This window comes from Cervus canadensis, chromosome 1 (assembly GCF_019320065.1).
Source record: "Cervus canadensis isolate Bull #8, Minnesota chromosome 1, ASM1932006v1, whole genome shotgun sequence".
Taxonomy (NCBI): Eukaryota; Metazoa; Chordata; class Mammalia; order Artiodactyla; family Cervidae; genus Cervus; species Cervus canadensis.
The window spans coordinates 4,725,629-5,291,763 of record NC_057386.1 but is presented as its reverse complement, the minus strand read 5'-3'; the positions used below and the strand labels follow the sequence as shown (position 1 = coordinate 5,291,763).

General features: G+C 51.7%; 8 protein-coding genes across 25 annotated transcripts in view; 5 read left to right on the top strand and 3 right to left on the bottom strand.

Moving 5' to 3' along the window:
- Positions 1 to 69,198, top strand: part of SDK2 (sidekick cell adhesion molecule 2) — a 264,553-nt gene extending 195,355 nt beyond the window's left edge. For 2 of the 3 annotated variants that reach the window (XM_043454318.1, XM_043454457.1), the window contains 30 exons: positions 262 to 402; positions 2,189 to 2,370; positions 3,327 to 3,442; positions 11,812 to 12,007; positions 12,220 to 12,318; positions 12,677 to 12,868; positions 14,502 to 14,623; positions 15,640 to 15,749; positions 15,842 to 15,992; positions 19,077 to 19,314; positions 20,044 to 20,159; positions 20,767 to 20,956; positions 22,330 to 22,428; positions 23,628 to 23,822; positions 24,805 to 25,006; positions 25,922 to 26,025; positions 26,526 to 26,596; positions 28,120 to 28,255; positions 29,827 to 29,883; positions 31,111 to 31,212; positions 31,357 to 31,472; positions 37,820 to 38,006; positions 40,550 to 40,687; positions 43,429 to 43,590; positions 46,227 to 46,352; positions 49,232 to 49,396; positions 50,700 to 50,840; positions 51,105 to 51,243; positions 55,475 to 55,601; positions 65,100 to 69,198. In XM_043454318.1, the coding sequence (XP_043310253.1) occupies positions 262 to 402; positions 2,189 to 2,370; positions 3,327 to 3,442; positions 11,812 to 12,007; positions 12,220 to 12,318; positions 12,677 to 12,868; positions 14,502 to 14,623; positions 15,640 to 15,749; positions 15,842 to 15,992; positions 19,077 to 19,314; positions 20,044 to 20,159; positions 20,767 to 20,956; positions 22,330 to 22,428; positions 23,628 to 23,822; positions 24,805 to 25,006; positions 25,922 to 26,025; positions 26,526 to 26,596; positions 28,120 to 28,255; positions 29,827 to 29,883; positions 31,111 to 31,212; positions 31,357 to 31,472; positions 37,820 to 38,006; positions 40,550 to 40,687; positions 43,429 to 43,590; positions 46,227 to 46,352; positions 49,232 to 49,396; positions 50,700 to 50,840; positions 51,105 to 51,243; positions 55,475 to 55,601; positions 65,100 to 65,453 (4,474 nt within the window). In that variant the 3' untranslated portion in view covers positions 65,454 to 69,198. The remainder of the gene's footprint in view (positions 1 to 261; positions 403 to 2,188; positions 2,371 to 3,326; positions 3,443 to 11,811; positions 12,008 to 12,219; positions 12,319 to 12,676; positions 12,869 to 14,501; positions 14,624 to 15,639; positions 15,750 to 15,841; positions 15,993 to 19,076; positions 19,315 to 20,043; positions 20,160 to 20,766; positions 20,957 to 22,329; positions 22,429 to 23,627; positions 23,823 to 24,804; positions 25,007 to 25,921; positions 26,026 to 26,525; positions 26,597 to 28,119; positions 28,256 to 29,826; positions 29,884 to 31,110; positions 31,213 to 31,356; positions 31,473 to 37,819; positions 38,007 to 40,549; positions 40,688 to 43,428; positions 43,591 to 46,226; positions 46,353 to 49,231; positions 49,397 to 50,699; positions 50,841 to 51,104; positions 51,244 to 55,474; positions 55,602 to 65,099) is intronic. The other variant, XM_043454377.1, reaches the window with a different exon arrangement.
- Positions 69,199 to 88,773: 19,575 nt separating this feature from the next.
- On the top strand, positions 88,774 to 109,499 carry CDC42EP4 (CDC42 effector protein 4). 3 transcript variants are annotated; one of them, XM_043454124.1, is made up of 2 exons: positions 88,774 to 88,918; positions 106,582 to 109,499. In XM_043454124.1, the coding sequence occupies exon 2, from the start codon at positions 107,012 to 107,014 to the stop codon at positions 108,035 to 108,037; it is 1,026 nt and encodes a 341-aa protein (XP_043310059.1). In that variant the 5' UTR covers positions 88,774 to 88,918; positions 106,582 to 107,011; the 3' UTR covers positions 108,038 to 109,499. The 3 variants fall into 3 exon arrangements, with proteins under 3 accessions (XP_043310059.1, XP_043309999.1, XP_043310139.1); XM_043454064.1 differs by lacking the exon at positions 88,774 to 88,918 and adding an exon at positions 89,582 to 89,885; XM_043454204.1 differs by lacking the exon at positions 88,774 to 88,918 and adding an exon at positions 105,000 to 105,317.
- A 6,719-nt stretch (positions 109,500 to 116,218) lies between these two features.
- LOC122424655 lies at positions 116,219 to 122,501 on the top strand. Its single transcript, XM_043442706.1, has 4 exons — positions 116,219 to 116,318; positions 116,633 to 116,767; positions 120,269 to 120,448; positions 121,636 to 122,501. The coding sequence occupies exons 1-4, from the start codon at positions 116,306 to 116,308 to the stop codon at positions 122,499 to 122,501; spliced, it is 1,194 nt and encodes a 397-aa protein (XP_043298641.1). The 5' UTR covers positions 116,219 to 116,305.
- Positions 122,502 to 135,420: 12,919 nt separating this feature from the next.
- C1H17orf80 (chromosome 1 C17orf80 homolog) lies at positions 135,421 to 147,514 on the bottom strand. 6 transcript variants are annotated; one of them, XM_043453798.1, is made up of 6 exons: positions 147,034 to 147,384; positions 146,816 to 146,926; positions 143,248 to 144,724; positions 139,470 to 139,562; positions 138,850 to 138,954; positions 135,421 to 137,726 (listed from the first exon to the last, which is right to left on the bottom strand). In XM_043453798.1, the coding sequence occupies exons 3-6, from the start codon at positions 144,695 to 144,697 to the stop codon at positions 137,698 to 137,700; spliced, it is 1,677 nt and encodes a 558-aa protein (XP_043309733.1). In that variant the 5' UTR covers positions 144,698 to 144,724; positions 146,816 to 146,926; positions 147,034 to 147,384; the 3' UTR covers positions 135,421 to 137,697. The 6 variants fall into 6 exon arrangements, 5 of the variants coding, with proteins under 5 accessions (XP_043309733.1, XP_043309577.1, XP_043309654.1 ...); XM_043453642.1 differs by lacking the exon at positions 147,034 to 147,384 and adding an exon at positions 147,391 to 147,514 and having other exon boundaries at positions 135,421 to 138,954; XM_043453719.1 differs by having other exon boundaries at positions 135,421 to 138,954; positions 147,034 to 147,420.
- Positions 147,515 to 147,747: 233 nt separating this feature from the next.
- Positions 147,748 to 165,331, top strand: FAM104A (family with sequence similarity 104 member A). Its single transcript, XM_043453533.1, has 3 exons — positions 147,748 to 148,039; positions 152,710 to 152,809; positions 162,938 to 165,331. Exons 1-3 carry the CDS (start codon positions 147,819 to 147,821, stop codon positions 163,169 to 163,171), a joined length of 555 nt encoding a protein of 184 aa, XP_043309468.1. The 5' UTR covers positions 147,748 to 147,818; the 3' UTR covers positions 163,172 to 165,331.
- COG1 (component of oligomeric golgi complex 1) lies at positions 164,173 to 176,373 on the bottom strand. 3 transcript variants are annotated; one of them, XM_043452675.1, is made up of 14 exons: positions 176,021 to 176,372; positions 174,105 to 174,349; positions 173,775 to 173,956; positions 173,469 to 173,639; positions 171,035 to 171,191; positions 170,108 to 170,318; positions 168,964 to 169,749; positions 168,308 to 168,454; positions 167,680 to 167,841; positions 166,716 to 166,885; positions 166,131 to 166,239; positions 165,587 to 165,696; positions 165,430 to 165,508; positions 164,173 to 164,365 (listed from the first exon to the last, which is right to left on the bottom strand). In XM_043452675.1, the coding sequence occupies exons 1-14, from the start codon at positions 176,333 to 176,335 to the stop codon at positions 164,222 to 164,224; spliced, it is 2,988 nt and encodes a 995-aa protein (XP_043308610.1). In that variant the 5' UTR covers positions 176,336 to 176,372; the 3' UTR covers positions 164,173 to 164,221. The 3 variants fall into 3 exon arrangements, 2 of the variants coding, with proteins under 2 accessions (XP_043308610.1, XP_043308674.1); XM_043452739.1 differs by having other exon boundaries at positions 166,716 to 166,843; positions 176,021 to 176,371; XR_006266508.1 differs by lacking the exons at positions 164,173 to 164,365; positions 165,430 to 165,508; positions 166,716 to 166,885 and having other exon boundaries at positions 176,021 to 176,373.
- Positions 175,731 to 541,670, top strand: SLC39A11 (solute carrier family 39 member 11). Of its 7 annotated transcripts, XM_043453212.1 has the most exons (11): positions 262,748 to 262,818; positions 264,229 to 264,478; positions 266,971 to 267,089; positions 272,621 to 272,659; positions 307,488 to 307,646; positions 366,607 to 366,748; positions 437,741 to 437,911; positions 494,939 to 495,008; positions 535,511 to 535,609; positions 538,259 to 538,417; positions 540,037 to 541,670. In XM_043453212.1, exons 3-11 carry the CDS (start codon positions 266,982 to 266,984, stop codon positions 540,113 to 540,115), a joined length of 1,026 nt encoding a protein of 341 aa, XP_043309147.1. In that variant the 5' UTR covers positions 262,748 to 262,818; positions 264,229 to 264,478; positions 266,971 to 266,981; the 3' UTR covers positions 540,116 to 541,670. The 7 variants fall into 7 exon arrangements, with proteins under 7 accessions (XP_043309212.1, XP_043309074.1, XP_043309147.1 ...); XM_043453277.1 differs by lacking the exons at positions 262,748 to 262,818; positions 264,229 to 264,478 and adding an exon at positions 175,731 to 175,852; XM_043453139.1 differs by lacking the exon at positions 264,229 to 264,478 and having other exon boundaries at positions 262,672 to 262,818.
- On the bottom strand, positions 202,754 to 209,614 carry SSTR2 (somatostatin receptor 2). The gene is made up of 2 exons (XM_043453396.1): positions 209,359 to 209,614; positions 202,754 to 204,558 (listed from the first exon to the last, which is right to left on the bottom strand). Exon 2 carries the CDS (start codon positions 204,465 to 204,467, stop codon positions 203,361 to 203,363), a length of 1,107 nt encoding a protein of 368 aa, XP_043309331.1. The 5' UTR covers positions 204,468 to 204,558; positions 209,359 to 209,614; the 3' UTR covers positions 202,754 to 203,360.
- Positions 541,671 to 566,135: the final 24,465 nt, after the last annotated feature.

Here is a 566,135-nt window from a genome sequence, read left to right as displayed (position 1 = left end):
TTGAAAAGACATTGCATCATTTGCGCTTCAACCACTTTTATTATTTTTTTCAACCACTTTTATAAAGCAGACAAATGGAGCTTTATTATACGGCTTTTTCAGATAAAGAAACAAGCTCAGAAAGGTTAAGTGACTTACCCAAAGGCACACAGCAATTGCGCAGAGTCTACAGGGGTAGAGTCTCTTCATATCCCATTAAACTTCTGTGTTTGTCGTCGAGACAAGGAGTGAAAAGACCTGTCCGTCCTTGGTGTTCTCCAGGGTCTCCCTTCCTGAAGAGCCCCCCACAGCCCCTCCACAGAACGTCATCGCCAGTGGCCGGACCAACCAGTCCATCATGATCCAGTGGCAGCCGCCTCCTGAGAGCCACCAGAATGGCATCCTCAAGGGCTACATCATCAGGTAGGCGTCCACCCCAGGGACGGAAGAGAAGGGGCTGCCCAGACTCAAGGCGACAGAGATGGGGAGGGCCAGGAGTGGGTTGCAAAAGAGAGCAGATTCGTGGCAGGTCCTTCTCTGTCTAACAAGGACCAGACAAGAAATGCCTGCCCTGCAGTAGGAAGGACTGAGGCTAGACACCCAGAAGAACTTCCAGCGGTGAGCGCCTCGGAAACCGATAGGAATGGTGAGAGAGGAGATCAGTGTAGTCTCCTTAAGGCTGTATGGATGGGCAGGTCTGTCGGACATCAGGGCTACAGGGAGACAGGTAACTATCCGAGGCCAGGTTTCCCCAGTGGGCAAACTACTTGGCCAAGAATGGTTAAAAAGTGGAAATCTGGGGACTTCCCTGGAGGTCCAGTGGTTAAGACTCTGTGCTTCTGCTGCAGGGGCCACGGGTTTGATCCCTGGTCAGGAAATTAAGATCCCACATGCTGCATGGCACAGCCAAAAAAAAAAAAAAAAAGGTGGAATTCCTTTCTTTATCTTTACTGCAAGATGAAGCCCAGTTTTACAGCCTTTTATTTTTCAGTTTGTGGACACTTTGAAAAAGTGAAAGTATTAGTTGCTCAGTTGAGTCCGACTCTTTGCAACTCCATGGACTGTAGCCCACCAGGCTCCTTACTGGTAATCTAAAAGTGTATTAAGTTGTAACTAAAATTCAGTATTCAGAAAAGAAAGTTTTAGCCTGTTATTTGAAACTACTGAGAACTCTCATCAATATTCTGAACTCTGGCTGGTTGCAAAATGCCAGGCAACTTCCCATGTCTCTCTCCTGAATGCTCACAGCATTGAAATCCCCTAATTTTGGAAGAAGGTATTATTGGTTTGGCTATTCCGTTATCAGTTATTATTAGTTTGGCTGCTCCGTAATCAGTTAACTATGTTGTGGGTTTTCTGATGACGCTATAAAGGGCAGAGGTTCTCAGAGTGTGGTCCCTGGACCAGCAGCAGCAGCATCTCTTGAGAACTAGACAGGAATGAAAATTCTCAGGTCCCACCACTGAGCTATTGAATGGGGAACTTTGGAGTAAGCCCAGCAAGCTGCGTTTTGACAAGCTTTTCAGGTGTCCTTCAGGCACACAAAGGCTTTGAAAACCACTGATGTGGGGTTTTGTGATGCAGCAAAAAATTTGGGGCCTCTAACTCCCTAATAATTAGAATCAAAAGTATGTGTGCATTGTGGTTCTCCTGTAAGCTATCCATCCTCCAAAATGTGCCTGTTCAGATCCCATTTATTACCCTGTGTTCTTTTTCCCAGTGGAAAGTGGAACTTGGTAGAGCAGGTAGCCTCAGGCCTTTTTGTCTCCACCAAAGTGAGTGGCTGTCAAAAGAGGGAGCCATTCTCTTAGAGCGAGAAGGAAAATGAGTCCAAGGTTTGGAGACCACTCTCCCATCAATGACCCCTCAAAGCTGAGACCTGTGAGATCTTCCCAGGAGCTCTCAGCATCCTGTTAACCATCCCACCAACGTCCTCCTCCCCCATCAAAAACAATAGTCCAGACACATCTCCTAGACCTGTGTTATCCAGTAAAGTAGCCTCTGGTCACTTGCAACTATTTAAATTAATAAAAAGAAATTAAATGACAAATGTAATTTCTCAGTTGCACTTAAGCATATCTCAGGTGCCTAGCAGCTACTCGATTGGACAGCACGGGTGTGGACCATTGCCGCCATCACAGACATCTTCCTGGACACGAGGCCATGCAGGCTGACTCTCATCCCTGGCATCCTGGCTTTCTCCCCTCAGGTACTGCCTGGCCGGGCTGCCTGTCGGGTACCAGTATAAGAACATCACGGATGCCGATGTCAACAACCTGCTGCTCGAGGACCTCATCATCTGGACCAACTACGAGATCGAGGTGGCCGCCTACAACAGCGCCGGGCTGGGCGTCTACAGCAGCAAGGTCACCGAGTGGACGCTGCAAGGAGGTGGGTGGGGACCGTGGCTTCTCCTGCTCCCAGGTCTGTGCCTGTGGGGTCCTGGACTCACCCGGTCCTGACGTGGGCTTCCCCGGTGGCTCAGACGGTAGAGAACCCGCCTGCAGTGTAGGAGATCTGGGTTTGACCCCGGGGTCGGGAAGATCCCCTGGAGAAGGAAATGGCAACCCACTCCAGTATTCTTGCCTGGGCAATCACATGGACAGAGAAGCCTGGCGGGCCACAGTCCAGGGGGTCAGAAGGAGTCGGACACTGACTGAGCGACAGACAGCAGCAGCGCCAGTCCTGACCGCCTCAGCCATGTCTCCTGTTTCATCCAGCCCCGGTGCCCAGTTACCCTGTAGGGCGGGAGGGTGGAGGAGGAGATGAAGAGGTCGGGGCGGGTGTGATGAAGGCAGAGGCTTCGGGGGCACAGGGACCTTCTGCAAAGTTTCCCATTAACTGGATCATGAAACAGCTTACATTCAGCGTCGTACCTAAAAACCACCCTGAGCATTTTCAGATTCATCACTTGTATTTATGGGCGTGCTGTGAAATGGACCAGACCGGTTTTATTAAACCCAAACTAATCTACAGAAGTTTCCCGTGTGGCTCAGTGGTAAAGAATCCGCCTGCCAAGCAGGAGACGCCGGTTCGATCCCTAGGTTGGGAAGATCCCCTGGAGAAGGGCATGGCAATCCACTCCAGTATCCTTGCTGGGAGAACCCCATGGACAGAGGAGCCTGGCGGGCTACAGTCCGTGGGGTCACAAAGAGTCAGACTCGACTGAGCGACCGGGCACACAGGCAATCTGCAGACAAGAGAGCATCTCAAGTCTCCATGGGGGAGCGGGCACGGGGGTGGTGGTATAAAGCTGTATTTGCAGACCTCATGTGCTTTCTGCTTCCCTGGGCCAGACAGACAGACAGACCCTCCACCCACACCCCCACCTCTCTGCTCTCCCCCAGTCCCCACAGTCCCTCCGGGCAACGTGCACGCCGAAGCCACCAACTCCACGACCATCCGCTTCACCTGGAATGCCCCCAGCCCCCAGTTCATCAACGGCATCAACCAGGGCTACAAGGTACGTGAGGGCTCTCCTGGTCCCGGGTGGAAGCCTGCAAGGAGGGCGCAGGATGGAGCGGAGGGAAGAAGGCGAGGGGGGTGCAGGAGGGCATCCCCGCTGTGTTTCTGAGATCATTGGCTCAGGCCAAGCAGAGGGCACGTACGTGATCAAGGCAGAGGGCCTCGGGCTGTCCCCAAGTCCACGTCCAGGCCCCGGGGAGTACTGACCTTGACCTGCCTGTGACCAGGTGAAACAGCGCAGTCTCAGTGAGGCTGGTTTGTTTCAGGCTCGGGACCTCCGCAGAGCCGTGGCCCAGCAGGAAAAATCTAAAACGCATTGCTTGCCCCTGAGCCGTGAGCTAAGGGGAGCGTTCAAGTCCTTGGACTGTACTTGACCCCACCCAGTGTGTTTAAGGACTGGACCGGGACTCAGAGCCTGGATTACAGTCCTGGCTGTGTCTCTCACCGGCTCTCTGGACGAGTGCGATAGTCCATCTGAGCACCCTTCCTTCAGTAAATATTTACTGAGCCCGACTCTATGCACATCTAGCTGCTGGGGAAGCAAGATACATTCTGTTCCCTCATTTGTGCATGAAAATGATGCTAATTTTTATTCCTTGGGGTTATGTGGGGATTAAATGAGGATGTTTGTAATTTTTTTAGCAGAATGGCAAACACCTAACAAGCATTAGGGAAACGCTAGAAATAGGAGTGGAAGTGGGCTTGCTGCTCAGACTGTCCTCACGCAGTACCACGGTCTGGGCGGCTTAAACACCAGAAGTATAGCCCCTGAAAGTTCTGGAAGCCGAAGTTCGAGGTCCAGGTGCCCTCAGGGCTGGTTCTGTCTGAGGCTTCTCTCCTTGGTGTGCAGATGGCCGCCTTCTCCGTGTCCTCACGCAGGCAGGCAGCACACGTGGGTGGGGGGTGGTGACACGTGTCACCAGGAAACCGGCCGTGAAGGGGAGAGAACTTCAGGCTCTGGCTTGGAGCCCAGGGATCTGGTGACCTGGCGGTGACTGCAGACACTTCCAGAAGATTCTCAAAGCACCCGTGTGCAACAACCAAGAGTGTCTCTAGGACCTGCAGTCTCAGCCTTTATTAGTTAAGGTCAAGGGGGCTGGACAGGAAGAGACTGAGATTAAATCACCGAGAGAATTTTTCTGCTGGTAAACAGAGGGGGGCTTCCCACGTGGCTCAGTGGTAAAGAAACCCCCTGCCAATGCAGGAGATGTGAGACGCAGGTTCGATCTCTGGCTCGGGAAGATCCCCTGGAGGAGGGCATGGCAACCCACTCCAGGATTCTTACCTGGAGAATCCCACGGACAGAGGAGCCTGGCAGGCTACAGTCCATGGGGTCGCAGAGTTGGACACGACTGAATCGACTTGGCACAGCACGGCACAAAGGAGGGAGGGTCTAGGTTGGGACCCACTCCAGCCATGGCATCTTCCTCCCGGGAAGGCGCATCACCGAGGCCGAGCCGGCCTTCCTGGGCCAAGGCTGCAGCTCTCGCCGGCAGTGCTGGCTGGCTGGAGAAACCTCTTAATTGGGACTCTGGGGGGCAGCAGGGGAGGGAAGGGGGAGGCTCCAATCGTGCAGAGGAGCTGAGCTGGGAACAATTAGCTTCTTGTTGCCGACTCTAAGTTTCCTTCCACCCTGGGGAGCCCTGGGCTGCAAACTTCTAAGGCAAATGGCTCCCAGAGGGCCGAGGAGCCCAGCTCAGTGACCGGGACAATTAGTGCAAAGACCCGTTATGTGCCAGAGCCAGAGGAGGCTATAGCAGCCCACCTGATTCCCAGGTCTGGGCGGTGCCCAGCACCCACTCCCTGCTCCGTGAAAGTCAGCGGGAAGGAACGGTCCAAATAGCTGGAGCATAGAAGCAGGTGAGGAAGACTCGTGCTTAGACAGGGCGCTTTCTACCCGGCCTCTCCCATACTTGTCTTGGACAAGGTGCACAAGAGCCCTAAGAAGGAAGGCTTGTTATCATCACCCCCATTGTATTTCTTTATTTTTATTATTATTTTCTGGCCATGCAGCATGTGGACTCTTGGTTCCCTGACCAGGGGTCGACCCCACACCCCCTCCATTGGAAGTAGGGAGTCTTGACCACTGGGCCAGCAGGAAAGTCCCTCGTTTTATTTTCTTTTAAACACTGATTTGCGCCGGGTCTTAGTTGCAGCGTGTGAACTCTTAGTCGCAGCATGTGGGAGCTAGTTCCCTGCCCAGCTCCCTGCATTGGGAGCTCAGAGTCTCAGCCACGGGACCACCAGGGACATTCCCATCCCCCCACGGTGTAGAGGACGAAACTGAGGCGTGAGGACAGGTAATTTGTTCAAAGTCAAAGTAACCACAAAGCTCAGATTCAAACTGCAGAGCCTACCCCTTGCCTTGCATTAAAAATAAAGTGTCATATGATTTCATTGTCAAATAATGACTGTAACTGATCTTGCCCTAAGTACAGACGGATACAAGTGGGAATTTTGCTTCTTGCTCCTTCCACCGTCAGTGTCACGGGGAGAAGAAAAAGCAGTGTTTGTCTCTTCCATCCTTCAGTGAGAAGGGACCTTTTTCCCCCTTTGAATTGTGAAAAAATTTCAAGCATCTACAAAATTAGAGAGGAGACTAAAGTGACTAGATAAAACCATAATGCACCCTGGCTCCAACAGTTACCAACACATGGCCCAGCGTGTTCCCTCTGATTTTTTCTTATTTATTTACTTGGCTGTGTGAGGTCTTACTTGCCCCGCAGCACGTGAGATCTTAGTTCCCCGACCAGGGATGGAACCCACGTCCCCTGCATTGGAAGGTGGATTCTTAACCACTCGGCCGCCAGGGAAGTCCTGTTCCCTCTATTTTCCAGCCTCTGTCCTAGAATATTTTTAAGACAATCCTAGGTATTGTATCCTTTCATCCATTCATATTCCCACAGAGAAACGTTATAAAGTCTCTACTTAAAACCTCACCACAGTAACCACATTCTCATTATGGGGCCTTCAAATATCAATGGTCCCCTTAATAGCACCAGATACCCAGTCAGCGTTCAAATCTCCTGGTCTCCAGATCTTTTCCTTTACTGGTTGGTTTATTTGCCTCAGGATCCAAAGGAAAGCCACACAGCTGCAGTTGGTTGGAGTTTTTTAGGTTTCAGTTGATCCACGGGTTCTCTGTCCCCCTCTTTCTCCTTTTTAGTTTATTTTGTAGAGAAACTTAGTCATTTATCCTATAGAATTTTCCACAGCCTGGCTGGATCGGCTGATTGCATCCCTGTGGGGTCATTTAATTTATTCCTCTGAACACTATATTTGCAGTAAATTGGAATTTAGAATGAGAGGTTTGATCAGATTCAGCTCGAATATTTTTTTTCAAAATATTACTTCCTAGATGGTGCTGTGCATTTTCATTAGACGGCAAAGCGTCCGACTGTCTCTCTTACTAGGATGTAGCGGCCACTGATGGTCCTTGTGTGGTCTGTTATTTCAGTAGGGGTTGCAAAAGGAGGAGACGTGCATGTTATAATTTTGTCTTGATTTATGAGCTGAAATACTTCCCCCCCCCCACCCCCCAAAAAAGAGAATTTTTCCCTTAACAGCTTTTTGGTTACCTGAAGCTTTAGTTCATCTAGGAAAAGCATGATAAGTGCTCAAGTCTTTTCCGTAACTTAACAATTTTCAGAGGAATGAACTGGTTCCTCAGCATCTTCTAAGGTGGTAGATGAGTTTGGATGGGGGCAGAAGGAGGCATCTGTGGTGTTGTTGTTAGTATTATTATGTCCTTAGGGATTTTTAATACACGGTTATGTTTCAAGCCACTGCTGTTATTACTTTTATTGATGCCAGACTGGCCCATCACTTGCCTCTTCGAGTCGGTGAGTCCTTCTGATGTGGGCTCAAGAGCCTTCTTTTTCTCTTTAGCCTGCGCTGGGTCTTCGTTGCTGCATGCAGGCTTCTCATTGTGGCGGCCTCTCTCGTTGTGGGGCACAGGCTTCAGGAGTCATCAGCACGCGGATTCAGTAACTGTGGCAACAGGCTCAGTTGATCCAAGGCATGTGGAATCTTCCCGAACCAGGGATCGAACCTGCGTCCCCTGTGTTGGCAGGCAGATTCTTAACCACCAGGGAAGTCCCAGCCCCAGGAATCCTTGATAGCTTCCTTGCTCTCTGCTGTGACAGGATGGCCCAAACTATCTTCTTCTCCTACAGCATGCCTGGGACCAGCCATGTCTTCAGGGAGCCCTTGTTTCTTTTAAATGATAGTTAGATACCAGAAACTAGGCAATGGGGGTGCTCCTGGTTCTAGCATGGATTGTTGTTTTGAAGCCCTGTGAATGGACAACTCAAAAATACTGTTTTAAAAGATAAAACATATACTCATACTTCCAATTCAATTTCAGGACTTTCAGATTTCTTTTAAAATAATCTCGTGGGTCTTTTCTCTCGCTTCTCTCCATACTAAACATCGAATTCTTTTCACACCAGAGAATCACTGACCTACTTGATCCCACAGACACCCACACAGTTTCAGAACAGCAACACCAACACTGTGGTTGCTGAAATAGTTTCAGATGATCTGTAAGTCTTTCTGTTAAGAGTGTATCCCAGCCGGATGTACTCCCCCACCCCTTTCCGTGCTGCAAAGTCTTCCAAAGGGTTTCTTTCTGATTTTGCTACAACTCAATACACTGTGAAGTTCATTTGTTTCATTTTGGTTTTGATTTTTAGGGATTGATTTTTTAATTTAATTTTGTTCTGTAATTATGTGGCATATTTACATGGTTCCAGGGTCAAATCGACAAAGAAAAGTTATCAGCCTGAATTCTGGTTCTCTTCCTTCCCAATAGAATTCATTTTTTTGTGTGTGTTGGTTTGGTTTGATTTTCCCCTTCCATTTCTTTAACATAAACAAATGCATGCATACATAAATGTGTCTCCTCACCTTAGATGAATGACAGTGTTCAATACATGCTTTCTCCATCTTGCTGTTATTTTCACTATATCCTGGAGATCACTTTGTAGGCGTATATAGAGATACTTCATGTTCTTTTTTAAAAAATCTGTATTGTATTCCATTATGTGGATCTCGCATTGTTTAGTCAACCAGCTCCCTACTGAAGACATTTTGGTTGTTTCCTGTCTTTTCCTGTGACAAACATTTCTACAGTGAATAGTTTTATGCATACATCTTTTCATATTTTCACGTATAACTTTGGAATAGATTCTTAGAAATAAGACTGCTAAGTCAAAAGGTAAATATATATAATTTGGCTGATATTGCCAAATTGCCCCATTATTTTTTTCTCATTTTTTAATTCAATTTTCAACCAGAAATATATTTACACAATTCTAAACCCAACAAACATAAAAAAGGTAAATTTAGAGCAGAGATCTTCCATCCCACCCCCTCCCACCCCAGCCCCTCATCTGCCTGGTTCTTTCCCACCCAGCCTTGAAATTCTCCCCACTCCAGGGAATCACTGTTGTTAATTTCTTACATATCCTTCCAGGATGTTTTATACAAATCTGTGCAAATGCAAAGAGATAAAAAAATAGAGGCGGGGAGGGAGAAAAAGAGAATTTCCCCTCCATTCTACTTTTTAAACTGGAGTATCTAGCCAGCCAGGTGTACCATCCTGGTCTCTCAAGCCTGTAATGCACTGCCTCCATCAGAAACAAGACACATCAATTCAGCCCTTTTCTGTGCAACCATCAGGGTAGACCATGGTGTCTCCTGTAATCCTGAGGCTCAGAGAGGTTGACCGATTTTCCCAGTAAAGGACAGAGTTGAGCTTAACTTCCCCATGGCAGGTGGGAGCTTAGTTAGTTCCCTGACCAGGGATCAAACCCATGCCCCCTGCATTGGAAGACAGAGTCTTAACCCCTGAGCCACCAGGCTGGGCCCTTGGTTTCGGCTTTGTAGCAGCGCAGGACAGAGATTCCCACCTCGTCCTCGTTGCGATGGTGACACGGGACTCGTCGGTGACGGACTGACTCGGTGCCAGGCCCAGTGTGTGCATGGAGCACAGACTCCTCCCCACGGTGGCCCAGAGCCCGGCCCCTTCCTGGCCCTGAGGGAGAGCCCTCTCAGCCCGCAGCCCCTCCTCTTCAGGTGCAGCTGTGGAAGGACAACTGGTCCACACGCCAGAATAAACGTTCTGAAGCCGCCCCCGCCATCTTGGTCTCTGGCCTGCGTGTGCGCATGCCCCGGGCGTGCCTCCACCACGCCGCGCTTCCGTCACCCTGGGCCCGTCTTCCGCGTCGTTTCTGAAGACAGTTCACTGTGACGTTGCTTCCAGGCCCTCGTCAGGACGTTCTTTCTCCCTTATTTTTTTTTTTTAATGGTAGTGATCATAATTGGTCTAAACCCAGTAAGATTATATTTACCTAGATTTTGCACTTACTGGAGAATACACCGCACAATTAATTCTAATGGCGTAATTAATTTGAATTTACATTAATTAAATTAAATTAAAACATCAAGCTTGTTTCTTCATCTACTCCAAAGAAGTTCAGCAATTTAATTGCTATGAAACAAGATAACCGAAATAAGGAGAGTATTTAACATACTTATTAAATGCCACTTAGTATTTCTGATTAGTATTTTTAGGGTCTAATTAGTGTCTAATTAACTTGCTATCGGCTATCTTTTCACAATACCAATTAAATTTCCAAACATCCTTTATAAACAGGCGGCCATGAAAAGGAGCAGATTAAGCATTGTTATGGGCGTGAGTTAATCAGGAAACATTGGCATGGTATTGTTTTATGTCTATAAATACCCAGGCTTGTTAAAACTCATCCCATGTTGCTTTTCACCATTAATTGCTATTTAATCTACTTCAAATAAAGGAGGAAATCTCTGAGACCAGCTGTCATTGTTACAGACAGACGAAGGGCCCAGAAAAAAAGGAGTGGGGGGCAAGAGACCAAGAGGCAGAAAGATGTGGCCACATGGACGGATCTAGAGATGATCATACTGACTGTGTCAGAAGGAAAAAGGCAAATGCCGTAGGATATTGCTTACATGTGGAATCAAAAACATGACACGAATGAGCTTATCTGTGAAGCAGAAGCAGATTCACAGACACAGAAAACGGACTTGTTGCCTCGGAGGGGGAGAGAGGGATGGATTGGGGGTCTGGGATTAGCAGGTGTAAGCTAGTGTACGTAGGATGGATAAACAACAGGTCCTACTGTATAGCACAGGGAACCATATTTGCTATCCTGTGATAAACCGTGATGGAAAAGAATATTTTGAAAAAACGTGTATATATGTATGGGGCTTCCCAGGTGGCGCTAGTGGTAAAGAACGTGCCTGCCCCTGCAGGAGACGTAAGAGACGCAGGTTGGATCCCTGGGTTGGGAAGATCCTCTGGAGAAGGAAATGGCAACCCACTCCAGAATTCTCCTGGAGAATTTCCATGGGCAGAGGAGCCTGACAGGCTATGGTCCACAGGGTCGCAAAGAGTCGGACACGACTGAAGCGACTTAGCACACGTGCACACATGTATATGTATCGCTGAATCACTTTGCTGTACAGAAGAAATTAACCCAATGCTGTAAATCAACTACTCTTCAGTTTTAAAAAACAGGAGGCAAGAAGAGATGGAAGGGGAGGCGGGGAGTTTATGCAGTTATGGGTGGGATGTATAGAGTGGAGTTAAATGAAAAGTGATGCTGAATTTCCAGACTGGGTTTTCCTGTTGACACTCCACCTCTAGCAGATGGTTAAGATTAAAATCCCAGCTCAGAACAAGTTTAAAAGGATTAGAGTTAGCTACACACTGAAGTTCCAGGGGAGAACTGCCCTAGCCCAGACAGAGAAAGACAAGGGAGCCCAGGTACTGGAAACAGAGACCCTCAGCTGCTAGCCGCTGGGTGATGTAGTAAAGTCACTTAGCCTCTCTGAGCCTATTTCATCACCTGTGAAAAGCAAGTCTGGCTTCGTGCTTATGCAGTCACTCAAGGCTCCATACTCGGAAGGACTCCATATTTGGTTCAACACTTTGCTGCTGTTTCTGGAAATTCTCAACAATTTTTAAACAAGGGGGTCTCCATTTGCCTTTTCTGGATCTGCAAAGTATGTAGCCAATCTTGGTCAAGTCCCTCCCTCTGGGGTTGCCGTGGGGACTGAGAGAGACGACTCGGTGAAAGCACCCTGCCGGCTGCCTTGCTTAGAGTAAGTCACTCAGGGAATGGAAAAGCACCCCAGAGTGAGCTCCCAGAGGACAGATGCTCCAGGGGCCTGTGGGTCCCAGCACGGCCTCCCTTCCCTGGGAGGAGGGACCCTACGGGGCTGGGGTCCCGGACACTGTCTGCGGCCCAGCCTCTGGGAAGGCGCTGGGCCTCTGCTGGGCCCGTTCTTGCCGCCCTGCTCGAGCGCCTGGCCTCTCTGCAGCTCATCGCTTGGGAGCCGGAGCAGGAAGAGGAGGTTACCATGGTGACCGCCCGGCCCAACTTTCAGGACAGCATCCACGTGGGCTTCGTGTCCGGCCTGAAGAAGTTCACGGAGTACTTCACCTCGGTGCTGTGCTTCACCACCCCCGGGGACGGGCCCCGCAGCACCCCGCAGCTGGTGCGCACCCATGAGGATGGTAGGCAGCCCCCGGTCCCGGCTCCCTCTGCCCCCCACTCCCTGCGTGCCCTCCCCCCACGGGCCAGGCTGTGCGCTCCAGGCACAGGGCAGCCCTGCTCTTGTCTTCCAGCCTGGGGTGCCCCTGGAGCCCCGCAGGCCCTCCTGCAGAAGGTGGTCTCTCGCGGGCTCTAACTGGCCTTGGGTGGGGTGGGGGGCCTTCTCGGGGTGCAGTGCCTGGGCCTGTGGGACACCTGAGCTTCAGTGACGTCCTGGACACCTCGCTGAAGGTCAGCTGGCAGGAGCCAGGGGAGAGGAACGGCATCCTCACAGGTAGGCGCCTCAGCGTTGCTGCCCCGGGGGGTGAGCCGGGCCGGGAAGGGTCATCCTGTCCATCCCCCTGCCGCCGACCCGGCGTCCCTCCAGAGCCTCTCAGCAGACCAGTCTTTCTTGGAGAAGACTCAGAGGAGGTTCTCAGCCCCTCCGCTCTCTGACACACCCCAGCTCTTCACCGTGGCTGCAGTCCCCACACAACAAGGGCGCCCCCACCCACCCACGATGCTTCCACCTCCCTGGAGGCACCTCGCCTCCAGCACATGTCCAACTGCCAGGCTCGTGGGGGCGTGAGCAGCAGAGCAGAAGGCTGAGGCCACTGCAGCTGAGCTCACGCCACGCTGCGGGCTCTCCCCAGGCTACCGGATCTCCTGGGAGGAGTACAACCGCACCAACACGCGCGTGACCCACTACTTGCCCAACGTGACCCTGGAGTACCGCGTGACCGGGCTCACGGCACTCACCACCTACACCATCGAGGTGGCCGCCATGACCGCCAAGGGCCAGGGCCAGGTGTCAGCCTCCACCATCTCCTCGGGGGTGCCTCCAGGTGGGTGCCCGCCACCCTCTCTCCTCCACTTCCATCCCACACAGCCGGCCCCTCCATGGGGTCTCTGGTCCCTGGGTCCCCCCAGGGCCGGCCTCACACTCGTGATGGCAAGGCTAGGTGGACTCTGCCGCTTCCTCGCCTGGCTCTCGGGAGCCCAGACCCCGCGGGCCCCCACCTTCTCTCCTCCACCCCTGCCCACCCCCAGTGCCCACACCAGGCTCTGCATCACGCACTGGGATCTGTGATTCAGGGAAAGAACTCACTGTCACCCAAAGGGTCCAAACGGGATTCCAACTAGTGGGAGTGTGTGCTGGGAGTGGGGTAGAGCAGGGTCCGAATAATCCCACCCCCAGTTTAAAGAGCAAGCTGAGGCCCCTTCTCAGCCCCACTTCTGCCAGACTCTGCAACCTTGAGCAAGTCAACCTCTGTGCCTCAGTTTCCCCATCTGTATCAATGGGGAGATGCACTGGATACCCACGCATTCCTGTCTGGGTCTGTGAGTCTGTGTTCGTGCGATGTGGCCAGGATGCCTAGAGCCACCCACCCACCGGGATGGTTGAGATAACTGGGCTTCAGCCAACCCCACCTGATAATAACGGTGACAAGAAGGAGATTGTTTGTGGCCCAATTGTGTCCGACTCTTTGTGACCCCACGGACTGTAGCCCACCCGGCTCCTCTTCTGTCCACGGGATTCTCCAGGCAAGAATACTGGAGTGGGTTGCCATTTCCTTCTACAGGGGATCTTTCCCTACCGAGGGATCGAACCTGTGTCTCCCAAATTGCAGGCAGATTCCTTACCGTCCTAGCCACTAGGTAATTATTTAATTACTTGATAATTTAAAGCAGTGCTGACTGTTGATGTAGTGCCCACCCAGCCCAGAGCTCCATACATCGATGCACTGAATCCCCTCAGTAACCCTTGTGGCTCAGATGGTAAAGAATCTGCCTGCAATGCAGGAGACCTGGGTTCAATCCCTGAGTCAGGAAGATCCCCTGGAGAAGGGAATGGCAACCCATTCCAGTATTCTTGCCTGGAGAATCCCATGGACAGAGAAGCCTGGTGGGCTACAATCCATGGGGTCGCAAAGAACACGCACACGCGGTAACCCTGAGGTAGGCAATATTACCATCTCCATCTTACCAAGAAGGATACTGTGGCACAGAGAGGTTAAGTAACTTGCCCAAAGACACACAGCACCAGAAGCAGTCTGACCCTGGAATCTGAGCTCCTTCTGTTCATCCTGAACCTCAGGGCTCCTGGTCAGGATAGAAGGCCTCCTCCTTCTCCTCACCCCTCCTGCAAATCTCCCTCAGCCAGTATTGTTTGGGGAGCGCTGTTGCGGGTTATGGGTGGATGGAGAGGAGGATTCTTTCTAGGATGCCCAGCCCCTGTTGCGTGGCCCTGAGGTTCTCTCAGCCCCGAGCCTGCCCCGTCCCTGGTCTGAACACAGCGAGCCGTAGATGCAGGACGGAAGCCTGTGTTGGGGGCGGGGGGGTGAGGCCTCGGTCATGCTCGGAGGAGGAGGTTTCTAGGGAATATGTGACACAGCCCCTTCTGTGCCCAGAGAGCCCTGTTCGATGTGGAAGGACCTTCTTCTTAATTTCCCTTCCTGCCCTGTTTCTTTTCTGCAGAACTCCCTGGAGCCCCCACTAACCTGGGCATTTCCAACATCGGCCCGCGCTCCGTGACCTTGCAGTTCAAGCCAGGCTACGATGGGAAGACCTCCATCTCCCGCTGGCTGGTGGAGGCCCAGGTACAGCCTGCGGAGGGGAGAGCGGGCAGCCTGCCCTTCGCTTTGGCCATGCCCCTGCTCTTAAGAGCAAACTGTGCGCGTGTTTACATCAGTGTGAACTCCATATGCAAGGTACAGAAGGCCAGGTACACCAACAGTGTCCACAGTTCCCCTCTGCCTCACCTGTACACACACGCGCACACACACACACACACACTCACTCTGGTCAGGGTGGCGACCTGCTGGCCCAGAGAAATGACCAGCTGCCTCCGTTACACTCATGGTTCTCAGCTTGGCTGCACCAGGGGAGCGTTCAGAAATTCCAGGGCCTGGGCCCCACCCCCAGAAACTTTGATCCAGCTGGGGGTTTTGGCTGCGCTGAGCCTTTGTGTCTTTGCGTGGGCTTTCTCCAGTCGAGGTACACAGGCTTCACACTGCGGTAGCGCCTCTTGTTCTGGAGCCCCGGCTCTAGAGCCAGGGCCTCAGTCATTACCGCTCGTGGGCTCAGCGGCTGCAGTCCGCGGGCTCCAGGGCCCAGGCTCAGTAGTTGAAGCGCCTGGGCTTTAGTTGCTCCGCAGCACGTGGAATCTTCCCAGACCAGGGATCAAACCCGTGTCCCCTGCGTTGGCAGGCAGATTCTTAGCCACTGGACCCCCAGAGAATCCACTAACTGGGGTTTTAAAGAAACATGCCGGTGTTCAGGAGAATCACCTGGGAAGCTTACTTACTAAACAAGCAGGCTCCTGGGCACCACCCCCAGGGGTTCTGACTGACTTTAACGGGCAGGGCCCAGGGGTGGGTTTGTATGGCAATCAGTGTCCCATGAGATTCTGATGCAGGCGGGCTCGGGGTCACCCTTGAAGTTATCTTTAAGAGCCTGGAAAGAAGGGGGCCCCAGCTGGTGCCCTCCTGGTGAGCCCTGGGGTTTGTATCAAAGCCTTTCATGGGCCAGGCTGCAAATCCCAGGAGCTGGGGCTCAGAGCACCCCCAGCTCAGCCTGGCGGGCTGGCCGGCTCTAAGGGGGTCTCGTTTTGCAGGTGGGTGTGGTCGGGGAGGGAGAGGAGTGGCAGCTGATCCACCAGCTCCCCAACGAGCCCGACGCCCGCTCCATGGAGGTGCCCGACCTCAACCCCTTCACCTACTACAGGTACGGGGCGCAAAGGCGAGGGGCTGCCCGGACAGCAGGGGGCTTTGGGCCTGGGGTCACCCTTGTGCTCACCCTCCCCGCCCCCGTCTCAGCTTCCGCATGCGCCAGGTGAACATCGTGGGCACCAGCCCACCCAGCCAGCCTTCTAGAAAGATCCAGACCCTCCAGGCACCCCCTGACATGGCCCCAGCCAACGTGACCCTGCGCACGGCCAGTGAGACCAGCCTGTGGCTCCGCTGGATGGTGAGGCTCCCGCGAGCGCGGGGGGCGGGGGGACGTCTCCTTCTGCTCATCACCCTGCAGAAGCCGGCGTCCACTGGTTCATCTCCAGCCCCCTTCTCAGTTCTGGTTATCAGTCTTAGCCAAACGAACAAATGTTCTACATGACAAGGAGTTAGCAAACACTTTGTTGAGCGTTGCCATGTGCCGAGCATTTTACCTGTTTTCTTCCATAAAATTCTCCCACTAATCCTGCAAAGGACACATTACTATCCCAATTTACAGCTAAGAAAACTGAGGCTCAGAGAGGTTACACGTTCACCTAGTCACACAGCTCCCTGGGGTGGTTCTGGGATTCAGAGCTAAGTAGTCTTGCCCACCAAATCCGAGAACAAGGGGCTCCTCCTGAGGTTCACGGGGAGTTGGCAGAGGCATTAAGCTCTGTCCCCATATACCAGGGCTCCACGTCAATGGTCATCGCCCTACGTGACCCTGCACGAGCTAGTAACACATGTGAGGGCTTCCCCTCCTGCCAGGCACTGTTCTGAGTGTTCTGAGTGCTGTCGGCGTTGACATCGAGCCCTCTCCATGGGAGCCTGTGACAGTAATCCTGGCCCCACTTTACAGATGAGGAAACTGAGGCAGAGAGAGGTGGGATAACTTTCCCAAGTAGCCTTCTCTCCATCCTCCCACACCCGCTAGTTAACAGTAGGGCTCAGAATTCCAACCCAGGGAGTCTGGCTCCCGAAACCCACTGCCATAAACCCTGAGCATGCTTTTGCTCCTGGGGAATAAAAGAGAACATTTCTGCCCCTGAACATTCCCCCGGGGCAGCATTTCCCAGGATGGAGCCCCACAGAGCAACAAGCCAGGAGGAATTCCTGGAAGAGGCGACGTGGGGCCAGCCCTGCACAGCCCAGCTTCTTAGAAAACCCGGGAACCCTAGCTTCGGGGGGAGCTTGCCCGACTCTGCTCCACCTGGCCCCCCCAGCCACCAACTTGTTTTTTTAAACATCTGTTTATTGATTTATTTATTTCGCTGCATCAGATCTTAGTTGCCACGTGTGGGATCTTAGTTGTGGCGAACAGACTCTCTAGTTGCAGCACCTGAGCTCAGTAGTAGTGGGGCAGGGGCTATAGTTGCTCTGTGGCATATGGGATCTTAGTTCCCCGCCCAGGGATCAAACCCATGTCCCCTGCATTGAAAGGCAAGTTCTTCACCACCTGACCACCAAGGAAGTCCCTACAGAACTCCTTTTGGCCTCCACTAAAGAAAGCTCAGCGCCAAAGAATTGATGCTTTTGAACTGTGGTGTTGGAGAAGACTCTTGAGAGTCCCTTAGACTGCAAGGAGACCCAACCAGTCCATCCTAAAGGAGATCAGTCCTGGGTGTTCACTGGAAGGACTGATGCTGAAGCTGAAACTCCAATACTTTGGCCACCTGATGAGAAGAACTGACTCATTGGAAAAGACCATGATGTTGGAAAAGACTGACGGCTGGAGGAGAAGGGGACGACAGAGGATGGGATGATTGGATGGCATCACTGACTGGATGGACATGAGCTTGAGCAAACTCTGGGAGTTGATGATGGACAAGGGAGGCCTGGCATACTGCAGTCCATGGGGTCACAAAGGGCTGGAAATGACTGAGCGACTGAACTGAAAGATCTCTTTACTTGTTTTCCCAAACTCAACTTAAAAAGCACTGAGCTCTGGTTTATCAGAACCAAAGCTTATCAGGGTTATGGTTTATCAGGTCATTGCTGCCTTTCATTTACGTAGACAGCCTGACGGAGGTGCTGGTGGCCGTCAGCCCTGGATGAGCGCTAATTATGAAGGATGAGCCCTGCCCCCCTGCAAGGCGCTGGCACCGCGCTGTCCACCAGCCCAGCTTACCGCCCCCCACCCCACTTCACTCCTCCGCTCCGCTCCCATCCAGGCTGGCTCTCCGTTTGCCCCCTGCCCCTCGCTCTAAGGTTTCCAAGGACTAAAAGGCTGAGACGTCCAATACCCGGGGTGGGGGCCGGAGGGGCACAGAAGGCAGTTGCTGGGCTGTGCAGAGCCCTGGGCTCCTGGGGGCCTCCCTAATGCGTGACCCGTTACCTTTCCTTAGCAGGTGAGGGGGCCTGCATCCCGGGCCTGTCTCAAGGTCTCAGGTGCATCGATCGCTGCCTTAATGGTCTCTGGTCTGTTTCACTAAGTGTCTGTAGGAGCGGGGGCCGGGGAGGGAGTATGGAGGGGGCGAGGCAGAGGCTGAGGACCTGGAGAAAGTGGGTCAAACCTGGGGGCCCGTGGATCAGGGGCTCTTTGGGGAAGCAGAGTGGGGCCCAGTGAGGGCTGAGGGCACCCCAGCTCCAGCCCTGCCACCGTCAGAGCAGGAGTCTTCTAGCACCTGCCCGGATCACAGGCTGCCCCCGACAGGCCCACCCCTCCACTGTGGATCGGCACCGCACAAGTTCATCCAGATGACCTTAAGGCAGTGGCCTCAGCCTCACCAGCCTAGTCATAGGCCAGGAGAGGAAGCTGCCTTTTTTTTTTTTCTCTTCACCGAGACTCCAAGAAGAAGAGGGAGGCTGAAAATGCAGCAGGAGAGATGGAGGTGTGCTGGGCGGAAGGACTTCCTGACAGCAGCCCCTGTGCTAGAGATGCTGTCTCCGCACGCTTGTTCTCCATGGGCAGACCCAGGCTGAGATCGGGCACGTTGTAGGCAGTTAAATAAGTATCTGTTGGCAGGCAGAGGGAGAGAGTTTAGTGGCAGAGACAACGGCCAAAGGTGCCACGTGTTAGACAGCCTTTACGCCTCTCCTCTCTGGGCCAGCCAACCCCCTCCCCTGGCAGGGTCGTAAATTTGTCGTCTGCATGGTAGAGTGGATTCTGCCTCTCCTCTGAGCCCAGGGGGAGAGTCAGGGAGAAGGTGGGGCCATCAGAAACACAGAGTCACACAAGCAAGCCATGCTCAGCGATGAGCGTGCCTCACACGGGTGCCGACAGGCTGGACGGTGGGCCGGGTGGTCCCGAAGGCTCCCTGGAAGAGGCAGCAGGAGCCTGGCAGGTCTCCACAGGGTGGGGCGGGCCTCACAGCAGTCTGCCCACCCCGCCCCCCCGCAGCCTCTCCCGGAGATGGCCTACAACGGGAACCCCGAGTCGGTGGGCTACAAGATCAAGTACAGCCGGGCAGACGGCCACGGCAGGACGCTGAGCCACCTGGTCCACGACCGCGTGGAGCGCGAGTACACCATCGAAGACCTGGAGGAGTGGACGGAGTACCGCGTGCAGGTGCAGGCCTTCAACGCCATCGGGAGCGGGCCCTGGAGCCAGGCGGTGATGGGCCGGACCCGGGAGTCAGGTACCGCTCCCCTCCCTCTGCCCTGAGGGCCTCCCAGTCCCACTGGCACGAAGGCTGGCGCTGCTGTGCAGAGATGCCCTGGGTCATCCTCCTGCTGTGCTCAGCGTCTGGCAGAGCATCCTGGGTGTTTGCGTGCATCTCTAGTCCCCGATCCTCCCCTGCACTGCTTCCAAAGTTAGGGGGACAGGTTCCCCGGAGGAGATTGCTGGCTCTGTGCCCTTTAGCCCTGACCCCAGTGATGCCTGCAAGACTCCATGATTGGAGGTGGGCGGGGGGGGGGAGAGGGTGCGGGTTGGGTTAGCTCTCAGAACATTCCAGAAACCCAAGCAGCGGCTCACAGGAGCCTGGCAAGGGGACACCCTCAGAATATGTGCTCCCAGCCTGCAGGCAGTCCTCATGCGTCCACACGTGGTGGGTACCCTGTGGCTTCTTCCTGACGCCCTTTAAATGATGGCTCCCTTCCCACCGGGCTCCCCCCGCCCGCACGCCCGTGGCGGCACTCGCAGGAAGTGCAGGCTCTTCCTGTCCTGAGTCTGAGCGGGGGTCACAGGGGGCTCACCTCGCACCAGAAGCAGCACGTGTGATGCTCCAGAGCCAAGAGCATCACGGTCGCGGGATAATTTGCTATTTGGGGACCACGCCCCCGTTCCTTCCCCGGGCCCCCTCCACCCTCCACCGCGGGGTCCACGCTGGGTCCTGAGCACCTCCTCCCCTCTCCCTCCCCCCTAGTGCCTTCCTCCGGCCCCACCAACGTGTCTGCGCTGGCCACCACCTCCAGCAGCATGCTGGTGCGCTGGAGCGAGGTCCCCGAGGCCGACCGCAACGGGCTCGTGCTGGGCTACAAGGTGAGGGGCTCCCTGCTTCCCCGTCCAGGCACCCCGTCCTGGCGAGCCCCTGGCGCCCAGGACTCTGCCTTCCAGAGTGGACCCCGGGCATCTGCCTGCCAGCATCCACAGGTCACCACGGCAACCAGAGAGGCCTCCCTTGGGGGTGGGGAAGCTTCCCATGAGGGCTGGGGGTCCTGGGGGGGGCAGCTCCGCCTCCCCCATGAGGCCACACTGGGCCACTCTCAGCCCCCACGGGCCCAGATTCAGTTTCCATCAACTTCTAGAATTCCTCCCGAGCCTGCACCTACAGCCCCAGCCTGGAAGTCATGAGACATCCCAGCTCTGCGGCTCCTGGCTGTGTGACCTTGAGCAAGTCAGGCCCCTCTCTGGGCCTGTTTCCCCAGCCGGATGCTCTCCCAGGAACCTCCAGTTTAGTGCCTCTCTGTGTCCCCCTCCCTCCCCCAACACTAGCTTTTGTAACCCGGGGACCAAGCCCCTCCAAGGAGCCCCGGGCCCACCCACTCATCCTCACCCCCACACCCAGCTCCTGGGGAGGAGACAGGAGACGTTCTGGCAAGACCAGAGCCCAGCCCGCGGCCCTGACCCCTGCGCTGGGCTCTGACAGGTGCTATACAAGGAGAAGGACTCGGACGCCCCGCCCCGGTTCTGGCTGGTGGAGGGGAACTCTTCCCGCAGCGCCCAGCTCACAGGCCTGGGCAAGTACGTGCTCTACGAGATCCAGGTGCTGGCCTTCACGCGCATCGGCGACGGGGGCCCCAGCCACCCTCCCATCCTGGAGCGGACCCTGGACGACGGTGAGGTCACACCCCTGGGGGTCTGGGGGCTGCACTTCCTCCCCACCCCCACCGCCCCTGCCCAGCCCTGCCCCTCCTGGGGTCTCTCTCTGCCCCAAAGGGAACCGTGGCCTCAGGCTTCCCCTGGGGGAGTGGGTCTCTGAGGGCCACCTACCCAGTGCAGGGAAGGCCAGCTCCAGACCTCACCCCTAAGGGAAAAAAGACAGTGCAAGGGCCTTCTGACATCCAGCCCAGCCTCTCGGGCAAGAAAAGGGAATCTGCGCCCCTCTGGATTCTTGTCCCCCTGGGGCAGGCTCAGGCCGAGCGCAGGTCTGTGCGAGGGAAAGGCCTGGTTTTCCCTTTGCACAAGCCTATGGGTCCTGTTTGCCAACGAGTGACGTCAGCCGAGCTCCAGGCCAAACGCCCCATCAGAGGCCGCCCTGACAGGTCCTTTCCCCCCGCTTCCTGCTCACACGCACCCTCACACGCTGCTCTGCACAAACACTGGTGGGCTCGGGCCAAGAGGGCCAAAGGAAGCCCAAACACCATATGTCTCTGCGCTCGAAAGCGATAAATCAAGCTAATGATCTGTTAAATTAAATATGTTCTGTCCTCCCGCCTTGACAAATATACCCTCCTAATGACCTGGAAGGCCAAGTTCAAATTTAGAAATCTCAGCTTCCTTGGCGTTCTGGTGGGATGGAAGCAGCACAGGAAAACCTGTGCCCCCTGGTCCTCTCCCCTCCTCACCCCTTCCCCTCTGGCCCCTACAAGTCAGTCTCCATCCACATGCGTGCCCCGAAACAGCCGCCCGTTGGCCATTCCCGGGTCCAGAAGGGCAAGTCTGCACCCTCGGGAGGGTGGATCCGGGGAACAGACCTAGGAAGCATGCTTGGGGCTGTTTGGACAGGGCACCCCAGATCTGAGGATTCCAGAGAGAGGTCTGGAAAGAGGAGTGGTGTGGGCTCGGGATGGGCACTTCCATTTGCCCCCAGGCTGGAGCCTGGGTCCCTTCTACTTCCTGCCAAATAATACGTAAACCTCCCTGATCACATGTCCGTGCCCCATGCTCACACGCAGACACACACTCCCCCACTGCTCACTGAGCTGAGCGGCCCCGTCCCCCGCCTCCCCCGAGCTGTTCTGCGGGAGCGGGGTGGGTCGTCCCCCGCCTCCCCCCTGTCCTGTCCTGCGGGAGCGGGGTGGGTCATCCCCCGCCTCCCCCCTGTTCTGTCCTGTGGGAGCGGGGTGGGTCATCCCCCACCTCCCCCGAGCTGTTCTGCGGGAGCGGGGTGGGTCATCCCCCGCCTTCCCTGAGCTGTTCTGCAGGAGCCGGGTGGGTCTGGGCCTGAGCGGCGGCCGCACTGTCACCTGCTCCTCCCTTGTCCCCCCAGTCCCGGGACCGCCCGTGGGCATCCTGTTCCCGGAGGTGCGGACCACATCCGTGCGGCTGGTCTGGCAGCCCCCCGCTGCCCCCAACGGCATCATTCTTGGTAAGGCTTTCCCCTTCCCGGGCCCTGGCTGCAGGAAGCAGGAGGTGTAAGATACAAAGGAGGCAGATTCGGCGCTGGCAGGAGGGAGACTGAACCTAAGCAGCATTCACACATCCTGGAGAAAGGTCCCGACTCCTCCCACTGGAAATCTCAGTCTGGCCGAGGACAGATCTGTGGTGGCCCGGGGGAGGGGGAGGGGTGGAGGGGGGCTTGGGGTCAGCGGATGCGAACCCTAGAATGCACGGACAGGGAGCTGTGTGCAGTGTGTTGGGATAAACCACAGTGAAGAGGATGCTATAAAAGAACATGCGTGGACACATGTAACTGAGTCACCTTGCTCTACAGCACAAATTATCACAACATTTGAATCAACTAGACATCAACTTTAAAAAAAAAAGAAATTCAGTCTGTAAGATGATCAGCTGGAGGGCACGGTCAGGTTCGGGTCTCTTAAGGACCATTGATTAGCTCTGTGCCCCCACAGAGGGGCAGGAAGGACTGATTAGCTCTGTCTGCACAAGCCCCAGGGCCCCAGCTGACGGGCCATCTGGCAAACCTCGGCCACGGTTTCTAAGTGTGGCCAGGTGAGGGTGCCCTGACGGGCTCAGGCTGGGGGCTATCACAGGTGGGAAACGGGGCCCACGGCCCCCAGCGGGGATGCTGTAGATGGGAAGCATCATTTCACATGCAAGGCTGCTCCCCTAATACACACACACAGGAGGAGATGCAGGGTTGAGGTCAGCAGCTGTGTGGACTTGAGCCCGTCTGCTTCCCCCCATGGCCTCAGCCCTCACCTGTCACGTGGGGGCTGGGCCACCTGCGTCCGGTCCAGGGCTCTCGATCCCGGCCCCTCCCGGTGAAAGCCATGCCTCTGAGACAGTGGAGGCGGGGAGGGCACACGACTTGGACTCAGAAAGACCTGGGCTGGCTGGACTTCCAGCTCGGTCACTTCCTGGCAGGTGGTCTGGCCTCTCTGAGCCTCAGTGTCCTCCTCGGGGGGCTGGGCTGGGGGGGTGGGTCGAAGACAGTGCACGGAGCACCAGTCCAAGACCCCCAGAGTCCCACTTCCCGGGGGGCAGCTGAGGATGGGAGAGAGACCCAGAGGGCTTCAGGATGGACCACGGCCAGAGTGGCCGTGGGCTCGGGGCCCCGGGGGCAGCCTGCTCCGCCTCCCAGCACTGCCCCTCCCCACCCCACAGCGTACCAGATCACGCACCGGCTCAACGCCACCTCGGCCAACGCTGCTGCCGTGGAGGTGCTCGCGCCCAGCGCCCGCCAGTTCACGGCCACCGGCCTGAAGCCAGAGTCTGTCTACCTGTTCCGCATCACGGCCCAGACCCGCAAGGGCTGGGGAGAGGCGGCCGAGGCCTTGGTGGTGACCACCGAGAAGAGAGGTGACCATCCCCTGGGGCCGGGGAGGGGGCGGGCGCTCACCCCCTTTCCTGGTGCCTGGCTGGGGGGTCGGCCAGTGACAAGCTGTGAGTCTCTTGTCCTGGCCCCAAATGGAGAGTGGGCTCCCATCTCTGTCCCCAAGGCCAGCATGGGCTCCAGCAGACTTCCAGGGAGGTCCCCTTCCCAGGACCCTGCTCTGAGCCGGTACTCGTTTTCCCGAAGGGTGGGTTGGTGAGGCCAGCTTCCCTCCTGGCTCCCCGCCCCCTCGACAGAGGGGTCCAGTTGGGTGCAAAACAGGGCCGCAGCCTGGAGCCCCAGCTGCCTTCGCCCTGCGGCCCTGAGCCGGCTTCTCACCGCGGATCGGGCTCCCCAGAAGCGGGCCTGAGCCCCGGACCCCTGTGAACCTGATTTATCGGACAGTGTTCCCAGAAAAAACCCAGAACAGTGGTTTTCAACCAGGGTGACTTGGCCCCCTGTGGGCCACTGGGCAAAGTCTGGAGGTGTTTGGGTTCACACTTGGAGAGGAAAGTGTCCTGGCATCTAGTGGGTGCGGGCACACATCCCTCAGCGTGCAGGACAGGCCCGGTCAATAGAGACCCATCCACCCAAAGCCGAAGCGCAGAGAACCATGGGAAGCGAGAGGGGACCACGCAGGGGCGGCAGACACGCCGAGTCCCGTCGAGGGAGCCGAGGGTTCAGCCCCACTCCGTCAGGGCCAGCCTAGGTCCCATTGCAGCCCCGTGCGGACACAGGGCAGAGGAGCCGGCGTCCACACCTCTCACTGTCAGCCCTGGTGGGGGGGGGGGGGTGAATTCGCAGACACCCAGGCCTCCCCTAGCCCAGGGGGGCTCCGTGGTGCTGACAGTGCTTACGGTCTGGTCCTCTGGGCGTGGGAGTGGGATGGGGCGGGGAGGCGGGCGAGAAAGCACATCTCTCATCCCCACCGCCTGCTCACCCGCTCCCCCCTGCTCTGCGCCCCCCCAGACCGCCCGCAGCCCCCCAGCAAGCCGGTGGTTCAGCAGGAGGACGTGAAGGCGCGCAGCGTGCTGCTGTCCTGGGAGCCGGGCAGCGATGGGCTGTCCCCCGTACGCTACTACACCGTCCAGACCCGCGAGCTGCCCAGCGGCCGGTGGGCGCTGCACTCGGCCTCCGTGAGCCACAATGCCTCCACCTTCGTCGTGGACCGGTGAGGCCCCGCGGCCTGGCCGCCAGCATCTCCACCCCCGCCCTGCCCAGCCTGGGCAGCACCACCCGTGGAGGGTCCCCTGGGGGCCTGGAGCCCACCCCCACACGGCTTCCACAGCCCCCATCCCCCAGACCCCTCCCCATCCACGCACATCCCCTTCAGCTGTGTCCAAACCTCCCTCCCCACCCTCCCTGGAGCCTTGTTAGGGCTGCCTCTTAATTATCTATTTCTGGAGCCTAGAAGCCCCCCCTTTGAGAGAGGCTGGCCACTCTTCATTAGCTGGATCCCGCCAGCCAGCCCACGTCTCCCTCTCCATCTTTAACAGGGGAGTGGAGCTCCGCTCCGAAATCCTGCCTTCAATTTAATTCCTACTGGGATGTATTTTTAATATTCTAGTTGACGTGACCGCGAGTTTTGAGCAATACTCTTCTCCTCCCCACCCCCCCCCCCACCGCACCTCCAATAAATCAAAAAGGAAGCCATTTGCCTGGAGAGGAAATGAGCCTTATAGAGATGAAGTGCTGGTTAACTCTTGAGACCCTCAGCTCCTTCTGAATTTACTAAGTGCAAAAGCAGGCAGGCAGTTCTTGGGGGCGGGGGCAGCTCCCAGTGGGGTTACTCTGCCTGCAGGCCCCTCCAAGGTAGGATATATGTGGATGTTTCCACTTGGGGGCCCCTGGCGTCTAGCTGGGACCAAGGGTGACGCCACGCCCCGAGCCGGCCCAGTCTAGGGGGCCCCAGGGCCTGGCCTAAGCCCCAGGTTGTTGCCTTCATGGCAGACTGTCCTTCTGAGCCTCCCTGCTCCTGTCTGTGTAATGGATCTGCACCCTCCAGGGCTGCCCTGGGGAGACAGCAAGCAGAGGTGAGGGACCTAGAAGGCCACCTCCAACGTTCATGTACAACCTTCCTCTACAGGCTCAAGCCGTTCACGTCCTACAAGTTCCGCGTGAAGGCAACCAATGACATCGGAGACAGCGAGTTCAGCGAGGAGTCAGAGCCCCTGACCACCCTGCAGGCCGGTCAGTGCCCTCTGCTTGGGGCTCTCTCTCGGTCCGCTGGGCAGTTGCCGGGCGCTGGGCATTCTCTTTGTGGGGAGGGGGCCTCCAAAGATGGAGGGGCCCTAGGCCTGCTGGATCCTTGGTCTGGCTCCCTGGGCAGAGTCCCAAGGAGGTTTGGGTCCGAGGGGCCTTCTCCAGGGCTCAGCACCCACAGCCAGCCTGGCGTCCTCACGTCCTCTGTCCTCCGAGCTCACGGCCAACCCCAGGAAGCCGCGTCGGCGTGGGGAGGCCTGTGACTCTGGGGGCAGAGAGGAGAGGCTCCATCCCCGGGTCTGGGCTGGGGTCAGGGTCCCGGCCCCTCCCACCATCCACACTGGCTCTTCTTCTGCAGGAGTTGGGGCAGGCGGTGGGGGTGGACTGTGCCTGAAGCGGGACCAGTGTCAGCCGACCCCGGTTCCCACGGCCTCCCAGGGGCCCCTGTCCCACCCCCCAGAGCTCACCTGTCTGCCTCTCCCCCCCAGCCCCCGACGAAGCACCCACCATCGTGTCAGTGACACCCCACACCACCACCTCGGTGCTGATCCGATGGCAGGTACGGCCGGCAGGCGGGGAGGGGCCCGTGTCCCGCTCAGTCACACTCTGAGCTCAGACCAGCAATTCACCAGCCCTGGCAGGACTGGAACATGATACCCACATACATAGACATGCGTGCTCACATGCACACAGACACACCCTTCACTCCTCTCCCCGGTAATCAGATCCCACCACGTACCCTTGTGTGGATGAGGACCCAGACTTGGGGAGGTGATGAGAAAGTCCCAGGTCACACAGCTACTAGCTGGCACTAGGTTCGGTGCCCTGAGGTCAGCAGAACCCTCGGACAGAGACAGGCGTGGGGCGTCCAGTGTCTCCGGGAACCCAGCCCTGCTCTGAACGAAGGGGTTCCCAACAGAGACCAAACACGTGTGCGCGTGCCTCACCTGTGCCCGGACAGGCTCTGTCCTGTGAGCAGGAACCCACTGTCCAGGCGTAAAGAATCCCCCTTCCACCCCTGCCCAGCCCCAGCCACTGCTCGTGTGGGCACTGCCTCTCACGTGGCCCGAGGAAGACCCAGGACACTTCTCAGAGAGCCGGCTGCCCCTGGGTACCTTCGCGACCCTCCCCAGCCCCCTGAAGTCCAGCCATGGGGCTCAGCAGGTCACCCCCAGAGGCTCCAAAACCAGGAACTAGTGTCTCCTTTTCTCAGGATTAGAGGGGCGGGCGCTAACCTTTGCCCACCTGCAGTCCCCCTGAAGGGGAAGCCTTTGAGGAAGAAACAGGAGGGATCCCCCAACCCGCCCCCACCCCCCAGCCCCAGGCCCCACCTGAGGAGGATGGTCCAGGAACCAGCAGCCGGGAGGAGGCGGGAGCAGGGCGGGGCCGTCGTGACAGAGCGGCAGGGAGGTGCCAGCCGCAGCCAGGGATGCAATTAAGGAGCTCATAAAAGGCTGAACTGTTGCAGCAGGTTTTTTAGAAGAGGTGTCATAAAAGGTAGTTTCCACCTTCTCCAGAAGCCTGTCCTCCAGCTCATCTGAGGACGGGAGCAGAAAGCAAAGCAGAAAACGATAAAGACGTAGAGGAGCAGCGCAGGGAGACACCCGCCCTGGGTCTCGCTGAACAGCCGGCCAAGGGCTCTCCCTAGCTCCCTAATTCCTGGGAAACTCCAAGAGAGCTCGGGCAGGGTGGGTGACCGTGTGAGGCAGTTGCTAGACAAGGAATGACACTGTAAGACTCGCTCTGCATCCAGAGTCGTGCTCAGGGCCTCCACGATGCTGTGTGACCTTGGGCAAGTTCCTTTCCATCTCTGAGCCTCGTTTTTCTGCTCTGTTTAATGGGAATGGCGTAGCGATTCGGGCCGTGCCCTGCCTCACAGAGAATGCTCCAGGGGTGGAAACGCTCGGAAAATTAAAGATGCTCAGTGCCACTTTGATTCCTTTTCCTGGTCCAGATGCAGTCACTGCTCTTTGACTGCGGGAGGCGGGGTGGGGAGGGAGGGAAGGAAGGAGGGGCCGAGTGGAGGGACGTGCGGCCCGGTCCAGCCCAGCCGGCTCCATCCTCCCACCCCCTGCCCTGCAGCCGCCATCGGAGGACAAGATCAACGGAATCCTCCTGGGCTTCCGGATCCGGTACCGGGAGCTGCTCTACGATGGACTGAGGGGCTTCACGCTGCGCGGCATCAACAACCCAGGGGCCAAGTGGGCGGAGCTCACCTGTGAGTGACAGCGGAGGGAGTTGGGGTGGGCGGAGCCTGAACCTCCCCGCTGCCTGGAACCTGGTTAACCTGAAACCCTGCCGCCCGTCCCTGTGTGCGCCTCTCAGCCCGTCCCATTCAATCATCACCAAGTGCATGTTTGCTTAGCACGTCACATGCCCCCCGGACGCTGGGGGGACACCAGGGAGCAAGACAGACAGGGTCCCTGCGCTCTCAGAGCTTGCAGGCTGGAGGAGGGGCCAGGTGCTGGAGAAGAAAACCCTGGTAGGGCTGTCTAAGACCGCTGGCATGACCGTTGTGACCGGCATGTTCCAGGGGAGCCTAAAGCCAGTGTCAGAAAAGACGTCCCAGGGGATGGCCATGGCGATGACCCTGATGGATGATTCCAGGTCTTAAAGAAGCAGGGATAGGGGGGTCCTGGCATGTGCAAAGGGCCTGAGGTGGGAAGGACCCAAAGCCAAGCCTGGTCATGTCCCAAGAGCAGCAGTCTGGCCCCTTTCTGGTTCCTCGGGGAAGTTACTCTTCTGCCCTGGGGTCCTAGGAGCTCAGCCTGCCTCTGTAACTGGAAGGAACACATGAGAAGCCAAGTAGAAACCCCAGAGAGGCATTCAAGCCAGGGAAGGACGTGCCGTGCTTTCGGTTAGGACGCTTACTTTGGGGCCTTGAGGATGACGGCTGGTGATGGGGCAGGGGGCCCAGGTAGAGGCGAATACGGTGACGTAGGTGAGAGCGTGAGGTTGGTCCCGAGGCAACAGGCCTGGGACAGAGTCGAGCCAGTCTGGGAGATGGCGTGCTGTGGTCCACCGCCCCCCAACCACTGACTCATGCTGGGGACGCGGAAGGGGGTCGGAGGAATCGGTCCCCAGATGGGCGGTGGGACCAGACCAGAGACGGGCGGGAGAAGAGGAGCAGCTTAAGATCCTCTTGATCCATCTTGACGCTTCCTCCCATCCTTCTCTTAAACCCTCTGCGCCTTGTCTTCCAGAGTATTAGCAGACAACAAGATGATTGAGCACGCAGCCAAGGAAAATTAATAGAAAAAATCTCAGAAGGCGCTGATCCAACAGCTTGCATTCTTTTTTTTTTTTCTAATCTTTTGGCAGACGTGTGCTGGTGGTTGTGATTTTATAGGCCTGTGTATAATACAGTCATATTTCCTAGTAGTAAAATGGCTTCTGGTTCATATGAGGAAATTAACGACACCACTCCATCACGGCAGGAACTCAGCCTTTAGACAAGGGCCCAGAGGGTCCCTCAGAACCGTCTCCATCTGGGGGTGCTGGGCTCCCAGGGGCTCCTGGTGCCCTGTGACCTCCGGCAGGTGCACGCCAGGGTGGGGCAGCACCGTTCTGGGAGCTGTCTGCCCCCACCCAGCCCCCCTCCCGCCCCGGCCCCTAACTCAAGAATCTGGAAGCCCCTTCCCTCTGCATGTGTCTTCCCATCCTGCCCCCTCATCGGGGTCTCTGTGGCGCGGGGGGGTGTGTGTACTAACCTCCTCTGTCTGCTGTCTCCCTCCGGCCCCCTCCGCCCCCCACCCCCGCCCCGACCACCCCCACAACCCCACCCCATAGCTTTCTACTCCATGCGGAACCTGAGCCGGCCCAGCCTCACGCAGTACGAGCTGGACAGTAAGTCCCCCGCACAGCGGCTCCCCGACGGGCCAGGCCTTCCACGGGGAGGGGAGAGGGGCCTCCAAGGACGCCTGCCCGCAGCCCAGGGCTGCGCCCACCTCAGGCTGCCTGAGGAAAAGTGCCTTCCTGCATACACGTGACTTCCCTGAAAAGCACAGAAAAGCAGGGGGTCTCCCGGGAGGGTCTGCCCCAGCCCTCATCCATCAGGACAGAAGAGAAAGGAAAATGGCTTTGGCCTTACGCTCCGGGGAGCCGGGGATGGTGACAGGGGGTCCACGGAAGGACCCAGTGGTCCCGCTGGTTAGATGCGCGGGGGGTCCACGCTGCTGCCGCCCATCTCGTCCATCAAAGGCACTTGTCAGCTCAGCTCTCTTGCCCACCGAGTTCCCCCCTGAAGTGAGCAGAGCTCCTTTTCCCCCAGGGACCAGGACAGGTCCCTGGCCCCCCGCCCTCACTCTGTTCCTAACATCCCAGAGGGTGCTTGGTTCTCCCCAAGACCCGGAGCCAGAGGGCCTCCCGTTAGGGGCCCACGTTGGACTGAGTTATTCATCTCCTTCCTTCCTCGTGGGCGCAGGCCCGAGGCTGTCAGGGTGGTTAGAACGCCCACCTGGGGAGGGGGAGCAGAGAGGAGCCCCCCCCCAGCAGGCACAGTGATGCCCCCCAAGTGTCGGGCCCATTTTCCTGCAACTGCCCCGTCTCTCAGCTTCTAAGTGTCTCCCCCGAAGCACCCCAAAATAAGCAAGAACAGAGGGTTTCTTAGCCCCAGATTCACACCCAGTGAGCCCCTCTCTCTAAGGCTGAGCCCCGCCCCCATGTTGAGAGTTGGTTTAGGGAGACTGGCCCGGGGGCGGCGGGGGATGGGGAGGAGCTGGGAACCCGGCACCCCTGTGATCAGGGTGCCCGGGAAGGCAGGGAAGACGTGGCCTGTGACCCGGCGTGTCCGGGAGAGTTTGGATTCGCACCTGTTGTCTCAGCATGCATGTTAGCAGTTCCCCTTTCGGTCCTAAACGCGTCCGGGATGGTCGCAGCCTGTGCGGGGTCCCAGGGGTGAGCCAGGGCGTCCCCCGCCGTGCCGGCTGCCCCCGCGCCCCAGCTCTCCCCTGTCCTTTCCTGGGCCTGCACTCCGGGGCCCAGGCTCGCCCGGGTGCGGCGTCTCAGCGCCCCGCAGCCTCCGCCCTCTGTGACGTGAGCTCTGTCCCTCCCCTGCCCGACTGTCGCCCCCAGACCTGAACAAGCACCGGCGCTACGAGATCCGCATGAGCGTGTACAACGCGGTGGGCGAGGGGCCCTCCAGCCCCCCGCACGAGGTCTTTGTCGGGGAGGCAGGTGAGCACCGCTGCGCTTCCAGCCCCCCCCCCAACCCGGCCCTCCCCTGCCCGGAGAAGTCCTGCAGGAGGGGGTCTGGGGTCTCGGGGCCCCGCGCCTCCTCTCTGGGGGCCCCCGCACACTCAGGACCCCTCTCGCCCCCAGTGCCCACGGCAGCGCCCCGCAACGTGGCCGTCCATGGCCCCACGGCCACACAGCTGGACGTGACGTGGGAGCCGCCCCCGCTGGAGAGCCAGAACGGGGACATCCAGGGCTACAAGGTAGGGGTGCTCGGGCAGGGAAGGGGGCCCAGGGGACCAGGGCCCGGCGGGGCTTGGGAGGGACCCAGGTGTGGTGAGGGGGAGAGGCCCGGGTCTGCACCCGCTCCCTTGGCTGTTTGCATCCACCCCTCTGACACATACACGCAGCTGGAGCAAACCGCTACCCATCCTCCCGCCATCCCTGGGGCGGGCGGCGCTCAGATGCTAGAGGCTCGGGCCACGCGCCAGCTTCTGCCATCCCCGCAGCTTCTCCAACCCCTGCCCAGCCCACCAGCTCCCAAAGCCACCGTGAGAGCCCTTGAAGTGGTTCTTTGACCAACTCTAGTCACAGTATGGAGGCTAGCTGAACGGCCAGTTAGTAAAGGACCACCGACAAGGTCTTGGAAATCTCTGTTTAAAGTTACTTCTAGATTTTAGACATCGACGTGTGTTATGAAAGGGTTCTATTCGTCTCCAGTATTTGCTAAGCCCTTTAGAACTTCCCTGGTCGCTCAGCTGGTAAAGAATCCGCCTGCAAGGCAGGAGACCCGGGTTCGATCCCTGGGTTAGGAAGATCCCCTGGAGAAGGAAATGGCAACCCACTCCCTTGGGTTGCCTATTCATGCCTGGAGAATCCCATGGACAGAGGACCCTGGCAGGGTAGAGTCCACAGAGTCACAAAGAGTTGAACACGACTGAGCAACTAACGCTTTCAGTTTTCACTTAAGACTCCTGAAAGCCTGCTAAAGCTGGTCGGTTATAATGATTGTACCCATTGCACAGATAAGGAAACTGAGTCCCAAGTTAGTGGCTCAATGAGGTCACCAAAAAAGCTGGCAGCAGAGAGGCAAACTCCAGGTCTGCTGGTCCTTGCCCTGTAGGGGGTGGGGAGGGAGCACTGGGCACACAGCCTCTGGGATGTGCTCAGTCGCTCAGTCATGTCCGACTCTTTGTGACCCCGTGGACTGCAGCCCGCCAGTCTCCTCTGTCCATGTGGATTCTCCACGCAAGAATACTGGAGCGGGTTGCCATGCCCTCCTCCAGGGCATCTTCCCCACCCAGGTCTCCCTCATTGCAGGCAGATTCTTTACTGTCTGAACCACCAACCACTGGAGGAGGTGGCCACAGTGGTGACAATAACGATGGGCTGCTTGGCTGGACGCTCAGCCTGTGGCCATGTCTGCAGCCTGGCTCCCGCGCCAGTGTCCGGCGCTGCTCTGATTCCTGGTGGTGGTTTGTTGTTCCAGAGGGCGGTCCAGTGCAGTGGCAAGGTGGCGAGGGTGGGAGCCCCCGGGAGCTTCCTGGTTCTGCCCAGGTCGCACAGGCAGAAACCGAGTTTCCGCAAAGGCCTTGCCGGGTCACACGGCTTATGGAGACCCTGTATAAAGGAGTCTGGCTCTGCGTGGGGTGACGAAGGCGGGAGCAAGAAGGAGAGACGTCTCGCCAAGGATGCTCTGAAGATGGATGACGCTCCTGAGCAGCGCCAGCTGGGAGAACTAAATATTGCGCCCCTAGCATATGCCTCCCCAGGGACGACGAAGGAGCCCGGCGGGGCCTGCTCTAGCTTGGCAGACACCAGGCTGGGGAGGTGTGAACGCCTCCAGTTAATGCACGATCCCCGGAAATGTGTGGGTGCCCAGGCACCATCCACCACACCGCCGACATCCACGTGCTCAGGGGAACGTCACAACCAAGCGTGGACGCTGATGAGGGAAAGAAATTGCCACCTCCCAGACCTGCAGTAGGACTTCCTTGGTGGTAAAGAATCTGCCTGCCAATGCAAGAGACATGGGTTCAATTCCTGGATTGGGAAGATCCCCTGGAGACGGAAATGGTAACCCACCCCAGTAAGCGTGCCTGGAGAATCCCCTGGACAGAGCAACCTGGTGGGCTGCAGTTCACGGGGTCGCAAAGAGTCATGCACGACTTAGTGACTAAACAATAACAAGACCTGCATTAACATCCATGCTCGTCGACCTTAACATCAACCGTGTGTTCACACCACCAGCCAGGGGTCACGTCAGGGTGAGCTGTGACGTGTGTGGGGGCAGGCAGGTCGATGCAGCCAGCCTTTCAGGAACACGTGTTTATTGAGTAGTTATCTTGTGCCCAGCTATGTTCCCGATACTGCGATTAACTCAGAGACAGTGTGAGCTTAAACTGTAGGAGAGGAAGGCTAGTGATATACAAAGCAAAGAGCAGCTCCAGCTGGTGGTAAGTGAAGAGGGTTAAGGGGCAGGTTTGAGACTTTAAATAGGGTCTTCGGGAGAGGACTTAATGAGAAACTGCCACGTGAGCAAAGACGAAGGTGAACTGGGTGTGAATCGCGTGGATCTGAGAAAGAGTATTCCAGAACAAGGGGGCTGACGAGCAAAAGCCCTGGGGTCAGTGCGTGCTTGACGCGTACAAAGCGCAGCACAGAGACCCACATGTCCCAGCATGACGGAGTGCATCACCTGGAGACTTCTGAGCTTTCGCTGAATGAAATGACGGCCATGGGGACCTTGGGGACAGAAGACGGACCTGGGTGACTTGGGTTTTTAAAGCTTGTGCTGGCTGCCGCATTGAGGGGAGTCTGCATCAGGGCAAATGCGAATCCATGAAGAGGTGGTGGCATCATCAGGTGATGGGGGTTTAGACCAAGCAGTAGCTGTAAGCAGCTTTTGCTCCCGGTTCCATTTGAAGGGTAGAGCCAGCAGAATTTGCTGATGAACTGAACATGGGAAGTGAGAGGAGGAAAAGCAACAAGGATTTCCAAGCAGTTGGGTAATGGAGCTTCCAGTTACAGAGCGGGGCAAAAGGAGGAAGTGAAGCAGGGGATAGGGGAGCTGGAGAAGGTTTGAGACGTTTGTTGAATGTCCTCGGGGAAACGCTGAAGGGAGCTGGACACACAGGTGCGGAGTCCAAGGGAGAAGTTCCATGCTGGAGGTGTGAATGGTGAAAGCCTTCAGCATACAGATGGTACCAACAGCCTGGAGATTAGACATGGTTAGATAGAAAACACCAGATGTCTGAAAACTGAGCCCTAGGACCAAAGCAAGTGATTGAATTCTCAAAACCCACATGAAGACTGTGTTTTCAGAAGGAGGGAGGAAGCAGATGCGCCAACTCTCCTGAGAGCTCAAACAAGAAGAAACCTTGGAGGCAGTTATTCAGGGATGGGCAGACCACAGCCCATAGGCCTAATCTGGCCCCCCACTTGTTTTTATAAATAAAGTTTTATTGGCACACAGCCACACCCATTTGTTTACAGATCACCTTTGGCTCCTTTCAAGTCACAGGCAGAGTTGAATAACTGCAACAGAGACCATGTGGCCTGCAAAGCCTAAAGTGTTTCTTACCTGGTGCTTTACAGGAGTTTCCAGAGCCCTGGATGATTACATTAAACCAGCCAAGTTCACGGGGGACTCTGATAACAGAGTTCGGGGCAGGGGATGCCTGCTTGGAGTGGGTTCGAGAGAGAATGAGGAGAGGCAGCCAGTACTGACATCCCTTTTGAGGAGTTTTGCTTTAGAGAAAAGTGATGAAATAGGGTAGAGGCTGGAAAAAGACAGTCAACGGAGGCGGTTTTAAGATGGGAGGAATAACTCGTGTGTGTGTGCTGATAGGAACGGTTCTGGAAAGAGGAAGAATTTCGTGATTCGGTAACGCGAGGAAGCTGTGGTGGGTGATGCCCTGGAGGAGGTGACAGGGGCTGGGATTTAGGGCAGGAAGGTGGGGTCACCTCAGTAGGGAGCCGGCAGTTAGGCCCTAGCCACAGGAGGGAGGCAGAAGGTAGGGACACAGGGTGGGAGGTGGTCCAGGTGGCGAAGGGAGCGTGTAGACTCTCCCATGATGGCTCTGGTTATCCGTGGAGGGCCCGCGGCTGGGAGCAGGGATGGGGAGGAGATGCGTGGAGCCGCGAGGTGGGATACTGCAGTGGATGGGCCAGACCAGTGTAACACAGTAGCCAGCCACTCGAGGCCGCTGAGTCACACTGAAGGTGTGACTGTCCTCCAGCGACAGCCAGCTATGTGACGTGAGGGCTTGGACCTGACTTAACTGAGGCTGAAGTCCAGCCTGGTGCCTGTGATGAAGCCAGAAGGGGCAGGGACCCCGTGCTCTGTGATGACCTCGAGGGTTGGGAAGGGGTCAGTGGCAGGGAGCTCCGAGAGGGAGGGGATATATGTTTACATGTAGCTGATCCGCATGGTTGGACAGCAGAAACTAACAATGGTGTAAAGCAAGTATACTCCAGTTTTAAAAAGCGGGCATGGAATTGAGAATAAGAGATAGAAAGTAGTGATTATAATTCATTCCCGCACCTGTTCCCGTCAACAGACAGTGTTTATCCATCAGCAGAGAGTTATTGATCACCAGCAGGTGTGCCAGGCGCGATTCTAAGTGCTTAAGACACAAGGGAGCCAGAGATGTGGGTCCCCCGAGGAGCCATTTCCTTGCAGACACCTGGCCGCCACCAGCCCGCACGGCAACTTGGCCGTGTGCCACCTGCTGGGGTGCTCAAGGCTCAGTCCCTTGGGCTGCTTTGCACAAATGTCATTGAATTGTCATCTAACAGAAGTCTGCTGGATTCAGCACACACGGGTGAGACCCACCTGCGGAGGGTGCCCATTTATGGACGTGTGGTGGCTTGGGTCCTGGACCCCCCTCCCTCGTGCCAAGAACGTGATGCCAGCGACTGGACCCCCCTCTCCTGCATCATCGCTTTTCTTGCTCTCAGACATGTTCCATCTTTCAAACGTCTCTTCCTGACCTCACGTTTGCTTCAGCCATTTTTCCTGGTTGGCCCCTTTCTAGCATAAACCCTCCCCCAAAATGTCTGTGCCCCTTGCCTCTTCCCCATCTCTCTTGAATCCATTCCAAGCAGGTTCATTTATTCTTTCCAAACAGCGAACCCATGAACGAGTGATTTAATGAGGGACTATCTCAACTCCCACACGTCTACCCATGTCAGAAGACTGGAAAAAGAAAGTAAAAGGGGTTAGAAAAAAAACACAGATTTTATAGTACTGAGGCATCCTAACTGCCAGTTCACACATGCCAGGTGGGGACAATTTTATTAGCTTTTTCTCACTTTCATCAGCTTTCTCCAGGCAAATTGAGAAATTGAGACGCCAAGAGCATGCAGAAACGCCTTTGGCCAGCAGGTGGTGCCAAATGCTCTCTAATCCACGCGGCCTGGGGCTCCCCGCGTTCCGCGTGCTCCGGACGCAGAGTTCTGAAACTAGGGAAGGATGCGCGGCCTCTCTGGCCGCTAGTGAGCCCTAACCCCCGGTTAATAAGAAGTAGAGGCCTTCCTCGGAATCCGCAGGGGATTGTTTCATAGACGGCTCTCCATATCCGCGGTTCTGTGTCTGCCGATTCAACCCACCGCGGACCCGGTTGTACTCATCTTTTGAAAGCAATCCATGTAGAAGCGGACCCGGGCACTTGAGATCCGAGCCGTGCCAGGGTTGCCTGGAATCGTAAGCGCCGTGGTCCTCCTGTGCTCCTGGACTAAAGCTGCCCGCAGCCTGTGAGTCTTCCTTCTTTCCTCTCCATCACGTTGGTCCTAGGAAGTGGGTGTCCTTGACCTCCGCTATACAGAGGAGACCACTGCAGCTCAGGGAAGTGTCCTGCCCGAGTCAGCGGTGCCCGGGGGTCGGCCCAGGCGTGCCCGCCTCTCCCACGGGCTGTGCAAACTGCCGTGTGCCAGCAGCTCCCCCGGACCCTGCAGCCCTCGACAGCTCCCGGGTGACGCCGCTGGGCTGGCCCTTGAACCTGACTCTTGGCTGGGGTGGAGTCGACCTGCCCTGCCCTCCGGATCCTCAGAACAGAACTGGTTTATACCTACAGTGACTATTGAGTGCTTACGTGCCCAGGCTGTGCTAAATCCTTCGGGCCTGCCATCAACAGACTCGGGCTCTGTGCCCTCGTGGGGTTTACAGTCTAGCAGAGACTGAAGGATTAGCTGTGAAAACGAAGGTTCTGGAAGTGTTTGTAGAGCAGCTCTTAAATACTCCTATTTCCTGGGCTTCCCAGGTGACTCAGCAGTAAAAAGCCTGCCTGCCAATGCAGGCGACGTGGGTTCGATCCCTGGATCGGGAAGACCCCCTGGAGGAGGAAATGGCAACCCACTCCAGTATCCTTGCCTGGAGAATCCCATGGACAGAGGAGCCTGGCAGGCTACAGTCCATGGGGTCGCAAAGAGTCGGACACTACTGAGCGACTAAACAAGAAGAACGGTGTTATTTCCTGGGTGACTCACACCTGCCGTCCAGGCGTGTGGATTGTTTGAGCGGAGATGTGTCTGAGACCCTGGGATCAGCCAGGGGCAGGGGGGAAGCTGGGTCATGGCCTCCCTCACTCTACCTCCTCTGTGCCCACAGATCTATTTCTGGGAGGCCCAGCGGCGGAACCTCACGGAGCGGGTGAAGACGCTTTTCCTGGCCGAGAACGGCGTCAAGCTCAAGAACCTGACGGGCTACACCACCTACATGGTCAGCGTGGCAGCCTTCAACGCGGCGGGGGACGGGCCGCGGAGCACCCCCACCCGGGGCCAGACCCAGCAAGCAGGTGGGGGAGGCTGGAGGGGCGGGTGGGGAGGCGAGGGGGGCCCACCTGGCGCCTGGGCTCATGGGCGGGAGGAGGCAACCGAGTAATCGGGGCTGGGTCTCCAGACCCCACGGGATGCCCTCTGCAGAGCGGGAGCACAGCCCACCCAGAGGGGCCCAGACGTGAGTGCCCAGAAGAGACGCGCTGGGACTTCCCTAGTGGTCCCATGGCCATGACTCCATGCTCCCAATGCAGGGGGCCTGAGTTCGATCCCAGGTCAGGGAACTAGATCCCACGTGCTGCAACTGAAGATTCTGCATGCCCCAACAAAGATCAAAGACCCCGAGTGGCACAGCTAAGACCCAGCATAGCTGAATAAACACATTTTTTAAAAGCAGAATAAGAGAGGCCCTATCTCCAGAAAGCCTTGGCCAAGGCCCACGTCTAGCCCTTCCTCCCCTCATCTAACCACCGAAGCCCTCCTTGCTGACAGCCAGTCCGCAACCAGCCAGCCCCCTTCTGCTCCCTGCCTTCTTCCCACCCGACTTGCTTTTATCTCCCCAGCTCTGACCATGTCACCATATACTGTTCACTTACCGAGCACCTTCTCTGGGCCTGCACTGTGCTAAATGTGGGTAATACAACAGTGAAGGAAACTGACCAGGCCCCCTCCTAGGGGGGCAGTCGGCTGGTAAACAAGCATCTAGAGGAATTAACCTCGGGTGGCAGGGGGTGTGAGTGGTCTCAGGACGGAGGCAGTGGGTGGGCAGATGGCTTCAGAGAGGTTGGCCTGCAGAGGCCTGGCTGAGCGGCTGACATCCGGGCTGAGATTTCAGTGGGAAGACGAGGCCGGTCACAGGAAGTCCTGGAGGTGGGGTGGGGGGGCGCGGTTCCGGACCCAGGGACCAGCAGGTGCCAAGGCCTGGAGGCTGGAGGGGCCGAGAGACCAGAGAGCGGGCCAGGTGGCTTGAGAGAACGGGAGTGAGAGTCAGGGGGTAGCGGGTCTGGGGACCTTGGAAGGAAGTCCGGCATTAATTCTAAGCGTGATGGGGAGCCATTGGTGGGGATAAGCAGCTGGGCTATAGGATCTGGCTTATGTTTTCGAAAGATGGCTCTGGCTGCTGAACAGAGGACAGGCTGATGGGGCGGCCGGAGGAGGCAGGGTGGTCCGTTAGGAGGCTGCGGGTCGCGCAGGGGAGGAGCGGGCGGGGTGCGAGGCCTGCAGCCCACACGGGGAGGGCACCCCTCCAGACAGCATCACTGCCACTCGAGGTACTGTTCCCAGGGGGCGCTGGTGGTAAAGAGCCCGCCTGCCAATGCAGCAGACCTGAGAGACGCGGGTTCCATCCCTGGGTAGGGAAGATCCCCTGGAGGAGGGCACGGCAACCCACTCCAACTTTCTTGCCTGGAGAACCCCATGGACAGAGGAGCCTGCTTCAGTCCCCTCCTTTGCCTGTGGTGGAGCTTCCTCCTCATGGATTTGAATACAAGCCTTTGGTCCTAACCTTGCCTCTTTCTCAAGCTGCTGCTCCCCCTTCTGTCCATCATCTTTCTTTTAAAGAGACAGCGAGACCCCGTGGAGTCCATTCCCAAGTATTGTCCTCCTCGGGGACCGGCTCTGGCTCCGGGGACACGCCTTCCTCCGCCTGGCTCCCGGGGGTCTGTCTGCCTGTCCCAGCCACGCTCTGTCAGTGTCATTGGCCGGATGCGGACCCCCGGGAGCCTGGATGCTTCCGTCACCGGAACGGAGTGTTCCGCCTCACGTCCCTGTCACAGAGCGGAGGCAGGAAGGGCCTGCAGACCTGACCTTCCCCCTTCACAGACGGCTCACTGACGCTGCCTCCCGGGGCCCGAGAGGAAGCCGGCCCGGATCAGCCCCGGCTCGGTGGGGAGGCGGCACTGGACAATAATAGCCTGGCCGTCCCCCTGCCAGAGCCAGCTTGGGATGCTGCAGGCCGGACGCTTCCCTCGCTTCCTCTCCGTCCTCCCCCTCAGGCCTCTCTCCTATGGTCTCAGGGTCGGGTTCTCAGGCCAAGAAAACATCTTCTTCCAGATAGTTGACAGGTCCTGGCTCCTGCTGCTTCAGCCAGCGTCGTCTCTCTTGGCAGTAATCCCTGGGGCCTCGGGACAAGAGAGAGACCCTGTCCATTGCAGGGCTGGTTGTCTAATGCCCACCTGATGCTCAGGCCCAGGCACCCGCCCTGCCCCCCCCCCCAGGGAAGCCAGGACGTGACCTGACACCCCCGCCTCCACCGCAGTGACCCCAGGGGCCCTGCTTTCAGGGCCCATTAGCAGGAGGAAGCCTGAGTTCTCCCACTTTCTGAAAACAAAATCCTCCTTTCTCCCAGTACTTGGACCCTGACGTTGGGGAGAGTGCTAAGGATGTCATCGAGGGAGGGGAGGGACCCGCTGCCCTCCAGCGACCCCTCCCACCCTCTGTTGCTTCAAACCGCTTTCTTGTTTGTCCAGGGACCCTCACGCCCCTGCTGGTTCCTCGGAACCAAACCCAGGGCTTTGAACTTCCAGAAGGGAGAAAACAAAGCCCCTCTGCTCTCTCCCTCCAGCCCCCAGCGCTCCCAGCTCCGTCAGGTTCAGCGAGCTGACCACCACCTCCGTGAACGTGTCCTGGGGGGCCCCGGAGTTCCCCAACGGCGTCCTGGAGGGCTACCGGCTGGTCTACGAGCCCTGCACCCCTGTGGATGGTGAGTGGGGCCCCCTTCCAGCGGGGCTCCCCAAACCTGCCCTCTGCACGGTTCCCCTCCATCGTCCCTACGCAGAGTCCAAGCGATGAGCCTCTCCCCACGTATAAACCGGAGACTGAGTCCCGGGCAGGGCAGGGGCGGGGCCAAGGTCAAACAGCGGCAAGTTGAGGGCAAACTGGAACAGCAGCCCCGGCCTCCTGAGTCCTAGGAGAGAATTTTTAAGTATGTTCTCCCCCATCAGCGGATAGAAGTGGGGAAGGAGGAAGAACACCTGGGCAAAACACCGCACCCCGAGATGGATCACAGAGACGGACCCGGGGCCTCCCCTAGGGGCCAGCAGTTAAGACTGCCGGTGCAGGGGCCACGGGTTCAGTCCCCAGTCGGGGAACTAGATCCCACACGCTGAAACTAAGAGGCCACTTGTGGCAACTTAAAGATTCCGCATGCCACAACGAAGAACTGTCAGTTCAGTCAGACTCTTGGCGACCCCATGGACTGCAGCACGCCAGGCCTCCCTGTCCATCACCAGCTCCCGGAGCTTACTCAAACTCATGTCCATTGAGTCAGTGATGCCATCCAACCCTCTCATCCTCTGTCGTCCCCTTCTTCTCCCGCCTTCAATCTTTCCCAGCATCAGGGTCTTTTCAAATGAATCACAGCCCACAGCCCAATAAATAAATACATTTTTTAAAGGATAAAAATTTTCAAAAAAAAAGAATAAGAATAAAGATGGACCCTCCCCCAAGGTTCCATCTTGCGTGTGCCCCGCCCCGGCCTTAGGGACTCATCTTACCCTGAGTTAGTTCTCTGCCTTTTGTGGGGTCAGGAACCCCTCTGAGACTCTGATCAAGGCCCTGGAGCCTCTTCCCGGGCAGATGCAGAAGTCTGGGGGTCACGGCACCCCGCTGCCCTCTGGGAGCCTAAGCTCCAGCCCCTGGCTCTGCAGGTTGCCCTCTGCTGCCCTGAGCCCTGGTCCTGTGAGTGATGCTCAGAGCTCTCCCCGCAGCCCCTGCCCTAGCCCTGCCTCCAGGCCCTGGACAGGACCCTGCCCCCCTCCCGGGCCCCCCAGGGGCTGCCCCACCACAGCTGAAATCACTGCTACTGAGTCAGAAAGGCAGGAAGGAGACTGTGCCCCGGGAGGCCTGTGCCCAGGTCCAGGGCCCAGCGAGGCCTCGGGGGTATGGCCGGCCACCCCTCGCAGACCACAGAACCCGACCAGAACAAGGCTGAGCCCCGGGAGCTGAGCCCTTCTGGGTCAGCCCAGGGAACACTGGCCCTCAGTCTTCCCACCCCACCTGTGTGCCAGCAGCTCCCCGGGGCCTGGAGGGCCCCAGGAGGAGGGGTGGTCAGGTGCGGGACCCAGGAAAGGAGCCGTCCCTCCCACGGAAGGAAGGAGAGGACAGAGGTCATGGGGGCTAGACCCCTCTCGGAGCTGTGTCTCGGGGGGTCCACAGCCAGAGAAGCGTGCTCCCTTCACCTAATTGTCACTCAGCCCAGCGGCATCTGGACCACGTGGCACCTCTGAGGCCTTCCAGACTCCCATCCACCCTTGACAGCCCACTAACAGGAACTTCAAGCCTGGGCTGGCAAGACGGTGCCCAGCCGGGCCAGCAGCACGCCTGCGCCCCGCTCCCGCCTCCGCCCTGGGCTCTGGTCGGCAGCAAACAGGCCTCACTAGGATGCAGGGAACAAGGACGCAGCACCCCTGGCTCCCTGTGGGGAAGACCAAGACCCAGGCCAGTGAGGGGTTTGCTCCAGAAAGTCAAGGGGCCTCTACCCAGGGCTGCTGACCCAGGTCTCAGGGCACATCCAGCCCGTGACCCCACAGGCCTGTGACCCCTTCGGGAAGCCCCCCCCGAGCACCCACCAATCTGTCCGTCAGGACTGCGTTCCCCGCCCCCAGCCAGGTGCTCGGTTACTTTCTTCCCCCTCGTAGCACCTGCCCAAGACGCTGTTGATACCCTCACTCGTTAGCGCAAAGTGAAGCCAGGGCAGGAGATGTGCCCGGAGAACCCGGGGCCAGCCCTGCCCTCTGAGCCCAGCCTGCTGGCTGCAAAGTCTGTCTCCCAGGGGTGACCAGCTCCTCCGTGCATGTGGGAGATGAAACCGGGTCCCAGAGAGGCTGGTGGTCAGGGGGACTTTGACGTGGGTTTATGCACAGAGCATAAACTCTCACCTCCTGGAGACAGTCCCAGACTCCCCTCTAGTAGCTAAGATTTGGGGTGCCTTTGGCGCTGAAGAGCCTGGTGGGTGCGGCTGATGGAGGTCACGCTGGCACTGAGGAGGGAGGGAGCTGGGCGGGATTTGAGGTTGTCCTGGGCTGTGGGTGCAGCCACGCATGTGTCCCCTCCAACTCCAGACGGTGGCGTCTTTACAGAAGCACTTCCTGAAAGATGGTCCTTGGGATGTGATTTCTACGGGATGGGATGTGGGGGACCAGTGTTTGAGGTATGATGGTTAAATGAAACGAGATGTGAGTTGATTTTCCCCTCCAGATGCTAAAGGGCGCTGTGGTTTTTCACTGCACAGACAGGCAGGCAGCATGAACGTACATATTCTTGAGGACAGCCTACCGGACTCTGTTCTGAGAACGGTCTTGGAAACACTCCATGTGGTCAAGGGTGCTGGTCCCAGTCTGACTCCACGGGCTGCGGCCCCTGGCCAGTGCTGACCATTCCCTCACCTGACGGCCTCCCCCGCCAGGGCCTGTGGCCCTCACACGCCACGTGCTTCCCCCCCAGGGGTCAGTAAGATCGTGACGGTGGACGTGAAGGGCAGCAGCCCCCTGTGGCTGAAGGTGAAGGACCTGGCAGAGGGGATGACCTACAGGTTCCGCATCAGAGCCAAGACCTTCACTTACGGGCCCGAGATCGAAGCCAACGTCACCACGGGTCCTGGAGAAGGTAGGGGAGCCTTGGGTGGGCGTGGGGACCCCCCAGGTCGGAAGGGGGTGTCCAGAGCATGCCTGAGGGTGCAGAGTTGAGTAAGACAGGGTCTCTGATGGAGCTCTCGGGCCCACGAGGACTTCAAGGCAGCACTGTGGGGTGGGCCTGGGGGGAAGGATCGGGGAGGAGAAGAGGGGCACTTAAAGCGGGGGACATCCCTGATGGTCCAGCAGCTAAGACTCCTCGCTCCCAACACAAGGGGTTCCATCCCTGGTCAGGGAACTAGATCTCACAGGCCCCACCTGAGGGTTAACATGCCGCAGCTAAGATCGAAGATCCTGCCTGCCACAACTAAGACGCAGTGAAGCCATATAAATTATTAAGAATAATTTTTTTAATTTAAAAATGAAATAAACAAAGGCGGCAATTCCAGAAGACCTCATGGGGTCATTTAGATGGATGCGTGGGAAAAGAGACCAGCGTTCCCTAGGATTCTGACGGGGGCTGGGGCAGAGGAGGGGTGGGGTGGCCAGCTGTGAGGGAGGGCCAGCCGGGCGGCGAGGGTCACCGGTGCCATCAGAGCGTTTCTCAAGGGGACAGTGATGTCAGAACCCCCGGGGTTCTCGTGATAACGCTGATTCCTGGGGCCCAGGGAGTCAGCATCCCTGAGCATCCCTGGGAATGTGCATTTGAACGAAAGAGCCCAAGTGTCTCTCTGGTACCTGCTGTGAGAACCAGGGCTCTGGGGGGTCTTCAGGCGTGGGACCAGGTCCAGGGAGGCCTGCCGGCCGCTGCCCCCTAGACAGAAGGGACAGAGGGGCAGTGTTAGGGGGGTAAGAAAGGAGCCAGGCGGTGACAGGTCCTGTGCACTGGGCCCGGGGTGATGGGGAGCCCTGGGGACCAGGGAGGAAAGAGTAGCTTAGTCTGGGCTTCGTGACCCCCCCCCGGGGTCGTCCTCAGGCTGGGGGAACTCTTCAGGGTGCCTTGAGGTTGAGGCTTAGCCCCCCAGGGCCTCTTTCATGCAGGATGTCCCCTCCTGATGTAGAAGCCGCCTCTCAGACTCTCTGCATTCCTGACCCCCTGCCCCCGCAGCGACCATAGACAGCTCCCCCAGACTCCCCCTGAAACCCCCCTCCCCGTCCTCCTTGCCCACCTCCCGAAGCTGGGAGGCACGCTGACCTGGCCGGGCAGCCTCTGCTGCCCAGCGGGTGCGGGTTTCAGGTGGCCACCCTTCACTGTCTCTTTCTGGGCGCCTTCTCGTCCCCGCCTCTGGTTCTGAAGAAGGGCAGGCTGGCTCCCAGGGCTCCCGGGGTTGGAACACAGCCTGCAGCCCGCAGCGGGCGGCTTGCCAGGGAGCTGCCCGGCCCCCTGCCCTCCACCTGCCCCCAGCCCCTCCCCGGGAGGCGCCTCTCACCTGAGCTGCTTCCCAGGGAAACAAAAGCAGGAAGGGAGCTGGCGGGGGACCAGGGGGACAGAGCAGGGGCGGGGGGGCCTGGAGGACACGGTGTTCTAACCTGAGCCTGAAGTGTCGGGGTTTGGGGGGCGGGGGGGGGGGGCGGGGAGGAAGTGCAGAGGAGGGGGGAGGGGTTCTGAGACAGCGCAGCTGCGCCCGCTGGAGGAGGGGTCAGTGGACGTGCGGCAGCGCCCTCTTCCCTCCAGGCCAGCCCGCGGGCTGGAAGCTTCTAGTCTGGAGGTGCTGTCCTGGAGGGAATGAGAGCCCGGGGTCCTGGGAGCCCCGCCCCACCGCTCACACCCGCCTCGGGCAGCATCCCACACACCCGCCCTCGCCGCCTTTGCCCCGGGCTGTGGGCAGCTGTGGGCAGGATGCTGGTGCGGGAAGGGAGGGAGGGAGGAAGGAAGGAAGGCACGCTGTGAGGCCCTCCGAGGTCGTGGGGCTGGGCGCCAGGCTCAGGAGGTGAATCCCTGGCCTGCTGTCTGGCCGGCCACCTCCCCCAGGGCCTGGAGGCGCTTCAGTCTGAAGCTGGGCTCCCAGCTCCTTCCCCCGAGGCATCCACAGGGGCCGTGGGGCCAGCCCGCCGCCCACACCCCACTGTCTGGTTCCCGCCCTTGTCCCGCAGGCATGGGGGAAGCACCTGCTGTGTCCAGGCCCTGGGAGGCGGGGCTCCAGGCGCATGGGGACCAGCAGGCAGCGGCCCTGGGGGCCCGTGGGAGCCGGCATGGCAGGGCCCCTCAGAGAGGAAGGGGCACAGGCCTCTGTGGACAGAGCAGGCTCCTCCCTCCGGCTCTGGGCCCTGGGGGAGGCGGCCCCTGAGGCACCTGTCACCCCAGGAGAGCCCGTCCAGAGCAGGGCTGGGTCCTTTCTCCCTCCTCATGGTGGCAGGGGCCCCGGATCCTCCCACGGCCCCGGCCTCCTCTCTGGCCTTGTTCTTAGAGCGAGTGCAGCTGGGGGCCTTTGAGGCATCACCCCACACACCTCTCCTGGAAGGCAAGGGCTGCGGGTGGCCCGGCGGAGAATGAGTCAGGTCCTGCAGGCCTGGCCAGGACACACTCCTTGGGGGCGCAGCGCGTGGAGGGGTTCCGGAGACCCTGGCCGGGGTTTTGCACTCGGGTCCTCCTGCTGGAGCTCAGGGAGACGCGCGGGGGCGCCTGGCCCCGCTCTGAGGCATCCCCTCGCCCACTGTGTGTGTGTGCAGGTGCCCCCGGCCCGCCCGGAGTGCCCATCATCGTGCGGTACAGCTCGGCCATTGCCATTCACTGGTCCAGCGGAGACCCCGGCAAAGGGCCCATCACCCGCTACGTCCTCGAGGCCCGGCCTTCAGGTACGTCCGCCCGGGCTGAGCTGGCTGGGGGTCATCGCATGACACGGCGCTTGTGCTCTGCCAGGGGGCAGCGAGGGGGGCCCCTGCGGTGAGTGGGACACAGGACTCGCACCCTTAGTTAAGGAACACCCTGGAGAACAGGGCTTATTGCCAGGTGAGGACCAGCTAAGGTCGGGGGGGTGGGGTCATCCAAGAAGCCAGAGGAACAAAGGCCTGGGTTCCCGTTGGCTAAACGCCCACCGCCTCCACGCGACCCAAAGCCCCACGAAGAGGCTGGCCGGCCATCCCCCGGAGAACCAGTGCCTCTTTGAGGCCATTGCTGCATTCCGGCTCTCACCGCGGTTCCTGTCACGTCCCGGGCTCTCCTCTCAAGCCTGAAATCGAATCACGAGAACCTCTGAAGCCATCAGGAGACAAGTGGCTGATAAGTCACTGACGGGTTCCAGTGGCCCCCGAGGCAGCCTCTCGGGCTCCTCTTCCCCCCAGGAGCTCCCAGCCTCAGCCAGCTCCCTCCGTTGCTAGGTTCCCGATTCATCAGAGGTGCCAGAGTTAGTGCAGGCTGGAGGCTTGTTCTCGATGGTCCATGGATGCGTGATTAGGTAACCCAAGTTGAGAAAGAAAGGAAAAAAGAAAAGGCTGTGTTGCTCCAGCACAAGCAGCAAAGACTAATCGGGAAGCTGGCATCTTAGGAACTAATACTTCTAACGGGGCCTTTGGCACATCCCAGCGACATGGTTAGTACCGCAGGGTGGCTGAGCGCTAATCATCTCGATAGCACATAATTCACTCCAGCAGTTCCAGGAAGCCGCCACCACCCGGTCATTGCCTTAATCTTGGGCTAATAATCGCAGTTGCAAATATCGTGTAAACAGCTATTATATTATTAAATATCATGTCCAGCAGCTCAGATCCAACATGTAGCCGGAACATACAGGCAGCCTTGGCTCCCTCCCTACTCCAGATGGTCCCTCCCTGGCCCTCCAGGGCCGGCTGCTGACTTGGCCGGGAGACCACCTCCTGCTTCTCCCATCCAGGGCCTGGAGCCTGTTTTTTCCATCCAAGTTGGCCTGCCGGGGTGCCAGGCTGTGGAATGTTGGCCCAGGACTTCAGCCCTGTGGATTTTCCAGCGTTCCCTGGGAGGCCCAGCGTGGGACCTGGTGTTCTGGGTTTGGGGGCCGTGACTTGGTCCACGTAGTTGCGGTCAAGGGCAGAGCGTAAGAGAAAGGATCAGGCCAGGACCCCCTGAAGGCTGGGGGTGCAGATTCCTCATTCTGAGGATGAAATCACCCTCATCCCCGGCTCTCCCTGCACTGCTGTGCTGGGTTTGGGCAGAACCAACTAGACCTGAGAAGCCAAGTCCTGCAGAGCAGGGAGGGACCCACCTGATGTTTGGGGCCCATGGGACCCGCCCTGCACATCAGCTGAGTCCCGGGACTGCAGGCCAGAGCCACAGTGTTTCGTTCCAGAGCTTGCGGTCTGGCCACACCATTTGTTCCTGCGTGGGGGGATCAAAGAGGGGCAGACCGCGGGTAGGAGCACTACCCTGTGTGGCTCTTGTGGAAAGGAAGCAGAAAAATAGGGGCCTGGCTAAGTGAAAGTGAAAGTGTTAGTTGCTCAGTCATGTCCGACTCTACGACCCCAAGAACGGTAGCCCATCCGGCTCCTCTGTCCATGGGATTCTCCAGGCAAGGATACTGGAGTGGGTTGCCATTTCCTTCTCCAGGGGATTTTTCACACCCAGGGATCGAACCTTGGTCTCCTGCACTGCTGCAGATTCTTTACTGTCTGAGCCACAAGGGAAGCCCACATAAAGGAGGGCGTACCTTTATGATAGAACATTGTGCTCAGTCGGTCAGTCGTGCGACCCCACGGACAGTAGCCCGCCAGGCTCCTCTGTCCCTGGGATTCTCCAGGCAAGAATACTGCAGTGGGTTGCTGTGCCCTTCTCCAGAGGATCTTCCCAATCCAAGGAAAAAACCCAGGCCTCCTGCATTGCAAGCGGATTATTTACCATCTGAGCCACCTGGGTCTCATGATAGAATATCAGGCAGCCTCTTAAAGGCCTGCTGGCCAGCACTTTTTACTGTTGTGGGAAATGAACCTATAGATTTCTTCTGCATGAAGTGCTGGATGGTGAGGCTCCTTCACTGGACAGTGGTGTTGGATTGGGTGTTAAAAAGTGTTCTACTTATGATACATTTTTCAGTATTTTACAGAGATTTTAATTGAAAAGAGGGAGAGGGAGTTCCTGGTGATCCAGTGGTTAGGACTCAGCCAGGGTCTGGGATCAACCCCTGGTCAGGGAACTAAGATCTCATAGGCTGCATGGCATCACTTCAGTTCAGTCACTCAGTCGTGTCTGACTCTTTGGGACCCCATGGACTGCAGCATGCCAGGCCTCCCTGTCCATCACCAACTCCTGGAGCTTGCTCAAACTCATGTCCATCAAGTCCGTGATGCCATCCAACCATCTCATCCTCTGTCGTCCCCTTCTCCTCCTGCCTGCAGTCTTTCCCAGCATCAGGGTCTTTTCCAATGAGTCAGTTCTTCGCATCAGGTGACCAAAGTATTGGAGCTTCAGCTTCAGCATTAGTCCTTCCAATGAATATTCAAGACTGATTTCCTTTAGGATTGATTGGTTGGATCTCCTTGCAGTCATGGCTGGGATTGATTAGTCAATTAGTTAAAGTATAAAAATATTAAGGGAATAAAAGGGTCAGATACTTGTAAAAAGTATCTCCCAAGGACCTACTCTGTGCCAAGCATGGGTGACTCGGTGTTGAGGGGGCAGACCCGACAGGCCTGGGGTGAGGGAGCACCGGTTGGGGTCAGGCAGACCACGCCCTCCCGACAGGTGCCTCCCTGTCTGTGCTCCGCAGATGAGGGGCTCTGGGACATTCTCATCAAAGACATCCCCAAGGAGGTCACATCCTACACGTTCAGCATGGACATCCTCAAGCCAGGCGTGAGCTACGACTTCCGGGTCATCGCGGTCAATGACTATGGTTTCGGGACCCCCAGCAGCCCCTCCCAGTCTGTGCCAGGTACCACCCGCGGGGTGAGGGGTGGGGGGTCTGGGGTGAGGACGAGAGGAGAGGCAGCAGCCCCAGAAGCACTGGGCTGGGGATCCAGAAGGCATCGTCCTCTCAGTTCTCCAAAGTCGAGAGCCCTGGGCCGGGGCCCGGGTCAGCCTTCAACTCTGGAAGGAGCTGGGGGGCAGAGGTCTTAAGGTTCCTTTCCAAGGACTCCAGAAGCCCTGGGCAGGAGGCCCAGTGGGCTTCAGGATGAACTGGCAGGCCCTCAAGATGGGAGCTTCCGTGGGCTCATCACCCAGGAAATCCAAGGGCATCAGGTCATACACTGTGTTTATCCATGAAACCACCCCCCAACACAGAGCCTGCAGCCTGTGAAGCTCAGGCCTGAGCGAGGAGCTCCCTGCGAGGGCAGGACTCCATCCCTCCCCCTTCCTTCCGGCCTTTCTCTTCCCATCACCTCCGAGTTCACAACGGACCAGTATCGAAACCCACGGCCCCATATCTAATCACTTTTCATGGGCACTTCCCCTGAGACAGGAATAGCGCTCAAAGTTTCTACTCACTGGGCCCCTTTCAGAAACCTTGTGCTTTTGCCCTGGGCCTGATTGATAGAACCAAATGACAGGAAGTCAGCACTTCAAGCCTGAAATAGAAGAGCCCGCCCCCTCAGTCAGCAGCATGGATTAGTACCAGCCGGGTGCATGGAGCACAGCCCTGGGGGCTTTGAGAGAAGGGGAGTCTCCCTGGAGGAGCCTTTCTGAAGACCTGCTCATGTCCACTCTCCCGGCTACCAGAAAAGATTCTGTCCCTACTGACCCTTGGAAGAGAAACTGTCCCAGGCCCACCACAGGCCAGGCAAGCACCTTTCTAGCAGACACTGATGTCTATCAAGGTAGCCCCTGGGCCATAAGTGGCAAGGAAAAATAGGAAAGAAAAAGGAGTAAGCACACAGCCCCTTCTCATCCGGTGTCTTTAGCAGACATCACTAATCAATCCCAGCCCTCAGGAGTCGAGAAACCGCCTCACCTCACTCTTCCTCCTGTCTTTGGTAGACATCACTAATCAATCAGCCTAGACATGGCCTCAGCACGTTCTCACACCAGCCCTCCAGGCAGCCCCTTTACTGATAAACCAGAGCTGGCCCTTGAGATGAAACCATCCCTACCAACCCGAGATTCTACCTCGTTCAGAGGGCACAGACTCACCTTCCCGTAAAGTGTGAGAGCAGGTGGTAGGGTCCCAGCTGGAGCCGGAGGCTCGGAGGCAGGCCAGGTCTGAGCACCACGGACCTGACGTCCACTCCGTGTTCTAGCCCAGAAAGCCAACCCCTTCTACGAGGAGTGGTGGTTCTTGGTGGTCATCGCCCTCGTTGGCCTCATCTTCATCCTGCTTCTCGTCTTCGTGCTCATCATCCGAGGCCAGAGCAAGAAGTACGCCAAGAAGACAGACGCAGGTGAGCTGACTGGACGGGACTTTCTCGTGACCGTCTCCCTTTTCGGCAAGGGTGGTGTTGGGGAGGTCTCTCTCCCAGAAAAGCACGTGCTCTGGTGGGGGTGGGGGTAGCCTAGGGTTCCTACACACAGTCTCACAATCTCCATCTCCAGTTTTGGTTTCAACCCTAACAAAAGAAACGGGGGCAGCCCAGCCACAGGGGGAAGGGGCCACCTGGTCTAAAAGGGTGGAGTGAGTGATGGATGTCAATCTCTGCCCTCCCCAGGCAGCGGTACCAAGTCTGGTGCGCTGGGCCATGGGGAGATGATGAGCTTGGATGAGAGCAGTTTTCCTGCTCTGGAACTCAACAACCGACGGCTGTCTGTCAAGAACTCCTTCTGCCGAAAGAACGGCCTATATACCAGGTAGTGGGCTCCCTGTGTGAGGTACTGGGCGGGTGGGGGTATGCGGGCCAGCATCGCCTGGGCCACAGAGCAGGCAGGATGCCGCTGGCTTCACCTCGTCCTGGAAGCAGCATGCTCAGTTGTGTCCGACTCTGTGTGACCGCATGGACTAGCCTGCAGGCTCCTCTCTCTATGTAATTTCCCTGGCAAGGATACTGGAGTGGGTTGCCATTTCCTCCTCCAGGGGACTCTTCCTGACCCAGGGATCAAACCCACATCTTCTGCATCGGCAGGCGGATTCTTTACTACTGAGGCACCAGGGCAGCCCCCCTGGAAGCTGCATTCGCTAGGAATGGTCACTAGGCAGAGAGAGCCGGGCCCAGGCAGCTCCACAGTGGGGTGGGGAGAAAGTCACGAGGGAGGAGCTGGGGACAGGGTGTCTGCCCACCACAGCAGGATGCAAATCGCTTGCACAACTTTGCAAACCACCAACTGCTGTCTGGGGCCAAGTGGTCCGGGTCCAGGCCTGAAGCAGTGATAGCTACTGGCCCCAAAGGTGAGAGCCACCCAGAAAAGGTGGGACTGGACAGACCCACTTAAGAGCTGCCAGGAGTCCCCCATGACTGCTGCTGCCTTAGCCTGACCTTCCTCTTCTGGAAAGAGGGGATGCCCTCTGCCCAGGTACCTACTCACACCCACTGTAGCTGTAGACAGTTTTCTCCCACCCACCGCTGAAGTCTACACACTCCACATTGTCCTCAAAAGGTAACAGCCAACCAGGAAAGGACCAGGCTGCACCCAGCTCCTATACTCACCTGACTCCCCTCCACCCAGGGCACCTCCTAGCCCCACCTGCTGTGGCCCGCCAGGCTGCCCGTTTCCAAGATTGGGGTCAGTTGCTAGGGCTCACCTGAGCTTCACCTGATTGACCTGGCAGTTTCGGGCATCGAGAGCATGAGGGAGAGGTGGGGGCGGCAGCTCAGGGGCTCCAGCCTCGGCCCCACTAACATTCCCAGCTCATCGGAGGTGCCCGCGGGACTGAGGGGATGCCTCTCCCAGGGCCAGCTCACAAAGCTTCCCTCTGTCTGGTCCTGAAAGGAAGAGGCGACGTGTGTGTTCAGCAGGAGGACTTCTAGCGGGAGGGGTGCGCAGGCCAGGCAGGCCGATCTCTCATCTCCCGCCAAAGCCAGCTTTCCAAAGAAAGAGCCGTTTGAGGCCACGGTGGCGGGCCCAGCATGGCCACCGCAGCCCCGCCAGGCTGGCTCCGGGGCCCTGCCACATGGAACAAGAGGGCGTTTCACCCACAGCCTGGCCTTGGCTGCCTCTCACACCCGCTGTGTACACACACCGCGGTCCCTGTGTGTCCCCACCATCACTGTGTACACACAGAAATCCCACGTGCCCCAAACTGGCCCCAGGCTCCTGAGGCCGGACCCAGCCACAGCGCATGTCACCAAGACGGTGTTCGCCTGGCCCCTCATCTCCCCTCTCTTGTCGGTGTCCTGTGTCTGCCTGTCTTGTTTAGTGATGCTGCTGCTAGCTCTTCTATTTTTAAGTAGCTTAAAGATGCAGCTTTGTTGATTGGCATAAAATCCACGCAGATACAGTACAAAGGGTTGGAGGTGGCAGGGGTATTGCTTGTGACACGATCACCGGCCACCAGGTTGTTCTCAGAGCAGCATTTCAGCAGGAAGCCACCTCCGGCTCGGGCGGGGCAGCCAGGGTTCAGGGCCTCTGTGCCAGGAAGGTTTCCTGGAGCCGACTGGGCCGATCATGGGGCATCAGGCCGTGGGCAGGGCCCCCTGGCACCCCTTCCTGGGAAGACATGAAATGAGGACGAGTCATCGGGGACCCCAGCTGCCTGCCCAGGGCCCCTGGGAGCCGGCGCAGCCCCCAGCCCGGCCCCGCGCCTCTCACGCACCCCATGGCAGGTGGAGCGCCCGAGGCGCCCCATCCTGGGTGTTTGTGAGATGACTCAGAGCCAGCGCCCAGCCTTCTCCAGGGCTGGTTTCTCAAAGGTAGGGCGGGCCTTAGCCTGTCTCTGGGCTCTGAGCAGACGTGGAAGGAGGGAGGCTGTGGGCCCCTTTTCTCCCCAACCCTTGGCGTCCACTCTCTAGAGCTCACCTTGTGAGTGGGAGTCCCCTGGGGAGCTTGTCTGCGGGGCAGGTGTCCAGACCTCACCTGAGACTGCAGCGCCGGAGGTCTCAGTGGGGCCCAGACACGCCGTGTGACCTTCACTGCCACGTCTCCCGAGGCCTGGGGTCTTGGGAGCACCGCAGAGGGTCAAGGTGCAGCCTCCGCAGCCCCCCATTCCCTGAGCGGGTTTGGGAGGCTGGTCCTGCCTGCAGGCCCTAGACACACACACACAGACACACACATAGACACACACACACACAGACACACACACATACACATAGACACACACACACACACAAACATACACATAGACACACACACACATAGACAAACACACACATACAGACAGACATACACATAGACACACACAGACACATAGACACATAGACACACACACACAGAGACACACATAGACACAGACACACACACATACACGTAGACACACACATACACATAGACACAGACACATAGACACAAACACATACACATAGACACACACACAGACACACACATACACACAGACACATAGACACACACAGACACATAGACACACACACACACAGACACATAGACACACACACACAGACACACACAGACACACAGACCCACACATACACACACACACACACAGACACATAGACACACACATAGACACACACAGACACACACATACATACACATAGACACACACATACACATAGACAAACACACACAGAGACACACACATACAGACATACACATAGACACACACAGACACACACACAGACACGTAGACACACACATACACATAGACACAAACACATACACACACATACACACAGACACATAGACACACAGAGACACATAGACACACACACACAGACACACACACATAGACACACACAGACATACACACAGACGTACACATAGACACACACAGACACACACACATAGACACACACACATAGACACACACATAGACACACACACAGACACACACATAGACACACAGACACACTGGGAGGTTGGTCCTGGGCCTGCAAACCCTAGGGACAGACACACACACACAAAGACACAAAGACACCCGCCATGGGGCCTCCAGGCAGAGGTCCTGCGCTCCAGGGCCCAGACCTGTCAAAGCTCAGACTCAGGAAGGAGAGATGGAGGGTCCCGCAGAGGGCCTCCCACTGCCCTGCCCCCGCCCCCGCCCTCTCCAGGTCTCCCCTCAGCTCCCCGCTCCCCACTCTCTCTAGGTCTCCCCTCAGCCCCCCGTCCCCCACTCTCTCCAGGTCTCCCCTCAGCCCCCCATCCCCCACTCTCTCCAGGTCTCCCCTCAGCCCCCCGCCCCCCACTCCCTCCAGGTCTCCCCTCACCGCCACCCCCCGTCCCCCACTCTCTCCAGGTCTCCCCTCAGCCCCCCGCCCCCCACTCTTGTCTCCCCTCAGCCCCCCACCCCCCACTCTCTCCAGTTGTCTCCCCTCAGCCCCCCGCCCCCCACTCTCGTCTCCCCTCAGCCCCACCTACCACTCTCTCCAGGGTTGTTCTCCCCTCATGCCCCCCGCCGCCCCACTCCATCGTCTCCCCTCAGCCCCTCCACCCCCCATCGTCTCCAAGGTTGTCTCCCCTCAGCCCCCCGGCCCCCCACTCTCGTCTCCCCATCAGCCCCAACCCCCCACTCTCTCCAGGTTGTTCTCCCCTCACCCCCTCCCCCCACTCTCGTTCCCCTCAGCCCCCACCCCCCACTCTCTCCAGGTTGTCTCCCCTCGAGCCCCGCCCCCCACTCTCGTCTCCCCTCACAGCCCCCAACCCCCACTCCTCTCAGCAGGTTGGTCTCCCCTCAGCCCCCCCCAATCCCCCACTCTCTCAAGGTTGTCTCCCTCAGCCGCCCCCCCCGTCCCCCACTCTCTCCAGGTTGTCTCGCCCTCAGCCCCCCGCCCACTCTCTCCAGGTCTCCCCTCAAGCCCCCCCCGTCCCCACTCTCCTCCAGGTCTCCACCCTAGCCCGCGCCAACCCCCTACTCTCTCCAGGTCTCGCCATCAAGCCCCCCACCCCCCACTATCTCCAGGTCTCCTCTCAGCCCCCCGCCCCCCACTCTCTCCAGGTCTCCCCTCAGCCCCCTGTCCCCCACTCTCTCCAGGTCTCCCCCTCGGCCCAGCCCAGGCAGCCTTCACTACTCCGACGAGGACGTCACCAAGTACAACGACCTCGTCCCGGCCGAGAGCAGCAGCCTGACGGAGAAGCCCTCCGAAATGTCCGACTCTCAGGTGAGGGGCAGGAGGGCCTGGTGCGCGCACACGGTGGGGGGGAAGCCCCCACCCGGGAGTGTGGACCTGCCCACTGCTTCCTGCCCTCCTTCCCTTGACGGGCTGCAAAGACCGAGGGGCCCCAGGAAATCCCCCGGACGGCGCACTCAGGTCAACCGCCACGTCCGAGCTGCGCTCAGCCTGCACCTGGGCTGGCGGGGTCCCTGGAACTCCCAAGAGCAAGAGCCTTGTAGGAGCCCCCCACACGCTCTGTCCGCCAGCCGTCCTGGCCTGTTTCTCCCCGAAGACAAGGAGAGGGATGCAGACACCAGAGCCCTGCTCGGCCGGAGCCAGAGAACAGCTGAACCTAGCTAATCGGGGTCAGGATGAGCTCCAGAAATGGGGGACTGGGCCCCAACGGTTGGGAAGCAGTGCGGACCATTAAGGCATTAAGCTTTGGAGGTTCAGACCTGAGTTGCATCCTGGCTCTGCTGCCTAGGAATCAAGGGCCTCATGGGTGTACTGAGTAATATCTTGGAGCCTCAGTTTCTCTACCTGCAGAATGGGCTAGTGGGATGGTGGGGAGGATTTGCTGAGGTTACGTTCAGTGAATGTCAGCTCTTAATACTGAGAAGGGGACGATGCCTTTAGGAGACACAGGGCTTTAGAGAGGCTGCCATTGGGTGGTCAGGCGGGGTCATGTGTGGACACTCTGCCCCAGGCTTTGGGGAGAGGGGGTCCAGTGCATTCCAGCCGAGTGATGTTACAGCCTCTCGCCCCAGCCTTCCCTGGGCTGCTGGTTGCCAAGGAAGGGGCCACAAAAGGCCACAGTGTCCCATGCCCTGGACCTTCCTGTCCAGTCCTGGGCGAGGGTGAGAGGAAGAGAGGCCGGCGGGGAGTGGGGCTGCCAGCCTGGCAGGAGGTGCCGGCCAGCCTGGGGTCCGGTCGCAGCCCCGTGGACCGAGGGCCTCTCTCTCGCTCACTGCTGTTTTGTTTAGCTCCAGGGTTGCCATCGGGCTTGGCAGAGCTGGTGAGGCTGGAGCGGACACCCCCGCTCAGAGCTGGCAGGGGCCGAGACGCAGCTTAGCCTGGTTTACATGGGGACCCACGTGATCCAGGTTATGGCATCTTGTGAGCGGTTAACTGTTTGCTGCCACGTCCACCCTGGGGACTTACACGGCCCTGCTTCCTGACGCATTTTTCTTTCTTTCTCCCCAAAGATGGTGATGAGCCTCTGGCTTGTCGGTACCCAAGGTAAAAGTCAAAAAGGTAAAGGGAGACTTCCCCGGTGGTCCAGTGGTTAAGACTCTAGGCTTCCAATGCAGGGGGCACAGGTTCAATTCCTGGTCAGGGAGCTAGGATCCCACATGCCTACAACGCAGCCAAAAAAAAAACAAAGGGATTCCCCTTGCTGGTGGGCTGGTCACTAAGAGTGACCAGCAGAAGAGGCTCCCTGTTGACTCTGCCCCCTGACCTTCTGCAGAGGGCATTGTGATCCATGCTCATCAGCCAAGCCACGACCTTTCAGAGAGTAACCCCTCTGGGTCCACAAGGGACTGCCCCAGTCCTGGGAGCTCTCTGCGAGCACCCTGCGTGAGTCTGGGGGACACCCACCTGGGACGCAGAGCTGGCCCCTGAGGCCATGCCTTGAAGAAGTTTCTGGGAGAAGAATTCCCATCCCAGGAGCACCCCACTTCAGAAGTCACTCCAGGACGGACAGAGCACCCAGAATCCTCCATATAGCTATTGGTCTCATTTATTCAGAACAAGTCCATCACTTGAACACTGTTTCCATAGCAACCTGGGACCAGTCACTACCCTGCCCCACCCCCCACCTCCGCCCTCCCCGGGAGCACACACCCTAGAGAGGAGGCTTTCCTGGTTCCAGAATGCTAGATCTGAGGACCACATCCCAGGCGTGGAGCTCCGCCTGCAGCCTTTGGGATAGTTCAGGGTTTGATTTGGGGCTGGATTCAGTTGACTTGGGTTTATTTACTCTGTCCTTTTCCTTTTTTGGCTGCACCACGCAGCATGTGGGATCTTGGTTCCCCAGCCAGAAATCGAACCGGTGCCCGCTGTAGTAGAAGCATAGCGTCTTAACCACTGAACCACCAGGGAATCCCCGGGTTTATTTACTCTGAAAGCTAAGTTCTCTGAGGACAGAAGACCTGAATTCAATCCCTGGGTCGGGAAGATCCCTTGGAGAATGAAATAGCAACCCACTCCAGTATTCTTGCCTGGAGAATCCCATGGACAGAGGAGCCTGGCGGGCTACAGTCCATGGGGTCAGAAGAGTTGGACAGAACTTAGCAACTAACCCGCCACCACGAGACCCCTGAGGGCAGGGACCAGGTCAGTTTTGCTCATGGTGTATCCCCCGTGTCCCGCACGTCACTGGGAGGCGTTCACTCTGTGTCTGTTGAAACCGTGAAAGGGTCATTGGAAAAGGTCATCAGGCTGAACAGACTCAAGACCAAGTATGGTTAGCAGGACAGAGAAACAAAGATTTGTGGTTGGACGTTAATTCCTTTTCAACCAGAATCAGATCTCAGACCTTCAAAGAGGCCCTTCAAAGTGGCAGTGATGACAATAGCTGCACCCCCGTGGGCCACACTGACTGCCCCAGGCGCCTCACCGCAGTGTAGCTTCACACCGGCCCTCCCAGCCAGGCCTCGGTGGCGGCAGCTTTGTACAAATGGGGAAAGCGGGGTCAGAGAGCTTCAGCGAGTGGACTCAGGTCCAAAAGTGCAAACGCAGGGTCCCGGCTCCCAGGGGCTCCGTGTGGGCTGGAGTAGGGGACAGACGGGAGACAGAGCAGCCTGCCTCCTCGGATGTCCGCTGAGCGGTGCGAGCGTACCCGTGCCCTGGGGCAGGGGGACACGGGTGACTGGCGGCCGAACCTCCCCAGGTCTGCCTGGGCCCTTTCATCTCTGAGGACGCCAGCGCTCTCCATAAATAACTCCCTGTGCTGCTCACTCACCTCCGGGAGAAGCAGCTGGACTGCACATCCGTGTCCAGAACGAGCAGCACCCAGCCTCGCAACTTCTAGCTCCGGGCTCACGGGAGAGGTGCTGTTAGTCCTGCCTGGGGAACCTCCCTCTGGGTCAGCAGCCAACCCCCAGCCCCTCGGGCCCGCTGTCTTTGTGAAGTCCCTGCCCCCAGGCCCCCGGAGAGTGAATTCTGCCCGTGCCACCTGGTTGGAACTCTTAAGTCAGACCACCCAAAAGTCACCCTCCAGAACTGGATTCTTCCATTTCCAACTACCCAGCCATTTCCCTGTGATATGGGAATAAACACAAAGTCAAGGTTTCTTATAAACAAACACACATGCTGCCATGTGGGAAAGGCCAGAACGGGGCTGTGGGTGGAGGCTGGAGGAGGGAAGGGCCGGTTTCCCTCCAGAAGGCACAGGGTGAGGCTGGGGGCCGTGTCTCCAGGGGTCTAGGAGAAGGGGGTTCCTGTCAGGGGGACCCACAAAGGCTGAGGCTTATGTGATGGAACTTCTGAAAAACAAAGTATGGCCACAGTCCAACTTCATTTCAAAGTCAGAGCCCACATTGGGTGGAAAAATCACATAACACACAAGTAAATCTCAATGAGAGAGAAATTCCAAGGTGATGGCAAGCCTCTTCTAATCGGTACTCAATTCTCTGTGATGTCCTGGATCAGCCGTGTAAGCTCATTATCATGAAATTGAGCCTATAAGAAAAAGGAGTTATCAATCAGTTCGGTTCACTCTGTCAGTTGTGTCCGACTCTTTGCAACCCCATGGACTGCAGCACTCCAGGCTTCCCTGTCCATCACCAACTCCCAGAGCTTGCTCAAACTCATGTCCATCGAGTCAGTGATGCCATCCAACCATCTCCTTCTCTGTCGTCCCCTTCTCCTCCCGCCTTCAATCTTTCCCAGCATCAGGGTCTTTTCCAGTGAGTCAGTTCTTCACATCAGGTGGCCAAAGTATTGGAGCTTCAGCTTCAGCATCAGTCCTTCCAATGAACACCCAGGACTGATCTCCTTTAGGATGGACTGCTTCGATCTCCTTGCAGTCCAAGGGACTCTCAGGAGTCTTCTCCAGCACCACAGTTCAAAAGTATCAATTCTTTGGCTCTTAGATTCCTTTATGTTATCAATACATAGGACATGTTAGATTGTATATACTGTTTATTGGGCACCCAAGCCGAAGAGTTAGCCAGGAGTGGCTCTAAGGATTGTTTAAGAATGGCACTTCTTAACCCATGACCCCTGGGGGAGGCCTGGATGGAGTTAGTGGCAACGCACAGGTTGGGCCCTCTGTAGCACCTGGGAGGGGTAAGGAGCCCAAGAACCCTGGAGAATAATGTCCTCCAGGGGGGAACCTGGACCATGGGAGGGGGAGGAGCTCCAGCTGCCAGGCTCCAAAGGAGCTGCCCAGGCGGACACCTCACCTGGGGCAACACTTTCCCACCAGGCTTCCTGAGATTCTACAAGATAAGGGCTCCCCGGTGGTATCCCCGGTGGCGTAGTTAGTGAAGAACCTGCCTGCCAGTGCAGGAGACACAAGGAGATGAGGGTTCTATCCCTGGGCCAGGAAGATCCCCTGGAGGAGGACATGGCAATCCACTGCAGTACTCTTGTCTGCAGAATCCCGTGGACAGAGGAGCCTGGCGGGCTACAGTCCATGTGGTCACAAAGAATCGGACAGAACTGAGCGCACACACACACCCCCAAGTGCTTTCTGCCTGGTCCCCAGCCCTCAGCGCGGGTCCCCAAGCCCAGGACAGCGCTTGCCTCGTCGCCTGCTGATCAGATACCACTGCCCCTGCTTCCAGGAAGAAACAGAAAAGAGAAAGGCCTTCCTTTGCTCCCCCTCTTTTGTCTGGGTCCTTTCTCAGGGTCCTCCCTCCCCCAGGCCCCCACTCACTCGCTCTGCGCCTGGAGTCTGCCCTCTCCCCCTTCCCCAGGCCCCGGTAATTGCTGATGGAGTGGCTTTGAGCTGCTGTTAAGAGGCCTGGGAGCTGAAGCGGTGGCCTGATTGCCTGGCAGCCAGGGACTGGCCATGAAAGGCCCCCTTTGTGCTGGGCCTGCGACTGGGAAGCTGCATTCAATTACCCAGGGCCGGGCGCGGGTTGAAAGCAGGAGTGGGAGCCCCTGGTACCCCTCCCCCCTCGCTTGCTTTCTTCTCTTCTCACCCCACCCCCATCCAGAAAAGAAACAGATGTTCGCGGAGGTGGAGACAGAGGGGAGTGCGTGCAGAGACCCCCTCCTTCGGCGTTGGGGAGCTGGGGGAGGGGCGGGCCAGACGCTAGCCGCCCTCCCCCCCCCCACACCCCTCCTCCACTGGCTCTGCTTTTCCAGGCTGGCGGCACACAGTAGGTGCTTAACAGAGGGCAGGAGATGACTTGGATGAACGGGCTTTGGTTTGGGCCCCCAAGAGGGCCAGAGAGGCCCCTTCCCCACCCTGCTGGTCGCGGCTTCATCCTGGGGGTGGCGGTGGGGTTGTGGGTAGGCAGGAACCAAGCATTCTCCTTTCCGGGCTGTCTGAGCACTTCCGGGTCAGCGTCCCCTTGGGACTTCCCTGGCGGTCTAGTGGTAAGTCTGCGGTGTGAGTTCAGTCCCTGGTCAGGGAACTAAGATCCAGCAAGCTGCACAGTGCAGCAAAAAGAAATTTAATTAAAAATGTGAGTCAGTCTCCCCTATCCCGTGCCGCCGTGATCCTTCCCAGAGGGGTACAAGCCCCATGTCACACAGACCCCTTTCACTGTCTCCCTAATGATAGCTTTACACTGTTCTCGCGTATGTTAGCTCAGTTCATCCTGTGAACCTCGGGATCCACCCACTGTACTGACCGGGATACTGAGGCCGCGCGAGGGTAAGCGGTAGGTCCACACTTACCCAGCTGGGAAGGGACAGAATCAGGTGGTGCCTCTCTCCCCCACCGCCCCCCACCCCCAGCCTGGAGACTCACTCACTCCAGACCCACAGTGATTTGGGGATGCCTGTCCAAGGCTGGGGCCTGGGGCTGGCTGAAGTTCTAGAACATCTAGCAGTCACTCCAGCTGGTGAATAGGTGCCCTCCAAGAGAGAGCTAACCTGCAGGGAAACCCGTGGGGTGCCCCTCTCTTGATCCCCACACTCACAGACCCTCACTGCGCCCGGACCCCAGGGACACCCCCACCCCCCACCCCCGCAGCCTCCTGTATCCTCCACGTCTTGTTCAGACGTCCTGCCCCTGGGCCTGCCTCACCGCGGCCCCGGGCTTCAGGTGCCCACCCCTCGGCCCCCTTGCCTGCCCTTGGCATACGGAGCCCTGTGGTCTGTGCAGCCCCTTTGTTCCCTCCTGCGCTGGCAGCTGGGCTGTAGGCAAAGAAACGCTTGTATTGTGCTGCTCTGCATCACGGGGAGAACGGGTGAGGGACTTTCCATTGTCGTGGGCAGCCGGCCCTGCCTGCCAAGACGATGGGGGTCCTGGGAGTGCCTGCTGGGGTGGCGGGGAGCGCAGTGGGGGCTGGAGAGGGGGAGGGGGCCGAGGGGAAGAGCCAGAGCACATGAATCAGCAGATCAGTCTGGGAGCATTTAATCTCCCCCTCGAGGACAGAGGAGTTCCCCTTCCCGTCTTGTGACCTCCAGGCAGGAGTTCTAGAGTTCAGGGCATGTGTAGGTTTCAGAAAATCAGGCCAATCTGTGTTCAGGTCCAGCTCATCCTTTCCTTGGGCAAAGCCCTCCCTCTCTCATCAGCACTCAGGTAGTAGCATCGTCGTAGCTGAAGCCCAGAGGTGTGAAATTTAAAGATGAGAATGCAACTCAGCGTTTCCTCCTGTCTGGCAGAGAGCCTGCCCCAGAGTTGGTATCATCTTAGTTCTATGCTTTGTACCAGTTCCTCTTGAAGGCTCGGATGCCATAAAGGACTTTGAGTTCCCTAAAACAGGTGCACAGTACCTTTCCCATACATAGCTCAGAACCTTTGGGTGAGGGCAACGCTCCGTTTTCTTTTTTCCCTAAGATTTATGTGTTTAGTTTTTGGCTGTGGTGGGTAGCTGCCGCACGCGGGCTTCTCACTGCGGTGGCTTCTCTTGTTGGGGAGCAGGGGCTCTAGGCGTGCTCAGGCTTCAATCGTTGTGGCTCACGGGCTTAGTTGCTCCAGGGCGTGTGGAATCTTCCCGGACCAGGGACTGAACCGGTATCCCTCACATTATAAGGTGGGTTCTTAATCACCAAACCACCAGGGAAGCCCTCCATTTTCTTTGCCTGTAGAGCAAGACACAGATGATTATCCTGGACTTGTTTATACTGGGCTCACTGGACCACAGGGTTTTCCCAATGTGTATTTCACTCCAGCTGATAAAATGAATTTACTGACTCTAAGCATAAGTATTCTCTGGGTAGAGATGAGGCAACTCGAGCTTGGCCTTCTGGAATGATATTTGTTGAGCATGTACTGTTCACTAAAACCAGTGCATCCCTTCCAGAGAGTTCTAAAGGCCTTTCCATCTGTTGTCTTTTTAGTTCTCAAAACATCGCTGGGAGCTGGGGGTGGGGAAGAGATGCATGATATTTTTAGCTCCACAATTCAGAGTCAAATGTTACTCTACAAACCAGATGAACTCTTGTCTTGCACCAATTTTCCCAAAAGCCAACTAGAGCATGGGCCAGAATATCAACCGTATTAAGGATAATTTAATTTTTTTTCTCCCCCAAAGCTTCAGGGTCATCACCGTGTGAAAATTGAGAACTTCTGTTGATAATCTTTCTTGTGCTTCTTTTATAACTGAGTGTGGCTTTTATTTTGGATCATACGTGGGTGAGCATCAGCATTTTGTTCAGCGCCAGGAGCCTCTGAAGGCCTTCCAGTCTGGTCCTGGCTTTGTCCCCAGTCACACAGGAGGTCAGAGGCTGGACCGGGACTGGAAGTCAGTGCATCATGCGTGAACCTCTACTTTATTTACTTTTTTAGAGATTTATTTATTATCTATTTGGTTGCATCGGGTCTCAGTTGCAGCACACGGGATCTTTTGTTGCAGCGCACAGACTCTCCAGTTGGGGTGTGCCAATGCAGTAGTTGTGGTGCTCAGGCTCCAGAGTGCTCAGGTTTAGTTTCTAGTTTCTCTGTGGCCTGGAGAATCTTAATTCCCCAACAAGGGATCAAACCTGCATACCCTACATTGCAAGGTGGATTCTTAACCTTTGGACCACCAGGAAGGTCCCTGAACCTCTATTTTTAAATGTAGGTTGGTTATTCTTCAGGTTTGATGAGGCCAGCAGATCAGGAGATGCTGCTAGTGGGAAGATAGCTTGTTATTCACAGATCCCTAGAAGAGGGGACACACCAGGCCACATGGAGCCACATGAGGAGGCACCACGCTTGGTGAGGAGGCGGATGGAACAGGAGGAAAACAGGCCCTTTATTCAGGTTCCCACAGGCAGGGCAAGCAGGCTGAGCATAGTTTGAATAAACTCAGGGGACCCTGGAGGGTAGGGGCTGCCTCTGGTTGCCTGGTACCTGACCCTGGGGTGATTGGAGGCAGGGAATAGTGGGTCCAAGCCAGCGTGTAAGCGCCCGTCAGAGGAGGTGATGCAGGCAGGGGCTCTGGCTATAAAAAGCTGCTTGCTCTCTAAGGCCTGTCTAGTCTTGGGAGGGGCAGTCCCTCCAGGGTCAGCAAAGATTGCAAAGCATCAGAAACACAGAAAGAAAAGAACCATGATGCATGCAACCTCAGAAAACATCATACTAAATGAAAGAAGCTCAGACACAAAAGCCGCATATGGTGTGATTCCATTTTTATGCAATATCCAGAATGGGTCAGTCCCTGGAGAGGAGAGAGAGAGTGGATGGGTGGTTGCCAGGGGTGGGGTTGGGGGGAGGAGGTTGGGGAGGAGGAAGTGGGGAGCGGCTGCTTAGTGGGTACAGGGTTTTACTCTGGGGTGATGACGGAAATGGTTTGAAACGAAAAGAAGTGATGGTTGCCCGACACTGTGTGTACCAAATGCCGGTGAATCGGACCCTCGACAGTGGTGTGTGAATGTCACTTTGATTTTTCTCTTTTTCTTTTTTTACTGATTCATGGAGCACTTTTTCTTTTTTAATCTATTTTTTTAAATTTATTTTTCAATTGGAGTATAATTGCTTTCCAGTGTTGTGGTGGTTGCTGCCGTACAACTTGAATCAACTATAAGTATCAATATATACATATATATTTGTATATAATATAATATATATATATTATTCCCTCCCTCCTGAGCCTCCCTCCCACCCCGCATCCCACCCCTCACTTTGATTTTTTCCAAAGCTTAGAACTTGGGTCTTCTGGGTCCCGTCGGCATCCGCAGGCTCTGTGCCAGCTCTAGGGGAGACACTTCCTACCCATCCCGTGTTCTGAATGCCTTTCACCCGCGTGGCAGACACGGGGCTGAGATGCCCACGGTGCAGGGCGCGGAGGAGGCTGAGAGGAGATTCGGCCCGGAGTGCTCTGCGCCTCCCAGCCCTGACCGTGCTGACCCCTCCCCGGGGTTGCTGACACCCCCATCGGTTCTCTGCCCTCCCAGGGAAGCGACAGCGAATACGAGGTTGACGCGAGCCACCAGAAGACCCACTCTTTCGTCAACCACTACATCAGCGACCCCACCTATTACAACTCCTGGCGCCGCCAGCAGAAGGGCATCTCTCGGGCCCAGGCCTACAGCTACACGGAGAGCGACCCGGGCGAGCCGGACCACGCCACTCTCTCCAACAGCAGCAGCGCCCAGCAGGGCAGCCTCTTCCGGCCCAAGGCCAGTCGGACCCCAACGCCCCAGAACCCTCCGAACCCCCCGAGCCAGCAGAGCACCCTCTACCGTCCCCCCAGCAGCCTCGCCCCCGGCTCCCGGGCCCCCATCGCAGGGTTCTCATCGTTCGTTTGATGCCGTCGGCGGAAGAGGAAACAGAAAACATGGCACCCAGCTCCTCTCCACCCTTCCCCGCACCGCCGGCCAGAAAACAAAAACACCAAGAAACCAAGTCAACTTTTCACCTCCTGAGTTTATTTTTCCAGAGATTCCAGGGCCAGCAAAGCCGGTGTGGAGAAGCATGGAGAAAAACCGCGAGGGGACGTGTGTGGCTTCGAGATTGTGGGGTTTGCTGCTGCTTCAAGGGGCTGGGCGAGGGGGGGGCGGCTGCGGTGGACACCAGTGGGTTTAGGCCGATGGAGACAGACGGAGGGAAGGAGGGAGGGAAGGCAAGGACTGGAGGGCTGTCAGGTGGGCGTGGCCAGGGCCAGGAAGCTTCTGGAAGTCCAGCCGGCTGCTCCCTTCCGCATGCGCTGCAGCGCTGGGCCCAGTGCTGGCTGGTGCTGGCGCCAGGACGGGCAACCTGGGGGACAGGCGCCCCTCCCCCCGCCCCATGCTGCCTGGCTTCTCACCCCCTGCTGCCCCCCACCCCCGCTCAGTGTCCCCACCAAGCATCTGGTTTATTTAGGAAAACGAAACCAGCTCCAGGGTGAGACTTTGCCTACCCAGCTCCTTGCTCCTCACTGACCTTTCTGTTGTGAACACAGGAAGAGGAGGGCCCCTGGGGGTAGGGGAATGCTCCCCACTCCCACCCACTGAACCCAACCGTTCCTTTACTTGAATTCACTTTGCCCCCCCACCCCCCGAGCACAGACTCGGAGAGATGGACTTGGGAACAGAGCGGGGGCGCCGGCCCAGCATCCCTGGAATAACGGAGCGTGGGCAGGCCGTTGGGACGGGAAGAAGGACGCTTGACTTTCTTCTTTCTTCCAATTCAGGTACCACCTGCCTCCCCCCACCCCCCACCCCCGCCACCTTCTTAAAGGAAGACGGGAAAGGGGGCTACAGAGACAAGACGAAGGGGCTGCAGGCTAGGCTGGGGTAAGGCATGACACCTTTACAAACACACACACACACACCCCCCACCGCCTACACAGACACACCATGCACCCGCAAGGAAAACGGTCCAGGGATCCTCTCCAGGAGAAATCCCTTTGGGTCCTCCTAGCCAGCAGGACCCTCACTTTCAGATCAGTGTCCCTCGTTCCCAGCCCACCGTTCTTCGTTTCTGAGACCCCCGCCGCCTCAGCGCAGGCACACGGGAGCCCAAGGGGCGGGCCAAGTCCCTGGTGCAGAGGCTGGAGCTCCCAGCGCCTGGTTTACAAAGGCAGAGGCCACCCCAACCCTCAGAAACGTCTTCCAGACTCGGCTCAGCCTGCCAAGGCCCAGAGCGAGGAGGGGCCTCCTCCAAACTGGACACGGGCTCCCGGGGTGTACAGCCAGGCCTCCGGGAGGAGCAGGTCAGATGGGACCACGGGACAATTATAGCTGATGGGAGGCAGAGCTTTCACACACGCGCGAGTTGCCCGGAGGAATGTTCTTTAAAAAGCTTCTGGTGTCCTGGGTCTTCCCATCAGCTCAGAGCTTCCGGATGCAGGGGTTTAAGGAGGAGCCTTTCCAGCAAATTCCCTGGGTGCCCACCCCACCCCACCACGAGCCCTGCAAAGGGGCCCATTCCCCAGGCTGCTCTGGTCCCGGGTGGGACCCCTCCGTGGGGAGCTCCGGTCCCAGCTCGTACCCCTATCCGGGAGGAGACCACGCCCCATTAAGGGCACCGTGGAGAACCAGGGAGAATCTGAGAAACAAGCCAAGGATATTGCAGGGCTGTCCCCCTCCCCAGCGGCCCTAACACGGGTGCCTGGAATGGAAGCAGGGCTGGGGGCCCGTGGAAAGGGCATGCCACCCAGCTGGGGGCCCCTCCCCAGGCACTGGGACCCCCAGGAAACATGATGGGGGAAAGTGGGGAGATGGCTCCACATACGGGCTGACCCACTCTGGGGTCCAGACAGCACCTTCCCGGCTCAGGGGGTCTAGAAAGGGAAGCAGGGTCTTTCCCCCCCAGGGGGCACACAGGCCTGAGACGCATCTGGCAGTTGCTCTTCCCTCCCTTTCTCTTTAAAACCACCTCATCCTTTTCTCTGCTGTGTGTTGAACCTTAGAAAGTCCTTCCTGGTTTACATGAAGAACTACATTTTGCCCAGCCCAGGGAGGGATTGCGGGGAGGGAGCCGGGACTGGGAGACACGCTGTGTGTACATGAATATACAGGAGGCCAAATCCCTTTGGCCTTCGGCGGATCACCTTGTGCATTAAGACGCTCGCCCTCCCCGGCCCACGCGCTCCTCCACACCCGCGCTGACGCTCGCGTGCACCTGTGGGGCGGCGCCCACGCGCACCTGGGTTCTCGCGCACCTGGGCTCACGCATGCGCGCGCGGATATACACACACTGCTCGGCGTACCTGCGTCAGCAACCCCCTCGGAGGGGCTGACTGCCTCCAGTGAGACACGGGCAGCTGGCGTCTCTCCCACGTGGGGCGAGGCTGGCTCCGTTGTCTGAAAGGGCAGGGCGAGGACCCTGCCAACCAGGGCTCTTAGAGGAGCCGGAAGGCGGGCGGCCCCCGGTGAAAGCCCCACCCTCCGTCCATCGCCACCCACCTGGAACGGTGCCTCCGCCGCCCCAGCCACACCTGGAAGCCCCGCTTCCAGCCGTGGACCTCTAGATTCCCAAGAGGAGGACTCCTCGTCCTTGTTTACATATCTGCTGGGGCACTGGCGGCTCCTGTCCAGACACCTGGCCGCTCTGGAAAGGTGTGTGTGGGCACTGCCCATGGGTCACGGGGAGCCTCCCTGCCCTTCGGCTTCTCGGGTCGGTGATGTCAGACCCCGTGTTCCCCTGACTCCCCCTGGAGCGGGTTCACCTGGGAACAGCACCTTGCTCCTCACCTGGCCTTGCCCTCCGGAAACCTGGTGTTGCCCCGGGCAGCTCACACCTGGCGCACTAGCGAGGCCTTTGCCCTCCTGGCCGCGCCTCCTGCGTTCACATCCCCTCCGCACCCAGACTGCCAAGACGACCAACCAAAACACTGCCCCGGGCTCCAGAAGCGCCCTCCTCCCGGGGCTCCGGGGAGTGCGCGGCGCCGCCAGGCCGCCTCTCCTCCAGTCTCCGGACTTAGAAGGAAGAGGAGGCCTCCGGCTGCTCGTTGGCCCGAGGCCTTCTGTCTCTGCCCGCACCTCCCTGGGCAGAGCTTCCAAAGGTGCCAGAGCCCCCCGCCCCATGCCCCACTCTGGGCGGGGGCTTCCCTCACCTGGTGCCCAGCGGAAGGGGCCCACACTTGGTGAGGGGCTGGAGGGCGCCAGCGGCGAGGGGGGGCCACCTGAACACCCGCCTCTGGCTCCCGAATGCCTCTGTGGGGACCTACCCCGCAGCGACCGGACCACCGCCCCCCGCCCCCCGCAGCACAGGTGTCCTCTTCGGACACCCCACCCCCCCCCTTCTCTTTGTTTCTGTAAAAATAACCAAAAGCATTCAAATGTGTTACCTTCTTTTACACATACAGACTCCAAAAACAAAAACCAACACAAATCTTTATTTTTTTGATTTAAAAGATATAAGAAAAATTATGGGGAGAGTATTCATTATGGCAGGTGTCTATCTGTAAGAAAATATATATATATCTATATGTCATATAGCTTGTTAGCAGGTTTATTTTTTGAATGAAAGGTAACAAAGAAATTGATTTGAAATATATACCACGAAAGGTCCCATGTCCTGTCAAACTTGTCAGTATTTTATAAATAAACTTTTTTTTTTTTTTTGGAATTGTGAAGCAACATTCATTCTTCTCTTCCCTGGAGGGCAACCCCACTCCCTTTTCGCTCTCAAGTAATCTGATCCTGAAACACCCATTTTTAGCCTTGCTGTGGTTTTGCAAAGAGAGTCAAGGGTTCAAATTCTTCTGCTTTCTTAATTCATGGGTGAGTGGATGTCTGTGCCTTCAAGTGAAATGCACTGTTTTGTTTATTTTACACTTTTTAAAAAAATGTTTGGCTGCCCTCAGGATCTTCCATCTTTATTGTGGCGTTTGGGATCGCTTGCTTATGTGGGATCTAGCTCCCTTACCAGGGATTGAATCAGGGCCCTTTGCATTGGGAGTGTGGGATCTTAGCCACTGGATCACCAGCAACTGTCCCTATTTTACACTTTCAAGATAAGAGCCTCTTAGATTATGCCCAATTAGAGGCAAAAGGATAATGATGAACAATAATAGTAATAGCAACTGCTAATGCTCCTATTCACCGAAAGGACTGATGCTGAAGCTGAAGCTCCAATACTTTGGCCATGTGATGGGAAGAGCTGACTCATTGGAAAAGCCCCTGTTGCTGGGAGAGATTGAAGGCAGGAGGAGAAGGGGACGACAGAGGATGAGATGGTTGGATGGCATCACTGACTCGATGGACATGAGTTTGAGCAAGCTCCGGGAGTTGGTGATGGAGAGGGAGGCCTGGCGTGCTGCCGTCCATGGGGTCGCAAAGAGTCGGACACAACCGAACAATGCTCCTATGGCATTTACCCTGTGCCAGACGCTGTTGTAATCACTATATTGATTAACTTCCTGGAATCCTGTGCTTACCCCCTGGGAGGGAGACTGGATCAGGGAGAATTTAAGTGGCTTGCCCCTGAAAAACCAGGATTTGTTCTAAAGCAGGCTTGTTCTAGAGATAAACGCTGTCTCTCTGATACGTGAGGGCAAGTTTCTTGCTCATTTCCACCTTACTTTTGACAAAGCCAGCACCTCATACCCTAGTGATCCTGAGGTAGTAAGAACCACTTTGGCATGTGGTGACTCTAACTAGTTAATCCACCCAGATTTAGAGTTAGGGCTTGACTTGCTGAATTTCTGAGTACACAGGTCTTAGACTAGACCACATTTCTCTCCCACAAGTGAAATCAAATGGATTCAAATAAGAGAGAGTGAATAAAAAAAAGAGAGAGAGATGGGAAAATAATTTTAATACTACATATAACGCAGGACTTCCCTGGCAGTCCAGTGGTTAAGATTCTGTGTTCCACAGCAAGGGGCATGGGTCCAGTCCCTGGTCAGGGAACTGAGATCCTATGTGCTGTGGGTGTGGCCAAAACTGAAAACCATCATAATAAAATGCTACATGTGATGCCACTCAATTTTACATAGTACACTTCTTTTATATAGTCTACATTGTATAGTGAGTTTTTTGTTTTGTTTGTTAAGTCATTCGACTTTTTCGGTCCCATGGACTGCAACTCGCCAGCCTCTGTCCATGAGATTTCCCAGGCAAGAATCCTGGACTGAATTGCCATTTCCTTCTCCAGGGGATCTTCCCAGCCCAGGAATCAAACTCACATCTCCTGCGTTGGCAGGCGGGTTCTGTACCACTGAGCCACCTGGGGCGCCCTGTGTAATGCATGTCAGGTATTTATACATACAAAGGCAACTCAATAATCCAGACATAATTAAAGCAGGGAATTTAACATGTAAGTAGGTATGTACCTTCTTCACTTTATTTTTACTTAAAACTTGAAAATGTAGATTAATCCACCAATCTGTTCATATTGGATGTAGCACTTTTCCTTTTTTTTCTGTGTGTAGAGTTTTGGTCTTTCTTACACATCTAAAATGTATCATCAGTGAATTCGTTTCTATCTCAGTAAAGCAAAAATGGACAGGAACTTGGAACTGAAGATTTCCAGTTTCTGGCTTGTGAGGAGCTTGGAAAGTGAGAGCCCATTCAAACAACGAGTGGAAAACTAAGCAAATGGAAAAATCAACACTTCTTAGATTCATAAGAGAAGTGAGCAAAGTCTCAGGACCAACTGCTGTCCCCAAAATTGGAGGGACGGGTGAATACAGAGAATCTCCACTTCCCAGAGTAGAAATGATGAATTGGTATAAGAGCCAAATCCTAGATTTTATTTTATTTGATTGTTTTTGGCTATGCCCCAAAGCCAGTGGGATCTTAGTCCCCTGGCCAGGGATCAAACCTGTGCCCCCTGAAGTGGAACATGTATTCTTAACCCTCCAGGGAAGTCCCTAGATGTTGTTATTCTTTCCCTAATGCTCTACAGTTCTTGACTAACTCCGCACTCTTTCATTTTGGAAACTTTGTGCTATCAAAGTACTCCTTTTCCAAAGCATTTGATGTACTCTTCTCCTTTTTCATGCTTGTCCTACTCACTTACATCATATTTCATTAAATTATGTAATTACTATAAAAAGCACAACTGGGATAAACAAGTTTGGGAGCAGTGCTAAGCGACTCTTTGTAAACATCCAACTCAGTTTGGTAGGAGCGGGAGTGTGTGGGTATCACAGAAAGCAGGCCATTAGCCTTTGGCATTCGGAGGTTAATGAGTTTCTTCATGTTTTGCAGAAAGAATCAATTAATACGGCTAATTTGTTAAGTGGAGGTCAGAGAAGGGAGCTTCTGTATGTATGACAGGACAAACCCTGCACACTATATGACTAGTTTCCAAGGTGATTAAGGGATTTTCAAGGGCGATTTTGACGGCCTAAAACCTTCACACGGTACACAGTACGGAACCCAACAACCACATTAGCTTAGAGTCCATGCCAACTGATTTGAGCATGTTTGGTTAAAGGATAGTAAGGGGAAGACATTCCAGAAGAATGAATCAAAGAGTGGGTTTGGCTCTAGAGTGGTCACTTGGAAACTGAGACTTGAAGTGTCTGTCTTTTTTTTTTTGAAGTGTCTGTGTTTTTTTGTTTTTTTTTTACTGTTGTGTTAGCTCCAGGTGAGCAGCAAAGTGATTTAGTTATACATATATGCCTTTTTCTTTTCAGATTCTTTTTCGCCATAGGTTATTACAAAATATTGAGTAGAGTTCCCTGTGCTATACAGTAGGTCCTTGTTGGTTATCTATTTTATATATAGTAGTAAGTATCTGGGCTTCCCAGGTGGTCTTTGTTAGGTAAAGAACCTGCCTGCCAGTGCAGGACGTGGGTTTGATGCCTGGGCTGGGAAGATCCTCTGGAGAAGGAAACGGCAGCCCAGTGTTCATGAATACTGCAGTATTCTTGCCCGGAGAATCCCCTGGACAGAGGAGCCTGGTGGACTGTGGTCGCTGGGGTCGCAAAGAGCCTGAGACGGCTGAAGGGGTTGGGCGGCAGCAGCAGCAGTCTCTGCTAATCACAAACTCCCAATTTATCCCGCCGCCGTCCGAGGGAAAGAATCTGCCTGCAACACAGAGACTCGGGTTCGAACCCTGGGTCAGGAAGATCCCCTGGAGAAGGGAATGGCAACCCACTCCAGTATTCCTGCCTGGGAAATCCCATGGACAGAGGAGCCTGGCGGGCTACAGTCCAGGGGGTCACCAAGAGTCAGACCAGACAGAGCACGCACGCGCACATCTGCTCCCTTGAAATCCCTCTTAGTGTCTCAGGGGAAACAGGTGATCAACCACCAACCACACTGACAAGAAAAGCCAAGGAAACAATGAGATCCGAAGAGAAGGGCTAGGACCACCAAAAAGCGTGTCTTCAGGGTGGGAGAAGCTTGTTTGTTCTAGACCCAAGAGAAGCTTCATGGTGTTCTGGAATTCAGTCTCAGCGTTTCTAATCCTCAACCGGCCCCTCCCTATGTGTGGCCAGTGGGCGTGGTCCGTGACTGTTTCCAGCAACAATACCAGTCAAATACACCATTGAGAGAGGGAAAAAAAGACAATTCCTTCAGCGAAACAATGAGGAAGGTGAATCTGCTGAGAAGGAAGGCGGGAGGGGAAAGGAAGGTGCCTTCCAAAGCCAATGAGACGCAGGGTGATACAATGTACTGGCTTGGATTATAGGTAATGTTCTTTCTCTCCACTGAGCAAAAGTAACCTCACCGGGAAAACATCAAAGGGGCCTCTCAGATTTCTTTTCTAAGGACTCTCAGCATTACCAATCAGGTAAAGGACTCTTGATTGGCAAGGCTAACCAAAAAGTGCGTGGGGTTGGCAGACCTGGGTTTCCAGAAATTCCAACTTGAGCTTGAATTCAGCTTCCACCAGCCTCCCCTACCTCGTCCGTGGAACGGATGCAACTTTTGACCTTGCAACATCAGACTCACAGAGAAATAAACTTTCAGATCGAGGCGACGTCCTGACCACCTCCCTCCCAGTTTCTCTGTCCTGCACACCTAAGGGCAGGTCCAGAACTATCCGAGATGCTGTTTTTCAGTTTCCCCATCTTGATGGCAAAGCACTTTGGTTCTGAGGCTTGGTTGGAGTCTGCAGGTTGAGAGTTCGACTGCTGTTTTTCCTTCTGACATCCTAGCTTCTGGCAGGGAAGAATCACTTAAAGCAACTCGCTCTGGAGGTTATGGGTTATGGAGGAGGTCGTGCTAGGGTGCAGTATAAGAGGGTAAGGGAAGATGTGCCTGGGTCAGCTCCAGCTCCGTCAGCCTGTGGGCTCTATCAGATTCAAGAAGGGCTGCTGACTGCCTGCCCCAAGGCTTCCAGCACACAGGGCACCTACCCACCCACCCACCACTTTGGCCCCAAAAGGCCAGGAAATCCAGGAGGCCTCACCACTTCTCCCTGGGCTGTCTAAAGCCAGTTGCTCAGAAGCTTATCTGTACCCTGGGAAGGAAAATAACTAAATAGTCTTTGGTTCACTTTCCTCCCAAAGTTGACCATCCGAGTCAACCAAGCCCCTCGGGTTGGGCCTTATTCCTTCTCAGCCAGAGGCTCAGCCAGTGCCCAGGTCACCCCAGAGGACACAGAGGGTCAGAGCCTGAAGGATATCACCCGCTGCTCCCGAGGAGCTGATACCAGGACACCCTTGGCTGCGGCCTCTCTGGACTTGGCCCTGAGGGCTGGTGTGCGGACGTGGGACCAGCCTACAGCCTAGTGCTGACCTGACTCTGAACTGAAGGGCGCCTTCTCGTGGCGGGGCGGAGGGGCGGGGGGTTGCCGCAGGACAGTGAGGGCCCGGCTGGCTGAACCCCCGCCCCGCCCCTGCACAAATTGCCTGAGCCTCCTAGTATTGAAGGTTTGTATTAATAATCTGCTCAACAGCGCCTGTGGAGCCCAGATAAAGCAGCCGATGAATAGGGTCAAGATAGGTCCCACTCCACGCCTTCTGTCCTGCTGTAATTATCTGTGACTCTCCCTCTCACTGGGTCAATAAATGACCTGGTGCCCTCCTGATCAGTGGCCATTGCTGGTGGAGGCGGCCAGCGGGCCCAGCTCGAAGCCCGCCCTGCAGATGGGCCCTGGGACTGCATGCTGAAGGTCTGGGAGGACCCAGGACCACCCACTGGACACAGGTGTGACTTGGGTGGTGTGAGGGGCCAGCAAGTTGGGTTTCTTCCAGTGCTGGACCTTCTGCTCAGTTTCACCTCGGCCGGGGGCGGGGGGATACCGTGACCCCAAATTCAGAGAGTCCTGATGCAACTTCAGCCCTCCTATTTTTTTCTGACTCCTTGTCCCGCCACCTGAGGGTCGGTGGGGTCTCCAGGCCAGTTCTCCCTACCGAGGGCTCCAGGACACAGGCAGTGGGTTTGACGCAAGAGGCCTTGTTTATAGATGTGTCTTAAGAGGACGAGAGACAGATCCTTCTCCCGAGGAATCTCCCCGCCCACTTCTCCAGACTGACCAATTATTTGTGACATCTGGTAGGAATCGGGAGGTGGGGGCTGGGGTGGGGAATCAGTGCCGGGCTGAGCCATCTGTATTAATCTTATTGGTTGGCACAGTTGCTATGACAGAACGCACAGGCCTTGAACGTAGAAAACTTAGGGTCCACTTAGGGTTGACAGATAAAATACAAACCAAATTTTGCATGGGATATATTCATCCTAAAACATTGTTTGTCGTTATCCGGCATTCAAATCTAACCAGGCAGCCTCTATTTTTTTATGTGTTAGATCAGCCAGTTGGCTCCGATCCTCACTGTGTACCAGATATAGGATTTGCAGACCCTCAAATTTGCAGACCCTCAGATTCTTCCCCCAGAGAAGGGAGATGCTGAAAACTGCACTGGGTTCCTCACCGAGAGTGTCTGGGTGTCAGCAGGGAGATTACGTGTAAGCGTGATTTGTAAGCCGTACAACACGCTACACATTTAAGGGATTATTGCTATTGTTCGTGGATAAAATGACATTTATGTGAGATCGTCCAAGAGCTCCGGGCTTTAGGCACAGTTCTGGTTCAAGCAGTCGGCTCCCTCACCAAGTCATCCTCTACCCTGCCTCAGGACTCTCCGAAGCTGGAAATGTCAGTAGGAAACTTCTGCATCTTAGAAATTTGGGGGATTTTGCAGGGCAGAGCTAAAGTGCCTTTTTAGAGTGTAACTGACATGCTGGAAGGCAACGGAGGGATCAAACTAGGGCCATTCAAGGAAAGTTTCGTAGAAAGACCATGTGCCACGTTGCGATATGGCTTGGGGGAGCCACAAGGGAAACCATAGGACCAGGCTTTAGGAACAACTGCGTACCACTTCCACCCTAAGCCTGCCGTGGAAGGAGGAAGTTACTGGAGCCTGCAGACAGTGCTCTGTCTGGCTGGATGAAGCCAGGCACCTCAGAGTGCCAGCGGAGGAGGGCGGTGGGCGGCACTGGAGAGCCACGACGCTCTCGCCACTGGCTGTCCTTCCATCCTCCACCCTCCAGCCAGGGATCCTTGTGGTCCACACTCGGTAGGAGGTCAGGCCCCACTGGGATGCAGTCTACCCAGGCCAGGCTCCCCCCACCGGGGGCAGAGAGCAAGGTGGGCATGCAGGACCTGTGCCTTCCTGGAGAGTTCTACTCTGACCCCCCCAGCAGAGGAGAGGTGCTCCCCTTTCTTTTTCTCAGTGTTGATGGGGGTCTATCAGACCCGTGAGGCTTTTGGGGAGATTTCCCCAGGATGGCCGGGATCTTCTGGTAGGTGTGTGCTCAGTCACTCAGTCGTGTCCCACTCTTTGCGACCCCACGGACTGTAGCCCACCTGGCTCCTCTGTCCATAGGATTTCCCACCAAGAATACTGGGGTTGCCAATTCCTTCTTCAGGGGATCTTCCCGACCCGGGGGGATCAAATCCGCATCTCCTGCATTGGCGGGTGGGTTCTTTACCACCGAGCCAGCTGGGAAGCTCCTCTGGTAGGTTAAAGGATGTAAAAGGCCTTTGACATTTTTGCCTGTAGCCTCCTGAGCCAACTGGAGCCACAGACAAAAACGACACCAGCTGGTCTTTGTCGACTAGACCCCGCCCACCACTGTGCTGAAAGCTTTTTCTGCAGCCTTGTCATCCACATTGCAGGCTCACCAGGAATGCAGGAATGTCACCACTTCCCCCGTTCAGCAGATAAGGACACCTAGACCTGGAGAAACTCCAATACTTTGGCCACCTGATGTGAAGAGCCGACTCATCAGGAAAGACCCTGATGCTGGGGAAGACTGAAGGCAGGAAGAGAAGGGGACGACAGAGGATGAGATGGTTGGATGGCATCACCGACTCGATGGACATGAGTTTGAGCAAACTGTGAGAGATGGTGAAGGACAGGGAAGCCTGGCGTGCTGCAGTCCATGGGGTCACAGAGAGTCGGGCACATCTTAGCGACTGAACAACAACAGAACTGGAGAGGTGGAGGAACGTGCCTGCCGGGTGAATGCCAGAGCCAGAGCTCCACCCCAGGTCCACCAGGCTCCACCGCTTCCTGTCTTTAACCTCCAAGCACCCTCAGCCCAGGTTCAAACACTGCTTGAACTGAAGGAGACGTGAGCCCGAGGAGAAGTCTCCACCCTTCCAGCGGCCACAGGCCGGGCAGGAAACATTATCTCAGGATAATGATGTCCGTCTGCAGGGCTGAGCAAAGGTTCTTTGTCAAGGGCCAGATAGTAAATATTTCAGGTTCTTGGGGGCCAGGAGGCCTCCAAAGACAATACCCAAGTGAATGTGCCTGGCTATGATCCAATCAAGATTTATTTATGAGCCCTGGAGATAGAATTTTGTACCATTTTCACATGTAACGAAATATCATTCTGGTTTTTATTTTTGCTGAATTATTTTAAAATGTGAAAATTATTCATAGTTCCTGGGCCATACAAAAACCACAAAGGAGCTGACTCCTGGTCTGGTCTATACTTTGTGGGACTTTATGGGATTTAGGTAGTTGAGGGTGCTGTAACAGGTTGAAGAGAGTGCATGCGTGCTTAGTCAATTCTGACTCTTTGTGACCCCATGGACTGTAGCCCACCAGGCTCCTCTGTCCCTGGGATTTCCCAGGCAAGAATACTGGAGTGGGTTGTCAAGCCCTCCTCCAGGGGATCTTCCCGACCCAGGGATGGAACCTGCATCGCCTGTGTCCCCTGCACTGCAGGCGGATTCTTTACCGCTGAGCCACCTGGAAAGCCCAGTTTAAATAGGGCCCCCAGCACCAATTCACGTCCACCTGGAATTTCTGAATGTGGCCTTATTTGGAAGCAGGGTCTTTGCAGGTGTAGTGAGCTGCGATGAGGTCACACGGGATTAGGGTGGACTCTCGGGCCAACGACTGGTGTCCTTATAAGGAGAGGAGGAAACACAGACACACGGAGGCCACACGGAGACGGAGGCACAGGCTGGAGGGATGGTCACAAGCCGAGGATGCCAGGGGTGGTCGGGGTCACGTGAAACTGGAAGAGGCGAGGAAGGCTTCTTCCCCAGAGCCTCGCAGAGGTCGGGATGTGGTCCTGCTGACATCTGGGTTCTGGACTTCTAGGCCCCAGGACTGTGGGAGAATACATTTTTGTGGCTTTAAGCCACCCCACGTACGGTCATCTGTTACGGCAGCCCCAGGGAACGGGTAGTAAGCTTTGCTTGCGGCCCCGATGTGCATCGTTTATCTCTGGGAGTCTTGGCTCAGCGAACTCGCAGAGGCTGGCAGAAGCCCAGGCGGCACCTCCCAGACCTCAGGCCTCCTTTCCGCTCCTCCCCCAACAGTTTTAGATTTCTCTAGAAAACTGCCAGCCAGCCCCTGAGTGAAATTGGCAACCATGGGATGCTTGTTTTCCTGTTTCTCCCCAATCTCCCCCCTTCTTAAAGTATTTCCACCTCTGAGAGCCAAACAACAGTCATTCCCTGAGGTCAGGAAAAACCCTCACCCGCCACTAACCTGCAAAATATTAATCACAGATGCTGGTGACCGGAACTCTGGGGGCCTCTCTCCCTCTGTGGCCATCACTGGGTAAGTGCGGGGGGCTGGGGGAACAGATGGGGAGCAGCGGGTAGACGCAGAACCTGCCTATCTTCTCAGCCTAACATGGTGCCTGGTCCACGGGGAGCCTAGGCAGGCTTCTGACTTAGACCAGGGTCCACACACCCTCGCAAGGCCAGATTCCCCGTTAAGGACCCGACACCCAAATGCAGTCAGTTCAGTTCAGTTCAGCCATGCAGTCATGTCCGACCCTTTGCGACCCCATGGACTGCAGCACGCCAGGCCTCCCTGTCCATCACCAACTCCTGAAGCTTGCTCAAATTCATATCCATTGAGTCAGTGATGCCATCCAACCATCTAGTCCTCTGTTGCCCCCTTCTCCTCCTGCCCTCAATCTTTCCCAGCATCAGGGTCTTTCCCAATAAGTCAGTTCTTCACATCAGGTAGCCTAAGTATTGGAGTTTCAGCATCAGTCCTTCCAATGAATATTCAGGACTGATTTCCTTTAGGATGGACTGGTTGGATCTCCTTGCTGTCCAAGGGACTCTCAAATGCAGTCAAGCACACACGTGATGGGCTTCCCAGGTGGTGCGGTGGTAAAGAATCTGCCTGCAATGTAGGAGACACAGGTTTGATCCCTGGGTTGGGAAGATCCCCCGGACAAGGGCAAGGCAACCCACTCCAGTATTCTTGTCTGTGAAATCCCATGGACAGAGGAGCCTGGCAGGCCACAGTCCATGGGGTCACCAAGAGTTGGACATCACTTAGCAACTCAAGAACGGTCCCAATGCACATAAATGAGAGTGAGAGTTCACACCTAGCCGGGCACTTTGCCAGGCGCTTCGCGTTCATGAACTCATTTCGTCTTACAGAGGCCCGAGTCAGCTGCCCCAGGGGACAGGACCAGGGTCTTCAGTGACATCCTCCATGCCTGGGGACTGTCCGAGTCCAAACTCCAAGTATCCCGACTTGAAAGGCTCTCAGCGCTCCGGGGGGAGAAGGGACCTGCCGTCCTGTGGGGACCCCAGCTGGAGCCGCGTCTCCGACGCCCCAGTCCTGGACTGCTTCTGTCCCACTGTCTCTTCCGGGGAGAAAGTCACGGCTTGAGTTCAGGGCTCCAGAGGCAACACTAGAATACGGCTGGCAACCTTGGCATCGCTTACTCTGCGTGTGTATGTGTGTGTGCTCAGTCGTGTCCGACTCTGCGGCCCGTGGACTGTAGCCCCCCAGGCTCCTCTGTCCGTGGAATTTTCCAGGCAAAAATACTGGAGTGGGTTGCCATCTCCTTCTCCAGGGGATCTTCGCCACCCGGGGATTGAACCTGAATCCCCTGCTTGGCAGGCGGACTTTTTACCACTGAGCCCCCTGGGAAAGCTTCTTTAGTGTTGTTAAGGGACTTTGGCCAGCCAATAGCTGGGAAGGCGCAGGAAGACTCTAGAAGACAAGGGTGGCTGGGAAGAGCGGCAAGGCAGAGGACTTTCTTCAGGAGGAAGCCCCCTTGTCATTTCTTGGAAGGAGCCCGGGGGGGGCGGCGGGACGCGGAGCCCCTGGCTGGTGGCCGTGACCACATCTGTGTGCAGGTTCCCCGCTCACCTCCCGACCCCACCTCGCCCTGCCCTCTGTAATCACCGCGCCGCCCGTGCCTGTCCGGCCTCGTCCTCCTGCCTGGACCAGTCCTGCAGACGCGGGGCCGTGAATCAGAGGCTGGCTGTTGCTATTGCCCTTGGATGGGGGTGGAGTTGGTCCAGTCACAACACCAGGATCTCACCCTGAGCGGGGGGAGGGGGGTTCCCGGGGTTCTGGCCCAGGGCGCTGTGTCTACATGGCCCTGACCCAGGGGGACACACAGATGCCCCAGGAGCAGGCAGCAAGGACCCACAGGAGACCAGTGGACAGAGAGGAAGGAAAATAACACAACAGCCACACGTAGCGATCAGATCACAGGTGACACGAGACCTTGGAAGACGGAGGCTCAGAAAGCCAGAGAGCCCGACAGCCTCCTGCAAGGGGCAGTGCTCACCACTGCCGGGGGATGAGGGCCCTGTGCAGTCAGGTTCTTTGACAACCAGAAATCCACATTTTGAGAATTCCCTGGCGGTCCAGTGGTTACGTCTCCACACCTCCACTGTAGAGGGCTCGAGTTCGATCCCTAAGATCCTGCGAGCTGTGTGATGTGCCCCCCAACAAAAAAAGGAAAGCCACATTTTATGTGAATCCCCCTTATACTTGTCAGGTGGCCTAAATATTGGAGCTTCAGCATCAGTCCTTCCAATGAATATTCAGGGTTGATTTTCTTTAGGATGGACTGGTTGGATCTCCTTGCAGTCCAAGGGACTCTCAAGAGTCTTCTCCAACACCACAGTTCAAAAGCGTTAATTCTTTGGTGCTCAGCTTTCTTTATAGTCCAACTCTCACATCCGTACATGACTACTGGAAAAACCATAGCCTTGACTAGATGGACCTCTGTCAATATCTCTGCTTTTTAATACTCTGTCTAGGTTTGTCATAGCTTTTCTTCCAATGAGCAAGCATCTTTTAATTTTCATATAATTTATTATAAATTCCATTTCGAGACCCACAAGCCTCCTTACCACAGTTCTCTCTCTTGAGTAACCTCCCACTGGCCTTGGATGAGAAATATTTTATTTTGCTGGAAGACTCCCTAGCGGCCACTCAGCTGAGGTTTGACTTGCTGCTCAGAAATCTGCTGCCTGAAACTGACTCTTATTGCCAGCTTACCTCACGCATCCTTTGCCTTCACCCGTGACTGCTTTCTGGAGAACAGCGGGCTTGTGGAAGGGACAGAGGGCTGGGAGAGGAGAGAGAGCTAGCATCCCGCGGCATCAAGCTGTCAGGCTGGGGAGCCTCAATCAGCCCTGACATCAGGCTAGGATGAGCTTTTGTTATGACTCAAAGGCATCACGGGGCAGAGGAAGGATGCACACATGTACACACACACACACGCGTGTGTGCCAAGACCACATTAGCAAACGGAAAAGCCTGCAGAAAACAAGCTCTGTAGCCGCCATGATGAGTTTTGACAGTTACACCCAGCCCACAAACATGTTTCTCTACACATTTTCCTTATTCTCCACACAAATGAGAAGGGATACAGAGGGATTTCCCTGGTGGTCCAGTGGCTAAGACTCTGTGCTCCCAATGCAGGGGGTCTGGGTTCGATCCCTGCTTGGGGAACTAGGTCCAACATACTATAGCTAAAGATCCCATGAGCCACAATTAAGATCCAAACAGCCAAATAAATAATTTTTTTTTTTTTTTTTAAAAAGAAGGAATACAGAGATGTCAGACCCTTCCCCAGTCTCACCTCTTTTTTATAGCCACTGGATCAAGACATAACCTCTTTGCCTTGAACGTGGAGGGCAGTCTCAAGGGGCAAAACAGACATCCCTTAAAGCTCATTTCTGCCAGAGCCTCCCTTTGTGTGCCCAGAAGTTAGGGAGACCCCAGGGTCCAACAGAAGAACACAAACCCCAGACGATCAACCCAAGCACCTGGGAGTCAATGCAAAGGGAGGGAAGGGGGTGAAAGCACCCCGACAAAATGCACACAGGCCCCAGGACCTGCTGGTTTGAGGATGCTGTTCCTTTAAGTGCCTGGAACCTCTGGGCCACGTGTCACATCACATTGGGACAGAGAGGATTCTGAGTGATGTCTTCAGCGCCTCTTCAGCCCTGGGCTGTGCGCTGGGCTCCAGGGACGGATTTAATCGAGGTCTTCGGCATGGACGTGGGCTGGGGCTGGGGGGCGAGGGGGCAGTGAGGGGACAGAGGGTGACATCACTGTAACTGCCTTGAAGCAAGGTGCCTCAGTTCTCCTTGAAACAGTGTGAACCCTTCTTCGACTGATAGGAGCCTGTCCCCTCGGTACAATGGTGCCTGCTCTCCCCTGACGACCGTCCCTTGCCCACCATCCCTTGCCCGCCGTGGCTCAGTTCGGTAACAAGGTCATTCAGGCTCCAGCGAGATCTGTTTCCTTTCCTGCTGCTTTGCGGTTACACGGCGGGAGCTGTGGGCTCCAGAGCCCCACTGCTTGGGTTTTTTCCTGTGTGCGATCTGGACTTAGCTGTGTCATCTTGGGCGAGTTATTTAACCTTTCTCTCTCTCTCTTTTTTTAAAATAATTATTTATTTGGCTGCTTCTGGTCATGGTTGAGGCATGCAGGATTGTCTATCTTCACTGCAGCATGCGGGATATTTAGCTGCAGCACGTGGGATCGAATTCCCCAGCCAGGGATAGAACCCAGGGCCCCTGCACTGGAAGCACAGTCTCAGCTGCTGGCCCACCAGGAAAGCCCCATAGTCTTTCCTCTTTTTCATCTGAAAAATGGGACTCATGATGGCAATGAGGATTGAAGTGTAGGGTTCCGAGCCTCCAGTAGAGCCTCAACACGTGATAGCGGTCCCGCCTTCTCTAAGCGCGTTTCTTCCAGGCTGCATTTCCCTCCGAGCCGGTCTCTTGGGGGAGAAGACCAGGCTTTTCTGGGCTCAAACAGATGCTCTTTCCTTCCTCAGTCCCTTTTCTGCCCATCCCGCCAGAGGCCCAGGAGGGTATCTGGTTGTCAAGAGCCGCCCTCCAGCAGAGCTCCCTGGAGACAATGACAGAAGGCAAGTCCATGGGGGGAGCCCCGCAGAGTCTTTATCAGCGGCTCAGGACTGCCTCTTGCCGATAATGTGGTTCATCTTTTTCTGTTAGCTCAGTTCTGGGAAACACTAGCAGGGCTCTGTGCCCAAGGAGGGGCGCTCAGGAGTAAAGTCGCTCTGCAAGGTCTAACCTGGCCCTGACTTTTGAGACTGGCTGGTGTCCGTGTGGGGGCCCTTGGTGCGGTCCCAGCTCTACACTGACCTCTGACCTGCGAGATCCACCAACTTCACACCGTGTGGTCCCCATTTCCAGATGGGAAAACTGAGCCCCAGGAGCTCAGGTGACTAGTCTCAGGTCGGCGAGTGACAGTGGGACTTGCACCCAGGGCCTGGGGTCCTGGTCTGGAGGCAAGGGCCCGCCTCTGCTGGGGGGACAAGCCTGGGCTCTCCTGCTTGTCCCGGGGGTCCCTGGGGGGGTGAAACGCTGGGCTTCAGGACTCTGGGGACCACATGGAACTTTCCTTCCGGGGTCCCCCCACTTCCCAAACTTCCTGTCCTTCCCTGACGTCTACGCCGAGGCCTTGAGGAGCCCAGATCTCTGGCTGCATCTTCCTTGTGCATTCTTTTCTCCCTCCTGGATAAATAAGACACGGGGTGGCAACTCCCACCTCCTGGAAATATCCCAGCTCAGTGGTCAGGGCCGCATGCTGATAACTTGATGATGCACTGATAGACAGTCCTCTGAGTGGGGTGGGGCCGGAGGGGCTATGCCCTCTGTCCCTCCCCTGGCAGGGGGACGGAGGGGCCACAGTGCCCCAGAAACCTAAAGTCTGACTCAGCAATAAAAATGGTAACTGTGGCTGGTTCCCCTCCATCAGATTAGACAGTTCACAGAGCAGGGCCACAGGGTTTATTTCCTTCCGTGTGTGCATGTTCAGTCGTGTCCACCTCTGCAACACTGTGGGCTGCAGCCCGCCAGGCTCCTCTGTCCATGGGCATTCTCCAGGCAAGAATGCTGGAGTGGGTTGCCATTTTCTCCTCCAGGGGACTCTCCCCCACCCGGGGATCAGACCCGCGTCCACCTGCGTCAGCAGGCGGATTCTTTACCCCGGAGCCACCAGCGACGCCTCGGTCAGCTTCCACCCACTGATAACCGCCTTCGGTCTGGATTGTGAGCTCCCGCAGCTGTGACTCAGACAGACTGCCTCCCCCCGAGGTCACACAATCCAGAGGTTCCGAACCCACGTGTGGACTCATTTCCAGTAAAGTCCACAGCCTCCCTGCCCTGCCGCTCCCCGATGACGCCCCTTATCACCTTCTCCCGGCTCAGTTCAGCCCTCCTGCGGCCTCCTGTCCCCAGAGGGTCCCCAGTCTGGTGAACGGCATCTCTTCCTCTGGGCCAGGGGTCTCCTGAGACACAGTGGCTCCCTTACCCCTGAGTCCTCCGGGCCTGCTGTCTTGGGATAATAAACAAGACCCAGGGAGTTCATTACAGGGGGGCAAGGAGTGGGGGGTTACTAAACCTGGTTCAGTTCTGACCCAGACTGGGGATTCAGACACCACTCAGGGACTTCCCTGGCGGTCCAATGTTTAAGAATCCACCTGCCAATGCTAGGGGACACAGGTTCGATCCCTGGTCCGGGAAGAGGCCACATGACTCTGGGTAGCAGCCCATGTGCCACAAGAGCCGGAGCTCCGCAGCAAGAGACCAGCCCCCACTGGCTGCAGCTGGAGAAAGCACACGAGGAAGGAAGACCCAGAGCAGCCAAAATTAATAGGAATAATTTTTTAAAAAAAATCACCAATCAGATATCATCCTGTCCCCAAGGATCCCTTGGGGATGACCTGTTTTTTAATTCTCTATGTGCACTGACTCAAACCAGTCCATCCTAAAGGAAATCAGTCCTGAATATTCATTGGAAGGACTGATGCTGAAGCTGAAACTCCAATCCTTTGGCCACCTGATGCGAAGAACTGACTCATTGGAAAAAGTCCTGATGCTGGGAAAGCTTGAAGGCAGGAGGAGAAGGGGACGACAGAGGGTGAGATGCTTGGATGGCATCACTGACTCAATGGACCTGAGTTTGAGCAAGCTCCGGGAGTTGGTGATGGACAGGGAAGCCTGGCGTGCTGCAGTCCATGGGGTCACAAGAAGTTGGACATGACTGAGCGACTGAACTCATGTGTGCTGGCTGCCCCAGAGCTCTGATGTGTTACTCGGGTTGGGGGTGGGGAGGGAGGCTGGAAGGGGAGTAGAGGGAGGTGGGGTGGGATTCATATGCCTGGAGCCTGGGGCAAAATAGGCCCCAGAGGCGGCCTTTGCCACATGGTGGAGGGCCTCACCCTGAGCCCCAGGCCCTCTGCCAGTGGCCTGGTATCCTGGGGATTTTCCCAGATTGCACTGCAGAGGTTGCCAAGGCCCCGAAAAAGGGCCCCGGGTGGTTCCCAAGAACAAGGAAGCAAGGAGGAGCCTCTGCCCAGAACCGTGGGAGCGAGAAGCCCAGGGAGGGGGCAGGGCCCCGGGCCACCCAGGCTCCATCCCAAACTGAGCTACAGTCAAGGCCCTGGTGACACCTGAGGGGTCCTTCCGGGACCTTCTCACCTAACCTTGGAAGAAGGAAATTCAGGGAGCGGAGGGGCTCCAGATAGAGATGGGAAGTCATAGAGCTTCCAGAAAGTGACATAACCTGCCCGGAATCCTGCTTCATGGCAAACACCAGACCCGAGTGAGTCAGGCCTCTGACCTCTTTGGAAGGGAACAGGGTTAACCGACCTAAGGGATCCCATGAAGGCTGGGGTCAAATTATGTAAACCAAAATGCCCAGCACCCAGTACGCACAACGGCTGGGAGGTGCATGTTTCGAGGGGGGTGGACAGGTCGAGGGAGGCAGGCCCATGCAGCCGTGAGGATCACGCCCGCCGAGTCCCGGGCAGGCCCCAGCAGCTAGAACAGGCCAAGACACACGTCCCGGCCTAAAGGCTTACAGGTCAAGTTTCACCAAAGGTGCAGTTAAGACCTCAAATCCTTCTCCAAAGTCAGGGGCTTAGAAGTTGCCAGAAATTTCAAGGTAGGCATTCAAGCTTAAAGTTTTCCATTTTGTGAATTTCCTCTGATTCTCTCTGAAAGGTTGAAGCAAAACTTAGTCTCAGCAAATGATTAGGAAGCCAAGTCCTAATGCCAGAAATGGGATTCTAACTATCAGGTAAAATTAGCACTTTATTTTTTTAGTTCAAGCATAGTTGATTTTCCCTGGTGCCTCAGAGGGTAAAGAATTCACCTGCAACACGGGAGACACAGGTTCAATCCCTGGGCTGGGAAGATGCCCTGGCGATGGAAATGGCAACCCATTCCAGTATTTTTGTGTAGAGAATCCCATGGACAGAGGAGCCTGGCGGGCTACACTCCATGGGGTCACAAAGAGTCAGACACGGCTGAGAAACTTGCACTTTTACTCACAGGTGATTTACAAGGTTGTGTTAGTTTCAGGTGTATAGCAAAGTGATATATACATACTTTTTCAGATTCTTTTCCCACATAGGTTATTACAAATATTTTTAAATTTGCTTTTAACTGGAAGATAATTTGTTTGCAATGTTGTGTTGGTTTCTGCTATACAACATGAATCATATTATAAATATTGAGTTCCCTGTGGTATACAGTAGGTCCTTGTTTATCTATTTTATATGTAGTAGTGTGTATATGGAGAAGGCAATGGCACCCCACTCCAGTACTCTCACCTGGAAAATCCCATGGACGGAGGAGCCTGGTAGGCTGCAGTCCATGGGGTCGCCAAGAGTCGGACACAACTGAGCGACTTCCCTTTCACTTTTCACTTTCATGCATTGGAGAAGGAAATGGCAACCCACTCCAGTATTCTTGCCTGGAGAATCCCAGGGACACGGGAGCCTGGTGGGCTGCCGTCTATGGGGTCACACAGAGTCGGACACAACTGAAGTGACTTAGCAGCAGCAGTGTGTATATGTTACTCCCAAATTTCTAATTTATCCTTCCTGGCATTTTCTTTCAATCAAGACTCCCTGCCAGGGTATGAGCAATGCAATGGCCATGTGTCTAGAAGCATCTACTTTTTTTTGGCCATGCCACATGGCATGTGGGATCTTAGTTCCCCGACCAGGGATTGAACCTGCGCCCCCTGCAATGGGGCTTCCGTGGTAGCTCAGCTGGTAAAGAATCCACCCTGCAATGCAGGAGAGCACAGTTGGATTCCTGGGTCGGGAAGATCCCCTGGAGAAGGGAAAGGCTACCCAGTCCAGTGTTCTAGCCTGTACAGTCCGTGGGGTCACAAAGAGTCGGACAAGACTGGGTGACGTTTCACTTTCATTTTCCCCTGCAGTGGGAGCACAGAGTCTTAACCCCTGCGTCACCAGAGAAGCCCCTAGTAGCATTTACAGAGCTCCTTCCTGGAGCAATCTGCATCCACTGAGGGCATCCTGAGGGCAGGGACTGAACTTAATTTATCTTTATCCCCAAAGGCAAACCTCAATGAAGGTTCAAGGATTGTGGAAGGAGCCTCAGATGCAAAGCATTGAATTCCAATAAGGAGTGGAAGAATTACAAAGCTTTTGTCCTGGAGGTATGCTCGTTTGATAGGTCATCTAATTGGGAAAGGCAAAGCTCAGACACCTGTAAAAGGAGAACCAATTACTAAGGACAAAACAATTCGTTAACAATGGAGGGAGGGGTTGGGGGAAGGGGAGGTGCCTCAGAGAATCCAGAAAGTTTGGGGGGACAGATAAAACTTAAGCTTTGATTTCAAGTGGAAGGGACCTGGGATGCCAGCCTTGGGGGAGGGTTTCCTGGGGGCCTGAGGGGGAAGGTACCAGCCCAAAGAGACCACTGAGGAGGTCTACAGCCTCTGACGGCCTGACCCTCTTCCCTGAAAATTAAAAACCCAGGCCAGGGAGCTGCTAATAGCTAGAGTGTTTAACTTATTGCTGTGTCCTCTCTCCTGAGGCATTTTATTAGCAATGATCGCTTCCAAGTGGAAGCTACTTCTCTTAAGAGATTCTCACAGGATTCAGGCGTCTCAGGAGTGCTTGGCCGCCGAGGTTCACTTGCCGCACAGGGAAGCTTAGTTTGGGCGAACACTCAGGGGGCAAGGGTTATGGATGTGGGGAAAGCGGGACAATCAGAGACAGGTCCTCCGGCCCGAGTGCTCCGAACGCCCACCCCGGGCCTGGCCTCGGGGACGGGCCCTCCCTGCCTGGTTTCCGGAAAGAGTCCGGGAGGGAGAGGATCCCTGCCCGCGGCGGCGCCGACCCTGGGGGCTTCCTGCATTTCCCGCACGCGGACGGGGAGGGAAGGGCGAGGGTTATCCGGTCCCGTCACCGCTCCGAACCCGGAGGAGCCGCCGGAGGAGCTCCCGCTAGGCCCCCGAAGGGCGTCGCGCCCCTGACCCCCAGGCCCCAGGTGACGCGGTCAAGGCCGGAGCGCAGCCAGGCGGGGGCGCGCCGGGACCCCACGGGCCGGAACCGCGGCACACGCCGCTCCCGGAGGCTCCGGCTCTGCAATTTGAACCGAGGAGGCCGGGCGGCCCGGCCGCGGTTCGCAGCGGCCATTGGCTGCGGCGGCGCGGTGACATCAGCGCGGGGGGGGCGCGGGCGGAGCCCGGGAGGGGAGTGTCCGAGCGGCTCCCAGCCCCGAGCCCGAGAGCCAGAGGCAAACCGATGCCGAGCGGACATGGGCCGCCAGCCCCGGCGCCTAGCCGAGCCCACGGAGCGGAGCGCGCAGCTGCGCCGGCTCGGCGCTCTCGTCTCTGGGGACCCAGGTAGGCGACGGGTCCTCCCCCCACCCCGCCTTTGGCCGCGACAGCCCCCCGGCGCCCTGCGGGGCCTGGGTGGGCTCGGTGTGGGGACCTCGATTCCCCCACCACCACCAAGGGGGCGGAGGGGATTGAAAAAGGCGCTATAGGGGCGGCGGGGCCGGGAGCGGGGCCGGGTGTCCCTATTCCTGCGCCCGCCCCCGGGTGGCCAGGCTGGGGCCCGGGGCCACGCACCGGTATCCGAGCAGATCCGGGCTGGGGAGGAGGGGGTGGCGGTCGATTTCCCCTCCCCAGACTGGGCTTAGCCGGTCGGATCCGGGCGCTGCTCCGGGGGTGGGGACGGGGGACCACCCGGCTTTGAACGGTTCACCCCTTCGCCCGGGTGGGTGACGCTGGGGCGGGAGCACAGCCTTCGGCGGCGCGCGGTGCCCCCGAGAAGGGGGCGTGTGTGCAGAGTTCTCCGTGAATCAGAACCCGATCGCTCGCGCGTAGTGGTAGAGGCGTGCACACTCGCCCTGGTACACTCGCTGCAGCACACGCCGCCCCGTGTCACCGCGCCGCGCGGAGAGGGGCGACGAGCCGCCCGGCAGGGAACGGCCGAGCGAACAAACCCTCCTCCCGCCCCACACCCTCCCTCCCCGACTCGCCCCGCCCCGCCCCGCGCGCCCGCCTCCTCGGGAGACCGGGAGGCCGAGGCTGGGGGGGCGGCCGCGGCGCCGATAGGCCGGGTGGGGCAGCTTCCGAGCCCGGCCGGTGGCAGCGCGCGGGACCCGGCCGAGCGCTCCGGGCCTGGCCTCGAGCCGGGAGCGGCGGGTTAATGATTTAATCACCCGCTCAGAGCGGTGGAGCGCGATCGGCCGTCTGTAGCTCCGCCCCCTCCCCGGAGCGCCCTCCGTCCCGGGGGCACAAAACTGCCCCCCACCAGCCCCGGGCGCGTCCCGGGTGAGCCGCTCTGCGCGCCGGGCCGCCGCCGGTGAGTGTCCCGGCCGCCGGGGGAGCTGGGCGGGAATCGGAGCGGGGACTGGCGGGCTTCCCGAGGGAGGACGGGCCGGGGCGTGTGTGTGTGTGTGTGTGTGTGTGTGTGTGTGTGAGTGTGAGTGTGTCTGGGGGAGGGGTGCTCTCGGCTAACTCAAACCAGATTCCTCGTTTCCCGACGCGACGCCGTAGCCTGCGCCTGGGAAGTTTTCTTTTTCTCCCCGGGAGAACGAAGGGGAAATACAATGCTTTCTCTTTTCTTGTCACGCTTGCGATCTGACAGGCTCCCACGGCCCTGGGCTGCGTCCCCGGTGCCTATTCTCTGCCCCTTTAGCTGAGCAGTTGAACGGCGGACAAGGGTCCCTGAGCTGTGTGAAGCTCCCTGCTCCTCTTCTGGGGAGGTTAGGTGCCGTTGGTGGTGGTGGTGGGGAGGGGTATCTCCCTCTTCCTGACCGCCCCCTCCAGCGACCATCTGGACCTGAGCGAGCTCCGCCATCCAGCGCGCGTAAACAATGAGGGGCCCGGTTACAGGAGGGCCTCCAGCAACGCAACTTCTTTGCGCAGTCTGGGTCTCTAATAACTCCCTACTCCCTCCGCCCCTTTCCAAGGCCGAGGTGGAGGAGGGGACCCCCCGGCAGGACGGACTGAATTTTAAGAGAACAAAGAACAGGGCACAAAGGAAGGGGGAAGCTGAGCTGTGGGTTTCCCCCAGAGAAGGGGAGTTTGCTGGACCAGGCCTGGGCTTAGCCAAGCCTCTAGGTGGCCCCAGGGCTCCAGAGGCAGTAATGGGACACCCGCTGAGGACTTGGAACGAGAGAGGCTCCCTCCCTGGGGGGTAGCCAGGACCCCGTGTGAATCTGGGGGCAGGGCGGTGCCTGTGGATGCCAGCTTTCATCAGCCGCCCTGTGCAAGGTGCCCGTGTGACCGACTGATTGCTGTGGTTTATCTCCTCTGAACTTGGACTTTGCCCCTCCACTCCCTGGGGACAGCTGCTCCTTCCCATAAATGGGGGTTCTGTGAACCTTGGGAGACCCCCGGGCAGTTTCTCCTGGTCTTCCCAGGGATTCTGGGGACACTGCAGAGACTGGGAGGGGGTCGGTGTGATGAGATGAGCCTGGGGTTTGGGGTCTCCGCCGGCCGCTCTGCCGTCTTCCTGAGTTCCTGGAGCTCCAGCTCACGGGTGACCGTGTGCTCATGAGATGCTCCCTAGCTCAGGCCTCGACTTTGAGGATTCTTCCTGTCTTTTTCTGGAATGTCCACCTTTCTCTTGACTCCTCTTCCATTTCCCTCTCATTTCTCTCTCCCCTCCCCAAACCGCCCCCTCCCCCCCAACTCACCGATGCTCACCCCAATCCCATGTAGGGACACACCCAACCGACTTTGTTCCTGTTGCCTCATGAAACCCAACAGTCCAGCCCTCACAGGACTGGAGACCGGGGAGCCCCAGGCCCAGAGATTGTTGTCTGAGAAGTGGGGGGGGATTGGGTGGATGTTGAACCCCAGAGAAGGACCCTAGACCCTTCTTTACCCTCAGGAGCTTTCGATAGGACCTCTGGTTGGCTCTGGCTCAGGGCTCCTCGCCGCCTCCGCCTTTGGAACGGCTGATTGATTTCTGCAGCCAGGACAGGCTGTGCCCAGGTGTGGCAGGCAAGGTGCCTGCGGGAGGCCGCCCTCCGCCCTCTCGCCTGCCCCCTCTCCTCCGAGCAGGAAGGTGGGACCAAGCTGGGACCGGAGGCCTCAGAGGCCAGACTTGCTGTCAGGCAGTGACTCCAGTCTCCAGTGGCTGGAGCTTCCACAGGCTCAGAGGATCCTGTCCCTGTGGGGGGAGGGAGGAGCCCGTCCCTTGGAGGAACAGGATCTGGGTTGATGCCAGAGATATGCTTGGGGGCGGAGGGAGAGGAGTTGAGCAATCTGGCCCTGGAAGCTGCGAGAGCCTCTCCTGACCTATGTGCTGGAGGCCTTTCCACAACCTTGGGGAAGGGAACCGAGCTCTGAACCCACGGGCAGAGCGTCCTCAAGGCCAGCACCTCTGGGGACTCGGGGAGGGTGGGATCCTGTTGGGAGGGACTCGTGTGGCAACTGGACGTGACCCTTTGCTCACAGGGCGCCGAGAAGGAAGTTGAACCCTGAAGGATCCGGCATTCCCACTCACTGAGTCCCTGAAACTCTATTTTAAAATACAAGGAGCCTTGGGCTTCCTTCCAGGAACTCTATCAGAGTCTCTCCCCAGGCACTACCAGCTTGCAGCTCGGTGCTGCAGGCCAGGGAGGCAGCACTGATGTCTAGACCCCCCCACCCACCCCTTTCCAGGAGCAGGGGCTCTGGTGGCCCCCACTCAGCCTCCCAAGCTCAAAAGGGTCTCCTTTTCGGGTCAGGTGAGCCCCGTTTGGGGTTACCTAGCCCGTAAGAAACCGCTGGCATTTCCCCCTTGTTCCTTCATCCCTGGGGGTTGAGGGCATCTGAAAAGCAGCAGAGCTGGGACAAGAAGGATCCCTGGGGCTGACCTCAGGGACAGCATCTCTTGCTCAGCCAGGCCGCTCTGACCACCATCTCCTCCCCTGGCGAGCAGGGTGGCAGACGATGTCTGCCAGGGCAGCCTCCCTGGGAGCATCTCAGGGTTCTTATACCTGCATCCAGGCAGTTCTTGGAGTAACTGGACTTGGTCTGCAGACCCCAGCTTCAGATCCGTGACAGTGAAGTCGGGCTCTGTTCAGGTGTCTGCTCCCCGCCCCTCCTTCATCTCTGCACTCAGATGTCCACTCCCTGCAGCCCTTCTCCGTTCCTCAGAACGTTGTCCTTGGCCCACTGAGACATCAAGCGGAGCCCCTGTGTTCCCCCTGCCCTTGGGGTTGAAGTCCCAGTCAGATGGTGGGAATGGAGAGCCAGAGAGGGTACAGAAGAACCCTCCAGGGCTGGCAGTACCGTCTGTGGACACCTCTGATGAGGATCCAGTGGGGAGTTAATCATGTTGATAAGCAACCATTATTTGTTTCTGGTAGCTGGTCCCACCGATTTCTAAGTTCGCTGACCTACATCTTAGGGAGGAACGGGAGGGCCTTATCCCCTGTATTGAACTGAAATCAGAATGAACTGAAGTCCCACTGAGAAAAGCCAGGCTCCTCCGCCTGTTTCCTTAAAGGTTAAAAGGTAAAGAAGAGAGAAGGGAAGGCAAATGGGGAAAGAGACCAAGTCTAGGGGCTGCGTGATCCCACTGCTGGTCTGGACTAGGCAGTCCACAGCTGGGCTCTGAAGCTCCAAGAATACCCCCTCCCCACAACAATTCATCCTGGGGCCCCCAAGGACTTTGAAAGGGGTCAAGCCTGGGAGCCTTTTGGGTCAGGGAGTCCTCGGGTGACACTGAAAGTGTGTGTCCTCTTTGAGCTTGGGGAGTGACTGTTGGCAGAAAGTCCCAGGGGATGCTGGAATTCTACCTTTCAAGGTGTAGAGATGGGGCACCTGCTGAAAAAGAACACGTTATAGCATCATTTTCACAGCAGACAGGGAAGCGTGCTCACCCCTTATGTGTCCTCGTGTAAGGGCTTTACCTGTGTTAGCTTATTTCACCTTCACAGTAGTGCTAGGAAGTACGTGATGTTATCAGTCGCTTTATAAACTAATAAGGACACTGAGGCACAAGTACCTTGCCCAGCGTGGCCGAGCCAGCTGGTCACCGGGGAGTCTGGCTCCAGGGTCCCCCAGGCTGCACGCTCCATCCCGCAGAGTCAAGGTGGAAATTCACCAGCCTGCTCTAGAGCCGGACCTGATCCGCCTGGCTCCCTCTGGAGACTCAGGGTGTCCTTTGACGCCCCACTCCTCAGCTCAGCACTCTGCTCTTAGGAGAAGCCAAGTGAAACCAAACAAGATCAGGCCGATCTGATTGCAAGCCCAGCCGTTTCCTTCTGGGGCCCCGGGCAGGAGGGGGGAGCATGGGGCCCCCCGCAGGCACTCCGTTTCCTGCCCTCCTCCAGCTTCTTCCCGCTGTGATGGGAGCTGGGTGGCTGGGGAAACACACAGGGACACCCACACGCCCCGACTCCCACCCCCACCCCTCCAGGACGAGGCGCGTAAACTGGTGAAGTTGCCGATTGCCCTCCAGCCACTGGCTCCTCTCGGCTTGGCTCCAGAGCTGCCGCTTCCTGTCACCCCGGGTCAGGGCTCACTCCTTTCCCTCCGGAGCGGCTGTGACTCCTGGTTAGTGATGGGGCAGGGCCTTTCTCCCTCCATGCCAAGCCTTCCTTGCTGGCCCTCCTGCTCTCCTTCCTCTAGCCTGAAGCATAGGCTTCTGGGATGAAGAGGGAGCAGGGTGGAGAGAGAATGGCCCATCCCTAGCCCAGGAGGAGCGTGGTTGCCCAACTCTATGGACTTCCTGGGGTGGGGGGCGACTGTGGTCTCTATGTTGCGGGATTTGTCTTGTCCTTTCCCTGGAGTGGTGGGAAATGAGGAGCCTGGACTTGCAATATTTTAACCTGAAATTCTGTGCAAAGTGGTTTCCTGGCGGGTACTCATGCGTCCATAACTTTCGTCAGATATGAGTCCAGCACCCCCAGCAATGCTTACGGCACTCCCCTGATACACCTCATGGTCAAGTCGGAAAAGCCCAGGGTTCAGAATCGGGCAGACTGGGACAGCTTTGTGCTTAGCAGCTGTGTGACTCAGGGGAGGCATTTAACTCACAGCCTCAGTTTTCTCATCTGCAAGATGGGAATGATGCCGATAACTCTATGGGATTGTTGGGAAGCGTACTTAGGGTCTTTCAAATGCCTAGGACGGTGTTCTTACTTGCCCCTCCAAAAGGGAAGCTTAAACAAGATAAAGGGAAGCTTAAACAAGATAAAGGGAAGCTTAAACAAGGTATAGTGATGTCCATTTTCTTTCTCATGCTTTCTCCATGACCTGCGGTCCAGGGGGCACGTAGCCACCTGAAGTCCACGATAGCATCTAAGGTATCATTTCCTATTCTTTAAGCCAGACTGGACATTGTAGTTTTCGGCAATCAAAGGGTAAGTTAATTATCCAAACTGCAGTGTGTTTTCCCTCAGCCTGAGTGACTGGCATTGTTTTCCTAAAACTGTAAGAACTATAAATTCTCTAAGATGGTTGAGAATATCTTTATGAATCCAGTGGTGAGTATCACAATTAACGGAAATACCTCTAAAACAGCATCATCAATAGGAACATAATGCCAGGCACGTAAAGAAATTTTATGGTTCCCAGTAGCTACATTTTAAAAACTACAGACTGATGAAACCCGTTTTTATTTTGCTTTAATTTTTTGGCTGTGCTGTCCCGCACACGGGGCCCCAGTTTCCCAACCAGGGACAGAACTCATGCGTCTGCACTGGAAGCTGAGCGTCTTAACCACTGGACCGTCAGGGAAGTGCCCTGGTGAAATCGATTTTAATGTTATATTTAAGCCAGTATGTTCAAAATACTGTCATTTCACCATGTAATCATAAAAAATATTAACAAGATATTTTACATTTTTTTTATACAAGGTCTTCAAAGTCCAGTGTGTTTCTTACATGTATTGTTTGTTTAGTCGCTAAGTTGTATCTGACTCTTTTGCAACCCCAGGGACTGTAGCCCGCCAGGCTCCTCTGTCCACGGGATTTCCCAGGCAGGAATGAATATGGAGCGGGTAGCTGTTTCCTTCTCCAATATTTTACACCAGTAGCACATGTGAGTTGGGATGCTAAATTTCATAAATACCCCCTCCGAATTGGGATTTACAGTTGAGAAAGTAGATTCACACACTCGAGGTGTTTTAAATATACTTAGGCTTTCCAATAACTGAATCAGGCGTCAGTTTTTCATTTAAAATCATTAAAATGGAAGAAGATTTAAAAACTCAGTTCCTTGGTGGCACTCGCCGCATTTCAAGCACTCGACAGCCTGATGTGAGTGGGCTACTGTGCTGGATGACTTGGATTTAGGATCGCGCTGTAAATGCCAGGAACCGGGCGCCTCCTTGTCAGTAGTAGAAGTCAACATTATGTTGGCAATTGTAGCAAATTTAACAAGATAAGAATGAGGAATGGAGGAGGCAGAATTATTATTAGTTGCAGATGCTGGGTTGGTCTACTTGCAAAGCTCAAAAGATTTAATCATATGGTTGATTAGGGTGTGTAAAGACAGTACAAGCTTAGTAGGGTAGACATTAAATAGATATAAATTTTAAAATTGCAGCTTTCCCATATACCAGTTACCACCAGTCAGAAGATACAGCTACGTGAAAGGGGCTGGGTATAAAACCCATTCACAATGAAAGACCATAAAATAAATCAGAGCAAACACGACAAGATGTGTGTCAGACTTGTAGGAAGACAACCCACAGAATTTAATGGAGAATGTCTAAAAGACTTGAATAAATGGATATGAAGACATGATGTTGTGATAACATCAACTCTCCCCAAATTAATTTATTGTTTGCTTTCTTTCAATCCCAATGTAATTCCCTCAGGATTTCTGTCTCAAGTCCTTCGGGAAGACTTAACTGCATTAGAAAAGCCAAGAAGTTTTCAGGGAAAAAAGTTAAAGTAGGGAGATTATCCTACTGACTACTCAAAACATATTTTACAGAGTTGATAGTATAGACCTGGTTTCGGAATAAACAGAGACCAATAAGCAGGATGTGAAGAACTGACTCATTTGAAAATACCCTGATGCTGGGAAAGATTGAAGGTAGGAGGAGAAGGGGACAACAGAGGATGAGATGGTTAGATGGCGTCACCGACTCCATGGGCATGAGTTTGAGCAAGCTCTGGGAGTTGGTGATGGACAGGGAGGCCTGGCGTGCTGCAGTCCATGGGGTCACAAAGAGTCAGCCATGACTGTGCAACTGAACTGAACTAAAGAAGCAGGGAAGTCCAGAGAAAGGGTGGGTGGTATCTATATCTATATATATCTGATGAAGGTAGCATCTGATCCTTTACTCATAATTTATACCAGTTTTATACAGAATCAGTGACTAACTTCGTTATATTTTAATTTTTTATCTATTTTTAAATGACCTGCAGTTTCAAGCCACAGACATCTTTGTGTTTCCTTTACTAGTATTTTTATCTCCATGAGTAATTTTTCATTGTTACATTACCTGGTAGTTTTAGAAGAAGTGAATATTTTCATAAAACTTGGGAGTGGGGAGGGTCTTTTGCTTCGTGGTTTTAGAGCCAGAAATTATAAAACAGATTTAAGCATTTAAAAACTAATAAGCACTCCATGGAAAAGAAAACAACAAAATCACCACATTGTAGACAGGCATATGATACACTTGCAGAAATATTTGCAAAATATAGTCAACATTCTTAAGAGCCTTAAGATTTAAAGTCATACAAATCCATTGGAAAAGATAAAGGACCGCCCCCTCCCCCGCCCCCAAAATGGGTAAACTGGCTTCCACAAGCAATTCATTAGAGAAATATTTTCTAAAATGCCCTCCCTATTTGGTAATGGGAAAAATGAAAATGCAAATTACAAGTTTGCAAAGGTGGTGGTGACCATGGTTTTTTGTTGTTCTCAGCTAAGGACACCACGATGCCTGGCATTGGGCAGCGTCATCCTCTATGTTGGTGAAACTGTAACTTGGTAAAAACCTTCTGGAGAACAAGTTAGCAAGCGAAACAAAAGTAATTTTACTCACTTATCGGTGTGTATCCTCCGGAAATGGACCTGGGCAGACTTAGCTGGAAGGCTGCTTGTTACAGCGTTGGAAAGAAACTGAAACGTCAGTGGCCTGATGTAAAATAGGCTATTAGGACTTAATCTAGAATAATGTAGCGATATTTATGAACATGTAACCATTTTCACTCAAATGCGAGCAGTGGTTGGCTTTATTCATCCCTCTATGGTGGAAAGTGCTGCTTGTATTTTGAAAAAGGGGGGGGGGGGGAGGGGCGGAGAAACACGTCTAAATTAGCATTATCCCTGAGAAGTAGCATGCAAATCTCGTATGTAATTTACGGTTTAAATAGATGCATTTGAAAAAGTAAAAAGAGGTGAAACGACCGTTTTCTTTAACTCAGTATATTCCAAATATTATCCTTTTCTAATATGATATCATTTGACAATATTTTAAAATATTATCATTTGAAAAGATTAATTCTAACATGCAATCCCTGTGGGAAATGAGCAAAGTCGCACTCTCTTTTTTGAAGTCCAGTGTCTATTTTACCCTTTAGCACAGGTCAACTTGGACCTTTCAACCTGGACTCCATTTGGGGTGCACATTCCAAGCGCCCCAGGGCCACTGGGCTGGGGGCTGTGGGCCCACGCGTTCTGTAGTAACGCCTGGAGAGGCGGCAGAGGGTGGGGTCCTTAAGGTCTATGCTCCATCCAGGCCAGCGTCCTGATCACCTGGAGCCAGTTCATCCCCCTCCCCAGTGGTACTCCTCCCCGCCTCCCCCAGCCCCCAGGGATGCCTGGAGAGTGGGCGGTGGCTGCTCGCTGCTGCGGAAAGCTTGTAGTGAAATTGGGCCTTTGTTCACTTTCCCTTCCTTCCAGGAAGAATCTATCTGCCAGAGGATGTTTATCTCCAGGAAACGGGACTTGTGGCTCCCTTGGGCCAATGAACCCAAGGTCTAGATTGACTCGGAGAGGCAGGGAGGGTGGAGCCAGCGCCAGGCACCCAGCCTGGGAGGTTTTAGGGGAGGGATGGGGTCCAGGGGCTGGTCTTCCTTTCTGGCAACCGGGAACCACCAAGAAACACAAGCTGGAGATTGGAACAGGGGCAGGCATGAAAAACACTTGAAGTGGGGCTTCGTGCTGGGCCCACGCTTGACTCTGCTGGGCCAGTCCTGGCTTTTGCTGCAGGGGGGTCCTCCCCACCTCTCACCTCCCAGGGAGGGTCCTCAGAGCAGGAAGCAGGGGTGAGATCTGGAGTAAGGAGGGGCCGCCCATTTGAACCATCCCTGGGAGCAGATGCCTGATGGGGGTGTCCGTCAAGTGAGTCTCAGTCCCCAGGTCTTAGATAAACAGCCTGCCTGCCTAATCCCACCCTATCACCATCTCTGTCCGTGAGCACGTTCTCAACTGTGGACATCTGAGTCATCCAGGGGGTTGTGTCCCCAAGGTCTGCCAGAAACGGGGCTCAAAGCACCATTTAGTAGCTGAGAGAGAGAGAGAGCATGAGGGCATTCACTCCATCCGAGCCTCGGTTTCTCTTTTCTGTACAATGGGGGCGATCCTGACACCCTGCGCGCAGGGCCAGGGACCCAGGTTTAATGATGCCGCCACACAATGCCTGGCACGTGGCAGGCACCCGGTGTATGGGAACTGCTGACGGCATGCCTATGTCTGCATTGCTGGTGGTCGGCCAGTGGCTGGGGCCCCGTGTCCTCGTGTGACCCCGCCTCTCCGTGTTCCCTCTGCTCTCTGGTAGCCATCAGGAGACCCGAGCTGGGGCTGTGGAAGCAGCAGAGACCAAGCCGTCATCTGCCCAGGGTACCACTGGCGGATGGCTGCTGTGGGAGGCTGGCCTCCAGCTCAGGGCTTCCGTGTCACTGGAAATTGGCCAGTCTCCGGGGTGGAGTGGAGATTGTCATTTCTGAATTGCTAGTTGTTGGAAAGCAGGTTCTTGGGGGCAGGGGGTGGGTCCTAAGCTCCCTATTTCCCCTGCCACCGGGTTTTATAGGTTGCCCACTTTGTCCTCCCAGGCAACTTAAAACAAGGACATGATAAACTTGTGATAAACTCTGTCCTTCTAGGGGAGGTGCGGATTTAGCAGAAGGGGGAGAGAGAGAGAGAGAGAGAGAGAGGACAGACATCAACAGGAGATTTTTTGATCCTTTGATTTGAGAGTATGTGGCCTGAGCCCCACGCCCTTGCCCTTCCCCTCCCAGCCCCCACCCAGCGCCTTGTATGGGCTGCAGCTGCCAGAGCCTGAGAATCTGATAGTTTAAAGCTGGTTTGGAAATTAAAATTTTTTCCTTAAGCCTTTGATGCTTTGGGATTTTTACTATTATTATTATCAAAACAGCACTGCCACATTAAAGGAAACTTTTTTTTTTTTTTTCACAAAAGCCCATTTTCCTCTCCAGCCTGACATCACTCCTTGATTTCTCCGCCTGCCCTTTTGCCTTTCTTTGAGGATGCGTATGTGTGTGTCATCTGTGATCACTGCATGTAAACAAGTCTAAGTTCTGCCTTTTTCTCCTGCTCGAGGTTGTTTGATGATCAGTTTCCCACATCCTGCGTGGTCGTCATAGACCCCGCTTCTTGTGCTTGCAGGATAATCTGTTGAGTTAACGTGTCCTTGTTTTCTCAACCATTTTCTTGTTGCTGGGTGTTAGGCTGTTTCCAGTCTCTTGATATTATGAATGAGGCATCAGTGGCTATCTGTGTTGCAGACTTTTTTCTGCTCTGAAGTAGTTCCAGAGGGTGGGTTTCCCACTATGGGGGCTCCTGGATCCTTCTCAGTTTAAAGTTAAGTGTTTCAAGAACCTGCCGTAATGGCCGATGCCCCAAGACCATCCCATCCTGGGGTCGTTTTGTCCCTCCCTGCCTGGTGGCATCTGGTACCCGCTGCTCAGTGGGTGGGAAGTCCTCCCCTTCCCCTTTCCTGGCTCAGTGCCAGGATAACAGACTCAAGAAGGTCTAGCCCCATGCCTGGCAGTGAGTCAAAAGCCCGTGTTATCTGCGAGGACCTATAGAGACTGGGAGATGGGGGCCTGGGCGTCAGCATGCCCTGGGCCCCCCATCAGCTCTGTGGCCTTGGGCACGTGCTCTTCTCCAGCCCAATAGCCCGTCAAGGCCACTGGATGGGATAATCTCTGGGCTGTCCTTCACTTCTCAGTCTTGGGAATCTCTGAAGTTGAGGGCATTGTGGATGGCTCTGTGGGCGTCATGTGGCATTGTGGGTATCACCCTGTAGCACCACCCCCAGGGGCGCATACAAAATCCACTGAGGGGCTTCCCTGGTGGTCCAGCAGTGCCGGGGGGTGTGGGTTCAATTCCTGGTTGGACAACGAAGATCCCACATGCTATGTGGCATGGGCAAAATATTTTTTTTGTAATTAAAAAAATAAAAATTCTACCGAGATGTGGGAAGAAAAACACCAGAACTATGTTGTATTTTGGCCTTTTTTTTTTTTTTTTTTAAGGAAAACTAAAACCTATTAAGTGATTCATGGATTGACAGTAGCCTCATATATAACCTATAAAATATATATCTATGTGTGCGTGTGTATACAGATTACAGGCTCCATGCTTTAATGTGCCGAGATCCCCACACTCTGGGTCATGCATCACTATTTTAGTGATTGGAGCCGGGCTGTGGGAATAAAGCCCTGGCTTCCATCCATGACCCCAGGGCAAATCTCTTAATTTAGTCTCTTCATCTCCAAGAGCATGGTCGCTCCACAGATACACAAGTGGTACAGAAGTTATAATAGTGATATTTCATGCTTCCATCCTGGGCTCTTTTTTTTTTTTTTTTTTTCCTTCCCTTAATTTAATTGCAGCCGTTCAGGCTCAGATTATTTTAAGACAGGGCTTCTCAACACCCTGGTGCCAACAGCAGACTTTCAAATAGAGAGGGCTGGTGGCAGTGTTAGTGAAGGGACAAAAGCTTCCAGATACACTCAAGGCAGCGAGAGCGACCCCACGGCCCTGCCGATGTCCCTCCTGCTCTGCGTAGCAACGGGCATCAAAGCTCCCGAAGTCTCCTCTGTTCCCTCTGCCGCCGGCCGGCTGTTGGAATAAAGCAGTCTTCCGCTTTCTCTGGGGCTCCTTATCGTCTCAGGATAAGGCGGATGAGCACTCCAGAAAGCGACAGAGCCTCAGGACGCCCGTGGCCCTCCTGGCGCCCGCGTTTCTTGCACAATCTCCTGCATCGTGTTCTTCCAGCTGTTGGATGTTCTGAGCACAACGCCACCCCCGCCCCTGCCCCATTCTGCAAATTCAGCTTCTTCCCGGTGACAGCGTTGGTTGCACCCCCGAGCGAAAGGTCCCTGGCCTACCAGGCGAGACCCCCTCTGCTGGGCTCCAGCTCCGCTCGGAGCCTATCCTGCAGTCTGTCCTCCGTCTCCTCCCCCATCGGGATGCTCAGGCCCTGGGGTCTCCACCTGCAAAACCGGCCCTGGATGTGTCCTAACCCTAGCACACCCCGCCCCGTCCAGCTCCTTCATCACACCCTCATCCTGGCCCCTGTCCATCTCCGCAACCATAGCCTCGTCCTAGCGCACATCCTCTTTGCCCTGAATTCCTGCTTCCCCTCCTCTCTGCCTGAAAAAGCTTCTGGTATCCAGCCCAAGGCACAACCAAGCTCGAATGCCCTTGCTTGGGGATGGCCTGGGTGGTTAGAAGTGGACATGCTGGAGGGGGTGGGTGGCTGTGGCCGTGGGCGTGGAAGTCTGAGTCCTCCGTGTACCGGGTGAGCTTACAGGCCAGCTGCACAGTGGGAGGCCTGTCCGGCTGCCCCGGAGGAGCTCAGGTCCATCGGGGAGCCGCTGGGCTAGTGATGAGGCGGGGCAGTGCCCTCTGGACAGCCTGTCAGGGAGGATGAGGGAGGGTGTGGTCAGAGTTGATCCAACCAGGGGCCTGGCCTGGCCTCGCAAGGAGGGCTCCTCGCCCTGCCGTGGAGGAATGCTCTGTGCTCAGTGGGCCAAGAGGAGCAGAATCGGATTCCAGAGGAGGCGAGGGAGTCAGGGAGAGATGCAAGATGCTGTTGTCTTCCCTTGCTCCGCCAGGAAAGCGGGATGTGGCTTCTGGGGTGGAGGGGGGCAGGGGCGTCCCGCCCAGGGTGTGCCGTGGGGAGTGGCTGCCTATTTTAGCCACTTCCCCTGAGCTGAGTCACGGGGCTCAGTAGAGCCCCCTCCTGAAGCCCACGGCACCCTGGGGCACAGGCCCCTTCCTGGTGGCACTCAGCATCACCCCCCAAACTGGTGCAGGCCACCTGCTTGTTCTTATCCTCAGAGTTTCACCTCTTCACCCCCAGCTTGCTCCCTGTTCAGAGCTTAGGCTGACAGTGTCATGAGGGTGCTGTAAGACCAGATATTTGAAACAGCCTGGTGAGCGGACTCTGACTAGTCCTGGAGCTGCAGCCGTAGGGCTCCAGGGCTGCAGGGTCCCGTGGGCCCCCCTTGCTGGGCAGGGCACCCAGTGAGTGACTCCACCTAGGCCCCCGCTCTCAGGACTTGGGGCGTTCTCATGCTGGAGGTCAGAGATGGCTTGGTTTCTCATGAGCCACAAAGCCTCGTCCCCACCCCCAGGCGAGACCACGGGTGGCAGATAAGCGCTGGCCAGACCTGCCTGGGCTTCCTGGGGTGCGGGGCTCTGCAGGGGCCTAGGGATCTCCCTGCCGGCGCCTCGAGCCCTGACCTCTAGCTCTCCCCTTGAGAATGTCCCGGGAGAGGGTGATAGGATGGTGGGGACCCTCCTGTCCTGGAGCCATGATGGCTGGGGCCCCTGGTCCCCGCAGGTGGCCACAGGGATCCGCACCGTCCTGGCTGAGTCCGGGGCAGCGGGGCCTGCGGTTTCCTTTCCGTTCTAACAAGCACTTGAGCTCAGGGAAACCGCAGCGCCTGACGTTGCTCCCTGGGCCTGGGGATTCCTGCCATTAGCTTGAGACCCTTACGCAACTCTGGAGGTTCCTGTCACAGATCCCACAACTCTGATCCTTTTCGTTTCCTCCCCTGTTCCTCCCTCCCTCCTTTTTTTTTCCCCTGCCTGAGCAGGCATACACGCTCTCACTCCAGGACTGGGATTCTCAACCCAGGTGCTCCCCCTGCCCGCCCCACCCCCTGCCCGCGTGGGACACCTGGCCCGTGTGGAGCGTCTTTACTTGCCCCAGTCACAGCTGGGGAAGGGGTGCTGCTGGCATTGGGCAGGGAGCGGCCAGGGATGTGGCCAGAGGGCCTACAGGAAGCGGGATGAGCCCCCACCACCAAGGACTCAAAGCTCCAGGTGTCAGCAGGGTCAGCATCGCTCTTCAGCCAGCAGTCGGGGGAGGGAGTTGGAAATGGTCCCTAATCGGAAGCGCTACCCACCAAAGGCCAGAAAGAGGCCTGGCGTGGAGCAGAGAGAGCCCTGGAGCAGGAGACCGGCTTCCAGCCCAGCTCTGCCCTTTGGCACATAAATCTGGATACGTCCCTTCGCTTCAGTGAGCCTGTTTTCTCATGCAGAAAATGAAGGAGTTGTGCTGAGAGCCGAGGCTTCTGTGACCAGAGGCAGGAGCTGAGCTGCAGGCAGGTTGAGGACACGGACGCTCACCTTCCATTCTTGCCTCACTGCCCTGATGGCAGCAGAAGCCTGGGGGGTCCTCCAGTATCCAGAGTGCCTTAGAGACCTGATTTGATTTCTTCGATGCGAATAGTTCTGAAGCTGACACACTCCATTCTCCTCTTGGTTAGCCAAAGAGTTTTCCCTAAAGTTGGCCTGAGACCCCATGGCTGCCCCCAAGGGTCACATACGGTGACTCTCTGCTGGAGCAATGTGGAAGGGATGGCCCTGAGGCCGGTACTTTGCATGTGTGTCTAGTGTAGGCAGCAGCAGACTATGGCCCAGATCTGGCCCACCACTTGTGTTTATAAATAAAGTTTTATTGGGACACAGCCATGCCCGATTGTTTACATACAGCCTACTGCTGCTTTCCTACCACCGCAAAGACAGATTTGAGTAGCTGAGACCAAGACCATAACTGCCGTAAAGCTGAAAATCTTTGCTGTCTGGACCTTCATGGAAAACACTTGTCGAAACCTGGTTTAGCGGCTCCGCGTCTGATAGTTTAGAGATCAGATCCCAGGGTATAGAGAGGGGTGAGGTTAGGGGTGGAGGAAGTGAATTTTCCTAAGGGTCTGGTGAGGAGGAGGTCATCTCAAGGCCTTTCAGAGACGTCCTCCCCTGACTCTGCCAGCCCGCCTCCCTGGGGTGGCAGGTGAGCCCCGGTGCCTGGCTCCTGCTGCCTGCCGGCCCCGGAGAACTTTGCTTGCTGGAGTGACGAGTGCTGAGACTGCCTGGGGGCGGGGGAGCACGTGCTGGCAGGGGAACCATCAGGCTGGGCGTCCACAGCAGGACAAGGAACAAGGAAGGAGCACGTGGGGGTGGGGAGTGGGAGGGCGTGGAGACGTCAGGCCCAGAGCCCCAGAGCTGTAGGCTGAGGTGACACTGTCCTTGGGCTCGGGAAGGCAGAAAGGCAGCAGCCCAGAGACTTGGGTGGGAGGTGGCATTTCAACAGGTGTTTGGAGACCGACTGTGCCAAGAACCGCCGGACAGGCTTCAGTGGAGACGGGCCTGTTGCAACCCTCCGGAAGCTCATGGTCTGGTGGGGAGATGACAGTCCAGCCAGCAGCTGGAGAACGACATAGCCAGTGCCCGCTGGGGCCAGGGACATCCATAGTGCTGGGGTTGTGGGACCAGGAGGCCGGGGGGTTCTCACCAGGTTAAAGCAGGTTTCCTGGGAAGAAGTGACATCTCAGCTGAGCCCTGAGGATGCTGGGTGAGCCTGCGGACTGGTGTTCCAGCAGGGACCGTGTGTGTCCAGTTCGGAGTCCAGGAGACAGAAACTCAGGGCCAGGGTAGACCGCAGGGGTCACGGAGAGGCAAGGAGGGAGGCAGGGACCGGGCGCCAGATAGGGGGCTCTGTGCTGGGGAGTCCTGGGTGGGTTCTGTTTTAGCCAGAAGGTGAAGGATCGGGGAAGGGGAAGCAGGGCCAGGTGGGATGTGGCAGCTAGCCTGGGGCAGCATCAGGAGTGAGGCGTCCTGTGGGGTGTCCTGGGTTGCCCCTGGCAACCTGCTCTGCTCAGCCCTGGGCTGCTGGGTTTAGCCTTTGGGGCTGGTTTGGCTTCAGTGTGGGACTTCACCTTGGTCCTTGCCGGGAGTCACATGGCTGGTAGTACAAGCTTTGAGAGGCTCTCCTAGGGTCCCAGAGGATGTTCTCTGGTTCAGGTTAAACATCCTGGGGGCTGGGGGTGTCTGCAGTTGTCTCGTCCCTACCGCCCTGTGCGCCCCTAATGATTAAAGAAACGGCATTTCCCAGTCTTGGACTCTGAGAGGCGGGCAGAGGGTGGACCCTTGGCAGAGCTCGGACCCTTGGCAGAGCTCAGGGCCCCATGGAGGAGGTGCGGCAGGCGGGGTCCTCACTACTGGGACACCCAGCAAGGACCTGAGGGCTGGGGAGCTGGTTCCGTGGATCCCCGCGGCCCCACCCTCATTCTGATTCAGAGAGTGAGCAGGCCGCCCAGGTCCCTGGAGGTGTCAGCCGCGCCTCCCTGGGGCCTGTCCTGTCCTACCCCTTCTCTTAGGACAGTGACTCAGGCTGAGGTGTCCACTAACTTCACAGGGATTGAGGTCAGCCAGCTGGAAGAACTTACAGCCTGTCTCCAGACCGGTTGTTTGCAGGAGTCAAGCCCCTCCCTAGTCTGCCGCCTGCCCGTTGCACCTCCCCCGCTAGCTGGCGGCACCCTGGTGGGGTGGGGGAGGCAGGGTGTAGGGGAGACACGGTCCTTTAGAGGGCAGGGCGGCTCTCTCAAGGGTCAGGGCAGTCGTGTCAGTGGCTACCTGAACTCCAAAGAGCGCTGGCTTAGCCCCAGAGCCTGTGCAGGAGGGAGCCGGCAGGATTCTGAAATTGATCACTAGCTTATTTCACATTGTCTCACTTGGGTGGGAGAGAGGAGGTGTAAATGGCAGCCCCTGGGCCGGATGGGCTCTGGTGCTGGGCGGACGGCTGGGTTAACACTTGCCCTGCTGTGATCTTCTTGCAGCCCTGTGATCGCCTCCTCATCGCCCCTTCCAGCCGCCGGACTTCACCTCTGACCCCCGATCCACCTCCGCCGGACTTCACCTCCGACCCCCGATCCACCTCTGCTGGACTTCACCTCTGACCCCCGATCCACCTCCACCGGACTTCACCTCTGACCCCCGATCCACCTCTGTCTGACTTCACCTCTGACTCCCGATCCACCTCGGAACCCCTGATCCATCTCCACCGGACTTCACCTCTGACCCCTCGATCCACCTCTGCCAGACTTCACCTCTGACCCCCGATCCACCTCTGCCGGACTTAAGCTCTGACCCCCACCCACCTCCGCTGGACTTCACCTCTGGCCCCCGATCCACCTCCGCCGGACTCCACCTGTGACCCCCGATCCGCCTGCTGCCTTGGGGGGCCCCTCCGTCCTCCACCCCAGCAAGATGCCCATCCTCAAGCAGTTGGTGTCCAGCTCGATGCACTCCAAGCGCCGCTCGCGGGTGGACCTCACGGCCGAGATGATCAGCGCCCCGTTGGGCGACTTCCGCCACACTATGCACGTGGGCCGGGCGGGGGACGCCTTCGGGGACACCTCCTTCCTCAACAGCAAGGCCGGGGAGCTGGACGGCGAGTCTGTGGACGAGCAGGCCCCGTCCTCCTCGTCCTCCAAGCGCAGCCTCCTGTCCCGCAAGTTCCGGGCCAGCAAGCGGTCCCAGTCGGTGACCCGGGGCGACAGGGAGCAGCGGGACGTGCTGGGCTCCCTGCGGGACTCAGCCCTCTTCGTCAAGAACGCCATGTCCCTGCCGCAGCTGAATGAGAAGGAGGCCGCGGAGAAGGGCTCCAGCAAGCTGCCCAAGAGCCTGTCGTCCAGCCCCGTGAAGAAGGCCAGCGCGGAGGGCAGCCTGGAGGAGGCAGCGCCTCGGCGAAACGGGGCCGCCGGCCCGCACTCCCCAGACCCCCTCCTGGAGGAGCAGGCCTTCGGGGACCTGACGGATCTGCCCGTGGTGCCCAAGGCCAGCTTCGGGCTGAAGCACGCCGAGTCCATCATGTCCTTCCACATCGACCTGGGGCCCTCCATGCTGGGCGACGTGCTGAGCGTCATGGACAAGGGGGGCGAGTGGGAGCCGGAGGACGGCGGTTACCATGGCGACGGGGACCCAGCCGGCAGCCCGGCCCCCGCGCCCAGAGCGGCGGGGCAGGAAGGCGAGGGGGGCCCGGACGCGCCCTCCCGCGCCCTGCAGGATGAGGGCTGGGCAGCGGCCGCCCCCAGCCCCGGCTCGGCCCGCAGTGCGGGCAGCCACACCACGCGGGACAGCAGCTCGCTGTCCAGCTGCACGTCCGGCGTCCTGGAGGAGCGGAGCCCCGCCTTCCGGGGGCCGGACCGCGCCGCGGCCACTGTCCCTGCACAGCCGCCCGACCCCGAGTTCTCCTTTATGGACGAGGAGGAGGAGGACGAGATCCGGGTGTGAGGCGAGCTGGAGGTCGGGGGCTCTGGGCGTGGTCCCCTCCCTGCCCCCAGCCACGCAGAGGCAGCCAAGGCCTTGACCCTGAGCCTCATGGATGAGGGGCACTGCGGAGCCTGGGGGCCCAGGACGGCTTGCAGCTGGCTTGGGTGCGTGACTGTTGTTTTTTTTTTTTTTTTGCACACCCTGCCCTGCCCCAGAGCTCCTAGGACGGGGCTGCGTGCTTGCAGCAGGCATCAGCTCTCCCGACCCTAAGACCTCCAGCAGATGCTCACTGGCAACCCGAGTCCCTGCCACGTGCGGCGATAACAGGGCAGCCGGGGTCGCCCGGACTGAGGACACCTGACTGTGACCGGCAGCGGCCATCAGAATAAATGCTTGTGCCAGGTCGCCTGCACGAGGAACCCCTCGGAGGCAAAGCCAACCTAACGTGTACACTAAACGCGACCCCTTCCGGGGACGAGAACAGGATGCAGAACGGAAGGAAGGCTCCAGGCGGCTTGAATTTTCAATCAAGACGGGCCTTTCAGGATGACACTAGGCTAGGCCGCAGCCCTAGCTCTCTCCCTCTGGGTCTGTTGGTTCTTGTGTTTAAATCTTTCTAGAGCAATACCTGGAGCGGTGTTGTAGACCCGCCACCCGGGAGGAAGACGAATCCTTTTAGAAAGACCTTTATACTAAGTGCTTCCAAACTTTATTTAGAGCTGTATGGGGTGGGAGGGGGTGGTCTGTGTGTGTCTGTCTTTGACCCCCTCCCCCATAGCTATTAACAACTGGGCAGGCAGCCAGTGTAGAAAATTTCTGGAAAATGATTATTAAAAAGGCTGTCATTCCTACGGGGGCGGGGTATAAAACCTTTCTTTGAATTGGGTTGTTCCTTCCCCCTCCCCCAACCCGGACTGACTACTTCCCCTTCCTCTCTCAGGCCTCTGTCCAGGAACCCCCTTCCCCACCTCTGAGTCAACAGCCCGGAGAGCAGAGTGTTGCCAGAGTTAGCAACAAAACAAAACAACAGAGTGCTGAGTTAAATTAGAATCTCAGGCATACAGAGGATACTGTTTTAGTGGAAGTATGCCCCCTGCCTTATTTGGCACATACTTAGACTAAAAAGTTAGTGTTTTTCATTCTGAAATTCGAATTTCCCTGTGTGCTTGAGTTGAGCTTGGGTGTGAGCTCCCAGAGTTCAAGCTGACTCACCTCCCCACGTGCCCTTGGAGCCAACGGAGGGCGGGGGCAGACGAAAGCAGCACGGGATCCAGCCAGGGCGGAGCAGATGCGCACTCAGACTGTAGCTTAGTTTTTGAATCGGGAGCCCCCTGGTTTCCAGTCCTGCAGCCCCCCGCCCCCCCCACCAGCTGCCCTTGAAACCCACCTAGACAGTGGTCAGTTCCAGATTCTAAACTGTATATTTTTTTCCATGAAAATGTTAAAAGAGCAAGGAAACATGAAAATAAAAGGCTCTACGGCATGCCTGGTCTCTGCTTTTGGAGTTGGGGTTATTTCAGGATGTGGGGGAGGGTAGATGGGCAGGAGGGTGCAGATGGGGGAACCTGTGGCTGCCTGAGCCCCGCCTCGGGAACCTGAGGTGGCTTCTCTCTCTGTCTTGGGGGTCTGTCCCTCACGGTTCTCCAGCTTCTGGAAGGACACGGCCTTGTGTGCCCCTCTGCCCAGGCAGGCCCTTGGGGGCTCTGGGATTTGGTGTCCGAGCTGCCACTTACCTGCTGGGGTCCCCGGGCACTTAGTTTGTGCCTCATTCTCCTTGTCTACTAAATGGGAATCCTGCTGCTCTCAGGGCTTCCCTGGGGACTCAGACGGTGAAGAATCTGCTTGCAATGCGGAGACCTGGGTTCGATCCCTGGGTCGGGAAGATCCCATGGAAGAGGGCATGGCAACCCACTTCAGTATTCTGGCCTGGAGAAGCTCCGTGGACAGAGGAGCCCGGCAGGCTACAGTCCATGGGGTCACAAAGAGTTCGACACGACTGAGCAACTAAGCCATGGTGTTTACCACGGTGTTTCTAAACCCAGGGAGGTGCCTGACCCGAGTGGGAGCTGTCAGCACCAGGACACACAAGTCGAGTCAGGAAAGAGGCCACCCCGCCGTTCCTCCCTTTCCCCATCTGACCTGGCAGATCACCTTACAGAGGTGTGGTCTCCTTCCAGTCTCCTGGCCTGGGAGGCAGACTCTGGTGTCCCCGTTTTATAGAAGAGACGTGCTCCAGAGGCCACGGGGCCACCTTCTCCAAAGTCACCAAGTGGCAGAGTCAACAGGACTGATTGGAAACCCTTTCCACACTCGTAGGCACCTCGAAGCTTGATGACTTGGGGAAGTGAGGCTGGGGTGGGGCAGCCCCCAGTGGGACCCCGGGAGCCCGGCGGTCAGCTCCCCCCTCACCCCTTTCCCTCTGCCTGGGTGCATCCCTAGGGTGCAACTGGCAGCCTGAGTGGGGCTGTCTCTGCCCCTCCAATGCCCTCCTCTCCACCTGGGGGCCTCGGCGTGGCTGAGATCTGAGGTCGGGAAAGCCTGCCCCTGTCCCAGGAGAAATTTGGGCACGTACTCATCGTCCTCCTGGGGAGCAATTAGAAGCGTAATTAAACTGTCGCCAAGTCCCTCTGTCCCTAGACTGGCTCATTAGAGGTAATGAGCGATGTAAAGTTATGAGTAGGTGGGATGGTGGCCGGGGGGTGGGGGGGACATCCAAGCCCAGCGGGAATGATGGGTCTCCCAGCTCCGGGGGGATTGGAGAGAGGGATGCCCTGTTCAGCAAAGGCTCAGGCAGGTATGGGGGCCGTGCCTCCCGGACATCGTGTATCCCCTCACCCACTGCACCCGCAGCCACTCAGCCAGATCCCTGAGGGGCTGGGAGCAGCTTCCGAAGCTGCAGACCTCCTTGACGGTTCAAGACCACCCGGGGGCTTGCACAGGCCCGGCTGGACCCACACTTCGGAAGCATGCTTTCCAACCGGGGGCTCTGTGTGTCTACCAGACAAGTGTGAGATAACCAGGCAAGACCAGCCCAGCCAGCAGCACGGACCTTGGTTTTCTGTGTGGCCTTGTGCCAGTTCTGTTCCCTCTCTGGGCAGTTTTAGCTTCTCCATCTTTAAAATTTAGGCTCTAGTTCAGTTGTTTTCAACTTTGTTTTAAAAAAACAGAAGTTCTTTTTGTCATGAGGTATTATACACAAAGATGAACCAGAGCTTCTCTGGGGCTGGGGGGCAGTCGTTGGGGGGCGTGGGGGGTGGTCCTTTCTCTCCTTTGGTCTCTGAGGTTTGCCTGAGAAGCCTAGGACCCGCACGGAGCATCTCTCTCCCTGAGTTGCTCTGTAGGGCTCCCTCTACCTCTGGCAGCTCAAAGCAAGAACTGGGAACTCTCTCTGGATAATAACTCAGCAATTTTAATTCAGATTGCAGCTAACATTTCCAAAAATTACATGGGACCCCCAAAACCTGCGCCAGGCAGGGCTGCAGTCACGGCTCAGAGATGCGTTAGGACGAACCCCGTCCTGGTCCAGCCACCACCAAGGTGCTTCCCCTCAGCCTCCCCGATCTGTCGAGGGGCTCTGCTCTTTGCTGGGTGCATACGGCTCTGCTGTGATCACGTGAGGGCTGTGTATGTCCTAAGACTGAGGCTGGGCCGCTGGGCTGGAAAGTGGAGGAGGTGGATATGGACCGGGCACCAGCTCCAAAGCCCTTGCTTGCGACTGCTATCCATCCTAACCTGGTGATGTCCACTTTGGAGCCTGGGGTGACCAGGTGGGGCCAGTGACCCACGGGCAGAGCTGCGCACGAAGGCTGAGCTGACAGCCGGGCTGGTCGGGGTGTGCCCGAGAGGAAGGGGGGTGTGTTTGCAGCCAGGTGAGGGGCTGGCGGCGCCAGGACCCTTTCAGCAGCTACTGCCGCTTCACATCGTCCAAAGGGCTCTGCAGGTGGTGCCTCTGCCCTTCCTGGGGTCGCTCGGGGCTGGCCTCTGTCTCCAGCCGCAGCCTCGTGCCCTCCTCCTGGCTGGGGTCCAGGCTGGCCCCAGAGGGCACCCCTTTGCCTTCATTCTCACACCCCAGCCACCGCCTCCTCTTCACCAGGGTTGCGCCATGTTCCCAGAAGGTGGACACAAGAAATAGAAAAAGGATACAAGGGGTCAGGACACAGACTTGCCTGGTGGTCCAGCGGCTAAGACTCCTTGCTCCCCCTGCAGGGGATCTGGGTTCGACCCCTGGTCAGGGAACTAGATCCCCCATGCCACAACTAAAGATTTCGCATGCCAGAGCTAAGACTGAAAAAGGAAGAAGAAGGGGTCAGGACACCTGCAGGGAGGGGCTTTCTAAGGATCGGCACATTTTAGGATCTGGTTCACCGCCCGCTTCCACCCATTCTACAGATGGGAAGACAGAGGCTGGAGAAGGCAGACCGGCTGCAGTGCTGTGAGCAGACGCTGTGAGGTGGATTGGGCTGGCTGGCTCTGCGGTGGGACAGACGAGGCATAGCCTGAGCAGGTGGACTGTGTGGGGCAGAGCCAGGAGCCTGCTGGTCGCCAGGGTGGCAGAGGGGGCAGGGCTGGCTTTCCCAGGGCTGTCTGACACCCCCGCCCTTCCCTGTCTCACCTTGGCTTTCACACAGCCGCCGCCCAAATGTCCGGAGTCCACACGCGGGTGGGGATCCTGCCTGGCATGGCCCCTCCCTTGCAATAATAACCTGCATGCAAAATACCCCTAAGAGGAGAAGAGGGTGGCAGAGAATGGGGTGGTTCAATAGCATCGTCGACTCAATGGACCTGAATCTGAGCAAACTCCAAGAGACAGTGAAGGACAGGGGAGCCTGGCGTGATGCGGTCCACGCTGCAAAGACTCAGACACGACTGAGTGACTGATCAACAACAACAAGAATATCCCTAGACCCCAAAGACCCTGAGTCAAGATGCAGGCAAGTGTGGGTAAACAACAAGGTCCTGGGACTTCCCTGCTGGTCCAGTGGCTAACGCTCTGAGCTCCCAGGGCAGGGGGCCCGGTTCAATCCCTGGTCAGGCAACTAGATCCCACATGCCTCAACCACGAGCTCACATGCTGCAACTAAGCCCTGGAGTAGCCAAAATAAATAAATATTAAAAAACAAAACAAACCCAATCTTCTGGATAAATCATAATGGAAAAGAACATTTAAAAAAGAATATATGTATACCTGAGTCACTTCGCTGCACAACAGAGATTGGCACAACGGGGTAAAATCAACTATACGTCAATTAAAAAAAAAAAAAGAATGAAAAGTAAAAGATTCAGGAGAGCAAAGTCAGGAGTGAAAGCGGGCAAGCTTGTTGATCGACTTCCCTTTCTCAGGCTCCTGGGGCCCTGTGGCTTCCTGCCAGCAGCCAGATGGGAGCTGGGGAGAAGGCTTCGGGGGAGGGAAGGTATTTGCAGGCAGATGGAGGTTGGAGGTGTTGCCTCTGAAGCCTGTTGCTCTTACACATGGAGCTTCTGTTCTCCAAGACGAAGACTCCCAGGAGGAGACAGGAGGAGCCGGAGAGCTGCCTTCCCGGGGACTCCAACCCTGAAGTGACACTATGTTTAAAAAAAAAAAACAAGGCCACTGAGCTTTGCTGAATTTTGTGAGTTTTTTTTTTTTATCCTGCTTTGTTCCCAAAAGAATTGGAGGCAGCTTACAAAAATACGTAAAATACAATAGGATAAAAATAGATCAGAGAGAAAACTAGGCTGGAACACACAGTGCAGTGAACCAAGAGGGCGGAACACAGAAATGAGCTCCAGCGTGACCTGCAGATCGGGCTCTGAGCTTCCTATCAGTCGAAGCGAAGAGGGAAACCCACCCCATACGAGACTCACGAAGTCCACGCGGTTGGAACAATTCCAGAAGCGGCTTTTTCTGGCACTGAGCTCTTTCTGAGAGCAGTTCTTGTGAGAAAAGAGGGCAGGGCTGGGGTCCCAGCCCGTGTCCTTGGTACAGTCTCATAACAGAATGGAAACGTGTGTGTGTATGGCGGAGTCCCTTCACTTTTCACCTGGAACTATCACAACACGGCTAACTGGCTATACCCCAACGGAAAAATAAAAAGTCAAAAAGAAAAAAGCAAACAGCCTCCTAACAGATTCAGTCAGGCAAACGCCATCTCTGCGTGTCAGTGTAAATCAAGGGCTTGATGCCAAGGCACAGGTCAATAAAACCAACTCTATGGAGGGCTGGGCCCAAACTATCCAATCATTCATCCGAGAGAGGCAGTTTCGATTCTTCCAGACAGAGCGGGATTCCTCAGCCTCAGCATTGTGCGCACGTGGGGGCCTGGATCCTTCTTCGTGGTCGGGAGCCGTCCCGTGCCCCATGGGGGGTGTGAGCCGTGTCCCTGGCCTCTGCCCACTGCATGCTGGGAGTATCCCCAGCCAGCCATGCCCCATGTCGGTCCAAAACGGCCCCCGGCATTGCTGAGCATCCCTGTGGTAATGGCTCTTATCAGAGTGGTGAGATACCTGTTTCCTTTTCATGGCCCATTGGAGTGAAAGCGCCAGGTGGTTCCACTGGACCGCCAGGGAATTCCTTTTAAAAAATAAATAAATAAAAGCCAGGGGCTTCCCTGATAGCTCAGTGGTGAAGAATCTGCCTGCCAATGTAGAAGGCAGGTGCTCGATACTGGGTCTGGGAAAATCCCACATGCCAAGGAGCAGCTAAGACAGTGTGCTATAGCTATTGAGCTTGTGCTTTAGCAACCAAGACCCACAGTTACTGAGCCCGCCTGTCCTGCAGTGAGAGGCCTGCATCACAAAGACGAGTAGCCCCTGCTCGCAGCAAGTAGACAAACGCCCAGGTAGCGACGAAGACCCAGCACAGCACCTCCCCCCACCAAAAAATATAATAAAGATAAAAAATGAAAATAAATAAAAACTAAAAGAAAAAAGTGCCAATTTAAAAATGTTTTTAGTTCACTTTTTTTTTTAATTCAAAGTATAAAAATGTTTATGGAGTTCCCTGGGAGGAAAATGGATAGACTTGCATCTTGTTACCTACTTTAATTGAGAAAGCTGGCTCTGCGTCTTAGCCAGTAACATGTTCCTACGAGGGTCTTCTCAGAGTAGCAGCCCCACGGAGGTGGTTTTCTGATTTCTCATCCTGGGGTCAGATTTGAGAAGTGTATTAAAGCGTGGCTGCACGGCGTGGTGGTTATCAGGAAGTGGGGCCTTGTGGGGGTGATTAGGCTTAGATGAGGTCACAAGGGTGAGTGTGTGTATGTTAGTCGCTCGGTCGTGTCCAACTCTTTGTGACCCCACGGTCCGTCCATGGAATTTTCTAGGCAAGAACACTGCAGTGGGTTGCCATTCCCTTCTCCAGGGAAGCTTCCCACCCCAGGGATCGAACCTGGGTCTCCTGCCTTGCAGGCAGATTCTTTACCATCTGAACTACCAGGGAAGCCCAGCCCGTGATAAAACTAGTGTCCTGATAAGATGAGAGCTCAGAGTTCACTCTCTCTCCGCCACGTGAAGACACACAGTGAGAAGACGGCTGTCTGAAGACAGAAAGATTTCAGCAAAACCCAACTGTGCCGGGACCTTCACCTTGGACTTCCCGCCTCCCAAACTGAGAAAAATAAGCATCTGCTGTGTACGCCCCGTCCGTGGGTCCCGAGCTGACGGGGGTGACTCCCCATGTGCCTGGAACTGCTCATCTAGATGGGGCGTCCTCGACCAGAGATGGAATTCAAAATCAAGCCAAGAAGTAAAACAGGCGGGGGCAGCTGGGTGGGCTTGACGAACGTCCGACAGGCGGGAAGGTCCTCGAGGTCGAGGTTCTCCACCCCACCCCGCTGCTGCCTGGGGCCCTGCCTTCTTCCCCAGCCCCCCACCCGGAGGTCAGGATTCTTCGTCCAGGAAGCTGTGGGGAGGGGCGGCTGCCCTCTGCTTGCCCGCTCTTGCCACGCACACCCCCTGGGCTTTGCACACAGAGTGGGCACCATTGACTCCCGGTCAACGGTCAGGGCTGGAGGGTTTTTTTTTCCATCTGCACGCAGTCTGTCTGCCTCGTGACCCAAGAATCATTTGGAGATAACAGACCGGAGGGCAGTCTCTGTTGATGAAAATGGACTTTGTCGTTTGGACTCAATTGACCCAAAGGCAGATCGAACCTGTGACCTTGGCCCCCATCCATCAAAGTGAATGCGCCAGACCCGGGCAGGGAGGACTCATCCATCACGGTGTCGGCGACCAGCTGGCGGCCTGTGTTCTACAGAAACCTTCCTCTTCCTCCCCTGAGTGAGGGTGAGGGGTGCAGCAGTGACCCCCTGGATGTGGGAATTAGGTACTAGAACCTTGCTCATAATTACGGTCTACTGTGACTCTCGACCCTTAAGCCGACCCAAGGCTGCAAAGGCGGCTCCTTCCATGACTCCCAAGGCCTCAGGTTCAAGACCCTTCCCGAGCTCCCAGCCCCTTGACTTTTTGGAGGGATTTGTCTGTCGGTTTGTTTTTTCATCGCAGCATGAAGCATGTGGGATCTTAGTTCCCTGACCAGGAACTGAACCTCTGCCCCTCAGCCCGGAGCTCAGAGTCCTAACCACTGGACCACTTGGGCTGTTTTGTTTTTTTGTCCCACCTCCTTGAAACTCTCGCAAGAGCCAGAGAGCCGGATCCAGCTGCACAGAGCCAGAAGCGGTTCCCCCGTGCGCTGCTGCTGCTGGGGACCCCGTCCTTTACCGCCTGCCTCACCTCTGTTTCACAGACTCCTGGACCCCCGTCCTTGCTGCCCAGGTGAGAGCAAAGTGGTCTTGTTCCCCAAGCCCTCTGTGTCCCGCATCGTAGGATTCCACTGCCTGTTTACCGACAACTTTCCCGTCTGTCTGTGTTTCCAAGTTGTTACCGTACCGAATCTAGTGGCTTGAGACAACACAAATGTGTGTGTGCTAAGTCACTTCAGTCATGTCCGACTCTCTGCGGCCCCATGGACTGTAGCCCACCAGGCTCCTCTGTCCATGGGATTTCCCAGGCAAGAATCCCGGAGGGGGTTGCCATTTCCTCCTCCAGGGGATCTTCCCAACCCAGGGTCAAACCCCAGTCATTTTCATCTCTTTCTTTGGCAGGCAGATTCTTTACCCCTGGTGCCACCTGGGAAGCCCAACACAGATGTATTGTCTCACAATTCTGGAGGTTAGAAAGGGCCTTCACTGAGCTAGGACCAAGGTGCTGGCAGGCAGGCCTGCCTTCCTTCTGGGGGTTCCAGGGGAGAATTCATTTTTTTGCTTCTTCCAACGTTTAGAGGCTGTTTCCTGGCTTGTGCCCCCGCCCTCAGCGTCAGAGCCAGAGGTGAAGTACCTTCAAATCTCAGTTTCCCTCTCTCTCTCATTGGAAGAGATGAGCTATTGGGACATTCCCTGGGCCAGGGCTGACTCCCTGAGCCCCGAATGTCCTGTCTCTTTCAGTCTCTGGCTAGAAGTACAATCCACATGCCAGCCCATGGCCACAGCCTTGGGTCATGGAGTCTTGGTCGTCTTACCAGCCTGTCTAAGGGTTGGGGGCGCCTTTCCTGCACTGCGGCTTGGTTGACTGGTAGGAGCTTGCGTCACACAGACTGAGCTGGTGGTCTTTGGGAAGCTCAGCTAAGCCCCTGAGTTCTTTTCAGCCGCAGAAGAGAACGAATGGCTTTCTCCCTGCGGTTTTGTAGTCCAGTAAATAGGTTCAATAGTGAGGAGTCTGGGCTCCCCTGGTGGCTCAGACGGTAAAGAATCCGCCTGCAACGCAGATTCGTTCCCTGGGTCAGGAAGATCCCCTGGAGGAGGAAATGGCAACCCACTCTAGCATTCTCGCCTGGAGAATCCCATGGACGGAGGAGCCTGGCAGGCTACAGTCCATGGGGTCACAGAGTCAGACACGACTGAGTCACTAACACACACGCGCACACACACACACAGTCAGCAGTCTAGGTTCCCAGTCTGACACCCACTTGCTGCGTGAGCTTTAAGCGGCTGCTTCATCTCTCTGGGCCTTGGTTTATCTGTACAATGGGTAGAAGCCACTTGAGCGGCTGCAGAAGCTGGGAGGAGGCCGTGACGAGAGACGTGGGAGGGTCAGTAGCCCTGTTTCTGGGTCGGCGCCCCTGGGGCAAGCGGATGCCCCGCCCAGAGCAGATTTCCTAGAACCGCCGGGCTCCCAGAGGCCAAGCTCCGGGGCAGGGACACAGAGGGACCGTCCCGGCTGCTGGACCTGCCCGCCCTGCATGTCCAGCGGCTCTTGCGAGGCCCACAGCTGTCCCCGCCAAGTGGCATCTCAGGCACAAAGGGCAGCAGAGGGGGCAGGGCATGCGGGCCCACTGTTCCTGGCCCAGAGCAGCAGCTGAGGGTCAAGGGGGCGGGGAGGCGCTTCCTCTGACCTCTGCCCTCCCCCAACAGCTCTCCAGCAGCCAGGCCCATCCCTACTGGGCTCAGAGCCCCTCCATCAACACCTGCACGGTGTGGAGTCCCCTGCCCCCACCCCGAAGGACCTTTTATCAGGGGCTGCTGCTGCTGCTGCTAAGTCACTTCAGTCGTGGTGTCCGACTCTGTGCGACCCCATAGACGGCAGCCCACCAGGCTCCCCCGTCCCTGGGATTTTCCAGGCAAGAACACTGGAGTGGGTTGCCATTTCCTTCTCCAGTGTGTGAAAGTGAAAAGTGAAAGTGAAGTCGCTCAGTCATGTCCAACTCTTAGCAACCCCATGGACCGCAGCCTACCAGGCTCCGCCATCCATGGGATTTTCCAGGCAAGAGTACTAGAGTGGGGTGCCATTGCCTTCTCCGATCAGGGGCTAGACGGAATAATAAACTTGGAGAAGGGTGGCCCCAGGGACCTGGGGGCCGGACACCTGGGCCCTTGAACATCAGGTCACACCTCACAGCACCCACCTGCTGCGTCAGGCATCCACGTGGACTTGTCACCAGCCTCAGTTCCCCCTGGAGGTCACCCTGTGGGTCCCCCTTTTACTGACGCAGAATCTGAGGTTCAGAGAGGTGGCCTGGGACAGCAGGCTGGGGACCGGCAGAACCAAGGTGTGAACCCTGACCTGCCCAATGCCAGTGCCAGGGTTTGAGTGTGGGTTAAGGCAAACGCATGGGTACCTGGGGGGGTGTGGCCACACGCTACCCAGAAAAGCCCCGGCTGGGACCGATCCCAGACCTGGCAGAGCTCATGACCTCCATGACCTCGGCCAGTTCCAGGCAGCGGGGGAATTGCAGAGCGCCTGCAGCCCCTGCTTTTCAGAGCTGTGCGTTCATAAAGCGAAAGGAGTGAGGGGATGATGACTCAGGAAATCTGCTGTCCGAGGTCAACGAGAAGCTCGTAATGATGGTGATTAAAAATCAACACCACTGATTGCACAGTGATTTGCATGTCCACTGTGCAGCCATGAATTAATTAATAAATGAAAACACAAATGCTGGGGGATCAGCTCCAGGGCACAGAAGAGGAGATGGGAGGTTCCAGAGGAGACAGGCCAGAGCTCCCCCCACCCCCGCCCCAGCCCAGCACCCTCCCCCAGGCGTTGCCAGGGTTCCCCTGGCCTGGGGCTGGCTTTTTATCCTTGCACAATCCACGGTCCACTCCAGAACCCTGAGGGAGGAATATAAATGGGGGTGCCGGGTGGGCAGCTTCCCTAGTTCTGAGACAGAGAAGATGCGAAGGGCCTGCCAGATGGGAGACCCAGATCCGACTCTCAATTCTTCTTCTTTCTTTTTTTTAAATAATTTATTTAACCAGGCAGACTAATTGATGGATATTTTCTGTACTCTTGCCTAGAAAATTCCATGGATGGAGGAGCCTGGTGGGCTACAGTCCATGGGGTTGCAAAGAGTCAGACACAACCGAGCAACTTCACTTTGCTCACTTTAGGTCATGTCCAAGTTTTTCTTTATTTTTTTCTTGGCTGTGTGGCATGTGGGATCTTTGTTCCCTGACCAGTGATTGAGGCCATGCCCCCTCCAGTGGAAGTGCTGAGTCTTAACCTCTGGACCACCAGGGAAGTTCCCCCAACTCCCAGCTCTGATGCTCATTAGCTGTGGGACCTTGCCAATCGACCAACTTGTCTGCTTGCTTATTTGCGACTCTGTAAAAAGGGTGAGGAATTGCGGAAGCTCGGTCTCCAGGTGGGAAGATGTTTCCTGAAGCTGCTGTAACAAATGGCCACAAAGGTGGGGGCTTAAACAACAGAAATTCACTCTCACTACTGAGGTGTCAAAGGGCTTCCCAGGTGGTGCAGTGATAAAGAACCCGCCTGTCAATGCAGGAGATGCCGAGGATGCAGGTTCGATCCCTGGGTGGGGAAAATCCCCTGGAGGAGGAGATGGCAACCCACTCTTGCCTGGAGAATCCCATGGACAGAGGAGCCCAGCGGGCTACAGCCCATGGGGGCGTGAAGAGTCGGACACGGCTGGGCACACACGGCACACGTATGGAGGTGTCACAGGTTGGTTTCTTCCGGAGCCCCTGCGGGAGGAGCCTCTGGTCCTCTCCTGGCTTCTAGTGGGGGCGGCCTCCCGTGGGGTCCCTTGGGCGCCTCCTGGCGCCCTGGTCTCTTCCTGGCTTCTCGAGGCGTCTTCTCTGGGGCTCTTCTGCATCTCAGCTCTCCAGCCTTCCTCTTTTCTCTTATAAGGACACCCATCATTGTGTTTAGGACTCACCTAAACACATCCTGAATTCCAGGATGATCTCACCTTGAGATCCTTAATTTAATTGCGTCTGCGGAGACCCACCCAGTTTCCAAATAAGGTCACAGCCACAGGCAGGAGAGGTGAAGTCTTGGAACATCCTGGAGGAGGCCAGGCAGCCCAGTTGGGGGGATTCGGAGACGCCCACATCCTGCCTGCCGAGTGCTATCAGCCAACTCGAGAAAAACCATGAGTGGGAGGAGGGAACCCACTGATGTCACCCTGCCTGCACCTTCTGGGGTGGGGGCGGTGGGGGGACCTGGGCCAGGAGAGGAGGGGCAGGGCGGGGGACGGATGAGGGAGCGGTCTCCTCGTCAGCCCTTATGATGAAGTCTTTTCGGGCCACCAAGGTGCTGGGAGGCGCCCCCAAAGACGTCTCCAAGACCATAATTATTATTTTGTACCAACCACGAGGTGGTCTCCCGACACTGCGTTCTCCAGGGTGCTGTTCTCCTAGTCTCGAACGAGCTCCCCGCGGGCTTCACGATTAAAAAAATGAAAAACAAAAAACAGTCCTAAAAGGCACGCCAGGTCCAGGGCCCACATGTCCACCAAACCGAGGCCCTGACCTTGCCTTGGCCTAGCATGGAGCCCCACGCCCCTGCTCTCACACTGCTGACCACCCCGCATCATCACCAGAACCCCCGTGAGACCCCCCGGGCCCTGCATGGTGAGCGCCCCTCTTGGCACCTGTGCCTCAGTTCGCCTCCCGCCCTTCTGTGGGAGACCTGTGCTGGGGAAGTCTCCCCGAGACTGAAGGCAGGGACTCAGTCCTCTGTTTTGGGGTCCCCAGTTCCTGGCATAGAGATGCTCTGGGGTGTTTATGGCGAAAGACCTGGGTGTGAACGCCACCACCCCCCCCCATGGTGACCATCTTCCCAGCGGTGTGCCCTGGTCCTTGCCGGGGTCTTTCTGTTCCCCACACGCCCACCTCCCTGCCAGGTAGGTGGGAGGAAGCCCGCCGTGGGCCCGTGTCCACAGATGAAGATGTTCTGGAGGCGCCGGTCAATGCACGTGTCTAGGGCCCGAAGAAGCAGGGCCCCGACCCTGGGCACCCTCAGCCCACCTCCCACAGGCCCCACACCGGCCCTCCGCCCCCGGGGTATACAGCTGGCAGGAGCCCGGAGCTCTGGAGTCTCCTGGATCCCGTCCCTGCCCCTCCCCTCCCCTCCGGGGCTCCAGGGCCTATCTGTCTGTCTGTTTCCTTTTCTGATGGGAGTTCAAAACAACAACAATAGCAACAACTCTGGGAGCGAAGCCCACGCAGAAACAAAGCCAGCAGGCTCCGTCTCGTTGGCCCAGCGGGGCTGCGGGGTGCTGCCAGCCTTGCCTGTTCTGTCCAGCAAGGAGGGCGCAGCCTGGTGGACGGGGAAGGCCGCGGGGGCCAGAGCAGCAGGAGGTGGAGGCCGGCCCCGGTTAGAGTCAAGTCCTCCTTTGAGAGCCTCTGCAGACGTCCCCGGGCCTGGGGGCAGGGATGGTGTAATGATCATAAAACAACATTTGCATAGAGATTTCGTGTACAAAGCGCTTTCTCAGGGGCGGGAAGCACGCTGGTGGCCCGCGGAATCCGGGCTGGGAGGCCGCGGCCCCTGGTCGGGCCCGCCCGCGGCGGCCGGCTCGGGATTGTGCTCCGGGCGAACAAAGCGCTATTCATTCAAAGATTTCCGATTCCCCCGGATTTCTTCTCTCTCCCTGCTCTCGGGTGAAGAGCTCGCTCCTGCTTGTCACTCAGGCCGGAGGAGGGGTGTCAGCGGCCCCCGCAGGCGGGGGCCTGATGGCAGGGAAACCGGGAGGCGGTGGGGCGTGGCCTGATCCCACCGCCCCTCGCCCCGCCCCTCGCCCCGCCCCCACACCTCGCCCCGCCCTGCCCCTCGCCCCGCCCTGCCCCTCGCCCCGCCCCCACGCCCTCGCCCGCCTCCTGCCCCTCGCCCCGCCCCCTGCCCCTCGCCCCGCCCCCACGCCCTCGCCCCTCCCCTCCCCCTCCCCCCGCCCCCTCGCCCTCCGGCTCCCAGGCTCCAGCTCCTGTGAATCAGAGCATCAGGGCGGCCTCGCTAGGGCTGGCTTATGCAACTCTCCTCACAGCTCACACCTGCGGCCGTGCCTTCACGTGAGAAGTGTGAACCCGGGGCGACTTCCCTGGCGGCCCAGTGGCTAAGACTCTCAGCTCCCTTTGCAGGGGGCCCGGGTTCCATCCCTGGTCGGGGAACTAGATCCCACACGCTGCAATCAAGACCCGGTGCTGGGCCCACAAAAAACACAAACAAAGGTGAACACAGCACAAACCTGAACACAGATTTGGGGACGTCTGCGTGTTTGGGAGCCTGCAGACGAGCAGTGTGGGGGGCCTCGCTCGTCCCTCCCCAGCCCCGCGCAGCGGGAGCAGGTCTTGTGTTCCCCGACTGGGGTGTGGGGCCCCAGGCTCTGCGCCTCTGCGTGGGGCAGGAGCGGGAAACAGCGGCGGGGTGCAGCCCGCCGAGGGTGGTGGTGGGGCCTCCACAGAGCCTGGCCCTTTAAGGGCCTCCGAGGAGCTATATAATAAGGTCCACCTTGAAGGCCTGAGGGCCTTTCTGCAGCCCCAGCAGGGCAGGGAGGATGCAGGAGGTCATCGCGGGGCTGGAGTGGCTGGCCTTCCCCTTCGAGAAGGATGTAGAGAAGCAGAAGGGCACTGGGCTCCTGCCTTTCCAGGGCATGGACAGTGAGTGTGGCCGGAACCCTGAACCGCGCCCCCCGCCCCGCCCCCACCGCCCCCAGCTTCCTCCCAGTTGCTCACCAGGGAGGTGTAGGAGGGCTCGGGCCCACCGTCCTGTCCGGGACCCCCAGTGTAGCACCTTGCTTCTCAGGCACCGCCTGTACCCCCTTACATCCTCTCCAGGAAGCCAGAAAACAGGACCGGCTGCTGGGAAAGTGGAGACCCTAGAGCAGTCAATTGAAAGAAGCTGGGATGACCCCATGGGCCGCCCGAGTGCCAGGCCGGCCTTGGGCCCCCTGTGCATCATCTCCACTGCAGAGTTCAGGGCGCTTAGCTGTTGAGTCTGCAGGCTGGTTCCCGGAGGCCAGCATCTAGAGGCCCAAGCCTTGGGAGGCAGGGGGTGAAGGCCCTCTGGCAGCCACAGCATCCCCTCTGCCTTCTTCGCCCCCAGAGGCGGGCGCAGCTGTGTGCACCTTCTTTGCTAGAGGGCTCTGCGAGAAAGGAGAGTGGGCAGAGGTGAGGGCTGGCAGGGGTTCAGCTTGGCCTGGACTGGGGTGCTGGATTTGCACGTGAGGAAGGGGAGGTGGGAAGAGGCATGAGTTCATTCTCAGGGCAAAGGGCAAGTGGGTGGGGCCATCAAGGGGGCTACCCCCTACCTCCAGGGATGTCTCTGACTCCATAGCATTGATTAGGGCAGGCACAGCTGCCTGCAAGGAGACAGTTCCTTCTTTCTACCCTGCTGTAGGTGGGAGTGTTTGTGGGTGTCAAGTGTGTGCTCCCAGGAGGCCCTTGAGTTCTTAATTCTGCCCCAGCCAGGAGAGGGGCTTCCTTCCTTCCCCTCCCCACCCCCCCATCCTCTGAGTTAACCTGGGACCTGTTCAGCGGCCCCCTCCACTCCTGTGTCCTAAGAAAGAGCAGGCTGCAGTCTCAGAAACTTATGTCTCCCCCAGCCCAACGGGGCCCAACTGTGAGCTCTTCCAAACCCCTCTCGACTCTCCCCCAGTGCAGACATTCTGTGAGCAGGGGCTGACATAAATCAGGGTTCCCGTCTTCTGGCTTCTGAACCATAGGCTCTTCCTATGGAAATCCTGTTGCCCTCAGAAGTCTTGCCTCCAATTTGGGGGTCTCCAGTTGCCCTCTAGAGAGCCAGGTTGAGAAACCTGCAATGAGTTTAGGACCTGCTTTTAGGATCCAAGTTTTCTGTTCCAGGGAAGCTGGGAGGCCAGGTGGGGCCAGGCAGGGGACCGGGAGCCTGTGTGGCCACGTGACTAGCTCTTGTTTGGGGCAGTGCTGGACAGTGGGGTGTGGAGGAGAAATGAACTTGTTGGTCACTCTAGACTTTGAATCCTTGGCTCTGTCCATCCAGTCTCTAGAGCAGGGTTTCACAGAGAGACCCTCATGCAAAGAAATAAAACCGTTCTTAGGTCTGGAAGGTCAGAGCCAGGTGAGCCAATGGCCAGAGGTGGAGAGTAAGACCATCAGAGAGAACACCTCCGCAGCACCCCGAAGATGCTACCAGAGTTGGCTCAGCGCAACAGGTCCTGTTTCCTGCCGACAGCAAGGCCGCCTGAACGAAGATGACAAAGAGCGAAATATAACATTTCCATTTCCTTCTGAATTGTTACAAGGTTGGCTCCCACGTCACCATGTTAGATCTCCGGAACCAGGAAACATAACATTTGTATTATTTTTTAAGACGTGAGTTCCTCAGGCCCTTAACGAGTTCTTCCTTTGTGCTGGGACCTTGCTGGGTTGGGGCTGGAAACTACACCCCCCCCCCCTCACCCCTGCACAGTCAGGCTGGAGGGGATGGGGTGTGATGGGTGCTTCGGGAGGTGTCCTGATGCCCTGGGGGGGGGCATTCCTGGGGTACGAGACGGGCCAGAGCATCATGTGGGGCAGAGAGGGCTGGGGGCTGTCTCTTGAGCCACCTCTGGCCCCCAGTTATAGCCTCCGCCAGGGGAAGGGACGGTGGTACCTCCTGCTAGGGCTGAGCTGGGCCCAGGCTCTGGGTGTGCGGGGGCCCCCAGCCGGGTGCTCTGGGTTCCCAGGGAAGCTGTGCCTGTTCCGGCACGACCCCGGGGGAGAACACGGTGGTGTGCAAAAGGGCGACCAGTGCAAGTTCCTGCACTAGTACGATGTCGCCAGGATGCCCGAGTGCCACTTTACTTCAAGTTCGGTGGGTGATGCCCCTTCCTGGTGCCGCCCCCCGCCCCGAGGAGGGGGAAGGAGGTTTGGGAAGGGCCCTCAAAGGAGGTCTCGAGCGTCCCAGGTGGCAGACCAGGCCCCCCTGCTTCTCCAACCCTCTAGAAAAATCGGACCTGTCTTCTGAGCCCTGCCCCACTGCCCTGCCAGGCTCAGGCACGTGAAGCCCGTTCCCCCCCGCCCCCCCTCCCCCGCGCGGACCCAGGGAAGGGGAGGGCGGGGCGGGAATCAAAGGCCGAATTGTTCCCCAGCCCCGTCCAGCTAATCACACAGCCAGACTTGCTGTCTGGAGAGGAGGCGGTCTCCGGAGCCCTGGGGAGGGTCAAGCCAGTGTTTCCCAAACAGCCTGCACTTTCACAGTGGGGCTGGATGCCCCCACGGGGCACCTGCCTCATCGCCGCCTCTTTGAACCCTCTCGTTATTTTTCACTCCTTTTAGAAGAAAGCTTGACATCGCTTTCCTAAAGGGAAAACTAACATCGCTGATTGGGGGCTTCCCTCGTGGCTCAGTCAGTAAAGAATCCCCCTGCAGTGCAGGAGACCTGGGTTCGTTTCCTGGACGGGGAAGGTCCCCTGAAGAAGGAAACGGCAACCCACTCCAGTGTTCTTGCTTGGGGAATCCCGTGGACAGAGGAGCCGACAGTCCATGGGGCCTCAGAGTCAGACCCAACTGAGCGACGAAACCACCGCAGCATCACCGATTAGCAGTGGAGGGTCCCTGTGAAGGGGCAGTCATCAGCTTCAGAGGTTCGGCCCCCTGAAGGGACCTTGTGTGGTCAGCTGTGGACCTGCGCATCACCTCCCTCTGACCGCAGTCTTTCTCTTGCCGTCCAAGGGGCCATGCAGGGGGAAGCTACCGCCTCCTTCAAGAACAGGATCTGTGGATATGTTTCAGGCCTTAGCTCTCCCGGTAAACGTTTACAGTTCGGGGCTTTTCAGAGCTGGAAGAAGCCTTAAGGATTATCTAGTCCAGTGGTTTTCAAACTGTATTCGGAAGAGGGACTGGGTGTGGGGGGGTTGGTCATCCAGCCTCCAGGGACACCTCTGAGCCAGGTGGCTGGGCTTTGAGACATCAGGGGGGCTGCGGGCAGCTGTCCCTCATTAATGTTGATGGGGTGGGGGTGGGGTGGTCCTGGGTATCCAGGAAGAAGGCACCCCCCTCAGGGTCAACAAGAGCTTCCCTCAGGCTCAAATCCTGTTTCCTGCCCGCTCCCGGCCAGCGGTGGCAGTTCGTGAGGGCCGCCCGCGTGTGGCCCTTGCAGGAAAGGACAGAATTTATCTGGCGCCTGTCCCCCTCGGTCACCAGTTAAAACGACACTTCATTCTTTTAAAAGAACCTTGCCTGGTTTCCTTTGGGGAAAGGGGGCCGTCCTGGGCATGGATTTGGGAACAGGACCAGGTCCCTGTCTGCCCGCGAACAATTCCCAGCGTGAGGGCGTGTGTGGACAGCAGGGTTGTGATGTGTAAGCCATGTTTTTCTTTTTTGGTTCTTGGAGTAAATGAATCAATGTCTCTATTATATAAAGTGTGCTTATCACAGGGTAATTATTCGTCTTACTGGAAGGAATGGTCTTACTTATAAACGATTCTTGGGGAGATGTAGCAGCGGGAAATGGCCGCTGAAAGGAGCTAGGAAGCGGGGGTCCTGGCCCTGCAAGGGGATGCGTGCCCACCCCAAAGGCACCAGCCGCGCGGGCCGGCCGACGGCAGGGCGGGGTGCGGGCGCCACCTGCTGGCGGACAGAGGAACGGACAGCCGCACCCGGGCGGCGTGGAACAGGCCGCCTCTGGGCAGAGGACTCGCCGCGCGTCCCCCCGCCCCTGCTCGCCTGTCCCGGGGGTCACCTCCCTTCTTCCGAAGGATGGAGCCCAGAGGGAGCGCTGTGCCCAGAGCCCACGCGGGACAACTGCATGCACACCTTTCAGTGTGAGGAAGCCGGGTGGGAATGGGCCTCAGGAGGAGGTCTCCCCTTCTCGGAGCGCCGCTGTCGTCCTTTGTGAAATGAGAAGACTGCGAAGGGGCGGGGGTTGAATTCTGGGGAAGCCATAGCGTTCTTCGAGGCTCAGGCGAGACCTTGCTTTGCAGAAGCCCGAGGTATAGAATAGAACTGTTTGGAAATCAGTGGGATTGACACTGTGGTGTTCCTTTTGGCCCTGAAAAGCACGAAGTTGCAGGCTTTTTTTTTTTTTTCTCTCTTTTTAAGTACAGTTGATGTACAATGTTGTGTTAGTTTCAGGTGTATAGCAAAGTGATTCATTCATATATATATAGGCTTTTTTCAGATCTTTTTCCATTATAAGTTATTAAAAAATATTGAGTACAGTTCCCCCATACTATATAGTAGGTCTCTGTTGGTTATCTATTTCACACACACACACACACACACACACACATATACACACACATAAAACAGGAAAACCTGTGAAAAACGCCGTTGGTGATTTGGAAGGGCTTGTGTTGAATCTGTAGATTGCCTTGGATGCGGTGAGTTTTGCTGAGTCGCTGAGTCATGTCCACCTCTTTGCAACCCTGTGGGCTGTAGCCCGCCAGGCTTCTCTGTCCAGGGGATTTTTCAGGCGAGAGTGCTGGAATGGGTTGCCATTTCCTCCTCCAGGAGATCTTCCTGACCCAGGGATGGAACCTGCGTCTCCTGCATTGCAGGCGGTTCTTTACCGCTGAGCCATCGGGGAGATCCTTGCCTGGGGTGGCACAGTCATCCTGACACTACGGATCCCTCCGGTCTGAGCACGCGGTGTATCTTTCCTTCAGCTTGTGTCATCTTTGATTTCTTTCATCCGCATCTTCTAGTTTTTGGAGTACTACACGTCTTTTGCCTCTTTAGATAGGTCTATTCCTAGGTATTTTATTCTTTTAGATGCAATGGTAAATGAGATTGTTTCCTTAATTTCTCCTTCTGATCTTTCATTGTTAAGTTGTAGGCTTTTAAGGAGGATGAGATTGGAAACACTCCCCAGTCTCTACTTGAATGAGGTGAAAAAAGGGCTGAGTCTTCCCCCTTGGTTCCTTCAGAGCCCCCGAGGCCTTACGCGGAAGCTGAGAGGGCTTAGACTCCCTCCCCAAACTCCTGGTGGTCTGCGCCACCAGGGCTGGCTCCTCCTAGGACCCAGTTTTGGTCGGATCCACAGACGGGTTACAGCACAGGCTCCGAGAAACTACGGGTGTCCCTCTGGGTCCTGTTTATTTCATCTCTGTGCCAACTTTGAAGCAGTGCTCTTGCGGCAACTCCCCCGGAAAGGACTGTAGGTTCAGGAAGGCTTGTAGGTTTCATCGTAGAGATGAAGCTTTAACCATGGTACAGGGCTTCCCAGGCGGCGCTGGTGGCAAAGAACGTGCCTGCCAGTGCAGGAGACGAAAGAGACGCGGGTTCGATCCCTGGGTCGGGAAGATCCCCTGGAGAAGGAAATGGCCACCCACTCCAGTATTCTTGCCTGGGAATCCCATGGACAGAGGAGCAACATCTCCATGCAGGGTCGGGTCTTGCTGGATCTGTAGCTGCTGGCTAGGGGTCTCCTCTTCCCACCTCTCCTCGTCCCTTCTCCCAAGTAGCCTCTGAATACCTTCGGTTCCAGTCCCTCCTTCTGAACATCTGGCCCTGCCCCACCTCCTCCTGGTGAGTGTATTCACACCCAAGCCCCACTGAGCCAGTATGCGTGGGATCCGCCTTTCTTAGCTCGCAGGAGGGGGGAGAAATTTCTTGCTGTCCTCAAAAAAGCGCGGTCCCGCAGAAGGCAGGCAAGCGGCCTCTGTGCAAGGGGCAGGGCAGTCTTGTTCCAGGAGGGTGGACGTGACCTCGAAGATGAGCCCGCTTGTGCACAAAGAATGCTGGGATTTTCAGGGGACTGCAACAAGGAGGGTCCCTTCCTCCACGTGAAGCCGGCCTTCAAGACCCAGGACTGTCCGTGGTACGACTGAGGTTTCTGCAAACACAGTGAGGCGCAGGAGATGTGGGGGTGTCTCCGGCAGGGGAGGGGTGCCCCTTCCTGATGCGGCCTGTGGGCTCTGCCCCTCCCCCTTGCTAAAGAAGGTCCTTCTGGCCGTTTTCTCTTTGCCCAGTAGGTCCTCTGTGTAAATACCAACACGTCTGCAGGACAATGTGTACTAACTACGTAGCCGGCTTCTGCCCCGAAGGACCCAGATGCCAATTTGCACAGTGAGAGACCAACCCGACCCCACACCCCCAGCCCCCCCTGTGCTGGGCCCACTCTGGCTTCTAGAGCCTTCCGTACCTTCACTGGCCCGAGGTGGCGAGTGAAGCGTCCGGCCAGCATCCACCCGTGAGGTTCTCGGGGCATGGCTCCCCCTGCGCCCACCTCTCCTTGGTCCTGCCGGCTGCGCTGATCTCTAACCCGTCCTGTTGGTGGATATTCAGGCCCTTCCCTGTGGGGTTCTGAGAACACGCAATCACAATCGGGGCAGCAGGCTGGTGCAGGGGGTGTTAGTGAGCTGGTGGCGGGGAAGCTGGGCTTAGAGCCAGGCTGTGGTTGTCCGTCTGTCCATGCCTCCTTCGGTCCCAAGATGAATGGTTTATTCAACCCGAGTTACCTGGAGGCGAGTGCAGGGAGGCCAGTGAGGGGGAGTGGTTGGAGGGTGGTGGTGACGTGCTTACTCCTTTCTAGCACGTGGACCCCCCAGCCCTGCACCGTTCCCACCTGCTCTCACCCTCACCCCATCTGCTCCCATCAAGGGAAAGGCGCTCATTTGGGGTCCTTCCTCCCAGACCCCCTCGCACCTGTTTCATCTCTGCTTTAGGCAGACTGTCTCAGCCCCTGAGACCTCCCCCCTCTTTGGCTGGATTAACACACTGGTGGTATTTTATTTAGAGATTTATTTTTATTTTTGGCTGTGTTGGATCTTTGTTGCTGTCTGCGGGTTTTCTCTAACTGTGGCACGTGGGGGCTCCTCTTCCTTGTGATGCGCAGGCTTCTCCTTGTGGGGGCTCCTCTCATTGCAGAGCTTGGGCTCCGGGCCGCAGGTAGTTGCAGCCCTTGAACTCTAGGGCTTGGGCTCAGTAGTTGCAGCGCACAGGCTAAGCTGCCTCACAGCCTGTGGGAGCTGCCCAGAGCAGGGATCAAACCCATGTCCCCTGCATTGGCAGGCAGATGCTTAATCACTGGGCCAGCAGGGAAGCCCCACACACGTGTGGGTTTTAAGGAAAGAACCTGTGGCCAAGCTGAGACTTTCTGGTCCAGAGCTGTTCTGCGTCAGGGCCGCCCTGCTGGTGCCTGGCCCCGTGGGAACGGGTGCTGCTCCCCTGATAACACGCCCTGATGATGAGGGCCTCCATCCTGGGTCACCAGTCTGAGCAAACTCCGGGAGACTGTGCAGGACAGAGAGGCCTGGAGTGCTGCAGTCCGTGGGCTCGCAGAGTTGGACACGACTGAGCGACTGAATGACGATCCCCAGGCAGCCAAGCACAGCCCGCGGGGCGAATCGGCCCCTTTGTCTGTTTCTGTACAGCCTGGAACCTCAGGACGACTTTTTTTAAAGTCATCTTTTTTCTTCTTGGGAAGAAAAAAGAAGAAAAACCCAATGTAGTATTTTTTGACACATGGAAATGAAAATTCCAGTGCTTATAAATAGTTCCACTGGAACGGGGCCAGGCTCGTCATTTACATTTCCTGTCTCTGACTGTGCTCACGCTTACGATGGCAGGATGGCAGAGTTGAATAGCTGCGACACAGCCAGATGGCCTGCGAAGCCAGAAATATTTACTGTTTGGGCTTCTGTAGAAAATGCTTGCTGGTCCCTGGTGGGGATGGCTGGATGCTGGTGAAGTTTGACAGAGGCCAAATGGGGAGCCTGGACGCTGGGGGAGCTACTGAACTGTTGTTAAGTCGGGGTTCTGTATCCAGGGCTGCCCTTTGTGGCTCAGTGCTAAATAATCCGCCTGCCAGTGCGGGAGACACAGGAGACGTGGGTTCGATCCCTGGGTCAGGAAGATCCCTTGGAGAAGGAAATAGTAACCCACTGCAGTATTCTTGCCTGGGAGATCCCATGGACGGAGGAGCCTGGCGGGCCACAGTCCACGGGGTCCCAGAGTCAGACACAAAGACTGAGCATGAGGCTTCCCTCCCAAGCGCCAGGCTGGGGTGGGGCTGGCAGGGGAGGAGGGCGACCCCTGCTGGTCCCCGGTGGGTCGGCTGATGGCAGGGCGGACGTGATCGTCTGCATTGGGGAATTCATGAGCCCATTTCTAACTTCCATCCAAAGGAATGCTTTGGGCAATTAAGCTGTAAAACGAGGCCGTTCACAGTCTGGCTTCAGCCAGAACGCCTGGCCAGGCCCTCTGCCCTCCGCCTTGTCCGCGGAGGGGGTGTCTGCAGTGTTTCCTCCTGGCTTCACTTTATCTGCAGCTTGTCAAGCAGCCCCTGGGTCCCGCACTTCCTCCTGCCTGGGAACCTCGCAAGCCCCCCTCCCTGACAAGAGTGTCTGCCCCCTCATCCTCAGATGAGGCCCCAGGAGCCGGGGGTTGCCCACCGCCTGGGGCTCAGGCGCTGGAGAGGGGCCTGTGCTACAGGGTGAGTGATGACGGAGCTGGGCCACTGCCGGGCTGAGGACCAGGGGAGGGGTGATTAGCAGCAGGTTAAGAAGCCAGACTCAGGTTTTGGTGAATTAAGAGAATGGGGCAATTTGGCTGGTAATCCAAATGTTTCCGTTGTAAGGTCTCAACCTTTATTTGCTTCCCCTGCCGGACAGACTGTTTCTTTCTTTAAAAGGCTAACAAGTTAAACATCCTTCAGGCCCTGTTTTGCTGCCTAATGATCCCTTGAGTTATTTATACATAATGGTCTTAAGATGTGGGGGGTGGGGTGGGGAAGGGGGCAGCTTGGTAAGGAAAGGAGTCACACATCTTGCATTGTTTAGAGTTCATTTTATTGGGCTGTGCTGGGTCTACAGTTGCGCGAGCGGGGGCTCCTCTCTAGTTGCGGAGCTCGGACTTCTCGTCGCGGGGGCTCCTCTGGGTGTGGAGACCGGGCTCTAGGCGCGGGGGGCTCAGGAGTTTCGCACACAGGCCTAGTTGCCCCACGGCCTGTGGGTCTTCCTGGATCCGGGGTCGAACCCGTGTCCCCTGCATTGGCAGGCGGATTCTCAACCCCTGGACCACCAGGGAAGCCCACACCTTGCCTTTCTTGGTTGCTCTCTTTGGCTCATCAGGAAGAAAACCATCATGTTTTACACCTTCACGAGACAGACTCTAAATCATCCTCTGCGTTCTGTTCTGCAAGACCACAGTAGTGCCGGGATGAGAGGTGAGGGAGGCACGGGGCTGGCCCTCCTCACATGATGGCTGTCCTCCTCTTTACACGTCCAGCCCTGTTCTCTGGGTTAGCGATGCTGGGCGTGGATCTCGAGGCCTTTCTCAGGCCAGACAAGGAACTTCATTTAAGAGTAGAAGCCAGGTTCTTCAGCAAGCCAGCTAAGGATCTCCGATGGAGGCCTAGACAATTCGGCATTTTTTTCTCTTGGGATGTGAATTTACAAAAAGTCACATGATTAACTTTTTCTCTTTTAGTGTTGAAAAATGAGCTGTGATGCCAGTAAGTCAGTCAACTGGTAGGAGTCATTAAAAAAAAGACCCCACGTTGGTCTGGGGAACTGGAGGACCTTGTATGGTGAAGACTCTGGAAGGCCGTGCTGGGCCCTGTCCTCAGCGAGCCCGCTGCGCCGTAACCAGCACAGATGAGGCCGAGGCAGCCTGCTTCCCGCTTCCCGCTTCCTCTCCTGTAAGTGAACCAGCGGCTGGGAGCCCAGCAGGAGCGGGGGCTCACAGGAGCGGGTTACTCAGAGAGCAGGGGAGCACAGCGCTTACACAGCCAGCTTGAAGGTACAGCTCACACCCGCGCGCACCCCGCTCGGCTCCCCCGGCCACACACACACACACACACACACACGCCACCCCGCTCGGCTCCCCCGGCCACACACACACACACACACGCCACCCCGCTCGGCTCCCCCGGCCACACACACACACACACACGCCACCACACACACACACACGCCACCGCTCGCTCCCCGGCCACACACACACACACACACAACGCCCCCGCTCGGCTCCCCGCCACACACACACACACACACCGCCGCCCGCTCGGCCTCCCCCGGCCACACACAACACACACACGCCACCCGCTCGGCTCCCCGGCCAACACACACACACACACCCGCTCGGCTTCCCCCGGCCACACACACACACGCCACCCCGCTCGGCTCCCCGCCACCATACACACACACACACACACGCCACACACACACACACGCCACTCCGGTGGTACTCTGGGGCACGCGGCTAACCCTAACCCGGCCACACACAACACACAACACGCCACTCCTAACCTGGCCACACACACACACACACACGCCACTCCTAACCCGGCCACACACCCACACCCACACCCACGCCACTCCTAACCCGGCCACACACCCACACGCCACTCCGGCGGTACTTCTGGGGCACGTGGCCTGCCTCAGCTCCCCCGGCCACACACACACACACACACACACACACACACACACACACGCCACTCCGGCGGTACTTCTGGGGGACACACACACACGCCACTCCGGCGGTACTTCTGGGGCACGCGGCCTGACTCGGCTTCCCCGGCCACACACACACTCCACTCCGGCGGTACTTCTGGGGAACACACACCCACACACGCCACTCCGGCGGTACTTCTGGGGCATGCGGCCTGACTCGGCTCTCCCGGCCACACACACAGACACACACACACACACGCCACTCCAGTGGTACTTCTGGGTCACGCGGCCTGACCCGCTGCTGTAAACTGGCGATTAAATCAAGTTCTTCTGCATGACAGCTGCTTCCCTGGACAGCTTCCTTAAATTCAGGATTCGATTCTGTGCTCATCTTACGTGAGGGATCATGGGGTAGGGAGTGGAGGTAGATGGCACCAATGAGGCTTGCCCCAGGAGGTGAGGAAGTGACGTGGGGCAGCGAGCACTGTGTGATCTATGTCATTGTCTAAGTCAGCCCCCAGGGCAGCCTAACCCACGGGGCGAGGCCTGGGGAGGCCAGGCTGGGCCCACTGGAGGAACAGAGGAGGGACAGTGTGGAAGGACCAGGCCCCCTGGTCTTGCAGACACAGGCAGCTGCCTCGTCCCGCTTGGTGGGAGGGGAGAGGGCGAGGGGCAAGGCCGTCCAAGAGGACGCTGGCCCAGGAGACAGCTCCTCCCTGGGCTGGTATGTGACACATGGCACACAGCCAGATCACTAACCTCAGCCTGCAGCCTCTTTCTGGGGGAGTGTGACGGCCAATTCGGCCCCACTGGGTGGGCGTGGACGGCCGGCAGGGGGCTTGGCTGACGGAAGCAAGTGCCCGGGTGGTAGCTGCAGTTTGGCTGGAAGGTGGTGGGCCTCTTGCTGGATCCCAGTTTAGGACTGGACGTAGGACGAGGCCACAGGTGTTAGCACACGTGGTGTTCTTTCATTCCTACTATGCTGAGACTTCTCAGCTCACCGAATCTCTGCAGAGTAGGTATAACTGTCCCCGTTTTACGGCCTGGAACAAGGAGGCTCCAGTTAGATCGCTTGTCCAAGGACAGAGGTGCTCCTCATCTCACAGGTGAGTGTCCAGCAGAGGCACGCAACCAGAACAGATTAATATTTTGTTATGGAGAGTGGCAGTAGTAATATGTAGGAGCAACACTGTGTCGGGGGAGAAGCAGGTATTGAAAGTAACTTAGGGTTACCAGGTAAAGCTAAGGAAGTTATCAGGTTACCAGGTAAACCAGGAAAGGAAGGCGTGATAAAAATAATGACAGCAGATAGGGCTTCCCAGAATATAAAACACTCCACTTACGATACAACAAACTGATTTTATTCGCAATAGCTGAGAATTTTTATATATATAGAAAAACATACTCTCTGCAGTAAAGGCAGGATTAATCTCAAGTGGGCAGCAGGGATACCCCGTTTCCCCGGCCACGCGCGTTAGAGCAGGGCGGTCAGGTGCTGTGGAACACGGGCGGGGGACAGGACCTGCCCTGGAGTCCAGGACAGGGGAGCCTGGGTGTCACCGTGACCTCAGCTGCAGCGGGGAGGGGAGGCAGATTCTCAGGCTGCGTTTCCTGGGGAATTCATGCAGCCGCTCTGGAAGCAGAAATCTAAGTGCTGCTGCTCACCCTGGGAAGCTCCCACCAGCGTGCTGGTTTCTTCACGGTAGTGACAAATATGATCTCGACAGGTACCAAGTCCAGAAAGGCTCCTCCTGAAACGTGTCCCAGCCCCAAACACTTTAGCGCGGACCCCCGGTCGTCTTCATCCCTCCGACGCAGCAGCCCGTGAGGCGTCCTGCTGGCCCAGGGCGGGGGTCAGCAGGCTTTCCGTGGAGGACCAGAGTGGAACCATGTTCCGCTCTGCAGGCTCTGCGGCCTCTGCTGTGATGGCTCAGCTCTGCTGCACCTCACCAACAACCCAGGCTGTGTCCCTGAGACCTCACATACGAACAGGCCCACGCTGGCTCATGCCTGTGGGCTCTCGTGGTCTGCTGACCCTGCTGGGGCAGGAGAGGACCCTCGCAGAGGTCGTTCCCACCCACCTCTGCACCGAGTGGCTCTGACCCAGAGTGAGGCAGAGGGGGGCTGCCGGAGGGCCTCCTCCCTGCGCGTCTCTTCTGGGGCGTTTACAAAGAAAGGCCACAGAGCCCTTCCCAAAGCGGCTTCCAGTGACATTCTCAGTCACACTGAACTAAACTACCTACCTCTATTTTACTTCTACTTCTACCATACTCTTCCTCAACTGTGAATTTTTCCTCGTGGAGAATTCCAGTACACCTTCTCCCTAACCAGGAAAATTTGATGCAGAATTAAATTACTCCCACTGGGGACAATTAGAGAGGGCGGGGAGGCAGGGGACTGAAGAACAGAAACGGGAGATAAAGCCAGCATCGAGTTCTGGGAAGAGAGCGGGGAAGAGAGGCGCAAATGCGCGAGAGCTGGCTTTACGACGGCACGCCTGCTTTCTTGTAGTTCTGGAGGAGCGGGGGCAAAAGGGGCTGAACGCGTGTTCTGGCCTGAGGATCAGAAGCAAAGCAAATACACAGACTCACTGGTCCATCAATAGCAGCACATCTGTATCTGAGACATAATCAACCCTTGATACTGGAAAAGGATTGGAAAACCTTATCCGTTTGCGTGATCTACCTTAGATTTCCACGAAGCCTTTATCAGTATATCCAAGTTATCGTCTGGGGTCCAAAGCAGAAGTCGTAGAACGGGAACGACACCAAGTATTCTGACCAGGGAAGCAACCCCGAAGCCCACCCTCCTTGCACAGCCCTAACGCAGTGGGAGGAATGTGCAAACATTTCATTCAGCTTCCTGGGGGGTGTAAGGGTGGGATTCTGAAACGCTTTCAGGAAGAGATGAGAAGCAGAAACCATTTGCCCACTGCTATACTCACTGCAGATGCGGAAAAGGTGATTTAACATTCTGTGGAGTGTGCTGTTTTAATCAGCTTAAAAAAAAAAAAAACCACCTACCAAGGATTTTTCAGAGGCTCACCTGCAACTCTGAACCCACTCTCTTGCTGGTTCCTCACAGCTGCCGAGAGCTGGTCAAGGACCCAGAGGAGCCCACCCATCCCCAAGGGGGAAGGGTCTGATGTGAGCTGACTCATAGCCACTTCACATGCTCTTCTGAATCAGTATCCGGCAGGGAAGAACAGGACGATGCCAAGATACAGACAACAGTTTTGGGGAGAAATGATTTAGAATTGGGATTATTTTTACCGGGAATTCGGAAACAGCTATTTAAAATGTTTAATGATGAACTCCTGTCATCTCCTTGTCTTCTTGAATAACATCCGCCTTTATGATTAAACAACCTCAAGTTTTTCTCCAAAACTTTCAGTCACTTCTGAGAACAAGCCAAAAGAAATATCCAGAGAGAACCAGAGCTGTCCACATTAAAAAAACAACCACCTGGCTCCCTCGAGAACGGTTAGATTCCAGTACTTTTATTCTTTCCGCTCTCTCTCCCTGCCCCCAGGACAGTTTTCCGCTCTTCAAACGCGCTCTGCAGTGTCCCCACCGTCCTCGACTCGGAGCGCCAGCTTCCCCACGTGGCGTCTAGGTCAGCGCCGCTTAGGCCAGCGCTGCAGCTCTTGGGATAAACAGAGACAAACGTAAGGGTCTACGAGGCTGTTCCCTGACGGCTTCTACCTCTTGCCCCTCAAGATCATCCCCTTGTGTTTGTTTTATAAATTTAGAAATAAAGTCTTAGGTACAGGGGTAAGTTTCTGCCTCACTTTCCTCGCTCTCAATTTAAAGATGTGAAACAGAAACTCCAGCATCACCTGAACAGTCTCTTTTTCAGGGGAGGCTTTTTCCCTGTGAAAGAAACGACCTGGGATTTTAGGCCCTGTGATCAGAAAGGAACTCCTTTCTGTGAGGCGAGGGTGGGCAGCCGTGGCTGGCCAGTCGGGACGTGAGTGCCCGCTGCAGACGCGACCCGCGCCGTGACCCGCGCCCTGCGTCTTGGCACCGCATCAGTCGCCAAGCCCAGCCAGAGTCAGACCCGACATTCTGGAAGCTTCTGAGTTCTACTGGCCTCTAATGTTAATGACGACCTTACCCTTTTGCACTCAAAGTTTTCATCTGAAAGCAATTGGATTTTGTCTGTTGTGGAAGAATACTGGGACTTTTTTGATTTCTTTAATACAATAATACTTTTTAAAAATGAGCACACGTTATCTGGAATTAAAAGAGCAGTGAAATCCAGGCATTTTCCTTCTGGTAAGATTTGGAGCAAGTTGAAATGCGTAACTAGAAAAAGGTGATTGTTCTTTTTAACGTTAAAAGTAGATTAAATAAAACAGCTCTCAGCCTTAGACACACTGGTAAGTGACAGTTTGCTTCTCATCTCTTAGGGTATAAAGCTATTTGGTTTCCATCCTAAAAAGAAGTTCTTAGGAATCAGAAAGTCATAGAGAAGAGCCCTGATCCTCCAACAGGCAAACAGCTTTAAGCAGAAGACACAAACGCACCCAATCTCCAGGGACCATCTTCAATGGAGCATGAGAGCGGTTATGTAAACTCTAGTCAAATCTTATCAAGGCCATTAGAACCAAAACCTCCAATAAAAAAAAACCCCAGAGCCTTGGGCAACAGCTTGTTCATTAGGGCGCGTCAGACAATGCAAAACTGAAAAAAGCAATTCAGAAAATCCCGCAGAGGTGCATGTCATGGGCTGTGCCCTGCTACTGAGGATACAGAGTGAGGCTTACTCAGGTGCTTGAAGCTCCAGCTGCAGCCGAGGACGAAGCAGCCAGCGAAGAGCAAGGTGAGGCCACCGACTCCGCTCCTCACCGTGGTGCGGCACCGGATCCAGCCTGTTGGCAGAGAAGCAGGGCTCACGTGAGAGGGCAGGCACCGGGCCCTCGTCCGCAAGGGGCTCAAGTCACCCGGTCAGCTCAGGCGAAGGAATCGCTACGCGAGGAATTTACATACTACTGTCCTATATAGATGTGTTTTAAAACAAATGAAAAGGCAAAACCCAGAAGACCTTAATTTTAATCAATTTCAATTAGTCACTCTTGTTTTGGGGAATCTGGTTAAGTTTCACGGGGAGGAGATGAATACAAGTGGTCTTGCAGCTGAGCCTTCCCGGCTTGGGGACCGTGAGTATCCCCAAGAGGTGGGCAGGTACTGAAAAAAGTGAAACCTGTTTGATAAAGCAGTGCTTTAATCGCGTCAGACTCCAGGATGAAGAAAGGCAAGGAGGAAGAGGGGAAGCTCGCAAGGCTGTCCTTTTCTCGTTCTTGAGCCGGGCTGTGACAGCCATGGCTGAAGGAAGAGAAAGTCTGGAACCACCAAGACAGCCTTGCAGGCGCGACTCGGGCCTCACCTGAGTGGACAGCTCCCAGGAGCCTCCTGAGAGAGGAGCCGGCCGGGGCTTCCAAACTCCTTACTGCCGTCGAGCTTCTTTCCAACCAAGGAACTAGGGTTCCAAACAGAAGTCACTGTGAAGCTCATCTAAATCCGTCCTCTTCCCCAGCGCTCAGTGCCCGAGGTCCCCAGGGCGAGGCTGTGGGAGAAGTACATGCTCAGTAGTGGATGAGAGTCTGCCCTGGGCTGTGAACACGTGCGCATCGGAGGCCAAACCACCTGATCGGCGTCAAGAAAAGGTTCTTCGGCAGACTAAGGGGCCTGAGGGATCGGGACCTGGATCATCTCTCATCTGATGAGTACAGCACCCAGATGATCTCGTCTGCTAAACACCTTCTCAGCCAAGAGCACGGCCTGCTACTGTCATGGTGATTCCTCGTTACTACGGCCGACAGCTAACAGGTCTACTGTATCAGCCCATCACCACCGCTGACCAGCACACGCTTATTTGTGTTCGATACGGGAATAACTAAAGCAGAACCAGGAAGGCGGGTTTCTGCTATGTACTTACATTTCCCCTGCTCTTGCGGCTTTCCACATTTAATGACAGGCAGGGAATCTCTACTATTGCTGGTTCTCTGGTCTTGGTTTGGTTCATTAGGATACAGTGTAAATTAAAACAAATATTTACAACTGGTTTGGCAGGTGTGGTGAAGTTGCTGCAGATGTAAAAATACTATGCAAATGATCATCCATTTATTAAAAATGGCAAGAACCATGCTGGCTTCCCGTTAACCACACAAAAGCTATTTCTCTTGCAAGGTGAAGATTCCTTTAGAAAACAAAGCATGACAAGACTCATCCAGCTCAGAGAAGTGACACAGCTCCAGGAAACCTGCGATGGCCCCACCTCCCCCTGGAGTGTCAGGACCCCAGCGGCTCCCAGGGTCTTCTCCAGCCGGCGGAGCCCGCTCGCTTCATTCCGGGTCCAGGCACATAACGCGGATGACATCACTTCAGGCCTGCAGCTGAGATATGTAAGCAGCCCGCGACTGGGAGCACCCAGGCCCAAGCCCACAAAGGTGCTGTTGGAGCTTTTTTCCATGACTCCCTGCCTACCACCCCGATGCTCTGGGTTCTGACCTCCATCCCTGAGGAATGGTCATGAGCCTTGGGCGGCGTGAGCCTTACGCACGGCCGACCCCTGCCTCCTATCCCTCAGACACAGCTCTGCACCTGCCAGCACCGATGTCCGCTCTTTCAAATCCAGGGACGAGGCTCCTGTTGATCAGACGCCAAAAACCCGCAACCGCCGTCTATGACTTAACCGTTCTGATCACCCCTCTGGCCTGGCTATAATCTCAGAGGCATGGTTCGACTCACCTCTCATGTCTCAGGCTGTTGGTTACTCACATGCGCTTTCCTTAAACACACCCTTTTATGGGCTCCTCCAGTAAACAAGGGGACCCAGCCCCGGCCCGTCAGGCTTCTGCTCCAGTTCTAATCCCCACTGCTCCCCGCCCGTTCCCCACAGGCGCCCCTCCTCAAACCCTCACGTGGACACCCTACTGATGGCAGTCACATTTGCAGGTTAGAGAACAGCCTTTATTTAGCTGTTTCTTGGCCTTTGAAAACCCAGGACCCTACAAGGTCTTCCTATTTGACCTTCTGGTCTCCCCATCAGCCAAGTTTTGCTTTTTGTAGTTACACAAACTGTGTTTTGGCTTTTTTCCCCTAAACTACCTTCTCCCTGCCAGTGTGGGAACAGTCCACTGCTGGGTGCCAGGGGCCTGCATCAGCACCAGCATCCAGAAGCTGTTCTCAGACATGGCTCATCTTCAGAGACACAGAGAAAATGCTTGGAAATAAGTTTTGAGGCTTTACTTCAGAATCAGTCTCTGGGCATGACGGCTAGGAATCATATATGTAAAAACCATGTGAAACCTGCCCAGATTTGGGAACTGAGATCTCTCAAACTTCCTGCCCCGAAGCCAAAGCACCGGAATTCTGCCAAAGGCCCAGCTGGCGCCCCCAGCCCAGCACTCTCAAAGTGGCTGGTGGCCTGCTGAGGGCTCTCAGACCCTGGACCTTGTTGAGTCTCCTGAGATTGAAATCTTGAACTTTTGAAATCCACTTACTCTCAGGCCAGAAAACAACTCCTCTTGGTAGTTACATTCATGAGCATCTATCTCCCCGAAGTTCCAAAGACGGCTCCTCATGCCGGCGAATCCCACAGGCTCATCTCCCTCACTCCTGATTTACCGAAGCCCAGCTTGGGGGCACCCTCGGACCTCCACACCTAGGTCTCCAAACACAGCCGCTGTTCTTCGGCCACGAGAGCATCTCACTCTACCCTGCTTCATCAAGATGAAGGCCCTGGGTGCCTTTCGGTCGGGGCAATCACCTCACCTCGGTCTGCTTGGGTACCTGACATGTGAGGGCTAGCTGTGCACTGGAGCTTCCCCCTGGAGGAAAAGGTAAGTGACCACAGCCTGGAGCCCAGAGTCCAGCAGGAGAAATGCTTCCTGGAAATGCCTGGCAGAGACCCACCAAGTGACCTTTGAGACTAACTGAACCCTGGGCAAGTTACTCACCCTCTCTGAAACTCAGTTTCCTCGTCTGTAAAAGGGGATGACAGCCATCTCCCAGGACTGGCTTAAGATCCCTTTAGGTAACTGAGACAAACGCACAGGTACCCCAGCACATACAGTCACCCCAGTAACTTGTTACCTCCCTGGCCCTGCCTTTAAGTACCAAAGGGACAAGCCGCTTCCGAGAGAGGAGGAGGAAGGCTCATCCAAGGTCTCGCCTGACCCACAGTCTGTATGGCCCAAACTCTTCTGCAACAACTGCCTGCAAGTGCAACTTCAACCTGTGGCTATCAGGGACAGCCACTGCTGGGTGAGGTTATGAAGCTTTCTGAGAAGCCACGCCCCCTTTTTAATCCTTGTAGAGTCCATGGCCTTGAAGTCCTTGAGCAAATGACGAATTAAATCTTGACTTTAACTGAGGGGTCACCAGGGTCTCCTCTGGGGTCTCCTGTTCATTCGCTGGCAGCACTGAAGTCTGAACATTAATGGTGAAGCCAACTTCAACGGCCTTTTGGTTTATAACAGAATCAGAGGCCGTGAGATGGCCACACATTCCCCCATACAGAAACCCAACCTAAGCACACACTGCAGGCTGTGAACAATAAGAGAACAAAATCCTTCTCCGCCACAACTCTGGAAGCGCATGGACTGCTGCCTGCTTCTGGCTGCATCCCTCCCCTGATCTCACCGGCTCATCCTCAACCCCCCACTGCCTTGACTGCCCTGCCTCCCACTTCAGCTTTAACCCCAGCCTGGCCCCACATCCAAACGCCCCATCTGCCGCTAGAGCCGCTAGGTACTGTGTCTGACCACATGCCCACAACCTATTTTCTGCCCAACCTGGTCCTGACTGAAATCTAAGCACAGCACACCCTGAAGTCTCTATGCTTCTCCTGAGTCTGTCAGCATGAAAACCCACCCAATTTCTAGAAGAGGCTGTGCCTCTTCCAAGTGTAGATGGTCAGGTGTTCCCAGCATCACCGGCCAGCCTGTTGTCCTGCCTTCAACTCTTGGTGGAGGGGAGGGGAAAATGAAGAACCACCCTTAAAACTGACCCCTGGGAGCAGGAAGTCATGTTCTGAGAACAGTGACAAGTGCAGCGGCCTGGAACGCGTAAGTACGAGAAAGAGGAGGCTAGCCTTCTGAACCTCATTAACTCAGAAGGCACAGAGCCGCCTGGACAAGCTTAAACCTGCGCATGCTTACCTTGGGAGAGTCTCTCGCCATGGGGACTGATGACAAGCAGGGGCTTCTGGGCCAGGCTGCTCCAACGCTGGGGCCTCTCTGGCAGCACCCCAAGGCCGAGATAACCAGAATAGAGCTCTGGAAACCACTCCAGCCCCAGGGCGCTCGACAGGCTCTGACCGGGCAAGGGGCTTCTGGAAGCATGGTGCTGGGCTGAACGTGCGGACTGCAGACCCCGGGGGCGCGATGCTGGGGGCTGAGAGCCCAACTTAGTTGTCAGAGAAGCCCACTCCTCACCCTCCATCAATGCCTTCACAGCAGGGACTCGATTCTGGCTGCCGGCTTCTGCTTTCTCTTCCTGGAGAAATTTTATAGCCAGAGAGGTGGGACTCTGGTTACATGACTGTGCTAGAGGGAGATGCTCAGGGCAAGTTGTGCCCGTTAGTGGGAGCAAGTGTAAACCGGGACCTCTGTCTCGAGGTTTCTTCTCCGTGACTGAATCATGGCTCAGGGAAGCCCAATCCTGCCTTCCTGTCACAGATACCCTTTTCTCCACACCTCCTTGGCTCCCATATGTCTCTGCTCCAAGGTGGAGTGCTTTTCCCTGGTTCTCCCTGCCCTGGCTTTCACCTAAGGGGTTAAGTTTAAAAGTAGCAATCTGTGATTCTGCATTCTTTGCCAGAGTCCTGAAGTCTCTGTCAGTAGAGGCTCCTAAGAGGTGATCCTCAGCCTTGGAATCTCTTTCTCTGCCTGACGATGACTTGTTTCCTCTTTGAACCCTGTGACTGCAATTCATGGAAGAACTATGACCATCACCAAGAGGTGTATCAAATAATTTTACGAGAAGGTTCTGTCTTGAGGCATCCACTTTGTCCAGTCTTAAATCAGCTGAAGTGGCTTGTACATCATTAAGTAAGGTTAAAGAATATTTCCTGTCGTGATTTGACCGAGAAGGTGCCACTGGGACAGGAGGTAAAGGTGCTTCAATCTCTGAAGGGTTATCTCCACTTTCTCCTGACTGAGGCAAAGCTTTGGCAAGTTCTTTTGTAGAACTGGTGTTTTCTGACGCAGAAAACTGAGCTGTAGTTTCTCCCTGGAAAGGAACCTTTGGTTTAGTAGCCTTTAACATTTTGAGGGAGGGCTTAACTTGACTCTTGACGTCTTCATCAACCTTGTTATGACTTGCTTTTTCCAAACCAACAGCTAGTGCTGAAGAGGACTTGACTGTCCGTTCTGAATTGTTCCCTTTCAGTTCCGGATTTCTTTTCTTACTGTTTGTCCCTAACTCTTTCTCTTTTGCTTTAATTGGGTCTCTGATTGGCACTTCGATTTTTTTACCATGTGGGCGTGTAGCCGGCTCGCACGGACGAATTTCTTGATCAGCAGGCATAGTTGCTCCTAGCATCTTACAGTGCGGCAAGTGGGATTTCAATCGTTTAAATGGCTTCTTACAGTAAGGACACAGTTCCATCCTGGATGGAACAGCACTCTCCTATTCCTGAAAAAGACAAACACAAGGAGATAGGAAGCATACAGTCTGTAAATACTCATGCCTTAGTTAGGTGTCATACCTTTTAAATTCATTTGAAATAAGCCAGGCTGAAGGACATCTTAAAACATTTATTTTGATTCATTCTTTTTCTTCTATAGGTACAACAAAACAGACAGAGTTGGATTTTAAGGTCAATGTTCCTGAGTCCATTTCTGCTTGGTATTTCAAATTTTTTAACATCTTCTAGGAATCAATCATTACAAAAAATGACCAAAGAGGTTTTTCTACATCCCTAACTAGGAGGCGAGCCAGGCAAAAGGACTTAAATCTAGTGAATTAATAGTTAGTGGAAGGAAAAGGTGTCTAAAATGTCAGCCAGAATGAAATATTTGCTATTTAACTTTGTAGCAAGGCAATTGGATAACACATGAGTGTAAAGAAATTGTTATAAAACACACCATTCAAGGGAAGAAGGTTAAAGAATAAAAGACTATAGCTGTATCTATAGAAAATCCATTGGGGTGCAAGAAAGTATTAGAACTTTAGGTAACTTCCATTACCTAAGCACGAAAAATGAGAATGCTCCTAATGTTTAACACATTAGTAACATGCATGCATACACACAGACACACAGAAGCATAGCTAACGTACGTAATACACAAATGGAGGGAACATGGTCCTGAATTTTTTACTCAGTTTGTACGACAATGGATTAATGGGAAATTTGTTTAGTTTGACACTTTTGTGAAATTTATGCCACATAGAACATTAAAATACAAAAACAAAAGCCCCTAAACCGGGACTTCCTTGGTGGTCCAATGGTTACAACGCTGCACTTCTACTGCAGGGGGCACTGGCTTGATCCCTAGTTAGGGAACTAAGATCCCACATGCTGTGTGTTGCTGGCAAAGAAATGAAAAATACTTAAACCACATACCTTTGGTGCCTCTGTTACACTCTCCAGTCAGGAAAAGGCAGTATTTCATTCCAAAGCTCAGATGAAAGTTACTTGTTTACATTTCTTATTCAATTAAGCTCCAGAAGGTAGGGAAAAGACAGCCTCTGTGCAGAGCTGTATTCTCAGAACTGACCACTGGGCCTGGCCCTGGCCAACCCATTTATCATAGCAACCAACCCACCTTGTCCTACATGAAGTCAGGCAAAATAAAACTGTCTTCTGCCAGTAGACTTTATAGGAATTATTCTTACTTTGCAAGTATCCCTTAGACAATATAATAAATGTTGTGGACCATCTGGGCTTCCCAGGAGGCTCAGTGGTAAAGAACCTGCCTGCCAATGCAGGAGCCGCAAGTTCAATCCCTGGGGAGACCCTCTGGAGAAGGAAATGGCAACCAACTCCAGGATTCTTGTTGGGATAATCCTATGGACAAAGGAGCCTGGTGGGACACAGTCCGTGGGATCGCAAAGAGTCAAACAGGACTAAGCACACATATATATGGACCATTTATTTACAAAGACACACAACGGAACTCAGTCCACAGGCCTTGGACTAACGATTTTAGAAGGGGATTGAGACCTCTGTTAGAGGTGTCTGCCTCCATGCTCTCCATCCTCACTTAATCCTCTTGAGATCTTCCCTGTACCCTCCAGCTGTAACATCTCAACATGGGTGCCTTAATGTTACTGAGTCCAAGTTCGTCTGGTTCCTCGCACCACAGGCCAATAAATCCAGACGAGCTGTTGGTACAAGGACTAGTGACGTTGTTTGGAAAGCCAGCAGACTGAGCAGATGGTGGATTTGTGTACCAAAGAACCATGCTGCCTGAATTACAATTCAGGACTCTTTAATCCTAAAAGGGGAGGGAGGAAAGTCAAACACTTCCTGTTTCCCATCACCCTGCCGAGGGGTTGTGTTCATTTCCTGCCTGCAGTCATTCACAGGTGAGCCTGGTCAGGCTGTTTCCTTGGAGCTAAACAGAGGTATTTTAGCTTCATGCCCAAATCCCCTTCCTGGGAGGCAGGAATCCCAGAAATGGACCATTAGGTATAATTTGAGATTATAAATAACATCCCTTTAGGGATTAATTTGCGCTAGAATACAAAGGTCCTTTTCTACTACATTAACTATTTTCTTACCTGAGTTTTTGTAGAAGGATGCTAATTTTGCGCTTGCTTCTCCTGTACCCGCATGCTCCACGACCGCCGTTACCCAGGTGGGCAGGGTGAATTCGAAGTTAAGGTCAGCCTCTGAAAGACACAATTAGGGCAGTCACTCGAATGAATGAAATGAATGAGAGGAACAAACTACTGGGACAAATCAAAAATAACGGGTGACACCAGTAGGGCACTTCTACCTGGCGGTCCCGGAGAGCAGACGTGTGACCAGCCTCCTGGGCACCGGGCTGACCTCAGAGTCCTCCCTCCCGCGCCTTCCAGTGGGCTTTTCGGCCCCCGTCTCCCTTGCTTTTCCAGGAGAGCAGTCGGGCGACTTCCAGGGAGTGGGTGGGACCTCCGAGCAGCTCCGGGGGCCCGGCCGGCCGCCCCGCGGCCTCCCCCAGCCCCGGGCGCCGGAGCCGCCGGGGCGCCGAGCCTTCGGCTTCAGAAAGCCCTCCCCTCACTCTCCTCTCGCCTCCACATCCGCGTCCAGGCCCACAGCGGAGGCCACAGACAGCACCGCCGCCTGTGGAAACTCCGCCCGGGCAGCGCCTCACCTCGCGAGACACAAAAATCCCAGCAAGTCCGGCAATGAGCTCCCTCAGCGCAGCCCACGCGACGCGGCCCAACTCCCCGGACTAGGCCCTGGGACAAGCCGTCTACACCACTGCCTGATGCTTCTCCGCCGTTTTTTTTTTTTTTAAACTGTGACTTCACAGGGATTTAAATAAAAGACTTGTATCATATGATTATAATACGGTTTAATTTCATTTAAGCCTGGCTGGACTATTACGCCGGCCCGTCTCGGCTGCAAAACAGGCAGAATTCCGGGCCACCTCTAACGGGGTCCTCTTTCCCAGAGGCTCCTGGTCGCTCCTCCCCACCCCCCCGAGCCCGCCTCTTCCTGTGGGCGGGGCTACCGGTCGGCGCGGCTGGGCTCGCGCCACTGCGCACTCGCGGGAGGGCGGTACCACGGCGCGGCGACATGGGGGGGCGCGGAGCAGACGCCGGAAGTAGCGGAGGGACGGGTGCCCCCGAGGGGTACTCAGCGCCGGCCGCCTCCGCCAGAGCCGCGGCCAAAGCCAAGGCCCGAGGGGGTGGGCGTGGCGGCCGCCGGAACACGACGCCCTCCGTTCCCTCTCCTCGCGGAGCGGCGCCGCGTCGCTCGTCTCCATCGGCTGCCATGAGCGAGCGCCTCCGCCCCAGGTGTGTGCAGGGCACCCTCTTCCCCTCAGCCCCTCGCCGGGTGTTGTGTCCTGGGGTACACGGAGCCGAGGGAGGCACGACGCTGTGTCCGACCAAGCCTGGGCCCTGCGGGTCTCGTGTGGGTGCCTTGCCGTCCGGGCGGGGAGAGGGGAGGGATGCTCGGCTGACTGGGAACCTGGTCCCCAGGGGCGCCGAAGCGGTGACTCCTCAGGGTCCGGGGTCGCCCCTCGACCCCATCTTTTCTCCCCCGGCCCCCCGATCTTTCCCTGTTTGAAATGAAGTCCGGTCGGTCCCGGCGGAGAAGGGGGCCCCAAAGCTTCCCTGTCCTAAATTTAGGAAGGTGGGGGGTTGGGAGGAATGGCCGATGTTCGAGAGGAGCCTCTCGAGCGCCTGTGAGGGGACGGCGGGGCGGGGAGCCGGTCTCCCGAAGGTCGGGAAGAAGGACTGGGCTTAACTCCGCAGGACGGAAGGGTTAGGTCAGATCGAAGCCCTTATGCCCTGCTGGGCCGTCGTGGACGCAGAATGGGCGAGGGCCGAAGTGGTGACCTGTGGCTTCCCTCCTCGGCCGTAGCGTGAAGAGCAGGCAGAATTCGAAACAGTTCGGGTGCGGAGCCGTTTGACTCCGAAGGCGGGAGGTAGGGCTGTATTGCGACGCACTTTTCCTCCGAGCCAGGACCCGGGGCTTAACCTAGAGGGTGCTGAGGATTTCTTGATAAGGACTCTGGAGAGTCCGGACCAAGCCGCGATTTTTCTTTTCTTTTTTCTCATTTCTCACCTCTGTGAACAGGTTAGGGAGGAAAAAGTTGGGATTGTACCCCAGAATGGAGAAGTTGGACTATTACTCGGAATTAGAAAAATCCCTCATCGTGGAGTTTGAACTGAAAACTATAGATCACTAAGTCCTGTCTTTTCATTCTTCTGATCGGGAAGCAGATTTAGAAAGCTCAATTGGTTTACCTGGCTCTTTCTAGGCCAATATTTTGGCCATCTGATGCAAAGAACCGACTCATTTGAAAAGACCCTGATGGAAAGATTGAAGGTGGGAGGAGCAGAGGACGCCGGAGGATGAGATGGCTGGATGACATCACCGACTTGATGGACATGAGTTTGAGTAAACTCCGGGAGTTGGTGATAGACAGGAAGGCCTGGCCCTGCTGCAGTCCTTGGGGTCACAAAGAGTCCTACACGACTGAGTGACTGAACTGAAACTTCTAGCTTCACTGTTCTCTTCATTTTTTTTTTTTTTTTCCAAAATAGTCTCAGTGAAGCTGAAGTGAATAAGAAGGGGATTGCCTTGGTAAATTATGCTGTAGGGTTTGTTTCGTCCCTCTTATGTTTTCAGTGATTTCGAATGTAATTGACAGTTTCCACGGGGACCCGGCCCTGGAGCATATTAATTCATGGGATTGAGATTCTGGAAAGCATCTTGGAAGTTCTTTAGGACAATAGTGAAAATCAGGAGTTCTCCAAACTTCTGCATGTTGATTTGGGTCATGTGAGAGGGCCATAAAAACTTCTACTTGTATATGAAATAAGAGTGGGCTGAATTTGAAGTTAGGGGCCCAGTGTACCAACTTGCTACTGAGATTAGTCACGAGATCCTCACGTATAGGAAGCCTGATGTAACTGCCAGTTTTTTCCTTCCCACACCCAGTCTGTACTTCCAGCAGTCCCTCCGGATGTATCACATATCGGAAAAAGTCTAAATATTTCTCTGAAAAACATTCCTTTTATTCAGTGCTGTACACAAATACTCTGGATGCGCTTATACTCCTAGCAGATTCCTTTTATCTTGTTCACACAATCTCACATGGTAGCTTCTTTACTGTGAAAGAAGTCACGTGAGTTGGCAGTGCTTTCTCTGCTCCCACGTGTTTTGTAGTACAGTGGATCAGATCCAGCTGTCTTAGCATCTTCAAGTCGGTTCAGATCTATGGATCTGTTCCCACAATTTTAAGAGGAAGGGTTGGTCTATGATGGTGGATTTTCAGACAGGAGGGGTGGCTGTGGGTATGTGCGCCTGTGCTTGCTCAGTTGTGTCCAACTCTTTTCAACCCCATGGACTGTAGCCCGCCAGGCTCCTCTGTCTATGGAAGGATGTCCAGGCAAGAATGTCGGAGTAGGTGGCCATTTCCTTCTCCAGGGGATTTTCTCGACCCAGGGATCAAGCCTGCCCTTTTGCATCTTCTGCATTGGTAGGCGGGTTCTTTAGGAGCAAAGCACTGGGGAAGCCCTGTGTGGGAGGGAGGCCCCTACTCCAATTAAAACATCCATTATCTCTTTTATAAATTGAAGGATTTTTTTTTTTTGGTAGGGTGAAATAGTTCTGTCATTTTTTAAATAAAGTTTGAAAACCACTAGTCTGTGTATTCTAGGATTTCTTCTGTGCTCAGTCTCTAAGAGGGGACAGGAGGGTTGGAGAGAAGTGAAGTGATGAAAAGTGATGTATTCTGCCATCCTGAGAAGTAACATGCTAAACAATAATCTGTAACTAAATGGCTAGGGAGAATGTAATTAGTTATAGGGTGCTGCTCAAATTATAACTTGGCCTATGGCATTAATGTTAAAAGTTACAATTTGACTGACTGTGTTGAGCATGAAGCTGTGGTTTTGCAACATATTCATGATGTTGTTGAAAGAAATGCTTCAAGGATGAATTCTGCAAAGAGCTTAGAAAAAGGAGAATGAAGAACAGGTAGGGCTCATTCTTAATCCAGAACCACCCAACGGAGAGAACTCCCAAAAGGCCAGAGAGATCCTTCTGGTACCTGGAGACATCAGCTGATTATGAGGCAGGGATATTTCATGTGACTTTCTCAGAGTTTAATTGAAATCTTCAAAACCAGCCCATCCTCTTGACATTCATCGTCTTGTCACCAGAAAGATAATAACCTTATCTCCCATTATAAATGAGGAAATTGGAAAGTTGTAGTCAGGCCCGTGAGTTTGCTAGCAGTGACTCAGCAGCCCCGGCACAATCATCTGTTGGAACGCCGATAAAAGAGGAGTTGGGGGACCGTCACCGTCATTGGAGGAGTTTCTCTCTGGGCGGCAGCTGGCCTTCCACCAGTGTTGGAACTGTTGTCATGTCAGGATGAGTGTAGCGATTTCTTGGTTCAACTAGCACATCCATTTAATGATTATTAAAGCCTGGTATTTATGTAGTTTTTAGCCTCCAGTACTTCAAGGTAAGATCTAATCCCCTGAGAGAAAGGTAAGGAGCAGGTCTTATTTTGTAAACAGCTGAGTCTTAGGATGCTGCAGTCCATGGGGTCACAAGAGTCGGACACAACTGAACTGAACTGAGGCTTAGACTGGTGCAGCCCCCTGCCGGTTGGCTAGTGCTTCCTCAGAATCACACACCCCATGTTTATCATTCCAAGCCTAAACTGGGTCCATACTCATTGATTAATAATATTAGATGCGTTCACAAGTAAGAGAGAATTGAGCTCAGGGTGATAAAATTTTTGCCAACGTCTAGACCTGATCAAAGCCCCTCTACTCATGTAGAATGTGTAACTGTATTGAAGATAATGTGTGTTCAAATTCAGTATTTTCCAGAAAGCTCTTTTACCCTCTAGATAGAGCAACTTGAACCCTGAAGAGTTTTCATTATAACAGCTTATGTTGCTTTGTATAAACCAGCCTCTCTCCAGCTCTGTCCAGTAGAATTTTCTGTAGCTTTTCTGTCCATGGCAAGTGTACTGGAGCGGGTTGCCATTTCCTTCTCTGGGGGCCTTCCCGACCCGGGGATTGAACCCAAGTCTCCTGCGTCGCAGGCGGATTCTTCACTGCTAAGCCACCAGGGCAGCACAGTTCCATGCAGTTTGACTTAAAAGTATACCTCTTTTAATTTATTTCTATTTTCTAACTGGAGTTTAGAAGTCCTAACAGCACTCAATTCTTGCATAGAAAATATACAAACTCTGTCTCCATCATACACCCCAGAATACTTGACCGAGCAACAGGTGTGATTTTTCTTTAAACCTGGATGTTTTAAGCAACTGGTGCTGCAGTATAACGGTAACAAGCTGGTGAAGTAACTTCTCTTACAATACCAGGTGGTGCAGCCAATCATCAAGTTAATGTGTCTGAGAGCCACCTTTGCAGTGATTGTCCAGAAAAGTAATTTGATGCATTAGAGGGCAGAGAGCTTTTGTGTTAATGTGATAATTGGGGGGAAATCAGAGATGAAAGAAAATGAAAGAATAGAGGCTACCTCCAACCTCTAATGCTCTTCCTGTGTAGCACAGTTTTTATAAGGATTTTAAGCGTAAACAGGCAAAGGCAGCCACTCCCGTCTTAGATGTTGTCCCATGGACAGGAGTAAAATTAGAATAACTTGGAATGGTAATTTCAGGAAATGGAGGACGAGATCACCTTAATTAGGTAGAGTTGGAGAGCTTAGTCATCAATGTCTTCCTGCTCTTGTTTATTCCCAGCAAGCATTTCAAATTGTCAGGCTTCTTTTTAGAAATTAGTTGTACTAATTTAAGCTCGACCTTCCTCCTGTTATTTTACATTTTTGCTCTTCTAACTTTTTTGCCTGTTGGGATTATCATATGACAATCTATCTCTTCAGGCAAGAGGGCAAATTAATATGTTTAAATTACAGTTTGAAGTGTGCAGAAGACCAATTTTTTCTTTTTCTCTTTGTGATGTAATTCCAGGAAAAGGAGAAGGAATGGCAGTGAAGAAGACCACCATCTCCCCCCACAGACCAAAAGGAGCAGTAGAAATCCTGTCTTTCACGATTCTTGGGACACAGAGGTAGGAAGTGTGGTGGAGAGCACCTGCTGTTTTCATTGCTTGAGCCGCTTTTGGGTAATGAAAATTATTCTTTGAATAGGGAAAAGTGATCTGAGTTGATTGCAGTGTTTCTGACCTTTTTTTTTTTTCCCTTCTGAGTCATGGCTGTTTTGAGGATGCTACCCACTTTCTCCACAGCAAAACAGCCTGTGTCTGCATGTAGTAATATATACACATGCCCAGAATTTGTATGTTACAGGTTTCATGGACCTCTGAAAGCCCATCTTTGAACCCTTCTTGGTATTTCAGAAGCCAACTTCTTTTCTTTCTTTTTTTTTTTAGATATATGGACCATTTTAAAAGTCTTTGTTGAATCTATTGCCATATTGTTTGTGTTTTGTGATTTGGTTTTTTGGCCTTGAGGCATGTAGGATCTCAGCTCCCAGCCAAGGATAGAATCCACACTCCCTGCATTAGAAAGCAAAGCCCCAACCACTGGACGGGGGACGAGCCTCTGAACTGAGGTTTCCTGGGTGCCTCAGTGTCCCTCCTGTGCACTGAAACGCCTGGTCTGCAGTGAGGGAGGGAAGCCGACCGGATGCTGCTATTATTAATAAACGACGCACCTGAAGCTTTGACCCTCAACAGTTGTTGGCCTGAGAGAGAAACTCCTCACTGCAAAGGTCCCTAAGCACCGGCCTCACCGCTTAAAGCAGAATTTCATGCCTCCCGATTCTCACAGAACCAGAATAATTTGTACTTTAGTTCTTGATAGTAGGATTTGATCTATATCCGGTCTTCAGCAGAAATCCAAAGTAACTCCCTCAAGGAGGGAAAAATCAGTAACTGTCAGGTAGGTAATCCTCATTCAAGAGCATCTGATGCACCCCAGAGCAGACTTGATCCTTCTATGTGGAGACTGAACTTTCTGTAGCTCTTATCCCCCCTTTTAAATCCTTGTATCATTTTTTTTTCCCCTTTAGAGTAGCAGAAAAGTGTTGAGCTGTTGGTTAACGTGGTAACTAGGGAATTTCACAGATGGAAGAAAACCAAAGATTAAAGGCTGCCATGAACATCTAAGGATAAGAATTGAGTCTCCATGATTCTTTTGAGTTAAGACTATTCATTAAAAGAGCATATGATGACTGCTTTGATGCTGTCAGTGTAAACATTTCTTTACTTGTGCCTGTATGTCAGTCCTGCTGTATGATGTTTGCATTAGTTCAAAGGTACAGTAGATCTTTTTATTTATTTATTTATTGTATTGATCTTTTCCCCCCTGGGTCTACAGTTTTAATGCCTGAGAGCAGGAGTATAAATGGTCATTTTTAAAAAAAAATCAATCATTTCTGATCCCTTATTTTGAATAAGACTCCCTAGTATTAGGTTTGGTTGTATTTTGATTGCTGTTGGTAGAGAATGACCCTCACTCCCTTTCTGATACCCATGCATTGGTCTCACAGAAGAAGTTGGTGTATTGTTGTTCAACCTGTGGGTTCGTGTGTGTTGTTCTTACTTGTCCAAAGAATTTGAGTGATTAAACCACTCTGTAGTTATTAGCCAGAAGGGTGGACTGGATTGCCCTGATAATAGTTAACAGTCAGTACAGGTACTTTTCACCTGTCATGGTGACCTGGATTTGCTGGTGGGCCCTCGGTGTCGTCACGTTTACCAGCATCCGCTGCTGGTGAGTAATGTGGCCGGCCGAGCAAACCCCGGGGGTGCTGGAGCGGCAGATGGCAGGGGGTCTTTAAAACAGAGAGTTCAGTCCTGGGTGATTAAATCTACCGCTGGAGTAGGTCATCATGTTTATAGCGTAGAAAGAGCCAGGTTAGGGACATTGGGGTGCTCGTTGGCAATTGTGTACAAAGGGGAATATAATAAGTCATTACTAGTGAATTCTTAATTTTACAATTTGCATAATAAAGTCTGCCGCTGCTGCTGCTAAGTCGCTTCAGTCGTGTCCGACTCTGTGCGACCCCATAGACGGCAGCCCACCAGGCTCTGCTGTCCCTGGGATTCTCCAGGCAGGAACACCAGAGTGGGTTGCCATTTCCTTCTCCAGTGCATGAAAGTGAAAAGTGAAAGTGAAGTCGCTCAGTCGTGTCAGACTTTTCGAGACTCTATGGACTGCAGCCTACCAGGCTCCTCCGTCCATGGGATTTTCCAGGCAAGAGTACTGGAGTGGGGTGCCGTTTCCTTCTCCAATAATAAAGTCTATTATTAGTGAAAATGGGGTCTTTTAATTCTAAGCTAGGGCCAACAAGGTATATTTCTTTAAAATACTTAAGAGAAGCCATTTCCTGTGTCTTTCTTGAAATACTTAAGTTTAGAATTTTTTTTCTTGTAACATGAACAACTTTCATTTGGTTAATTTCCAAAACTCACTGTTTTCTCCTAAATGTAATAATACTGGCAGGTACTGTGAAATAAGACATGAGGTGTTGGAATTATTTTGAACTGTGCCACAAGTTAAGTCATGCTTATCTGTAAAATGGAGATGGTACGGGCCTCTTTTTCCCTCGATTCTAGGAAGCTGAAGAATGTGAACCGACTTGCCAGATTAGTTATGTAAAGAGAAATTTTGAATCTACTTGTACATTTTCTTCCTGTCACTTTGGTGGGTGTTATGATCTCTACTTTTTAGATGGAAAAATTGGGGCACAGAAAAATAAAGTCACTTGCCCAGAGATACATAGCTAGTACAAGGCAGGTCAGTGAGCCCCAGAATATGAGCTACCCACAGTGTGTACCGTCTCCCAGAAGACAGATCAGAAGGTCTGAGGGACTTTGCTAAATATATGCAGGGCTGCTAGGTCCTGGACTTCTCTTGAATCATGGGAACAGAGAAGAGTATTTTTCCCACTTAATGCTCTGAAACTGTATTAGCTCAAAAGCAAGTTTAGTAAAGAAATTGGGGTTTGGTGTTCTTTTTGACTCTGATGGTCTTTGCCTTAAAGATGTTGAATATTTACTCCAGTGGCTTAGATATAATGACTTGGGAGCTTTAGGGTAGTATTTTGAAAATTGAGATATAATTTACAGATATAGGAATAAAAAAGTTTTTTGAAAGCCATTCTAGATGATGCCTGGTAGTTAAGGTCTAAGGCAGGTTCCATTTTCTGTCTGGTGAGTAAGTGAAGTGATTGGTCACTTTGTGCCTTCCCGTTGAGTCCTTTACAAAGGTAGCCCCATTCCCTGACCTCACACAGCGACTGGATGGGTAAAAACTAGCTGAATTTAACTGATTTAGGCTGACCTTCTCTTAGGCTGGCCGTTTCGGTTTGAATTGTAGCTTTGGTTACAGGAATGATGGCTCTTTATTTTCAGCTTGAACATCTTTCTTTACAAATTACACTGGACACTTCTACTGAGTCTGGCCTCTGGTGTGTAGGTAAATGCCTTATAAGTAGCACTGCTATCTGAGTGAATGAAAGCTGTACTGTTTTTAAATTCAAAGACTCCAACTTTAAAAAAAACTTTATTTCACTGTGCCAGGACTTAGCTGTGGCATTCAGAGTCTTAGTTGTGGTATGTGGGATCTAGTTCTCTGGTCAGGGATCGAACCAGGGCCCTCTGCATTGGGAGCACACACTCTTAGCCACTGGACCAGCAGAGAATCCCCCCCCCCGCTTTTTTTTTTAATACTTTTAACTCACCAAGATTGAGCTTTTAAAGATCTTTTGGATCACTGTAAAATCATAGCAAGTAGAGAATGAGAAGATGTGGAAATAAAACAGAGGTGGCTTAATTGGAACAGTCTGTCTTATTCTTGTGTTTACTAGAAGGGAAAATCTTTGATGTCATAACCCTGAAACCCCAAGGGTATTTTATTAGGAGTGTAGAGGCATGACAAAAATAGCCGAACCAGGGGGGTCTGTGCATGGCTACGATTAGGATCCCATAGGTCCTTTTGTCTTAACTGATAAGAATTAGCAGAATGTTAGGTAAATTTTTTTTTTTTTTTGAACAGTGTGAATTTATATGACCCTGGGAATATTTAGCATAGCTTTGTAGGAAGGTATTTTAAGACTTTGTTTTTGCTCATTCTTATCGTTAATCTGTCTCGGGTACTGGACAAAACTGTTTTGGCAGACTCCAGGGTGAGGAGTTAAGGTGGTGTACTTAAAACCCTGTAGCAGGGGACTTCCTTGGTGGCTCAGTGGTAAAGAATCCACCTGCCATTGCGGGTGATGAGGGTTCGGTCCCTGACCTGGGAGGATCCCACATGCCACGGAGCAACTAAGCTCATGCACCCCCGGCTCTTGAGCCTGTGCTCTGGAGCCCAGGAGCTGCAGCTACTGAAGCCCACGTGCCCTAGAGCCTGTGCTCTGCAAGAAGAGAAGCCACCGTGATGAGATGCCCTCGCACCGCAACTGGAGAGCAGACCTGCTCGCCGCAACTAGAGAAAAGCCTGTGCAGCAACGAAGACCCAGTACAGCCAAAAATAAATTTAAATTAATTTAATAAGCTGATGCTGAAGCTGAAACTCCAATACTTTGGCCACCTCATGCGAAGAGCTGACTCATTGGAAAAGACCCTGATGCTGGGAGGGATTGGGGGCAGGAGGAGGGGACGACAGAGGATGAGATGGCTGGATGGCATCACCGACTCGATGGACATGAGTTTGAGTAAGCTCTGGGAGTTGGTGATGGACAGGGAGGCCTGGCGTGCTGCGGTTCATGGGGTCACAAAGAGTCCGACACGACTGAGCGACTAAACTGACTGAAGAAACTATTAAAAAAAACAACAACACAAAAACCCTGTCACAAATTAACTCTGAAATTATTAGGTTGGGGCAAAAGTAATCACAGTTTTTGCATTGTTGAAATTTGCCATTTGATATTGAAATACAGGGCTTCCTAGGTGGTGCAAGTGGTGAAGAACCCACTTGCCAGTGCAGAAGACGTAAAAGACTCCAGGTTCTATCTCTGGGTCAGGAAGACGATCCCCTGGAGGAGGGCATGGCAGCCCACTCCAGTATTCTTGCCTGGAGAATCCCATCAACAGAGGAGCCTGGCAGGCTACAGTCAGTAGGGTCACAAAGAGTTGGATACAACTGATGTGACTTAGCACACATATACATTGGAATACATTCTAAATAAATGTGGTTATGTTATACATCATTTTAATGTGCATTTCTCGCTTTTATGTTTTTTATATGACTTAACTATTTGCTGTTTGTATTTATTTTAGACAATAGAAACGATGTTAGACAAAAAGCAAATTCTAGCAATTTCCTTATTTGAGTTCAAAATGGTTCGTAAAGCAGTGGAGACAACTCTCAACATCAGCAGTGCATTTGGCCCGGGAACTGTAATGAACGTATAGTACGGTGGTGGTTCAAGGAGTTTTGGAAAGGACGAGAGAGCCTGAAGATGAGGAGCGCAGTGGCCGGCCGTGGGAAATCGACAGCGGTCAGCTGAGACCATCGTGAAAGCTGATCGTCTTACGGCTACACAGGAAGTTGCCCAAGAACTCAGCGTTGACGATTCTATGGTCATTTGGCATTTGAAGCAAATTGGAAAGGTGAAAAGGCTCGCTAAGTGGGTGTCTCATGAGCTGATTGAAAATGAAAAAAATCGTAGTTTCGAAATGTCATCATCTCTAATCCTGTGCATCAACAGTGAACCATTTCTCAATCAGATTGTGACGTGTGATGAAAGGTGGATTTTATACAACAACCGGCAACGACCAGCTTAGTGGTTAGACCGAGAAGAAGCTCCAAGACGCTTTGCAAAGCCAATCTTGCATCAGAAAAAGTGGTGGTTACTGTTGGGTGGTCTGCTGCTGATCTGATCCACTACAGCTTTCTGAATCCCAGCGAAAACATTATGTCTGGGAAGTATGCTCAGCAAATTGATGAGATGCACCAAAAACTGCAGTGCCTGCAGCTGGCATTGGTCAACAGAAAAGGCCCAATTCTTCTCCATGACAATACCTGACCACATGTCATGCAACCAATGCTTCACAAGTTGAATGAATGGGACTAGGATGTCTTGCCTCATGTGCCGTATTCACCTGACCTCTCGCCAACCAACTGCCACTTCTTTGTGTCTTGACAACTTTTTGCAGGGAAAACTCCCACAACCAGCAGGAGGCAGAAAATGCTTTCCAGGAGCTAGTCGAATCCCGAAGCAGGGATATTTATGCAACAGGAATAAGCAAACTGATTTCTCGTTGGCAAAAATGTGTTGCTTGAAATGGTTCCTATTTTGGTTAATAAAGATGTGTTTGAGCCTAGTTATACTGATTTAAAATTCATGGTCCGAAACCATAATTACATTTGCACCGACCCAATAACTTTTTAAAAGATCCATTCAAAATGGAGGAACACTCCTTTCAAAAGTGTTAGAAGTGTTAGTCACTCAGTTGTGTCTGACTCTTTTTGACCCCCTGACCTGGGCCCACCAGGCTCCTCTGTGGAGTTTCCCAGGCAAGAATGCTGGAGTGCGTTGCCATTTCCTTCTCCCGGGGATCTTTTCAACCCAGGGATTGAACCTGGGTCTCCCACATTGCAGGCAGATTCCTTTATCGTCTGAACCACCAGGGAAGGCTCACTGTTCAAGTTCTTGAAATATTTGTGATGCGTTGCATCAGCTCCGAGTACGGATAGCTATCCAAGCAGTTTCATCTTGAACCTGACTGTTGCCTTGTTGAGTAATGAGGATACATACATGTTTTTAGGCAGGAACTTCAAACAGATGATGTGGCCTAACTCTGTCTTGTAAGGAGTGACCCCTGTATTTTCTTCCCATGCATATTTAGGAAGTGGTTTTAATTGGCCTACTGAACTCATTTGGAGTCTAATGGGCCCACTGAGAGCTTACCAGACCTGGAGCTCACTCAAGTCACTGGGCACTTTGGGAGCACAGTTTTAAGTTAGAAGACCTGGTGGACTTGGCTGGGATCACCTCTTGTAATTCGCATTCTGCAGTGGCCTTAGGGTGAACTCATTCTCACTCCAGGGATGGAGTGTGTAATACAACCAGCAAGATTTTTTTTTTTTCCTTTTCAGGCTCATGTAAATGAAAAGCACCACTGAACTGGGAGATGGATGTGAGGGGAAGCCGGGGCTTGAAGGAAAATAAAATACGATGTTGCTCTGCTTTTCTAATTAAGAGAAAGCATACAACTCTAGGTAATAAATGTACACATGTATTCCGGCTTGCTCTCTATGAAGCAGAGACTCACTAATTAACAGTCCCGCCTGGGGGACTTTCTAAAGGTTATTAGTAGAAAGAGTCTTCAGAGTTATTTTGTTCCTACCATGGGTATAAATGGGTTCTCTCTCAAACTGAGTTCTCACTGTGAAAGTAAAATTCAGGGCAGCCTAGCTGAGCACCAGGCGCTCTTTACCTCTGCTGTGTCATTGGAGCCGCGTGAACTAAGAAAATAAGCTTTGGCTTCTGTGTCCCCGGCTCCACGGTTTAGATGTATTCTTCTTTCTGCCAGAAACAGCGCGTGTCCCTCTGCCTTCTCTCAGGCGTCTGAGTGTTTTTCTGGTACTTCTCCCTTCCCTGCCCTCCACACAGTCTGATCCAGAAAAGCTCCATCAAGCGGGGGAAATGCATTTTTCTTTCTTGTCTCAGGTTTTCGGGTTTTATAAGACAAAACGATTGATTTCTGCATATATCTTAAGGCTTTGCTAGAGACTTAAAATTCAGTTTTACACCTTCGGGGGTAAAAGGAAATAATGGTCTTTCCTTTATCCCATAAAGTTAAGATCTGTTAGAGTAACTTTTCAGCCTTTTGAACTGGTCCCATAGAAATGCTTCGTTTTGTGATGCGTACGTACTAAATATACTTGTGCATCGTTGAAAAAAGTCTCACAGAACCAGTGCCCTTATCGTGTTGCACTGTTTGATATTATGCTGGTTGCTGCTGGCCCATTCGTGGATGGTGACATATTCCCTGAAGCCCCCGTCCCCCCAAGTGCCAAGACGGGTCTGAGAAGGCAGCAAGTAGGAACGAGTGCACCTCTGAAAGAGATTTGTTTTGTTTTCACCTTTAATGACAGTATGTATGGAAGGTTTTATGTGTATTAAAATAACTTACAAAGTGCATTCACCTGGATTCCCAGGTTTCTCTGTAGGTTCTCTCTTAGTCTAAAAGCATCATCAACCTGCTGTCTGCTAGTGATTGAACTGAAATAGTTCAGAGGTTCTTAAGCTGTTACATTAAATGAGACTAACAGCCTTCTTAAAATGTTACTGATAGTATCATTGTATTTTTTTAAGTCTCAGTCTTAGAGTCAGAAAAAACTGAAGACCTTACTCTCTTGAAGTAGCACTCTTTAGTTCTTTAGCATTTTGTCCTCAAAGAAGTATTTTTTTGTAGAAGCTGTAGAAAATATTTTTTTAAAGTAGGTCTAAATGCTAAATATTTTGGCATGTCTGTCCTTCTAGAATATTTTTGGTGTACTTGTGTGTATACATAAATACTTTGAAAACCAGCAGACCTACTGTACATTATTCTGTAACCTATAAAAAACGATGTTAAAGATCTCTTTCTTCCTCAGTATATGTAAGTCTCCATCATCACTGTTAACCAGCTTCATCGTTAATAGTTTCATTGTTGTGGATTACAATTCATGTATTACATTTTATATACGTTACTTTGTGGTTTCATCAGTTGTCTGTAATTTTAGACATTTAGGTTGTTTCCGTTTTTAGCTATTATAGACAAGGCCACGCTAAAGATTTTAATACATGTCTTTAAAACTCTGAGTTACAGGACACTTAGAACAGCCTAGAAGTTGAAGGTGTCTGTCCCCTCCCTCCCTTTAAGAGCATTTGTACAGCCGCCTTCTCTGTTTATTTGAAGGAAGGTCCATATTTTCTCATAGTAGTGTCACCATTGCTATTAGAGTATGAAATAAAGATAAAAGATAAACTTGACTTACTAGAAACATTCTAGTTTTATCTTGACTTACTAGATTCTAGTTCTTGCCTTAATTTTCAGACAGTGCTTGTAACGAGAAATGGTAAAGAAAAGCATGGAGGACGCAGAGTGCTCTTGGTGGTGGGTTTCTTCCCTAGTGCGGTGGCCTGCTCGTCACCTGGCCCAGCCATGCTGGGGATGCTGGCGGCAGTTCTAGCTCGCTTCTATACTAGGTCAAGGGAGACTTTCATGGAACACTGTTTTTCTGTTTGAATTGGCTTTGACTTCTTAGGTCTTCAAGTAAATGTACAGTAATTGCTGCTGCTGCTAACCCTACCATCTGGTCTTATTCAGCCTCTTAAAATGCTTCCATGAGTTTGTTTTTGTAGAAAGATGGGATATGTTGTCTCCTATTGCCTCTGGGCGATGGGCTCCATGACCTATTAGTATAAGTCCCTGCAAATGATTCTCGGACCATGACATTTCTTGGTTTAAGAATGGACATTCGTGAAATATGGCTTTTTTTGCCATCTCAGTTTATATACATATTATTAGGTGTAATTTTTTATCAGAAAGTGAATAGAACTAGCTTTTTAAAAATCACGTTTAAATTATCTGGAAGCATGTATGTGTTTATTTTTATAATGAAAACACACTGCAAAAAGTTGTAGGAAAGGGTAGAAAAAAATCTCCAACTATAATTCCTCCATCTAACATAATTATTGTGATCTGTTTCTTTCTGGTCTTTTTCCTAATCTGTAGATTTCACACGATGGAAGGCAGGCATTTCAAAACCAGTGTTTTTGTCTAAGGGAATATAAATTTAGATGTGTCCCCCCCAAGAAAATTCTACACAAGAGCATTGACCTCCAGAATTGTTTGTCCTCATGCGTTGATCCTTTCCGGCACGGTGTCGTGTTGAGATGTAAATGGGAAAGGGCGCTGCTAACCGAGTTACTGGAGCTGTCGCTTAACTGTGCTTGCTCAGTTGTGTCCTGTCCTCACTCTTTGCAACCCCGTGGATTGGAGCCTGCCAGGCCCTTCTGTCCACGGGATTTCCTGGGCACGAATACTGGAATGGGTTGCCATTTCCTCCTCCAGGAGAGCTTCCCGACCCAGGGATCAAACCCAGGTCTGCTGTATCGGCAGGTGGGTTGTTAGCCCTCTGAACCCCCGGGAAGGCCCGGGGTATCTGCAGGTAGACCCCAGTAGAGCTGCCGAGACCCCGCAGCCTGGCGGTGACGCGCCTCTCTTTCCTTGTTGCAGTCTTCGAGCAGCGACGGCGGCGGCAGCAGCAGCAGCAGCAGCATCAGCAGCCCCGACAGGGCCAGCGGGCCGGAGAGCAGCTTGCACCACCTCGCCGCCGGGTCCGGCCCCCACACGCCACAGCCCGCGCCCGCGCCGTCCGCGCTGTGCCCAGGCCCCTACTTCCACATCAACCAGACCCTGAAGGAGGCCCACTTCCACAGCCTGCAGCACCGGGGCCGGCCTCCCTCGTGACACCGCAGACTCTTGCCTTCTGTGAAGGGACAGCGCTGTGCGGATTTGATATTTCAAGTTAGCGATGTTTTAAAAAAATTGCACAAAAAAATGCCTGTTGGCTTTTCAGTCTATATTTGAGATAACAGGTTAACAGGCTGTTGTTTACTTGTGGTTTTGCTGCACTATTGCGATTTCCAAGGGGCTTTGAAGCAGTTTTTTATAGGATTCTTTTAAGGGTGGGTATCAAGGGAACCATAGGAGGACACATCATCTGTGTGTTGAACCCATAGTTTGTCCAGTTTAGACTGCTTTCCAGGTCTGTTAGTTAGAAATTCTACTTTATGTAAAAAGGCCTTTTAAAACTGCAGGATCTTCAATTTTTTAAATAAACTAGTAAAGAGGATCTACTTTCCATGAAAAAAAAACCAAGATTTTTTTCCAGAACATAGAAAGCTGGACCAGCCTTGCACTGAAGTGAACTGCCATGCTACCTCTTAGAACGTGGACGTCCTGTTGAACGTGCTGTCTTCTCTGACGGGGACAGTCAGACCCCGGATAGACTGTGTGAGTGAGTCAGCTCCCGCCCCGTGACTGTCTTCTCTCTGCTATATATTTGTATTTCCAGAGAGAAGGGCTTTCTGATTCATGGACCCCGGATAGCTTGTTAACTGGCATTCCTCCAGAGCTGCCGTCTCAGACTTAGGCAACACTGCTCGGCTCAGACAGTCACGGAACATGGACGTGACTTCCAGTCTCAGGCACCACCTGTCCCCCAGCAGCTGGTGTGAGCGCCCCGTTGGTTCCGCCTTGCCGTGTGAGAAGGTGCTAGTGAAGGCTGACGCAGTGTGAGTTCTAGGAACTGAGGTCTGAAGTCACACGTGCTGTGAACTCTGGGACAAGGACTTACTTGCTTTATGCTCAGAGTCATCCCTGCGCCCAACAGGAATGAGGGGGCTGCGTGCCACCACGGCTGCCGCAGAGGCTGGTGTGGCTCAGAAACAAAGGAGCAGAGTCACTTCTAGGAGAAACAAGACAGGAGTATTTATTTAGAGAGACGGAGCGTCCTCGTCACTTGGTCATGCTGGAGAGCCACCCGAGTTTGAACAGCGAGGGTGCGGCCGAGTCTTCCTCGTCAGCGACCAGCTGCCTGAACAGGGAGCCGGCCTGCCTGGGGTCGTCTGCTCGGGAGAGCGCCGGGGGCGTCGCCTGCCGCTGTGTGGAGAGGAAAGTGCCTTAGCGTGCACCCGGACCCCCGGCCGCCCGCCCCCCACTCCGCTCGGGGGTCCACGCGGCGGGCACACGGCGGGTCTGAGCAGCACGGCCAGCTCCTGGAGGGGACCAGCTTAGTCCAGATGGAAAAGGACACGCGGCAGACTGCGGGGCCGTGACGGGACAGCCGGCGTCGGGAGCGAGGACGGAGGAAGGGCAACGTGTGCCTCCTCTCCATGGCGTGTTCCTCTCGGGTGCAGAGCTGAAAGGGCAGTTACTGGGAGGACAAGTGGACAGCTGTGGGGAAAGCTAAGAGCACAGGCCCGCGCTCAGGAGTGGGAGGCTTGTGCACAAACTTTTTTTTTCCCACCCTTACTCCCATCTCCCAAGTTTTAAAACCCGGTGTTGATAGGATTTTGGACCTGACTGGGTTTGATGGCAGGGAATATGGAAAGGAGACATTGCGAGTACTTTTATCCAACGAGAGAGCAAACGAGGACTACACGCTGGAAGGAAGGGAGCCGTGTGAGCGCTCAGACACACTTGTACACAACACACTTCAGAGACCCCCTGAGGACTCCCGCAGCTATCCTAGCAGATGGCAGCCTACTGAGACAAAAGATCTATTAACAAGAACAGGTGAAGCTTGAGGAAGCAAACTTCCTACCCGCCTAAAAGAAACGAGAGACGAAACCATCGCTGAAACAGCAGGTTTTTTTCCCCCCAAATAAGTATAGTCGTGCTGGGTTAGCAGTTAACTCTTCTACCCTCTTAATCTTAAACACAAGCTGTAATCTCGGTCCATCCTGCACATTTTCTACAGCCTTGGCAGCCTGAGATTCATTTCTACCATGAGGCTACTTGATAGTGTCAGTGGGCATCTTTTAAAACCTCTCTTAGCTCAAGCTAGTAACATCGTGTATTTCCTTATTGCGCCGCCATTAAAAGCAGCATTAGTGCATCTTGTCACTCGGTTCTCCATCGGTTATTTGAGGTGGGGGGGAGCGGGCGGCTTGGTGGGAGGCGGGGTGGGGTCCCTGGGGACGAACTCTCGGTCAGACACTCACCTGGGCTGCGGTCTCCATGCTTCTGCCCACTGACTTGGCCTTTCGTGTGCTTGTCATGCTCAATGGAAGAAGCCCAAACCTGCCAGACAAGACGAAGGCGGCTCAGCGGAGAGGCTGGGGAGCTGGGGGCCCAGCAGGGGCCGCTTGGCGTCCTTACCTGATCTGGCTGGACGCCAGCGGCAGGATGTTGTGGGCTTCTTGGGAGTTGAACGTACTGCTCCTGGGGGTGAACTGGTTCTCCGAACCAGTCACCAGTCCAAAGAGAACCTGTGGGACGAGAGATGGGATACAGTGACGCGCTGCGTGCTGCGTGGTCCAGTTAAGAGAAAACCTGCTCCTGTCAGTCACCGATCACTGCTTTGGGGGCATCCTTTGGGGGCATGTTCTCTTGCGTGTGTTAATACTGCAAAATTACATATCACTGCCTGCAGGTCAGAATCTCAGAGTCAGGTAGCTCTGATCTGCTCCTCTTTCTGAAGCCCTGATAAAACCTTAACAGTCCTTACCCACAACTAAAGGGTCATCCCAGGTTGCTTGGGCTGTGAAGTTTGAGGTTCGATCTAAAACTCTTTCCACCCCTGTAACTCAATTCAGCTGTGTCTCATCCGCCCGCCCCCACCCGTTAGGCGCTGGGCAGGCCTGTGCTGTGACCCGAGCCCCTGGCCCTTCGTGCAGAGCGGGCGTGTTCTCCCGGGACTTACGGAGGTCCGCTGCACCAGGCGGTTGAGGTTGCTGTGCAGGTGGGGGGTGAAAACGTCCAGGTCAAATGGGTCGATGAGCGTCTCCAGGTAGTCGGCCACTTTCTCGACTCTAACAAAAGGGTGAAGATGGTCATTCTCCACCTTTCGTAGGACAGAAACCAAGCCCAGTGTGCTGCAATGCTGGAGAAGTCCTGGAACCGGCGGGTCTGTTCTCCGCCAACTGCCGCCTCAGCACCCCTTGTCACTGACCACTGTGCTTAAATAATGCTCAGGAGTTTGAACCTGGTGGGATGTCTTCTAAATCAAGTAGGGAAATTCCCCATATTGTTTCCAGGGAGGGCACCAGATGCTCAAATTACACCTAACAGTTGGTAGGCGGACTCAGAGAAGGATGAGACCTGACCTACTACATGATCGTGGAATCAATCCAGCGGGTGGCCATTCTCTATCTTGCTGGTAACATGAGCCTGAGTTGTGTTGAGAATAAACACAGGGGATGGGCAGGAAGAGGCTGACTCCTGCGGCTTCCCAGAACGGGGCCGTGCAGGTCAGGAAGAGACGCGCTGGGAGGGTGGGCACGGCTACCTGGGGTCCTGTCTGCAGCGGCCGCTTTTCATCTCTTCACCCTTGGCTGTCAGGACGACACTGAGGTAACGCAGATCGTAAAGCAGCTGCAGTGCCCGATTCTGGGTCATGGGAAAGGCACCTTCTTTCTGCAAATGAATTTCCCATCCCCACCCATTAAGGGAGATGGCCTGTCGGGTGAGAATAAACAGCTTCGTGTTTTGTCTGCGTTTCAGCTGGTTATTTCAGAAGTTTTTTATACTCAGAAGGCCAGTTTTATCTCATGACAACAACAAAAACAAGTTATACTAGATACTTGGTCTTGAACAAAATTAAAAACCTCTAATGGCAGGGAGGAGAGCCGGTCCTTAGAAAAAGGTCTCAGGTGCTGTAGACAGTCATTTTAAAGGATAAAAGCTCCTGGCATGAAGAGGGAGGCTTTTTGAGGGCGCTCAGGAGAGAAGACTTATCTGAATTCTTTCCCAAGTCAGGAGCTGGTCCATCTTAGAAACACGGTTGATGAGATGGGAGTGAGCACCAGAGTCGGGGAGCTCACAGCAGGCAACAGGGAGGAGGGCTGGGCGATGGCGCTCCTGCCACGGCTGGGCTCTCCTGCTCCTGCCCCTCCCCCCACCTCCGCTCCCCAGCGCCCCATCTACGTGCCCACATGTGTCCTGAGCAAACGGGTTAATGATCTGCCCAGAGCCCGCGCTGACCACGTGACGCGGCTGGGCTTGGACAGCAGGTCTCTCTACTTTGAAGCTTTCGTCCCTGCTGCTTGATGGAACCTGCTTGGCCCTGGGAGTGGGTGTGATTCAACTCCCGGAGGCGGAAGCCACTGTCCATTCGATTGCCCAGGGCGAGCAGACCTTAATACCTGGAATCCTGGATGAGGGCTGCCCAAACCCAAGAGAAACCTATGTTTGTTTTTTTTAACCTACAGTTTTTATTTCTGTTCTTAATGGGGAGACATTCACAGGCTTACCTTCACCGGTTTTTCTTCTGAGAGTCTCTCATAGGCGGCAACTACTTGAACCAGGCAGCTTTTCAGCATCTCCTGCAGTGTCACCTTGGGCAAGGCATGGCCTCCGACCCGGTTAATTTCCTGGCACAAGCTAAACAGGAAGGACTGTACATACCAGGACGGCTAGAAGGACAAAGGAACGCTGAGTTGCCAACTTGCACCGATTAGACAAGACGCACAGAGTGGGCTCAAGGAGCCTAACGAGGCTTCCACTCTGGGGCTCTGACCTGGCCAGTCCGCCCCCTCAGAGCAGACCAGTGGACAGATACAAGTGACGTCTGCCCCAGCCCCCTGGTGGCCTGGGCTCGACCTGGCACACGGCTTTCCGCTGCTGCGTCCACTGCAGGGTAAGCTGTTCTCTGACTAGCACACTCTGTGCTACAACAGGAAAGCATGAATGGGCTTTGCAAACAGTCTATGTGCTTGGCCGTCTGCCCACTTTGCCCCCACAGGAGAGAGGCATGCACACTGTCAGCTCTTCCTCAGGAGCTGCATTTTGGGTGATCTTTTCTAAAGTCTCTCCTTGCCACAGAGCAGGGTTTCTTTCCCCTTTTTGGTTCACAGGCCCCTCATGGTGGACCCTGCTCACCTGAACAGGGAGTCGGATCTTGGACGTGACGCTGCTGCCAGACTCTGCTTCCTCCTGGATTTCCAGTTCATCCCAGCTGGTGGCCGTGGCCAGGACGGAGCCAGCATCGTCTACGAGTAATGACTGGGCGAATCCATGAACCAGAACCTGGTGATGAAACCCAGATATCCACACAGACCACTCAGAGCCTTTGTAGAGTTTGCGTCAAACTACCTGAGTGACCGTGAGGCCAGCTTCCGCCGCACAGACTGCCTGTGGATGGCGAGTGGCCGAGATCACTTCCTCTGACCAACTGCTGATACCAGCAGTGGGGTCTGGCTGCCAACTCCGCTACAGGGGCCCCCTCTGAAGACCCAAGTGGAGGTGACAGAGATTATATTTAGGTTGAAGATCAGAAAACAGAGACCGTCGTCCAGGAGAAAGTCTTTCATTCTCATCAGATCAAAGGAAAAAAAAAAAATCAAGCATTTCAGTCTATAAGATCTAGGCTAAAATAAAGAGGCAGTTTTTACAGTTGAACTCTCTGGCACAGATAAAGGGACTGTGAAACGACAATGGTTACTCCCTCACTGTTGACAGGCCTCGCTGAGCTTGGCCGGCCTGGACCACGGCAGAGGGGCAGGCAGGGAGGAAGCCTGGGCTGCTGTGCCACTCACCCTCACGACCGCCGAGCCCCAGACCCGGTAGCCCGTCACGCTCCGCTGCAGGAGGAGCTCCTTCACGTCCTGCCACCGGGCCTGTGTGGGGAGGACCTCCTGCGCCTTCCCCTTCCCCTGTTTCTTCAGAGCCCGTGAGTCCCGGGTGGGCCTCTCGGGGCTCCCCGATCTTCCCAGGATGCACTGCTTCAGGTGGGGACACAGCTCCCCCAGGGACTGGCAGAGTCGGGCCATGAAGAGGGCGGAGTGCAGCTTGGCCCCGTCAAGGACGTCCTGCTGCCCTTGGATGGCCTGTTCGATGCTCTGCAGCTCCGCCTGGATGCAGTCCGTGATGTCTTGGATGCAGGCCGCGGAGTGCGTCCGCAGCGTCTCCTGCACGGTCTCTGCGTCTGCGAATCTGTCGAAGGTGCAGCTCTCGGCTGCCGGGGGGGGGGCATCCTGGTGGGGCGATGGGTCACCAGAGGGGAGGTAGGCCAGGAGGTCCTCCAGTTTCACCTTCAGTTTAGAATCCAGGGCGGAGCAGAAGCTCTGCACGCAAGGGCTAACGGCTTGTGCCTTCATGGAGAGCCCGCTGCCTGGAAACGGAGCCCGGCTGGACACGCTGACCCAGGCGGCGTCAGAGGGCAGGTCGCTGGGGCTCTCGGACCATAGGAAGACAGCCATGTTGTGCTCAAAGTGGATGTGCTTGCTTGAAGCCGAGCTGCTGCTCTCAAGTTCCTGCAAGGCTGAAACGAGGAGTTCTCTGGAACTACTGGAGATGGAGTCAAAGCCTTCTTTGGTCAGAGTCTGAAAGAGAAGGGGAGAAGAGTTTGAATCCCAGCTGCTTCCAGGAAATTTCAACCTAGAGCACCGAGTGGCAGACTGTCCCAGCGCCCAGTGTTCTCGCCGACGCTCAGGGAGGTGGCCCGCTGGTGGCGGAGGAGAGTGTCATCACTGATGGAGGCGGACGTGTCCCCAGCCGCCCGACGGAGGCCTGCCTCCTGTGCAGCAACAGCCTCTGTTCATTTGTACGGCTCATTATTCAGAAGAGTCACCCTGGGAATAAGTCGGCAGGGAAGGAATGCACTTATAGGAAGTGGCAAGAATATACCCAGACAGTCCAAAGGTGGCACCGGGCAGCGGGCCTGTGGACTTCCCACCTCACCTGCAGCCGGTCAAGGAACAGCTGCTGCATCAGGTCCTCCCAGAACAGGAGCGGCTTGTCCAGGAGCCGCCGGCAGACCACATCCCAGCTGCGGTGGGTTAACTCGTTGGCAAGCAAGCCCCACACGGCGTCCCGGATGCCTGCCAGCCCCTTCGTGCTCGTCACGTACATCAGCAGGCCGCCGATCCCGTGTCTGATGTCTTCATTACACCTGCAACAGAAGTGTTTCTCGTGGGCTTCATTAGTTTCCTCACCCTTATTAAGAAAAAGAGTTGGACTCTACTTGAAAACCTCTTAACGGAGTCCAACTATATAAATGTAAATGTCTATATGTCTCAGCAAGTTTATAAATATGTGTGTGTGTATATATATATAAATAGCATTTCTGGCTGGATGGGAGGTGGAGCCTACAGCCCCTTCACCAGGCCAACCCTTACTCCCTAGACAGGCCTGTCTCCAAGGAAGTCTAGAGCCCCAGAGCATGACTTCAAGGAGTTTGAGAGTAACATATACACAGTACTGTATAGAAAGCAGGCGAACAAGAGGAACCTACTGTATTGCACAGGGAACAATGTAACCTATAATGGGAAACAATCTGAAAGAGAATATGTAGTTTGCATGACTGAATCATGTGACTGTGCACTTGAGACGAACACAACACTGTAGACTACACCTCAACTTAAACAACTGCACTAAACACAAGCATAGGGATGGCAGGACTCTAGAGATTTAAAGCCCTCTATGTAGTATGCTGAAACACATATTCCTTCTTGGTTCTCCCGGAGGCGGCTAGCGGTCATGAGAGGTGGCTGAGTGGGGGGCTGGCCTGACCCCGGGGCCCGCCCGGAAGGTCCGGCCCTCCCGCTTCCCCACGGCCACGCAGGGCGGGGGGGGCGGGCGGTTCCTGCTGCCCCGGGAGCTGCTCACACGTGGATCCACTTCTGCAGCGTGTCTTTCAGGTACTCCTGGCTGATGGGATGCGCCAGCATCCGGAGAGCTGGCTGGAACTCGACGACGGACGCGGGCAGGTGTTTGAACCAGCTGCACAGCTTCATCTCGTCCTGCAGGACACCGACGCCTTTTCCTGGGGAGAGGAGGACCAAGGGAGGGTCACCGGGAAGTTAACACCGGACCTGGAAGGAATTTCCAAAAGTCACCCAGTCTTCCTCTGGGGGCAGCCAGACTGGACCCCGGAAACAGGGAGAGAAAGAAAAGTAGAGCATGTCCGGGGCCCCCTCATCAGGGAGGGAGTGTGGCAAAGAAGGGGAAGAAGAGAGAGGAGAAAAAAGGGTTGTGTCCTCCTTGCATTTTAAAAGCAGTTGCTGAGCTGAAAGACAAAGTAGCATAGATGAGACCAACTAGCACACGTCTCTGTCACCACGTTCTGCCCCTCCCCCTCTTCCTTCGGCTCCTCCGTCTCATCTCTGACTCTGGACTGTCCTGAGGCTTGGTCCTCCGCCGCCCGTTCCCCCTGCTGATGACGCCATCCACCTCCAAGGCCTCAAAGGACAGCCGTGCGCATGCACGGCGTGTGTCTCCGGCCGGACCGCTCACTGCTCTGTTCTGGACCCACAGTCGCCCGTCCCCTCTAGTCCCATTCCAAGGTCTCAGCTGTTTCCAAGGCAAGGTTTTCAAAAGCCAACTCATCATCGGCCCTTTTAAACCAACTCCTTTTCGAATCCTCCTACTCTGTCAGTGGGAGAACAGTATGGAGGTTCCTTAAAAAACTAAAAATACAGCTACCATGAGATCCAGCAATCCCACTCCTGGGTACACATCTGGAGAAAGCCATAATCTGAAATGATATATGGACCCTAATGTTCATTGCATTACTGTTTACAACAGTCAAGACATGGAAGCAACCCAAATGTGCATCCACAGGGGAATGGATAAGTGAAGAGACAGTCATTCAGCCCCGTCCGACTGTCTGCGACCCCACGGACTGTGGCCCACCAGGCTCCTCAGTCCATGGGATTCTCCAGGCAAGAATACTGGAGTGGGTTGCTCTTTCCTTCTCCGGAATGGATAAAGGTGTAGTCTATATATACAATGGAATATTACTCAGCCATAGAAAAGAAATAATTCCATTTGCAGCAACATGGACAGACCTAGAGATGATCATACAAAGTGAAGGAAGTCAGAAAGAGAACAACAAATATTGTATGATATCACTTAGAGTGGAACTTTGAAAAAACAGTCAAATGAACTTACGGAAAACAAACTTACGGTCACCAAGGGGGAAAAGCAGGGGAAAGTCAGGAGTTTGGGATCAGCAGATAAAACGACCGTCTATAAAACAGATAAACAAGGTCCTGCTAACAGCACAGGGAACGATACTCACCATCTTACAATAAACTACGACAGAAAAGAACTTGAAAAAGAACGTACGAGTCACTATGCAGTACACCAGAAACTAGCACTGCACATAAACTATATTCAATAAAAAACCAAAACCTCCTTTTCTAGTGAACCTGGACCCCTCCCTTCCACACCCTCACAGCCAAACCCTCAACAACCATCTCTTAAACACACGTCCGCGTTGTCCAGCCAGCTCCGCCTCTGCTGCCCCGATCGGCTGTCACCTGGTTCGTGGTGACGGCCTCGTAAGTGAGCTCTCAGCATCCGCTCCTCCCCACGGGGAACCACCGCCACAGAAAAGCCATGTGCATCTAATTCCAACTGGGACAAATGCTACCAAGTGGACGTGCAGGGTGCAGGGGCACTATAACAGAAGGACCAAGTCCGGAAGGCCCTGGAGAGCTACCCACTGTTCTGTTCATACGCTCCGAGTCCACTGGTCACGAGTGGGAAACCAGCGTGCACCTTCTCATGCTCCTCCTCCCCCCACCCACCACCCTGCTTCCTTTCACGGCCTCGTGTACAAACATCCTCCCAGCCTCAGGACCTTTGCACCTGCTCTCCTTCTTGCCTGGAACTCTCTTCTTTGCCTCTTACTCAACCTTCAGGATTCAGTTTAAATATCCATACTCTCCTGGCTTCCCTGGTGGTCCAGTGGTTAAGAATCTGCCTTGTGATGCAGGGAACGTGGGTTCAGTCCCTGGCTGGGGAAGTAAGAGCCCACACGCTGCAGAGCAACTAAATATCCTGTCTGACTTTGGTCCCACCGTTAGCTGCTACCAAGTCCAGCTGCACTTGGCCTGGAGAGCAATGACCAGGATTGATATTAAGCAGGTACTGCGGATTCGTGAGTTCAGTATCTGCCTCCACCACTAGACTCTGACTTCCACGAAAGTGGGTCCATATCTGTCCATCCATTGCTGTATCCCCAGGGCCCAGCACAGCAGCTGGCAGGCGCCCAGTAAAGGAATGAACCAGACAATAAGGCTGGCCAGGAGCTCACCACTAGGATGCTGGCCAGTGATGCTGTCCAGCGTAGAGAAGAGCAGGCCACACGGCAAGGAGGGGTCTGGCAGCACACCCTCTGGTAGAGTGTAGAAGAGAGCGTGCGCTTGGTTCAGAGTGGTGGCCAGCAACTCCACCAGCGAGCAAATCTGAGCCTTGATACTGGCACCTGCGAGAAGAAACCATCCTCTTTTAGCAGTTTCCTTCGGTAAAGTGAGAACCAGGGAACGCTCTGGACTCCCTCAGCTCATCCTGCTCCATCCCCCCATCGGAGGCCCACGTCTGGGAGAGAAGCCACGCCCACCGTGGTGAGGCTGGTTGAGAAGTTTCTGGATTGCTGCCTTTCTGGCCAACAGGAAGTCTGTTAGGGCTTGGCGCGGAGAACTCTCTTCCAAGAGCATGACAGAGCACAGAGCCTCGGCCACAGCCTGGTCGGACACGGCTTGGCATTTGAGCAGCATCTTGCTTTCATGCAGGATGGTCGCCCTAAAGAGATGATGGCAAAGGTCACAGGGAGCTTTTGACATCTTTGGAGAAGAGCCCCAGTAACGAGGAGAGAGAAGACACGCTCCATAAAGTCAGAGTGGTGCAGGACGGCCATCACCAGAGAAGGTTCTGCTGGCGGACCACTTACCGGAAGTGGCTGGCAGCCGCCACCTGCCGGATGAGTATGGGGAACCGGGAGAGGACGGGGCTGTGTCGGGAACTGGAAGATTCCAGCTGCAGCAGCTTGTGGAGGTAGCAGCAAAGCAGGTAGAGCTGGGTGGCGTGGAGATACCGCGAGACCTCCATGGAGCTCCAGATCTTCTCAGGGATTTCCAGGAGAAGCTTGATCTGGGCAGCCATGCTGTAGAACTTCTCCTGGGACGGCTGCTGGGGCTACGGGCAAAGGCACAGAGCTGAGCTGGGACAAACAAGAGCCAGGTCAGCGTGGTGCTGGCTAGGGGAGACGTGTCGGGGGGCCCGGGGGTGCGGAACTTTCATGAACTTGGATTCAGTGCCGCTCAGCAAGGCATCGAGGTTGGTGTAGCAGAATTACTGGAGGTAAGTTTTTCCTACCGGCTGTACCTCTGCCCTGTCCCATGGAGGGGCAAGCCACATCTGGTCACCACACAGGCAGGGTATCAGGGACCCCGGGATGTCTCAGCCTAGAGCCCGCGCACTGCCCCTCCAGGGAGGTTTTGCCTTGCTGGGTGTGATGTTCGTCCTTCCTACACTTTCTCCTGCTGCTCTGACTACCCTGCGGGCTTCTCTGCTGGCTGTTCCTCTTCACCAACCTTCCCCTGAAGCTGGTTCCGGCCTCGTGCCTCTACGCATCCCCGGCTGTCCTTTCCCTTCACCATTCTCGTCCCTGAAACGTCACCTCCAGGCAGATCACAGCACACCACGCAGTCCTCACCACTCCCCTGAATCCCCATCGAGCCTCTTCTGCTGCACATAGACACTGCCCCTGGAACTTTCACTGTCGATCTATAATCAGTATATTTAACACGAGGTTCATCTTCCTACCAAAAATTATAGCCATCTGACCTCCCTCAACACGTCTGCATAGACCACCACATCCCAGGAAATTCAAGTCGTTCTGATGGTTTTGCCGAAACGTCTACACCTAGGTTTCTGCTCTCACTTCCCTGGTTCTACCGCACGTTGTCGTCATCTCACTCTTACCTGAATCTGAAAACCTTGCACTTGCACTGTGTTCATTTTCTATCCCCTCCAATCTATCCTTTTCCTTTCCTGTCAAACGAACATTCTTCAAAGGTCACTGAGACCTTATGTTTGCCCAGTTCTAAGTGCCCAGTATCTCGGCCTGGTGGTCAAAGGTTGCCTGTCCTTCCACTGCTTTCTTCCAGGGACCTTTGAATCCACTGATTCTCATGGGGCGGGGTAAGGGGGCTACTCTGGAGTTGGGTGCAGGCTTCTCATTGCGGTGGTTTCTCTTGTGGAGCCCCACCTCTAGGGTGTGTGGGCTCAAGACCACAGGCTCAACAGTTATGCTGCAGGGGGCTTAGTCGCTCTGAGACACGTGGGATCTTCCTGGATTAGGGATCGAAACTGTGTCTCCGGCACTGGCAGGCAGACTCTTTATCACCTTAGTTCCTTAAAATGAACGTGTTCCTCTATTAAAAGATGAGAGCCTGGGAACTGGTTACTACCCTCCAGCGACCTAAAGGGTAGCAGGTGTCTTTGCAGCCTGGAAGTTGTTCCTGGGGGTGGGGTTGGGGGGCGGGAAGAAGGAACAAGTTGGGAAGGAAGGTGGTCGACACAGGGGAGAGCTCTGTTCCCGGAACGCTGTCAGGAAACGTGAAACAGGGAACAGGGCTGAACACCTAGCGTTTCCATGAGATGTGGGAAAGGAAGCCCGGCGACCCCAGGACTGAGGTGAGGGAGGCGAGGCCCGGAGCCCGGGAGGGGTCCCGAGGAGCCGCGGGGAACCGGCCGCCTGCGCGGGGAGGGCGGCGGGGGCGCCTCCCTGAGGCGGGTGGGCCCCGGCCGGGGCGCCCGCTTCCCCGAGGGGCCGGGCCGGCCGGGCCGGGGCGCGGGGCTGACCTGCGGGTCCCGCGGCGGCCGGGACGCAGCCGAGCCGGCCTGGCGGAGACGGGCGCAGTACTGGTCGGTGGCCCTCACGGCGTCCACCAGCCCCGCGGCGCAGCGGCGCATCTGGCCGATGGTGTCGGCCGCCTCGATCAGGTCGCGGTACCGCTCGCCCACCATCTGCCGCAGCTCCTCCTTCTTGTGCTCGATCTCGGCGCGCACCTGGCGCTCCAGCCCGCGGATCTCCTCCGCGCCGTGGGTCTCGAAGAGCGCCGCGGGGTCGCGGAGGTCTAGCCTCTTCAGAGCCGGGGAAGCGGCTGCGGCCGCCATGATGGACGCGTCAGCGCCCCATCGGGGCACTTCCGCCCGGCCGCGCCGCCCAGCCGCCATCTTGATTGAGGGCGGAAGCGCTTCCGCCCGGTTGGGTGGGGGGCGGGGCCGGGCTTGTTCGGCGCGGCCAAGGGGCGGAGCCAGTGATGGGCGGCACTGTTTTTAAACTGGTTTTTTTAAAGTGGTTGGGCGGCACTTTTTTTAAAGGGAGCCTGCGTGGTTGTTGGGTCGCTGAGCCGGCAGGTGTGTTGGGGCGCAGCCTCACTCGGTTTTGAAACCTCTCCTAGCGCTGGTGCAGCGTTTCCCCATCGCGGTTACTTTTCAAGCGCCGGCGGTCTGATTGTTACCCCTCCTCGGGATGTTCGGGTCCCCTCGCCAGGCCCCTCGCGGCGGCGCCGGATTACGGTCTTTCCCCTGTGAGGGCTCGATGGCACTCTTGGCCCGTCCCCTTCCCCTGGGTCGGCCCCCTTCTCTTCCGGGCCCCCGGCCGCCTCCGTGTCCGGGTCGGGCTGGGAGCCGGGTGGGCGCAAAGAGCTGACCGCTGGACCCCCATCCCTGGCTCTCAGCCTGCAGCCTTCTGGGGCGTCCTTGTTGTTCGTTGTTTCCTCTGGTCATCCACCGAACGCGATGTTAGGAAGAGGGACCTGGGAGTCCGTTTTCGTTCATTGGAAAGTAACCTCACATGCCCTGGACGCGGCCGGAGCGCAGGGGTGTGCGCGCGCTCCTTTGCTTCTGGTTTTCATGTGTCGTTGGTTATTTCTTTGGGGTTTTTGGTTTTGGTTTCAAACCAGTGTTGTACCATCAAAGATGTTTCCCCTGATAGAACCTTACATTGGCACCAGTGCGGCGAGGAGAGTAGTGCGCAGTGAGGAAAAGACTCAAATGCCTGAGAAAACAATGCCTGGGAGGAGGGGTGGGAAGGACGCCTAACTGATAATGAAACTTGGAGAGTATGGCCTGTTTCTTCTAAGTGTTTCCAAGACCCTTCATTTACCAAGAAAAAAAAAAATTGGAGATTTCATATGCACATTAATGCAGAGAGAACGATACTGGTGTGTCCACCAGCCGGGTCTCAGTCATGGTCAGCCTCATGAATGCCCCAACCCCACATCCTCTTCCACCATCTCTATGGTTTTGACACAAATCCCAGGCGTCAGAAAATTTCAATCTGACAATGGAACCATTCATTTGTAGTGCTCTACCTGGAGGAGGAAATGGCAACCCACTCCAATATTCTTGCCTGGAGAATCTCATGGACAGGGGAGCCTGGCGGGATACAGTCCATGGGGTCGCAGAGTCGGGACACGACTTAGCAACTACACAGAGATAGTATTCTAGTTTACCTCACCATAGCCCTGCAACCTAGGGGATTTGACAGGTGGGCAACCTTGGACCCAGAGAGGTGAATGGATTTACATGGTGTAACTGTCAAAGGCCATCCACAAAATGATCCCATGTACACTTCAGCCCTACAAAGGAGATAGGAATAATTATTCTATGTATGACAAAAACCCCAGAGCAGCTTATTTATTCCTGCCTGAGTCACATAGTTAATCAGAGACAGTTAATCAGTCACAGAGTTAATCAGTCACAGCACTGAGACCTAGACTTTTGGATTTCTTTTCTACTTTCTCTCACAACTTCCCACAAACTCAAGGCACTTCCTGGTGGCAGATCTGCCCTTTGCTGTTACTGCGACCCCATTAGGTAGGGACGCTTGATGGTGTTTAGCTTCCCATCGCCTGCAGGGTCTGTCTTCTCTGAGAGACCGCTGTACTGAAACATTGCTCTGTTCCACTCACAGCTGAGCTGGGATGGGCCGATCAGACACACCCCACCTAGGACTTCAGATGGAGAGGAGCAGGGAGACTTCATTTTGGCGGTGACAGAGGTACCCCCTACAACACCCACTCTCCAGGGGCAGCAGAGACACTGAGTCCAGCTGTAGCATCCAGCTGCCGGTGACAGCCAGGGGTGACCTCCCCAGTATCTTGTGTTTCAACCGGGTTCCGAAGGTTCACTTTCCTTGGTTCCTGTCTCTTAGCTGAGCAGGGTTCCCCAGCTTCCCCAAGGATTCTATGGGCAGTCCAGTATCTTATTGATGCATTTCATTTCAAAATCAAAACACTTGCAGTTGCTTGCCCTAGAGACTCTTAACTGACCTATACCCCCTGAGTTTCTGGCTCCACGAATGAGAGTTTGGAAGAGCAAGCGGGAGGAACTCAGCGATCACCTTGGGTGCGGGGGCCTCGGGGTTCGCATGGGGTCGGGGGCTGGCCCTGGCGCTCACAGCTGTCATTTCAGGTAGAGAAAGGGCAGGCTCCTCCGCTGACATTGCAGCAGAGTGTGTTCCGACGGCAGGGCTTTCTGCACGCTTCCCCAGCCAAGTTCACCGGCTGCCCTGAAGATGCCACTGTTGCTCTTCTGCTTGCGGATCCGAGTGCCTAACAGAGGCTGTCACCAAACGGGCTTCTTGCCTGAACGCTGTGGGACTCGGCGGCGGGGGCGCGGCGGGAGGGAGGGGGCGGGGTGGGGATGCGCTGTGGAAACTGCGTGTTGGACTAACTCTTCACTCTCCATGGCCCCTTTCCCAGCCCCTCTGCATGGATGTGGCAGTGAGGCTTTCTTCTTCCCCCGCCTCCTGCTCCGTGGCTCCAGCAAAACCAGGATGTGGGCAAGGAGTTCAGCTCCAGCAGCAGGGCAAGGCACTGGGCTGGGAGCCAGGGCTGAGATGTGAAATAGTCCCTTTTTTTTTGTTCGAGGAAGCACACAAGTAGAAAGTACCTCCTCATTTTATTGCCATCTTTTTTTTTTTTAAACTTACTGTTTTATACTAGAATAGAGCCAATTAGCAGTGTTGTGATAGTTTCGGGCGCATAGCTGAGTGACTCAGCCATACATACCCAGGTATCCATTCTCCCCCAAACTCCCCTCCCATCCAGGCTGCTCCGTAACAGAGCGGAGTTCCCTGTGCTACACAGTAGGTTATCTGTTTCAAATACAGCAGTGTGTACATGTCCGCCCCGAACTCCCTACCTATCCCTTCCCCCAGCCTCCTCCCCCAACCATAAGTTCATTCTCTAAGTCTCTGAGTCTGTTTCTGGATCCTCAATAAGTTTATTTGTACCATTTCATCTTAGATTCCACATATAAGGGACTTCCTATGACATTTCTCCTTCTCTGTCTGACTTCCCTCACTATTTTGCCATCTTTTAATTTTATTTAGAGATGACTGCATGTGTGTGTGTGTGTGTGTGTCTTCTGACAACTCTTATTTTTGTTGTTAACTTAAAAAAATGTATTTATTCATTTTTGGTTGCCCTGGGTCTCTGGGTCTTGGCTGCTGCGCGTGGGCTTTCCCTAGCTGGGCCGAGTGGAGGCTCCTCCTTGCGGCGTGTGGTTCCCCGCTGCAGCGGCCTCTCGTCTTGTGGAGCGTGGGCTCAGTAGTTGTGGTGCCCCTGCTGACTTGCTCCCCGGCATGTGGAATCTTCCCGGACCTGGGATCAAACCCGTGACCCCTGCGTTGGCAGGCGTAGTGTGGCAACTCTTGATGACAAATTTTCCTCCTTTCTCCTTAAATCTTTTGGGGTAGAATTTTAAGCATCCGGTGTTTTAAGTTCAAGAGGTGACATTTAGCTCACCCTGGGCTCCTGAAATCAAACCTAGCATTCTGCCGACGATAATAGCTGTCATTTCAAGCACCACTTCAGCACTTTGCATGTATTATATTTAATTCTCACAATACTTCTGCAGCATAGCTCGTCTTCCACTCATCTGACGGTAAAACAGGGTCTCATCAGGAGCGAGGCACCTATCCGAGATGACACAGGCAGTCGGCGGCTGAGTCAGTCTTCAGATCTCAGTTAGTCTGACTCTGCAGTCCTTGATCTTTGTCACATTACTAGCTTCAAAGAAAATTTCAGAACATCAAAAGCCAGAAGAACCAGACAATTCCGAAGCAAAATTCAGACGGCGCTGGCACCGCCTCCTGCCCTTTGCCCGGCAGTGCGGATCTGCAGGTTCAGGCAGTCGCGGGCCCGGGCTGGAGTGGCGTCCAGTGATGCGGGAGCCGGTGACCCCCGGGGCGGCCGTGCCCGGGAGCCCAGTCATCTGCGTGCTGGAGGACTGTGTTTGAAAACCGGGAACATGTTCTGACATTTTCCCTTTCTCTGGGCCCATCAGCACTCTTATCTCACTCAGAACATTGAGGGGGCAGGTTTCTCCTCCCTTTTAAATAGAAATATAGCAAGCCAGCCAGCATCATGCCTAAAATAGAAGGGTTTTTAAAAACCGACTTTTGCAGATCCCACATGTTCTCCTTCATTTATGCATTGTGTGGTCTTGCATCTGGCCCTTGGCTCCCCGATGAAAGGATTCAATAAATGTTTGCAGAATGAGTGCGTAGCGTCCTACCTATATGTCGCATGGTCACGAAGTGTCTACCCAGAGGCAGCGTTGGAAAAGGCAAAAGGGTTTTCTGTCATCAGTCACCTCGTAGCTGAAATACTAAAGGCAGTAAGACAGTTCTGACCTGTATCACATCCACTTCAATGCCTTATTTCAGTACCTCTTCTTTTTTTTTTTTATAAGATTTTTTTGATGTAGACCAAAGTCTTTATTGAATTGATTGTAATATTGCTTCTGTTTTTAAAAAATATTTGTTTCTTTCGGCCGCTCAGGTGTTGGCTGTGGCACGTGGGCTCACCAGTTGTGGTGCCCAGTGGTATATGGGATCCTAGTTCCCCGACCAGGGATCAAACCCGAGTCCCCTGCATTGCACGCTGCAGTCCTAACCAGTGGACCACCAGGAAAGTCCCTGTCTCTGTTTTATGTTTTGTTTTATTGGCTGCCAGGCATGCCTGATCTTAGCTCCCCGACCAGGGATCGAACCCACACCCCTTAGAATGGAAGGTGAAGTCTCAATCACTGGACCGCCAGGGATGTCCCAATACCTCTTCTTTTATGGAAGGTGGCTGCCTTTTTGGCACGTCCGTGTTCAGTCTGAAAGGGGAGACTGCTGAATCTTAGGTCTGTCTGTCCACAGATGATGCTGGAGGAAAGGCTATTGTTCTCTTGCACATTTAGGATGGAATGGAGGCTGAGCACACCAGAGAAGAGATGATAAATGGAAGAGACAAACTAACCAAGGAAAATTAAAATAAGACATTTAACTCGGGATAAGGTAGGAGAAGGGCTTCCCGAGTGGCTCAGTGGTAAAGAATTCACCTGCCATTGCAGGAGATGTGGGTTCCATCCCTGGATTGAGAAGACCCCCTGGAGGAGGAAATGGCAACCCACTCCAGTATCCTTGCCTGGAGAATCCCCATGGCCAGAAAAACCTGGAGGGCTGCAGTCCATGGGACAGCAAAAGAGTTGGACATGACTTTGTGACTAAACAATAACAACAAAGCTAGGAGAAATGGAAAAGAAGAAAGCAAGAAGGTAGAAGGAAAAAAAAAAAGAGGACTCTGACAACAAATGAATGGATAGCAAAGAAAAGAAAGGGAAATTTGTTCTGGTAAAGGATCGATCGTATGGATCAAAGGAGTGTCTGGGGAGGGACAGAAGATCCAGTCACGAACCACTTTCTGGTGTGATTGAGACATTGGGCGTTTGCCCTTGGCTGACATGCTAGTAGGGTGAGAATGCCTCCCACAGTCGTCTTAACGTCTCTGTGTCAATGTTTATCAGCCTGTGTCAACTGGAGATGACATTTGTCATGGGAGGGATGGTTATTTGACTTCACTGTTTGCAGATACCGGAGACCCTGCCTTCAACAAATAGCCAGGCAGGCATCCCATTTGATGAAGAGAGCCTGGACGTCTGACTCCACACGAACTCAGCACCTTCACTAGAAAAGGAGATAGCCAAAATCCCACTGCAGACATTAGTTTGGACCCTTAATTAGTGTGTATTTGAGCGCCTGCCATGTTAACTAGCTCTGTTGATGCAATGGAGGATCAAAGAGATATTTGACGAACAATCAATGATCCTGTAACAATCTCTCACTTCTCTTTTTTAAACTTTTAATTTTGTATTGGGGTAAAGCCCGTTAACAATGTTGTGACCGTTTCAGGTGGGCAGCGAAGGGACTCAACCATTCATATACATGTATCCATTCTCCCCCAAACTCCCCTCCCATCCAGGCTGCCCCATAACATTGAGCAGAGTTCCCTGGGCTGTACACTAGGTCCTTGTTGGTTATCCATTTTATTTTTTACTTATTTTCTTTTTAAAATGTATTTGTTTTAATTGGAGGATAATTATGATATTGTGATGGTTTTTGCCATACATCAGCCAACATGAATCAGCCACAGATGTGTGTCCCCCCCATGCTGAACCCCCTCTCACCTCCCTCCCAACCCTTACCCATTTTAAATATAGCAGTGTGCACGTGTCTCTCCCAGACTCCCTAACTGTCCCTTCCCCACATTCTTACCCCCTCCTCCCCGGAAACCAGAAGTTCTTTCTCTAAGTCTGTCTCACTTCTTTTCAAGTGTCCCGCACTGTCTTTCCCTTGCTCCACTGTTCCACCCTGGCTGATGAGCTTTCTCACATGTGTGGAGAAGATGAAAGTAATCAGGAAGGTCCTCGAGTTAAGTCCCCTAAATCTAACTCTGGATCTCCCCACTCACACCTCTCAAGGACCTCACTCTCCTCTCTCCTCCATAGTTTTCTCCTTCTCAGCGGGATGGTTTCCATCATCTCAAAAATACCCCTAGCGTCTCCCGTCTTATAAAAATGCCCCTTTGTCTTGCAGTCTGCTTCCAGCGCGCCCACCTCTCCACCCATGACAATGAAGTGTTTTGACCTTTGGTAATTGCTGCCTCCACAGGATGCCCCCAGTTCTCTTCTCCAACCCCATCCGTTAGGACTCCTTGCATCATCCTCGCATCCACTGAAAGACCGCCCTCCCCATCTTGTCTGTTTCAGTTCCTGCAGGCACTTCATTTCTGGACCTTTCAGCAGCCTTCAGCATGGCTGACCCACCCCTTATTGACACAGTTGCCTTTTTTTTAATTGGAGGATAATTGCTTTACAATATTGTGTTAGTGGCTGCCATACGTCAATATGAATCAGCCATGCGTATACACATGTCCCCTCCCTCTTAAACCTCCCTTCCACCTCCCTCCCCATCCCACCCCTCCAGGTTGTCCCGCAGTACTGGGTTTGACCTCTCTGCATCCTGCAGCAAATTCTGCAGCACTGTTTACACTAGCTATAACATGGAAGCAACCTAGATGTTCACTGACAGATGAATGGCTAAAGAAGTCATACATATATACAGCAGAGTATTACTCAACCATAAAAAGGAATGCGTTTGAGTCAGTTCTGATGAGGTGGGTGAGCCTAGAGCCTGTTACACACAGTTGCCTTTTGACCTCTGTCAAGACAGCCTCTTCCATCGCTAGGCACGTCTCCATCACTCTTGCTGGCTCTTCTTCCTTTGCATAACTTTATAGTGTTGTAGGGGCCCAGGCTCAAGCCTTAGCGCCGGTCCCTTCTCAGTCTGCAATCCCTGACTAGGTGACTCCACCTTGCCCAGTCCCCTAAAGACTCAGAGGGTTGCTCCACGGGTTCGAGTGGAGATTCTGATGGCAGCGCAAGTGTGGAGAAGGGGAAAGGTGTTTGCAGATAACTCCTGCATTTGTTCCTCCAGCCCAGGGCTCCTGGATTATACATCTAGCCACCTCCTTAGACTCTTCACTTGGCTGTCTAAGAGACATCTCAAGCCCAATACGTCCAAAGTAATCATTGTCTTCCTGCCACCCTTCCTATTCTCTTCTCCGAGCCAATCCTATCTCAGAAAATGGCACCACTGAGTTATTCATGCCAAAACCCCAGGAATAATCCTCCATGCTTCTCTCTGTCCATACCCGATCCATTTTCTAATCCTGTAGACTCTTCCTCCAAAATAGGGGTTGAGGAGCTTTGGCTGTGAAGTCAGAGAGTTAATGGGCTTTGCAGGCCCTGTGGTCTCCGTAAGAACTGTTTGACAAGGCCGCTGTAGCAGGAAGTCATCAGTAGACAGTAGGTAAGTGAACGGGCATGGCTGCGTTCCAAGAACACTTCATTTACAGAAGCAAGCAGGGGGCCAGTTTTGGCCCAGAGTTTGCTAATCCCTGATGCAGGGTATATCCCTGGCCTTTTCCATTTCCACTGTCACTACCAGAGACCAAGTCATCAGTTTCTCATCTGAGCCACTTAGACTGCTTTCTCTTTTGTTGGTGGGATCTTAGTTCCCAAACCTGGGATTGAACCCACGCCCCCTGCATTGGAAGCGTGAGTCCTAACCATCAGACCACTAGGGAAGTCCTTCAGATTATCTTCTAATTCCCTGTTTCTACTCTTGTCCATTAGTACCTGTCTTCGTTATGAAAGCAGCTGTGTCTTTCAAAAGTATGAACCAGGCCCTGGGTGTCCCCTGCTTCAACCCTCCAGTGGCTTCTCCCCTTTCTGGGGCAAGTTCCAAATCCTAGCAAAAATCCTCAAGACCCTGCGTGACTGGCTCCATCTCAGCCCAGTCTTCCCTCTCGCTCTAGTCCAGCCTCACTGGTGTCCTTTCTGTTCCATAAAGAAGGCTTGAGTCACCCCTTTCTGAGGCTTTCACTCTGTCTGTTTCTTTTATCAGATCTTCACGTGGGGTCACCTCTTCTGAGAAGACTGCCCAGGTCACCCCAACTTAAAGTAGGAAGCGTTAGCATTTGTAAAGGACTTTTTATGTCAGCCACTGTTATAAACTCTTGAAAATGAACTGCCCTATTCAATTCTCACAGAAAACCCCCTGAACTAGATCCTGTTCTTATCTCTACTTTATTGAAGGGGAAACTGGGGCCAAGAGAGATTATATAATTTCCCCCAAATGATTGAGGAAGTAGCAGAGCTGAGATATAAACCAAGCTGTCTGGCTCTGGGGTCCACGACCTTAGGACCGCTCTTTACTGTCTACGTATCACGTTTATCATAACGTTTGTTGCTGTGTTGTAATACATGTTCATTCATTTATGCATCTGTTTGTTGAGTGTCTCCCCTTCAACTCGGAGCAGAGATCTGATCTGTCTTTTGTTGCATCAAATTCCCAGCTTCTAGACCAGTGCCCACAGTACTGTGTCTGACACACAGTTCAGTTCAGTCGCTCAGTCGTGTCCGACTCTTTGCGACCCCATGAATCGCAGCACGCCAGGCCTCCCTGTCCATCACCAACTCCCAGAGTTTACCCAAACTCATGTCCATCGAGTCGGTGATGCCATCCAGCCATCTCATCTTCTGTCGTCCCCCTTCTCCTCCTGCCCCCAACCCCTCCCAGCATCAGGGTCTTTTCTAATGAGTCAGCTCTTCGCATGAGGTGGCCAAAGTACTGGAGTTTCAGCTTTAGCATCAGTCCTTCCAGTGAACATCGAGGACTGATCTCCTTTAGGATGGACTGGTTGGACCTCCTTGCAGTCCAAGGGACTCTGAAGAGTCTTCTCCAACACCACAGTTCAAAAGCATCAATTTTTTGGCGCTCAGCTTTCTTCACAGTCCAACTTTCATATCCATACATGACCACTGGAAAAACCATAGCCTTGACTAGACGGACCTTTGTTGACAAAGTAATGTCTCTGCTTTTTAATATGCTGTCTAGGTTGGTGATAAATTTCCTTCCAAGGAGTAAGTGTCTTTTAATTTCATGGCTGCAATCATCATCTGCAGTGATTTTGGAGCCCAAAAAAATAAAGTCTGACACACAGTAGGTACTCACTATTTGTTGAGTGTGTGAAAAATATTGGTATGCTGACGAGTCTATAAACATTCAAAATATACCTTCTGTTAGAATTCCTATGAAAGAAAGGAAATGATTAGATTCATTACTCTAATTGCAAAAATGTTGAATTCATTCATAATCTGCTCAGCCCTCCCCTTGACCCCAGAATATGTGAATTCTTTGGGCTTTTAAATGTTACTTATGAAATGAAAAGAGTCTTGTGGTCATTTCCGCCTTCTTATTCCTTTTCTCCTTGCTTCCGGGCTGTGTACTCTAGGACAGCAGTCCTGAGGGTCAGGATAAGTTCAAGGGAAGGTGGTCCCTTCCAGTGTGGTTGAATGTTTTCAACTGAAGGACACATCTGTAAGAGAAGCTATTTTGTTACAGGGCTTCCCTGGCGGCTCAGCAGTTAGGAATCTGCCTGCAGTGCAAGAGATGCCGGTTTGCTCCCTGGACCGGGAAGATCCTCTCGAGAAGGAAGTGGCAACTCACCCTAGGATTCTTGCCTGGGAAATCCCATGGACAGAGGAACCCGGTGGGCCACAGTTCATGGGGTCGCAAAAGAGTCGGGTGTGACTTAGCAACTGAACAACAACAACACGTTATTTCAGTAACCCTGCCCTCACCAGTACCCTTGCCTGGGAAATCTCAAGGACGGAGGAGCCTGGTAGGCTGTAGTCCACGGGGTCGCAGAGTCGGCAACTTCAGTTTGCAAAGATGGAGCAACTAAAGTTTGCCCTCACCTTATTTAGAGACGTATGTGGCCTCCCAGGCACCCATAGCTGCCACCTGAGAATATTTGACTGTAATGATGAGAGAAGGGATATTTTCCTCTTGGATACAGCATAGTTGGAGAAATAACTTGAGAGGAAGCAGTTGTCAAGTCTCCCATTCCTGGGGCTGAACCACTGGCAGGAGCCTGTCTTATCCTGGGATTCACACAACCTAATATTATATGTGTCAATTAATGAGGACTTAGACCACGAAGAGTTCAAAGACTCCGACAGGGAAATCAGATCTCTGAGCAAACTGCCGTTTCAGGAGGAGGTGTGCTTGCAGGAAGCCTTGTCTCTCCTGGACTGTGAACTTCGTTTGCTTCAGTTGTATTTTAAGCTCTACCAGGTAAATCAGAAACATAAACATGCTTGGCCTGAGGCTGGGTGATCAAAGACCCTGAGTTCTTAAGACTTGGGAAAATTTGCTGTTTGAGTGTCTGCAAATAGAGTTTGGGGGAGAATGCCACCACTTGGCTAAAATGTATTGAATCTTCTTTTGATAGGCTTTTGGTCCAGGCGGGGATCATGGAAGAGTGTGCTACTTGACCTTTGAATTTGAGAGACGGTGCCGATGAGTTTATGTCTCGCAAAGGAGGCTCACGTAGTTGCATTCTGCATCGTCTGCCCAAAGCAGAATCTCTGGGTGTTGACCACTTAGCATCCTGTGTGAGCAGGTGGAGCTCTAATCCTGCATCCCATTTGCCGCTCCCAAGCTGTCCAGCGGTTATTTTCTGAAAATCCGGTTTATCCTCTTAGAATTCGCTTATTTTAAAAAATATACTTATTTGTCTGTGCCCCGTAGGATCTTCAGTCTTCACTGCAGCCTGTGGGACCTTCAGTTGCAGCTTTCAAACTCTTGGTTGTGGCATGTAGGATCTAGTTCCCCTGACCAGGGATTGAACCCGGGCCCCCTGCATGCATGCAGTTATTTTTAGTTTGCTATCGTCTGTTTGTATTTTGTTGCTCGAGGAGATGTGTGTCCAGGTGCGAGCCCTACAGCAGAGGGTCCCAGGTCCCAGCCTGTCTCAGGAGGGGAGCAAAGGGGTGCACTAGAGTTCTGGCTGTGGGCTAATGACGTCCAGGCACAGCTCCTGGTCCTGCCTGCCCCGTGGCGTCAGCTCTCAGCGGGCCCTCGTAGCTGGTGACGGCTTCCGCGTTGGCCTGGGCTCCGGGCTCCTCACTCAGCGCGCTCTCTCTCCCCATCCCTCTGTGCGCAGCTCCTTCCATTGCATTCGTTTTAGTTAAGCCCCTCTGAGTGCGCCATCTGTCTCCAGCTGGACCGTGCGCCATGCAGATGGTTATAGACCCCAGATTAGCGACGTGATTCCCCCGCCCTGTTAGCACCAGGCCCCGGTCCAGCCCTGATGTCACCCCGAAGGAAGAACGAACAGCTCAGCAGTTTAGAACACGCCGTGCACCCGAAGTTTCTGCAACACCTGGACAACACGAGCCCTTGTTAGGAAGGGGAGACCTCGTCTCTCCTGTCTGTTCGGGTGCAGACAAGTTGAGGCTTAGCAGAGGAGGAAAGCCCTGTAGGCAAGAGCACTGTGTGGATGGAAATCGTTTAGCACCTTATCGGGCAGTGCATAATCCATTTACTTTTCTGTGCTGCGCTTGCTTTATTTTGCATCACGCGGTCAGTTATGTCAGGGCCAGCTGAGTTTTCCTAATGGCAGGATCAGAAGCCATGGTTTAATATTAGCCAGTCTGGAAAATGTTTGGTGGTTTAATGACCCAGAAGTTTCTGGTCTTTTCTTGCTGTGATGAAAGGCGAGGGGAATTTCACATTTATTGGACACCCCTCGTACCTGGTAATGTGATAAATTATTTGTAATATCTCCTTTCAGCCAGTCTTTATACAACTCTGTCTGGTAGGTGGTGTGATCCCAGTTTTGCAGACAGGAAAGCAGGGGTTTGGCAATGTCACAAGCTCCAGGTCACACTTCCCATAAGTGAAAGTGCAGTGATATAGTTAACAAATCAGGTTCTGGGCCAGGGATGTAAGTCTGCTATGCCTCGATTTCCTCATCTGTAGAATGGGGGTAACAGTTGGACCTCTTTCATAGAGCTCTTGTGGCAATTGCATACAATGGTGAATATAAAGTGCCTAGGACTCCAAAAGTGAGTGTATTGTGAGCCCTCCAAAAGTTAGCTAATTTCCTTGTCTGATTTTAATAGTCTAACTCATATTTAAGAGTGTTTTAAGCACCTGGAAATTTTTGTAATGCTCTCATTTTGAGTGAAAGACATGATGAGAAGATAATAAAAAGTCATTTTCTTTGACCTGATTTCAAAACTCTTGACATTTCTCTGTCATCAGTCTTGTACTGGCAAAGCTGACATGTCTTTATGACATTCCTATGGTCATCTGCTTTACCATGACTGTCATGCTACTTAAGCTGTTTTACAAAATCTGGAAGAAATCAGATGGGGCCGTTAAAAAGTCATTGTACTAAATGGGACTTTTTAAAAAGTTGTGGTTTTTTTTTGACATGGACCATTTTAAAAGTCTTTATTGACTTTGTTACCATATTGCTTCTGTTGTTTATGTTCTGGTTTCTTGGCCAGAGGCATGTGAGGTCTTAGTTTCCTGAGCCGGGATCGAATCCACACCCCCTGCACTGGAAGGGGGAGTCTCAACCACTGGACCATCAGAGAAGACCCTGGTTGTCTGTTTTTAAGCCTTCTTGTATATATATATATATATGTATATATATGTATATATTTTTTTTCTTTTTTTTTTTTTCTCTTTTGCTACCAGGCAAATAATGGCTAAGACATCCAGAAAACATCTTGTATGCTTTTCACTGGGCTAGGAGTTCTAAGACAAACTGTAAAATTCTAAAGTTTCCAGTTCCCCATTTTAGGTGGGTTATGTCACCTGGGACCCTGGCTCATTTTCCTGTATCGGTGGGATCTTTTTCAGAAGTAGGCAGGAACCGAGCTGAGTCCACATGGCTGGCCTCATGAACAGACTTCACCCTGAGTTCCTTCACTGAGAGTGTGATTTCATGTGGAGGTGGTTTCTGGAATAGTACACTTGCAAAAATAAATAAAGTCACTAAAAAAAAAAGTTTGCTTCTTGGTTTCTAGTATATACCATCAATTATAACAGTGAAGATCAAAGTAAATTTATCTGACAAAAGCTCACGCAATTAGAAAGGCTGGTGCAGCTTATTTGCAGCATTAGCTATTTCGTCTAAATACTGGGCACATGGGAATGACATATTAGCAAAAATATACCAAGATACCATGAGAATAATAATAATTTCTGGCTTTGGTACACACCTATTCTCCACATAGTAAAAAGAAGTTCTTGCACTGTTGCAAAAGTTCTAGGACCCACAACAGATTTCCCAACCTGGGGGTGGGGCAAGGGGACTGAGAACCCCAGGGAATTTAACTCTGGAGGCCAGTGGGATCTGATTACAGAACTTCCACAAGACTGGGGAAACTGGCTCTTGGAGGGCACAAACAAAACCTTGTGCACACCAGGACCCCGGAGAAAGGAACAATGTCCCCACAGAGAGACTGGGCCAGACTTGCCTGTGAGTGTCCAGGAGTCTCTGGCGGAGGCGTGGGCCCACAGTGGCCTGCCATGGGGTCAGGGGCACTGAATACAACAGCGCATGCAAAAGTCCTTTTGAAGGAGGTTGCCATTACCCCTACCATAGTCTGGCCTCAGGCCAAATTACAGGGAGGGAACACAGCACCACCCATCAACAGAAAATTGGATTAAAGATTTACTGAGCGTGGCCCTGCCCATCAGAGCAAGACCCAGATTCCTCCACAGCCGTTCCTCCCATCAGGAAGCTTCCACAAGCCTCTTATCCTTCTCCATCGGAGGGCAGACCGAATGAAATCACAATTACAGAAAACTAACCAAACTGACCACTTGGATCACAGCCTTGTCCAACTCAATGAGCCATGCCGTGTAGGGCCACCCAAGATGGACCGGTCATGGTGAGAGTTCTGACAACACGTGGTCCACTAGAGAAGGGAATGACCAACCACTTCAGTATTCTTGCCCTGAGAACCCCATGAACAGTATGAAAAGGCAAAAAAACCACCCATCACAGCACATAGTTAAAACCCTTTTTGCCTTTGAGGTTGCTGGAGGCTTTTTCTGGGTGTCCCAGGTTTCCTGGTATGGAGAGAGCCTGAAAGGAGAAAGAAAACTCCTTTCAGTCTTCAGAGATGGGGATGGAAAGGAGCCCAAAGCCTCCCATTACCTCTGCCACCTTCAGAAAGGGGGAGCCAAGAACGATGCCAGGACTGCTCAAAACAGCAGACAGGAGGGCGAAATGCATTTGAGAGTGAGTGTGAAGAGTCTTCAGTCTCCTTTGATGATGATTGATCTGCTGTTTCTAAAACCCCGCCGTTGTTTATGGTGTGTGACAGCTGGAGAATGCTGGGTAGAGTAACTCTGGAACAAGGAGTGAGGATGACTGGGAGGAATTCACCGTCCACTAGACCATCTTCAGCGCGTCTGAAAGTCAGCACCACTCACTCCGCACTCTGTTCTTTCCTAGTGAGACGGTTCTCGGCTCCTGGAAACTCAAGTGGAGACCTTTCCTGGAGAAAAGGCTTTCAGATCATCCTGGGGAGTTGAATCGTTCCTTTTCTTCGGGATCCACTGGGGAGAATGGCGGCCCCGTGGGGCTGAACCTGGCTGATTTCCTTCTCCAAACACATCGTCCTTAGCAGGTTGTTCTGACTGGAAACCTTTTCCTCCTACTCCATGAGCTGTTAATAAACTGCTTCTGTCTGAGGCAACACCAAGATGGGAAGGCTGGAGAGATGGAGAAGAGGCATGAGCGAGGCTGATACCCGCAAGGGTTCTTGGCCTCCTTAATCAATAGAAACTGACCAAGCCAGATAGCAAATTCAGACAAGGCTCCACTGGGGCCCCCACTACAGCAGGAGAAGCGAGAACAACAGGGCCCCTTGCTCACTCCCCGAAGCTAGCTTGCTCCTTACGCGGGGCGAGGGTGGGGGGTGTGTTCAGGGCGTCAGGCTGCAGGGGTGGCTTCGGGATGTGCCCACCCCCCGGGTGGTGGTGTGCGCAGGACACGTCCCCACGCTCTTCTCCTGACACCCACTGTTTGCTCCTGGCTCTTTAGAAGTGACAGTAGGGGGTTTTTTTTTGGTCTTTTCGCATCTTTGGTCCATGATTCTGCCCCACCTGTGCATGCACGCGGTGGTTTTTAGCCTCAGTTTCTTTGTGTTTTGTTGCTGGAGGAGACGCGTGTCCAGGTGCAAGGACTGCAGCACAGGGTCTCAGGCCCCAGAATGACTCTGGACTAGAGCTGTCGCGCCTAAGATCGAGGAGGAATGGGCTTTCCTTTTCGCAAAGACAGTCCTCAGGCCACACGGCGTGCCTGAGGATGTGACCGGTGCCACCTGAAGCCCCTGGAGCAAGCAGAGGGGGTCGCGTGAGGGTACAGGAGGGGAGGACCTGAAACAGCTGAGGTCTGTCACCTCCCAGAGGAGCCGTAATGAATAATACAGCACCATCCACTCGGGAGAGCTATTTTTGGGAGGCTGTTTTATTTTATTCTTTTAGCTGATGAATCATTTATTCAGACAAGGCAAAAACATCTCCACATTGTTTCCTTTTCTACGGAAAGTGGAACGTTTTAAATAGATTACTTTCTTTTTCAACAGAACTTACTTCAATCTGGTCCTAGGAATTGTTTTTCATTTTAGGATTCATAAATAGTAACACATATGCACCCATTACAGCCAAAACAGCATGCTTGAATTTCGGATTGTCCTGCATTATTACGGAGACTCTACCGACATATGGAGAAAACCCTCCAGCTCTCCCCACCACGCTCTTCTGTTCAGGCCAGTTCTGGCCTTCCTGGTACAAGCCTCTATAGTCAACTTCCTCATTATCTCTTTTAGTCAGAAATTTGACGTCTCCATTATCTTTTTCATGAACTTCGATTGCTCTGTGAACTGCTGGAATGTAGGAGACTATTTTAATCTGAAAAAAAAGAAAAAAAAAGCATTGTAAGTGGAAGCCAAATTGAGTCTTAATCCAGTCTGAGCCTTTGCTGTAGAAGTGTCTAGACTTTAAAGTGGCAGTGTAGCTGGGACTAAGCTAACTCTAAATCATCTTGCAAATGAACCCTGGAGACTCCTGTTCACCAAGGAAGGCTCTAAGAACATGCTGTTCCCCATCACATACTGAAAGAGAGTGAAAGTTGCTCCGACGTGTCTGACTCTTTGCAGCCCCAAGGACTGTAGCCCTCCAGGCTCCTCTGTCCATGGGATTCTCCAGGCAAGAATACTGGAGTGGGTTGCCATGCCCTCCCCCAGGGGATCTTTCCAACCCAGAGACTGAATGCAGGTCTCCCGCATTACAGGCAAACTCTTTACCGTTTGAGCTACTCAGTTCATCAAGGAAGGCTCTAAAAAGATGCTCTTCCCCGTCACATACTGGCTGGTACTTAAAAATGCATGGGATCAGGGGCTTCCCTGGCTGTCCCATGCTTTCAGTTAAGATTCCATGCTTCCAGTGAAAGGGGTGGGTTTGATCCCTGGTCAGGGAACTAAGATCCCACATGCTGCCTGCCCCCCCCCACCCAAGAAAAAAAATAGAAAATGCACAAATGCACGGGGTGAGCTGATGCAGGTGTCTCGAACTGTGAAAATGGACTGGGTGGAACAGTGTGTGAAGGGAGGACTTCTTTTATCTTGAAGACATGCTTTTGTGGAGGTGCGTTCATGGTGGAGAAAGAGAAATGTGATTCATTTTCTTGCTGGTCGAGCATCTCAATGCCCCTGAAGTGTTCAATCTCAGTTTATATGAGGAAGCTGGCGGGGGTGGGTGGGTGGGGTGGTTTTGGTTGACGGGCTTGTGTGTGCTCTGTCGTCTCTGACTGTTTGTGACCCCATGGACTGTAGCCCGCCGGGCTCCTCTGTTTATGCAGTTTTCCCAGGCAAGAGTACTGGAGTGGGCTGCCATTTCCTCCTGCAGGGGATCTTTCCGACCCAGGGATTGAACCCACATCTCCTGTGTCTCCTGCATTGTAGGTGGATTCTTTACTGCCTGAGCCATGGTGGGGGGTGGGTGTGGGGAATGCCTATTGAAACACTGTCCTCAGTAAGGATCAATTAAAAAATAATTATTTGGAGTGATTTTTATGCAAAGAAGTTGTCATGTGTTTCTTATGCAAACGTATTGCTCTGAGCAGGACGGTGCTTTAGGTTGGTTGACTGGTGGGAATGATTTGTAGTGAATCGTCCACACCCTTTTGCCAATCCTTTTTTTTTAAACTTAAAGTGCTGCTGCAGGGACAGTTGGCTGGGGCTTGGTGTGCAGACTGTGGCCTGGCACAGAGTCCTCTGGATGAAAAATTACCGCCGGCACACTGTCCTCCTTCCCCATCGAGAAAGAGATGGCTCAGTATCCTTAGACTTCAGAGGAGTTAGTCATGTTCTAGTTCTCTTCCTCGGTTGAAAGCCTTGGCAGTTCTCCGAATCTGAGATCTTGCCCCAGAGACACAGAAGGTGTGCTAGGTGTGCATGCGAGTGTGTGTTACGTGTCCACTTCCTGTGTGTGTGCATGCATGTCACATGCACACGTGTGAATGCGTTCTTCACGTGCACCAGCATCCCATGTGTGTGCCCCGGCTCGGTGGCGTGGTCTGTATGTGTCCGAGCAAACTCAGGGCAGCGAAGGTACCAGTCAAGCTGAACTTGAGAGACTTACTGATTTTGGCCACGGCATGTGACATGCAGGATCTTAGTTCCCCAACCAGGGATCAAACCTGCAGCCTTACAGTGCAAGTGTGGGGTTTTAGCCACTGGACCACCAGGGGAGTCCCTGAATTGAGAGCCTTGGAAAATGGTCCATTTTGCTGGAGAAGTGGATGCTGGTGAAGGGTAAGAAAATAGCTAAGCTTTCATTGTGTTATATAAGAACCATTTGGGGTTCTTGTTAAAAAAGAACACTCATGAGAAAAAAAGATCTGGTCTCAGGAATGGACCATATTCCCTGGCCTGGGGGGCAGGGAGCCTTGAAGAAACTGATACCCAGCCACCTTTCAGACCAGAGGTGGGATACTGTCCCAGAGGGTGTTGCTGCCTTTTGGGGTACCTGGTGCATCTATAGATAGTCCTGCAGAGCTGGTGGCCGACCTTCCTGTTTCTGGCCATGCCAGGAAACATGCAAGATCTTAGTTCCGCCATCAGGGCTTGAACCCGTGCCCCCTGCAGTGGAAGCTCGAAGTCTTAATCACTGGACCGCCGGAGAGGTGGTGGTGGTTTAGTTGCTCAGTTGTGTCCGACTCTTGTGACCCCTTGGACTGTATCCCAGCAGGCTCCTCTGTCCATGGGATTCTCCAGGCAAGAATACAGGAGTGGGTTGCCATTTCCTTCTCCAGGGGATCTTACCAATCCAGGAATCGAACCTGGGTCTCCTGCATTGCAGGTAGATTCTTTACTGACCAAGCTATGAGGGAAGCCCTTAGTCCTCTTTTGAGACTAGCCGTCTTCTCTCAGGACCCCAGTACTGGCTACCTTGTAATCTATTCCTTGTAAGGACCTGGGACCACCGTGTCTCCTTCGTCCAAACTACTGCCATCTTATTTGGTAGATCACAGCACACCCCTGTGTTTCTCTTCACTGCCAAGGGACGTTCTCTATTGCTTAAGCGATTGGAGGCCACAATCACTGAGGAACTGGTGTGGGTAGAGCCTAGGAAGTCATTCCAGATTTCTTTGTAAGTGGACCTTGCATCCCATTCCTGGACAGGCTTCTCTGAAAGGACGGGGTGATCTTATCTCTAACCAGGACACCCCTCTTCTGCTTCTGGTCCTTGCAGGATCTGGACACAAATCTGCCCCCTCTGGACCAGACATGCGTCCTCAGACAGAGGTCTTCCTCCCCCGGGGCTGGTCCTTCAGTGATAGCAGGAGAGCAGAGAGAGATGAAACAGCCTCTCCCTCCCCTTGCCACCTCCCTCCCCGCCTAGCTGGAGTTGAGGCTCTGCGTCATCAGCTCGCTCATGCTGAAAATCTTTGTCCTCCAGGAGCAGACGGAACCCAGTCATCGAGTCACAGCATTTCGTCTAATGATATTTTACTCACTTTTCTTCTTAGGAGAAACAATAGTGTTTTCTGTTCAGCTTGGTTAGATCTCAGTTAATATTTAGCACTTTTTTTTTTAAGATCTTTAAAAGAAAATAAGTGTATTATTTACTTGTTTTTGGCTCTGCTGCGTCCTTGTTGCTGCGTGGGCTCTTCTCGAGTTGAGGTGAGCGAGCTTCTCATTGCAGTGGCTTCTCTTGTTGCAGAGTAAGGGCTCTGGGGCGCACGGGCTCAGGAGCTGCGGCTCCCGGGCTCCAGAGTGCGGGCTCAGGAGTTGTAGCCCATGGGCTTCTAGGTGCCTCTTGGCATGTGGGATCTTCTCAGGCCAGGGATTGAACCCGTGTCTCCTGCACTGGCAGGCAGACTCTCCACCACTGCACCATCAGGGAAGCCCTCACCTCTGTTTTTAAGTGTAGGCTGGACGTGTGTAACCTGACACATCTAAAGGGGACAGCCAGGCCCCCAACCTGTGTTCAGTCACCGCGGACTTGAAGGGGAGGGCGGGCAGTCGCTGGAACTGGCGGTGGAAGTGGGGAGGGGGTGTGAAGCCTTGAGTTGTTATTCTCAGCCCTGAGGGTCTGTCGACTCGGGCAGCAGCTACACAAGCTTTTCAGCTGTAAGTAGAATACAGTCCCTGATTGCCTACTTTCTAGATGAGCTTCTAGAAAAAATATTAGAGGCTCTTTCCTAGAATTTCTTTCCTAGAAATTCACATATTAGAAGCAAAACAACCACTCAAGGGAAGGTTTGCTTTAGTAGAACATTTGACAGGAAATTTGGTATTTTTGAATCTGGCAAAAAATAGAGATGAGAGAAGTGGCTGATTATAAGCTATTACTTAAAAGCTTGACATCCTGGATGCGAAGTCAAGGGGGCCTTAGGAAGCATCACTACAAACAAAGCTAGTGGAGGTGATGGAATTCCAGCTGAGCTATTTCAAATCCTAAAAAATGATGTACTCAATATGCCAGCAAATTTGGAAAACTCAGCAGTGGCCATAGGACTGGAAAAGGTCAGTTTTCATTTTAATCCCAAAGAAAGGCAATGCCAAAGAATGCTCAAACTACCGCACAATTGCACTCATCTCACACGCTAGTAAAGTAATGCTCAAAATTCTCCAAGCCAGGCTTCAATAGTATATGAGCCGTGAACTTCCAGATGTTCAAGCTGGATTTAGAAAAGGCAGAGGAACCAGAAATCAAGTTGCCAACATCTGTTGGATCACTGAAAAAGCAAGAGAGTTCCAGAAAAACATCAACTTCTGCTTTACTGATTACACCAAAGCCTTTGACTGTGTGGACAAAAAACTCTGGAAAATTCTTAAGGAGATGGGAATACCAGACCACCTGACCTGCCTCTTGAGAAATCTGTATGCAGGTCAGGAAGCAACAGTTAGAACTGGACATGGAACAACAGAATGGTTCCAAATAGGGAAAGGAGTACGTCAAGGCTGTATATTGTCACCCTGCTTTTTTAATTTATATGCAGAGTACATCATGAGAAACGCTGGGCTGGATGAAGCACAAGCTGGAATCAAGATTCCTGGGAGAAACATCAAGAACCTCAGATATGCAGATGACACCATTCTTATGGCAGAAAGTGAAGAAGAACTAAAGAGCCTCTTGATGAAGGTGAAAGAGGAGAGTGAAAAAGTTGGCTTACAACTCAACATTCAGAAAACTAAGATCATGGCATCTGGTCCCATCAGTTCATGGCAAATAGATGGGGAAACAATGGAAACTGTGACAGACTTTATTTTTTTGGGCTCCAAAATCACTACAGATGGTGACTGCAGGCATGAAATTAAAAGATGCTTGCTCCTTGGAAGAAAAGTTATGACCAACCTAGACAGTGTATTAAAAGGCAGAGACATTACTTTACCAACAAAGGTCTGTCTAGTCAAGGCTATGGTTTTTCCAGTAGTCATGTATGGATGTGAGAGTTGGACTATAAAGAAAGCTGAGCACTGAAGAATTGATGCTTTTGACCTGTGGTGTTGGAGAAGACTCTTGAGAGTCCCTTGGACTGCAAGGCGATCCAACTAGTCCATCCTAAAGGAAATCAGTCCTGGATGTTCATTGGAAGGACTGTTGCTGAAGCTGAAACTCCAGTGCTTGACCACCTGATGCAAAGAACTGACTCATTGGAAAAGACCCTGATGCTGGGAAAGATTGAAGGCGGGAGGAGAAAGGGATGACGGGGATGAAATGATCGGATGGCATCACTGACTCGATGGACGTGAATTTTAGTAAGCTCTGGGAGTTGGTGATGGACAGGGAGGTCTGGCGTGCTGCGGTCCATGGGGTCGCAAAGAGTCAGACACGACTGAGCGACTGAACTGAACTGATGAGCTTGAATGCTTGATCTGCCAAATAGTGTGATTTTTGTGATGATGAGTGTTTCAGAGACACTCATCAGACCCTCCCCATCACATAGGGAGCCTTTTAAAAATAAAAATATTTATCTGGCATGTGGGATCTTTGTTGCGTCATGAGGGATCTTTCCTTGCGGCATACGGACTCTCTAGTGATCCGCGGGCTCAGTGGTTGTGTCTTGGGCTTAGTTGCTCCGTGGAGTTGGGATCTTCGTTCCCCAGGCAGGGATCAAACCCGCATCCCCTGCACATTGCAAGGTGACTTCTTAACCACTGGACCACCAGGGTAGAAACAATACGTGGAATCTTTTGCTGATTCTCCTGCCATTTTTTTTTTCAACAAGGCCAAAGTTCCTTTCTGTCTTTTATTGAAACTTGATTGAATAGCCCCATCTGGGGCTGATTGAAAGTGAAAGTGAAAGTCGCTCAGTCGTGTCCGACTCTTTGCGACCCCATGGACTGTACAGTCCATGGAATTCTCCAGGCCAGAATACTGGAGTGGGTAGCCTATCCCTTCTCCAGCGGATCTTCCCGACCCAGGAATCGAGCTGGGGTCTCCTGCACTGCAGACAGATTCTTTACCAATGAGCTGTCAGGGAAGCCCTTGGCTGATTATGACATCTGTCTTGACAGCCATCCACTTGCTACTCCTGTCAGTGACCAGGCTGTGCACTTTTTCCAGCTCCCGTTTAGGGCAGCTGGAGCCAAACACCTTGATACCTAGATTTTGTCTTGGAGGAGAGGATGAATTTGTTTAAGCAGACTCCAGGTCATTGCCAACTCCGGAAGTCTCAGCAACCAGGCTACATTTTCTTCCCTGCCCACCATTTATGAGAGATAAATAAGTTTATGCAAACACAGAAGGAGGTATGATTATAAGATGAAACAGTTGACTGAGGGCCCTGGGTTCAGGTCCCTGTGCAGGTGCCAAAAGACATAAATAACCAAAGCAAAATTAAAAAAAAAAAAAAAAGATGAAATGGTCAGAAACGTTGTTACAGAAAAATGCATGCCATAAACTATTATGTATAGAATGGATAAGCAACAAGGTCCTACTGTATAGCACACAGAACCATCATCAGTATCCTGTGATAAACCGTAAGCGGAAAAGAACATGAGAAAGAATGTGTGTAACTGATCCACACTTTGCCATACAGCAGAAATTAGCACAACATTGTAAATCAACTATATTTCAATAAAATGAAATTTTTTTAAATGCATGCAGTAAAATCACACATGATCACTCAAGACCAGCTACACGTTCATCTCAGGACTGCTAAGCAGTCACAGCTCATGGAGCACGACTCCTCCTCTTTTCTTCTTCATGGTGGTGGTGGTGGTTTAGTCGCTAAGTCACGTTGGACTCTTCTGCGACCCCATGGACTGTAGCCTGCCAGACTCCTCTGTCCATGGGGTTCTCCAGGCAAGAACACTTGAATGGGTTGCCATGCCCTCCTTCAGGGCATCTTCCTGACCCAGGGATCAGATCCCCGTCTGCTGCATTGCAGGCAGGTCTCCTGCCTCGCAAGCAGATTCTTTACTGCTGAGCCACCAGCAGTAAAGAAGGGAAGCCCCTTCTTCTTCAGAAATTCAAGCAAAAGAAACACTGCATCCTTCCATCCTCCCATGTCCTTACGTCCTCCTAGACTGTTCCAAACTCTGACATGAACTTCACCAAAGTTCCAGTCCCACGTGCAGTCTCACTCAACTCTCTGTGTTACTGAAAGACGAGCCGACATCAATCAACACAGGCCTCAGTGTCCTGCCACCTCTGCTGATGCCTTTCTCATTACACCCACTTAGATTTAATCAGCTCTTTGCTACCCATGTGAATAGAAGGTTAAATAGTAGTTTGCATAACCCAAGTGCTCAGATACCCTAAAATCAAAGCAGTGCATCACTTTTTATTCTTTCCTACCATCCAGCAGATCTGTCTTCATAATTACCTGTCAAGTGAAGCCTAAGATTAAAATTTGAAGCTAAAATTGCATTAACATTTAAATGAAAATATGTGTCCCCTCCTTTGGAGAAAAAAGAACCTAAGAGCAAATCATTGTAGAAAGACATTGTTCGTAAAGTGGAGAATCCTTTCTCGTAGAGTAGAAACATGATGGCTTATTTGGGCAGAATTGTAGCATCAATGGCTTCCCAGGTGGTACAGTGGTAAAGAATCTGCCTGCCAGTGTGGGGGATGTGGGTTTGATCCCTGGGTCAGGAAGATCCCCTGGAGGAGAAAATGGCAACCTCCCTGCAGGCAGCTTTCTCTGATCGCAGAGGCCTGAGTGCTCTAAAACTTGTCTATCTGCCCTGAAATTACTTCTACCAATTCTGGGTCCCTTGGAATCACTTCTCTTAAGTAAATGTCAGCATTTATGTAAAGGCCCAGGAATATCTCATAATAATGGTAGGGGCTTCCCAGGTGGTGCTAGTGACAAAGAATCTACCTGCAATGCAGGAGACCTGGGTTCCATCCCTGGGTCTGGAAGATCCCCTGGAGGAGAAATGGAAACCCACTCCAGTATTCTTGCCCGGGGAATCCCATGGCAGAGGAGCCTGGTGGGCTACAGTCCATGGGATCGCACAGAGCTGGACTGAAGTGACTTAGCACATATAATAACGGTAAAGTTGGGTTTAAAGCATTTCATTGCGAATCTTTGCTTATTTTCATGGAAGAGGAGGCAGGGGAAGGGGAGAGAGAGGGGAAATCGCTGTCCATCAGTTGTGGCTGCTAAGATGTCCTGAACTGACCCTGCAGCTGAACTTTCTTTTAGTAGTTTTGGGGGATTTCACTGCAAGTATGTTTTTGGCCACAACATGAGGCCTGAGGCATCTGTTTTCTGATCAGGGATGGAACCCACACCCCCTGCAGTGGAAGTGTGGAGTCTTAACCACTGGGCCACCAGGGAAGTCTGTATTGCATGCGTTTTTTTGTGTGTAACAACTTTCTTTATAGTCTCATAATTGTACTTCTTTTTATTTCTGCATGGACTTATCTATCATCAATCTTAAAAAAAAACCACATTTATTTTTTATTTATTTGGCTGTTTGGAGTGGGGGGGGGTCTTAGTTTTGGCACACGGCATCTTCAGTTGCAGCACATGGGATCGTTTCCTGACCTGGGATTGAGCCCGGGCCCCCTGCAGTGGGAGCACAGAGTCCTAGCTACTGGGCCGCCAGGAAGTCCACGTCGTCAGTGCTTCTGAAGACGTTTTCTGGGCCTCAGTCAGTGCTCTGGGGGAGGAGGTGGCATGAATTACCTAGGCAGAGAGAACAAAAGCAGCATGATGACCACAGGTGGAGTTCTTAGTCATCCTGACAGCCCGTGCTTAGGGACCGGAAGAGGCAAAACATGTTGTGTTTTTAAACATGGTGAAATTGATACCTGAAACCAAACGAGTGAGGCTCTCATACAATCCCAGAGACCATGGCATCCTTGCAAACACCCGAGTGGGTATTTCTCTGTACCCCGGAAGTTGCGACCAGTCAATGAAATGGGCCTTGCCTCTCTTCCTGTTGCCCGTATACAAGCCTGTCTTCAATTTCAGGGACAGAAAAACGTCACTGATGGTGTGAAGTGCCTATGTGTGATGGTGCTTGAGGAGTAACAGCTCAGGGAGCCCGTGGATTAAAGGTCGATGTCTGCTGTGTATTTTGTGGGTGAGGAAGGTGGCACGACCACACCTGAGGGATGGGGCTGCCTCCGGCGCTCACACCGCGCCCCCTGCCCTCGGCGTGTTTATTGGCTGGCACGTGTGCTGACGCTTTTGGAACCATGCCCTCAGATCTTCCGCGTGAACTGTGATTTTACTAGCGCCCAGCTTTGTAGCAAGTTCTTAAAAAGTACCTTTGAGAGGTTGTTGAATAACATTTTCATTTTCTTTCATTGGGAAAACATGTCTGGCATTTTAAAAAAACCCCAGCTTTATGGTTTCTTATAAAGGTGTAATTTTGCTTCATTCTTATTCATTTATTTTCATGGTGAGGAGAATAAAATTGTTGCCCTCTAAGAATGATTGTCCATTTTTTGCCTTGCACGTTAGTGATTTTCACCCAACCCCACTCCCCTCCATGGCTCCCTAGGAAAAATTAAGGCAATTTAAGAAGAAAATGATGCAATCTTAGAGCAGGCCATGTCTTGATAAATACAATGATCGATGACCACAACCACTTAATGTCCTTTTGGAGAGATGAATAATCCTTTGATTATATCTAAGAGGAGGAAACACATGAATTTATGTTCTGGGTCTTAAGTACCTTCTCCCTCTCTCCACCCCACCCTTTTTTTTTTTTTTTTTTTTAAGCTTTGATTTAACTTGCCTGAAATTAATGAAGCAAAAACTTAGGGACAGAGGCCAGTTTTGTGAGGCTGGAAGCTTATACAATTTAAGAAGACCTTTTTAAGAAAAAAAATACAAAAATATCTTACTTTTACATATTTTTCTTTCTTTCATTCTTTTTTTTTTTACAAAAGCATATGACCATGTGAGCACACCACCCAAGCAAGAGAGACCCCTGAAGCTTAAACTTTATTGGCTTCATGGTAAGTCCATTTCTGCGGGTACCATATTGGAATAAACATCCCTCTATACTATGCACATTTGAACTTGCTCCTTGTCTCTTTGAACTCAGGAAACACACCTAGGTCATGGCTATACAGGGACTAGATAAGGATACGCAAGTATAAATGTAAGACCACAAGATTACGTACGGGGTTTTAAACACACAAACACGCAGAGTTTTCTGTTTTTGTTGCATTTCAGTTGTTTCTAAAGGTCTCACCCAGGCCTGATCTCCTCTTCTCCAGACTCAGAATTGTCTGCCCGCGTCTAAATGTTCCCTTTAAGGGGGGCATAATCAGTTTCATACATCACTCCTGCAAGCCAAGTCAAACCCTGTTCTCTGCATTGGACTCCTGCTGAGCAGATCCCCATTCTAGAAGTGATGGGTGGGAGGAAGCAGGGGGCTGGGGCTGGGGAGCGCACGGCCCTTTGGCAGAGCTTGGCGCCTGAGTGATGGGTTTCCAGGCAGTTCAGATGCTGGTCTGGAGGTCCCCGTTGAGGAGGGTCCGCTGGGTCTCTGTGGTCTCATTCAGCCGGGATTTGTCCTGCTTACTATCGCTTCTCTCCCCGTCGTCTGCGCCGCTCACCTTGATCAAGCAGAGGACATTCTGGAAGCTCTTCTTGAAGTTGTCGGACAAGAAGGCATAGAGGATAGGGTTGGCACAGCTGTTGGCGTAGGTGAGGACCACCACGAAGTCAAACATGCCTTTGAGGGCTGGGGTGGGACTGATGGCCACAGAGACCGAGGAGACGTTGAAGATGTAGAAGGGGAGCCAGCAGAAGATGAAGACGGCCACCACGATGGACACCATGCGGGTGACCTTCTTCTCAGACTTCTTCCTCTTGGAGGAACCCACTCGGATGCCGGAGGACTTCACCTTGATGATGATGAACAAGTAGCAGAGACAGATGATGGTCAGGGGCACCAGGAACCCCAGGATGAAGGCGTAGATGATGAACCCCGTGTACCAGGCCCCAGATTCACCCGGCCAGTTGATGGTGCAGCTGCTTCTCCCCCACTGGTTGCTCCGAAGGCCAGCGTATATCATGATCGGCAAGATGACCAGCAGAGAGACGCCCCACACAGCCACGTTGATCATCTTGGCTGTCCGGGGTCTCCTCCACTTGGCCGACTTGATGGGGTGGACCACAGCCAGGTAGCGGTCGATGCTCATGACCGTCAGGCAGAAGATGCTGGTGAACTGATTGATGCCATCCACGGTCATGACCACCCGGCAGATGGCCTTGCCGAAGGGCCAGTGGACCAGAGCCACCTGCATGGCCAGGAAGGGCAGGCCCAGCATGAAGAGTTCGTCTGCGATGGCCAGGTTGAGGATGTAGATGTTGGTGATGGTCTTCATCTTGGCATAGCGGAGGATGACGTAAATGACCAGCGTGTTGCCACACAGCCCAATGATGCAGACCACGAAGTAGATGAAGGTGAGGACGACGTTGCTGGCCAGGTCGTAGTACGGCTCTGTCTGGTTTGAAATGTTGGCTGCCCCGACGGAGCCATTGAGGTCAAACGGAGAGGTCAGCCAAGGTTGGGTCTCATTGAGTTCAGACGCCAGATCCATGGCTGCCTTCTAGTCTTAGGCTAGATCCAACCCGCCAGAGGTCTTATTCTCACCTTCATGGGTCCCAGAGGCAAAGGATCCACTGTGACATCTGCAAGGAGGAAAAGAAGATTGACTCGTCTGCCAGAGGCTACTTGAGCTCTCGCCAGCTTCCCGTGTTTCTGGTCTGGCCTCTCAGACACTCTTTTTTTTTCCCCCATTTATTTTTATTAGTTGGAGGCTAATTACTTTACAGTATTGTAGTGGTTTTTGTCATACATTGATATGAATCAGCCATGGATTTCCATGTATTCCCCATCCCGATCCCCCCTCCCACCTCCCTCTCCACCTGATTCCTCTGGGTCTTCCCAGTGCACCAGCCCCGAGCACTTGTCTCATGCATCCAGCCTGGGCTGTTTCACCCTAGATAATATACATGTTTTGATGCTGTTCTCTTGAAACATCCCACCCTCGCCTTCTCCCACAGAGTCCAAAAGTCTGTTCTGTACATCTGTGTCTCTTTTTTTGTCTTGCATATAGGGTTATCATTACCATCTTTCTAAATTCCATATATATATGTTAGTATACTGTATTGGTCTTTATCTTTCTGGCTTACTTCACCCGGTATAATGGGCTCCAGTTTCATCCATCTCATTAGAACTGATTCAAATGAATTCTTTTTAATGGCTGAGTAATATTCCATGGTGTATATGTACCACAGCTTCCTCATCCATTTGTCAGACACTCTTCAGTTGAAAAGTGTGTTGTCTTTCACACCAGTGTGAGCGCTACCAGCTCATTCGCCCCAGCATGCAGGCCACTGGAGTTGTTTTTCCAATGGCGGGGAAGGGTTTGAGTGAAGTCATCCCAGTTTGTCTTGTCATCTTTAATGACACACACATGGGAGTTGACTCTACCTGCAAGACAGCGGTTCCTATGAGGTGGGCTGATCTGAATGTAAAACTACAGAGCCTGGAGAAGCCCTGCCTCAGAAGAGTCTGACACCCGCGTTCCTGGTCTTTCCCCCTTGAGGAGATCTATGCTGACTTGACAGCTGCTTTGAAGTCTTTCTATTCTGAAAATCCCATAGTGGAAAAATCCCAGACTTTAGAGGTGAAAAAACCATGGAGACCATGTGACCCCATGCCAGGCACTCAACCACTCTCTCCTTTGTTAAAATGGGGGTAACATGATGACGAAGTGATGAAATGAAGATGAAAAGGCCTAGCACTGTGCTGGGCTCCTAACTAGAACTCTAAAAAGGTTCTCTTTTCTCCCTTTTTCATTTGTTGTTGTTCAGTCGCTCAGTCATGTCTGACTCTTTGGGGTACCATGGACTGCAGCGCGCCAGGCTTCCCTGTCCTTCACTGTCTCCCAGTTTTCAAAGTCATCCCCATTGAGTCGGTGATGCCATCTGACTATGTCATCCTCTGCCGCCCTCTTCTTTTGCCCTCAATCTTTCCCAGCATCAGGGTCTTTTCTAATGAGTTGGCCCGTTGCATCACGTGACCAAAGTACTGGCGCGTCCGCTTTAGCATCAGTCTTTCCAATGAATACCAACTTATTTCTAATTTATTGAAATCTGCCTACACAATGAACCAGTTTATAATCTTAAATGTTAAAAAGAAATATCTGGCTTGCTTTTATTTTTAAAATGTAGGCTCTAGTTGATTTTTGTTTCCTCTCTTTCTCTCTAATACCCAATGCTTGACCTCCTGGTGCCCAGGAGAATCCTTTCCCAAGTCCCCCATCAGGATGCTGGGGATCTTTTTACACCCTGGAGAATTTACCTGTGATCCTCTAATTAAGGGCAAAACCAGGATCCAGGAGGGAGGAAGGCAGGCTTTTTCACAAGAGTGAATTTGAAACACTGATTCACATCTACTGTCTCCTTGACCTTCCAAACAATCCTATGATGTGGGGATAATTATCCCCATTTTACAGATGAGGAAACTGAGACTTAGCGAGTTTAAGGAACTTGCTCCCATTCCCTTGAGCATCACTGGTGAAGTTGGAATTTGAACACAGGACACCCAAGCTTTCTCCACTTTTCACAGCATCACCGCCGCTGCTCAGTGGATTGGAAAACCAGTGACTGATAACTGGGCTTTGGTTCGCAGCAGCCGACTCTGGTCTTACCTCCATGCCGAGAAAATAATGGGGGCACTATTGGCTTGGTCTAAGATGTAGAACAATAGCGTATCACGTAATTAAATGATTTATCTATGGTCATTTAAAAAACATCCCTGGGACACTTCTTTGTCATACAGGAATGAGCCAGACACGGAGGTGACGTCTTAGGAGGGGAGACAGGAAGGGTACCAACTCTTAGGGTATGAGTTGCATGGAGATGTAAACAAGGGACTTGAGGGTGCCTTTCTCTTCTGGGAGATTCAGAGGCTTCGCATGAGGAAGCTTGAGCTGGGTCTTGAGTCCCTGAAGTGGGAAGTAAGGACGGCAGGGAAGAGGTCCCTCTGGGAAGAGGGAAGCTGGCAAAGCGGTGAAGTGCTCAGCTCATGGTGGGAGGAGTCCACCTGGAGGACGCATGTCCCCTGAGCAGGGTGCTTTCCCTGGCGCCTGAGTGAAGACTGGACATTGTTCGTTTCTGCTTGAAGAGACTGCTGATGAGTTATAGGGGAGTTAGCCAGCAACAAGTATTGCGGGGCGCTTGCCCACATTTGCCCCTGGTTCATTCTGCACTGCCTGGAGCACTGTTTATCTTTTCTGTGCTGACTTCCCCACCATAACACTGTCTGAAAAGTGGGGGTCTGGGGGTTCATGGCTGATCTTTCTGCAAAGTACTTTGGGGACCCAGGAGTCAATATCTGAGTTGGGTAAAAAGCTTAAACTGGCAGCAATTAAAAACAGAAGCTGTGAAGAAACTGTTTTTGGTGTCCTGGGATTAACACAGGCTGTTTCCAATATCATTTCTAACTGTTTTGTTATTTTAATTCTTCCAACCCAGAAGCCTATTTAAACCACCTGCATTGGGGTGGACATTTATCACTAGCATTTCCAGCACCCCATCTGTGTGACCTGCAAAGTCATGCTGTGATGTCTGGGCCAGACTGAAGACCCCGGGGCTGCAGGGGTAGTGATGATGATGCCAGCAGGGGAGGGAATGCTGACCTCCAGCCCTGACTCTGCCTTTTTGACTGGAGTCTCATGCAATGGGAAGGGATTGAATAGGGTCAGGTTTTTTTTGTTTTGTTTTTTTTCTGAGAAGCAACATTCTCCACCTTTGAGAGAGGCAGCCCCAGACAGAGGTCAGAGCTTGGTGAAGGTGGCAGACTGGGTAAGCTGGGGAGCCAGTGCGGAGTGAGAAGCCTCCTCCGAGGAAGAAATGAGTTTGAATCACAGTGAATGTTATTGCATCAACAATGAAGTCAGTTGCCTCGGCTCTCCGAGAGACTTCTGCTTCATTGGCGTCTCATCAAAAGTGGACGCCAATGCCAGGCGTCACTACCTGCTGGATTGTGATTAAATGCACCAGGAAGTTTGGTTTTCTGCTTTATTTATCCAGTCTAAGAATCATTAGATATGGGAAATGCCTGATTGTTGGTTTCCTCTGAGCTTGAGCCCAGCTCTGTTGGAGAGGAGGGTGAGAACAGTCTAGCAGCTGTCCCCAGCCTTTTTGTCACCAGGGACCGGTTCCAGGGAAGATGGTTTTTCCATGGACCCGAGGGCGAGATGATTTCAGGATGTTTCCTGGAGGTTGGGGACCCCTGATCTAGAGCATCCCCTCCCATCCCAGAGGGTCTGTGGTTCCCAGCCTAAGAACTGAGCTTTGGGAATGGGACCTCGCATCCCAGATGACCCTAAATCCTTTTCAACTTCAGTTTTCCCTTTCTCTCCAGCATCTTTTCCTCCACTCAGCCCCTACCCCACTTCGCTCGGGCCTCCTAACCCTTTCCCGGTGTCCGAAGGGTGAGCCCCACAGGTGGGGAGAGCCAACAGCCAGGTGCAGGCCACCCGGAGCTCCGGCGCTTAGGAGAAGCCGAGGCATCGCTGGCAGAAGGGGCAGAGGGAAGAGGAAGGGTCCCCACCGCCCTTCCAGTGGGCGCCCCAGGCTGGCACAGAAAATCTGCCTCTACACCATCCAACTCGCTGGCCATCAGACCCAAGGATTTCCTAAAGGATTCCCTGCTATCTCCAGAGGAGAAGGGATTAAGGATTGTCCTGCCAGCACCCTTATCTCCAAAGGCAGATCGGGGCCGGGCACCAGCGTCGGTTGGGAACCGCCGACAGCCGCCGCCGGGGGATTTGGCCGGTGCCTCCGCGGGGTGCGGGCTGCTCAGAGACTAGGTCTCTCCAAACCTGGGCAACGGGTCCTCTCCACCCGGGCGGAGCAGACGCTACAGCGCTTGGGATTCGTGTCCCCGGCTGGGCGAGGAAGAACAAGGGAGAAGCCCCTCTTTTTTTTTTCTCCTGCTCCGCTGCCTGCCACTCACGGGCTCGGATTGGGGGTAGGTGGGGGAGGGATCCGGGGGCGCGCGCCGGCAGCAGCCGCGGCGATATCCCCCTCGCTACCCTCGCTGTCCTCGCGTCGGGGTTCTGATACAGGCGGCTGGCAGAGAAGTTGTCCCCGTCGCAGCAGCTGCCACCTGGACACTCGGCTGGGAGACCCGGGCTGGATAAGGGCGCACGCCGCGCACTTCAGCCTGCAGCTGTGCGGACACGTCCGTTCCAGCACAGGCGACCCACGGCGCCCCGCTCGCGCCGGGACACCGGCTGGCGTTCATTCCCACCAAAACCACCCGCGAAAGCCCAAGGGTGGAGAGCCACGCTCCGGGACCCACACTGGGCACGCCGGGCGCGCACCTCCACGCAGCGCAGAGGCACCCAGGTGCCCAAGTGCGTTCCTCTCTCTCAGATACCCACAGACACGCACACGCACGCCCACACGCCTCACCTTTGCTTTGCTGCTGCAATCCGCCAGCTCGGCTCGCCGGCGCCCAGCGGCTGTCCGCATCCCAGCCCGGCGCCCGGGCGCGCAGCTGCCTGGCCGGCGCTCGGCGTCTAGAGCCGCCGGCTCCGCTCGCGCGTCGCGCCTCGGAGCACCCGCGTGGCCCGCAGACCCCGGGAGCCGCGCCGCGGACTGAGGCTCCGGGCGCGGGGGAGCAAGCGCGCGCGCGGGTGGCTGCGCCGCTCGGACTGGCAGTGCGGAGCGCGGGCACCTCGGCTCCGGTCCCCACGCCCCCCATGACGTCACCGCAGCTCGCTCCGCCCGCCGGGTCGGGTGGGCGAGCTGGGATGCGCTGCGGGAGAATCCCGGGGTGGCTTCGGGCAGAGGTCGCAGGCACCCGGGCTAGAGGCAGACGCGCGTGCGGGGCGCGAAGGGTCAAGCGATTTCAGCCTCCCCAAGATCGGTGGCACGGACACGCGCTGTCTTCCCTCCGCCTTCACAGAGTCAGTTCTGTCTCACCCGGCCTATTTCAGACAGTTGGAGTGGCGGCCGGGCGACCTCTGCCATGTCTGAATTCAGACAACTTTGCAAAGCAGTGGGTCATCTTCCAGGCGCAAGGCCCCCGGAAGGAGCGGGAGGAAAACAGGGCCAGGGGAATGCCCGTCTGGATGCAGTGGCCAGCGCCTCTCGGCCCAGGGCTGAGCCGGCACTTGGTTCCAAAATTCAGGTGGGAGAGCAATCAGAGGCGCAACACTGGAGCAGCTCATCCCAACTCTACCCTCTCTCCACGACTTGGAGACGCAGGGGCCCTACCGCCATCCCCTTCCTTCACCTTGACCTTGGGCACAGCCCCTCCCCCTGCCCCCTGGGAGGGAGCAAAGGGAAACAGACATGCATGAAGTAGGGGTTGTCACATGCAGGTACAGCTAGTTATTTTTTGGCCGTGATGATTCAGCTTCTGTTCCGAGTTTAATAAGTCATATTCAGTCCTGCAGCCTCTCCTTCCTCACCCTCCTCCAAGTACACACACTCACACACAGTTCCACACACTCACACATACACACACACACTCCCCATCCTGAGTACAGTTTTAGAGGATGAGAAAACGGAAAGCAAACGCCAACTACAGTTTTCTCTGTGGGCTGAGCTGGCTCTGACTGTCCAGTGCTGCTATCTGCTTTGCAATTCACCAGTGAAATTTACCGTCCAAAGACTGTTTAGCAGGTAGGGTGAGCCCCAGAGACCTGGGTAGGGGACTGGCAGGTAAGGTAGCAAATAACTGCCAATTTCTATCTGGGCCAAGCTGTGTCTTGGGATACCCACCATGAGGGTGGAAATCAAGGTTATCCTTGGATGTGTCTCTTTCTGAGATGCTGGTCATCCTGGTGCTCAGGGCCAGATGGACGGGTGGCTGACTCGTGTTCCAGCCGGTCTGGGAGTCTGCTTCTCTCTGTGTGCCGGGCACAGGGGCTGGGTGCGTAGCTTGACACAAGTGGGGTGCCCCTGCTCACCACCAGCTGGACGATGGAAGGCTGGTTATAGTACCGGGGGCAGCAGGGGTTGAACTCAAGAGAACGCCCCCCACTCGGTGGGTAGGGCGGGGGACAGGGGCCACAGCAATACCTGCTGGCACTTTCAGTTTAAAACCAGTGACCCAACTGGTTTCCAGGAAAAGGAAGATCCAGGAAACGCCTATTCCAGTCTCAAATTCCCTTCCCGGGAACCATATTATCTTTCCAAAGGTCTTAAATTATTAGTGCCAAACTCCTGCGTCATTAAAAAAAAAAATTCCGTTTTTTAACCTCTACAAGAAGCGAACCAGTGGCTGTCAATGTCCTCCCCACCAGCTCTCAGGATAACTCTAATGGGACAATGCATTCCCCCCCACCCCCCAGTTTTATAGAACTTCTACCAGCAAAGCCAGACTGCCCCTGAAGAACCAGCTAAATAACCATCTCTCTTCAGGGCAGCTTGCTGGGGTGATCGGTACGTGTGTTGGTTGCAACTTCAGAAGTTTCCCACGTGAAATTCAGAACGGAGAGCCTCCCCTGTACACAGAGGGCAAGGAGAGAAGAGGAAAGGCAGCCACTTCAGATCGGTAGGTGGCCGGTTTAAGAAGCAGAAAAGTCACTGATGAGGCTTTTCTTGGGCGCTGCAAGATGCACCCACTCACCAGAATCTTAGAAGTTTATAGAGGCCTTGCAGGAGACCTGGGTTCAATCCCTAGGTTGGGAAGATCCCCTGGAGAAGGGAATGGCAAAACCCACTCCAGTATTCTTGCCTAGAGAATCCCATGGACAGAGGAGCCTGGCGGGCTATAGTCCATAGGGTTGCAAAGAGTCAGACATGGCTAAGTGACTAACTACTTTCATTTTAGTGGGGTTCAGTCTGATGGTCTCAACAGCACACTGTTCTCAAGACTGTGTCTTTGAAATGGCTCCTAGCACGGGGAGTGTTTGCAATGGCCAAGGACAGGGGGAGGGGGCAGAAAGCCTCTGATTGCCCCAGTACAGTTCTCAGGTCACACAGTGATCACATCTTCTCCATGACCTCCTCGAACAAGTCTCTTCATCTCGGATGAGCTGATGCAGTGACATCCCCCTTCACTGGCCTTTCCTTGTGACTCCTCCTCTCCGCTGCCTCCCTATATGGCAGGTGGACTGAGTTCAGCCTGGAAAAACTACCGACAGATCCACTCACCTCAGACACGCCTGTCTCCACTGTGGGGCGGGTAAGTAGGGTCTGAACAGTCTTGTCCTTGATAGCAGAAACTGCTGTTCAGTCGCTCAGTCGTGTCTGACTCTTTGCGACTCCATGGACTGCGGCACGCCAGGCTTCCCTGTCCTTCCCTGTCCAAACAATCTCCCAGAGTTTGCTCAGACTCATGTCGATTGAACCGGTGATGCCATCCAACCATCTCATCGTCTGTCGTCCCCTTCTCCTCCCACCTTCAATCTTTCCCAGCATCAGGGCCTTTTCCAGTGAGTCAGCTCTTCTCATCAGGTGGCCAGCGAGGAGATCAAACCGGTCAGTCCTAAAGGAAGTCAGCCCTGAATATTCATTGGAAGAACTGTTGCTGATGCTAAAGCTGAAGCTCCAGTACTTTGGCCACCTAATGCAAAGGAACTGTATAATCTAGAACAGCTGTTGATTTTGTCCAGGTAATGGAGGCCTCCCTCTGCGGGCTTTGAATGCCTCGAAAGAGCTGTTTGACTCTGCTGCCACCTGCACTGGGCGGCTGCCCTCCGCTTCCGGTCCGTCTCTGAGTCCTCATGGCCGTTCTCCCGGCTTCCCCTCCACCTGCTGAGTGAAGTCTGTTCTGTCACCCGTGGGGCCGTCTCCTTCCTCTGCAGCTTGCTGAGTAACTAAGTAACCAAACCTTGAGCTAGAAAAATAGAAGGGCTGCAGATGAGATAACCTCCACCCTGGCTTGTTTGATATCTTTAAAGCAATTAAATAATCCCTTCCCCTCGTTCAGCACTTATCAGAGAGACAATAGACAGCAGGAAATTAAGAACCGGAGTGGGACCCAGGCCCAGGCCAGTGCTCAACCTTTAACACGGGGAGATGCCGCTGGGTTCACCCCCTCGGTGAGAAGTTCACAGTCTAGGAGCGCCGCCGACGTGGGTATGTAAGACCCAGGCAGGTCTTTGTGTCTCTTAGTGGCTTAATAAATTAAATGGGGGGAATCGTGACTTTGCAGTCAGTTTCGTGGAAGCGAGTTGTCTGGTTAAGCCTAGAGGAAGGCAGGAGGGTGCTGGGAGGAGGCTTGGACCCAGCCGGGAGAGGCGGATGCCCATCCAAGCATCCAGGGCGGGTCTTGCTGTATTCGTGGGAATGCCAGGGACGATGAGGCTTGCCATTTCCATAGATGGGAAGGGCAGCCCTTCTGTCGTGGAGAAGAGACAGATGTACAGGGAAGGTCACCTGCGTGTTGATCAAGTTACCTGCATTTCATGGGACACCCCTGTTTTCAGGTGTTCTGCCCTTGTTACCCACAAATCACGTGCCTTTTACCAAAAGTAAGATGTCAGCTTCTACATTTTGTCTCCGAGACTGCATCGTGAACCTGGTAGCACAAGAAACCCTTTGTGATGTCATGGGTCTTGACGGTTAGTTTGGAAAATATGGCATATGGTCACAGACCTCTTGTAAAACTCTGACCATTCGGCATCATGGGTTGAACGGTCTGTTTAGATACAGAAGGGGTTGACTTGAGACCCTTTCTTGGCGTCTCTCTTCCCCATCCCTTGACAGGTAGGACTGGATACTCATCCCTTTTTTGCTATGGAATTCCTCACCCTGGGAAACGCGATGGCCAAGCGAGTGAGCAGGCATCAAAATCTCTCTAAAAACTACCCCAAATATGTCTGGAGTTGGGATGATGGTTAGAAGACCTCCAATAAGTCTGGAAACGGAGATCACGGTTAGAAAACAATAACCATGGTTTAGGGTTCGCTTTTCTCTCCCTTCCCTCATTTGGGCAGAATTGCACATTCATAGAATCGGAGCCAGAAGGAACTGGAGACAAGCTCAGATTTGTAGTCCGTGTCCCGTCACCATGCAGGTGGAAAGAGGCCTGGCGACTAGCCCAAGGCCACCCAGCTAGAGAGTGGCAAAACTCTTCTGAATCGCAGGTTCCTGCCCCTCCCATGGGGACACGCCTCACACGGGGAGTGTGGGAAGGCCAGAGGGGTGGCTGCCAGCTGTCCCCACCGTTCAGCCCAGCGCTCTCTCCCCTCCAGACCTTCTTCCTGATAACCAGGCCCCTGCAGCTCTCATGCTGGCGGGGTCCGTTTTTCCAACCCCTCTGCGATGGAGTTGGAGAAGGCACGGCCATCCTCCCCTGGGCCCCGCCCTGCAGGGAAAGAGCAGGAGGCCGGGATGCTCGCACACCTGCCGATTCTCCTGAAGATTCCCCCCGGCTTGTCAGTAACACCCATCGGTAACGTTTATTAAGGGCCCCTTATGTGCATGGTTGGGACTGAGTGTTCCACACATCCATCATTCCATTTCGTCTTCTCAGCCTTTGAGGTCCATCTCATCATCATTATTAATATTGTTATTTTGAGAAATCTTGCCTCGAAGAAACCGATTTATCTTCTTTAAGCCCAGTGTTTTCCCCGTTTATTTTGCCACAGGGAACCCTGCCTGGGAATAATTTTTAACACTCGTTGAGTGTTTTCTGTGTCCCCGCACTGTAGTGGAAACTTTGTGTTAACTTGTGATTGTGCCGAAACCCTAGGAAGCCTGTCACCGTTCTGAGTCTCCCTGTTTGTGCAAGAAGCAACCAAGGCCCAGAGAGGTTGAATACTCTGCTCAAGGCCACACAGCAGCCTAGGCCTGAAGCACAATCCTGCAGAGCAGCTTGGTGGAGAAGGGGGTCCTTCCTTCCTCCAAGCACCCCTGGAGTCTGATTAAAGTGGAGGAGGGACGATGGATGCCTTAATTGTTTTCAGTTCTTTCCCCTCCGCTGACCCCCTAATCTCACAGTGTTGATGAGTTCTGGATGGTTTCCAAGGTCTCTGAGACCCAGACAACCGTGCGGTCTTTTCTGGGGCCCTTTCCCTCCCTCTTCCAGGCCGAGCCAGGTAATGAGCGGCCGGCGCTCTCTTGATGGGTGACCTGGCCCCTCCCACCTCCTTGCTGAATTGCCTTAGTAGCTTGCTCCCTGGGCCGGCCTCCTCCTGGAAAGAAAGAGCTGCCTTTAGGGTCAGATTTATAGACTAGAGAAGCCAGCTGGCCCGCAAAGAGCAGCTGGTACAGAGCTTCACTAGCAGGCTGCAGAGCAGAATCTCCTGTGTGTGCTAAGTCACTTCAGTCGTGTCTGAGTCTTTGTGACCCCGTGGACTGTAGCTCGCCAGGCTCCTCTGTCCACGGGATTCTCCAGGCAAGAATGCTGGATGGAGTGGGTTGCCGTGCCCTCCTCCAGGGAATCTTCCTGACCCAGGGATCCAACCCTGTCTCTTGTGTCTCCTGCATCGGCGGGCCGGTTCTTTACCACCAGCGCCACCTGGGAACAAAGAGTCGGACATGACCGAGAACCACCCAGGGAGGTTTAAAGACTGAAGATGCCCTAGCTCCCTTCTGAGCAATTCTTTTAACAATGGACCTGGGACGAAGACCTGATCTTTTGTTGTTTTTTTAAGCTCCCCGGATGACTTTCATGTCAACTAGAGCAGAGAACCCTGCTACTTAAACATCATTTCAGATCCAGGAACTTTGGATCAGGGAGGGAAACATCTGTCCTGGGTCAGACAAGCAACTTGTCTCTTAACTGGGGCCGCTGTGGGCTCACAGTCCAGCCCACCATCCCACGCCCTGGCAGGTGGAGGGGCCTGGGCAGGCTTTTTGCCGGCGTGGGGCCCTGGGAGCCTCTGCTTTCGGGGGCTGGTGGAACCAGAGTTTCCTCCCCATAAAGAAAAGCGTTGTTGAGTAGCAAACACCGTCGTCTCCCAGGGGGATGCCCGGGTGAGGTGGGCGGCACCTGGGTGCCCTTGGGCAGGTACCTATTCCAAGTGCTCCATCTCTGGTAGAAATGGGTATTCCGCAGCTTCTGAGAGATGGGCCATCATCCCACAAACGGTCCAGAACCAGTAAATGGGCCTCAGGTTTTGTTTGTATTTAGGTCAAGGCAGTTCAGAGCCAGGTTTCTTCTTGGCCAAGTGACAGAATCACCAAGCCGGGTCACCCTCCTGCTTCTGGCGTGTTCCCTCTTGGGGTCTGTGCCCTCGAGTGTCACCAGCAGCCCCCTTCCCCACCCCGTGATGAGGAATCCTGCCCACGATCCTGAGGAACCGTGTCCTTTTCCTGCAGACGACTCCTCTGGCTTTGGACAGCCCCCGTGTCCTTTTTCTTCTGTGCTAGTGGCCATGATGACAGCTCATCCTTTTTTTTTTTTTTAAAAAAAAGAAAAGCTCTTTTTTTTTCTCTGTGTTTTGGCTGCTCCAGGTAGCATGCAGGATCTCAGGTCCCCAACCGGGGATCAAACCTGCACCCCTCGCCCCTAGTGGAAGCTCAGCGTTCTAACCTCCGGACCATCAGGGAGCCCCCAGTGATAGCTCTTTCACCACAGGACATAGAATGTATGCGTGTGTGCTGAGTCACTTCAGTCCTGTCTGACTCTTCATGACCCCATGAACTATAGCCCCCCAGGCTCCTCTGTGCATGAAATTTCCCAGGCAAGAATGCTGGAGCGGATTGCCATTCCCTCCTCCAGGGGATCTTCCCAACCCAGGGATCGAACCTGAATCTCTTATGTCTCCTGCATTGGCAGGCAAGTTCTTTACCACTAGCCCCACTCTTACATTTTAGAGGGATCTGGGGGAGGCACCAGCCCACAGGAGAGGACCTCCAGGTGGAGACACGGGCCTGATGTTGGAGGAAGGGTCTTCGTTCCCAGAGGCGAGAGGCGTCGGTCTGTGATGGCAGAGCAAGCACGGAGCTCTCTCTCTCTTTCTGTCTCAGGACCAGGAATTTCTGATGCCCCGGGGCCTCTGTCCCCCATGAAGCAAAAGCTCGGAGTTGACTCCGTCTCTGGTTGATGGATTTTAACGCTCTTTCCAAAGAGGCTGCAGTTCCTCTGCTGGCCCCAGGGTGGGGTGAGCGCCCAGAAGTCACCGCACCAGCAGGCCTGCGCCAGCTTGGGTCCCAGGCCCTGCAGGACGGGGTCCCCAAACCCAGCCCTTGGCTGTTCTCTTCTCTCTTTCCTCCCCTCCCCCCAACCCGAGGACGGGCTGCAGTCCTGATAGAATCAAAAGGAGATCACAGTGTCTGGAACCCAGATTTGCTGCAGAATCTGAAATCCTCAGATTTCCCAGGTGGTGCAGTGATAAAGAATCTACCTGCCAAGGAAGGAGACACAAGAGAGGTGGGTTCGATCCCTGGGTGGGGAAGATCCCCTGGAGGAGGAAATGGCAACCCACTCCAGCATTCTTGCCTGGAGCATTCCATGGACAGAGGAGCCTGGAGGGCTACAGTCCATGGAGTTTCAAAAGAGTTGGACAGGACCAGTACGTGCATGTGTGTGCACGCACACATACACGCGCACACACACACACACACACACACACTGGAATCCTCTGACCTAGCAGCCCTTCCAGCTCCCCTGCAGGCCCTCCAGCATCATTGAGGAGTCTCTGCCTTCTCCGAGGCCCCTGGACCACCAGGCGGCCTGGCAGGTAGGGAGGTAGCTGCAGCTTCGGTGACCTTGTCTGGGTGAGATGAGGAGGCAGGAGGGCGGATGCGTGTTCTGCCAGAGGAGGTTTCCCAGCCAGATAGGCTCAGTGAAGGGTCTGGAAGAGCTCTCTCGGGGGACCTCATGCCGTCCTGAGGCTGCTCGTGGGAGCCTCAGAGGAGGGTGGTGCTGGGTGGTGGAAATGTTTCTTTGAGGCAAAGAGGAGAAACTTTCCCTCCTCTTTGTGGGAAGAGGTTCCACGAAGACCAGTGGGCATTGACACCACTGGGTTTCTTTAAAAAATATTTTAACTAAAGGATAATTGCTCTGCAATATTGTGTTGGTTTCTGCCATATATCAATATGAAAACATGCATCAGCCATAGGCATATCTGTGTCCCCTCTCTTGATGATACCATTTAAAAAAATTTTATTTTATTGAACTATTGTTGACTTACAATATTGTGTTAATTTCTACTCTACAGCAAAATGCTTCAGTGATATATATATATATATGTAATCTTTTTCATATTCTTTTCCATTGTGGTTTATCACAGGATATTGAATATGTGCTATACAGTAGGATTTTTTTTTAAAGTCTATTCGTTATATCATAGTTTCCGACCGCTAATCGCAATCTCCCATTCCGCCCCTCCCCTGACCCCCTCCCCCTGGGCGACCACACGTCTGTTCTCTGTGTCTGCGAGTCTGTTTCTGTTGCGTAGATGAGCGCATTTGTGACCTTCGTTTTAATTGCAGCCCCGGGAGATGCTGCGTTGAGCCGGGTGGGGCTCCAGGGGAGGGACCTGGCCACTCTCCAAAAGTCAGAGACAAGTGGCGGCGTGTCCTGCTTCCTCGTGGGGGGGCCGGTCTGTTGGTTTTGTCCGCTGGTCCCGGGCCTCACAGGGCCTGCCCGACGCCCAAGGCCCCGGAGCAGATGGCTGCACTGGGGAGGGCGCCCTGAGGCCTCCGCTCCCCAAAGTCACCTGTGTGTTCCTGCCTCCCACCCCCCACACCCCAGCTCCCCTGCTGCAGCCGATCTCTGACAGACTGTCCCAGGGCCGCTCCAAACACTCAATTCTCTGTGCTCCTTCAGACCCTCTGTCTGCCTCCCCGGCAAGACCTTTCCATTTGGGATGGTGAACGGTGACAGGTTCTGGGTTCTGTCTCTCACCTGCTGGCACAGGGAGCTCGTTTGGTTTGTTGGATTCAGGGCTTACGAGGTGTCTTCACTGCCGGTAGAGGCAGGCGAGCACGCCGCCGGGGGCCTAAGCCCAGACAGAGCAGGTGACAGGGCAGCCAGGCCTGGCCTCCCTGCGGGACACCGCGGTAGGACCCGCCGCAGGGACCTGTCAGTAAAAAGCTCGCTTAAATAGCACTTAAAGGAAACATTTTCATACACAACTTTTCTGTGTATACACGCCTACGTGCATGCTCCGTCGCTAAGTCATATCCGACTCTTTGTGACCCCATGGACTGTAGCCCATCAGGCTCCTCTGTCCGTGGGATTCTCCAGGCAAGAACACTGGAGTGGATTGCCATTTCCTTCTCCAGGGGATCTTCCCGACCCAGGGATCGAACCCGTGTCTCCTGCATTGCCCGAAGATCTTCACCACTGAGCCACCAGGGAAGCCATGGCGTATTTAAATTTGTTTTAATTAACTTTGACTGGAGTAGCATGGCTTTACATTGTTCTGTTTCTGTTCTACAGTAAAGTGAATCAGCTGTACATATATATATATATATATATATATATTCCCTCTTTCTTGTTTTTTTTTAATTAATTTTTATTGGAGTATAGTTGCTTTACATTGTTAGTTTCTGCTATACATCAAAGTGAATCAGCTGTATGTATTACATATATCCCACCTGTTTTGTTTTGTTTTATTCATTTTTATTGGAGTCCCTGGTGGTTCAGATGGTAAATAATCTGCTTGCAATGCAGGAGAACTGGGTTTGATCCCCCGGAGAAGGGAATGGCTGCGCACTCCAATATTCTCACCTGGAGAATCCCGTGGGCAGAGGAGCCTGGCAGGCTACAGTCCACAGGGTCGCAAAGACTCGGACATGACTGAGTGACTCATACATACAAGGTTGCTTTCCATTGTTGGCATATATAAATTTGAAACTCCTTACAGATTATAGCTGGTTCTGAAACCCAAGCCGATCCCTAAGAGATGATTGGCACCAGTGAGTCTATATTCAACACCGTGCTTCGGGCTCCAAAGTGAATTTTCAAAGAGGCGTTCCAAAAACGATTTGGCCACAGCGATGTTGCATGCATATTTCGTTTTCCAAGATGAGCATTTAGCACTTTTTTTTAGCACTATTAGATAGTTAGACTGTTTAGAAATAGCCAGTACTCCCTTCGATGTACCATTCTGATGTGATCCGCACAAAGAACAAACCCCAAATATAGAATGGGCGTTGACCACGTGATCATGCTCCTGAAGATTATATCTGAACAGGACACAAAGGTGCAGACCTTCATTCACTTGCTTATCCTTCTGTCCATATATCCAGTGAACAAAAAGACCATATCAGAGAAAAAAAGGAGAAAAATTGTTTTCTAAGCTCTGCGATCAAACCCTCAGGGTGAGAGAACTCAGCAGGCCCGACCTCGGACCCTAAATCCTCAGCAAGTGCTCAGAAAGCCTTCCGGGGAATAAGTGCACCTGATGTGCCCGTGCGGACGTTTCAGAAGTCATGTTTTCTCGTGGTTTCTTACAACCCATACAGGAAAGAGGCTAAAGAGGGCTGTCGTCTCTAAAACCGTCTTTGTCCTTGTTTTTGGTATTCTGCCACAAAGCTGGCAGTTGGTCAAAAAGCAATTAGCAGGGCCTGACTTAATGAGCACTGATGCGTTTTTTCAGAGGGATAGGAGGGCAGTGCTGGACTCCCGTGTAGACCGAGGCAGCCTGGTGGGCTTGAATTACTTATCCTGGTTAATTCCTTCTGAAATGATATCATTCTCTACAATTGGAGGTCCAGAGAGTAAAATACAGGCTGATAACGTATGCTGATCTTCAGTACAAGCCGGTAGAAGGGTTTGTTGGGCCAGTAAAATCTTTTTTTTTTAATTTAATTTTAATTGAATAATATATGTCCATGGCCAAAAAGTCAAGTGCTGGGATTAAGCTTTTAATGAAAAACAGCAGATTCCTGCTCCATCCTTCTCCATTTCTGACAGTCCCTGAGGGCAAATGCTTCCAGTTCTTCTTGCTGTTTCTTCTATTTATTTATCTCTTTGTTTATAAGTGATGCAATTGTACTTCCATTTTTTGAGTTTTGTTTTAGATTGTTTTGACTTCCTAGTCCAAGAAATCATCAGCTCATTACTTCTACAATGAACTTCTTCACCCACTTCCATCTCGACATAGTTATCATCCTTTCTGTCAAATCAGTGGTCAGTGCTTGCCTTATTATAACTATGTAAATATTATTTAAAGCTGAGCCAAGCACTATTCTCTGGCAGCCTCCTCTTTCTCACAGAGCCTTTTGTTTTCCATGGAGTTAATGATTACCTCTTTAAAAAAAAAAAGAAAAAAAGAAAAAAAAATCTGGTTTACTTTTCTCTGTAACTATCTGTACTTCATCTCCTAATTCTGATAGAGTTGAAAATCTCGGTAGGTTTATTCGACATATTGGGTTCATTTTGGGGTGAGGGCTTGGAGGCTTCCTTCCTGGATCCCTTTGTCCTTCTGCGCAGTCTGGACCAGTTTCCCTCTCGGTCTTCTGTGTAGCCCGCCTTGCAGGACTTCTCTTCACCGTCAGCCTGGGGTTGTCTTTGTGACTTTGAGCGCGAGTTTTCTGTTTTCTCTCTCTTGCTCTGTGTTTGCCTTTCAATCTTCGTCTTAGTGGAGCATCTCTTCCACGAGCTTCTTGAGAAAGGGCTATGCGGTAGCCAGCCTCCAAGACAGCTGTCAGTAATCCCCATCTCCTGGTGCTCTCCCCTCTGTACCAGGATTGGCCTGTGTAACCGATGGGATTCAAGCAGAATGATGGTACGCCACTTCAGGGATTCAGGATTCAGTCTGTAAAGACTCTGTGGCTTCTGTTCAGTTCAGTCACTCAGTCGTGTCTGGCTCTTTGCGACCCAGGGACTGCAGTACCCCAGGCCTCCCTGTCCATCACCAACTCCCGGAGCCTACAGAAACTCATGTCCATCGAGTCGGTGATGCCATCCAACCATCTCGTCCTCTGTCGTCCCCTTCTCCTCCCGCCTTCAATCTTTCCCAGCATCGGGGGCTTTTCCAGTGGAAGCCAGTGGCTTCTGGGTCTCCAGCATTCCCTCTCCCCTCTCTCTTCTCTCTTTCTCTCTTCTGCTCCTCCCCTTTCCCCTCCTGTTCTTCCTCCTTCTTTCCCCCACCTTTTCCTGCAGAGCATGTCTTCTGAGCAAAGCCAGTCCCCACGTCGTGCGCACTCCTACATGGAGAGGAACTGCGGCCTCCAGCCAACAACCACACAAAAGAGCTTGGCAGTGGGTCCTCCAGCCCCAGTCAAGCCTCAGTGACTGCAGGCTTGGCTGACACTGTAATTTCTCTCTCATGAGAAACCCCCAGCCAGCACCAGCCAATTAAGCATTCTCAGATTCCCGAGATACCACAAATGGAAGATAATAAATGTCTGTTGTTTCAAGCCACCAAAATTTGTTGTGTATGCTTCCCAGGTGGAGCAGTGGTAAATAATCTGCCTGCCAATGCTGGAGACTCAGGAGATGCGGGTTCGATCTCTGGGTCAGGAAGATCCCCTGGAGGAGAAAATGACAGCTCACTCCAGTATTCTTGCCTGGGGAATCCCACGGACAGAGGAGCCTGACGGGCCGCAGTCCATGGGGTCACAAAGAGTCGGACACAACTGAGCATGCATGCAACAACAAGAGTTATGACCTTGGTACATTTTTGGATACTGGACTGGACTTACCTGCAAATGTCTTTCTCATGTCTCTACTTTCAACTGATGATTTGACCGTATATGAAACCTCTTCCCTCTGAGTTTTGAAGGCATTCGTCCATTGTATCCTGGCTTCCGGTGTGGATGTTGATGTGTCCAACGCCTTGCCTTTCGCTGTAACCATTTTGAATCTTCTCTTCATTGCAGGTGTTATGACGTTTCATGAGGCTGTGCCTTGGTGTGGATCACTCTTTTCTTTTATCATTGGTCATGTTCGGCATTCTGTGGGCATCTTTAATCTGGAAACTCATGGCCCTTGATCTTGAAAGTTGCTGATAATGTTAGTTTTTCAGAGATGATTCAGAAAATAATTGTCACTATTGTTGCTGGTCTCTCTTTCTAGCTTATTATTCAGAGAGACCATTTCTCCAATTCCCTTGACTTTTTTTTTTCTTTTCTATCTCTTTGTTGTTTTTGTTTTACTTTCTGAGTGATCTTTTATGTTCTAGACTTCCTATTAACTTTTTATTTCAACAGTTGTATTTTTTGTAAAGATTTAAAAATTTATTTATCTATTTATTTTTGGCTGTGCTGGGTCTTTGCTGCTATGCAGGCTTTCTCTAGTTGCAGTGAATGGGGTCTGCTCTTTGTTGGAGTGCGCAGACTTCTCACTGCAGTGGCTTTTCTTGTTGCAGGACTCCAGTGGCTGCAGCTCCCGGGCTCTGGAGTGTGGGTTATGTGCTTGTGGCACACTGGCTTAGTTGCTCCGAGGCATGTGGGATCTTCCTGGGTCAGGGATCGAACCCGTGTCTCCTACATTGGTAGGCAGATTATTATTCATTGCACCACCAAGGAAGTCTCAACGATTGTATTTTTAATTCCTAGAAATTTGTTCTAATCTATCAGCACTCTCTTTTTATAACTTTCTGCTCTTGTTTCATGAATGTAATATTTGGTCTCAAATTTCTATGGGTTTTACTTATTTTTAGTTTCCTTCTACTTCTTGCTTGTCTGTTTCCTTCAAAGTCCTTTATCTTACTCATTTTTATCTTTCAAGTCTTTCTGCAGTTGTCCTTGGTGATCTTTGATTGTGTTTAAGCGTGAAGCACTGTAGTGTGTATTGGAGGGTCTTTGCACACAAGTGTGGTTCTTGACTGGTGGATTCCCTGTAGGAGGGTCAGGTGGGGACCAGGTCACTTGCTTGGGGAGCCTCCCTAATCCGTAGGTCATTTTCATTAGGCCTGAGCACTTCCCAGGAATCCCCAAAGCTTGGATTTTGGCGTTTTATAAGCCTGGCTACCAGTGCTACTAGAGCGAAGAAGATGGTTTAGAGTTTCACTGTGCAGTATGTAGATGTTCATCTAATTTCCCTGTTCATAGTATTATGCCACAAACCCACCTTCCAGTGGATCCAGTGTCCCCAAGTCCAGAACTTGGCTGTTTCAAACACTTTCCAGAATAAACATAGGCTGCCCTTCTGGCTCAGCTGGCAGAGAATCTGCCTGCAGTGTGGGAGACCTGGGTCCGATTGCTGGGTTGGGAAGATCCCCTGGAGAAGGGAAAGGCTACCCACTCCAGTATTCTGAGAATTTAATTAAATTGGGGTAAGGCAGTGTGGGGAATGGATCTAAGGATCTATTTCTTTTTTTTTTTTTTTCTAATTAAAGCAAAGATTAAGAGAAGTAGTGATTCATTTTTAAAGTTGAGGCAAAATTGGTATGTAACAATGTATATGTTTCAGGTGTACTTCGTTATGATTCGACATCTGTGTACATTGCAAAGTGATCACCACCCAAGGTGGAACTGCCATCTATCACCATGTAATTTATCCCCTTCACTCACTGAGCCCACCGCCCACTCTGACCACGTCTTATCAAGTCATTCGACCATCCTCTTTCCAACCCTACCTGGAGCCTCCGAGTCCTGGATCTTTCTGGAGTTCTGCTGCGTGAATTGGCTTCCTTTCTGATGGGCTTGACTCCTTCGGGGTCATGTTTCATCTCTATTCTGCAAAGTCAGTTATCTCCCAGTCCATTTTCCAACTTCCAAATTTTTTTGGGCATTTTCTCGTTTGTTGTCATTTTTTCTGCCATTCTTTTTCTTCTTACACATTTTTTTGCATTTTGGAATTTCTTTACTGTCATTTTAGAGGAATTTGGAAGAGACGTGAGAAAGCTACATGTGTTTCCTCTGCCATATTTAAGCAGATGTCCTTTCAGGTGGTCTGCACTTGCGTTTTTTTATTCATTTGTTCAGTTCTGTTTTGCTTGTTTATCTATGTGAATGTTTTTAGTTTTTGTTTGGTTGTTTTTAGCCAGCTAAGTATTAGTGCTTCAGTTAGCTTTGGACTTGGCTATTGACTTGGTTGGCTAAGTGTTCCTGAGCTGGGATCAGCTCCCTGCTCGTTCCCAACCCCTGGGATGACTTGCTGCCCACTCTGGGTCCCCAGGTTTTTGGCTTCAGGAACTCGACAGAGGAGAACACACTGGGGACGTAAGTGAGTGAGTTCTGTTTTGCTTGAACTGAGTGTGAAATGCCTCTGGGATGGTGGAGAGAGTGCCTTGTGAGTGGTTTGAGCTGAGTCTAGATGCCTCGGGGAAAGGAAGTGGAGCTGGTCATGTCAACTGGGGAGTTGTTATCCAAGGGTGACAGTTGCAAGTGGGAGAAAATGAGGTCATCCAGACAGAATATAAGGATGGGAAAAGAAGACAACGGAGAATGCCAGTGTTTGAGAGGTGGGTCCTGGGATTTCCCTCGTGGTCCAGTGGCTCAAGCTCCACGCTCTCAACCCAGGGGGCCCAGGTTCGATCCCTGGTCAGGGAACTAGATCCCGCAAGCTGTGACTAAGACCCAGCCCAGCCAAATTTTAAGAAAAGAGAGAGAGAGGGAGAGAGATGAGTCCTCTTAGAGACAGAGAGAGGAGTGGAGGGGAGAAATGGGGGAAAGAGAGAGCGATGGAGACGCACACACAGAAAGAGAAGCAGAGGGAAAAGCAGGAAGGGAGCCTGATGGTGTCTTGGGTGATTGGAGCAGAGAGAGTCTCCCAGGAGGGAGGGTGGAGGAAGGAGGTGACGGAAGAGGAAAGCTGAAAGGTGAACGTGGGATTTAACATCCGAAACTCACTGGTGCCTTGGGAGGCAGTGTGGGCAGAAGGCAGATGGCAGCGTGTTGAGGAGGGAGGAGGCGTGGAGGGAGCAGGGGGAGAGATGGGAGCATAGTCAGTTCTCAGCAGCCTAGTTGAGGAGAGGAGGGAGCCAGTGATGGGGAGAGGGAAGCATATGGCTGGAAAGCGATTTTTTAGAGGTGGTAAATGTCATGTCTATGGAACAGGAGAGAAGGAGGGAGGGAGAGAGGGATGGGAGAGACAGGAGGAAAGGTGGGCTCGGGCAGCAAGTGGGGCTTCTCCTCCATGGAGTTTGGCGAAGCTCATCCGGGCGGGACGTTCCTGTGGACGTCAGAGGGATGCAGGTGCGGATGTGGGCGTGGATGTAGAAGAAGCAGGAAAAATCTGAGCACTTCTGGTCCAGGAGTCATCCCAATAGCAAACATTTTTGGAGCATTTACTCAGTACAGTTCTAGCTGCTGTAGTTCTTGCTGAGATAGAGAAATGAAAAGCACAGCCCAGCCTTGAGGGAGCTCACCGTCTGGGGGACAGACAGATAAGTGTGCAAAATACTCGGGGAATCCTGCCTGTGCCTGGGGTGCAGGAGGGGTCAGGAACCTTCATCAGGCGACTCTGATGCCCACCCTGCAGTGAGGTCTGAAAGGAGGAGAATTTTCCGGGTGGACAAAGCGAGAGGCACATGCTTGGCCTGGTAGTTGAACCACACGTTATCAAGCACCTGTTCATATGAGGCAGCACGCTCGCACGCCGAGTGTAAAGGCGGACGTGCCCGGCTTCCAGCTCACCTGCTCCGCGCGGTGTCAGCATGGGTGGGTGAGACCAGCAGGTGCTCTCACTGTCGACTGCTCAGAGTTCTGGCCGTAGACTGGGGGCCCTTTGGGGGAAGCAGAATGTAGTGAATATGGGAGGAGAGGCAGGCAGGGCCATGGTCAAAGTTTTAGAGGTCTTAGGTTCTGTTGGGTGAGGGGCTGGCTTCCTGGACTGGCTGCAGACCGTAGGTCAGAGATCTGTTCTTACATACGATCTGGCCACTGTCTGTTAGCCTATCAGCCTCTTACACGTTAAGAGGAGGTCATTAGGGCAGGCCCAAATCCAGTATGACTGGCATCCTTGTAAGAAGAGATGAGACGGATTTCCCTGGTGGTCCCGTGGTTGAGACTCGCCTGCCAGTGCAGGGGACGTGGGTGATCCTGGTCAGGGGAGACTCCACGAGCTGAGGAGCTGCCGAGCCCACGCACCAGCCCTCCTGCAGCCGGTTCCGTGCTCGGCAGCAAGAGAAGCCGCAGCGGTGAGGAGCTGGAGCGCCGTTGGAGAGCGGCCCCAGCTCCCTGCCGCTAGAGAAGGCCCCCGTGCTGCAACGGAAACAAAAATTCTTTAAAATATATTTTAAAAAGAGACGAGAGATGCATTGAATTCATAGCACCACCCTGACAAGGGGATGGAGGCTTTGGGGCTTTTGGGGAGAGGCTAGAAATGGTGCGAAAAACCAGTCCCGTGTTTTGCCCCCCATGTACATTTTCAAAAAGAGATCTTGCCTGCTGTCTTCCTTCCCAGGCGCCACTCCTGCCCATGTCCGTCTTCATGGTGATCATGCTCGTAAGAGCACACATTTTCTTTAAAAAATTAGTATTTTTTTTAATCACAAAAGAATTGTGTGCTCATCAAGATATAAAATATTTTTTAAAAAATAAAAAAAGAATTATGTACTCAGTGAAGAAAACTTGGAAGACGCAGAAGAGTACAGGGTTAAAAAAAAAAAAAGACACAAAAAAGCTGGGCGATGCTCTTAACCCAGATCAGCCCCTGTAAACACGCTGTGCTCGGCCTTCCAGACTTCTCCGTAGATGGCGCGGCTTTGTACGAACACAGCCTCTTCCTCCGGGCGTGTCCAGCAGCTGGTTCCTCAGCCTCCTCACTCTCCTTAGCGCCCCACGGGCTTGGAGGGATCTCAGACCCACGCCAGCCAGCTGCCTCCCCCGCCCCCCGCCCCCCCCCGCCATAGGATCACAGTCTCCAGGGGCAAGTGCTTCACCGACCACATCTAATACCCCGTCTCCCCTTGTCCTGTCTTTCTCCCCTCCCGGGGACCGGGGGCTGCGGTGTGTGTGTGTGACATCTTCTGTATTAACATGATAAAATGTTGGCATAGCCGGTGGAAAAAACAGAAGACCCAGATTCCCTCTGCTAATTGAAGGTTCAGCAGCTCTGCTATTTCCCCAGGTCCGTCTCTTCCCTTAGCAGAGATGTCCTCCTGAAATCTACAGACAGGCCCCTGTCTAGTCTCTCGTTAAAAGCCAGAGGCTGGCACCCGTCCCTTGCCATCCTCTGTCTTGATGTTGGCAAATGTCATCTGATCACAGTGACCGGGGAGAGTTATGGTTTTATCTGGGGGTAATAAACAGGAGTGGCTTCGGAACCAAGAACAAATCCGGTTTCCATGCAAGTACAGTTTGTCGTAAAAGCCTGCCAGGACAGAAGCACGGGGGCTGCTCTTCCCAGCAGATCTCTCTCTTTGATAGAGCATTTTTCAAAGTCTATCCCAGGAGTGGTCCAAGAGGCTGAAGGAACTGTTTGCTTCTAAAGGATTTGGGTGTGTGGGCATTTCTGTTGAATTAAAAAATAACAAGGACACAGGAAGCCAGGCAGGGCAGTTTAGATGTCGTTAAACAGGAGACAGAGTAGCAGCCCTCTTGCTTTCTGAACATTGTGGGCGAAGCCATATTTTTACGTAGTATTTAAAGTCCTGCGTTGGATCGTCCTACCAGGGCTGGCAGAATGAGCACTTTACAGATGATCAGCTCTGAAGTGTGCAGAGAAGGAGGGAAGGAGGACAGGTGTACACATATGGGCCACATGCTCTCTGCTTGGCCCAGGGATGTCGCTTTAGCTGCCAAATCCCATCCGATCCTTAGAACAACATGGGATTTATCTTCCTGGGAGGAATGAACTTCCACCTGCATTCCAGAGAGATCAGGGACTTCCTTTAATTCTTCAAGCCAATTAACACAGAATTGGAGCTACTCTGACTACCAGGCCCAGGGTTTTTCCCCCCAGGATCACTGAAGGAGCCAGAGGAGAAAGCTCCTAGGCTCTCCCTCAAGTTCAGGGAGAGTAGTGTTATCTCAAAGCTAGTGGAAGGGGCCCAGTACCAAGTGGAAACAGAACTAGGTTTGCAGGAAGCAGGGTTGAAACAGGACAGGACTCTGCAGGGGCTCTGAGGATCCAGAGGTGCTTCGGGAGGAGGGCGGTGTGCTGGGGGGTGGCGGCAAGCAGGTGGTCCAGGCGCCGTTTCGGCTTCATCTTCATCACCAGCTGTCCCTAAGAAAAAGTGCCCTGGACTGGAAAGGAGCCCGGGGAAGGAGGGGAGGGAAATCCAGACGTCCAGAGAGGGTTTATCATTCTGTCTTCTCCCACTGCCCCAGTGCCAGACACCAGTGGTCTTCTGGGGAGTGTAGACAGCCAGCATGAGCCTTGCATGTCAACCATGGGACCGTGGGTCTGCTGGGCTGGGGGTTTGCCTCTCCTGTAATGGCTCCGTCTGCCCCACCCCCGCTGGCACCTGCTGCTGGGTCATCATCCCCCCCGTGGCCTGTCTGTGCCAGGCTGCTGTTTGCACATGCTGGCGCTGGGCAGGTCTCTGGCCAGCAGGTGACTGCAGAACCCACAGGGGCAGCCTGCCGGGCCCTGGCATTGCCGGGCAACCCGGGATGAGTTTCCCACAGATCCGACCTCAGCAGTGAAACTCCAGGCGAGTGGGAGCATTACCCCGGATCAGGTCGAAGGAGGACTCTGCTCCTGAACGTGGTCACAGGAGACGCAACCCAAAGCACGCTGTCTGAGTTGTTGTTTAGTCACTAAAGTGTGTCCGAGCCTTTGCGACCCCGTGGGCTGTAGCCTGCCAGGTTCCTCTGTTCGTGAACTTCTCCCAGGCAAGACTCCTGGAGTGGAGTGGGTTGCCATTCCCTTCTCCAGGGGATCTTCCTGACCCAGGGATTGAACCCGAGTCTCCTGTGTCTGCTGCACTGGCAGGCGGATTCTTACCTGCTGAGCGCCCTGGGAAGCCCGTGCTGACTGGGAGGAAGATTATTTTCTCTGAGCACTCTGTGTGTGTGGCAGAGTGGCGGTCTGTGTCAGTGGCACACATTTCAGATGATACTTCTGATGGCCCGTGGGGGCAATTTTAGAAGATCTTACAAACTTTTTCAAAAAGGATTTTTGCGTTTTCTTTTCACGATCTCCTCCCTACTTTAAAATCTTTGATTAATTTTTTTAAGCCAGCAATTCCTGTTCTTTGGTGAATGATAATTGTTAAGTTGAGAGACCTCCTTGGTGCCCAGAGCTTCCCTGGTGGCTCAGACGGTGAAGAATCTGTCTGCAATGCAGGAGATCCCAGTTCGATTCCTGGGTCAGGAGGATTCCCTGGAGAGGGAAATGGCAACCCACTCCAGATTTCTTGCCTGGAGAATCCCATGTACAGAGGAACCTGGCGGGCTACTGTCTGTGGGATTGCAAAGAGTCCGACATGGCTGAGCGACTCACACTCTCTTGGTATCCAGTAATAGAGGTTTGATGAAATGTGCTGTTTTTCTAAGAATGACTAGATCCGTGCATGGCCAAGGATCTGAGATACCACCAGTGTTTCAGAAATTCACTTGGCACCAGGAGTCTGCTCACAGCCTGGCAGAAGACCCGATGTCTTTGAATCCGCACAACAACCCTACATGGGAAAGGATGTTAACATTCTCCTTTCTCAAAGGAGAGAATGGAGCGTGTGAGTTCAAAGAATTTGTCCAGGTCACGGGGGTCTTAGCTCCAGTGGTTTAAACTTGGAGTCGGTGCTCCAAGCCTCTGACCTCAGGATGATGGTCCTTGTCACTGAGCTTAAGATCGTAGGCAGTTTGACATTTGTCCAGTCTGTATTTTCTTACTTAAAAAATATGTATTTATTTGGCTGCGTTCAGTCTTATAGCACCCAAGGTCTTCAGCCTTTGTGGCAGGCGGCATGCGGGATCTTTAGTTGGGGCATGTAGAATCTCGTTTCCTGACCAGGGATTGAACCCAAGTCCCCTGTGTTGCTTCTTAGCCACTGGATCACCAGGGAAGTCCTGTGAATTTTCTTACTTTTAGCATGTACACGGTTCTTTTGAAATAGGGGCAATGTACTTAGCTATTCCATTGTTTCCGACTCTTTGTGACCCCGTGGACTGTAGCCCACCAGACTCCTCGGTCCATGGGATTCTCCAGGCAAGAATACTAGAGTGGGTAGCCTTTCCCTTCTCCAGGAGATCTTCTCAACCAAGGGATTGAACCCAGGTCTCCTGCATTGCAGGCAGATTCTTTATTGTCTGAGCCACCAGGGAAGCTTGAAATAGGGGAGAAAACTTCTAAACTGTGTAGAAGTAGAGAGGAAATAAATAATAAGAGAAGAGTCTGAATGTTTGGGAATGGGGAGAATTCAAAAAGATTTTTCAACCCACTTCCTTGCAGTGAGTCCTACTTTGCTGTTTTGGCAGTGCTTGTCAGTTTTTTAAAATCTGCAAAGTCGTTGCAATAACCACTTATGTATTTATATCTTGTGTTGGTATGCAATTTACTTTGTAACCTATCCTTATTGAGTGAATTGGTGGACATTAAGACTGTTTCTAACTTTTCACTCTTCTGTATGCAGAGCTGGAAACAAATTAGGAGTAAAAACCACAAAGCAGAAAAAAATTGAATTGTAGAAAAAATTAGGTGTTATAAAACCACTTCAGGGTGTTCCAGAATGACTCATACTTGGGGAAAACGCTAGAAGAGTAGTTTGGATCAGAATGTCATCCTGATAAAATTACATTCAACCAAATCTCACTGTGATGGAGTCTGGTCTCTGTGGTCACCCTCTGTCCCCCTTATGAGACAGAGCACCCCTCTGGAGTAACCAGATACGACAGTGCCTGACCTCCACTGCAGCTGGGGCGTGGATGCCACGGGCTGAGAAAGCCTAACTATAGGTACGTGGCTTCGAAGGAGGAGCTGGTGAGAGAAAGAGGCCGGGACCGTGGTGAGCCCATTCTGGAGAAGGTGGTGGCAACAGCAGCGATCGTGTCCAGGTTCCAGGAGGGACAGCGGCAGTGGGTCTGCAGGTGCTGCCCAGGGGTCGGGGGGCTGGTACAGACTGCAGGATCCACGCCCTGGGAGGCGTTTGCAGGACCAGTGTCCCTACCGGGTTGGTTCTGTGGTGTGATTACAGGATAGTACCTGGTTCTTTTTTTTTTTTTTTTTCCTCACTGTGCTGGGCATTGCTTGCTGTGTGTGGGCTTACTGTAGTTGCAGTGGGCAGGGACTGCTCCCTAGTTGCGGTGGGCAGGCTTCTCATAGCAGAGAAGCTGCCCTAGGCACTCAGGCTTCACTTGCCCACTTCACTAAGCCCACTTTCGGCCCATGGGCTTCGTTGCCTCGAGGCACGTGGAAGCTTCCTGGACTAGGGACCGAACTGGTGTCCCTGCATTGCGACGTGAAGTGTTAACCACTGAGCCAGCAGGGAAGGTCTGCGTGCCTCTTTCTCCTGAGGATTCTGTCAGGGACTCAGTCATGATTCAATAAATTTTATTTCTGTTTAAATAAGTCAGAGTTCTTTCCTATTACATGCAACTGAAAATTCTGATGGATATTCACACACCACAATTTATTTCCATGTATTTACCACATGTACCTTTATTCTGATCATTTCTTTATGTAATAAAATGATAGGAGTAGCACCAGGATATGCATTTAGGATCAAGAGAATTTTTCAGAGTTGCAGTTTTAGAAATGAATGCCAGATATTTGCATGATTTGTAATTTATGAGTAATTTAAGCTTCACATTTTATGGCAGGCTACTGAAAAAAATTCTAAAGGGATTTTTGTTTCTTTTGGTTAATAAATTGGGTTAGATATTGAAAGTTTCAAAGGGCAGTGCAGCTTGGGATGGAAGCATTGTTTATAATGAATCTTATCCTTAGTCATTTTCCCAAATGGTGGTACATTTACATAATAGTAGGAGTTTTGTGATGAAGTCTTTTGATTTTTTGTATTACTGCAATTCTAGCTCATTTAATCCAATGCAACATTGTTAATAACTCATCTTTGTATACCTTCAAAATCTCAGTGTCTAGGGGATATCCAATAAAAAGAGAATATTCTTTTTCCAATCATCCTCCCCTTCCCTCCAGAACTATAAAACTACATACAGATGTTCCTAGGTTAAGGGCTTTGTGAGTTTTTTGACTCTGTATTTTATTGAGGTCAGTGTGGGAAGAAAGTTTATGGGCTAGAGTCTAGGGCAGGAAGTTGGTTAGATACGCGGCAAGCATCCCTCCAGCAAACTTTCCCTGAATCTTCTCAAGTGCCACAGCCCTGGCCTGCTCTGGGTGCTGAGGTCGTGCATCGCTTGTGATTAAGTTCAACTCCAAGTTTAGCAAACCCAAAAGAACCGCGGCTTAAATTAGGCAGAGAGCCTACAAGAGGCCAGGGTGATTCTGTCTCCCAGTGTTAGTGACCCAGCCTCCCCCAGCCTTGTTGCTCTGCTGGGGGTTGTTTTCATCCCCAAGGTCCCTTTGTGCTCCAAGAGAGCTGCTGTGGTGACAGCCATCACACTGCATATCCACAAGCAGGGACGAGGGAGCAGAGGGGAAGGGCTGGCTTCTTCCTTTTAGGCAAATTCCTGCTAGAATGCAGTCACATATCCACTTGCATAGCTGCAGTGGATCCTGGGAAATGAAATCTTTATCTGGGGTGGCCATGTGCCCAGCTAAGGAGCTAGGGTTTCCTTGTTTTATTTATTTATTTATTTGGCTGTGCTGGGTCTTACTTGAGGCACCTTTGGCTGTGGCATGCAGAATCTCATCCCCTAACCAGGGAACAAACCCTGGGCCCCTGCGTTGGGAGCTCAGAGTCTTAGCCACTGGACCACGAGGGAGGTCCCTGGGGTTTCTCTAACTGGGGAGAAAGAAGAGAATGGATTCCTGAAGCCAACTGGTTGTGTTTACTCCAAGATGTTACAAGGAACAGCATGAAAGTATTTTCTAAGAGAGGAAATCAACATGTACTCTTATCCGACTCTTTGCAACCCCATGGACTATAGCCCGCCAGTCTCCTCTGTCCATGGAGTTCTCCAGGCACAAATACTTGAGTGGATAGCCATTCCCTTCTCCAGGGGATCTTCCCAACCCGGGGATGAAACCTGCATCTCCTGCATTGTCTTCTGCATTGGTAGGCAGATTCTTTACCACTGAGCCACTGAGGAAGCCCCCCTCTGGTTTCATAGTACACACTTAACCTCTGTTTTGGCCATTAAAGAAAAAAATGTCTTTACCTCTTTCATCTCATGAAAGATTTGAGGTTCCTCAGTTGGCAGTTTCTTATTGACTAACTGACACAGCTTACCTCTCTCTCTCTCCAACCCCCACCCTGTCTTGGAGTTCCAAGCTTCCGGAGTTCCAAGGCCATGGCCCAGAGTCCACAGGAAGCATTCCCTCCGTTACAGTAACTTCAAGGTGCCTCGGCATTTCCCGAGAGGCAGACTCCAACAGTCTTTCAGATCTTTGGCCAAAGAGTGAGTTTCAACACCCCCCACCCCCACCATGCCCTCCCTGGACATCCACTGGGAGAGCCTGGACAGCCCTCTCCTGGTCTGACCGCTGGCCACTCAGCGTCTCTGAGTTTGTCTCTGCCTCCGCACCTTGCCATCGGCGGGGTGCTGGGGGTGGGATGCTCCAGGAACGTGGGAGCCTCTTGACATCAGCCTAAACCGCGCATCATTGGGAAGGGAAAGTTGCTGGGGGAAGCAGAGGGAGATGGACAGCCCCTATCGCCCTCCAGAATCACTTACACATGCCTCCGTGGTGTCCTCAGCTTGGGATTTCCCCTGCCATCAGGGGCACAGCCGGAAGTTGACTGAGCAGACAGGGGAACAAAAGGGACCAGAAACCTTGTTGGCTTTGGAATAAGGAGTGAAACATATGCCCTCCCCTGCAGTTAGGATGCCCAGCTCTCTCAAGACAGCAGAGGTCGGCAAACTTCTGGAAAGGACCAGAGAGCCAACATTCTGCTTTGAGGGCCGTGTGGTTGCTGTTGCAACTACTCAGCTGTCTTCTTGCAGCAAAGATGGCCCTCGACAGCCCATCCATGAATGACCGTGGCTGAGTTCCAATAAAACTTTATTTGCAAAAACAGGTGGTGAGAGAATTCCCTGGCGGTCCAGTGATCAGGACTCTGTCTGCTCCACTGCAGGTGTAACAGGTTTTATCCCTGGTTGGGGAACTAAGGTCCTCATATACTGTGCATCATGGCCAAACCGCCCCCCCCCCAAAAAAAAACCCTGAAACAAAACCGAAAAAACAGGTGGTGAAGAGATTTGGCCACTTGCTGCTGTCCTTTAATGGGCTGGAACCTGGTGGTCCAGAGTCAACGATAAGAAAGCGAAAGAGAGAAAGAAGCTGGTTTATAAACTCCCTGGTTTATGCAGAGAACCAATAAAACCCTAGAACAGGGCTCGCACCACTCACGAAGGCACAGGGCGCCCTCTCGAGGGGGTCTTGAAAGCCCGGGCAGGAAAGTGAGCTCGACGAGTTTCTACGCTCCAGAGAATTAGCCAGAGGGAGAGAGAGAGAGAGAGAGAAAGAAAGACACGGGGACCCAAGCTCTGATGGAGCAAAGGTACTTTAATGGTCTTCCTGTAAGTATATATAGGCTGTTGTACAAGGAATTTCTTTTGACAATGATAAAGTACAGAAAACCAAATGTACAGCAACCGTTACCAAGGGAACAAGGCGTTAACAATGGTCATAGGGTCAGCAGACAATCCATATCTCAAGAAAGGGGATCGCGACTAAGCAGTTTTGTCGTAAGGAGAATGTCTACTGAAGGAGATTCACGTAGGTCTCATCCTCAGTCCTGGGAGCAGAGTGCCGTTCCACTCGTTTCTGTTGCCAGAAACTGATAAGGAACAGAGGATTTATGAGAAACAGCACGTAGGAATCCTCCTGTTAAACATTCCCTGACAGCCCCTGAGCTATAGTTTGCCCACCTTTGAGCTAAAAAGTTCATGAGGACCCAGTTCACCCCTGCTTTTTCCCTCCCCTTGAAAGTTTCAAATGGCACAGGTGATCAGGGCTCCCCGACTCTGGCTCAAACCCTCCTGGGTCCCCTTGCCTTCCAGGAGAAACCCACTTTGATTTGTGAATTGATTCTGACATTTTCTGGTCCACATTTTTGGCAGCCTAGTACTTGGCACAGAGCGCTTCAGCTGACTTTTCTTGTTAATGACTCTTGTTTCATAAGCCTGTTTGGATGGTCCCGCTGCAACCCCATCCAGCTATGTAATGCTTTTCCAATCTGTGCTGATGGGTTCCTGGAGACCAGAGATGAAGTCCAAGACTTCCCAAGGGTGCCACTGTCCACAGCCTCACCCACCAGGGTGCTCCCACTCCAAGTCAGGTAGCAAGGCCCTCATGGGTGCAAGTGCCCTCTCAAGGTCCCATTTACAAAATAGAATTAAAGATGGATCATTATACATTTATCTGTACATGTGCCTACAGCTTTTTAAAATGGTGGCAAAAATTTAAAATTTACCATCTGTGAGATGATAGAAAACATGTAGATTGGTCTCTGCCTCCTGATTCTTGGCACAGAGCTCCTGAAAGCCTTGCAATTTCCCAGGCGATCAGAGCACTGGAAGCCTCTCTTGCTGTCATATGTGGTTTAGGATCCCATCCCTGGCACAGAGCTCTGGAGAACCTTGTGAATTCCTCAGTGATGGAAGTCCTAGGGCTTGGAATTAGCAGGTGCAAACTAGGATACACAGGATGGATAAGCAACAGGGCCCTGCTGTCGAGCGCCGGGAACTACACCTCACGTCCTGTGATAAACCAGGATGGAAGAGAAAATGGAAAAGAATAAGAGAAGTGTATAACAGAGTCACTTTGCTCTATAGCAGAAATCAGCAGAACATTGTAAGTAAACTATGCCTCAGTAGAACTTGTAAAAAAAAAAACTACTAGGAGCATCTTTCCTTCTCATGAGGCTTTCTAACTTTTGAGTGGGCTCCTGAATGGCCCCTGGATGGGGGCTGGTCACCAGAAAGACCAGACCGTGATTGGAAGCTTAGAAGTTTCAGCCGCCTTCTCCTTGCTTCTCCAGAGAGGAGAGAGGGGCTAGAAACAGAGTTAGTGATTGACCATGCCTACGTGAGCAAGTCTCCATAAACATCCTGCTGGTAGGTGGTCTGGAGGTCCGTGTGGGTGAACTCATCTGTGTAGTAGGATGGCACCTCCCAGCTCCGTGGGGGCAGAAGCTCCCGTGCTCAGGCACCCCCGCCCCCAGACCTCACTCTGCGTCTTTCCCTCTGGCTGTTCACCTGTATCCTTTCTCACATCCTTTAATGAAAGTAAACCCAAGTGGTTCCCTGAGTTTTGTGAGCTGCTCCAGCAAAGTAAATGAGCCCAAAGCGGGAGGTGGTCATGGAACCAGGTCGGGCAGAAGTTGTGGGGACCCATTGCTTGTGATCTGTATCTCAGGTGAGGTCCCCACCTTCGTGGGACTGAGCCCTAGACCTGCGGGACCTGATGTCGTGTCCGGGTAGATGGTGTCTGCCTTGAGTTCAATTGTAGGATACTCAGCTGGGGTTGGGGAGATTTGATTGGTAAGGTAACCCCCAAACTGCCACATTTGGTGACAGAAGTGTCTGTGAGAAGCGATGCGTTCTATGTGAGTAGTAAGGGGGACACCCAAGAGAGAAAGACTGAGTTTTCCTATTGCACCATCAAAGGAGCTCAAACCAGTCAATCCTAAAGGAAATCAACTCTGAGTATTCACTGGAAGACTAATGCTGAAGCTGAAGCTCCAGGACAATCTGTGGTCCTTGGTGTCTGGACTCTGTCACTGAGCATAATGTTTTCAAGCTTCTTCCACGTTGTGTCAGTACTTCATTCCTTTTTAAAATTGTTTATTTATTATTTTTACCTCGTGGCCGCACCATGCAGCATATGGAGTCCTAGTTCCCTGACCAGGGACTGAACCCGTGTGTGCCCCCCACGGTCAGTGGGCATGGAGGGAACCGCTGTGTACCAGGGGAGCCCCAGGACTTCACTCCTTTTTATGGGCAGATAGCATCTCATGGTAGAGCTGGACCTCATTCTGTTACCTGTTCGTTAGGTGCTGGACATCTAGGGTACACCCACCTTCTGGTTACTGTGAGCAGTGCTGCTGTGAACTTGGGTGCACGGGATTGTTTGTTATCGAAAGAGGGGGTCCGGTTGCTTGCCGCTCAAAAGCCGGTCAAGAGGCAGGGTTGGTGGAAAGTTTGCTTCATTTCAGAGGCTAGCCATCAGGGGAGAGGGCGGACAACTGTCCAGAGGCTGACTCCCCATCCCCCTAAACTCCCCGCACTGACAGTCAGGGAGCAAGAGGTTTCATAGACAGAGGAAGGGGGCTCCACGCAGAAACAGCACCGTCAGCTCTGAGAGTCGTCTTGAAATGGGTCCTCGGTGGTCTGGTCAGGGTCGTCTTTGTTGTCCTCAGTCCCAGGGCCTTGTCTCCTCTCTGAGGCCAGCTCTCAGAACGCTGATAGCTCATGTCACGGCTATAGTCCGGTCATCACGCGGTTACCTTCTCCACCTGCTGGGGGTTTCGGTCTCTCTAAGACAGCTCCTAGGATAAGGCTCACAATATTATCTAAGGCCTTGAAGAAGAACTGTAGGATCTTGACTTTGCTTAACGACGCCACTCTTATTACTTGGCCTCGTTGGACTATTTTCCTTTGTTCCTTCATTTTCTCTTTTCTGATTAAGCGTGTTGTTTAGCTGAAGTTTTTCGCGGACAAAGGGCAGGAGGAGGACATGGGGACGGGGGACCATACGGTCCAGCTCCGTTTCAGTTGGAGCACCTGTTTTCAATGGTTTTAGATCACAGATAGGGCTTCCCAGGTGGCGCCCGTGGTCAAGAACCTGCCTGCCAATGCAGGAGACAAAAGAGATGTGAGTTCAGTCCCCGGGTCAGGAAGACACCCAGGAGAAGAGAATGGCAACCCACTCCAGTATTCTTGCCTGGAGAATTCCATGGACAGAGGAGCCTTGCAGGCTACGGTCCATAGGGTTGCAAAGAGTCAGACACAACTGAGCGACTTAGCACTCAGGCACGGATCACAGATGATTGAGGCTTACTCAGGGTCCATGCGTTTACAAGAAGCAGAGCAGGGACCCGACTTTCCCGGCGAGCTGGTGGGAAATGCAGCCCGTGAGCTGGGCCGGGACTTCCAGGCGCTGTCTGACCGCTGCAGGCGCTGCAGTGTCTCTCCCGCTCCTTCCCCTCCTCGCTCGGCCCAGGCGCTCTCTCTCCCCTTCTGAATCTTGAAAAGCCCTTGCCCGCCTCACACAGCCCTCAGCACCCATGTGTGCGTGTGAGTGTGCGTGTGCATGTGTGTTAGTTGCTCAGTCGTGTCTGACTCTTTGTGACCTCATGGGCTGTGGCCCGCCAGGCTCCTCTGTCCGTGGGATTCTCCAGGCAAGAACACTGGAGTGGGTTGTCATTGCCTTCTCCAGGGGATCTTCCCGGCCCAGGGATCAAACCCAGGTCTTCTGCATTGCAGGCGGATTCTTCACCCCACGACCCCCAGACATCCCCTTGAATCAAAGAGAATTGACGCAGTCAGTCCTCCTGCAGTCCCAGAGCACCACCCGCTCCGGGCTGCCTGGCTCCTTCTGTGACCCCTGCAGGGTCCTGTGGCGGATGTGTCCAGAGCCTGTGACCTCCCTTTTCCTTTCTAAAGGTGGAGGAGGGACACGGCTGTCCTCGGGGTCAGGGTGGGGGTAGGATCTGACTTCACATCTGCCCCGTGGAGGCCCTTTAGGGAGGTGGCCTTTGCTTGGGGATGCTGACAGATGTTGTGAGCCAGGAGAGGTGGCCAGGGGATGTGGGAGACCCCTCTCCCTCGGTGGGTCCTCCCCAGGGCAGGAATGAGGTGTTTGTCCTTGGATTGAGGTTCAGAGGATTTCTGGGATTCTCTCTCTCTCTTAAAAACAATTATGTGTTTATCGGGCCCCACTGGATCTTAGCTCTGGCTCACAGGGCCGTCAGTCTTCACTGGAGCGTGTGGGACCTGTAGTTGTGGCTAAGGGCCTCCCTCTGTCCTTCTTAAAGGTGGAGGTGGGACTCAGCTGTCCTTGGAGTGGGGGTAGGGGTGGGATCTGAAATACCAACTCTTAGTTGGGGCATATGGGATCTAGCTCCCTGACCAGGGATTGAACCCGGGGCCCCTTCGTTGGGAGTGTGGAGTCTTAGCCCCTGGACCACTAGGGACGTCCCTTGGGTTCTCTCATCAGATGCAGAGAAGGCCAGAGCTTCTCTTGGTTCTGAGCTTCTCTTTTCAGATGCTTCTACTATTTCAGAGTGAATGATTCATTAAACTCCAAGGGTCACCATTTGATGATTCCTAGACCGCCGTCATTGTTAGGGTTTGGTATAATCAAGAAAGTGCAGAATGGGGTGGTGGGAGAGAAAGAACGGAGCAGACGCAGCAGAAGAGGAGACCCGTGCCCTGGTGGAGGGGGCCCTGCCTCCATGGGCCCGGAGCCCCGGTGTCTCCCATGGCCTTGACCTCAAGGGGCTGCAGTCTCTCTACCTTTAAGCCTCTCCAGCACTTCCTGAAGAGCCCTCTGTTCGTTAGATGCTCAGTAATGAGTCCATTAATGTAAGTGAATGACGTCTTCTACTGAAATGAGACTCGGATGGGGCCTGGCAGAGCTCGCCAAGATGCCACCTGGCCCAGACCTTTGGGATGTTTCTCCCCCGGAAGATGGCATGTCACTTACTGGGCATCGAAGTAACACAGGTCCCTCTGCCCCTGACAGAATGAAACTGAAATGTCAATTGGTCGTTTGGGTTCCATTCTGGAAATAATCATGTTTCCTGCCCAGGTCAGCCTGGCTTCAAGTCCTCAGTGGTCTGACTGACAAGGGTTGCGTGAACTCTGTATTCACTTATTAGACTAATGAACAGACTGGATGGTGGCTTCCCAGGGCAAAGCTGCTTTTATGCTCCCTCATATTCCTTGGGCATAACTTACCACTGGGGAACATCTGCATTATCGAATTTATTCCTTTGAAGCATTTCATTTTTGTTGATTGCTGCTTAAAGGTCATTTCCAAATAAACATAGAACGAAAGGTCACTGCACCCAGCAGAAAAATCGTCATGAAGCAGCTTCGGTCCTGTTCAGTTCCAACGCCAGCCTCCTCCCTGGCAGAGCCTGTTCTTTTGGTTGTTTGTGGCTAATTGTGTTGCTGTTGGGGTGTCCCTGGTGGCTCAGTGGGTAAAGAATCCGCCTGCGGTGCAGGGGATGCTGGAGACATGGGTTCAATTCCTAGGTTGGGAAGATCCCAACCAGGAGGGCATGGCAGTCCGCTCCATTATTCTTGCCTGGAGAATCCTATGGACAGAGGAGCCTGGAAGGCTACAGTCCATGGGGTCACAAAGAGTTGGACACGCCTGAAGTGACTGAACACGCACGCATGCATGCACGCATGTGTTGCCTTGTGCCTCTGGGCGCTGGATTTGGGGGTGGGGATTAGCACTTGGGTGGCAGGAGGTTCAAATCTTTGCTTATAAGAGTGCAGGCTCAGATGTGGGTTTTGGAGACGGGGACGAAGTCATTTCCAGAAATCACCAAGGAATAAAACAAATTCTGCCTGGCATGACTGAACAGCTATGCTCCTGGCCCAGAGAATCGTGGATGCAATTTGAAGGGATTTGCTGAGTAGGATTTTGGAAGAATGGCATTTCCCAGGTGATGCAGTGGTAAAGGGGCTTCCCCTGTGGTTCAGCTGGTAAAGAATCCGCCTGTAATGAGGGAGACCTGGGTTTGATCCCTGGGTTGGGAAGAATCCGCTGGAGAAGTGAGAGGCTACCCACTCCAGTATTCTTGCCTGGAGAATCCCATGGACAGAGGAGCCTGGCGGGCTACAGTTCACAGGGTCATAGGGTTGGACATGACTGAGCACATACACGAAGATTTTGGAAGAACACAAGAAAGGGAGATTATGGCAAAAGACCATGGACATTCACTTTTGTCTGTGTTTTCCAAATAGTAAAGAAAGAAGAGACTTTAAACCAAGGCTTGTTAGTTTACTGCCAGTCCCAGGGTGTGTTATGGGAGCAGATTATACAGTAGATGGTTTGTGTGCCTCAGAGAAGCTGCGTTGGGGTTATACATCAGTTTTCTCCATTGGTTTCCTTGGCTGGTAGATGTTCTGTGATTTTAACAAGACATTCACCAATGTCTCGGGCCTGACGCTTGGGCAAGCTGGGTGGGCTTGAGAGCTGCCCACTGGGGCAACATCCCAGGAAGGTGTGTATCAAAACAGAGGGACGGGGAACCTGCACACAAAGACGGGCTGCCAGGATCCACATGGAAGGACCTGGAGATGAGCGTACTAAGCCAGGTAGGTCAGAAAGAGAAGACAGTCATCACACGACAGGACTTACATGGAATCTAAAACACGACACAAGCGACCTTATCTGTGAAGCAGAAACAGACTCACAGACGCACAGAGCAGCCTGGGGGTTGCCAGGAGGTAGGGGCTGAGGGGGTGAATCAGGAGTGTGGGGTTAGTAGGTACAAGCTGTTATATGGAAAACGGATAAACAGCAAGGCCCTACTGCATTGCACAGGGAGCTATATTCCATATCCTGTGATAAGCCATGCTGGAAAAGAATATGAAAGGAATATGTGTGTGTGTGTGTGTGTGTCTGTGTGTGTGTATGTTTGTGTGTGTCTGTGTCTGTCTGTGTCTGTGTGTGTGTGTGTCTCTGTGTGTGTGTGTCTGTGTGTGTGTCTGTCTGTGTGTGTGTCTGTGTGTGTGTGTGTCTGTGTGTGTGTGTGTGTGTCTCTGTGTATGTGTCTGTGTGTGTGTCTGTGTCTGTGTGTATGTCTGTGTGTGTGTGTCTGTGTGTGTGTGTATGTCTGTGTCTGTCTGTGTCTGTGTGTGTGTGTGTGTCTGTGTGTGTCTGTGTGTGTGTCTGTGTGTGTGTGTGTGTCTGTGTCTGTGTGTCTGTATGTGTGTGTGTGTGTGTGTGTGTCTGTGTGTCTGTGTGTGTGTGTGTGTCTGTGTGTGTGTGTCTGTGTGTCTGTGTGTATGTGTCTGTGTGTGTCTGTCTGTGTGTGTGTCTGTGTGTGTGTGTCTGTGTGTGTGTGTGTCTATGTGCGTGTCTGTGTGTGTGTCTGTGTGTGTCTGTGTGTGTGTGTCTGTGTGTATGTGTCTGTGTGTCTCTGTGTGTGTGTGTGTGTCTAGGTGTGTGTGTGTATATAAGTGAATCACGTTGCTATAAGGCAGAAACTAACACACCATTGTAAATCAACTCTACTTCAATTAAAAAAATAAAAGCATGTGCTGTCAGGTTAAGAAAAGAAGAGCATGATCAGGAGATCAAGCGGATTCGGGAGGAAGACAAAAGGGCCCTGAAGAGCAGTAAATCAGAAGGGGAACTGGTGGCTGGATGTGAGAGAGAGGGAAGTGAATCCCACAGAGGAGCTTTCATTTAAAGAGTGGGGGCAGGGACTTGCCTGGTGGTCCAGTGCTTAAGACTCCAAGCTTCCATCCCAGGGGTCATGGGTTCCATCCCTGGTCGGGAAGCTAAGATCCCACATGCTGTGTGGCGTGGCCAAAACGTAAATAAATAAAAATAAATTTTAAGTAAGCGTCTTTTAAAAAAAAGAAAAACAAAGAGGGGGCTCGGGTCTGTGCTCAGCGGCTGCCTCCGGGCGGCTCTGGGGCTCCTGTCTCACGGGTGGGGAAATGGAGGCGCCGTCCGTAAGCGGGCTCGCGCCCTCGGCCGCGGAACCCGTGCTTCTCTGGGGCACGCTGCTGCGTCAGCGCACGTTGCTGTGTAGTTGCTCAGTCGTGTCCGGCTCTTTTGTGACCCCTTGGACGGCAGCCCGCCAGGCTCCTCTGTCCGTGGGGTTTCCCAGGCAAGAACACTGGAGTGGGTTGCCATTTCCTTCTCCAGGGGATCTTCCCGACCCAGGGATGGAACCCGGGTCTCCTGCATACATATGTACACCCCTGTACACATGTGAATGTGTATATAGGTGTTTGTGTACATACATGTGCTGTGCTTGGTCGCTCAGTCATGTCCGACTCTGCAACCCCAAGAACCATAGCCCGTCAGGCTCCTCGGTCCGTGGAATTCTCCAGGCCAGAACACTGAAGTGGATAGCCTTTCCCTTCTCCAGGGGATCTTCCAGACCCATCTGCAGTGCAGATGGATTCTTCACTGTCTGAGCCACCGGGGAAGCCCAGGAATACTGGAGTGGGGTCTACATGCATACATACACACCTGTACATAGGTACATGTATAAACATATATGTGTAAACATAAGGGGTGAGTTTTTCCTTGTTTCTTGTTTCTGGTATTTTCCAAACTGGGAAAGGACGAGGTAGAACCTAAGAAGACGCAGAGGCTGCATGCAGGGAGCTTTGTGACCCAAGCAGGGCGGGCAGGGAACTCTCGGATAGTGTGCGTGCGCTCAGCCCAGCCACACCCGAGGGGACCCGCGTGCGTGGGAAGGGACCTGGGCCCGGCCATCAGGAGGACAGCGGGAAACACCCGTGTTTAAGCTGGAGGAGGGAAGAGTTGGGATGACCTGAATGCTGCCTTTAGGTCACAGGAAAGATGTAGGAGGTGCCAGAGACCGGGCTGGACTTGCTGGAGGAAACGCTATGGGGGCAGATGTACCACCGTCAGTAGGCTGGCCCCCGTCACAGGTGGGGTTCAAGAAGAGGCCACACGTCCACCTCAGGGAAGCCTGTAGGGGCTGCTTCTGTTATATCTGGTGTGCCACGCCCCCAGCTCAGCAGAGGACCGCTGATCGGGTTCAGTCACTGACTTAGATAAGCCAAGGAGGTGATTTTCCACTGTGACTCTGTCCTGACACAGGGAAGGACCGGTGGCCCTGCTTCCCCCGGCCGTGTCCCCAGGCAGCTATCCTCAATCAGAAGACCTTGCCAGTCTAGACGCTGTGGTCCTTAGTGTGGGGGCGTGCCCCCGTCTCTTCATCTGTAAAATGGGCGCGGTATCAGCCTCCAGCGTCACCAGTTGTGACGATTAAGGAGGGTTCAGTCTGTAAAACGTGACCTCGTGCAAGGTGACATGTTAGCTACTGTATGTAATTTAGACACATTCCCCGGGGTGGTCTAAGCTAGAAGGAGGGCTTTGAGCCGGTGGACTCATCGGTAAATTCAGCAGATTTATTTTTGAGCCACCTCCAGTGCAGGTTCATTTCTTTGGGGGCGGTGATTCAAGGCTGAACACTCTGCTTTGGAGCTTTCGTTCTCGTAGGAAAGACATAGCCTACGAAACGCAGCACTCTGACCACCCCTCCCCTCCACCCCCTCCACAAGTGAAGACAAAGGAATCGTGTGCTGCAAGTTATTTAAGTTTTCTTATGCCGATCCCAAGATCCACAACCGTACCCATGTCTCTTTCCATCAGTGAGTGTTGAACCATCACCTCTAAGTACACAGCCCTCCATATTGGACGGTGCTCAACGCCAAGCCCCTATTCCGCTTCGATGCCTCCTCCAGGCCGTCTCTGTAGCTGAACTTTCTAATTCTCCGATGCCCGAAGAAAAAGAAGGGCCTGTCTCTCTTTCCGGGCCGGGCTTGCTTCCAGAGGCCTCAGCCCACTGCTGCTTTCTGTGCCGAATCAGCCACCAGGCTCCTGTCTGGTTTCCCTCTGGCTTGTTTTTATCTGACCGTGACCCCTAGTCAGTTCCTGTTGGATTACTGAAGGACCTGAGTTTACACGGGCCCCGCGAGAGAACTTGGGGCGAAAGGTCCGGAGGCTGTGGGCCGGCAGCCTGCGTGTCCCCCAGGGCTGCTTCTCGTGCCGATGTGCCCGCTGCCTTCCTTGAGAATTCTGGGGTGCCAGGGCCTAGAGCGTGCTTTGTCTCGGAGGTCACAGGCCCTCCAAGATAGCCTCGCTCGCCCGCTTGCCCAGTCGCTTCGGTTGTGTCCGACTCTTTGCGGCCCCCTGGACCGTGAGGGCTCCTCTGTCCATGGGATTCTCCAGGCAAGAAGACTGGAGTGGGTTGCCATGTCCTCCTCCATGGGATCTTCCTGACCCAGGAACTGAACACATATCTCCTGCTTTGCAAGCGGATTCTTTATCTCTTCCCCACCAGGGAAGCCCTCGCAGATACCCTGAATTCATTTCAAGGGTTGGAGCGGCCTCTGCAAGCAGCGCACAGCTGTTGTCCAGACGTCCAGCCCCATCTGGCCGTGTACCCCATACTTTCATGCGGGTGCTCTGTAATTGATGAGGAGCATCTGAGGAAGGTCACAGTGATGCCAGGAGGCTTGCGACTGATGTAGGGTCCAGAGGAAGAGCCTGCCAAAGGAAAATAAAGCTGAGAAAATGCTCGTTCATCATCAATGAGTGCAGGACACATCCCTGTATTGAAGATGGTGACTAAGTACAGTCTAGTCTTGCTGAAGAAAAGATTCAACTGTACCACAAGAGATTTCGGTTAGACCAAGCAACATTAGCTGAGAGAATATGCATTTTATTGAATCGAAGACTCCGTCAACCCGAGGAAGCACTATTTTGTGAACCACCGAGAAAGAAAAAGATACTGCCCCAAACTATGTGACTTGCTTAATAGGATTTAGAGATTTTTGAAGTTTTACTTATTAAAAGAACTCATCTGTGCTTTGTTTTCTGTTATTACACACACGTAAAGGAAAGTATTGTCATTGTTTAGTCCCCACTTATGTCCAACTCTTTTGCAACCCCATGGACTGTAGCCCACCAGGTTTCTTTGTGCATGGAATTCTCCAGGCAAGGGTACTGGAGTGGGTTGCCATTTCCTTCTCCAGGGGATCTTCCCCACCCAGGGATCAAACCCATGGTTCCTACATTGGCAGATGGGTTCTTTACTGCTGAGCCACCAGGGAAGCCCTGAAGGAAGGTATACGTATACAGAAATAGGTATGTTATAAATAGATATAAGGGAGTATAGTTACAGATAACTGGAAGAAGCACCATTTCGTGAAACTTCTTCACATCTGGCTTTTCAGGTCAGTGTGTTTAGGCAGCATCTTTTTTTCCTGTACGGTTTAGTCCTCATCTAGCATGTTGCTGATGTGGTATTCCTCACAAGAATCCATAAAAGAAAGACAAAACTATTGGTTCTAATCTCTTGATTTAAACCAGAGATGCAGAGGAGCACTTCACCTGCATCATCAGATGCCCTGGGCTGGTGGAATCCCAGGCTGCTGGACGCCCATCCCCAGGGCTCTGGTTCAGTGGGTCTGGGGAGGGGCCTGAGAATCTGCATTCCTTTCAAGGAATGCAGGATGCTGTTGCTGGTCCAGGGACCACACTGAGTGTGGATGTAGGACTGGCCCCCTCTGCCTCCTTCAGGAATGTCACTCCCCACCTCCTCACCCGTGCTTCGTGATCATCTATCTCCCAGGGGCCAAAAGAGCCCCCCTCTGCTTCTTCCCAACATCCAAGACGCTACGGAGAACCTTCTGCCTGAGCCTGATCAGGCTGCCACGGCTGCTTCCCACCTGCCGCGTGACTGTCGGCAAGTGTGACCTCGTGAGATGAGTCGGTTTCCCAGAGGCCGTGTTGCGGGTGGGGTGCTGCTTCCTGCACTTTCCTCTCCTTTAAGCAGTTTTTTTTGGACTGTAGTTGCTTTTCAATGCTGTGTTACTTTCGGGTCTGTAGCAGAGTGACGCAGCTACATGTGTGCACGTGTCCTCTCTCTTTTGGACTTCCTTCCCATTTACATCACCACGGAGCATTGAGTAGAGTTCCCTGTGTCTCTCACCAGTTGTCTATTTTATGTTGTTTTTGTTCCGTTGCTAAGTCGTGTCCGACTCTTTGCGACCCCACAGACAGTAGCCTGCCAGGCTCCTCTGTCCATGGGGATTCTCCAGGCAAGAATGCTGGAGTGGGTTGACATGCCCTCCTCCAGGGGATCTTCCTGACCCAGGGATCGAACCCCAGTCTTCTGTGTTGGCAGGCAGGTTCTTTACCATCTGAGCCACCAGGGAAGCCCTATTTTATGCACAGAATCAAGCATGTATATATGTCAGTCCCAATCTTGAAATTCATCCCCTCTGCCCTTATGCATCTTCATATCAACAAAATAGAGTCATGAACCTTCTCTGCATTTCTTGAGGGAGGGCACGGGTCAGGTGGGCCTGAAGGTAGGGGTGGGAGCTTCTCCCCTGTCCCCACATTTCCTGGGGTCACTCAGAGAGTGGGCAGCATGGCCCAGGATAGGGGATGGATCTGCCAGTGCCAGGGTCTCAGGCCGTGTTACTGGGGCTGAAGATTCAGCCAGATGGTTTACTCTGGTGATTCAGATGTAAACTACCCAGTCTTTTTTTTTTTTCCTTTTCTTTTCTTAAGCAGTGCTGTTACCACGCCTCTGATGTCATTCAACATGGCACTCTAATAAAAAGGCAGAAAGGCCTTCCTCATCCCTGCGGTTAAATGGTAATAAAGAGCAGCTCTGAGTGGAGGGCCAGGCGGCAGAGCCAGGGGCGGCAGCGCTGTTCGTCTTCATTAACGTCGCTGCAGTCAGCCGTCGCCCTGGACATGGGCTGGGCCCTGGGGCACCCAGCTGGTTCTCTCCAGGAGTCTCCAGGGATCAGCCTGGCCTAGTTTCCGAGACTTGAACGCGTTCCCTGGCAGCGGAAGCGCCCTAATCGCTCCCTTTCGTTCTCGTTGCCCCAAGACTGTCTCTTCTTTGTCTCAGATGATTTTCAACTGGGGACTGTATCTGACCCTCAGGAGACATTACTGGTTGTGACGGCTGGGAGGGGACTGCTCCTGGCGTCCAGTGCCCCGAGGCCAGGGATGCTGCTGGACCCCCTCCCAGGGACTGGACACCCAAACAGGGAATGATCTGACGCGTGGGGCTTCCCTGGCCGTCTAGCAGTTAAGACTCCGCACTTCCAATGCAGGGGACTCAGGTTCAAAGGCTGGTCTGGGGACTAAGATCCCACATGCTGGTGGCATAGCCAAAATAGAAAAAAATTTAAAATTAAAAAAAAAAAGGAATCATCTGGCACAAAACATGAACCGTGATGCAGTGGAGGAAGTGCTGCCTAATGAACCCAGCAACTGCTGGATCGAAGATGTTGTTCCGGCCTGTTGTAGGCTTTCTTTTTAAACTTTTTAAATTTATTTTTTAATTGGAGGATAATTGCTTTACAGGTAGGTTCGTCCTTGAAACCTGGAGGAGAGACTGAAGAGAGGAGGTAAAGTGAGCCTTGAAGCAGGATCCTCTGTGGGCTTCCTGCGGTGGAGTGCTATTGCCGATAATGAAAACCTGTGATTTGCTCAACACCACTTTTGGATGGTTTCTTCTGATACTGGGGCTTCCCTGGTGACTTGGCAGTAAAGATTCCACCTGTGGTGCAGGAGACCCGGGTTCAGTCCCTAGGCCAGAAAGGTCCCCTCGAGGAGGGCATGGCAACCCACTCCAGTGTTCTTGCCTGGAGAATCCCACGGACAGAAGAGCCTGGCGGGCTACAGTCCATGGGGTCGCAAAGAGTCGGACATGACAGAAGCGGCTGAGTGCGAGCGCGCACACACACACACACACACACACACACACACGCACATCTGATACTGGAAAGATAAAAGATTCGGCATATGCACAGACCCAACGACTGCGTAAGCAAGGAACTTTATCCCCAAGCCTCCTGCTCTGGGGTGTGAGAGTGTCTGGGGATGTCCGGGGGGTCTGGTTACTTGTAGGTTCTGATTCTGCAGGTCGGGGCAGGGCCTGAGATTCCTTGTCTCCACCATGCTCACCCCCCGGGCACTGCGAGGTGGGGCCCTGGCTGCAAAGTCGTAGGTCACTGACGGGATAGCAAGGCACGACCTTGAGCTTCGGAGTTCCTAAAGCTGCTGAGCGACGGGGATTCTGGCAGCCACCATTCAGTCTGGGTGATGGGAAATTTCCAGCAGAGCTCTGTGCGGGAAGAGTCAGCTTTCCTTCATGTGAGTCGTGTGTGTGCAGAGACCCACTCACACTGGTTTGCCCAGACTGTTGCAGTTAAAGCCCAAAGTCTACTACTGAGTAGACTTTGAAACTCTGCTCTGAGTCAAGTTCCCTGTACTGTGCAGCAGGTCCTTGCTGGTTGTGTATGTGGTGATGTGTGTGTGTCAACCCCTGTTATATTTTAAAATAATTTCCTGTTAGTAGAGGACGCCACGGAGCCCTCAGTGGACCCCGCTTGGTTCTTGCTTGGACTGTAAATTCTGACAGTGCAGGCAGTATGTATGTGTAAACCTGTCTTAGAAACACCTGTCTTAGAAACCTTAGAAACCTGGCACATAGAAGCAGTTTCTTAAACGTCGAAAAGCAGTATTAACTGGGCTGATAAGTGTGTTTCACTTGCGGAAAAAAGAAAAGAAAAGAAACCAAAGTCTTGCATCCAAGGAAACCATCAGTTGAGACCTGGGTGGCTGGTCACCCTGTGAGCCCTCCTGTAGCCCCAGGCAAGGCGAGGCTGGATTTGCAGAGTTCCTTTAATGAGGAAGGCTCTGAGTTCCGTGCCGTGGGGGCTCCAGGAAAGCCTTTTTACTTATTTATTTGGCTGTGTCTCAGTTGCCGCACAAGGGCTCTAGAGCACTAGGGCTCAGTTGCCCCAAGGCATGTGGGATCTTGGGTCCGGACCAGGGATGGAACCCGAGTCCTCTGTTTTGGAAGGTGGATTCTTAACCACTGGACCACCTGGTAGGTCTCAAGGGAAGCCTTTTATTTTGTTACATTAGTTCCTCCTCTGTTCTGGGAATGGAAGCAAGTGTGATGTCAGGAGACGCCATCTCCTAATGTTAGGGTGCATTTTGTGTCACCAGGAGGATTGTACTTCTCTCCGTGTGAATTGTACGGTTCCCTGAATATCCTATTTTTCCCTTCTTGCCATCCTTGTTACCCACTGCTTCTAGATTCTTCTCCACTTTTTCCCAGGCCACTCCATGACTCTAAAACTTCCAGCATTTCCTGACTGAATGCTCAGCAGGTGAAGAATCCCCCTGCAAATGCAGGAGACACAGGAGATACCGGTTTGATCCCTGGGTCAGGACGACCCCCTGGAGGAGGATATGGTAACCCACTCCCGGGTACCTGCCTGAAAAATCCCGTGGACAGAGGAACCCGAAGGGCTAACATCCAAAGGGTCACAAAGAGTCAGACAAGACTGAGGGGCTAAAAGCACAAACGCACACAGTTCTCAAGGGTTTTGCCCCCAAGGAAATAAGTTTTGTAGTGGGTAGGAAAAAAATGTGAGATGTTTCCAGACTCTTGAGTAGTTTATATTCCTAATGAGTGACAAATAGATGAGTCACTTTTTTTTTTTTTTCCTTTTCTGGGCTGCACCAAGCGGCTTGTGGAATATTATTTCCCCAACCAGGGATCGATCCCAGGCCACCGCAGTGAGAGTGCTGAGTCCTAACCACTGAACTGCCGGGGACTTTCTGTAGGACTCATTTTTTTTAAGGTCCAAGGTTTTATATAATTAAAGTCTACCATGGGGTGTAGGGGTGTAGGGTCCATGTTGATGAGACTTTGCAGATGATCTCGAGTGGAATCCTTAAGCTGTGTCTAAACCCTTCCTGCTGTGACTCAGCCCGTTTCCATGTAGTTGGCTGAACATAGGCCTTCCCCGATAGCTCGGTTGGTAGGGATTCCGCCTGCATTGCAGGCGACCCTGGTTCGATTCCTGGGTTGGAAGATCTACTGGAGAAGTGCTAGGGTACCCACTCCAGTACTTGGGCTTCCCTTGTGGTTTACACAGTAAAGAATCCGCCTGCAATTCGGGAGACCTGGGTTCGATCCCTGGGTTGGAAAGATCCAATGGAGAAGGGAACGGCTACCTGCTCCAGTATTCTGGCCTGGAGAATTCCATGCACTGTATAGTCCATGGGGTTGCAAAGAGTTGGACACGACGGAGTGACTTTCAACGGCCGAACAGCCCCCCTAGTTTCTGTCTCTGGGTCTTTGTTTAAACCGGTATCCCATCAAGAAGGCCTTCTCCGGGACTTCCCCGGCAGTCCAGTGGTTAAGAGTCTGTGCTTCCAATGCAGGGTGAGCAGGTTCGATCCCTGGTAGGGGAACTAAGATCCTGCAAGCAGCATGAATCAGCCAGAAGAAAAGTGAATGCCTTCTTCTTTCCTCTCTGTCTACCCCATAACATCTTTCACTGTTCTGTGGGATCCCGCCCTCAGTCTTCCAGCCCTTAATGATCTCCCTTGTAAAACTCTCAACATTTAATGGGTGTGGCACTGGTTTCCAGCAGAGCAGTAACCACCGTGTGTTGGCTGCTCAGTCGTGTCCGACTCTTTGCGACCCCAAGGACTGTAGCCCACCAGGCTCCTCTGTCCATGGGATTTCCCAGGCAAGAATACTGGAAGGGGTTGCCAATGCCTTCTCTGGGGGGGTCTTCCCGACCCCGGGATCAAACCCAGGTCTCCTGCACTGTGGGTAGATTCTTTACTGCCTGAGCCACTGGAGAAGCGCCACAGTCTGGTCCCAGAAGGGTTCAAAGATGGGGAAGCATCCTCAAGAGAAGAGAATGAACGAGCATTTTGGGGGAAGAGACCATCTCGGGGTGGGCCCTTCTGCAAGTCCCATGCCAGCCCTGTCACCTCCAGCCTCAGCAGCCTCCTGGAGCATCAGCTGCACTTAACTTCTTTAATTTAGTTTAGTGCTTAGAGGTGTTGTGAGATGGCATTCTAGAAGTCTTGCCTGGGAGCATGCACTATAAAAATTAAAAGTCTTTAGAAAATGCAGGTCACATCTCATTTACTCAACAAATATTTATTGTGTCGTCTCTGTTCACCAGAGGGAGGGCACACAGTCACCATCGTTCCCTTTAGGGCTGAAAACCGGATTGGTACCCACGGTAACCAGCGAGAGACAAGGGTTGGAAGCTACTCACGTAGTTAATTGTTTTGTGTGGATTTATTTCTCGTTTTCCTGGCTTCTTAGAGTCAAGGACTACGTATTTCACTTATTCCCACTCCTGCAGCCGCAATCCCAGTTTGGGCTTCCTGAGCTTGAAGGGACTGTTTAGTCCTGTGTTTATCCACTGTTAATATGGACTTCCCAGATAGTGCGGTGGTAAAGAATCTGCCTGCCAATGTAGGAGATGCTAGAGACTCAGGTTTGATCCCTGGGTCAAGAAGATCCCCTGCAGGAGGAGATGGCAATACACTCCAGTGTTCTTGCTTGGAAAATTCCATGGAGAGAGGCGCTGGGCAACAGTCCGTGGGGGTCGCTAAGAGTCAGACACGACTGAGCACCACCCCTCATTCTTAATGTATCCCAACGTTGAACAAGGCAAAGTGAAAAAGTGTTAGTTGCTCAGTTGTGACCCCATGGACTGACTGTAGCCTGCCAGGCTCCTCTGTCCATGGAATTATCCAGAGGAGAATACTGGAGTGGGTTGCCATTTCCTTCTCTGCGGATCTTTCAGACTCAGGGATTGAACCTCCGTCTCCTGCGTTGCAGGCGGTTTCTTTACCATCTGAGCTACCAGGGAAGGCAAAGGCAAGCTCACATCCAATCTCTTTGCTTTTGGTTGGAGTGACGGCCTCTCAGCTCTATAGCCTGGCATCTCATGTTGATCTGAAGCTCTGTTGGACTCAATGCTTTCAGATTCCTTTTTGGAGGGGAGTGTGGTTGGAGACGAAGTACCAGGGGCTTAGAGAGAGCACGGGGATGGTTACGGACTAGGTCAGCCATGCTTGTTGTAATGAACCCCGAGTAGATGTTGGTATTCAGACCGGCTAGAGCGCTTCCCCGCCGTGGCCATGGAAGGTTCTGGAAGAACTCACTGTAGCCCTCTCCACCCCAGATGCAGGCATCTCCGGAGACAACATTTTAATGTCCAGTTGTCATATGACAGCTTGACGGCAGCTGGGTACGTGTCAGAGCCCCGGATTGTGTGCCTTTCTGGGTCGGGATGGAGGAGAGGAGGACCTTTAGACGTGGATGCTCTACCCCGAGCACGTGGTCTCCCGGGAGGAGCGAGGGGGTGTCTGGGACTGTCCGAGGCAGGACCTCTGGTGGGGGGCGAGGGCCCCGCGTCTGCGGGCACCTCGGGGCTCACGTGTTTCGTCCAAGCCAAGGCCCCCGCCAGCCATCTGTCTGTGAGCTGCAAGGCAGGAGGCGTGACCCGCAGGGTGACCGCCCTGCCTGGCGGTGACAGGCAGTGCCCGGGCTCTGGGAGGGAGTGGGGGGCGTCCCGGGGCCTCTGGATCTCGTCACGTGCGGACAGTCTCACCCTGCAGCTGGCCTGCGGGAGAACTAATGAGGTGGAGAAAATCCATGGGACATGATTGATGAAGACAAATCGTGGAAATTTTCAGGGGAACCTGGCTGTCCATAGCCTCCAGGTGGTTTTGGATATAAACACAGCGTCCACTTGATTGACCGAGAGGCTTGTGCAGAGAGTTAGGAGAACCTAGACTGGGTCTCACTACTGACTGTAAGTCTTACTATTTCAGTGCTGTGAGCCTTTTTTCTATATTCCCCTTCTTTTACGTCTTCTTGAAGTGTGTTTAAATGATAAAAGGAACATAGCGTTATAGAAAGGGGGAAAAGCTCTACCGTCTCATCACCCAACTACTTTAATTTGTATGAATTCTAGTTTTCTGTTACTTGCATGTTTTTTGCCACTGTATATTTTTCCTTTTTAAATTTTATTTATTTATTTGGCTGCACCAGGTGGTAGATGTGACATGTGAACTCTTAGATGCAGCATATAGGATCCAGCTCCTTGACTAAGGATCAAAACCAGACCCCCCTGCACTGGGAACCTGGAGTCTTAGCCATTGGATCACCAGGGACGTCCCACAGATGACATATATTTTTCTATACTGCTTCTTTCACAAAGCACTGTATCATTTCCTAAGCACCATATTATTTCCTATGCTGTTACAGTGTTTATCATCTTTCAAGGAAAATTTCTTGGCCTTGCTACCAGGCACTATAAGATTTTAGTTTGCCAACCAGGGATTGAACCCTCACCCCCTGCATTGGAAGTGGGGAGTCTTAACCACTGGACAACCAGGGAAGTCTGAATTTATCGTTTTTACTAACTGCCTAAAAGTCCACTGCATTCATGTTCTGTAATTTATTGACCTGTCCTTTTTTTTTTTTTTTTTGAGCATTAGAATGATCAATATCTTTTCTCCCTCATATTTTAAATCATGTTATTAAGAGTTCCCGAGAAGTTACACTGATGGATCCACCCCATTATTGGGAGCAGAGGGTCCAGGGCAATTTGAATGGCTTCCTCATTCCATTTAATTAGATAGGTGATTTTTTTTTTTAGTACCTTTTCTGTGTAAGGCTTTTTCTGTCTGTATTATCTGTTGCAGGTCCCAGCTGACATTTCCAGAATAGGTAGCAAGACTGTAAACCTCACCAACGACAACAACTTCGGGTAAAAGGCCAGGGTGAATCTGTGAATTCTCAGTGACGTAGTATTTTATAAATATTCATAGTAGTAGGAGTCTGTCTCACCGTGAAAATGACTGTACCATCCATCCCTCTTGCTTGCAGTTTGTATTAGATGTGGATTGGGAGTGTGGGTTGTTTGTTATTGGTTCTGCCTGGAAAGTGCTTGAAACATTTTTGTTCGCTCAGGTATTCTGACCTGTCTCCCCATAGTCTCGCTGACAATAATCATTTTCATGGTTGAGCCAGAAAGCTGTGACTCTAACCCAGCAGCCCCGGAGGATTAGGGACTCACAACGGTGTCGGATGCAGCTGAAAGGGGGCCGATGGGAGAGGTGGGTTCCAGCTCCCTGTCTAGGTCTCTGCGGCCGTCTGTGAAGTGAGAGGCAGGGGCCGGAGGCTCTCAGAGGTTCTCACTGGCACTGAATGTTATGGGGTGGCCTCGCGTGTGACCTGACGGCTTCCCTGGTGGCTCAGCGGGAAAGAATCGGCCTGCAATGTGGGAGACCCAGGTTTGATCCCTCAGTCGGGAAGATCCCCTGGAGAAGGAAATGGCAACCCACTCCAGTATTCTTGCCTGGGAAATCCCATGGACAGAGGAGCCTGGTGGGCTACCGTTGCAAAAGTCAGACACGACTTAGTGACTAAACAACAACAACAAAACAAAAAAACAGTTCACCCAGTAGCAGTCCAAGAACGGAAACTGAATTAGGAAACCTCCCTCTTAAAGGGTTGAGGTGGTAGCCATTGGCACAGAGAGGCGATTTTGTCCCTTCCTCCCCACTCCCTTTCTTCCCTTCCTTGTTTCCTTCCTCCCTCCTTCCCTCCCTTCCTGCCCCCTTCCTGCTCCCCTCTTTCCTCCCCTCTTCCTTCCTTCCTTCATTCCTTCCTTCCTTCTTGCTTGTCCCATTCCCCGGGGGTTATGCTCACAGTAGGAAAACACCATCCTCTCTGGATAGGTTCACCCAGCCCTACCCATGTCCCTATCACCAGCCCTCCGCAATCTACAGAAAGTCCACATGAAATGAGTTTCGTTTCTGTTCCCACTGGAGAGAGGAATAAAACTTCTTGGAATCCTGGCTCCCTTCCCAGCCCCTGGGGCCTCTTAGGATCCTGAACGATTGGTACCAGGCATATTAAAATGCTCCCGCATTCCACATTAAGTACCCCCACCCCAGACCCACTATAAAATAATCAAAAAGTTTGTAAAAATAATTTTGCTTTTGAAGTGATTTGGCTAGAAGCTTATTTAATTTCTGACTGTGATTCCTTGGCCATTGTTGTGCCTACTTAAGGATTCTCTTGAAGGGAGTAAAGCTAAGCCTCAGATTGTTTTTCAAATGTAATTAAATTTTTATGAATACCAAAGTCAACAATTAGCAAGGTTTTATAGACATTTCGTTAAGCACTTATTAATTGAAATTTCTGCAGGTTTTTTTTGCGGGGGGAACGAAAACCTAATATGTTTTTTTTCAATTTGTAACCATTTCATAGACCCCTGGAAAAGAAGGAAATCCCAGATGCTGGTACACTGGTTTCCTTCCTTCCTTCTTTTTTTTTTTTTTTTTTAAAGAAAGCAGTGATCTTTTTTGTTAAATTATGCGTCTGTTTATTTGGTTGTACCAGGTCTGGTTGTGGTGCACAGGAAGGATCTTTAGTTGTGGCATGCAGACTCTTAGTTGTGGCATGTGGGATCTAATCTGGAAAGTTCCCTTTCCGGGGATCGAACCTGGGTCCCCTCTGCATTGGGGGCACGGAGTCTTAGCCACTGGACCACTGGGGAAGTCCCGTGAGCCTTCATCTATGACACACATTCACGGCAGTGCCTGCGACGTCGGCCTGGCAGCATCGTGAGGGCACAGCTGTTCTCCATCTCCTTCGCTGGTGTGTATCCTCAGTGCTGCCTGTCACGGAGCAGGCGTGCGTCAGACGTTTGCCGAGTGACCTAATGAACCAGCAGGCTGTTCTGTGATCCATACAGCCCTAAAGGAGCAGGCTCAAAGCCGAAGTTACTTGTTCAGTGATTCACCCTTAATAAACCAAAATTCAGTTCCATAGAATTACTTGTGAGATGCCAGGAGAGTTGTTCAAAGCCAATGTGGAAACAATGGAAAACGGATTTATGCCAGTTATCATCTCAGAGACAGGGTTGATTTCATATTTAATCAGTGGTGCTTTTTATGTAGTAATTCTGTATCTTATTAAGCTGGCAATTGAACAGGCTCGGGTTTGCATTTTAAATCTCTCTCCCGATACCGGAAACTTCTCTCCCAATAATAGGTTTGTATAAAATCCGTAGAACCTACACTTTTCTTCCTCTTTTGAAATGTTATTGTCCTTTTAAAATTTATTTATTTTTAAATTGAAGTATAGTTGATTTACAAGGTTGTTAGTTTTAGATGTAGAGCAAAGTGATTGTTATACATATATAAAAATCTATTCTTTTTCATATTTTTCCATTATAGGTTATTACAAGATATTGAGTATAGTCCCCTATGTGATACAGTAGGCCCTTGTTGGCTATATAGTTTGTATATAGTAGTGTGTATATGTAAAACCCAAACTCCTAATTTATTCCTCCCCTCCCCTTTCCTCTTTGGTAACCATAAGTTCGTTTTCTGTGTCTGTGAGTCTATTTCTGTTCTGTAAATGAGTTCACCTGTACCATTTTTTAAGATTCCACACATTTGTTGTTGTTTAGTTGCTCAGTCTTTTGTAACCCCCTGGACTGTAGCCCGCCAGGCTCCTCTGTCCATGGGATTTCCCAGGCAAGAATACTGGAGAGGGTTGCCATTTCCTTCTCCAGGGGATCTTCCCGACCCAGGGATCGAACCCGCGTCTCCTGCATTGGCACCTTTACCACTGAGCCGCCAGGGAAGCCCTTCCACATACAGGCGATATCAGATGTTTGCCTTTCTCTGTCTGACTTAGTTCACCTAGTACGATAATCTCTAAGTCCGTCCATGTTCCTGCAAATGGCATTGCTTCACTCTTTTTTATAGCTAAGTAGTAGTCCATCGTGTGTGTGTACCACATCTTCTCTATCCACCCGTCTGTCGATGGACATTTAGAGAACGCGTGTTTTTGTACCTTCCCTCCAGCCTAGCTGGTGCAGGTTCAGAATCGATCATCTGCACAAAGCTGAGAAAGGTGTCCTTCTTTCTTACTCGGTTCCCCCACCAAGCCCTCGAGGGCAGCTCTTCCCTGGACCAGGTTCAGAAAAGCGGCATCGGGTCGCTGTCGGCTCCTTTGGATGGTTCTTACATAAAAGGCGGGTCGGGATCTCCTCTTTGTCGGCTTATCAGTCATCCTGGAGAGCAGGTGTCAGGAACAACCAGGCCTATTCCGCCTGCCAGGGACTCATTGCCAAAACCGTCCCAGGCATTCTATTTAGGAAGCCCTGTGATGTCAGAGTGTCCTAGCATCCGAACCTTAAATAATCAGAACCCAGAAGAGTTGAGGGAATTGAGCACCTAGGAGGTTTGATGGTAGTTGTAATTTTTTAATTCTTTTTTATCAATTAAATTAAAAACAAATTTTTTTTTCTGCCATGCCATGGAACATGAGGGATTTTAATTCCCTGACCAGGGATCAAATCTGCCCTCCTAACCCGCATTGGAAGTGCAGAGTCTTAACCAGTGGACCACCAGGGAAGTCCCTGTAGGTGTATCTTTGCAGTATCTTGGAATGTAAAGTTTGGCCGGTCGGTTGGTTCTTGTCTTTCCTGCATTTTCGGGTGAATCAAATGCTAACTAGTGCCTTAACTGAAGCTGGGTGCTTCTCGAAGGGCTCGTTAAATTTTAAAGAGTGAGTTTTATCATCACTCCGCACTAAGAAGATTTATTTCATGGGATTGCACTAGGGCGTCTCAGTCTTGGCAGTGTTGCTGCTCTGGGTCAGATAAGTCTCTGTTGTGGGAGTTGTCCTGGGTACTGATGGATGGGTAGGAGCATCTCTGGTCTCTGCCTGCTGGTTCCCTCCCATTTGCTCACGTCCCCCCGGGGGGCAAAACTGCCCTTGGCTGAGAGCCTCTGGAGGATACTGTCGACTTATGATGAGAACAGCCGGGCCCGTGTCATCTGGTACACAAATGCTGTTTTCTCATAATGATGCCAGAAGCTCAGCCTCTCTGTACGCTGGTGCTGAACTGAATCACAGAGACAGCGTTCTTGGGTGAAATAGAAAAGAATAGCTTTATTGCTTTAGGCAAAGGGGGCCACGGCAGGGCAAGACCCTCAAGCCTGTGTGTCCCCACGTGGAGAAGACAGTGAGAAGTTTTATAGTAATGGTCCAAAGAGGACGTGGTCAGCGGGTGGACGTTCTTCTGACGGGTTGGTGGTGAGGTCAGCGGGAGTCTGCGTCGTTAGCATCATCAGCCTTCAGGTCCCAGTGGTCTGGGGTCTGCATGCTGGTGGGCAGCATACCACTGGTAATCGTTAACTTCTCCCACCTGGAGGGTTTTCGGTATCTGCAGAACAGCTCAAAGATATCGTGGGTATGTATCCGTTGATAGGGAAACAGTTCTCCCTGGTCTCACATCCCCTCCCTTCCCTGATTGACAACTGCTTGAATCTGCCCATTGGAACCCAGGGAAGGTCATGGAGGCTGAATGAAGGCTGATTCCTGTAAGATGTGGGGGACACAGAAAGGCCTTATGCACAAGAGCGCTCCACAAGGCCCTGCTTGGTATCAGTAACTCTCAGGAAGGTCTTCAATGTGTAAAATGTAGCCAGTGAACAACACTTCTGTATCTGGACAACTTATCCAACATTCAGTAAATACTGAACACGTACCGCGTGCTTTGCACTGGAGACGCAGCCGTGCAGACGGCCGACAAGGTCCTGCTCTCACGAAGCTCACCTTTCGGGGGACTGAATAAATAAGAATGCCAGAGAGCGAGAAGTGCCGTGAGATGATGCAGAAGGGCTTGGAAGGGCTGTATCACAGAGGACATTGACGGAAGGCCTCTTTGTGGGGGTGACACTTGAACTGAGACCCGAATGACAGGAGGGATCCAGCCAGGTGGAGACCTGAAGACAGGTGCTCCAGGTGGAGGCTCCAGGCAGTGTTCTTGAGGAAACAGCATGTGCAAAGGCCCTGAGGCGGGAGCAAAGAAGCACACTGTTCCAGGAGAAGGTGGAGCAGCCGGCCGAAGCAGAGTGAGGGAGGGGTACGGGGGGCCAAAGGTGAGCAGACCAAGGTCACGTAGGGCTTCCTAGGTGGAGGGAGGCAGCTAGAGTTTCACTCCAAGGGCACAAGGAGCCCTCTGAGGGCTGGACTTCCATCTCTAAAAAACTCCTTAGGCTGTTCTTTGGAGGATGGTCTGGGACCTGATGACTCAGCGGTTAAAGAATTTACCTGGAGTGCAGGAGACACAGGAGATGTGGGTTTGATCCTTTGGTCAGGAAGATCCCCTGGAGGAGGCAGTGGTAACCCACTCCAATATTCTTGTCTGGAAAGTCCCATAGACAGAGGAGCCTGGCGGGCTACAGTTCACGGGGTCGCAAAGAGTCGGGCAGGCCTGAGCGACTGACGCTAACTCTTCCTTCATCGGGGAGATGAAGTCCGTGGTCGGGGCAAGATGATGAGTCAGAGCTATTGTTTTGGGCAAAATGGATGAATTCTGGATATATGAGTGGGGGTATACTTAGAAAATCCCCTAAAAGAGCAACAACAACAAAAAACCCCCTGATATTTTAATAGCACGTCTTTGAAGTGCCTGTTACTTTCACTTCCTTAATCCCTTCCTCATTTCAGCGCCAGTTCAATCCAGTTTACCATCCACACTTTGAAAGAACCAGCGCCCCAGGCTCAGGGGCTTATCTTAGTCCTCCTGACACGTCAGTGGTCAGACTTCAGGAAAGGGGAAGAAAGGAGAGACCAGAGGGGCTGAGCAAGGCAGTCCCACATGTGCACGGCTGATCTCCATGCACTGGGGCCCAGCAGAGCAAGCCAAGGCTCATAAAATGTATGTGTGTATGTATATAATATGTAATATATGTATATAAGTGAGGGTGTTAGGTGCCCAGTCATGTCTGACCCTTTGCGACCCCATGAACTGTAGCCCGCCAGGCTCCTCTGTCCATGGGATTCTCCAGGCAAGAATACTGGAGTGGGTTGCCATGCCCTCCTCCAGGGGATCTTCCCCACCCAGGGAACTGAACCCGGGTCTCTCACATTGCAGGCAGATTCTTGACCATCTGAGCCACCAGGGAAGCCCAGTAGTATATATAACATAATATAAATGAATGAAGGGGAGGAGCTCTAGGGTGACGACCCTCCAGGCTGCCGGGGGTGCGGGCTCGGCTGGGTGGTGGGCACTTGGTTCCCTTTACAGTCGCTTGTCGGGAGCACAGGGTGATTGATTATTCCCAGACCCGGGACGGGAAGGTGGGTACTGAGACTCAGAGGAATATGGGATTTATCCATGGAACCCCATGTGCTGTATGAGGCTTCCTCCTGACTCCAGAGCCTAGGCTGCAGCACCTTGTAAGGGAAGCAGAGAGGGAAAGAGGAGGGGTGGAGGAAGAGAGAGAGAGATGTGTCCGTCTCCCGTCCTTCCTGTGTGCCCCAGGAAAAGGCCCTGTGAGCACACAGCGGGGAGGCAGCCGTCTGCACACGGGCAAGAGAGCCCTCACCAGGCACGAGCCTGCCCTTGATCTTGAACTGGTATTGGACTTGCAGCCTCCAGAAGTGTAAGACGGTGGATGTCCAGTGTCTAAGCCACCCGGTCTGGTGTTTTGCTTACGGCGGCCTGAGCTGAGAGAGCTGCTCTGGCTCTGCTGTGTGTCTAAGAATCTCCTGAGGGCAGAGCCCGCCTGTGGTCACCGTGCCATCTTCCCCTCCTGGCCCAGGGCCTGGATATGATGTAGTCACCAGTGTCCATGACTGACTTCTCTGGACAAGACAGGGCTGCTTCTATCCGATCCTCTGGTCTGTGGCCACTGTGATTATGGACAGTGTTTCTGGTTGCTCTCTGGTAGGGTCATCAGATACAATACATGACACCCGGTTACACCTGAATTTCGGATAAGCAACTACTGTGAAATACGCTTTTAGCAGAAGTATGTCCCAAATTGTAGTGAGTTGCTTGGAGAAGGAATACACAGGATATGTGTTGTGTGTTCAGTCACTAAGTCATGTCTGACTCTTTGCGACCCCATGGACTGCAGCACGCCAGGCTTCTCTCAAAACTTGTTTGTTGCTTACCTAACATTCAAGTGTAACTGGATATCCTCTCTTTATTTTTGGCTAACCTAGCAATCCCACCCTATGGTCCTTTTCTAGAAGGCCAGGAGAGCAAAGACCTGGTTCTTGATGAAGGGCTCTAGAATCAGAGCACCAGCAGCAACTGGTTCAAAACAAAACCTTTGCACAGGCTTCCCGAGCTAGAAGCTCTGAGAATGACGCTGATGGAGACTGCAGGTCGCCTGCTCTGTTGCTCACCAGGACGCTGCCAGACGCAGCAACCGATAAGGCACGTTGCAGCATGTTGTTCCCTTGGGTTTCTGCGGCTTCCCGGAAGGTTGCCGAGGGCTGTGCAGCGCTCAGTTCTACCCGCCCCGGTGTCTTCCCGAGCCCGCGGAGGTTGTGAACCAGAGAGTTGATTCTCCGGCCGGATCTGCCAGTTTCTGCGGGCGGGGGCGGAGCTTGGTGGCCGGGGACACGTGTGCCCGGAGGGAAGCAGGAAGTGACTCGGGAGTGGAGCCTGAGAACCGGCAGCGGCTGCGGGGCTGATGGAAGTGGAGAGGGGGCTTGAGAGGGCACCGAAGTGAGTCGGCTCTTCTCGCCTTCGGCGCCTTCGGTGGGGCTGGAGGCCCGGGGTCTGGGGCCACCGGGAGCCGAGCGCGGGGCCTGGAAGGGCAGCCACATGCAGTTTGGAAGGAGGTGCCCCTGGGAGAGGAGGGGGTCGGAGGAGAAGCAGGGTGGCCTCGGCAGGTGGCCTCGGAGGGGGAGGGGTGCCAGGAGCACTCCCCCTGCCCCTCTCCAGGGCGAGCTGGCGGATGTTGACCTTCTGGTGGCAGTGGTCCTCCAAGATCCTTTTCATTCAGCGCTTCCCAGTGGGTGTGTGGAGGGGGTACCCCCAGGAGCAGACCTTGTTACAAGTGCAGCTGTCCCAAGTCCCCTCCCCCAGGCTCTGAGGATCAGCAGGAACCCCTTGAACTTGACTGGGAATCTGGTTAAGGTGCGGCAGGCCTGAAGAGGTGCCTTTCTCATCAACCCCCAGGTCGGCAGGTCCTCGGACCACACTTTGAGTAGCCAGGTATTGGAGACCAGTTTCCACAGTCACAGACTCCCAAACCCGAATCCCTTTGTTCGGTTCCAGTCTTGGAGTCAGGGCAGGCACGCAGGTCTCCGGAAGCGCTCCTTACACCTGTGCAGCTTTTCCATCAGCCTCTTGAAGCTGACTCTTGAAAGTGGGGTAACAGGTTTAAAAGGGAGAGAAAAGGCAGAAATCTTCTATCTGCCAGGAGCCCTGTGCTGCTGTATGTGGGGAGGCCCTGGCATTTTTCAAGCTGGAGCAGGCAGAGAATCTTCTTCCCTCTCGCAAAGGGGCCCGGGTGTCTGATTTAATATCAGCTCCCGGGAAGTCTGAGCCCCACTGCAGAAGTGGCTTTTGAGCCACCCTGGCTGACCGTCCCTGTTCCCAAGGCACTCCTGTCCTGCCTACTGGAGAAAACTTGCTGCTCTCTTGGGTTTGCGTGGCGGCGTCCCTGCTGATCCCTTGCTCACTTTCTAAGCTCTCGGTCTTGAGGACGTTCTTCCAGTTTTGGATCCGTGCTTTCCACTCTGATGTGCATCCCCCGTGGAAGTCTGTGCGATGCTGTGTGCGAGCATGCTCCCTGGCTCAGCCGTGTCCGGCTCTTTGTGACTCCACGGACTGTAGCCCGCCAGGCTCCTCTGTCCATGGGATTTCCCAGGCAAGAACACCGGAGTGGGTTGCCATTTCCTCCTCCAGGGGATCTTCCTGCATTGACGGCAGATTCTTTACCACGGAGCCACCTGGGAAGCTCCTATGAAATATTAATTCTGATTCAGCAAGTCTGGGGTGGTACCTGAGATTCTGCATTTCTAACTTAGCTCCTAAGGGGGCCCAGCGCTGCTGGTTCTGGGACCACCCTTAGAGGAGTGAGGGTTTTTTGTTTTTGTTTTTAATATTTATTTATTTTGGCTGCACCAGGGTCGTAATGGCAGCACGTGGGATCCACAGTCTTCGTTGAAGCGGCGTGCGGGACCTTTAGTTGTCGTATGAGAACTCTTAGTTGCGTTGTGTGGGATCTAATTCCCTGACCAGGGATTGAAGCTGGGTTGCCTGCACTGGGAGTGCAGAGTCTCAGCCACTGGACCAGCAGGGAAGTCCCTGAGTCGTGAGGATTTAAAACAGCAAGGAAGAAACTTCTCCGAGGAGCACTGGGCTGGCATCCCCAACGGTAAATCCACTGCTGTTGGGATGGCAAGGACGGTGGCCTTGGCCTTCTCTCTGTGTCTCTTTTTCTTACATCCCAGGGTGCTCGGGTGTAAACAGAGTCTTGGGCGTGTGTTTTCCCCTCCCACCAGCCCCCAGGAACACCCACAACCTCCCTTGTTTGCCAGCCCACAGAACCCACGTTGACTTTGGCCGTGTAGTGAATGTAAATGGTTTCCTCTTTTCTGTAGTTGCTAAAAGGCACATTCAACGCTGAGAAACAAAGTTGTTTTTCTTGTTGTTGTTGTTATGACCTGTCTTGGATGATAAGTACTGAGGAGATGCTAGCTGTGTGCCTTTCTTTATAAATCCTGTTTGAAACTTGTATCCACAAAGATCAGTGTAATGATCCGAATGTCTTAGTTTAGAAGCACAAACCATTCTCTGTTGGGTGCCTTAACAAGATGCCATATGTAAAGAGGTGGGTTTTTTTTTTTTTTTTTTTAGAGGTGGGTTTTTTATTAATGGTGTTTTTTTCTTTATTTGGTGCAGTCCTCCTCCTGAACGCCACTTAGACTATGGGGACCCAGGCTGTCTAGAGATCTGTTTTGTGCTGAGGTTTCTTGGTACCTTGGCTGAGTCTGGGCGCGCCTGGGCTCACCTGGGTTTACCTGGGTTCATCCTGACTTACAGCTTCATAGATCTGAATCCTGCTGGTTTGCTGACCTTCTTGGCAGAAGAGGGCCCATCTACCCTCTGCCCAGGTTTCCTTCCAGGGTTAGAGGCAGAACCGACAGCTTTTGCTCTGCAAGTTCAGGGTTGCTGGCTCCCCACAGACCACTAGGGCCTGGCAGGGCCGAGCCCACTGTGAGTGCTAGAGGATCGGGGGAGCTGAATGAGCCCTTTGAGATGAGGCCTCGAGCCCCGGTGTTTATTGTATCAACCACACACAGAGCTTTTCAACGCGCGGGTTTCTCTGCCTTGTAACTTTCCACAGGTGAGGTGACTCCCGATCATTTCAGAGCTAGAATGCAAAACGTGTGCAAGTCTAGAGGAGGTCCACCGAGCAGAACCAGGAGGGAATGTTACTTCCCTTTCCTTCCATGGTGGACAGCGGTGTAACTTCAGCTTTGGGAGAAAAGTGCTCAGTGTGGGGCGGGGGGGCTTCCCAGGTGGCTCAGTGGGTAGAGAGTCTGCCTGCAATGCAGGAAATGCAGGAGACATGGGTTCGATCCCTGAGCAGGGAGTGGGGGGCGGAAGATCCCCTAGGGGAAGGCATGGCAACCCACTCCAGTATTCTTGCCTGGAGAACCCCACGGACAGAGTCGCAAAGAGCTGGACACGACTGATCGACTGAGCAGTCCATATGCTCAGTGGACTGGGGGAAGTGCCGCTTGGGTTTTGTTTCTGTGTCTTTGCTTATTCAAGCTAAGCCGGCCCTTTTCAATTCAACACATATGTTTTGGGGTGCCAGAAAACCCTATTTTATGGGGGTATCATTTGTGAAAAAGCATCATCCTTATTTTTAAACAATGAATGATGTGAAAGATGAAGGAGGCAAGCCCACACAAAGAAAGCACTGAAGACGTGTCCTGGGACCGGAGTGGAGGAAGGTCAGGGAATCATGGCATCGAAGTTGGTGTTAACAGAGGATGTTCTGGGTCTGATGGCTGGAGGCTGGGAGGAAACCGGATAAAGAGAGACTTGGAGCAGGACCATCTGGGGCTTGTGAAAGGTACCGCGAATAACAGGGTTGAGCTGGAACACAGTGCCCTTGCAGGGTGCCGTGGTTGAAGAATTGTTGGGTGAGTTGACGGTCAGCTGATGGAGGGAATCCTTGGCGGCCACGGGAGCTGCCGTGAGAACGGCTCCCGAGAGCTGTTGAAAGTTTGATTGGGCTTCCCTAGTGGCTCAGACAGTAACGAATCTGCCTGCAGTGCAGGAGACGCGGGTTCGATCCCTGGGTCAGAAAGATCCCCTGGAGAAGGGAATGGCTACCCTCTCCAGTGTTCTTGCCTGGGAAATCCTAGCGACAGAGAAGCCTGGCGGGCTGCAGTCCATGGAGTCGCAAACAGTTGGACACAACTGAGCGACCGACACTTTGTTTGGGTGGAAGGGCTTCAGGAGGGCATTTGAGCTGGTCAACCTGTGCTCAGAGGAGACTGGACCGATGATGGATGATAGGCAGGCTCAGGCAAAACGGGTAGAACATGCCGGAAGGCTGCGGTCAGACCCTCCCAGGCTGTCTCCCTCCAGGCTAAGTAATTCACATTCTTTGCACGTTTTTGGAACTATTTCCCAGTGTTGTCCCTTCTTTCCTGGCCTGTACTCCCCCGGTGTCTCCCTGGGTGTCCCCAGGTCTCTCCTTTTGGAGCCGGATGGTTTCCGATACCTGGGATCAGCTGGGGTGAAGCCGCCCAGCCTTAGCTGGGCTGCCTGGATGTGCGGGCCCTTTAGCGCGTGCATGTCCCGGGGAAGGACCACGGGCGCTGAGCCTCTCTGCTCTTCTGCACACAGCCGTATCCAGCATGCTCCACGGCCACAGCCCGGTGTCCCAGGCCCTGCTGGGGACCTTCTTCACCTGGGGGTTGACGGCGGCCGGGGCGGCCCTCGTGTTCGTCTTCTCTAGCGGACAGGTGAGTTGCCTTGCTTTGGTTCGGGGGTTCGCGGGGGGCCCTTTTTCGTGAACTCTGCCCCTTTCCTTCCCTTGCCCCCTCCAGCCCCCTGGCTGAGAGCTCACGGGTCCTCTGCTTCCCCCTTCCCAATGCCCAGTTTTTTGGCCTTTCCGAGTCCCCGCCTGATTTCTCTCCGCCGCCTCAGTTCTCTCGGGCCTGGAGCAGGTGGCAATGTGTGTGAGGTGTGTACCCCTCGCCCTGTGACCTTGAGTGGTGGAAGAGACCCTGGGAAAAAGCAAGGCTGACGGCTCTGTCCTCTTTAGCCCATTTCTAGGCTCTTCGTCTCCTCCCTCGCCCCCTTTGGGATGAACACACACAGACCTGCCCCCCGCCCCCCAGGCCCCTAAAGACCCCACCCCCACCCCCTGCGCCCCTACATCTCCCAGACCCCCCCTCCAAGTACACTCCACACACCCTCCCCGCCCCTCCCCAGCCCATGCCCACCTCCTGTGCCTGGAGTTCTGCCTCTTCTCCAGCCTCGGCCGCCCAAGTCCACGCCAGGGGCCGTCGCCCTCAGCGTCTGGATGAAGGCAGAGTCCCCGCGCCCACCATGCTTGGGGTGCGGGCAGGGCAGGTGTGGCGTGCGGGCACGCGGTGGAGGAGTGAGGCAGACACCCGAGAGGCCCGGGAAGGCGCCGGCCGGGGCCCCCTCGTGTCAGGGCCCGTACCGCAGGGCTGATGTCCCAGGAAGTGGGCTGGGAGCCTGCGGAGACTGGTCTGGGCCCCAGGCTACTGTCGACAGGCGACCCAGCGCCCTGCCTGCCTCCCGACAGCCGCGGTCCTCCGGGGTCCCGCCCTCGAGCCCTTCCGGGGTAGAGCAGCCCACGTTTCCATCTTCCCCAGTTTCAGTTGTGTTCACAAGCTGAGACCTGAGTCGGAAGAGCTGAGCTCTGGCTGGGCGGCTGGCCGCAGAGGCCTGAGTGGAAGTCCACAGGCCCCGAGTGACCCCGGTCGGTGCTGTGGGGGCCGCTCAGAAGGGAGAAGCCATCACAGAGGTGCCCCCTCCCCTGGGAGCTGAGAGCCCCTAATTTGTCTCCCGTTGGCGTCGCCCCCAGGTCAGTAGGAGGAATGGCTGAGACACTTCTCTGTGCAGAGGCGCGTCGGGGATCCCCAGGACCACTCACAGATGCCGTGATTCACTAGACGGGCTCGTGGGACTCGGCACACGGCTGAGCCACGTCCTCGTCGCTAAGGTCTATGACAGCGAAAGGACACATCAGCTTCGGCGAGAGAGACAGTCAGGGTCTGGGGAGGTCTGTGCACAGGTTTGGGGTCTGACGCCCCCTTCCTTCTACGAGGGGGCACAGAGCGTGCTCCTTCCCCAGCAATGAGAGCGCGGTAACACGGGGACGATGTGTCTGCCCAGGGACGCCCAGCACAGGCTCGCTCCTCAGGGTCTTTACTGGGGGCTGGCCACAGAGGCATCTGAGCCATAACCCAAATCCCAGGCCCTCAGAAGGAAAGCAGGTGTCCCGCACAAATCACGTGGTTTGTGAAGTGGGCACAGGGACCCGCCCTTATCGGTCAGGAATGGGGGAGCTGTGCCAGGGCCAGCTTCCCAGGAGCCAGCCAAGGACCAGCCTGGAAAGCAGGACCTTCTAGAGGGAGCAGGCTCGGTGGGTTAGGTGAGCCTCCTCTGCACAGGAGCCGTGCCGGAGAGATGGGAAGGGCCAGACGTGAGGGGATAAAGCCAGCTGTGGACCGGAGTGCCCGGAGGCAAGCTCTTTTCCTCCTGCCCCGGCAAACCCCAGTTTTCACCCAGCCGATATAGGGGCTTCAGTGAGGGTCCCTGAGGATGATGGACACTCAGCTCTCTACCCTCTGCTGCTATCAATAGTGGCTCAACTTCACTTGAAGTTCATTTTCTTTTTTTAAAAAGTATTTGTTTATTTGGCGGCACTGGGTCTTAGTTGAGGCATGTGGGATCTAGTTCCCTGACCAGGGGTCAAACCCAGGCCCCCTGCCTTGGGAGCGCAGAGTCCTAGCCACTGAACCACCAGCAGAGTCACCCAAATTCATTTTCTTGATTGAAAAAAAATCATATTGTAATTGTTGGGAACTCAAAAAATGTGAAGAAGCTGAAAGAAAGAATAAAAAAGTTTCTCAATCCCATTTTTCTGAAAGGAAAACTGAAATATTTGTTCAAATTTATTTGGCTGTATTTGAATATACAAATACAGACATAATCTGTTTTCTTTACATAATGAGGATCAAATTATGAAGTTTTATAATGAGCATTTTTCACTGGATGTCATAGGCACCCCTCCCTAAGCCTAAATGGTTTTTTGACTATTTTGATTAGTTACTTAGATAGCTGTAGAACATCCCACCATAAAAATGCACTGCAGTTTATTTAGCCAGTCCCCAACAGCTGGACAGTTAGTTTATGACTGAACAATAACAAGTGTGTCCATGTGGCCAGAGACTGTGTAACTTAGGCCCCTCCTTAAAAAGAAAAGCTTTTTATTGAAAAATACAGTGCATGTAGAAAAATGCACATATTATGGACTTCCCTGGTGGTCCAGTGGTTAAGAATCCACCTGCCAATGCAGGGGACACGGGTTCGATCCCCTGGTGCAGGAAGATCAACTAAAGCCCATGCACCCCAACTGCTGACCCTGAGCTCTGGAGCCCTCGAGCCACAAGAGAAGCCCCTGCGATGAGAAGCCGGTGACCACAGCAGAGAGCAGCCCTCGCTTGTCACAACTGGAGAACGCCCACGTGCAACAACGAAGACCCAGCACACCCAAAAATAGATAAATAAATAATTTAAAGAAAGGAAAATGCACATTTTCGAAGTGTACAGCTTGCTGACTTTTCACCAGTGTCCATGGAAGTAGCGCCCAGATCAAGTACTAGAATAGGATCCCCCCAACCCCTGACAGGCAATGCCGAAGAATGCTCAAACTACTGCACAACTGCACTCATCTCACACGCTAGTAAAGTAATGCTCAAAATTCTCCAAGCCAGGCTTCAGCAATACGTGAACCATGAACTTCCAGATGTTCAAGCTGGATTTAGAAAAGGCAGAGGAACCAGAGATCAAATTGCCAACATCCTCTGGATCATCGAAAAAGCAAGAGAGTTCCAGAAAAACATCTTTCTGCTTTATTGACTATGCCAAAGCCTTTGACTGTGTGGATCACAATAAACTGTGGAAAATTCTGAAAGAGATGGGAATACCAGACCACCTGACCTGCCTCTTGAGAAACCTGTATGCAGCTCAGGAAGCAACAGTTGGAACTGGACATGGAACAACAGACTGGTTCCAAATGGGAAAAAGGAGTACGTTAGGGCTGTATATTGTCACCCTGCTTATTTAACTTATATGCAGAGTACATCATGAGAAACGCTGGGCTGGATGAAGCACAAGCTGGAATCAAGATTGCCAGGAGAAATATCAATAACCTCGGATATGCAGATGACACCACCTTTATGGCAGAAAGTGAAGAGGAACTAAAAAGCCTCTTGATGAAAGTGAAAGAGGAGAGTGAAAAAGTTGGCTTAAAACTCAACATTCAAAGAATTAAGATCATGGCATCTGGTCCCATCAGTTCATGGCAAATAGATGGGGAAACAATGGAAACTGTGACAGACTTTATTTTGGGGAGGCTCCAAAATCACTGCAGATGGTGACTGCAGGCATGAAATTAAAAGACGCTTGCTCCTTGGAAGAAAAGCTATGATCAACCTAGAGAGCAGAGACATTATTTTAAATATTATTTAAAATTATTTATTTTAAATAATATTTAAATATTATATGTATTAATATATAAAATAAATATTAAATATAAAAAGTATTTAAATATTATTTAAAATTATTGAAAAGCAGAGACATTACTTTGCCAACAAAGGTCTGTCTAGTCAAGGTTATGGTTTTTCCGGTGGTCATGTATGGATGTGAGAGTCGGACTATAAAGAAAGCTGAGCACCAAAGAATTGATGCTTTTGAACTGTGATGTTGGAGAAGACTCTTGAGAGTCCCTTGGACTGCAAGGAGATCCAACCAGTCTATCGTAAAGGAGATCAGTCCTGGGTGTTCATTGGAAGGACTGATGTTGAGGCTGAAACTCCAATCCTTTGGCCACCTGATGTGAAGAGCTGACTCATTTGAAAAGACCCTGATGCTGGGAAAGATTGAAGGCAGGAGGAGAAGGGGACGACAGAGGATGAGATGGTTGGATGGCATCTCCGACTCAATGGAGATGAGTCTGGGTAAACTCCGGGAGTTGGTGATGGACAGGGAGGCCTGGCGTGCTGCAGTCCATGTGTCGCAAAGAGTCAGACACGACTGAGAGACTGAACTGAACTGAACTGAACCCCTGAGCCCCCCTGCAGCAGCCCTTTCGGGGCCCCTTTCACCCCAGCCGCCTGCTCCACTCCAGGGGCAGCCCCTCTCCTGGTCTACAACAGCAGAGTCTCGTTTTCCCTGTTTCGTTGAGCGTATTGTGTAGTGTATGCTCTTCTGCGTCTGGCTGACTTCACCCTATTTATTGCTCAGCTGGTAAAGAATCCGCCTGCAGTGCAGGAGACCCTGGTTGGCTTCCTGGGTCGGGAAGAGCTGCTGGAGACAGGATAGGCAACGCATTCCAGTATTCTTGGGCTTCCCGCATGGCTCAGCTGGTAGAGAGTCTGCCTGCCATGTGGTAGACCTGGGTTCGATCCCTGGGTTGGGAAGATCCCCTGGAGATGGGAAAGGCTACCCACTGCAGTATTCTGACCTGGAGAATCCCGTGGACTGCAGTCCATGGGGTCAGAAAGAGTTGGACACGACTGAGAGACTTTCCCGTTCACGCTTTCCCATTTACTGATGCCGATGCCTGATTATGAGCTCCAGTCGCACATGTATGTGCATTCTCATTTCTGCATGGTGTTCTCCGTGTGTGGACGTGCTCGTGACCTCTCCATTTTGCTGCTGGTGGACCTCTGGGTAGTTTTGAGTCTCGGCTGTCACAAGCAGTGCCATAAAAAGCATTTTTGCCACAAGTCCGCTGATTCCGAGTGTGTGTTTCTGTTGGTAATCACACATGGCCCTCGCTGCTGGGTCACAGGGCATGCTGATGAAGGTTCACTTTCCAAAGTGGCTGGACCAGCTTGCACGCCCACCTGCAGCGCGGGAGGATTTTGCTTGGTCCATGTGCTTGTGAGTACTTGTTAATTTCCAACTTTATACCAGCTCCTTACTAAAGGTTTATGGCCGTCGTTCACAGGGAGTGCTGAGAAAGACGTAAAACGCACGGACCAGTGCAAGCCGAGGGTCATGCTGAATGAAGGCTCCGATTGGTTGTGGAATGAATGGAAGGTTTAAAAAAATTTTTTTTTTTCCCCTGACTCTTGGCTCATTTTATAAAGACTCGGGTCCAGGGTTCCAGAAAGATTTGCAAGCTCCAGCTTGGGCTTGTCTTTATTCATGTGGCTTTCTTAGGCTTATGATTGCCTCCTATCCCATGAAACGTTTCTTAGAAACTGAAACATCTTGTTTTCATTTTCAGAGGCGGATCTTAGATGGAAGCCTTGGCTTTGCTGCAGGGGTAAGTCAGCGCATGGTGGGAGGGATCTGAGTGGAGAATGTTTCCTCTGTTGTTTCTCTGCCAAGGGGTATTTCCAGCCTCCCTCCTTGTGGCCACGTTCCCCCTTTGTGATCTCCAGTGGCTCCCTCTGATCGCTGACCCTGTTTGCATCCAGCAAGGGGAGTGCCCCTGCCTCTCCTTAGACTGAGAAAGAGGCTTGTTGGCAGCTGTCTCAGGACTTGTAAATGAGTATTCAAGTGAGGTATATATATTTAGGGAGGGCTTAGCACAGAGCTCTGTTGGCACTAATCAGATATGCTCTTTCCTTCCTCCTCATCCCCCATAAGATCTTATATTATGGGTATTTTCAAGCGTGTAAAAAAGGGGAGAGAATCCCATGAGGTACCCCAGGTACCACAGCTCAGCTTCAATCATTAGTGACATTTTGCTAAACTCATTTAACATATCCCCCCGCCCCACCACCTCCCGCCGTCCAGTATACTTGGGAGAATGTTTTATAAAAGCAAATCTCAGACATCATATAATTTCACTTGTAAATTTAATACACAACTCTAACTGAATGATTAAAAAAAAAACATGATCAGCATGGTATTATCACACCTACCAAAATTAATATTTCCTTATTAGTATCCAGTATTTGACCTCACATTCAGACTTCCTCTGTGTTTTTCAAAGGTGTCTCCTAAAATTGTTCTGTTAGAGTCATGATCCAAACAAAATCTTCATATAGAATTTGTTTCCTTTTTCTGGGGTGTGCCTCAAGGCTTACTGGGCCTTAGTTCCCTGACCAGGGATCAAACCTGGGCCTTGGCAGTGAAAGCATCAAGTCCTAACCACCGGACGACCAGGGAGCAGCCTTGAATTTGTATTGCGTATTTTCAGTCTCTTTTATTCTTTAGCAGTACTCTCCCCCACCCCATCACTTCCACCCCCACCCCTAGTCATTTGTTAGAGAAGGTGGACTGTTGGTCTGTAGAATGTCCCGCGTTCTGACCTTGGCGCGTTGCTTCCTTATGGTGCTGTTGATCTTGTTCCTCTGTCCCCTAGGTCTCCCGTAAACTGGGAGGCAGACCTAGGGGCTCGCTCAGTGCGGATTCCATTTTCCAGGCATGAATACCTCCTCGAGGCGCTGTGTGTTCCAATCTCATCAGTCACATTCAGTTCCGTTCAGCCGCTCAGTCGTGTCTGACTCTTTGCGACCCCATGGACTGCAGCACGCCAGGCCTGCTTGTCCATCACCAACTCCCGCTCAAAGTCCAGCTCAAACTCATGTCCGTCGAGTCAGTGATGCCATCCAACCATCTCATCCTCTGTGGTCCCCTTCTCCTCCTGCCTTCAGTCTTTCCCAGCATCAGAGTCTTTTCCAGTGAGTCAGTCCTTTGCATCAGGTGGCCAAAGTATTGCAGTTTCAGCTTCAGCATCAGTCCTTTCAATTAATATTCAGGACTGATTTCCTTTAGGATGGACTGGCTGAATCTCCTTGCAGTCCAAAGGACTCTCAAGAGTCTTCTCCAACACCACAGTTCAAAAGCATCAATTCTTCAGTGCTCAGCTTTCTTTATAGTCCAGCTCTCACATCCATACATGACCACTGGAAAAACCATGTCTCTGACTAGATGGACCTTTCTGGCAAAGTAATGTCTCTGCTTTTTAATATGCTCTCTAGGTTGGTCATAGCTTTTCTTCCAAGGAGCAAGTGTCTTTTAATTTCATGCCTGCAATCACCATTTGCAGTGATTTTGGAGCCTCCCCAAAATAAAGTCTGTCACTGTTTTCATTGTTTCCCCATCTATTTGCCATGAGGTGATGGGATCAGATGCCAGGATCTTAGTTTTCTGAATGTTGAGCTTTAAGCCAACTTTTTCACTCTCCTCCTTCACTTTCATCAAGAGGCTTTTTAGTTCCTCTTCACTTTCTGCCATAAGGGTGGTGTCATCTGCATATCCGAGGTTATTGATATTTCTCCCAGAAATCTTGATTCCAGCTTGTGCTTCATCCAGCCCAGCGTTGCTCATGATGTACTCTGCATATAAGTTAAATAATCAGGGTGACAATATACAGCCTTGACGCACTCCTTTTCCTATTTGGAACCATTCTGTTGTTCCATGTCCAGTTCTAACTGTTGCTTCCTGACCTGCATATAGGTTTCTCAAGAGGCAGGTCAGGTGGTCTGGTATTCCCATCTCTTGAAAAATTTTCCACAATTTGTTGTGATCCACACAGTCAAAGGGTTTGGCGTAATCAATAAAGCAGAGTAGATGTATTTCTGGAATTTTGTTGTTTTTTCGATGATCCAGAGGATGTTGGCAATTTGATCTCTGGTTCTTCTACCTTTTCTAAATCCAGCTTGAACATCTGGAAGTTCTCAGTTCCTGTATTGTTGAAGCCTAGCTTGAAGAATTTTGAGCATTACTTTGTTAGTGTGTGAGATGAGTGCAATTGTGCGATAGTTTGAACATTCTTTGGGATTGCCTTTCTTTGGGATTAGAATGAAAACTGACCTTTTCCAGTCCTGTGGCCACTGCTGAATTTTCCAAATTTGCTGGCATATTGAGTGCGGCACTTTCACAGCATCACCTTTTAGCATTTGAAATAGTTCAACTGGAATTCCATCACCTCCACTAGCTTTGTTCGTAGTGATGCCTCCTAAGGCCCACTTGACTTTGCAATCCCGGATGTCTGGCTCTAAGTGAGTGATCACACCATCGTGGTTATCTGGGTCATAAAGATATTTTTTGTATAGTTCTTCTGTGTATTCTTGCCACCTCTTCTTAACATCTTCTGCTTCTGTTAGGTCCATACCATTTCTGTCCTTTATCGAACCCATCTTTGCATGAAATGTTCCCTGGGTATCTCTAATTTTCTTGAAGAGACCTCTAGTCTGTCCCATTCTGTTGTTTTCCTGTATTTCTTTGCATTGATCACAGAGGAAGGCTTTCTTAGCTTGCTGCTCTTTGGAACTCTGCATTCAAGTGGGCATATCTTTCCTTTTCTCCTTTGCCTTTAGCTTATGTTCTTTTCTCAGCTATTTGTAAGGCCTCCTCAGACAACCATTTTGCCATTTTTCTTTTCTTTTTCTTGGGGATGGTCTTGATCACTGCCTCCTATACAATGTCATGAACCTCTGTCCATAGTTTTTCAGGCACTCTGTCTATCAGATCTAATCCCTTGAATCTATTTTTCACTTCCACTGTATAATTGTAAGGGATTTGATTTAGGTCATACCTGAATGATCTAGTGGTTTTCCCTACTTTTCTCAATTTAAGTCTGAATTTTGGAATAAGTAGTTCATGATCTGAGCCACAATCATCTCCTGGTCTTGTTTTTGCTGACTGTATAGGTCTTGTTTTTTGCTGACTGTATAGAGCTTCTCCATCTTTGGCTGCAAAGAATATAATCTGATTTCAGTATTGACCATCTGATGATGTCCATGCGTAGAGTCTTCTCCTGTGTTGTTGGAAGAGGATGTTTGCTATGACCTGTGTGTTCTCTTGGCAGAACTCTGCTAGCCTTTGCCCTGCTTCATTCTGTAACCCAGGCCCAAATTTGCCTGTTATTACAAGTATTTCTTGACTTCCTACTTTTGCATTCCAGTCCCCTGTAATGAAAAGGATATCTTTTTGGGTGTTAGTTCTGGAAGGTCTTGTAGGTCTTCATAGAACCGTCCAACTTCAGCTTCTTCAGCATTACTGGTCGGGGCACAGACTTGGATTACTGTGATATTGAATGGTTTGCCTTGGAAATGATCAGAGATCATTCTGTCATTTTTGAGATTGTACCCAAGTACTGCATTTCAGACTCTTTTGTTGACTATGATGGCTACTCCATTTCTTCTAAGGGATTCTTACCCACAGTAATAGATATTATGGTTGTCTGAATTAAATTCACCCATTCCAGTCCATTTTAGTTCACTGATTTCTAAAATGTCAATGTTTGCTCTTGCCGTCTCCTGCTTGACCACTTCCAATGTGCCTTGATTCATGAGCCTTACATTTCAGGTTCCTATGCAATATACTTTTTACAACATCAGACTTTACTTCCATCACCAGTCATATCCACACCTGGGCGTTGTTTTTGCTTTGGCTCCGTCTGTTCCTTCTTTCTGGAGTTACTTCTCCACTCTTCTCCAGTAGCATGTTGGGCACCTACTGACCTGGTGACTTCATTTTTCAGTGTCATCAGTCACATTAGCAGGCACGTTAATACGTGCTTTTCCCTTTCCGTGGAGTCAAATTTGGTTCCTTGGTCCTGTTTTTGTAGTCCTGTGATCTGCAAAACCTGGTCTGAGGGTGGGACCTCCCAAAAGTCCTGTAAGCCAGCAACTCTGAGATCAGAGTGTGTGAGAGCATTCTAGGTGTTCCATGGGGCACGGAGAGTGGTCGCAAAAATCAGTGTCCATGTCCTCAGCTTTCAGTTTTGTTCCTTTCACCAAACTGCTCTGCCCGAGAATCTCCCGAGGCAGATTGTGCCTTCCCACCTTCCCTGACACAGCCGCCCTCTCCTGCTTTATCAAAGGAAGATGCTCTCTTGCCTTGGTTCCGTGCCTCTGAGTAGCAGCGTCTCCATGCATGGACGGAGGGCCCCTTGGCGTGTGGATGCTTGGGTGGAGATGATGAAGGACTCCCATCACTGATCACTGGATGCAAATCCTTTAGCAATTCAGATACTGTCCTTTCACGGAAATAACATCCCGAAAGCCACATGGTGTGGCCAAAAGAAAGAGAGAAAGAAATCCTTTAATGTAAATTTCCCTGGTGAATTGCGCTGGAAGGACTGATGCTGAAGCTGAAACTCCAGTACTTTGGTCACGTGATGCAAAGAACTGACTCGTTGGAAAAGACCCTGATGCTGGGAAAGACTGAGGGCCGGAGGAGAAGGGGACGACAGAAGATGAGATGGTTGGGTGGCATCACCAACTCAATGGACATGAGTTTGTGTAAACTCTGGGAGTTGGTGATGGACAGGGAGGCCTGGCGTGCTGCAGTCCGTGGGGTCGCAAAGAGTTGGACACAACTGAGTGACTGAACTGAATTGAACTGAACTGCTCTGGGATTTGGGGCCTTCTTAGATAGAGTTCAAAGAACAAAATTCCCTGGCGGTCTAGTGGCTAAGACTCTGCTCCCCGTGCAGGGAGCCCAGATTCAATCCCTGTTCAGGGAACTAGATCCCAGATGCTGTCACTACAGATGCCACATGCCACCCCTGAGACCCAGGATAACCAACTAGGTAGATAAAAAAAAAATGACAGTATTAGAACAAAATATTTGTTTTTTCTATCTTCTTTACATGAATACATTTTCTTTGTTTACTGTAAGAAAAAAAAAATCATAGAAAACTGGAAATAAAATTGATGCTTAACCCTGTCTTTTCTAGCAGTAACCACTTAATGTTTATTCACAGATATATGAATGAAAACTGAAAAAATTAGAAAAAGGCCTCATCCATGAAAATAAGTATTTCCAAGAATAAATATTATTAGACTTGAGTATCTAATAATTATGAAATGGTATATTAAATTTTTGCTGTTATGAATCTGTTCTCAACCACTAATAGTTTTAATAGTCATTCAATCCAGGAAATAGTTATTTAAGCAGTGAGAACTCTAGGCTCACGGGAAATTAAAAAAAAAAAATTAAATTGAAATGTGCATAGATGTTTTATTGCAAACCAGTATGAGAAAGAAACCAATAATAGACTTTCTAGGAAGAAATATAAGTTGCTCTAGGATAAAATTAGGTGGGGAAACAGAATTGACATACAAATCAAGGAGAAGGAATGGTGTACATTTTTTGACTTTTGAAGAAGAGCTGGCTCTTGTGTTTTTGTATGTAGAATATAACCCTGGAACAGAAAAATAAATAAGACATAAACACACAACTTAATTTGTGTACATTTTTAAGTGGATAATGGGGAGAATCAAATCCCTATGCTGTTTACTTTTATTTATTTAGTTAATGAAATTTTTTTTTGACTTCATGGCTTTTGGGATCTTAGTTCCCCAACCGGGGATTTAACGTGGCCCTCAGCAATGAAAGCACCATATCCTAACCATTGGACGGCCAGGGAATTCCCTCCTATGCTGCTTAGATCCTAGTGGGTCCATTTAAACGACTGATGAGATAGTTTTATGTAAGCACGTTGATATTTACATGCCAGAATTTACATCTTTAGTGAATCTTTAAATTTGAGATGAAAGCATTTCATTTTTTAATTGTTACTTTGAGAACTTTATAGTCGACTTACAGTGTTGTGTTAATTTCTACTATACAGAAAAGTGATTTAGTTACGCACATGTATGTTCTTTTTCATATTCTTTTCCGTTATGGTTTATTCACAGGATATTGAATGTATTTCCCAGTGCTAATGCAGGAGGACCCTGCCGCTTATCCGTTCTGTGCATAAGAGTTCCCATCTCTTCTTCCCACGCTCCCCCTCCACCCCTGCCCCTCCCCATCCCCTTTGGCAACTGCGAGTCCATTCCCTGTGTCTGTGGGTCTGTTCCTGTTTTGCAGATAAGCTCATTTGTGTCCTGCGTTAGATTCCACACGTCGGTGATATCCTTTGGTCTTTATCTTTCTGACTTACCTCACTTAGTCTAATCATCCCCAGTTGCTCCCATGTTGCTGCCAGCAGCACGACTTCCGTCTTTTCTGTGACTGAGCGGTATTCCACTGTGTATATGGAGCACATCTTCTTTATCCATTCATCTGTTTTTGGACCTTCAGGTTGCTTCCATGTCTTCAGGGAGCAGAGCTGGGATTTGAACCCACGCTCTGACTGTTGAGTCCCAACAGTTAAAGCTCAATGCCTCCTAGATGATGTCCGGTCCGGCCGCCTCTATTTTACAGACAAGAAACAGAACCATAGAGAGTAAATTACTTACCCAGAATTAAAAAATGCTAGATGGCACGGAGCTCAGACAAAACCCAGATGAGAAGTCGGGGGCTGTCCGCATTGAGCTCTGTGACCTTGGGGAGGCTCCTCAGTCGTCCTGGACCTCAGCTGAATCTGCTGGGGTCTGGGGCTGTTGGAAGGGATGGTTCCTTGAGAACTTCCTGGATCTGCATGTCTGAAGGGGTGAGTTTCCACAGAAGTTAGCGTGTCTCTTTTTGTTGTCAAGCAATTACAAAGTGTTTCAGTCCGTTTCTGGTCCACCTATTTCCCTACTCACCTATTTAACGGTAAATTTAAACTTGCAATCGAATAACCTTTCATCCAAGTGAGAAAACATCGAGGGTCACCATTTTCATTTTCTTCGCTCTGGCCCTGATAGCTGTTATTTGTGAGGTTTAAACTAACCAGGATCCTCTACATCAGTGTATATTTTCTCTCAAGGAAAGAAGTACTTGTGCAGAATAAAAATGACCATGAAACTGCGGAAGAGAAAGGCCACCAATCAAACAGCTCACTGCTGGCATGAAAAGGCAATTTAATATCCATTATTTAATCGCACAGGGAGCTGGGTCCTTATGAAAGATGTGATTTTTCTCAGGGAGATTTTGGCTGAGTCGGCTTTTGTGCTGCAAGCGGTGAGTGGCGTTTTCTGCAAACAACTGTCTCACTGTTGGAAGTTAATGATGCGCTCCGGTGAAAGCCTCGAAGTCTGGAGGGATGATGGTGACCAGCTGTTCTCCTTCTCCATGGAGAAATGGATGGGAAGAAACGGGCTTAAATCCTCATATGAGGGATTCAGGGAGGAGATTTCAGCCAGATCCACCAGGAAGGTTTCTCCTCGAGTGGATAGTTGAGTGAGAAGGGCCAGGGCGTGGGGAGTAGCCACTGAATTGGGTCTTCAGAAAGCCTAGCTTTTTATTTATTTTCAAAATAATTTTACTGACTTTTTAATTTATTTTTGGCCGCACTGGGTCTACATTGCTTTTCTCTAGTTGTAGCGAGTAGGGGCTCCTCTCTATTTGCAGTGTGGGGTGGCTTCTCTTGTTGGGGACACGGGATCTAGGGTGCGAGGGAACCAGCTGTTGTGGCCTGTGGGCCCAGTCGCTGCGGCTCCTGGGCTCTGGGGCACAGGCTTGACAGTTGTGGCCCATGGGCTTAGTTGCTCCGCGGCATTTGGGATCCTCCCAGATCAGGGATCGAACCCGGGTCTCCCGTGTTGGCAGGTGGACTCTTTACCATGGAGCCGCCAGGGAAGCCCAGGCCTGGCTTTTATACTCCGGGCTCTACGGATCCTAGATTACGAACTAATAATTGCTGTTACTGATTGAATCTGAGCAAACTCCGGGAGATAGTGAAGGACAGGGAAGCCTGGCGTGCTGTAGTCCATGGGGTTGCAAAGAGTCGGACACGACTTAGTGACTGAACACACACACACACAATTGCTGTTAGGTTTTCCCCTTCTTATTGTCTGAGACGTAGGGAAGCCTGGCATGCTCTCATGGGGATTTTTCAGTGTGAGGTCTTTCGGTCACATTGAAATGGGCTGGACCCCCAACAGACAGCATGAGCAACTGCCATGGGCTCTGATGAGACTCCTGCAAAAATCATGGCTCTGTTTCCCCGAGCCGTCGCTTTCCTCTTTCTGAGGCTGAGTGAGGTGAAGGGCCCCAGGTGATCCCCTGGGGATGCTGAAGCCGCGTGGACCTGGAGCAGGTCCCATCCCCAGCATCACTTGGACCAGACAGGCCACCTTGGAAGTTTCATGGCAGTTGTTTCATTCAAATCTCCTCTCTTGTTTTTGTTTTTTTTAAGATTTTTTTTTTCTCCCTGTAGACCAATTTTAAAGTCTTTATTGAGTTTGCTGCAGTATTGCTCCTGCCTTATGTTTCGGTTTTTGGCCCTGAAGCATGTGGGATTCTAGCTCCAGGGTGGAACCTGTACTTCCTGGATTTGGAAGGTGACGTCTTAACCACTGGATTGCCAGGAAAGTCCCTGGATCTCCTCTCTTAAGTCTGAATTTTCAAGATGTGGGGAGCCAGGGCCTCCTACGTCCTATGTCTGCAGCTTTTCTCCTGCACCGGGAGGCAGTGGCCCGGGAGGTGATGCTGGTCTGTTCTAGGGCTGTTGGTGCTGTTTCGTCACTTCAGTCGTGTCCAACTCATTGCGACCCCCTGGACTGCAGCCCGCCGGGCTCTTCTGTCCATGGGATTCTCCAGGCAAGAATGCTGGAGGGGGCTGCCGTTTCCTTCCCCAGGGGATCTTCCCGACCCAGGGCTCGAACCTGCGTCTCTTGATTGGCAGGTGAGAGAGAGTCTTTACCACTGAGTGACCTGGGAAGCCCATTCTGGGGCTAAGGCTGCCCTTTAGGTGGGTGCTCAGCGTAGTGATGGCACGTTCCGGGGTAGGCTCGGTGGGACTTGGAGCCCCCTCCCCCAGGGGTCTCGTGTGAGCTGGAGAGTGTGGCCTGGAGCAGGAAGAGGGTGTGGGCACCGGCCCTGCCGCAGCCAGGCCCATGCTCGGGACAGTCGGCAGCATCGCTCAGGGGCACCTGTCACTTCCCGAAAGGGGTTTTCTTTTTCAGGGTCTCAAATGGCCTGTTTCTGGTAGGAAACTTCTGTGTCTCAGCCAGGTGTCCTCAGACCAGGCTGAGCCCAGGCAGAAGACCCTGAAGGCAGCACAGGGGACCATCCTGACTTCTGGCGTTCCTGGGCCCCGCGTGGAAGTGGTGGGAGTGACGTGAGGGAGCTGAGGTGACAGCTCCGTCCCCCAGCTGTCTATCACCCTGTGCCAGCACGATGGGCCCCTTCCTCCCCCCCCCCAACATCCTGACTCCCCCCTGGGGAGGGGAGGGGGATGACGAGGCGAGAAGGGAAGGAAGGAAAAAAGGGAGAAAAGCGCCCAGGGTGGAGACAGACCGTTGTTATTATTCTTGTATTTTTTCTTTTCAATTTCATGCTTCAGATTTCCAGTGTGGTTATAAACCGTGCGGGGGAGGAAATGGTATATATTACCTTCTCTCTGCGGTGATGGACGCGCACAGCATTATGTCGGTGGAAGAGCCCAAGTGCTTGAGCATATGGGAGAGGGAGGCCTTGATCCTGCCCAGCGCCCCCTGCCCCGGACGCTGTTACCCCCCTGCCCTGTCTCAGCACATCCTCTCTCCTTCCCCACCTGCGCCCTCGGGCGGCCTCCACTCTCACAGCCTGGAAACCCCTGCTTTCTGCTCTCTCCCTCTGCCTTTTCTTGCCCTCCTGGGCCGACTTGGTTGACTGGGCCTGGGCTTGGGGATACCTGTTCCCCTGTGTTTGGGGCTGTCCTTCCCTGTTCCCATGAGCGAGAGGGTGGGAGTGTAAGTAAGTGACCGGCAGGAGATTAAAAGGGGCCTTTGATGTTATTGTGGTTGAGTCACTAAGTCGTGTCTGACTCTTTGCAATCCCAGGGAGTGTAGCCCACCAGGCTCCTCTGTCTTCCACTATCCTCTGGAGTTTGCTCACATTCATGTCCGTTGAATCACTGGTGCCATTCAACCATCTTACCCTCTGTCATCCCCTTCTCCTCTTGCCCTCAATCTTTCCCAGCGTCAGGGTCTTTTCCGATGAGTCGGCTCTTTGCATCGGGTGGTCAGAGTATTGGAGTTTCAGCTTCAGCATCAGTCCTTCCAATGAATATTCAGCATTGATTTCCTGTAGGATTGACTGGTTTGATCTCCTTGCTGTCCAGGGGACTCTTAAGAGTCTGCTTCAGCACCACAGTTAGAGAGCGTCAATTTTTTAGGCTCTCAGCCTTCTTTATGAACTGGAGAAGGAAATGGCAGCCCAGTCCAGTATTCTTGCCTGGAGAATCGCATGGGCAGTCTGAGAAAAGAACCTTGGGAGGCTTTAAATAGTCAGATGTGAGCATCCCAAAGTCACAGTAAGTCTTACGGATTCTTTGTAGGTATAGGTAGGTGTTCAGTAGATACTCCTTTAAGACGGGCTCATTTTTCTCCCTTCATCCCTCCCTCCCTGCCTTCCTGCCTTTCTCTCTTTCTTCCTCCTTCCCTGCCTTCCTCCCTTTCTCTCTCTCTCCCCCCGACCCTTTCCTCTTTCCTTCCTTTCATTCGTGGAGAACCTGTTGTGTTCCAGGCACTGTGTCAAGCGCTACGCCTAAGAAGGCGCGCTGGGAGAGACATTCTCTGTGTTTAAGGAAGGTCTAGTCTGGTGGAGGGGTAAGCACAGCACACCGCGGTCCCCGTCCAGCCCTCCATCTGTCTGCTTTTCCGTTGTCTATTTTTGTCACTGGAGATTTATTGGACCCCAGCCGCGCCCGTATGCCCACATGTTATCTGCAGCCGCTCCGGCATTACAGCGGCAGCCCTGAGGTGCTGCAGCAGGCCTGCAAAACCTGTAATATTCACTCTCTGGTCTTTCCCCAAGTTTGCTGACCCCTGCTGTAGTTGCAGGGGGGGTGATGGGCCACGGGGACCGCAGCTCTGTGCTGGGCAGACAGGGCCCCAGCCAGGCTGGAGGTCCTGGATGCTTCCTGGAATGTCCAGGGCTCCCGAGTTGGGGGGTTTCCTGGGGGCGTGGGTTTGTGGTGTACCCTCCCCAAGGGGGCCCAGCCTTCCCTCCTGAAGTCGACGCCACCACTCCCCTTTGCTGGAGGCAGACCTTTAAGAATCTCCAGGGAAACGGCTTTGCAGTGAAGTGGAATGAGGTACGTGGGCCCTTTGGCTCACGTGAAATAAACCCAGGGCTCCCGGCTCAAACCGAACTCCAGTTTGCTACTGTCCTTGGCATCCCCGGTCCAGCAGAGTGAGCTGACTCGGCCCAGCATCCTTGATGGTTTGATTCCAGGGAGCTCTCAGGCTCTGGGGACGCTCCCTCCCTTCTGACACGGCGGCTTGCCACCCTGGCTGCACCTTAGGATCACCTGGAGAGATGCAAGAAGCCCAGTGCCCTGGACACACCCTGGACTCGACGCATCAGAGTTTCTGTGGGTGGGATGAGCTTCAGTAGTTTCTAGGGTCCCCTCTCCCCACCCAGGGTGATGGTGATGTGCAGTCAGAGGTGAGAAACCCTGGTCCTTTTTGGCCTGTGCTGTATGGCCTGTAGGATCTTACTTCCCGGACCAGGAATCGAACCCTCACCCTCAGCAGTGGACATGTGCAGCCCTAACCACCTGACCTCTCCAGGGAATGCCTCAAGAACCTGTGTTCTGATGGGAACCATGGTTTAGCGAAGGATGAGCTGGTGTTTGGAAAAAGCCGATTCCCTTCAGAGGCTCCGTGCAGCTGTGGGGCTGAGCATGCAGCTGAGCCAACACGTAGGGTTGGGGTGATGGTTAGAGGAACACCGGACGTGGAGGATGGAGCCCTGGGACTTGGGCAGGAAGCCCAGGAGGAGGCTACTGTCCCTGATCTCTGGGGAGGCTGCCATGACGGGGCCCACCAAGCACTTGGCAGTTGGCGCCCGAAGCTGGTTGGTTTTGGTAGCAGCCTGGGGTGGGGGGCGGCAGTCGTCGTACGAGAAAGGTATGCTTTCCTGTCCGTCAGGCGATAGTGGGCATCTGCCATCTGGGAACTCCAGCTCTTCTTTGGGTCTCCTTGGCATTTGCAAAAGAAGGATGGGAGTCAGGCTCTTTACTGCTTTGAGACCTCAAGCCTGAGTTTAGATTCTCCCTTGAGGCATTGTCCTCCCTGGATCACATATCGCATCTGAAAGAAAAAGAAATCTCAGGACTGGTGACCCTTCTGGAAGTCATCTCAGGCACCCGCCGCCATCAGACAGGGCGATGTTTCACCCAGGGCGCGCAGATGGTGGGAGCACAGCTTGTTCTCAAAGACGTTTGCCAAGAAAGACTTTATACACTTTTTGGGGGGATGAGAGGGGTGATCTAGTTGAGTGTTTAGCTAGTTTCTTAGAAACTTATCTAAACGTCTTCGGCTAAAATTTAAATAAAAGAGAGTAGCTGACATCGTTTTTCACAGGCATCTTAGTACAAATCACATAAAAATGCATGTATCAAGTGCTGGCTCTTTTGTAAGATACCCTGAGGGCAAGGGATCAAAGTTAATATTGGTTAAGTTTTATCCTTTAAGGGGCTTCCCTGGTGGTCTAGTGGCCAAGACTCCATGCTCCCAATGCAGGGAGCCCTGATTTGATCTCCTTTCAGGAAACTAGCAAGAACTAGATCCCACAGGCTGCAGCTAAGACCTGGTGCCGTGGTTAAGAATCCGCCTTGCAGTGCAGGGATGTGAGTTTGATCCCTGGATAGGGAGCTAAGATCTCACATGCTGGGGAGCAGTGAGCCCACACGCCTCAACTGAGACCCTGTGCAGCCAAATAAATATTTTTTTTTAAGTTTTATCCTTTAGATGTTACCGCCAGGACCAGATCTATACGTGTTATTCACGTAAGCGCTTTGTGGCAGGGCTGCTATTGGGTGGCAGGTTCCTGCTTCCCCCCGCCGGCCCCTTGTTCAGAAGGAGGGGAGAGGAGCGAATAATCCAAGCTTTGTCAAGGGCCAGTGTGAGTTCAGAGATGGCCGGACACGTGTTCTCCTCACAGAAAAGCCCTTTGTCTTGGCCCAGAAGGTGGAGCAAGGAGACGGTTGTCATCAGACCACTTCATCCAGCATTTCCTGAGCACCTACTGTGTACTTGTTGGGGGTATGCCCGGAAGTCAGGTGTAGCCCCTCGCTGCGGGGGTTTAGGGTGGGTTAGGACAGACAGGTCACAGTCACCTGTAATCAAGAGACAGGTTGGTGTGTGGCTGTAAGAAGCTAACTGACAGAAGGTGATGGGAACCCGGGGACAGGGAGGTTCTTTGTAGTTGGGGAATTACAAAGGACTTTTGTGGGTGAAGCTCAGATCGGAAGGACAGGTAGTGTTTGGGGAGAGTGCTCGGGCCTGGGTGCTCAGTCGCTCAGTCGTGTCGGACTGTCTTGTGACCCCGTGGACTGTAGCCCAGCAGGCTCCTCTGTCCCGGGGATTCCCCAGGCGAGAATCCTGGAGCTGTTTCCTGCTCAGGGGACCTTCCCGACCCAGGGACTGAGCCCAGGTCTCCTGCATTGGCAGGCAGATTCTTTACCGTCTGAGCCACCAGGGAAGCCCAGGGAGTGAGCAGGGGAAGGAATTGAGTTATCGGTAGAAGCAGCAGCAAGTTGGAAGTACAGAGAGAAAAGTACGGGGTGGCAATGGGTTTGGTTGGTAGGTGATGCCGGGAAGGCAAGTCGGGGCTCAGGTGTGAACATCCTGGAGTCCCGTGGGAGGGAGTTTGTGTTCTGTTCCCTAGACTGACGGGGGAGACCCTGGAGGTCTTTGCGAGGTTGACATCAGAGCTGTGCCCTCAGGAAGTGCGTTCTGTGGGTAGCAGACAGCGTGGCCACAGGGAGCGTGTAGGAGGGGGCGGGCCGTGGGCAGGCAGGCTGGAGGCTCTTGCATTAATCTACATGTGATGCCTGGACTCGTCGGTGGCCTTGACTCTGGGCGGACGCAGAGGAGTTGGGAAGGGAGAGAGCGAGAGACATCCTTGCTGGGGAGCTCAGGGACTTGGCCGTCCTTTGATTGTGAAGGCAGCCGAGGAGGTTCAAGCACTTCACAAGTACTGTATTCCTGGGGCTTCCTCTCCTGGGGTTGTCAGAGAACTCAGCTTCACCATCCTGTCTTTTGGGCTGAGGGGGACTCTCCCAGACATGGGGAGACTTCGGGGGGGTGTCTCTTAGGTTTACCCCAGGCTTTCTCATCTGAGTGGTTTGTTCTTTGGAATCTGTGTGTTGGGGTGGTTTCCATGGCAACCAGACACCTACGGCTAGTTGTACTGATGGTGATGCTTCTTGCAGCTCGCTCTGCTTTTAGTGGCCTGCACCCATTAGGATGAGGTCTGACTGAGTGTAACTGAAACCCCAAAATAGCAGCTTAAGTAAGAAAGCCTCCTCTGATGTAGAAGAAATCTGGAGACCATGGCTGGGAACATAGTTCCGTGGAGTCACCAGGTATCTAGACTCCTCTTTTGCTCATCACCTTGCCCCAGATGGGAGCGTTTGTCTTTCCGGCCCAAAATAGCTGCTAGAGATCAGGCCATCACGTCTGCCTTCTGGGCAGCAGAATGGCAGGAAGGAGGGAGGTTCCTTGCACGTCTTGCATGACAGCTCCATTTATAACTCGTTGGCCAGAACGTATTGGCAAGACCTCTCTAGCTGCATGGAAGGCTAAGATACGGGGTCTTCACACTGGGATTCTGTTACTGAAGGAGGGAGGACAGTGGTCACAGACAGCACTCTTGGTCACACAACGTACTGCAGAGGGAACTTTGGGCCCTCACAGTATCATTGGCTTACGTCCTCAGAGTGCATTTTCTGTACATATATATATTTTTTTGTTTTGTTTTTTAAGTGAGCTGTGTTAGTTCTTTCTTTAACTAGTTTCTTTTGAAATGAAGGCATGATACATGAACTTGGTAAGAAATTCAAATAATACAAAAGGGTGCACAATAAAGTGTAAGTCCGTCCGTCTCTTTGCATCGATCAGGGGCTTTTGGTGGGGGGTGGGGGCATGAATGATGAAAAGCCAACACAGTCTGGCACAAGGAAGCAAAGACATGTATTTAAAAAAAAAAAAAGACATGTATTGGTCCAGGCAGTTAAGATATCCAGGCCCAGTACCGGCCTCAGAATCCGCTGATTTTGGATCACAGGCCGTTGCCGGAAGCTGCTTTTTTTCCATCTCCTGGCCCTGCTTCGCTATGCGGCTTCACTTTCTTTTTTCCATCTTCTTTTCTTTTTTTTTTGCAGGGGGGCTGCATGTGGGATCTTAGTTCCCCAGCCAGGGGTTGAACCCATGCCCTTTGGCTTGGACCCTGGACCCCCAGGGAGGTCCCTGCGTGGCCGCACGCTCAGTAGCCTGTCCACGTCCTCTCGGGCTCAGGGCCAGACGAGCGAGGTCTTCCCCAGCGCTTGGGGCTGACGTCCACGGGCAGCGAGCCGCTGGCCTGGCTCGGGGTGTGTGCGCGTCTCTGAAGGCAGGGATGGCGCGCGTTCACTGGCAGGGCGGGCACTCCCCTCATCCAGTGACCCCTGGGCCGCCTCACCAGCTCTCCCCCTTACCTTGTTTTCTCTTCTGCCTCCCAGCCTTCCTCCGGCCATCCTGCCCAGTGAGGCCAAGTGCCGGCTTTCTGCGTTTCCATTCCGTTTGTTAACTTAAGCACCCAAGGAAGAAATTCAAAGAGCCCGTGAAGCTCCGTTTGTGCCCTGCAGGCTGCAGAGAAGCGAGGCCTTGGTGGGCCGGATTAGTCATAGGTGTTCTGGTCTCCTGGGAGGAAAGGGCTCCGTTCTTCTCAGTATAAGGGCTCCATTGTTCTAGAAGCAAGAGTTAGCTATCGAGTGAGGTGGCATTCTGTGGCTAGTCATGTGATCTTCCCGGAATCTCTGTGTGTGGAGTACTCTTGGCCTCTCATGAGTGGGTACATCCAAACTGTGTATTTGGAAGAAACTTGGGCCAGATACTGTTTGTTTGCTATTTTTTTTTTAATAGTCCATGCTTCTGCATTTCTTGGTTTCATTATCCTGCACCTGTGTTACTTTGATTTCTTTTTTTTTAATTCCAAAACGTCCTTTCCGCCCCCCTCTTTTTAAATTTATTCCATTTTAGCTGCATGGATCTTTGTGGTGTGTGGGCTCCTCTCTGGCTGTGGCTTGGGCTCAGTTGCTGTGCGGCATGGGGGATCTGAGTTCTCCGACCAAGAATTGAACCCGCATCCCGTGCGTTGGAGGCGGATTCTTTCTTTTTTTCATTTATTTTTATTAGTTGGAGGCTAATTACTTTACAATATTGTAGTGGTTTTTGTCATACATTGACATGAATCAGCCATGGAGTTACATGTGTTCCCCATCCCGATCCCCCCTCCCACCTCCCTCTCTACCCGATCCCTCTGGGTCTTCCCAGTGCACCAGGCCCGAGCACTTGTCTCATGCATCCATCCTGGGCTGGTGATCTGTTTCACCCTTGATAATATACATGTTTCGATGCTGTTCTCTCGAAACATCCCACTGGAGGCGGATTCTTAACTGCTGAACCACCAGGGACATCCCCCAAAATGTCCTTTTGAATTCAGGGATCGACCTTCTTCCCTCTTCGCAGGGGAGTCCCCCCTCCCTGGATGACCATAGTTATGGATATACAGAGCTTCTGCTGAGGGTGGGACGGGTGAGGAGAAAGCCCCACCTGGCCTGTCTCGGGCGGGTGTGTGGGCAGCGCACTGGGGTGCTGCCAGACTGAGGTTTTTATTCGCCTCGTTGTCCCCGACCAGGGTGGTGAGAAACACAGGCCTCAGAGGAGCTGTAATCTCGGGCTGAGCGTCCTTGCTGGCTGCTTTCTCAGGGCCTGGAGAGGCTGTTGGCCTCAGGGTTGGGGTGCAGGATGGAGGTAGGACCTCCCTGCCGATGCCTCCCACCCGGAGGAGTCAGACCTCAGGAGTTCTGTTTTTTTTTTTTCCAGGCAGCTGAGGCCAGGAAGCAAGGCTCTGAGCCGACACAGTTGTAGAGAGAGCATTGGGACTGGGCCTGGGAGTTGTGAGCCCTGGTTGCGTTTCTAGCTCCTTCCAATCTGCATGATTAGCGGGAAGTCCTGTAACCTCCAGGCAAGCATCTCAGGGCTCCACCGAGACTGAAATCCTTCCACTTCCAGGATGGGAGGAAAAATCCAGTCACGACCGTGTAATGCTTCTGTGCCCTCCAGAGCCAAGAGAGAACGAAATACCAGGACGGCAAACACTGTAATAGCTTGCCCGTGGAAGCTGATCTTTGCTGTCAGGCTGCCCTGCCTTTTAATCCCCACATCTGACTCTGGCTGGAGGCCAGGAGCCGATTCCTCATGGATAGAACCATCCCACCCGTGGAGGTCTCGCTGCCCTAGAGAATCGTGCAGTTGACAAGCAGTGTGTTTGGGGAGGGTTCATCTTACCTACCACGGATTTTCTTTTCTCTCCTTCTTTTTCTGCTATAGGAATTTTTTTTTTTTTTGGAAACGTTTCTGTTTCTGAAACTGTTTCTGGTCTTCTGTGAAGAAATTAACCAGGACAGCCCTGGGGCTAAGTGAGTTAGTTCTCCAGGAGGGTGGAAAGAATATGTATCTGTTAAAGGCATAAACAAGGGGAAAATGGATTAGTATTGTATTTAAAGCGGAGGAAGGGGCACAGAGTCATTGCCTGTGCATAAGCTTTAAGTAGATTACCGATTCCAAAGTGTGCGGCATTTTGTAATTATACATAAAGGAACCCGTGGGGAGTGGGGTGACCGTCTGCTAGCTTGAGAGAACACTTGCATCTTATGGGCTCGTGAGCCCCAAATACTATTCTGTGACATTGGTTTATGGCTTCATATTTTTCAAAATCCCTTCCCATCCATTACCTCGTCTGACCCACAGTAGTCCTGTAGCTTGTTTTTATTATTTGCATATAATAATGAGGAGTTTTCTCTGTTCCACGCTGGACTCCTTTGTCTGACTTCTGCATGGGATGCTTAAGGTGGGAGGGGAAAAGAAGGGAGCCTCCAGTGGTCTTCCTGATACTTCCCGCCGAACTCCCCCACCCAGGGTGTGCCCGGCACTGTTGTAGGCACTGGGGATAAAACAGTAAGCAAAGCAAACAAAAATTCCCGCCCTCCTAGGACTGCCATTCTAGCTGAGAGCCACATGATAAACTCTACAGTGAAACTTAGAGTGTGTCTGACAGAGATACGTGCCATGGAGACTAGTAAAGGAAAGGGGGAGAGAAGAGAGTGCCCTGGCCGGGGCGGGGGAGGGGGGGTGGCAGGAGTCACGTGTAGTGCGGTTTCAGAAAGAAGAATCGGGGGGAGTCTAAGGAAGTACCCCTAACGTGTGGAAGGCTCTCAATAAAGTTTTTTTTTAATCAGTAAGCAGATACATAAATGCTCAAATGGATGGATGGATGGGTAATGGATGGGTAGCTGTATGGGTAGATGGATGAATGGATGGGTGAGTAATGGATGAATGGATAGATGGTGAATGAATAGGCGGGTGGATGGATGGATAGATGGATGAACAGGTAGGTGGATGGATGGATAGATGGTAGGTAGGTGAGCAGATAGATGGATGGATATGGATGGATGATTGAGGGATGGATGGATGAGTAGATGGGTGGATGGATGAAGAAGGGTAAGTCTTTATTTCCCCCCTCCCCCATAGATCTGTACTTCCTTTGAGAGCTTTACTGTGCCTGAATATTTTCACACCCCCATTTCACGAATCAGTGTGGGGCACCCTAAGTGCGACCTCACCTGGAGAGGGGGAGCCCCTTCCTACTGGAGAAAGCTAGCATCCAGACTGGCTCAGAACAGGAATGTGCCTGGTACTATGGCGGGTTGAGTTGAAAATAAATTGTTGCCCACTGTTCTGCGGAGTTTGCCTTTCCTTTACCAACCACCTTGGCTCTGTCATTATGGACCCAGTTCTGAAAGCCCTAGGGGTTTGCCTGCTCTGTCCCTCCGGGAGCCTGGTCCCTCCCCGATCCTTGCCATCAAAAGTTTGCTCCTTAGGGAAATTTAGCATCTCGTTTCTTCCATCATTATCTCTCAGCCCCCTCTAAGCTGGAATTTAGTACCTTTTGACAAGCATTTGTAGCTCCCCTAGATAAGGCAGGAGCTACTGTTTGACCTGCTGAGACTTGGTCCTTAGTACAGGGTTCTAAACCATGCTTTTGAAATGTGTTAAATGAGCGTGGCACGTTTGTTTGAGGGTTTCTTTGAGGTTGGCTGCCTTTACGTCCAGCCCAGTTTCTCCAGATATTCCGTGTGCACTGATTTATATCCCTGGAACCTCAGAATGAAACCTCCAAACAGGCAGTGAGAAGTCCTCCCCGTGGAGTCTGTAAGGAAATCGGTCTTTCTGATTCTCCCAATGAAGGAAGAAACTAATTGAATGTAAACTCATTACATCTCTGAAGCACTTTGAAAATTTCCCCACGATTTAATTATGATGAAGTCCTCAGGATGTAGTCATGCCAGGAAATGTCGCAAACCATCAGCCCTGTGGGTTGAGCTCGGGGCAGGGGCCACTGGGCACCTTTTTCCTAGCGCACGCGCACGCTGGTGTTTCGGTGAGCCCTGGAGTCACCTTGCTTGGGTTTGGTCCTGATTTCTCAAGTTATTAGCTGTGTGAGCTTGGGCTAGTTAACTTAGACTTTGTAAGCCTCAGTTTCCTCATCTGTAAAACGGAGCTTGTAGGATGGTCTCCATCACAGGGTCGCTGTGAAGATGAAATGAGTAATCATATCTGAAGCACTTAGCAGAGTGGTTGGCACATTGCAAATGTCCAGGGCCTGTTGATCACTGTTATGTCTTATCAAGGGGAATGGTGGAGGATACATGAGGAATCTGGGATTGATATAAATCAGGGCGGGCTTCCCTGGTAGCTCAGCTGATAAAGAATTCGCCTGCAATGCAGGCGACCCCAGTTTGATTCCTGGGTCAGGAAGATCTCCTGGAGAAGGGATAGGCTACCCACTCCAGTATTCTTGGGCTTCCCTCGAGGCTCAGATGGTAAAGAATTCACCTGCAATGTGGGAGACCTGGGTTTGATCCCTGGGTTGGGAAGATCCCCTGGAAGAGGGCATGGCAACCCACTCCACTATTCTTGCCTGGAGAATTCCCATGGACAGAGGAGCCTGGCGGGCTACAGTCCATGGGGTCTCAAAGAGTGGTGCATGACTGAGCGACTAAGCACACACACATATAAATCAGTGTAATGGGTGTCACAGGTTTTAAAACTGTTCGTGTATTTGGCTGTGGTGGTCCTTCCTTGCATCATGCAGGATCTTCCATTGCCGTGCACACACTCTCTAGTTGTGGGTCACGGACTCAGTGGTTGCGATGCTTGGTCTTAGTTGCTTTGGGGTGTGTGGGATCCCAGTTCCCCAGTCAGGGACTGAACCCACATCCCCTGCATTGCAAGGTGGATTCTTAACCCCGGGCCACCAGGGAAGCCCTGGGTGTGACGGTTTTGGAAGAGTTTCTCCAGTTTCTGTGGTCCTCAGTATTACTACGCATCCCTCTTATTCATCCCTAGGTGATGCCTCTGAGACTGTCTTCTCAGCAGCGTGCTCTTCTGTAGTTCTGTTCGTTCACACATTATTTAAAAGATGGGATCATACCATGCATAATGTTTAAAAACACGTTCTTTCATGATAAACCCTGAGCCTTTTCTTGTTGTTTTGGGGGTTGCATGGTACTTCATTACACAAAATGGCCATAATATTTGTTTTCATTTTTACTGAGGGATAAGATGGTAAAGAATCTGCCTGCACTGCAGAAGACCCAGGTTTGTTCCCTGGTTCGGGAAGATCCCTGGAGAAGGGAATGGCTGCCCACTCCGGTATTCTTGCCTGGAGAATCCCATGGACAGAGGAGCCTGGTGGGCTACACAGTCCACGGGGTAGCAAAGAGTCAGACACAACTGAGTGACTAACACTTTCAAACCTCACATAACCATGGTATCCTTTACTAATGACTTCTCAGACATTTAAGCGGGGCTCAATTTTTGGAATCATCATTTATTTTTTTCAGAGTTAATAGTTGCACTGATTTTGAAAGAGCAAATGTTAATAAAAGGCTTAGAAAGAAAAAAAAAGGCAGTTCCCCCATGCACCACCACCTGCCCACCCTCCACCATGGCCCCATCCTCTTTTAAGAAGTAACCACTTTTGTCTGTTTCTTGAGAAACTTCCTCCCAGATTTCTAAGGATGTTTAGATATTATATCTGCAATATCTTGATTTGGAAACCAGCGCCTTCTGGTTCTGGTAAATGCTGTTTGATGTTCCTTTAATAGTTCCCCCTCTGATTCTCTGTTCTCTTTTTATTAGTCTTATTAGTTGGCTATTGGACTTCCTGGACCGTCTCATTTTCCTCTCTTTTCTTTCTGATTCTTATAACATCTTTGCCGTTTTATTCTGCATGGTGGGGAGTTTTATTGCCTTTAACTCCATCAAAAGAGCAAAGGTTTCTTCTGTTGTTGTCTTCAGAATTTCCGTTTCTGAAAACAGTTACTTGTCCTCCCTGTTTTGGGTTTGTTCTGTTTTCTCTCTAGCAGCCTGTGCTTGTTCGTGGATTTCGTCAATGCCGTCACGTCTCTCTGATAGTAGTGATGGGTTTTTCTCTTCACAGTCATTGTCTCCCTGAATCCCCAGGTTCCCCCTGAGAGCCTTCATTTCTTCCTGTTTGGTTATTTTCTCCAATGACTTACTCTTATCATAGTAAAGATAGAGACAAATTTTAAGCATGCACAGCACCAATTATTTATAGAGTCTTTAGGCCAGTTTCTGTGCTAAGCATTTTACATGCTTTATTGCATATAATCCTTAAAACGTGTTCACCGACAGCTCAAGGGGTAAAGGATCCACCTTTAATGCAGGAGACCCAGGTTCATTCCCTGGGTCGGGAAGATCCCCTGGAGGAGTAAATGGCAACCCCCTCCAATATTTTTGCTGGAGAATCCCATGAACAGAGAAGCCTGGTGTGCTACCATCCATGGGGTCGTAAAGAGTCGGACATGACTGAGCACATGATGGATGGATGGAATCCTTAAAATAACTCTGTAGGAAACCAGACCCCCCGCCCCCCACCGTGGGGACAAGGTCATGGTCAAGGACTCCACAGCCACACTGGCTGGGATTGAATCTTGACTGTCGCTTACGGACTACTGTTAATAATGACTTAACCACACCGTGCCTCAGTTCCCCCAGCTCTGAAGTAGGGATAATAATAGGACTTGAGTCTTAATGTCAAGAGGATTAAGAAGGTTCCTGGCAGACAGTAAATCTCTCTGTAAATGTTGTTGTTATTAATTACATTTCACTTCTGAGTGTCATTATTATTTCTATTACTATTTCCATTTTCCATATGAAGAAATAGTAATGCTAGAGAGATGAATCTCTTACCCAAGGACTCCCAGCTGGGAGCTTGGAGAGAGAGTTGGACCTTAGATTTGAACCAAGTAGTCTGACTCCAGAGTCCTGCCTTCCATCCACTATCCATTGTTTTTGTTCAATTGCTAAGTCGTGTCCAACTCTTTGCAACCCCATGGACTGCAGCACACCAGGCTTCTCTGTCCTTCACTGTCTCCTGGAGTTTGCTCCAATTCATGTCCATTGAGTCAGTGATACCATCCAACCATCTCATCCTCTGTCACCCCCTTCTCCTTTTGCCTTCAGTCTTTCTGAGCATGAGAATCTCTTCCAGTGAGTTGGCTCTTCACATCAGGTGGCCAAAATACTGGAGCTTCAGCTTTAGCTTCAGTCCTTCCAATGAATATTTAGGGTTCATTTCCCTTAAGATTGACTGGTTTGATCTCCTTGCAGTCCAAGGAACTCTCAAGAGTTTTCTTCAGCCCCGCAATTGAAAAGCATCAATTCTTTGGCACTTGGCCTCCTTTATGGTCCAACTCTCACATCCATACATGACTGCTGGAAATACCGTAGCTTTGACTATACAGACCTTTATTGGCAAAGTAATGTCTCTGCTTTTTAATGTACTGTCTAGGTTTGTCATAGCTTTCCTTCCAAGGAGCAAGTGTCTTTTAATTTCATGTCTGCAGTCACCCTCTGAAATTTTGCAGTATTGCTTTTCAGAGAGAGAGACAGAGGGAAAGACGGCAGATCTGCTTTGGAATTGCTGGTGGTGCTAGCTAAGGTTGCCAGGTAAAATATAGGATGGTCAGTAAAATTAAAATTTCAAATAAGCTGTATTTAGTAGAAGCCTGTACCAAATAAAAAAAACTCATTGTTTATCTGAAATTCAGAAATATCTGGACACCGAGTATTTTTATTTGCTAAATCAGGTAGCCCTAGGTGGGGTTTATCTTCTTCCTCCATCCAGCCCCTACTTGAGGTTCTGCCCCATCACTCTGGAACTCTTTGTCCGTATCTCCCTGGGATCAGGGCTAGGGTACCAATGGCTGTCTCCCACATCCGTCAGGTGAGTTAGGACAGAAAACACTCTGAGAACCCAGGCTTTCACGCATGGCGAAAACGAATCGTGATTGTGTTTGGAATGAGGGGTGGCATCCTTCCTTCTCCTTGACCTTGACAGTCCCTCCCCTAAGCCCGCCCTGCGGATTTCCTTCGAGTCTGGAGGGATGCCCAGAGCCCGCGGTTGGGGGGCCCATCCCCTCCCTGGAAGAAGACTAGTGAAGAGACCTCGGATCTCTCTCTCCACGGAGCCAGACGGCTCAGGATGCTCTGCTCCGTCACGTGCCGGCAGGTTTTGAGCGCCAGCCAGGCCTGGAGCAGCTTGGACCAGCGGGGGCGAGCGGTGGGGTGGGGAGGGGGAGGCTTGACCAGCTGGCGCAGCCGCCCGTCCACGGGCCGAAGTCGAGAGGGTGCTGATGGGTTGGTGGCTGGGTGCCACGGAGAGGGTGCTTCGGGCAGCAGGGCGTTCTCACTCTCTTGGGACCAGCTGGTGAAGAGGCTTGATGAGGACACCCCCACCCCCCTTTTCCTTAGTTTACATGGAGTTAACAGTTTTGGCAGGCTGAGGGATTCTGGGAGTCCTCTGTCATCGAGTTCTTCTAAATGTAAGGGCTGATGAATTAATAATGAGCATGCTGACGCCTCTCCGTTATTCACCATAGCGGGTTTGTGCCAGAGGAATGGTGTATGCAAACGAAAACTCTAAATGTTGGGAGCATCATGGTCTTATTTTAAGTGGAGTTAAGGTCATGGCTCAGTGGTAAAGGATCTGCCTGCGATGCAGGAGATCTGGATTCAATCCCTGGGTCGTGAAGAGCCCCTGGAGAAGGAAATGACAACCCCCTCTAGTATTCTTGCCTGGAGAATCCCATGGACAGAGGAGCCTGATGGGCTACTGTTCACGGGTCACAGGGAGTCAGACACGACTGACCGACTGAACACTCCAGTTTCACACTGGAACCTGGATACAGAACAGACTGTCTCTGGTGCCAATGTGGTTCATTAGAGTCTGGAGCAGCCTTCCTAAGAGTTAAAGAAAGTGAATATGATTTACATGTAATAACATGCACACATCTTCAAGTGTCAGCCCAATGAAATTTTTTTAATTATTATTTTTTTAAGTTAAAGGATAATTGCTTTACAATATTGTGTTGATTTCTGGCATACATCACCCTGAATCAGCCATAGGAATACATATGTCCCCTGCCTCTTGAACTTCCCTCCCACCTCCCACCTTCGTGGCTGTTGACAATTGTATCCAACTGTTTACCCATCACCCAAAATGGGATCGAAGACGTTTTTGTCACCCTAGGAAGAGCTTCTGTTACGTAAGTCAGTTCTGCCTCTCCTCAGGCAACCACTCTGTAATTTCTGTCACCATCAGTTCAGTTCAGTCGCTCAGTCGTGTCTGACTCTTTGCGACCCCATGGACTGCAGCACGCCAGGCTTCCCTGTTCATTACCAACTCCCGGAGCTTGCTCAAACTCAGGTCCATTGAGTCGGTGATGCCATCCAACCATCTCATCCTCTGTCGTCCCCTTCTCCTCCCGTCTTCAATCTTTCCCAGCATCAGGGTCTTTTTCAGTGAGTCAGTTCTTAGCATCAGGTGGCCAAAGGATTGGAGTTTCAGCTTCAGCATCAGTCCTTCCAGTGAACACCCAGGACTGATTTCATTTAGGATGGACTGGTTGAATCTCCTTGCAGTCCAAGGGACTCTCAAGAGTCTTCTCCAGCACCACAGTTCAAAAGCATCAATTCTTCGGCGCTCAGCTTTCTTTGTAGTCCAACTCTCACATCCGTACATGACTATTGGAAAAACCGTATCTTTGACTGGACGGACCTTTGTTGGCAGTCATATTTCTGCTTTTTAATATGCTGTCTAGGTTGGTCATAGCTTTTCTTTCGAGGAGAAAGTCTTTTAATTTATGTCTTTTAATTTCATGGCTGCAGTCACCATCTGCAGGGATTTTGGAGCCCCCCCCCACCCCCCCGCCCCCCCGCCCCCCCGCCAAAGTAAAGTCTGTCACTCTTTCCATTGTTTCCCTATCTATTTGCCATGATGTGATGGGGCCAGATGCCATGATCTTAGTTTTCTGAATGTTGAGTTTTAAGCCAGCTTTTTCACTCTCCTCTTTCACTTTCATCAAGAGGCTCTTTAGTTCTTCTTCACTTTCTGCCATAAGGGTGGTGTCATCTGCATATCTGAAGTTATTGCTATTTCTCCCAGTAATCTTGATTCCAGCTTGTGCTTCATCCAGCCCAGCGTTTCTCATGATGTACTCTGCATATAAGTTAAATAAGCAGAGTGACAATATACAGCCTTGACATACTCCTTTCCCGATGTGGAACCAGTCTGTTGTTCCATGTCCAGTTCTAACTGTTCCTTCTTGACCTGCATACAGATTTCTCAGGAGACAGGTAAGGTGGTCTGGTATTCCCATCTTTTGAAGACTTTTCCACAGTTTGTTGTGATCCACACAGTCAAAGGCTTTGGCATAGTCAATAAAGCAGGAGTAGATGTTTTTCTGGAACTCTCTTGCTTTTTCGATGATCCAGAGGATGTTGGCAATTTGATCTCTGGTTCCTCTGCCTTTTCTAAATGCAGCTTGAACATCTGTAAGTTCATATTTCACATACTGTTGAAACCTATACCATAGATGGGTTTTAAATTTTCTTGTGCTTGAAAGCAGTAGGGCTCTGTGTGTGTGTGTTTATATACAGGTTTCTTTCAGTCAATATAATGTTTGAAACTCCTCTATGTCATGCTATCAGTAGTTTTTCCTCTTTTTATTGCTAGGGAATATCTCATTTTATAAATGGACTATGGTGGGTTTGTCCATTCTCCTGTGGATGGACATTTGGGGTCCTGCATTTGGGTTTCAGTTGTGACTGAAGCTGCTGTGAACACCCCTGAATCTTTGTGTGGACAAATGTTTTCATTTCTCTTGGGGCAGGTCTCCAGGGGAGGGGTCACTGAGTCACAGGGCAGGTTCTTTTTGAAGTTCCAGTGCTCTTTCCTAGTTTGGAAATTACATACCAGCTGGTAGGCCAGGCCTTTGTCCATCATTTTCATCAGGTGGGTGTGGCTAGCAAGACTTAGGTCACCCAGGCAAGTCTGCCTCAACCAACAACTGTAATTGAAGCTGAATGTAAATGGTTATAATTCTGAGCTGTTAGGTTTAATTTTGTAAAATTTACACGAAGCTGGTATAGTTTGAGGGTTTTTTTTTTCTAATAAAAGATTAGGTATAGATAGAGCTCCCATATGAATTTGATTCATGCCTGAGTCATGGCTGAGAATTGACGTGCCGCACTGGAGAGCTGACTCAATGCAAAATTTATGAGCCCCTCCCCACACCCGTGGGCTTCTGACGGGTGACTCACTATTGAATGGACATAAGCGACCTCATTTTGCAGGATTTCGTGCTGAGTTTTCTTTCCTCCCTGTCCCTCTGCTTCCCTGCTGGTCAGCTCTTTGCTGCCCCCCCCCCCGCCCCCACCCCACCGCCACTGATGTTCATCGTATTGTCAGTGAACTCTGTGCAATAATATCCTCCCCCTTTTTTATTAAGAGGGATATTTCGTTTTGTAGCTTTGCTTTTCCTCCAGTCTTTAAACCGTCTTCACTGTCACAGAAGAAATGCTTAATCGCACCCATCATGCCAGAATATTCTGATGTGTCCCTCAAGACGCTCTTCACAAATTTCACGTGCATTTCCAGAGCTGAAATTGTCCTAAAACGAGCACTTAAGCAGAAATGAAAAGGTTGCCTGCTGTGGGCAGGCAGGTGTTTAGCTACTGTTTGTGTTGATGCTATGCTGGTACCCTGACACCAGAGGGAAATTAATAGCATTATAAAGTATGGATCCCTCTGGCATTTTGAGAAGAAGGATCATAGGAGTTTTGCTCGGTTTGGGGAACTACAGATGGGAAATATGGAATTTTACTCTCAAGCAACATGAGAAACAGCTTGCAAGTGTCTGCTGATTTCTTTCTTTTTTTTTAATGTTAAAAAATGATCTTATTTGAGTCTAGCCGATTGTCTGTTGATTTTAAATGTCTCCTCCTCTGCAAGTGCCTTTTGGCCTTTTTTTCCTCTCTCGTCCAGGCTGTGATTTAGGAGCCTTTAACAAAAACACACAGTCCAAGCAGGTGTCCCATTGTCATGCAGAAACCTGTCTGAAAATTCAGCTTTTGTCCAGTGGATCCTCTTCCCGCTTTGGGTTTTCACTGTGAATCAGGGTCTGCTTAAGATCAAAACATTTAAAACTATCATATCATAAATTTACAATATTTACTTATATATTTACATATTTTAAAATTATATTATCAGTTTATTTTTAAAAATTTCCCCTAAGATATGTGCATGTATAGTTTAACAAATCAGGTTGTTCTGTGGGGCTCGCCATAAGCAAGTCTGCTGACTGTCCCCGCCCCCGATTCTCACATAGGGGTTCGCGAACACCAATTTTAGCTGTTTCCTCAGTTGTTTTGCCTCCACAATTTCAACTGCATGCCTACTCTGACATTTCTTGACTTTTTCAGCTTTAAGAATCTTCCATGATTTCTTGGTGTGGAAGGTGAGGATTTGGTTCTCTTATCCATCCCCACCCCTCCACCATCCTACACAACAGACACTGTATTTTTTAAGGTTAGTTCAGTAGTTCCACAGTCACAGCTTAAAAATGGAATATTGTTCAGCTTCAAAAAGGAACAAAATTCTGACAGCATGGATCAACCCTGAAAGCATTATGCCAAGTGAAAAAAGCCAGACGTGCATGTGAAGTGTCTGTGCATGGGTATTCAGTAGGTCCCTGTAGCCTGCCACGCTCCCCTGTCCATGGAGTTCTCCAGACAAGAATACTGGAGTGGGGGCCATGCGCTCCCCCAGGGGATCTTCCTGACCCAGGGATTGAACCCACGTCTCCTGAGGCTTCCGCATTGCAGGCAGATTCTCTACTGCTGAGCCACTGGAGAAGCCCCATGAAGTGTCTAGATTAAGTAAATTCAGAGGGACAGAGAGTAGCCTAGAGCTTACCAGTGGCTGGGGGTGGGGTGGGGGGGGGGCAGGGAGCTCCTGCTTCGTGGTCGCAGAGCTTCTGTTTGATGACAAGGCTTTGGAACCTCTGCTGATGCTTGCTCCACCCTGTGAGCGTCATTAATGCCCCTGAATTGTCCAGACTTTAAAGAGCACCTTTTCTGTTGTATATATTCGACCTTGCAGATAAGTGCTTCAGAAATAAACAGTAGCTTACATTGTTAAGACTGTGGGTGGTGTTCACTTATTTCCCTTCCTGTGCAGTTTTGGTGTCTTCCAGAGTTGGTGGTGGTCTCCGTGTTTCCCCCTTTGCCTGGCTTTCTGAGCACCCGTCGTTAATCCACCAGTCATCTCTCCCACCGAGAACTGTAGAGTCTCCCCACACGCATTCAAACCTCCTGGGCTCCACAGTCTGCCTTTTCCCAGAGCCCTCCAGCCCCTCTTACCATCTGGTTCTCTGAGCCTGTTGCAGTGTCGGTCTGATGTCCCTATTTTTTTTTTTTTTCACCGCCTGGAGATGCCCTTTATTTCCTTCCCCCTGTCTTGACTTTCTTGTCTCATTGCCTCATCTCATGGAGTAAACACATCATTGAGTGTCTTTCTGAGAAGGGGCGTCGGGGAGGTTAGTCTCCGGCTTCTGCAGACGCAGAGCCTGACCCGGGGACCCCCTGCGCGAGGAACCTAGGGAGGACGTGCTCTTTGGGGGAGCGGCTCTGCGCGGCTCCATCTGATATCTTTCCGGCTGGTGCTGCTGTCACCAGGCTGGTACAGTGCCCGGCAGGCCGGTAAATCTAGAGAGTCGTCGGGGCGAGGGATAGCGACTTTGTTCAGGAAACTGGTGGACCGAGAAGATGGTGGGCCGGTGTCCCAAAGAACCATCCCACCCGAATTCAGGCTGCTTTTATATTAAAAGGGGAGCGGGTGTGCGTGCCTGTTGCAAACTTCCTGGTGTCAGATCCGCTGGTCTTTCCTCTGTTCACGTAGGTCAATCATGATGTTCCTATAAGCCTCCAAAAAGACAAACGTTATTCTCAGTTCTGCAGCTTTTTATCTCTCTCTGAGTGGAGAAATGTTTTAGAGCCTGGGACTTCCCTGGTGGGCCAGGGGTTAAGCAGGGGACGTGGGTTGCCTTCCTGATCCGGAAGGTGTCACATGCCGAGGAGCAGCTAAACCTGTTTCACCTCACTCTGAGCCCACGCACCTTAGGGCCCAGGCCCTGCAACAGGGGAAGCCACCGCAATGAGAAGCCCCTCACCGCAGCGAAGAGTAGCCCCTGCCCCCTGCAACTGGAGAAAGCCTGTATGAAACACTGAAGATCCGGTGCAGCCACATAAAGGAAATGAATAAATAGATGAATAAAATAAAAATAAAAGCCAGAGCCCTGAGAATGGACTATCCGGTGTGTTTAAGGTACCTGCTCGCTGCAACTAGAGAAAGTCTGTACGAAGCATTGAAGACCCAGTGCAGCCAAATAAATGAAATAAATAAATAGATAAATTAAAAAAATAAAAATAAAGATCAGAGCCCTGAGAATGGACTATCCGGTGTGTTTCAGGCTACGGGCAATATTCTTACAGCAAAAGCAGTAGAATACAAAGTTAGAAGGAAAAGAAACAGACCCAGTGTGAGGTCAGATTTGCTCTCCCCTGGTGCACCGGCAGCTCGGGTTGTCTTTCTAAGCAGGGTTGCAGCTGCCGGAGGACCTTAGGTACCTGTCATCTGGAGTCACGAAGGGGACTGGTTGGTAACGACTTTTTTTTTTTTTTTTTAGCTTATTCCCTGGAGTCTTGTGCCTGGTGATTACCACCTCCTCTTCACTAGACTGTCCCCTCCAGGCCCTGCTTCTCAGGGGTAATTGAAGGTTAATCAGATGCACTACTTCCTGCTTCTGTATCAGCTAGTTAATATGTCGCTACATACAGACTTTAAAAAAAAGCCTAACATTTAAAGGAGCTTTCCTAGTGTTGACAGTTTCAAGGAAGCGACCCGTGTTGAGGGATTATCTTAAAAAAAAAAATACAGGATTTATCATACAGTCCAGGAATCACACTCCCTGGTGTTTACCAAATGAGCTGAAGAGTTACGTCCGCGCAGAAGCCAGCACACGGATGTGTACGGCAGTTTTATTCATAATTGCCAAAACGTGGAAGCAGCCGAGATGTCCTGCAATAAGTGAACAGATAAATAAAACCATGGTCCATCCAGACAAAGGACTATTATTCAGTGCTAAAAAGAAATGAGCTATCAAGCCATGAAAAGACATGGAAGAATCTTAAATGCACTTCACTCAAGTGAAAGAAGCCAGTCTGAAAAGGCTGAATCCTGTACAGTTTCAACTATAAGGCATTTTGCAAAAGACAAAACTGTGGAGCCACTAAAAAGATTAGCCGTTGCCAAGGTTGCCAGGGAGCAGGAAGAGATGAACAGACGGAACACAGGAGTTCTAGGGCATGGAACTGCCAGTCCTGATACCAGAATAATAGATACGTGTCATTGTGCATTTGTACAAACTCAGAATATGCAGCACAGAGAGTGATCTCTAATGTAAGCTGGGAACTTTGGGTGATAACCACGTGCCAGTGTAGGTTTATTGGTTGTAGCAAATGTCCCACCCTGGTGTAGGGTGTCGGTAGTGGAGAGGTGGTGCATATGCGGTGCAGGGAGTCTGTGGGAATTCTCTGTACTTTCTGCTCAGTTTTGCTGTGAATATAAAACTGCTCTTAAAAGAAAAAGCAACACATGCCTTTATCTGCTGCATCAGCTTCCTGTTGCTGCTCTAACAGAGCACCACAAGCATAGTGGCTTAGAACGACTCCGATGTCTCATCTGACAGTGCTGGAGATGAGAAGTCCAGGCTGGTTCTAACTGGGGTGAAATCAAGGCGGCCGCAGGGCTGTGTTCCTGCTGGAGGCTCCTGGGAAGAACCTGTTGCTCTGTCTCCTCCGCGTTCTAGAGCCCACCGGCCTTCCTTGTCTCATGACCTTTTCTCCATCTTCAAGTCAGTGGCCTAGCATCTTCCAGTCTCCCCTGTCTGACCATGCTCTTGTCGTTTCTTCTTCTTTCTGACTCTGACCCGTCTTGCTCTCTCATAACATTCCTTGTGATGACAGGGGCCCTACCCAGCTCACCCAGGATCATCTCCCCATCTCAGAATCCTTAACCACAGCTGCTGAGTCCCTCTTGCCATGTAGGTGACATGACAGGTTTTAGGGATTAGGAGGTGGTCATCTTTGAGAGGGGTGCTTCCCAGGTAGCACTAGTGGTAAAGAACCCGCCTGCCAATGCAGGAGATGTAAGAGACGTGGGTTCGATCCCTGGGTCAGGAAGATCCCCTGAAGGAGATCATGGCAACCCACTCCAGTATACTTGCCTGGAGAATCCCATGGACAGAGGAGCCTGGCGGGCTGCAGTCCATAGGGTCACAAAGAGTAGGACACGATTGAAGTGACTTAGCATGTACACACACATCTTTGGGGGAGAAGTGATTATTTTGTCAGTCACGTATGCCCTTTATTCTTTCTTAAGTTAATTAATTTATGTTTGCACTGGGTCTTCCTTGCAGCGCACCAGCTTTCTCTAGTGTCAAGCGGGGGCTACTCTCCAGATGCAGAGCCTAGAGACTTCTCATTGCAATTCCAGTGGAACCCAGCTCCATCTCAAGACCGATTCTTGGTCATGTTCCGAGTTGTGGGAGGCAGGGAGACTGGCGAGGAAAAGGAAGGAAGGAAATCCTGTTGGGTTCTGGGTTTGACTGGAGGACAAAGGACAGGGATTCTTAAGGAGGGGACCCACCTGAGTCGTCGGAGATGTCTTTCCATGTCCAGCATCCTGGATTCTGGCCAAGCCTCCCTTGAGAGGCACAACATTTCTGATCTGCCTCTTATCACTTGTCCATGAGAATATTGTGTATTTTTCATGTGTAGAGGCAGAAAAAAGATTGGTACCCAGTGATGCCTAGGGACAGAAGGGAGCTTTGACAGAGGAGGTTGGACTTGATGTTGAGAAGGTGATGGGGTGCCGAGGCTGGGGAGGTACCCCAGTGACATCGACAGGGATGAGATATGGGGAGGGACTGGAGTGGTCTTACTGACGATGTGGTCTAAATGGGAGGCCCTGAAACATGCAAGGATGGAGGTTGCCGGGCATGTCTGTGCCGCCTCTGCCTCTGTGCTGGTCTTCCTTGGTGGGAGCTTACCACAAATGGCAGCTCCAGAGGGCTGTTGAATTCTAAAGCAGGTGAGACAAAGTCTGGGAGAGGGATGAATTAGCCCCTGGCATAGAGGAGGTTCCCACAAGCTTCCTCTGATGGTCCCATGGAGCTAAACTGATGAGCCACTTTTATTGTTTCTGGGAGTCTAAATGCAAGAGACCTGGGTTCGATTCCTGGGTCGGCAAGGACCCCTGGAGAAGGAAATGGCAACCCACTCCAGTATTCTTGCCTGGAGAATCCCATGGACAGGAGCCTGTCAGACTACAGTCCATGGGGTCACAAGAGTTGGACTCGACTTAGTGAGTAAACCACCAAACCTAGACAGCGTATTAAAAAGCAGAGACATCACTTTGCCGACAAAGGTCCGTATAGTCAAACCTGTGACTTTTCCAGTAGTCATGTACGAATGTGAGAATTGGACCATTAAGAAAGCTTCGTGCCGAAAAATTGATGCTTTCGAATTGTGGACCTGGAGAAGACTCGAGAGTCCCTGGGGCAGCAAGGAGATCAAACCAGACAATCCTAAAGGAAATCAACCCTGAATATTCATTAGAAGGAAATGATAAGGAAGCTCTAATACTCTGGTCACCTGATGCGAAGAGCCGACTCCTTGGAAAAGACGCTGATGGTGGGAAAGATTGAAGGCAAAAGGAGAAGAGGGTGGCAGAGGATGAGATGGTTGGAAGGCATCACTGAGTCAATGGATATGAGTTTGAGCATAGAGGAAGATAGAGGAGGACGGAGGAGCCTGGTGAGCTGCAGTCCATGGGGCCACAAAGAGTCAGACCCCACTGAGCGACTGAGCAACAGCTGAGGCAGGTGCAGTTTGCTACGGGTGGCGCTAAGATTTTTCCTGGGAGCGTCTAGTGCCGAGCCAGTGACTGTGTGTGGGTGACGCTTCGCAGAAGAGAAATCATTCTCTTTCCTCACGTATTTGCTCTTTATTGTTGTGTTCGTAATACCTGGTTCTGTCACTCGGGATGTTATTTTGGAGATGGATGATGCAGATGTATTTTTAAAGGCAAGGCGTCATTAAGTAATTTTAGAAACCCATTCAGCATTGTACCTGTCAGCGCTGACTGTCACACGGTTGCAATGGGTCGTGGGTGTACTCTAGCCACGGCGTCACGGCATCTATAAGAGGAGACAACTGTGAGTGATTGTCTAATTCACTAAACCCTGGAGAACTTTTGATCCCATTGACTCCGCTGCGGCTCGAGTCCAGCTTCATTTCTCTCCTTTCCCTCTTGTGGTTCCCTTCTCACTGAGGTGGGGATGGTCCCACTCTGCTCAGTTCCCTGGATCTGCCACTTCCTGGCTCAGTGACCTTGGGCAAATGATCTTATTACTTCGAGATTCAATTTCTTTATCTACAAACAGCAGCTATGACAAACCTAGATACCGTATTTAAAAGCAGAGACATCACTTTGCTGACAAAGGTCGGTATAGCCAAGGCTATGGTTTTTCCAGCAGTCAGGTACGGATATGAGAGATGATAGCAAACTAGACTCCCTCTTCACAAGGTCAACTCCATCCTACTCCAGATTAAGTTCTCACAGCGGTAGATTTCTCATGGGGGCTTTTTGCATCGGAATGGTTCCTACCTACCCCTGATGATTAAAGGCAGACACTGAAGAGTTCCACCTGGGCCACAGAGAATTAGGAAAGTCCCCACTGGAAGGGCTTCTGGGGATGGTTTAATGGTCTGCTGCTTTTCTCTGCTTTGCAGGTCATGCTGGCGGCTTCCTACTGGTCCCTCCTGGCCCCGGCGGTGGAAATGGCCACGGCCTCCGGCGGCTTCGGCTCCTTGGCCTTTCTCCCCGTGGCCGTCGGCTTCACCCTCGGAGCGGCGTTTGTCTACCTGGCCGACCTCCTGATGCCTCACTGGGTGAGTACCGCTCCCCGCTGGGCTCCTGCGTCAGGGCGTGGTAGCTCTGTGCCGTGAATCCACTTCTGTTCAAGCTCAACACCCACGGTCGTGTCTCTGTTAAGTGGCCAGTGATATCGAAATAGATACTTCCAGCCATTTAGGACTTTTACCTAGAGGGATTGAATTGTGGCTGAAAAGAAAATAAGCTCTCGGTGGTCTGACTCATCATCCCTTCAGTTGCATTTTGGAAAGTTCAGATTTTAAATGTCAGATCTCATTGAACGCGTGGAGAACAACTTGACGTCATTCGGTGCGGCACTGTCTGCAGGAGTGGACCTCAACTGGGGCAAGGGAGTGACCGGGACGCTGGGCTGACCCTTAGAGAGCTTGTGACGTCACCGGGGAGCTGACAGCACGCAGAACCACAGCAGAAGACCCTCAGCAGAGCATCCGCTCCATGAACGCTGGTTAATAGGAGGATGAGGCGGGGAACCGGGCATCAGGGCTCTGGAGTGGGCTCGCTTCCGACACGAACCAGTTGTATGTCCCTTACCCCAGTTTTCCTTCTTATGACCTGAGGGTTGATAACTCCCATTAGGGGTTGCCAGGTAAAAATTTTAAAAAATCTAAAAAGGCACCAAGGACTTCCCTGGTGTTCCAGCAGTTGAGAATCTCCCCTGCCAATGCAGGGGACATGGGTTCGATCCCTGGTCCGGGAGGGTCCCACAAGCCTCGGGGCAGCTAAGCCCGAGCGCCACACATAGCCTCGACCAGTGCTCTGTGACGAGAGAGTCTGCACAGCCATGAGACCCCAGCTCAGCCAGAAATTCATTACTTAAAGAAAGTGATAAGCACCAGAATTTGGGTGAGCCGATGATTTTTTTTTTTTGCCTAAACAGTGCTGGGGGTTGGGCTTGGGGAATGAGCTTGTCCTTGCTTACTGAGAAGCCCGATACGCAGGGCAGGCTGCATCCTGGCTGCGGTCCCTGAGCAGAGAGAGCCAAAGCCAGACTGTGAGATTGTGGTCCAGCGCCATCGGCTGAAACCAGCTTGGCTGAAGGGTGGCCGTCAGGAAGGACCCAGTGCAGGCATGCGTCACCTTACCAGGCGCGGTGTTTTAGCAAGTCCCCGAGGTGGGCAGAAGCTCCCCCGAGAGACCTGGGCTGGGGCTTGAGTTCTCTGCTCACCCAGGAAGGGAGGAGGCGCGGGAAGGACCGTCCGGGGGCATCGTGATGGGTGGGAAGCAGGTCGGAGCCCCTGGAGTCAGCAGGGCTCGTACCCCCGGAGGTAGGCTCACCTTTCCCCACCTGCCTTCTTCCTTCCCCATCGGAGAGAGAGAAGGAAGAGCCTCGGGAGGACCGTGGCCCAGAGGCTCATGAGAAACTGACCACTCTTGATCCGGAGGAGTCTCCTGGAGAAGACTCGAGAGCCTCTGGACCGAACGGCTGGTTGTGCTGTGATGTCGTCTCGGAGGACAGACTGCGTGTCACTCTTGTTCAGTGAGAGTTTGAGCGGCCGTGTCAAGCCTGTGGTCCTCTGCCCCCCGGGCCCTCTGCTTCCTTGCTGTCAGACACGTCTGCCTGGTGATGGCTCTGAGCGGGTCCTGGGGGTGGATTGCCATGTCCTGCTTTCCAGCCCACCCGGCTTCCGTGTAACCTTGCCAGTGGAGTGCCTTCTCCTCGCCCGGGCAGGAAGGCCAGTGGCGTTCACTCCCGGATGGCAGACCGGGGCTGGCACGGCCCCTGCTGGTCTCCTTCTGCCTTCCCACCTGAGCCCCCCCGCCCCCTGCCGGGCTTCCAAGGCAATATGTGGCAGAGGGCTCTTTGTCTCGTGAGGAGTCACCGTTCCCTGGTGCTGGGGCGGGGAGGGCGGGAGTATCAGTGTATTTGATCAGCTGCCCAAACGCAGAGGCTTTCTCTGGGCAGTGTAAACAGTCATTTGTTCTGTGCAGCGGTACCTTTTTTTTCCCCCTTAACTTTTTGCTTCCTGTTTGCTCTACTGTATGCTTTGAATATGGAGAAGATCCCAGGGCGAAGTCTTGGAAAATGAGGCCTGGTTGGGGAGTGGTGGGTGAGCACTGAGGGAGGGAATGAAAGGTCTTCAGAAAGGGTGTAAGAACCACGAACGCCCAGGACCTCGCTCACTGGCAGACAGATCAACCTGGCAGGAAGCATCTGTTCTGGGACGTTTTAAGAGAAGTTAGTTCATGCTGTTGATGTCAGAAGGGGAATTTGTCTTGGACGGTCTCATAAACAGATAAGCATTGCTTATAACTGCAGCAGTACCCAAATGCAAACTTGACTCTAAGAGTGGAGCTGGGGAGCTGTCTGTCCATCCCTCTGAGACGGGCTGGAGGTTTCCCTCGGTCTCACTGTGGATTTGCCAACCAGACCCAGAAAGGGCAATAGCTCGGACGTAGGGAAGACGCATCTTGGAGTCTTGAGTTGTTGGGTTTTGACCCTGAGTCTGGCTAGTTGTCAGCACTGATTGAGCAGCCAAGGGGAATACGGTCTTCTGGGGGAGAAAGTGGTGGCCAGAGTTTGGTTTCAGAATGCTCACTGCAGTTGGACTTTAGGAACCAGGAGTTCCGTGGGGCGATTCAAACGGAGATCTTTTCAGTTTCCTGTTCATCCCACCTTGCGACAAAGCCTCACGGCTCAACACTCGGCCCGGGAGCAGGGCGCAGCCGTGAGAGCAAAAGGCTTTGGCTGCAGCGATGACAGAGGGGGCTCGTCCTGCAGAACGAGCACCTGGAGGAAGGGGGCCCTGCCTGCAGAAGACCCCACAGCCTCCGCTCTGTCCTCTGGGAGGACTGTGCATGGAGTTTGGGTGAGAGGGAGCAAGCCAGTCCCTGGCGAAACAAGCCAGTGCAGGAGTGCGCTCAGCACAGAGGTGCTTTGAGGGATTCTTTTTAAAATTGTTTCGAGCATTCCCTAAACATATCTTTTTAACTTTTCTTAAATTTTTCCTTGGCCTTGTTTTTTTTTTTTTTTTTTAGTATTTCCTTGGCTGTGCCACATGGCCTGTGATCTTAGTTCCCCGACCAGGGATCGAACCTCTGTCCCCTGCACTGTGAGTGCGGAATCCTAACCACTGCAGCCCCAGGGAAGTGCCTGCTGGAGGGATTCTGACATTGACCCATGACGGTCCAAGCACAGGTGCCTCTGCGAGCCCACATGGGAGGTGCCCTCCCTATTTCTTCTTAGGCATTCAGGACCTGAAGGGTGGCAAGACTCTGGGAGGGCGGGAAGGACATGGTTAACCCTGACCTTGTCCGCTAACTCGGCTGCCCTGTGTTTGTCTCCCTTTTGGAGCTCGAGCACCACATGGCTCATGAAAAGGGCTTTACTCATCACAGCCTGTCAGGTTGAACCCGCTGTGGCCGCGTTAATTCCGCTTGTCCAGTCGCTCCCTGAAAGGGTGTTTATTTTCCTGCATTTATCTGAGGGTGGGGTGGAGAAGGCGTACACGGTCACCGTTAATGGGACACGAGCTGACAGAGTTGTGCAGAGGCTTTGCCAAATGATGGCTTAATGAGAGGGGAAATGGGCAGGGGTGGCTGGGGAAGGTGGAATCGGCCAGGCCTGGGAGGAGGGCGGAGGTGGTGAGTGCGGCCGAGGCCAGTCCGAGCTGGTGCTCCCCCCCGGCCGGCTCTAGGGAGAAACAGAATGGACCGTGGACAGCCATCTGGAGATGCTGGCATTTTTGTGATCTTTGCAGTTTGCTTCTATATGAAGTTAGGATTGATGGTGACTGCGAAGACTGCACCTTCAGCGTAAAGCAGTGATTTTTCTGCTGGTGGGTGGGGGGGAGGGGAGGGGAGGGGAGGAGAGGAGGCTGGCTGTGTATCTCCATGGCCTCGTGTCTCTCTTTTTAGTCTTATTAATATTGCATTAGTACAACACACAAATCTCATTATAAAAATTAAACATTTTTATGTGACAGTTCTTTCTTGCTACAGACTGTGTCCTGCTAAAGTTCAGGTGTTAAACTTAATTTCCAGCATGTGGTGTTAGGAAGTGGGGCCTTTTGAAAGTGACCAGGTCATGAGGGTGGAGCCCTTGTAAATGGGATTAGTGCCCCGATAAAGGAGCCCCCAGGGAGCTCCCCTCTCCGCCTCTAGCACATCAGGATGTGTGCACACTGTCTGCGAGCCAGGAAGTGGGCTCTCTCCAGACACTGAATCTGCTAGCACTTTGACCTTGGGCTTCTCAGCCTCTACAATTGCCAGAAATAAATTCCTGTTGTTTATAAGCCACCTAGTTGATGGTTATTTGTTACAGTAGCCTGAAAAAAAAAAAAAGATATCTGGTTTTGGAGAATTCCCTGGCAGTCCAGTGGTTAGGAATGTGCTTCTGCTGCAGGGGGGACTGGGGTGACCCCTGGTTGGGGAACTAAAGAAAAAAAATGTCAGCCGGAATGGAGTAGGATGCTTCCTTTTTCCTGAACTCTTCCCAGATCAAAGTCAACCATCATCATCAGTTTAGTGGGTACCCTTCTAGATTTTTCTCTTTTTTTTTCCTTTAGGAAAATGATTTACATTGTATCTTATAAATATTAAGACATAACCATTCTCTCCTATGCTTATATTGTTTAACTATGCTTCAAATCAACTCTAAAGCAACCTAAGCCCTGACTCCTGTATTTAGACTTCCCTTCTCTTTACAAGTGTACGTGCCCGCATACATTTTTGCACAGTTGGAACTGCCTGTGCATTCTCTTCTTGTGTGTTATTTTTAAAATTCGAAGTGATTTTCGTCTCGTCGGTTTAGCACCTGTACGGAGTCCTTCCGTCTTGGTGCAGCTTGCCGGACCACCTCCCTGCCGCCGAGCAGTCAGGTCGCTCTGTGCTTTTACATGTGTGTGTGTGTGTGTGTGTGTGTGTGTGTCCTGGAGACGTGGTTTTGTTATGTGTTTCCTAAAAAACAAGTAGTAACATACAAGCTGTGATGCCGCCACTTGATTTTGCAGCTTTGCTTTCCATCTTGGCAGCCTCCTTTCTGGGAGATACCTGCTCCCCGCTGCTTTGCTCCCTGCCTGGGGATCTGACATCCGAAGAGGCCGCCCAGCACCGCCGGGGACGGGGACGTAGACGCTCCTGTCGGGCAGCGTGGCTGATGACGCTGACTGGTCAGGCTCCGGGGTCAGCAAGTGACGGGGGCACTGCCTTCTCCCCAGCGCCCTCCCTCATGAGTGTCCCGATCCTGTTCGGTCTCCCTTAGTTTTTGCCGTGATGGCACGGAAGACGCCTCTGCTGAGAACTTAAAACGAGCAGGGTGGGCACATACCTTTTTTAAAAAATAATTTTTATTGGAGTGTAGTTGATTTTACAGTGTTGCGTTATTTTCTACTGTGCAGCGAAGTGAATCAGCCACGTGTACACATAGATCCCCTCCGTTTTGGGTTTCCTTCCCATCGAGGTCACCGCGGAGCACCGCGTTCCCTGAGCTGTGCGTGGGTTCTCGTTAGCTCTCTATTTTGTACGAGGTATTGCACATGCTTCTCATATGTACTCAGCTGTTGCTGGTGCCAGCTTCCGGCCGCTGGAGTTGCTGTGAGGGGCCACGTGTGACAGCTATGTGGAAGGGACAGATGCTGCAGGAGGTGATTATTTTTCCCCAGGAGGGGTGAGGCCTGTCTGCCTCTCCTTCATCGACTCTCTCCGTCTTTAGCGTTCTGATTCTACTTAACGGAAGAACACCTAACGGAGGAGGTGGAGGCGGGGGAGAACGTCAAGGATCACTTACGGGAGGAGAAACTGCAGCGGCCTTTCCACTTGTAGCGTCTGTTGTCGTTGTTGTCCTTGAGTTGCTAAGTCGTGTCGACTCTTTTGTGACCCTGCAGCCAGCCAAGCTCTTTTGTCCTTGAGATTTCCCCAGGCGAGAATAGTGGATTGGGTTGTCATTTCCTCCTCCAGGGGATCTTCCCAACCTAGGGATCGAACCCACCTCTCCTGCTTGGCAGGTGAATTCTTTACTGCTGAACCACCAGGGAAGATCCCAGAATTCTGGTATTAAAAAAGAAAAGTGAATTTGTATCTGGTATTTGTATTTGTATCTGGTATCAAAGTGAATTTTACAGATGGAGATGTTGGTCTGGCCAGTTCTTTGAGAGGAAGGAGCTGGATTAAAGCCCCTGGAAAAGCTAAAAGATTGTCGTCTCCCATGTTGAGCCCTGGGGATGCATGACAGAAGATGTGTCAGCCGCAGTTGGACGTGGACACCGGCTCTGAGGATGCCCTGTGCAGCTCCGTGCCTGTGGCTCCTTTCATCCTGTGTCTTGGGGCCGGGGGGAGGGGAAGGGATCGTCAGCCGTGTCTCTCAGAAACACATGTTGTCTCTAGAATCACAGCCAGTCCCCTTCAGAGCCTTCCCTTCTCCAATTCCACAGGTAAATAGTAGGTGGACTCACCTGGACCTGAGCAAGACTGGGGTGTTCTGAATTTAATGCAAAACCTGATACTGTTGTGAGCACGATGGCGCGGTCCCCAGCTCAGAACAGTCCTTCTAGCATTTGCACACTCTCTCCTGCTTACCCTGCAGAATGCAGTTTGTGTGTTCTTCACCAGAAAGCGTCCCTGGCCATCCCAGGTGTTGGCATCTCCCACATCTTGCCCCTTCTCTTCCCTGTGGGTAGGAGGGCTTCAGGAGGTAGGAATGAAGAATAAATGAATGAATGGTGATACTGAGCGATAGACAGTGTTAGTTGCTCAGTTGTGTCCAACTCTTTGGGACTCCATGGACTGTAGCACCTCTGTCCATGGGATTCTCCAGGCAAGAATGCCGGAGTGCGTTGCCACGCCCTCCTCCAGGGCATCTTCCCGACCCAGGGATTGAACCCAGGTCTTCTGCATTGCAGGCAGATTCTTTACTGTCTGAGCCACCAAGGAAGTCCAATGAATGAATGAATGAATGAATGGAGATATTGGAAAGATCAAATAAGATCATCTTCATGAAATCTCTTTCCAGTCTCAAACTTGAAAACAGAGGGACTTCCTGGTGGTCCAGTGGTTAAGACTCTGGGCTCCCAATGCAGGGGTGGTGGTGATTTAGTCGCTAAGTTGAATGCAGGGGGCCTGGGTTCAGTCCTTGGTCAGGGAACCAGATCCCACATGCTGCAGCCAAGAGTTCCTGTGTGGAAACTAAAGATCTCGAAGACCTCAACTAAGGCCCAGCACAGCCAAATAAGTAAATAAATGTGAGATATATATTCAAAGCGCTTTATAGCCTTGAATTATTTTCCGGAGGCAGATCTATGCTCCTTGGCAGTTGACCACTTAATGGGCACCAGAAACATGAGCCACAGATAGTTAAATAGAAAAACTTAATCTGAAGCGTGGATCTGTTATAGGCTTTTTCATGCTTTGTTTACTTTCTTAATTATGTTTGCTTGAGAATCAAAAGACTTATACTGCCATTTAGAGTCAACATTTTCTGAGCAATTGGACCAGGAAGTGTGCTCGAGGGTGGGGGTGATCGGGGAGTGGGTGGAAAAGAGCAGAGAAGTTGCCTTTGGTGCCTTAGAGAAGTACTGACGCCTGGACCTCCCTCAGGAGGCTCTGAGTCATTGTGTCCCAGGCGGGGCCTCAGTCTCTAAATGAAAACATCCCCACGAAGGCTCTGATGTTCAGCCAAGGCTGGTGACCTCTGATTGAGGCAAATTATAACTTGCTTTGATTCAGGTGCTATTGCTTGGATGGTTCACTGCAATCCAAGTACCTTTTTATTTCCTTTGGAAGCCAGAGTCTTACTGTTTATTGCAAAGAACTCAGTAAAGAGGGAAGAAGGGCTTCCTGCAGGTGCTGGAGGGACGGTCTCAAGATGAAAAGGGAAAAGGGACCTGGTCTGTGGTTGGTAAACTTGTGGATACACCAGAGTCATCTGGGAGGCCGAACAAATACAGGCGCCCTGGCCCCACCCCAGGCTCTCGATGAAGCCGGGGCATCTGCAGATTGTCTGTTTGTTTTTTTTTTTGGAGGTGGGGGGTCATGTCACACGGCAATGTGGGATCTTAGGTCTGCAACCAGGAATCAAACCCGTGACCCCTGCATTGGAAGTTGCCGAGGCGTCTGCATTTTGGAATGGGTCCCGAGGGGATTTTGACGCTCAGCAGAGTGAGGAAATCACAGAGCAGTCCAGCAAGGTGTGATGCAGGGGTCTGGGCAGCTGTCCTGTGTGAGGGACACGGGTGGGAAGCCTGGGGGCCGGGGTACCCCAGACCCTCTGTTTCTCATGGTCTCCTTAAAAATGTCCTTTTTTAAAAATGACAAATGAACTTACAAAATAGAAACAGGCTCACAGACATAGAAAACGAACGTGTGGTTACCAGAGGGGAAATGGGGTGGTGAGTTTAGGCGTTTCGGGTCAGCAGACACAAGCTATTATGTATTCAGTGGCTAAACAGAAAGTTCCTAGCGTATGGCACAGGGGACTGTACTGTATCCAAAGGAGACCATAATGGAAAAGAATATGAAAAAGAGTATGTATAATGGAATCACTTTGTTTTGCACCTGAAACTAATACAACCTTGTAAATCAACTGTACAAAAAAATAATTTTTTTTTGTAATTGATGTGAAATTCAGATAACATAAAATTAACCTTTTTATCTGTATCTATTTATTTTTGGCTGCACATTGGGGCTTGCGGGATGTTCTCTGACCAGGAATTGAACCCAGGCCACGGCTGTGAAAGCCTGGAATCCTACCCTCTAGGCCCCAGGGATCTCCCAAAGTTAGCCGTTTTAAAGTGAACCATTCAATGACGCTTGGTCCCTTCACAGTTTTGTGTAGCCAACGTTGCTATCTAGTTCCAGAGCATTTTTCATTCCCCCCCAAAAGGAAGCCCCCATCCCCATTAAGCCGTCACTCCCCAAGCCCTGGTCACCACAAATCTTCCTTCTGTTTCTGTCGATCCACCCACATTTGGCTATTTTTGTATAAATGCAGTCATACAGTATGTGACCTTTTGTGTCTGTTTTTTTTTCTTTTAAACTCAGCATAATGTTTTCAGCTTTCATCCACGTTGTAGCCTGTGTCAGAACCTCGTTCCTTTTTATGTCTGAACACGGTTCCACTGCCTGATTATGTCATGTTGGTTTTTCCATTCATCCACTGCCGGACACTTGGGCTGTTTCCACCTCTGGGCGGTTGTGAACGGCCCCGCTGTGAGTGTGGGGGTACAGGGGTACAGGATTCATTCGTGTGCTCTAATTCTCAGTTCCTGGGGGCGGATATCACCATCTCCATTTAACCAGTTGTCAGGTCAGGCCAGGCGGGCAGCGTGGCTGGTAGCTCAGATGACCCACAGTTTGCTGGGGTAACAGACGCCAAGCTCTCTGGAGCTCAGCTCTGAATAAGGGGTGGCCAGGGCTTCTCAGGCGGTGTTAGTGGTACAGAACCTGCCTGCCAATGCAGGAGGTATAAAGAGACATGGGTTTGATTCCTGGGTTGGGAAGATCCCCTGGAGAAGGGAATGGCAACCCACTGTATTCTTGCCTGGAGAATTCCGGGGACAGAGGAGCCTGGCGGGCTGTAGTCCATGGCGTTGCAAAGAGTTGGACATAGCTGAGCATCTGAGCACATACAAAACATACATTTCTGACTGTTTACTCTCCATCCAAAGTCCTTTGCGATCTTCCCCTCGGGTCCACGCCGTTCTGTCTTTTCTCTTTAACATGGATTTTCTCCAGGGCTGTGCTCCAGGCACCTCCTTAGCTTCAGCTCAGGCTGGTCTTCTGCCCCCGAGCCAAGCGTCAGCTGCTGCAGTGGGTTCTCGGGACACACATGTGCCCTTTGGCATCTGAGCTTTTCCTCACGGTCTCCCTCTGCTGGGAACCACTTTCCTCCTTCACGCGTCAGCTGGCCAGTCCTTGTTTAGGACCGGAGGCGTCCTTTCCTCCAGACGTGTTCCTGGAGGTCCCGTCTGGGTGAAGTGTCCTGCCTCTCTGTAGCCCTCTCTACCCGGCCCCTGCCTGGCACCTGCTTCCCTGGTGAACTGTCAGCTCCTCGCGGGCAGTGTCTTGATCTGTCTTGTTTGCCCCGAATCCCCAGCACCTGCCACAGAGCACGTGGCCTGGAGCTGGGGCCTCAGAGCGTCGTTCGTTTGAGGATGGAGTGAGTGTGCGTTTGATCCCAGAACCTTATTCATCACTGCATCCTCCAGCTTACACCAGTGCCTGGACCAGGCTGGATGCTGTGGCCCCACTAATACCTCCCAACGCAATAAACAGTCCCTAAATGTGGGATCATTGAATGAAAAGGAGAATTATATGTACTGCGTGCATTTACACTTGTGCATAGCTCAAATACTTTGGCCACCTGATGCGAAGAGCCAACTCATTGGAAAAGACCCTGATGCTGGGAAAGATTGGGCAGGAGAAGGGGATGACAGAGGATGAGATGGCTGGATAGCATCACCAGCTCAATGGACGTGAGTTTGAGCAAATTCCGGGAGATGGTGAAGGACAGGGAAGGCTGGCGTGCTGCAGTCCATGGGGTCACAAAGAATCAAACACAAGTCAGCGACTGAACAGCAACAATGTGTACATGTGCATATAGCATTAAAAAAAAAAACAAACCCAAAATGAATTCCAAGTAAAGTCCCTGCAAGGAGAAGGCTGGCTTTGTGAAGAATCAGGTGATCAAATGAGCTAAAACAGGGTCAGCATACTTTTTCTAAGAATGACAAGAAAGTAAATATTTTGCACTTTGCAGACCACATATGGTCTCTGTTGCCTTTTCCTTTCCTCTTCCTTCCTTACAATCCTTTAAAAATGTGAAAAACATCCGTAGCTCAGAGGCTTTAAAAGACAGGGCTCTGGCTGCATCTGGAACCTGGGCTGCCGTCTGTAGCCTCTTATCCTCAAGGTCCTTCAAGGTTAGGCACTTTTTAAACTTGGCTTTAATGGTCTCATGTTAGATGCATTTATACGCTGGCTTTTTTCCTCCATTTGTTAAAAATCACATATGTTAACTATTTTAAAAATCTAGAGAATAGAAAAGTTCCGGGAGATAAAAAAAAAGTCTCCTTTTAATCTCACCACATGGGAACAACTATAATTCATGTCTTGGAACATTTGCTTTCTCTATCTTTTCCTGTTGCCTTTTTCTCTGGGTGGGAAATGTCTCAAGAATATAACTCAGTCGTGGAACATATATTGTGGGCATGCACGTTGCATGCATAGTCCTGTGTGTGGGTGTGCTCAATTGCTCAGTCGTATCCGACTCTTTGCGACCCCACGGACTGTAGCCCACCAGGCTCCTCTGTCCATGGAACTTCCCAGACAGGAATACTGGAGTGGGTTACCATTTCCTTCTCCAGGGGATCTTCCCAATCCAAGGGTTGAACCCTCATCTCCTGCATTGGCAGGCGGATTCTTTACCACTGCGCCACCTGGGAAACCACAGTAGTCCTGTGGGGTCAGTGGTATTGTTCATTTTATTTGACAGACGAGGAAACTGAGGCTCATTTCTGTGATGCGAATGATCTAGATTCAGAAGGATGCGTCTCACTAAGCAGCAAGCCCAGGGATGCTCAGGTGGTGATGGAAGGTGCATGGGTTGAGGAGGAGCCTTTGTCCCTGGACCCCTGGGTGCCTGGACTTGTAGGGTACTTTGTTATGGCAGCAAAACACAGCTCATCCTAATTAATGCCCTGAACCACCGAGACGTGTGGGTACAATCGATCTTAGTTGTATCATGCTATCCAGAGGGCTTCTGTACTCTTGGTAGAGATGCCAGAGGCATTTTGGTGGGATACTGTCTGTTTGTGTGTTTTGTTGACGAAAAATTAATCAGTTGACCTAAGATAGAAATGGGAAATGTTATTTGAGCCAAAATGAAGATTATAACCCAGGAACGGCATCTCAGAAAACTCTGAGAACTGTTCCACCCACTAGAAGTCAAGGCGCAGTCGTGTAAGTTTTCTGAGACAGAGGGCTGCACGTTAGAAAGAAAGAAAGTGAAGGTGTCTGTTGCTCAATCGCGTCCAGCTCTTTTCAACCATGTGGACTCTGTCCATGGGTTTCTCCAGGCAAGAAATTATTGACAGTGAACACAGTCCAGATCCAAGTGTCACTGTGATGGGTGATGTGACCTCTTACAAAATCAAAAAGGAATGTTATCTTTTAAGGAGTTGTCTTGTTGACCCTGGGAGAAGGTTGCCCTTTCTGGTTGAGCAGGTTTTTCTGCCAACGGGGGAGGTTTGGTCAACGTCTAATGCAGATGGTGACTGCAGTCATGAAATTAAAAGACGCTTGCTCCTTGGAAGGAAACCTGTGACCAACCTAGACAGCATATTAAAAAGCAGAGACATGACTGCCAACAAAGGTCCATCTAGTCAAAGCTATGGTTTTCCCAGTAGTCATGTACAGATGTGAGAGTTGGACTATAAAGAAAGCTGAGCACTGAAGAATGGATGCTTTTGAATTGTGGTGTTGGAGAAGACTCTTGAGAGTCCGTTGGACTGCAGGGAGATCCAACCAGTCCATCCTAAAGGAAATCAGTCCTGAATGTTCATTGAAAGCACTGATGCTGAAGCTGAAAGCGCCAATACTTTGTCCACCTGATGAGAAGAGCTGACTCATTGGAAAAGACCCTGATGCTGGGAGGGATTGGGGGCAGGAGGAGAAGGGGACGACAGAGGATGAGATGGTTGGATGGCATCACCGACTCAATGGACATGATTTGAGCAAACTCTGGGGGATAGTGAAGGACAGGGAGGCCTGGCGTGCTGCAGTCCGTGGGGTCGCAAAGAGTCAGACCTGACTGAGCGACTGAACAAAAACCACAAAAATTCAGATACAAGATGCAGAGTGGGGGTGGGGAAGAGGAGACCGAAGGGCAGAGGACACTTTTTATGTTTGAAATGTTCTTTTCTTGCCATAAAATATGAATTCGATTTCACAGCTTCCTCATTGATCAGTTACCCCATTTGGACTCCCTTGGGAAGCAAAAGAGGACAGAATGAAAAGGGATGCTTGTCACTGCTCTCTGCTCGCCCCTGAGTTCCCCTGCGGAAGGAAAGCCAGTGGGCAGCCGCACACGCCTGTCCCCCGGGACAGCGAAGTGTGACGTCCGGGTGAGGCTGAGGTCCTCACTTCCTCAGTCCCAGGGGCTTCGGGTTCTTCTCGGCATGTTTTCACGGTCACCCCTGCCTTTCTCCTCCCCGTCCTCTCCTGACAGCCTTCGGAAAAATAATTGCCTGCTTTGTCTGACACCCCGATCCCGACTCTGCTCGCCCCTCCCCGTTTTGCAGGAAGGGCTTGCATATCAAGTTTCCATATGGCACAGCGCGTGGCATTTGCAGGAGTTCCAGCAGACTGGCTCCTCGGTGATGCCCGGGCTTCCTCTGATCCAGCATCAGAGCGATTCAGGGCAGGGCTGGCAGGTAATAAGTCTGAGAAAGTGCACGGGTTATTTTTTAGTTCATGATGCTAATGATATATTACCTGATGATACATGGTGTAATGATATCCCATAATGGCATTAGGCTTTATGTAGCCCCATCAGTTCAGTTCAGTTCAGTTCAGTTCAGTCACTCAGTTGTGTCTGACTCTTTGCGACCCCATGAACCGCAGTACGCCAGGCCTCCCTGTCCATCACCAACTCCTGGAGTCTACACAAACCCATATCCATTGAGTCAGTGATGCCATCCAGCCATCTCATCCTCTGTCGTCCCCTTCACCTCCTGCCCCCAGTCTTTCCCAGCATCAGGGTCTTTTCAAATGAGTCAGCTCTTCGCATCAGGTGGCCAAAGTATTGGAGTTTCATAGCATTAGATATATTGCATCTTCATTCTCTCTAACGCCCCCATGCTCCCCACCCGGGTTACGTTAAAGCTTCTTGTCTTTTGTGTTTGGCCTCACCAAGCGAGCATTAGATGAGGTCTTGGTTCCCCAACCAGGGATCGAACTCACACACCCTGCATTGAAAGCATGGAGTCTTAACCACTGGACCCCCAGGGAAGCCCCTACTGCGTCTTTGGAGGCGGTGTGTCGTACTGGATCACGCAGGACCTTTGATCAAAATGCCCTTGATTCATAGGACTGTGTGTCTTGGGGCAGTTGCTTAACCGCTCTGAGCCTTGGTATCCTTATCTGTAAAATGGGTACAGTCCTACCTGAGAGTGTGGCCATGGAGATTAAATAAAATTAGTTCCTGTGGAGTACCTAACACAGAGTCTAGCCAGCATACAGTAGGCGTTTAATACATATGAGTTATATCAGCAAATGTGGAAGCTGCTGGGGATAACTTCCTGGTTATGTTTCTTATTGGCATACATCATGGGTACAGGCTTAATAAAGCGTGCGTGCGTGTTGCTTTTTCTCTCTTAATCCCGCCTCTGTGGTTATCGTCACAGAAAATAGATCAGCTGCATTTCACCTCTGTGGAATCCTGTGTGGTCTGGCTATCCTTGCCTTTTCCCTGAGATGTTTCAGCAGGGACCACCTCCCCTGCCCCCGCCCCAGACTTTTGCTTCCTTTTCCCATTGTGTTCTGTGGCTTAGTGATCAGACGAGCTTTTATCACCAGGAGAAGGACCCCGAAGCAGCCGCATGCGTCAGAATCACGGTGCGAGGGGCGTCTGGACCCGCGCACTTCTGTCGACCTTCGCTGTCTTCTGTCCTCAGCTGAGTCTCTTCTCCCGCTTTCCTCCTCACCCGCTTCTGCCCTGTCCCCACGACGTCTATTTTTCTTTGCTTCATTTAGTACCAAACTTTGGTACCAGTCGTTTTGCGAGCGCCAGGGATCGAAAGCCTTATAGCTAGATAAAGAAGCAGTGGCAGAGCGGGCATCGCTGTGATGGGAGAGTGTAAGATGAGAGCCCTGACCAGTCACGACTCTGCACCCAGGGCAGTCCCCGACGGCTTCCTGGAGTCGGTGCTTCAATTTAGACTTAAAGGTTGAGTTGGAACTCATCAGGTGGATGGCCTTGATAGGTGGCGGTGGGGTATACGTTTCAGACAAAGGGAACACTGGGTCTAAAGGTGCACTGCGGGACGTGCCGGGCGCCCCGGGTTAAGACTCCACGGTCCTAACGCAGAGGGCACAAGTTAGGCTCCTGGCGGGGAAGATCCTGTGTGCTGTGTTGTGTGACCAAAATAAAGAAAAAGAAAAGAAAGTGCCCTGCCGCAGGCTGACTAGGTCATTGTTTGGTCACGGTACCAGGTGTGTGTATTCGTCAGCCATTGCTGCCTGACAACCACAAGACTTCAGTGACACAGCACCGTCTGTAAGGACTGGTCTCCCAGCTGCCCGGGAACTGGCTGGGACACCTCTGCGCGTGCCCGCTGGGCGCAGTCCTGCCTCTGTGGTTCAGCTGGAGGGCAGCCGACCTCAACGGCCTGAAGCTGCGGGACCTCAGGTGGGCAGGCTGACTCTGCTCCCGTGTCTCGTCACCTGCCTTGGGTCAGGGCGTATCCTTCTCAAAGCCGGGACAGAGCTATAAAAGGAGGGGCAGAAACAAACAGGGCCTGGCGAGGCCCAGAACTGACCCGCAGATGCTTCTGTCCGTGCAGTATCGCCTGACGCTGTGCTTTCAGACTTCAGGCCTCCGGTGCTCTGAGAGAGCACGTTTCCAGTTTTAAGCCTCTAGCTTGCGGCGATTTGTGATGGCTGCCCTACAAACTCATGCTGCAGGAAGACAAACCATGCCCGGGAGAAGACCATGACAGGAGGCAGAGAGAAGTCAGGAGCTGGGGCCCAAGACTGCCCCTGCCACACTGAGCGTGGTGGCGGAGAGAGGTGGGCCAGGGCAGGTGGGCGGATCACACACGAGGGCGGCGCACAGTCTCCGGCAAGCTTGGCTTTTATCCTGTAGGCAGCAGTGAGGATGAAGGTCTTGGTTAAGGTCTTCTTCAGATTTGCGTTCTCTCCTTTCAGAAACAAGTCTCTGGGGTGGGAGGGGACCTCCCTGGCAGTCCAGTAGCTAAGACCCCGAGATCGCAGTGCAGGGGGCCCAGGTTCGATCCCTGGTCAGGGAACTAGATCCCACATGCCACAACTAGGAGTTTGCATGCTGCAACTGAAGTATCTTCTATGCCACTATGAAGACGCGGTGCAACCAAATAAGTAGTTTTTTTTTTTTTTAAGAAGGAAGGCTCTGGGGTGATGGAGGGCAGTGTGGAGGATGCTACTCTAGACTCAGGCTATGACAGTAGGCCCCGTGAGAAGAGAGGGGCGTGGGAATCAGGGTAGCACTTTAGAAAGTGAAAGTGTTAATTGCTCAGTCATGTCTGTTTGTGACCCCATGACCTCTAGCCTGCTAGGCTCCTCTGTCCATGGAATTCTCCAGGCAAGAATACTGGAGTGGGTAGCCTTTCCCTTCTCCAGGGGATCTTCCCGACCCAGGGATCAAACCCAGGTCTCCTACATTGCAGGCAGATTCTTTACCATCTGAGCCACCATGGAAGCCCAATGACAAAATGGAAGCATTTCAAATGTGCTGACATTAAAAAAAAATACAAAAGCAAAAACTTCTCTCTGAGCAAAGATACTGTAAATTAAATCCACATCAAAGCCTTGTGAGTTCTTTGCAGTGCATACAGCTGACACAAAGTATTGGTGTCTTGAATATATAAAGAGCTGCCACAAATCAATGAAAAAGGGGCAACCTATACTCTTTAAGAAAAGCGAAAAAACAATCGAACAAACTATTTGATTAGGAATTCCAGAGGAGGAAACCCTAAAGGCCCAACAGATACATGCAAAGATGTTCAACAACATCACTAGTAATTGGGGAAATGCCACTTAAATTTTTATCCTTTATATCTGACAAAAAAATGAAAAAAATTGGTAGTTCTAGCCATTAACAAGGTTTAGGGGAATGGGAGCCTGCATCCACAGTTGGTGGGAGTGTGAATTAATGCAGCCATCTGGGTGAGTAGTTTGGAAATATATAGTAAAACTGAAGATACACATATTACACAACCAAGCATTCCAATTTCAGGACATCTATAGACGTCCTCACAAAGATACACAAGGAGCCAGGTGTGGGAATAGTCACAGAAGCATTTCTTATAATGGTGAAAAATTGGAAGCAAAATACCAGTCCTCAGATGAGTGGATGATAAAATTGTGATAAATGCATAAAATAGTGTGCTAAACTGCAGTTAAAACGCACGAGCTAGATCTATAAATCGACCTAGATCAATGTCCAATATTTAGCAGAAACCAGAAGCAAATTGCAGATTGCTGCATATGGTAAATACTATTTATTTAAAGTTTGAAACTGTAAAGTAACTACCTATTTTATATATGAAATCAAATAAGCTATGAAAAGTATAAAAATATGGCTGAGAAGGGTGTCCATGAGCTTTCCCAGATATTTCAGTTCAGTTCAGTCGTTCAGTCACATCCGACTCTTTGTGACCCCATGGACTGCAGCATGCCAAGCATCCCTGTCCATCAATAACTCCCAGAGCTTGCTCAAACTCACGTCCATTGAGTCGGTGATGCCATCCAACCATCTCATCCTCTGTCGTCCCCTTCTCCTCCTGCCTTCAATCTTTCCCAGCATCAGGATCTTTTCAAATGAGTCAGCCCTTCCCATCAGGTGGCCAAAGTATTGGAGTTTCAGCTTCAGCATCAGTCCTTCCAATGAATATTCAGGACTGATTTCCTTTAGGATGGACTGGTTGGATCTCCTTGCAGTCCAAAGGACTCTCAAGCGTCTTCTCCAACACCAGAGTTCAAAAGCATCAGTTCTTTGTCACTCAGCTTTCTTTATAGTCCAACTCTCACATCCGTACATGACTACTGGAAAAACCATAGCTTTGACTAGATGGACCTTTGTTGGCAAAGTCATATCTCTGCTTTTTAATATGCTGTCTGGGTTTGTCATAGCTTTTCTTCCAAGGAGCAAGTGTCTTTTAATTTCATGGCTGCAATCACCATCTGCAGTGATTTTGGAGCCCCGAGAAATAAAGTCTGTCACTGTTTCCATTGTTTCCCCATCTGTTTGCCATGAAGTGATGGTACCGATGCCATGATCTTAGTGTTTTGAATATTGAGTATTAAGCCAGCTTTTTCACTCTCTTTCACTTTCATCAAGAGGCTCTTCAGTTCCTCTTCTCTTTCTGCCATAAGGGTGGTGTCATCTGCATATCTGAGGTTATTGATATTTTTCCCAGCAATCTTGATTCTAGCTCCAGTTATTTAGTATCTTTTAATTGGTGGGGGGAGGAGACAAGAATTTCCGTTCTTTCTGCAGCATTTGATTTTAAAAATCTGAATCAAATATAGTAAAAGATTAACCTTTATTAAATGTAGGTGAGAGATATGTAGATTTTGATCCTATTATTTTCTGTACTTTTCTGCATCTCTGAAATAGTTCCCTAAGGAGGAGTCTTAAAAACTGTAGATAAAATTGTAAATACTAAAACTAAATGATGTCAAAATGAAGGAAGAAAATTGTATTTGGCCATGCATCAGTGGAGTTTGTGTTTCGTGGAATGGTTGCCAAAATATCTTCCACAGTTTGTAGTAATGGTCCCTGGCTTTGGATTGTCATATAATTTAAGTATTCTAAATTTTTGTATATAGGCTGTACAAAATCTGTAGGATTTTGGTGTGGATGTGCATGTGTGTGTGTGTGTGTGTGTGTGTGTGTAAGGAGGGAGAAAGAAATATAAATATTATAAAGCCCTATCTAATAAAATTAAAATGAAATGCCTCCCTTGATTGTATTCACACCGTTATGCTTGAAAGCCTCCTGTTTTTTTCTTCCTGGTCATTTTGAAGCAACTGTTATTACATTGCTAGTCTTGATAACTTTTGTTTTTGTTGTTGTTCGGTATCTAAGTTGTGTCTGACTCTTTGAGACCCCGTGGACTCCAGCACACCAGGCTTTACTGTCCTTCACCATCTCCTGGAGTTTGCTCAAGTTCATGTCCATTGAGTAGGTGATGCTATCCAACCATTTCATCCCCTACTGCCCCCTCTCCTCCTGGCCTCAATCTTTCCCAGCATCAGGGTCTTTTCCAATGAGTCTGCTCTTCCTCCTCATCAACCGGGCGGGATACAAGGATAGTCCACACTGCCAGTTCTTATTTTGTTATTTAAATCCTCAGCCTAGTGCTTGCTTCTGAGATGGAATGTTTGTGATGTGATGACTTTCATGTAATGAGCTGGGTAAGCCATTTACCAAATCTTCCACAAGTAGTCCAGTAATATGTGCCGCATTATTCATTTCTACACTGTGTAATCTAGAATGCCTCCTTGCTGAAAGAGAAAATTGATGACTGGAGAGCCTCTTCCAAGAGTATTCATTCTATCCTTGGTGACAGTAATGTCCCCAAATACTAAGTTTTGTGATATCCGCATGCAAATCCATCACTCGAAGAACAATATCCCAGGACTCAAATACTGATGGACGCTCTTCTGCAGCAGGTTGTGTTTAATTTTCCAGGCGGAAACTGATTTTTCTCTTCATGAAAGCAAAACTCTACGTCTTGAAACAGTAGAATAAGAAACACCATCTCCACTCACAGCCTAGCTTGATAAACTATACCAGCTTAGGGTGCATGACAGACTGTCATTATAAGTTAACGTACTTCCCAAACACAATGCAAATTTCTTAGAACAGAAGACGCATTTTAAAAATTCTATTAAAAGATAAAAACAGAGACATCAGGCTGGATCATTTAAAGGTAATCTCTGTCCTTAAGACATCCTGGGGTGGTTAAACAGAACGATTTGACATAAATGGAATATTTATACCCTTGCTGCGATCATATTTTAAGTCCTAGTATTTGCTCCAAGCAATTTAAGAGACGCTTGGTCTGGGTTCTCATTATTCATTGATATCACGGGAAAATCATTTCATTGCAAACAAAAGTATTAAGCAATTAGAGGAAAGGAGATACCAGAGTGACAAAAAGGATTTTAAAATGCAATCAAGATCCGACTGTGATGTGGGAGCCCAGCCTCCAGCCTCTAAGGAGGATGGCTGACTGTTTTCTTTGGTTGGTGGTGTTTTTTTCTTTTCTTTTTGCTTTTCAATTGATGTTGGACTTTATTAAAATTCAGTCTTCTGCTCTGTGAAAGTCATTGTTAAGAGAATGAAAAGATAAACCAAGAGACTGGGAGAAAATATTGGTAAAACAGACGTTTGATACAGGATTTATATCTGAAATACACACATCAACTTCAAAGTCAACTGTAAAGTTATCAGTACTTCCCTGAGAGCTCAGCTGGTAAAGAATCCGCCTGCAATGCAGGAGACCCCGGTTTGATCCCTGGTCGGGAAGATCCCCTGGAGAAGGGATAGGCCACGCACTCCAGTGTTCTTGGGCTTCCCTTGTGGCTCAGCTGGTAAAGAATCTGCCTGCAATGCGGGAGACCTGGGTTCGATCCCTGTGGGGAAGATCCCCGGGAGGAGGGCAAGGCTACCCGCTCCAGTGTTCTGGCCTGGAGAATTCCAAGGACTATGGAGTCCCAAGGAGTTGGGACACAACTGAGCGACTTTCACTTTTTAAAGCAAACAATAAGGAAATAAACCCTGATTTAAAAATAGGTAAAAGATGTGAACAGACAACTTGGCCAAGATTTTATACGGATGACAAGTAAGTATATGGAAAAATGCTCAATATCTACTGTTGTTATTCGTTAAGTCGTATCCAACTCTTTGTGACCCCATGGACTGTAACCCACCAGGCTCCTCTGTCCACGGGATTCTCCAGGCAAGAGTACTGGAGTGGGTTGCCATTTCCTTCTCCAGGGGATCTTCCTGACCCAGGGATCAGACCCAGGTCTCCAGCATTGGCAGGCAGATTCTTTACCTCTGAGCCACTGGGGAAGCCTGTTTACTGTCATTCGGGAATTTCAGATTAGGACCACAGTGAAATACCACTATGAACCTATGACAATGAAGAAAGAAAAGAAGAAAAGGGAGTAAAAGCATGCAATACACATTGCTGGTGAGTACTGATTTTTCTTTTTGTTTGCGGTAAAGAGCACGTAACAGAAAATGTACCACTTAACTCTATTTTTAGCATGCAGTCCAGCGGTATCGGCTCCCCAGGCAGCACAGCGGTAAGGAACCCCAGGAAACACGGGCTCCGTCTCTCAGTCAGGAAGATCCTCTGGAGAAGGAAATGGCAACCCACTTCAGTATTCCTGTCTGGAGAATCCCATGGACAGAGGAGCCGGGTGGGCTGCAGTCCAGGGGGTCACGATGGGTCAGACACGACCGAGCGACTGAGCCCTCAGACACCAGTAGTACTAAGTACGTTCACGTTGTTGTGAAACAAATCTCCAGAATTTTCTCATCGTGCAGAGCTGAGCCGCTATACTCATCAAACACCAGTCCCCCATTTCCTCCTCTCTGAAGTGGTTCCCTGGTAACCGTCATTCTGATTGCTGTCTATGAATTTGACTACTTTAGATACATCATGTAAGTGCAATCATATAGTGCTTGTCCTTTTATGACATCCGTACTCCACCTGGTATGTCCTCGGGGTGCATCCACATTGTAGCATGCATCAGAATCTCCTCCCTTTTTAAGGCTGTATATTATTCCCCTCTCTATACATACCCACCCATCTGGTGGCAGATGTTTGCGTCGAGTCCACCTCTTGGCTGTTGTGAGTAGTGCTGCTCTGAACACGAGTGTGTAAGTATCCACTGAGACTGTGCTTTTGATTCTTGTGAAGTGGAATTGACGGATCGTGTGGTAGTTCTACTTTTCCCTTTTTGAGGAACCTCCATCCTGCTTTCCACAGCAGTTGCACTGTTTTACAGTCTCACCAACAGGACGCAAGGGTCCCAGTTCCTCCACATCCTCAATGGTGTCTGTTCTTTCCTCTCCTTTCCTCCCTCCCTTCCCTTTTTCCTTCCTTCCCTTCTTCCTTCTTCCTCCTTCCTTCCTTCTCCTTCCTTCCCTTCCTTTTTGATAGTAGCCATCTTACTTGGTGTGAGATGATATATCACTGTGGTTTTTTATTTCTCTTGTGATTAGTGGTGTTGAGCATTGCTTTGTAAGTTGGCCGTTTGTATAGCATCTTTGGAGAAACGTCTGTTCAAGTCCTTTGCCCTTTTTTTTTTTTTTTGACAGGGTTACTTGACTTTCTTGTTGACTGTTTTCCTATCCAGGCTTTTTAATTCAATTTAATTTACTGGGGAAGAAATTTTTTTCAAATATGGCACCTCTATTTTTCACTTGAAGTATGGTTGCCGTACAGTATTATATAAATTACAGATGTGCAATGTTGTGACTCACAGTTTTAAAGGTTATACTCCATTTGTAGTTGTTATAGAATATTGGCTGTATTCCTTGTGTTGTACAGTATATCCTTGTGGCTTATTTTATACGTAATAGTTTGTGCCTGTTCATCCTCTGCCCCTATCTTGCTCCACCCCTTTTCCCTCTCCCCACTGGTAACCACTAGTTTTTCTCTGTATCTGTGAGCCCGCTTCCTTTTTGTTGTATTCGTTAGTTTGTTGTATTTTTTAGATTCCACATATGAGTAATATCATACAGTGTTTGTCTTTCTCTGACTTATTTCACTTAGCATTATGCCCTCCATGTCCATCCACGTTGCTGCAAATGGCAACATTTCATTCTCCCTTACAGCTGCATACTATTCCATTGAATGTATATACCACCTCTTTATCCATTCATCTGTTGGTGGATAGATTGCTTCCGTATCTTGGCAACTGTAAATAATGCTACTATCAAGCTAGGGATGCATGCACCTTTTCAGATTAGAGGTTTTTTTTTTTTCTTCAGATATACCCAGGAGTGGAATTGCTGGTTCATACAGTAGTTCTATTTTCAGTTTCTTGAGAAGCCTCCGCACTGTTTTCCACAGTAGCTGCACCAACTTACCTTCCCGCCAGCAATGTCCGAGGGTTCTCTTTTCCCCACATCCTCACCAACATTTGCCATTCCTGCTCTTTTTGATGGCTGCCATTCTGACAGGGGTGAGGGGCGTCCCTCTGTGGTTTTGGTTGGCATTTTCCTGGTGACTAGCGACATTCGCATCTTTTCATTTGCCACTTGCCCGTCTCCACTTCTCTTTTGGGAAAGTGTCTATTCAGCTCTTCTGCCCATTTTTAAATCAGGGTTTTTTTTTTTTTTTTGATGTTGAGTTGTATGAGCTGTGTATATTTTGGCTCTTAATCCCTTATTGGTCATTTCATTTGCAAATATTTTCACTAGATTTCCTTTTGGTTTTGTAGATGATTTCCATTGCTGCGCAAAAGCTCGGCACCTCTATTTTAAAACATGAAAATCAGTGGCAAAATAGAATCTTCTTCTTTAAGAAAAAACCAACCATTTATAGTTAGCTCTCGAAAACAAAACTTTTGATTTCAGAAAATGAAAGATAGCTATACTTACAAAATGAACACTTGGGCATTTACAATACAAGCCTGGGGATTTTTGCACTTGTTTTAGACCCACTGTTAGCTTCCTGCTAGCTCAGACGGTAAAGAATCTGCCTGCAATAATGGAGACCTAGGCTCAATCTTTGGGTCGGGAAGATCCCCTGAAGGAAGAGATGGCAACCCACTGCAGTGTTCTTGCCTGGAGAATCCCGTGCCCAGAGGAGCCTGGGTGGGCTATAGCCCATGGGTCACAAAGAGTCGGACACCACTGGGTCGCTAACACACAGCACACGCTGTGGCTCAGATGTAATGTAAACGAGGCTGTGCCCCTCTGGGATCTGGGGCAAAAACATCAGAAGAAACGGGCCCCTCTCCCCATGCTGTTTATTTTTAAGAGATGTCGTTTCTGGGTGGGCGAGTGGATGAGGGAGACCCCATTGGCTTGACTTTAAACCACCTTTGTCTGTAAGTTTCATGATTTTGGGGAGTGAGGAAGGACCTGGAGAGGGTATTCTGGTTCAGGACTTTGTCTTCACTCAAAAAAAAAAAAAGAAAGAAAGAAAGATAATCCTTTGTCCTTTGCAGAGATTTCCAGAGAAACCCAATGCAACCCACGTGTTCCTGTAATGCCCATTCTCGTTTCTTTTTCGGAGCTTGGGGAGCACTTTTAATAAGGCTTAATTTGCCAGGGAAGTAGCAGATTCCCCTCAATGATTTCTTCAGTGGTTTGTGGGGTAAGTTGTTCATTCTGTTCTATTTCTGCCACAAAGCCGAGTCTTTTGCAAAGTGCCCATTCAGTCAAGTTGAATGTACTTTGCACAAGTCCCTCTGGTAACCACTTAATGAGAGAGAACTTTGGGTCTCCGCAGAGCTCTGTGATATCCTATCCTTTTCTTCTTCCCCTTCTTGTGTAAAAACTGGAGTCATTTTAATGAAGGCCGTAACTAGGGCATCCCTTAGTTTTTTTCTGGGGCGAACTAAGTAGCAGCTATTGAGCGCTTCATACCTGCTCGGTGCTGTTAGAAGCTGCGCCTGTGTGTTAGCGCATCATCTCTCGTCCCAGGACATGAGTTCTGCAGTGTCCCCATCTTGCAGATCACAGACTTGAGTCCCAGCGCGGGGTGTGAAGGAGTCCCGCTGCAGCGCGCACGCCATGGGCCACTCTGTGCTGCTGCCTCTCAGACACTTCTCATCGGTTAACCCTTTCCTCGGCATCTGCAAGTGATTTTCCACCTGAAGGTGCTCACCATTCACCTCGGGCTCTCGCTAACATGCAGAGGCTGATGTGACGGGTCTGGAGTGGGCTCCACATTCTTCATGTTTCACGAGCCTCCCAGGTGAAGGTGACGCTGCCGGTCCCTGGGGCCAGTTGGAGTGGCTGGGAATTGACGATCCAGCCGTGTGGCAGTGATGGAATCTCACGGTTGGAAGTGCCCTTGAAGGTCTGTGGGACAGTGCCTGGTAGGGGGCGTCTCATACCCGAGCCCTTGATATTCTGACTTAGGAGGCCTGGGCTCCTGCTCCGACATCTCTATTTTGTTCTTTCTTTGTTCTAAGATATCTGCTTATTTATTTATTTGGCTGCACCAGGTCTTAGTGATAGCTTACGGTGAACGATATGGGATTCGTGATTGCCAAAGAAGAAGATTTAGCTTCAGGACCAAAGACCAGGCTTGACCACTCAGGGCTCTTGTGTGGCAGAAGTTTTATTAGAGTGAAGGGAGAGAGAAAGCTCCTGACACAGACATCAGAAGGGGGCGGAGAGTGCCCCCCTCACTAGTCTTAGCAAGGGAGCTATAAACTTTTTAAATTGGTTATCATAATAAATCAAAAGAATGTCTCAAGGTTGTGAAGATCTTACTAGACTCACTCCCACAATTTATATTTTAAGGTGATAGGATTAGAATTTAGCAATAGAAAGATCTTACCAGACCCACTCCCATAATATACATTTTAAGATAATAGGATTAGCCAGAAGATTCTCAAGAAGGAGAAACTGTCCTCAAGTAGGATACATTCAGTTCAGTTCAGTTGCTCAGTTGTGTCCGACTCTTCGTGACCCCATGGACCACAGCACGCCAGGCCTCCTTGTCCATCACCAACTCCCGGAGTTTACTCAAATTCATGTCCATTTAGTTGGTGACACCATCCAACCTTCTCATCCTCTCTCATCCGCTTTTCCTCTTGCCTTCAATCTTTCCCAGCATCAGGGTCTTTTCCAATGAGTCAGCCCTTCGCATCAGGTGGCCAAAGTATTGGAGTTTCAGCTTCAACATCAGTCCTTCCAGTGAATATTCAGGGCTAACTTCCTTTAGAATGGACTGGTTGGATCTCCTTGCAGTCCAAGGGACTCTCAAGAGTCTTCTCCAACACGACAGTTCAAAAGCATCAATTCTTCGGCACTCATCTTTCTTTATAGTCCAACTCACATCCATACACGATTACTGGAATAACCATAGCTTTGACTAGACAGACCTTTGTTGGCAAAGTCATGTTTCTGCTTTTTAAAATGCTGTCTAGGTTGGTCATAACTTTTCTTCCAAGGAGCAAGTGTCTTTTAATTTCGTGGCTGCAATCACCATCTGCAGTGATTTTGGAACCTCCAAAATAAAGTCTGTCACTGTTTCCACTGTTTCCCCATCTATTTGCCATGAAGTGATAGGACTGGATGCTATAATCTTAGTTTTCTGAATGTTGAGTTTTAAGCCAACTTTTTCACTCTCCTCTTTCATTTTCATCAAGAGGCTCTTTAGTTTTTCTTCACTTTCTGCTATAAGTGTGGTGTCATCTGCATATCTGAGGTTTTTGATATTTCTCCCAGTAATCTTGATTCCAGCTTGTGCTTCATCCAGCCCAGCGTTTCTCATGATGTACTCTGCATATAAGTTAAATAAGCAGGGTGACAATATACAGCCTTGATGTACTCCTTTCCCGATTTGGAACCAGTCTGTTGTTCCATGTCCAGTTCTAACTGTTGCTTCCTGATCTGCATACAGAATTCTCGGGAGGCAGGTCAGGTGGTCTGGTATTCCCATCTCTTGAAGACTTTTCCACAGTTTATTGTGACCCACACGGTCAAAGGCTTTGGCATAGTCAATAAAGCAGGAGTAGATGTTTTTCTGAAACTCTCTTGCTTTTTCAATGATCCAACAGTTGTTGGCAGTTTGATCTCTGGTTCCTCTGCCTTTTCTAAATCCAGTTTGAACATCTGGAAGTTCACGGTTCACATCCTGTTGAAGCCTGGTTTGGAGAATTTTGAGCATCACTTTGCTAGCATGTCACTTTGCTAGGATACATTGTTGTTATGTAATCTTTAGTACAGAGTTTCAGCTGAGTTGTTTTGTTGTGTAATCATCAGGTTTAAAGAAAAAAACATTTTATGTGACTAAGACAAAGCAATGTAGAAAAAAAAGTTTGTCCTTTCCTCCTCCTTGAGAACTCCAGACCCCCATCTCCCCTTTGAGAGCCCCAGACCCTTCTCTCCTCCTGGGGGACCCCAGACTTCTTATCAACCTACATAGACATTGACTCTGATTAGTGCGGCAATGCGGGAACTAGTTCCCTGACCAGGGTCAAACCCAGGCCCGCTGCATCGGGAGAGCAGAGTCTTAGCTGCTGGACCACCGGCGAGGTGTCTGTTTCTAAGAAGACTCATGGGGCGCTTTGGGTGCACAGCCAGGTCTGGGAACCAGCAGAGCTCCTCCAGCTCCCCCGCTGTGGTTTGAGTCTCTGCCTCAGCATCCGCCTGAAGGTTGTGTGGAGACTGGGAGGTCCCGCTTTCTGAGGCAGCTCCCAGCGCCATCCTGCCTCGATGGGAACTAGGGTCTCACTGGCGAGCATATTGGTTTCCTAGGACTGCGGCAGTGAAAGTGCCACAAACGGAGCGCTTTAAACGCCAGAAGTTCATGTGTCAGTTCTGGAGGCTCAAAGGCTGGCGTCAGGGTGTTGGCAGAGCCATGCTCCTTCTGAAAGCTCCGCGTGGTTCTTTGCTCCTGTGTCTGTCCGTCCTTAAACGCCCCCTATTTTTATTTCCTTTTCTTTTGGCCGCTCTGGCTCTTCGTTGCAGCGTACACGCTGTCTGGTTGTGGTGTGAGCTTCAGTGCCCCATGACATGTGGCATCTGAGTTCCTGGACCAGGGATCAAACGCACGTCCACTGCATTGGAAGCCAGACGCTTAACCCCTGGACCACCAGGGAAAGTGATACTAGCTCAGTCGTGTCCGATTCTTTGTGGACTGTAGCCCTCCAGGCTTCTCTGTCTGTGGGATTCTCCAGGCAAGAATCCTGGAGTGGGTTGCCATTCTCTTCTCCAGGGGATCTTCCCGATCCAGGGGTTGAACCCGAGTCTCCTGCATCACAGTCAGATTCTTTACTATCTGAGCCGCCAGGGAAGCCCATCACCGAAGTCCCTGAATTTCCCCTTTGAATAAGGGCATAATTGTATTGGAGTGGGGCCCACTCTAATGACCGCATCCTGACTGCATCATCTGCAAAGCCCTTATTTCCAAATCAGGTCCCATTCACAGATGCTTGGGTTAGGACTGGAGCATCTTTGGGGGGACCCAGGTGAGCCCGTAACAGGGAGGTGGAGCGTAGACAATGAGATGCCATACTGAAATGATAGACATTAGGGGATTGAAGCTGGGGCTCCCTCCTAGTGAGAAGAGTTCGGATGAAATGCACATCTCAGATAATCTAACACCGCCTGACCCTGTGGGGTCCGGCAGCCCGCCCGTCAGTGGAGTTGTGGGCAGAAACCCCGAGAGCCGTGGTGTGACCGCGTACCCCCTCCACAGGCGCCCCCAGCTCCTTCTGCCCAGCCGGGCGTGGCTCTTCTTCCCTGGGCACCGCGGGCCAGGCAGCTCATCGCTTGCCTCGTACCTGGTGCTGCGCTGAGTGGGCACACCCATGGGCGGTTTGCAGCCCCCGATGAGTTACTGTCCGTGTGCCCAGCCGGCCCCCAGCCTGGCCTCCTAACTCTCTGATGAACTAATCGATGCAGGATGAATTGTGAGGGGAGCGCCTTCTCCGCTCCTGACCAGACAAAAATCGATCCTGTGAGCGGGTTATTGCTGCTGCACGCCAATTCTCCAGAGCGATTGGTTAGCAGGATCGTTCGCTTTAGAAGTCAATGAAGTAGACTCCGGATATTGTTATGTTTCATATAAACAAATGGCCTTCCTCCTGATTCGGTTAGTCTCCCGTTTCCAGGGGGAAATGGTGGATGAGCGGGGCCTGATGAAGTGCTTCGTGGCTCAAGGGACCGGCTGCCAGATGCCGTGTGACTGCGCTTTCTCTGCTCCTGCACGAGGCTCTGCCTGACTGCAGCGGTTCTCACGCTCCAGCTCGTGAATCCCCTGCATGGATGAGCCCAGCCCCCCAAAGGGGCGGGATTCAGAAGGCCTGGGAGGAGGCCCAAGAATTTGTACTTCTCACAAGTTCCTGGCTGCCCTGAGGCTGGCCTGGGGAGCCCACTTTGAGAACTACTGCCTCCCTGGAAACAACCTGGTCCCCTGGGAAGCCTTTAGGATTGTGTGCCTAGGCTGACATGGAAGCAGTCAAAAGGTACGAAAGGGGCGCTCAGGGAAACGTGAGCCTCTCACTCCTGTCTCCCCGTTTCCTGTGTGACTTCCCAGAGGCCGCTCCTTCTAACCAGGTTTTTTTTTCTCCCCTCTAGTCTTCCAGCGGTGCCCTGTGTCTCCGTGAAAGTATAGTCGGTCATGTCTGACTCTTTGTGACCCCATGGACTGTAGCCCGCCGGGCTTCTCTGTCCATGGGATTCTCCAGGCAAGGATGCTGGAGTGGGAAGCCATTCCCTACTCCAGGGCATCTTCCCAAGCCAGGGATCGAACCTGGGTCTCCCGCATTGCAGGCAGCTCTCTTAGCACCACGTATAAATGTGTCACAAGGGCTTTGCACCCTGATTTAATCAACACTTAGAGAAGGGTTCTGTACCTGTGCATCTAAGGGAGCCATCTAGGTTTGGTTGTTTGGTTGCTGTGGTTGTTGTTGTAAACCAGACCGGCACAGTATTCTGTCAAACGGAAGTCCTGTAAGTTTTAAAGCCAGTTCCCCATTGAGGGACGTGTAGGTTGATTCACACTCACTTACTCTGCTCTTACTAACAGTGTGGAAGTGCTTCTCCTGGTCCATTAAATAGACCTTGTGTTGTTGCTGAACTTTCCTTAATGGAGTTGCTTGATTAACAGATGTTCTGAGTTCCTGTTGCCTGTAACACTTGGAGCATCTACTGGCTGGATCCTGCCCTGTCTTTAGTTCACCCAGAGTCCGTTGTTTACTGCAACCATTTATGCCAGTGATATTTCTTGCAATCACTTGATGTAATAAAACATTACACAAACGGATGAAATACGAGGGTGGAAAAGGAAAAGGAGTTTTGATGAGAGTTTAGTCAACTGGTTTGGATGGATTTGCTAATGGTGAACCACCAAGTTTCTGTCGAGTAAGGCAGAGCAGAGACAGCTGTCAAAGTCTGGGCGACAAATCAGAAAATTGGAGAACGCCTCTGTTTTCAGATTTCTCCCCGCTTGTCTTTAAGTCCTCACACCACGTTAAAGAAGCCTCATCTGAAGATTGTAAATGAGCTGTTGTGGGTATGAGTTTTGCAAAATAGGTGAAGCCCAACTTGATTCTTGACCTCAGTGCACTGAAACGACTTCTGTGTTACATCGTAGGATGGGCAAGTTAATGGATGTGTATTTACCTGAGGCTGAAATTACTCTGGCAGGGGAGATACACCCCTTTGTCCACTTTAGAAATTAACTAATGACCAGTTTGGGTCACATCAGAAGAGAGAGTATCTCCTGTGCATGTTTGGGTCCACGAACATGTCCTCACTAGGAATTCCTAAGAGCAGGATTATAGGATGGTTTGTGACGTTTCTGTTTTTATAGTGATTCCCCAGTTGCCGTCTGTAGAGCTTTTTTCTAATTCACACTTTCACCAACAATATCTGAGAAGGACTTTCCCTATACCTCAGGCAAGAATACTGGAGTGGGTCGGCATTCCCTTTTCCAGAGGATCTTCCCAACCCAGGGATTGAACCTGGGTCTCCTGCCATTTGTATTTCCTGTTGTGTGAACCATCTATATCTTTATATTATCTTTCTGTTATGTTATTGGTCTTACTGTTATTTTGGAGCTGCTCATGTGTTGAGGAATTATCTGTCATATTATTGCAATTATTTTCTCAATTTGTCACTTACAGACTTTGTTTATGGTGCTTCTACGTAGATGTTCACTTAATTTTTACTTGCTAATTTTTCTTGAGCCATATTTAGTGAAGTCTTTCTCATCCAAGATGAGTCAAAGTAAGTATTTTTTCTATGCTCATTTTCCCCTTTTTTCCATTTAAACATTTGATTCACCTTGAATCCATTTTAGTAGAAATGAAGTAGAGATTAAGATGCATGTATTTCCAGGTGGCTGCTGAAAGTCCTAATACCATTTGTTGAATAATATATCTTTCCTCCATTGGTATGAAATGCCAACTGTGTTGTTTACTTAATTAGAAAATGTGTTTAATTTCTGGATTTTTCAGTCCTAAGATAAATAAAGTGCCAGACACAGCATATGAAATGTGGCTAGCCCAAATTGAGATGTGCTGTAAATGTAAAATGCACACCAGATTTTGAAGATTTACTATATATATATAATAAAAATTATTAATGAGATGTTATATATATGCATATAACATCTCATTAGTAATTTTTATATTGCTAGCATATTGAAGTGATATTTTAGATATATTGGGTAAAATAAAATTAATATTACTGAGATAAATTTCAGCTGTTTTTCTTTTACCATATTTATTACAGCTTTTAGAACATTTAAATGTTCTGATTTGCGGGCATGGGTTTGTGGCTCACACCATACTGTACGGTGCTGCGTTAGCCTTCCCTGCCCCATCTATTCATGTCTATACTGTTCCAATGACTGGAATTTGGTTTTATTATCTGTTGTGCCCCTAGAGGCTCAGATGGTAAAGAATCCGCCTGTAACGTGGGAGACCCAAGTTCAATCCCTGGGTCGGGAAGCTCCCCTGGAGGAGGGCATGGCAACCCACTCCAGTATTCTTGCCTGGAGAATCCCATGGACGGAGGAGCCTGCTGGGCTACAGTCCGTGGGGTCGCAGAGAGGTAGGCACGACTGAGCAACTAACACATATGAACATACATCCCAGTATTACTTCTCCTTTTCAAAATTTCTTGGTTATTCTTATAGCTTGTTTTTCCATGCAAACTTTAGAGTCAGCTTTCTAGTCTCAATAGCATCTTCCAGGTATTTTTATGAGGTTTGCTTCAAGTTTATAGATTCACTTGGGCAGAAGTGACAGCTTTACGATGATGAGATTTTCTGTCTAAGAACAAGGTATGCGACTCCACTCTTTCAAATCATTGATCTGTCTCTCTGTAGCATTTTCAGTTTTCTTCCTTGGGATTTTTCATATTTCTCTTTGAGTATATTCCTGTGTGTTGCATTTCCTTTAGTTTCTGTTATAAATGGGATCTTTTCTTTAATATATTCTATCTGCTTACTGGTTTTACACAGGGCAAATACTGATTTTTTTTCCCCAGACTACTTGTACCAAACTACCAAAGAAAATATTCTTGTTGATAGTTATTGTTCTTTAAATGATTCTCTGAGATTTGTGTATATCATCATCATCAATAATTATGGTTTCCTTTTCTAAGTTTTTTAATGTTGGATGTGACTTCTTATGTCTCGTTTCTGTCTTTTTCTCTCGTCTTATTCTATTGATAACTCATTTTTTCACTATCAGATAGTCTGTTCCTTAGTTTTATTTCTACCCTTTTCCTGCTCCCTGCTACTTACTCAGTGAAGAATTGACATGTTATTTTTAGTGTTGTGCTGTTCCTTTTAACTCCTAAAGCATTAACCTGAGCGATGTGGCTTCCTGACTGGGAACAATAAAAAGCCTATGGATACAATTAAATTCTGTAAAAAAGTCCAAATAAGTCCAAATATTTGATGCTGAAATTGGGGTAGATGTGAGGACGTTTCTTTTTATACATAAGACTTTATTTTTGCAAAAAAGGAGTTAGCTCAGTTTATATTTGAGCACCTCTTATGGGAACACTAATGCGTTCGCTATGCTATTTCAAGAACATGCGGTCTGGGGGTTTTATAGCTGTTTTGCCATAAAGCCATCTCCTCTGCGGGTTTCTCTTTCATCATAAGTTGGGCCCTTGGGATCTAGCTGATATTTCCTGCTTTGTTTAAGCAATAACTGAACCCAGCACTGTTCCAGGCATGGTGGAGAAACAGAGGGGAAAGGGTGACCCGTGTCCTGCAGAAATGTACAGAATCTTGGGAGAGACAGAACCCACGCACTTGGGGACTTCTGTTGTGGTCCAGTGGTTAGAACTCAGCACTTCCACTGCTGGGGACGTGGGTTCAGTCCCTGGTTGGGGGTAGTGGGGCCAAAAAACAAATGAATAAGCAGACAAAAACCCATGCAGTTGAAGGGCAAGAGGGCAGTTCATGATCTCAAACAAACCGGGTCGAGATGGGGTTGTGTCTATTGCCCACCAGTGCAGGGGACACCCACTTTGCAGGTGCGATCCCTGGGTCAGGAAGATCCCCCGGAGGAGGAAATGCTGGTGTTCTTGCCTGGAGAATCCCATGGTCAGAGAAGCCAGGCAGCTGCACTGCTTGGGGTGGCAGAGGGGAAGATACGACTGAGCACGCGTGCACGCACGTATTGCACAGACATGTTCTTGTGTTTGGGCATCTCTGATCAGAGTGGGCAGGTAAATGATGAGCAAGGGACCCATGGGGTGGCCTGCTGGGAGCAGAGACGTGGGTTAGCTTCACCCTCTGGGAGAAGCACGCCTGCCGCTGGGCCAGCCGGTCAAGGGCAGGGCGCCCCCTGGTGGGGAAAGCAGGAAAGACCCGCGATGGTCAAGTGGGTGGTTTGCGGGGCCCTTATGCGTCAGCGCAGAGGAGAGTTCAGCAAGAGACAAAGTGATAGATAAGAAGTGATCCCTTCGTGTAGGACACCTGTCAGGCGTGCAGGCGGGCGAGTGAGCAGGGTTGTGCCCCAAGGGACCCAGCGGGCTACTGTTTTATAACCAAAGGAAGAGGGGGCGGCAGACGGCCTCTGTCTTTCTCGAGTGGACGTCATGCTTCCATCCCCAGCTCCTCCTCCAGGTTGGGCTGGGGTCTTTCCTTGTCCCTGCATGGTCAAGCTAGGTCCACAGGTCATTGTTTTTTTGTATGTGCAGAGAGCTCGTCCTAGGGCTCCTTAACTTACTGAGCTCCCTGGGCAGGATGTGGGGCTCATGCTCCCACTGTTTTATGGTCGGGGGCCCTGTCTTGAGCTTCTGTTGCGTGGTTTTGCTGCAAAGCAAGCCTGCTTGGTCCTGTGGTTAAGTAAGCCTGCTCTCTTGGGTAATCGTTAACTTACGGGGGCCTCCTGTAGTTTTCGTCTTACCGTCCTCCAGTGGGGTCAGCTATTTGGTCACCTGCTTTGTCCGTTTACTCACTCCCTTTCAACAGGGACCTCGAACATGAGACAGCCTCTCGTTCTCTCTGCGGCTGGAGGCCACGTCAATTATTAAGTAGGGAGATGCGGTGAGAACCTAGATGGCTAGAGCCAAAGGGACTCTGACAGCCTGGGTCTCTGATCCTCAGTCTGTTCAGAAATCTCAGACCCAACCTCAGTGACTCGTCTAGAAAACCTCTGATGATCTCACCTGTCTTCTGAATGTCCGTCCCCATCACAGGGTGCTTTTTAGATACTGGTTTTGTTTCGTATACATTTGCTCGCATGGACTGTAGCCTCCTGGTGTGCAGAGACCATTTGTAATGCATCTTTAAAAGAAAAAATTCAGTATTATTTTTTTGCCACACTGCATGGCATGTAGGAACATAGTTCCCCGACTAGGGATCAAACTTGTGCCCCCTGTGGTGGAAGTGTGGAGTCCTAACCACTGAACCTGCAGGGAATTCCCCTGGAATGCGTCTTTGTCTCCCCTGCAACCTCAAGTTTGATGCTTTCAGAACACTAGCCATTTTGGCAGATATTTGAGTATCGGTTGGAAGCGAAAGAGGAGGAGGGAGGGATTGGGGTAGCTGCTCTGAGGAGTAAGTCATGAAGTTGGAGGCTGGGTGAGGACTTGTCCAAACGTGTCCCACCTCGGTTGTTAAGTAGGCTGCTGTGACTCAGACCTCTCTGGATCTGCTGTTTTGTCCAAGAGCAACCTCCAGAATTGATGCGGGGAGAGACAAAATGCGTTTGTAGCGGGGCGGAGCAGAGAAAGGAACGTTTACTGGATGCTCTTCACGGCCAAGGCGGGCCAGGCATCGTGAGGTACGCAACGCACAGGGATTTTGCTTAAGCTTTAGAATCATAGGCAGTATTTGCTCCTACTTTATGGTTATGTGTTATGCATGCTCAGTCGTTCAGTCCTGTCTGACTCTTTGAGACCCCATGGACTGTAGTGGGCCAGGCTCCTCTGTCCATGGGATTCTCCAGGCAAGAATACTGGAGTGGGTTGCCATTTCCTCCTCTGGGGGATCTTCCCGGCCCAAGGATTGAACCCACGTCTCCTGTGTCTCCTGCATTGACAGGCGGATTCTTTACCACTGCCACTTGGGAAGCCCTTATTTTATGGTTGGCGAAACCCAAAACTGGAGTAAATAATGTACCCAAGACTAAATGGCTAAAAGCAATGGTAAAGCTGTGCATTGGACTCCGTTCTGCCTGAGTCGCAAAACCCTAGCCCTGTGTTTCCAGGACAGTGGGGAGCATGCGGTGGTCCCGTCAGGGCCAGCCTCGCAGAATGTTGGATGGATGTGAGGCTGGCCACCAGCAGAAGGAGCTTTGCAGCTGCCGTTAGAGTGTCCTGGGAGGGGATCCATGGCGGTGACCGTGTGAACCTCAAGGGCAGAACCTAAAGCTGAAAGGAAGGTGCTGGCCTCTGGACAGACATTCCACCCCGTGTGGAAAGCTTGACTGAGGCTTGTCTAACAGGCGGTCATCCTACCCGCTGTTTCTGGACAATCTCGGGGTCGATTCCCTGGTTCGGCACATGGGATCTTCGATCTTATTGCGGCATGTGGGATCTGGTTCATTGACCAGGGATCAAACCCGGTCCCTCCGCACTGAAGCATGGAGTCTTAGCCACTGGGCCATCAGGAAGGTCCCTCTTCTAACCTAATCTTAACTAGTTATTTGAACTGCCTTCTGTGCAAGAAAAAGTGGGATTCTGTCATTTTTCTCTTTTACTGTCAGTTCAAATTCCCTTTAAAAAGGGATGCGCAGCGGAAGGCTTGGAGGGGTCCGTGGCGGGCAAAGGGCTCGGCGGGACGTCCCTGTGTTTGCCCAGAAGGAGGGGGCGAGGTTGAAGGAGCTCCTCGTGATGTCCGGCAACCCACAGCCTTCTCTCCCTTCCTACCCAACCTACCACGGAGTTGGGTATTTATTTTTTGAATTCTGGCCTAAATAAATGTCCGACAAGAGGTCGGTGCCCAGCTTCACCCTGGCGGAGGAGGCGGGGGCAGGCGGCCGGGCGCTGAATGCGGTGACTCCCGGGGTTCCGGCATGGAGCGCTGCCCTCTCTCGAGTCAGCGCCAGCAGGCCGGCCGGCGTGGGCTGCCTTTGGTGGGTGCGAAGGGCCCCGCAGACCCCAGGAAACCATCTGTTTGGCAAATGGAGGGGAACAAACTCGGAAACAGTGACCTTTTCTTTTTAAGCTTCTCCGAGGGATGTAACAATGGCAAATAATAATGAAGTTTCTCGGTTGGCCCAGGGCCCCTGCATGGAAATGGGCGAGGGTATTGATCACGGCAACGGCTTTTTAAAGAGCTGGCTGTGTTTGCCCTCACGCCTCATAAGCAGGCAGCCTCTTTTCTGCCTTCATACTTACTGGATCGTTGATGGCAACGCACACAAATATTGCTTTCTCTGGGTAAATATTAGGCTTATGATTGGAGGGGGAGGCCGCAGAGTGAGCCTGTCAAATGGACAGGTCAGGTCGGGGCGGAGGGGAGCCATCCGTGTGGTCACGGCCAAACCTGGCGGGGTTCCGGGCCCTCCCCTCCAGCGCCCCGGCCCACGGGTCCTCACTGTCCGCTTTCCTGCAGTGAAGGCCGTGGGGGTCATCATCCCTGTTATAGGCAGAAAGTGATGGATGGTGACCCTGAAATGTCTCTGTTCTACTGTGGGATGTGCTTTTTTTGTTTTTCTTTTAATGAAACACTGATTTTACTAATTTTTTTCTTGCATTCTTTTTCATCTCATTCTTTTTTAAAATGAAATTTTATTGGAGTATATTTGCTTTACAATGTTTAGTGTCTACTGTACAGCAGAGTGAATCAGCCTACGTATGTGTGTGTATATATATGCGTGTGTGTGTGTATATATATGCGTGTGTGTGTATATATCTACCCTCCTTTTTTTAAAGATTTTTTTGACATGGGCCATTTTTAAAGCCTCTTATTGAATCCATTACAATATTATTTCTATTTTATGTTCTGTTATTTTGGCCACGAGGTGTGTGGGATCTTGGCTCCCTGACCGGGGATCAAACCTGCAACCCCTGCATTGGAAGGCGGAGTCTTAGCCCCACTGGACCACCAGGAAGCCCCCGTCCCCCCCTCTCTGGATTTCCTTCCCATCGAGGTCACCGCAGAGCACCGAGAGTGCAGGGGGTTCTCGTTAGTTCCCCAGACCGTACCCGGCATCCGCGGTGCAAATGACATGTCGGTCCCAACCTCCCAGCTCCTCCTACCCCTGCTTTCCCTGCTTGATGTCCAGACATCTGATCTCTATATCTTTGTCTCTACTGGGACATGCCTTTTATACGCTCACTTAGGTCTGAGTCATTGAGATTTTGTTTCAACTATACCAGTCCATTTCTTCCCCCTTCCCTGTCATTTCCGCAGCTGAGACAGTCCCAGTAATAGTATTCTGTGTAATATTCAATGATAATAGTGTTGATGAAAATCACACCTAATGTTAACTGAGGGCTTATTGCATGCCAGGCGTCCTGTTAAACTCGTGGAAATGTCTTTATTCTCGTTCTGGAAGGAAGCTCAAGCCCCCACAGGCTGGAGGCAGAACTTGGGTCTGTGTGTTCCTGAGTCGGAATGTCATCTCCTTTTTGCAAACCACAGCTGCTCTGCAGGTAAAATCTTCTGTCTCAAATGGCTTCACTGGAGGTTTATAGTGCCTTCACTGCCCCTGGCTTCTCTGTTGTTGCTCTTGTTCTGGCTTCTCTTCTTTAAAGAAGCTGTAAACCCACTTTGTGCCTGGTTATACTGGGGTGAGGGAGCCCACGCACGGGGCTCCTCACAGCAGTCCCCCTCTGGTGCCAGGGGGCCCCTCTCCTGGGGGATGGAAGAGTCTGACCCGCAGGTCCGGGTCCGCACGCTCTGCCCCGGCCCAGGACTGCTGGGAGCTGCTTGGAACTGTGGCCCGTCTGCTCTCTGCTCCCCTCAGAGCCAAACTTCCTCCAAGAGCTGTTGCTCACGGGAGCTGATGGCGGTCTCACTCTCATGACTTTTATGTCTGCTCTCCATCTGGATAGAAAATCAGAGAAAACACATTCTCAGGAGGGGTTTGGGAATAAAGGGCGAGATTTTCATTAAAATCAGGGGCATCGTGCCATTTTCTCTGGGAGGCAGAGCTGAACAACCCACCCAGAACTCTTCTTGCCCCCGGAGAAATAAACTGGTTTTCGAAAAGAGACAGTGACAGTGTGTGTGTGTGAGTGAGTGTGTGTGTGTGTGTGTAAGGGATGGTGCATACACACCTTGATTATTTTTGCAGGCAGTTTCTAGAGGTAACTGGCGACCAAAAATCTCATTTTCACTCCAACTCTCGACCATTCCCAAATCTGTGCTAAGAGGTGGCTGTGTACATCGAGCCCTTGCTCTGTGTTTTATCTGCTCCCTCCTCCCGCCTCCCCTTGGGTGAGCAAGGAGTGGTCAGAAACGGGGCGGGAGCAAACCAGAGGCCGGGGTGATCCCTAGGCAGGATAACCAGCCTTTCAGTTGTATCACCCAGCAGCACAGGGCAGGTACTTCGGATGGTCAGCCTGTGTCCTGCATGCTGGGGAGGTGGGCAGGGATGCTCTCGCTGAGCATCTCAGTTCGTGGCGATGGATGGTACCTGGGGAAGTGCCCAGTGGGCGGGGCTCTGAGGATGCTGGGCTCCTGGAGCTGAGCCTGCTGGAGTCGGTTCAGGAGAAACGAGTTCCCGTTGGGTCCCTGCTTTGCTTTGGATGGGAGGCTTCCTCTCCCCTTTTTCATACAGTTCATGGGGTTCTCAAGGCAAGAATGCAGAAGTGGTTTGCCATTGCCTTCTCCAGTGGAAGTGTGAACTGTGGTGTTGGAGAAAACTCTTGAGAGTCCCTTCTGCACAGAGATCAAACCAGTCCATCCTAAAGGAAATCGGTCGTGAATATTCATTGGAAGGATTGATGCTGAAGCTGAAACTCCAATACTTTGGCCACCTGATGTGAAGAACTGGCTCATCTGAAAAGACCCTAATGCTGGGAAAGATTGAGGGCAGGAGGAGAAGGGGACGACAGAGGATGAGATGGTTGGATGGCATCACCGACTCAACAGACATGGGTTTGGGTGGACTCCAGGAGTTGGTGATGGACAGGGAGGCCTGGTGTGCTGCGATTCATGGGGTCGCAAAGAGCTGGACATGACTGAGCGACTAACTGAACTTCCTCTCCCTGCCTGGGGAGGTTAGAAGCCCTGCGTGACCCCAGGACTCACAGTCCTTTGACAGCTACACCCCGCCCCCAGATCGCTGTTCTCTCAGCTCTTGCCCTGGTCGCCTTTTGAACAGGCTTAGAACAAGAGTCTTCCAGGGCAGATCGTGCTGTATCACAGCTGACTTCCTTCTCATCAGCGAGGGCGCCCTCCGCAAGATGTCAAAGCTGGGTTTCTCGTGTCGATGTTCAGCTGATGGGGTTCGTGATCCACTTTGTCTCATTAATGCCTCTCTTCCCTGCCTGTCTGGCAGCTCGACAGCACATATGCTGAGAATTTTCTGTGTTTCAGGCTTAAAAGGGAAATCCTGCCTTAGTGCAACACAGTTGAGTCCTGGATTCGGTGGCTGCTGGCACGGGGCTCGTCCCCTGCAATAAGCGCCTGTTTCTCAGCAGACTTAAAGCTGAGAAAGCGGTGGTCAGGACAAGCAGAAAGCTGCCTGGAAGGCGGGGCCTCTGTGGACGTCACGTGGTCCTTGGCTCCGCCCACCCACCTGCACCCACAGGCCAGCGGAGGCCCCCGGCAGAGGCGGGTGGGCTGCAGTCAGGCCGGCCGCGGGACCGGACAGCCCTTGGGTCATTTGCCTCCTGTAACCTTGAGCTCCGCCAGCGGCTCTTCAGACTCTCCCCCGCTTCCCTCCACACAACTGTCCTGGTCAGAGAGCGGACACGGAGCATCCAGCAGCCAGTTTGCAGTGACGGGTCCACACTGTCTCCTGCACGGACCTGTCCGTGTTTACGTTAATGGGGCATCCTTCTAAATCCAATACCAGGCACCTTCCCTTCCTTCCCCCCACCCCGCACCCCCTCCCCCATAGTTCCTGGGGTTTCCTGGGCAACAGCTCATTTTCCAGATAGGCATTTGTGTCTCCTACCTAATCCCAATATTGCTTTCCGGTTCCTCCCTCCACCCACCCCAAGACCGGGAGCACACGAATCTTCTATCTTCGCTCCTGAGCCCGGGGCAAGCAGGGGGATGTGTCAGGTGAGAGAAGGAATGAGGCCGCTGGAGGACGAGAATGGAGCAGGAGGGTGGGGGAGCGGGCTTTGAACCATCTCAATGATTCAGCGGGAGGCAGCGGCAGCAAACAGCTGCACGCGAAGACCTGGGCAGGCAGAGGAGAGTGCTCACCTTAGCTCTGCGGCCCAGGTGCCGGGATCCAGTTAACCCCGGATATTAACCTCGCTTCTTGGCCTCGCACGTCCTGGCAATGACCGTCTCTCCAGCCGGCTCTCTCATTGATCTGAGGCTGGTTTGCTGGCCTCCTGCCTCCGCTCAGAAGGTTATGGCATGAACGGCCTCCTATACTGTTCAACCTGCGGCTGCCTCGCGATGGAGAAAGGCAATCAGTACCTCCTGCCTGTCTGTTTTTTTCTTGCAAAAGGCTCTTTCCCCTGTGTCAGAACTTGTCTAGTTCTGGGCGGGGTGCTTGTGACTTCTCTCTCCTAAATCAGTCCGCCTCTCTCAGTGGACACATCAATCCTTTGGCCTCCTTCCCAGGAGGGCACTCTGATGTGGAGGCCGGTTTGAGGATTTATGCCGTGACGTGTTCGTATTTGAGTCTTTCAGGTAACAGGGACACACACACACACATGCTTGTATACGCCCATTCATCTTGGCAGGTGCTTTCCCTATAGTAAAAAAGGTATAGTATCTAACTGTAGTGTGTCTGACTCTGCCACCCCATGGACTGTAGCCCGCCAGGCTCCTCTGACCATGGGATTCTCCAGCAAGAATACTGGCCTGGGGTGCGATGCCCTCTTCCAGGGGATCTTTCTGACCCCAGGATCGAACCCATGTCTCTTGCGTCTCCTGCATTGGCAGGTGGGTTCTGTACCACCAGAGCCACCTGGGAAGCCCATCTATCTGTAGCAGGCCCATGAATATCTAGATACATATCACCTTGTTCACATCTTTCATGTGCGGCTCTTTCCCGGCTTCCCTGTGTGGTGGGGAAGAAGTTGTCATCTACAGATCACCCTCTGGGGAGAAGCGCCCTTGCCCGAAAGAGTCTGGGCTGGTTGTGTGGGTGTCCCGTTCTTCTCTGTTCAGTCTCTGCCTTGAAGCCGGGGAATCTATCCTCAGAAGAGTGGGGCATTCTTCCTCTTGAGAACCCAGTGGGTGTGACGTTCCCACAAGGAGCCTCTACTGCTACCTGCTACCCTCCGCCGTGAGAAGTCCCAGCCTGTGCCCCCACCATCAGACGCCCGTGAGGATCTGGAGTGACTGTGCCGTTGCCCTCTGCTGGTGTTGGCATCTGTTGGGCTTGTCTTCCTGGTCCACCTGGGATGCGGTCCCACCTTGAAGCCAAGGACCTTTCTTTCCAAGACGCACCGTCTCAGTAGCTCGGACAGTTAGGGTCAGGGGAGGAGGAGTGGTTGGTGGGACTGTCCCTTCTGGAGGGTGACGACTGATGTCTTTGTCTGGAACTAGAGATTTGTGGGGCTTCCCAGATGGCTCAGTGGGTCAAGAACCTACCTGCCAATGCAGGAGACTCGGATTCGATCCCTGAGTCGGGAAGGTCCCCTGCAGGAGAAAAATGGCAACCCACTCCAGTATTCCTGCCTGGAGGATCCCATAGACAGAGGAGCCTGGCAGGCTACAGCCTGAGGGGTCGAAAAGAATCGGACATGACTGAGCACAAGCAGATTTGTAGATTTACGGAAGGCGGGGTGCAGAGCAGGCCTTAGGGACTGTCCAGTCTGAGTCCCCTGGTTCCATTAACAAGAACTGAAATGTTAATAACAGAGCTTCCTGTCTGTCCCAGTTTCATGGCTCCTGGGGGGCGGGGATCGCACCCCTGCCTCTCCTTGCATCTTGCTTTCCTTGCCCATCCTGGCTTCCTTTTCACCCACTCAGCCTTTTTCCTTTGTGCTTTTATCCCTCATGGCGTCTTTCCACCCTTTCTTTCCTCCAGTTCGTGTTGTTATCTCTCTCCTCCTGGTTCCATCCTGGTGCCCAAGCGTCACCCCAAGACTTCTGACACCTCTGACACGGTGACAGGCTCAACTTCTCTATTTCCTTTTTAATAAGATGAGGATCCTCATGACCTTGTTGATAATAGTCTTAAGCCCACGCCCTGGCGTTTGAGAAGGGTTTTACTTGCTTCATTTATGTCCTTACGTCCCCCTGCAGGCCATCTGCTCCCAGCGGTGAGATGGCTGGTGGTCATTAGGAGTTGGCCGTAAACCGGGGCTCATCCAGGGACCAAACGTGGCCTCATCAGCCCAGTGTTTATGACTTCGGGCCAGTCTGTTCCCATCAGACTAATCACCACCTCGGCACTGGCCGGGGATGGCCGGGCACCTGTCCCGGTTTGTCCCTTAGCACTTTCAATCCACTTAGTCCAAAGGTCAGCGCTGTAGGAAGCTGACTTGCCTGAGCCCTCTTCCTGAGACAGGCTCAGATGCCCTCGGGAAGCACTGTGCAAGGAAAACCTCTAAGAGGCACCGCTGCCTGGCCTGCCTTTGGACTTAGGGGGCTGTAGGAGCTTTTGTCTTTGTGTAGACGTCTTTGTGGGACCCCTTCCCCCACCAAACGAGCTTCCCTGGTGGCTCAGAGGGTAAAGAACCTGCCTGCAATGCAGGTGACCTGGGTTTGATCCCTAGGTTGGGAAGATCCCCTAGAGAAGGAAATGGCAGCCCACTCCAGTGTTCTTGCCTGGAGAATCCCATGGACAGAAGAGCCTGGCGGGTTATAGTCCATAGGGTCACAAAGAGTTGGACACGATTGAGTGGCTTTCACTTTACCCCCTATCAAATATATATATAAATTTTTTATAGCTATGTTGGTGTAAACATGAATATAATCTAGCCTGGATTCATTATTTTGTCTCATTATTATTCATTTGTTTCTTCTTATTTTATAATAAAACACTTTGAGGGACCCCCTAGAAGGGTGTTTGGAGCACTGCACTTCCTATACCTAATGGCTCAGTTGGCCCTGTGTGTGGGTACGTGCTAAGTCACTTTGGTCTTTTCTGACTCTGTGCAAGTCTAGGGACTGTAGCCTGCCAGGCTCCTCTGTCCATGGGATTCTCCAGGCAAGAATGCTGGAGTGGGTTGCCTTGGCCTCCTCCAGGGGATCCTTCTGACTCAAGGATCCAACCCACATCTCTTATGTCTCCTGCGTCTGCCGGCAGGCTCTTTACCTGGGAAGCCCCCAGTTGGCCTCGTGGCCTCTGTAGATCTCTTCCTCACGGTGGCCGAGCCGAAGCCTCTGCTTGGCAGAACTTCTGGGACGTGCCGCCACCTTGCCGAGGTTTATTGATGAGACAGAAGACACTAGGTTTGTTCTATGAGGTCGGGGCTTTGATTTGGAGAGTTGGTGTTACAAAGAGTTGGTAGGACAGTACATCTTGTCCATATATATGGCTTCCAATTTAGTCACCAAAGAGACATTTAGAGTCTAGAAAGCTCAGGGTGACGGGGAGATTAAGGAGAGAGTTTTGTACGACCAGGATTGTGGTCGGGGGAACCCCGAGACGGCCCCTAAGAGTTGCGCCCCCAGGTGTGCACGCCATGGAATCCCCTCCCCTCAGTGGGATGTCACTCTCGTTGGATTACAGCTCAGGTGACCTAACGGTTGACTTTGAGCTCATCAATAGGGAGAGTGTCCTGGCGGGCCTGACCTAATCAGGTGAGTCCTTGAGCCAGAGCCTGGGCCTTTCTTGAAATCAGAAGGCTATGAAGCGAGACAGCGTCCCCTGCTGGCCTTGAAGAAGCCAACAGCCGTGCGGCAAATTGCCAGTGGCGGGGAATGCCTGGCAAGGACCTCAGGGTGGCCTCTGGTTGCTGGGAGGAGTCCCCAGTACCACGGTCCTTGGGAACGTGGGAACCTCGGTCCTTCACCTGCAAGAAACCGAGTTCCGCCAACAACCCGTGCACTTGGACGAGAGCCTCAGATGGGTCCTCAGCCCCGGCCGGCCGTGATCTCGATGTCCTCCCGGTGAGACGCTGAGCAGCAGACCCAGTCAAACCCCTTCCTAGGTCCTTGAACCATGGAAACGGAGAGATAAGAGATGACTGTTGCTTGCAGCCCTGAATTTGTGGTAATTGGCCGTGTGGCAGCTGAGATGCCACGCAGGCCTGCTGTGTCTCAGCTTGGCTGTTTGCTCTAAGACTGCGGCTTGGAAGAGAGAGAAAGGGGAAGATGCTGGCCCCCGCGTACCCACAGCAGGAAGCAGGAAAAGCGTTCTTTAGAAGCAAGCTGCTTCATTCCCTTCTCAGCTGCCAGACCCTTATCAAGTCCAGATCAGCTGAATAATTAATTCTGCTCCAAGCAGAGTGATACTTTGGATAAAGCCCCATTAAAAAACAACAACAACAAAAAAAACCTAAAACCCTCAAACGTATTCTTCAAAGCCACAGCTTCTCCTTTGAAGTGGTTTGTCTGCCATTTATTTGCTGTTTCCTCAGCACAAAAGTGCACAAGGATTTCCACTCTCGTCCAGTCTTCCCCTCCCCTCTCCACCCTCCTTGGAGTCACTAACTGGCCCCTGATTCTGCCTTTTCCAGCTGGCTTCATTTGGACTGTGTACCCCGGACAACAGGTCCATTTAGGAAGCCGTGTGTCTCAGCCTTGGAGGCAGCGATTGTCAGGAAGCAGAGAGACTGTTTCCAGAAATGGTTTGAGGTTTCAGATCCTGGTGGCCCAGGCCCCGTGGGGACAGGACGCTGCTGAGAAGGCTGCTGGCCGCGTGAGCAGGGGCCGAGGCTGGGGGACGGACAGAGGCCTCGGCTGTGAGAGTGAGGGAGGGACGATGCTGTGGAGTCCTCCCCGTGCCCCAGGGCCCCGCCGACATCCTGTCCACCCCACCCTACCCCCGGCCCGGGGGACCACAGGCAAAGTCATGTTTTACTTGGAATGGTTCAGGAGACAAACACTGAAACCTCCCTGACATCTCAGGACTGCTGCTGCTCTTTCTCTCCTGGCCTGTTGGAGTGAGTGCTTCTCACTCTGATTCCCTGGATGCATATCTGATGGGTCGGGGCCCCCAGTGTAGTGCTGAGGGCACCTCTGTCCCTTCTGATGACCAGTCCTTCTCTGACTTACTTTTCATGTTCGGTCGTCTTCAACAGGGGCTACCCAGGTGGCTCAGTGGTAAAGAATCCGTCTGCCAAGCAGATGATGCAGGCTCGATCCCTGTTTTGGGAAGATCCCCTGGAAAAGGAAATGGCACCCCGCTCCAGTATTCTTGCCTGGGAAATCCACAGACAGAGGAGCCTGGAGGGTTACAGTCCAGAGGGTTGCAAAGAGTCGGACACGACGGAGCCACTAAAGAACAACAGCAGCAGCATTCGTTTGCTGGGGCTGCCCTCACAGAGCGCCACGGGCCGGATGGCTTAGACAACAGATGCTTACTGCCTCTCAGTTCTGGAAGCTGGAAGGCCAAGAGCAAGGTGACGGCAGCGTCAGCTCCTCCTAAAAGTGATGATTGGGCTTCCCTGGTGGCTCAGCTGATAAAGAATCCGCCTGCAATGCGGGAGACCTGGATTTGATCCCTGGGTTTGACCCCTGGAGAAGGGAAAGGCTTTATTTTTCTGGGCTCCAAAATCACTGCAGATGGTGATTGCAGCCATGAAATTAAAAGACATTTATTCCTTGAAAGGAAAGTTATGACCAACCTAGACAGCATATTAAAAAGCAGAGACATTACTTTGTCAACAAAGGTCCGTCTAGTCAAGGCTATGGTTTTTCCAGTAGTCATGTATGGATATGAGAGTTGGACTATAAAGAAAGCTGAGCGCCGAAGAATTGATGCTTTTGAACTGTGGTGTTCGAGAAGACTCTTGAGATTCCCTTGGACTGCAAGGAGATCCAACCAGTTCATCCTAAAGGAGATCAGTCCTGGGTGTTTATTGGTAGGACTGATGTTGAAGCTGAAACTCCAATCCTTTGGCCACCTGATGCAAAGAGCTGACTCATTTGAAAAGACCCTGATGCTGGGAAAGATTGAGGGCAGGAGGAGAAGGGGATGACAGAGGATGAGATGGTTGGATGGCATCACCGACTCAACGGACATGGGTTTGGGTGGACTCCGGGAGTTGGTGATGGACAGGGAGGCCTGGTGTGCTGTGGTCCATGGGGTCGCAAAGAGTCGGACATGACTGAGCGACCGAACTGAACTGAACCCACTCCAGTATTCTGACCTGGAGAATTCCATGGACTGTATAGTCCATGGGGTTGCAAAGAGCCAGACACGACTGAGCAACTTTCAAAAGAAAAGAAAAAGTGACGAGGGAATGGTCTGTTCCAGGCCCCCCTCCTTGACTCGTGGAAGCTTTCTTGTCTTTGTGTCTTCACACCATACTCTCTCCACGCATGTTTGTGTTCAGATTTCCTCTTCTCATAAGAACACCCAGTCATATTATTAGATTCTATCCTAATGACTGCATTTTAATTACCTCTTTAGGACTTCTACCTTGGCAGTCCATTGGTTAAGACTCCACACTTCCATTGCAGGGGGCGTGCGTTCAATCCCTGGTCAGGGAACTGAGATTCCACATACCGTGTGGCAGAGCCAAAAGAAAATGTTAAAGAGCCCATCTTCAAACAGAATCTTATTCAGATGGACCAGGGCTTAGGTTTTCAACATATGAATTTTAGCAGCAGGGTTGGGGGGTGGGGGTGCAACAGTTCAACCATAGTAGGGGTAGTGATGCCATCTGTCTACATCACAAAAAGTTCTTGAGGTTTGAGAGTGATAATACAAGAAAGGGCAGTTAGAAACTGACCGTGGGACAGACAAGAGGGTTTGTACAAATATCGGGGTCCACACCAAGGATGCTTCTTTCCAGCCCTCTCCGTCTCTGTCTCCGCCCACTCCGTCTCCGCCCATTCCATTGTTGCCTCCGCCCACTACGTCTTCTCTGCCTCCGCCCACTCCATCTCTGTCTCCGCCCACTCTTTGTCTCCTCCCACTCTATCATTGCCTCCGCCCACTGCATCTTCTCTGTCTCCGCCCACTCTGTCTCTGTCTCCGCCCACTCTATCTCTGCCTCCGCCCCCTCCGTCTCTGCCTCCGCCCTTCTCTGCCTCCGCTCCTCCGTCTCTGTCTCCGCCCCCTCCACTGTTGCCTCTGCCTGTCTCCGCCCACTACGTCTTCTATGCCTCCGCCCACTCCTCTTTGTCTCCTCCCACTCCATCATTGCCTCCGCCCACTGCGTCTTCTCTGTCTCCACCCACTCCATCTCTGCCTCTGCCCTTCCGTCTCTGTCTCCACCCACTCCGTCTCTGCCTCCACCCCCTCTGTCTCTGCCTCCACCCCCTCTGTCTCTGCCTCCGCCCACTGCATCTTCTCTGCCTCCACTCACTGTGCATCCGGTGCCTCATTGGTTTAGTACTTCGGTTGCTCACCAGAATCTTATGAGCATAGGCCTCTTGAGTCATCAGTCCACCCTGTGGGTCGTGACTTTCTGACAGATGCTCTTTCCCTCTCTCCTTCCTAGACCCAAGAAAAGATCATTTTATGATTTTACGGTTGTCAGAGCTATAAATATTGGTGATAAGCCTGATATTCATTTTTTGTTTTTTTTTCTCCTCAGTGGTTCTCCGATAAAGATGTCTTTTAGAGCAATGGTAATAGACTACTTTTTCCTATATGTATAATTTTATTATTGTTATTTATAGTTATATAACAAAGGAAGGGTTGGGTTTGATAGAATAATTACCTTCTTGGTTTTCATAATCTCCAGCTGGTGTGACTACAAGGGGAGAAACACACAATATGTTCTACTGACTCATTTTTTTTATAAATCGTTACTGTTTATTATGTTTTTTCAAGGTGATCAACAGATCTGTATTTGTGAAAGTGATAGATACTCTGAGGCCAAGATGCCCCATCCAGTTTTTTGAGTTTTTTCCCCAGATAAAATGTGATGCTATCACAGCATATGGAGAGCTGTTTTGCTGGATGTTCTGAGTGTGGGGAACAGAAGAGAAATGCTCTGAGCACTGATCTCTGAAATTTCATCTGCTGAGTATTATTAAGTTCTGTGTGCGGCCAAATTGGTGTGGGAAATGCAGGTTTAAACAAAAGCATTTCTTTGCTCTGGGCCTCAGAGGCTTTATCCACGTGTGCACAGACGTTCTCAGAGTTCCCACATCTGTGGAATCCTTCCTCTTGGAGCTCTCAGTCAACAGACAGCTCTGGGAAATGCCCTCGCAGGACAAAAGGGGTCATTCAGGAGCCTCTCGTCCACACACAGACGTGTGTGTGGCGTCTGGGTCAACACGTTCCTTTGGCTAGAGGCGGCACGGAGAGGCGTGACTGCACCTCCACCAATTCCCGTGATTTTGTCCATAGAGAAACCATTGCGAGGTCACTGTGGGCTGGCGAGCTCTCAGCGTTGGCCACGTGAAGGCAGACGCCGCTCTGTGTATGTTTAACGTTTACTTACTTGTTTGGCTGCACCAGGTGTTAGTTGCGGCACGTGGAGCTTTAGTTGGGGCAGGAGGCATGTGAGCTCTTCGTTTGGCACGCAGGATCTTTAGTTGCGGCATGTGGGATCTAGTTCCTCCAACAGGGATCGAACCCGGGTTCCCCGCATTGGGAGTGTGGAGTCTTATCCCCTGGACCACGAGGGACATCCCAGACATGACTGTACTATATTCTGAATGACAGTTGATAAGGAGGGAGGCCTCGAGGAGGAGAATCCATTGTTTCACCCTGTAGGCTGTGTTTTCCCCCTTTGACTCAACATGCGTTTTCATTTAAAAGGAAATAAATCTCACACAGTCCCAGTGTTGGTTCAAGGTGTTTTTACTGTCCCGTTAGTAGGAGTGCAGTAGTGTTCGTCTCTCACTCATGTCTGACTCTTTGCAACCCCATGGAGCCGCCAGGCTCCTCCGTCCATGGGATTCTCCAGGCAAGAATACTGCAGTGGGTTGCCATTTCCTTCTCCAGGGGCCCTTCCTGACCCAGGGATTGAGCCTGGGTCTCCTGCATTGCAGGCAAATTTTTTTTTTTTTTTACCATCTGAGCCACCAGGGAAGCCCTGTTAGAGACACATTTACCAGCCTTACTATGCCAGAGCGTAGGTATACACTAGTCTTATGCTTTTCGGTTCTTGCAGAGTCATGGAACCAAAACGTGTCAGTTCACATCAAAAAAAGGAAACTGATCAAACAAACGTCAACAGCATATTTGTGATGTGGCAGACAAGGTTTCGCTAAAAATAAGCCACCGATTGCAAGAGCCAGGGGTTCCAACTGCAGTGATCAGCTGCCTGGGCCTCTGGCAGGTCTGTCCCGGGAACACTGCTGGAAGGAGGCGGTTTTCCCTAGGCTGCTCTGGGACTTCCTGGAAACTTCCCCCATGTACACAGGGCTCCACGACGGAGTCTGCCTGAGCTTGGCCCAGAGTCTCATCCTCTGTTTATTGAGCTCACCCTCAACAATTAGCCCTCAACAGTGAAAGCAGTACTGGTTGGTACTCACTCTATCATCAACACAAAGGCAGAAGCACTGACCCCCAGCCATAGGATTTGGCTATAAAGAGACCACCCTAGTGATTCAGACAGTTGGTATTATTCAGTTCAGTCAGTTCAGTCGCTCAGTCGTGTCCGATCTTTGAGACCCCATGGACTGCAGCATGCCAGGCCTCCCTGTCCATCACCAACTCCTGGAGTTTACTCAAACTCATGTCCACTGAGTCGGTGATGCCATCCAACTATCTTGTCCTCTGTCGTCCCCTTCTCCACTTGCCTTCAACCTTTGCCAGCATCAGGGTCTTTTCAAATGAGTCAGCTCTTCGCATCAGGTGGCCAAAGGATTGGAGTTTCAGCTTCAACATCAGTCCTTCCAATAAACACTCAGGACTGATCTCCTTTAGGATGGACTGGTTGGATCTCCTTGCAGTCCAAGTGACTCTCAAGAGTCTTCTCCAACACCACAGTTCAAAAGCATCAATTCTTCGGTGCTCAGCTTTCTTTATAGTCCAACTCTCATATCCAACATGACCACTGGAAAAACCATAGCCTTGACTAGACGGACCTTTGTTGGCAAAGTAATGTCTCTGCTTTTCAAATATGCTATCTAGGTTGGTCATAACTTTTCTTCCAAGGAGTAAGCGTCTTTTAATTTCATGGCTGCAATCACCATCTGAGTGATTTTGGAGCCCCCAAAAATAAAGTCTGACACTGTTTCCACTGTTTCCCCATCTATTTCCATGAAGTGATGGGACCAGATGCCATGATCTTAGTTTTCTGAATGTTGAGCTTTAAGCCAACTTTTTCACTCTCCTCTTTCACTTTCATCAAGAGGCTTTTTAGTTCCTCTCCACTCTCTGCCATAAGGGTGGTGTCATCTGCATATCTGAGGTTATTGATATTTCTCCCGGCAATCTTGATTCCAGCTTGTGCTTCTTCCAGCCCAGCATTTCTCATGATGTACTCTGCATATAAGTTAAATAAGCAGGGTGACAATATACAGCTTTGACGTACTCCTTTTCCTATTTGGAACCAGTCTGTTGTTCCATGTCCAGTTCTAACTGTTGCTTCCTGACCTGTATACAGGTCAAGAAGGCAGGTCAGGTGGTCTAGTATTCCCATCTCTTTAAGAATTTTCCACTTGTTGTTGTCCACACAGTCAAAGGCTTTGGCATAGTCAGTAAAGCAGAAGTAGGTGTTTCTCTGGAACTCTCTTGCTTTTTCGATGATTCAGTGGTTGTTGGCAATTTGATCTCTGGTTCCTCTGCCTTTTCCAAATCCAGCTTGAACATCTGTAAGTTCACGGTTCATGTACTGTTGAAGCCTGGCTTGGAGAATTTTGAGCATTACTTTACTAGCGTGTGAGATGATTAGTTTTTCTTTATGGTTTAAATGAAAATACAAAATAAAAAAGTTTTTTATGGAGAACTTTTAGATCTCTGTGAATGTGTCCCTGGGTCCCCATTGGAGAAGCACTCTTTTAGGAGAATGAAGCTGAGTTTGTGAGTTTCACCCGTGGGTCGAGCAGGCTGCGTTTTGTCTGTCTGTGCCTATGTGATGTGGTTGTTGGCAGAAGTGGCCGCGAATCCTCTCCTTCTTGTCATCCACACTATGACAGTGTGACCCTGGGTCCCCCCTCTGCCCCAGAAGGTACAGTTGGCTTCTCCATCCTTCCCATCTGGATGACCATTGACCTACTGTGGTACCAGATGTGATGCAAGCAGAGACTTGAGTCTCAGCTGGCATTGGGTGTTTCCTTCTCTTGCTGCCCCCGGAAACCCGAGTTTGCCACGTGAATGAGCCCAGTCTCGCTTACTGGAGGATGACAGCTACATGGAGAAGGATCTAGGTTTCTCAGCCAAGAGCCAGCCAGCTCCTGGCCACCAGCCCGCACGTGCCGTCCTCGACCATCCAACCCCTAGATGAGCCAGGGTTCGACCACAGATGGTGCACAAGCGAGTCTAGGTGAGGTTAGCTGGGGCGGGGTAGGTGAGTAGCGGTGCCCAGGTGAATGTAGCCTAATGAGCAATAGCGATTAATTTATGCTCTAAGCCACTAAGTTTTGGGTTATTTTATTGCTAACAATAAGTGTCTGATACACATTTGTTTTCCCCCTAGAAGAGAAATCTTGTCTTTGAGCAGACTTCTGAAGGGATCTGATATTCTCCAAAATGATCACATAAGTCAGAACATGTTGCCTGGAAAGATCAGCTGGGGACTCTCAAACTGTTGAGAAGGCAGAAAAGGCTCAGCATGGATTTTCTCGTATATTTTAATGACTCCTAGGATTAAGTCTCAGTTAATCAGTGAGGGCTAGAAAGAAAATGCTTCATTGGACCTCGATATTTGCCTTCATTTAGATTTGTATTATTGTTTTGAGGAAAAGTTGTATTTCGAGTTACAAGAATAAGCATAGTGGTTTGGAAAAGTCTTCCTGGTGCCACCTCTCTATGAACCACGCTAGTGGGAGGCCTGACTGTTTGCAACACAGCTCAGAGCTGCTTACGTGGAACCATGATTGAGGAGCTATCTTTGCAGACTCTCAGAGAGCGGTATCTTTGCAGAGAGAACTGTGTGGTGCTTTAGAATCTATTTTACGTGATTAAATAGGCTTGATTATGAATAGTAATCTGGTATCAGAAATAGGAGAAGGTTTGGTCTCTACAAAGATCGCTTGAGCAATAGCATGCTTATGTTGCTTTAAATACAGCTAGAATTCCATAGTTAACTTCGCATTTGGGAAGCTTCAGGCTGAGGTCAAAAAGACAGAACATAAAACAGAAGCGAGATTTTAACAAATTTAATAAAGACTTGAAAAATGGTCCCCATCAAAAAAAAAAAATCTTATTAAAGAAGAAAAGCTCTTTGATACATTTAAGCCTTTTCCTTCCATCTCTGCACTAATCCCCTTGTCTTTCTTTCTCAAAGCCTAGATGTTTTGTGTTCACTCGAATTTTTTTTGTCTTCTCTGTTACATAGCTTCTCCTCTCTCCTCTTGGAGATTTTGTGGTATCACTCAGTCTGGTAGATTCAATGAGTTCTTGGTCCCTGGACATTTTTCTGGCCCTGCCAAGAGGGGCCCAGGTTAAAAAATATCATGGTTTGAGACAGCCAGGGAAACTGAGAGTTACTGTGCAGTTGTGCAGATGTGATGAGAGAAACATGAGTGGGATGTCAAGGGAGTGAAGAGAGGGAGGTTGTATTTAATCCAGACTAGACTGAGTTTATCCAGGAAGACTTCCTGGAGGAGGGAGCTCGGGCTTCTTCAGCCAGGATTTTTTAAAGGCATCAAAGGCGATGCCTTAGAAACTTGAAAACTTGCCTCACTTGCACAGGCCTAGATGTCATGCCTTTAGTTTAGGGGAAGGAGGGGAGCTGGGTTGGGTGCAGTCCTAGCGCTCTCAGGCAGAGTGTTCTGTGCTTCCAACACAGTGGAGCCCAAGGACTTTGGATTGCCGTTCTCCTCGTCTTTGGCTGTGACCCAGGATCCCTCAGCATGTGGGCGAAAAAGGCAGGGAAGACAGCAGCCACTTGTCCCCCCTGCCACCCCATGTCCCTGTGTGCCGTGAGGCCCTCCTGGCCCCGCGCCGGCCTCCCCGGGAGAGAAGGTCATCTATTATGTAAGAATCATCCATATTCCAACTGGTAATCAGGGCTAGCATTTGGTTTTTTTTTTTTTCCATTATGTGGAATAATTTCAGCTCGTCTTATGAGTGTCATTATTATTGCGATGTCTCAGTAATAGAAACAGCATCCATTACTTTACCTCACCCTGTGTGTCTGGGTTAAGCGGGGATGTGGAGTCAGCGGCTGGGACAAAGTCAGCTGGGGCTCCAGGCCCCTTCCCCGGGATCCATGCACCTGGGTCCCCAGGGGATGCGGCTTCTCCAGGGCTGCAACCCGCTGGCGGGGGGCACCAATTAATCCTGCAGTCTTTCCCTCCGCTTTTCATCAGGATGTTCTGAGCCACTGACAAACCCCAATTAAAGAGACTGCACCCCATGGGGCAGGGGGATGTGCCAAGATATCCCAGAGACCCCTCTCCCCCTCCCCTCCGCCCTGGCCCGAACTGACGCGACAGCGGGTGTGCGTGCAGGTTTGGTGAAAGTCAAGCCCATGGGTGATCATCAGAGGTCGGTCTGCTTTGCCCATGCCCCCAACTCCCCGCCCTGCCCCGCCCCCGGCTGTTAACAGCAAGGATGCATCCCAGCGGGGACGAACCAGAGGCAGGAGAACTCAGGGAAGGATGCTCGTGGGATGCAGGGCGGACACACCCAGCTGTTGCCCTGAGTTTTAGGGGCTTCAGGTCCCTCGGGGCTTCGGTACCTCATGGCATTTCTCTGCTTGTGCTTTGCCTGTGGGGCTTCCGTTGCCTTGGCTGACTCCATGCTCAGACACCTACATCCTGTCGGATTGCTCTCCAGGCTCTTGAGTCCGTTTGTGGCTCGTTTCTTTGAGGCTCTAGAAACACTGAGTGGCCGGCAGTTGTCTTCCCGGGACCTGGGAGGGCCAGCCCTGATGAGCATCTGGCTTTTATTTCTGCAAGGAGGCACGCATGTTACGTGTTGAAGGATTTTTTTTATTTGTTTTCACATAAAGCACATCGCAGGACCACTTTCTTCCCTCCCTCCGCCTCATTTTGTTTCCTCCTCCTTTTTACCCCTCCTGTCTCTCCACTCTCTCTCTTTTCCTTCTGGAAAGTGCTAGGCTTTTCCAGCTCCTGCCTCTGGAGGGCACGACCTTTCCAGAGCAGGTGGAAGTTGCTGTGTTTCTTCTGAGCCAGGGATTTGTTGCAACCATTAATAATAATAATAACAATGATGGTCACCAGAGGAAAATGATCTCAAGTTCCGTGGCCCTGGACAGGTGTTGCCTGGTACCTCCCTGCTCTCTGTACCAAGCTGGGTTTGGAGGGTTGGGTGGGGAGGAGGGGAGCGGGGGAAGAAGCCCTGGATGGGGTGGGAGGGGGAGGCAGGAGGAGAGGTAGCTTGGGACAGAGACCGTGTTTAGCTGCCTTGGCATTTGGGAGCTGCAAGGGAACCCAGCAACCCCAGAGCTGTCCTGGGTCCCAGGAGCCCCAATGAAACCGTCAGGGGGAGGGCAGTGACTTGCTGCCCCGCCGACGGGCAGCCAGGCCGGCCGGCAGGGCTGCCGTGAAAGGTTGAGAACGGCTTGCCTTGCTCAGATGTTTGCCCTGGAAGGGATCAGCCCTCACCTCGCCTCTGCCAGGGGCTGCAAGGATTGCGTGAGGTAGCGTGGATGGAAAAGTTCTGCAGAGATTTAAAAAAAAAAAAAGAAGAAGCCTCAGACGTGAAAGACAGTGATGATATCAAGTTTAAAGAGGGGTGTGCCGCCATCGGCAAAGAGGCTCCAGAGCAGGGATTTCTTCCCGGGGCACTCGGTGGCCCTCCCACCGCCCGCCCACCAGCACAGGTGGAAGCTGTGTTTATTTAAGGGTCCAGTTAAAAAAAAATGCCGCACCCTCCACTGCAGTGTCCCAGAGCCCCACAGGGGCTTCCTGACTCTCCCTTAATGTCAAGGATGCTATGATAAAGCCACCAAGGCACAGCGGGTGTCTCTTGCCAGACTGTTCCTTGAAATTCCAAGGGGTGTGTTTCTCCGTGGGAGGGTTGGGGAGGGTGGAACCTAGAGTGAAAGTTGCTCAGTCGTGTCTGACTCTTTGCGACCCCCTGGACTGTAGCCCACCAGGCTCCTCTGTCCGTGGAATTCTCCAGGCAGGAATACCAGAGTGGGTTGCCGTTTCCTTCTCCAAATCAGCGGTGGAGAGAGGAGGGTGGAACCTAGAAGGGAGGCTTAAAGGAGCCCCAGGAGGCCGGCCGGTGCCTGGGTCCGGGGGTGCTCAGGGACACTGGACCACAGAAGCTGTCCACCCCCCATCACCTGGGGTGCCTCCTGCAGCTCCCCACACAGTCTGCCCCGCCCTTCCCAAGGCCAAGGTGGGGCCCGGTGCCCAGAAGTGGGGTGGATACAAGTGAGATCCGCTAGGGTTTTGTTCAGCCTTTTTTTTTTTTGTCTCAGTACACCCCACCCCCAGCACCGGAATAAAGTGAAAACAACCAGCGGAATGTAGCTGATAAAATGGTGATGTGGCGGGGGAGGGGAGGGGTGATTTGCCTCCTTGCCTGAGACCCCATCTTCGGAAGTCAGTGTGGCTTCTTCCGTTCCATTAGGGTCTTTGCTCAAATGCCGCCTTCTCGGAGAGCCCTCCCTCAGCACTGCGTCTGGAGGAGCCCTCCCGCTTTGCGTTTCATGATGAGGTGCTGGAAGAAAGCGTGACACAGGGCCCGAGCCAAGTACTTATAACAGTTGGGCTATGTCACTACGGTGGTGATTTATTTCTCTGATCAACATTATCCCAACCAGCCCTCGGTTTTATAGTGTATTGTGAGTTTATTGTCTGTGTCTGAAAGGACAAGGGACTTGGCTCTTTTGAATCGCCAGGACCTAGACTGGTTCTGGTATGCAGTTGATACTTAATAAAAATTTGCCAAATACCTGAAGGCAGGCAGGCTTCCTGGAGGAAGCAGCAAAATTCTTATCTTGACAGTAAAGAGGGCCTGTGCGTTCTCAGCACGACCAGCAATAAAGGGAGGTCGTGAGCATTCTCAACCTTCTCCAGGGGAGTGTCTCAGCTTCAACACTGCTGGCCTTTGCCCGGATCACTCTCTGTGGTGGGGGCCGCCCTGTGGTGTTGGGTGTTCAGTGGCATCCCTGGCTTCTCCCCAGTAGATGCCCGCACCCCCCTCTCCCCCACCCCACACACACAAAGCCCCCGCTGCCAAATGTCCCCTGGGGAGCAGAGTCACCCCAGCTGAAAGCCACTGTTCTCAGTTAAAACCAGGGTCTCTCCTGGCTGCACCTGACCGATCGCCACCCACCCCCCGTCAAAGCAGCAGCCCCCAGTGGATGAAGGCGGCTGCATCTCTGCTGGAATGAAGTGGTTCCCTTTCCACATCCTTCCCCCACTTCTGCCTCAATCACATTGTAAAAAGAAGCGAGACAAAGGAAGAAACACCAGCTGAGGCACACGCTTTCCAGGAGAAACTCGTCTTATGGCCGTGGTGGTGCCTCAGATGTCAGCGGGAGACGTAGGATGAGAAATAATTGAAGCTCATGAACAAAGAGCTGCGACTGCGTGGCCCTCGGCACGTGGCACGGACGCCAGCTGTCGCTGGGGGCGGGGCGGGGCGGGGCCAGCCGCTCCAAGGCCCCTCTGTCCCCAGGGGTCGTCCATCTGCCGCGTCCTCAGCCTTGACCCCTCAGCAGGATGCTCTCTTGATGCCCCTCCCGGCGACATCACAGATGAGAGCCCGCTGCCCCTAGGATTCTCCAGGGGAACCTAAGAACTTCAACGAGGGCGGCTCACTCAGCGCCACGAGGCTCTTTTTCCTTCCATGTTAAGACAAGTTTAAAGGAGGTGTCAGCATCTTTATTAAAGTGCACTATCAGGGAACTCTATTCCATATCCTGTGATAAACCATAATGGGAAAGAATATGAAAAAGAGTGTGTATATATGTATAACTGAGTCGCTTTGCTGTACAAGAGAAATTAACATTGTAAATCAGCTCTGCTTCAGTTTTAAAAAGTGCCTTATGAGGGGCATTGGAAATAAATGATTAGGACAATAGAGATATATTGGAGAAGTCAGAGGATGTGAGAGGAAGGCTTTATGTTCCACTTTTTACCTTTAGTTGGACAGAAATAATGAAGTTAAATACCAGAATCATTTCTCTTTCTGATCCCTGATGAGCAAGAAGGTGTGTATGTCTGTATTTATGCAAGATACAGCTAGGCATCACTTTTGTGAGATTCCCCTCTGAAACTTACCCAAGAACACAGGTTTAGTATTTGCTTATAAATAGATGCATTCCTTGTCTGGATGGTTAAGCCTTCTCCTCTCCTCTATGAGATCACACATTTTATTTATTTAATCCACTAAGTTGGCTATTTTTATTATTTTTTCTTTTTAACAGCTTTATTGATGTTCACTCAAAGTGTACCATTATGTTTAGTACATTGCATCGTTATTTTAAAATTATGGTATAATGTATACATAACATTAAATCTGCCATTTTAACCATTTAAAATGTATAACTCGGCGGCATTAATTGCATTCACAGTACTGTGCGGTCATCACCACCATCCATCTCCAGAGCTTCGTCACCCCAGACAGGAACCCTGTAACCACTTAGCAGTAACTCCCCGCTCCTTCTTCCCAGCCCCCGAAAGTGAAAAAGTGAAAGTGTCAGTCGCTCAGTCATGTCCAGCTCTTTGCGACCCCTTGGACTGTAGCCCGCCAGGCTCCTCTGTCCATGGGATTCTCCAGGCAAGAATACTGGAGTGGGTTGTCATTCCCTTCTCCAGGGGATCTTCCCGACCCAGGGATCGAACCCAGGACTAACTGCACTGCAGGCAGATTCTTTACCACCTGAGCCCCCAGGGAAGCGCTGGTAAGCTCTAGTTTCTGTCTCTGAGTTTGCCTATTCTAGGCATTTCATGTACGTGGGATTATACAGTACTTGTCATTTTGAGGGACACACGTTTTAAATGGAAACTTCCGTCTGTTTGGAACTATTTTGCCTGGTCTTCAGAAAATATCTGCTGTTTCCGTGCCATTGAGATGATTCTGTTCACCTTCCCTTAGGGTTCTAGGGGTCCCATCGATGTCTTTGGAAGACAGGCTCACAGCCCCATTGTAGATTCACTTGTTTGCTCCTCACTGAACTGTAAGCTCCAGAAGAGCTAGAATTTGGTAGTTTACCAAGTATCCAGAAAGTTGACAGTCAGTAAATGTTTGTTCAGTAAACAATGGGGATCAAAATCAAGACTTTGCACAGCTAATGCAAAGAAGAGTCAAAATAACTGGTGATGGACAAAGCAGAAGGTGACGTGATTTAAGGCCAGCTGGGCATAACCTCAGATGTGCCGTGTCCTCCAGGACTCTCACTTTCCTCCTTTCGAGATGCTTCTGTTTGCCTCTCATCCTCGTTTGATGTGATGAGAAACCAGAAGATGCTGAATTCCTGAAAATTGCTGACCTTGGTTCCTGTACTGAGGCTGCCCCTGGGTGGACTTGCCATCCAGGCTTCTTTTGACGGTTCAGGAACTGAGTCCCTTCTGCCCTCTGCCCTGCGGTGAAAGGAGAGGGAGGTTTTGGTGTTTGATCTGCTCTTGCCCAGTGTGTGTTTTTCCCATTTCTGGGATCAGCACGGTCGCCTCCGATCACAGTTGTTGTCATCCCCAAAATTCTGCAGCCAGAGAGCTTGTGACCTTGCTCATGACTCCTCCCGGCCTGACAGCTAGGTCTGGCCCAGGCAGCCCGTGCTCTCGGTGGAGACGAGCAGGTTGCCTGGGTCCCTGGGAGCTGGAGGGACTGGGGGATGAAGGCAGAGGAGGTGCTATAGTGATGGCCCGCTTCTCGTTTCAGGGTGCAGCGGAAGACCCGCAGACGGCCCTGGCACTGAACTTGGACCCTGCGCTGATGAAGAAGTCCGACCCGGAGGGTGCCAGGATGCTCTTCCCCGAGAGCGAACTTTCCATCCGGATAGGTAGAGCTGGGCTTCTTTCAGGCAAGCTCCCTGCTGCAGACCGCGGGCGGAGTCAGACAGGAGAGACCGGAGCCGGGGCGGGAGCGGGGGCCGGGACGTGCCAGCTGCCCCGCCCCGTCTTTGCCAGGCGCCCACCTCGCTGTCGCCCGGGGCTGAGCCGGCATCTGGCCGCGCGCCTCCCCTCCACATTGGTTCTCCAAACCACTGCTTAGAGCACAGTATGTAATAGGACCTTTGGCTGTTTCCCAGAGCTGGACAAGTGGGCCGGTGGGCTGCTCTGGTGGGACTGGGCTGATTCAGGTTGCAGCGGACAGACCTCTGTCCCTCTGTCTCCCCCTCTCTGATGGCCCCTGGACGTTCCTTTCCATTGACGTGACTTTCATCTTTCTGGTTCATCTGGGGAACTTTGGGTCTTGTTTTCACTGATTCAGCCTGGAGCCTGAAAACCGAAGAACACTGATGGCAAAGGCATGCATTTTCTTTTAGGCTAGAGTGAGTGCGCCCTCCCCGAGAGAAATCAGGGTGGGGGGTGGGGGGGGCGCAATTCCTGAATCTCCATGGGGGCGGTGCAGACTGGGCCGGTGCGCCCTCCCCGAGAGAAATCAGGGTGGGGGGTGGGGGGGGCGCAATTCCTGAATCTCCATGGGGGCGGTGCAGACTGGGCCGGTGCCCCCTGAGGAGTTGAAAGATGATGCTGGTCTCCGGCCTCAGTGTAGACTTCCCCTGCCTTGCCCAGTTGTGGCTCACTTGGAGTTGGCTACTCTAAGTGCCAGTTGGCACCAGGAGAGGTGGCGTCCTTTCTTTTCCTTTGCCTTTATTTAAGTCCCGCGTTGCTGTGAAACGTTGTCCCTTCCTTTTCCTCCACTTCTGTACATCTCAGACTCAGGAACTAAACCAGGCAAAGGATGCTGAAAGCGGCCGCCCTGTCTCTTGCTTGGAGTTCTTCTCTCTTGGGTGAATCGAGGAGAGAGACCGGTGACTGGCTCCCGTCTTCACCTTTGTGATTTAAGGGAGTGAGTCCTCTCACGTTTCCAGGCTGGCGTTTTAATTTGATACGTGTACGCGGTGTCTCTGAAATGATCCGTAGACCTCGGGAGTAGAGATCCTGTAACCTACATGAGTTACAGCCATGCCTCAGCCAGTTCTCAGTTACCTGTGCTCAGATTATGTCCTGCAAGAATTATTCATGGGAACTCGAACACCTCCTCCACTCGGGTTGAAGCTCATGGCCCCCCACCTCTTCCGATGTGGGATTTAATTGGGAAGTGAAAATTCATCCAGCGGGAGCTCAAGTAACAGAGGGTTAGCATGAAAACTCTGCCCACCACGTCCAGTCGCACGCATTCTCAAGTCAGTTCCCCTCGGGTGTGGTCTGCCGTCTTCCTTTTCCTGGAGAGTCGAGAGCTGTCTGGTGGCCAGGGTGGGGCACCGTCCTCCAGTTAAGATGGTCACTTTTCATGCCGAGTCGTGAGGACTCAGGGACAGAAGGCTTTCTGCCAGTTCTCCCCAGCTCTTGCATGTTGGATCTCCTGTGATTCCCAATGAAGACTTTATGGTCCTGACTCTGAGCCGTCTCTAGGGTGAAGGAGTTTGCCAGATCCTCAGTTAAGTTCAGTTCAATCATTCAGTCATGTCCGACTCTTTGTGACCCCATGAACCGCAGCACACCAGGCCTCCCTGTCCATCACCAACCCCCGGAGTCCACCCAAACCCATGTCTGTTGAGTCGGTGATGCCATCCAACCATCTCATCCTCTGTCGTCCCCTTCTCCACCTGCCCTCAATCTTTCCCAGCATCAGGGTCTTTTCAAATGAGTCAGTTCTTCGCATCAGGTGGCCAAAGTATTGGAGTTTCAGCTTCAGCATCAGTCCTTCCAGTGAACACCCGGGACTAATCTCCTTTGGGATGGACTGGTTGGATCTCCTTGCAGTCCAAGGAACTCTCCAGAGTCTTCTCCAACATCACAGTTCAAAAGCATCAATTCTTCGGTGCTCAGCTTTTTTATAGTCCAGCTGTCACATCCATACATGACCACTGGAAAAATCATAGCCTTTACTAGATGGACCTTTGTTGACAAAGTAATGTCTCTGCTTTTTAAAATGCTGTCTAGGTTGGTCATAACTCTACTTCCAAGGAGTAAGCATCTTTTAATTTCATGGCTGCAATCACCATCTGCAGTGATTTTGGAGCCCAGAAAAATAAAGTCAGTCACTGTTTCCCCAGATCTTATTCTCTCCCATTTTTTCAATCTTCAAGGCCACAGGGGAAAGGTTCAGTGCCTGTCAATCAAAAAAGTAAAAAAGGGCATATACCTCTGGCTGATTCATGTTGGTGTGTAGCAGAAACCAACACCATATTGTAAAGCAGTTATCCTCCAATTAAAATAAATTAGTTAAAAAAAGAAGTGTTGGCAATACCATCTTCAAGGTCATTGTCAACTTGTAAATCATTAGCAAATAAACTATGACTTAATTGAAGCAAAAAAAAGAAAGAAAAGGTAAAAAGAGATCCCTTTGACATGGGACCATGAGAATACAGGGCCAGTGGCACTGATCTTGGGTGGCCTCCGCCTGCAGTGGCTTGGAAGCAGGGTTTCAGTTCCCGGTCAGACACCAAGGTCAGGCCCCGGTGGTGAGAGCCCCGAATCCCGGCCACTGGACCAGTGACCAGTGACGAGGCCTGGGCCCTTCAGCTTTGCAGAAAAGAACCCCACAAAGATGGAAATTAGTGAAACAAGTAAAGTGTTTGTTAGGAGGAAGAGAGTACAGTACGTGTGGACGGAGGCGTGGGCAGACTCAGAGAGACTCATGCCCTCGTGGTCGTTTAAATCACTTCCACGGGGCATCTCTTCTGGGTTTTCTCTGGCCAGTCATCCCGCTCCGCCTAGTTCTGAGTCTGTGTTTGGTTTATCTCAGCATCATCCCTAGTGGCTTCCCCGGTGGCTCAGCTGGTAAAGAATCCGCCTGCCGTGCGGGAGACCCAGGTTTGATCCCTGGGCTGGGAAGATCCGCTGGAGGAGGAAATGGCAACCCACTCCAGGATTCTTGCCGGGGTCATCCCTTGGACAGAGGAACCTGGTGGGCTACATACAGCCCATTGGGTCACAAAGACACGACTGAGCGACTAGCCCCTCCTTTCAGGGTCCTCCTGCCTCAGGAGTTGACTTTGCTGGAAAGTCTCCCAGGCTCGCTGGACCTTCTTGGCCACCCCAGGGCGGGGTAGCGAGCAGAGGCTGTGTGGGAGGCAATGCCATCCTGTCCTCTGCTCGGAAGCACCTAGGCAGAGCCCGTTACCAGGTTACCAGGCAACCCTCGGTCGCTGTTGCTAACCATTCGGATCCGAGGGCTAACGCAGCCCGCGGGGGTTTGGGGGGAGTGTGGAGATGGTTTGCAGAGCCCGAGGGAACCCAGCCACCTCCGGAAAGGTTGTTCCTCTTCTCGCCTGGGCACACCTGTGCGTGTCAGGCGGTCAAGGACTCGAAAGTTGATAATGGCTGTTTGATGACTGGCCGCGCGCAGATCAAGTCTGAACATGCCTTATTTGTACCATCTGGATCTGCCTTTAAGCTTGCTGTAAATGGAGCCCGGAGATTGGTCTAATGGGTGTTTAGTGAATAACATCAGCCTCTAAAAAATAATATTGGCACTGCTGTTGTAATGTCCTGTAATTGGTTCAACAAGAGGAAAAGCCAGAAGGGCCACTCTGCGAGACAGGGGTTCAGCTGCCCCGAGTCTCAGCAGCGGCCCTCGCCGGGGAAAGCATTTATGTGTTTATGATGCTTTCCCATGTACATCTCGGTGCCAAACGTTTTACAATATCCACTGTTCTCAGGGCTGGGGATAGTCTGGGTCACAGCTAGACCGGAAGTTCTCATAAATCAGTCTCTGTGTCTCTCCCATCCTCACCCCCACCCCAACTATGTACCTATCTCCAACCAACTTTCTTTTAATTAAGAAAATAATGACACGGGTTACAACTGAAAGTAGTTTTTCTTCCACCTTCAGAGCCTTTATGGCCCAGATTCCCATCTCAGACACAGACACTGTTTCTAGGCTCTTGTGTTTCCTTTTGGGAATCTTGATGTTATGTTCACCCCATCGTACTTGGCCCCCCTTATTCTGTGCCTTGTGTTTCTCACTTCATGATACATTTTGGTTTCTGTTTCGGGAACATTCATTGATGCATCCCATTCTTATTTTTGGCTGTGATCTTACCTAATTAGTCCCCCTCTTGATGGCCTCTGAGGGTGTTTACCGTCTTTTGCTGTTAATGCAGCGGAGAGATTTTCCCATGTGTTAATAATCTCTGCAGGTGGTTCTGTGGTTGAGTAAATTCTGGAAATTAGGCCAGGGGTTCTGTACATCTGGCGCCCAGGAGTGGGCACCGAAGAGTCTGTGAACCTCTTGGAGCTTTGTGTAGAAAGATCCGTGTTTTTTGAGGAATCTAGGAAAATGGCAGTGATGAGTAGAGACACGGACGTAGAGAGCAGACTTGTGGACACAGCGGGGGAAGGAGAGGGTGGGATGAGCCGGGAGAGCGGCACTGATTTGTGTACATTGCCGGGTGTTAAATGGACCGCTGGTGGGAAGCGGCCGTGTAGCCACTCAGCGCTCTGTGATGCCCGAGAGGGATGGGGCAGGGTGTGGAAGAGACGCCCGAGGGAGGGGATGTATGTGTACATGTGGCTGAGTCACGTTGTACAGCGGAAACTAACCCACGTTGTAAAGCAACTATGCTCCAATTTTAAAAAAAGATGTGCGTTTTTGGAAGACAAAGGTCTGTAACATCCATCACACTTCAGATGGATCCGTGGCCTCCGTGTTTATCTGGAACCTGGGTTTCTTCACCTCAGTAACCCCGTTCAGCTGCCAGTGAACTTTCTTTCTGTCTTTTTCCTTTCTCACGAGCACTCTCCTTAGGCTACGCGCCAAGTCGCTTCAATCGTGTCCGACTCTTTGCGACCCCAAGGACCTTAGCACTCCAGTCCATGGGATTCTCCAGGCAAGAACACTGGAGTGGACTGCCATACCCTCCTCCAGGGGATCCTCCCAACCCAGGGATCAAACCCACGTCTCTTATGTCTGCCTGCTTTGACAGGTGAGCTCTTTACCTCTAGTGCCACCTGGGAAGTCACTCTTTAGGCTGAAAGTGAAAGTGAGTGTGTTAGTTGCTTAGTCGTGTCCAACTCTTTGTGATCCTATGGACTGTAGCCCACCAGTCTCCTCTGTCCATGGGATTCTTCAGGCAAGAATACTGGAGTGGGTTGCCATTCCCTTCTCCAGGGGATCTTCCTGACCCAGGGATCGAACCTGCATCTCCTGTGTTGCAGACGGATCCTTTACCATCTAAGCCACCAGGGAAACCCAAGAATGCTGGAGAGGGTAACCTATCCCTTCTCCAGGGATCTTCCTGACCCAGAAAACGAACCAGGGTCTCCTACATTGCAGGCAGATTCTTTATCGGCTGAGCTACCAGGGAAGGTAATTGTTAACTTCCCCATTTCCTTGTTTTTTCTGAGAGAGGAAGCTGAAACTCTCCAAGACTGTTTTTTTTTTTTTTTTTCTTTTATGGATCCATTAGCATGCCAGATGGAAAATTGAATGTAATTTTGTGTTTCTGTGGAAGGAACAGAAGTAGGCATTATTTTCCAGGAGAGAAAGAGGTGGATTTAATTTGGGAAATTAGTTGTGAAGTGGCTTCTATTTATTATCCGTGAACCTTTCCAAAGCTGGTTGGGGGAGACGTGAATGGGGATTCAAGACAGGCAAGCCCGAGCCAGAAGAGACTCTGTTAGAGACCCGTTTTCCCTTGATGTCTTACTCTGTTCTGTCGGGAGAATTCAGCTGGCAAAGATAATTCTACCTGGACAGCTTGGCAGACGGGAAACCATGTTTTGCAAAATGAAACTGATGCAGACCTAGCTTTAAGCGGGTTGTGAATTTGGAGAAATTTACCAACCCTGGCCACGTGTATTGTTTGTTATCTTAGTCTAACATCTTGAATTCCTCATTGGTTATGCTCTGGCCTTGCTGGGTGGCGTTTTCTGGTAGAACTAGAACTGGTCTTGGGAGACAGAATTTAACCTCTTTTGGCCCAAGGTTCCCGAGTGCCCCACCCCCAGATGAGCACCAACAGGACTTGTTCACTCAGCGTCACGATGGAGCTGGGATGCTCTCAGATGCCCTTCCCCTTCCGCAAGGCGCCCCCAGCTGCTCTCCAGGTATCCTGCTGTCCTCTTTCAATCTCGAGCTGGGAATCATTCCTCTCCCCCATTTCTCTCGTTAAATATCCTCCGTTTGGTGCCTCTGGGAAGAAGATTTGATCAAGCGTTGGATGTGGAGGCATCAGTAATAGTGTTTTACCCTGCTCGTGCGTTTGCATTTTAACCAAGGACAGGTTCCTTCTTTTTTTTTATGTTATATTATTATTATGCGGCATGAGAACACTTAGGTGCTTCGTGTGGGGTCTGGTTCCCTGCCCAGGGATGGGACCTGGTCCCCCCATGCATTGAGAGCACGGAGTCTTAGCCCCTAAAGGTGAACGCAACAGGCGGGTTTTCACACCGGCTGGCCTTTGGAGGATATGGTTTTTCAGCACACGTGTGGGGCTTGGGGGGCGGCCAGTCACTGTGGGGTGAACTCCCTTCTCGGGGGACAGTTGTCTGTTCTCTCTCTAAGACCAGCCTCATGCATCCAGCTCCCAACTCCTGGATTTCCTCGGCACTGAAATTCCTCAGAATAGTTGGGTCCTAGGGAAGCAAAGAGGGCTTATTTAAGCAGCTTCAAGCTTCCTCTGACAAATCTTTTAATTTTCCAAGTCTTCCTTGACTGCTGTCACTGACATTTCCAGTCAGACTTAGTACACTTAGATTTGTGGGTTTTTAAAGAATCTTATCTTGTATTGGGTGTTGCCGATTAACAATGTTGTGATAGTTTTCAGGTGAGCAGCGACGGGGCTCAGCCGTCCGCACACATGTATCCGTTCTCCCCCAAATTCCCCTCCCATCCAGGCCGCCACAGAACATGCAGCAGGGTCCCCTGTGGTCTACAGGAGGCCTTTGTTGGTTCTCCATTTGAAATATGGCAGAGTACACTTAAATTTGATCAGGAGTCAGATATAGCTCTTTTCTTAAAATGACTAGGTCTCCAAAATAATGTGTTTAGGGACGTCTCTGAGATATTATTAGTACTTTTGAATTTGTATCAGTAAGATCTCTACAGATAAAGAATAACTTCACAGTTGTTCATGTAAATTTAATGCCTTGGCATGTGGTTTTAGCAATTAGATTTTTTTTTTTTCTGTGATTGGCTGGTTAGGGGACATTTTCCAGTCTTCTCCTGGCCTCACTGAGAGGAGTTGCCTGGGACCTGAAACGCAGACAATTCTTGCTTTTGTCACGTCCTTCCTGGGCCAAGGCCCGTAACCTGGGTTTCTTCACGTAAAGGGCTGCAAACCAAACCTGTCAGTACATGGCAATAACACTGAGGCTATTAAAATGTGCCACGTTTTCATAGCAAAAAACCAAAGCAAACAAAAATATTTTGCCGAAGGACAAAGGATAAAAATATTTCGCCGAAGGATTGAGGGCAGGAGGAGAAGGGGGTGACAGAGGATGAGATGGTTGGATGGCATCATCAACTCGGTGGACATGAGTTTGAGCAGGCTCCGGGAGGTAGTGAAGGACAGGGAAGCCTGGCGCGCTGGGATCACAAAGAGTCACACACAACTAAGTGAACAATAACAACAAAGGATAAACAGCAGAGTGTTCAACAATAATCATTACCAGGAGCTCTGTAGCACCGTGAATGTTTAATAAAACAAGTAACACAGAAACACCCTCTGGGACTGGGCTCTGTGTGGGAGGCCTGAGTGAGCCTCCCTGTGTCTCAGCTCAGGAGAGATCAGTATCCCTCATTACGTGGATACTTTTTATAGATTCTTTCACGCGTCTGAGTAGTGTAATATTCTGCCTACCTACTGTTCAGCACTGCAGCAACACTTGTCCTGGTTATTTGCTTTTAGGCCGTCAGTGTGCTGAGGCCTGGGCCCAGAGGCGGTTTGCAGCTTGTATACATTTCCTAGGTGGCTCAGGGGTAAAGAATCCTCCTGGCAGTGCAGGAGACGTGGGTTCGATCCCTGGGTCAGGAAGATCCCCTGGAGAAGGGAATGGCAACCCTCTCCAGGATTCTTGCCTGGAGAATCCCATGGACAGAGGGGCCTGGCGGGACTCCAGGCCGTGGGGTCGCGTGTCAGGGCTGCCACAACGCAGGACTGCCGGGTGAGCGGCCTGGGCAGCAGAAATACATTTTCTCACAGCTCTGGAGTCTTGAGGTCTCAGGTCAAGGAGTGGGCAGGGCTGCTCTCTTTGCAGGCCTCTCTCCGTGGTGTGTAGACGGCCACCTTCTCCCTGCATCCTGGGCTGGTCTTTCCTCCGCCTGTCTGTGTCCTCATCTCCTCTGCTTGCTGGTCCTATTGGATGAGGGTCCACCTCTATTACCTCGTTTTCATGTCATTACCTCTTTAAAGACCCTATCTCCAAACACAGTTAAATTCTGAATCCTGGGGATTAGGGCTTCAGTGCATGCATTTGAGGGGACACAACTCAGCCCCCTAATAGCGCCTGATTTCTTTGAAACGTTGCCTTCTTAACCCCCTAAGGGACCACTGGGTGGTGAGGGCACTAACGTGGTTCCCTCCGTCTCCCCCTTCCTTCCTTGCTCCCTTGTTCCCTTCCTTCCTTTCTCCTCCCTTCCCTTCCTCCTCCCTCCCTCCCTCCCTTCCTTTCCTTTCTGTCTCTTTGATTCTTTCACTGTATTTCCACCTTCTTATCTATTCTTCCCGTACTTGGACGCGCTGGGAATGCTGAGTCATCAGTGTGGAAAACAGCGCTGATGAAGTTGGCGAGTTTCTCGAGGCAGCAAGCAGAGACAACGGCAGGTGATCAGAAGTCCCGCCTTGCAAGGCTGCTGGCAGATATGCAGTCCCCGCTAGAGGAATTACTCCGCTGACTCTGGGGGAGCTTCGTGGTCACACACAGTGGATGGATAGGCGTGCTCTCCTGATGGCTAATCTCCCAGGGCTGCCGTATGATGTTCCACTTGCTGTGCGTCTTCACAGAAATGGATGCTCCCACAGCTGCGGAGGCTGGAAGCTTGAAATCAAAGCGTCCGCAGGGTCCTGCTGTTTAACAGCTTCATGGGTTCTAGTAACTTCCGGCGGCCCCCGGCACTCCTTGGCTTGCAGCCGCAAACCTCCGGTCTTGGTTGTCACGTGGGCTACTTCCCTGTGTGCGTGTCTGCGCCTCTGGGCCTGAATCTCCCTCTGCTTACGTAAAGACCCCAACCGTCGGACCCGCCCTAACCCACTGTGCCCACTGCTTAGCTCGTCCCATCCGCAGACTCTATTTCTAGGCGCGATCCCACGCTGAGGCACCTCCCAGTGGAGGGGGACACGTTTCAGCCGGGTCCACTCACCAGCCCCAGCCTCTGCTCCTCCGGGGCCAGGCTGTAGGAGCTTGGTTATTTGGCAGAGGAGGGCTAGTGGTGGTGGGAGCCTCTGTCATGCACATGGGAAGGGAGAGGGGAAACGGGGAGAGGAATGCAGAGGCGCCTAATCCTGGCGGTCATAAAACCCCCACTTAATTCATTGGAGCCTTCAGAGCAGCTGCCAGGCCTCTCTGTTTGAAATATTCATTGTCTACCAAGGAGTTAGGGATACTATCTCCTTATGCAAAATTTAGCATTTGCTGGGCTAGCAGGTTCCATCATATTTATTAGAATTCTGACACATTCATTTCAGCTCATAAGTCTATTAAACAGGGAAATGTGTTTTTAATGTGTTTTTGGGAAGCAGAGCAGACAAGTGTGTTGGGCAGCCCCAGCCCCTGTTAGGACGTTCCTGCCAAGCTTTTATTACCCAGAGAACTGGTGCTGTTGCCAAAGCCCGACAGCCCGGCTCTTTCCAGATCTTTTTTTTTGTTTGTTTGTTTTTTCAGATGTTATTTTTTGCACAAGCTCCTTAAGCTGAAGAGGCATAAGGTGGCACTTTGGTTTCAAGTATTTAAGATCTCAAGGAGCCCTTTCTACTTAATTCATTCCCATCTCAACTGTTTATTTCCTCCCCTCTTGCCTTTTGGCTTTTACGGAAAGGGCCAAGAAGGATGGAGGAGGAAAAGGCAACCCACTCCGGTATTCTTGCCTGGAAAATTCCATGGACAGCAGAGCCTGGCCGGCTAGAGTCCTTGGTGTCACAAAGAGGGACAGAGTGGCAGTGGGTTCTGGTCCGAGACCTTGGAGTCTGAGAGTAGGGCCTTGGGCACAGCCCCCCAGGTGAGCGGAAGTGGTGGCAGGCGGGGCCGCCGTGGGCTGCAGGTGTCGTTTCTGAGCGTCCTGGGCAGCCCGTGTGGTCCTGCAGGGCGTTGCCGTGGTAACCTTTCCCCTTCTCTGCTGCACTCCCCCAGGACGTCTCTGCTTGGTGACCTGGATGTCGCCCTTTGTCTGTTTCACCTCTCCTGGTCTCTTTTCCCTCGGCCCCTCCCTCTCCCCTGGTCTCTCTCTCTCTCTCTCTCTCTCACCTGCGTCTTCCTGCCTGGCTCTCCCCATCCCTCTTCCTCTCCTCTCCAGTGACCTGTCCCCCTTCCTTCCTCCCTCGCCCTCAGCACGGAGGGTCCTTGGAGAATTCTCTCCGGCTCTGTCGGGCCCAGCAGTGCCGTCTGCAACCCCAGAGCAGCGGATCCTGGTTGTGCAGTAACTGGAAAAGCTCTTCAGAGGTGCTTTCTTCCCTCTGTGCGTGGAGCTCAATCGGGGGGCCCCTCCCCTCTTTCTAGAAAACCTGATCTGGGTGAAGCTTTCCTCCAGGCTTTGCTTCTGGTTGGTTTTGCAGAACGGAGGCTCATCCGTTGGCAGCGCTAATTAAACTCATCCAAGTGAAATGTGGACAGGGTCCCCGCCAGACATTTGGGTGGAGCGCCGTGACAAGTGCAGACACCGTGGGGTCTGTTATGGAGACCCCGCCTCTCCTTCAAGTCATCCTTCAAGCGTCTCGGTGACAATCCTCCAACCCACCTGTCACCCGGCCCCACTTGACTAGCGTTATTAACCACCTGGTGTCGAATTTTTCTTGCTTCTCGCACGTCTCCTGCAGACAGGGGATAAAGAAGATTAGCATGTTAATTTCCTTTCTCTCGGAGTCTTCTATTGCAATACAACCAGGGGGCTCTGCCTGTACCCCGCTTCTCCCCTTTCCTCCTCTCCACCTGTGTTAGGGCTGGAAAAGGACAGTAGGGATGCAGATAAAGACTCCATGCTGGCATCTAACGGGATCCTATTAGCTGACCCAGACTTCAGAGTCAATTTTTTCGCTAGCGATTGGATTAAGCGGTCGCTCAGCCAATTTTCAGGATCCGACGAGTGGCGTGAAGCCTTTGGGGGCATTATGTTTAACAACAAAGGGAACAGAAGAGGCTACAAGTCGATCGAAATGGAAACGCTTCTCCTGGAACTAACAAGCCGCTCCCGGGAAGTTGTGGGACCCCACGAGCTCGTTTAAAATTCTGACCGTGGGAGGCTGCACAGACGCGGGTTTTGATCATACCGCTTGACGGGCAGAGCAGGACTTGGAGACTCAGGGCTTGTATTCTGAGGGTCTGATTCGGGGGCTCCGGGACAGGGCTGCGGGGCCTCTGTTTTTCTCACCTCGGTCTCCATTTCCTCCCACTCTTGTTTCCCATTTAAATTATGTATGCAAAGTCAGGGATGTTTGAATATCACATCACGGTGGGTCCACCGAGGCAGACAAGCACGCCTCCTTTCCCGGGAGAGGACCCTTCACCACCACACGTCAAACACAGAGATGCCTCTTATCTTCTAAGTACCAGTGTCTTCTTTGAACCCATCAAATAACCCATTTAATGAGAATTAAATGTTGTTTCTCTGGGCTCCCAGACCCCTGGGACACCGCTGGAGGGAGCAGGCAGGGAAGAGAGTCACTTGCCTTGATTCCTATCTCCCTCCGCTTAAGAAATACAGATGCAACCTGAAACTTACAATGTGAAGTTTCAGTATGAAAATTTTTTTAACTGAGTAGAAATGTTGGCTCCAAATGAGGGGGCAGGTGTCTTGTCTAAGGTTGTCGTGGTGTCTGTGTAGATGCCGGCCGCCTTCTTATTTGGACCCTCACAGGGTGAGTCTCCTAAGCCATCATGCTCAGAATGCCTGCCGTGACCTCGACCATTCTGTGGGGCGGAGGCCCCCTGATGAAAGCCACAGACTGTCGGATCATTGGCATTTCTGGAGGGACAGTTCTTTGTGGTGGAGCCAGGTCCAGAACTTTTGGTCTGCTCTTCACTCAGCCCAATGCCTTGGAGTCCCTGAGGACCTGGGTCCAGACCAGAGAAGAGCCACTGTGGGCAAAATCTTAGCCCCTGTCCCTCAGGTGCCAAAAAAAAAAAAAAAAAAGAGTTTCGAGGAAACAGAAAAAAAATGGCTTTATCTTCGCCTGGCAAAGATGAATACGCAGGAGGCTAGCATCTCAAGAACTGTGCCCTCCTCTGGGAATGGGGAGACGCTTTGTATCCTCATGATATATCCTCTTGTATATTTTTCTTTTTTTCTTTTTTTTCTGCAAGTTTATAGCCACAAGCTTGTGTCAGGTGGCTCAGCAACCCGGTGTGGTGTCCTCAAAATTATCAGCTGTGAGCTTCTTCTTTTTGAGACACAGAGCCGTACAAGAGAGCGTAGGGGTAGGACTATAGCCCGGTGCAGACTGTAATTTATGTGGAGTCAGAGAGGAATTAGCTTGGCGAAGGACAAGTCCAGCTACAAGGGTTTGTTAGTAGCAGCAGCTAAAGGAGAGCCAGGATTTTTTAACTCTTGCAGGCTTGTTTGGCTATATGTGCCAAAGGCTGTTCACTCATATCTGTTTTTGCTATAACACCATTGTGTTAGCTACTCAGTTGTGTCCAACTCCTTTGGACCCCATAGACTGTAGCCCGCCAGGCTCCTCTGTCCATGGGAGTTACCTGGACTGGGATTGCCCTGCCCTTCTCCAGGGGATCTTCCCGAACCCAGGACTCCCGCATTGCAGGCAGATCCTTATCTGAGTCACCAGGGAAGCCGGTTAGGACCCACCACGCCCCTGAACACCATGCTGAGATGCCCAATAGCTTCCTTTTGGGGTGGAAAAATAACAACTGGTTACAAATTAGTAAAACTGACATGTCAGCCAATACTGAAGAACTCATCCAAACAATGAGTTTGGACTCCCTGGAAGCCATGGAATGGTGTTATTCGGAAAACTTTTGGGAGTTTCTTAGGAGGCTTCTGAGGGTTGAATTATAATTCCAAGTTTCTTTTGGGAAAAAAAAAAAGCAAACAAGTATCTTTTGGTGGTTGGGCATGATATTTTTAACAACAGCAACCATCTCAAAATAACTTTCTTCCCCCCAAAGATTCAAGATAATTATTCTGAAGCCAGAGAAGCCGACACCCATTTGTCTTGGCTGCCCTGCGGCAGAGACCACCAGGGTTTCCCAAGGCAAACTCCTCCCCTGCGCTGTGGTTCAAGACCTTCTCATGACTCTCTGCGACCCTACGGACTGCAGCCCGCCAGGTCCTCTGTGCATGGGATTCTCCAGACAAGCATACTGGAGTGGGTTGTCATGCCCTCCTCCAGGAGTTCTTCCTGACCCAGGGATTGAACCTGAATCTCTGAAGTCTGCTGCACTGGCAGGCCAATGGTTTTCCACTAGCACCACCTGGGAAGCCCATATACTCCCCTACTTACGTCTAAACTGGTTTTGGCAGTGTTTGGTGGATATCATAAGTCTATAAACTGTTTAGTAAGACCTTTTGAAAATTGCCATCCAGACCAAACTTATTACCGCCACTCTCTCTACCAAAATGGAAAATAATCCAGGTTGTGAGTTGCGGTCCATTTCTTGAAAACATAATCCAGCGCTGTGAAAGTCTATAGCAACACAAGCATTTCAAGAGGTCCTTGAAGTTCATCCTGACCAGGTTTGTTCTTGATTAATGCAAAAATTCACAATAAGCAGAATGCCAAAGTTCTAAATACAGATACGATTCAGTAATTTTGAAATGAGGGAGTGGGTAGGCTGGGTCGTATAAGGGCAGGGTCAGATCTAGCCTTTGTTTAAAATGTTGACATTTTCATCATGAATTAAAAACATGTTTTGTAATTTTATTAGTTTTTTAAAAACTACAGTTTTACTAATTTTTTATTTTTTAAGGGTATTTTTAATATGGACCATTTTTAAAGTCCTTACTGAATTTGTTACGATATTGATTCTGTTTTATTTATTTTTTTTTGGCCATGAGACATGTGGGATCCTAGCTCCCTGACCAGGGATCGAAGCCACACCCCTTGCATTGGAAGGTGAAGTCAACCACTGGGCCTCCAGGGAAGTTGCTCTACTAATTTTTAAAAAATTATTATTTTTATTTTATAATTTAAAAAATTATTTTAATGGAAGTCCTGTTACAACATTTGTAATGTGACTTCTGGTTTCTGGTCTGACATTTAAGAAGCTTGGAAATCACCATTTCACCAACATGTTAAAAAGCTAGAGAAACTGAAGAAAGCAACAAGTCTTCTTTTTCTTTTTTCCTTTATTAAATATATGTATTTTTATTTCGTTTATTTATTTATTTTTATTTTTGACTGTGCTGGGTCTTCGTTGCTATGCAAGGGCTTTCCTCTAGCTGCAGTGAGAGGCGTCTACTCTCTAGCTGAGGTGCACGGGTTTCTTCACTGCTGCGGACCATGGGCTTTGGGGCACTTGGGCTTCAGTTCTTGCAGCGCATGGGCTTGATACTTGTGGCTCACGGGCTTAGTTGCTCTGCAGCGTGTGGGATCTTCCCAGACCAGGGATTGAACCTGCATCTCCTGCATTGGCAGGCGGATTCTTCACCACTGAGCCAGCAGGGAAGCCCCGCAGAATTCTTCTTTTTCCTGATAGTCACTGTGAGAACTGGGTTGAGCTCCAAGAAGTAAAACATAAGGGCTTGGCCTCCCAGGACTGGTCTCATCTCAGACTTGTCCACACTGAGCCCTCTAGCAGCTGGTCACTTGCAGTTCAGATTTCTACATGGAGCTCTTGGGTGTCTGCTCTGAAAAGTGGAGATCCTTTGCCTTCACTGTTGTGTCCCACCAAGCGGGGCAGAAAAAGACTGAGAAGTTCTTGTGACAATCACGGTTTCGAGGCCCAGCCTCACGGAGACTTAGACCTGATCACCCATCGGTAGGACCTTCCCCTCCCCACAGCTCACCGTCACAGCGTTCGAGTCCTGTTTACCTGGTACGTCATGTCTGGCTATTAAGAAAAATTTCCAGACATACTAAAAGGGAAGAAGCACATCTTGAAGACACAGAGTCAGCGTTAGAAACATATTCAGATGTGGCAGAGACGTTGGAAATATCAGCCCAGCAATTTAAAACAGCTCTGATTAATATGCTAAGGGGTGCTCATGGATAAAACAGTCAGGAAGCGAGAGCAGATGGGCACGGTAAGCAGAGAGATGGAAATTCTAAGTAGGAACCAAAAAGAAACGCTAGAGGATCTGTTTCGAGAACACCCAGCAGAAATGAAGCATGCCTTTGATAGGCTTATTTGTAGAGTAGATGGCAAAGGAAAGAACCTCTGAGCCTAAGGGCGTCTCAACAGAAACCTCCCACACTGAAAAGCAAATAGAAAAAGGAAGGAAAAAAATGCAAACAGAATATCCAAGAACCGTGGAGCAACTACAAAATGTGCAGCCTGCATGAAATGGGATTACCAGAAGGAGAAGGGAGAAAGGAACAGAAGAAATATTTGAAGCAATAATGACTGTCAGTTTTCCCCAAATTAACGTCAGCCACCAAACCATAGATCCAGGAAGATCAGAGAACTCTAAGTAGGACAGATGTCAGAAAACTATGCCTAGGCATATAATTTTCAAACTGTAGGAAATCAAAGAAAAAACCTCTGGAAGAAGCCCATGAAAGAGACCTTACCTCTTAAAGGAGCAAAGAATTACAGCAACCCTTCAGAAACTCAGCAAACGAGAGTGAAGTGAAATATTTCAAGTTTCGAGAGGAAGAAACCCACCAACAGAGAATTCTTTACTCTGCTAAATTATCCCTCAGAAGCGCAGGAGAAATAAAGATTTTCTTGGGCAAACAAAAATCACTGCCAGTATCTCTTGCTTGGCAAGACATGGGTGAAAATGCACAATGAAAGGTGTACTCTTAACCGTATCTTGGTGTGCGGTGCAGTAGTGTTGAGTATATTCACATCACTGTGCAACCACCTTGGATATTTTTGCATCGATTTTGATTTTTTTAAATAGATGACTAAAATATTATGTTTCGGTATTGAGGTTTTTGTCGCCCCCCCTTAAACTCTGTGCCCAGGGGAGTGCCAGGCTGACCGCCTCCTGCCCTGGCGTGCTCCAAACAACCCCCTCCTCCCACACAGAGCTGCAAGGACTTACATGAGGATTGTTCCAGAGCCAGTACGGTCAATCCTGTGGCTAGAAACAGGCTTGTGAGCTCTGCTAGCTGACCTGAAAGAGATCTGTCTGGAACAGACACCCACTTCGTGTGAATTCACACCCGACAAAAGCGATCAGCTCCAGCCTACGTTCTTTACCCTGGTCCCTGCATTTTCCAGTAGGTTCTCTGTAAAAACCAAGGATAGACATTCCTGAATCTCTTTCACTGTGAAAGAAAAAGCTGAGTGTGACCACCGTGCAGATAGGGGATCCTTTCTTTTTATTTAAAGTTTGTTTTCTGTGTCTATGAGTCTATTTCTGTTTTTGTAAATAAGTTCATCTGCATTATTTTTTAGATTCCACATATAAGTGATACCACACAGTATTTGTCTCTCTCGGGGGTTCCTTTAACTTAAAAGGATACATTGGCTACCAAATCAAAAACATTGGGAGTTTAAGTGGACCTTTGAAATCACTTCCTGGGTTAATGGTCTTGTGTTATAGCTCAGGACACAGAGTCGCTCTAGGAGAAACGTGGCCCAGCATGTCTTGTGAGTCTGGTCCATTAAGTTGCATTCTGCTCTGTTTTTCCTCTGGAGCTGGCCAGGCGATGGAGCTGGCGAGGCCAGGTCTGCAGATGCCCATTAGTTTTGCCCGGGACCACCTGCCACACCTAACCCCATCGCAGTCAGAGACCTTCCGAGTGTAGGTAAGTGGTGGTCGTCATTGAGACGGGAGAACATGTGGCTGGCTCAAGAACGTCCACTGGGGGACACAGCCCGCTAGCTAATCCTCACTTGTTAGTCCTGGTCTCCCCAAGGGGACGCAGTGGGACCCCAGTGTCTCTGTGATTTACACTCACTTTTATTTTGTACCCAGGACAATAAAAGAGCAGCTGGCAGATTTCAGCAGTGCCCACACAGCACCAGGGCTCTGGCAAAATTGCAGGACAAATGAGACTCTTTGGGGGGAGCAGTTTTATTTATTTATTTGTGTTTGGCTGTGCTGGGTATTCGTTGCTGTGTGCAGGTTTTTCTCTGGCTGTGGCGAGCGGGGGCTCCTCTCTAGTTGCGGGGCACAGACTCTGGGGCACTCGGGCTTCAGTCCTCGCGGCTCCCGGGCTCTGGAGCACAGGCTCGGTAGTTCTGGCGCACGGGCTCCGTTGCTCTGCCGCCTGTGGGGTCTTGACCAAGTCCGCAGTCTCCCTGTGTGTGTGGAACCACGTGTAGACGCCTCACGTGAGCTGGGGCTGTGTGTGCTACCGGGCAGCTGCTCGGTCTGGACACGTGTGATCAACTGATCAGCTGGGCTTGACCTGAGTCAAGGTGCGGAAGGGGTGCGGGGACCTCCTGGCAGAGATCGTTCCTGGGGAAGAGAAGCCAGCCATGCACACGTGGGCCCAGGAGGGCACGTTCAGGGCCCGGGGGGAGGTTGGGCTCTCTCCTCTGAATTTTGTCTCTGGTCCACTTGGAGCTGTTGGGTTCCAGCCCAGGTTCTAAGGAGAGAGGGAGAGAGGGGAGGTAGGAGCGTTTGTGGGTTAGGAGGGGTGCCATCCTGGAGAAGTGGCCGTGGGGCCCACTTAAGCTCCTGCCGTGGTGACAGCTGGACACGACTTGGTCCAGGCTAGGAGGCCCAGAGGAGAGTTCTAGAAGCTAGAGAAAGCGAAGATGCAGTGCTTGCCGCCTGCATGGTGATGAGACCTCAGTGGAGCTCCTGGGACTGGCCAGAGGCCTCCCAGAAATTCTTGTAGGAGCTGGAGGCCTGCCTTAGCCTGTGTGGCTGGAGTTAATGATATACGGGCATATGGTTATATTTATCATCAAATAGTGTTTTAAGGTGTTTTTTTCTCTCCTGTTATAAGTTGGGCCTCCCTTGCGACTCAGTGGTAAAGAATCTGCCTGCAATGCGGGAGAACCGGGTTCCATCCCTGATCCCCTGGAGGACGAAATGGCAACCCACTCCAGTATTCTTGCCTGGGAAATCCCATGGACGGAGGAGCCTAGTGGGCTATAGTTCCTAGCATTGCAAAGAGCTGGACATGACTGAGTGACTCACACACACACATAAGTGTGGGTGTTTATATGCATGTGCACGGTGTGTGTGTGTGTGTGTGTGTGTGTGTGTGCTCGCGCACGCGTGCATTTCACTACTGGGAGTACAACTCCTGTCATTTCCTGTCCTAGAGGTGACGTGTGTGTTATTGAGATTAATGAAGCATTTGCATGCAGTGGACTCCAGGCCTCACTCATTGAAATTCCCAGTGTTCTGAAAGAGGAAGCAGCTCCCCCACACGAGCCCCTTTGGAAAAACGAAAGGCCGGATCCCCTCTGCGTGCGGGAGGCTTCCTGGGCAAGTCCAGACGTGGGGGCACGTGTCTGTCACCAGCACTAGGCCGGCATATGGCTCCGTAGGTGTAGGTGACTGGTTTCTGTTTGCACAAAGAGAAAGTGCAGGTTTCTTAAAAATGTCTTCTTAGCAGACTTAAAAAAAAAAAAAAGAATTCAGAGGCACTTTAGTTAAAACAGTCCCCAAGGTGTGAGTCCAGGAGCTGCGGCGGTGTGAGCTGCCCTGATGCTTGCGGACCATCTGGACCCCCTGGCACGTGGCTTCTTGTCCAGCTGGCTCAGCTATCGTCCACTGCCAGGATTAGCAAGGTGCTAGCATGTAAGTTCTTCCCAATGCAGGAGACTTGGGTTCGATCCCTTGGTCGGGAAGATCCCCTGGAGAAGGAAATGGCTACCAATCCCAGTGTTCTTGCCTGGAGAATCCCATGGACAGAGGAGTTTGTGGGCTACAGTCCAGGGGGCTGCGAGCAGTTGGACATGACTGAGCAACTAAACAAATGAGAAAACCAAGCATGTGAGTTAGATGTGGGGGGGCCCGGACCAGGGGGGATGTGGCCGGAGAGAGGCGAATGCCGGTGGGGTGGGGAGTGGGCGTCTCCTTTGTATCTCATGTGAGCTGCGGCTGGAAAGGAAGCTCACACCCAGAGCACACTGGGCCTCCTGTGCCGTGAGAAGGAGCGTGGCTCTGTGCTCTCCTCATTCCTTCTCCTCCCCAGACCTGGGCTCCTTTACGCTCTGAGGTGCTGGGCCAGGCCCAGTCCATGCGGGAAGTGCACAGAACCAGTGCTTTGGTTGTTGTTCAGACACTCAGTTGTGTCCATCTTTGCGACCCCGTGGACTGCAGCACGCCAGGCTTCCCTGTCCTTCACCATCTCCCAGAGTTTGCTCAAACTCATGTCCATTGAGTCAATGATGCCATCCAACCATCTCATCCTCTGGCATCCCCTTCTCCTCCTGCCCTCAGTCTTTTCCAGCATCAGGGTCTTTTCCAATGAGTTGACTCTTCCCATCAGGTGGCCAAAGTATTGGTTTCAGCTTCAGCATCAGTCCTTCCAATGAATATTCAGTGTTGATTTCTTTAGGATGAACTGGTTTGATCTCCTTGCAGTCCAGTTGACTCTGAAGAGTGCTTTGGAGGATGTGCTAAGACCTTACCTACCCCCCACCTTGAAATCTCCCATGATTCCTCCTGCTTTCTGCTTCCAGAAAAAATACCATTAGAGGGTCCTTTATTTGAAAAAGCATGGAGGCTCCTAGGCTTCTCCCACTCACAACTGTGGATCTGACAAGCTGGGTGGTTCAAACCTCCATCCTGGGGGTCTGACCATGGAAGCCTGAGGTTTCAGTGAGGAGAGCCACATCCCTAGCCCGGGATGCTAGGGGACAGTCTGGGCTCTCTAGTGTGGTGGGTCCAGGAGAAAGAGCATTTATGGAGAGAGAGAGGGGAGAGAGGAGAAGGGAAATCCCCACTGCACGGGGCCATCACAGCCTTACCCAGGGCCCCCAGGATGCTCTGGACCAGATGGGAGACATGCTGTCGACTGGCTCTTCCTCCCCTGTCCTCTCTACCAGCCACCCCCCACCCCCATGCTCGTCACCACACTCAGCTGGGCTCCGCCTTCCATCTCCGCTTCCTTTCCTCTTCTGCGGTGCCTGCCCCGAGGTTCACCACGTCCTACGACCCTGGCCGCGTGGGCAGAGCTGTCTGCTGGCGGGTGTGAGGGTTGTCACCTTTATACATGCAGGAGGATGTGCCTGGACCCGTGCAGGGGGCCCTGCTGAGTGGAGGTGGCGTGGGGAGCCAGGCATCTCTTGGTTGTTTTCAGGGAGGAGGAGGAAGGAGGAGGAAGGACAGCTATTGGCAGATGTTTGTGAGCCGGGAGGATGGGTGCCCGTTTCCACACAGGCTCTGGCCCCACGTGGGAAGGAGGTCTCATCACACCTTCCTGGCTCATTCTCTGCTGACAGCGCTTACCTTCCACACACCTCCCAGGACCGGGAGAGATGCGAGCAGGAAAGACCTTGGAGAAAAACCCGGGGAAGATCACTGCTTCCTAAATGCCAGCTCGGCCGCCCCCTCCCTCCTACTGCGGGTGCGGGTGTCAATCATCCAGGTTTCTGGATGGCACGCGCTCACGCCGTAGATCGGGGGGCAGGCATCTCGATGAGGCAGCCCCGGCTCGCAGATGCAGAGGTTAACTCACGGCTTTGTTGGCGTGATTTGTCTTGAAGGGCAGCTGGGATGTCCCCAGCCACATTCACATCGAAGTTTCCAACCGAATCTCATCAGATGGATGAGAGAAGAAGTCCCGTAGGGGTCTGTAAGTTTGCCCCAGAGAGGAAGGATGATCTGAGACGTAACTGGGTTTTGATTTTCTGCCCCTAATGAGATGGATGTCAGGAAGCCCTGCCAGTGGGGATCACTGCTAGTTGTCCACTAAAGCCGCGTTTCATTACACCAGGGGCACTTCGGATGCGCTGCCTTCTGCCATCAGCTGGAGTCGGGAGGGTTCAGGGTCTGGATCTGGCAGCGCGGCAGGCCAGCTGAAATACCTTTGGCATGGCCATCCTCCCGGGCATTGGATCAGGGGTTGTCTGGCACCCGTCTCCCCAGCCCTGTGCTCTGGAAGCTGTCCACCTTCTCCTGCTAGAGGCTCACATTCAGCTGAGCTCGGAGCCCGTTCTGTTTCGGGTAGGAAGGCGAGACCATGACACTCCTTCCAAAGACCGGGGTGCCATCCTGACCTGGTGTGCCCATGTCTTGATCCTGACCTTGGAGGACTCCTTGGCCTGACTTCCTGGCCATTTTTAGCTCAGGTTTCTGGCCGATCCCCTCACTTTTTCTTCTGGATTCCTGGACAGGATCAGAGCTCGGAACTCGAGCCCCCAGCCGATTTCCCATCCGCTTGTCTTTGCTGTCACTGACCTCTGTGGATCTGATCTCTTTCCTGTCTCACTTGTAGGAACTTTTAGGTGTCTTCTGGCCCTTCTGGTCTAATCTATGTAGTTGTGTTGTTCTTCAGTTACTGAGTCATGTCCGACTTTGCAACCCCATGGACTGCAGCACACCAGGCTTTCCTGTTCTTCACCATCTCCTGGAGTTTGCTCAGACTCATGTCCATTGAGTCGGTGATGCCATCCAACCATCTCATCCTCTGCTGCCCCCTCCCCTTCCTGCCCTCAATCTTCCCCAGCATCAGGGTCTTTTCCAATGAGTCGTCTCTTTGCATCAGGTGGCCAAAGTATTGGAGCTTCAGCATCAGTCTTTCCAATGAATATTCAGGGTTGATTTCCTTTAGGTTTGACTGGTTTTATCTCTTTGCTGTCCAAGAATGTGAGTTTAAAACGAATATTAAGCACTGAGACTGTCTCATCGAAAGGTTAGGAGTGGCTGTTGCAGGGGGCAGGGATGAGACCAGAAGCTAGAGCAGCCGGGAAGTGGTGTTTTCCAAGAAAGGTGATGCGGGAGGTGCAGAAGCACCTGCTCGGGAAGTGCAATCTAAGAGCGAGTGGGATCAGCATTTGCAGGGCTCAGGTCAGGAGAAGCCCATCCAGGGAGAACAACAGAGGTGAGCTGGACTCGGGGGCTGGCCCGACATGACATGTCCACACGTGTGCATCTGCGTGTGTGCCGTGGACTCTGGGAAGCGTGCCCTGAGGACGTGCTCCTGGGGCCGTATGTACCCCAGCTTCCAAGATGCGCGTGGTGGAGCGGACACCGGGAGTGTTTATGAAGAGCTCCTGGTGGGTGATGAGGTGGTTTCTTCTCCGGCCACCTAAGGGATCCACATGCCCCCTTGTTTAACAGGCACAAACTGTCTTGCCTCATAGCCGCTTGGGTGGAACAGGACATGGGAAATGCTGGCGCGTCCGAGGGCCAGCTGGGCACTGCCACTGTCTCCCTGTTTGTCCCCCCTCTTGGCGGGACTCCCCCGGAACCGTCCAGGGGGCTCAAACTCACAGTGAAGGGGTGGGGGAGGGGTGGGACTGGAGCCTGGTCGCACGTCCGGTTGAGGTCTGGCCTGTGCCTCGGGTTGGGCAGTCCGTCCTGCTGTTTGTCCAGGGGCCCGAGGTGTCCTGAGTTCAGTGTTTCTAGGAGTGACAGAGGGACATGGGGAGCAGACCCCTGGGGAAACCCCCCCCCTCACCCCACTCCAGCTGGCCTGGTCATCCACGTCCGTGCCGGCCGTGGCCTTCTGCCCGGGCATCCAGTATGGGGTCGGAGGTCAAGAATGAGGGGGTCAGGGGCCAGAGGCTTGGGGTCAGTGGCCATTCTGCCCAGGCTTTGGTCTCTTCGATAAGGGTGCTGGTCCCCTTCATTAAGGTGGGGCCCGCTCACCTCCCAAAGTTCCCGGCACATGGACCATCACACTGGGAATAAGGCTTCAATCTGTGGATTTTGTGGGACACAAACCCCCGTCCTAGAGCACCCTCATTCCTGGAAAAGTCCCACCTGGCTTCCCTCACTGGACTCACTCATTCCCTCTTCTGACGGAGCCCGGTCACTACTCCCCCAGCTTTACCCTCCCATCCTCCGCAGGAGTTACTACTGGGAATGACTGGTTTTTCAGATCTTTCTCCCCTGCAAGGCCCAAGACATGTCTCCTTCTCCTCAGGGTCCCGAGTGACCAAATCTGCTCCCACAGTCAACAGTGACAAGAATTCGGGGGACTTCCTGGCAGTCCAGTGGTTAGGACTCTGCCTTGCGAGCTTCCCTGGCCACTCCTTGGTGACGACTCCGCCTGCCGCTGCAGGGGACACGGGTTCTCGGAGCCCTGACCCAGGAAGAGCCCACGTGCCGGGGGGCAGCTGCGCCCGTGCACCACACGAGCCCAGAGCCGCAACTACTGAAATCCGAGTGCCCCAGAGCCCCTGGTCTGCAACAAGAGAGGCCACTGCAATGAGAAGCTGGTACACCGCAGCTAGAGAGTAGTCCCCACTCACCGCAACTGGAGAAAAGCCCGTGCAGCAACGAAGACCTAGCTCAGCCAAAAATAGGTGATAAATAGATAGATAAAAATCATTAAAAAAAAAAAAAAAAGAATCTGCCTTGCAATGCGGGGGTTGCGTGTTCAAGCCCTAGTTGGGGAACTAAGATCTCAAATGCTTTGGAGCAATTAAGCCTGCACACCGCCCCCACTGAGCCCATGAACCACAGCTGGAGATGGACCATCTTTGCTGCAAGCAAAGATCCCACGTGATGCAGCAGAGATCCTGTGTGCCGCAACCAAGACCCAAAGCAGCCAGATAAATGAGTAAATATTAAAAATAAAACAGTAACATGAATTGTGGGGAATTCCCTGGCTGTCCAATGGTTGGGGCTCAGAACTTTCACTCTCAGGGCCCGGGTTGGATCCCTGGATGAGGAACTGGGATCCCACAAGCCGTGCAACTTGGTTAAAAAAAAAACAAGGAACTTAATAAAGACTAGTGGCCACCAGCTTATTTCCCTGTGCAGGCATTCACGGGCTCCCATTCTGTAGAGGGCAGGAGTGAAGAGGGGCCCGGGGCAGTGGTTTCAGGGCAAGCTGGCCGAGCTGACAGATAAGGGAGGGAGGCTGATCATTGGGCTGCCAGGACCTTTTGTCCCCTTTTCCTCCAGGCAGACAGATCATTCCAGACAGATAAAAAGACCCATCAAACCCAATTCATTTGAAAAATTCTGATTCTTTTCCCCACAGCTCTCTTCTCTTCCCACCTCCCTCCTTTCAAATTTGATGGAAGAAAAAAGCGTGCGGATGGACACTCTGGTGCCCCCAGGCTCTGGGAGCTCTGCCGTCTGCCCAGGACCCCGGGCTGGCCCAGGCCTCCTACTGCCGCGGCCCCGTGCACGAAGCGTCCAGGGCTCACTGCTGCTGGACTCGTGACATGTGATGGACGCAGAGCACGGCCACCTCCTGTTCTTCTTCTCATGTCTGACAAGGGGCGTCTTAGAAACCAGGAGCTCTTACAGGTCGGGGTGTATCTCTCCAAGATGCCCAGCATCAGGGGCTGAACCGGGCTTTTGTTGGAGAGCATCTGTCCAAGAAGACAGGCCTTTTCTGCCCTTCCTGTGTCCTTGGATGGAGTTTATTTTTTATATTTTTAAATATTTATTCTTTGGCTCCATCGGGTCTTGGTTGCCGCACGCAGTATCTTTTGTTTCAGCACACAGACTCTCTAATTGTGGTTCGCGGGCTTAGATGCTCAGGGGCACGTGGGGTCTTCGTTCCCCAACCAGGGGCTGAACCCACGTCCCCTGCAGTGCAAGGTGGGTCCTTAACCACCAGACCACCAGGGAAGTCCCTGGGTGGAGTTTCTTAATGACCCTCTTCCCTAAACTCATTTTCTAACTACTTCTGTGTATCTTTGATTAAAAGGAAAAAACAAACCATCTCTTGGCTTCCGCGACCCGTCTGCGAGGCTAGACCTGCACCATTGCCGGAGAGAGGCCTCGGGTATAACTGAGCATCCCTCCTGGGCAGAGGGGAGCCCACGGGAAGAAGGCGGTTTTTGAGCTAAAACTGTGCTTTCTGGTTTAGCTCCACCAGCTGCATGTCAAACCTTGTTTTACTGGTTTTCAAAGTGTGTCGATTTCTCCCATCTCCATGTACTGGTTCCTGGCTTGGTGGTGTGAACCGGCCTTCCCTTTCCTTCCCCCATTCATTCATTTATTCCCCCCTGAGCCCCTGTATTAGTTTTCTTGCTGTTGTTTAGTCACTGAATCGTGTCTGACTCTTTTGCGACCCCATGGACTATAACCTGCCATGCTTCTCTGTCCATGGGATTTTCCAGGCAAGAATACTGGAGTGGGTAAGCCATTCTTTTCTCCAGGGGATCTTCCTGACCCGGGATTGAACCCATGTCTCCTACATTGGCTGGCGAATTCTTTAGCAGTGCGCCACCTGGGAAGCCCTATTGGTTTCTCTTTGTTGTTGTTCAGTTGCTAAGTCATGTCCAGCTCTTTGCGACCCCATGGACTGTAGTACACCAGGCTCCTCTGTCCTCCAGTAATCTCCTGGAGTTTGCTCAAACCCATGTCCATTGAGTCCGTGATGCCATCCAGCCATGCCATCCTCTTCTGCCCCCTTCTCCTTTTGCCTGCGTTCTTTCTCAGCGTCAAGGTGTTTCTGATGACTTGGCTCTTCCCGTCAGGTGGCCAGAGTGTTGGAGCCCAAGAGGGCAGGGCTGTTATCCTCAGCCCCACCTTCCGCTGCAGCCCTCGCCTCCAATGGATTGTCTGGGGGTCAGATGCTGAGCCACGCACTGATCATCTTTGGAAGGCACTGGCCTCTGCTCTGGCAGAAAGAGGACGGAGAAAGCCTCCTGCCTGGTACCAGAGGCTCACGCGTGCTGACTCCTCAGTCAAGTCAATCGTGTCCCGCTCTTCGCAACCCTGTGGGCGGCAGCCTGCCACGCTCCTGTCCATGGGAGTCTCCAGGCAAGGATACTGGAGTGGGGTGCCATGCCCTTCTCCAGGGGGTCTTCCCCACCGAGGGCTCGAACCCAGGTCTCTTGTGCCTCCTGCATTGGCAGGTGGTTCTTTACTGCTAGGGCCACCTGGGACGTCACAGGAGAGGTCCAGTACCTGCAGTTAAAAGACTCGGCCGCCCACAGTTCTCGCCCACATTGGAATTCCTGCCGCTGAGGCCGCCTCATTGGTTTTCAGCCTTCGTTCTCATAAATCTGCAAGGAGAAAAAGCTTTCTCGCCGACTCTGCTTGAACCCAATTTTTCAAATCTTATCAGTGTGGCTGGTACTCTGATGGGTTTCTTCGGCGTGGTGACCTCCTGTGACATAGTACTTCTGGAGGTCAGCACACTTTCTTTCTCTAATCGGCATGAAGGTGATATTTTGAAGCTTGGGTTCTGCTTGAGGGAAAGAAGCAGCTGAAAACTAGGGCCCCCTCTGCGTGGTCGCCCGTGGACACGGACGCTCTCTTGGCTGCTGTTCCATAGTTAGCAGCCTCTCTGCAAGCCCAGTGTCTCAGAAATGCCTGCAAGCCTGGATCCTGCGTTTATGACTACAGATAAGGCTGTCCGACGAGGCTCCCACGAAATGATTCCTCCCAGCTCCTTACCAGCATCTTCTCTGTCCTGGAGGGCTGCACCTGCCCCCTCACTTGTCCCCTTCCGTCCTCCCTACTAGAGTCAGTTTTCTGCCCAGACAGCAGAGTGACCCTAAAAAGTGTAAATCAGCCTGTGTCAGAACCAAGTGCCCAGGACCTGCCCGGGGGCTTCCAGACACCCGGCTGCCCTTGGGTCCTGTCCGCTGCCCTCTGCCCCTGTCTCCTGGGTCTCATCCTCACTGGTCCTCACTCTCAGCCTCTGAGCTGCCCTTCCCTCTGGCTGTCCTCCGCCCCTGGTCCTCTGTGCTAATCTCTCTCCTTAGTTGACACCACATAGAGGCGAACGCCATCAGAGAGCATCCCTGCCCACTCTTCTCCCCGTCCCCTTGTTCTGCACACCCCTCCGCACTGCCCTCAGCCTGCACAGACCTTCTGTCCCATGTGCGTTTCTCTGTGGCCTGTCTCCCCTCCTGAATGTAAGTTCCAGAGACCTTGGGATTCCTCTGTCTTGCCCGTTGCCTTAATCCCAGTGGTGATAAGTGCTTTAGAGGTGGTGGATGTCGGTGAAGGGGATTGTAGAGTTGATGAAATGAAGGGGAGGGCTTCCCTGGTGGCTCAGTAGGAAAGAATTCGCCCGCCAATGCAGGAGACACGGGCTCGATCCCTGGGTTGGGAAGATCCCACATGCCGAGGAGCCCCTCAGCCCGTGAGCCACAGCTACTAAGCCTGCGCTCTAGAGCCTGGTAGCCTCAGCTACTGAAGCCTGAGGGCCAGAGAGCCCATGCTCTGCAACAAGAGAGGGCGCCACAATGAGAAGCCCTCACACGGCAAGGAAGAGTAGCCCCCGCTCTCCACACTGAGAGAAAGCCCTCGCGGCAACAAAGACCCAGCACACCGAGAATAAATGAATAAATAAAATTTAAAGAAAAGGGGAGTGAGAGAGATCACCAAGTCTAACACACCCTCCCCTCCTTGATCCAGGATTCGACACGAGGAGCATGGGACTTAAGGAAAAAACAAAAAGCTAGATGGTTGTGATTGTTGGGTTTGAAGATGAGGAAGCCGGAGCAGAATCAGGGTCTAGCACTGGTTTCGGAGGGAGATTCCATGAGCTTTTTCCTTTCTCTCGGTCTCCAGCTTTGAGTGAGTATTGGTTGGGCAGGGAGGAGTGGAGGGCTGGGGACAACGGCACTTCCCATTTACTCAGCTTGGACTCAGGGAGGACGTCTCAGCCCAGGCACTGTTAAGCCCAGCGCGGCTAATGCCCACCTCGGCCGGCCACTATATTTCCTTTTTCCACATTTGGGTTTATAAAAAGCCGTTCAAGTTCCTGGAGGAAGCCAGAGAGATTGCAACCTGATTACTGTACTTGGGCCAATGGGGCTCAATAATGTGGCTGTTAGCTGAAGAGTTCTGGACACTCGGGCTGGGCACCATGTGGCCCATGAAACGTCACCTCCTGCTCTGCAAGAAACACTCTCTACTTTCTCTTGGCAGTAGCTTCTCTGAGCATTGAGCAGCTGCTTGTGGAGACAAGAGTGCTGGGTCTGGAGTCAAGAGATGGGGGTTCTGCCGAGGCCTGGCCACTGTAGACGAGAAAGGAGAACAAGGGCGGTGTGTACGTGCGTGCATGCATGAGCACGGATGCATGTATGTGGGTGTATGTATATGAGGGCAGGAGTGTGTACACATGCATGCACATTCTTGTGTCTGTGAGCGTGTCCACTTGTGCATATGTAAGCGTGTGCACATGCATTGTGCACAGGTAAGCACACATAAGCACGGAGGGTGTGCATGCTTGTGTACTGGCATGCACACATATGTGTGCCTGCATCTGGATGTGTATTCACGTATATCACACCACGTGGGTACATCGTGTGCACACGTTGATGCGTTTGTATATGAGTATGTATATGTGTGCACACATACATATATGAACACCCATGCAACTGTGTGCATATATGCATGTTTGTGTGTGCATGCCAGTGTATATACATGCCCATGTCCACACAATTGCGTATATGGAATTTATTTTTTATTGAGGTAATGTTGATTTCTATCGCATTCTATACATTTCATGAGCTTCCCTGGTGGCTCAGTGGAGAAGACTACACCTGCCAATGCAGTAGACGCCGGTTCAATCCCTGAGTCAGGAGGATCCGCTGGAGAAGGGAATGGCAACCCCCTGCGGTATTTGTGCCTGGGAAATCCCATGGACAGAGGAGCCTGGTGGGGCTACAGTCCATGGGGTCGCAAAAGAGTCGGACACGACTGAGCGACTCAACAGCAGAAACACACTTCATGGGACAGCATTGTGTGTGGACTTCCCTACGCCCCACAGAAATTTCACGTCCTCCTGTCACCATGAGCTGATTTCCTTTGCCCATTTTGCCCCTGCTCCAGTAACCACTGCTCTGCTGTATCCGCCTGTTTATTTTTGTTCATTTGGTTCGTTCATTTATTTCGTTGTTGTTCGTTTTTTACCACATATAAGCAAAATTATACAATATTTGTCTTTCTCCAATTGATATTTCATGTGTGAGTGGTCGGGCGCTCAGTTGTGTCCTACTCTTTGGGACCCTGTGGACTGTAGCCCACCAGGCTCCTCTGTCCATGATTTTCCAGGCAAGGATGCTGGAGTGGGTTGCCATTTTCTCTTCCAGGGGATCTTCCCGACCCAGGGGTCAAACCCGGGTCTTCCGCGTCTCCTGCATTGGCAGGTGAATTTTTTACCATAAGCCTCCCGGGAAGCCCGTAACTGACATTTCACTTAATATAATATCCTCAAGATCCATCCATGTTGTTGTAAATGGCAAAATGTCATCCTTTTTTATGGCCTAGTAGCATTTCATTGTCTACATAAACCACATCTCCTTTACCTATTCATCCATTGATGGTACTTAGGTTGCTTCCGTATCTTGTCTAATGTAAATAATGCCACAGTGGACGGAGATATGCAAGTAAATTTTCAAGTGAGTACTTTCATAGCATGTGGATAAATACCCAGAAGTGGGATAGTTGCCGCTTGCTGTTTATCCATCTCTCGGAGTCCTGAGCGGGGTGCAGTGCTAATAAATGTTTACGGAGCAAAAGGAGGAGAGTTGTGGATAATCCCAAGTGTGCCCCTTTGAGCTTTGGATCACATAATATGCTGTTGATAATTTGTAAAGATTGCATCTACTGAAAAATCATATGCCTTGGAAACTGTTTTCATGGAACCATAAAATAAGTTAGATTCGTTGAGGGCTGTTGATTTTAAGTTACACATACACACAACAGGAAAGAAAAATAAAGATTAAACATATCTTTAATAGGGCTTTGGGATTAGTGCACGTTATTAAGCACTAATTCTTTCCAAATTGGCAGTTGGTATATGATCTATATTAGCAATTTTCATTTAACTACAGTTAGTATTTGGTTAGATAAAATATCACTTTCCAAGCATTCTTCAGGAAGAAAGAGTTTATTGAACAGTCTCAACCGGGGTTTGCTGAAGGTCATGTTAACGTGGAATTTGCTTTCCTTGATTCAAAGCAAACCTTGGTGGGGGTCTCTGAGTTTGGAAGAATGGAAAATAGAGAAGGAGGAGGGAAATTAGGCATGGAGAATTTGTGATAGGTGTGGGGGGCAGTTAGCAACGGAAGGGCTTTTCTTCTCTTTAGAGGAAGGGTTGGGAAAGGTTGTTCATCTCAGCGTGTTTTATTGTCATTTAGTCACTCAGTCGTGTCCGACTCTTTGTGACCCCATGGACTGTAGCCTGCCAGGCTCCTCTGTCAATGGGCTTTTCCAGGCAAGAATACTAGAGCGGGTTGCCATTTCCTTCTCCAGGGGATCTTCCCGACCCAGGGATCGAATCCAGGGCTCCTGCATTTCAGGTGGATTCTTCACCGCTGAGCCCCTGGGGAAAGCCCTTTAGGCCCCTACTTTTTTCTCTTTCTTTTTAATTGAAGTCGAGTTGATTTACAGGGTGTGTTAGTTTCAGGTATACAAGTTTTTATGATTCTTTTCCATTACAGGTTATTTATTAAGATTTTTTTATTATAAGTTATTAAAAATATTGAATTTAGTTCTCTGCGCTATACCGTAGGCCCTTGTCGGTTATCTATTTTGAATATAGTAGTGTATATCTATTAATCCCAACCTCCCAGTTTATCCCTCCCCACCCTTTTCCCTTTGGTAACCGTACGTTTGTTTTCTATGTCTGAACTTATTTCTGTTTTGTACGTTCACTTGTATTACTTTCTTTAGATCCCACGTGTAAGTGCTATCATAAGGTATTTGCCTTTCTGGCTTATTTCACCTAGTGTGATAAGCTCCAGGTCCATCCACGTTGCTGCAAACAGCATTATTTCACCCTTTGTTACGCCTGACGCTATTCCATCATATGTACGTACCACGTCTTCCTTATCCATTCACCTGTCGACAGACATTTGACTTGCTTCCTTGCCTTGTCTGTTGTACACAGCGCTGCTGTGAGCACTGGGGTTCATGTGTCTTTCTGAGATAGAGTTGTTGTCTTTTCCAGAGACATGCCCAGGAGTGACGTTGACGGATCATATGACAACTCTGTTTCTAGTCTTTTGAGGAACCTCCATCCTGTTCTCCATAGAGTCTGTGTCGACTTGCATTCCCGCCCACAGTGTAGGAGGGATCCCTTTTCTCCACACCCACTCCCGTTATTTTCCCTGGCACCCATTGGAAGAGTGGCATCAAGGTCTAGAACCAGGTCTGCTTGTGATCAATCTCTTTCTAACCACAGTTCTCCTTTTGTCAGGGCTTTGACAGCAAAGACAAGCCCCCCTCACCCCCTTTCCTACCTACTGTCCTTCAAAAGGAAGAGAGTCGGGCAGCATAGCAGGCACGAGTTTCCCGGAATAAATTGTTTGTATAGGTGCCAGGGAGCTTCCTGTTGGGCTGAACTTCCGTGGCCCACACATCTTTACTCAGTAGCATCAGGTTTCTTTTCCCTTTCTCTTTTCTCTCTCTCTTTTGAGGGAGTAGGCGGGATAGAGAGTATTGTTTTCTTAGAACTTTGTATAAACGATCATTTTGACAAGGGAGCAAAAGCCCTTGTCCCGATGGGCACTATATTTGAAGTCAGAGTCACACCTATCATAATGAAGACCTCATACCCTGTGACTGATGTAAATAATTGCCTCCTGGAGAACTTAAGCCGGAAGATACATCTGTGCTGGCCGTGAGCTCCGAGCTGCTCTCATCACCTTCGTCCCTTCAGCTCATCTCTGGGATCCAGTGAGTCAGCTGGAGAAGGAGCTGGGAGGGCAGTGACCGGGACCCCTCCTTGAGCAGTGCCGCCCTGAGCTCTTTCTGACCACCCAAACTGTGTGTGAGTTGGCCCAGTGCCTGGTTTGTGGACCGCTTGCTTCTGCATGGTGTCAGCTCACTTAGAATCCACAGACGTTTAGAGCCTCTTTTATAGCCCTGGAACCAAGAGATTTAATACAGTCCACTGCTCACTTAGAAAAGATCTGGAAAAAAAAAAATCACCCCAAATCGATGGGGAAATCGACCACTCGACCTGGAATACAATATTATTAAACTATTTCTCTTCATCCTTCTTCTTTGCCAGGAAGATAATTATCTCATTTTTTATCTCTCCCTACAACTCTCAAGAGAAGAAGATTCTATATTTTTCATTGCTGTCTCTTCTGGTCTCCCAGTAACTTTTACAATTCGAAAAGAGAGTTATAAACGCCTTTCCTTCTCTTGTCAGGAAAGCTCGTTTCATCCTGTGCAGTTGTTGGTAAGAATCAAGATTCTTCCCTCTACCTTTATTGGTCCTTCATAGCATTCAGTCAGCAACTCTTTATTGAGCACCTACTGTGTGCTTTCCAGTCCAAGCTGAGGCTCCTTCTCTCAGCTGCTCTTACCGTGGAGCCAGCAGAAGCGGGGATCATGTCACTCTTATTTCAACCCTCAATTAAAAGCCCTTTCTCCTTGAGGCTGGTGCTGTCTGCCTCTAGCACTCCCGTTTCAGTTGGCGCAAGCTAACTGCTCTAACAAACAGCTCATAAAGCCCCAGGAAAAGAGGAGTTCCTGCTCCAGCCACAGTCCCATTGGGGTAGGTTGGGAAGGAGTGCTTCTGAGTCCATCACATGCTTCTTGCTGTATTTTGGTCTCCAAACTCCATCTCCCTGGTGACCTCCAGGGTCTTAGGGTTTCCCCACTGGATCCTCCACCTTCGGCCAACCTGACAAAGAAAGAGCATAAGCAAGGAGGATGTTGTGAGAGATGTTTTAGGGGCCATGTCTAGAAATGGTGTGTATTTCTCCTGCTCACGTTTCATTGGCCAGGACCGCATCACATGACCCACATCACTGCCAGAAATGTGGGAAGTGGAGTTTGTTGAACCCGTAGCAGCCCCCACCCCCACCCATCGCCATCAGCTTCCACGTGGACACATCTGGGTGTGCTCTTCCCTGGCCCTCCATCACCCCAGAGCCTTGTTCCCAGTTCAGAATCTTGTTCCCAGTTCAGAATTACTTGTCAGTATCTTGTCCCCTGACCTCAGCATCCTGTCTCTCCATGCCCCTTGTTATCCCACTTCCTCCAGAGACCTGTTTTTTTATTTTTTTGGACATCCCTCCTTTCCTTGGTTGAATCGCCCACTTCCCAGCTCGCTCCCTTCCCTTACACGGCGTCCTCCTACCTCGGCTGGGACCAATCCTGTGAGCCATCTCTGCCCCCCAGTTTGGGCTGCCAAGGGCTGCTGAGAAAGCTCACACACAGCGCCAGGCATCAGTGCCATTCCAGACTTCAGACATCCAACCCTGCCCCCCTCAAGGCTTGGCCAGCTCTTCCTACTGGGCATTCAGTGACCACCCAGTTTCCCCAGACTCCTTCCGCCACTTGTCAGTCTTCATCCTTCTAACTCTCAGCAAATAACTTCATAATAGGCAATAAGACAAGGTCACCCTCAGGCTCCTCTACCCCTTGCTCCAAATTTACCCACGTACTAACCATCTCTTTTTCTCTTCAGACGCAGAAGTCAAGGTGTCTGCTCCCCCAAGTCAAGATCGGGCTTTGTTTTGCCCACCTGGTCTTCCATCAAAGATTCCTTTTTCCTTCCTACCTTCTCCTCTCCTGACTCCCATCAGTCAGTTCACACATGCCTCTTTATCTTTTATCTTGAAAAAAACACACCTTCCTTCAACCACACCACCCCTATCTAGCTGCCACCCACCTTGTTTTCTCATCTTTTCTCCAGAACTTCTGAAAACAGAGGACTGCATTAGCTGTTTGCATTTCTTCACCTCCCATGACCTCCTGAGAACTGAATCCTAAACATCAGAAAATTGTGTCTAACCAGAAATCGTGTAATTTTGCTGAAATCCCTGGTATATTGACAGCCGCTATCCTCTGCCTCTTCTTGAAATGTCTTCCTGTGGCTTCTGTGGTCCTTCTCCCTCCCAGTTCTCAGCTCATTCTTCCTTTCTGGTGATATTTCCTCCAGCTCCCTCTGGGGCCCCTCTTCTTTGTCTATTCATTAAATTAGCTTTTTTTTCTTGACTAGTGTTTCATTAGCAGCAACCCCCCTCCAACTTTTTTTTTTTCTTTCACATTCTCTCCTGGGGATCTCATTCCAAGCTAACAGTTCTACTTAGAACTTATGGGTGTGCCTATGCGTGCATGCTCATTCAGTCGTGTCCAACTCTTTGTGACCCCATGGACTATAACAAGGCTCCTCTGTCCATGGAATTTTCCAGGCAAGAATACTGGACTGGGTTGCCATTTCCTCTTCCAGGGGATCTTCCCGAGGGTCAAACCCATGTCTCTTGTGTCTCCTGCATTGGCACAAGGATTCTTTACCACAAGAGCCACCTGGGAAGCTGTCAAAGATACAGAGATGGAATCAAACCATTCTGTGAAACGTGAGAAGGAACAAAAGCAGCATTTCTAAGCTAATGTATAATGTTTTACATTAAATATGCACATAGACCTGAATGAATGAATTCAGTACCAGGGAAGCCCGGGTGCAAGCAGACTTGACGACCGCATCCACGTCTACATCTCCAAAAGTCTGTGTATGCGGGCCAGCTAGCTCTTTTAGGGTTAGGGTTAGGGTTAGGGAAAGGTAGGATTCGCCCTAGATTCAGAGTCAGTGAATATTGGGGCCATGCAAGAGTTTATTAGAATCTTGATCGACTCGAAGGCCTTTTCATGACTCTGTTTCAGTTCTGTGACTATGCATGGTTACCCCCAACATGTACCTTGAATGAAATAAGCTTGAGCTGACCAAGGACGCAAAGTAATGTCGCAGCACGGGACTCTGTAAAGGTCATGGCTTAGAGATGCTGAGAAGCCTCTCTGTTTGAACTGATGAATGGTCCAGAAGGCCTCTTGAAGGCCTCTTATTCTTAAATCCAAGTCCACGAGCAACCACCGCCCCATCTTTGGTCACGGATAGAACTGCTGGACTTGGATTCTCTTGAGAGGCTTTGTTCACCAGTACCAAGGATTCTGGATGGGACGTTCACGTGCTGGAGGCTCTGTACTGTGCTTCTGTTAGCACTCTAGTAACCTACCAAAGAAGCAGAAGGCATATTTTAGACTTTCGAGTACTTTATAATTTAACGGAGTTCAAAATGTACAAAAGATTTTTAGTCTCAGAGCCTTGAGATGAGTGTAGAAGTCCAGATATTCCATATCCGTGGAGTAGTTATTCAATCCTGAGACTTCGCTGGTGGTCCAGAGGTTAGGCCTTTGCACTTCCACTGCAATGGACACAGTTTTGATTGCTGGTCAGGCAACTAAGACCCCACAAACCGGGATCCTTTTTTTTTTCTTGTAATAGTTTTTTAAAATTATTCAGTCCTGACTTGTCTAATTCTGGGAAGAATCTCCTAGCTCTTGCGATGGCTCAGTTAGCAAAAATAGGAGAAAATGCATGTTTTTGAAAACAGTGACTTGAGGGCAAGAGAAATGGAGTTTCCAGGGAGAGATCAAAGCCTTTAGGGAAACTTTCATGTCTGAACTCCCACTGAAAACAATCAAGAGATGGGGAAAAAGGAAATTTTCTGCAGTCACATTCACATTTCAGGTGAAAGAACAAATGCAGGCAGAGATCTGCTGAGAAGAGCTGGTATTTTTAACGGGTGTTTTTTCCCCCCTTTCTATATTTTCTGAAGTCCAGGGGAGTGAGTACACAAATAGCCACCATTTGGAAATTGCTCCTGACATATTTTCTGCTCTTTGAATTCCCTGAGTGCCTGCAACATAATTAGAAAGAAGCAATCTTTTACGTCAGTAACAGGGAAAAAAAGATCATGGTTTCGGCATGCAAATAAGATGTTACCTAAACAGAAAATTACAGATGCAACCAACTGATGGTTCTCGTCACGAGGACAGAAGGGGGACTGTTGAAGGCAGCGGGAACTGCTCCTAGCTCCACTTGCTGACGTTTCTCTCTGCTTCTCAGAGTCACCTGCTGCGCGCACAGGCACAGGGAAGCGGTGCAGATGAAAAAGCAAGCCCCTCAGGAGAAGCACACGCAGTCGTCACGGACTTGTCCTTCCTGGGTTTAGGCTCCGAACTGGAAAACAGTTTTTGTTGTGTTTCCTCTGCATAGAGCCCCTTCTGATACAGACCAGAAGAGCTAGCCAAGGATGCAGCCTCTAACTTCATTTGATGATCAGTTGATTGACTGACGGCTTCGTTCATTCATCCACTCCCTCAGTGAGCATCTATTTGGTAACATCGTAATGCCCCTGGAGAAGGAAATGGCGACCCACTCCAGTATCCTTGCCTGGGAAATCCCACGGACAGAGGAGCCTGGTGGGCTACAGTCCACGAGGGCGCAATGAGTTGGACATGACTTTGCACAAACAGCAAAACAAATCCTGGGGTTACATCAGCATGGACACTTTTCTCCATCCCTCTTCAGTTCTTTGGGAACAGGTGCAGAGAAGATGGAGGGTTGACATTAATTAGGCACGTGTGCGGGTGGTTATAACACAGGACCGCTGCTGGCCAAGGAGCGAAGTGAGGACACAGGGTGAGTATCAAAAGCAAAAAGGTGGTTGGGCCGAGGGGAAAGAGGTGCCGGTAGGACCAGAGAGTGAGTAGATCGAGGGTTCGGAAGGAAGGAGCACGCGTCAGCCATCTGGAATGCCTAGAATTGAAATTTTGGATGCAGTTCCTGTCTTAGCAATGCCCTTGGGACTCATTGGGTAAAATAGCGTGTAGGACAAGTTCACTAAAGGTAAAGCATGTGAGGAACCTAATAAGGGGTTGAAACCAAGGTATCGGATGGTTTATCTACATGAATACCGACATCACAGACTATGGAGCTTAAATCTCCAATTAACGCAGAAAGGTCTAGATGAGAACTTGATCCTTGTGAGAGTTGAGCTCTTAGCCAACAGTATGAGAGGGATGTCAAAAGTACTATTAGAGGGACCTTCCCTGGCAGTCCATTGGTTAAGATCCTGTGCTTCCATTGCAGGGGATATGGGTTCAGTCCCTGTTCGGGAAGATAAAATCCCACATACCATGTGGCACAGCCCCTCCCCCCAGAAGTGTGAATAGAATTAATCCTGCCTTGGGAACAGAGTCACAGCTGCATAGACCCAAAGCTTGATTTGAATAAATATGAAACTTGAGTACCCAGGAAGTGTTGACATTCCAGACTCCATCATAAGCCATTTCATCTGGATAGGCAGTGAGGAAGCAGATGCTGAAGAAAAGCTGGTCTGACAATGTAGAAAGAAGCTAGATGTCGATTTTTAGAATCCGAATCCAGTCCACAGGAAATTGTTTCTCTTTGGATAACTTACAAGTATCATCAGAAGGCCTTGAGACAACCGGATAAGAATTGCTATGTTTTGGCAGTGGTCTAGAAACATACACGCAAAGTCATTCGAGTGCTGTGTGTAAACCTTTGTCGAAATAGCCTTTTTAAGGTGGTGAGAAATCTAAAGAGTTAAGTATCCTTCTACAGCAAGGAAGATGTCTTAATTATTACTGTTTTATAAAATCCTTAGCAGTGAGTCCCACCCATTATGAATTTTTCTTTATTTCCAGATGACCCTTAGACTCTCTTTGTTCAGTTTAAAAATTCTACAGCTATTTCAACTGGACAACAGAGGATGAGATGGTTGGATGGCATCACTGACATGATGGACATGAGTTTGAGTAGGCTGTGGAAGTTAGTGATGGACAGGGAAGCCTGGTGTGCTGCAGTCCATGGGGTCGCAAAGAGTCGGACACGACTGAACTGAACTGATTTCGACTGGAATTGTGTTAAAGCTATTACTTTGAAAAGAGTTAATAGCTTTATAGTTTGCAAGTTTGCAAGCTTTTTGTGCAAGAATGCAGAATACTTCTTCATCTATTTCTTATTTAATATTTTTCAGTTTGTCTCAGGTTTTCCATTTAAAATTTGTCTCATGTTTTCCGTTTAAAATCTACCATTTAACAGATGTCCCTGGTGGTCCCAGTGATTAAGAATCTACCTTCCAATGCAGGAGGGCATGGATTCCATCTCTGATTGGGGACTGCTGAGTCTGTGCACCCCAACTAAGACCCGACTCAGCCAAAAATAATTAAATATTTATAAAAATCCTAAAAAAAAATCAAATCTACCAGTCAAGATAGACCCTTGAACTTTATTGCTTCCATCTCCCACCATAGCAATGGGGTTCGGTTATTAAAATACTGAGTACAACAGTTTAGAACAGAAACCTACCTGGAAAATCCTAAGCAAGATATAGCACAGGTAAATGGACAGAGTGTCTGAACTCTAAATGAAGCTCTTGTTTTTGTTCAATCACTAAGTTGTGTCCTACTTTTTGTGACCCCGTGGACTGTAGAACGCCAGCCTTCCCGGTCCTTCATCATCTCCCAGAGTTTGCACAGTCGCATGTCCATTGAGTCGGTGATGCCATCCAGCCATCTCATCCTCTGTCATCCCCTTCTCCTCCTGCCTTCAGTCTTTCCCAGCGTTAGGGTCTTTGCATCAGGTGGCCAAAGTATTGGGGCTTCGACTTCAGCATCAGTCCTTCCAATGAATATTCAGGGTTGATTTTCTTCAGGATTGACTGGTTTGATCTCCTTGCTGTCCAAGGGACTCTGAAGAGTCTTTTCCAACACCACAATTCAAAAGCGTCAATTCTTTGGCCCTCAGCCTTCTTTATGGTCCAACTCTCACTTCCATACATGACTACTGGAAAAACCACAGCTCTGACTATACAGACTGCTGTTGGCATAGTGGCATCTCTGTTTTTTAATATGCTGTCTAGTTTTGTCATGGCTCTTCTTCCAAAAAGCAAGTGTCTTTTAATTTTCATGGCTACAATCACTGTCCACAGTGATTTTGGAGCCCAAGAAAATAAAGTCTGTCACTGTTCCATTTTCCCCCCATCTATTTGCTGTGAAGTAATGGGACCAGATGCCATGATCTTAGTTTTTTGAATGTTGAAGTTTTAAGCTAGTATTTTCACTGTCCTCTTTCACCTTCATCAAAAGACTCTTTAGTTCCTCTTCACTTTCTGCCATTAAGGTGGTGTCATCTGCATATATGAGGTTATTGGTATTTCTCCCGGCAATCTTGATTTCAACTTCTGCTTCATCCAGCTGGCCCGTGTTTCCATTTGAGCCAATCCACCTGAGTGACCCAGGGCTGAGGGATGCACACTCTGGGTGATTCCACTTAAAAGCATCCTTGCTTCAGACAGGCAGTGCAGTCTTTCATCAGGAAAAGCAGGTGACCCAATCTTATCCAAGTCAACATGATTCCTTGCCATGATTAGAGCTCCAGGTGAAAATCAGACTACTAGATTAAATGGTGGCTTGAAGGGCCTTGAGAGAGTGGAACAGCGGAGCAGCCTGGCCGGATGATGTGGTTAATAGGCATCCGTGGAGAGCTGCGGCTGTTGGGGTCAGCCCTGCAGTGGTCAAAGCAAATGGGAGCAGGGCAGTGAAATTTACAGTACACAATGGCATTCCAAGAGTCCAGAAACATCTTTCTAATCATCGCACTTGGGTTTTCTGAGCTTTTCTCTTCTGCTCATCTCTTGAACTGTGGGTGTGTGTGGTGTGTTCCCTTAAAAAGGAGTTGAAAAAGCAATTTTGTTGGCTTCCTTAGAATGCCATTCTCTGCAGTGCTCAGATAATTGAGTATTATTATTATTTACAATAACTACTAGCTCCAGCAGATGTCATGGGATGGAGGAGGAAAACACCAATAAATTCTTGCCAATAGCTTATTTAGAAGAAACTGAAAAAAGACATAAGCATGATCTGTAGCTGCAAGAAGCAGCTAAAGTAATTCTGCAGGCTTTTAAGCAAAGTACGCACATTTATTTAGGCATCTGGGATGTTTTCACAGTGTCTGGTGCAGACTTCATGAAATCAGGAATCTCTTTTGTTTTGAAGACAATTTAGAGAGGCATCTTCTTGTCATTTGCCACTTAGAAATTGCTAAATCAACAGCAGATTTTGTCCTATTTCCCTAAGTGATCCATGGAATGCCAGCTCCGTGAGAGCTCTTGGTAAAAGAATAAAAGGGGAAAAATGATTCTGTGGAAGCATAAGTTTTGGAAATAACACATATTAGATTCTCTTTTCACAGACTGATACCCACTTAGCATTTAGAGGCTCTGGAAATCCTGCAGAAGAGAAACTCACTTAATATTATTTAACCCAGAATTTTCCAAAAGCTATTTTTAATAGCTTTATTGAGCTACAGGTGACGCATGATAAGCTGCACACACTAAAGTGTACCACGTGATGAATTTCAACATGTGTATACCTGCAAAACCACCGCCATAATTGAGAAAATTCCTTTTATTTTGGTGGGTATATCAAATTTGTCTCCTCATTTATTGGCAGACATGCAGGTTGTCTCCAGTTTGGGCCTATTTAGAAATAAAGCTGCAGTGAGCATTTGCATATGAGTCTCTGCGTGGACATGTACTGCCATCTCTCTGGGATGGATGTCTCGGAGCGGCATGGCTGGTTCATGAAGGGTGTTGTGTAGACGCTTAGTTGTGTCCAACTCTTTTGTGATGCCGTGGACTGTAGCCCACGAGGCTCCTCTGTCCGTGGAATTCTGCAGGCAAGCAAGAATACTGGAGTGGGTAGCCATTCCCTTCTCCAGGGAATCTTCCTGACCCAGGGATCGAACCCAAGTCTCCTGAATTGCAGGCAGAGTCTTTACCCCGACCACCTGGGAAGCCCCATGATAGTTGTATGATTAACTTTTTAAGAAACTGCCGAACGCTTTTCCCAATTGGCTCTGCCATTTCGCGTTGCCATCAGCAGTTGACGAGAGCACCCATTCCTCCAGCGCTTAGCACATTCAGTCTTTTATCACCTTAGCTTTGTTGCTGTGAAGTCAGTAAGTCACGTCTGACTCTTTGCAGCCCCACGGACTGTCGCCCGCCAGGCTAAGGGTGCAATGGTATTTCCTTGTGGTTTTAATTAGCACTGCCCTGGTGCTGAATGGTGTTAAGCATCATTCAATGTGCTTCTGCATCATCAGCTCTGTCTCCTCGACACCGGGCACTGGCCAGCTTCCAGCCAAGGTCCGTCTTTGTCCACATCCTGGAAACTCTCAAGGTGGTGACTTGGGTCCATCATAGGGCTCACTTCATTTGTTTCACTTCTTTCAGAGATTACGGTCTTTTTTGCTCATTGCCCACTTTAAATGGTTGCTTTATGTATTGTGTGTGTTTTGTTCTGGTTGTTTTGGGTGGAAGGTTAGATTCAATCCCCATTTCTTCATCTTTACTATAAACAGAAGCTTCAAAACTTATTGTTTTATGTTTATTTGACTATGAAAGTCAACTTTTCTTCTTCTCCTTTTTCAACCTCACAGAATTTTCATTCTGGCACCCATGTTGGCCAAGATGAGATTGTAGTTAATATACTCAGTCAGGGTATGCTTTTAATTAATGCATGCCAGATTTATTTGAATTACAGCCCCTGTAATACTTCCTTGCATTTTCATTAAGTGAAATGTAACATGACGTGCACACTTCATCTTCACGTTATCAGGCTTGTCGTTGACACAGATGTCAGTGTTTCCATTTGAAAAACGAAGGAAGAATGTCACACACATTTTTAATGAACATCTTTCAGGCATTCTGATCCTTAGCAAATAGAGGTCTAGAAATATCTTTTTGCCTTTACCCTGGTTATGTCGAAACCTCTGAGTGATGTACCACCGGATCTCAGAATGAACATGGATTTTCTCTTGCATCCGTCTCCCTACCGCTGTGATTGTGAACTTTGTATAAAACGCAGCTTGGGTGCACTGGTTTTTCTATTTAGGCTGAAACCTTCCAGCAGTTGTGGGATAAAATCCAATATTCTTAACATGACCCAGAGCTTTTATCATCTGCCTCTTGCCTGTCTGTGTGGCATGGCCTCTTACCATCCCCTTCTTACACATGCTGCATTCCAGCCACAAAGGGCTACTTGAAGTTCTAAAAAGAAAACCTTGTCCTTCCCTCGCCTGTAGGAAGTGTTCCTTCTGCTCAGAGAACCACTTATCCTTCAAGATGATTCAGGCATCTCTTTTGATCTTAAGGCTCTTTGACCTTCTGGGCAGAATCATGACTTTTTCTTGCTTACCCTAGAACCTCAGCAAGCTGAGACCAGTGTTATTCTGTATTAAAGCTCTCTGTAGCCAAAATTCAAAAAGATATTGTGTTGGCCGAAAATTTCGTTCAGGCTTTCTGTACGATGTTAATGGAAAACCCGAACAACCTCTCTGGCTAACTTGATACATGTGCCTCCACCACCCCCATATTCATCAGCAGCACAATAGCCAAGCCGTGGAGGCGACCTAAATGTCCCCTGACAGATGATGAGTGGATAAAGAAGACGCAGTGCATAGACCCAGAGGAATATCACTCAGCCATAAAAAGAAGGAGATGGTACCATGTGCAACAACGTGGACGGACCTAGAGATGACCATACTAAGTGAAGTGAGATGGAGGAAGACAGATGCCATGTGATACCACTTATATGTGGAATCTAAAAAAATGATATGAGTATACTTCTGTACAAAATAGAAATAGACACACAGAAATAGGAAACAAATTGTGATTACCGAAGGGGAAAGGTGAGGGATAAATTAGGAGCTTGGGTTAGCAGATACACACTCTGCTGTGCGAAGTCCATTCGGTGGTGTCCGACTCTTTGCGACCCCACGGACCGTAGCCCGCCAGGCTCCTCTGTCCATGGGATTCTCCAGGCAAGGATACTGGAGTGGGTAGCCATTCCCTCCTCCAGGGGATCTTCCTGACCCAGGGATCGAACCTGCGTCTCTTATGTCTCCTGCGTTGGCAGGCAGGTTCTTTACCACTAACACCTGGGAAGCCCTAGTAGATGCAGAGTACTATAATATAAAATAGATAACCAACAAGGACCTCCTGTATAGCACAAGGACTATACTCAGCATCTTATAAAAACGTATAAGGGTAGATAATCTGAAATATAGATATATTTATGTAGAATCTGATAAATGTATATATATATATCTGAATCAATTTGATGTACACCTGAGAGTAATGTAGCATTGTAAATCAACTGTACTTCAATTTAAAAAATTAAAAATAAATTAAAAACAACTATTGTAGTCCCGCCTCCCTCTCCACCAGAGGCACGAGGCAGTGAATGTTTTTTAGGGCAGCTTGGTCTCTGTGGTTCTGTCTCTCTCTCCAGCGCACCCCCCACAGTGGCTGGAGTTTAGGGGCACTCCAGGAGTGAGCCCACGAAGACCATAGTTCTTCCCAGCGCAGGACTAGTTTGTTGAAGAACCGGCGCGTATAGGCAGAGCCTCTTAAGTTGGCCTAACACTGTTAAATGACCATGTAAACCGTAAAACTCCATCCTGGTAGGTCTGTACGTCTACTGAGGAGACAGTTTTGTAGTCTGTGCCCAAGACAGTGCCCACCTGCAGTTCGGACCGGCTTCTGTCTGGGGTTCCTCACTCAGGCGGTCTCGTGTCTGCTGTTCTGGACCAGAGCTTTGCCTGCGAGGGTCCAGTGTGTGTCTATGACCATTTGGGAGAGCTGGGCAGCGACGCCGTGTTTCTCGGAGTTGTTTTAAAAGAAGTGTTAACTTTGATTATATTTGAATTTAGCTGAAGCAAAAGAAATTGAAGTGTGGTTAAAGGAATTGCTAAACTTTAAATTTTTTAGTTTTTTTTTTAACTAAAAAAGACAGTCATTCATAAAAAACTAGAAAGTTAAGAAAAAAAATAGTATGAGGACCGTTAAAAAGATAGGATTGCTATGTCTTAATTTTTAAAATTTAAAATATATGTAAATTTTTATACATTACAAAATGATTCCTTGTTATGAAAGTATACCTTTTTCTGCTGCCTTTCTCCCAGCTCCAGAATATGTGTTTATATGAGTTTCATTTGATCAGGATGAATATTTACAATCACTTCCCACTTCCTATTGATTTGCCCTGTATAAAGGCACTCACTGATCACTTCTGTTATGAGGGTGTTTCTTTGTTTTTGAGTCTTTCTGGAACCAACCCACAGATGAATGGATTTCATCATGAAACAGCCATCTTTTTGAGAAGGAGTTTTGGGGCCGTTCTTGTGTGTTTAGTTTGGGACGGCGTATGAATAATGGGTTCCCTGGTGGCTCAGACGGTAAAGAATCCTCCTGCAATGCAGGAGACCCAGGTTCAGTCAGTCCCTGGGTGCCTTGAAGAGGGAATGACCAACCCTCTCCAGTATTCTTGCCTGGAAAATCCCATGGTCAGGGGAGACTGGCGGGCTCCAGTCCATGGGGTCGCAAAGAGTCAGACACGACTGAGCGGCTGAGCACGCACTGATGGACACTTTTGCACACTTTTGGGTACATGTATTTTCACTTGTTTTGGGGGAATAAGAGTGAAACTGCTGGATCATAGAATACATGAATGTTCTACTTTAGAAGAGACAGCCAGGTGGTTTTCCAAAGTGGTCTCGCATTTGACGCCTGTAGCAGCTATGTAGGAGAGAGTTCCTATCTCTCTTCCAACCTTTGGTGGTGGTGTTTTTGTTAGTTTCAACCATTCTGTCATTGAGTTTGTATCAACTGGAATCTTGTAGTTTCGTGTTTGATGTAGTTTCATGTTTCCCTGATGAGAGAAATGTTGAAAATACATCGCTAAGTTCCTGTTGGCGCCTTGCACATTTACTTCTGTGAGGTTCAAATCTTTTCCCATTGTTTTTTAATGGGTCTGCTGTCTTTTTATTACTGATTTGTAAGCCTTCTTGATATCTACTGATATCTACAAGTCCTTTGTTAGATAGTTATAATATGTATTGCATTTTTTTTAACCAATCCGTGTCCTGCATTTTCAGTTGTTGTTGTTGTTTTTTTAATGGCATCTTTTGATGAGAAAAAGTTTTAAAATTTTGATTCTGTTGAATCAAATCCTTTTATGGTGTGTGACTTTTGTGTGTTTTCTAGAAATCTTTGCTTGTCCTCAGGTTTTTTAAGAGACTGTCCTACACATTTTTATAGATGCTTCCTAGTTTTAGCATCATATTTAAGCCTGTAAGACATCTTGTATTGATTTTTGTTGATGGAGTTATGGGGGGGTCAGGTTCATCCTTTTCTTCCTTTCCTGCCTCCCGCCTCCTTTCTCTTTCTCGTTTCTTTCTCTGTCCCTCCCTCTGTCTCTACTTCCTTCTTCTTTCTTCCTTAACATACTGAAATTCAGCAGCACTTTTTAGAAAGGACTTTTCTTTTCTCGTTGAATTATTTCAGCATCTACTAACCACCTAAACGTGGGGTGGGCAACAGGTAGGATCTGCAGCTCTGGAAGGGCTGGGCGGAGGGTCCGAGTGTCCCGGGCAGACTGCAGGCAGCGCTGTGCCCCTTCCCCAGCGGTGTGGCTGGGACCTGGCCGGGACGCGTCCGCTCCTTCCAGCTTCCTCTCAGCCCAGGTGCCGCCGAGATGACAGAATGGAGCACAGATGCAGGCTGACAAAAACCCTAGGGTGGCTCTGAGACCTCACTGGGCTCCGTGCTTATGAAGAGTCTTTTCCAGGGTTCACAGGTGTGGTCAAAATGCCTCCACCCTGAGCTTGGACACCCTGTCCTGAGAGCAGAGAAGGGTGCTCATCATTCGCTCGTGTTCCCCGTCTTTGCTCATCTCGTCCCTGCGACCCCTGTAAACTCCGTGAAGAGTGGAGGTTCTCTGCCTCTGAGAACGCATCACTTGAGGGGCCTGATCACAGAGTGATGCCCAGCCGTGAAGGAAAGGACCCGAAGGAGGAGAGGTGTGAGTTCAATGTCTCGCCACCCTACCTGCCCTCGGGCATCCTTGCTCCTCCATCCAGATGCTGTTTATCAGTCAAACCAGATCTGCCTGGGTCGCTTTCTGTCTCTTTCAGAGCAGCCGTGAGCCGGGAGTTTGGGAGTCAGAGGGGCGGGCTTTTTAGAAATAAAGTGGGGTCATTTTCAATATTTGTAGCTTTTCTCCAGACTCTCTGCCCAGCAAGCAGCTGCTAAGTCAGCGTTTCTGATAACTGATCGTTGAAGTTGCACAACGGGACAGACTCTGAGAACCACCGAGAAGTGGCTTTGCTTGGTTGGTAATTTATCTCTTCTCTTCTCTTGTATTCGTTTGCCTGTCTCTCTGATACCACACCTATACGCTGCAGCCAAGAGCGTCAGACCGGGGCCAGAAGGCGAGCCCTGGATTTCTGGGTAACTCTGGCTTCGCTGATAGCCCGGTTGGTAAGGAATCCGTTTGTGATGCAGGAGACCCCGGTTCGATTCCTGGGTCGGGAAGATCCCCTGGCGAAGGGAAAGGCTACCCACTCCAGTATTCTGGCCTGGAGAATTCCATGAGCTGTATAGCCCATGGGGTTACAAAGAATTGGACACAACTGAGCGACTTTCACTTTAACTAGAACTAACTGGGCAGAGAGCCAAACGCAGAGCAGGGCTGCCTGAGGATAGGGACTTTTGTTCCTTTGCTGGATGCTGCAAGGTTTCAAGGGGAGTTGTAGGATTTTCTTTTTAACTTGAAATTAAGAGCTGTGCAAAAATGCAGCACAGTGACATCATTCTCTTTGATTTTCCCATTCCCTGTATAGATTCTGACCTAGTTTTTAAAAATCTGGGTATTGCTAAGAGTGGGCCCTTGCTATCCGAAGCTCTTCCATATCTGTGGTCCAGCCGACCATGGATGGCATCATACTGCGGTATTTTCGACCGAAGAGAATCCGTGTACAGATGGAGCTGCACAGGTTAGACCCATGTTGTTCAAGGGTCAGCTGGACAGGCTGGCTTTTCCCCTGCGTTCTCCAAGAGAAGTGACCCACTGTCCACAGGATGGAGTTACCGGTTTTCCCAGAGCTTTGCTCTGGTTCTGGAGAGAAGGGACCCACTTGTGCCATTTTCAAAAGGAAAACAAAGCCCCATCCATCCAAGCACTTGCCTTCTGCGTGGAAACATGAGTCCAGCACGGAGCAGAATAAAGCACATTCGTCGGGAGGGTCTGTCCAAATCCATCACTACTCCTCCGAGCAGCGGGTCTGATGGGCTGTCTGTAGGGGCATCCAAGACCCAGCGGCTGGAAAAGTCCTTGTCATTGAAAATCACCTGCCATTTTCCTCCGTGCCCAGCTGCAGCTTTTCCTTCCACCCTAATTATCTTTCATGAATAATTGGGGGAAAAAAATAATTGGTAGGTTTCAATGAGCGTCGTACGCCAATTACAGATGAAAGGTTTGGAGCCCTCTTCTCCCAGTCTCCTCATTTTAACATGACACTGACCGGAGTGGAAATAATTATCTTCGAGGGTCTAATTGCCTGCCCTTCAAAGCAGTCAGGGAAATGGGCCTGATGATAAAACCACCGCTAATTTTGCTGCACGCATTACCGTTCAAGGGCCCAGTGTGATAGCTGATCACAGAGGGATGGCTGTAGGCGGCGGCGGGGGTGGGGGAGGAGAGGGAGACCCACTAGGAAAGAGGCCAAGAGGGAGACACAGATACACTGGGAAGACGTGAAAGACCTCGACTTCTTTCCCAGCGTTTCCCCTCAAACGCACGCCCCGTTACACCCCACTTTTCTCGGTGTAATGTGAGACTGGCAGGTCTTTCTCAGACGCGCACGGCGAGCTTTTGTGGCCTGTGTGTTGCCACCCTTCTTTATGGAGATGCTGACGCTTTTGAATCCTTTCACAAGATGCTGCTTAATTAGGTTTCATTTAATCCAGGGGGCGCTGCAGGAAGGGGAGCCCCCTCCCAGGGCCCACAAGGGGGCTCTGGTCTAACACTCAGAAGTGAACTGTCCGAGGAGACACATGTGCTGGCAAAGCCGGAGGCTTTGTTGGGAAGGGTCACCCCGGTGGAGAGCCGTGGGGTGAGGGAACCCAGCAGGGCTGCCCTGCCACGTGGCTCCAAGTCCCAGGTTTTCTGGTGGCGGAGTTAGTTTCCGGGTTGTCTCTGGGCAGTCACTCTGATTCAGAGTCCTTCCTGGTGGCCTGTGCGCCGGTCAGCCAAGATGGGCTCTGGGAGGTTGGTAGGACATGTGGACTGGGACCTCCTCTCTCTTTTTGATCTTTCCTGAATTCTTTGGGTTGGTGGTGGCTTGTTCCACGTTCCTTACCGGGACCTCCTGTCGGAAAGTAACTCATGCAGGTGGTTACTATGGTGCCCGGGCAAGCCGTTTCAGTGTTTCCCCTAACAACGGGATGCTAGCTCACATGGTGCGCTTCCTCCTGGTCACCTCATCCCCGAGAACCGGCTCGTGCTGGGTGCTCGCGTGGGGCCTCGGTGCTTGTGTTGTGGCTGGGGACATGCGGAAAGGGCAAAGCTCCCAATAGAACTGAAGAGGCTGGCGGGCTGCAGGCCATGGAGTCGCCCAGAGTGGGACACGGCTGAGCGACTAACACTTTCTTTCACTTTAGGATCCGCCCCCTGGTAAGAAGCATCTGGCGGCTGCCCTCTGTAAGTGGTCCTCGGAGGAGGGTACCACTCCTCTCTGTAAGTGGTTCACGGTCGCTTTGTTTTTATTTATTCAGCCATCACAGTCCAATCTTTATTTCCGCCCACTGGGCTGGAGGTTTCTGGACATGGCAGACGTCTGTGCCCGTGGTGGTACCTGAGAAGGGAAAGGAAAAAATTCAGGTTTAACTGTGCAGAAGGAATCGCTAACACAGAAGTACTGAAAGTGCCCTAGGGGAACCTCTCTGGCGGTCCAGTGGGTGAGAATCCGCCTTCCAGTGCAGGGGACGCTGTTTGATCCCTGGTCAGGGAACGAAGATCCCACATGCCTCGGGGCAACTAAGCCTGTGCGCCGTGGTGTCAAAGAGGAAGGAATCGGGTTAGGAGAGAAATCCTGATTCCAGAATAGATAAGCAAGGATGAATGCACACACACAAACGGGGTGATCAATACAAGTCATGTGAATACAGGCGTACAGACACATGAATGGTGCAGGGTGTGTGTGTGTGTGTATGTGTGTGTGTGTGTGTATGTAAAGGAAGGCTGGGTGGATTATGGAGCATTTGGCATCAATAGGTTTGAATAATGTTCTGTAAATCTCTGCCTCATTTTGCAAGTTCACCAGCATAGCCTGGACCACCTTGGGGGTCTCCACGATCCCACTTCCCTCCCAGGGACCCCCTCCATCCTCCTAGGGACACTTCCACTCTTGCAGGGACCCCTCCATCCTCCCAGGGACCCCTCCGCCCTCCCAGAGAGTCCTCCAGGGGGTGGCGGCTGCTTTCAGAAAGGTGCCCGTCACCCAGAATGTTATAAAAAACCTCATCTTTCTCTTTAGGCAGCTCTCGGGGACATGAAAAAGTGCTCTGCTCCCCGCCTGGGTGTAATTGAACCTTGGGCTGAAGTTGCACCCTGCAGCTTTGCTGGCAAATCCAGTAATGATGAATTAAGTGGAATATTCACAGGGTTGATGTGAACAGGATTTAAAATAATACAGTTCGCTTAATTACGTTCCTTGTGACTTCCCCACCGCCACCCTTCAAAATATTATTCCAGCCTCCAGTCTAATGGCAGCACCGCTTTCCTTTCTCACAATAGCCACTTTGCCATGTCCCCCTCTCCTCTCTCTGCAGTGATTTGCTGTGTCTTTCCTTTTTTTGATTTTTATTTAAATAAATGTTTTTCTTTGTTTGGCTGTGTGGGGTCTTCATCGCAGCATGCGGGATCTTCCCTGCCTTGTTCACAGTCTTGCGTTGCAGCGCAGGGACCCTCTAGTTGCCGCGTGAGGGCTCAGTTGCTCCGTGGAATGAGGTCTCTTAGTTCCCTAACCAGGGTTGGAACTTAATGTCTCTGCGTTGCAAGGCATATTCTTTTTTCTTCTTTTGAACTTTTTGTTTTGTGTTGGGGCATAGCCGGTTAACAACCGTGTGATAGTTTCAGGTGCAGGGCCGAGGGACTCGGTCGTACACACAGGTGTATCCACCCTCCCTGGAAGCGGATTCTTAACCCCTGGGCCGCCAGAGAAGGCCCCGTGTGCCCCCGTCCCCTGCTGTGTTTGAGACGCGGGCACCCGCCCGGCTGTTTGGGGTGTGTGGTTTCTTCCCTCCCCCAGTTTATGTAAACTGGAGCCTCTATACCATCGCTTAGTGTCATTTGAGGGATAAAATAATTAGGCCATATTTTTAGGGGAAAGCATGAGCTGGGACTGGACCCAAGCCTCGCCATCCGTGTCCTGCTCGCTTCCGCCACTGTCGGGCGGGAGACCTTGGCTGCCCTCTTCCCCCTCTGGGAGGGGGACGGGCTGGGGCCCCCGCTCCAGGTGGCCGCCACGTCGCCCCCCACCACCCCCGTCAAGAGCGCTTCTGCTCACGTGTTGACAACTCTGTCTTTTCCTCTGCGTTGTCCCTGGCGGTTTCTCTGGGAGCAAAGTTCTGAAGGTGAAAGCAGGAGACAGACACCTAAGTTAGTTTTTTTTTTTTCTGGATTGATCACTTCTGCTCTGGTATCAGAGGTTTACCAGAGCTGGAATTACCAAGTCTTCCCCTTTCTCCTGCCATGAGGTCTGTTGAGCATTCCAATCAGCCTTGGAAACAGATGCCCGAACTCTTCCTGCTCTGAGCATCCGGCCTTGCTGGGGAGGGACCCCTCCCCAGATCTGGTCTGGGGCTGGAAGCGGGGGGTGGGCAGTGAGCAGGGATGGCCCCGCATCTGTCAGGGCGGGCGGAGTGGACTTAGGATTCTTCTTTTTGCTTTGGAGCAGACATCATCCACGCTCAGTCTCTCCCAGAGGCGAACATTTCAGTGGTTATTTCCCACCTACTGTTCTCTTGTTCCACTGTCAGCCGTCAAGACTTTATAGCAACTGCAGTTTTTGTCTTGATTTAAAAAAATGAGCTTGCAGTTGAAAGGAGGGAAATCCATTTCAGGAGAGGCAAAGGGATAAGAGAGAATGCATTTTCAGGGCATAGAATCCAAGGGCAAGGCAGTAAGTGGGCCTCGCGGGAGCTGGAATCGGGGATGCAGAGCTATTTTGTTGTTGTTATTTAGTCAACTAAGTCGTGTCCTACTGTACTGTGACCTCATGAACTGTAACCCTCCAGGCTCCTCTGTCCATGGGATTCTCCAGGCAAGAATACTGGAGTGGGGTTGCCGTGCCCTCCTCTAGGTGATCTTTCCGACCTAGGAGTTGAACCCGCATCTCCTGCATTGCAGGCAGATTCTTCACCGTGAGCCACCAGGAAGCAGAACTGATGGTCCACGTTTATTTCTTCTGCCCTGCCTCCCCTCCGAGGCCTCTCGTTTCCACTTTCCTTCTGCTTTCTCCACTCTGCAAACCTGCTTCGCCAGATGCGTTACAGCGAGTTGAGGGCTACCCCACAGCTCCCAGGGTGTGTGCCCGCCTTTCAGGAGGACAGTTGGGCCTGAGAAGCTGCCAGGATGGGTGAGTTGTACCTGCGTGGTCCAGGTGACCACCCCTGGGGACACGATGAAGCACGCCTGTATCCCAGCCTCTCCCACTTAGAGGGAAAGCCTCCTTGGAGGATGTGGCTGAGGAGTGGGTGGGGATCTGCGGACCCACCCCGAAAGATCTGCCAGTTTCAGACTGTGGGTCTCAGCTTCCAGCCCCCCTTCACCTCCAGGACTCTGTCCTCAGAGTGGGCTCGCCTCCTCCTTCCTGCCCCCAGCACTCGGACAGGAGCAAAACTGCTGCTGTGGCTCACACACCTGCCAATCTCCCCGTGGCGGGCATCCTGTCTGCAGCCAGGGAGGGCGGATTGCTGGGGAATTTTGGAAATAACTAGGTAGAGATCCTTGGAGCAGGAAATGGCTGCCCACTCCTGTATTCTTGCCTGGGAAATCCCATGGACAGAGGAGCCTGCTGTGCTGGAGTCCATGGGGTCCCAAAGAGTCAGACACGACTGAGCGGCCCAGCATGCCACGCAGGTAAGGATATCATAGGCGTGTTAGCAGGCAGACCTTTATCAATGAAAAGATCCGCGAGACTGCAAAGTGATCCTTGGGATCATTCAATAGCAGCATTATCTTTGGACCCACTTAACAGGCAACCCCGAATCTGCAGGAAGTGTGGCCCCTGGAGGAGACGGGGCGTCTCTCTGCATCTGGAGAGCCTCTGGCTGTGCAGACGGGCCCGCCTCTTGGCTGCTTACCTTTGCTTTGGCTTCGAACCAAGACTGGAGAAGGATGAGTTGTGATTCAGGAGTCTACCCATGATGCTTTGCAAGTGCACAGATGGCTTCAGGGCACTCCATTCTCAGAGGCGAAGCCAGGAATAATTTCCCGCCTCAGAGCCCTCTGACCCCCCGCAGTTATCGCAAGACCCTCGCAGGTGGATGAACCGAGTCGGGACAGGAATATTCACCCACCTGCACTGTGAGAGTGGTGCGTGAATGCAGGCCATTCAGAGATATTCCAGGGTGCTTGTTAGGGAGAAGTGAAGGGCATCTCCGAGCCCGCGCGGGGACCGACGCTGAGGGCAGACAGACTTCCTCGTGGTGTCAGGGTTTCTCACGGTGCTCTGCTGACCCTGCACATCAGTATCACCTAAAATGCTGAGAATGTGATTTCTTCTCTGCTTTAAATCTACCTAATTGAACAAGATAGGTTTTTTTAAGTGCAGCTGTAGAAAAATCTGCAGGTTAGATTAAGGGGAAAAAAAAAAGCAAACTACAAAACGGAATGGGTAGGAAAAAGAACTGTTAAAAAGGACAGAAATCCTGGCATTAGTCTGATTTTTTCTGTGAAAGAGTGCAGGAGGATCTGTGATTCCTGATCCTGGGGAAGAGAGACTCCTGGTTTCCATTTCAGCCCTTCCTGTTGTCCACGAAAAAAGTAGTCACAACCTAAAAGTCTCGAGTTTTTTTTTTTTTTAATATTTATTTATTTGGTTGCAACAGGTCTTCACTGCAGCATGTGGGATCTAGTTCCCTGACCAGGGATTGAACCCAGGCTCCCGGTATTGGAAATGTGGCATCTTTCCCACTGGACCACCAGGGAAGTCCCAAGAGTTATGTTTTATTGGGTGGGAATTTTTAAGACTTCATCCCAGGGGACAGCATCTCCAGTGACCCCAAGATAACTGCTCCAAGGAGGCGAGGGGAGGACCCAGGTTATATAGAAGTTTTGCCACGAAGGGTAGGTAGTTGGAAGATCAAAAGATTCTTGTTAATTAAAGAAGACCAGATAGCCCAAGTGAAGGACTGTAGCGCTGTTGTGTGTGTGGGAAGATGTAAGAGTCCTGGCTCACTGGACTCATTCCTTCCACGCGCATCTCAGCTCTTCTGGGCAAGTATCCTGGGTTTCTTCAAGGCCTGAGCTCCCCCGGGCTCACCGTAGGGAGCCGCTGCAATCTGACGGCTGTTAGGTTGCAGGTATTTTTCTCCTTCCCGAGCGCCCTTTGGCTCACATTGGAGGGCTGGAATAGCTGATGGCTGTGACGTGCTTGTTTACTGATACGGCAGGAAATATTTCACTTCTCACTGTTCTGCTTGTCTTTCTAACCACATATCTCTAGTTTATACTTTGGAATGTCAGCAAGGATTATCTGGGCAGTGGGATTACATTACCATTTTCTTTTCTTCTTTATGCTCTTCTTGGATTAAGAAAAAATCAATTTTAAAAACTGCCATTTAAAAACAGGAATCTGCCTCTGGCTTCCAGAACCAGCTTCCCCGGGGGAAGAAGCCCAGGGTTGTATATTTAACATGTACACCAGTCTTTGAGAATGCGGGGGAGGAGAGCACGCCACCTCAAGATATGCCCCTTGGGTGTATTGATTCTTTGGAGCTGAAATGGCAGATGCCGGAAGGGCTCTTGGACCTCTCTCTTTGTACCTAAGAAACAGGGCATAAAATTGCCAGTGAGGAAGAGGCCTTAGGAGGAGCGGAAGGACTCTTAGCCTCCAGACACGAGTTTAGAGCTTCTTAGCCCAGAGGAGGCAACCAGGGAATCTGTAACAGTCCTTCCCCAAACCACCCTTTTCTCCCATTAGTTCCCCCATGGATTGACCTTCCCAGGGCGTCGTTCCGAAAAGCCTAACCCTCTCTCGCTCTGTCTTGCCCTTTCTCTCCAGATGCGCTGTTCTTTGATCAGATGCACCAGCAGCCCCTTCGAGTTACTCGTCCCCGAGTCTCCCCCATGCTTGTGCCGGGCATGTTGATAAGCTCTGTTTTATTCTTGTTAGTCTAGCTTTGTTGGCTTAATTTACAGGCCTCAGCTACAGAACCTAAGTGGGTATAGGATTTTTTCTTTTTTTTCCCTTCGCTTTAAGAACCTGGCTCTTCCAGAAACTTCCAAATGGACTTCTTGACCAGTGCCAGAGTCCGCCCCATCAGCCGGTGCTGTCTGCGGCTGGCTGTGACGTTCGTTGCTTCCACTCTTCCTTTAATGCTTCTTCATTTGGGGTCCATGAAGGGGAAAAGCTTAGTCTTCTCTATAAATACCTTTATTTTGCTCTGACTCTTGAAAGGGAAAACTGAGTTGCGTTTAAATTGCTAGGTTGACAGAAATGCTTATTTCCTTTAGCACTTTGACAGTATTATTCTGTATTATCCCATTCAGACAGCTTTCATCAAACTGGAATTGTGTTATATGTTGTATCTTCTCTGCAGGCATCCTAAAAATCCATATGCCAGCAGCCTCCTTTCAGTTTTATGTCTGCTTGTGTATTTTTCACTTGTTTTGGTGTTTTTTATTTTTAGTATGTTAATATGTCTGCTTTGTCTTTGTTACATGTGCTTCTTTTCAGTGGTTTTAATTTCTTCTCTTATGGCTTTCCTCAAGTTGCATGTGTGTGCATTAAGTCACTTCAGTCGTGACTGACTCTTTTGCGACCCCCATGGACTGTAGCCCACCAGGCTCCTCTGTCCATGGGATTCTCCAGGCAAGAATGCTGGAGTGGGTTGCCATGCCCTCCTCCAGGGGATCCTCCCTATCCAGGTATCGAAACTGCATCTCTTATTGTCTCCTGCATTGGCAGGTAGGTTCTTTACCACTAGCGCCACCTGGGAAGCCCTTTTATCAAGTTAGGCATATATATGTATATATTTGAGGCATGGTTGATGTATAATATTCCCTTTCTGGGTTGCAAGCTCAGATGTATATTTGAAACCTTTTTGGTTTGTTTATTTCATGCATATTTCTAGGTGTTTATGGAGGGAGATTTCGGTTTTATCCTAATCGTTAGTCTTGCTGGAAACCTACGTATCTCAACAAGAAACTTACATCTGCAAAGCAATCCTGCTTGCATCTCACGCTCAGGCCAGGTGCTTTGTGTCCCAGGTTCTGCCAGGCAGCCAGTCATCCTTCAGCCTCACTTCCTGGAGTTTCATGAACTTGTGTCTTTTTCAAGACTTGTGATTTAACATTTCCATACATTCGACAAGGAAATAAACGTTCACTATCCTCAAGACTGACCCATGAGCCGTGTTCGTACTTCTGTTAAGCTGGTGAGCTGGGAGGGAGTTTCTGAGTGGGGGGACTCATGTTGAAAGCAGTGAGTTCATCCGTGAATATTTCTGGGTTCTGATCATCTTTGTTTTTTGTGGCTTGAAGGAGGCATGTCCTGATGGTAAGGATTCTGGGAGGTGTTTTCCAGGGGAGTCCAGCACATTCAGAACATGCCTTGGGGAGCCCAGAGAGTTGGCGGTGGGGGGGGGTTCTCCTGTTAACCCTTTCACCCTCTGCGGCCCTTCTGGTGGGCGAGCGGCCAGGACACGTCCAGCTTGAGCTGAGCCCAGCCTGCCCCGTGGCTGTGGGAGAAGCCCACACCCGTTGGGTTGCATTCCTCATGGGGTGAAACTTGTTCTCTTTATATCAAGATTCCTTGGGGAGCTCGAAAAAGATCTGCCACAGTCAGCCCTCCTGGGATGGGGAACCTGCCTTTGAGATACAGTGAGAACACCTGTCCTGGGTTCCTGCCGTGAGGGAGTGATGGGAGAACGCATGCAATCCTAAGGATCTTTTGGGCAAACAGAATTTCCTCTGGAATGGAGAGGCGATAGACGGAGAAAACTGGAACTCTCAGGCTGCTGTGTGCCCGGCTGTGGCAAGGGGGAGGGGAGATGCGGTTCAGTGGACTATCGAAACCTCATCTTTAGGGGTGATTGTGGAGGGGGGTGTGGAGGGAGGCAACGGTTTAAAGCCACTTGCTGGCAAGAAGAGACAGCGGGGAAAGAGGACAAGAGAAAATCTAACTGAGCATTAACTTCCTCTGCGTTTGAGTTAAAACGTTGCCTGGGTTTCAATTAGCTGAGCACCTTCTTCCCCATCCCTGGTTAATCGCCGGTTGCCATGGCAGCACTCTCCCTGCTGTCCGCATCCCCCCACCCCTACCCCGCTACCTGCCTCTGGCGCCAGCGGTCCAGCGGCTTGGCTGAGCCCAGACCCGACTCCTCTGCAGGCTCGGGGCTGCAGGGGCGTAATCGGGGGCAGGTTTTGGTGCGCAGGGGAGAACTCGCCACTTCAGGGGTTTAGGCTGGATAAATGCTGCATTCTGATAGTTTCAAGAAAAGCGCCAGGTAGCGCTTTCTGGGTTGGATATTCGGTTCTCACTCACGTGCTTTGGACTAGGTTCAGGAACAGTTGTGAAGAGCCTGGCAGGTTATCCCCTGGGCAGAGCGCACCACCCTGCCCCCTCCCCTCTGCACTACGCCCCTCCAACCCCCTGCCAGCATCCTTCCCTGGGTTTCCCTGGGTCCTCTTGGAACAGGGTTTCTCAGTGTGGGTTCCTTGGGTTTTCTGCACTGACGCTTGCTCCCATGTTCCTCATTTGGTAAGCGAGGGTGATTACAGAATCTGTCATCCAAAGAGTGATTGCAAGAGGAGGAACGCATTTGGGGTGAAAGGTGACATGTTCCATTTAGTACAGAGTAAGCAAAACAACAGGAAGACCCCCAAGTGAAGATGCCCAGTGAACAGTTGGCAAGGGATCTGGGCTGGACGTAGCAAGCTTGGGCATCCATTCTTTCTTTTTAATATCTATTTTATTTATTTTTTGGCTGCGCTGGTCTTAGCTGCGGCATGTGCGAACTTTAGTTGCAGCATGAGAAGTCTTAGTTGTGGCATGTGGGATCTAGTTCCTCGACCAGGGATTGAACCCAGGCTCCCTTCGTTGTGAGCACAAAGTCTTAGCCCCTGGACCACCAGCAAAGCCCCTGGGAGTCCATTCTTAATGGGTTTTCACTGTGTTTTCCTGGATCCTTCTTTCTCCTCTAAGCTTTGTTTTCTAGAATGCCTGTCGTCCCTGCCAACTCCTGCGCCCTGCCCAGGTCTACCTTGAGTTCTGAGAGTCTGAACTTAAAGTTTTATTTTAAAGTATAATTTTTATAGAAGTTATTTAGGTGTCATTTCTTTTTGAATGTTATTTTATTATGATAAGAATACTTCACGTGAAATCTATGCTCCCTTGCCAGATTTTTAAATGTAGGACACGTTAGTGTTGACTGTTGGTACGACAGGTCTGTGGAGCTTGTGCGTCACGCTTAACTGAAGTTTTATGCCCTTTGATTCTGAGGACAGAGAACGTCACCGGCCAGATCAGTAAGCAAAGGATGCTGGGGGCCGTCAAACCGCCCACCACTATAGACACCCAGGCCTCTGCACCCTGAGGGGATGCAGGATGGAGAAGAACAGGATCCTGGCCCTAGAGAGTGAAGGTGCATTTCAAAGGCATGATTTCAGTGAGCCAGACTCTCGAATCTTCCGACACAGAGGAAAGCGCTGAATTCATTAACTTGAGATGTCTGTTTTTTTTCTTTTTCTTTAATTAACACTAGTCTTTTGGTGTTCTGACTTCCTGTTTTTGTTTAGTTTTGTTTTCGAAAACTTCTGTGTATCCTGACTTCTTCCTTACCTCTTCAGAGCAGTCCCTCAGAGCTGAATGGACAGAGGAGCCTGGCAAGATACACTCCATGGAGTCACAGAGAGTTGGATATGACTTAGCAACTAAACAACAATAAGAGCAACAACAAAATATTCATATATATATATATGAAATTAAATCTGAAAATGGAAATATAATAGCTTAATGAAATAGCATCAGAATATTATTTATTTATATTACATAGATCACATGTATATTTATCTATGTATGTCTGCCCATCTGGGGCTTCCCTGATAGCTCAGTTGGTTAAGAATCCGCCTGCAATGCAGGAGACCCTGGTTTGATTCCTGGGTCAGGAAGATCTGCTGGGGAAGGGATAGGCTACCCACTCCAGTATTCTTGGGCTTCCCTTGTGACTCAGCTGGTAGAGAATCTGCCTGCAATGCGGGAGACCTGGGTTTGATCCCTGGGTTGGGAAGATGCCCTGGAGAAGGGAAGGGCTACCCACTCCAGTATTCTGGCCTGGAGAATCCCATGGATTGTATAGACTATGGGGTCGAAAAGAGTCGAACACGACTGAGTGACTCTCACTTTCACTTCACTTTCACTTCTGCCTGTCTAGCTATCTGTCTGTGTCTGTCTGTCTGTCTACATATCATAGCTTCTCTGGATCATAAGCAGGTATGCTGGTGACCTACTTTGCTCCCATCTCCTTGATTGTCACATATTTTTTTAGGAAGTGAAAACTGGTATCACTGTTAACCTAAGTAAACTGCATTAGATCAGTACACCTATTTTTTTTTAAATGAAAGAAAAAAAAGTTGCTTTGTAGTTCCAAGAAAGATTGATGGCATCTTGAAGGGCACTGGCCTGCTCCTTTTATTGATGGAAAGTTCCTCTTGTCTCTAGCGGCACATGATCCTTCCTGAAAGTTGAAAATGTCAGTGCAACTGTGGAATTTTGAAACATTCACATTACAGTCGTGGACTGCTTCTGTTCTGCAGGGGTGGGGCATTGGCATTGGATGGTGCTTGAAAATTCTGCACCCAGTTCTATCATGGTTCAATTTTTTCTTCCTTCACTACTACCTGTTTTTGGTGATCTAAGTCAAGAATGAACTAGGTATGCTAGCCACGCCATTAACCTTTCTTTCATGATTTTATAAATGGAATACAAGCTCATGGTAGGAGCTGCTGAGATGGATGGGTTTTGCGTTGTACTTGCCATGTGCCCGCCGGGGGCCCCACACCCGTCTCCTCTCACCGTCCTTTGGGGTGGCAGCGTTAGCATCCCCACGTGGAGATGGAGACCGAGGTCCCCGGCTACTGAGTGACGTCCCTGAAGGTGTAGAACCAGGACATGGTGGACCGGGAGGAGAACTTGGGTGGCCCAGGAGCCGGCGCCTTGAAGGCGAGTGAACCGAGTCTCCTCTGGTCCCCCAGAACCACCCCACTCGCATCCTCCATGTCCAGAGATGCTGAGAGTCCTCTGTGTTGTTAGCTCAGAGAGGAAGGGGCAGAGAGAAGCCTGGAGGGGTGTGAAAAGAGAATGCCAGAGAGCCTGCTGTGGGTGCTCCCCCATCTTGTCTCCTGGAGGCCTGGGTGCCTTCAGCCAGCGACTCAGCCTGTGTCCGCCCCGTCCCCGGCTGCCCGCACCCACCGTGCATTCTTTTCTTTGACTACAGTCCCTGATACAGGGGTCCCCACCCTCCGGGGTCTAATGCCCGATGAGCTGAGAGGGAGCTGCTATAATAATGATAGGAATGCAGTGCACAGTAAATGTGATGCCTTTGAGTCATCCTGAAACCATCCCCCTACCCCCACCCCAGGGCCAGCGGAAAGGTCTTCCATGCAGGTGGTCCCTGGTGCCAGACAGGATGGGGACCGCTCGCTGCCCTAAGGACTGAGAGAGACTGTTAGAGCGCCTCGGAGCAGAAACATGATGCAGATTCGGGGTGAGCACACTGCTGTCTCTCTTTCTCTCACACATGTGCATCTGCTGAAAAGGAGAGGCCCATGGCCCTGGTAGCTTTCTTCCCCGATCATCCCGGCTGAGAAGCAGGCAGCTCGTGCATCCAGGTCACTTTTGCTGATCTGGAGAGCGGGGAGGCAGTGACCGAACTCGCAAACTAACACCAGATCAGCCAGGAACGTCCCCCTCGCGCCTCCCCAGCCACGCCAGCAGGGTCCACCCTCCACCCGCAAGTCAAACTTCACAGAACTTCGCTGTCATACAACATACCCTATACACACCCGGGGTGGGAGAGTGGGTTTTCTTTACTAGTTGGGACCCTGATCTTGGAGACTTGTTTTCTTTTTCCCAACAGTGTGGGTAGCTGTGCTGAAGTTACCCCTGCCCTCTGTCGGAAATGTTTCTTGAACAGATTAATAGCATGGAAATTCTGCTGGGGAAATATTTACCTGATTAGGAAAACAAGACCTTCAGAGACAGACATTTAGCTGCGTTTTCATAATGTGTAAATTATTTGCATCTCAATGTAATGCTAATTGCTAAGCCCATGCTGATTGGAAATGAGCCCAAGTAACCCACGGATGTCCAACAGGGCCTTGATAAGGCCTCACCCTTCCAGCCTCGTAGGTTACGCCGGCACAGGGGCCCTTCTCTACCCAGAAGAGTGCAGGTGCTTCTGCCCCGCGCAGGTTCTCTGTGGGAGGATATTCTTCGTGATGGCCTACATCCTCTCCCCCAGGAAAGGGGCTTTGTCCACTGCTGTGCCGTAGTATGTCCATCGTCTCCTGAAATCTCCTCCTGGTTAGTAAGCTCCTATGTTGAGAGGCTGCTCAACCCCTGGTCTGAACCCCCCACATAATTCCTTGTTATCCTTTTTTACTTAAATTTTATTTTTGATGTGGACCATTTTTAAAGTCCTTATTGAATGTTCTACAACACTGCTTCTGTGTTATGGGCGTTTGTTGGCCAAGGCACACACGGGATCCCAACCCGAGATCAAAACTGCACCCCCTGCATTGGAAGGCAAAGTTTTAACCCCTGGTCCACCAGCGAAGTCCCTAAAACATTCATGTTTAGAACGTCGTCTGTATCAGAATTACGCTGGGGTGAGCCTGGAGCGGGCGTGTGGCTTGTACAGTGCGGATTCCTGGGCCCTCCTCCCAGGGGCTCTAATTCAGTAGCTGCCGGGAGGGGCTCCTGGAGTCATCTTTTAAGAGCGCCACCGTGCACGGCTGTGGATGGTGTTCGTTCCGCACGTGGAGGTACGGTGATCTCGGCTACGGGTCTTTATTCTCAGAGTGAGAGGAGATGGCAGAGCAGCCTTCTGTCAAAGCTGACAGGGAGCCTAGTGACCATGAAGCTCACACTCCAGTTGAACACGAGCCCTGAAGTAGGTGCTATGCTTTTGGATGCCTCCCCCGAGACCTGGAGGTTAACTTACAACCACCTAAGACCAGGGAGGAGCCACCATCTTTCCCAGAGAGGCTGGGGGCCTTTGCAAAGCTCTCCTAAACCTTCTTCAGTCCTCCAAAATGCCCTTTCTCTAATGTGGTGTTAGTTACTCAGCCGTGTCCGACTCTTTGTGACCCCATGGACTGTAGCCCTCCAGGCTCCTCTGTCCTTGGAATTCTCCAGGCAAGAATACTGGAGTGGGTAGCCATTCCCTTTTCCAGGGGATCTTCCTGACCCAGGGATCCAACCCGAGTCTGCCGCACTGTAGGCAGATTCTTTACCATCCAAGTCACTAGGGAAGCCCTTCTCCAAAGAGGTGTTTGGAGCTCTTTGGAGTCAAATGTCTCCTTGCTGGTGGATCCCCCAAAAGCCATGATGATCATTTCCCCACCAGGGAGTTTGCATTGAACACAGCGTGTCGGGTCAGCTAAGGAGAACTAGGGGTAGCTCTGGAGTCCACTTGGGGCTTATTTTTTAGCGAGCAATTAATTCACCAGAGATGAGCTCACGTTGATGAAACAGTTGTTTGTCCCTTTATAAAATAGAGGAGCTGACCTGGTAGGTGGACATTTTAATCTTATTGGAGATCCAGGCTCCGCTGACGCAGAGTGGAAGTTATTATCTTACTTAGCTGTTTGGAACAAGCACTGTTTTAGTGGGTGGTTTGCTTAATAGGATGAGAAATCTTTAGCTAATAGAGGACCCATTTCTTCTTCTGATGTACATTTAATTTTTTACCAATTATGCAGGCCTATTTGTTTCCCCGTTGTAGCAAAGCAATTGCTTATTCATAAGCATCAAAGCTAAGGCATGGATGACTTCCAGTGCCTGGAAAAATTGTGCAGATTTAAGAGACAAGGGGATCTGGTCAGCCTTCTTACACAGGTGGCCCAGAGCCTCTGATGCACCTGTGGATTGTGGATTATTAGAATGATAAATGGAGATGTATCTATTTTAGTTGCAAAGATTGTAAATAAGCTTTTTCTTGGTCATGTCTGACTCTTTACAACTCCAGGGACTGTAGCCCGCCAGGCTCCTTCCTTGCCTAGCTCTTCAGGCAAGAATACTGGAGTGGGATGCCATTCCTTTCTTCAGGGGATCTTTCCGACCCAGCGATCGAACCTGGGTGTCCCACATTGCAGGTGGATTCTTTACCATCTGCGTTACCAGGGAAGCCCCGATTAAGGTTTTCACTATGTTTCTTAAATTCCAGATGTGCCTAAAGGTTAGTAACTAAGCATAATAAATACTTCAGTGATCTTTCCATGAAGCTTCCTTGGTCTCTCATGGAATCTTTTCCTATCCTGACTTATACATGACCCACGTAGCACATCTTTGAAAGATTTCTTGCTGAGACAAATGTGAGGCCACTTTCAGAGGAGAGTGCAGTCACAGTCAGCCCAATTTCTCCCTGCCCTGGAACTCGGGCCTGAAATCAGGCACAGATAGGACTGTCAGTTAAAATACAGGATATCCCTTGCAGTTTTCGGGATATACTTATACTGAAAGGTTTTGTTTTATCTGAAATTCATTTGCAACTGAGCAGCACCCTGTCTCTTTATTTGCTAAATCCAGACACTCTTGCAAGGGTCCTGTCCACACTAGATATTCTTGCTGTTCAGGAGACCTTGTTTTTTTGCACTTTGTTTATTGAACTTTGCAGATACTGCATTTTTTTTTTTTGTAATAAATTGAAGGTTTGTTGCAACCCAGTAAGAATGTTCACGTTGCACCCAAATCCTGGGGAAGGAAACGGCAGCCCACTCCAGTGTTCTCGCCTGGAGAATCCCAGGGATGGAGGAGCCTGGTGGGCTGCCGTCTGTGGGGTCGCTCAGAGTCGGACACGACTGAAGCGGCTTAGCAGCAGCAGCAGCAACACCCAGAGGTGTCCTGGAATGTTGATAACAGGCCTCTTTACATTTTTTGTTGTTGAGGTATAGTGGATTCACGGTGTTGTGTTTAATTTCTGCTCTACAGCGAAGTGGTTCAGTTAAACATATATATGCATATCTAGGTATATATGTACATCCTTTCACATGTTTTTCCATTTTACTTTATCACAGATTATTGAATAAAGTTCCTTGTGCTATACAGTAGTATTTTGCTGCTTATCCATTCTCTGTATAATAGTTTCCATTTGCTAATCTATTAGACTATCCCCTTGACAACCACTAGTCTGTTCTCTTATGTCTGAGAGTCTGTTTCTATTTCATAAATAAGTTCATTTGTGTCGTGTTTTAGACCCACACATACGTGATGTCACACGGCATTTGTCTTCCCCTGACTTCACTTGGTGTGATCATCCCTGGGTCCACCTGTGTTGCTGCAAATGGCTTTACTTCTTTCTTCTTAATGACTGCGTAGTATTCCATTGTCTATATGTTCCATGTCTTCTTTATCCATTCCTGCACTGGTGGACATTTCGGTTGTTTCCATGTCCTGGCTTTTGTGAATAGTGTTGCTACGAACATAGACGTGCATGTATTTTGTTGAACTCTAGTTTTGTCCAACACTTTTTCTTAAGGGCATTTTTCTGTCCTGAGGAATGTCAAAAAGGAATTTAGTAATGGAGGCTGAAATTTCAACATGACCGACTGGATCCATTTGTCTGATTTATAATAACACCCGCTACTCCCAGCTCCAGCTCATTACTCACTGACACGCATAAGTGGATCACAGGAAAGTTACTCATGTCTCTAAGGAATTGTCTAATCCTATTCACGTTCCTCAAAGAGACCTCCTCTGAACAGAGGACATTGCACAAAGGAGGAAAGTAATATGCCTGGAGCTATAAGAAATGTCCACTTTTATTTGTAGTCAGAGAAATACAAATGAGGGGAAATGTCATTTCTCCCATAAATGAATACATTTATTTTTAAATGAAAAATACTCAGGCTGACTGAAGAAAACAACATGAGGAAAACTTGCAGACACTGCTCAGAAGACTGTAAGTGGAGTGGCCTTTCCGGAAATTAGTTAGACCAACATCTCAAGGCCCTTGGATCAGCCGTTCAACTTCTGGGAACTTGGTTCAAATTGTTGATTGTTTATATAGGTTAAAGGTTCTGCAGTGCTATTTTTAGGGAAAAGAAAAATTTAGGAATAGCCTAAATGCCCAGTGGTTTGAGAAGGTGAACACTTATTTGTACCGCTTGAAATGCTTCTAAGGGTTTTTAATCATATGGGGGAGATGTTTGCGTTGTGTTCAGTGGGAACAAAAATAGTCTGCGGCTGTATAATGTGATCATCCCAGTTATGTAAAACCACTTGAAAAAGTGTGGAAGGAAATACAGCAAACTCAAAAAAATTTTTTTCAGCTGATGTGATTTCAGTTTTCTTCTGTGTACTTGTAGGTTTTCCAAGGTTGCTTAAGTCTGCATTTGTATCTTTAGAAATGAGGTTATTGGGAGGAGAGTTTGTACTGGGGGGTCCTTGCCCAGTGGCAGGATGGATTCAATGGCTAACCAGCCCTGACTTGACCAGTTAAAACCATTAAACATATTAAATTGATAACGTCTAAATGAACGTCCTGCCGTTGGTTTTACGATGGGACTTCACATTTGCAGCCGATGTGACGCTATTTCCATGGGGTTCTGGGTGATCTAAAGACAGTCTTGGGTGAATGAGCGTGTAAGGAATTTCTTCCGGGAAAGGCATGAGCATCTTTTTTCCTTCCGTTTCCTCTTGTCTCTTGATCAGCGATAGACTGCGTTCTATCACCCATCCACAGCACCCCCACCTTCCCTGTTCGTCACAGCTGAGTCACGTTTTCAGGTGCCCGACAGGTTCTAAAGACAGCAGTGAAGGCAAAATGTTGAAGGGTCAAAATCTTCCTCCGCCCCTGAAACTCCTTTTTTCCTCCCTGAAACCACCAGGACTTTCCTCCTCCCCACCAGGATCAAAAGCCAAGAATGAGTCTGTTTGGTGTATCGCTCCATCTCCAAGGCCGTCTCTCCTTTCTTTGGAAATGGAAGCAGAAATTAGCCTGAAGAGGTAGTACTTACTGAAAGGTGGAGAGGGAGCCCGGGGTCAGTGAAAGGAATCTTCTCTGGTTTATTTTCAAATGCAGAGCTGCATTTGCATTTGTGGAAGGCATGTGACACACCGCATCTCTGTCGCAGTTCAATTTTAGGAAACCAGTCGTCGGCCAGGAGTAATTTATGAGCAAGCAAGTAAGCACTGGAATATTTAGGGATCTTTTGCACAGAGATTCCCCATCCCCCACCATTTGCAGTAGGCGTTGTTGTTGTTGTTTTTTAATATGTTTTATTTTATTTATTTATTTGGCTGAACCGGGTCTTAGTTGCAGCGTGTGGGATCCAGTTCCCTGACCAGGGATTGAACCCCAGACCCCTTGCACTGGGAGCCGGAGTGTTAATCACTAGACCGCCAGGGGAAGTCGCAGCAGTAGGAGCTTCTCCTCACTTGCTAAGCTCTGCTTCCTGGGGTAGGCCAGCCCTTTTACATGGTCCAGTGGTATGTATGAATCGTGAAGCTGGAAAACAGAGTTAGTGCCTGAAGTGAAGGAGGAGCTTTCCTGGGGCGGATGGGAGGGAGCTGAAGGAGTACGCCCCCATGTGGCGAGAGAGAAGCACTGCGCCTAACATCCGGGAAACAGAGCAATGACTCAAACTTACATAAAAAAGCAAAGGATAGACTTGGGACTAAAGAAAAATGCCCTGGAGCCATTAAAAACTAGAGTCCCAGAGGCTAAGGAATTTAGAAAATACTTCTGTAGTCTTAAATGAAGCAAGTGGAATATGAAACTGCATATTAAGATGTGTAAGCCACATACACACTGCTGTATTTAAAATGGATAATCCACAAGGGCTTCTCCGGTGGCTCCGCGGTAAATAACTCACCTGCCAATGCAGGAGACGCAGGAGACGCGGGTTCAGTCCCCGGGCTGGGAAGATCCCCTGGAGGAGGAAACGGCAGCCCACTCCAGTGTTACTGCCTGGAAAACCCCGTGGACAGAGGAGCCTGGCGGGCTACAGGCCACAGTGTCGCCGAGTCGGACATGACTGAGCGCAGCAGAGCAGAGCAAGGATTTAGGAAGAAGGAGTTTTTTCCAGGGACCTGAGGCTTTCTGTGTTTAGCGGACAAGAATTTGCCTACTTGTGCTAATTCAACCAGATCATCTCCAGTAATATCTTGGGGACATTTCTAAAGCTCTTGTGGCTGATGATCTGTTAATTAGCATTCCTCCTATTCTCTGGTGGCCTGAGCGTCCGTCTCTGGGCCTATTATTGATGAATTTGGTCTGTTACATCATCACAGGGGCAGCAAACATCCTGTCCCTGCTGAGTCTGGGCCCATGGGGGACAAAACGAAGGCTACTGTGGCATTTATCTCGCAAGATGAAGTCTGCCTGAGGTCCTTGAATCCGTAAGGACTCATTGTTCCAAAATCGTCCTTGTATTTATTTATTTTTTTTAACTGGAAAGAAGATAGAAAGTTCCACCTTACTTTCTAAAGCATCGCTGATGGAAAGTGATTCAGAGCCTGTGATCTGAGGACATCAGGCCCTCTCACGGGGGAGGAAGTCACTCCCCGAGGGGAGGGGCTTATCTCTTCTCCCACCAACCTCCCCAGCTGTGCCCACCAGACCCTACAGTATCGTGTGTTGGTACAAGCATCACGTCCCTTGTTTGGGGAGAAGAAGGCAGGGGACAAAATGTGTGCAATAAAGTCACCTCGTGATTCAGCTGGAAACGGGAGCCTTGGTCTGGTCTGTCTGAATCCTGTGGTCCTCATTCTCACATTTAGCAACTGGGTGCCTCCCCCTGAAGGATGAAGTGGGGGGCGTCAGGCTGAGCCCCGGCCTTGGGCCCCTTCTTGGTGTGGATGCATAGATGCTCGAGTTTAAATTTTTTAAAACAATGGGTTTTGGTGATGGGCAACTTTGAAGTCTTTCCACCTTCCTTAAAGGATTGTAACCCAGTGTCCCTCGCTTGGTGTTAATAAATATATCCTACGGACAGCGGCTTTATACTTACAACAGTAGATCTAACGGGTTAAGAGATAGTGTCTTCATGGTTTCAGGTTTGTTGACGCGCGGCAGTGATTATAGATATGAGGTTTCCACGGAGCCTTTTCTGCCTCTGGTGATGCAAGCTCACTGGGTCTCTCTGAACTTAAGTGTCTTGGATTTCAAGTTCCTAAATGTCTCTGCAGTGATTGGCTTTGCTATGCTTTTGGGCTTCCATGGTGGCTCAGATGGTAAAGAATCTGCCTGTAATGCAGGAGGACCCAGGTTTGATCCCTGGGTTGGGAAGATCCCCTGGAGAAGGGAACAGCAACCCACTCCAGTATTCTTGCCTGGAGAATCCCAGGGACAGAGGAGCCTGGGGGCGGGCTACGGTCCACGGGGTCACAAAGAATTGGACATGACTGAGCAACTAACACACTCTTGCGAGCAAAGGGGTAGGTCACCACGCCACCCTCGACTCCCAGTCAGCCGCAGGGCCCTGGTTAAGAGGTGGCTTCTGGAGGCACAGGACCCAGCTTGACTCCTGAATCCATCTTGGATTCAGGACTTGGAACCCAGCACTGTGACTTGGAACCAGTTGCTCTGCCTCCCTGTTCTTTAAGTTCCTTGTTTGTTGTAAGGGATCATCTCTACCTCATGGGGCTTTTTTAAGGATGGAGGATTTATTGAGGTTAAGTTCTCAGTATTACCCCCCAGTGTCGCTGGTGAAGTTTTCCATTCCTAAACCCGACATCGGCTGTTTCTTCCCCAAAACGTCCTTCCCCTTTGCTGAATCCTGCTTGAAAAGTGCCCAGACTTCTCCTCTCCCAGGAACTCTCACGCGGGCTTGTCACTTTGGTAGCACCCCTCATCCCACGCCGGGCTAAGCTGTTGCTTCTGTTAAGGGGTCACCCTTTGTCCGCGTTGCTGGCATCTTACTGGACAGTGTGATGATTTAACCAGCCTTCCCAGGAGAGGTGAGAACATTCATGGCTGGGGACGCACCCTTCCTCTCGGTGATGATTTATCTGGACTAATTTTCCTCGTTGCAGGCTCATTAGCGGCTGTTATCAAATGCTGGCTTATTTACCTTTCCCAGCGCATCAGGTGTTGCAGCCTCCCATTTCCCACCAGGGAAAGGCAGCCACATCCGCGTCCACACATTGACGAGGACCCCGAGGCGAGGCGCACATCCTCGTCTCGGTTCATCAGACTTCACACCTCTCGACGTTCCTGTTAAACGGTGTTCGGTGCTGGAGTTTGCTCTCGAGGCCCCCGGGGGTCTGTGCGTCAGTTGCAGGAGTCCCAGAGTCGGATCCTTCTGACACAGTGACAGAAATCAGCGTTGCCTCCCAGTGCTTGTTTGGGACAGTGCACTTCTGTCCCTTAGATTTACGGGCGTGATCCGTGTCCTCCCGTCTGTCCTTCCTGACGTTGTGAAAATCCCAAAGGGAAGGGTTATTCCTTTATTTTATTTTGTCTCTATCCACTCCCACTGGAGAGCCTCCCTGCTGGGGCTGTGTGCACAGAGGGGACCCCGGGCATCCGGGGTGTCCACTGCCTGGCCCCGGAGACAGCTGAGTGCCCCCCCGTCACTGCATCGCTGCCTCTTTGCCCAGCACTCAGGTCTGCTTGCTTGTGCCTTTGGGGTTTATGGGCTTAAATCCCACACGTTTTGTTCAGTTCCACGATAAGCCTCTGTAGCCTGAGTTATCGGGTATTGTCAACAATTAAAAAAAACAAAACGAGGTGTGCCCAGAAGCACACACCTGTGCATACACACACAAAGATGGTCTAATCTCGGAGGCGAGAAAGATGGTACTGGACGTCCCGGGTGGAGCGGTGGTTAAGAATCCGCCTGCCAGTGCAGGGGACACGGGTTCGATCTGTGGTCCGGGAAGACGCCTCATGGCTTAGAGCAGCTAAACCTGTGCACCACAGCTGTTGAGCCCGTGCGCCCAGAGCCCGCTCTGCAGCAAGAGACGCTCCCGGCCCCGAAACTAGAGTAGCCTTCACTCTCCACGACTAGAGCAAAGCCTGAGCGGCAGCGAAGACCCAACTCAGACAAAAACAACTAATTAATTTAAAAAAGAAAGGCGGGTCCCAGTGGTAACTGCATACTTGCGCACATGCACACACACACGCGTGCATGCACACACGTATAGACACAACAAAGTGAATGTTGAACTTCCGCTTGTGCAAATATTGCCTTGGAGGTGTGGCTATCGCCTGAGACAGTTGCACCCTCCAGGGACCAGTGTCGTGGTTCCCGACCACAGGAGGGCTGATGACCCTGGCCTTGAGAGGATGGATCACAGGCCCCTTCTCCCCAGAGGCTCTGAGCCTCCGCTCTCCCAAGGAGAAAGCCCCCCGAGGCCAGCTGGGGAGGAGCGAGCCTGCCCGCCCTGCACCTCTTTCTTCCTCTCCAAGCTGCCTGGTCTCAGCAAACCACGGCATAGTGGTTTCTTTCATTGTTGTTGCTGTTTTCATGTATTGATGTATTCCACTAAAGTATGTTCATCTGAAAATGGAATCAAAGATCTGATCCCGTTTATGCAGTGAGATTCTGGTCTTGACATGAAGCACCCGGGGTGTGAGATAAGCACCCTTGTCTTGCTTTTCCGCCAGGACTAAGCTGAGGCCACACCACGCTCCCGGGGTCAGGGGTGAGGGAAGCCTCCAAGTTTCTTAATTTGATGTTGGGAAAAGTTTTCTGCAGTTTTCAGCTCAGAGACAAGAATGATTTTGCTTGTGGAAAACGTGTCCCCAGAGAAGGGGAGCGGCCACCACGGGGAGTTCCCTGTTTTCCTTCAAGTCCGCTGGCCCCATCAGAGCAGAGCCTCAGTCAGGCTTCTGCTGTTCCCCCCAGCCTGGGAAGCCACACAATGTATCCTCCAAAGCAGGACACTTTGGAGAGTGCAAGACGCCACGAGTAACCCCCCGGGGAGAGCACGTCAAAACCCGGCTGTCGGTTTCCCTGCCCACGGTAGACGTCCCAGACAGGACCTGGTGGCCTGTCTGCCATCCGAGTCAGGGTCTGCAGGCTCAGATGATGGACAGACTCTCCTTTCCATCCGTGCCACCGCGGGTTTAAGATTCGATCAAGGCCCTCCTCCTCCAGGAAGCCTCCCTGATAGGTAACGCCCACGCTGTGAACCGCAGCCTGGATTCTCTGTCTCAGTCTTGCTCTCCCGTATTTCAGATCCAGGCAATTTGCCTCCATTAGGAATCAGCAAGTCGGCCATGGATATTTGGGCTAATCTGGGTATTTGGGGATAATCTCACCCTAAGAACAGAGTAATGGAGTGCAGAGGACCAGGTAGATGTGTACACGGACCATTGGGAAGTCAGGAAATAGACCTCGTCCGGCCCTGCAAGCTCCCCGCCGCCGCTTGTCCGAGTCCTGACTCGCCGCCTTTCTAACAGCTCTCCCTCTGCGTCCCTCTCTTTCTGCTCAGACAAGAGTGAGAACGGCGAGGCGTATCAGAGGAAGAGGGCGGTGGCCGCCGACCTCGCGGAGGGCCCCGCCGCCCCCGGGCCGCCTCGGGGCAGCGCGGCGCAGCCCGGCGGCAGCAGCTGGCGGCGGATCGCGCTGCTCATCCTGGCCATCACCATCCACAACATCCCAGGTGAGAGCCCGCCCCGCGCGTGCCGCTCGGCGACTTGGAGAGAGGCTTGGGCAGCTGTGGGGCGGCCCTTTCTGCAGTGGCCCCCAGGCTTCTTGGCACCTGGGACTATTTAGCGGAAGACCATTCTTCCGGGGACCGGCGCTGTGGGGCTGGTTTGGGGATGATTCAAGTGCATCGCATTTCTTGTGCACTTTATGTCTAATCTAGCGCCGCTGATCTGACAGCAGGGGCCCCTCTGTGGCCAGGAGGCTGGGGACCCCGGCTCCAGGGGGCATGGGGGGGGGACTGGGAATCTTTCCTGAGTTTATCTTTCCGGTTACTGGCTCTGGATTGGTCATCATATGTTCCAACTTCCTGTTCCAGTTACTGCAGACAATTTCACTCCAGTTTCCACCTCTGAGTTCCTTTCTTCACATATTTGATACTAAGTTATTTGGGCACAGATTCATTAGCTGTTGCCTCTCGTAAACATGGAATGTCTCTGGCTTTTCTTAATGCTTAAAAAAGTTTTTTTTTAATGTTTGTTTATTTCTGGCTGCATTGGGTCTTAGTTGTGGCATGTGGGCTTAAGGATCAAACCCACATCCTCTGCATTGAACAGCAGATTCTTAACCACCAGACCACAAGGCAAGTTCCCCTGATGCTCTGTTTAAGTATTGAATTCAGTATCGTTTTACACTGATGTTTGCCATATCTGCTTCCTTCCTGGGGGCATCTTTCGGACATATCTCTGTCCTTACCAAGTCCAAGTTTGTACTGCTCACTGCACGCAGGTCAATAAATCAAGAGGTGAGTTGTCAGGACAAGGAATAGCAACTTTATTCAGGAAGCCAGCAAACCAGGAGGACGGTGGACTCATTCCCAAAGAACCGTCTTGCCTGAGTTAGAATTCAGGCTTCTTTTATACTGAAAGGGGAGAGAGTAAAGGCGGACATTTGTGTCCTGGTTCCGGTCAGCCTCCGGGGGGATGTGTCCCTTCCTCCTTCTTGCAGTCGTTCACAGGTGAGCCTGGTCAGGTTGCTCGTCACCTGAGAGGCAGGGTTCCCAAGGATGGGCCAGGCGGTATAATACCTGCACCCCCTGCAGCGGAAGCTCAGCATCTTAACCACTGGGCCATCAGGGAGGTCCTGTGCTGTGTGTGATTTAAGCCTACAGGCACATCCGTTCAGTGATTGACTTAGAATACGAAGGTGCCTCCCTATTGCATTGTGATCCTTTCCTTTTTAGCATTTTGAACCAATTTGTTTCACGTCTTTGGGTTTATTTTCATTGAAAAAAAAAACTTGTTGGTGTTCTGTTTAAAAAAGAATATGTTTTATATAGAATAACTAGGAAAGACAGATAAACATACAGAAGATATTATTAAAAGCCAAATCAAGGGACCCTGGGGAAGCCCTTGTGTTACATTTTGGAATTCCATCTCCACAGCTTACTAAATAGTTTATCTTGACAAATAGCTTGAGCTCTCTGAACCTCAGCGTTCTCATCTATAAAGTGGGAATGATGCTATGACTGAGATGACTTGGCTCTTATTTACAAAGTGAACCACACTAATTGTGATAAATAAGATTATATGTGTATATACACAATATATACAGTATTTGGGCCATTTGAGCATGTGAAAAGTGGAAGCTGTTATTAGCATTAATAATGCTCCTGATTCCTTCAGTCTTTTTAAAAAATACTTACTTGGCTTCATTTCTGGTTGTGTCGGGTCTCAGCTGCAGCGCAGGCGCAGTAGTTTGTGGTGCGCGGGCTTAGTTGCCCCGAGGCATGTGGGAGCTTAGTACTCTGACCGGGATGAATACCCCCACCTGCATTGGCAGGCGGATTCTAAACCACTGGACCTCCAGGGAAGTCCTCTCACCCCTTCAGTCTTGAATTCTTAAACATTCTGATTCGCCTTTCATAGTTTTGAAAGTCAAGTTTGAGTGATCACCTTGTTCAGCGAGCAGCTCCAGGTGATACATTACCTGAGTCCTTGCAAAGTTCATAATGTCACCCTGTCACCCCAACACAGGAGCGAAGCTGCAGTGGGCGGAGCTCGCCAGGGGCACGCGTTTCTCCTTGAAGGCCTTGGGAATACTGTTATCTTCTGGCTTCAGTACTGGGGGAGGGAAGGCCACAGCCAAGCCGAGTTTATCCCTCGGTGGGGAACTTGAAATTCTTTTGCTTGTGCAATGAAGATTTTTGGGGGTCATTTTTAAAGAAGGCAAAATATCAGTATGTTATGTATTCCAGTGTATATATATACACATATATATATACATGCATGCACACATATGTATGTGTCTTTGGGACCCCATGGACTGTAGTCCCCCAGGCTCCTCCGCCCATGGGATTTCCCAAGCAAGAATATTGGAGTGCGTTGCCATGCCCTCCAGGGAATCTTCCCAAGCTAGGATCAAACCTGCATCTCCTGCATCGGCAGGCGGATTCTTTAACACTGTACCACTTGGGAAAACCTTATATGTGTGTGTGTCTCTCTATATATACTTATATATATGTGTGTGTGTGTCTATATATATATATACATATGTGTGTGTGTGTGTGTGTGTGTGTGTGTGTATAGACATGAAACGTGTCAAAAGACTAAGTGTCTGATTACTTTTTAGGCTCAGGTTTTCCTCTAGGCGAGAAGCGTTTCCCGCAAGTATTTCTATCCTGATCTTAGATATGTCTATCCTATGATCATATAGGCTGATTGGCCTTGTTTTTTTCAGCCTCTGTTTCCCTCTCATTTCCCTCTTGGCTTTTTCCCTTTGGGTAAAAGTCAAGATTTTGCCCCCAAACAGTCAGCTATTTTGATTGTTTTCCTGGAGCTTGCTATTCACTATGGATTGAGATGATATCTTATGTAGGACCCCCGGGCACAAATCTGACCAAAGTGGGTTTGCCCCCGTGGAAAGATCTGGTCGCACTCACCCCTAGTATCTTTTTTTTTTTTTAATTAATTAATTTATTTGTCTGTGCCAGGTCTTAACTGCAGCACGTGGGATCTTTAGTTACAGCATGTAGGATCTAGTTCCCTGACCGGGGACCAGACCTGGGCCCCCTGCCTTGGGCCTGCAGTCTTAGCCACTGGACCTCTGGGGAAGTCCCACTCCCCCGGTATCTTGAGGAGCCCGCTGGGAGACCGAGGGCTCTGCAGAGGGCCGCGCCCAAACCTCCACAGACGTGTTCAGCCTGTTAACTGCAGGTTGGAGTTAACAGGTTGAACACGTTATTGGAGAAGACAATTACGGATTCACTTCTCAATCCTTGAAGAGAATTATGCTTATGCTGTCTTTTCAGTCATGGTAGTTAGTGGCTTTCTTTCTGCCTTGTTTAACCAGTTGAAAAAGAATAAAGATCTAAATAGAAATAGATGTACTTCCCAAGACTCTGGTGAGGCTCAATCCCAGAGTCTCAAGCTCCTGACTTCAGTCTAAAGGAAAGTTCACTCACCCACCGGCACCTTCTGGCAGCTTCGTCCCCTTTGATGAGCACCGCTTCAAGAGCTTCTCTGTCACCAACCTACCTTTGAAAAGGTCACTTCTTTAACACTTGCCTTCATGGTTTATTAAAAATTTAGCTAGAGCTTTGATGTTCCCAGAGACTCTGGGTTTTAAGATAGATTTTCACAGTAACTAAATGGATAATTGATTTTTTTTTGAAGTTTTTTTTGTCTTGGCTGATTCAGTTTTCCATGTCCTGGGGATGACATTTTGTTTTAAAAAATTATTTTTCAAATGTGGGAGTCAAAAGGCAAGCTTGTTAGCATGTGTGCTGTCTCCCAGAGGTTCCTGGAGCTTGAGAATGCACACCGGTGTGAGCGCACGCCCAGGGCCCTTGGGCTCATATTTAAGACACAAGTGTGAGGATAAACGCGTCCTTAAACGTCTGTGGCTCACAGTCCCCCCAAGACTCTGCTAAGAGCTGCGGACCCTCTTTAAGAGAAGGTTGCACACAAACCCGTTTGCTGGCAGTTTGCCGTATTCACAGGCTTCCCCGGTGGCTCAAACGGTAAGGAATCTGCCTGCAATGCAGGAGGCCTGAATTCGATCTGAGTTTGGAAGATCCCCTGGAGAAGGCAGTGGCTACCCACTCCAGTATTCTTGCCTCGAGAATCCCACGGACAGGGAGCCTGGCGGGCTACAGTCCCTAAGTTCACGGGAGAGTCAGACACGACTGAGGACTCACACTTCCGCTTCCCTTGGGTGTTTACAGACCTCACGAAGGCCATCCACAGCTCCAGAGCAGGACGGACCCCCTGCTCTAGAGAAACAGACTGTCCAGCTGGGCAGGCGCTTGCAGTTTCCAGAGGAAAGGAGACTGATGGAGGCCAGTAGACCTGAGCCCTGCCGGCCCAAGGGGTGGATGCAGAGATTCCCGAGGGGAGGCGTCTCCTCCGCGTCCTTTGGAAAATGATCTCCCAGGGAAGCCGGCACGTTTTCCGTGAACGCGACCCCGCTCTGTAGCCTCAGGAGCTCCGTGTGTCTTAACGGGCTTTTCCTGCAGTACTGGATACACTCCAGGGCTCAGAGCCTTCCAGAGATTTCCAGGCCTTTGGAAAACAGGCTGCCGTTCTGTGGCAGAGTGGAATTAAAAATCAGCCAGCCATCGAGTTTCTATTAATCTCTTTTCATGAGTAGCTTATGGTCTTTGTACTGAGAAAGTTAAATTTAGAGCTTAAAGGGATTCTAGAAGTTATCTCATTCAAGCACTGCTCCATTTGAAAATTTGGTGGTTGGAGGAGGGAGGGGTTGCTAAATGATCACGGTGGTTCCTTCCAGCACTGGCCTTGAATGAGTCAGTGAAAAATAAGTAGTGTTAACACTTTATTATTGTTGTTTAGTTGCTCAGTCATTTCTGACTCTGCAACCCCATAGACTGTATGTAGCCCACCAGGCCTCTCTGGTCATGGGATTTCCCAGGCAAGAATACTGTAGTGGGTTTCCACTTCCTTCTCCAGGGGATCGTCCCAACCCAGGGATTAAATCTGCATCTCCTGCACTGGCAGGTGGGTTCTTTACCTCTGAGCCACCAGGGAAGCCCAGTCCATTATTAGTTCCATTTATTTCACGGTGTTCACCACTCCTTTCTGGGTGACACCCCTCCCTCCCACATCCTGTATCTGCTTCTGTCTTGGTCGTTATTGCTCTCGATGGCAGTTATTTATATGTATTTATTTCCCCCTCATAAATGGAGCTTCTTGTAAGGAGGCCTGTATCGTCTTCTCTTTTTTCAGAAGCGAAGGAAGATGTTATTATTTTTTTTAGCTTTGTGTTTTATGCTGGGGTAGACGATTAACAGTGCTGTGATCTCTCAGGTGAGCAGCGAAGGGACTCAGCCACACACACGCATTTCCATTCTCCCCCAAACTCCCCTCCCGTCCAGGCCGCCACATCACCCTGAGCAGAGTCCCCCATGCTCTACGGCAGGACCTCGTTGGTTCTCCATTTAAAATATCCATCCAAACTCCCTAACTGTCCTTCTCCTGCGAGAGTTCCCCCCTCTCTCAGCAACCATAAGTCTGTGAGTGCTTCTGCTTTGTAAATAAGCCCGTCTCCTTTTTGGAGCCGTATTGAATACAGTTCGTATTAGAGTGCATTATCTATTCGGGCTCTGGGGGTGGCTGGCGCCTTTGGGGACCTGCCCTCCTTCCTAGCAGGGGACCCGGGCGTCCCAGTTTCCTGTCCACCTCGGCCGCCAGGTGGGCTGTGGATCTCCACTCTGGGGGTCTCCAGGATACAAGTCTCCAGGTCAGAGTTGCCTTGCTGTCTGACCTGACCTGAAGAGGTCCTTAGAAGAAGCGGCTGGATGAGTCACTTGCTTTGTGCAGTTTCTTCACATCAGAGCCGAGAGTCGAGGTTGCTTTGCTGGCTGTTCCCGTGACGCCCACAGAGCCGGAGGTCACTCTCTGTGTCTCTAGAACGGCACGACCGTTGCTTTTAATTATGTGACCCGTCTCCCTTCACGGCTCCTAACAGACCCCGTTTCACGGGTTTAAACCAGACGCTCGACGTTTTCATCAGAAGTGATTTTGTTCCAGGGAACAAAACTGCACAGATTTATTACTCATATGTTAACACTGGTTGGTTATTCTTGGGATCATGGAGTCACAGGATTACAGCTGATCTTTTGTTGCCTTCATGTTTTTGTGAGAGTCATAACTCAGCTCTTCTATAATGAGTATTTGTGATTCCTGTAAGCAGGTAAAAGTGGTCTCTGTTTTTATTTTTTATTGAATTACAGTTGATTTACAGTGTTGTGTTGATTTCTGCTGTTCAATTACACATTCTTTTCAAAAAGTACTTTTTTCTGTTATGGTTTATCACCGGATTTTGAATCCAGTTCTCTGTGCTATCCAGTAGGACTTTGTGGTCTAACCCTCCTACATATAATAGCTTGTATCTGCTGACCCCCAAAATGCTCTCCACCACCTAACCACCTCAACATCCCTAATCTCTCCCCAACATACACAAAAAGTATAAAAGTAAAGTTATTCCTTTATGCTTGAGAGACTCTTATTGAGTTGGAGTTGTTTGAATTACTGGTGGGAGACAGAATGAAGGATTGTATCAGCTTCCAGTGGAAAAAACCCTCCCAAACGTAGTGGCTTCCAGCAGCCCAGATTTCTCCTTTACGGGCCTGCAGACCGGGAGCCAGGTGTTGGCAGGGCCGTGTCGCCCCTGGAACTGGCCTCCTGCAGCTCCTGGGGGCCGCTGGCTTTCCTGGCCCCTCAGCCGCACGGCTCTAGTCTCTGCCTCCGTGGTCACATTGCATCCCCTCTGTACCTTTTCTCCCCCTGCCTCGTTCTTATAAAGACCCCAGTGACTGCAGTTTGGGCCCCACCCAGGTAGTCTGCGGGTATTACCCCATCCCCAGGTAATCCAGGATCATCACGTCTGCAAAGTCTCCTTGGCCAGGAAAGATGCCTTCTCCAGGGCCCAGGGATCATTGGTGTCACGAGCCCCAGTACTCACTCTATCCTCCTGTGATCTCCACTTGCTGCCCGGGGGGCTTTGCAGGGGCAGCCTTGAGCATGTGCAGAGAAAGCCAACGGCTGGAAAGAAGAGCTCATTGAGTCTTCATTTTCCTGGGGCAAAGAAAGAGTAGAGAATTCTGCTGTTATACGTGGACCTTTCCAGGAAAACCCCGATGCAGGAGCCGCTGATTTTACAGTGATCTATGCGTGTGTGCTCAGTCGTGTCTGACTCTTTGTGACCCCGTAGACTGTTTCCCACCAGGCTCCTCTGTTCATGGAATTTTCCCAGCAAGAATACTGGAGTGGGTTGCCATTTTGTTCTCCAGGGGATCTTCCCAGCCCAGGGATTGAATCTGCACTTATGGCATCTTCTGCATTGGCAGGTAGAGTCTTTACCACTAGCGCCACCTCACTGATCTATGCTTCCAGAAACTGGAGGGATATTTTCTGCAGCCAGAGACCCAGGCTCAGTCAGTGGGGGAGCTGAACCCTACTCAAAACCCTGAATCACTGTCAGGCACAAAATGCCCCAGTGATGCTAGAGGCCACCACTTCCTGAGGCCTTCTGAGATTTCAGACGTCCAGTGCTCCACTAGACAATTTAGATATTTGAGACCCTGGTTTACATTTTAGAAACTGAGACCCAGAGAGGTTAAAGACCGAGCTCTTGGGCACACAGCAGGTCCTGGCAGAACGAGGGTCACGCACATCTCCACGTGCCACCCCTGTTGTGCGTGCACGCTCAGTCGTGTCCGACTCTGCGACCCCATGGACTGCAGCCCGCCAGGCTCCTCTGTCTGTGGGCTTCTCCAGCAAGAATACTGGAGTGGGCTTTGCCATTCCCTTCCCCAGGGGCTCTTTCTGACCCAGGGATCAAAGCCGGGTCTCCTGCATCGCAGGCAGGTTCTTTCCCGTCTGACCACCAGGGAGCCCACGTGACACCTCCATCGGCCCCTTGAACCTCCGGGAGCCCTGTCGCTCTTCTTCCAGCGGATCACAGAGCTTTTTGGCGACAGTTCCAGAAACGTTCAGGAAATGCTTCTCACTCCTGGGAGCTCGCCACATCAGATGTTAACGCCTGCAGCGTCACATCGGCCTGTTGGTGTGGCTGTCACTCCTGGTGCCTCGGGCTCTGTCCAGCAAGGAGCTCTTGGCAGGGGAAACCTGGGCCGGAAGCCTCGTCCTCGCCCAGCGGCACCTGCTGCTGGGGGCTGTGCAGACGTGTGTGTGGCGTGACCACCGTGCAGCCCCGCAGCCCGCTCCACCGTCGGGTGGGGACGATCGGGACCCGGGCAGACAGTCACGTCTTTAACCACATCAAGGAAGGGGGCTAGCACAGGATTTAGAGACAGAAAGGCCAGGGCTGGCATCCGGCAGCCACCAGATGCTCTGCTAGCTGAGGATCCTTAGGTGAGGTTATGGGAGTCTCAGTTTTCCCAGCTGCAAATGGGAGTAATATCTATCTGTGGTTCAGTGCCCAGTGAGATGGCAGCAAGCAAGGCCACCCCCCGGATCGCCTGCCGTGGAGTACGGATCACCATGGCCAGGACGCGGTAGGACCCGAACAAGGTTAACTTCCCTCCACCTCCTCCCCGCCCCTCACGTCCCTCCTCCCACCTACTTTTGGCTTCCCTTTGCTCCTCAAAGATCGTTCAGTTCTGGTCTTGGTGGTCTCAGGTGGGACCGTCTCAGATCACTTTTAGTTTCCTCTCCCAGAGGTTACAAGTGAAGATAATGTTTACTCCAGGGTCTGGAAACACTGTAATGCTCTCCTTTAATTATCTGGTTCTCAGTGGGAAGCCTGACGTGATAATTAGTGCGGGCTCCTGTCTGGGGTGACGTTTCACTCTGAGCTCTGTGCTCCTGTGTGTGTGCTGCAGCAGAAGCTCCTAGCTTGCTCCCACATCAGGCTGTGGGGTTGGAAGCTGAGAACTAGCACAAACTCCCAAAGAGTGAAATCGCAACTCTTGGATCCCTGCGTCACTGCTCAAAAGCGACATTAGATTCATCAACTCCGGCCTCAAGGCTCCAGACACACAGGTGCCCCAAGCGCTACTCTTGGGCCATCAGATCAAGAAGTCTCTGTTTTAAGGCTGCACAAGGATGAGGGTTGACATCAAGACCCATTTACACATCTCTTGGGTTACATCATCCTGCTATCTATTATGTAAATTAAAGAGAAAAAAAAGTTAAAGCAAGAGAACGCAAACCTGTTTTTATATTAGGACTCAACGCTTCCCGTGACTTCCAGTCTTTCTACAGTTGCCAGGCCGATGTACAGGGGTCCCCAACCTCCAGGATCTAATGCCTGATGAGCTGAGGTGGAGCTGATGTAATAACAATAGAAATAAAGTGTACAATAAATGCAATGAGATTGAATCATCCTGAAACCCTCCCAAGTCAGTGGAGAAATTGTCTTCCACAAGCCGGATCCCTGGTGCCAGAAAGGTTGCGGGGACCCCCTGCATGGTTTGTGTGCAGCCTCTAGGAGCCCAGCTACTCAGGACACGCCCATGTGGACAAGGCCAGGGCTTGAATCCCGGAGCCACCAGATGTGCCGTTATTGATCAGAATCAAATAAAACTCCAAATCCAGATCCTCGGGGGTACCTCTCCACGTGTCAGTTGCTAGAGATCCATGTGCAGCTGGAGCCGCCTTATTGGACGGCAGGCAGAGGACGGTGCCACGATCACAGGAGGTTCTCCTGGATGGCCCGGCTGGTGTGTGGACCACGTCGAGATGTCACTTCACCAGTTATTCAGAGCGTGCTGGTCGCCGCCGCCCTCCTTAATCAAAAGTACGATTGTGTTGCTAAAGAAGAAGTCCAGAGTCGCCACTGGCTTTACGACGGTCTTTGACAGGAGCTTCATTTGTCCTTGCTTTTCTTTCTAAAAGAAAAGAGAATGGTGGCCTTTCTAAAATGCTGGTTGATAAAAATACCCGGCACCCTTGCTCGCCTGATAACCCACCACGGAACCACATTGCGTCTTCTGGTGGGTCTGTCTCTCCCCTGTTGAGTGACCTCGTTTGTCCAGAAGCTGTGGCACCTAACAAGTTTAATCAATTGGTGACATTCGAGGTGCAGTTTAATCAGTTGATAACGTTTGAGGTGCGAACTTTATAATGGGTCCCAGTTCATTCATATTCATGTGGGCTAATTTTAGCGCCCATTAATTATGTACCTAATAAGCCCCTGTTTATTCTATTTTGTCTCTACTCCCTTGTTAGCTTTTATGATGTGGAGTTAAAGATAATTAAAATGTTACTCGTGTTCTGCAAATAACAATTAACCAAGGATGAATTCTGAAGTCAGCATTCCATTTTCTGCTCCCCTTTCTCTGACTGAGAGCGGTGAGTGAAACTCACCCAAGTGTGAGTAGTGGTCCGTTCCCAGCTCGTTGGTTTGTCTCCATTTTCAGGGAGATAATTGCCATTTGAGCTCCCCGTTTAGCACAGGTGTGACTGGACTTCACACCTTCCATCGCTTTGGGCTCCATCTTCTTGGCGACCCTGTCAGAGGTGGTGAGCTCATCTTGGGGGGCGCTTGGATGAGGAGGAGAAAAGATGGGTCGCTTCTGGTAGCCAGCGTAAGGGTAAGGGTTGCAAGTTCAGTCTGCAGGAAGCCCCTTGAGGCCTTTCGATGAACCGCAACTTCCTCCAACATCTAGATTATCAAGGCATTTCAAACCACCCATCTTCAGAGGCCCAATTCGTTCGAGACTAGGCAACCCCGTGGTTTGTGGAGTGTTACGTGCTAGAAGGGGAGGTACCACGTCCTCATTCAAGGTCTTGCCCTGACCCGCTGATTCTGCCCGCCCGTACACTGGTTGGTAGCTCTTGGGAGTATATGTGTGTGCGCGCGCAGTTGTGTCTGACTCTTCGCAACTCCATGGCCTGCCAGGCTCCTCTGTCCATGAGATTTCCCAGGCAAGATACTGGAGTGGGTTGTCATTTCAGCCTCCGGGGGATCCTGCCGCCTTGGGGATTGAACCCATCTCCTGTGTTGGCAGGTGGAGTCTTTACCACTGAGCCACGGGGAAGCCCTGGGAGGGTGTGTATTTGATCCTATTTTCTGTTGCCTGGAATCTCTTGCCAAAGCGCGCCATGCCCTGGTGCCCACGAGTTACTCCAGCACCGTCACTCACTCCTGCTGCCCGCTAATCACCTCCTCCCATTTCTTCCTATTTTTCCTCAACCCCGGAACTGTCCTAATCTCAGCTGATCTTTGCGGCCCCTGCTCTCCGCTTCAGCGCCACCCTCTACAAAGTAGCTATTGTAAGTGGAACATCGAGTGAGGGCCTGACAACAAATTCAGTCTTTTCTACTTAATAGTTCAGCTCCATTCAGAGAATGAACAGGGACATGAATCTCAAACAGATCCGTCACATGAGTGAGCTATCAGAAAAAAAAAATATTAATTAGAAAATAATTCACAGTTCCCACGGACAATAAAACTTGGAAATTGCATTTGCACTGTAGCAATTTAGACAAGCCAAATTCCCCCTTACTATGGATAAGTAAGAGCTAGGAGTCAGTCTCTTGTTTCCATCTTATTTTGAAAATTACTGACTGTGTGATTGTTATGTGTGACAACTTTCCAAGTTGAAGGAAGGAAGGTGAATAATTCAGGCTGCACCCCGCTCTTCACAGGTGATATGAGAATGAAATACGATCTCTGGTAGCAGATGAGCCTGCCTGAGGCATAAAGGTACCAGACAAACAGCCGTGATCCTGATGACTGGACCCGGCCATTGAAAGCACCGTTTTCAGCATCTTCGCCATCCAAATCTCATTCCCTTTCAACTTGGAGCTTTGCACTCATCAACTCTCTTCTGTTCTTAACATTCAAAACTGTCATCTCCAGAGATCTTGCTCATTTGTTTCTCTTCTGTATACTCTCAGAAACCCTCCCTGCTCTGCGATGCTGGGGAAGAGGTGGGGGCATGATGGAAAATCTCCGAATCCTGTTTTGAGGTGCAAACAAAGTCTTCTTAGATGTCAGTACACCAAAATAGTCATTTTTTCCCTCCTCCTCCTCTTTTAATAAAACACTTTTTTGTTTGTTTACAAAACCCACTAAGCCTCTGTGGCAGCATCTCAGGTTTGCATCTTGTGCCCTGTGCTCTGGGGTCGGCCTGTGTCACGCAAGGGCCACGCAGGGCCTTTCGGAGTGCGTGGGGACGTGTGTGGGGAGCCAGCTGATGAACCGGTAGAGGACAGAGGAGGAAGCCAGGGGCGGAGAGTGGAGATGTGGAATTCCAAGCGCTCAGCCCTGGGGGAGGGCAGATGCCGGGGTGTCTTTGGGGTCTGGTGAGGACATCTGGGGCAGGCAGCCTCCCATGCTCCTGGGGTCCTGCCCTAATTTGCTTGGTCCTCAAAGACTCCGGATAAGTGCCAAGTTTTACCTCCCGGTAAGTCTGGAGAGTGCCCTGTTGCTTAGAGACAGGAGATGGTGCCTAGAGTGAAGATAAGGTTGTCAAGGAAACCAAGCCACAAATTCCCTTGTTTTCCTTCGGGTTGCTGGCTGGAAGAGTAAAGGGATTTTTGCTCTGACACCTGGAAGGAGAGACGCGGCTTCTTTTGCTACATGTGTTTTCAACAAATTGATGTGTTGTCTAAGACATAGCCAAGCTTGTTCCCAAGTTGACAAACAGGGGGTTGAGTTTTGCATTGCTGTTGGTTATCAGTGAGTGCTTCTGATACCCACAGAATCAAGCAATGATTTTAATCCTGATTTCTTTTTAGACGTGTGGACCCCAGGACCCAACCCCACTCTGTTATACAACTTGACTCTTGAATTCTGAGCTTTCATTTATTGTCTCAATAAATTAGATTACATTTGGCTTAGATTCATGTTACCCTTTTTTTTTTTTTAAGGCAGAGGAAATATCCTTTTTCTTGAATGCTGAGTGGAGGGTGTTATGGACTGAACTGTGTCCCCAAAACCTATATGTTGAGGTCTTGACTCCCGGGACCTCAGAATGTGACCTTAATGGGAAATAGCATTGTTGCAGATCCATTAGCTAAGATGAGGGCACATTGGAATAGGGTTTGTCCCTAACCCAACATGCCTGGCTTACCCATGGAGGGGGTGAAATGTCCTTTTTGGAGATTCATGGTGGAAGAAGCATCCCATTTTCCATTCTCCACCTTTGAATTATTTGCATGTTTCAGATGATGGTCGTCAATAAACCTGGACATCTTCCTCTTAACTCTGGCGCTCACGACTCAGAAAATTATTCCCACTGCCATCCTGAAGGGATTAGTTGTTGAAGCCACAAAAGTTTGCATCTGCTTTCTGCTGTGGTGTCCATGGATGAAGCCCTGAAGCAGGCTGCGTCCAAGGCTGGTTCCCAGTTGCTCCCTTCCCCTACCCCAGGGGCGTTTAAGGCCCAGAGGTTCTTCGTGTCTCAGTGGAAACAGTTTTAGCTGAGAGGGACCCCAGGGCTGGCTGGTTCCTCCCCTTCTGTGTTAGTTTCCTAAGGCTGCTCAACGAAGTACCAGAACCTGAGGGGCTTAAAGAACAGACATTTGTTGCCTCACAGACCCGGAGGCTGGATGTCCAACGTCATGGTGTTGGCAGGGAGGTTCCCTCTCAGCAGGCAGGGAAGGATCTGGTCCAGGCTCCGCCCTGGGCTTGTAGATGGCCATCTTCTCCATGTGTCTCATCACGTGTCTTCCCTCTTTAAGCATCTGCTTCAGAAGGAGACCGGTCATGTTGGATTATGGACAAGCCCTATTCCAGTGTGCCCTCATCTTAGCTAATGGATCTGCAACAACCGTATTTCCAAATAAGGTCACATTCTGAGGTCCTGGGGGTCAGGACTTCAACATATGGGTTTTGGGGACATAATTCAGCCCATAACACCCTGCGTTTCAGGAAGACAAGACAAGAGATATCTCCTCTGCCTTAAAAAAAAAACAACAGGAACATGAATCTAAGCTGAATATAATCTAATTAATCACTGAGATGGGCACTCTGATGGCACACCAGTTAATCTGGAGTGGACACAGGCTGGGAGGGACGGGTAATCTGAGGGATGGCTGAGTCATTAAACTGCAAGATCCCAACATGCTGGAATTTCAACGGGCTCTGTCGAGGCGAAAATGAACAGACTCGGAGGGACCCAAGTAGAGTCCTGAAATTAGATCCCCCAAATATGTGACCCAAGCGTACTCAGGAGCAAGAAAAAGAATCGGGGCTTCAATTCAACGAGAGACACAATCATTCATTTGGTCATTTATTGGTTTAAATATTCATTGCTCACCTCTTCTCCGCTGAGGAAGCCCTGGGAAGCTGAGTCAGCCCTAAAAGTGGTTTCCCTTGGGACTCCTGTTTCATTTGCTGCCTCCTCCAGGTACCCAAGGGTAGAAGACAGTACACATCCGTGGACCTACAGATGAGCGTCCCCACCATGCTGGGCTGGAATCTCAAAGACGGAAGCAGTGGCTGCAATGACGGGACATTTTAGGCTGGAGAAATGAGATGTAGGTGATAGAATCTACTTTACAACTTGGAGGGACCACCATGGAGAAGAGAGTCTGGGTTCATCCTCTGTTCTCTTCCAACTAAGCAGTGGAAGGCACGGGGGGACAAATGTCAGCACAGCTGAAGGAATAGTCTTTTCAGTTACAGCCATCTAAGAATGAAATATCCTGGCTTGCCTTGGGAGGTGATGGCGATGTCATAGGCAGCGTCCATTGAGTGCCTGCTCTGTGCCTACCTGCTCTTCACATTTCCTTGGAAAAGAAAGCCTAGGATCCGCTCGTGTCATCTGCCTTGACACAACTGGCTCCCACAAACCACTGAAGTCAGAAAATGCTCGTGATCAAGACCACACCTTCCTTCCCCAGACCACAGAGTCTAGAAGGCATCGTTCCTTGTCTATGAGTGCATCATTGTTGTTGTTCAGTTGCTAAGTCATGTCCAACTCTTAGTGGCCCCATGGACCGCAGCACTCCAGGCTCCTGTGTCCTCCACTGTCTCCCGGAGTCTGCTCAAATTCCTGTCCATTGAGTCGGTGATGCTATCTAACCACCTCATCCTCTGCCACCCCCTTCTCCTCCTGCCCTCAATCTTTCCCAGCATCAGGGTCTTTTTCCACTGAGTCAGCTCTTTGCCATCAGGTGGCCAAAGTATTGGAGCTCCCGCTTCAGCAGCAGTCCTTCAGATGAATATTCAAGGTTGATTTCCCTTTAGGACTGACTGGTTGGATCTCCTTTCAGTTCAAGGGACTCTCAAGAGTCTCTTGAGAGTGCATGGGAAGTAGATTTTTCTTTTGGAAAAGAAACTCTGTCCTTCACATCTCTCAGCTTCAGCTCAGGCTGAAATGTATGAAAGCTCATCTCCACTACCAGGAAGTGATTATTTATTTGAGCACGTCCCTAAAATCTATTAGGCATTCTGTTGTGTTAGTTTGGAAGGATAGATTTCCTAGCTGTGCTATGGCTAGGCTCTTTGTGTTTTTTTAATATTTCATGCGCGTCCTTCTCCCTGCGTGGCCAGCAAAGAGTGAGGGATTAGGGGCCTCCCTGCCGGCTGTGATTGACAGGCACGCTGTGGGTGTGGATCACCTTCTCCACTAGCCTGGAGCATGTGCTCTGACCCCCGTTGCTTTCCTTAATATGCTCGCTTTGCGCTCCTGGGTAATTTGCAAATGCTTTTCAAGCGACCGTGCCGTTGCTTTCCAAATGTTCTGCTCCTAATTAAGAGAGGGAATTGGATGTACTCTTGCCTGGCTAATTTTTTTTTTTTTCCTCCCTGGCACAGGGATAAGGGTGGGAAGAAAGAGCAAAAGAAATAGCTAAGATGTTTTAGAAAATAACTCCCCAGTGCCACTGATGATCAAAGCTGTGTCTAGGAGTTTGTGCCTGTAAGAGGTGTAGGGATCCCCAGGTTCAAGTCCAAACTGAGGAAGGCGATCATGGAAAAGTGCCTACACTCTATGACTGGGCAACCACCTTCAGGAACTTTTCTCAGCTCACAGAAATGTAAGCAAGATGCTTCTGAAGGAGGCATGTGAGACTTTGATGACCAATGTATGTAATCTCTCAGTCACCTCTTTCTGATTTCCCAGTTAGGATAAGGGGCTGGCCGCCTGCACAGAAAACCTTTCTTCTCTCCTTTAAAGAAGCCTGGAAACAGGCAGTCTAGCACGGGTGTGGCAAATACAGAACAAAGCCAGAGACACAGGCATTTTCCAGTTTTTGGCGTTTGACATGGCTTTAAGGTTGCCTCATCGTCCAAAATCACCACTGGGGCACCAGTCGTCACTCCTAACTCCTCTGCTGGTCTTCCTTGCCCTACCCCTGGATGCTTTCTGGGCCAATACTGAAATTTCTCAGGAAGTTTTGGGTTGATGAGCGCTTTCACTGTTGCATTCAATGCTGACGAGCCAGACCAATGTAACTTCAGTCCCATTCGGCGTAACTTCCTCCTCTCTACAAACAGCTCCTGGTCCGATTAACCTTAGACGCCGGCAGTGGGTCAGAGGTGGGTGGTCTCTCTTTTCTTTGTGTTTTTTAAAATCCCCATATTTTGCTCATCTTGCTGGCTCCTTGGGGTTGAAGGAAGAAAGGAGGAAGCGTTTGTAGGGAGGGGGGCTGTGTCTGGGTGGCGGCTCCCGAAAGGTTAGGTTTGTGGTTTAGTTTTGGGTGCCTTCAGTGTAGCATCTTCTCCAGGGCGGACCCTTCAGCTCATGGGGTCTGAGCCTCCCAAGGGAATACCCGCTGGTGGGGACGGGGCTTCTCGTGACAACCACTCAGGAGTCCCCTCTCTCCCCTGGATAGTCCTCTCGGCACAAATTCCGTGAAAGTCAATGTGCCCTTGCAGGTAGACCTCTGCGGGGAGAAGCTTTTCAGATTGTATCAGGTCACCTTCGCAAATGTCACCTCGGCCCCTTGCCCTCTGGAGATGCAGGCTGCCCCCAGGGCAGCCCCCTCTCGTCCTTTAGCCTCTGCAGTTCTCCCAGCCACCTTCTCCCCCTGGACTCTTCCAGGAGATGACCAGAGAGCAGCTCTCCAGGGAGGCATGCCACGCTCTGCAAGCGTTTTCCTTGGAGTGGCCGCTCACTGGGCGACAGTAACAAGTTCCTTCCTCCTCACTCTGATTGCTGTCTTCAGGGGATCCTTGATCTGGTTTGCCTCCTAGTTCATCCACTCTCCGTGGGGCCACTGGGAAGCAGCCCCCACCGGAGGGGCTACTCCTCACTGAGACCTGCACAGAGATCGGGCCCCTCTGATCCATTCCGTCCAGTAGAGCAGAGCTTCCTATGACGATGGTGATCGTCAGTATCTGCACCGGCTGCTATGGTACCTGCTAGCCGCCATGTTGCATACGTGGATAGTAGTATGATTTCATTTTTATTAATTCAAATTCACATGGCCACAGGTGGCTACTGTATCAGACGACACCGTTTTGGTGTCTTCTATGCTAGTCTTCTCAGCCAGGGTTCTGACACCAGGTCAGCCCATTATATGGCTGGCTCTGTCCTTTCGAGAAAGTCATCCTCAAAGCCTCATAACCAGCCGTCCCCAGCCATAAATAAGGAGCGCTGTCAGTGACAAGTTTTCAGCGTGGGTTCCCAAAAGCCACAGTAGCAGGGAGGATGACGCTAGTCTTTGTGAATGGCGTGTAGGTGTCCTTCAAAGTCTCCCCTCTGCCCCATTCCGCCCTTCTCTGCCGTGCTGTGCTGAGTCATGTCCGGCTCTTTGCGACCCCATGGGCTGTAGCCCATGAGGCTTCTCTGTCCAGGCAAGAGTACTGGAGTGGGTGGCCATTTCCTCCTCCGAGAGATCTTCCCACCCCAGCGAACGCGCATCCCTTGCGTCTCCTGCATCAGCAGGCAGGGCCTTCACCACTCGCGCCACCTGAGAAGCCTGTTCTGCCCTGATGGTCAGCATCGTCCTCCTTCTAAAGTACTGTTCAAAGTCACAGCTCTGGCATAGCTTTGGACCACCTGCCAGAAAGAAGCTCATTGCTTTCCTGGCAGAAGAACTCCCTGTGGGGCCATCGTAGGCTTTGGGCTGAGTGACCAGCTTCTGTTCTCTCTCCAGGGAATGCTTGGTGGATTGGTTGCTGCCAGGAGCTCCAGAGGATTCTGGTGATGTCCATGATTACAGAGGAGGACAGAACTAATTCCATGGTTTGATACTTGGAATGCAGTCGACCTTAGCTGAGGTTCAGCATGATAAAGAACCAGGCTATTTCACCAAGTTAATCGTAGTACATTATCAGTAGCAGAAAATTAAGTTTATGACTCAAAATGTGCAGCAGCTCCACTTATTCTAGTTAAAAAGAAAGGATGTCTTATTAGATTTTGCAATCTCGTTTTTTTAAGGGTATTTTTTAAATGAATTCAATTCTGTTATTTCTAAAGATAATTTAAAGTCCCACAACAGATCAGAAAGGAGTTCTGTGTCAGTGACTTCCCTGGTGATCCAGTGGTAAAGTATCCGCCTGCCAATGCAGGCTACATGGGTTCGATCCTTGGTCCAGGAAGATTCGATAACTAAGCTTGCGAGCCACAGCTGCCAAGCCCAAGCTCCAGGGCCCGGGTGCTGCAGCTGCTGGGCCCGGGTGCTGCGGATACAGATCCCTGGCATGTAGAGGTTGCATCACAGCAGAATAGCCCCTGCTCATCGCAACCAGAGAGAAGCCTGCTCACAGCAACGAAGACCCAGAGAAATCATAGATAAATAACTTTTTCAAAAGCATATTCTATCAAGAGTTCTGTGTCAGCTAGGATTCTTTGGTTACACGCAACAGAGGTCAGCTTTGGCCGGCTTAATCATACCAAGAAGTTTCTCAGAGAGATACGGAGTAACTCAGAGAATCAAAAGGAAAACAGGATATCTAGGTTTTGGAGGGCCAGTAGCGAAGCCCCCCAAGATCTGTGATGATGGCTGTGTGCGGGCGGACATTCTCTGCAAAGGGCTGACCCCAGGATGACTCAGAAACAGCTCTTCTCTGCCCCTGTTGCCATTCATGTCAGTTTTCGAATCTGAGAAAAGAAAATCTGATTGGCCTAGTCAGATGGGGGTTTCTCCAAATCAGAGTGCTGTCTCCAAAAAAGAAGTAGTAGTGATTCTGAGCATATGAAGACTGAGCCCCTCCCAGACACAAACCCTCTTTAAAGACTATCAAAATATTTACGGACACAGGAGGACGTTGTAAGACCAGACTCTGTATTTTATCTTTGCAGTCTTTATGTATCGTGTAATAGTAAAGCTCCTCATGTAAAGGGGACTTTGGAAATCATTTAATTTATCCTGATGTGCCCACTTCACAAATCAAGAAACTGGATGAACTTGTCCAGGTTTTCACAGCCAGGTGGTGGCAGAGAGGGGCCCCGAAGCAGGTCTCTTGAGCTGTTGGATGGTCCTGCCCCATTCCACTCTGCCTCACTCATTGGCAAATGCCTTTAAATTACTTGAAAGCATGCTACCTTCTCGTGTGTTTGGCCATTCCTTCTGCAGTCTTACAGTTTCAACTGAATTGCTTTAGGCGTCTTTGTGACGTGTGTATCCATCCCGAGACTCTAAATGGTAAATCATTCAGGTTCACATTGCTTTTTATTGTTGCTCTGATTTCAAATAGCAACCTAAATGCCTAGGATACAATGGTGCTGATTCTTACACTCGACTCTGGGGAAAGATCCAGTGAAGAAAAAAGGCCGCCAGCCCATCAGACTGAATGCCCAGATACTTGTCTGCCTGCAGAAATGATCTCTAATTAACATGACCTTGGGGAGGAGCTTTCTCCTCAAACATCATATGTTTAGTTTTTCTTGTTTCCAGCCAAAGGAAATACAGTATCTTTGTGTGTGTGTGTGTGTGTGTGACCAAAGCCAAGTTTGTGGGAGGGGAACAAGGCAGTTTATTCATGGGTCCATTAGGTTGGCTGGTAGAAATAGTTACCCTTTCTAAAACCTTGTATTGTTAGATTGCTCGGCTGACAGTTTTCATTTCGGATGTGTCAGCTTTATTGTGGATGTCATAGCCTTTATACATAGAAGGCTTCGCTTCAGATCCAATATACTTCATGGCAAAATAGTGCTCTTTCATCTAGCAGTGTCTGTTGTATTCATCTCACTGTGCTAGTTAGTCGAGTGCAGAAGACATGGGCAGTGTGGTCTCCGAACCCCGAGAGCTTCTCAGCCAGCCAGTGGTGGGAGGGTGAGGGCAAGGAAATTGTGTCTGGTTGAAAAAGAGGAAAGAGAGCGAAGACTCCTTTGTTAAAAAAAAAAAAAAATCCTGCCTTTTACCCAATGGTCAAAGAATTTAAAATTGAAACCAACCTCAAAGATAAGGTAGGTCGTGGCTGAAGCTTGTAACTTGCCAAGGATCACACCGCTGAAGGCGGAGGAAGGAGAGGAGAATTAAGGAGGAGGAGGAGAATTAATTAATTAATTAAGGAGGAGGAAGGAGAATTAAGCTGTATGTTTTAGTTACAGCATCTCAATGACCACACCTCTGATTTTCAAAGGTGCGGACCTCTCCCCTTTTCTGAGATCCATGTGGGTTTCTAAAAATATAATGTATCTTTTTTTTTCTCAGAAAATCCTTCCCCACAAAGCTTTCAAATTACAATCAATGATCTTTTTTTAAAAAAATCAAGTTATAACATATGCACAGAAAAACAAATCTTTCTTCTTCTTTTTTTTTAAATTAAAAAAATTTAAATTTGGGGGGCCCACCGTGCAGCACGTGGGATCTTAGTTCCCCAACCAGGGATTGAACCACCGTCCCCTGCGTTGGAAGCACGGACTCTTAAGCACTGGACCACCAGGAAGTCCCAAAAGACAAATCTTAAGTAGGCAGCTCAAACAATTTTTACGAGTGTCTACATCCCTGTGACCACTGTTCAGATCAAATCAAAGCATTTCCAGCAGCACAGAAGACTTCCTGATATTCATTCCCAGGCAAGATATGGACGAGAACATGGAGTAGAATTCCATTCAATGATATTCAATAACAGGAAAAATCTATTTGTGGTAAAGTGAATTAGAATGGTAGTTATCTCTTAACTACGATTGTAATTTATTTCGCTATAGATGGATTTCGCCTGTTCTTTTATATCAATTTAGTGCGATTATACTGCGTGTTCTCTTCTGTGGCTGCTTCTTTTGCCTTGAGATTCATCCAGGAGCACGTTGCATTAGATGACGATGATTATTATTATTGTTTTGCTGAGTAGGAGTCCATTGTATTTTTATGCTGCCAACTGTCCATTCTGCTGTGGCTGGATACATGGGTGTTTGAGGGCTATTAGAAGAAGAGCCACAATGAATGTTTTGTATGCATGTTTTGGCGGACATGTACACTCATTTCTCATGTATATGCCTAGGCATGGAATTGCTGGCTGATAGAGCAGGTATATGTTTAGCTTCAGTAGATTAACCCTTACTATTTTACAATTGGAAAGACATTTTCTTATAATACTAGTCCATGATTATTGTTACTAGTGTTTTTTCCATTTTAAAAACTTAAAAAAAATAAAACAAACAGCAGAGACTTCAGATCGTTAAGTGAACTTCTTTTATTGATCTATTTAAAAATATTTGTTTTTATTTATTCATGTGACTGTGTTGGGTCTTAGTTGTGGCACGTGGGATTTTTTTTTAATTATAATTTTAAAAATGTATTTATTTTTAATTGGAGGATAAGTGCTTTACAGTATTGTATTGGTTTCTGCCATATATCAACACGGATCAGCCATGGAGACACGTGTGTCCCCTCCCTCCCACCTCCCACCCCATCCCACCCTTCTTGGTTGTCAGAGATCTCAGTCTGAGCTCCCTGAGTGATGTTGCAAATTCCCACTGGCTGTCTAATTGTCCATACACATACATAATGTGTATGTTTTAATGCTGTTCTCTCAACTCATCCCCACCCGTGGGATCTTTGATCTTTGTTGCAGCAAGTGGAATCTTTTAGCTGCAGCACACGAACTGTTAGTTGCAAAATGTGGGGTCTAGTTCCCCGACCAGGGATCGAACCCAGGCCCCCTGCATCGGGAATGCAAAGTCTTAGCCACTGGACCACCAGGGAAGTCCGAGCAAACGTCCTTCAAAGATGGCACCTTTAGTACATGCATCTCTGCTGCTTCCCCAAATCCCACTAAAACGATGAGTACAGGACCTCGTAAACAGCCCACTCCTTCCGCTAGTCAAAAGGATGGTCAGTTGTAACTGGACCAGATGTCTCCTGATACCTGTGCTTTAAAGGGCCGGTGGCCAGAGAAGTTAGACACAGGTCAGCCCTGAGTCCCAACACCTGGTCCCCACTGTCGGGGCCTCAAGTTGATCTGGGAGTTTCCCAAGTGAATCGATGAGGTCACGTTCAAATCCAAGCCTACAGACTGAAGGAAGGCAGGCTTGAGACGGTGCCTCACTGTCCGCCTTCCACACACCTTTGGCCCCTTTCTCCAGCATTTCCTGGAATAAATAGAACCTCCCTCTCAGAGCACCCGCCCTGGAAATCCCTTGTCTAATGCCGTCTCCTTCTTGCCCGATCACCTCGGCGGAGGGGGAGGAGGAAGGAGAGACACTCAAGTCTTCTCTACCGCCAGCGGCAGCCTTATTCCTCACAAACCCATTCTGCAGATGTGGAAACTGAGTCCTGCAGAGGCTCCGGCAGTACAGTAGGCTCTTATTATCATTCACAGTAGTATCTGTGACCCACACGCTGCCTGGATCACAAGTATGGAGGCACGTGTGACCCTCGGGCCCTCTACTGGATCGTAAACTCCTGGCCGGCAGCTCCTTGCCTTGCATCTGGTTGTCGCAGCCTCCTGGTGTGGGAAGCAGCTCAGGCGTCTCACACACAGGAAGGGACTCAGGCCCGGGCACTGTTCTCCATTTGGGAGTAGTCTTCCCCAAAGCGCGGCGGGAATTCAGGACGCTTCAGCCCCGACTCCTGCAAGGACTCTCCCAGCTGCCTCAGCCCTGTCGACAGCTCCGATCTGACAGCTCCTGTGTGAATGGCTTATTTAGCCTGTGGCACCTGCCACCTTGCATTATATTGTCATTTACCCTTTCTGTCTGTGTGTGTGCTGTTTTCCCAAGCAGCTTCGAGCATCAGGGACCGGGGTGCTGTCTTCTGTACACGGAGCACTTCTGTGTCTGGCACGCAGTCAGTGCTGAGTCAGTACCGACTCCGCGGCTGTGACATCCTTCCATCTGAGCGTGTTTGCTGTGGACCCCATGATTCCTCTCCTGGGCCGGCGTTCCGCCTCCCCAGCCTCTCCCTGGGGAACCACTGCCTCCATCTGTCCGTCTCCCTGCCTCTCCCCTCCTGCCCCCACCCGCCATCTGACATTTCCCTGGGAGCAGCGGGAGGGCTGTGCTTGCCGAAACCATGGCTCAGGCTGCCGTCTAATTGGTCATGACAGCCCAGAGCCGCAGGGAAGGTATTCTTCCAGGAATCTGGAGCAGGGGTGCTGGGAACCGCAGGGCAAGGAACCCCCATACGTGTGGGGTGACCCCGCGGGAAGGAGGCAGGGCAGACTGGCCGGCTGGCTCCCCAGGTGCCGCCGATGGGAGCAGGTGGATTTGAAGCCCGTCACTTCGGGGAGGACGAGGAGGGAAGCCTCATTTAACAAATGAGATGTGACTTCCAGGCTCCTCTGCCTCGTATATTAGGAAATAGGTTTTTCTGTTGTGACCAGAGACCTGCTGAGCTGATCTAAGGAGTTCCCTGCCGCCTGAGGCTGAGCCTGCCGGAGGCTCCATCCTCATAACTCAGAGCCCCCGCGCTGCAGTCAAAAGAAAGGGAGGCTGATTGACAGGCGGCTCTGAATGGGATTTGCATCTCATTATGCTAACATCGCCCTGTATATACATATAAAAAGCTCTGACTTCTTTCCTGTCCTCATTTTCTGTATCCTGCTTTTCCCCCATCCTTCTTCTCTCTCCTGCTTGTTCTTGTTCATTCGTTCTCTCCTTTCTTTGGGTACTTTCATCCGACAAACGTGTGTTCAGCCCCTGTTATGTACCCAGCGCTGTGCTGTCCAGCAGATAGGCTGCAGTCCTTGCCTTCAGGGAGTCTTGAGTTTAGACAGAGAGCCAGGCAGCCTCCTACACGTGGCGCGTGCCTGCCGTTGTGACGGGTCACAGGAAGCAGAAGCGTGGCCTGCCGTGACCACCGGGCCATCCAGCAGGAAGTCCCGCCCCTTCCGGTGGTCCCAGAGCCCTGCGTTACCCCGTGCTATACACGTTCTCATCAGCCGTCTGTTTTGTGCACGGTATCAGTAGCATGTATATGTCAGCCCCAGCCTCCCAGTCCATCCACACACCGTCCCCTCTGGAGTCCACACGTTTGCTCTCCACGTCTGAATTTCCTCCTTCTGGGTAAAAGGGGGCACCGGGACCTGCTGTGAGCCGTTTATGGTGACTATTCCCAGGAGTTGCCATCAGCTCCAAGGTGCCGTCTTCTTTTCCCTGGGGTGGTGGGGCTGCTCTGGGGAGAACGCCACGAGTCCCGGGCACCGCTGGGTGCTAACCGTGCCCTAGATTTGAAGGCTGCTGTTTGCTTTGATTTGAAGGAGCTTGAGACCCCCAGTCCCACCTCCAGCTGAGAACGGGACTGGGGGGTCGCAAGCTCTCAGCCTGAAGACTCTGTCTTTTCCCTGTGTGGTCACCGGGCGGCGGGGATGTGGTTTGGGGAGCCCAGAGCTCTGGTTCAGGTCCGTAAAGCGGGACCATGTGGCTTCTACTAACAGTGCCAAGAAGGCGGAAAGGTCTCAGAGAAGCAGAGCTTGTTTACCATCATCACGGCTTATCCCTTTTTGTCCCGCATTGCCATTAATCCAGACACAACAGTGCGCATATTAACTAACACTTTCCCCCTTAAAAGCTTGCAAGCTATTATGTCTAATCCTTTTCCTCCCTTATCTGTCCATTCCTCTGATCCATACGATGCATTCCGTCATCAAATCCTATGTATTATATTAAAGGAAAAAATCTGTCCAGTTCAGATAAATCCCCCAGGGGACCAGGCAGTTTGTGCAGAAGGCAGGACAGCTGGTAAAAGACAGTAAGGAGGTGAGGGACCTGAGACTATGAGGAACACTTGCCCAGCCATGGGACTTCTTTGTTTTTTTTTTCTTTTAAAGAGACAGGCTCACAGAAGTTACGTAACTTGCCCAAGTTCGTGTAGAATCAAGATTTAAGCTAAGACTTGATGACTCTACCACCCTGTGGGCCTCTCCCTCTTTTTTTAACAAATTTTTCTTCATTTCTTTTGACTGTGCCGGGCCTTCATTGCAGGCCTTTCTCTAGTTTCGGGGAGCAGGGTCTCCTCTCTGATTGTGGCGCTTGGGCTTCTCATTGTGGCGGCGTCTCTTGTCGCGGAGCGCGGGCTCTCGGGCTGCGGGCGTCAGGAGTTGGCGGCGTGTGGACTCAGTCGAGCAGAGGCTCAGTAGTTGTGGTGCTTGGGCTTAGTCGCTCCACGGCACGTGGGATATTCCTGGACCAGGGATCGAACCTGCATCTCCTGCATTGGCAGGCAGATTCTGTCCCACTGAACCATCGGGGAAGCCCCTACGGGACTTCTTAAAATGTGCTCCTGTTTGACTGCACTCCAGGAATCTGTGATCCATAATCCTACCTATGGATTGTGCATGTAAACGTGACACGAATTTCAGAAATTGCTTCCTTGGAAAGAAACACTTTCTTCCCATAATCTCACTCCTTGGAGAGGCGGTGTCAGGCCCTCCGTCTTTATAGTCCCGCAGGTGGAGTTCTATTGTGGAGTAGGACTGCCCGCTCCTGTGCTGGGCTCCGTTCGTCCAGGTCACTTGATTTGTATTTCGGATGTTTGTTTGTGAGAACTTGCCCATGGGCAGCCAGGATGGAATCTTTTTTGAGGTCAGAAAACCTCTAGGATTAGCCTAGCCTGCAGACCTGGATGTGCCGGTCTGCTATCCTAGAGGAACAAGAAAATCAACCCTAAGTGACACCTTATCTATAGGAAAAGACAAATAAATGGATATTCTGCCCAGTCTGTTATCCCCAAGTATCCGTTGTGCAGCCATAGATGACTAGTCTCCTTCCCTACTTTAGAAGCTGCTGTAACATCTCTGAATCCTAGGTGGTGAGTGAATTAGATTTTTCAGAGCATCCTGGCGGCCCTAACTGCCCCCAGCTCACCCTTCTGTCCTCAGCGGGAAGTCAGAAAGCTAAATTTAAGTTAAATTCCCAGCACAAACATCTCCAGGTTTACCAGACCAGATAGAGAGAATGAAGCTTGATCATGCTCATAATTAATGTATCCATCATGGTGGGCAGTCTTTACCTATCAAAATCTTTCCCCTTCTCCAAAAAACTCGACCTCCCGGCCTGGACTTCCGGATGTCGAGGGCTCTAAACTGCCCCAGGGCATGAGGTTCTATAGGCTCCTTCATCTTGAAAAAGTACTTTCTTAGAACTAACACAGAAGCTTCAGAGATAGATGGCCTTGAGTTGGTTTGCTATTTTCTGCCTCTAGACTTCCCAACCCAGGGATTGAACCTGCTTCTTTTATTATATCTCTTCCATTAGCAGGCAGATTCTTTACCACTGGGTCCCCTGGAGTAGGAAATGGCAACCCATTCCAGTATTCTTGCCTGGAAAATTTCATGAACAAGAAGAGCCTGGTGGGCTACCGTCCATGGGGTTGCAGAGAGTCGGCCATGACTGAGCATGCACGCGCACGCGCACACGCACACACACACACGCACACACACCACACACACACACTCTCACACACACACACGTGCACACACACGCACACACACACGTGCACACACACACTCACGCGTGCACACACACACGCACGCGGCGCACACACACACACGCACACACGCACGCACACACACACACACTCCTCTACTCTAGAGCCTGCAGTCTCCTCTGCACAGGGGGTGACCGAGGTCTGTTCGTTGACGTCACCTGAAAGGTGGAATCGGCACGCTGGCTCTTATCTTCCAGGTGACAGGCCTGTTCCCCACCTTGGTGACAGTTGACCTGCGTTCACAGCCAGTCACAAAGCCATCCTTCGTCTCACACGCCCTTTGCCCCGACGAATTCTTCCTTGACTTGAGTTTCCAGGTCAACAACCCATCCTCTGTTGTTGTTCTTGGTGATCCCAAGTCCCGATGCACGGGCAGAGTTGATAAGAAATACACGAAGGTTGTCTGGCGTGGCGTGAAGTAAAATACGGCTGTCTTCAAAGTCTTTGTCCTCATCCACGACTGGGAGGGCACTGGAATGCTGACCTCTGAGGACGTGGTGCCCAGTTGAATGAAGATGACGCCATCAACGCGGAGGACAGAAAACACGCTGGGATGCCGCAGCCGGGCGCTCACTGACCTGTTCCCCTTTGAGCACGTTTCACCACGTGGTGTCCGGGGACTGCCCGCTTTCACACCTGCCGTGACCAGCCTCGACACACAGCACCGCCCCCCCCCAGTGTTTGGGGTTGGGGCATTTGGGCCCGGGGGCTCTGCCTCTGCAGGACTTCCGTCCCAGTGCGGGGAGCCTTACCTCTTCAGCAGGTGCCGCTGACTCACGTCCTTGTCACCAGTTTTCAGATGGGTCTGTTGTTTGGCCATGAATGGTCCTTCCTGTCTGTCGAAATTATGTGCTTGCTTCTTTTTTTTCCCCCTTCTGCTGTCATCACAGATTATGTTTAGTGATTTATTTTACTTTTAAAAATTTTGATTGGACTATGGTGAATTTACATTGCTGTGTTAGTTTCAGGTGTATAGCAAACTGATTCAGTTATACGTGTATATATATGTACATACTTATTACCATATGCATTCTTTCTGTTCTTTTTCTAAATCAAAGTATAGTTGCTTTACACTGTTGTGTTAGTTCCTGCTGTTCAATGCAGTGAATCAGTTTATGTGCACACACACCCCCTCCCTCTTAAACCTCCCCCCCCCCCACCTCCCACCTCCCGCCTCCCGCCCCTCTAGGCCATCACGGAGCACTGCCCGAGCTCCCGGAGCCGCTCAGCTGCTTCCCGCTAGCTCTCTGTTTTACACTCGGTGGGGAGTATATGTTGACGCCGCTATCTCAATCTGCCCCACCCTTCCTTACCCCACTTGTCCGTGTGTTCATTCTCTAGGTCTGCATCTCTACTCCTGTCTTGCAAATAGGTTCATCTGTACTATTTTTCTAGATTCCACAAATGTGCATTAGTATATGATATGTGCTTTTCTCTTGCTGACTTACTTCACTCTGTATGACAGATTCTAGGTCCGTCCACATCTCTAAAAGGGACCCGATTTCTTTCCTTTTTATGGTTGAGTAATATTCCATTGTGTGTGTGTGTGTACATATATATATATATATATATATATATATACATATATATATACACACCATATCTTCCTTTTTGACATTCTTCTCCATTTATAGGTTATTACAAGATGTTGAGTATAGGTCCCGTGCTATTTACAGTAGGTCCTTGTTGGTTATCTATTTTATATAAAGTAGCGTATCTGTTAATCCCAAACTCCTAATTTATCCCTCCACCACAAAAACATGTGTATTATTCTTATATTTCCTTTTCTGGGGTCAAGTTATTGAGCATGCCTAATGAAAATTTGGTTTTGAGAAAGTCACATAGCAAAAACCGCTGAAACATTAAGGAAAGCACAGACGGCAAACTGGGTTGTGTGAAGTCGGTCAGTTTCCTTAACATTGCTTTTTTCTCTTCTGTGTGAAAGAGAACGGATAAACGCGAACTAATCTTCAGAAATTCTCCAGATGCGAATGCGGGGTCGTTCTCAGATGAGAGAGATCTTTAGAGAAAACTGTTAATGCACAGAAATGGGGGGAAGTGAATTCAGCCAGAAGTGATGGCAAGAGAGCAATCAGAGAGCTTGATGCAGATGGATGCTAGCAGAGGAGGTGGAATCGAAGACCAGGCTGATTGAAGGATCCAGGAAGTGAGGAGAAAATAGCCTCGGGTGCTAATTTGGGTTTAATCAGTGGGGAAATGACCTCCTCTCCTCAGGCCCAGAGGATGCAATTAAAGGCTTTGTGACCAACTAAATGCTGGGAAAACAATGATTAATAAATTAAAGGCTGCTTGAATTGCACGGTGGTGGGGATACAGTGGTTAATAAAACATGCTGTTCTTGCCCTCCTGTGGCCCACAGGGGAAGAGGACATTAATTAAAGAATTACACAAATAAATGTGAATCGTCAACCCTGATGGATCGATCTACAGCAGAGGGAGGTGGTACCACAGGGGCAGGTGATAACCAGGCTGGCCCAGGGAGGGAGAAGAATCAACCAGAGTGGACAGTGCCTCCCAGCGAGGGGACAGAAGGGGCCAGGGACCAGGGGGGCACGGTGACTTAGGATGTGGCAGAACTATGGCTGCGAAGTTGAGTTGAGCCAACCAGAGATGGATTCTCTGTGTCCTACTTGACTTTTGTTCCCTTAAAAATTACCCAGGGTAGGCGGGTTTAGGAGTGAGTTACGGAGTGAAGTCAGTCAGAAGGAGAAATACAAATATTGTCTATTCACACATATATATAGAGTCTAGAAGGAAATGGTAACCCACTCCAGTACTCTTGCCTGGAGAATCCCATGGACAGAGGAGCCTGGTGGACTATAGTCCCTGGGATTGCAAGAGTCGGACACGACTTAACGACTAAACCACCACCACCATAGAATCTAGAAAGGTGGTACAGACGAACCTGTTTGCAGGGCACCAATGGAGACCCTTCCCTGGTGGCTCAGACGGTAAAGAATCTGCCTGCCAATGCAGGAGACATAGGTTCAATCCCAAGGTTGGGAAGATCCCCTGGAGAAGGGAATGGTAACCCACTCCAGTATTCTCGCCTGGAGAATCCCATGGACAGAGGAGCCTGGTGGGCTACAGTCCATGGGGTTGCAAAAAGTCAGACACGACTGAGCGACTAACGCTTTCAGTGGAGACACACACATAGAGGAGAGTTACGGACACAGCGGGTGGCGGTGGGTAGGGAGAAGAGGGTGGGACGAATGAGAGGGCAGCTTGGAAACATGGACAATAGACAGCCAGTGGGAATTTGCTCCATGACTCAGGGAACTCAAATCAGGCCTCTGTGACGGCCTAGAGGGGTGGGATGGGAAGTGGGAGGGAGGCCCACCACGGAGGGGACACAGGTATACCTGTGACTGATCCATGTTGATGTATGGCAGAAACCAGCACAATATTATAATGATCCTTCAATTAAAAAGAAATTAATGAAAAGAAAACAGGAGTGAGTGAGTGAACGCTGACCCCCTCCCCAGCTGGGGCTGGTGCCCGGCCTCCCTGCTGCAGAAGCCCGTGAGCTTTCCTAGCCAGTCCCGGGAAGGGGAGCGCTGTTCATTTTTATATCGTGTGTATTTTGTCTGGTATGCTGATGCCTTGTTTCACTGAGAATCACACTTACATCCTTGTGTGTGCTGTGTTGAGTCGCTCAGGTGTGTCCGACTCTTTGTGACCCCGTGATTGTAGCCCGCCAGGCTCCTCTGTCCTTGGGGGTTTTCCAGGCGAGAATGCTGGAGTCGGTTGCCATGCCCTGCGCCAGGGCATCTTCCCCACCCAGGGATCGAACCCAGGTCTCCCGCATTGCAGGCAGATTCTTCACCGTCTGAGCCACCAGGGAAGCCCCCATTTACATCAGTAGTTAGTTCTAGTTTATGTGCCCGAGAATTTTTTTTAAAGAGCTTTTTGTAAAGCTTTTTGATCTTTGGAGATCTATAGATTTATTTCCATATGAACCCGTTATTTTGTATAAAGTACAATCTTAAAATAGAAAAAAACATTTTATCTTTACCCCCAAGGGTCAAGAGACATTGGCTGAGAGCACGATAGTCTGAATTATTAGAAGGAAGGACGCCGAGGAAAGGGGAAGCGACTATAGAACCCCACTGTTTCAGCTTTTAAAAGGAGAGTTGCCTTGAAAGCCTTGTGTTTCAAAAGTGACAAATGGTGGATGCTGGAGGTGGATGTTTCAGAGCCTCTTGAGGAGTGCTTGTCCCAATAAGCTGATACTGGGTCCCCTGCCCTGTGTCTTAAAGGTACAGGATTGTGGCTTTGCTTGAGGCGCCCTGGAGGACCCCAGTGCATTCCATCTCTTATAGCACTCCTTCCAGCATCCCCAGCCCTTAATCTCTCTGCCCATCATTTATAGATCTCACCTCCTACCCAAATACAAGTAGAGAGGCGAGTGTTTAAGACAACTCGAGAAGTCTCTGTGGATACTCCCTGGTCATCGAGGAATACCCCGGGTGTGTTCTCATCTCAGAAAAATTCCCCAGAATTCATCCTGCAATCTTTTGTTCTAACAGGTTGAGCATTTTTAGGCCTGGGGAGGGGAGTTTATTTTGGTATCTAGGACTCCTCCATCTTGATGGAAAGGCAAGATGTATAAAATAAGACATATGTGGGAGGGTGGATAGAGCATTTGCCTATGAAATTGGGTTATTTACAGTGAGACAGGAAGATAAATGTAAAGACCGTGCCAGCACAGGCTGTAGGCCAGTTGTCTAGGAGAGCCGGCATCGCAGGCGTCTGTAGTTACAGTATTAACCGAGAACAGGACTTCCCCCGGCTCCTCCGGCGCACTCAGAGCCCGAACCGCAGCTCCCACGCGTGTGTAGGCAGGGCAGGGTACGCGTCCGTCGAATTCCAGCAGGGTGCCCAGGCCCTTGTGCCCGCGTTCCCGTCCAGTGAATTCCTAAAACCCGACTCCATGGACCTGAGTTTGAGTAAACTCCGGGAGTTGGTGATGGACAGGGAGGCCTGGTGTACTGCAGTCCATGGGGTCGCAGAGAGTCGGACACGACTGAGCAACTGAACTGAACTGAACTGAACTGAAGGTTGTACCACGAGACCTTGGCATGTGCTCAGGCCCCTTTGAGGCTGTTTCCAGACTTCTTGTAGGTTTCTGGTCTTTTGCCCCATTGTGACCCATGGGTGATGTGATGAGTTAGAGAAGATGAATATTCAGCGATCTGACGGATGAGCTTTGACCAGTCCGATGAAGCTTGGTTTTGAGCATAGAAGAGCATTTCTAGTCAAGCTGATACATTGTTATAGTGTATATAACTGTCAGCCAATTCCCAGGTGGCTCAGGGGCAGAGAACCCACCTGCCAATGCAGGAGACGTGGGTTCAATCCCTAGGTCGGGAAGATCCCTTAGAGAAGGAAATGGCAGCCCACTCCGGTGTTCTCGCCTGGAAAATTCCATGGACAGAGGAGCCTGGCGGACTACAGTCCTTGGGGTTGCAAAGAATCAGACATGACTGAGTACACACGCGCAGCAAATGTCTGTTGACCCTTGGGATCACAGTCTGACCTGGGCGCCTCTTGTCTCTGACTGTTCCCTCTCCCTTCCCTTTGCAGGCTGGTCTGCTGCCTTTTAGAAGTTGTTGTTCCCTTTGATCTGCTCTGCAGTTCCTCTCTGGATCCACTGTCTCATCCCGGTCATCTTTCCCTACCGTCCTAGCTGCAGACTATGTACGTTGATAACATCATATCAATATCTACCATTCAGACTTCTCTCCTCTGCTGCAGGGCATTTGGCTTACTTCCCACCCACCATCTGGCTGGGTAGATTCATCTGAACGTTCTATAAGCTTCAAACTCAACATGTTAAAACCTTGAGCCCGTGTCATTTGCTGTAATCTCGTTGTCCATTCATATCACAGCAGTTCATTTCCCCGAGAAATCACTGCGATGTCCTTGATCTGTTTTCTCTCGTGTGTAGCATCTGGTTGGTGCTCGGATGCTCTGCATTATAACAGTATAAAAGCGCCTCAGTCCGTCTTCTACCTGCCATCCGTGCTGACCATTTCCTCCGGTTAAAACCAGCAGAACAAATGTTTAGTGGGCTTCACTCGGAACTTTTGTTACAAAGGCTTGTTAAAATGTGCTGCCTGCGCTTTAGGAAAGACTCCCCCGGACTGACTGATGATTTCCAAGCAGTGAGACTGGTGTTTGCGTGGAGTGACTGAGAGGCGAGGAGGGCACAGGGCAGGGTGTGCGAGGGTCAGAGAGGAGCTCCTGCAGGTGGGGCGTCCGTGCTGGGTGTTAACGGGGATGAAAGCGGGTACAGAAGGAGAGCGTCCCTGGAGTGGTGAGCGGGGTGGACAGCGAGAGCTCTCCCGCCAGGTGCGAGGGTGCTCAAGCTCGTTCCGCGTCCGCCAGCAGTTCGGACTTCCCGAGGGATGTCGTCGGATTGAAATCCGGGCCAGAGGGAAAAATGCTGGCAGGGCGAAACGCCTCTTCCACACACACTCGACCTAGATCCCTTTGGCGGTGTTGTGGGAAACCCAGAAGGGAAGTGAGAGGGGTGGAAGCTAGTTGGCGGGGGGTGACTGCAGTGATCCAGGCAGAAGCTCATCCGCGCCTGCGTTGTCTGGGGTCCTGGTGTAGTGTCTGCCGCAGGCCTGAATACAGTGGCTCGTGGGAACCAGAAGTGTCCTTGGGTCGTGATGGTTCACACGCCTTATCCCAGCTACGGGGCAGACTAGAGGTAAATGGCTTGACAGCCCTGTGCCCGGCGGAGACTGTGTTCCTGGGGAAGGAGGAAGGATGGGTTAGAGGGAGTGGAGTCGGGCTCCCGCTGCAATGAGGCCGGTGAGGGGGACATCTGCTGGGGTGGGATCAGCGTCTCCTGGGCTCGGCGGGTGATCCGGGAGAGGGGATCACCCCTGTGTCTGGCTCCAGAGAGACAGGAAGTCCAGGGGAGGGAGCGAAGCCGAGAAGAAAGAGGGGCCGTTCTGGTGGGAGGGGTTGACTTTTAGCTTCCTGTGGCTCCTCTGGGGGGGTTTCCCGGTGGCTCAGTGGTAAAGAATCCGCCTGCCAGTGCAGGAGACCCGGGCTCAGTCCCTGGGTCGGGAAGACCCCCTGGAGGAGGAAACAGCAACCCACTCCAGTGTTCTTGCCTGGAGAAGCCCATGGACAGAGGAGCCTGGTGGGCTACAGTCCATGGGGTCGCAAAGGGTCGGACAGGACTTAGTGACTCAACGAAACAAACAAGAGGTCCTGCGGGGGCAGATGGCTCTCTCTTAAATTCGTTTTCCTGCTGACCCTGTGCTCAGGTCTGGCCAGGGAGACAGACAGACGGGCAAGAGCGTGTCCTGTCCTTGCACCACAGCCCCCTGGCTCCAACCACACCCAGCTGCTCACTGTCCCATCCACAGGCAAAGCCCTCCAAGAATGCCCACCTCCCAAGGCCACAGTTCACTCTCTCTAGGGTTTTTCCCCCTTTTTTCTCCCTGCCAAACCCCTATACAGCCTCTAACGTCCAACTCAAAAGCCACCTCCTCCATGAAGGCTTCAGATGGGAACACCCCCAAGTCTAGGTCAGCACCTCTCCGACCTCACCGAGCTCCTACATCGAGTCCCCTGTGGGTCCCGAGGCCCAGCTCCGAGGTGGATGAGCGGAAGTGGGGCTGACCTGGAGGACGGGGCGCTCCCTCTGAGGGTTGCCCGCTCCCCTCTGGGCCCCCTCACTGCAGTGCTCCCGCCTCACTCACACCTGTGCGCTTACCTGCTTGCCTCCCTCCTTGGGCTGCCCGATCCTGCTGAGCAGGGCCTGGCTCTGATTCATCTTTCCATCGCTAGAGCCTGCCTGGGGCTCAGTCCAGATCTGTAAAGCAGTTAATAAAAGGGGTGTGAGACATGCTCACTTTCCTATTAGGACAGCTTGGTGACGGAAAGATGACTAAGGTGCCTAGAGTTTTTGTTTTCTTTTTTTTTTTAGTTGAAGTATAGATGGTTGTTTATTTTTGGCTGTCTGGGCCTTGGGTGCTGTGCCCTGGCTCTCTCTAGCTGCAGCCATCGGGGGCAACTCACCTCAGTGGCCTCTCTGACTGTGGACCACGGGCTCTAGGGCACTTGGGCTTCAGTAGCTGTGGCGGACGGGCTTAGTCGCCCCGGTGGCATGTAGGATCTTCCCAGACGAGGGATCAAACCTGTGACCCCTGCCTCGACAGGCGGATTCTTAACCGCTGGACCACCAGCAAAGTCCTGGAGTATAGTTGATGTACAATTTTATACAAGTTACAGGCATGCAGTATAGTGATCCAGAACTTTTACAGATTGTACTCCGTTTATAGTTATTAGGAAATGCTGGTGCTGTTCCCTATGTTGTAGAGCATGTCCTTATAGCTTATTTTATGCATAGTGGTTGGTACTTCGTAAACCTCCACTCCTGTCCTGCCCCCCACCCCCTCCCCGCCTCCCTGTCCCGAGTGGTGACCCCTAGTTTGCTGTCTGCGGCTGTGAGTCTGCCTCCTTTGTGTTACATTCGCTAGTTTGTTGTATTTGAATTGGCCTCTTGGGGAGAAGTGGGATTGAGAACAAGGCCTTGGAATGTGTGTGGGGTCCTTGTCGAGGGGTGGGGAGCGCGTCAGGGCCAGGGGAACAGTGGACGCAAAGGCACAGAAGCGGGGGTGTGTGCTCGTGTCTGGAGGGGGCCCTCGGGCAGGACAGCCCAAGGGAACAGAGGAGGGCGGCCGGTTTCACGTCGGTTCGGGGAGAGCGGGGAGCAGCAGGCCTGAGCATCCAAGGAGAGGAAGCGGGGGCAGCTTCCTGCGGAAGGAAGCTAGTGACACTTCCTTAGGGTGTCACTTTCCAGAGGCAAGAGACAGCCGAGAAGCTGTTTAAATCATTCCAGAAAGAGGGGGCGGGGATCTGGGCTGGGGCTGCGAGGGGGTAAACACAGGAAGGAGGGAGCCCAAGAGACTTTTGTAAGGACAGTCCTGGCGACCTCTCGCTTTGGAGGCTGAAAAGTCAGAGAAGACTTTTCAGTAACGAACACGGTTCTTTTGGGAGGGAGCGGGGACCTGCAGGCCAGGAAGGGGACAGGCTCCTATCAGGACCCGCAGAGGAAGGCGGATGTCTGGGGAGTCTGTGGGGCTGGGGGGGCATGTGGGCAGCGGCCAGCCTGCAGCTCTGGTCTTTCTCTTGAGTTCTGTTTTACCACCTCGATGGACTGGGACTTTGTCATCCATCGTGTTACGGTGGCCCCTTCATGTTCAAATGAACAGGTAGAAATTTCAGTGACAATTTTAACACATTTGTTTGTTTACTTTTGGTTGCGCTGGCTCTTCATTGCTGTGCATGGGCTCTGTCTATAGGGGCCCCCGTCTGGTTGCCGTGACTTCCCTTGTGTGGACACAGGTGCTAGAGTGTGCGGGCCCAGTAGCTGTGGAGCACGAGCTTGGCTGCTCCATGGAATCGGGGATCCTCCCAGACCAGGCAGATCCTTAACCACTGGACCACAGGAAAGTCCCCAGTGGCCATTTGCATGATAGTTGGGGCAGGAGAGGCCGAGGCTGGGGTGATGTCCTGACTCTTTCGCCGTCTCCCCTGAAGCCCTTCTCTTCCCTGCCTGGCGAAGCGGCAGCTTCAGAGTCTGTCCCTGCAAAGTGCGCGTCCAGGGGCTCAGCCAGGGGTCTTAGTTTTCTGCAACACAGCACCACACGCCCGGTGGCTTCACGGCTCACAGTTCTGGAGGCAAAATGTCCAAAATCAAGGTGTGGGTGAGGCTGGTTCCCCGGTGGCTCTCAGGGGGAATCTGTCGAGGCCTCTCTCTCCGCACCCAGTGGCTGCTGGTGCTCCTGGCTTTCCTTACTGTGTAGACGCCTCACCCCGGGTCTCTGCCTCCATCTTCAAATCGTCTCCCCTTGGTGTTCCTCTGTGTCTGTTTCCCCGTGTCTGCACTCATAAGGACTTGCCTTTGGATGAAAAGTGAAAGTGAAAGTTGCTCGGTTGTGTCTGATTCTTTGCGACCCCATGGACTATACAGTCCATGGAATTCCCCAGGCCAGAATACTGGAGTGGGTAGTCTTTCCCTTCTCTAGGGGATCTTCCCAACCCTGGGATTGAGCCCAGGTCTCCCACATTGCAGGCAGATTCTTTACCAGCTGAGCCACAAGGGAAGCCCTTTAGATGTAAGGTCCATCCCAATCCAGGACGCTGTCATCTGAAATCCCAACCTTAATTACATCTGTCAAGAGCCCATTTCCAAATAAGGCCATGTTCACAAGTACAGGGGTCAGGATTTGCACATATATTTTTTTGGAAGGGGTGAAACACACTCCAGCCCACTACAGTGCAGCAGAGTGTCTTAAGAAATAGAATTTTCTTTTCCCCCCAATGGTGATGATGGAAAGTCTGGAGTATCTTCTCAGGACCAAATGCACTGAACACGTGTTCTTTAAAAAAGACCAGTGTCCTCGATCTGCTCCTTTCCAAGAATGTTGGTCGTATCACCTCCACTTCCTCCCTACCCCCAACTTAAGGGTGGATTAAAAATGAGATAAAATAAACTGGTGGAAACTTCAAAGCATTTCCAGAGATGTGGGGTGAGAGGATGGAGTTTAATCTCCCCTCGAAAGTTTCTGGGGAAGAGTGTTCTCTGCAGTGGATTTCCTGGGCCTGGGGAGTGGGGGTGGACCAGACCTGGGGAGCCTGGTCCTCGGCCTGGGGAGTTGGGGGAGGAGGGCTCAGGAAGTGGTGAGACAGTGGGAAATGCTCGTGGGGCTTCGGAACTTTGCTAGGGCTGATGCTTATTTTGACGACGGAGTTGCATGCGAATCGCAGGAACGGAGACGCCAAACCCGTTTGGTGACGAGAGCTCAGGCTGAGATGACGAGTTCGGCCTAGAAAGAGAGAAGTGAATTTAGGAGCTACTTTAAAGAAGAAACTGGTTGCTGACCTAACACACAGCAGAGAGCAAAGGAAAGGACGGTTCCCGTCTGCATGGAAGGATGAACTTGTGAAGTCTGAGGACGTTTCTGAGCCCTGTGACCCCTCGTACTGTGCCGGGCCTATAGGCTGCATGCACTAAATCCCCACAAATTGAAGACCGCCCCTTTCATCCTAAGTTATGTTCCAGGATCTTTGGAAAATTCTAAGCCAGCCCCCTAAATGCCTTCTAAAGATCATCTTGCCAACTGGATTAAAAAAATAGATGGACGTCTGTGTGTGTGTATGCATGCATATGATACAAAGCTGATTAACTCATTGGTTCCTTCCCAGCCCCCAGAAACTGAGTGCTCCCACAGTTCAGCAAGGTCAGGGCAGATGGTAAAGAGCTCTTTCATGGAGAGTGCAGCCGGGTAACAGGAAGTCAGGGTAAAAGGCTCTTCTTTCCAAGACAAAGATCAGAAAAACCCTGAAGCATGTGAATTTGATGCACAAAAGAATGGGCACATACCTGGAAAAGATGAAAACTCTAATTTGAAAAGATACTACATACACCCCCGTGTTCATAGCAGCGCTGTTTAGAATAGCCAAGATATGAAAGCTTGTCCATCAAAGGATGAGTGAATAAAGAAGATGTGTTATATATATGCAAAGGAATATTTCTCAGCTATAAAAAGAATGAAATCGTGCCATTTGCAGCAACATGAATGGGCCTAGAGATGAGCATACTAAATGAAGTCAGTCAAAGAAAGGTAATCACTTGTATGTGAAATCTAAAGAAAAATACGACAAATGAACTTACGTACAAAGCAGAAACAGACTCACAGACTCAGAGAAGAAACATATGATTCAGTTCAGTTCAGTTCAGTCGCTCAGTCGTGTCTGACTCTTTGCGGCCCCATGAATCGCAGCTCGCCAGGCCTCCCTGTCAATCACCAACTCCCGGAGTTTACTCAAACTCATGCCCGTTGAGTCGGTGATACCATCCAGCCATCTCATCCTCTGTCGTCCCCTTCTCCTCCTGCCCCCAATCCCTCCCAGCATCAGGGTCTTTTCCAGTGAATCAACTCTTGGCATGAGGTAGCCAAAGTACTGGAGTTTGAGCTTCAACTTCAGTCCTTCCAGTGAACACCCAGGACTGATCTCCTTTAGGACGTACTGGTTGGATCTCCTTGCAGTCCAAGGGACTCTCAAGAGTCTTCTCCAACACCACAGTTCAAAAGCATCAATTTTCAGCACTCAGCTTTCTTCACAGTCCAACTCTCACATCCATACATGACCACTGGAAAAACCATAGCCTTGACTAGATGGACCTTTGTTGGCAAAGTAATGTCTCTGCTTTTTAATATGCTATCCAGGTTGGTCATAACTTTCCTTCCAAGGAGTAAGTGTCTTTTAATTTCATGGCTGCAGTCACCACCTGCAGTGAGGACCACAGTCTTGTCTAACTCAATGAAACTAAGCCATGCCATGTGAGGCCACCCAAGATGGACAGATCACGGTGGAGAGGTCTGACAGAATGTGGTCCACTGGAGAAGGGAATGGCAAACCACTTCAGTATTCTTGCCTTGAGAACTCCATGAACAGTATGAGAAGCCAAAATGATAGGATACAGAAAGAGGAACTCCCCAGGTCAGTAGGTGCCCAATATGCTACTGGAGATCAGTAGAGAAATAACTCCAGAAAGAATGAAGGGATGGAGCCAAAGCAAAAACAATACCCAGTTGTGGATGTGACTGGTGATTGAAGCAAGGTCCGATGCTGTAAAGAGCAATATTGCATAGGAACCTGGAATGTTAGGTCCATGAATCAAGGCAAATTGGAAGTGGTCAAACGTATGATTACCAGCAGGGAAAGAGGTAGAGGACAATTTAAGAATTTAGGAATTAGAAGATGTAGACTACTATATATAAAATGGATAACATTTACTATATAGCACAGGGAACTATATTCAATATCTTGTAATAACCTATAATGGAAAAGAATCTGAAAAGGAACATATCTGTATCTATTTATATTTATATAACTGGATCACTTTGTGGTGCATCAGAAGCTCTCAAAATATTGTAAATTGCCTGTACTTCAACTAAAGAAAAGATTGCCTTAGTCCAGAATACTGCTTATCCTTAGTCCCTGACCAAGTCTAAGCAATTTGGTTATCTGCTTCCCAAAGCTTCATTAGATGAGGAAGAAATTTTAAATGAAATGTGAAAGAGAAAGGTCTATCTCTGTGCAGGCCTCCTGACAACCAGGAGATAAGAAAGCAGAAGTCCTAACGACAAGGACTGGGACACAGAATTGATGACCGCGTGTCGCTCACAGAGACGCCACCTCCATCAGCAGACCAGCCTGGTGGCTCTAATGAGGACCTGACGTCCCCTCCCACGTTCAGATGTCCGAGGCCATCGTGTCTCACGTCCTCACATGGTAATGAGTGTTTCTGAGCCGATTCTGAGTCAGCGGTGCAGATATGAAATTCAATTAAATGAAGGATGCAGGAAGATGAGTTGCTTTGTGAGAGTAGCTTCTATCGAAATGAAGGAAAATATCCGTGCTTAAGAGTGGACCCTCAGCTGCGGCAAAAACCCTGTTAGTTAGATTGTTCGAGGTGACTTCATGACCCTGGACCCCCACAAGCTTGGCACCTGTAGGATGGAGTGTGTGTGTGTGTGTGTGTGTGTGTGTGGTCACTCAGTTGTGTCCAAGTCTGCAACCCCATGGACTGTAGCCCACCAGGCTCCTCTGTCCCTGGGATTCTCCAGGCAAGAATATTGGAGTGGGTTGCTATTTCTTCCTCCAGGGGATCTTCCTGACCCAGGGCTCTAATCCACGTCTCCTGCGACTCCTGCATTGCAGGTGGATTCTTTACCACTGAGCCACCAGGGAAGCCTGTAGGATGGGGTGGATGACGTCTTCTTTGAAATCAGCAGCCTGTCTCAAGGTTTTGCCTAATGCTTGCCCTGCATGATCCCAGGATGGTTTGCTGTGGGAGGTGTCAGGTGCACTGACGTTGGCTGGAGGGAGAAAGGATGGAGGTGGTGTCTGTGGGTCCCCCAGGGTCCGAGCGTCTGTCCGGCATGGCGCCACGCGGACGTCACGGGGTGGGGGATGTGCGGGACTGCACTCTGCCATCTGGCGCTTGCACACACACGCCCCAGCCTTGCTGTCTGTAACCACGTCTCCCCTATCTGCATCTCCCCACTCTTCCTGGATGAACCTGATCCATGGAGCCGTAACACGTGGCAGCTCTGTGGGATCTGCCTGGAAAAGAAGCTTTCATGGATAACTCGGAGCCACGGGGGACCTGGAGAGGCCTGGTGGAGGAGTTCTGTGTGAATACCCATGGGTCAGAAGTCAGTGCAGATAGAGATTTGGCGAGCACCAAACTCTCCTCGGCAGCTGAAGAGCAGGACTGAAAATCTCACCCCTGGGGACTTCCGTGGTGGTTCAGTGGTTCAGAATCCACCTTACAATGCAGGGGACACAGGTTTGATCCCTGGTCCGGGAGCTAAGATCCCCCCTGCCATGGAGCAGCTAAGCCCGTGTGCCTCAACTACCGAGCCCACGTGCTGCAACTACCGAAGCCCACTTGCTCCAGAGCCCCCCTGCCACCACTAGAGAGTCTGTGTCCGTGTGGAAGAGACCCCGCCTGCCTGCACCTGAGGCGTGACACAGCCAGCCCTGTCCAGAGAAGGACAATAGCTTGCTTCTGCGAGGCAGACCAGGAAGCATGTCGTGAGGTTTAAAGCCTGGCCCTGGGCTCTGGGCAGGGTGGTTCCTGAGTGACGAGGCTTGAGGATCACTCACTGAAATTGGCTGGTTCCTTGCAGCCTGGCTTCCTGCAGCTGCCCCCAGGTAATTAATCACCTGATGGGTAGAGTGCCTCCATGATGGTCTTATAAGATGCAGTCCCTTGGGGCCGACTGTTTCCTGGAGACTTCTGTTAGGGTGCAGATTTCTCTCAGCTGTGAGAGGTATTTCGACATTGTCTGGTTGTGTCCTGGACTCGGTTCCCTAAGGCTTCCCGCCGGCAGTGCTGACATCAGTCTGTCATGCTTGTTACAAACGCAGCTTCCCTGCCCCTTGCTTCACTGAATCCTTGGTGGGTGTTTTAAAGGTGGGCCGTGGATGACTCAGATGCAGCCCATCCAAGGACCAGCCAGGAGGTCCAGCTACCTGGAAACTGGCCTCCAAGAGACTGGGGTCTTAGCTGTCCTCCAGGCTTAGAACCACAGAAGCGGTTACAGAGGCAGGGTGAGCATGCTCCTTGGGGTGCACTCCCCCGTGAAGGGTGTCAGAGGGGAAGGGGGCTGTGGAAAGCACGTGGGGCAGAGGAAAGGACTGGGGGTGATGGGAGACGCGGGCACTCACGGTAGCCAGAGCTTCATCTCCCTTCCTGCTGCGAAGCCAGGCTCCATGCCTCCCTTGACGAGTGCCTGGAAGTTGAGACAGGCATGAATTAGAAGATGGCTCATCCGTCATGGAACAGAACAGAGGGGCAAGGTCTCAAGGCCTGAGCCTCGCGAAGAGGAAAAGAGGGGAGGAAAGGAAGAAGGTGGCCTTTTCTGAGCTCTAGGTTCTTTTGGGCTAATGAGATGCCCCCTGACCTCGACTTACAAAGAAGAATAAAGCAAGCTAGCCTAAATGGCAAATGTGTACAGTCGATTCAGACAGATGGGAGGTGTTCAAACCAGAGGCCACTGTTTCCTGTTCAAAGAAACTTTTTTATTTTTTTGATAAAGGGGCATGAAAGTGGCCTATTTGTCAGCCGTTGATTGGGTTGCTGTCTGATTGGGTCCGTGGACCCACTGACACCCCCAATTAATGCGAGATTGGGAGTCCCTTTGAGTCACGGTCAGGCGAGTCTGTTTTCCTTTATTTGGTGAACAGGGGTCTTAGCAGGATCTTAGCTGGCGGACTCAGGTTATTCCTGAGATGTCGCCTTGGCCAGTTTAATTATCTGCTGCTCGGCTTTGCTTTTGCAAAACAAGGAGCTCTAACGGGAGCCCTGCTCTTTGGTTGCCTGGAAACTAGTGCTTTTAGTACCCAAAGTCATCACCAAGCCCTTCTGGGGGAGGTCAGGCGAGCCACAAGCTCTCCCAAGCCATCAATTTCTTGGGAGCCAGGCGTGAATCAGCAGAGCAGGAAGAGGGAGGTGTTGTGCCCCACAGCTGCAGACAGCTCGAGTCCCTGCATTTCCATGGACCAAGTCGCCGGGCAGCCTGAGGGTGCAGAGAACCCACAGAAACCAAGAAAGATGCCGCGACATCGTGTAACCCAAGAGACGCAGGTGCCCAGGGTGGTTCACTGGAAGCCAGAGCAGCTTTGACTTCCGAGCCGTCCCCGCTGGCCCTTCCGGCCTGGTTCATATCGGCCCTCACTCTCTGGCTTTTTAGGTCCACAGCCAGGCTGATAGGAAGTGCTTATGCCTGCCGCCGCAGGCCTCGTCATGGGCCGGACTGCTTCTGCCAGTTCAGAAGCCTCGGGGAAGGTTGGCGTTGTGGCTTCTTCCAGCTAACCAACCCCTCTCCCTCCCCCGCCTTCCTTGAAGAAGTGTCTGTCTAATTCTTGGTTAAGCCCGAAGTTTCTCCCAGGTGGACAGGTCAGTGATGGTGAGAGTGTTCCGGCCATCTTCTAGCAGATGTGGAGGTCAGCCTCGTGCCGGGTCTGGTTCATACCACAGCCCGGGCACCGTGGCATCCCCTGGGCGAGTGGTGGGGGGCCCACTCTCTCCTGGTCTGTAGAAGATGTACCCCAAAGTGCAGACCAGCAGAGGGCGAAGGCGGGCCTCCCGCCCCGCGCCCCGGGACAGTTTGTGCCGAAGCCGAGATTGTCCAGCCAGCCCTCCCGGACCCAAGAAGATCTGCACTTCTCTCGCTTTCCTTCCCCCTCTGTCCTTTCGTTCACTCCTTCTCTGCATGGCGTCCGTCTGTTTCACTCGGTCTTTGCCCTGCCACGAGCCCAGCCCTGTGCCGTGGGCAGCCCGTCATCAGTGTGGGTGACAAACCCCAGCTGGCGCTCGGGAGTCTGTGACCCGTCCCCACTCCCCTCCTCCTCTGTCTCTCCCCACCCTGCCTTCCCCCCCCCAGCTGAGTCCTGACACCCGGGGACCAGACTCCCTTCCTCGCTTCCTCCCTTCCCCAGAACCGCAGACCGCATTTTCTCGAGCAGGGTCCGTCATTCTGCGTGTGGATTGGAGCACCCACCGTCTGGCTTCCAGGGCCATGGAGATACAGGAGACGGTCAACGCAGGGCTGTGGTCACTGAGTCGCACCCTCAAGGCACTTTGAATCCCTTTTACGGGTCACTGCTTCCGGTTTCCCTCCAGCCAGCTCTTTTGACTTGCCTGGTTCACAGTCCGTATTTGGTATAGCTCAGGAAACCTGTGTGTGCTCACGCGTGTCTCAACCAAGATGGGTTCTACCAGAAAGGCCCATGGGTAGCCTGGCATTAGTTGGAGTCACTCCCCAAGTAGCTCTGAGACCTGGTGGGGTCTCTTTTTATATTGGAGTTATCTGTATAAAAAATAGATGGAAAAAAATAAAGGACATGTATGTCATTGTGCTAAACCTGGGTGTGCTGATGGGTGGGCAGGAAGCCTGGAAGGACTTGAACTCGGATGTGTCAGTAAGGGAACGGAGTGCTCAGGTGTGACGAGCAAGGGACCCCTACGGCCTGACGGATGGGAACCCAAAGACTGCCCTTCCAGTGGGGGTGGAAGTGAAGTCAAAGTGTTAGTCGCTCAGTCGAGTCTGACTCTTTGCAACCCTGTGGACTGTATCCCACCAGACTCTTCCGTCCATGGGATTCTCCAGGCAAGAATACTGGAGTGGGTTGCCATTCTCTCCTCCAGGGGATCTTCCCCACCCAGGGATCCAACCCGGGTGTCCCGCAGGGCAGGCAGACTCTCTGCCACCTGAGCCTCGAGGACTGGGGAGTGATCACAGCCCCGTCCGTGGTGTCTGCAGTCAGCCCTCCTCCGCCCTCCCGAGGAGCGGATCTTCAGGGAAGACGCGAGCAGCCCTTTCCCTGAGCAGGGCTGCCGGAGGGGCCCAGGAGAGGAGGGCGGGCCCCAGGAGGCAGCTCTCCATCTCAGACGTGGCACCTGGCCAGGGGAACGATGGCCCGGGGGAATACTGTCTGGACACTCTTATTTCGATGAGCGAAGGGGTGGGGAACGCGGAAGGACGTGGCGGGCCGAGATAGAAGGACACTCCCTGGAGGAGAGGTGCTCCGGGTGGTGGAGAGGCGCCCGCCTTCCGGAGGCCTGGGGTGAGGCCCACACTCGCCCTTTGCACAGCTGCTCTTTTTTTTTTTTTTCAATCCCTCCAGGCTTTTGACACCATCCTCCCTTCTTTTTCTGATGACCAGTTTATTGCACTTTAAAAATTAACACGATGTGAGATGTTCACACTTTGCTGGATTGTTTGACATGCCGAAGGTAAAAACCACTCTTTCTATAAATCACACATTGATTTTTTTTTTTCTTTCTCAATTCTGTACTGCATTTGGCGTTAGCCGTGGCTTATGGGCACATTACAGCACCGTCTTGTTTTATTAGGAATCTGAGCCCTGGGCTTTATTATCCATCGTCCTGTCTTCTCACTGATGGCGCCTGGCGTGAAACCAGACGCGGCTGCAGGAAACTTTAAAGAGAATCCATCAGACCATGAGGCTCAGCTCGGAGGCTCTGCCATCCAGGGCAAGGCCAGTTCCTGGGGAGAGGAGACAGCCTGTGGTAAGGGGAGCCTGCAGGGCCAGGCGTCTCCCATTCCCCACTTCTTCCTCCGGGTTTCCTCCTGTGACGGGTAACACACCTCCACACACAGCTGTGCTTCCGGCTCTGCATTGTTCTCTGAAGGATAGGGCTATTTTCAGGATTTTTTTTTTTTTTTGAGAAGAACATAAAAAGTATATTAGCAGTACCTGGCATGTGGTAAATGCGAAATGATGTTGACTATTATTTTTGTAATCTTTAATCATAATCAGATTATACATTTTTCACTTGAGTGAAAGTGTTAGTCATTCAGTCACGTCCGACTCTGCAACCCCATGGACTGCAGCCCTCCAGGCTTCTCTGTCCATGGGGTTCTCCAGCAAGAATACTGGAGTGGGTCGCCATGCCCTTCTGCACGGGATCTTCCCGACTCGGGATCAAATCTGGGTCTCCTGCATCACAGGCAGATTCTTTACCATCTGAGCCACCAGGGAAGCCCAGGCTGACTATTATTTTTGTCACCATTAATTATAACCAGATGATACATTTATCACAGTCACTCGCAGTTTACTCATGTGCAAAATGACAATGAGACAGCCAGCCTGACTTGTAAGTGTAGGATACACATGTGTTTACCGTCAGCCGGAGCTTAATACACCCTTATTAAGATGGAAACCACAGGCTTCCCAGGTGGCTCAGTGGTGAAGCGTCCATCTACCAGTGCAGGAGACGCCGGAGAACCTACTCTTCCCTGGGTTAGGAAGATCGCAGCCCACTCTCGTATTCTTGCCTGGGGGAATCCCGTGGACAGAGCCTGGCAGGCTACAGTCCATAGGGCCACGAAGAGTCAGAAACCACTGAACACGCACACACATGAACACCCTGAACACATTTCCCATGGGAGCCTGAGGCTAAGAGCCAGCATGACACATTCAACCCATCACCACCACCATCTTGTTAGTGACCAGATCTGAGAATTCACCTTGGTTTTCTTTCTCCTTTTCTTTTTTTCTTTTTTTGGCTGCTCTGGGTCTTCACTGAGACGTGCTGGTCCTCTAGTTCCAGGGCTTGGACTTAGCTGCCCTGCAGCTTGTGGGGTCTTAGTACCCCCACCAGAGGTTGAACCCAAGTCCCGTGCATTGGAAGGTAGATTCTTGACCTCTGAGCCAGCTGGGAAACCTCACTCTCGTGGGGCGAGTGTTACATTACCCTCCCTGGGCTCTTGCGCAAGCCCCAGGGTAGTTCATGGAAGGGCACGCTCAGTGATCGCAGGCCCCTCGGTACCATCGTCACTCCTAAGTTTGCACCCCACCTTCCACCACAAGACCCTGTGGCCTCTGTTGCCAAGAGGAGCTCCCAGCGGCTCTGATTCCCTCCCACCCTCTAGCTGCCAACCGTGGATCTGAGCTCCAGAGGCTGATGAAAAACTTCCCATTATCTCGCTATCAGCGCCGAGCCAAGCTCTGAGTCACCCTGTCCTTTGCAGGATGAGAGAGGGAGAGACAAAATCTGTCTTTGAGGGGAACCTTAGAACACAAAGGCAAAGATGAAACTGACAAATATGTCATTACCAGCTTGAAAAACAGCCAGCTTGCGATTGACCTGCTTTTAAAAGTTGGTGGGTGCGGGGGTGGCTTGCTGGTGATTTCATTGGAAAGGGAGGCAAGGCTGGCCGGCCCAGCTCCCCAAGAGCTGCCCATCAGACTGACATGATTCCCCCATCCCTGGATGGATGGCCCTTTGTGGAGGGTCTGCAGAACATCGGGACTGACCTCTGTCTCCCATCCCTGCTGTTATTGACTTTTCCTCTTTTCAGGCTACAAGCGGCAGATGTTTGATACAGCTGTCGCTAAATGCAGGGTCCGGCCCGAACTCCTGATCTGGGAGCAAGAGTCGGGTGGCTTGCAGCCCCATCACTTGGTCCAGCCCCAGTGGTCCCCGCGCTGTCTCATTGCTGATGCCGACTACGCTCTTCTTATTCATGAGGCAGACCCTGAGGCTACCCTTAGGGGAAAGCAAGTCATCCCAGGGGAACCCCAAGGGCTGAAACTACAAGAGGAAGTCTGCCACCCTTGCTGATGACCCAGGGCCCAGTCCACTGGGTGAGGGCGGGGGTCCACTTCAGTTATTGTTGTGGATGAACAAAGGGAGATTTGGGGCGGGGTGGGGGCGGTGGTTAGGACATCATTCTAGACTGTAGAAATGCCCTTTGCCCTGGGCAAATGCAGAAGAGTTATACCGTCATTTCCAACACTGCTTTGCTACTCTGGAGGTCCAGGGCTCGCAAACCAAGGGGGACGGCAAGGCACACATCTCCCACCTCCCCAGATCAGCCATCATGACGGCCCCTCACTCGGCCACATGGGGCATCCTTGGACAGTTATGTGACGAGGCTCAGAGACATACTTAAGGACAGAGGAGAAGGGGTCGCGGGGAAGAGTCCTGCGGTGGGGCCCCCACTGGACTTTAAACTTCAGAGCATATGGTGAAGCTGTTGGATCTGAAAGAAATGAAATAAACCATCATCAGGGGAGATCGGAGAGGACGAGGCAAACACAGGCAGTGGAAGCAGCTGACAAACAGTCACGTCTGCCAGGTTGTTGCAGGCGGGGGGCCCGGGAGTGGGCTCTGGTCTAACGCTCAGAAATGGATTGTCCGAGGAGACACTCTTTGTGCTAACAAATCGAGGGACTCTATCGGGAGGGGTGCCCGGGGGGAGGGCAGTGGGTGAGGGAACTGGGAGGACGGCTCTGCCTCATGGCCCGCAGTCTCAGGTCCAATGGTGATGGGGTTAGATTCCGGGTTGTCTCTGCCAGTCATTCTGACTCAGGGTCATTCCTGGTAGCTTGAGCATCGCTCAGTAGTTGGATTCCGCCAGAAGGGTTCTGGGAGGTTGGTAGGACATGTGGACTGGGACCTCCTCTGTCCCTTTGACCTTGCCCAAATTCTTCTGGTTGGTGGTAACTGGTTAGTTCCGCATTCCTGACCAGGACCTCTTGCTCTGAGATAGCTCATGCAGGTGGTTTATTCTGATGCTTGGAGAGGGTAGGCGGTTTCGGTCAGTGGTTCCCCTAACAAGGTGACCTGAGCTCCTGGGAGGCAGCCTTTGAGAATAGGGCTGGGTGTGACCAGGTGAGCTGGGGCTACCTCGTTGCACTGGGTACTGCCCACCAGCTTCCTGATCTAGGAAGTTCCACGAAGCCTCAATTCAGAAATCGCTCCTTCCGTGCAGTCCTCCCTGATTCTTCCAAATCAGGCTGGCTGATTCCTTCTTAGAGGGTGGCTTCCTTGGCTAGAACATTCGTGTTTCAGGGCACCTACAGTTCTAAGCAGATGCCTGGCAGGGATGGAGTAAGCAGTCAGTAAGTCCTGTGAGTTGAATAAGTAAGACACACAGAAGAGTGAATTTCCTTTTATTACAATACAGCGATGTGATGGGGAGACGGGCTTGAGACTAGCTTGTTCTGGGCTGTGCGTAGTTGCTCAGCTGTGTCCGACTCTTCGTGACCCCACAGACTGCAGCCCGCCAGGTTCCTCTGTCCATGGGATTCTCCAGGCAAGAATACTGGAGTGAGTTGCCTTGCCCTCCTTCAAGGGGCCTCCCCAACCCAGGGATCGAACCCACATCTCCTGCATTGGCAGGTGGGTTCTTTACCACTAGCGCCACCTGGGAAGCCCCAGCTTAGAAAGCTCTTAATTATCTTGAATTTTCCCAGGCAGTATTCACAAGGAAAAAAGTCCTACAAAACACAGGTTCTGCAAGATGTTAACAGGTGTTATCTAATAAAAGGGTTCCGGTGTCAACTTCATTTGGGAAACAAAGTTCTACAGGTTTCACTGCAGGGGATTCTTCAGGCCTTAGAGGTTCACGTGAAATCTGAATATTCAAGGTTTCCAGAACTCATTAGGTTGGACATATGAGACTGCTGTTTTATAGTCCCAGAAAAAACAACCGTTAAATAGCAGTGATTTCAGATGGTTCAATGCAATATTTGACTATAGAACCCATTTCCGTGGTTACTGGAGCTCCGTGGGGCTCCATCCGGAAAACACTGGTGTGTAGGACCTTGGTTTTCCTTTTGGAGGAGGGAAGGAAGATGGGGCTGAAAAGGGAACTGGCAACCCACTCCAGTATTCTTCCCTGGAGACTCCCATGGACAAAGGAGCCTGGCGGGCTGCAGTGCATGGGGTCACAAAGAGCTAGACACGACTGAAGCGACTTAGCACGCAGGCATGTACGCATGCATGCAAGAAGACGGGGAGGAGGCTGGAGGGTTCACAGGTGAGAATCTAAGTCACATGGAAAGCCTTTCCACGGTTACAGCCTCTCCCTGGAGATCCAGGTATGACTGTCTCCACCTCTACCGCACGGCAGTCATCGGCAAACCACAGTCTAGGGCAAGAACCTCTAGAAAAACCAAATGTTTATCTATCTGCTGGAGCAGGCCATAGGCCTACATCCTCAGTCCCAAACACGCAACAGTCCAGCTGGGCCCTGAAAGTCAGGGGAGCCACAGCAAGCAGGAATGAGCAGACACCACGGAGCCTGGACTTCCTCCGCCTGCTGGTTGTCTGTCTGTGGTGGAAGAAGAGAGCCGTGGTTGAGCAGGGGTGGAAGGAAGGGCTCCGGGGGCCTACGGGGACAAGGGCAAGGCAGCGCCCACCGCTCCTTTGGGGGAACCCGGACACCAGCACACCCACGGCCTCCTGGCGCCTGTCGAGGGCCAGGCTTTCTAATCTGACGGTCAGCCTTGTGGGTGTCTTTCCATATGCCTGTTGGGCCACCTGTGTGTCTTCCTCATAAAACATCTACTCAGGCCTTCTGCCCGTTTTTCAATCAGGTTGTTTGGTTTTCGGACATTGACTTGGATGCCATTGATGTAGTTTGGGTGCTGACCCCTCATCGGTCGTACCGTTTGCAAATGTCTCCTCCTGTTCAGTAGGTTGTCTTTTCCTTCTGTTGATGGTTTCCTCTGCTGTGCGAAAGCTTTCAAGTGTAATTGGCGAGGCACTTTCAAATCTCAGTCTTCCTTTCAGAATGCTGACTGCCCTGCCTCCCCCACTGGGGTCACAACAACGTCATATTCCTCACCTCCATCCCCTACTCTCCAGGGGTAGCCCACGTCTGTCTTGCATCCCTGCCCATGAGAAACACAGGACTGCACATGTCAGGCAGGAGAGAAGGTTCTCCAGGAATGCAGGAGCTGGTGATGAAGCTGGTCATGGGAGGATTTTCTGAGCGTCCACCCATCTGTCTTGAGCATGTCTTGGATCAAATCTGACATTAATTAAAAGAAGGCCTCTGGGCTCAGAGCACCTTGCCGGCCGAGTTGAATATTTTATTAATATCTGGCATTTACACCAGACTTTAAATTTGCCAAGTGTTTCGCGGTGATTTATGGGATCATCTTTGCTGATCCTCTGTGGGGTGCGAGCTTGTTCTGTCATCAGTCATCGATTTTCTCCAAGGCCATTCTCCATCCTCCTCTTGCTTGCTGCTTTTTTCACCCCTCTGCTTCTCTTGTTAGTTCTCGAGAGATGCTTCATCCTGGTGGATTTAGTCCTAACCTTCCTTCCAGCTTCCTTGCCCATCTGTTTTTACCACAGTTAAAAGTAACAACTGGGAAAGGAAGGAAGGGAGGAAGGAAGGACAGCAGTAGCTAATTAAGACTGCTGTGTGCCCATTCACTCAGTCATTTCCGACTCTTTGCCGCCCCATGGACTTGAGCCCTCCAGGCTTCTCTGTCCCTGGAATTCTCCAGGCAAGAATCCCAGAGTGGGCCGCCACTTCTTACCCCGGGGATCTTCCCAACCCAGGGACCAAACGTGAGTCTCTTGCATCTCTTGCATTGGCAGGTGGGTCCTTTACCACTAGTACCACCTGGGGAGCCCTAGAAAATGAACACCTAGAAGATGGAATGAATGCCGAAAAGGAGTCAAGAAAGAGTCCACTTGGCCTGGGGACCATCTTCTTCAGACGGGAAGATTTAAAGCCTTAGGCTTGCTCTTCCTTCTCCTCACATAGCAACCTGATTACATAGAGAATGCTGTTAGCACCCCAATATGGTAAATTCACATTTTATCTGGATTGAATTTTTGAATTGTCTTGAGAATAAATCATAAATGAAATATTATCTACAGAGCAATATCAAATGCCATAATTTTGATAAAGGCATGAGGTGGGAAGTATATGTTCTGCATTCCTCAGCATTTATAAGGGACACTCAACAGTAAGACTGATAAGGAAGAAACCATGGAGCTATCAGCAGACTCTCTAAGTCAACACTGTGATAAAACTTAAGAAACCAATATATTAATATGTTATTTAAAGTGATAGTGGTACCCATCAGAGAATTGAAAGTCAGAATTGTTAAGAGATACATTGCCTCTTGGGAGTAAAACTAAGGATGGGGAATTGGAGGTAGGGAAATTTATTACTTCAGACTTTTTCTGAGCATTTTGGGTTTTTTTTTCATGTGAAAGTATATCACCGTGATTAAAAAGTAGTAAACAGTGTAATTGAAAACAACCACTTTTTAATTTCAAAATAAGAGCATGAAATGAAGCCTCTTTCTGTGCCTAAAGTCTTAGAAAAAGTAAAACTGGAAGGTGGGTTTAGGAAAAAAATCAAGGTGTTGAAAGGGTGTGGGTACATGTCAAACACAGGAAGGAAGGGCAGAGGTGCAGCTGGGCTTCAGGCTGCAGGGATAAATCAGACACAGACATAAACACTTCAGGGCCAGTTTTCTTGCTGTCTTCGTCCCCGTGACATTCTTTTCTCCTGTAGGTCAGCTTTGTTTACAAGATGTGGACTCGGGAGAACACAGCCCCTGACCTTTCTGCCCTGTGCGTGATAACCCAAGGCTGGGAGGGCAGGTTCACCCATCAGAGCCACAACCACGTGGGGCCCACCCAGAGGAGCCCCGAGGGCCCGCAATCACAGAACTGGGCTGGGGGAGGCAGAGAGTGAATTTCCTCCTCTGTTAACCTCCCAGTAAGAAAACAAGGACCACCCCCCACTGCCCTCATGAGCCACATGCATTGTACTATAAACCATCTGCCTTCAGTGCCGCCAAGCATTACAGTGATCTGAGGCATCAAAATCTTTCCTTTGTCTGGTTTTGGAAATGCTTTGGTGGGAGTCAGGTATGGGGAGGGATAAATGGGGTTATTCGTCATCCTAAAAGAACTGCCAAAGTCTAATTTCATGCAGAAGTCCTCCAAGGGACTTAAAAAAAAAAGTCTCCTCCCAATTTCTTAGAGGAGTCATAAAACCATGACTACATACCCCCCTGCACCTCCAGAGGTGTCCCCCACAAGGAGTTAGTTGTACCCTGACTCTGCCTGCGGGGCAGAGCGCGGCCAGGCGCGGCCACAGCGATGAAGGTGTGCCTCCCGGGCAGCTGGCCCCAGCCTGCCCTTCCCTGCAGAAAGGCAGTTCGAAAGCATCAGTTCTTTGGTGCTCAGCCTTCTTCACGGTCCAGCTCTCACATCCGCACATGACTGCTGGAAAAACCACAGCTTTGACTCTACGGACCTTTACCGGCAAAGCAATGTCTCTGCTTTTTAATACGCTGTCTAGGGTTGTCATAGCTTTTCTTCCAAGGAACAAACATCTTTTAATTTCATGGCTGCAGTCACTGTCCACAGTGAGTTTGGAGTCCAGGAAAGTAAAATAAGTTATTTGTATAACCAAATCATTTTGTTGTACAAGAGGAATTAACAATGTTGCAAATCAACTATATTTCAATAAAAATAAATAAATTAGTAGATAAATAAGAAAAAAAGAATTGGAGTTAAACCCACCTCTTCTGGAACACCTCTATTTTTCATCTTTCCCCAAACTTAACTTCATCCCGTATGAATAGCAGGGTTCACAATCCACAGTAGAAAAGTGTGTTGAACTACTTTTTCTAAAAAAAAAAATAATACTTTAAGTTGATAACTTCCATCCTTTATTGGACTTTTTCAAGACCCTATAGGAATTCCATGGCAATGGAATTCTGTGGCAATACCTGGCTGGACAGACCAATACTTTGTTCAATAAATGTGTAATATTTCAGAGTTCCCATCTCCCTGGGTTTCCTTCCCACAGGCTAGGAAGGGGAATTCACATGTTGGGGGCCAGTCTCCCCCAAAACCTCCTCCAAGCTGTGGGATCTGCTTGGGCTCGAAGGCAGCAGGGCCGCCCTATGGTGTGTGTAAGTCCTTGATGGCTGGGGAGGGGACACCTACGTCGTGTGGTGAGCACTGCCCCCTCACCTGGCCTGATATCCATCTACCAGCTTAGCGACAGTGACCAGGTGGGCGGAGGAGGGACCTAAGCTGAGCTTGCCCGGCCCCCTTGGCGGCTCCTGAGGCCGCCCCCGTGGCCCCCGTGGTCCCGTCCAGCAGCTCATGCTCCAGGGTGGTTATTTGTCTGTTTTTCAGTGAGTGACCTGGGCACGAATAACGTTCAGACTTGCTCCTAAAGCAAAAGTAGTGGTAAAGCATCATCTGGCTAGAAAGGCCATTGTCAGACCACCCCTCCTCTCTGCACAGCCCTCCGTCTCTCCCCATCACAGTCGTCCCTGACTGGGGAGTAGCTATGTGGCATGGCCAAAATACAGAAAAGGTGGAGAAATGATATGAGATAAGGGGGCTTACTTGTTCCCATCTCTGGAACAAGAGAAAAATGACCCACACTGCAGGCAGAGGGGTGCAGACCAGGGGGAGACCCAGGACTAGCTTGTTGAAGGGAGGTTGAGACTCTCTCTCCCTGGGTGGAGAGCTGGTCTCTGAAGGTGGTGGCTGCTCCCCAGTCAAGGAGGAACAGAAGGCCCCTGCACCCCCTCCCCATGGAGGACGGGGAGAGACGGCGATTCAGGAGGGATGGGAGATGGTGAGAGGCAAAACCCACCCCCCCACCCCCACCCTGCAGAAGATCAAATGGGCAGAGCAGGTTTAGAGCTTGTTCTCAAGTTTGCCCTCAGGACTCTCTCTGCATCCTGGGGCCTTATAACCTCAGGTTTGGAAGCTTGTCTCGCTTCTCTCTGCACTTGGCTTAATGGCAGTAGCTGTGAAAAGAGGCCTGGCTTACTGATAATATTCCAGCCACTTTGGATTCTTGTCTTAATTATCTCCCTGATTTGCACTTTTGGTGGAAGCCCTGAGGTGTGAACACCAGTTGCATTTTTTTCTCTTCCCTGTTTCACCCAGACTCTTCAGAGTCTGCCTCCGTTCCCGTATTTACGATCCTGTCGTGTGGGTCATTCGTCTTGGTTCCTCAATAATCTGTCAGGTACTCCTCCACCTTCAGAGACAACTGCAGTCACATTCCCTTCCTCCGTTACCTCTTCTCTCCTTTATTCCAAATCAAGGGGGAAACTGAGTTGGCCACCACCTAAGGTGTGCGCGTGTGTGCTCAGTCGTGGCCGACTCTTTTTGACCCTTTTGACTCCAGGCTTCTCTGTCCATGGGAATTCTTCAGGCAAGAATACTGGAGTGGGTTGCCCTTTCCTTCTCCAGGGGAATCTTCCCAACCCAGGGATCAAACCTGCGTCTCCTGTGTCTCCTGCGTTGCAGGGGGACTCTTCACCTGCTGAGCCACCTAGGAGGCCACCGTGTGTGCATTTGGCGGCAGGGGTTGACACCTGGTGAAGAACGTTGCCCCGGAGACCCCACACTTACCCACTGTGGGCGTGGTCAAGCTACAGGGCGGGGCAGAGGCCGTGGTACCCGCTGTGGGCGTGGCCAAGCTACAGGGCAGGGCAGAGGCTGTGGTATCCACTGTGGGCGGGGCCAAGATACGGGGCGGGGCCAAGCTACAGGGCGGGGCAGAGGCCGTGGTACCCGCTGTGGGCGTGGCCAAGCTACAGGGCGGGGCATAGGCATGATGCGTTCACTTTGCTCAGAACCTCCTTGGGATGCAGATACTCCGATGCCAGCCCGTGTTGTCCACACCTGGGAGAATAGCTGCAGCCCATCTCAGCCAACTGGGATGGTGAGGGGACTGGGGGACTGAGGGTCAAGCCTGGCTCTGCCCCTCGACACCCTGTCACTGTGGAGGAGCCCTTTCTCTCCTGCGTTAGTTGGATAGCCTCCCCCCCACCCCCCAACCTCCAGAGCTATTGGGAGCATTAATAAGTCAAGTGCTAAAGAACTAGAAAGGGTTAGTTTGCTAATTAATGTAAGCCCTATTGTCAGGGCTGCACTATCATTTACATTAAATGACTCATTCGAGCAGAATCTTTAACAAAAGAGCCACCAGCTGCTGTTTATGGTTTAGGAAAGCAAGTTTTCTCAAAGGGAGGGATTGGCCCCTCTGGTGTCAGGGAACCCTGGCCAGTCTCTGCTTAGCTTTTGACACCTGGTGAAGAACGTGGCCCCGGAAACCCCACACTTACCAATGGGAGTGAGTTGTGGTCTGGGCTGTGTTGGTACAAGAAAAGATTGAGAACAGCAGACTTGTGGACCCTGGGCTCCCCCACGGTGGGAGATGGGCCAGATGGAGGCAGCTCAGATGTCCTCTACCTTTATCTTCTCAGGACCATGGACAGCTCCCAAGATTCGAGGGCCGCATTAGAGGCCGCCTCCCCCTCGATCCCAAGGATGCCTGAAATCCTGAGACATATCCATCCTAGCCAGGCCTGAAATTCAGCCCCCAGGGATATATGGAACCTCACCAAGGATGCTCATTCTTTTTGAAGTTTGTCATATGCATCAGGCTGTCTTAAAAGTGTTGAACTTTTATTATCCAAACTCCTCCCTGGAGTGACAGCTTCTGCTGTGCGCACCCTCGGAGGAAATCTCTGAAAGACAAAGACAAAGAAAAGGTCAAGAAGCTGTCAATTCTTGAGGAGCCTGGACCTCTGAATCAGAACTCCCCCTTTTTTTCAAGCATTTTTAATTAACAAAAAGGATTAAGACAGTCAAATTTAAATGAACTTGGGGACTCAAAAACTTCAGTTTCTCAACATAATAGAAAAATCCACTGACCTTTACAAATGTAAGGTTGGTTCTTTACATTGAGTTCCTTTATCTGCAAACAGAGTTGGCATGCCCGTTTCAGAAATGAGCCTTTGAAGGATCTGCTTTTAACCTGGGTTGTGTCATGTCGAAACCCTGTTGTTCTGGTTTCTTACGAAGAAGTGAAGAAACTGCCTGTTCTGAACAGCGAGTGTAAGCGTGTTGAGTGACTATAAAGTATGCAGAAGGGACCGTAGGTTTGCCGGTGTGATGGAGTATGTGACTGGTTCCATGGTACCCCAGGGGTACGCCCACCACGTGGGTCAGACCATGCATCTCCCTGCCCTGGTGGGCAACAGCACTGAGCCAGCCCACGGCGGTCTGCTGGTTTGGCTTCTGAGCCAACTTCAATGCTGTGTGCACGTATTATTGTTTAGTCGCTCCGTCGTGTCTGACTGTGACCCCATGAACTGTAGCCCACCAGGCTCCTCTGCCCATGGGATTCTCCAGGCAAGAACACTGGAGAGGGTTGCCATTTCCTCTTCCAGAGGATCTTCCTGATCCAGGGATCGAACCCACATCCCCTGCATTGGTAGGCGGGTTCTTTACCATGGAGCCCCCTGGGAAGCCCGTATGCATGTGTAATATTACAGAAGAGTGATTCCTAACACCGCGTGCATCTTTTTGTCTCTTTCAGAGGGTCTTGCGGTTGGAGTTGGATTTGGGGCTGTAGGAAAGACGGCATCGGCCACCTTTGAGAGCGCCAGGTAAGCAACACCCCGTGCCCTGGTGGCACTGCGCCAGCTGGTGCCTCGGGTGAGCCGTCTGCACAGAACTCTGCAGCACCCCAGCCCCCCAGCTCTGACTGGTGGAGGCGAGGAGGAGGGCAGGGGCGCTCACACCTGAGAGAGACGCTCCATCAAAGAAACAGGCTTATGCCAAGTCTTCCAGCAAGCTAGCTAAGGGGTAGCTGTTTTGGAAACCAACCATGGCTGTAATTGCATGCTGTTCTCCAAATGCTTTAAACGGATGAATCACGCTAAGACGGTAATTCTGGGCCGTTGATTCCAGGACCCGCCGGCAGATGCTCGAATCCGCCAGGGCTCGAGTACCACAATCGCCCTTGGTATTCGCCGGTCCCATGTCCGAGAATTCAGCCCCAGGTGGATGGAAAGGCCCAGGAACCACAAAGGTGGCAGCGGCTGGCCATCCTAACCCCTTCCTCTCTTCCGAGCCCCTGCTTTCCTCTCTCTGGCCGCGGGCCCTCCCGGCTTCCTCTCTTGCATCTGTTCCTTCCCCGGCTCTCCTGCCGGCTTCGTGTCCGACGGCCTCTCCTGAAACTCATGTCCCCCGGCACTCCATCTCCAGGGCCCCCTTCTTCTCACTCGACACTCTTTCCTGGCCATTCTCCCCCACCCCCAGGGCTTGATTCTCCATCTCTTTGCTGGTGATGCCCACGCTGACCTTCAGCCTCGATTTCTCTCCCCCCACTTATGCATATGGGTTCAGCCACCTTCCAGAAGTCACAGGATCCCCGCACCCAGCATCTCCACCGTCAGCTTATTGTTCCATCTGCTGCCATGCAGACCCCGTCTCCCCCAGGGTCTCCCATCACCCTCAGGTACCTGGCTGACCTAGCCAAGCTCACTGTCATCCGCGAGCCCCTGTTCCCTGTCTTCCTCAGACAGTCACCAGGCTCTGTGGGTTCTTCCTCCCCTCCACCGCTCTCGAATCATCCAGAGCCTGGATAAGGCCACAGCCTCGGGGCCATGAGGAAGCATTGTGGAGATGAGTTACCTGGTCCACCCATGCCCACAAAACCACGAGTACCGCCTCCAGGCTGAAGGAGCACGCCTGGTGCCTTCCATCCAAGGGCCGAAGGCTCAGATGCCCATAGGGGATGAAGGATAGCAGAACCGGGTGCAGGCCATCAGGCAGGGACAGGCAGGTGGGGCTGGGCGGGTGCGAACAGTCAGGAGGGGCAGGGTCCGCAGTGACTTTGGAACAGCTAGCACAAGCGTGACCTCAAGGAGCTTAAAACTTTTTAATTAATTAGTCTATGGCTGCGCTGGGCCTCTGTCGAGATGTGGGACTACTCTCTACTGCGGCATGTGGGCTTCTCGCTGTTTCTCTTGTAGAGCAGGGGCTCAGTAGTTGTGGCGCCTGGGCTCGGCTGCCCTGCGGCAGGTGGGATCTTCCCAGACCAGGGATCAAACCCACGTCCCCTGCAGTGGCAGGCGGATCCTTTACTATTGAACCCCCAGGGAGGTCCCTGGAAACCACGATACTTTGAAAACATAATTCGGCTCAGAGAGATGGTCCGGTGGCCACTGGCTTCTGTGTTGAGTTCATTCAAGTGCCCTCTGACCGGTAACATCTCAAAATCAACTTTTTTTTCCCCCTGAAGGCAATGTCACCGCTTCCTTCAGTGGTCTGCCCTGTGGCTGTGGACCGTGGTTGCCAGGAACTGCTTCCTCACAGAATCCCACCCACTCTCCCCCTCGGCCCCCACCTTTCCTGGGGTCTCTTTACACCCCGTCGCATCCTTTCCTCAAGACCCTGAGCTGCCATGGGGCCCCCGTGTGTCCATGTAGTCACTGAGGTTGCTGGACTCTGATGCTATGTGTGAAGGGGCCCGTCTGCTCCACGAAGTCCCAGACGCAGGTGTGGGCTGCCACGTCGCGGGGCGAGATCTTTTCCTTTATCTCGATTCTCATTCCTGCCTGTCAGACTCGCGAGTCGCTCCCTCGCCCCCACTCCAGGGTCAGCATCAAACAAGATGCCTGTGGCGATGATCCCAGGAGACGGGAGATGGGTGAAGCCTTCAGAATGTGAGGACCGTCATCCAGACCCAGGGCTTGATTGGCCTCATCAAAGCCTGCGGGCTGCTCTTCCTGCCCCGGGCGTGGGGAGGGGGTGTGGGCATTGTGCCCAGGCACGGCTGGTCGATCTCCACTTGGCTTGGACCACATGGACCGTCGGGGTGGGCGGTGTCAGGGCACTGCTGGGGCCCTGCAGGGCTGAGCTGGCACCGGGCCCTCCCGAGCCCCGGGAGCCGAGCACACTCCAGAGACGTCCGTGCCAGCCACTGACAGCCCGCCCCGGGCACCGTGCTCACGGCGCGGCTTCCCGTCTGGTGGCACCTCGTCTCCCGCGACATCAAGATGTCAACTCCAATGTCCCTCTCTTCTGTCACCCGTGCTTTCTGCTAAGCTTCGTGTCTCTGAAGAAAGGAGAAGAAAAGTCTTTCTGACCCAGCTCCCCGCTTCCCAAGACCAGACAGATCCTCTGAGTTATGTAAACCCCCCACAGGGCTCTCCATTCTGGATCGGGCTGGGGAGGCAGGGCTGTTTTCAGCCTCATGAAACCCTCTGATAAACTAGGCTCCTTGTGGGGGGGAGGTTTATGCCCCTCTGACTCTGCCCCCATCACCACTGTGTCCAGGGTATGGAGCGTGGGGAATGGCGGGGACAGTGGATCCATACAATGCCGGCCACAGAGATGGAAGGAGGGTGACCTCACGCAGACCCTGGCTTTCAGTCTGTCTGCCCCACTTACAAATCCACACGCAGTTCGTGATTTGGGTTCTTCCTTTCAAATTCCTCTGATCTTACTGCAGAACACCCACCCCGCCCCCAGTCAAGGCATGTAAGCCTTCTCTGCCCTTAGCTCATGCTGCAGACCATGCAGGGTTTCGTGGGAGGGAGGGAGGAAGATAAAAAAGAGAAAGACAGACTAATACTAGGGGGAGGGGCGGCGTAAAAACAGTCGTCAGACGATTAAATGCATCTTTTGAAAGAGAGGTTTTGCTTTTTAAAATTCCGATTCTGTGTAATTAACAAGTGACGTGCCTAAAACATTGACATGCAGAGGTGGAAGATAAAGGGATGACAAAAGACACGAGGCGGATGCCGGCGGAGAGAAAGCAGGTATTAACAATTTCAGTCTCAGACCGGCAGACGTGAAGGCGGAAAGCCACCGAGAGAATAAAGGTCAAGACTTAATGACAAGAGAAACAATGTACCCGGCTGACATAATGATCCCACGTGTGTAGGCTTCCAGCAACATCAGCCTCACAAGCCTCAGGAAAAATGGTCAGAATTGCAAGGAGCAGCAGACAGAAGCCCAGTCGTGGTGGGGAGAACAGTTCCCCTCCCTGACGCTGATAAAATGGATAAAGTGTTAACAAAATGTGCGTAATGGACGTATGTGGACCCCCAACCCAGCAGTTAGGAAAACTTCAACCTTCTTCCCGAGCACACGGCGTGGGTGTTTCCCAGAAATGATGACAGCAGTGTGCCACAGAGAAAGTCAGAACACCCCCAGACCAGTGCCATTCAGACCAGACTCTCCGACCTCAGTGCCCGTAATTGAAAGATACCAACCGGGTAGCTAAAGTCACTGGTCAGTGGATGGCGAAGCCCTCAGGCACCATGAGATGAGCACGGGAGGGGACGCAAACCAGATGGTCCAAAGAACCAGTGGGCGAAGGTCCTGGTCGCCCCTGACCTCAGGGGCGCTTCAGAGAACGGAGCGTTTCATCAGGAGGGTGGGGACCGCCCGCTTGGAGGAGGTGGTTGAGAGCACGTGGTACCTCGACCAGCGGGTAGGTGATGTCACCAAGGTGGGTGGGGTTCACGTGGCAATTTATGCAAGTGAGACTAAAGGCCAAAGGAAAAGTACCTTCTTCAGCAAGAGGCTGACAGCCTTGGTGGGTTCCGATGGCAAAGTCCAAGAGGCAATTTGAACCTTAACCCTGCTCAAGGGAAGAATTCTGGTGGAGGAGTATATGGATCCCTGTGAAGAATCCAGCAACTGGACAGATGCTGTTGATACCAGTGTTATGTATTATTTTAAGAGTGACAGAGAAGTTAGAGGATGACTCGATGATGGTGGAATGGAGAGGCTAATGGGAAGAAGGGGGTTTAGACTCCGAACCAATAGGCTGCATTTGTCACCTGATTCTTTCATCGTGTGGGAGGGAGAGTTCAAGTTCAGGAGATGTAGGCAATCACATAGGTAGATGAAAGGGGCTGAGGGGGAAGGAAGGACAGGTCTGCATGGATTTGGGAGGAGAAAAGAGTTAGCTGGCCTGCGATGTGTGGACCAAGCTAGCTGGGCCAGGCAGAGCTGTCCATTTAGTGCAGGGGTTGGCAAGTGTTCGCACGTGGGCCAAATTGGGCCCAACACTTGCTTCTATAAGTAAAATTTTATTGGAACACAGCCATGGCCAACTTCACCATCCGAGTTGTGACACCAGCTACCAGAAAAGACTACATGTGTTGTTGTTGTTGTTGTTAATTCACTAAGTTGTGTCTGGCGCTTTGTGACCCCCATGGACTGCAGCATGCTAGGCTTCCCTGTCCTTCACCATCTCCTGGAGTTTGCTCAAATTCATGTCCATGGAGTCAGTGATGCTGTCTAACCATCTCATCTTCTGCTGCCCCCTTCTCCTCCTGTTCTCAATCTTTCCCAGTGTCAAGGTCTTTTGCAAGGAGTCAGCTCTTCACATCAGATGGTCAGAGTATTGGAGCTTCAGCTTCAGCACCAGTCCTTCCAATGAATATTCAGGGTTGACTTCCTTTAGGATTGACTGGTTTGATCTTGCAGTCCAAGGGACTCTCAAGAGTCTTCTCCAGCATCTCCGTTTGAAAGCATCAGTTCTTTGGTGCTCAGCCTTCTTTATGGTCCAACTGTCACACCCATAAATGACTCCTGGAAAAACCATGGCTTTGGCTGGAGGAGGAAATGGCAAACCACTCCAATATTCTTGCCTCGAGAATCCCACAAGCAGTATGAAAAGGCAAAAAGACTACAGGTGTGTGTTAATGTCACTCAGTCATGTCTGACTCTTTGCAACCCCATGGACTGTAGCCTGCCAGGTTCCTCTGCCCCTGGAATTCTCCAGGGACAAGAATACTGAAGTGGGTAGCCATTCCCTTCTCCAGAGAGCAAATCTGGGTCTCCCGCAATGCAGGCAGACTCTTTACCATCTGGCAGGAAGCCCTGCCATCATTTGACTGAAGGAAGGAATGGTAAATCACTCCAGTATTCTTGCCGCGAGAACCCCATCAACAGTAGGAAAAGGCAAGAAGTCTACCTGTGGGGCCCCAGCGAGTAATTTGTATATGGCTGCTGCCATCTAGTGTTCAGAGGCTGTTGCTTCGTCGCGGCTGTGGCGCCCTCCCCACCACCAGCCTTCCACCTGGCCCGCCTTCCTCTCCCAGTAGATGGCCTACATCTTCAGGGGACCCGTTCAGAACCGAACATCTCCTGGAGGAAGGCGGGTCTCCGCCAGCAGTTCGAGGGAATCACGGCATTCTTCTTTCCGATCGGGTCCCGCCGCAGTTTCTCTTTGGTTTCACCACAAAGCCGTTCTCCATCCTGCCGGTCCTTGGGGAGTTGGCCACTTAAGCGGTTTTCCCTCTTGAAGTGTCATTACCTCCAGAGAACGCGTGCTCCAGAGAGGAAGCGTGCCCTCAGCTCTTAACTCAGCGGCAGGCATAATTCAAGCCAGCAGGGAGAGCGAGGCTATTTATGCTTCAGATTTGGCCTCACGTATCGCATGCATCCTACTTAAGCACGAGCAGAGAGGCGTCTGTAATCCGAGAACACACCCTGACCGGCAGGCATGGCAGACATCCCGTAGCTGGCTGCGTGCAGCAGAGGAGGCTGGCCGCTGACCTGACGGTACACAGAATCCACAGAGCACATCCCCAGGTATTCCTGGACTTTTTTTTTTTTTTTTCTGCTGAGTGTCCCGACCAGCCATTGCTACCCAACACCCAGACACTTAGTCAAGGATGCCTGCAGTCTTAGCCAGCATCTGGACCTGACATGGCTCATTGAGTTACACACGCAGGCATCAGAATAAACTTTGAAGTCTGTTTGCCGCTCAGATCAAAGAGCAAAGCGAAAGTCAGGTATAGCCTTCTGCCTGGCTTAAAAACCGATATGCATGTTGAAATAATAGCATTCATTTAAGACAGCAGCCATTAATCAGCTAAGCAGCCATTTGTTTAGACACAAAGACGGCAGTAGACATATTTTCCTGCTCGTTAGTCAACATTAATCAGTTGATGGGTGCGTAGACCTATATGTGCACATCCATCTGTCCCAGTTGTCCACCTACTTCTCTTCAAGTTTAATCTGGAAAACATGTTTGCAAGGTAAATGCAGAGTGTTGAAGAGGAGACTTCGTTGATGTGGTGAGAGGGGACTTGTTTAGTTGCTCAGCCGTGTCTGACTCTTTTATGGCCCCATGGACTGCAGCCCGCCAGGCTCCTCAGCCCATAGGGTTTCCCAGGCAAGTATACTGGAGTGGATTGCCATTTCCTTCTCCGGGACTCTTCCGGACCCAGGGATTGAACTCGCATCTCTTGTGTCTCCTGAACTAGCAGGTGGGTTCCTTCTGCACCACCAGGGCAGCCAGGAGCGCTTTTTTTCTGGCTGTATCACGTGCCTTGTGGTATCTTAGTTTCCCACCCGGGAACCCATGTCTCCTGGCTTGGCAGGCGCATTCTTTATCACTGAGCTACCAGGGAAGCCCTGGAGGGCACTCGGGGAAATAAAACATAAATTCTTTCATTGGTCTTCACTTAGCATCTTTTACGGAGCAGGCTGCCAGGGCCAGCTCCACGTCGCAGGCTGCTGTGCTAACGCCCCAGACCTCCCTTGGCAGGGCCAAGTTCCCAGACTTCTGGGGAGTCCTGACGAGACTGTCTCTTCCTCAAGGCTGCTAATCTTGACCTCCTGACCTGGATCTCAGCTTTCCCGGGTTGGGGAAGGCACAGCCCAGCCTCAGCTCCCTGCAGAGCAGTCTAGCCTGAGACGTGGAGCCCCAGCATGAGGACACACCCAGACTAGCCACACACACAGGCTCCTCCCCACCGCCACCCCTTCCATCATGTCAACAAAGCTGGAGGTAAATTCTTGTGCTGCTTTTATTTGCAATAGCAGATAGCACTTTCCACTCTATTTGATGCAGACAAGCTCTTCTCTTGAACCCATCAAAGTTCCTTGCCTGGAATTCTTCAGTTCAGTCTGTCAGTCGTGTTCGACTCTTTGCGACCCCATGGGCTGACGCACGCCAGGCTTCCCTGTCCATCACCAACTCCCAGAGCCTACTCAAACTCAAGTCCATCGAGTTGGTGATGCCATCCAACCATCTCATCCTCTGCTACCCCCTTCTCCTCCTGCCTTCAGCATCAGGGTCTTTTCTAGTGAGTCAGTTCTTTGCATCAGGTGACCAAAGTCTTAGAGCTTCAGCTTCATCATCAGTCCTTCCAATGAATATTTAAGACTGATTCCCTTTAGGATTGACTGGTTTCATTACCTTGCAGTCTGAGGGACTCTGAAGAGTCTTCCAGCCAGGAATTCTAGAATCATTTATTGACCGCTCCTCCCCATAAGTACATTTTTCTTTCCAATCCCCCTACACAGCTGCCTAGCCTTACCTTGAATTATCCGGAGCCGGTGGAATCGGCAGCTGGTTGGCAGACAGCGCCACCGTGCGGCAGTGGGCCGTCAGGGCGAGACTCTGGGTACCACGCATAGGCCTGCGTCCTGGGCTCTCTTGACCCGCATTTCAGTTTCCAGCCGTGTCACGTGAGAAAGGAGCGTGGCAGCTGCGGTTCTAGGACTGCCAGTGTCTGACGGACAATAAAAGTGCCCCCCAGGCATGTGAAGACCGGTGTGCAAACGCTGCCTTTTCTAGTTCGCAAAGTAAAGGCATCGAAACAAAGCTGCTCTCACGACCAGTCCCTCTCTCTTACAATCTGTATTTATCACCAAAAATTAGTTCATAAACTCAGGATAAAACCAAGTCCTTTCTGCCCCCCACCCCGCCCCAGACAGGGACTTACTTTTCTCTCTCTTCGAATTCGCAAAAGCCCTTTTCAATAATGATATGTAATTATGTTCTCGGGCTTCCCAGGTGGCTCAGTAGTAAAGAACCTGCCTGCCGATGCAGGAGACAAGAGTTCCGCAGGTTCCAGGCCAGAGACCCGGGTCCAGGAGCCAGGACCTCTGGTCTCCTGTGACTCGGGCTCCGCCTGCAGACGCCGTGCCTTCACAGCCTTCCTCCCCACGCCGGCCCTCCCAGGCTGGCTTTGCCGTCCAGTCTCCGCGCTGGCTGTCCCTCTGATACTGTGTGTATCTATTTCCCCATCTTGCACCCTCGCCCGGCGCCTCTTCAGTTCTCTGCATGGGGCCCGGGACCAGGCTGGGCGTGGTCTGCTCTGCACCTGGCCTTGATGGCCCGCCTGAATTCTATGGCTGATTTTAGAGTGGGCAGCCCCCTCTGTACAGCTTGAGCTGCTTCTCTATTGCACGCCCCCCGCCCCGGTTTCCTGGACTCTCTCCCGCCCCCCCAGCGTCACCGCACGAGTTGCGGGCCCAGAACAAGGAGGCGGCTCCGTGCTGCCCTGCCCGTCGGCCGCCTCTCGCATCAGCGGCACAAGCAGCCCGTCTGCGCGGGGCGCCTCCTCCTCCTCCTCCGCGCTCCCCGGCCACCCCCACCCGAGTGCCTGGCGACAGGGCCGACCGTCTTGGCACCGGGGACCGATCTCAGCACAACGTGTGCTCTGTCTAGCCCGGGGCGGGCTTGGGGGGAGGCGTGGACCCCGCGAGGCTCTTGAAGAGCAGCCTCGTCGTTTCTCTGTGGCTTTCCCAGGCGCTGGGGATGACACAGACTTCCCCCTCCTACATTCCCACCGCTGCCCTGTCCCTCCTCCAGCACCGCTTGTCACACGCAGCAAGAGGCAGAAAGCAACTGCGCTTTCCAGAGTCGCCAGCGGGGCTCGGATGGGTGCTGGTGTTGAATCCACTGCCTTTTGCCGGGCCAGCTAGGAGAGCAGCCTGGGCGCAGTAGCGGGTTTGCGGCGTGGCGCTGGTGGCTGCCTTCGGGGCTGTTTACACGGACCGCTCAGTCCTTACGGCCCTCCCAGCAGCCAGGTGAGAATCTGGAGCCCGGGGACTTGCCCTGAAGTCAAGCTCATGGCAGGCGGCAGGTGTGCGGAAGCCCAGCGTTAACACCCCTGCCCCAGCTCTCTGCCCCCCAGCCTGCCTCTGGTCATCGTGAAACATTTAGTGAGTGCTTCCCACGTGCAGGATTATTTTCCCAGGAGGCGCAATGGCAAAGGATCCATCTGCCGATGCAGGAGACAGAAGAGACACAGGTTCGATCCCTGGGTCGGGAAGATCCCCTGGAGGAGGAGATGGCAGCCCACTCCAGGACTCTTGCCTGGGAAGCCCCACGGACAGAGGAGCTGCAGTCCATGGGGTCGCAGAAGAGTCAGATACGACAAACCGCTGAGCACACACGCAAATCCATTCTGAACAGTGTCTTTGTAAGACAAGGAGAAGAGATACACAGGCGCACACACAGGCTTTTGGGTGATGACACAGAGATACCCGGAGGGAACCAGAGATCAGAGTGACTCAGCCAGAAGCCAAGAAGTCTTCAGGAGTGCCCGCTGCCGCCGGAAGCTGGGCAAGCCAAGGGAAGACCTTCCCTAGAGATTTCTGAGCGAGGGTGGTCCTGCCGACACTGTGCTTTCGAGCATCTAGCCTTCAGACCACAAGAATGCATCTCTGTTGTCTTCAGCCACCTGGATGGCGGCCCTTGGTTACGGCGGCCGTAGGGAACCAATACACACGCCGCCCCCCCCAACCCCGTCTCCATCTGCGTCTCCCCGCCCCCACGTAGATTTCTCCCCCTCTGCCCGCAGCGGACGGTGAGCTGTGAGCATCCCTCTTGGATCCAGTCTGTCCTCTCTCCTGACACATTTTGTCTCCCCGCCCCCCGCCCAAGCCTTCACTTCCTGTTTCAAAAGGAGTTTCCCATTTGGTTTGGTTTTTTTTTGTTGTTGTTTCGTTAAGCCTCTCCCAGTTCAGTCTGGACCCAACTGGACGAAAGCAAGGCGCTCTCCTCTCCTGAGAGGCCGCTTCCAGAGGCCGCCCCGTGGGAGTTGGGGCTGTCCCCCACATCGGAGCTATTAAACTGTCGTAAGAAAGAGGCCTTTGTCACGGGCACCGCGGCCGTCGGCTCCGAAACAGAGGCAGATTGTGCCAGAAAACAAACAACAGGAAAAAAAAAAGGTCCAACCACAAAATTCTTTGGGCCTTCAGTCATCAGCCTCTCGCTTGTTCTTAAAAGACAAGTTTCCTTTCTTCGGGTGTGATTCCATCAGATGGGGCGTCGGGGTTTTCATTTAAGCGCGGGCTGGAGGCCGCCCCCGCCCAGCTCCCTCCTGCGTGATGTCCCGACCACAGCCTGCAGGTGGGGAGTGGGGGCGGCCCCAGGCCTGCTCAGGGGGGCTTCGCAGGAGACGGAGGGGCCTGAATGGGTAGTTTTCAGTGCAGGGAAGGGAGAAGCGATGGAAAAAGTCACGGAGGCCAAGACACCATCATCATGTTACAAATGGGCAATGAATGGCCTTCTGACTTGACCTTGGCTCTAGGAGAGACCTCAGGAAGCCTCATTTCACGCCGGAGACAGTCAGAAGGCAAGTGACTTGCCCAAAGCCTCACCATTTCCCAAGCTCAGACCAGCGCTGCTGGCCCGCGCCCCTGGTCAAAGCACCCTGTGGCCCAGCCTGGCATGGGAACTGCCGTGGCCCCGAGCCTTCCGTCTGGTGCCTTGGCCTCAGCCCACCTCCAGCCAGCTCTCGCCCTTGACCATCTCCAGGTGGGAGGTCAGGGGGCACATGAGCATCGTCAAGTCTCCCCTGTGCCAGGAAGCACCCCACAGCGTGAGAGCCAAGGTTCTAGAAGGAAACTGGAGAAGAGGGGCTTAGGAGACCTCCCACCCCATTTCCACTGTCCCTTACAAAGGGGGTTACGCTTCCCAAGGTCATGGCTTTCCCAAGTCAGGGGAGAGAGGGACCACTTCAGAGGACAGGGCCTCTTAAGGCCAGCATTTCACTGCAGGTGAGTGAATGACAGCCAGAGAAACGCCAGCTTTTTCTGACAGGAGGACAGATGATTGCATAATTGGCAGGACCTCATGCAAAACGAAAAGGCGATGTCTCTTGTTCAAAAAGCAGGACAAAAAGCTTTTTCCTTTCTTCCGTGATGTCTCTTCTCTTTCAATCTGTCGTGGTGTTTTGTTTTATTTAAAAAAATTTCATTGTGATAGAGTATACATGCATAAAGGGGCTTCCCTGGTGGCTTAGCGGCAAAGAATCTGCCTGCAGTCCAGGAGCCGCAGGAGACACGGGTTCGATCCCTGGGTCGGGAAGATCCCCCGGAGAAGGGCGTGGCAACCCACGCCAGTGCTCTAGCCTGGAGAATCCCCTGGAGAGAGGAGCCTGGCGGGCTACAGTCCATGGGATTGCGAAGAGTTGGACACGACTGAGGCAACTTAGCACGCATGCTTACATACATAAAATTAACCGTTTTTACGTGTATGATGGTGTCAGTAAGTACATCATGTTGTGTAGCCATCATCTTCTTCAACTCCAGAACCCTTTTCATCTTAAAAAAAAGACTGAAACCTTGTCCCCAGGGAACAACAACCCCTCCCCTCACCCCGACCCAGCCCCAGGCAACCCCTACTCTACGTTCGGGCTCTGTGACTTTGACTACTTACTCCAGGAACCTCATATAAAGGGGATCATTTTGTATTTGTCTTTTTATTTTATTATTATTTTTAAAATGTTATTCTCTGTTCTGCGACTTTAAAAAAAATGTATTTCTTTATTATGTGTTTGTCTGCACCACTTCTTCACTGTTGTCCAGGTTTTTCTCTAGCTGCAGCAAGCCAGGGCCGCCTCTCTAGCTGAGGGCACGGGCTCCTCAATGCCGCATCTTCTCTTGTTGCGGAGCGCGGGCCCTAGGGTACTCAGGCTTCAGTAGCTGTGGTGCAGCCGCTTAATCACCCCAAGGAAGTTGGGGTCTTCTCAGCCCAGGGATCGCACCTGCATCCTCTGAATTGCAAGGTGGGTTCTTACTTAACCACTGGACCACTGGGGAAACCCTTTTTATTTGTCTTTTTGACCGATTTATTGATGTCCTCAAGGTTCATCTGTGTTGTGGCACATGTTGAATTTCCTTCCTTTTTAAGGCTGACTGATGTTCCATTGGGCTGCTTCCCAGTTGGTGCACTAGTACCCGCCTGCCTATGCAGGGAACATAAGAGACGGATGCACCAATAGCTCCTTGAGATCCTACTTTCAATTCTTCTGTGTATATACCCAAAGGTGGGATTGCTGTACCACATGAGAATTTGCTTTTTTAGTTTCTTGGAGCACATTGTCATGGTGTATTTCGTCTGCTGTTTAATGGAGCAGTGCTTCCCGGAGGGGTGTAGACCCCCATAGGCCCCCAGGGCCCTCCCTGACCGTGACCGGGGTGTGAGGGGGTGTGCATCCGACCTTGACCTTCCCGGTGCTCAGCTCAGTTCATTTGCTCAGTCGTGTCTGACTCTTTGCGACCCCATGAATCACAGCACACCAGGCTTCCCTGTCCATCACCACCTCCCAGAATTTACCCAAACTCATGTCCATCGAGTCGGTGATGCCATCCAACCATCCCATCCTCTGTCGTCCCCTTCTCCTCCTGCCCCCAATCCCTCCCAGCATCAGGGTCTTTTCCAATGAGTCAGCTCTTCGCATGAGGTGGCCAAAGTACTGGAGTTTCAGCTTCAGCATCAGTCCTTCCAATGAACACCCAGGACTGATCTTCTTTAGGATGGACTGGCTGGATCTCCTTGCAGTCCAAGGGACTCTCAAGAGTCTTCTCCAACACCACAGTTCAAATGCATCAATTCTTCAGCACTCAACTTTCTTCACAGTCCAACTCTCACATCCATACATGACCACTGGAAAAACCATACCCAGTGCTAGGCCCCCAGGAATGGAGTCGGAGCTCCTGGAGCCAACATCCCAGTGCTCAGGATGGGGAGTGAGACCTTTTACGATGTTGCTGACCCCATTTCCCACAATGCTTTGGGGGTCAGTTTTCAAGCCTGTGTGACGTTTTGTTAGTGTATAGCGGATTGGGGAATTATGTTTATCTTGTATCCTGAAGCTTTACTGAATTCATTTATAGCTCTAATGATTATTTTGTGGGTTGCTTTGCATTTTCTGTATAGAAACTAATGTTATTTTCCTATAGGGAGAGTTTTACTTTTTCCTTTCCAATACAGAAGCCTCAGTGACTTTTTGAAAAATTGAATTTCTGGCTAGAACCTCCAGTATAGTGTTGAATAGAAGCAGTAAGTGTGAGCATCCTTGTCTTATTCATGTTCTTAAGAAGAAAGCTTTCAGTCTTTCCAAGTAAGTGCGAGGTATGCTGTTAGCTGTGGGTTTTTCATAGATGCTGTATGTCAGGTCAAGAAAGGTCCCTTCTGTTCCTTGTTTGCTGAGGGTTTTGTTTTTTTGTTTTTGTTTTTGGTTTTTTTTTTTTTTTTGTCATGAAACAGTGTAGGATTCCATCAAATGCTTTTTCTGTGTCTATTGAGATAATTATTTGTTTTTCATTGTTTTATCCTGTCGATATGGAATATTGCATTGGTTTTCAGATGTTAAACCAAGCTTGCATTCCAGGGATAAATCTCTCTTGGTTATGACATACAGCCTCTTTTTATATGTTGCAGGCTTTGATTTAGTTGAGGAGCTTTGCATCTATATTTGTAGGAGGTATTGGTCTTTAGTTTTATTTTGTTGTGATGTCCTTGTCTGGTTTTGGCGTCAGGCTAAGGCTTGGAGTCCAATTAGGCATAAGAGATGAGAACAGCTGGAAAAGCTCCCGGTCTTTTGGACTTGCACAGCTCGATGTTAGGGCCTGTCACGGAGACGGAGGTCCCCAGCGGGGAGACGAGCCTGCTGAGCTGGGTCAGTGAGTCGAGAACAGACTACGGGAACCCTTTGGGTCTCCCTGCTGTCGTCCTGCTGACCCAGCAGTTGCTGATCAGTACTAGAGTAAAGTGTGGTTCATGACCCACACCTTCCCTGGGATAGCTGGCCGGCCTGGCACTTCCCTTGAAACTCTCCCCTCTGTCAATAACGTAGGGGTGGTTCTTGCTGTTTTCCATGCATGGACAGTGGTGAAGTGAGAGTTGTTGTCAGACCCCTCCCCCGTGCCGGGCTCCCGCCTTGACCCCCAGTTTCTGACCTGGGCTTTAAGTCTCTGGCTGTGAGTTCTTTCAGCCTGCGTTCTGACCCCACTGCATCCCTGGTCTGTGGGTACAGGAGTCCTCATCCTTCCGGCTCGCCCTGGATGGTGGGCTCCAGGCTCCTCAAGCACCTTCTGTGTGCTTGAACCTGCTTCTTCTCTGCCTTTACCTTTGTGTGGACTCTTCAGACTGTCTCGTCTGCGTGAACTTCCAGCAGCTCCTCTGTCCTTCCTGCTTGGTACTGCCTTTCCCCATTGCCCCTTATCTGCAGGATCTTGACTTTTGTCTCCCTGCCCGCGCTTCCCTCTTCTCACATGTTGTCCTAATACCCGCTGACCTCACCTCTCCCCGCTACTCTTACAATATCTGGTCTGTCCATATTTTTGGTCCTGGCTCTCCCTGGCCTGTTCCATCCTGCTGTTGATCATATCGCAACTGCGACCCATGGTATTGACTTTCAAGGTAAAAATTCAGTTCGTCTCCCTCTGTGGTTTAGCTAAATACGTGAAAGCGTATGCTTTGACCGAGGGTCTTTGTCAAGAGAGTAACAAGGAAGTGTGCTCCTTTCCAGGGGAGGATTACCTTTAAGCTCTCTGGAAGGTTCCTCGTATCTCCCCAAAAGCACTGGAAACCTTTCAAAGCAGACCAAAAACTCAAGCCTCAAAAATCACAAACCCTGTTTTCTGGTACGGCCATATCCAGAATTTTTAGCTGGTCCTAATTGCTGCAATTCATGGGGTCACAAAGAGTCGGACACGACGAGTGACTGAACTGAATCTATCAAAAGTTCTTTCCATATTACCTTTTACATGACTTGATTTAAAAAATGAGGTGGGGAAAACGATATACTTTGAGGATATCTTTTGGCCATGCTTAAGAAGAATGGATAAAAAGAGATTTCCAGCCTGAACTTTGATTTTTTCTTGAAACTCTAGTCCAACATCATAGACTTTTCCTTCCTCTCGTGTTCTTTTTGGTAGACAGAAAATGAACCAAGACTTCAGAAGGATGTATCACAACAAGCTTGCATGCTAGTACGGGTGTCAGGGGGGAAGGCTTCCCGGTGGCTCAGACGGTAAAGAATCTGCCTGCAATTCAGGAGACACGAGTTCCATCCCAGAGTTGGGAAGATCCTCTGGAGAAGGAAATGGCAACCCACTCCAGTATTCTTGCCTGGAGAATTCCATGAACAGAGGAGCCTGGCAGGCTACAGTTCAAAGGGCCACAAAGAGTTGGACATGACTGAGCAACTAACTCTTTCACGCTGGTGTGAATGTGCTGCTGCTGCTGCTGCTAAGCCACTTCAGTCGTGTCCAACTCTGTGCGACCCCATAGAGGCAGCCCACCAGGCTCCCCCGTCCCTGGGATTCTCCAGGCAAGAACACCGGAGTGGGTTGCCATTTCCTTCTCCAATGCATGAAAGTGAAAAGTGCAAGTGAAGTCGCTCAGTGGTGTCTGACTCTTAGCGACCCCATGGACTGCAGCCTACCAGGCTCCTCTGTCCATGGGATTTTCTAGGCAAGAGGACTGGAGTGGGCTGCCGTTGCCTTCTCCAGTGGATGTGCTAAGGGGGCTGATTGGGGATTTGTGCGTCTTATAAATGGAAACAATGATTTCTTAAGAGTTGTTTGAAGACATGTGAGTGTTTCCTCTGTCTTTCTCTTCCTTGAGGGATTCCTCACAGATTTCTGGTCTACCCCACAGCATCACCCACATCACTCGGGACACACCCCCGTTGTTTTACATGTAATCAAAATAACAAAAATATTAATGATATCATTTGTGTTCTCTTCTTTTGTGCTGGAAATCTGGTGAAGACTTTCCACTTACAGCCCATTTCAGTTTGGATGTACTGTGTACCCAGCACTCAGCAGGCACGCGTGGCTCATGGCCGTGACGTTATGTAGTGTAGCTCTCGAGCCGTGGTTCTAAACCTTGGCTGTGCGATGGAATCACACTGGTTTCCAAGTTCTCCTCTGCAGTAATTCTGATTTAATTGGACTTGGCTTCTCAGACTGAGGATCCTTTTGGGTTAAGAACCTCTGGTCTACAGGGCACACTCTCCTGGGAAAGTCTGACCAGACCTCTCTTTCCCTCCATCACCATGAGCCTCACATTGTAAACAGAAATTAAGCAAGCTGTAACTTGGGTCACGGGTGGAAGAAAAACAGAAACAGGATGGTATTAAATTCTGCCTGACAGGCAAGAGTGAACAAGCTGGATTCAGTTGTCTTCTCTGGGTCTGTTTACCAACAGACTCGGTAATTATTTGTTCTGCCCCAGCCCTCGAAGCTTGCAATGTGTTTCTTGTTCCCTGAGAGCTGAGAATCACTTAGGAACTTTGCAGATTTGGCAAGATTTCCCTGTCTCTGTTCCATCAGGAGCTTCCAGTGGGAACGAAAGCGTTCCAGGAGGAATCCTGGCTCCTGGAGAGAACAGCAGGGGCACACCAGACAGGAAGCCATGGATGCCGTGACTTCTGCAGACCCCATTTTCCTCCACCCTAGACAAGTGAACTCTCCTCCACAAATAAAAACCAGTCCAGACAAACCACAGAGACTCAGGTTTCGAAAGGCATCCAAAAAAGATTGTTTCAGGGAAGTGGACAAATGAGGCGTGAGTAATTCAATCAGCAGGAAAACAAACATTAGGAGGCCCCTCATCTGAAACCCAGGGTGTCAGCAGGCAGCTGTTTGCCGTGGACAGCACAGAGCTGGGAGCCATGCGACTTGGGGAACAGAAGGTTGCTGAGGGTTTTCTGTTGTTACTGTTCAGTGGCTCAGTTGTGTCTAACTCTTTGCGACCCCATGAACTAGAGCACGCCAGGTTTCCCTGTCCTTTACTGTCTCCCAGAGTTTGTTCAAACTCACGTCCATTGAGTCGATAATGCCATCCAACCATCTCATCCTCTGCCATCCCCTTCTCCTCCTGCCCTCAATCTTTCCCAGCATCAGGGTCTTTTCCAGTGAGTCGGCTCTTCGCATCAGGTGGCCAGAGTTTCAGCATCAGTCCTTCCAATGAATATTCTGGGTTGATTTCCTTTAGGATTGACTGGTTTGATCTTGCTATATGAGGGTTTCCCAGGGGCTATGAAACTAGAGAAGAATATACAGAGAATAGAATCATTGGGCGGAAGTGACACTTGCTTGATTTCTACTCTGTTTGAAAGTGATAGTGAAGTCGCTCAGTCATGTCCGACTCTTTGCGACCCCATGGACTGTAGCCTACCAGGCTTCTTAGTCCATGGGATTCTCCAGGCAAGAGTACTGGAGTGGGTTGCCATTTCCTTCTCCAAGGGATCTTCCCGAGCCAGGGACCGAACCCGCGTCTCCCACATTGTAGGCAGACGCTTTACCCTCTGAGCAACCAAGGAAGCTTGGGTGTCCTCAATCCAGAATTCATAAAGAGCAGCTGCTCCAAGTAGAAGCTTTTTGCTGTAGTGAAATGTGCCTGGGAAGATGCTTTTAGTCTAGCCTTTGTCAGTGAACTGGGTAGCCCTCCATCTGCTAAGATGCTAAACCCTTTGTGTTGACCTTTATGTAGAGGAGATGGGCCAACCCGTGCACTCTTATCCATCCAACCTGTCACCCAGAGTCAATAGTTGCAGATGCCTGGCTGGTGTCAGTCAGTCAGTCGTGTCCAACCCTGGAGCTGTTGTCACGGGTACCATGTGTCCAAGGATGGGAGAGTTGATGTGTAACTCTCACAGGAACAAATTCTGCACATTAACTGATGACGTTCACAGGTAATCTACTGCTCCTTTCAAAGTGGCTCCTATAAAGTCAACCTCATTTCTTTCCCATGCTCTCCTACAGTTTATGGCCCTGCAGTGCTCAGGCACTGAGTCGCGTCTGACTCTTTGCGACCCCATGGACTGCAGCCCTCGAACTCTTCTGTCTCGGGGCTCACCCAAGCAAAAATACTGGAGTGGGTCTCCATTTCCTCCTCCGGGGGATCTTCCCAACCCAGGGATCGAACCTGTGTCTGCTGCGTCTCCTGCATCGCGGGTGCATTTTTTACCACTGAGCCACCAGGAAAGCCCCCTCTTACAGTTTACGTTCTCCTTTTAGGTAAAGCTGTGGGGAGAGGGAGCGGGGTCTCAATGAGCAGGCTTTTCCTCACTCTGTTCCCAGCCAGAGTAGTGTCCTTTTGAAACTGTTCGAGTAAGATATTTTTAGTTTTCACTTATATCATTTGTAAGAAACAGAAGCACAATTCATATCATCATCTTAAACTGAGAAGAGAATTTACTGATTCACAGAACTGAAGACTCCGGGAACCGGACTTCAGGACCAGTTGTATCCAGGGCCACAAATTGTAACGTCAGGCCCCTGCTCATTTTTCCTCTGCCTCAAGCTCTGTCTTCTTCAGTGCTGGCTTGATTCTCAGGGTCTCCCTGGTGGCGAGACGGCTTCCAGCTGACGGCTCCAGTGCTGGGTCCTCCCAGGCTCAGGTCCAGCAGAGATTGTCCATCTCTTCTCAGTCGCTCCCTTGGGGTCTGGCTAGACCAGCTGATGTCACATACTCCCCACTTGAACCGATTCCTGGGGCTTGAAGGATGGAATTGCTCCCGTTGTCCAGAGTTGGATCTCAGTCTGCTTTCTGGAGGTTGTGGCGCCTCTGCCGAACCCTGTGGGCTGAGAGGGGTCTTTTGGTGACAGCATCACTGGGTTCCAAGAGACAGCCATCAAATTCAGAGCCTTGCAGGACCCATCGGAGATCGTGTTGAAGAAAAGCCCTTGGTAAACTGGCCAGCACTTTGCAAACGCATAGTTCTTCAGGATCTGTGATTTTAGTTGCTTCCTTTACTTCTTTAGTCTGAATGCTGATAAAACCGGGGAGTTACTCTCCAGAGAGATGGCTCAGCAGAGTGTTAGGAACGTGAACTCCGAAACCAGCCTTCTGAGCCCAGGTCTGGGCTCTGCCACTGATGAGCTGTGTGGCCTTGAATAAGTTACCTGACATCTCCGTGCCTTGGTTTCACCATCTGTAAACTGGGGATGATAAGATGGACTTCCTTGTATTAAGGTTAACACGTGTCAGTTGCTGAGAACAGTGTCATGCACGGGGCAGGTACTTACGGTAAAAATAATAGCTTTGGGATCATCCAGCAGATAAAACTCTTCAGTCTCCCAAAGAGGTGCTGAGGTGGAAGGTAGCTAAACTTCTCCTACATTCATTCAGGGTCGTGGTCTCTAAAAACCTGCAGTCCAGGGATTTCCCTGGTGGTCCAGTGGATAAGAATCCACCTGCCACTGCAGGGGACACGGGTTGGATCCTGGTCCGGGAGGGTCCCACTTGCCGAGGGGCAGCTAAGCCGGCGCTCCCCGACTGCTGCGGCCCATGCATCTGTAGTCCGTGCTCCTCAATGAGAAGTCCCCGCAACGAGAAGCCCGCGCACCGCAGCAAAGACCCCTGCTCGCTGTAACTAGAGAAGGCTCGCACACAGCACCAAAGACCCAGCACAGCCAAAAATAAAAAGAACAAGAGAAGCAACCCTGGGTCCATCTTGTTTCGCCAAGGAATGTTCCCACATGCGGCTGTGGCTGCTTAGTCGCTTGGTCGTGTCCGCTCAGTCGCTTGGTCGTGTCCGAGTCTCTGCGACCTCCGGGACTGCAGCCCGCCAGGCTCCTCTGTCCTTGGGATTCTCCAAACAAGCATACTGGAGTGGTGGCCATTCCCTTCTCCGGGGGATCTTGCCCACCCAGGGATCGAACCTGGGTCTCCTGCTTGGCAGGCAGACTGTTTACTGCCGAGCCTCCTGGGAAGCCCTACAGGTTTCTGAGAAGGATTTAAAGACTGGATCTGCCCACTTCTCAGTTTGGCCTTAGAAAAACAACTTCAGGGCATCAACACAGTGGCTCAGAACCAGAAAATCTCACTGTGTGTGCTTCACGGGCCTGCTGTCAAGACGAAGAATGTGGGTGGCATGCGTGGAGCCCTGTGCGGGCAGAGATGGCCAGAGGGTCTCCCCCTTTGGGGCGGCCCCGCGGCGTTACCTCCGCCCTGGAGAGACAATGCCCCTTCACACGCGCTCCTCTGCCTGTTTGTATTCTTCCTACAAGTTCCCCATCTCTTGCCCCCAGAGACCGGCTGCCATTAAAAGGCCATCGGCTCTGCACCTCCTGACGTGGCTATAAAGTGTCTGCAGGTTGGAACTTGAGTCTGGAGGGATGTGACTTCGATACACAGCATTCGTCTTGTGGTTTCTGTCCGTCCTGAAGCACAGATGCAGCAGGAACGCTGGTCCCATGGGCGGGACTTTTTACCGCCTTCTGGTTTGGAAAGGATCCACTCCTCGTGGAAACCCCCTCACACTGCAGGAAAAGCCTCCGAAATCAGCCCGCGTGGGAGGAAGAGGCAGAAGGACGGGGCGGGGAGGAGCCACAGCTCTGGCGCCTGGTGCCGGGCGGTGACGGAGCTCTGGAAGTCAAGCGGCCCGTTTAAGGCGTCTTTGTTCCCCTCAGGCTCCCAGACCCACAAGGACAGCTGGAACCCATTCTTAAAATCCCTCAGAAAGGAGAATCCGCATCCTCTTCCAGGCACCCTTCCTGCTTTTTCACTAAAGCCAGAACCCTGCACTCTCGAGCTTTGGGACCGATCGTCTCTGTCGTGGGGGAGGGGGCGGTCCTGTCCATTGGCCTCTGCCCTGTATTGCTGGTGGAACCCCTCCCCGCAGTTGTGACGACCCACGGTGTCTCCAGACATTGCTCAGCGTCTCCTGGGACGGGGACAGGTCACCCCGATTGAGAACCACTGTCCTAGGTAGTTGATCCTTCAAATATTTGAAGTCCTACTATGTGCCTGTTATCGGGCTTCCCTGATGGCTCAGCTGGTAAAGAATCGGCCTGCAATGCAGGAGACCTGGGTTCCATCCCTGGATCGGGAAGATCCCCTGGAGAAGGGAATGGCAACCCACTCCAGCATCTTGCCTGGAGAATCCCAGGGACAGAGAAGCCTGGCAGGCTATAGTCCAGGGGGTCGCGAAGAGTTGGACAGGACTGAGTGGCTGACACATACTGTGTCCGTGCTGGTTAAAGAAAAAGCAGGAGGCCCCTCACCTCAGATTCAGGAGAACAGAGTTAAAAATCGCTTGCAAGATCGTGGATTGGTGCATCCCGGGAAAGTCAGCGATCCATTCCACTGACAAGTGTCTGTGTTCCGTGAGCTGCATCACCCTGCGTCTTCCAGCGGGTCTCTCACTCCCTGGCCCCGAGGTCTCCCAGCTTTGTGGCCCGTGAAAACCACCCTGTGCGCCCTCCCCAGTGGGAAAGAGAGCATCTCCGACCTCCCCTGGAGCCAATGTCAGAGGCTCAGCCAGCTTCACCCGCGCCTCCCTCCCTCCAGGCGAAATTCCAAGCCTCTGCCCTCCTGGGAGGCGTTGTGGGTCAGGCCGAAATCGTGCCAAACATCTGGATGTGAACTGTAGGACACGGCCAACGCTGCCCAAGCCTCCAAACTCGCCCCTCCTCGACCCCGATGGGATGTTCAAGGGGCCCTCCACCGTGTCAGGACAGCCGTGCTTGATTTGGGTCTTTGGGCTGCAAGTTCTGCTGTGGGTTGAGGGCTCCCTCTCCTGCCCCCGCATCAGCTCACTTTGATCCATTTTCTGTGTCTCTTCTGCCAGGGTCCAAGAACCTGAGGGCAGAGGCTGTGCCATCCTGACCCGTCCCTCCCTCCCTGGCAACCCCCGGCCCCCACTTTGGTGGCATCATGTACCAGCTCAGAGACTGGTAAATATCAGGTTGGCCCAAAGGTTCATTTAGCGTTTCCATAAGACTGTGCAGAAAGCCCCACACAAGCTTTCTGGCCACCCCAGTACATCTAGATGTCTGATGCTTCGTCTTTATTGTTGTTTACTCACTCGGTCGTGTCTGACCCTTTGTGACCCCATGGGCTGTAGCCCTCCAGGCTCCTCTGTCCATGAGATTTCTCAGGCAGGAATACTGGAGTGGGAAGCCATTCCAACAAAAAGATTCCAGCTATCCCCAGACTTGAGAAATGGATATATGTGACGGGCATTGATTCATACAGAACGGGCGACATGTTTGGGAAACAGGAGAACAGGGTGTCTGACGCAGAGCGGGTGCTGGGAGGTTTTCAGGTAAAGAGTCAGGATCCTAAGTGCAGAAGGTTAGGTAAGATGCTGTTAGATAAAAAGACATCTTCACTGCCCAAAGTGGAACCCTTTAGAGAGTGAAGGTAAACATCAAATGCACAGGTGAAGTTGGTGATAAATCAGGCAAGCTAGAAAATGCGTCTGCTGAAAGGACCTTGGCTTTGATTTGCGCTGTGATGGGAAATCATGGCCGGGTGTTCTGCTGGTTTCAAAGATTATGCTGCATATGCGAGCGTGCTCAGTCGTGTCTGACTCATTGCAACCCCACGGACTGTAGCCCGCCAGGCTCCTTTGTCCGTGGGATTTCCCAGGCAGGAATACTGAAGTGTGTTGTTATTTCCTCCTCCAGGATCAAACCTAAGTCTCCTGCCTTGGCAGGTGGGTTCTTTACCACCACGTCACCAGGTATCACCTAGCATTTTGGATCCCCTGCAAACGTTACGGTTCCCAAGTGACTGTACTCACACCCTGAATGTTCGATGGAAATGCCTTTGTGATTCGGAGACTTAAAATCGCCTCTCCACCTGAGGAGAAATTATCCAGAAAATCCGAATCACTTTCCTTGTTTCAACCGAACTCGCCAGAACAAGCACGGGGCGCCAAATAGGAACTCTCCATTAAAAAGAGGAGCGGACCCAAACCTCGCCCATCTCCTGGCAAAGAACTCAGCTCTGTGGTGGCATCTCACTCCTGGAAGGGGCACCAGGACTTGCTGACCTCAAACACAGGTGTTCACGTTCTTGACCTCCCGCCCCCTAGAGCTCCCGTCCTCCCAGAAACCCCGTATACGGCTCCTTTTCTGTCTGGCCAAGGCTGAGTTGTCGGACTCCCTCGGGGGTTGTCCCCTGGACCGATTTTTAGGCGTGGGACTCCTTCAAAACCCAGATTCTGAAAATGCCCTCCTGAAGGACGTACGTACACGGCAAGCCCGAAAGCGGTGATTCCAAGATTTCAGCCGCCTGTGCCAGCTCAGAGGCGGCATGCAGGAGCAGTTAGCGGAGGCGCACAGAAGGCTTTTGTCCCCTGCTCCCCCCTGACACGTTCACAGTGCCGGCAGCCCCTGCCAGCCGCTGTCTCCTCATCCCCAGAGACCTTTCAAAACAGGACAGACAGCTGTTTGTCCAGAGGGGCCACAGCAGGGCCCCAAGGCGACCAGTGGGTTGGAACCTCTCTGGAAATACCTCCCAGGGACAAGGGGCGGCTGTTATTAAAGAGTCGTGTCTGACTCTGTGACCCCATGGACTGTGGGCTGCCAGGCTTCTCTGTCCGTGAGATTCTCCAGGCAAGAATACCGGAGTGGGTTGCCATTTCCTCCTCCAGGGATCAAACCCATGTTTCTTGTGTCTCCTGCACTGGGAGGCAGATTCTTGACCACCGTGCTACCTGCACTGCTATTATTAATGAAGGACGTTAATAAAGAGATCCCAGTGCACATTGTGGGGGCTTCCTAAAGTCCCTCTCCTTCCATCCTGCTTCTGGGTTCCTAGGAATAACAGACTGGACAGATTCCCAGAGGGCCAGTCCCTCTCCAAGCCCCAGCCAAGTCTAGAATGATTTCAATACACTGCCACCCCCGCAAAGACCCGCCCCCAGAGGGGCCCCTGGAGAAGCCCAGCCGGATGTTCACGCTGGAGGGATATTTAAACTTTGGGGATAATGTCAGCCCTGTGGGAGCAGGGACCCCATCCTGTCCACACTGATTTCTCATCTCCTAGGACAGTATGTGGCCCAGACATCTGTTGATGTTTTAAGTGGGTTTTAAGCCATTGCCTTTCAGCCAAGTGGGCTTCCGTGGTGGCTCAGACGATAAAGAATCTGCCTGCAATGCAGGAGCCCCAGGTTCAGTCCCTTGGTCAGAAAGATCCCCTGGAGAAGGGTATGGCAACCCAATCCAGTATTCTTGCCTGGAGAATGCGATGGACGGAGGAGCCTGGCGGGCTACAGTCTGCGGGGTTGGACATGTTTGAGCCACTAATACTTTTATACTTTTTGGCCAGAGTCCCTTTTTTTTTTTTTTTGCTTTTTACCATGGAACATTTTAAACAGACATACTAGGGGGAGAATACTTTAATAATAATACATCTCTATATGCCTGTCACCCAGCTTCAGCAGTTTTTCAGCCAAAATTACCTCATATATACACATATATATATATTGCTTTTATTATAGAAATTTGTAAACATACACACAGGAAATAGGAGCCTGCTTTCATTAACCCCACATGTGCAACCCAGCCTCAACAAGACTTGTCAGCAACAGCAACTCGGCTCCGCCGCCCTGAAAGCAATCATGACCATTTTAGGGCCACCCTCTTGGACAGTAACCAAATCAGAATATTTCCAAGCTGTTTAGGGAGAGACAAACTCAACGTCTTATAATTATTTCCAACTTCCTTACTGGAAAGAGATCCGAAAAGTGGCTTTCTCTCTTGCCTTTGATGTGAGAGGCAGCCCCCCAGCGCCAGCCGGTGCCCGGGTAAACGCAGACGTGGAGACGTGTCTATATAAAAGCACCCCACCCCCCAGCAGGTCATTATCTGTGTTTATCTTATCAGGATAATACTAAACCAGGCCCACTCAGAACAAGGCGTTTAGTCTTTGCAGCCCGGGCTTCTGTTCCTAGTCGCCAGTTCAGTTTATGAATCCACTGTCCCCGGCGGAGAACAATTTGAAAGGCGACATTGTTTCTGGACAAGGCTGTAACTGTGATAACGGGCCTGTGTGGCTCCTGGCTGGTAATAAATTGCCACGGCCCCGGGGTTGCGGCAGGCGGGGGGCGGGGGGGGGGGCTTGGCAGAGGACTGAAACCTCTGCGTTTTCTCCTTTTTTTCTAAGCCCATCCCGATGGCCACGTAGAGGTCAGATCAGACAGAAGGCTGTTTTCTGGGTCCCCAGGATCATGGAGTGATGGGGTCGGCTCTCCAGGGCGTGGTCCCCGCCGGGAACACATCCCCGGTTGTGACTCAGTGTTTCTGAGGGGAACGGCACAGCCATGGTGACCTGATCCAGGGATTTACCCTGCAGTACAGCGAGCTCATTGTTCTGGACACTTGGGAGGTTTTTTGGCTCCTCTGAGTTGGTTTGATGGCAGTGGGCAACTGATGGAAATTATGGGTGGGTCAAAACCTCTGCCTGGCCCCCTGCTTCCAACCGCATCCTGGTCCTTAGGGGGAGCAGATATGGAAGAGAGATGCCTTCATCTAGGAGTGGGAGTTTTTGCAGTCGAATGACATACACAGAAGTACTTTGCAAAACCATGAAAGGCCATGTGAAAATTGATTTTATTAGCAGAAAAGAAATAAGAATGCTATGTGCACAGCGTAGCTGAAAGCATTGGGTTCAGACAGCCATCACCCGAGGCCACGGTCCTAAGTTCCCTGTGCAAAAAGCAGATATGCTAAAATATTTCACAAGAGGTTGTTGTGTAAAGCGTCTAGCATAGGGAGAACCCACAGCAGGGCTCAAAAATGTTGGCAATGATAATATAACACAGGCATTATCTATAGCGGGGCTTCCCAGGTGGCGCTAGTGGTAAAGAACACGCCTGCTAATGCAGGAGATGAAAGGGACTGACGTCCGATCCCTGGGTCGGGAAGATCCCCTGGAGGAGGGCATGGCAACCTACTCCTGTATTCTTGCCTGGAGAATCCCATGTTCAGAGGAGCCTGGCGGGCTACAGTCAATGGCATCGCAAAGAGTCAGACATGACGGAGCGACTAAGCATGCACACATGATATCTATAATGATATTTATGTATAATAAATATGGGTTCATGAAGGCACTAAAAAGAGTGACTAGGTCTTCTCTGTGGGTAAATTGGAAGGCTCCTGATGAGGTCTGGCAGTGAATTAGAAGATGTATACGGAAATGAGAGTTAGGGACAATGAGTGTTCCATTGAGAGCATAAGGGTTTGTTTTTTTCTTTATTGTAGTATAGTTGATTTAATAATATTGTGGTAGTTTATATATATATGCATGTGCACATACACATATTCTTTTCCCTTATAGGTTATTACAAAATATTGACTGTAGTTCCCTGCACTATACAGTGGATCCTTGTTGGTTATCTATTTTATATATAGTAGTGTGTGTATGTTAATCCCAACCTCCTAATTCATCCTTCCCCTAGAGAATGTTTTTCTTTATGTTAGGTGGTGGACCACCCGTGGAGGTTTTGGAATAAAATGAGCACGGTGAGCAGGTGTCCATGCAGCCTTCTAGGGGAAAGAGAAATAGGTTTGGAGTCTGAACTCAGTTTAAATGTGCAAGTGTCACTTAACCCCCCAGCCCCTGGTCTCTGGTCTGTAGGTTGAGAATTTGTATCTGCCACCTCACACTTTGCAGCTGTCCTGGCAGGCACCTTTGAAATGGCGACTGGGATTGTTTGTGCTTTAGAAAGATCACCTGTCGTCGGTGGAGGGGGAGGATGGGGGTCGGTTGAAGGGAGAAGCAACTTGGGGCAGAGGCCAGAGTCAGGATGGGGTGAGGACCCAAGTGCAGACCTCAGCTCTGCCGCTCATTCCCACCCCTGAACCTCAGCCGAAACCCCCCAGCCCGCCCCCACCCCCATTTCCTCTTGATCCCGCCAGCAACCTGTTTCCTGCTGAGCCCTTCGCAAGCGATAATTATATATGCTTTTCTCTTCACTTAATTATTATCTGTCTCCTGGCAGGCGCTCTGCCCCACACCTGGGTCTGCTTTACCCCACCTGGCATCCAGGTGTTACGGATGCCCCCCCCCACCCCTGGATTAGTTCCCGTGGCTGCCCTAACTAATTATTGCAAACCGGGTGGCTTAAAGCAACCAAGGTGGATTGGCCCACAGTTCTAGAGGCCGGAAGTCAGTCGGGGACAAGGTGCCGGCCGCCTTCCCTCTGAGGCCTCCTGGGGAGCATCCTTCCGGGTCCCCGCCAGCTTCTGGTGGCTCCAGTGACCCCCGGCTCTCCGCAGCCTGACTCCACCTCAGGCGCACAGCAACTAGAGAAAGGCCGCATAGCAGTAAAGACCCAGCACAGCCGAAAAGAGCGCAGTAACTAACTAAACAGACTTATTACAAAATGAATCATCTGCTCAGCAAAGATCCACAGAAGATCTTTCCCTTGCTCAGCACCGGGCCCATCCTCAGTTGGGTCAGCTGGAATCAGTGGCCACAGGGGGACCTGGCTGTCATATGTGAGCCTGATGTATCCCCAGGACCTGCAGTGGCCTGGGACAACCCGTGTGCTGAAAAAGGCAAGCCACAGGGGACCCAGACTGCAGAAGCCTAGGTTGACGGCAGCCTCATAGGGTCTGGAGAAGCGTCGCCTGAGTTATCCTTGGCCACTGTTGTCGGGACGGGCTGTGCCGCTTTGCCCCAACCCAGCACGGTGGCTCCATCAGCCTCCCTGGTTAGAGAGAATGGTCCTCTGTCCTGGCTGGCTGGCTTCTTAGCATTTCCTGCCCCCCTTTTATGATGTGTTACTTTGCTTGTAAATCGTCCATCCGCCCCACAAGCCGGACACCTGCATCATTGATTGCTCCAGGAAGTGGTGCCGCGAACGCTCTGGTGACCTCAGCTGCAGGGACCCCAGAGGCTTCCCCAGACCGAGTCCAGGAGCCCGGCCTCTGACTCATGAGCTGTCCAGGGAGCCTGGCAAACCCAGCTTCTGTTGTAGCCTGTGGATAATCCCAAACCATTAACAGAAATTAACCCCATGGCTCCTTGGGGGCCAACGCGAGAGCAGAGAAACCTCTTTTGTGAGTCACGGCAAATATTTACCCTCGAAAGCTTGATTGGGAAACCGTCTTAAGCTCTTGGGTGGCACGACCCTGGGCCTTAAGGGCCCCTCTGCCAGCTGCGGTCTGGTGTGCAGGGGTGAAGAGGCAAGACGACTCCCTTGCCTTGAGCCTGGGAAGGGCCCCCAAGCTGCCGGACCTCGGAGAGGAAGCCTGGGGCTCAGCCCTCCCCAGGGAGATGGAAGCAGTTGCCGTCACTGAGACTCGTGGGCTCCCTGACGACCACGCTTTGGTGTCCTGGCTCCGTGTTTGTAAGTGGGGTTTTCTCCCGGGTCACCCCTTTGCTTCTCAGTAGAAGCTTTTATAGGCCAAGCTCGAGGTGTGACATCCTCTGCTGACCCAGTTCTGCCCTTCACATCACATCAGCCTCGAGGAAATGCAGAAGCAGACCCAGAGCCATCGTGGCATTGGATAGCTTTCTCCTCTCGTCCGTCGGAGTGTCTTTTCTCTTTGTTATTATTTACTTATTTTTGGCTGCACTAGGTCATTGCTGCCCTCTCGTTGCAGTGTGCAGGCTTCTCATTGCTGTGACTTCTCCCGCTGCAGAGCCCAGGCTCCAGGGCAGGCAGGCTTCAGTAGTTGCAGCATGCGGGCTCCTTAGTTGCAGATCACAGGCTCAGTTGCCCCTTGGCTTGCGGGACCTTAGTTCCCGGACTAGGGATTGAACCCGAGTCCCCTGCATTGGCAGGAGGATTCCTCCCTACTTGACCACCAGTGAAGTCTCAGGAGTGTCTGCTCGATCCATCCAGCCGCCCATCCCTCCGTCCTTCCACCCAGGACCTATGGAGAGCTAGCTACCTGGAAAGATCCGATGAGTCTTCTGCCAACCACAGTTAATGGGCGGGGGGGACGTGGCAAGTAGGAGGAAATCCCCCCACCCCGAAGATTTTTCAGGAAGCAGAGCCTTCTTGAGAAGGTAGTTGACCATGTGACATGTTTTCAGTCTGAGGGTCTAGTGCCTGCACCGTCCTGGACTCTAGAGCAGGAAAGGAAATAAGTCTTGTAAAGACTCCGAGCAAGGGGTCTTCTCTCAGAGGCTGGTCCCCTCGGAGGGCCTAGGCACCAGTGGACCGCATTTGTTTTGTTTTGTGTGGCCGACTTTCTGCTCTTGTTTTAAAGAAACAGGTGCCTCGAGGTAATGCTATAGGTTTTACCTTGTTCGGATTTGAACTTTCACCAGGCACTGGAGATTGACTCATAAGTCAAGCAGTTATATAAATAAGAGGGTTGATAAGGAGATAGCTGAGACTCCACTGAATAAACAGCTTCCTCAGGGTGGAAATAGCCTCGTGGCCAAGTTACAGGTAATGGTCTGGACATGAAGTTCTCCCAGACATAGTAATGGAGACCCTTAGCTTTAAAAAAAAACACTGCATAAAAAGCACTTAAAAAAAAATCCTGCTGGTCCAGTGGTTAGGATTCAGAGCTTTCACTGCTGTGACCCAGATTCCATCCTTGGTTGGGGAGCTGAGATCCTGTGAGCCACAGGACATAGCCAAAAAAAAAGATAATGTAAAGCTTTGGTGGGGCGGGGGGGTGGGCAATGAGTTTCTAAGAGTCCAGTTAGGAAGAAGTTCAAAATCAGCTTGACACACCTGTCTGCCTACACTAGGCTCTGCTATTGACCCATCCGTAGTTTTGTAGCCGAAAGTGGGGTCTGGCTACTCGCTGTTTAAACGCCATTAAAGAAGCAAAGTTGGTGGAAAGGAAAGTTTGCTTTAGTTTGGATGCTGCGGGGTGGGGGTGGCTGTGGACACCTGTCCAAAGGCTGACTCTGCCTCCCTCCCCACACTGACAATCGACAATCAGGCAAGAAGGAGGGGGCCACATGCTGAAACAGCACAGTCAGCTCTGACAGTCATCTTGAAATTGGTCGTCGGTGGTCTGACCAGCGTCATCTTGATTGTTTCAGGTACAGCTGTAATCTTCAGGGCCACTCTCAGGGTCGATTTGTTCCCATTTCCTTGAGGCCAGTTCTTGGGATTCTGGCAGCTTATGTTGAGCCTACAGCCTGGTCATCATAGTTAACTTCTCCCACCTGGTGGTGGGGTTTCAGTATCTGTAAGACAACTCATATTCCCAGAATATGGCTTAGAATATTATCTACGGCCCTTGAGAAGGAACTAACTCATTGACTACATTATTATTATTATTTAGTCTCGTTTGATTTGACTGTTTTCCTTTGTTTCTGCATGTTCTCACTTCTGAGATTAAGCTTATTTGGCTAAAGTTTGTCCACAGACAGAGGGCAGGTGGGGGGCATGGGGGGCGAGGACCATAGCATCCTGCTCCATTTCAGCTTCGGGGGAAAATGGTTCTGCCTCACTTAAGGCGGAGGGTCCACAGCGGTGATGGAGGAGCAGGAGGGGACAGCAGAGCGAGGAGGATGGGCCCTCTGGCTCCTCTCCTCCCCCGCCGCCCTCGTTTGACCTCTCCTGACCCACCATCCCCCACTCCTGCCTCCCTCCGCTCCTCTACCCACACCAGCATCGTGAACACTCAAAGTCACCCTTCTAATCATGTTACGTCACAGCCCCCACCTGTCCTCAGACAAGCACCAAACCCAGAACACGTGGTTCGGCAATTCCACTCCTGTTTTCTGCCCCGAATGACCAAGACGGGTGTCCCCACGAAAACTTGTACGCCCAGCGCTGTTCACAATAGCCGAAAGGCAGACGCCATCCACATCTCCAACCATGGATAAACGGATGAACAAAATGGGGTGGATCCACGCAATAGGATGCTGACTTCGCCATGAAAAGGAATAAAGTACTAGCACACGTAACGCAGATGAACTCTGGAAACATGGTGAAAAGTGAAGAAGCCACCCCCTAGAGGCCACGGGTCTCCTGCGGCCATCTCCTCCTGTTCACAGGACACTGGCCCAGAGGCTCCTTGTTGCAAACCTGAGCCTTCCCGTGTCGCAGGTTGTCCTGGCCGGCAAGCTCTTGACGTTGTTGGCCCTGAAGCTAACAAATGTGTAGAGCCAAGTTTCCCCTGCCTACCCATCCCTGCACCACTCATCTTTGCCGGCTGGAGGAGCTAGCAGAAAGTTCCAAGCCCCCCAAAACTCCTTTCATTGGCAAAGGAGTATCAACCCTCCCTGGGTTCAGGAAGCCCAGGTCGGGTGTTGGACTGACTACGTATTCACAGACCAACCTAGACAGCATATTAACAAGCAGAGACATTACTTTGTCAACAAAGGTCCGTCTAGTCAAGGCTATGGTTTTTCCAGTGGTCATGTATGGATGTGAGAGTTGGACTATAAAGAGAGCTGAGAGCAGAAAAATTGATGCTTTTGAACTGTGGTGTTGGAGAAGACTCTTGAGAGTCCCTTGGACTGCAAGGAGATCCAACCAGTACGTCCTAAAGGAGATCAGTCCTGGGTGTTCACTGGAAGGACTGATGTTGAAGCTGAAACTCCAATACTTTGGCCACCTGATGTGAAGAGCTGACTCATTTGAAAAGACCCTGATGCTGGGAAGGATTGAGGGCAGAAGGATAAGGGGGTGACGATGAGACGGTTGGATGGCATCACCGACTCGATGGACATGGGTTTGGGTGGAGTCTGGGAGTTGGTGATGGACAGGGAGGCCTGGCATGCTGCGGTTCATGGGGTCACAAGGAGTCGGACACAACTGAGCGACTGAACTGAACTGAACTGAATCTCTTCCTGGACACGGAGGGATGCAGGGACCAAGGGACACACACGTTCTCACTCCATGCAGACAGCCAGCAGTTTCCCACCAGAGCTCAAAGCTCCCTGTTCAGGTTGCACCAGGCGCAAGGTTCAATCCTGCTCCCTGAAGGGGGAGGAGCAGGTGGTGTTCAGCTTTGAACTTGGTCCACGTGCCCCAAGGATAAGTGAAGGTACAGCTCAGTCTAAACAAGGGCCTAGGGAGGAAAAATCCCTGCTCTTTAAGATTTGTGCTGGCCAGGAGCCAGGCGGAGAGGGCCCTGGGACGGCGGCTGCAGCGTCTGTTATTCAGCCGCGGAGCATTCAGCTCCGAAGGTCGTGCCCGGGAGATTGTCGTGCGGCTGGAAAAGAAAGGAGTCTTTCAGCCCCTCTCTCTCGTTTGGCCCGCGCGGCAGCTTTGGCTGAGCCGCCCTTTCGGAGTTTCCTCTCGGCGTGATGGGTCTATGCTGTCCAGATGTGGGGAACGCGATGGCGTGGGGTTGGCGCTTTCCAGATGTGTGCCGGCAGGAAAGTGAGCTTTGGCCAAGGCGGGGGCCTGTCTCCGCAGCCCCCAGAATCCGGACGACCCACAATGCCGTCGCTGTGTGGGAGTCACAAAGCTCAGGGGTCTGGCAAAGAGCTCCTGGGGGCACCCGGGTAACCCCCTTATTGTACAGCTGGAGACGTCGGGGCCAGGGGGTCGTGACACGCTGGCTACTGACTGCCTGCAGCTGGGAGCCGACCAGACCTCAGGTTTTGCTAGAACCCACGGGCCCGTGTCTGTGCACAGGTCTGTCTCCTCAGCGTGCACCTGGCACTCTTCTAGGTTCTTGGGGACAGACAAGGATTCCCAGCTTGTTCTGATGCCAGGTCAGATGTTGTCCAGTCACTCAGTCGTGTCCCACTCTCTGCGACCCCGTGGACTGCAGCATGCCAGGCTTCCCTGTCCCTCACTCTCTCCCGGAGCTCGCTCAAACTCATGTCCATTGAGTCAGTGATGCCATTCAACCATCTCATCCTCTGCCGTCCCCTTCTTCTCTTGCCCTCAATCTTCCCCAGCATCAGGGTCTTTTCCAATGAGTCGGCTCTTTGCATCAGGCTGCCAAAATATTGGAGCTTTGGGAGGTAACGAATGAACAATTGACATAAAAAATAAGTAGATTATGCAGAAGGTTAGAAGGTAGGAGTTGCTGTCAGAAAAAAGGAAAAGAAAAATAGCATTAAAGGCACATGGGAGTATCCCCAGCATTTTTTTTTTTTTAGTAGAAAGGACAGATCAAAATGGAGCAGGACCAAGTGGCCTCAGTCCACCTCGTACAATCACTGCATGGAATCAGTCCTGGCAACTGAAGCTAGCTGATGAGATCAAGTACACAAGAGAAAAAAAAAGACGTAATGAAGTCAGGGAAGTTTCTGGCTCAGTCTTTTAAAAAGGTGAAGAAATGAGCCACAGGTACCTGAGAAAGAATGTTCCAGTAGAAATGCCCTGAGGCGGGAGTAGCCAGGCATGTTTGAGGATGAGGAGGCGGGATGCTGGAGGGAAGAGCCCAGCGAGGCGCCGTGGACGCAGAGGCCAGAGCGGAAGGGAGGGCGGCAGCTCATGGGTCCCGGGGGCCGCGGGGAGGACCTGGACTCCGCCTTCGAGGGCCGTGTGCTGCCCAGGGATGCTCTGAGCAGAGAAGCATGGCAGGCGGACACGGTGGACTTGCCGAGAACGGGCTCTGGGGGCACAGGGCACGCCGGGAGCCCAGTCAGGAGGCTGAGCCTGTTCACCAGGGTGAGATGGTGGGCATTCCCCAGGGTCACCGGCCACGTTTCCTGCGTCTCCCTGAGAGATGGGGGGTGGGGGGACAGGGCCTGGGATCCAGCGCCGGTTCCCCAGCCGCGGGACCCCAGCTGTGTTCTCAGGCTTATCCCTCCCTTTCTAGGCTTTGGTTCCTACGTCTACAGGACAGAAAATGAACTTATACCTCCTGAGTGCAAGAAATCATAGATGCTTATAAAGGCACTTAAAAAAAAAAAGTCCTTTAGAAGAAGGTGCCAAAACGCTGGAAAAGGTTATAGCGGTTTGCAGTGGTATTTTGTGTGCTGGAAAAAACGAAATGTTTTAGTCCCAAGCCCCCCTCTAAAACGTGGAGCCTGGCTTGATGAAAGTGTTTAGTTTCTATACAGGCAGGCACATCTCAGAGACGCCAGACCCCTGTGACAAATCGAGTCACAAATTTTGGGGCTTCCCTGGTGGCTCAGCAGTAGAGTCCACCTGCTAAGGAAGAGATGTGGGTTCGATCCCTGGGTTGGGAAGATCCCCTGGAGAAGGAAATGGTAACCCACTCCAGAATCCTTGCCTGGAAAATGCCGTGGACAGAGGAGCCTTGTGGGTTACAGTCCGTGGGGGCCAAAAAAGAGTCAGACACGACTTGGCGACTGAACAACAGCAGCAGGGCAGCCTCACACCTGTCCTGTGTGTACGCTTGGCTTACTTGCTGGGAGCCTTAGCTGGTCCAGGTCCCCGAGGCACCTCTTGGGGAGCAGAGCTCACCTAGCCAGCTGTAGGCTCCTCTGGCTTCTGACAAGGAGCGGTGCTCAGGGGTGGCCTGAATCACTCGCCGACACCACCCTGCCTTGTGGCTTGACTTCCTGGGGCTCCTCCCCGCCCTCTTCAGGGAGGGCAGCCGACTTGAAGGGAACCGATGGGTCATCTCGCCGCTCCAGCCCGCAGCAGTAAGCCTCCCAGAACAGAAGGGAGGGGTGGGGGAAGATCCCTTGCGTGCTAAGCCAGCTCCGCCGAGCAGGCAGGGCCTGCGGGGAGCACCCAGCCCCTTCCCACCTGCAGGCTCATCAAACACCTCGACAGGCGGCCCGAGTGGGAAGCCGGTGACGTCACTGCCGAGACTGAACAATCAGGCCTTTCACGGCAGGACGATAACAATCACCCCCGTATGTAAGGGCCTGCCACGCAAGAACACACACGCTCACCACTCCTGGGAGGATCTGAAAGCCGAGGTGAAGCAGGGCTTGTCAGGAATATGCCGGTCTCCTTTCATAATCAGCCGGCCAGAGAACATAGCCCGAAGAGCCGGTCTGCGGGCTGCAAGGAGGCTCACTTGCCAGTTTTCAGAGAAACCCGTGACTCTCTCCACCGTTTCCCCAGGAGGCCTCGCCCGCAACCCCAGAAATAACCTCTTTGTGTTCAGTCGCTAAGTCCTGTCTGACTCTTCGTGACCCCATGGACTGCAGCCCGCCAGGCTCCTCTGTTCTCTGGGATTCTCCAGGCAAGAATACTGGAGCGGATTGCCATTTCCTTCTCCAGGGGCTCTTCCCGTCCCAGGGATCGAACCCGTGTCTCCTGCACTGGCAAGTGGATTCTTTACCACCAGAGAGGCCAAACTAACCCCTACACTGAGCATAGTCTGTGCTTGGGGTTCACGCAGGAATGTCCCACTGCACAACTCCAGGGGGGCGCTATTTGCTGAGAACACAGTGTGCCCCCAGAATCATGCAACGCTGCAGTTCTGAAGTCACTGCCTCCGGGACAAGGAATCAGGGCCCTGGTGGTTCTCAGGTGTTGCTTTTACCTTGAATCCCAGGAATCTGTCTTGCTGCAGCTAACGTTCCTAGGAGAGCCCACTCCACTGAGCCTGGCAATTCTCAAATAAGATGCACACGGTCGGGCGGTTTTCTTGTTCAGTCTGGCAGTTTCAGACGTTCAGTTATTTGTGGAGAAAGCAGGTTCACCTAAGCTTGCTCACTTTGGTCCGTGGTTCTCAACAGGGGACGTTTTGCAGCATCTGCAGATGTTCCTAGTTGTCCTGACTGAAGGGAGGCTGTTGGCATCTGGTGAGCAGAGGCCAGGGATGCTGCTGGATATCCTGCAGTGCCCCAGATGCGTGCTTACAGCAAGGAACTGGTCCCCAACATCCAGAGCGGCAGGTCAAAGAGAAGCCAGCTGTAGGTGGGACGTTCTGACCCCCCTACCTGGAGGTCTGTTTTTAACATCACCCCCACCAGGCCTTCACTCCTGGGCTGCCAGAGTGAGCCAGAGCCCCAGCTCACTGGTCCAGGAGGCACAAGGCAGCACCTCCTCCTCCGCTGGGGCCTGGAGCCCAGATAACCGTCTCTCTCCAGGATGCTCTGACGGGTCTGCCTGAGGCCCAGAAGACGTGAGACATATGGAGCAGTGGGTGTGGGTCCTCTCTGTCGCTTCCCAGCTGGGTCACCCTGGGGACACCTCACCTGACCCCCTTGTGCATCAGTTTCCCCGTCTATGAAATGGGGGTGATGATGGTAGAAGACACTTAGGAGGTAGTTGCAAGTACGGAGCATGTCGCTACCTGCAAAATGCTTCCAACCACGCCCGACATTTAGTAACACTCCATAAATGGGCAGAGGTGATTATCAGCTTTTTTATTCTAGCCGGAGGACCTTAGTCTCCCTCCAACGGGCGTGGTAACGACAGACAGGTTTCGGCTGCAGGTTGTTGCAACGGGGTCTGTGCTGCTGCTGACACTTGCCGAGAGCTTTCCCCAAGCTCAAGGCCAGAGGCTTTTGGTTTTTTTGGCCACATGGCAAGCAGGATTTTAGTTCCCTGACCAAGGATCAAACTGGCACCCTCCGCAGTGGAAGCTCTCAGAGTCTTAACCAAAGGACCACCAGGAACATTCTTAAGTGAAGGGTTTGAGTGGAGACGGCTAAGGCACGGATTTCAAGGGAACCCTCTCCAAGGTTCTCCTTCAGCACAGGGGTCAGCCTCCAGAGATGGGTGGAGACCCTGGGATGGAACCTCAGGTTTGGCCCTTAGGGAGACCACTGGGGCGGAAATGAGGCATTTGTCCTGAAGAGCCAGCAAGCTTAGATGCATGGGGAGAAGTCTTAGAAAATGATGCCAAGGAGAGATGGGCCTTGACTCCAGAGCATTTTCTGTTCTTGTTTGTGCCCTGTGGCTTTAAGCTGGGGCGGGGGAGAGAAGGGTAGGCCTGGACCACCCTGCCCTAAAATCTCACACCTGCTTACATTGCCCATTCTTCCTGATGGAAAAGCACCTCCCCATCTCTCTCTAGCTACTGCAAGGCTCCTCATCCTTCAAAGTGCACCTTGAATGTCACCTTCTCCAGGAAGGATTCCCAGATTCCGTTTCTCGGCCAGAATCATTTCTCCCCATGGGCTTTGTGCTTTCCTCATGACCTTTGGCCAGATGCTGTCTTGGAGTCATTTGTAAGTGGGTCTCTTCATCCTCCATTAGACTGTAAACTCCTGGAAGATGTGGGGCCCTTCCTGACATCTCCGTGTTCCGTGTGTGTGTGTGTGACTTCTCCCACGTGGCTGGGGCCCAGGGCTGGATTCTGGAGTCACTACTGAAAAGCGAGTCCCCACTGGCTGCCAGCCGCTATCTCCAGCCTTGGCTCTGACTCGGAGGTCACAGAATCCGGAAGGGTGAGGAGCGTGAGCTGGAGGAGGAATTCATGTGAGGTCAGAAAGATCACTGGGCTGTGGACACTTTCACGGTGTCCCGTCCCCGCCGGCCAGGCTAGGTCCCCGCTGCTCCTAAGTCAGCCCTGAGGGAGGGGCCCTGACTCACTGAGCCCTGGCTTCCCCGCTTCTCCTTCGCACCTGGACACATGGTGGCCATGATCCTCTGTCACATTTATTTTTGCCTGTGTTGGGTCTTCACTGCTGCGCTGCCTTTTCTCTAGTGGTGCAAGGTCTTATCGCGGTGGCTTCTCTTGTTGCTTCTCTGGGCTTCCCTGGTGGCTCAGATGGTAAAGAATCCGCTTGCAATGCAGGAGACACAGGTTCGGTCCCTGGGTCAGGAAGATCCCCTGGAGGAGGAAATGGCAACCCGCTCCAGCATTCTTGCCTGGAGAATCCCATGGACCGAGAAGCCTGTTGGGCTGCAGTCCAGGGACTGCAAAGAGCTGGACATGACTGAGCGACTAACACCCTCTTGCTGCAGAGCAGTTTCCAGGGTGCGCGGGCTCAGTGGTTTCCACGCACAGGCTCAGTAGTGGTGGCGCACGGGCTTAGCTGTCCCACAGCACGTGGGGTCTTCCCTGACCGGAGATCAGACCAGTGTCCCCTGCATTGGCGGGCGGGCTCTTCACCACTGAGCCCCAGGGAAGCTCCCCCGTCATTTTTGTCCACGCATCCTCTGTCCTCGATGACCCTCCCCTGTGATGCTCCTGCCGTTTCCCAGGATCCCCTCCAGCACCCCCACCCCAGTCTGCAGGCCACTGGGCAAGGTCACAAGTGGCTCCTGGTGTCCTCGGCTCCCAGCAGGGCAGGGGCTCCTGAGATAGAGGTGGGCGTGGCCCCCCTCCTCACCGTCAGCACCCCTTTTGATGACTTCTTAGGCCAGTGGCTCTCAACACTGTTAGCACATCCCTCAAGTCTACAGACCCAGCGCCTGACCCCATCCTTCTTCAGAATCTCCCCCTGGTGCGGGTGGCGGGGGGGGGGGGGCGGTGGTTAATTCCTGAACTGATGCAAGTGGAGAAGCAGAAGAAGGAGTGTGGAGGGGACTGAACCTTTCTATTGGGTCACCCCCACAGGTGCCCAGGACACACCATCCACGGGAACCTGATGCCCTGACGTGTGTATACGGAGGGTGGCCAGGTTAAGAAGGGGTGGCTACAAAGGTGGGGAGGGCAGAGCCACTGTGGTCCAGCCCTTGCTGTGGCGGAAGGAGCCCAGCTGCCCTCGGGAGCGATTCCATGGTGCTAGCAGGATCCCGAGGGTGCGGTACCTGGTTGGGCTGCCAGCCCCGTGCCGGAGACGGGGCAGGGCCCCGGGAACATAGCTGGCCAGGCGTAGAAGAATGGGGTTTCTGTGCTGCTTATCAGGATGGTGGCTCCCAGGCAGGCTGTAGAGGAGGAGGTTCCACAGCCTGCCCGCCTGGCCGATGGCTGCAGTCAGGCCCAAGTCATGGGGAGGACTTTGAACAGACGGAGCCCCACATCTGACTCACTGGCGACATGAGGCAGCCACTCCCTCCCTGGCTAGGTCTGGGGTGAGTCCTGTGCCTGCCTGTGGACGAGGGGGACAGATGATGGCCAGGGACCAGGAGCCAGATGCAGAGTGCCCTCAGACAAGGGATGTAAGAGCTGGACAGGCACCTTGACCTTCCTCATTGGAAAAAACCTTGTTGTATGTATGTGTGTGTTCAGTTGCTCAGTCGTGTCCAACTGTGCAACCCCATAAACTGTAGTCTGCCGGGCTCCTCAGTCCATGGAATTTTCCAGGCAAGGAAACTGGAGGGGGTTGCCATTTCCTTCTCCGGGAGATCTTCCCAACCCAGCGATCGAAGCCGCGTCTCCTGCGTCTCCTGCATCAGCCGGCAGATTCTTCACTGCTGTGTCACCCTGATGGCTGAGTGGGCTGAGGGTACAGCTGGCTGCTGGCTGACAGCACTCCCTGGCCACTGTCCAGAGCTGATGACCAGATTCCCACTAGCAGCAAGGTGGACAGACATGAGCAAACTGACCAGAAAGCCAAGGAACGGTGGTGTTTCCCTTTTTCATCCAGTCCATCCACGACTCCCTCGGGCCACGTCCCAGCACTGCTTGCCAAATGGCACCCACATGTCAAACCCTGGAGACCTTCAGTGATCAGATGAGCCCTGGTGGAAGGGCTGCCCTGCGGACCTGTCCAGCCAGGGTAGAGTCTCGTCTGGGGAGACACCCTAAGACTGCCTTCCCGTTGCATTCAGCCTGACCCGGTTTCCCTCCTGTTGTGCCGTTCCATCCTCTGCCAGTGGACGTTCAGTTTTGCTGCAGTAGTTGGCTGCCTGTGGAATGAGGGCTCCTAGTGTATGTGGGTGCCTGGGGGTTTCCCCCAAGGATCATGGAGTACCTTTGTCCCGTCTCTTTCTGTTTCTCCCTCCCTTCTACTCCAATGCCTGCTCTGGGTGCAAAGCAGTCTCTCCAGGCTTGGCTGCGACCAAATGACCAATTCACAGAGCCCAGGCAGGAGGGCAGAGGGTCACCAGAAGTGCAGTGTTAGCGGCAGTCCGGCTTGCGGAGGCCGCGGGGAAGCCCAGCCCAGCCCAGCCCCTGATCTGTGTTCCCGTCACAGTCTGCGGCCGAACCTCCTCGTCCCGTTTCTGAAGTTGTTTCTCAACAAAAATGTGACCTGTCCATCTTCAGGCCGTAAGGGAAGACCACCCCGTAGAGGCACGGAATCAGGTCACTGGGTGAGGACAGCCCCTCATGGTGGATGTCGTCATCCCCACGTGACCCCCCCTTCTGTGTTCCACACAAGGGTCTGAGGTGTGGAAGTGAGGTGGTTTGTGAATTGCTGTGTGGTTAAGTGGTGAACCCGGGTTCTCCTGACACCCAGCCAGCGTGCCCCGAGCTGTGCTGTAATGTCCGTCAGCCTGGAGCATCTCCAGAGACCCAGGGCAGCTTGAAGTGGGGAGGATCCTCGTCCCCCTCCTCTTCGCTCTAACCCTTCTCCATCCTTCACCCGTCACAGGGATCTACCCGCACCTCTGACGCCAAAAGGAGGGCGTTGCTCAGAGGCCAGGGGCACCCGTCCGTCTGGGTGCTCCGCTCTGGACGTCCCCCTTCACGCGCCTCCTTGGTCTTTCAGGAATTTAGCCCTTGGAATTGGGATCCAGAACTTCCCGGAGGGCCTCGCCGTCAGCCTGCCCTTGCGAGGGGCTGGATTCTCCACCTGGAGAGCCTTCTGGTAAGTGCCACAGACACCGGTGTCAGGGGCCAGGGCCAGGTCTGCAGTGGCGCTCAGGGCAACCCTCCCGCCGGCTTCTCTCTTCGAGAGCAACCTCTTCCCGCCCGGAAGTAAACCTGGAGTTTAACCTCTTCCGGCCCGGAAGTGAACCTGGAGCTTCCGGAAACACCGGCCATCTGGTTGGATCCTGCACCCCCAAGGCTCATCCCTTCAGCCCCCAGGACCGAACGTGTTTCCTATTTTCAAAAGCCCTCCAGGGATAGCCACGCCCACTCAGGGTGGGGTTTTCTCCCCTGCTGGTGGGAAGACCTGAGGCAGCTCTGCCGTCGACTGGCCCTGTCAGGAGCCCCGGCTAGGCTCACTCACCCCAGTCTCTCCCCAGGGGTCATCACATCAGCTCCTGTCATGACCCTTGTTGAGGTGAGGACCACGGTTCTCTCAGCAGCACCTGGGCCAGTGAAGCCCGCGGTGCTCACACTTGATGTTTTCATAATCACCAAAGGGCTCTCCAGGGCTTCCCAGGTGGCTCAGTGGGAAAGAACCCGCCTCCTAATGCAGGAGACGCAGGTTCGATCCCTGGGTCAGGAAGATCCCCTAGAGGAGGAAATGGCAGCTCACTGCAGCATTCTTGCTGGAGAATCCCATGGACAGAGGATCCTGGAGGGCTACAGTCCACAGGGTCGCAAAGAGACACAACTGAGTGACTAAACAAAGGGCTTTCCAGTCTGTTTCCAACTTTTACCTTTTCAGTGACCTGTAAGGTGTGTCCCCAGGCTTCCGAGGAGGGGGCCGGGGGCCCAGAGTGTCAGATAATCAGCTCATCGTGTGGTGGTGCCAAGGCTGCCGTTTCTTCTGCCCCCTCAGCTCACAGGGCCCCAAGCCTCAGGACGCCTCTTGGTGAAAGCAGTTGCCACTCTAGAATGTTTGCTGAGAGCTTTACAGGACTGCTAACAACGGATGAAAAGCAGCTTCTGTCTTATAGGGTCTTATGACTTGTAAGTTCTTGGATATACTTAGGCACTTTATTTCCATCATTATCATCTCTTCCTCTGTCGTGGGAGATGACGGAACAGAGCTCTTGAGGGAAGGACAGAGCACGATGACCCTAGAGATTTTTTTCAAATGTCAGTTCCCTACGCCTGAGAGCCGTGAGTGTCATTCATACAGAAGGTCCAGGGCTGCGGAGGGGCGGGAAGAGGGCGCCTGTGGTCAGTGTCCAAACCCTGAGATGAAAGTTTCTGTTTAAAACTGGACACAGTCAAGAGCTGCAGAGGGTGCTCCGAGCATGCAAGCACGGAGCAGGAAGCAGTGGCTCCTTCGAGGATGCTGCGGTGCAGACGGTGTCTCCCCCACGCCCTCCATCTGTTCCTGGTCAGGGGAAGCAGGGGCTGGGTGCTGGGAATTCACAGTCCTAGCCTGTCCTCTGGGGGGGGGGCGGGAGGAGAGGTTGTCACTCACCCCCATTTTACAGATGAAGGGACGGGGGCTCAGAGCCAGATGCCCACAGAGGGGACAGGAGGAAAGATGTCCCAGCACCTTGTATACTGATGTTCAGCCCATACAGGTGTCTCTTACTGGTGGGACTCAGCCATGGGGCTCAGGTGCGGATTTATCTCCGGGCACCGAATTCTCAGGGCTCGTGGGGGCTGCTGTCTTAATAGAGCTCATGGGGTTCCAGCCTCCAGACACCCTCTAGCTCAGATAAAGGGTGTTTTCCAAAGGAAAAAATCTCACCTTAATCCGAGGAGGGGGGTTTGTGGGGAGAGGCCCTCACTCTATACCTGGCCAGGTAGGTCCACCTTGTGGGCAGGGGTCGGCGGGTGTGGCTCCTTCAAAAGGGGTGCCGTTGTGGCCGGAACCCCCAACACACCAAGCGCAACCCAAGTCCTAGGAAAGTGTCTGCCTCACTCCTCCCTGTCAGTGTCCTAGCCTTCAGAGGACAATGTAGCCCTCAGCTGGTGAATGGCTGGCGGTGTAACATGCGGTGTGTCCATACAATGGGATATTGTGCAATCATCAAAGGGATGAAGTCCACTTGTTACAACAGGGATGCGCCTTGAAAACAGGGCGCTTAGTGAAATAAGCCCGTAAAAAGGATCACCCATTGTCTGACTCCATTTATAGCAAACATCCAGAGGGGGTAAATCCCTAGAGACAAAAAGTAGATTAGCGGTGGTCAGGGAATGGGGGTAGGGAGGAACAGGGAGTGGCTGCCAGTGGCTATGAGGTTTGTTTTGGGGGGTAATGAAAACGGTCTGGAATTGGATCGTGTGGAAATTGTTGCCCAACCTCATGAATACACTGAAAACCACTGAACTGTACACATTCAGTGGGTGCGCCGTTCGCCATTCGTAGGTAGGAGAATTCTATCTCAATAAGGCTGTTATTTTAAGAAGACAATGTGGGAAACTTAAAACTCTAAAATAAACCTGGGAGGGGGTGTCTACAGTGACTGTGTAATAATAGGGAGTTGGGAAAGCAGACAGAGGTGGTGTTAATAAAAACAACACACCATGAGGTGGTTTTGCCCAGCAATGCAGGATGTGACGTGGAGGACAATGCATCCCTTTTGCAGAGCCGAGGCAGCCCGCGGAGTACGCGGGGTGTCCGCCCGAACCTCCCCGTGGGGACGCGTCTGTTCTCTCCTAGGTACGGGCAGCTCAGCGGCATGGTGGAGCCTCTGGCTGGGGTCTTCGGCGCCTTCGCGGTGGTGCTGGCCGAGCCCATCCTGCCTTACGCGCTGGCCTTTGCTGCCGGCGCCATGGTCTACGTGATTATGGATGACATCATCCCCGAGGCCCAGATCAGGTGAGAGCCGCCCCGCCCCCACCCGGCCTGGTCTCCATCCTAGCCCCGCCCCCAGCATCTGCCCTGCCTTTATTGGCCCCTCTTTCCTTCACCTCCACCTCTTCAGGCCCCTTCCCAAGGTCATCTCCACCTTCTCCTCCACTGGGTTCTTTGAAACTGAAAGAGGAGTTCCGGGGTAGAGAGTCCGAGGACCTGATATCAAGCCCCGCCCTCCACCCCCAATGACAGAATACTGTTCTGTACATTCTCTCTCTCTCTTTGTCTGCCTCTCTCTCTGTCTCTAGATTTTCCTGGGGCTGGAAAGGGGGGAGGTGAGCTCCCCCTGTTGACCGCAGCTGCCCTCCAGGTCTTCATTGTCAGCTATAGGCCAGGTGTTGGGTGGGGGAGAGGGGGATCCCTGCCTTTATTCCCTTTCGGTTTCCCTAGCAGAATGATTTTGAGGCTGGTTTACAAGGTCGAGTGACATAAAGTCTTCAGGAAGTCACTGCCGCTCTTTGTTATTCAAGCATGGATTCCTGAGCCCTCAAGGTGACCTTGAGAAAGTTACTGCTCCACACCTCCGTTTTCTCACCAGGAAAATGGGGATGGTGACAGAACTGACCTCATCTGAGAGTCAGTTTACCTGGTATGTAGAGTTAGGCGCTCAGTCGTGTCCAACTCTTTGCAACCGCGTGGAGAGTAGACTGCCAGGCTCCTCTGTCCATGAAATTTTCCAGGCAAAAGTACCATAATGGGTTCCCATGCCCTTCTCCAGGGAATCTTCCCAACTCAGGGATCAAACTCAGGTCTCCTGCTTTGCAAGCAGGTTCTTTACTATCTGAACCACCATAGTAAGCCCTAGTAAATGTTACTTGTCATTCCTGGGGACTTCCCAGGTGGCACTAGTGATAAAGAACCTGCTTGCCTATACAGGAGACATAAAAGACACAGGTTCGATCCCTGGATCTGAAGGATCCCCTGGAGGAGGGCATGGCAGCCCACTCCAGTGTTCTTGCCTGGAGAATCCCATGGACAGAGGAGCCTGGCGGGCTTCAGTTCACGGGGTCGCAGAGAGTCAGACACGACTGAAGCGACTTAGCAGGCATGCTTGTCAATATTACTATTTTTTATTGAAGTATAGTTAATTTACAATGTTGTATTGGTTTCAAGCGTACAGCAAAGTGATTCATTTATACATATTTATATATTCTTCTTTGGGTTCTCCTTTTTGAAGCTTTTTTAAGCCAAATTTATTTAATTTATTTTAATTTTTGGCTGTACCCTGTAGTGTGTGGGATCTTAGTTCCCCAACCAAGGATTGAACCTGCACACCCTGCTTCGGGTGATAGCATCTTAACCACTGGACCTCCGGGGACGTCCCTCAGATTCTTTTCATTGCAGGTTGTTACGAGATGTTGAATATAGTTCCCTGTGCCCTACAGTAGGTCCTTGCTGTTTATCTGTTGTATATATAGTAGTGCGTATCTGTTAACCCCAAGTCAGTACTGTTGTTGTTACTATTATTATGAATAGGAGTGGTGTGTTTCTCTCAGATCTGGACACTGTGGAGGATGCTGTCAGCTTGGACGCTGTCCCGCGCTGCATCGAGGTCTCACCCTCTGCCTTTCCTTCCCTCCTAGTGGTAACGGCAAACTGGCATCCTGGGCCTCCATCCTGGGCTTCGTGGTGATGATGTCATTGGACGTTGGTCTGGGCTAGTGCCGAGATGCTTCGGACCCCAGGAACGGCAGCACAAGGAGACAGCCACCGTTGGCTTCGGCAGGACCAGCCTCTTTCTTCACATCCAAACATTTTCCTTCCTCTCCTTTTTCATCTCATTACCTTGATTGACTCTGATTAAAATATGACACTTTTTAGATTTCTTTTGAGGGAGATAGTGATTTTATCTGGAATTTCAAGCAGGCCCAGAACTACAGATTTTTGCTTGGCCACTACGTAGAATCTTTCTTCAATGGGATAACCAAGGACACGCAGATCAGGGAAATCTTTTGTACCTTCAGTCGCCCTCGCTAGACTCAACACAAGTTCCTCAAGGTCACCTCCAGAAGCAAGAGAGAAGTCTCCCAAGCATCTTTGCCTAGTGACTCAGAAAGGCCAGGACAGCTCTTATCCGTCCTTCCCGCTCTTTTACCACTGACCCTCTGTCCATCAAGACTGGAACAGGAGCATCATGGACAAAGCAACCCAGGGCGGAACATACCTTCCTCTTTCTCCCCCACGGGGGATGCTGCATGGAAGGAGGCGCAGACGAAGGGAAGAAAATGAGCTGGTCTTTTCTTTTTCTCTTTTTCTGACGGCAAAGGTTGGCACTGTCGAAGTTAAGGGAATCAGGACAACTGTGGGTGCACAGTGAGCCATGTGGACCAAGGACAGAGTGGCACTCTGATCAGAGAGCTCAGCTCTCTAGATTCCAAGAGCAACTCATTCTGCCAGGGTCTCCAAGTCCCCCAGATGTGTGTTTTGATAAGCTTATAGCCTTCATTTTTCTAAGAGCCTTGGGGACACCAGCAAACTGCTGGAACTCAACCCCCTCATTTACTTTCTGAGGGAGTCACCGAAGCTCGTCTAAGTGAATACAAGACTGGGTCCTCCTCTTTTGACCATTTGGTAACTTGTAACCTGACCCAGACCTCCTAAGCAGTTTTACTGGATTTTGGTCAGAAAACTCAGGTTGAGACAGGAAGAACGGTAGCATAACAAGAGGTATTTTTTACATTTCCCCTTTAAAGTTAATTTTAGCCAAGTCATCATTCTAAAATGACCCCTAAAGAATGAGATTTGAATGAGACTCGAAGCCAGTCTACTCCCTGATAAATACACACAGCTTCTCCCACAGGGGTGGCATATCTTGTCTACTTCAAACATAGCTGAGGCCTCCCGTCCTCGCTGGTCCAAGGCGCACAGGGGACCTTGAGTGGGTTCTGCTGACAAGGCAGGCAACCCAAGAGCCAGGTGTTAAGGCATTGTGTGGTCAAGGCCCACCCCAGGTTGACATGTCTCATCACTTCCAAGGGTGGATACACTGTTCTGGGAATGCCCTGTGCTGGATCTATGTACCTTCATCCAGAGCACTGATGATCAACATTGAAGACACATTCAGAAGTTTGATTGGTGGAGATTCATTGGTTTGGTGGTTGGCATATAGATGTTTTTAAAAGTCTTTGTAACAGAGTTCTACATAATGCAGACTTCTTTCTGATGGATAAGACCTCATAACTGTGATTAATACCAATAAAGGGGATATTGTTGTGGATGATCTGTGCTGGGTCCAGTCCTTCTCAAAGCTGCCTCTTTCCGGTGGATGATATGAGAGCTAACTAGAGTTAGTCCTAGCATCTGCCCTGCCCATCACCAGGAGAAGAAAAGGAAAGAGCTCAGATGGGAAGAGCTAGCTAGATGCACAGTTGCAGACAACAGCGTCCAACTCCAGTTTGCTTAGACAAAGAATTTAATGGAAGGTTATCAGGGAGCTCATAGGGCCTATGAAGAATCAAGCTTGAAAATGGGCTGGACCCAAGAAAACTAGAGGTCTTGGGAGTGGGTTGCCATTTCCTGCTCCAGGGGATCTTCCCGACCCAGGGATCAAATCCGTCTCCTGCATTGGCAGGTGGACTCTGCCACCTGGGGAGGCCCCAGAGCCCTGAGAGTGTGACCCAGTCACATCTTAGAAACAGCTTGACTTGGATGCCATCGTCGCTTGATCCTGGACCACTACTCAGACTGCCGCCACTTGATGCCACCAGCATCGCCATGGGAAAGACCTCTAAACTGATCCCAACTGTTTGTGTCCTGGCCTCACATTCAAACTTCCGAGCAGAGCAGGTCATCTGGCTGGCAGAGTTTGGATCCTGTGTCCTTGAACTAACAGGTCTTACCCTCTTATTAAGACTCACATAATAATGGATTTTCCCATTTTTGGAATGAGCTCAGAGAGTGGAGAGCCAAAAGAGGAAAAGAATTAACTTTGTTGCAGCTTCACTCTTGCTGTTCAACATCTATATACACTTTCCTCATTTTTTTAATTTTTGATTTTTTAAATTATGAAATTATGATAACACATTTATAGGACAGTTGAAAAATACAGAACAAAGTTACATATCATCCTGCTGTATATTACAGATATTTTCTAAGTGGATAAATTAAGATTTTTAGTTGGAGTTTCAATATCAAACTCTCAATAGAATGAATAGACATAAAAGTAGAAGGATACAGTAGACCCGAAAAGCCCTATGAACCACTTGAACATAATTAAGATTTATACAATCTGGGATTCCCTGGTGGCTTGTATGGTAAAGAATCTGTCTGCAGTGAGGGAGACCTGGGTTCAATCCCTGGGATGGAAAGATCCTCCGGAGAAGGAAATGGCTACCCACTTCAGCATTCTTGCCTGAAGAATCCCCTGGATAGAGGAGCCTGGCAGGCTATAGATCATGGTGTTGAAACAGTCAGGGACACAGCACATAAATAGCAGGGTACAAGTTCTATTCAAGTTCCCATAGACTATAAACCAGGAGACACTGGAATATATCCAGCACCATAAAACAAGATGCAAAAATTTCATGGTCTAAAGGTATTGAAATCATACAGAGTCTGTTCTCTTATCGCTGTGATTCTTCTATTTTTTTTCTTAAAATAAAAGCAAAACCTTTTTGCTTAGATAATGGAGTTATCCCTCAGGCAATCTAAACACTGTAATTCCCTTTTCCCTGGAGACTAGCTGCCCCAGTGGTCGGACACTCCTTTCTTGGACACAAGCACTCTAAACAGACAGAGTCCAGCGCTGACTGGCGTGAGAGTCATTCAGTAAAACGGAAGGGCAGCACCCCTCCCTCTTTTCCTTCAGACCTGCTTCGTCTGGCTGTGGGAGGAATAATATCACATAGTGATTACTCATTCTGAACAAACACCCATTTTAGAGAACAATATCTCAGCCTCATGAGATACTGTCTCACAGCTAGTCATAAAACCAAATCTTGTATAATCTGTTGTCGTTCTGTTGCTAAGTCATGTCCAACTCTTTGCCACCCCATGACCTGCAGCACACTAGGCTCCTTTGTCCTCCACTATCTCCCAGAGTTTGCTCAAATTCAGGTCCGTTGATTCAGTGATGCTGTCCAACCATCTCACCCTCTGCAGCCCCTTCTTCTTTTGCCTTCAGTCTTTACCAGAATTGGGGTCTTCTCCAAAGAGTCAGCTCTTTGCATCAAGTGGCCAAAGTGTTGGAGCTTCAGCTTCACCATCAGTCCTTCCAATGAATATTCAGGGTTGATTTCCTTTAGCATTGACTGGTTTGATCTCCTTGCAGTCCAAGGGGTTCTCTAGACTCTTCTCCAACACCGCAGTTCAAAAGCATCAATTCTTCAGCGCTCAGCTTTCTTTATGGTCCAAGTCTCACATCTGTACCTGGCTACTGGAAAAATCATAGCTTTGACTATACAGACCTTTGTTGGCAAAGTGGTGTCTCTACTTTTTATTTTTTCACTTTGTATTCCTTCATTTAATAATTTGTTTTTTTTTTTCATTTATTTTTATTAGTTGGAGGCTAATTACTTTACAATATTGTAGTGGGTTTTGTCATACATTGACATGAATCAGTCATGGAGTTGCATGTATTCCCCATCCCGATCCCCACTCCCACCTCCCTCTTTTTAATACTTTTTAATATGCTGCCTGGTTCAAAACACATGACTGCTTCTGGAGGACAGGATTGAATTGTAAGGATATCTGCCCATCACCTTCCCTCTCTGACTGTAAAGTGAATTCCTGGGTCAGAAGCGATGTTATAGGATGCCATGATGATAAGATGGACTAGAAGTTTATTGCAGATCCACACATATGAGCCTGCCTTTGTGAAGAGAAATCTCTGCCTTTTCCATAATGGAAGAGGCCCGAAGCAATCAGTCTGCAGCCAGGCGGCATGTGGGACCACTGGCGGGTCATCAGTGTGCAGAGTCAGGGATCATCACCGATCCTGTGCGCACTCTCTGGCCATGGCGGATGGCTGATGGACAGCCAGGCCTTGAACCCACGCCTTGTTTCCTTTGACAGCGTGGCCATGTTTATTCTTGAATCAGTTGAGAAAGCAGCAATGTCCCTGGGGAAAGAAACTGTTACTCCTAGATTGTCTTTGCCACTTAATAATAAGTGCACGGTGGAGGCTCTGGGTGACCTTTCACTCGACGGACAATTGTTTTCACAACTGCCCCTTTCTGAGAGGCACAGCCATCTCTGCTTCCCCAAATGTCTGTCACCAAACCTCTAATCTTGCTGCCTTCCGTTGCTCGACCATTTGGCCAGGCCTTCTGTCACTGTTCATAAACCAATGCAGCTTCTTGCATCAAATCATCTTTCCTGACAAGCAGGCGGATGAGATGTAGAAATATGTGCTTAGAATTCTCCCCACTGGGAGGTTTTCTCGTCGCCTGCTGTCCTCAGCGGCAGTATAAAACCACAGCAGCCCATTTCTAGAGGGGCCGGTGTATCACAGAGCCAGCCGTAAACTAGCTTGAGCAGTTTTTCCTCTTTTTTTTTTTTAAGCTGTCAGCACCACTTCCCAGGACCGCCTCTCGTCTCTCGTATCCCTGATTGTCTGATGGTAGAAACATCTCATTCCCTCGAGGCTCTCTGCCTTTGATGGACCCCCTTGACTCATCCCAGGGGACTGGAATGAAAAGTGGTGGGGGCCGTATGGGCATCTGGATCTTCTCCAGGGACATTCTCATCTTGTCTTGTTCAGGAAGAGACCAGAAGGCCATTAGTTAGACTGTGCCAGGCACGGTGCTTCCCACCCTGGCCACCTCCTTGAATCCTCCATGACTGTGTGTTACAACCACACCTGACAATGAGGCGGGGTGGAGGATCCAGGAAGCCGTACTCACCAAGGTGGTGATGGGCAGAGCTGGTTCTGCTCTGCACTGAGGATGCCCCACTGGACCTCCCGCCCCTCCTCCCTTAGAGCTTTCTTGACGCAACATCCTGCACACCCCCACCTTCAAGAGAAGTTGGTTGTGGAAGTTGGCCAACTGGGAGCCTAGGGCTCTGTCCTTTTTTTTCTCCCTCCTTGCTTTTAAATTGAGATACGATTACCTATGGGCTTCCCTGGTAGCTCAGCTGGTAAAGAATCCGCCTGCAATGCAGGAGACCCCGATTCAATTCCTGTGTCAGGAAGATCCCCTGGAAGAGGGATAGGCTACCCACTCCAGTATTCTTGGGTTTCCCTGGTGGTTCAGAAGGTAAAGAATCCACCTGCAATGTGGGAGACCTGGGTTTGACCCCGGGGTCAGGAAGATCCCCTGGAGGAGGGCATGAAAACCCACTCCAGTGTTCTTGTCTGGAGAATCCCAACGGACAGAGGGGCCTGACGGGCTACAGTCCTAGGGGTCACAGAGAGTAGGACACGCCTGAGTGACTAAGCACAGCCCAGCACGTGGTTACGTATAATAAAGGGCACCAATCTTACCTTACGCACTAAATTTTAAACATTTCTGTTTTATATCGGAGCATAGTCGATTAACAATGTTGTGTTAGTTTCACGTGCCCAGCAAGGTGATTTGGTTATACAGATACATATATATCCACTCAACTTCAAATTCTTTTCCCATTTAGGTTATTATAGAGCATCGAGCAGAGTCCCCTGTGCTATACAGTAGGTCCGTGTTGGTTATCTATTTTAAATATGGCAGTGAGCCACACCAATTTTTAACTTGCACACCCAAGACTGGCCCTACGGCCGGGTCTTCCAACGCCCGGGGTCCTCAGCTCTTGGGTCATCTCCCCCTGGCCACTGTCCTGGGCCCAGCGGCGCAGTTTACCTGTGTGGGGCGGGGCCCCGAGAAGGGGCGTGGTCGCGTGGTGGGTGGAGCGTGGGCGGGGCTTCGCGCTCTGGGCTCATCCTCTGGCCCTCCACCCCTGCGACCGCACTTGACTGCTGGGAGGCTGGTTCACTTCACCAAAGGGACCTCTGCCTTCCCGGCTCTCCTGCCGTGTGTGGTTTGTCCCTTCCACGGATGCACGCGGGTTTAGTGGGGCGGGGGATCTGAAGTGTATACAGTTTGAGCGGTGGTCTTTTGGGAAAACAGCGCACGAGTGCAAAATATGTAGGCGCAAGGCTTTGGAGGGGCGCCTGTGAGCCAGCATCCCTGCGGTTCAGGCTTTTAGGTAAGTGCTCTCTGGTCCCTGCGCGCTGTGAATTCACTCTGCTTGAGGGCAGGGCAGGGAGGCCTCCAGTTCCAGGAGTCGAGGCTTCTGCAGAACTTCGGGAGTCCCGTGTAGTGAATTCACATTTTGGTCCTCTTCTGACACAGCGCAGCCCGGCAGCGTGTTCCTGGGCAGGAGGAGGTCCCTCCCGGCGGGTTTAGTTCTTTCTCCAGGTTCCCCTCCTCCCAGCAGGATGCAGGAGGGAGGCTAGACCTGGGCCGCCAATAGAGCTGCAGGGAAACAGCGACTCTGCACCCACTTTGAAGTTCAATTCAACCCTCCTCTCTCTTTGTTCTCGTCGACTTGACAGTGTCCTGGCCCTGCCAGTGCCTTGACAGCAAAGGGGTCTTACATGGTCACCGTCTGTCCCCCAGTGCCGGCCCTGAGGCGTGAGCAGCTTCTGACAGGTCTGCACAGCTGGGGACCCCAGCATCCTTAGGGCCCTTGCTGCTGACACGGAGGATGGGGACTGGAGGATGAGCCAAAAGGGCAACTGGATTAATCTGGATTAACACCAGCACCCCTGCACCCCATGACCCTCTCCCAAATTAAAAGACCAGCCTGGAAATTGGGTGGAACCTTTTCTGATGTAGCCTCCTTTCTCTGGCAGACTACAAGTCACGAAATTAATGTCTTTCACTGGCCTGTCTCCATCCAGCAGGGAGGGGTGTGGTTCTAGGCTGCTGGGAGTTGGTGAGGACCCAGCCTTGGGGTTACAGGACAGGCTGGTGTCTCTTTTCAAGCTTCCCAGGTGGCTCAGTGGTAAAGAATCTACCTGCCGGACACATGGGCTTGATCCCTAGGTCTGGAAGAAGGAAACATCAGTCCACTCCAGTGTTCTTGCGTGGAGAATCCCATGGACAGAGGAGACTGGTGGGCTACAGTCCACAGGGTCGCAAAGAGCTGGACACGACTGAGTGAGCACACATGCACACAGTGTCTCCCTTCACTTGACATCCAAGATACCCAGGAAGTGCCAAGGAAGAAAGGTAATATAGGACACGCCAGAGGGCAGGGGGATAGGGGAAGAGAGGAGAGACCCTTAGCTGGTTTCCTTTCACTTTTCCAGGTGGGCAGTAAGGGTGTACTCCCTTTCCTGACCTTTTCCTTTTAGGGTTCAAATCCAGCATGCACTTGGGTCTGCAGCCTGGATTGGTCACTACCACACCCTGGAAAGTGTCCCGTAGAAACAGACAGTGAACTGATTTAAGGTTGATACTTAGGTTGATACTTCATCAAAGGTTTTCTTGAACAGGAATCTGCTCCCTTTCTGCTTGTCCCGTGAAAATGCTGGTTGAACTTAATACGTGAAATGATAAAGAATGTAAAAGTGTTGGTTTGCTAACACGCCTGCAATACAGATTGGAAGAAAAAAAGACCACTCTTGAATCAATGGTTCAAGAATCCGCAGATGTCTTCCAGGTGGACACTGGTCATATTCGGTCACTTGGCTGGAGATGGCCGTTGTACTAGTTCTCTGTATCGTGAGGCAAACTTGCACAAGCCAACGACAGAGAGGTCTTAATTTTGGTCAGTGCCTTTACTTAGATTTAGGAACTTTTACAGGTTGGCGCCCAACATGAATTCCATGGCTCTGGCCCTCTAAGGCTCAGCCATTGGCTACACTTGGCAGGCAAAAGGATGGGACAAGAATACCTCCTAAACAGAGTCCCTTAATAACCAATAAGAACATACAGACCCAGAAGTACCCCCAAGAATTTTTTTATATGCCTGTACATTCAAAATGTGTATAATACAGACAACACAAATCTGGTAGGTCAAAGTCAAGCTTCAACTTTCTCCCTTTGGAACCCAAACGTGAACGCGAAGGGGATGTCTCAGGTCATCTGGCGACATAGAATGGTTTGTGCTGTGGAAACCAGAAAGGTTCATGAACTCCGGGCCGTCCTCCTTCCTAAGAGTGATTTCCTTCCTGAGTAGGTTATGCCTGTCTCGGGGGAGGGATGAGGTAGGTGTGTGTGTTTATTTAATGTAGAATTCTTGGCACATGTAAAATTCTTGGCGAACCTACCAGGTTGGCAGGTGCTGAAAGGTAAAATCCTCTTTTCCTAATCCAGAAAAAAAAAACCAAAACTTGGATGCCAGTTTCCCCCCTCATCATCCTGCTCTGCCAGGCAGAGGGCCACCTCTCCTAGTGCTCCGGGGGACCCAGGTACCAGACACAGTGACGGCCGCTGGCTGAATAACACAGCCATTGAGCTTAAAGGGAGAATCAGGTTGAGACCTTTTCCTCAAGGGGCTCTGTCCTTCCGTGTGAAAAACCAAGGTGAAAATGGCTGGATGGTTTAGCCTCATCATTAACACATTATCGACCAGATACGTATCCGTTCATTTTTAGCGAGTGACACAGTGAACATCTCTGCAAAGTTGTTAGAGCTTAAAATTGATCACAGGTTCATTGTACAACTTAACGATTGTCCTTATCGTTCACATTTTGCTCCGTTAGGTTTTTGTTCCAACCCTACGTATAAGCACAAGTGTAATATGGTAAAATTTTCAAAAATGACACATTGAGAAATTCTGAGTGAAGAATTTTTTGGTGAATTTTGTGCAGCTGCTTTCTCTGATTGTCCCAGCAACATACGTACTAATGTCTCAGACGGAGACAATTCTTCAGAATATAGTTCTGATTCAGACGGCGTGAATATGAGACGAACAAAAAGACAAAAAAACCTTAGTGATTGGTTCTGATACGGAAAGTGAAAATGAACCTCCAGGCACTGGAGAAGCCTTCACAGGTGTGTCAGCGTAACTGGAATGTAATAACCTGCAAAGTGTTAGTGAAATAACAGAATTAAGTTTGGGCTGGCCCAAATAAAAATTACCAGCCACAGGTGTTAGTTTCTGCAAAAAACCCCCTGGTCAGTAATGAGTTGAGGTTAGGACTGAGGAGAGTTCGGGCCGTAGGAAAGGAGAGAGGGAAGTTAACGGAGATGCAGCTGACAGCCCTGGCACTGATGGTACCTGAATGCCCAGACAGCCTGGCTTTGGAAAAAGGCACGATTCCCCAAGGGAGCACCCTTGGAATTCACAGCACCGACCGCGTGTCTGCACGGGCGATGACAATGCAGATAGCGTGGCAGATTGCGATCAGCCTTGGCAGGGAAGCTCCTAGCAGGGCTTTGTGGTTTGGAAAAGTGCAGCAAACAAGTAGGGTACAAGGCTCCCCCTTCTCTGCCCAGGGCGGCCACCACCCCCTACACCCAGGTTCCTCCAGTTCAACATTCATGGTCTCCCTCCTCTCGCTGGTCAGGGAGGCTGATCCCAGCTGTCTGGCCCCTGGAGATATGACTCATGAACCCCTGGTATCCTGCTTCTTGACCACGTCTCATGCTTGGGTCAATACCATTCTTTGTTCAGATCTTGTTGGCAGATGTAGAGGGAACTCGAGCCAGCTCAGGGGGTTAGATGCTTAAATAAGTTGAGAAGAAGGTCAGCATCGTGCCAATCAGAAGAGAAGCTAGGACCGTGCATTCGGACATCAAGGTGTTAGGATTCAGGTATGAACTGGTGGTTTTTGACATTCCCTCTCTAATGCTCACCTCGATCCGCTAAGAACAAAAACAGCAAGAGGAAAAGATGCAGCAAATTCCATTAGTGTGAGCAAGGTGCCAGTTAGGAGTGGAGCCGCTGCTCTCTCAAAAATCTCTACAGAAAATAGCGAAGTCCTTCAGCCTCTTTCACTGCTTTACCTGGGAGGACCAGGTGATGAAAACGGATTTTTGTCAGCTGTTCTAGCTAGCTGACCTGCCCTTCCTTCTACTTAATGTCTTGTGATGTCTTCTTTTAAAAAGAAAAAAAAATTTTTTTTTTTAATTATTTTGTTTTTGGCTGTGCTGGGCCTTCGTTGCTTTTGTGACCTCTTTTTCTAGTGGCAGTGGGGTGGGGGGGCACTCTCTAGTTGCAGGGTGTGTGGCTTCAGGACTTGCAGCTCTGGGGCTCTAGAGGACAGGCTCAGGAGTTGGGGCACACGGGCTTTGTTGCTGTCATCACGTGGGATCTTCCTGGATCGAGATGATTCTTCCTCGTTTTCTTTCCCACTGTAGCTTATCACAGGGCGTTTTGTATGGTTCTCTGCGCTCTTCAATAGATGTAATAGTTCGCATCTGCTAAGCCCAAGCTCCCACTGTATCCCTCCCCGACCCCCTGTTGCCCTTGGCAACCACAAGTCTGTTCTCTGTGTGATGTCTTTTGAAAAATCATCCCTGCAGCCTTGACTGGGCTTCCCTTGTGGCTCAGCCGGTAAAGAATCCGCCTGCAATGCAGGAGACCTGGGTTCGATCCCTGGGTTGGGAAGATCCCCTGGAGAAGGGAAAGGCTACCTGCTCCAGTATTCTGGCCGGGAGAATTCCATGGACTGCGTAGTCCATGGGGTCGCAAAGAGTCCGACACCACTGAGCGACTTTCAGTTTCACAGCCTTGATCGCAGTGTATCCCGAGTTTAGCAAATTCCTTCGGTCCCCGCGATCTCTACTGGGTGGTGTAACTCTACTACAGCAGATATATTTTGCGAGTGACAGTCACTAGATGCTGGTCTGGATCCTACCAAAAATGACGAGTGGTTCACTGCCCAGCACGCTTACTCACCTTTATACTGTCTGGACTGAAAAAAAAAAAAAGCAAAACCAAGTCTGTTTTAGCCAGTACAATTTAAAAGCATGTCTGGGTCTGATCAGTTGCCTTATGATGCCTATGTAAGTTCTGACACTGGTAGGTTTATTCTTTTACTCTTTTCTCTTTGCAGTTTGTTTTTGTTTACCTTTTGATTGTGAAGGATTTTGAACCTACACTCAGGGAAACAGAAGGGTGTCATGAACCCCGCGTACCCATCCCCCAGTTCCAGCAGTCATCCACTACCCCCTGACTTCTCCGCCCCCCTTCCTCATTATTTTTAAAAGACATTTATGTATTTTTATTTATTTGGCTGAAGCAGATATTAGTTGCAGTACCTGGGGTCTTTAGTTGTGGCCTGCGGGATCTATTTCCCTGACCAGGAATCAAACCCCGACTCCCTGCATTGGGATCAAGGAGTCTTTAACCACTGGACCATCAGGGAAGTTCCCCTTCTTATTTTTAAACAAAAACCAAAAAAAAAAGCTCAGACATTGTGCCACTTTATGCACAAGCAGGTCTGTCCACAGCTTGAAAAGGAAAGGATTTCTTTTAGACACACACAAAGGAACATTGTAAAATTTACTTTAAGTATTATATATTTCCTATTCCTTCTCTTTAAACTGAGCAGTGGCCTTGGGTCAAAAACAGTAAAATTTGATGATTGAGCGCAAACATCCTGTATTCCCAAAGGAATCGCTGCCTTTCTCAAAACTAATTCATGATCTCATTTCATTCCCATAAAGAAGCCTGTGGGGTAGGCATAGGAAACGGCGTCCGGGGGTGGTGGCTGAATCAGCCCTTGTGGTAGCTCTGAACCTGCCTTGCCCCCGTGGCCTGGCAGATGATGCCAGCGACTCCTCTCCAGAGGGACACTGCCTCCTCTCCTGTCCCTTCCCACTGTGCTGAACGCCGGGGCCAACCTAGCCTTCTGCAAAGGACCTGTGGTTTGCCAGAGGAAAATGCTTGTGTGTTCCTGGCCAAAGTGATGGGCGGTCATGTGGATGGGGTGTGGAAAGAAGGGGCTGGCCGGGAATGGTTTGCAGGGCTTGTCTCGAGATACACACAATAACATGGGCAGCCTCCGAGGAGGGCACTTCTGGGTGCTCGTGGGACGCTAACCCCCCAAACCTCTGTAGAGCCTGCCACCTGTCCAGCTACAGAAGACGGAGCAACGCCTTTCTAGCTGGTGTCGCGTTTGTGGGGCATCTCGTTCGGGAAGTCATACTTCCATCCTCCCCTTCCCCGGCAGGTTTCTGGGACTCTAAACTGCTGGCCACGTGAGTGGGGTGGGGGGTGGGCGTGCCCTGCACACGTTCCCATCCTGAGCGCTCCAGGAGCCGCTGCGGCCCTCTGCCCACGTGGGAAGATGCTTTTCCTTTCTTTTTATTCTTATTTTCATAGCCTTATATTTTATAATTGTCAAGTGAACAAATATAAATACTGTGTACTTTAAGCTTAGATATATTCTGCGCAGAAACATCGCTTCTTGGTTTTTTATTTTTTAAATTACAAAAGCATTATAACACCTTTACAGGAGACTTGGAAGGCACAGAACGAGGTTACATATAGTTCCACTATATACTGCAATTATTTTTTGCAGATAAATTGAGAATTTTAGTTGGAGTTTCATTATCAAACTCTTAAAAATTAATAGAATGAATGCACAGAGAAGTGGATGGACATTGTAGACCTGAGGGGCACTGTGAACCATCCAACATAGCTAAGATTTATACAGGTTTCACACAGCAGTAAGATACTAATTCTGTTCAAATGGGAAGGTGATTTATTTTCTTAATACAGCTCGCTCAGGGCCGGTTTTAAGAAAGGATGTGTCTGAGTTCCAGGAACACCTTCTCTGGCCCTGCTTGGCTTCTGGGAACGAGAGAGAGTGCCCCTGCCGCCCGGCCCCCAGGACCCGGGTCCCCGTCCCGGGCTCCAGAAGGCTGACTGGCACTGCGTGTCAGCTGAGCTGGCTGCTGCAGGCCCAGGGCCCTGCCTGAGAACGTGGATCACAAGTCCCATTGTGTGTGTCGAGGGCCCTGACAGGTGCTCATGGATGGGGCGTCCTTGCAGACCCCGGGAGCCCTGGGCGGGGACAAAGGGGTGCATTGTTTGACGGGGCAGGCCCCTGCCTGCAAACCCGCTCATTTGCCTGACGGTGGAGACAGGTGTATCACAGGCTCAGCGTGCCGGAGCGTCGCCAGGTGATTAAGATCTTGGCTTTTTTCCCCAGGGCCGGGCTCAGAGGAGCAGGCGTGCAGAGTCGAGCGGCTGTGGTCACTCCACTCTCCTGGAACCTGGACCCTGACTTTGCTTCTCTTAGTCTGGGCTTCCAAGTGCTCTGTGCTCAGACGCTCAGTCGTGTCCGACTCTTTGCGACCCTATGGACTGTAGCCCACCAGGCTCCTCTGTCCATGGGGTTTCCCAGGCAACAATACTGGAGTGGGTTGCCACTTCCTTCTCCAGGGGGTCTTCCCGACCTAGGGATGGAACCTATATGTCTTGCGTCTCCTGCATTGGTAGGCAGGTTCTTTGCTGCTGAGCCACCGGGGAAGCCCCTCTGCTCCTAAAAACAGTGATTTGTTAGGGATGGGAGACTTTGGAACCTGTCCTGAGCTCTTGTTCCTTCAAACTCCATGGGGAGGGCGAGGGTGAGGGACCCCCTCACCTGCTGAGCAGAGGCTGTGTTCCGTCCATGTTGGCACCACAGGGACCATCTCTCACCTCCCACGAGACGCCTCCAGCCTGACCCTCCCCTGCCAGAGAACATCACCTGGGTAGGTGTTTTCCTTAGACCTTCTGGGTTGTTACCACAAGTGCTCCAAAGCATTTTCATCATTTTTTAAATTAAAATCTTATTTTTATTAAGGACCAGGTAAATGAAACTTAGTCAAATAGCATGATAACATTTTTTTAAAAAGGCAGCAATGCCCTGCCCTCCTGAGTGCTGAGAACTGTGCAGCCTTAGAGACGTTTAAGGGTCGAATGAACAGCATGTGTCTTATTAGTGCTGGTCTGCTGGAAGACGGGTCATGATTTGAATCAAGACTTTTTACACTTGGATGTGCATTAAAAAGAAAACACCCATGGTCCACTCCTGGGCATATATTCAGACGAAACTCTAATTTGAAAAGATACATGTACCCTAGGGTTCATTGCAGCACTATTCACAATAGCCACGACATGCAAGTAACTTAAATGTCCAGCGACAGATGAATAGATAAAGAAGATGTAGTGTGTATGTACAATTGGATATTGCTCAGCCATAAACAGGATGGAATAACACTATTTGCAGGGACATGGATGCAGCCAGAGATGAGCATCCTAAGGGAAGGAAGGCAGACACAGAAAGACGCATACCATATGATACTGCTTACATGTGGAATCTAAAACACGACACAAGCAAACGTTACCTGCAAAATTGAACCGGACTCACAGAGACACAAGAATAGACTTGTGGTCACCAAGTGGGGAAGGGAGGGAAGGCGTGGGAGTCTGGGCTTAGCAGATGCAAACTCGTGTATACAGGATGGATAAACACAGTCCTAGCGTGTAGCACAGGGGGCTACACTCTGTCCCGGGAGAGACCACAGCGGAAGGCGATGTGAAAAAGAAGGTATAAACACGCATACCTGAGTCGCTTGGCTGTGCAACAGGAATCAGCATTGTAAATCAGCCATACCTCAATACGATTTTTTAGGAAGAACCTGTAGAGTCTCCCAAATGCAGATTCCTGGATTTGCTGTCCTGCTTCTTGGACAGGGCCTGGGAATCTGCATTTGAGAGCGCCACCCAGGTGCTCCATCCCCTTCCCGTTGGTGACCAGGTTCCCGAGATTCATTCCAGCTCCAAGAATCTGCCAGGGCTGCATGCATAGATCTTCAGATACTTTAGGAAGGCAGTGTCCTTACAGCTCTCCATGCCTGGCGTTTTGATAGGAATTTGGACATCCCAGACCTTCTGTCTCTAAGGAACTTTCCATTTGAGCCGGCCCCTGTTGGGTTTGGGGACAGCCCGGGGGCTGGGTTGGAGGCAGGGTTGCTGCAGGACGGATGGGAAGCCCCGCGGCACTCCATGAGAAGCCCCATGCTCTGTTACTCCAGGGTTCTCCTAACTGCCTCGGGCACATGCGTGCGTGTGCACACACACACAGGTGTGGCCACCTGCTGGAACAAAGGGACCAGAGGCTTCTGCAAGTGCACTGTTCCTGTGTGTACTTGCACACGATTCCAAGGACGCGAGGAAACCATCTGGCTGGAAATGGAGTCGGAACGCTGTCCCCTTTGAACATTCCAGCAGCTGTGGTGTCTCTGCCCGGCCCCGTCCAGACGTGAGAAACGTGCCCTTGTCGTGGGAACACCTCCATCTCTCCCCCTTCCCTGTCTCTCTGTACCACTCCCCACATCCTCTGAGATCCAGCCTCCCCGTCTCCGTGACCACCTCTTCAAAGTCCTTTAATGTAATTAAGGTGCTGAAAAGAAAGGGGAAGCCCGGGACAAGCCAGGCATTAGTGATCGTCCTCTCCTGGGCGCACCTCCCGCTAGCCTGGCTCTCACGTCCGCCCTCCCCGCTGGCTCCCTCGCCCATCTCTGCCCCTTTCATTCCCAGCTCTCCCGTAATCTGGTGCTGTTTTTATCAACAGCCCATTTTCCTGCCGCACAAAGGGATCCTTTGTCACAGGTCCTTCCAGATGTTGAGTATTCGGAAAATATTCCGATCGGAAGGCATTTGTCCTCTAAATGCCCTGAGACGAGGAAGGAATCCAGGACAAGGACTTAGGAGGGCCAGTCCCAGACCTCGGAACTGGGACTCCTCGAGGGACCTGGGGTGGCCGTGGTGCTCTATAGCATCGTTTCCCCTATCCTCGTCCATTTGGTCCCAGGCGGTTCACTTGACACTTGACTGATGTCTCTCTGCATACCTTTGCATCGCCTGAGCTTGGTCACCTGTCGTTTTTTTTACTTAAAATATTTATTTGTTTGGCTGTGCCAGGTCTGAGTTGCAGCTTGTGGGATCTAGTTCCCTGAAAGTGTTAGTCACTCAGTCATGTCTGACTGCTTATGACCCCATGGACTGTAGCTCACCAGGCCCCTTGTCCATAGAATTCTCCAGGCCAGAACACTGGAGTGGGTTGCCATTTCCTCCTCCAGGGGAATCTTCCTGACTCAGGGATCGAACCCAGGTCTTCTACATTGCAGGCAGATTTTTTTACTGTCTGAGCCACCTAGTTTCCTGACCAGGTATCAGACCCAGGACCCCTACATTGGAAGCACAGAGTTTTAGCTACTGAACCACCAGTGATGTCCCTGTTTTTTTTTTTTAAGTGACTAAGCTTTGGGGTGGCTAAACGCAGCGATAGAAAACTAGAATCAACTCATAGCCTGGTGATCCAATCTCAGCCAATGGGCACCGTAAAGCCAAGTTGCCCAATTGCATCCTTTCCAGATTGGCAGAACCACAGTCAGCTTGCAGACCTGCAAATGTGGGAATAAAGGACTGTGGCTGTAAGACACTGAATGTCCCCGTGGTTTGCTTGTGACGCAGTTGTGCCAGTAACTGATCAATTGAGGGGGATCCAAACCCAGGAAAGACTCACTCCAGATCCAATTCCTCTTTTTTTTCTTTTTCTTCTTCTTCTTCTTCTTTTTTTTTTTTTTTTTTTTACTGCATTTATTGCTTTACTTTTTGGCTGTGCTGGGTCTTTGCTGCGAGGGCTTTTCTCTGGTTGTGGCGAGTGGGGTCTACTCTTGGTTGCAACGCCCGGCTTCTCAATGCGAAGGCTTCTCTTGTTGCGGAGCACGGGCTCTGGGCCGAGTGGGCTTCAGTAGCTATGGCTTCTAGACTCTAGAGCACAGGCCCAGTAGATGTGGTGCCTGGGCTTAGCTGCTCTGTGGCATGTGGGATCTTCCCCGATCAGGAATCAAACTCAGGTCTCCTGCATTGGCACGTGAATTCCTTATCACTGAGCCACCAAGGGAACCCCCAAAGCCCATCCTTAACCATCTTGTCTTGGACTGTTGTCCCACAGGCCATGAAACATCCAGGAAATATTGATCTGGGTGCCCAAGGACATTCCCTGGGTGCCCAGACGTGCCCAGAGACCCTTTGTCCAACCTGGGTCCCATTTTATTATCCTTGTTGTAGAGAGCCTTCCACATTACTGGAAGAAGAAAAGAACATAAAATAGCGTGGATGATCCTCAGGAATGTTGAAGTAGAGAGAAACAAACGGTGAAGAGAAAATACAAGAAAATAGGCTCATCCCTTCTGGGTAGGGGGAGTTGCAGGCGACATGGAACTTAATACCACCTTTTTTTTTAATATAACTTTTTTTTTCTGACTGTGTTGGGTCTTAGTTGCATCACGCAGGACGTTTAGTTGCAGTGCAGGGACTCTTCAGTTGAGTTTGCGGGCCCAGTCGGTGTGGTACACAGGCTTAGTTGCCCCTCAGCATGCGGGATCTTAGTTCCCCAACCCGGGATGGAATCCAGGTTCCCTGCATTGGAAGGCATATTCTTACCCACGGGACCACCAACAAAGTCCCAATACCATCTTGATGAAGTTCGAAAGCAAAGCTAAGCAACGTGTTTTTAGAGGTCCATACGCATGGAGTCAAAGGTCACCGAGAGGGAATAAGAAACAGAAATCAAGCGTTTTCACCCTTCTGGGGGCCGAGAGGACTGGGCGAAGAATGTCAGCGGTACCCATCGTGCTCCAGACCTTGAGGTGGGTGGGGCGTCCAGCTCTCCTGTTACCTGTAGGTAAGGGTGATGTCTACCCAAGAAGCAGTGTAACGTATAGGCGTGTGGACTCTGTCTGGGTCTGAATCTTGGTTTGCTACTCACTTAGGTCTTGGACAGGTGACTTCACCTCCTTGTCCCTTCGTATCTCATCTGTAATCTTGAGGCTGATGACAACAGGGCCAGCCTTGGAGACCTTCGGAAGAAGGGTTTCGAACAGTGCCTGTCCCCTAAGTGCAGTGAGGGATGGTTCCATCAGCGAGTTAGAGACGCTATTTTGAACATATCGGTGATTACGCAGCATCCTGGACTGAGTTGGAGAGGCTCCTCGTGTGTTTCTTCATCAGTGCAGCCCCACGTAAGCATCTGCTCTCAGCCGAACCAGCGGCTTCTACGGCTCAGCAGAAACAAGCTGGTGAGTTGTGCGGCCCAGCACCACTCACTGACTTACGGAGAGTTTGCTGCAGCCTGTGTCCTAAAGTTGCTGCTGTCTCATGCAGGTATCAGGGACGCTTCCCTGGTGACTCAGACCCGGGTTCCATCCCTGGGTCGGGAAGATGCCCTGGAGGAGGGCATGGCCACCCACTCCAGTGTCCTTGTCTGGAGAATCCCATGGACAGAGGAGCCTGGCGGGCTACAGTGCACAGGGTCACAAAAGAGTCAGACATGACTGAGCGACTGACACTTTCACACTTTCACCTTTTATCAGGGCCGCAAGGGTGGGGGCGGGCTTCCAGGAGGAAGAGTTTCTTTCGGCCACCCCAAGGCCCTCTCTGCTACCCCGAGGCCTTCTCCGGGAGTGAAACTGCCCCTCGGTGACCGGGGATCCTGCCTCTCCAGTCAGTGGGGGTGATTGTCGTGTGTGTGTTGGGGAGCTGTCTGTGAAGTTCAATAATTAATTTGCCACTGTTAAACCAGAGACTTGTGTCTCCAGCAGCAGGTAAGCGAACATCGAGGAATGGAGGGGCGGCTCTGGAGGGTGTGAAGGGCAGGCGAGGCCAACTGAGTGTTGATCGAGGCCGTCAGTGCTTTACTTTGACAATAATGTTGCCGTCAGCATCTGGGGGACTGAGGGAGACAGGAGCCTGCTGCGGGCCTCGGTCGGGGAACCCCCAGCTAGGCTTCCTTTGCAGTCTGCTGGGCCACACGGGCAGGCCTTGGGGTCCCCGAGGCGGAAGCTTGGTGACCCTACCACCACATCCCTTTCTGAGTGAGCTGGGTGGACCCGGAACAGTGGCAGTGGGCAGGTCTGACGTCTCCACCAAGAGGCAAGGGAAGTCAACTCGTGGGCAGGGATGGCTTTCCGGGAAGCCCAGGGGAATGGCTTTCCGGGAAGCAGGGGATGTGTGAGTCGGCGGTGTGAGGTTAGACTCCGGGAAGAACTTTCTCTCAAAGGAGCGTTAATCAGAGCCGCCGGCATCTGGGTATTTGACTTAAATGCACTCATTCCTATAACCACGGGCTAGGCACTTTTACTATCCCGTTATATTGCTATTGTTCAGTCGTGTCCCACTCTTTGAGACCCCATGGACTGCAGCCCTCCAGGCAAGAATACTGAAGTGGGTAGCCATTCCCTCCTCCAGGGGATCTTCCCAACCCAGGGATCAAACCTGGGTCTCCCACATCACAGACAGATGCTTTACAGTCTGAGCCACCAGCGAAGCCCTCATCTCTTGAAAGAGTTCATTAAACTTGGCCGTGATCATGAGGTGGTGCCTGGGGACCATCCCTGTCACTTTGGCTTTATTAAATTGAGGTCCAGGGAGGGTGGAGGTCTAGTGTAAGACCATTCTGCTGGTGAGCCACAGAGTGAGGAGAAAACGAAACCCAGACACAAACTCCCAAACCCTCAACGCGTCAAGGCTGGCAGAGACCCTGAGACAAAGCGAAGGGTGCCCGCATCCTGGGTATTGAAATTACTTGGCCAGGCTGCTAACTGGGCTTCCCTGGTAGCTCAGCTGGTAAAGAATCCGCCTGCAATGCAGAAGACCCCTGTTCAATTCCTGGATTAGGAAGATCCCCTGGAGAAAGGATAAGCTACCCACTCCATGGTTCTTGCCTGGAGAATTCCATGGACAAAGGAGCCTGGCGGGCTACAGTCCACGGGTCGCAAAGAGTTGGACATGACTGAGCAACTTTCAACAAAGGCTATGGTTTTTCCAGTGGTCATGTATGGATGTGACAGTTGGACTGTGAAGAAAATTGAGCACCGAAGAATTGATGCTTTTGAACTGTGGTATTGGAGAAGACTCTTGAGAGTCCCTTGGATTTCTTCTCTCTGGAGTGCAATGGAGTGTCCAGTAGTGAGTTTTGAGATGGGTCTATGGGTTTGCCTGGGAGAAACCTCCACAATAAAAATAGAGTCCCTTGGACTGCAAGGAGATCCAACCAGTCCATCCTAAAGGAAATCATTGGAAGGACTGATGCTGAAGCTGAAACTCCAATACTTTGTCCACCTGATGTGAAGAGCTGCCTCATTGGAAAAAACCCTGATGCTGGGAAAGATTGAGGGCAGGAGGAGAAGGGGATGACAGAGGATGAGATGGTTGGATGGCTCAGACTCAATGGCCATGAGTTTGAGTAAGCTCCGGGAGTTGGTGATGGACAGGGAGGCCTGGCGTGCTGCGGTTCATGGGGTCTCAGAGTCGGTTATGACTGAGTGACTGAACTGAACTGAACGACTTTCACTTTCAGTCTGCTGACTGGTCAGGCAGTGACCCAGGGATGCTGGTTTGACTGGTACACGTCCTCTGCGTTTTTTGTCTCCAGAGTTAGTCAAAAGGAGACCAGGGCACTGCCACGCACGTGTGGATGCGGGTCTAGGATTTCCCTCCCTTCCTCATCCTGGAAGGATGGGTGGGTTTCTGGAGCTGTCATGGGTTAAGGGACTGATGGATGCCATCTGCAGAAGTAGAGGGGACCTGGGCTGCAGATTCGGTTCTGAGACAGAGATCCAGGGCAGAATTTCCCAAGCTCTGTGACCTCCGGGCTGGAGCTGTGTCCTGGGGGCTGTCTTGGGCGTTGGAGTGTGTTTAAACAAATCCTGGCTTCTTGCCACTAAATGCCAGTACCAGCTCCACCCTCCACTGTGACAATCAAAACTGTCTCTAGACATTGCCTGGCGTCCCCAGTGGGAGGGGACAGAGGTCACCTCCAGAAAGGAACCACCAGTACAGATAATTTTAAATTGGCGATTAGGCCAGCCGTTGCCCCACCTCTCATCCCTCTGGCTTCTCCATCTGTCCACATACTGCCTACCTGTTCAGTGGGAGCTGTGATGACTGGGTACCAGACCATTTGCTGCGGGAGCCAGGAGGCAGGTGAAACTTACAGCATCTCTCTCTACCAGCAAACGGAACGGCAGGTGATCATTTCCAGAAGCAGGCCACGCCTGGGCGGGCGGGGGCCTGGGCGCTGCAGAAATGGGGCGTTCCTGCCTGGCCTCTCAAAGTCCTCTTTCTCTGCGAATGGCCAGCTGAGACCCAAGTCCACTTTGCAGGCAAGGACGCGCCAGCCGCACAAACACCCCTCTGTCCTTCCTCCAAGGGGAGCGTTCCCTCCTCTGCCCCTCCCGCTCCCCTTCTCAAGACTCGTGTTTCGTTTCCTCCTCCTCCTCCTCTTCTGTGAGTCCCCTTGCCTGGCCATCGCCCGCCCCTCCCGCCCTCCCCCAGGCTGGGTACACCTGACTTATTTATTTATTTACAGCTTGAGTGTTTGAGCTGAGGGTTAGTTCGGGTCTATTAAGCTCACTGCTTTTCCTGCCTGGGAGCCCGGGTAATGAGTAACCATAGCGTGCTACAGGCAGCTGTCTGGGACAAACCCAGAGCCTCCTCGGGAGCTGCATAAGGCCGCGTTTGTTCTGCCCCTTCTCAATAGCTCCTTGTGCAGGAGGCAGGGTGATGGGCGGGCGGGAGGGAGCCAGAGAGCGCGGCAGAAAGAGACGGGCCCTGAATCGTGGCACTTTCGACAGTTCCTCTCCTCTCGGCCGCCTCCCCCCGCCCCCCACCTGCACCCACTGCCGTGGACTTCAGACTCCCGGCCTCGTCTCCCTGACCCTGTGAACCTGGGGACAGGCTCCCCCAGACCTCATGGGGTGCTTTTGGGTGGGTCGTGGAGGACACGGAGCCCGAGGGCTGCTGTTTGGCACGGGGGGTGGTTCCGGTGTGCCCTGGGTCTCCATGACTGTGCAGATGAACACAGTACCTCTTGTCTCGACTTCGCTTCCAGTAACTCTCTAGCTATCTCTTCTCGACCTTGTGCGCCTGGCTGTGCCATAAACCTGTTTGGAGAGTGCTTTCATAAAACAGCGCCGAGTCTGTTATAGGGTTAGTCATTGGCTCCACCAGCGATGTGGGGCTCGTTAGGGCTACAGCTGATTTGCATCATTAAATAGAAAGAGAGACAGACCCAGAAATGGATTGCCCACTTGGCGTTTGGAAAATCTCCCAAGCGATAGGCACATCCATTCATTCTGTACACGGGTATTAAACACCTACATCAAACCGGCTGTTCGGCTAGTTCTGAGGGGCGACCACAGACGTGAACAGGGTGTGATCTTCTGCCTCAAATGTACAATGTAGAAGGGAAGAGGAAAGAGCCCCTGTCCTGGGATTATGGTTATGTGAGGTAGAATGGGATAGATGACCCAGGAGAGGTGGTTGTTCTTTAGTCGCTAAGTCATGTCCGACTCCTTTGCGACCCCATGAGCTGTAGCCCACCAGGTTCCTCTGTCCATGGAATTCTCCACGCAAGAATACTGGAGTGGGTTGCCATGCCCTCCTCCAGGGGATCTTCCCCACTCAGGGATTGAACCCACATCTCCTGCATTGGCAGACGGATTCTTTACCACTGAGCCACCAGGAAAGCCCCTCCTGAGAGAGGTGCAAGCGAAATATCTCAGAGGGTGGAGAAGGGAAGGGTCAGAATCTTTGGGGAACACGAGAAAAGGCTGGGCTTCAGAAGTAACGGTGGAGGGTGGTCCCTCCTCCAGGCAAAGGAAGAGTTTTAACAGAGAAATCCAGATGGGCCAGCATGGGGTGTATGTGGGGATCAGGGAGGGGCTAGGTTGCTTAAGTCATGGGCAGATGAATCAAGAGCCGAGGTATGTTTTAGATGAATCAGGCTACGCTGTGTCAGACGCATTTGAAGGTGAAGATGTTAGCTGTGTTGAAACCAGTTAGAAGAAGATGCCAGTGGTCCAGACGGAAGGAAATGAGAGAAGGTAGGAGAGGTGAGATGCTGAAGCCTAGGATAATGTAGAGCTTAGCAGCCGATGGAGAGAGCAGAGGGGAAGTGGCCCCGAGATGACCAGAAGGACAGAACTGGGGAATGGACCGAGTCAGAAGGTCTAGGGAAGGACCACAGAGAGGAGCAGGATAGGAGTGTGGTTCAGATGCTCTGAGCTGGGGAGTCTGTAACCAAAAGTGGGGTCCAACTGCTCACCGCTCAAAGCCATTAAAGAGGCCAGGTTGGTAGAAAGGAAAGTTTGCTTTATTTTGGATGCTGGCTGCTGGGGTGGGCAGGTGGAAGCCTGTCCAAAGGCCGGTCCTCCCCACTGATGATCAGAGGACAGGAGCTTTTATGGCAGTAGGGGGCGGTGGGGGGGTGGGAGGTGGCTACAGGCAGAAACAGCATAGCCAGCTCAGACAGTCATCTTGAAATTGACCATCCGTGGTCTGATGAGCTCCCTGAACCCAAAAGCCCTGCAGTGGAAGGTGAAGTCTTAACCACCAGCCCACCAGGGCCTGCACTGGTTTTCAAATCACCTTGCAAAATAAGGAAGGACAGGAAAAATTTTCCCTACATTTGAGATGGAGTGAACAGGTACAGAAAGGTGGAGTCCCTTCTCCAAGATCACACAGCAGAGTCAGTACAGGAGTGGGCTAGGCGTTCAGACTTCAGCCTGGAGCAGTCAGCATGACTGTTCAGTCAGAGACACCTTCTGGGTGAGTGACGCAAACCCTCCCTGACATAACTCAGGAGTTTAAATGGTGAAGACATGTACTTCTTCACCTAGCAAGATGTCTCATGGTAAGACAGGCTCTGGGAACAGTGGGTTCAGTGGAGGATCAGTGATGTCACGGGGGACCCCTATTCTTTCATTTCAGCTCTCCCAGCACCAGGATGCCTTTATCCTGAAGCTGGTCCCTGGCTTGGGTGCAAATGACTGATGTTGGCAATCAAGGCTGCCTGCTTCCTTGTGCACAAAGGAAAAGAGAAAAAAAAAAAAGAGTGGAATATGTCTATACCCCAGGTGGTTCAGTGGTAAAGAATCCGCCTGCCAATGCAGGAGACATGGGTTCTATCCCTGGGTTAGGAAGATCCCCTGGAGAAGGAGATGACAATCCGCTCCAGTATTCTTGCCTGGAGAATCCCTGTGGACAGAGGAGCCTGGTGGGCTATAGTCTGTGGGGTCGCAAAGAGTCAGACAGAGTGTGCACCTCCTCCTTCCTGGGGGTGTGAAGGAGGAGTGGGTGAGGCCGAGACGTTTTCCCAGCACAGTTTAATCAATCTCCCACTCATCTAACTTGCTCCCTGGAGTAGAAGACAGGACCAAAGGGAAAAGGGAGGGCATCTCAGGTGAAGATCTGGACCAGAGCTTTGAGATGGTTTGCATCACAAAACTTCTTGCGAAATCAGGGTAGGGCTTCCTGCTAATCCTGAGTAGCCCAGGGCCAGTCCCAAGCTCTGATTTCCCCACCGCCGGCAAGCTGGGATCCCTTTGAGCAATGCCGAATTTGATTTTGTGAGTTCTTTGCAAAAGAGAAAGGCATGTTCTTAGATGGGTCCCAAGCCTTCTGTCAGCTTGGGCTGTCGTACCTGGGTGCCTGGGGCTTTCTGAAGCCACTGCATTCTTGGGGAAGTGTGGGTTCTGGGTCAAGCAGCTTCTTGCCCTCATGGGAGAGGAGCGGGCAGCTGCGTCTTACCTGGAGTGATGCTGCCTCGCACCTGTACTGATGTCCTCAAGCAGAAGAGTGTAGCTATGCTGCTTTCCTTCCTGGTTATCTCCCTTGCATGTGCCTTTTTCCTACATCTTAGCCTTTGCCTTAGTCACTTCTACATCATCCTCTATTTTTTACTTCCTTTTTTCTTAAAAAAAATCTTTTGGCTGTGCCCCCAGGGCCTGTGGGATTTCATTTCCCAGACCAGGGATGGAACCCGTGGCCCCTGCATTGGAAACACAGAGTCTTAACCGCTGGACCACCAGGGAAGTCCCTCTGTGTCTTTTTGTTTAGCTATTTCCTCACCATTCCTTCCAGAACCAGGTCAGACGCAGGTCCTCTGGACCCCTGGCTATTGCCCCCAGACTGGTTAGATGCTTGTGATCCATGTGTGTGTGCTCTGTTGCTCAGCCGTGTCTGACTTTCTGTGGCCCCACGGACTGTAGCCCACCAGGCTCCTCTATCCATGGGATTTTCCAGGCAAGAATAATGGAGTGGGTTGCCATTTCCTGCTCTAGGGGATCTTCCTGACCCAGGGATCCGACCCGAGTCTCCTGCATCTCCTGCATCGGCAGGAGGATTCTTCACCACTGTGCCACCTGGGAAACCCTGCCCACGGTCCATACAGTCTCTTTAATGCCCCTGCTGTTATCAGGATAACTCTGGCCTCCTCTGGCCTGACTCCTGCTTTTCTCCCCCCAGTGCAAATATGCAAGTGTTGAATGAAGGAGAGGCTACTGCAGAAATCGGAGCCTGAATGACAACGGGCAGTGACAGCTCCAGAATTTTAATCTAGAAGGGCCTCAGGGTGGCAAGTGGTTTATCACTTAAGGTCAGGGATCGGGGGATAAGTCTACCCTGTAGGATCACATCCCTCTGCAGCCCTGTGAAAGGGAACAAACATGCTAACTGCAGCCCGATGGTCACACAGCAGCTCACTGATGGCAAACACGGCTGCGACTAGCTAGGTTTGTCTGACTGCAGGGTTACCAGGGGGTGGGGGTCACCCTGGGCAGAATTTAGCTTGGCATGTCCCACCTTATGGGCTTCCTAGGTGGCTCAGTGGGAAAGAATCCGCCTGTCAATGTAGGAGACTCGGATTCAATCCCTGAGTCAACGAGATCCCCTGGAGGAAGAAATGGCAACCCGCTCCAGTATTCTTCCCTGGAGAATCCCATGGACAGAGGAGGCTGGCGAGCTACATGGC

Excerpts from the sequence above, each read along its gene's own strand:
- CDC42EP4 (XM_043454124.1), top strand. The coding sequence starts at position 107,012 with ATGCCCATCCTCAAGCAGTTGGTGTCCAGCTCGATGCACTCCAAGCGC.
- LOC122424655 (XM_043442706.1), top strand. Across the intron at positions 116,768-120,268 it reads CCCCCGTCCTTGCTGCCCAG|GAGATGCCGAGGATGCAGGT; the intron begins GTGAGAGCAAAG and ends CTGTCAATGCAG. Across the intron at positions 120,449-121,635 it reads CACGTATGGAGGTGTCACAG|GTGGGAGGAAGCCCGCCGTG; the intron begins GTTGGTTTCTTC and ends CCTGCCAGGTAG.
- C1H17orf80 (XM_043453642.1), bottom strand. The coding sequence starts at position 144,697 with ATGGAACTGTGTCCTTACTGTAAGAAGCCATTTAAACGATTGAAATCC. Across the intron at positions 139,563-143,247 it reads TGGCGAGAGACTCTCCCAAG|TTCCTTGGTTGGAAAGAAGC; the intron begins GTAAGCATGCGC and ends TTGGAACCCTAG. Across the intron at positions 138,955-139,469 it reads CCTGGGAGCTGTCCACTCAG|GCTGGATCCGGTGCCGCACC; the intron begins GTGAGGCCCGAG and ends CTCTGCCAACAG.
- FAM104A (XM_043453533.1), top strand. The coding sequence starts at position 147,819 with ATGGGGGGGCGCGGAGCAGACGCCGGAAGTAGCGGAGGGACGGGTGCC. Across the intron at positions 148,040-152,709 it reads AGCGAGCGCCTCCGCCCCAG|GAAAAGGAGAAGGAATGGCA; the intron begins GTGTGTGCAGGG and ends ATGTAATTCCAG. Across the intron at positions 152,810-162,937 it reads ACGATTCTTGGGACACAGAG|TCTTCGAGCAGCGACGGCGG; the intron begins GTAGGAAGTGTG and ends TCCTTGTTGCAG.
- COG1 (XM_043452675.1), bottom strand. The coding sequence starts at position 176,335 with ATGGCGGCCGCAGCCGCTTCCCCGGCTCTGAAGAGGCTAGACCTCCGC. Across the intron at positions 168,455-168,963 it reads GGGGCTCGGCGGTCGTGAGG|GTTCTGGTTCATGGATTCGC; the intron begins GTGAGTGGCACA and ends TTTCATCACCAG. Across the intron at positions 167,842-168,307 it reads AGATCCGACTCCCTGTTCAG|CCGTCCTGGTATGTACAGTC; the intron begins GTGAGCAGGGTC and ends TTGTCCTTCTAG.
- SSTR2 (XM_043453396.1), bottom strand. The coding sequence starts at position 204,467 with ATGGATCTGGCGTCTGAACTCAATGAGACCCAACCTTGGCTGACCTCT.
- SLC39A11 (XM_043453277.1), top strand. The coding sequence starts at position 266,982 with ATGCTCCACGGCCACAGCCCGGTGTCCCAGGCCCTGCTGGGGACCTTC. Across the intron at positions 437,912-494,938 it reads CACCATCCACAACATCCCAG|AGGGTCTTGCGGTTGGAGTT; the intron begins GTGAGAGCCCGC and ends TGTCTCTTTCAG. Across the intron at positions 495,009-535,510 it reads GCCACCTTTGAGAGCGCCAG|GAATTTAGCCCTTGGAATTG; the intron begins GTAAGCAACACC and ends TTGGTCTTTCAG.